The 574838-nt window shown below is 38.1% G+C and overlaps 10 protein-coding genes, 1 long non-coding RNA gene, 1 other non-coding gene and 1 pseudogene across 27 annotated transcripts; 7 read left to right on the forward strand and 6 right to left on the reverse strand.

The window, feature by feature from the left end:
- Positions 1-28010: 28010 nt before the first annotated feature.
- MEPE (matrix extracellular phosphoglycoprotein) lies at positions 28011-34942 on the reverse strand. The gene is made up of 2 exons (XM_025922314.2): positions 34855-34942; positions 28011-29707 (listed from the first exon to the last, which is right to left on the reverse strand). Exons 1-2 carry the CDS (start codon positions 34906-34908, stop codon positions 28250-28252), a joined length of 1512 nt encoding a protein of 503 aa, XP_025778099.2. The 5' UTR covers positions 34909-34942; the 3' UTR covers positions 28011-28249.
- Positions 34943-46391: 11449 nt separating this feature from the next.
- LOC147581892 (uncharacterized) lies at positions 46392-309356 on the forward strand. Of its 7 annotated transcripts, none has more exons than XR_015250355.1 (6): positions 46392-46470; positions 53330-53415; positions 231415-231469; positions 285675-285837; positions 291211-291260; positions 307922-309356. XR_015250355.1 is itself a non-coding variant. In XM_086704626.1 (5 exons), exons 2-5 carry the CDS (start codon positions 53362-53364, stop codon positions 308063-308065), a joined length of 303 nt encoding a protein of 100 aa, XP_086560752.1. In that variant the 5' UTR covers positions 46392-46470; positions 53330-53361; the 3' UTR covers positions 308066-309356. The 7 variants fall into 7 exon arrangements, 3 of the variants coding, with proteins under 3 accessions (XP_086560752.1, XP_086560754.1, XP_086560753.1); XR_015250357.1 differs by lacking the exon at positions 307922-309356 and adding an exon at positions 307743-307858; XR_015250356.1 differs by lacking the exon at positions 307922-309356 and adding an exon at positions 305270-305379.
- IBSP (integrin binding sialoprotein) lies at positions 57539-71386 on the reverse strand. Its single transcript, XM_025921987.2, has 7 exons — positions 71307-71386; positions 68665-68732; positions 68533-68583; positions 68360-68437; positions 64409-64474; positions 59191-59361; positions 57539-58593 (listed from the first exon to the last, which is right to left on the reverse strand). The coding sequence occupies exons 2-7, from the start codon at positions 68716-68718 to the stop codon at positions 58060-58062; spliced, it is 954 nt and encodes a 317-aa protein (XP_025777772.2). The 5' UTR covers positions 68719-68732; positions 71307-71386; the 3' UTR covers positions 57539-58059.
- DMP1 (dentin matrix acidic phosphoprotein 1) lies at positions 191806-203651 on the reverse strand. Its single transcript, XM_086704615.1, has 6 exons — positions 203519-203651; positions 199142-199216; positions 198646-198693; positions 196349-196381; positions 196112-196159; positions 191806-194257 (listed from the first exon to the last, which is right to left on the reverse strand). Exons 2-6 carry the CDS (start codon positions 199193-199195, stop codon positions 192887-192889), a joined length of 1554 nt encoding a protein of 517 aa, XP_086560741.1. The 5' UTR covers positions 199196-199216; positions 203519-203651; the 3' UTR covers positions 191806-192886.
- Positions 223872-229748, reverse strand: DSPP (dentin sialophosphoprotein). 2 transcript variants are annotated; one of them, XM_086702913.1, is made up of 6 exons: positions 229698-229748; positions 227966-228052; positions 226838-227830; positions 225803-226358; positions 224711-225667; positions 223872-224563 (listed from the first exon to the last, which is right to left on the reverse strand). In XM_086702913.1, the coding sequence occupies exons 1-6, from the start codon at positions 229746-229748 to the stop codon at positions 224037-224039; spliced, it is 3171 nt and encodes a 1056-aa protein (XP_086559039.1). In that variant the 3' UTR covers positions 223872-224036. The 2 variants fall into 2 exon arrangements, with proteins under 2 accessions (XP_086559039.1, XP_086559038.1); XM_086702912.1 differs by having other exon boundaries at positions 223872-226358.
- LOC112859146 (U6 spliceosomal RNA) lies at positions 228865-228971 on the reverse strand. Its single transcript, XR_003223463.2, has one exon. It is a non-coding gene; the product is annotated as a U6 spliceosomal RNA (small nuclear RNA).
- A 576-nt stretch (positions 309357-309932) lies between the features above and the next one.
- On the reverse strand, positions 309933-413875 carry NUDT9 (nudix hydrolase 9). Of its 7 annotated transcripts, XM_086704621.1 has the most exons (11): positions 413463-413875; positions 401189-401428; positions 398592-398687; positions 396342-396428; positions 383090-383201; positions 380954-381100; positions 379353-379437; positions 371986-372077; positions 358570-358724; positions 316419-316602; positions 309933-311172 (listed from the first exon to the last, which is right to left on the reverse strand). In XM_086704621.1, the coding sequence occupies exons 1-8, from the start codon at positions 413567-413569 to the stop codon at positions 372046-372048; spliced, it is 906 nt and encodes a 301-aa protein (XP_086560747.1). In that variant the 5' UTR covers positions 413570-413875; the 3' UTR covers positions 309933-311172; positions 316419-316602; positions 358570-358724; positions 371986-372045. The 7 variants fall into 7 exon arrangements, with proteins under 7 accessions (XP_086560747.1, XP_086560748.1, XP_086560746.1 ...); XM_086704620.1 differs by lacking the exons at positions 309933-311172; positions 316419-316602 and having other exon boundaries at positions 358474-358724; XM_086704618.1 differs by lacking the exons at positions 309933-311172; positions 316419-316602; positions 358570-358724; positions 371986-372077 and adding exons at positions 376469-377105; positions 377345-377614 and having other exon boundaries at positions 413463-413874.
- On the forward strand, positions 312590-363257 carry SPARCL1 (SPARC like 1). 3 transcript variants are annotated; one of them, XM_086704616.1, is made up of 12 exons: positions 312590-312972; positions 328562-328616; positions 343579-343643; positions 347431-347607; positions 347992-348996; positions 350293-350365; positions 351294-351412; positions 352354-352474; positions 354198-354334; positions 356242-356390; positions 357008-357156; positions 362815-363257. In XM_086704616.1, the coding sequence occupies exons 2-12, from the start codon at positions 328583-328585 to the stop codon at positions 362841-362843; spliced, it is 2058 nt and encodes a 685-aa protein (XP_086560742.1). In that variant the 5' UTR covers positions 312590-312972; positions 328562-328582; the 3' UTR covers positions 362844-363257. The 3 variants fall into 3 exon arrangements, with proteins under 3 accessions (XP_086560742.1, XP_086560743.1, XP_025777489.1); XM_086704617.1 differs by lacking the exon at positions 328562-328616 and adding an exon at positions 341835-341922 and having other exon boundaries at positions 312590-312971; XM_025921704.2 differs by lacking the exon at positions 328562-328616.
- On the forward strand, positions 366097-371146 carry SCPPPQ1 (secretory calcium-binding phosphoprotein proline-glutamine rich 1). The gene is made up of 5 exons (XM_086704625.1): positions 366097-366529; positions 367513-367545; positions 367640-367717; positions 369509-369547; positions 370217-371146. The coding sequence occupies exons 1-5, from the start codon at positions 366473-366475 to the stop codon at positions 370370-370372; spliced, it is 363 nt and encodes a 120-aa protein (XP_086560751.1). The 5' UTR covers positions 366097-366472; the 3' UTR covers positions 370373-371146.
- Positions 373621-373747, forward strand: LOC112859099 (U4 spliceosomal RNA; annotated as a pseudogene).
- LOC147581894 (uncharacterized) lies at positions 385192-391092 on the forward strand. The gene is made up of 2 exons (XR_015250359.1): positions 385192-389281; positions 389711-391092. It is a non-coding gene; the product is annotated as an uncharacterized LOC147581894 (long non-coding RNA).
- A 10048-nt stretch (positions 413876-423923) lies between the features above and the next one.
- On the forward strand, positions 423924-458827 carry HSD17B11 (hydroxysteroid 17-beta dehydrogenase 11). The gene is made up of 7 exons (XM_025922376.2): positions 423924-424292; positions 431748-431855; positions 434752-434883; positions 436733-436839; positions 442418-442555; positions 452819-452935; positions 457974-458827. Exons 1-7 carry the CDS (start codon positions 424083-424085, stop codon positions 458062-458064), a joined length of 903 nt encoding a protein of 300 aa, XP_025778161.1. The 5' UTR covers positions 423924-424082; the 3' UTR covers positions 458065-458827.
- Positions 458828-466447: 7620 nt separating this feature from the next.
- HSD17B13 (hydroxysteroid 17-beta dehydrogenase 13) lies at positions 466448-493041 on the forward strand. The gene is made up of 7 exons (XM_025921689.2): positions 466448-466758; positions 472197-472304; positions 473222-473353; positions 481588-481694; positions 483754-483891; positions 487473-487589; positions 492829-493041. Exons 1-7 carry the CDS (start codon positions 466549-466551, stop codon positions 492917-492919), a joined length of 903 nt encoding a protein of 300 aa, XP_025777474.1. The 5' UTR covers positions 466448-466548; the 3' UTR covers positions 492920-493041.
- The last annotated feature ends 81797 nt before the right edge of the window (positions 493042-574838 follow it).

Raw genomic sequence — 574838 nt, forward strand, 5'->3', positions numbered from 1 at the left:
GCATTACACTGTGTTTTGTGCAACTTTAAACACCTATCTACATAAATGCCACCAGTCCAGGGAAGTCCAAAGATCTAGTATCTACAAAGAAACCAGGCATCCTAAGTGTTTTCTTGGTCTTAAGAAGGAGCTATGTCTTCTAATGATAGACAAATGATTCTTCAGAGGTCTTGCTGCAAATCAATGTCATTCTTGGGAAACGAGTAGAAGTCTACCTTGTTCTGTTTATTATCTTAAAACAATAGGATCCTCCCTCAATAAACAGTACATAGGCCATTTCCCACTGTCAGTGATGAACTCAAAATCATTCATTGTATTGTGAATAAAGTCTTTTGGTTGTCTGGGAAGGTTTACTGCTTTGAACTATAGTGTGAGGACGTGTGTTAATTGGATTACAGTACAAACACCCAGTTGGCTTTCTCAAAAATAATGGCATGCCCCAAAGATCAGAAAGGCATGGAGTTTTTGCATTAAATTAGGAACACAGATGTTCCAGTTCATTTAATAAGGAATGCCTTACCAATGACAAACATCTGAATCACCTGAATCAATTATACCAGTTAAAGGAGTAAAATATGTCTAGAATTAAATGTAAGTGCTTGCTTACTACCTTTTAAAAAATGTAGTAAGAATATTTAATATGAGATCTCCCCTTTTAACCTGAATGTGAGACAGGAAACCATCAAAACCCTAGAGGAGAAAGCAGGAAAAGACCTCTCTGACCTCAGCTGTAGCAATCTCTTACTTGACACATCCCCAAAGGCAAGGGAATTAAAAGCAAAAATGAACTACTGGGAACTTATGAAGATAAAAAGCTTCTGCACAGCAAAGGAAACAACCAACAAAACTAAAAGGCAACCAACGGACTGGGAAAAGATATTTGCAAATGACATATCGGACAAAGGGCTAGTATCCAAAATCTATAAAGAGCTCACCAAACTCCACACCTGAAAAACAAATAACCCAGTGAAGAAATGGGCAGAAAACATGAATAGACACTTCTCTAAAGAAGACATCCGGATGGCCAACAGGCACATGAAAAGATGCTCAACGTCGCTCCTCATCAGGGAAATACAAATCAAAACCACGCTCAGATATCACCTCACGCCAGTCAGAGTGGCCAAAATGAACAAATCAGGAGACTATAGATGCTGGCGAGGATGTGGAGAAACGGGAACCCTCTTGAACTGTTGGTGGGAATGCAAATTGATGCAGCCACTCTGGAAAACAGTGTGGAGGTTCCTCAGAAAATTAAAAATAGACCTACCCTATGACCCAGCAATAGCACTGCTAGGAATTTACCCAAGGGATACAGGAGTACTGATGCATAGGGGCACTTGTACCCCAATGTTTATAGCAGCACTCTCAACAATAGCCAAATTATGGAAAGAGCCTAAATGTCCATCAACTGATGAATGGATAAAGAAATTGTGGTTTATATACACAATGGAGTACTACGTGGCAATGAGAAAGAATGAAATATGGCCCTTTGTAGCAACATGGATGGAACTGGAGAGTGTTATGCTAAGTGAAATAAGCCATACAGAGAAAGACAGATACCATATGGTTTCACTCTTATGTGGATCCTAAGAAACTTAACAGAAACCCATGGGGGAGGGGAAGAAAAAAAAAAGAGGTTAGAGTAGAAGAGATCCAAAGCATAAGAGACTCTTAAAAACTGAGAACAAACTGAGGGTTGATGGGGGGTGGGAGGGAGGGGAGGGTGGGTGATGGGTATTGAGGAGGGCACCTTTTGGGATGAGCACTGGGTGTTGTATGGAAACCAATTTGACAATAAACTTCATATATTGGAAAAAAAAAGAGAGCTCCCCTTTTAAACACATTTTTAAGTGTACAATATAGTGTTGATAACAACAGGCACAATGTTGTAGAGCAGATCTCTAGAACTTACCTTGCATAACTGAAACTTTATACCCATCAAAGAGCAAGTCTCCATGTCCCCCTTCCCCTGGCCTCTGGCAAGCCACCATTCTTTTCTGCTTCTATGAGGTTTCTAGGCTGTGTGAGATACCTCATGTAAGTGAACTCCTTACTACCCTTAAGGTGGCATGTGTGTGGTAAATGAATGAGAGCTATAAGAGGAAAAATTGAGCAATATAATGGTCAAGGGCAGGCGGGCATTTCCCAGATGTAGCTTGGAAACGTTCCAAATTGTATAGTAAAAGATAAATAATGTTTTTTTGTAAATTCCTTGTTCCCAGTTGTGAGCTGTCTGATGTGATCATGACCTTGTCAGCAAATTCTATTTTCATTGTGACTGGAAAATCTTTTACCTCATGCTCACTTTGGGGAAATCTTAGTCCTTACTGTTCTAATTTCTTCCTTCACTAATTTGCCTTCTTCTCTTTTGTCTGAGAAGCTTCATGGAAAGTTCAACTCATTGGTCTAAGAGTTTCTTCCTCAAGGTCATTCTAAATACTATTGCATTATATAAACTTTATTTTAGCAATTGCTATTTCCCCTACAAAAAAATATTGTTATGTATTGCTTAGACCTAAGTTGTGAGGTAATATAGCTGGCACAACCTCAATTCAATATTAATATTAATATGAATGAAGTAGTGACAGAAGAATTCTGTAGAAGTAGAAAGAATATCTGATATTTCAAAAATGGATTTTATGATAGCCTCACTTTCTCTTAATACTATTAAATGGTTAATATCAGTTAAAGTTTGTTTTGTTTTGAAACTCTGTCTGGGCGCCTGGGTGACACTGGTTAAGCTTCTGACTTTGGCTCAGATCTCGCAGTTTGTGAGTTCGAGCCCTGCATCAGGCTCTGTGCTGACAGTTCAGAGCCTGGAGCCTGATTTGGATCTGTGTCTCCCTCTCTCTCTCCCCCACCCCCACTCACACTCTTTCTCTCTCTGTCTCTCAAAAAAGAATAAACGTTAAAAAAAAAAAAAAGAGCTTGAAACTCTTTCAAGAATTTCAGAAAATAGGGGCACCTGGGTGGCTCAGTCAGCTGAGCATCCAACTTTGGCTTAAGTTATGATCTCACAGTTTGTTGGAGGCCTGCATTGGGCCTGCTGATGTCAGCCCAGAGCTCACTTCAGATCCTCTATACCCCTCTCTCTCTCTGCCCCTCCCCCACTCGTGCGCGCGTGCTCTCTCTCTCTCAAAAAAAAAAAAAAACATTAAAAAGAGAACTTCGGAAAATATCTTAAAATGACTTAACTAAATCTGTGATATACCATAAATGGTCCTAGAAATTAATGAATTAGAAACATAGTAACTGCACTATAATACTCCCACCACTGGCATATACTAGATTTGAGTTTAACAGTGTAAATTATCCTACACTATAATAGTTAGGAAAGTTCATCATGATTAAGATTTACGTTTAAAATTGGCTGCATTTGTGGAGGAGGGGAGAAGGGAATATTTATATATAGTTTCTACACATTTTTCTCCAGCTATGATATGTAACTAAGCTCTATTCAATATGTAATTAGTCCCATGATTAGTGCTATAATAAAGAATATAGCAGATACACAAGAACTAAGAACTAAGTGTGCCTCCTCCTCCCCACCCCCCCCCCCCCACCCCAGGAGAAAAGTATCATTGAAAAGATAACACTCATAGGAAACTGCATTGCCATCAGGGAATTAAAGAAACTTAGTTTCACAGCTAGTATACTCCTTAAATCACTCGTGTGTATTTTAGCAAAAACCTAGAACATGATGAGAATATAAATTACCCTTAGGTTGTTTAATAGCCAGTATTTTTGCGGTTGTCTGTTGAATTAGACATGACAGCCACAGGAAGCATAGGAAATGGGGTAGGACGGAGAGTGGGTAGGGGTGATGCTAGTTTTGTCCCACTGTGTTTCCATGAAATTTTGTATAAAGTGGCCTTTAGAATGTTTGCTAAAACCCACCCAAAGTGGAAATGTTGCTGTTTTATCAGAACTTGAGGTAAAATAAACTTCCCCGTGCTGGACTTACTGGCCTGCCTCAGTAAGGCAGCTGGGAAGGTGCTTTCCCCAGGTAGTTCCTTGCCTCTCACCCCATGGGAGAGGTCTTGCTTTTTGGTGCTTTAGCCAGTACACCCCCTCTTTGCATCCTGAATCTTTTTATTCTTTTACTACAAGGAACCAAAGATTAAAAATACATGAAGTTTTATATCTAAAAGAGGAGGTAAAGACAAAGTCTGTAACTTTTTTTTTTTTTTTTTTTTTCAACGTTTATTCATTTTTGGGACAGAGAGAGACAGAGCATGAACGGGGGAGGGGCAGAGAGAGAGGGAGACACAGAATCGGAAACAGGCTCCAGGCTCTGAGCCATCAGCCCAGAGCCTGACGCGGGGCTCGAACCCACGGACCGCGAGATCGTGACCTGGCTGAAGTCGGACGCTTAACCGACTGCGCCACCCAGGCGCCCCAGTCTGTAACTTTTATTTGCATCAGTGGAAGCTGATAGTATCTGAAGAGCAGTGATCTATGCAGGGCTGGCTGCATGGACTGGTGGGCTCCCTGGGTGAGTGACCTGTGCTGCCACATAGACCCTGTACTCAGAAAGGACCGCACTTGGTTTCATAGTCTGTTGATGCCATCTTTAAATTAATGATTGTCTTTGAACTGGTGTTTTCCGGGAGAGCATGTGCTTGAGCAGCTTTATAATTTAATACCTTTAACAGCACCTTCCCCCTGCTTTCTGGGCAAGAGGCCCTGCATTTTCATTTGTACAAATTATGTAACTGCTTTTGTCTCTTTGGGGTATTCTATGGTCTTGTTATTCTACTAATAACAGCACGCCTTTAGAGAATTTTCTCCTATAAGTAGTTAGGTTCATTTATTAAACTTATATCATTTTGTTGCAAACCTTCTTGAGACCACACTATAGATTCAGTTTATGAGAATCATTGATCTAGTCTGTTTGGGCCGCTATAACAAAAGTACCATAGACCGGTGGCTAAACAGCAAATGTTTATTTACCACAGTTCTGGAGGACAGGAAGTCCAACATCAAGGCACCAACAGATTCAGTGTCTGCTGACAGCCTGCTTCTTGGTTCATAGAGAGCTGTCTTCCTATAACTTCACATGGGAGGAGGGGCAAGGTAGTTCTCTAGGCTTTCATTTATAAAGGCACTAAATCTTGATCATGAGGGCTCTGTCTTTATGATCAAATCACCTCTTAAAGGCCCCACCTCCAAAAACCATCTTATTGAGGGTTAGGTTTTAACATACGAATCTGGGGGGTACACATTCAGTTTATGGAAATCATGAAAAGGTGTTAACTGTTATTAGTATCAGTATTAGTAATTCTAAAATCAAGACTACTTAAAAAAATGAAGATGTGCTAGTCAAATGTAGTTGTCATGGATACTGAAGGTATTTCTAAAGATTTTCACAAATGTGGCATGACTTAGAGAACTACAAGGAAATTTTACTTGGACATGTAAATACTGATAATTTTTAAAAATCAGTCTTGTTAGTATAATTATTAGTTATAATTGTAAAACAATTATCTGTAGAAGTAGAATAAGCTGAAATCTTGCTATCTGATGTTACATCTTAATAAAAAGAAAATTTTCTATAGCCTTGTTTTGGGTAAATGATCTAGTTTAAGAATGTGAAACCCCTGGCAACTAACATTATCAACTCAGGATAACCTCAACTACAGAGAAAAAGATCCATATTTAGCTAATTCAAAATTGCACATATAGGGGCGCCTGGGTGGTGCAGTCGGTTAAGCGTCCGACTTCAGCCAGGTCACGATCTCGCGGTCCGTTAGTTCGAGCCCCGCGTCAGGCTCTGGGCTGATGGCTCAGAGCCTGGAGCCTGTTTCCGATTCTGTGTCTCCCTCTCTCTCTGACCCTCCCCCGTTCATGCCCTGTCTCTCTCTGTCCCAAAAATAAATAAACGTTGCAAAATTGCACATATATATTACCTCTGATTACAAGGGCACAATATGCTTAAGTAGCAGGATGAGCTTTCGAGAAGTCAATTATAAACGCTCACCTATAATGTTGTGAACTTACCGAGAGAGAGTAAAAGCTTATCTGTGCCATGCTACCTACACCACAAACCTTCTTCCCACCCCCACTCCCCAAAAAAGAGAAAGTAGGAGTTTCTAAGACTCGAATTTCTTGAGCCTTATTATGCATAAGGAATATCTGATAAGCCTTCAAAAATGCAAACTTCCTGTGTGGACCAACAGAGATCCCGGTTCTTTTGATCTGCAGTGAGACCCAGGAATTAGTAATATTAATTCCTAGAAATATTTTCTTTATTTGCCTAAGTTTCTTCTGACTTCCCTGGCTGCTTCTTGTTGGCATTTTTTGCTGGTTCCTCCTCAGTTCTCCTACATATAAAGTTTAGTGTGACCAAAAGTTCCAACCTGTTCTTACACTGCTTTTCTTTCTATTTTACTCACTCTCTTAATGATCTTATCCAGTCTTATGACTTCCAAACTGTCCATATGCTGATGACTCCCAAATTTATATCCCTAGACTGATATTTCATAAATCTCAGAGATTGAGTGTCCATCTACTGCCATGACATTGCCTTTTGGGTGTCTAATAGGTATTGTCCTTATTTCAGCTGTACCAGAAGGGATTTGAATACTAACAGATTTTTTGGTGTTGCATTTTTGTTGTTATGTTTTATTTTAGAGAGGCAAGATAAAGGTAAAGAAATGGGGAAGTGAGACAAAGAAATGAAGAAATCGAATAAAGGATTCATTATCAAACCAACTACCCTCTGGTCAGAGTGCTGGGAGAATTCTGGGGACCAGTATGAAACACAAACATCATTTATTCCAGCCAAGGGGTGAGGGAGCTCAGGTATTTATATCCCAAATCCTGTCAGTTACTGGTTGACACCTGCTCTGGAGAATATTAATTTCCTAGCATGTCCAGACACTTTTTGTGGTAATGTGGTAGGGTCCCCTCCCTAAGGAAAGAAAAAAAAAACAAAAAACCTCAAGGCAACCTGGCTATATGTGTACGTGACAATATCCCTCACGACCTTGTAACATGAGACCACTTAATCAGACTACATGTTTGTGTGTGACCATATATGGAAGATAAAAAAAATAAAAATTGCAGAAAAAACTAGCCATGTGGCATTCAGGGCTCAGTTCTTCAGGTACAAACCCAACTGAGCAGTACCAGCTCAAATAAAGTTGCTTCCTGGAAAGAAAAGCCTCAGTGTCATGACTCTCTGTGTAAGACTTCTGCTACGGTAAAGCAGATTCCTGTGGCAAAAGAATGTTGTGTTCAGGAAAAGATGTAAAGTTCTGGAATTGAAAGTTGGGCAGTCATGCAGTGGAGTGGACAAGAGGACATAAACTACTTCTGCCACAGATACTTCAAACTCAATTCATCATCTGATATTCACTATTCCAAACCTGCTCTTCCAACAGAATTCCCCATCTCAGAAGTGCAGCTCCATTTTTCCGTTGCCTGGGCTAAAGACCTTAGAGTCATTGTTGAGTCTTTTCTGTCTTTCATCTTCCAGATCCCATCAACTAGCAAATTCTGTCCTCTCTACTTTCAGAATACACCCTGAATCCAAATACTTCACTCACTACTGCTCCAAGCCATTATCACCTCTTGTCTAGATTGTCCCAATAGCCTCCTAACCTGTCTCACTGCTTCTGCCTTTTCACCAGTCTCTACCCAACAGCCAAGCAATCCTTTTAAAACATAGGTCCCAGTGATGGTGCTTTGCTGCTCACTCTGATGGCTTTCCATTCCACTCAGAGTGGAAGCCAAAGTACTTTCTATGAGCTATATACAATGTTATATTTTGGCACTTTCCTGCCCCAAGTTCATTATCTCTCTGACCTCATCTCTGACTACTGTCTTTTCACCAGCCGTATAAGTCATATTTGATGTTCCTCAAACATGCTAGGCAAGCACAATCCTGCTTTGTAGGATTTGTAGCACAAATCCTTTGTATTTGCTGTTCCCTCTGCCAGCAGTGTTCATCTCGGCTTACTTCCTGACTTCCTTCATTTTTTTAGTCAAAAGTTACTTTTTCACCGAGAATTTTCCTTACTACTCTGTGTAAAATGTTACTTTTCCCACATATTCCTAACCTTCTTTCCTGATTTAGTTTTTTTCTTAGTATTTATCACTATAGAGCATACTATACATTTTTATCTATTTAACTTATTTATGTCCTGTATCTACCCTAGATCTTAAGCTCCTAAAGGCAGGATTTTTTGCTTACCTTCAATGTCTGATATCTTTTTGGCTCTCAATAAATATTTGTTGAATAAATGAATGAAATTCATAATGCTATACTTTTTTACATTAAAAAATTGTTAATTGAAATATAACTAACATACAGTTCTTTGTTAGTTTCAAGTGTACAAGCAAGGATTCTTTCAACATTTCCATACATGATTCAGTGCTCAACACAGTAAGTGTAGTCTTAATCCTCTTTATGTATTTTACCTATCCCCTCACCCACTTCCCCTCTGGTAACCACTAGTTTGTTCTCTGTATATAAAAGTCTTTTCTAATTTGTTTACCTTCTTTTTCTTTGTTCATTTGTTTTGTTTCTAAAATTCCACATAAGAGTGATATTATATGGTATTTGTCTTTCTTTGTCTGAGTTATTTAACTAAGCATAATACCCTTTATGCCCATTATGTTGTCACATGATGAGTAATATTCCATTGTATGTACATATCACATCCTCTTTATCCATTCATCTATCAGTGAATGCTTGGGTTGCTTCCATATCTTGGCTATTATATATAATGCTACAACAAACACAGGGGTATTATATCCTTTCAAATTAGTGTTTCCATTTCTTTGGGTAAATATCCAGTAGTGGAATTACTGGATCATGTGGTAATTCTATTTTTAATTTTGTGAGAAAATTCTATACTGCTTTCCACGCTGGTTGTACCAATTTGCATTCCCACCAACAGTGCTTGAGAGTTCTTTTTTCTCCACATCCTCATCAACACTTGTTATTTCTTGTCTTTTGATTTAGCCATTTTCTTGTCTTTTTGATTTTTAGTAAAGTGATTTGATTTGCATTTCTCTGATGGTTAGTGATGTTGAGCATCTTTTCATTTGTCTGTTGGCCATCTGTATGTCTTTCTTGAAAAACTGTCTACTCAATTCCTCTACCCAGTTTTAATTGGATTATCTGGGTGGAATTTTGTTTTTGTTTTTGTTTTTTGGTTTTGTTTTTGGTGTTGAGTTATATGAGTTCTTTATATATTTTGGATATTAACCCAGATATATTAATCAGATACATCACTTGCAAATATCTTCTCCCGTTCAGTAGGTTATCTTTTTGTCTTGTTGATGGTTTCCTTTACTATGCAAAAGCTTTTTATTTTGGTGTCATCCCAACAGTTTATTTTTGCTTTTGTTTCCCCTGCCTTAGAAAACATATCTAGAAAAATGTCACAAAGCTTGATGTCAAAGAGATTACTGCCTGTATTCTCTTCTAGGAGTTTTATGGTTTCAGGTCTCATATTTAAGAATTTAATCCATTTTGAGTTTATTTTTGTGTATGGTGTAAGGAAATGGACCAGGTTCATTCTTTTATATGTAGTTGTCCAGTTTTCCCAGAACCATTTGTTGAAGACATTGTCTTTTCCTCATTGTATATTCTTGCCTCTTTTGTCATAAATTAATTGACCATGTAAGTGTAGATTTATTTCTGGACTCTATTCAGTCCCATTGATCTGTGTGTGTATTTTTGTGCTGGTAGCATACTGTTTTGATTACTATAGCTTTGTAGTGTGTCTTGAAATCTGAGATGGTGATACCTCCGACTTGGTTCTTTCTCAAGATTGCTTTGTGGTTCCATACAAATTTTAGTATTCCTTGTTTTAGTTCTGTGAAAAATGCTATTGGTATTTTAATAAAGATGCATTAAATCTGTAGATATCTTTGGGTAGAATGGATGTTTTAACAATTTGGTTCTTCAAATCCATGAGCATGGAATATCTTTCCATTTGTTTGTGTCATCTTCAATTTCTTTCATCAATGTTTTATAGTTTTGAGAGTACAGTTCTTTCACCTCCTTGGTTAGGTTTATTCCTAAGGATTTTATTCTTTTTGGTACAAGTGCAAGTGAGATTGTTTTCTTCATTTCTTTTTCTGATACTTCATTATTAGTGCATGGAAATGCAACAGGTTTCTGTATATCAATTTTGTATCCTGTAACCTGATTTCATTAGTCAGTTCTAGTAGTCTTTTGGTGGCATCTTTAGGGTTTTCTGTATATGGTATTATGTCATCTGCAGATATTAAAAGTTTTAGTTGTTTCTTACCAATTTTGATGCCCTTTATTTCTTTTACTTATCTGATTGCTGTGGCTAGGACTTCCAGTACAATGCTGAATAAAAGTAGTGAGAGTAGACATCCTTGTCTTATTCCTGATCTTAGAAGAATTCTCAGTTTTCACCTTTTAATATGACATTAGCTGTGGGTTTTTCACATATGGCATGTATTATGTTGAGGTATATTCTCTCTAATCCTACTTTGTTTAGAGTTTTTTAATTGTGAGTTGATTTTGTACTTTGCCAAATGCTTTTTCTGTATCTAGTGAGATTATCATATGGTTTTTGTCCTTTTATTCAAGTCTGAATCACAAAGCCTTTCAAAATTAATTTATACATAGTATTGGACTATAGGAAATGAAAGCCATTTCTCCATGGCAAAAAAATTATTTACTAAGTAGACAGAGATTGACATAGCTTGGTATAATATTCATGGTGGCACAAGTTGGCACACTCTTTTCAAGGCTGATGAAAAAATGGCTACAATATTTCCCCCTTTTTAACCACAACATCAGTGAGTTCGGTAGTTGTTACTTGAGAAGTTGTGTGTCTCAGGGCTTGACTTTGTGATTTGCTTTTGCCAATGAGTCATTAGCAACCATGAGGCAAGCAGGGCATTGGAAAGGGCTTACATGTAAGATTATCAGGAGAATGAGGCAGAGGTAGCCTGCTGGAGGATATAGGGCCATGAGAAAGAGAACTGAGCAATATTGCCTGCCAAATACCAGACACATGAACGAGTCTGTACTAGATTATCCAACCCTAAGCCACAAGCCAGCTTACCACAGTGACATGAGAGAACCCAGAAGAAAGCAGTTGAGCAGTCCAGTCTAAAAGAGGCACCTAGCCAAACCAAAGGTCTATGAGCTAAATAAAATGGTTGTTATTTTGAGCCCATAAGTTTTAAGGTGGTTGATGATACCTATTGATATATTTTCTTGATGAATCAAATATACATGTTTTTTCACAGTTTTCAGTTTTCATTTGGTTCCTATCATTTATTTATTTCACATTCTTAGAGGGGTCTCTACTCAAGAGTATATGTTCCTAATTCCTTTCCAAATATTTAAGAATTAAGCCCTACTCTTAGTATTTGATGTATACATCCTATCCCTTCCCCATCTAAATCACATGATATGACTTTTCTTATTGAACCATTTGCTGACAGCAATAAATTGTAATTAAATAAAGAAGATTAGCTTAATATATTCCATGTATATAACCTATAAAAAATAGTCAAATTATTTAGGCTGCTTCCTATAATAAGTATGCTTGGTACCATATAGTGAATGACCTACGTCATTCAGTTAGTTATAATTTTCAAGTTTTTCTAAGTACTGATAGTCTCCAATAGCTAGGAGTGGCTGGGAGTTACAGGACTCCTTCTCCAGAAACTTGCTACCATAGTACTATATTACAGGGAAAACAATCTAAGATAGAATTCGCCACATATTTAAGCATTTATTAGCAACCAGACAAAAACAACCAAGGTATAAGAACACCTCATTGTATGTCCTTTTAGGCTTTCCAAAAAGTACCTCACATGAAAATTGACTCCTAGGCAAATGCAATGACATTTTCATGACAGGTTCAGCCTACTTTCTAGTTAGATCAGGAAAAAAAAATCCTCCATTAACTGGGAAGTTTACTCTAGACCTTAAGAAGAATAAGGCTATTTGGGTGTATCACATTCTTTCACTCTGTTCACTTGGAAAAGAGGTACTTGTATGATCTTTCTAGCTTGCTTTATGTTTTTGTGGTTTATCCTGTTGGGAGTTCACTCAGCTTTATGAATCTGTAGGTTTGTCTTTTGCTAAATTTGAAAAGTTTTTGACCATTATTTCTTCATGTACTTTTCCAGCCCTGCCCTCTTTTTCCTCTCCTTCTTGGACTTCCATGACACAAATGTCAGATCTTTTAATATAGTCCCACTGGTCCCTGAGACTCTGTTTTTGTTTTGTTTTGCTTTGCTTTTTTAGCCTATTTTCTCTTTGTATTGAGATTGGGTAATTTCTATTTAATTCACTGGTTCTTAATTCAGTGAATTAAGTAATTAATTCACTGGTTCACTGATTCTTTTCTTTGTCCCTTCCAAACTTGTATTGAACTCATCCACTGAGTTTTTTTCGGTTATTATATTTTTCAGTTCTAAAATTTCATTTGTTTCTTTATATTTCTGTTTCTTTTCTGAGACTTTCTTTCATTTGTTTGGAAAATGTTTATAAATTGCTCATTGAAGAATTTTATGATGGTTGCTATTTAAGATTATTTGTTAGGTAATGCTAACATCTTTGTCATCTCTATGTTGGCATCTACTGATTGTCTTCTTTCATTCAATTCGAGATCTTCCTGTTTCTTTGTATGATGACTGATTTTCAGTTGAGTCCTGGATAGTAAATTTTATAATAAATTATGAGACTCTGGATCTCATTTAACTTCTGTTTTAGGTGACTTTCGATGACTCCACTCCAACAGAGGAGGGGTATGCTCTGACTCATCAGGGCCAGGTGAAGGTAGAAGCCCGGGTTTCCCACATGGGTTCTGTTAACATCTAGTGTGTGTGTGTGTGTGTGTGCGTGTGTGTGCGCGCGTGCATGCGTGCTCACACATGTGTGTGTCTCCACATTACTCCAGGCAATGAGATTTATGGTTTCCTATGTGTTCCCCACTGGCACCATAGGTAGGTGGCATCATTACCACTAGGTAGTGGAGAAAGTCCTAACTCTCCACTAGATGTTCTCTGACAACCCTTCATTAGAGAGATGCTGGATCCATTCTTCCCACATGGTCTCCAGTGATACCAAAGGGGAAGCTCCTCACAGGCTGGCTGAAGTGAAAGTCTCAGTTTCCTTCTTAGCTTTCTCTGACACCATGCCAGTAGTGAAGGTGGGGGGCATGGGGCACCTTGTTATAGACTCTCCAGGGGGGACGTCTTGGCTCCCCACTCAGCCTTGGCTTGCATCGGTGGGAATGGGGCCACAGGTTTTTCTGTGGCGTTTGGCAGAAGTAGAGTAATTATTATATAAAATGTTTAGTCTCACTAGATTGCCCCATTCCTGTTTCTTTGACTAAAGAGTGCAGGCTTTTGTTAGGGTTTATTTTTTATTTTTTGTCTACTATGGTTGGCATTTTTGGGTTGCCAATATCTCCAGCTCCAAGTCTGAGATACAGGAGGCAAAAAATATATAACCCAAGGAACTTAAAACCTTGTCATTCCTTGGATCCCATGGTTCCTGGCCAGTCTACCTAATTCTCTCCACTCTTCAGAGTTTTGTTTGGTTTGTTTTACATATATATCCAGGGATTTTAAGTTGTACTAAATGGGAGGAATAGGGGAAAGTACCTGTACTCCATCTTCTCAGAAGTGAAAATCATCTATTATTACTTTTAAGAGTAGTTTTAGGCTCACAGCACAATTGAGAGGAAGGTGCATTGCCTCCTCCATTATCTCCCAGTATCAAAATGGCACATTTGTTACCAAGAATGAATTTACATTGACACATCATAATCACTCAAAGTCCATAGTTTACCTTTGGGTTCACCCTTGGTGTTGTACATTTTAGTGGGTGTTGACAAATGCATGATGACATATATCCATAATTATAACATCATACAGAGTATTTTCACTGCCCTAAAAATCCTGTTTGTTCTGCATATCCATCCCTCTCCTCCGTTGATCTTTTTATTGTTTCCATAGTTTTGCCTTTTCTAGAATGTCATATAACTGGGATCATATAATATGTAGCCATTTCAGATTGGCTTCTTTCACTTAGTAATATGAACTTAAGTTTCCTGCATATCTTTTCATGGCTTGATAGCTCATTTCTTTTTAGTGATAAATAATATTATATTGTCTGGGTGTAATACCACTTATTTATTCATTCACCTACTGAAGGACATTTTGGTTGTTTCCGAGTTTTGGCAATTATGAATAAAGCTGCTATCAACATCCCTGGCTTTTGTGTTTGGGCAAACACCAAAGACAGTGATTGCTGGATGATATAATGAGTACATTTAATTTCATAAGATACTGCCAAACTGTCTTCCAAAGTGGCTGTACCATTTTGCATTTCTGTCAGCAGTATATATGAGAATTCCTGTAGCTCCACATCCTGGCCAGCATTTGGTATTGTCAGTGTTCCAAATGTTGGCCATTTGGCCATTCTATTTGGTGTGTGGTGGTATTTCATTGTTTTAATTCTCATTTCTTAATGCCTTATGGTATGGAACATCTTTTCATATGCTTATTTTCCACTTTTTTTTTCATTTATTTTATTATTTTTTTTTAATTTTTTTTTCAACTTTTATTTATTTTTGTGACAGAGAGAGACAGAGCATGAACGGGGGAGGGGCAGAGAGAGAGGGAGACACAGAATCGGAAACAGGCTCCAGGCTCTGAGCCATCAGCCCAGAGCCCGACGCGGGGCTCGAACTCACGGACCGCGAGATCGTGACCTGGCTGAAGTTGGATGCTTAACCGACTGCGCCACCCAGGCGCCCCATCCACTTTTATATCTTCCTTGGTGAAGACTCTATTAAGATCTTTGTCACTATTCTGATTTTGCTATTCTATTATTTTTTTTTTTTGCCAGTCTAATTTTAATAGCATTACTGGTTTTATGGATTTAGAAAATGCTGAAGAGCTCACAGGAGCCAATATTAGCATGCAACAAGGGCACTATCCTAGCTTCTGCCTTGTTCAAAATTGCTACAAATAGCTGAGATGAATGTTAAAAGGTAATAATATATTTGTGTAAAGACCAAGGGCAAGTGGCCCCATAGATGGGCCATGAAGATTATTTTTAGTTAAAATATAATCAAGACCCAGCAGAATCAGGAAAAAGTCTTTACTTCCCCCTCAACTGCCTAAAAAGAATTTAGATAGAGGACCTGTTTCAGGAAGAGAGCTATCACCATAGATAACTACAATATGTTATGAACTAGGTATGGTAGATAGGGAGTAACCTAGGTATGCCTGTTTGATCAAAGTCCTTCTTGTTCCATTGTTTCTCAATGATCCAGCAAACATTTGTTTACCAAACATTTACTCTTTTTCATCTTCCTGTGAATTGCATTCCTTCCCTTTGAAGTCCCAGATCCCTACCCCCATACCTCAGGTTGCCTGACTGTCTTTGGAATTTCCATGTCTGTGTGGATTCCTCATGCATATGAAATTAAATTTGACTTTCTGCTGTCAATGTGATCTTAGTCCAGCTAGAAGGACCTTTGAAGGGGTCAGGAAATTCTTGCTCCTGAACATTTGCATCTAAAAGAACTGTCAGTCATAGTTAATCATAAAAATAAGATTCAAAAAATGTTGATAAAATAGTTATCATAAATATTACACAATGCATTTTGATTCAGAAAATAAATTACATAATATAGTATAAAGGGCAATACTGGTCTAATATTGGTTCTTATGGAAAAAGCAAACAACAAACAGAAGGGTAGTACATGATTAGAAATTAAGTAAGAAGCAAAGGAAACCAGTATGAAATCAGCTTGTATTCTGGGACAAGCACTGACATAGGCATCTTGTATATGCTACAGAATCTATATTAACAGGAGTGGCCAGAATAAAGGAGGTAATTGTCACATTGTATGCTGAGATGTGTGGATGCCATGTGGGCATTGTGCCCAACTAATTGGAGATGACAAACATGGTGACAGGTCACATGAAAGGTAATTGAAAAATGTTTAAGTAGTTGAGGAAAAAGGGTAGAGAACATGAAAGATGCCTTGTAGAAAAAAGAATGAATCATGTTGCCTAAAACTAGAAGTGCAAGGTGGTGAGTTCTTTGTTAGTTTAATTATTTAAACAATGGCAAAATGACCAACTATCAGAGATAAAAGAAAGTAATCCTGCTTTTGGTAAGCACTCGGATAGATGACTTCTCAGGTCATTCCTTCCAGGGAATTCTAGGCCCAGTTGGAAAGAGAATGGCAGGCAAAGTGTTAGGAACTTGAGCCTCACAAAACAGAGCACAGCTGGTCTTTGACTTTAATGAGATCCAGACATTAGTAAGAAAGAAAAGATATTTTTGTTAAGATAAATTCCAGCTATTATTTTAGGAAGCAAGAATTTCAGGGTTTTATAGGAGAGATGTGTGCAAATGAAAGCTAGATTAAAAGTTTCCAGGGGGATTATTATTCATACAAAAGAGCCCTTGTTTTTTGATTATGATATTCAAAGGCAATGGGATATGAGCATTATTAAAGAGAGGCACCTCCTTGTGTATTTTAAAAAATAACTTACTGTGGGGAGATGTCTGCAAATTTAAACATGAATGAGAAGATAAAAGACTCTTTCTCTCAAGGGTTCTGCTTAATTTTATAAACAAAGTACTTAAAAAAAGGTGAATGAGGTTGCCATCTAGTGACTGCTTTCTGGTTTTCAACTTTAGAGGCTCTTGATTCTCAAACCTGGCTGTCCGTTAATTAGTATCACCTAGGAGTTTTCTTCAACTATGGATTGATTCCTGACATCCACCTGAGACTGGAATCAGACTCTTTGGAGATGGGCCTCCAGAGATTCTGCTTTATCTTAAAGATCTTCAGATGATTACTTTGGACCTAGTCTACCACCAGGGTTTGGCATTAACTGACCTGGGGGCATATTGTGTATGGAATGAAGTGTTGCACAGGCAAATTTATGTGAAGTGCAGTATTTACCTACCTGCTCTAAACACCTGGTTTTAGGCATATGCAACTTGATATTGCATCTTTGTATCTGTGCTACTAAAATAGGTTTGCCACTGCTAGAATTTACCTTCCTGTTATACCCCAAGATATATATTCAAAGATGTTTACTCTAATACTGGTTTTAATAATGATTAAACTAAGAACTATGTACATGTTCATCAATAGGGTTTGGTTAAAAAAATGACAGTAAATACAAGCACTGAAATTATATGCAACTACATAAAAAGAATAAGGTAGTTCTATATATGCTGAAACCCCAAATGTAGTATGTGAAAAAAGGCAGCTGTAGTTTCAGCAAAGAGGTGATTCTGAGTCAATAGTCTGGAGTCAATCTTAGAAACACTGCATTAGTGACTAGAGTAGTATTTGTGATATAAGGTCATGGATGGGACCTGAGGATTTCCAATTCAAAATTTTTTTAATGTTTATTTATTTTTGAGAGAGAGAGAGAACATGAGCAAGGGAGGGACACACACACACACAGAGAGAGAGAGAGAGAGAGAGAGAGAGATTGAGAAAGAGGGAGACACAGAATCTGAAACAGATTCCAGGCTCTGAGCTGTCAACACAGAGCCCTACATGAGGCTCGAACTCAGGAACAGTGAGATCATGACATGAGCTGAAGTCAGAGGATTAACCCATTGAGCTGCCCAGGTGCCCCAGAATTTTCATTTTTAAATTTTTTTTTTTCAACGTTTATTTATTTTTGGGACAGAGAGAGACAGAGCATGAACGGGGGAGGGGCAGAGAGAGAGGGAGACACAGAATCGGAAACAGGCTCCAGGCTCTGAGCTATCAGCCCAGAGCCTGACGCGGGGCTCGAACTCACGGACCGCGAGATCGTGACCTGGCTGAAGTCGGACGCTTAACCGACTGCGCCACCCAGGCGCCCCAGAATTTTCATTTTTAAAAACATATTCCTCAAGTGATTCTAATACAACCAAAGTTTGGAATCACCAGCATGAGCATCTTCCCAGTGACCCTCAAATCAGCTTCCTAGGTCTCCTCCAGGTCTGTGGCCAGTCCAGATCTTCCTCTCTCTCTCTATATATATTTTAAATGTTTTTATTTTTATAAAATAAAACAAATGTTTTTATTTTTATATATTTTAAATATATTTTATTTATTTTTGAGACACAGAGAGACAGAGCATGAACAGGGGAGTGGCAGAGAGAGAGGGAGACACAGAATCCGAAGCAGGCTCCAGGCTCTGAGCTGTCAGCACAGAGCCCGATGCGGGGCTCAAACTCATGAAGTGTGAGATCATGACCTGAGCTGAAGTTGGACGCTTAACCGACTGAGCCACCCAGGTGCCCCGATCTTCCTCTATATTAATATGGCATTGTGGGAATGGTTTCAGTCTATACTGATGAGATAGCATGTCTTGTGGATTATCTCTATCAACAAATAATGAAAATAAGATTTAAAGTCAACTTGCAGGGACACCTGGGTGGCTCAGTAGGTTGAGCATCCAACTTCAGCTCAGGTCACAGTCTTGCAGTTCATGGCTTCAAGCCCCACATCGGGCTGGCTGCTCTCAGCGCAGAGCCCACTTTAGATCCTCTGCCCCTTTCTCTCTACCCCTCCCTGGCTTGCGCTCTCTCAAAAATAAATAAAAATATTTTAAAAAATTGTTTTCTTTAAGTCAACTGACAAAACACTCTTTAAACATGGATCCTTAAACAAGCTCTTGTGAAACAGAACTTGTTCCCAATGTGTAGCTGTGGCTTCCTTAGTTAACCACCATGTGGAAAGTAATATGGTGGCTGTAGAGCTATGGAAAGTCGTCAGGTCACATAGAAATCAGTCTCTGTAAAAGGCAGAACAGAAAGTGTAACAAGGAAATGAAGAAGGAACCAAAGAAGCAAAAGATGAAAGTGCAAAAGGAGCAGAAGGTCACAATGGGCTGATTTGAGATGTGTTTGCTGCCTTATGTTTCCCAAAGGTTTGGGTTCCAGGAGATTATCCCCCTGTTAATAGGATTTTCAGTTAGCAGACTTTGTAAACAATAATCCATGAGTCTGTAGTGTTCTACAGAGTTGGCTTTTGGGACCCATTTAGTGTTGAGTTCTCTCTTTACAGAGACCCAGACTGTTGAAAAAAATGACCCTCTTCCAGGGAAGTCCCCTCAGTTGAACAAACATGTTTTATAACAAGAGGTGCGAGAGTGAGGGATCATTGAAGATGGAGAATGCGGGTGCAAAAGCCCCCCTCTGAACTCCCCAGCCTCCCTGTGGCCAATGGAAATGAGTGTCCACTCTGACTCTCCAATATATGGTCCTACAGGGATGATGTAGTTTTGAGTAGATGATGAGAATTTAGTATTTCAGTTTACTCTAGCTTGTTCAACTATCCCTTACTAAAAACATGTGAGAGTAAGTCTTAAATCAGTTTGCATGTATTTCTTTGTCAAAATAATGTTTATAGTTTTTCTGATCATAAAAGAAAAGAAAAATTTAATATATAAACTTATGAAGAATGTAGAAAAACATAAAGGAAAAATCACACAGGCATCAACATAGTTTCCCTTCTAGTCCTTTTTGCATGTATACATTTACATACATTTCAAGAAAACTGGTATCATAGTTAGTATTCTGTTTGGTATCTTATTCTGTTAACTCATTGTGTCCTTTCACCACAGGACGAAATATTTTTAAACCATTAAAAAATTTCATTGTGTATTCCTACCACAATTTTTTCAATTTACTAATGAAGGATATTTAATATTTTCTGGATTTTCTCCATTATAAACTCTTTTTGGTTTTTCTTTTTTTTTTAAGTGTATTTATTTTGAGAGACAGAGCGAATGGGGGAGGGACAGAGAGAGAGGGAGAGAGAGAGAGAATCCCAAGCAGGCTCCATGCTGCAAGCCTGGAGCTCAACATGGGGCTCAAACTCATGAACTGTGAGATCATGACCTGACCCCAAACCAACCGAGCCACCCAGGTGCTCCAATAAACCCTTTTTTGGTTTTTAAAATTAAATTTGAATGCCACTGGTATTTCACCATTATTCATAAAATTAGTTGTTTTTAAGATATACATTCTTTATCCTATTTAGGAGTATATTACTTCCTGGTATTCCTTGTTTACTAATAATTTGAAAATCAGAAATTGGTGTTGAGTATTTTAGAGTGGCATTTTGCATTTTACCAGTTTCTCAGTCCAAAAATTTAAAGTCACTTGTGCCCTTTTTCTTTCTTTTAAAACTTCATATCCAGTAATCAGTAAATTTTGTCTATTTCAGCACACACATAGAATCTGACCACTTCTCGCCACCTCCTTTATCTAGATTATTAGAACAGCCTTCAGACCTTACCCTGCTTCTACCTTTAGCAGACTACATTCTGTTCTCCAACACAGTAACCAGAGTCATCCTTTTAAGATAGTCTGGCCATCCACTTTTTGCTTACAATCTTTAGATGGATTTCCATTGTATTCCTTAGTCTACAAGGCTCTGTCTTTTATGCTTCCATTGCTTTGACTTGATCTTCTGCTACTGCCCATTTGCACATCCACCCAAATCATGTTTGTTTTTCTTAGTACATCAAATGAGATGCTGGCTCAGGGCCTTTCTACTTGCTATTAATTCTGCCTGGAATGCTTCTTTCCTTCATATCTACATAGCGAGCTTCTTCCTCTTCCTCTGGATTCTGTTTAAATGTCACCTCCGTGCAGCCTTCTCAGACCATCCAATTTAAAATTATAATTCCTATCATCCTTCCCTGCTTTACTTTTTCTACGTTTATCACAATCTAACATATTTTATCTTTTCTTTTTATCTGCATACTGCTTGTCTTTCTTCCATTGGAATGTAAGTTCTGTGAGGGCATCCTATGACACCTGTGACAGTGTATGGCACATAGTAGACAGTCAACAGATCTGAACTGAGTTCAACCCAACTCAAATATTTGTTGAATAAATGACAATGTCATTGTTTTTTTTATGGGAGTGGAGTTACTGATGTGATGTATAATTAAATTTTATTGTATTAATTATTAATATTTTAATATTAAATATTTATTTGGGCACCTAGGTGGCTCATTCTGTTAAGCAACCAATTCTTGGTTTCAGTTCAGGTCATGATCTCTCATTTCCTGAGTTCAAGCCCCATGTCGGGCTCCACACTGACAGCATGGAGCCTGCTTGGGATTCTCTCTTTCTCCCGCTTTCTCCCCCTCCCCCTCTCACTCTCTCTGTCTCTCAAAATAAATAAATAAGTTAAAAAATTAAAAGAAAATGAAAATACACCTCTATGTTTATTGAAGCATTATAATAATAGCCACGGCATAGAAGAAACTTAAGTGTTCATCAATAGACACACAAATAAGGAAAATGTGGTATATCTATCTGTATATATATAGGTACACACACAGAGTTAAATATTACACAGCCGTACAAAAGGATGAGATCATACCAGTTGAGACAACAAGACTGGACCTAGAGGGTATTACACTAAGTTAAGTAAGTTAGACTGAAAAAGACAAATACCATATAATTCCACCTCCAAGTGGAATGTAAAAAGAAAAAAAATACAAATGAATAAACAAACAAAAAGCAGAATCAGACCTATGAATACCGAAACAAACTGATGGTTGCCAGAGGCAAGGAGGGTGAGGGGTTGGTCAAAATAAGTGAGGGAGAGTGGGAGATAACAGGCTTCCAGTTGTGGAATGAATAAGTCATGGGAATAAAAGGCACAGCATATAAGGAATACAGTCAAGGATATTGTAATAGCAATGTAACAGGACAGATGGTAACTGCTCTTGTGGTGAACAAAACATAACATATAAACTTCTCAAATCACTAAGTTGTATACCTCAGGCTATTGTAACATTGTGTGTTAACTATACTCAAATTAAAAAGGGTAAAACAAATTTTTAAAGTACTTTTCCTGTGTTCCTAAGTCACGTTTGCCTTACAGTTTTCTTATTTGGTTGATTTTTTTAAAGAGTTTGATAACAAAGTCATTTTGGCTTTATAAAATGAAGTGGACGGTTTACCATCTTTTCCATTACTTCCCAAACAGTGCGTGTGCATGCATCATGACAATCATCTATTCATTGAAAATATGAGAGGATATACTAGCAAAACCATTTGGCAATGAGGATTTTTTGAGAGCTAATTCTTTGATAACACTTTCCAATTTCTTTCACGGTTAATAATAGATTCAGGTTTTAAGATTTTTCAGGATTTATATGTTTCCAGAAGGGACTACTTCAGAGAAGTGTTCTAATTTATATTTATATAATTGTTTTTGTTATCATCTTACATTTTAAATATCTCTCTACCCAGTGCTATATTCTTATTTTCATTAGCAGTTTTCTTTACATTATTTCATCTTTCTTTGTCTCTCTGAGATCTTTCAGAGGCTTCTCTATCTTATTGTTTTAAATAAAAATTGTAAAACAAAAGTTGTTTAAATTCTATTACTGATCTATTAATCTAACAAAAGTAAAAATCTACTTAAAATTCAATATAAGTAGGGACTGTACATACTATTCTGAACTGTCCCCATAAATTAATAAAGTATTGTCCATTTAATACAATAGTCCATTTGACTATTATCTAAAGTCAAAACCACATAATTTCATGTAGATTTTCTTACAGATATTGTGTTAACTCACTCATCATTTTTAGTTTTTCCTCATCTGGGTTTCTAGCCTTGAGATTACAAGGAGTTCTCCTTCCTTTCCAGATTTCCTCAGTAAGTTTTTTTCTGAACTTTTATTCCCCATTTCCCATTCTGTTTTCAATTCCCCTTTCCATGACTTTTATCCAGACCCATCTGTTTCTTCTCCTTTTCCTTTGGACTGTCTAATATTATATCTTAACACCCATGATTCCAAGTATTAATATCTTGACTAGCAGAGTTTGCCTTATCGGAAGTTGTTTTTGAAACACGGGCTTCTGTGAAAGCATCGTAGTGTCTTTGAAACTGTTGCCATCTTGAGTACCTACTTAGTTCAAAGCAGGTACTAAACACTGAGTGAGGAGACGATGTTATGTTTCTTCTGAATTACAGCAATAACCCTTGGGTATTCTTTTTTTTTTTTAATTTTTTAATGTTTATTTTTGACAGAGAGAGTGAGTAAGCAGGGGAGGGGCAGAGAGAGGGAAGCAGAGAATCCCAAGCAGGCTCCACAGTGTCAGCATAGAGCCTGACACAGGGCTTGAACTCACAAACCATGAGATCATGGCCTGAGCTGAAATCAAGAGTCAGACACTCTCAACCAACTGAGCCACCCAGGTGCCCCTAACCCTTGAGTATTCTTACTGCTAGTCTTCTACCTTCCAATTCTCCCTATGTCTCCCACCCCCCTGCCACTCCCCATCCTCTAGCTGCAGTGATCTTTCTTAAGCTCTAAAATACATGTAGTACATTTAATGTCATTGACTGTCAGGCCCTCATTTGCCGGTTGGAACTGTCTGCAGCCTCTCTGAATGTGTAATACCTTAAGGAAAATGGATTTTATTATGTTTTTGCTCTACCTTCAGCTCGAGTTCATCTTTTCCCTCAGAACTCCTATAATCTCGGTATTTATATTTTTATTACTGAATGTACCACAGTCACCTTGTCTCTTTTGAATGCCTTTCTCCTTGACTAAATGATAGCCTTACTAAGGGCCGGGAGCATCTCATCTCTTCTCTCCTTTTGATTCCCGTGGAATTTTGTGAAATGTAGTCATTCAGCAAGTGTTTTATCATGGAGCTGAATGTTTTGCCAAACAATCAGACATATTGCTCTGACTAGATAGATTGCCAAGAACAGATTAACTCTGGCTGTGAAATCAAGGTAGATATTGATAAGCAGAGAGATCTAGGAGGGTGAGGTTGGAGGAGCCAGCATTGACATAAATGCCAGAGCCTGGAGCGATGTTTTCCTTTTGGGCACAAGGTGGCAGAATATGCCCATTTGAATCATTGCATAAAAGGCAGCTTTGTGAGGCTGAAATTTTCTGCCCTATTTTGGAAATCTATGTTTGTTTAAAAAAAAAAAAAAAGAGAAGCAGTGCAGCTTGTTGGCTGAAACCTGTATTTGGATATAGCGCAAACCACAGTCTGACTGCAGGCTGTGGTCCTGGATCTCTGGTCCTTTAGTTTTGGGCTAAGCCCTCTATGTCAGGATCCCATAGCACTGCATCGAGGATGTTGAAACATTCTGAGTTTCCCTTAAATGGATGAAGAAAATCTGAACATTGTCAGTGTTTGAAATGAATATGCATATATACTGAAGCTTGGTGAGAGAAAGCAAAATTCATCCAGAGAATTGAAACATACAATTTCTCCACTAGATAGCAGACTGACGAACTTTGGAAACTCCTGCCTCTAATAACCCACCCAAAGAAAACCTTTGTTTTCTCTATCAGTTCATTTTTTTTCTTTACAATGCCAACTGTTTTTCATGTGATCAGACCATTTGCATGTAAAAGTCTGATATAATTTGGGATATAATTAAAAAGTTGATTTTGGGCCACCTGGGTGGCTCAATAGGTTAAGTGTATGATTTTGGCTCAGGTCATGATCTCACCGTTTGTGGGTTTGAGCCCCATGTCAGGCTCTGTGCTGACAGCTCAGAGCCTGGAGCCTGCTTCAAATTCTGTGTGTGTCTCTCTCTCCCTCTCCCCCCCCTCCCTCTCTGCCCTGCCCCCTCTCAAAAATAAATAAACATTTAAAAAGTATATTTCAATTCATTTATCTGCAAATTAAATTCTGATATAGTTTTCTTCATTCATTAATTGCTTCCAGTTTGTGTGTGTGTGTGTGTGTGTGTGTGTGTGTGTGTGTGCATACACCAAAATTGTCTTTTATGTAACAAAAAAAAAGCAAAGTGCTAGATATAGTTTATTCTGGAATTCTGATGTGACTAATTTATTAGATGGTACATTAACTCTTTCCATTGATATTGATTTATGTTATGCTTAGAATTCTGATGGAGAATAAATGACAGAAAATATATAATCATTGTTTTCAGGTTCTACTTTCAGGTTCTCTTTCTTGCTGTGTGTGTGTGTGTGTGTGTGTGTGTGTGTGTGTTGTGTGTGTGCATGCATGTGTATATATATGGGTGTGTATATATCCACACACACATATTTGTATATGTGCATGAATATATACACATACTCTCTCCATTTGTGTCTATATATGCATACATTCATATATTATATGTATCTATTGTTGTGATATATGGCAGTACAGTGAATATTTAAGAATAAAGAGTCTAGAGCCTGGCTGTCAGTATACAAATCCTAGTTTACTAGTTGGAACACCTACTAACAGTTCTATGCCCCCAGTTTCCTCATCTGTAAAATGGGGATAGTAATGGTACCCATTACAATAGAATGATTGTGCAGATTAAAAGATTTAACAGAGCATGGCACATGCTATTATTATTTGTATGTGGAGAATCTGATTTATTCCATAGCTTATATTGCAACTTTTATTTAGTAAGAAACTGCCTTCTATCAACCTAATATGCAGTTTAGATTTTTTGAAGGCACCATAATGATGTATTGACATTGATGTTTTTCATTTGTGTTATATAGAGAATGTATAGTCATGGTTTCTGCTGTGGGGGAACTTACATCTTCAAGAGACAAGAGAAGTAATAGGCACCTTTTTCTTTCTTCTACCTCTTCTCACTGAGAAGAATGTCAGAATGCAGAGGTATATCAACTATGAATTCTGTCACAGACTCTGAGTCTGAGTTCTCTTTTGTCCAGCAAGAGAACAGATGCAGAATTGAATATAAAATCTGTCCAGAGAATTGAAACATACAGTTTCTCCACTAGATAGCAGACTAGGACTGATGAACTTTGGAATGTCTGAGAGAAGACAAGAGCCCCAAACACGAGTTTCATCTCCATATTTATTGAGCTCACAAGATATTGCCCATGTGGTGAACGTGGAAAAAAAAAAAAAAAGATTTTACACGTGTGGACGTGAGAAAACAATCAGACAGTAATCATTAACTTGTGTGTGTAAGAAGGAAAGGGTCTGGGAGGCTAGTGGAGTTTGTGATCAAAGTACAATAGTATATTGGCATCAGATGGACAGTAATTTCCTGCAGGTGATATAACAAGTTACTCGTGATCTCCTTACAATCTCTCGCTAGCTAACCTTGGTTGCTTTTGCCCCGTGGTGACGGCTTTCCGCCCTAAGCTTTTTTCTAACCCATTTATGTAAGTAGAACCTATTTCCCCACAGAATTCAATTCAGCTATCAATAACCAAAGAAGAAGGAGGAGAAGAGGAAGAAGAGTTGCTAAAGAAGAGAATTGTTTTATTCACAGAACAAGCACTCTGGAGGTAGGAAGCTGATGGAGCTGGTATCTCTGTGATTATTTTGTCCTTTTGTGTTAGAAAACCTACACTTCTCCGGTGTGTCTGTTTTACTGTCACACTTCTACCACACTCACGATTCTTTTCGCATGAAATAAGTGGGTTTTCCCCCCACAATAAGCACTTCTGTGACACCAGCTATGTGTCCTACAATTTATCTCAATTCTGACACTATCTACCCAGAGATGCATCAGATCCCACAGGTTAAGTCCTTGGTTCCATAACACTCTCCCCCTCCCCAATTCAGATGCCAATTTTCAAGTCCATGTTGTTACCCATGCTTCTCACCTCTTGATTATAAATCAGAGTTTTTCCTACAAACCCGTCACTGGGTTTGGTTAATTTGCTAGTTTAGCTCACAGCATTCAAGAAAACAGTTTACTTGCTGTTGACCAGTTTATTATAAAAGAACATGATAAAGGACATTGATGAACATCCAGATAGAGGAGAGGTGAAGAATTAAGTTTGTGGGGATGGACACAGACCTTCCATGTCTTCTCCAGGTAGGCTATCTCCTGTCACCTCCATGTGTTCACCAACCTGAGAGCTCTGTGAACACCATACTTTTGAGGTGTTTATAGATAGAGGCTTCATCATCATAACTATTAACTCCATTTCCTGCCCCTTTTCCTTCTCTGGAGAATGAGTAGGGGTAGTGGGGGGAGGACTGAAAATTTCAAGCTTTTAGTCTAGTCTTTCTGGTGACCAGCCCCTATTCAGGAGTCCACCGAGAATCACCTCATTAAAACAAAAGGCTGAGGAAATTGCAAGGTATTTAGAACTCTGTGTCAGGAACCAGGGTCAAAGACCAAATATTAGAACAAAACTATCTCCTAGTGCTTTTAGGAAATTTCAAGGGTTTTAGGAATTCCATGCCAGGAACTGGGGGCAGAGACCAATATGTATATTTTCTGCTATCTCATGCCTTTTCTTCATGGTCACAAAATGGCCTTTGCATCTCCAAACATCATGTTAATGTCAAGCAAAGGAGACTAGGGTAAGAAAGGAGGAAGCATGGTACTAGCTGTATAAGCTTTTCTTATCAGGAAGAGCAAAAGCCTTCCAGAATTCCACATCCCTCCCTTACTAGGTGGCTTGGGTCTAATTTCCAGAACAATGTCATAAGGCCATTACCTGGGAAAGCATCTGTATGAAAGATTGGGAAAGCAAAATAGGCTGGACATGATTTATGCATCTGCCAAAGTAAGTTTTTGTCTAGGCTTTGCATTTGTCCTCTCCTCAGATTGTCCCTGTTCCTCTCTGCACCCCATCCCCTTCTTTGTCTGGAAGGAGGTAGAACTAATAAAAGTGATAACGTGGAAATTTGTTTCAGGAGCTAAAATTTGCCTTATAAGAAGTTATAAATATACAACAGAGGAAGGGAGTGTAGAGAGACGTGAAGCAGGGTATCTTCGCTGGAGCAGAGGGGGGTCAGAGGAAGAAGGAAATGCTGGCATAAGCACAGTGGGATTCGGGAAAATGGTTGAGATTTACTCAAGGGATTAACTTCATAACACTGCCTTTGCCAGAAACAGAACTAATCTTGTTGCCTCTGAAATGAAGCACCACAGACAGCAGACTTTCTTATAGATTATTTAATTACAGATTATCATAGGAGAGAGATTGTTGATTTTCATATCTATAGAGCAAACAACAAAGGAAGGCTTTTGTGACATTCACAAACCATTTTTAAATGACTCCTATTCCACAAATCCTTAATTTTTCTTCTTTAAAAAAAGCGTCATAACTTTGAATTTCTTACTGTGACCATTATAACAATAAATCTCGTGAGGAGGCCAGGTTTCTTGGCTTACTCAATTGTCCGCTCTGCCCTTCCTCGTCTGGTCTGCTCTCAGGTGACTCTCCTTTTTCGTCCCATCATAGACGACTAGGTATTTGAACTTTCATCCTGCTGGAAACTTCTAGTGGGCTAGTCACCATCACTCTCACTGGAACTGCCACTGTCAGATGAATCACTACTGTCATGCTTTCTAGGAGGGCTAAACCTTCTACTGGAATGGGGTTTTCTGTAACCCCAGGAGCCTTTTCTTTGTGGCACACCCTTATTCCGTGTAGAATTTTGTCTGTGGGGAACATAATGATTTCTTCTGCTGTGTGTTATTATAGTCCCCTCATTATTGAGGCCATTATGGGAACCTATTTCATTTTTAATTTCATTATCTAGATCTCGAGAAGGAACAAGCCGGCCCTGACTTTTGCCCTTACTGGGAAATCTTTGTTTTTCATTCGAGATTGCTTGATTCCTATTAGAATGCTCTGTGCCTTTTCTACTAGTACCTTTGCCATTTTTTGGAATTTCATTATAATTAATACTTTCAGCTATATCACTACTGCCTTCTTTTTTTTTCTCTTTTGAGGGTGGATGAGGGTAATGAAACTCTACTTTTCCTTGGTGAGCATTTTGGCTGCTGGCATCTACTCTGTTTCCTTCTTTTCCAGGGAGTTCCTTAAAGTTGGTGCTACCTATGATGTCATTGCTGCCCTCCACTACTAGGCTTACATCAGCTGTGTTTGCTTCTTTCTTTGTTTCATCCCTGGTTCCAATCGTATTTCTGCCATTTTCTTCTTTTTCTGGGATCTCATTGTAACCTGGTCCTCTTGCATCGGCTTCACTCGGGCCAGAAAACTCTGTTTGAATATCTGCACCTTTTAGGTCAGGACCAATAGGTTCCTCTTTACCAGAAATGTCCTTAAAAGGTTGACCATCTCCACTGAAAGGAGAGATATCATTGTCCCCCCTCCCTTGAAGATCTGGGTAACCACTGCCTTCAAAATCACTGGGGATTTTTTTGAGTTTTGGGAGCTGTTTTGAATAGTCAGTGTTGTATTGAGTAAGGCGTGTGCTTTTGCTTTTAACTGGAATGTTCTGAGCTTGGGGATCTCTTTGATAATTCTTCCTATCTTTTGAGGGGACTTTAACATAGTTCACACTTGCTGGGATTTTGCTTAGAACATTTCTGTGTTGGTTCTCTTTGTTTTCTTCTGCCAAGAGTTCAGTCACAGTCCCTGGCTCCATTATATGTTGCATATTATTTCTAATAAGAGCTGTACCATATTCTTCTTGGTCACGTAGTTTGCTGATAGCAATGTCTCCATCAACCCCATTATTCCCAGTGGATTCAGGATAAATGTATCTCTTTTGGTCACTGTGGGCATTTTCTTTGTTATTAATAGTATCATCTTCATTTGTTGCCTGTCTGTTTTCAAAAGGAGTTTGGGTTTTGCTACTTTGATTATTTTCATTGGCTCCAACAATGGACAAGCTTTTCTCTCTTTCCTGGACAATGTTTTCTTTAGGTGCTGGTTCTTGATTTCTTCTCTTACCAGAATTGTGATGAGCAATACTGTCTTTCTTCTTTTCCTCCTGCTAAAGTGTAATTTTCAACATAAAGTATTATTTTATGTTAAATTTTAAAAATTTAGTAATTCTTAGGCAATTTAAAAAGAATTACCCACCAGATACTTAAAAGAAAGACTATTAACTCAATAGAGGTTTGTTGGTAGAGATAATTCTGGAATGGCCAAAGTAAATTTCATGGACAAAGAATGAGCAGGGCAGGAAGGATGGGTAGGATCCAGATATATGGTAGGAAAGCAGGGAGAATATTTTAAGAATAAGTGGCACATTTAAATGTTTGGAAATAGGAAACATCTGAAAGATAATACGAATAAAACTGTGGTTTGAATATAGAAATTCTAAAGAAACGAATAAGAAATAAATTTGGAAATGTAGATTAGGTCCTGATTTTGAAGGAGGACCTGAATTTAAGGAGCATATGCTTCAAGAGTGGTCCTCCTCAAACATAGAGACATAATTGATAAAATAAAAGAAATTGAAACCATAGTTAAAATTTCAATGACAACATTGTTGTTGAGACAAAGACAGATATTTAGACTAAAAGTGAAAAGTTCACTATTAAAATTTTTATGAGTACTGCACCAAATATTAAGATGTTTAAATGCAAATTGGTTATAGCAATATTTTTAGCCAAAAAAAGTCCTCATCTTGTGACTAGTAAGTCATTGCAAGTGAAATGTAGTTCATATTTTAAAAAATAATTATTCTTTCTCTCTGCTCTTGCCCTGGTCTTCAGAGGTATTTATCTGCCTAAAGGAAGATTTTCTTTTCATTTCTTTTTTTTTTTCTTCTTGTTTTCAGAAAATAGACAAATAGATGAATCTAGGTGATACTAAGTTTTTGACATTCAAAGAATTTTCAGTGTTCCAAACCCAGTCATTGTCAGAAAAAAGGATTCATTAATTTTCTTTTCTTCCCTGCTTGTCATGCAATAAGCCAAATTGGATAGTCTAGATCAATAGTTCTCAAATTTAGCATTTATCAGAACCATTTGGAAGGCTTACTAAAACAAATATTGTTGAAACCAATGGCCAGAGTTTCCTGGAGTGGGGCTCTAGAATTTGCATTTAATGACATTGCCCAGCTGATGTTGATAGCTGCTGGTCTGTAGACCACATTTGAGAACTACAGTTCTAGATCATAGAGTTTAAGTAATGGAGATCTGGACAAGGAATGTCCCTGAATGACAACAGAATGAAAGGAGAAAGTGGAGAAGAAAAATAAAGTGTTTATCCATATATCTCAATTTATCCTTCTTTTGGGGAAGTCTGCAAAGATGCTGCTTCATAGGCTGTATTTAACCAACCTGGGGTGCAGCCCAGTTGCAATAAGCTTGGCAGAACAATGTGGTCAAAAAGAGGGGCTGAGATCAACTTTGCCCATGCCACTCAACAGTTTCCCTGTGGCACAGGCTAGATATGGAAGCATCTGCAAGTCTGTTCAGGAGCTTTCCAGAAGGTGTCACTGTGGAGGGAATGAGGTGACTCTAAAAGGAGCAATGTAGATGGAGCATACACATTATGGACAAAAGTGAGACATACTCAGACATAGAGGGGTCTAAGCCAAGAGAGGCTGAAACACTACTGGGCCCCAAATAAGACTGTACTATACTGATCCTAAGCGATGGTAGCCAGAGACTTCATCTTAGGATACAAGCAGGGTAGGAAGCACACAAGTGGTCAAGCAGCATTGCCCACGCATGTCTGAGGATTCCACGTCTTTCCCTCCACTATGGTGTTACCCATGTGTGTTCATATGGTATATGGTATGTAGGGGGTATGTATGTAAGCCATATCCTACTGTCTCATATGCCTGTATGCCACCTTAGAAAAGGAGGGAGAGTGAGGATCTGAATGTTTTTGTCCAAAAGAAACTAAAATACTTACTTAAAGAACTATTACAGTGATTTAATAACCTTAAGTTTAAGCAGGTTGAATTGAAATTAATTTCTGCATGCTCCCTCCCCCCTTCCATTAACTCATGGGTAGGAGCTCTTGAGCAACAGAGCAATGATAGATGAAACAAATAACATACTTTCTCTTCACCTCAAAATCGTAGCGTAAGATAAAATTGACAACACCATGACATAGGCCTTTGAACTGGTAAGTAATACAAAATGAAGAATAAGAGATATTTATTGAGGGGCTGGAACATTTAAGAAATTGGGCTGAGTGCCACATGTTCTAAGCAATACCTGATGACTTATGGAATGGCAGAGACAATAGTCCTGTAGGGGCGTAGAGGGTGGGGGTTGGAGGAATGGGGGAGGAACCTCATTTCCAACTGGGGCTTTCACAGACTTACAAAGTGCTGGAGATCTGTAGAGCCTGAGCCTCTAGGGCAAAGAATTTGGATTTATTTTGCAGAGAATGAAGAGCTAGTGAAGACTTATGAGCAAGGGACTAACAATAAAAATCAGCGTTTAGGAGGAACAGCAGTAAGAAAGAACAGTTAGGAGGATGCTGCAATGCCCACACCTGAGATACAATCACTTGGATTAGGGTAATGCCAGATGAAAACATTACAAAGAAAAAACCTTCTGTTGGTGCCCAAATAGAGGAAAGGTTAATAACGATAATGGGCTGCCGTATTGATCTGTAAAAATGAAGACAAGAGAAAAAGATACTGGCTTTACTTTTAGACATATTGGTGTTGTGAGAATGTAGAACCTGAGCTTGAAAAAGCAATATTCAGTTGGAGATAGGCATCACAGCCGTTCAGGGTCACCTAGTATCAGTCCTTCCTGGCTTCATGACCTATGGTCAGCTGTTCCCTCCTTGAACACTTTTTGGGCTAACTGCTTGTTATGTTTTGTGTGAGATCTTTTCATTTATATTCTAATTTTCATTCTATTTTTTCAAGTTTTTTTTAACCTGCAACTAGTAACTAGTATTTCTTTTTTTCCTAAAACAATAATGATTAATTTATTTCCTCTTTCATGTGCAAACTTTCTAATGTTTTGAAAAGTTAAGATTTCCTCCAAACTCACTGCTTTCTCTTCTCCAAGTTGACACTTGCAATTGTCAATTATTAGGTCACTATGTTCAGTCCTGTCATCTTACCGTGGATCTCCTTTAGCCTGTGGGGTCCCAAACAACCCCAGACTCTGATATAGCCTGAGCAGCCCAGAGCACACAGCATCTAGTAGCTTCCTTGCCCTGGCAGCAGCCCTGTTTTTACTAATGCAGCTTAATTTTGTCTCTCCCGCCCCCTTTTTTTGGCCACCACTTCAGTCTGTTGGCTCTTGTTGAGCATGTGGACATTTTCTTGGATGTATTAACTAAATATGTGAAAATACATGAGAACTCCCAGATGGAGGAAAACAGTGTAGTCAGCTGGAAGCTTGCCCTCACAGAGCAAATGTGTAGGGAAGATAAAGGACCTCGAAAGCCCACATTCAGGGAAGCCAGGGTAATGGGGAATCACATTTAGTGAAACAGGAGGCAAGAGGTGCCAAATGGTCTTTCTTGATCCCTCAGCCAAGCACTCATTGAGAGTAGGTACACTATGCAAAGAGCACGGGTATTTAAGATTTTTCTATGAGGAAAAAACACAATAGAAACAAACTTTATAGTGGATTATTTCTGGATAAAAAGTACTTTAAACATTTGACTTATTTTAAATCATTGAGTCTTAGTTTTACGTGGACATTTATATTTTCCTTTGCAATCAAGTTCATTTGCTCATTGTGAATATAGCTATTTGAGTTAAACATGTGCATTAGCAAATCAACAAATTATAATAATCTCTTCTTATTTTTTTTCTCTCCCTACTGTGCATGGGAAGTTTTGTTTTCTTTTTGGTGCTATCAAGCTTTAAAAACAGTAGCAGGTATACTAATTGTGTGCATTTCACAAAAGACTGAATAGAGTTCTTTTATAAATGAAAACATGAAACAACTTTTAAACTGTGGAATGTGATGGTCAATCATTTTTACATTTGTTATGTTAAATGACTTCTGGTTGCATCACTGACCACATGATGGTTCTTGTATCAGTGGGCTGGAGATTTTCTATGCTCTGCTTTTCTCTCTCCATTCCCTGGTTCATAGTATTCTTTTTGTGGAGTTTTGTGGAGAGTGTCCTCTATCACCTACTTGTTTGCTCAAATTCTACTCATCCTCCAAGGCCCAGCTCCATTATGTCCATTACGTAGCTTTCCTTAAACACCAGGCTAGGAACTGATCTTTTTCTACTCCAAGTCCCTAGAAGCATGGTTTTGGGGGTACTATTCCCACAGCACTTTGCATATTCTGTCTTGAGTTATAATGACTTTTATGAGCGCCTTTTTTTTTTCTTCTTGTCTAACTCTAAGTTCCTGGAGAGAAAGTGTTAACTTTTCTCTATTATTTTATCTCACATAGTGTCTTGCACAACAGGAAGAGCTCAACATATATTGATTACCACAAATAAGTTTCAATTTACTCCATATAACAAATGTAACAGGCAGTTAGTCTTAGAGATGCCATCTAAAGAATAACGAGCAGAACAAAATAACATTCTGAATAGAAACTACTACTTTCATGAGAAACGAAACCAGATTTGGAAACGGTAAATAGTCCTTTTGCTGATGGCATTTTAAGCTGTTTCCAGCTCTTTGGCCAATGAATCTGCAAGAAGGGACTGAATGAAAAGAATTATTGTCCCACTCCAGGGACAAGGCCCTTATTCTTTCTTTTCCAAGCATCCTGACCCAGATGGAGTTGTCAGTGGAATGAATTTAAGGGGAACTAAAGCATGTCACTCTTTAGTCTAAAATGATTTCTCCAATAGCCATCTAACCTCACCATTGGAGCATATGATAGAATATGCTCAGAAACTTTCCTTATAAAAGACCAGGTGTTACTCAGAAGCAATAAGAAAAAGCCACAGGCATTGGGGGTCCACAGTACCACATCTGCAGGGGTAGGTCCCAAAGCAGGGCAGGATTTGGGCCAGGGCAGGAGTGAACCATCTGTGTCAGGAAAGCTCTGGAACACAGAGTTCTATAGCAGAGATGCTTAAGGAGCCAGGGACTGTGGGAAAAGGACGAAGGCACCAGCCACAGACAGAAACCCAGAGTAATCAAAAGTAAACTTGTCTCCTCTATGGTTTTCCCCTAGGGTTTGTCCAGAGTTTGGTGCATGATAAGGAACTTCACTCAGAGATTGAGCTTACCTTTATGTCAGTGTGATTTTTCCTCCCAGAAGATGTGTAAACATACTTAAACATGTAATACCCATGTTTCTCATGGTGGCCTTTATACGTTATCTACAAAGACATAACATTATATTAAGATGTGTTTATATCATATTAAGTTTTCTGGTTCTCTTTTTGGTTGTACAAGACATTCTTTAACTTAGGTGAAGTCAAATTCTGCCTCTGACAAATGGTAGTGCTTCTTATAACCATAGGAGAGCATGTATCAGCCAGCTTCTAAGGATAAAACTTGTCCCTTTCTTTTCTACATGCCTGTAAATCTGTTTTCCCTAAGGATGACTATCAACTGCTCTCTCTCTCTCTCTCTCGCAGGGTGTATTAATTTTATTACCAAATTTCAATGGAAATGGAGTCTTTGGAAATATTTTCAGGTGGAGGGCCTTGTAAGGATTAGGAGAAATGCAGGTTTTACAGTATTCATGTCTGATATCTAACTGGAAAAACTCACAGCATGAACATTCAGGCTCTCTTATGTTTGCAGCACTTGCCTTTGTAATTTTCAGCTGAGATAAAGGACAGAAGATTGTTAGGTCCTAGAACAGAATTTTCTGAGACTGCTGTGAGAAACCATGGTAGGCTGCAATTTGGTGACATGAAATGCTGAGGGTACTTGTTTAATTTTCTGGATGCATATGGACAACTAACCCCACATAAACATAAGATTTGTTAACTCCCCACCCTTTGCTTTCTCCCTCATTTGTTGTTTTGTTCTCATGTACGTGTGTGGGGAAAATGGTTTGCTAATAATACACCAGAAGTCTTACTCACTTCTCCCTCTGAAGAAAGAAATCACAGTGAAGAGAAACAAATCCCAATTCAGAATGTTTCTCTCTTCTATCACACATTGTGTGAATTAAGTGCCAAAATTACGTTGTATAATTTTGCATCTGCGTTCTAAGTGCGCAAGAATATTTTGACAGTTAAAAATTTCCTCTCATGACTTTTTTCTTTACAGAGTTGAAATAGGTTTATTTGAGAAGAATAATTCTGTTTACCCTCTGTTCTTCCACACAGTCTTCCTTAGTTTTCTCAGTCTGTGGTTGAAATGTCTGGAAGGGAACAAAAAATAAAACTTCACCAAACATTCCATTCTTTCATCCACTTGTGCACACAATAATTGTCTCATTTATTTTTCTCTGACTGGGTTGTACTATTCAGTGTGGAAAATCATTCCAACCAAAGAAGATGCATACATTACAGTCATATTTATGTTAGTCCTTGCAGAAGAGGGAGCCCGTATTCCTCCTCCAGAGGGAGACAAGGCCATCTCCATTATAGAACCATATTCAGGCACAGGAGCATTGCCAGGCTGGGGGAGGGGTGCCACTCCAGATGTGGAAGCATGGATGTCTCTGATATCAACTGAAAAAGAAGTTTTCACTGGCACGTGGAGAGTTGTTCAGTATCAGCGAACCGAAATCAGAATCTGATAATGTGGATTGTATGTGTGTATTGATTGTATAAGTTTAGTAATTGCTGTATGAACAAAGAACTGATGTTGCTAATGGTCCAGCAAGAGTAAAACCATAGCCCTGTATGTAAGGGTTAGGATCACACCCAGGAATGGGACTTTGTTGTTGCCAGTCACCTGAGCAGAGATTTCTTTCAGGGAAAGGAAAATGCAATGGCCTATGTATCGGGACAAATACTTTCTCTTGATCTGATATGAAAGTGTCCAAAGATCTTGAGAATACCTGGGGTGAGAGGCAGCTATTGAAGTGCAGAAATGCCAGGAACTAGAAAGGAATAGCTACAGGCAGCTTGTTCCAGGCTTTGGGGATAAAATTTAGGTGTCACAGGAGAGCATTCAGAAGAGGACCTGAGAATTTTGGAGCAAGCCTGCTGTGGAAGAACAGACATAATTTTTTTAGTCCCAGTATTTTTATTTTCTTATTTATTTTTGAAATTCCTAGGTTATCTCAGATTTGAGAAGAGGAACCAATGGGTGGGATTAGTTTGTGTTTAAATGCATGTGCTAAAGTAGAAGCAGGCATCATGGTGGTATCAGTCATAGAAGAGAGAAACCCTCAAGAGAAAGATGAAATAAAAAGGTCTTATCTACCTAGAAAGTATTCTTCCTGAATAAACTTTAATGTTCTATATTTTTATGCAATAAGATCTAGGCAATTATCCTTTCGGATATTGTACTTCTGCTCTCTCTGGGATGACCTCTACAAACTACATTTCCCAAGCTCCTTTGCCATCTGGGTTCAGTCTGGGTTTGGATGATGGGAGGCCTAGCTTGAGCTTGAAGGGTAGAAGGAGAGCAACCAAGGCTCTCTCTGGGGTTGCATCTCTGGGATGGACATACCTCTTTTGTGGTCCTATATTTGTTGCCCCCCCCCCCCCCACCCTCAGGGCACAGAGAACAGCACCTCCTTCCTTGTTTCTTCAGCCCAAGGGGTGCTAGTAGCTTCAATTTTGGGTTGCCTCACCACCCTTGATTTGCTCTTTCTCTTTGTCCTATTACTTTATAATTATCCTCCAAATAAAATCCCTCTATTGAACACCCACCCTATTGTGGGTTTTATTTTCCTGACAGGACGCTGACTGATAAAATTATCTTAGAAATAAATTCAATACTTTACTAAAAGTGTGCTATTGGCTTGGCTCCAAGGCAGATCTGCCTAACATTCCATTACATGCTAGAAACAAAACTAGCTTGTCAATAATACCAATATTTACATAGCACTTTACAGTTTGTAAGCTATAAAATTTATATCTACATAGGCAGTAGAAGAAACAAAGTTGCCTACGCTTAAAGTGGTGGTAGTTGTCGAAGTGAAGGAGATATTTTAACTGAATCCTCAGTCTCAAAGTTCCAGGGTTAAAATAATAAATTTTTAAGTCGCCTGCTATATGCAAAAAAAAATAATAAGAGGAAATGTTCCTGAATTTTACATGAAGTACCTTCAAGGCATATTTTATAATTCAATCCATTATTGACATTTTTTCTTATGTTGGTTCTTCTATTAGCCTGTGCATGTAAATTTAGATCATTGTATCATTTCTCAAAAGTATCAACACTGTGAAAATAATTCTGAATATGAGGCTACAGAAAAGAGAAACCTAAAAATGAGATGGGTAGATATTAAACAAGAGAAAAAAAAAACCCAACAGGTTGGGGTATTCGGAATCTTCTTATAGAACACACATACGCATGAATTAAAAACTATACTCGGTAAGATAGAATACTTTAATATAGTTCATGATAATCATGAACTTACAACAAAGTAACTTAGAGTCTTTGTAGTCTACTGCATGTTGATGAATATTAATTGAATTGCATGGCCCAATAACCATCTTTTCTCCCATTTTCAAGTTTTATTTTTGAAGGAAACCAAAATGTCACCCTCAAAATATGCTTCTTTGACATAAAAGTTATTTTGAACTGGGGGTACCTGGGTGGCTCAGTTGGTTAAGCATCTGACCCTTGACTGGCTCAGGTCATGATCTCATGGTTCATGAGTTTGAGCCCCATGTTGGGCTCTGTGCTGATAGTGCAAGATCCTGTCCCCCTCTTCCTCTGCCCCTCCTCTGTGTTCGCTCTCTCTCAAAATAAATAAATAAACAAAAAAAATTATTTTGAACTGAAGGCAATTAAGAAGTAGAAAATGCAGAATAAGTTCCCCTTTTCAGCCTCAAGGCAGGAAACCAATTCTCCTGTTACTGGAGATAGACTCTTATCAGTTCAGAGATGGCATCAGAAGAATCCACAGGAAATTTTGTTAAACTAACTTAATCCTCCTCATTAAGGAAGATAAGGACTACCTAGCCCTTATTGGACTACTAACCCAAACCCCTTTGTCTTACCAAATTGTCACAAATTGTTTGTCTAAAAGGTACAAAGGCTTCCTGCTTTGGTCACCTCTTTGGGTCTTCATTCTCTTGTGAAGGCTTCCATGTGCATGTAGAAATTTAATAACATTTGTGTGCTTTTCTCCTGTTAATCTGTTTCTGTCAGTTTAATTTGCCGACTGAGCCACAGACCCAAAGAGGGTTGAAGAAAACTTTTCTCCCCCTACAGTTTGAATCTGGATTGTAATTCCAAAACAGATGTGAGTGACTCAGTATATTCTAATTTCTGATACCACAATCTATTATTAAACAATTGGGGTAATTGCTCAAATGAGATCTATATATCTGGGAGAAAACATTACATTTAGCCATTCATAATTACAAATTTTGTCTCTATGTCCTTGCTGAGCCTCTTTCATCTGAAAGACGCATCCCTCCCTTCTTCCCCCACATTCACTTTGCAATTCTCCCACGCTTGAATGTGGCCCTGTAATGGAGAAGGCATTGTGTCTCCCTCTGGGAAGGATGCTGGCTCCCTCTCTTGACCAGTGGTAACTGGATTGATATTGACATAACATTTACTGGAAAATGGTCACAGGGTGCCATTCCAGCTGTTCCTGGGAATACGTTGCTCGAAATAGATTTGTCCTCAGCTGGCGGGATTGAGCTGGGTCAGCAAGACCCACTCAACCCCCGTCACGCCTAAGCACATGCCTCTGTGGTGATGATTGAGCTGAGTTGTGTGGATTGGGGCTGGCAGATGTCTATTTTAAGCAGTATAGCCCACCACAGGACTGTGAAAGGATATGTGCTAAGAGGGGCCATGCTTTCCTCAACTTCTGCTGTCCTCACTAGATGGTATGGTTCATGCTCATCACTGGATTACCTAACTGGTCACTCACTTGCTCAAGACCTATATTTAAGTACTTCCAGCAACAGGATGACTACTTATTTCCATACTCTCCAACTGGAATGGTTGCTCTGAAAAGCTAGGATGCTTTTCATACATTATCTAATTAGCACTGTGTCTACACTATAGAAAATATTGGTAGCACTCAGCATTTTCACAAGATAATTTAGTCACATCCTGAGTACCCATCTGGGTGAATCAGAGGGAAGAAAAGATACAAAAGGAAATTGCAGTTCAATTTATGTTAAACCTAGGGGTCCTTTTTCCCATTTTTAGCCTTGCTGATGAAGTGAAAATCATTAGCAGCATTTCACAGTGTTGGGGTGTTGCAAGAATTACAGGAAAGGTCTGGTTTTCTTCCATTACCATGTATATACAAAATGTAGTTGGTCAGCCTTAAAACAATCAGGTCAGGTTTTTTTTTTTTTTTTCAGTTTTAAAATATTGAGAAGTTCTTTAGCTATAATTTGGGTCCCTGCGCATTTACTGATTAAAATTAGCTGATTTGAAACACTGTGGCTGGCTATTAATTTTCTCAAAAACAACTCTTTTTGGAATTTCTTAAAAGGCAACACGTTGACATTTTGTAATTCAGCACATGTTCATTGAGGTCCTCCTTGGTGTTAGACATTCTGTCAAGTGTTGGATGCTTTCTGTTTGCTTGGTACTTTATTACAACTAAACTAAGTAGGGGTTACTTATTTAAACAACATGCTTTAAAAAAAATAGAGCAAGAGATACTATGATGCATATAACTGAATTGGTAAATGCTTACTGGTGCTGCCCAGGTCACGCTGAAAAGAAGGAGTCCCAAACAAACAATTTGCATCTTCGAGACTCTCTGCAAAAAGACAATAATATTTTACCCTAAAGCAACGTCAATTATGAGCTGCAGTCCTAATAATAAATAAAACACAAAAGTATACACAAACATCCTTCCTCCAATTGTCCATTTTCGTATTTAAAAAAAAAAGTATAATTTATATCCAAGTGTAGGTACTTTGAGAGCTTTCACATGTCTAATTATAATGTCAAAATGAAAACTGTCCAATACTATTAAAACAAGTCAGTTGATAGAAATGAAATGTATATGTGTGTGTGTGTGTACACATAACAAGTAAATATATATATATTTATTTATATATATTTATATTTATATATTGTTCTATTGTCAGCCCAAACTTTTCCCTTTTGTTTTTAGAGAGAGATCATTTAATTTGATTATTTGTTTAACTCATAATAAGTTAGTGTAACAACTCAGATTCCTCACATGAGGGCCAGCATAGCAGGCTCCACTGTGAGGAATAAACTCTTCTCTGCTACCAGGATGGTTCCCCAATACAGGTCCTTATATTCATCAGCAGTATATCTGAGCAAGTAGCCATCTGTGGGCTCCAGAGTGAAACAATTTATGTAATCCTTATATTAGTAGCTAAAATGCATTAAACTCTAAAACGAGCCACCACTGTCCTAAAATTCTCTATATATTCAATTAATGGAGTCTCAAAACAACCCTATGAGTTGGATGGCATTACTATTCCTGTTTTAGATTAGGAAATAGACCCAGAAAGTCAAATAAATTTGCCCCTGAATTCGCAGGGGGCAGAACTGGGATTAGTACTCAGGCAATGTAACCATAGAGACAGTGTTCTTAATAAAGAGTCTATGCCGTCTTGAGTAAGTTTTTATTCTTGCATCTTATTACAGAAAAATCTACACGTAGTTGATTTAAAGGCAAACAATAATTTATATTGAGCTCAAAAAATTATGTTTGAACATTACCATTTAGCTAGGGATAAAGGTACATGTTTACACTTTGGCGAATATAGTCAGAGGATCTAGTGGGCCCATTTAAGTCAAGTAGCCATTATTGGAAAAAAAAAAGTCAATATAACTGGATTACTAATCTGTTGATTTTTAATGAATATTAAGTATTTTTCTGACTACCACACAGAAATATAGCAACCAATATGAGAAATAAAAAAATTTACACCACTCTTTGAGATCATTTGGGAAAACACTTTTAATGGGAAAAATAATCTAAACACTGTGCAATCTTTAAATATTTCAAGGTAAAAATTTTCATTTGGAGAAATAATGTAACTATTAAATATATTCTAAAATTCTAGGCTATTCTCTTCTAAATTAATACAATTTTCAGAATCTTAATTCTAGCTATAATTTAGCCATCCAAGCATTTTAGAAATCAGCACAAGTCATTTATCAAATGACTTAATGCTGATCAGTAAAATATCTGCACAGATGAGGTTTAAAACTATGCATATGATCACATTATCCTTATTCTGGTTTGTAAGTGAAGGTCTAGAGTAAAAGCAGAGTTTTTGAGTTATTGTGGGTCTCGATAATGCTAACACTTAAACCAAAGAGGAAGTTGTACCAAGCCATCAATTTTAGTTGATAATTTCCAGAACTTGGTAACACATTTTATATTTTATAAGCCAAAGCACTAAATATTACACAGTTATGCTGAGTAGGGAATACTTTCAGTATACATTTATTTTCAAAAGCAATGTCCCTACCTGGATGGCATAGATCTTGAAAATGTAAACTACATTATAAAGCTATTTGCTATCAAGAATATCAAGAGAGCCAAATTACCTGGTATCTTTTACCTTCAGAATACCTGGCTTCTTCCACAGGATTAGCAGTCTCTGGGCAAATTTTGCTGAAATTTAAAGTTTGTTAGAATTCCCAATGGCCAATCAGCATAGACTCACTTAGCACTAACAAACAATTTGTTACCAGTGCCCACAGATAACCATAGGGGGCAAAGTAATTTTAATCTAAAAATGTTTTTGTGGTGAAAAGCTGCTATCAAATGTTCCAGAAAGTAGGATAAACAGAGAATATAAATACCCCAGTTTGGTGTATGATGTTGTCAGATAATTAAAATTGATTTCAGAACTATTGAATAGGACTCTCTGAATAACTAACAAGTGCATAAGTGGAAAACATCTTAGCTATCCTTTTGTGTAGAAAGTTTATAATTTCAATTCTGTCTGAATTAAATTTAGCAACATTCAACAAAAATGTATTGAGTGCCTATTTATGTGACAGACACTGGGGAAACAGCAGTAAGTGAAGGAGCAGAAAAAATCCTGTATTCTTGGAGCTTATAATCTGGTGGGGAGGCTGACAATGAACAAGACAAATAAGTAAAATATATAGATAAGTCAGAGAAGAGATGACAAACACTGGGGGTGGGGACATGGGGACACTAGATTGAAATACTAGATAGGGAGTTCCTGGGAAGGTGACTTTTGAGTAAAGACCTATAAACATCTAACATCTAGGGGGAGAAGAAGAACATCTAGGGAGAAAAAAGAGAAGAGGAGAACCCAAGAGACAAGAGCCTGCTGACTTCTTCCAGACACAGAAAAGATGGCAGTTTGGCTGGAAAGACTGAATGAAGTCAATAGTGGGAAATGAGGTCAAAAAGGTAGTTGATGGCAGATGACATAGGGCCTATAGATCATTGTAAGGCTCTTGACTTTACCCTCAGTGAGAAGGAACCCTTGGAGGTTTGGGGCAGAGCAGTAACTGAAGTAAGGAAAGGCAGAGATGGGCTAGGAAGCTCTTGAGGAAATCCAGGAAAATGATGATTAGGACTTGAATCAGAGTGATGACAGAAAGGATTGGGGGAACTGGTCAAGTTCTGGATATATTTTGAAATTAAAGCCAATAGGACTTGCTGACATACCAGATGTGGATTATGACAGAAAATCAATAACCAAGGATGATTCTGAAGGTTTTTGTTTTGAGCAACTGGAAGAAGGAAGTTGCCTTTTACTGATATAGGGGAAATGGCAGAAGTGGTTTTGGGAGAAACGTTGAGAGTTTGGGTTTGGATATGAATGTTATAGAATGGTCTACTTAAGACATTGACTTTCTCCAAGAAACAAGTAGCACACCCATATTAGAATACACCTTTCTGGGGAAATTGCCTGCTCACCTCTTTTGCCCCATCTGTCTGCCAAAATAATGATTGCAATAATTCAGGCTAAAAATATTATAGTACCTGGGGGGATAATTTACATTAGAACTACATGTGAAGTATCAATGAATGATAATGTAAGAATTATTTAATTCAAACCAAATGATAAGAATTATCTTTGGCTAAACACAATTTTAACAAACTATAAATTATATATAATGAGATTTAAATAAACTCCCAATTTCTCCTAACTTCCCAAGCAGACAAAAACCAAAATAAAACAAACAAAACAGCCCTTGGATAGCTTTAGCTGAGAGAATGGTGTCTTTTCTAGTTTAGGCTGAATTCCTATTTTTGTTTTGTCCAAATTCTGCAGATCCTTTTTGAGTGTCTGGAGCTGGTTTTTGAAACACTTGCTAGGACTAGAATTTAGGCTCTTGGACTGAAGCCACTGTTGATTCACTACCATTCAACCATGGATTTTAGAATATTTGGGTATTGTCACTGACAATGGGGACATTTAACACTAGTAGCTTTGGAGTCAAACAGACCTGAGTTTAAATACTGTCTCCACCACTTGTTTGTTATGGTCAGTGGCTTATGCAACTAAATCGAACTCTTTGAGCCTCAAATTCTTTGTCTGAAAATGAGGAGTATAGTAACAAGCTAAACTTTAATTGAATGATTACTATGATCCAAGCATTATTCTGAATATGGTCTGTTAACTCATGTGACGTTTGCAGCAACTCTATGATGTAAGTGCTGTTATTATCATCCTGACTTTAGCAATGAGTCATAGAGCGGTTAAGTGACTTGCTTAGGTTCACATATGTAGCAAGTATAAAAAGCCTGAAAGGGAGGTTTGAAAATCACTGCACTATACTATTTCATAAGGTCATCATAAACATTAAATTAACAAATGTCTTCAAGATGTTTAGCCAGGTACCTAATTCGATATTAAATGATAAATGATGGCTACCCACTTAACCCATTCTTCCTATCATTAAATAATCATCTGGTACTCAAATGACATTTTTCTGTATCTCCTTTCTGTCTTCTGTTTATTTCCTTACCATGTCTCCTTGTATGAGTTGATGAGAGGAACAAAAGCAATGAAACATTGAAAGAAATATTAAAGTTGAAGCTTAAGAGGATCTGGTGGGCTACTTCTCTAATCATAAGTTATAATGACCAGAATTTCAGCAAAGTGCAAATGATTTGGGTGATATAGAAGGAAGCTAACAAGGAAATAGAAGTAAAGAAAAGGAAATGACAAGCAAAAATGTATAGTCAACCTCAAGACTGATACTAAGCTGTATAAGCAGTAGACAGATGTGAATACCACTAAAATGCTCATTTTAAGGGCACCTGGGTGGCTCAGTCAGTTAGCATCCAACTTTGTTCTGCTCAGGTCATGATCTTGCAATTCACGGGTTTGAGCCCTGCGTGGGTCTCTGTGCTGACAGCTCGGTGCCTGGAGCCTGCGTCAGATTCTGTGTCTCCCTCTTACTCTGCCCCTTCCCTGCTCTATCTCGATAAACATTTTTTAAAATGCTTATTTTAATATTCTATTAAAGCAATGAATTATTCAGGATTTCTGTAATAATTAGCAAGTTTGCAGTGTTTACAGGTTTTACATTCTTCTATAATATTAACTTTATACTTTTTTTTTAAAAGTTTATTTATTTATTTTGAGAGAGAGAGAGTGTGTGTGAGTTGCGGGTGGGGAGGATTGGCAGAAAGAGAGGGAGACAGAGAATTCCAAGCAGGCACTGTGGTGTCAGTGCAATCCTGACTTGGAGCTCTAACCCATAAATCCTGCGATCATGACCTGAGCGGAAGGGAAAAGTCAGTCGCTTAACCAACTGAGCCACCCAGGTGCCACGTATTAACTTTATACTTTTGAATGATGCAGATAAAAGAGTAAGCACCTGGTACATGCCTCATATATGGTGCAGCCTTAGAGAATGTTTGTTGGCTTTTCACTGATAATATTTTAAGGTTTCAGATATTTCTTAAATGTGCTTTTTTCATTGACAGTTTGGTTTAATTGGTTTGATTTCTCCATCTGACACAGTACTCCCATGTTTATATGTTTAAACCTTAGCCCTCATAATGGTTTATACAACGATGCAGAGTTTTGAACCCACATTTCCCACAGAACTTAGGGACGTCTACCAGAGGACATGTGACAATATGCATCCTAGTATTTGGAAACTGATACTTCTCTCTCTCTCTCTTTTTTTTAATGTTTATTTTTGAGAGAGAGAGAGAGAGACAGAGACAGAGACAGAGCGTGAGCAGAGGAGGGGCAGAGAAAGACGGAGACAGAATCAGAAGCAGGCTCCAGACTCCAAGCTGTTGGCACAGAGCCTGGGAAAGGGGTGGGGGGGAGGAGGCTTGAACTCATGACCTTGAGATCATGACCTGAGATGAAATCAAGAGTCAGATGTTTAACCAACTGAGCCACTCAGGTACTCCTGGAAGCTGATACTTCTCTTAATGAAGGAAGAAATTTTAGTGAAAAAAGGAAAAGTGTAATGCCCAATAGATGAATCATCAAGCAAAAAAATATGTATAACACCATAAACGAAGGACGTCGATGACAAGGGCTTAGGTATAATCTACAAATAAAGTTAGTTCTGCAATCAGTTATTTCTGCAATAATGCCTTGAATCTACACTGTATATTTTGAATACATTCAAATATTTTGCATTTTGCAACAAGTGTTTTTAATTCTGTTGTTGATTTTTCATGTTTCATTATGCCCCCTTTAAGAAATGCCTCTTTTGTTTTTCGTGATTGTATCTTTTACGGCAAAGTTGCTTTACGGTCAATTAATTATGCGGCGAAATGCTTGCCGCAGAAATGCTTGCGGTAGAGAAGCTGCGGGTGAAACTGCCTAGAACCTGTAAGGTATTTCTCCTTAATTTCCCTGATGGGAAAATGTTTAATTCTATCTAAATGTATGTTTTCAGTGAGAGAAAATTCATTGAATTTTAAAAGAAAAATTGAGAGAAAAAATTTGCTTAGCTTGCGGGGCCTATTGAGGAGTAAACTGACAGTAGCTAAATATATATCCTCCCGAGTTAAAATGAATTCAAAGCCTCAAAAAAAAAAAAAAAATCAACTTGGGCCTTAAATTTAGAACCTGCAATTGACAAAAGAAGCGGGGGGGGGGGGGGGGGAAGAGCCTATTCTGGTTGTAAGGTTGCAGAGAACAAACTGTGGGGGAAAAAACGAGAATGATCATTTGCTAAAGTTCTGTGAAGTAGAAATGTTAATTCTACCCCCTTGACTTGCCCCTGAGTTAAGCTTGAACTACAAAACTAATGTAAGTTTACTAAATGTTTTTGTGTCATAAACAGTTTTGCCATAACGTTTGTTAGGAACGAATAACCAAAGATAAAGAACAGCATTCTGTTTTTTTTTTTTTTAAAAGAAAAAAAGTTGTCCTCACACCATCTGTATTTAACTGGAAAACAAAACCAAACTTGGAAGCAATAGAGAAGGGCAAGAAATCTTCACTTGGATTTTCTTCTGGTTTTTGGCTGAGGGCTCAAGAATGGACACTTCCACAGATGATGTACGTAGCCTGGCTTTCCTGGGTCACGCTGACCTAGAGTTGCTCCTTAAAGAGATTTTAAGATGAAAGTAGTCCATGGGACGTGTTTCATTTTGTGGTGGCTTCTTCATTTCTTACACGTCAGTTGAATGAGAGCAATCATATAAAATGTTAGCTAACTAGGCACCTACGCTGTCGGTTCCAGCTATGGGACCCTTACCCAGGAGTAAGGTTTTAATTGTTTTGTTTGTTGTTTTGTCCTCCCATGTATTCTGGAATGTTACACCTATCTTCCCTGTATTTGTGCTCTAGGCTCAATTGTCTTTATTTATATATACATAAATATATATATAATTAATATTATAGGAAATGGTTTTACCTTCTGGGATCTTGGTCCCCAACTTATTTTTAACACTATTCTGCAACACATTTCTCTGTATCATAGGCAGTTAGAAGTCAATATATTATATATTATATTATATAATATATAATATATTATATATTATATATATATTATATATATAATATATATATTATATATTATATATATATGATCTGTATTATATTCATATATATCACAGAGACAGAGGAATGTACATATAGTAATTGTTTATTTCCTAACTTATGTACATAGCAAATATACATTCCACCTCCAGAATCAGTGGGGGAGTCATTACGGTGTTATGATTAGAAAAGAGGGGCTCTTGTTGAGTAATTTCCTTTTTAGCATATAGATAGACCCTTAAAGATTTGTCAAGGCTTTAAGCTTTTCATAGAAGTATTTAATCCCCCTTGATCTTCAGAATAGAGTTCAGAATGGGTGTGCTGGGAGTCTTACCCTGTGTTTAGCAGAAGAAAATGTTTCTGTTTTAAATATGTTCATTCATGTGTATATCAATATTCATCCTAAGTTTAAAAAAAGGTCACTTTTTCTAAAACATCACTTACAACCAACTTTCTCATCTACCCTAAAATTATTTTTATTTTTAGTTTTTATTTTTTTTCTCTCAGTATTTGAGAATTTCAACAGAAGTACATAAAAATTTCAGCCAGATATGGAACCACAGAGGGTCACAGGACAGCGTGAAGCGAGCTGTGTTCATTTCTCTAGGCTTTGTTTACTCATTCAGCTATTACTAGCAAAGAGAAGACATGTCAATATAATTTACTTTTATTTTTATATTAGAAAGATGTCTTATTACACCTTAAAATGTAACTCAGAGGATGTAGTTAAAATGTAATTATAATGATACCAGCCTTTTCCTTCAGGACATGGTGACATTGCTGGAAGTGGCTGTAAAACTTTGTTGTGTTACCTCAAGGGGGGGAAATATCTCTCATTCTGAAAATAATGTTTTTCAGAGGTTGCCACTCTGTTTTTCCAGACTAAGAATCTTCTTAAGAGACAGAACATGGCAACATTTGCCAGCTAGTTACTCATTTCATTGGACACGTACTAATTTTTTTTTTTTTTTTTTTTACCAAATTGGAGCATATCTACTCTTCTCAATTTTTAGTTTTAAACTTTGTGTTTATTTGCATGTGTTATTTTAGCTCTTCTCTCATGACTTTCTTGATTCTCATGAACCCAGATTTTCTGTTTGTCACCTCCTGTTCCAGTTATCTATTACTATGAAAAAAAGCACCTCAAAACGTAATGGCTTATTAAATTTTTTTTAATGTTTATTTATTTTTGAGACAGAGACAGAGCATGAACGGGGGAGGGCCAGAGAGAGGGAGACACAGAATCTGAAACAGGCCCCAGGCTCTGAGGTGTCAGCACAGAGCCCTACGCGGGGCTTGAACTCACGGACCGCGAGATCGTGACCTGGCTGAAGTCGGACTCTTAACCGACTGCGCCACCCAGTCGCCCCAAAACGTAATGGTTTAAAACACCACTATATTATTTTCATTCAAGGTTCTGTACAGTGATTTGGCTTAGCTATGAGGTCCTCACTTGGAATTTCTCATTTGGAACGTTCAGAGAGGGGAAAGTGTTGCAAGATTTTTTTTTTTTGTTTACCTCAATACTTGGGGTTCCTTGTCTCGCTGCTTCAAAGAATGAAGAGGTGGACACAAAATAAGCAGCAGGCAAAAGTTTATTAGAGTATAAGATCAGAAAGTAAGAATAGTACAAAAGCTCTCTTTACAGAGAGGGGGCATTCAAAAATGAATGCCTGTGGCAGTAGGCAAGAGTCGTTGTTTTATAAGGTTCTGGTCAGCCCTCCCTTCCTTCCCACCCCTTGTTCTTTCTCAGGTCCTACCCTTATTGGCTTGATAGCTCTGGGTGCTGGGTTGTCAATTCCTGATTGGCCCGATTCCATTGTACGAGGGATGGCCTATGGCCATATCATTCCTTGTGGGTCATATGTTTTATGGTCTACTAATATTTTTAGTTAGGTCTTTTGTCAAATTCCTGAGGGAAAGCTGAGGGGGAGTAAGTGGTGTCTATTATATTCTTAAGAGGAACATTCCTCCTGAGGAGGTTTGCTTTGGTCAGACACTCCCATTATTGTTCCAAAGTAAGTGTTTTTCCCCACCCAGGGACCTCAGGTCCTAAGGTCTTTCCCTCTTTCCCTCTCTGCCTACTGAATTGAATCTTTTCCTATCATAACAGTGTAACATCTTATCCAAAGTATCCAGAGACTTGACTAAGCTGCCCATCCAAGATGGTGCCTTAATGTTTCATCATATGACCTCTTTCTGGTAGAATAAGCTAGACTTCTTACATGGTGGCTCAGTACTTTAAAATACTCAGTGGGCTAAAAACTCATTAACTGATTTTGTTGACCTAAGAATAAAAAATTGCCATGCAGTTTACATTCTCTTATATTCTGTTCTCTCTCAGGAGGCCTCCTCTTTCTTATATTTCATGAGTTCCAGGGTCTCAAGAGCAGAAAGCAGAAGTTGTTAGGCTAGTTTTGTGAGCTAATACTAGAATTGTTTTGGAGTCCTTGTCATTATATTGATCAAAGCCATGAGATCCAAGGGAGTACAGAAGTAGTTTCTGTGCCTTGATGTAGAGAAGTGACAATGTCACACTGCAGATGAGCTTGTAGAATGAGTGATAGTATTAGAACCATTTTTGGAGAATACAGTGTGCCTGCGTCAGTCTCTGATAACAGTGTAGGTACTGAGCATTCAAAATGCATTCATTTCGTCTGAAACCCTGCAAACTAGGGGAGCAGATAGCAGGAGAAGGCAGATATCCCAATTCAAGAAGCCAGGTAAGACACAAAAGCTGCAAATTTCTTCTTCGTCTGCGTTTTGTTCTATTCTGGCCCTCAATGGGTTGGATGATGCCTACCCATTGAAGAAGACAATCTACTTTACTGCATCCACCTCCGTAGATCTCATTTTAGATTAGCTGATGATAATCTCATCAGCAAATACCCTCACAGACACACCTAGAAATAAAGTTTCATTTGGGCACTCCTGTTGACTCAGAATTAACCATCACTGTATTAGAATTGATGATAACCCATCCTATACAGCATAAGTCATGGTTTACATTGTGCTGTTGATTTTTCATTACTGTCCTACAGCTAGAATCAAAATCCAGCTTTCCTTCAGCTAAGGGGTGAGACATAGCTGATAATCTGCCACAAACTTTCAAAAAATAGTATAGTGAAAAAAAATTATCTTTAAATATTTTTTTATCAAAGATAATACTTCTTGATGTATTTAGATTCAGGAACTGTCAGAAGCATTTTGTTTAGTAGCTGCACAAAGGAGACAACTCACAGATTGCTGGATCAAGCACCAGAAAGTTTACTGAATTTTTTAAAATAGAGTTTGAAATAAAAGACCAAACCTCAAGTTAAAAAAAAAAATAGTGAATTCACTAAGTTTGTTTGTAGCCTAAGTGATTAACAGTAGCTAAATTTTAAAATTAAACAGTTCTTCATGGTTATGACTTTATATAATCATGTAAAATAGGAGTCAGCAATCTATGGGCTGTGAGCCAAATCTGTTCCATCACCACAAATAAGGTTTTATTGGAACACAGCCATGCCTGTTTGTTCACATACATCTCTGGCTACTATTGCTGCAATGGCAGATTTGAGTGGTTGTGACAGAAACCATAGGTACTACAAAAATACTATCTGGTCCTTTACAGAAAAAAGCTTACTGACTTCTATTTACAGAAAAGTTTATTGACCCCTGACTAAAATAGTGAAGGTTGAATTTATATTTTAAAAAGAGATAAGACAAGTTCTGTATACACTGATGGGGGTCTTACGTTTTTGGCTCTCGGAGTCATAAAATTCAAGGGGAGAAACCTGAGAAAAAACAGAGTAATTTGCCTGGAAGCTTTTATTCTTAGGCCAACAAAAACAGTTAATGAGTTTTTAACCCACTGAATAGTTTAAAGATAGAAGGACAGAAAATTTTTACAAATATTTGCACGTGGATAAACAAAAGGTCTGAATGATTGCTTCATGGTTTCCCTTTAACTAGTATTGATTCCTTTTTTAAAGTGAGACTCCTATTTCCTGACATTAGATTATCCTTTTCAAAAAAGTGTGTTTACCTTTTTCTGCCTTTCTCCCACTTTAGTTATTTCTTCTCTTGGTCATTCAGAGAGATTCACTTTGCCTAGGTATAGACTCGGTTTATTTTTATTTGTTTGTTTTTATGTTGTTTTTTTGTTTTTGTTTTTGTTAATGAAAGGAATCCAAATGGAAAGAAAGTCAAAGTTTTTTTTTTTTTTCATTTTAGGAATAGTTTCTTGAATGAATGAATGAAAGAGAAAGAAAGAAAAAGAAAAAAGAAAAAAAGAGTGGCTCTTGAAGCTTCTAGAAACAATTATTTTGAAAGCAAAGCTTTAGTTCTGTAAGGTGAGAATTTTGTGAAGAGAAGAAAACGTAGTAGAAAATCAACAGGGTCAGACATGAAAGAAACAGGGTGTAGAATAAGTCACAATAATAAATTGAAAACGGGGCATGGGTGATATTCAGTGCTCCCACAGATTAAATATGGATTACCTGACTGCCAGCTGGGGAGGATATTGACTGAGGCATCATGATGAAGGAAATAAGGAGGACTTGAAATGAGGGAATGGGACCTAGAATGACCACAGGGAGAGGGACAGAGTCATCTCGAAGAAGCAGCTGCCTTCTGGCCACACGAGTAACCATAGACCATCCACCCCCAAAGTGTGGCCTATGCTGAGAACACTTTCAGCATACCATTGCCTGGTGAGGGCCCACGTGTCTGCCAGGCATCATCTTGCAGAAGTAATCTTCTTCATGCCCTTTGTAAGCTTATCCAAATTCCCCTGTGTGGCCGGCCTTTTTAAAATGGTCCAAGAAACTCATAAGCCTCCCTAACCTTGGGTTCTAGAAGAGGTGTGTAGGGGAAGAGCTCTATGGCCACTTCCTGACAACCTGGCATGTCTCCATATGGACCACGTGGGCGAGGGTTGACTGCAGTCTACCTGAATGTTGGCCCGGTGCCCTGTGATTCCTCCTAGAGCAAGGAACAATGAGCAGCCTGGTGCAGAAATGCTGGAAGCAGTTCCTCTCCCACCTTTCCAACTAGTGGGAGTTGGTCAGAAGGCCATTTCTCATCCATCTCAATAGTTTCAGTTGAGCATAGGACTTTCAGCCTCTCACCCTTTGGGGCTCAACTGCAGATTTCTTTGTAAGTCTCTCTGCTTGGCCATAGGTGAGAGTGGCTTCTCAACAGCAGAATGACCTACTACTGATGTTGTTTGTCATCTGACCACGCTGGTTCAGTGTCATCCTATGGGATGAGAAATACAGAGATCTGATACTTTGATGATCCTGCTTTTGCTCTCTGTAAAAGTAATAAACTGTTTGACTCTGTTTGAAGTCATTGTCTTCCTTCTGGCTGAATCCATGGAACTGTGACATGCAAACCTAGTAGCTGTAGCTGAGATCCTCATGGCCCTGTTACGAATCACACTGCCTTTGGAAGGAGTGCCTGACAGCATGACAAGGGACAAAGTGTTGTCCTATTTTCACAACAGCATGAAAGGATATTTTCCTTATTTATGAACAGTCTCTGTTCTCAAAGAGATCCTTCTTTGATCACCTGAGCATGATGTGAAACCTGTAAAATTACATGTTCTTATTAACCCCAAAAGACAAAGGAGTAAAAACATCATTAGGTTTGTTATATGTACTCTTATCTAAAACTTAGTCTTCTGATTCCCAGTTAAATTCACTTATCTTAACAGGGTGACCTTAGAAGCTGTGAGAGATATATGGGATGTGGACCTTGGAGCAGTTTCTTTTCCTCCACTTACCAGCTGCATCATCTCAGGCAAGTTACCAAATGTCTCTGTAACTCCATTTCCTTACCTGTAAAATGTAGTAGATTTTTAGTAATTGTGAGAATTAAGTGAGGTAATATATGTAAAATGCTTAGAATAGAACTTGCACACAGTAAGTGTATAATAAGCATTAGCTACTATATTAATCAAAATAGTGGTTCTCAAACTTTGAGGTGTATAAGAATCACCTGTCCACTCCCAGAACTTTTCATTGAGTCGGTCTTGGGTGGTGCTGCATAATTGCATTTCTGATGCTGAGGCGCTGATCTGATGACTATACTTCGAGAACTACTGAGTTAGGATGTAATTTGCATGTAAATAACAGAGATCCATAATCATAGAGGCTAAAAGAAAACAGTTTATTTGTAGAAGTAGATGTCCAGGGTTGGTATGGTGTAGACTTTTCTATCTTGTTACCTTGCCATCTGTGGATTATTGCTTCATGCACACTGTCATAGATGACTCACCATCATTGTTGAATTTCGCCAGTAGAAGAGAGAATTTGGAGAAAGGGGAAGAGAATAATACTTCTCTTTAGGGAGACAACCAAGAAATTGTACACATCCAAGGTATACATGGCCAGAACTTGAATAACCACATGTAGCTCCAATGAGAGTGAAAGAAATTGGAATTTACTCTGTAGCCACAGGTCCAGCTTAAAAACCTGGGTTCTCTTACTCAGAGAAAGGAGAACAGATATTGTGGTTCATCTATGAGCTTTGCCATTGCTACAGACTGGTTTCTACATTTTAACAACAGCAAAAGAATTTTTTTGTGGATAGGAGATTATAAATATACAACTTGATTTTTCCCTCAAATACAAGCATAACTTATTTAACTTTATATCTTTTCTCTATTTAGAGGGGTCATTTGACTGTTTCTCAGGGGAAGGATGGTCTTTTCCTGGGAGGAATAAAAATGTTCCCCCTTTTTCCTAATAATGTGGATTTTCATCATCTGCCAGATGGACCACCAAATAGGTACTATCAGGGAATACAGAAAATAGAGCTATTGGTGGGAAGGTGAAGGGAATTTGAAGCAAGAGGCCAGGGAGGCTAGCTAGTTAGGGTGGCAGAAGGAGGTGGGAACTCTACTGTGATCCTAAGCAGGAAACATTGAAGAGGGGACCTTCCATGAAGAAAATTTTGCATGATATTACTGAGAGAACTACTGTAAAGGGGCATTGTTGGGATGCCTAGGAGCCATGGTAAATCACAGCTGTCATCAGCCTACCCCCTGGTCTTCATCCAGGAACACCATATTGCCTTCATCTAGGCCCTGGGTACTTAGTTGTCTGTAGGCCTCACCATATGAATACACACTCATGTTGGTGTCTGGGCTAGGCTGTGAATCTTTCCTCTGCTGCCTTCTCGGAGTGAAAAATCCCCTACTAGTCTAAAGGAAACTCTTCAATGTTTGGGGCAGTGGTGGCATTAAAGTGGGCTAGCTCAAATCCCTGAGGTAGAAGAGGATGGAGCAGACACCCCCATTACATATGTCAGAAGCAAAGTGAGAAACCATAAAGGAAAAGATTAACCAATTTTGCTATAAAAAATGAATAACTTTGACATATTGGTAAATAAAATTCACAGATTTCAAAGATCCTTTCCAACTCTAAGAATGGATGATTCTATTGATATATTGAGGTAGTTTGTGACAATAAGTCACAAATAGTAAAAATTACGTATATTGTCTAATAAGAAGTATTGATTACACTGTTCCCACTGTTCCAAGGAGTCACTCTCATCAAAAGCTTTTGCTTACAGGGGCACCTGGGTGGCTCAGTCGGTTGAGCGACCGACTTCAGCTCAGGTCATGATCTCACGGTTTGTGAGTTTGAGCCCCGTGTTGGACTCTGTGCTGACAGCCTGGAGCCTGCTTCTGATTTTGTGTCTCCCTCTCTCTCTGCCGTTCCCCCACTAATGCTCTGTCTCTGTCTCAGAAATAAATGAACATTAAAAAAAAAAATTAAAAAAGCTTTTGCTTACAAAGATGCATTAGGGTAAGAAAAAAAATGTTCTAAAATACCAGGTAAGTCTATAACAGTCAGATGTACCTAAGTGTTAAGATGGAGAAAGGATGAGGAGTGGAGAGGAGAGAGATGATGATCTTGAGCACTTCATTAACATGTTGGACTCTGAACAGCAACCTACTGAGTATACTCCATGTGTGGGAGATGAGGTGAGGAAGTCTAGAGAAGGATATTAATTTACTCTCAATAACACTGTTATTCAAGCCCATCTAACTCTAGAGCTCATGCACTTTCCACAATACCAAGCTGTCTGTCTAAAAACATGCCAAAAATGTGTGAAGATCCTTGCTTTGAAAACATTCTTTAGGGCTCAAGTCATAAAACATGGCTGGTTCTAAGATAATTGTGATATAGAACAAAGCTCATATTTCAGCAGTGTTCTCATCATTAGAGATTTCCTGCTCACTTATAGCTCAACATCCATTACTGATAAACACACACTAATAAGTGTAACATAATGGTAAAGAGCAAAAATTGTAAAGCAAGTCTGCTTTGTTTTACCCTCAGCTTTGTGACTTGTGACCTTGTGCAAGCTGTGTCTGTGTCTCTCTTTGTGCCTCAGTTCCTTCATCAATAAAATGGGGGAGAACAAACATACCTACCTGATAGAGTTTTGTGAGGATTAACTGAGTTAATAATCAATGATATTATTAGAATAATTGGGAAAATTTGAATATGGTCTGTATATTACAAAATGCTCTCATAGCAGTGTTTAGTTTCCTGAGAATGAGAATGGTATTGTGGCTGTCTAGGAGAATTTCTTATTTTTATACTAAATGCTGAAGTATAGGAGTGAAGCATCATGATGTTAAACCCTTTAATGGTTTGGCAGAGGAGTTTGTATAATGAAGAAAGGCACACAAATAGAAAGAGCTAATGTAAATATAGCAAAATGTTTTAACCATTGATTAATCTAGGTGAAAGTTATAATAAGGCTGTTCATGTATTAGCTTTCCAATTGTTCTAAAGGCTTAGAATTTTTCGAAATAAAGAGTTAGGAGGAGCACCTGGGTGGCTCAGTTGGTTAAGTGTTCATCTTTGCCTCAGGTCATGATCTTGCAGTTCATGAGTTCGAGCCCTGCATTGGGCTCTGTGCTGACAGCTCAGAGCCTGGAGCCTGCTTCAGATTCTGTGTCTGCTTCAGATTCTGTGTCTCTCTCTCTCTGCCCCTCCCCTGCTCATGCTCTGTCTCTCAAAAAATAAATAAACATTAAAAAAATTTTTTTAAATAAAAAAAATAAAGAAGAGACAATTAGTTGATGCATGTAATGCCTTATAACTGTTAGCTATCAGACTAAAGTCACTTTGAGGACTGGATTCTTCATTTCCATATGCCCAGTGTCTAAACATTATCTGGTCCAATAACAGGTGTTCAGTGCATCTTATAAGTGAATAAATAAAAAGATGAATGATGTTTGTATTCTTACTCCTTACCATTATCAACTTTTCTTCAGTATATTTGCTTTCAGGTTTAAAGTATGAATTGTAGTTAAGGCTTTGCATTACCAGCCCTCTTTGGTGTGTGTGTGTGTGTATGTGTTTGTATGTGGATGTGTGCATATGTGTGGATGTGTGTGTGTGTGTGTGTGTGTGTGTGTGTGTGTGAGAGAGAGAGAGAGTTTTCTACTGCATCCATTCCCTACCCCATTTAAAACCTAAATCAAATAGGAGTAGGGTTGCCAGATACTAAATAGGATATTCCATTAAATTTGAATTTTAGATAAATAATTTATTTAGTATAAATATGTCCCAAATAGTTGACAGAGGTCAAATCGTGCACGGAGCATACTTACTTCTACTAAGGAGTTTTTCATTGTTATCTGAAATTCAAATTTAACCAGGCACCCTATATTTTTGTTAAATCTGGCAACTCTAATAAAAGCCATTTCTTCTCCTGATGTGTATGGTTGACCATGCCCTCAAGCATGTCAAAATATTAGTTATGTTGATTTATCCATGATAGAATACTTCTAGTTCTTCTGAGTTTTAAAGCATAGTAGAAATAAGCTTTTATCCTTTAGCTCAGTTATTCCCCACTGGTCTCATATTTTTCAGTTCTGAATCTCTCATTTTTTCCATAATTATGATATGGAAGATTGCATTTTTTATTTATGATAAAACCTATAGGTAGAATATACATAAAGGTCACATAAAAATACATGAAGATGATAATTAAACACAATATACAGAGTTGGATAGGCAGTGTGATTAAAGAACTACATATTTTTTTATAGTGTCATTAATGCCAATACATAGAAGCACTTCTTGCATGAAAAGTATGTTTTAGCAATTAATAGTGCAAATATGTTAAAAATATTTATAGAACTACAACCTCCAAACATTTAATTGAACTCAATCTCATGGATTGGTTTACCACTTGATAAATGGCCCTGATTTATAATAACCCTTCAGTAACATACCAGGGAAAAGCAACAAGAAGCCCATTACTCACAGAAGCAATTACAGAAAATTACTTTGGAACAGTAGCACCATTCCACATTATAATATGCACATTTGTTGTATTGCACCTTCCTGAGTTGAACTTTGAAAATGGTAGACACACAAAATGCCAGAATGAATGAATTCATCCAAGGCTGGACTTTCACTGGTGGTAGTAGTAATCTTGACCACCATAGCTGTCATAGCTGCGCCCTTTATAGTAGCTGTACTCATCCTCATAGGCTCGGTAATTATCGCCACGAGGTTCTCCATTCTCGTTTTCATAGACTTCATATCCATTGTCATATTCATTGGTGCCTGTTTGTTCATACTCTTCCTCATATCCAGTGGTGGTGGCTTCCCTAGATGGTCGGATGGTGGTCCCATAGAGCTCTGGTGGTGGGGTTGTAGGTTGAAATCCACCATTTGGAGAGGTTGTAGTCGTGGAGCCACCATTGTCCTGCCTTCCAGCCATTGTGGTTCCTTCTGCATTGACTTCAGTGACACTTTCTTCACCTTCTTCTCCAGTGTTTCCATCACTGCTGCCATTGCCATTTTCTACCTCTGTGCTGTTGGTGCTGGTGCTGTTTATGCCTTGTTCATTTTCATCCACTTCTTCAGTTTCTTCATTTTCTTCATCTTCCTCTTCTTCTTCGTCACTTTCCTCCTCTTTTGTAGCCTTTTTTGTATCCCCAGCCTATAAGGAAAAGTTTAAAAGGATCCAGATTTGGTGTGAAAATATAAAAACTTAAGACCATTATTTCATCCAACACAGGCTGTACCTACAGCCTTGTTTCAGATGTATTTTTGAATTGAAGCCAGTTTAACTTACAAAAGAATTGGTGAGTGTTTTAAAAATTCAGAACTAGTACCTTTGATGGGTGTTTTAGAAATTCAGAATTAGTACTTTCGTCATTGGGTTTTGATAGAGAAAATGTACTTGATAAATAAGCTTTCCTTGTGGGAGATGCTTCCCATAGCTTTGCTATTCACTTTGTCTGTCTTGGAATCCTCTTCCCTGAAATGCAGTGGCATCTTTCAGGACCTTTTATCCATTGCCAAGATGCTTGTCCTTAGTCTTCTGTTATAATGTGGAAAGTCAGTGTAATAACATGGGAAGAGAATTTGCCTGGGAAAAGATATTTCCTTACTTGTAAACAGGGAAATTGAACCTGCTCTTGCTTTTTCAATGAGTTAATGAAGGTAATGTAGAACACCTGTGTATAGTGTCAAGCTAACCTTAGATTTCAGTAAAGAAATGAAATCAGATTTAACATTTTTGAGGAATTATTACCTTTTTGGGAAGTTGGATTGCAGCTAAACCTATGTTCCCTGTTCCAGGTGTGGTCTCCTCTCCATAACCAGGTGTAGCAGAAAGGGTGGTGTTCTCAGCCTCAGATTCTTCATCTTCATTTTCGTCAGAATTTGCATTCTCTTCATTGTTTTCTTCTTCATTTGAAGCTTCCTGGTAAAAATATCCAGAGCAAGAAAAGTTAGTTAGTTGGAAGAAAACTCAAAATTTACTGGAGTCATGAGCCATTACTGAGAAAAATGTGTTCCTCAGCCAGCTCATCACCTAATGTTAACAATTCTGCTTCCTCTTATGACATTTGCACTTCTCACTTCTTAGAACTCAACTCAGAGTTATTTCATTCTACTTACCTCACTATAGTCTGTTTTAGATATTTCTGTATTCTATTTTATCAATTCAAAAATGTTTGTGTAATAATTTCAGCATATCTGACTACATGGTATTTTATTCTACAGGCTTTAGGCTCTTAAAGTCTTACCAATACTATTATAACATGGTAGTAAATAAATGCTTACATTTCCTGACAACTAAGCTGAGAACTTATACCTGTTATTCCTTATAGCAGCCGTGTAAGGTAGGATTATTGTTCTCTTTAGAAAGGGAAAGTGAGGGACGCCTGGGTGGCTCAGTCAGTTAAGCGTCCAACTTTGGCTTAGGTCACGATCTCACAGTTTGTGAGTTTGAGCCCTGCGTCGGGCTCTGTGCTGACAGCTCAGAGTCTGGAGCCTGCTTCAGATTCTGTGTCTCCCTCTCTCTCTGCCCCTCCCCTGCTCATGTTCTGTCTGTCTCTGTCTCTCAATAATAAACAAACATTAAAAAAAAATTGGAAAGGGAAAGTGAGCTCAGAAAAGCTAAATAACTTGCTTAAGGTCTTATGCATGAAGAAAACAACAAAACCCAGCCCTTTCTAATGCACTATGATGTTTTTGTTGAGGAAGAGGATTTATGTGAATTGTTCACACTACACCTAGGATATTTTTTCAGAAAGGAATTTTTATGGAAATCCCCCTCTTCAAACAAATTGATTGCATTTCTTATTTACTACCAAAAAGAAGCGAATAGATTTCATTTGCTTTCAAGTGTATTTAGAGAAAAGAACCATATTTAATTCAAAATTTATCTGGAAGTATATAAGCCAATTTTGTGTTGTATGCAGTATTCAGAAGATTTTAGACATTTGACATACAATCAGTTTTTCTGTGCAGTGAAGAAACTAAACACTCCAAGAAATTTTTAGTGGTTATATTATGTTATTGCATGATTTTTTAAAAAAAAATAAACACTCCTCAAATGAATGTTTATTATAATCTTACTAATCTTACTATATAACCTTATTGAACATTTTATTCTTTGCCTTTATGTTGTTAGGCAGTTATTTGTTAATTGAGTTAATCTCCCGATGTGATTCATAGCTAATATTAAAAGTCAGGGATTCAGGGGAGCCTGGGTGGCTCAGTCAGTTAAGCATCCAACTTGAGCTCAGGTCATGATCTCACAGTTCGTGGGTTCGAGCCGCACACAGGCTCTGCCGCACACAGCTCAGAGCCTGGAGCCTACTTCGGATTCTCTCTCTCTCTCTCTCTCTCTCTCTCTCTCAAAAATAAATAAATGTTAAAAAAAGTCAGGAATTCATACAGAGAGTTTATTTACTTTAAGAACTGGAAGATTGAATTCATTTCAGTGTATCTAATGTCTTTAGATGATGACATTAAGATAAGTTTTAAGACTTTAAAACATGGATAAAGAAGATGTGATGTGCACACGCACACACACACACACACTCAGCTATGAAAAAGAATCAAATCTTGCCATTTGCAATAATATGAATGGAGCTAGAGAGTATTATGCCAACTGAAATAAGTCAGTCAGAGAAAGACAAATATCATATGATTTCACTCATATGTTGAATTTCAGAAACAAACCAGCACGGGGGGAAAAAAGAGAGAGAGAGGCAACCCAAGAAACAGACTCTTAACCATAGAGAAGAAACTGATGATTACCAGGGGAGAGAGTGGTGAGGGGATGGGTTATATAGGTGACTGAGATTAAGGAGTGCACTTGTAATGAGCATCTGGTGTTGTATGGAAGTATTGAATCAGTATATTATATACCTGAAACTGATATTACTCTGTATATTAACTAATTGGAATTTAAATAAACACTTAAAAAAAGATAATGCACAGATTTCAAAACAAAGTGGTAGAAGAAAAAAACGTTTATATAAAGAAAAAAAGTAAACACAACCCAGGTTTAGCTTGCCTTATTACTAAAACAGAGTGGCTAAAGAAGAATATGTTTGTTTCATCAAATTTGTAAATTCCGATGTTTCAATAAACTCTTGGGGCTACTAGAGTCCACCCCTAAATAGTCTTTAAGCCAATTGTGTCAAATATCCCACAAACACCATACTGTTTATTTATTCATGTTTATGCTTTATTTCAACAGACTAAATCTTTCAGGGCAGGAGGAGGAAAGATTCTTAGAGTAGAACATATAATCTGGGTCCTGTACCATCTTTTTACACGTGGAAAACCTGAGGTCCAATGAGATAAATGACTCACATGAGGTCAAATAGATGGTGGTTCACTAGTGGCAAGGTCATGAGTAAAGATTCAGACTCTCAAATCATGAAGTTCTACATTTTCTCCTATAATGCCCTTTCTTTTCTAGATACTTTTTTTTTTAAATATAATTTATTGTCAAATTGGCTAATATACAGTGTGTACAGTGTGCTCTTGGTTTTGGGGGTAGATTCCCGTGATAGATACTTTCTTTAAGGATATGCTGTTGCAGTGAATTAAGAAGGAAAACAGGTCAGTCTGTTGATGGGTATTAAGCTTCAAATATCTTTTTGAATAGAAAAATTAGTATTAATGTTTTAAAACTGTTATTAACCCACTAGACTGGCTAAAATGGCTGAAAGACAACTGTTGGTGAGAACGTGGAGTAACTGATATACTAATAGAGGGAGATCACAGTGCATTTGCTTTGGTTACATCTACTTAGGCTGAACATATGCATACCTTTTGGCCTGCAGAAATAGATGCATGTGTTCACCAGGAGTACTAGAATGTTCATAGCAGCTCTCTTTGATATAGCCCAAACTTGGAAACTGCCCCAAAGGCCCATCAACAAAAGCATAATACATTGTGGTATATTCACTTCATAAGATACTCACAATGAGAATGAATGACTTAGAGCTGTAGAACGATATGGATTAACTTTTGAAGTTGGGAGTAGAAGACGCCACGCAAAAAAAGAGTATATGATATATGATTCCATTTTTATAATATGCAAAAATGGGTGAAAACTGTTAGGATTCAAAATAACAGTTGCTTATGGTGGGTTTGGTTAATGAGTAAAATGGAACACAGAGCATATGCTGCTTTTTGATATGGGTGCTTTTTGAAACTGTTCAATTTCTGAAATTTCAACTATCTGTATACATATAATTGTGTTGTATATATTATATTTTTATAAAGTTTTTTTTTAAAGTGAGGCTGAATAGTTTAGAAATGGAAAAAAAAAACTGTGATCATCATCAAATAGAAAATATGCCTCAGCACCCTCTAATGTGAATACCATTCCTGGAGACTATGTATTTAACCTGCATTGCCAATGAAATTTTAGGGAAGAAATGAGGAAAAAGGAAGTTCTAGAATCTCTTCATGATAGAAGCCTTTAGATTTATGTATCCACTTTTCTATGATCACTTTTAATGAATGATGTTTGGAGTATTTATTCCTCTGAAGTTTTCAAAACTAAACCACAAATATTTTTGGGGCACCGTATATCGTAGAAGAAACTGTGCTAAGCAGTGTGAGGAGCTATAAGGAGGATACAGTCTGTTTTTCCCCAAACTGGATATGAAACCTATGGTCTCTTGCCCTCTGGGTCATTAGGAGTTTGCAGGTAAGTTTTGGGAGGATAGTAAATGTTCAGAGATTGTTGACAAAATTTTGAGCATGTGTGATTTCATCATAGTTTTTAAACCTTACTGTCCTCTATCCTCAACCTCCATCATAACAAATGAAGAACCATTGCCAAAAGGTATGCAGTCTAATTGGGAAATCTACCTGGCAAAGCAATTTTGTGATCACCGTACAGCAAAGAGCTGTAGTTAAATAGATTACCCCAGCTTAGTTCTTGTGTAAGATTACTATATGGAACTCCTGGCAAAATTTTGTGGGATTTAGTAGGTGGCATTTTTCCTGGTACTGGCTTGGTATTCTTGTAAGGTCTTCCCTTAAGCTATTAGGGTAAATTATAGTACTGGAAATGATACTTTTATGGTTAAAAAAATAAAATCAAACTAATTATTTGTCACTTTTAAAGTTCCCATACCATTTTGTTTTCAAGATAGCAGATGTTTATCCATGATCCATTTTTGACTATCATTGCCCCTTCATAAATAGCACTTAAGAATACCTGAATTTAGAAGGTCCCCAAAGCAGTGGATAGCTATAATTGACTATCCAGGAAAATGTACCTAATTAGTACGTTTTCTTGAGCAAGAGTGTCAGTTATAAACAGGTTAGTACAATTTCCAAGGTATACAGATTTATTTTAGCTGTGAACTACACTAATTTGAGGTCCTATGGAGGACTATGTATAGAATATGTAGTACTATATTTACTTATACATCTTGAGTATTTGCCTTTATGTAAGACCATAAACTTTATTTTTAGACAAAATGACATATGAAATTCCCATTTAAAAGAATAACCCTACTTGGTGGGTCAAGAAAAACAGATGAATCATAATAATATTGTAGAGGATATAAGATTAGCTTTTCATATATACGCACTTAGTAAGTTGAGCTTAAGTTCAGTCCTTAAAACAAGTATTGCACTGAGTTTAGGTACTTGTCTTTTACTATCCTGCACTATCCACCTAAATATAAATGATACTCCCTTTTCTTTTTATCAGAATGTACATTTCTTCCAACTTATAATGGAGACATTTTTGTTTTTGTGCACCACTTATAGGTAACTTGAACGCCAAATGCAGTAGCATTTTAAACAGGTCATTTTAGTTTATTCTAATTTAAATAATATTCTCCTTGTCCAAAATAGAAGACTGTGGGTAGTTGGTAAACTGGCAATGGCTTGTTTGCTAAGTCCAGACTACAGTAGACTAGTTTCCTATTTGTTTTCATGCTGCCTGGTTTGTTTTGAAAAATCCTGCAGAAATTCCTTACCTCTTCTTCTTCCTCCTCTTCTGAACTGTCACCGTCTCCATTTTCTTCAGATGAGTCACTACTGCTCTAAAAAAAAAAATATATATATATATATATATATGAATTCATACATATATGAATATATGGGTACATATATAGGTACACATACCTTCAACACAAAAGGAGATTTCCTGCTGATTGAATTAAGGTAAAATATTCACAAATATTTACTCAAACTAATTAGTATTGCCATCTTGATTTATTTCTCATGTGAATTTAGTTCTCATGTGAATCTGAGAAAAAGATATGAAGAGATTGGGAATATATAAAATGAGGTTGGAGAGAAACAGGTGCTTTGTAATGATCAAGATATGAAATGAGGTAGGCATTTCAACCCCCAAAAGCATAGGAAATATGTTAAAACATTTTGTATATAAAAACTAGAACAATGAATCATGGAATTGCCTATGTCTGCAAGGACAAGATGATTATCTGATTCAATTTATTTTACAGAGAAGGAATCAAGCCCAGAGCTGTTTTGATTTCTCCAACAGTTTGAGGCAAATGAACTAACACACAGATCACATTGTTTTATTTCCTTTATAAAATATAAATGAAATGATGATTAGGGTTGTTATGAAATAAAAGTTGTTACTGAATGATTCTCTTAAATAATGAGCTCTCCTGATGAATTTAAATTAGAATTTGACTTGAAATTAAATTTGCATATAATTTTTAGTATCTTTCAGTCTAATTAAAGCTAATCCATAAAATAAGCCTCCCTCTATATGTAAATGAGATTTTATATATATGAGGTAAAAATTATATAAGAGCAAAATTAATTCACTTCATTTAGGAAAATTACAGAGTGTGGTGCCTCTAAAGTGCTCAATATTGAATGAGAACATTTTAAACCAAGGAGTCTGTATATAAAAATATAATTATAAGTTAATGAGCTTTGCTACTTTTTAAGAGGAAATATAAACCTAAACATCTCTTACCGAGACTTTAAAACAGAGGAGACTTTTTATCTTCCAATGATAAATTGAATTTTCCCTCTTTTTCTGCAACTACCCCTAATGGCACCAGGTAGATAAATGGATACCCAACTTAAGATTCTGTCATTTTTAAAAAAAAATTTTTAATGTTTATTTATTTTGGAGAGAGAGTCAGAGCGTGAGTGGGCGAGGGGCAGGGAGAGAGGGAGACACAGAATCCAAAGCAGGCTCCAGGCTCTGACCTGTCAGCACAGAACCCAACGCAGGGCTTGAACCCATGAACTGTGAGATCATGACCTGAGCCGAAATCCAGCACTTAACCGACTGAGCCACCCAGGTGCCCCAAGATTCTGTCATTATCTGCCCTGAAAATCTTAGTTTTGATTCTGATGACCCAATTAAGCACTGTGGGTCTTAGAAAACAGAGCTGCAGAAGAACCTCAGGATTAGGGATCAGATATGAGGAAGCACTCATGTGTCAGTCCTGCTCAGGGCTGTCCCTGTATGGCTCATTCTTCACGTGGCCATGCCATCCACCCAAGAAAAGAGAATTATTTGTCCTCTTGAGCCAAGAATAACTAACCTTGGGTGGAAAAGAGAATAATTACATCTGCTCTTCCACTACCATTACCTTAAGGGTTGTGCTTTCCTAGCCCAGAGGGTGAACAAAACATAATATCACATGTAAACTATTTCTGTTTGTTAGTTAATAGAGAGGGCAGCATATTTCTGCAATGTATTTTGTCTCAGTGGGAGTGTTTGAATCTTTTTATAGGTTTCCTCACCTCTAGCCTTCTTGCTATCCCAACCACTCACTCTTCAGTTAGTGTCTGCAGTGAGAACAATTTTAAAACTTCATGAAATCCCCTGAAACCTTGGCATTTTCTTTTTTCCTTTCTTTCATTTATGCTTTATTTCCAGTTTGTAACTAAGTCATATTCTTCTGGAAGTCAAATATATATATGACACATATATGTATGTATGTATATTTTACCATTACTCCTTTCAGCTTCTATCACTCCCATTTATTCAATCCCCAAATTACATTTCAGACATTGTTTTGAGAATGAGGATAGTAGTAAGAGATGAAGTTGGAAACATAGGCAGTCTCCCTGTGTCAAGCACTGTGATAGCTAAGATAAGTCCAATAAAAGAAATATAAAGTTTCTGCCCTCTAAGAATTCACACACAATTCAAATAATATTTGAATCCTGAAAGAAACAGTTTCCTCAATTAAAAATGCTTAGGGTATTAAGCTTATTTATACTTCCATCTCTATAGCTAAGCGGATATGACATATTTCATGGAAGTTGGTATTTTAGAAATGATTATATATAAACACATATTTGTTTGATTAAAACATTAATTTCAAAGCCGGTACAGCCAGTGCATTTTGTGATGACAATCTGGGCACCAAATACTTGATAGACTTAAGAGAATAAATAATATAGAGCTATGGAAAATATATAAGTAGACATGTAAGGGAGAAAACTCTGGGAATCAAACTTTGCAAAGTAGGAGAATAGATCATAAATACTAGGTCAGACTGATGGATTAGGGCATACATTTTATTGGATACTTTTTAAATACAACTATTTTACAAATTCTACATTATTTGAGATGAACTTATCTGTATATAATTTCTCTAAATTTTTTATATTAAAGATCTACCTAAAGATCTTTGAACTTTGAATTTATCAAGAATGAAAAATATAACCTCTCCTAATATCTTTTCGCTATAGATATTTTAATTGGATCACATTTATATTTCTACAAAAATTGATAGTTGGGAATATCTCTTAAGTACTTGATATTTTAGAAAAATTGAGGAGCTATTCAGAAATTTAAATTTATTACCATTTCCATTGAGTTTAAAAAAGAGAATGAAGCACACATTTAAATGAGCAGTGTTTATTTGTGGGCCTGAGGTATACCAAAGAATGGAAGGCAGTTCTGAAAACCCACAACTCTTGTATCATCTATGCTCATATTTCTGTGGCCACACACATTCCATAATTATTGTGGTGCTATAAATACTTTAAGATTATCATTTCCTATCATTGTATGATTTGGAAATGGGTTAGCCCAACATATGGTAGGATGCTCTGCCAAGCCACAGTGCTGAGGCATCATTTTCAGCATCTTGACTGCTCTTAGTGTCCCAGGAATCCTGGGTCAGATGTGCATAATTGGTGCCCTGAACCCAAACCGTATAGTAATAAAAATAGCACAATTCTGGTTTGTCAAATATTTTAAATCAATACCACACCTCCAGTTTTCAAAGGCCTTTTTCGCCGGTAACCCATAAAAAGAGAAATTCTTATTTTTAGTATTTGTTATTTTCCTTTTTGTTTACAAGTTCTAAGGATGTTTTTCTCACAAGCTTTTAGTTTACTTCATGAATTTCTCTCTTTCCTCTGCAGTTTTTGAACCATGCTTCCGTTATAGCTAAGCTTCAATACTTGACATACTGCTCTAGTGACCAACACAGGTCAGAGGTTCAGAAAATCCTCAGCAATCACGAATGTTATTTTAAATTGTCTCTGCTGTTTATGAAATCAATTTTTTCCTTACCAATTAAAGGACTCTAAATTATTAGGTCTAAAACAGCTGTATGACAGTATTGACTCAACTATAGTATGACAGTTAGTGGCCTTATCACTGTCTTAATTGTCAACAACCGGTAAAGTTGTCCATTTTGTCAGTGTTAGCCAAAATACCTGAACTCTATGTACCAAGGTATTTGCTTTTATTATATCATTCTAGACTGGGCCCAAATGGTTTTATTCTCTGTGTGTATATCTCTGCTTTAAAAGAGAACTTAGGAATAAGTTGTTTTGTATTAAAAACAAACTTTTTGTAGTAAGTCTTTCTGGCTGAATTTTAGTGAGAGTTGAATTTTGGCATTTTGTAGTTAAATTTGATTACCTTTAAATTATAATGGGTGAGAAAGAAAATTAATTTTTATACTTACCTGAACTGGAAATCGTTTTAGAGGAGGATAAAAGTAGGCATTCTTGTAAAGGTAATATCGTGGCCTGTACTTAAAGACCTGCATAAACAGAATAAATAATATGTTCATGTTTAATATGCAATAAATCTAGAGTAAGTATAGTCAGACCAAGAAAGTATGCTAAAATTAATTACCCCATTTTCTTCAGAATCCTCTAATTTGGCTCTTCGATGCAAATTTTTCATCTGTTTAAGAGAACATTTAATCATTACATACATGAAAAGACAAAAATGGAAATAACTATAGGTTTTTAATACAGAACTTACTGAGAAAGCACAGGCCATTCCCAAAATGCTGAGCAAAATTAAAGCAGTCTTCATTTTGGTGAATGCTTCTGGAATTAATGAAGTGGTAAAGTTAGTATATATTAAAACTAAGAGTATAACTTTTTTTTACTCATACTAGAAGAACTATTTAATTGGTTTTTGTGTCTGTCCAGTTACAGTTTTGACTAAGACCAAATTTCTGGCTTTTATTTCAAAATTGTTCCTCTTTGTTTTTAAGTGGTAGAAAACTGACTTTGTTTAAATAATCTTGAATTCCATATTTGGTTTTATCTATCTACCTATCTATTTGTTTTAAATTTTATTTCTTTTGAGAGAGAGAGAAGGAGTAGGGGAGGGGCAGAGAAAGAGGGAGAGAGAGAATGCCCAGCTCATGGGACATGGGGGCTCAGTCTCATGACTGTGAGATCATGACCTGAACTGATATCAAGAGTCAGATTCTTTCTTAACTGACAGAGGCACCTAGGAGCCCTCCATATTTGATTTTAACCTATCTGCTGTGATTTGTCAGTGGCAGACCATTTCATTACTGTAAGGGGCTTGAATGCTTAGTGTACTTCACATTGAGCAAAGAGGCTTCCTAATATCATTGACATAGGAATGTCAGCTAAGGAATTGTTAGTATATGATCTGTTTTGTTTATAATTAAAAACTAAGTAAAAATTGAATACATTTATATGATTGCTTTTACATCAGTGATTGTACAATGGGTTTTGAACTATGAGTTTTTTTTTAACATGAGAAATAGGAACTGTTTTCCTGTGGTTACCTTAGAGAAAAAAACATTCTTTTTTTTTCAGTGTATGAAATCCATAATATGTGAAATACTATTCTCATAGCATGTAGCACCACACAGCCGTGTCTAAGAGTGATTCTATGGGAAGAGCTCATCAGACTTTCACTTTGGGATATCAGGGGAAAATTTCCTCAAATTAGGTTGTTCTCCAGCTCCATTTAAGCTTTCCATCACTAGTGCGTGAGACTATCACAGGATGGATCAAGGGCTCTTCAGGGTCAGGGCAATAGACATCATGGAGACGTCAATGCTATGGAAGGATTGATTCTGAAATGCAACTCTCAGAATGGGAATAGTTCCCAAACAGTCCTGGGGTTTGCAGTCATACAGAGATCTCACTTCTACATAGATTCCTCATAAGTAAAAAGAGAGGGATAGTGAAATCATATCCTACTTTAGTTTTATTCTATTTGATAAAATCCTACTTTAATAGAGGTTGAATAAACTTAGCTGAAAGTCTACTAATACCCATCCACTTGCACTGACATATACATTTAACTGAGAGTGCTTAAGTGAGAGTGGCAGCTTTGGCAACATTTTAGAAGCAATATGTAATGGTGGTGGCAATTTCCCCATAAACACTTTTGGAAAAGTAATATTTAAAATGTATGAAATCCATGTATTCTGTATTCTGAAGTTTGATTTTGCATTTTGTCATTAGCCAGAATTTATGGCATCCTTACTGAGTGTCTGACACTAAAACATTACACAGAATAAGACTTAACTTGAAGAAGGTGTCTTGGGTCCTAAGTCACACTCGATTTGTGGCAGACTGGGTCTTCTGATTTTGATGCCTATATACTTCCTCATAGTTCTGTCTAATTTTAGTAAAATTCTTAGTGACCACTCCACGATAAAGAGGCTTTGCCCCAAAGGGGGCCTATCTGTATAAGATGTTTTTATTGCTATTGGGGTGCTTAAGTAATACTTCAAACTTTTGTCACCCATGGTCAGACTCACCGGCAAGTGGGAAGATTATTACTCTGTAGCTTTATGAAAAGAGTTGGAATATTTATAATGTCGTAAAGAACTTAAAACTTAAGTATATATAACTGTATACAGGGTTTTGATTACATAAATTTCTCATAACAAAGCATAAAAACAACTAGATGAAAACATAGTAGGAATAGTATAAAAAGAACCAAGTGATTCATGTAGGCAGCAATTGGCTGCCTACATAAATTTCATTTTATTTACTTTATGATTCATAAACAAAGACGTCTATAGTGACCACTACTAACCCAGACAACAATTCAAACATTCTTAAAGGATAGTTTTGAAAATCTAATTATAAGTTTTCATTGGGAAGAGTATGATAAACTACCAGCATTATTTATTTCTCTAGTGTGATGTATTTTTCCATACTGATTTTAGAGATACGGGATATTAACACTTGGAAACCAGATATATAACATATTGAAAAGATATTGTATGTAATTGAAGTATAGGCATAATTTATGGAGAAGTCTGCCTACATTGAGGCAGATTTAGAAGTGAAAAATAGTATTTCAGTCAGCTTATCTTGAATACATCAGAACGAGGAAACAGTTATTTGTGAGATGGAGAGATAGAAAGTAGTTTTATAGTTTACGTGCACAATATTAAAAACTTATTTACATGCATAGGTTAATAAATTTAACCTTTTGGAAAGAACCTAAAATCTGAGGTACTAGTTTAATGAGAAGCCAGTGTTAAATTACATACAAATTACCTTCTATACAGTGCAGTAGCATCAGCATTTAAATAAAAAAATTCAAAGCCACGTCCAGAGATCTAAAATGTGGAGTGTTCGATTTTAAGAAAATGAAGTCGTCATATTAAATCTTACCCTTTTGCAGTTCTGGAGTGAGGAGACAGGCTCACAGGAGTGAGTGACACAGATTGAATATTTCCTCTGCTCTCTCACTCACTCATTTGCTTACTGTGACTGGCTATAAACTCTTCCTTGCCTTCTAACAGCCAATCACTGTCAGGGGCAAGTGATGTCAGAATGTGGATTCTCACCAGAAAACCCCCAAACTTCAACACTTTTTCAAGACACGGGCTCAGTTAAATAAACATGAAATGTGGTTCTAGTGCCAAGAGGTTTGCATTGTGGAATTTAATTGAAGGTTAAGATGAAGATGAATAGTTTGAGTTCTGAATATATATAATAATACACTAGATATGAATTAAAATAAATAGCAAAAGATTTAACCATTTAAAAATTTTATAATCATACAAGTTTTCAGTATGTTGAAAGGAAAGGAAACTTATTGTCATCAGATACAATCCTGTATTATTAATTTAGTAAAAAAATCAAATAATAAAGTGAAGGGGCTGATGAACAGTTAATATTTTAATATCAATATATTTTTTCTAAAATATGTTTGACTCATAAATTAAAATTGATATAATTAAAAACAACCCCATAAATTTTGTTCAGTTTACCAAACCTTGAATTATTGAGCTTTCCACTGAACCAGGACAGTGGAGAGCCAGTGTTCTAGGACGTGAAGAGCCAAATATAAAAAAGATCTGGTCCCTGTCTAAATTTTACACAGTTTCATAGAGAGACAGACTTATAGCTGTAAAACACAACAATGAAAATATCTACAAGATTCAGAGATCAGAATAGGAATTTGCTAGGTTATCAATAAGGGAGAGGTTATCAATAAAGAAAAGGAAAGCATTCTTAGGAATAGATTTAAAGGATACAGAAATGAATGAACATAATTACACCAAAACTGTCTAATATTTACTGAGTGCTCTCATGCTATTTCTGTGCTGTTTCAGTCATCCCTCACACATACAGAAAATAATTCAGTTAGATTATCCCATTCTATGAGTGAGGTAAGTGAGGCACAGAGATGGTATGTCCTGGGTTGCGTGGCTAGAAAATGGGGGAATATAGAGATCAAAGTCAAGTCTATTTCTAGAGTCTACTTTTAATCACTATAGATCCTTGTTGGCACATTCAGAAGGCTTCAGTGATTCAATAAACTGGAATATAGTGAGTAGAAGTCATGAAGATGAGGGTGGTTGAATAGACAAAGACCAGATGATGGAGGGGACTCTAGGTTGCACTAAGGAGTATGGATTCCACTGTGGAAAAGAAAATATCAAAGGGTTAACGCAGATAAATAATAGATTTGTAACTTAGAAAAATCTTTTGTTGACAAGGCAGATCTGGGTTGAGGAAAGCAAGATAGTTAGGGAGGAGTGGGGCTCCAAGAAACTTTTCTAGTGATTCAGGAAGTCAGTGACAAAGGTCTGAACTAAAGCAGGGGCCATGGGGGTGGAGAGGATGGAACAAATGAGAGAGATGTCAAATAGATAAAATCGATAGGACTTAGTGAAAGTAAGAGAAGTGAAGAAGCCTAGGATGATTTCTGAACTTACGCCTTGGGTAATTTTGTGAGTGGCGGGACCATATCTCATATCATACCTAGCAGAGTAATTGGTATATTATAATCATTCAGTGAGATGTTAACAGCTTATGATATAATGAAAGGAGTAGAGAACTGGGAATGAAAAGACTGGGGGTTTGTTCTTGATTTTACCACTGTGTGAAACACTTGACTACAATGAGGCTTCAATTTAATCCATTTTTTAAAAATAGGGCAATTTTGGGGTGCCTGGGTGGCTCAGTTGGTTAAGCGTCCGACTTCAGCTCAGGTCACGCTCTCGCGGTCCGTGAGTTCCAGCCCCGCGTCAGGCTCTGGGCTGATGGCTCAGAGCCTGGAGCCTGCTTCCGATTCTGTGTCTTCCTCTCTCTCTGTCCCTCCCCTGCTCATGCTCTCTCTCTCTCTGTCCCAAAAATAAATAAACGTTAAAAAAAAAAATAGGGCAATTTTCAGCCAAAAATGAACCAGTCACTGTGTGCCTCTATCACCTGTGAAGCATTCTTGCCAAATAAATGGACTTGAATCTGATGAAGCCTCTCTATGTACCAGGTGAGAGAATATACTAGGCACAAAAGAATATGTAAAATGACACCACTGGGGTGTATTTAGCAAAATCCAGAATGTGGGAAACGTTATAGGACATATTACCGGGTTTATATTTTATTAGCAAGGAAAATTTTAACAGAAGAAAGGGAAAACTATAGATAAAAAAGACTTCAGAGTCATATCTAGAGAAATTATGAAATAATTGGAGAAATGTTGAATGCTCACCATTTTATGGTATTATAAAATTATTATTAATTTGGGGGGAATTGTATTCTTTTTTTAGAAAAAAGTCTAATTTCTATTGAACTCATATATTTAAAAAGAATTTAATGTTTGTTTATTTTTGAGAGAGAGCATGAATAGGGGAGGGGCAAAGAGAGAGAGGGACACACAGAATCTGAAGCAGGCTCCAGGCTCTGAGCTGTCAGCACAGAACCCCATGCGGGACTTGAACTCACAAACTGTGAGATCATGACCTGAGCTGGAAGTCGGACACTTAACTGACTGAGCCACCCAGGTGCCCCAAACTCATATTTTTTAATTGAAGTATAGTGACACACAATATTACATTTGTGTACATTTGTACAACTTAGTGATTCAACAACTCTGCCTTATTCTCTGCTCACTACAAGTGTAGCTACCACCTTGTAGCTTGTAGGTAGGTTAGCTACCACCTAATAGCATACAATGCTATTACATTCCCATTGACTGTATTTCCTATGCTGTACCTTCCATCCCTGTGACTTACTCATTCCATAACTGGAAGCCTGTATCTCCCACTCCTCTTCACCCATTTTGTTAATCCCTCCATCCTCCTCCCCTCTGGCAACCATCAGTTTGTTCTCTGTATTTATGGGTCTGTTTGTTAGTTGTTTTGTTAGTTTTCACATATAAGTGATATCATATGACATATGTCTTTCTCTGTTGGACTTATTTCACTTAGTATAATATCTTCTAGGTCCATCCGTGTTGTCACAAATGGCAAGATCTCATTCTATTTTATGACTGAGTAATAATACTCCATTGTGTGCATATACCATATCTTCTTTATCCATTTATCAATGGACACTTATCCTGTTTCCATATCTTGGCTATTGTAAATAATGTTGTGATGAACATAAGAATGCATATGTCTTTTCAAATTAGTGTTTTTGTTTTCTTTGGGTAAATACCCAGTAGTGGAATTGCTGGATCATATGGTATTTCTATTTTGAATTTTTTGAGGACCCTCCATACTGTTTTCCATAGCAGCTATACCAATTTACATTCCTACCAACAGTGCTGTAGGGTTCCTTTTTCTTCACATTCTTGCCAACACTTGTTATTTCTTGTCTTTTTGATACTAGCCATTCTGACAGGTGTAAGGTGAGGTCTCATTGTGGATTTGATTTTCATTTCCCTGATAATTAGTAATGTTGAGATCTTTTTATGTGTCTATTGACTATTTGTATGTATTCTTTGGAAAAATGTCTATTCAGTTCCTCTTGCCCATTTTTAATTGGATTATTTGGGTTTTTTGGTGTTGAGTTGTATAAGCTCTTGATGTATTTTAGAAATTAACCCCTAATTGGATATATCATTTGTTAGTATCTTCTGATATTATTATGTGTTAAAAAGAATTGTTATATTTTAGAAATTCATGGTAAAATATTTATGGATAAAACAGTTATCTGTGGGTGTGGATGAAGATGAAACAAGATTGACTATAAATTGATAATCGTTGAATTGGTGATAGGTTACCCTAGGGATTCATTATACTGTTCACTTTGTGTATGTTTGAAATGGTCTATAAAGTTTTTTTTAATGTAAATAATTGAGTCAAATCTCTAATCCAGTCAGACTCTACCTATTAGTTGACTAGATATATTCATGCATGGTCATTGGAGCATTTTTTGTAAGGAGTCGTGCTAGAGAAAAAATAAATCACAAATCCTTACTAATTCTACTTTTGATATAATCAGGGTTGTCTCAACACTTAAAAAAAATTTTTTTCTAATGTTTTTATCTTTGAAGGAGAGAGAGACAGCATGAGCGGGTGGAGGGTGGTGGCAGAGAGAGAGGGAGACAGAGAATCTGAAGCAGGCTCCAGGCTCCAAGCTGTCAGCACACAGCCCGATGCAGGGCTCGAACTCATGAACCGTGAGATCATAACCTGAACCCAAGTCGGATGCTTAACTTACTAAGCCACCCAGGTGCCCCTCATCATCACTTTTTGTTGCAATCTCATTGTTTTGATAATCTTTACTTAAACTGGTTGTTATGAGTTGATTCTCTTAGATGACATATGAACACACATTCATCTCATTGGCATGCCACAACCAAATTGCACTGTGTGGTGAGTCATTTCTGGGGAAACCCCACATTCATTGTGATGTATCCCTCTTTTTTACATGCCATATATACTCACTTGCCAAATCCTGTTAACACAACCTCCACAGTTCTTTAGAATCCAGACTTCTCTCTCCTTTCTTGTCCCTGTGTTTGTTCAAGTCCTCATTACTTCTTGCCAGGTTATAGTCAGAATATTCTAATTGTGGACATGTTACCTATTTCCCCTTCCAAAATATTCTGTGAGTCAGGATTTAGAATCAAGGATTGAGGTAGAGTCCTGGTGCTGTCTCTTACTAGCTTTTGACCTTGGTTAAAACTCTCTCAACCTAAAAAGTCTGACCCCAACTTTCTTTTTTATTGTTTATTTGTTTTTGAGAGGAGCAACCAAGTGGTGGAGGTACAGAGAGAGGAGGACAGAGGATTTGAAGCAGGTTCTGCACTGACAGCAGAGAGCTCATGTGGGGCTTGAACCCATGAACTGTGTGTAGCTCATGACCTGAGCTGAAGTTGGACACTCAACCAACTGAGCCACCCAGGCATCCCCAACTTTCTTTTCCAGTATCATTTATTACTTCTTGCCTGCTAGAATACATTGCAAGATGGTCTATATAAGACTTATGAATAACCAAGTCTAAAAAGTAGATAAATACTATTAAAACATATTTTCATGTGAGGTCTCTTGGCAGCTCTTAATTGAAATCTTAGTAACTAGAATTTTCTAGAATAAATGATAAAATTTCCTCCCCTCCAGTAGAAAAATGTTGAAATCTTCGCTATGCTAACACTGTATTTATTACTATACCCTTCTATTATTTCTTCACTATCCACTCTTACTCTGAAACCAAAAGGTAGTATCTGGTTTAGACACCAACACTCACCTCTACAATACTCTTCTCCTGAACTGTCTCATTAACAGCCTAATTGCTCTTTGATATTACATCACTGGAAACCTTTTCTTGCCAGTCCTTTTATTTACAGTATGCATTATGTCTTCCATCCATGCTTACCTATTCAACCTTAGTGGAACCTAGTTGGAAAACCTAATTTTTCCATTAATGAGTATCTGGATTTAGGACTTTATACAATCAGTCAATTGTTGTCACTTAGCTCTTTTAAGCCTGGTGGTAGGCAATACGACAGGTTTTTTGTTTTGTTTTGTTTTCCCCCCTCAGAGTTTATAAACCAGTCAAGCTCTCCCTCCCTACTTACTTCCCAGGCTGCCTCTGTTTATGTGGAAGTCCAGTAATGCTTTTCCTAACCCCACCCAATATTCCAATAAAACTTTCATGTATTCCATAGCCAGAAATAACAAATACCAAACTCGTACCTAATATAAATTCCTGTTTAAGAAGCATCATGTTCTCTTACTATAATATTGTGACCTCATGTGGTAGTGGTGGTGTGCCTGTCATCTGTTTTTTATTGTGAGCTTCTGGAGGGCAAGGAGTATATCTATTTAAATTACTGTATATGGAGTCAGGGAAACCACATCTATGGCTATTTACACAAGACTGGATGTTCTCATAGAAACTGACATCAGGTGAACATTGATTCCTTGCCCTTTCTAAAGAAAGGTAAAGGTTAACACATAGATTCTTCTCTTTCCTGTCTCCAGGGGAAAGCTCCTGAATTTGTTTTCCCTATCCAAATCTTCTTTATTCAAGATTTGGCTGGAGTGAATAATAGTTAAGTCTTGGTGGATCTTTGTATAGCTTTCCCAGCTCTCTTTCTCTACTTTACCATCTACTTTTCCCTAATATCTTTCATTGGCATTTGATTTTCAAATCACTTTAATAAAACAAAAATCTCCTTCATATATACACATTCCCATCCAGCTACTCATGTATTTCTCTCTTCTTCACAATTAAGTTTCTTGAGAGTTGTCAACTTTTTGAAAAATGTTTGTTTTTTTTTTAAATGTTTTGATGTTTATTTTCGAGAGAGAAAAAGAGACAGAGAGTGAGCAGGGGAGGGGCAAAGGGAGAGGGAGACACAGAATCTGAAGCAGGCTACAGGCTCCGAGCTGTCAGCACAGAGCCGGGCGTGAGGCTCAAACCCATGAGCCATGAGATCAAGACCTAAGCCAACGTCATACCCTCAACTCACTGAGCCACCCAGACACCCCTATTTATTTATTTTTGAGAGAAAGAGGGAGGCAGAGAGAGAGGGAGACAGAGAATCCCGAGCAGACTCTCCGTAGTGAGCACAGAGCCAGATGCTGGGCTCAAACCCACAAAACATGGGATCATTACCTGAGCCGAAATCAAGAGTCAGACCCTTAACCACTGAGCCACCCAGGTGCCCTGAGAGTTGTCAACTTCTAATGACCCAATTTCTTTTTTTGTTTGTTTTTTAAAATTTTTTTTAGTGTTTATTTTTGAGAGAGAGAGAGAGAGAGAGAGAGAGAGAGAGAGAGAGAGAAACAGAGTGTGGGGTGGGGGTCAGAGAGAGAGGGAGACACAGAATCCAAAGCAGGCTTCAGCCTCTGAGCTGTCAGCACAGAGCCTGAAGTGGGACTCAAACCCACAAACTGGGATCATGACCTGAGTCGAAGTTGGACATTCAACTGACTGAGTCACCCAGGTGCCCCTAATGACCCAATTTATTCACCTTCTCATTTCTCAACCTACTGCAATATGGCTTTTGCCCCCACAACTTTGTGGAAACTTGTCTCATAAAGGTGACCGATATCTTCATTTTGGTTAATCAATGAGTGCTTGTTAGTTAACTGGAGTGAACACTCTCAGTCTTTTTATTCTTTTGTTGATAGCAATTGATGCCACTGTTTCCTCCTCTTTCAAAAGCCTGTACCTACCTACCACATGCATGGTACTGCATTCTCTGGTCTTCTCTTCCTCCCTGCCTACTATTTCTCAACTGCTCTTATGTGTTACTCTTTCTCTAGCTGTACTTTAGATGTTTTTGTTTTCAGGTTTCTGTCCTTGTCCATCTCCTCTTCTCATTCTCCAGTCTCTCTTGATGATTTCTTTCATTCCCATGGCTTCACTTACTCACTTGGTTTTTAGTATCGATATTCCTCCTATGCTTCAGGATTGAATATCAAACTTACACCTGATCTTAGCCAAAGAGCCAAGAAACGATGAATATCAAACTTACAATAGAAATCTCTACCTGGAACCTCCAAAATTACCTCAGATTGCCAAGTGTTCTTCCTCCTGTTTCTGTTCCAATTGCTCAAGCTAGAAATCTGGATGTCATTCTTATTACCTATCTGTCCTTTACCTCTCGCACCTCAATGTAGTCCTGTGAATTCCTGTCAGTTCCACAGCCCTCAAATCTTACTTCAGTCCACCCCCATTGTCACTGTTCTCTTATTTGAGGCCACTGTTGTCTTGCCTGGGTTAATATAAGAACATCTTTACTTTCTCTCCAGTCTGCTTTCCACATCATGGCCAAAATAATCTTTGCTTAAAATCTTCCATGGCTCTAATACCTTCAGTATAAAATTTACACTCACTGGCTTTTGCATAAGACTCCAGCCCCACCCCTTACACTTTCTTGCCTCACACTAAGATTAAGTCATACTAAAGTATTTCATTTCCTTTCCTCTGCCCCAGGTCTTTTTCTGGGAGCCTTTGTACATGCTATCTTTGTCTGTCTAACTTTGACCTGTCATTCACGACTCAGTTCTGAAGTCATATCCTTCAGGAAGCCTGTCCTGATTCCTAGGCCCACCTTGTCTGAGTTGCCTCTTTTGTATTTCCTAGCACTACTATAATAGTCCTGATCCTTCTTTATTGCAGCCAGTTGCTTATCTTTTCTTGCTGTCTGGATAGATTAGGAGTTGTTGAGAACAGGGACAAGGTCTTATTTACCATTGTATCTTTAACCACTTATCACAGTGCCTGATGTGGGCATTTATTCAATAAATGTTCTTGAAATAATGGCTAAGAATGAATGAATGAATGAATGAATGAATGAATGAATGAAAGACTATTATAGTGTTTTATAATTTTTTTCATTGCCCACTAAGGAGAAAATTTTAATTTAAATTAATGTCTCCCTAAGGAGATAAATTAAATACTAAGGAATAAGATTTTGTTGGAAAGAGTTGAACTTTGAAGGGCCACATACCATTGTAATATCTAAGAATGAGGAAGGGAATCTATACTGATTTCTAGAAGGCTGTCATGTCTATATCTATGCCAGCCAAAGTTAAGGAATTCTTTTCTATATATAGACAAATTGAGGGGTAATTTTGATCTTGTTCTTTAATAATTTTCCTTGACTCTCTTCATGTTTTTAGCTAGAAGCAAATTTCTACTTCCAGAGTACAGTAACAGTAAGCCTTCTGTTGCATGCTATTATCTAATTATTCAGTTACTTGTGAATAACCTGATTGCTTCATGAATGTTCACTTTGTGGTTGACTAATATTGGTATTATATATACCAATATATACATATATTGTATATATGTATGTATATATCTGTACCTATATAATTTTTATAAAATCACATTCTTTCATGAAAAACTGAAAAATGTGTTCTCAGACATCATTTCAGAGATTTCACAATTGCACAATTGACAAACATAGCCTTTTAGTTACTAGCTGGGTTGTATTTTTGGTATATCTTAGGTTTTTCATTGCCTCGGACCTTCTGCAATGATCTGCAATAATAACAGTTTGTGATTCCATGGAAAACAAATCACTGCCAATCTTTAGTTGTGGTCTCGCTGTAATTTTGTATGAGATACGGCTTATTGTATTACATCAACCATAAAGGTTGCAACATTCATTGGAAATCTGAGGCCAGGTGACCATTTAGTGGACTTGTATTGGGATTTACTTTGATATTTTGTGCTTAATGTGTCTAATGTGGATTCTTAGGGATAAGAATGGCCTAGCACATTCAATGGCCTAGCACATTCCAAGCAAATTTCTTCCTTTGGAAGAATAATTTATGTATGTCTCATTTTCTTGAAGCTGGTTTATTCCCCTACCTGAGTTTTTATCTAGATTTTCAGTCCTAAAAATTTCTGATTTTAGGGTTTTCTCTTTTTTTGAAATTTTCTAGTTAATTCATCAATTTTTCTCTATTCCCAAATGACTTCCTGTATTGCAGTCATAGTACTGCACATATAGAAAGAACTTATTAAATATGGGGTGACTGGGGGCACCTGGGTGGTTCAGTTGGTTAAGCATCCAACTTTGACCCAGGTCATGATCTCACGGTGTATGTGTTTGAGCCTTCCTCAGGCTCTTTGCTGACAGCTCAGGGCCTAGAGACTGCATTGGATTCTGTGTCTCCCTCCCTCTCTGCCCCTCCTCTGCTTGTGCTCTGTCTTTCTGTCTCAAAAATAAAATAAAACATTAAACAAAACTTAAAAAATAAATATTGGGTGACTGGCTGAACGAATGACTGATTTTCTTATATATGACCCTTATTATTGAAGGTGTAGTTTTCCTACAGTGCCAGAATTTGAACTGGGATATGGGTTCCTTCCTCCTTCTAATCTACCTACTTTTACCCTAAAGAATAAAACATCAGTTATTTAAGTTCAAAATTATAAATGCCTAAGAAATCCATTTCTTAGAGGGATTTTTAAATACAAGATGGTTATACATATATCTTTATATTCTCCTGGCAGAGCTATGTCTCTCCTCAATTTATATAAAAAAATTATTTTTAGAAAGGGGGCATTTGTTGGAGAGATAGAAATCTGGGGAGGGGCAGACGGGGAGAGAGAGAATCTTAAGCAGGTTCCATGCCTGGTGCCAAGCCAATGCGGGCTTGATCTCACAACCGTGAGATCATGACCTGATCTGAAATCAAGTCAGATGCTTAACTGACTGAGCCATCTAGGTGCCCCTCTCCTCTATTTTTAAAATCTAAAAAATTTTTAAACAACTTATAATAAAATTAGATGGAATAAAGTGATGATGAGTTAAATTATAGACCAAGTCAGAAATAAAATGAAGCAGATTAAGCAAAATAATATAACAACTGTGAAAATGGTCACTCTTACCATGAAAAATGTTGAAATGCCTACCTGTGCTGGCAAAGTCCTCCTCTTGGAAGAACAACCTCTATATGTAAAAAATGTCTAAGTTTTTTTTTTTTTTAGATAGAAGTATCTAAAAACTTAGAAATAGTCATTTCTTGTTAGAAATATAAAATTAAATAACAGCCCAAATAGGCCAGATTCAGTATTTTCATAGCATAAGGAAAATAATAAATACAATTATGAGCTGGTGGATTGGAGAGCCCATTAAAATTCAAGTTTTGTAATCCAATTCTACAATTTTAGAAAAATCTGTTAAAACACATGGAACTCCATACTTTTCTTTAAATCTGATGAGCTGGCATCAGCTTCCCTTGGTGTTGTGGCTTTACATCTAGGGTGGGGGGTCAAAGTATTTGCCTACAATTTCAGGCTGATTCAAAACCAGAACGAAGTCCTCCTTGTAATTATGTTTTCCTGTAATAGCTCAAAAGCTCCTGCTCCACATTCAGGCTCATACTTTGTTAAGGTACATGGGCAGACAGGAACTTCTCTCTCATGGTGGCCAACACTCCTTCCACCACAAAGACCGATTCTGGTCTCCGCGGGTGGTGGCTTGTCACTGTTTGACACAGTAGCACCAACAGAAGCAAAGACTCTGCCCATTTACCTTAACAAAATATGAACTTGAATGTGGAGCAGGAGCTATTACAGGAAAACATAATTACAACATGGATGGAACTAGACAGTATTATGTGAAATGAAATAGAGAAAGACAAATACCATATGATTTTACTCATATGTAGAATTAAGAAACAGAACAGATGTACATAAGAGAAGGGAAGGAAAAGTAAGATAAAAGCAGAGAGGGAGGCAAACCATAAGAGACTCTTAAATATAGAGAACAAACTGAGGATTGCTGGAGAGGTGAGTGAGGGATGGGTGAAATAGGTGACAGGGATTAAGGAGAGTACTTGTATGTAGGTGTTAAATCACTAAATTCTGCACCTGACACTAATATAACGCTGTATGTTAACTACCTAGAATTTATTTTTTATTTATTTATTTATTTTTTAACGTTTATTTATTTTTGGGACAGAGAGAGACAGAGCATGAACGGGGGAGGGGCAGAGAGAGAGGGAGACACAGAATCAGAAACAGGCTCCAGGCTCTGAGCCATCAGCCCAGAGCCTGACGCGGGGCTCGAACTCACGGACCGCGAGATCGTGACCTGGCTGAAGTCGGACGCTTAACCGACTGCACCACCCAGGCGCCCCAACTACCTAGAATTTAAATAAAAACTTGAAAAAAAAAAATTTGGTAGTAGATTCTATTCAGGACTAGAGGGGAACTTCACAAAAGAGCAGATTATTTAGAATAATCAAATCTAAAGGACTGTAAAGAAGACAATGGAGTGTATCAAATGAGGCACTGGGTTGCAAGGGGGTGAGTGTCCAGCTTGGGGCCCCATGGGGAAGTACAAGCATAATACCAACAATAGATAGGGCAGCAGGGGTGGAGGTAGAGGGTAGGAACAAAGATGATGACAGAAAAAGGTGGATCTAATGGAGAAATTAAACATCTTACTGTGCCTAATCAAAAGAAAGGCACAAAAAATTCAGAACTTAACAAAACCGTTGTATGGCACTAGTGGGAGAAAATGGTTTTTTGCCTCATTTGTTTTCTAAAGTGAAATTCATATTCCGAGAGAGAATGGTTAACGCAGTCTAAACATTTATCCCAGAATATGAAGAAAGAAAGATTACAATTTTCTAAAACACATTTTGCTAAGCAATAATATTCCATTACTACCTCTTCATTACTCTGTGTACCTTTTTACTTACACTTTAATATAACTATTTAATTTATAGCTACATTCAATGTGATATGGCTAATATACATTCAGTGTTATGTGGATAATTTGTAATTCAGTATACAGTAAATGTAAAAAACATTTTAAACCCTCAGGTAATCTCTATATGTCAATAACTCTAATTTATTCTTTATAAAAACCATGTCACAAATGGTATGTTTTAATGAATGCCTTTGATAATGATGTAAAAACCATCTTCTTCCTACTGAGCCACTCAGTTGGTGAAGGAATCAACCCCAACTTGATAAAGTAGAGCAGAATGAGTGGTGGTGTTCTTTGATCAAGGCAGAACAATTCTACGTTTTCTGGTTAACACTCTACTCTGTGTTACCTTGTAGTGACTTTTCTTCCACTATTCTGATTTTTATCCCATAGATTTGTTTTGTCCTCTGTTGAACTTTATAGAAATGGAATTGTATAGTAAATCTTTCGTGTCTGACTTCTTTTGCTGTGCTTAATGCTTTTTATACCCATCAATTTTGAAACATAAATTAGTAACTCCCACATTGCTTATAACCCAGATCAAGAGAAACTACTCAATTTAGTTCTGTGCTTCCTGGCAGCCAAAGCAAATAAGAAGATATGAACAAAGCAAAGAAGTCTGTAATAGAACTCCTGAAGTTAAGATTAAGGTGATCCTCTTGGAAAATTAAATTTTTTAGAAAAATTATAAGTTCAACAAACCAACTTTTCTATGATATTTATATTTATTTCAAGGCAGTTTTAACAAAATTTGAAACACCACATTCTTTCATAAAATTATTTTGGTGTCTTTACTCAGCTGGTGTTGTAAGTGTATGTTTAGCATAACTGTTGTATAAATCCAGTATTGATTATAGCTCTTGGGGGGAACCAACAACAACATTGGCAATGACAAAAGCTAAACATATTGTAGGGATAGACAAGCTTCCAGAGTTTTAGTTATATAGTTTAAATGTACTCTGTATCTTTCTGAATCCTCTTTCCCTCTCACTGTATAATCATATAATATATGGTTGGTTGTTGGATATTTAGGTTATTTTTAAAATTTCATTGTTATATATACTGACTTGCAAGTCTTTTTACATTTATATTTCTGACAGAATTTCTGACCATCTCCTCAGTAAGGATTCCCAGAAATGGAATTACTTCATCAAAAGTTACAAACATTTTTAAGTTCTCAGATTTGATTATTAAATTACTTTCCACAAAATGTGAACCAGTGTAAATTCCTACAACATATGTGGCCATGCCTGTCATAGTTAGCAGCATTAAATATTACCAGAGAAGGCCCTCATTTTAAGGCCCTCCACTTTTGAATAATTATATAATAGCTATTCTGTATACAGGGGCTAAAATCCTATATTAAAAATTGTATATATTTTATATAAAAATTTATAATTTATATTTTAAAATATTTAAGTATATAAAGAATACCTTCTCATCAAACTTAATACCTACTTTTTGCAGAAATTGTTGAATTCTCTTCATTTTGACATTGCAAGAAGAAAGTATATGAGCAGGATGACTTTTCATTTTTAATTTTCCAAATAACAAACTTTGTGCCATCTTTGAGCCTGTGGAGGCCTGCTGGAAATAGGACTTCTAAATGACAAATATGTCTGGAAGGCTGTGGTCCAAGGCCATTTTCTCCCCACTATAAACAGGATCTCTGGAACCAGTATCACCTGGACTGCCTCCCCCTTGGTAATTGACATGTAGGACATGTACAGGGGAGTGCTTGTTGGGGTAATATTTATAAGTGGAGGAGGGAAGCATGATTGGCCAGATGAACAAATTGAGCTGTGACTCAATTACAACAGAAATCTCAGCCAATTTTACAGAGAGCTCTGAAGCAGCCATGGCCCTTCAGGGTTGCCTGGAATGAAGGTAAGGGTTCTAAGTCTTTGTACTCAACTCTTTGTTGACCAGTATTTGGATATGGGCTGCCTGTAGTTGTGAGTGTGTAATTTTGGATGAGTCATTTTCCTTCATCTGAAAGGGATTTCTTTAGAGGGACTCAGCAGTGAGCTGTTGGCAAGCAACATTCCTGACACCTAAGGAATGAATGCCGTAGATCTGAAGGAAGAAGGATGATTAATCCAGAAGGAAACATGGAAATACAAGTAGTGATAAAGAACAAGGGAAAGGTAAATACATGAATAAATGTAAAGTAATATTGACTGTAAATAATAATAATAATAATGACAACAGTGTCTTACAGAGTTCAAAATATATATAAAATAAAAATGCATAATACTACAAAAGATGGATAAGAAAGAAATGAATGTAAAGCATTCCAAGGTCCTGATACTATCTGCAAAGGAGTAAAAGCACCAAAATTTGATATCAAAGAACACATTTAAAAATTTTTTGATGTTTAGTTTTGAGAGACAGAGACAGAATGTGAGCAGGGGAGGGGCAGAGAGAGAGAGGGAAACACAGAATCCGAAGCAGGCTCCAGATCCTGAGCTGTCAGTACAGAGCCCAACGAGGGGCTCTGACCCACAAACCACAAGATCATGACCCTGAGTCGAAGTCGGGCGCCTTACCGACTAAGCCATCCAGGCGCCCCTCAAAGAACACATTTTTATTGGGTGACCACTTAGCAAATATTAAAAGATATATAACTGATTTATAGATGAGAAAAATGGAATTCTAAAGAAATACTTGATCCAAAAGAGGACAGGAAAAGAGAGAGAAAGGAAAATATATCAATGAGACAAATAAAAAAACACTGAAAGGATAGTTATATTACTAATATAGCAGTAATTATTTATTAATGGAACAAACACTTTTTTAAAAAAATGTTTATTTTGAGAGAGCATGTGTTGGGGAGGGGCAGAGAGAGAAGGAGAGAGGAATCCCAAGCAGGCTCCATGCTGTCAGCGCAGAGCTTAATAGGGGCTCAGTCCCATGAACCATGAGATCATGACCTGAGCTGAAATCAAGGGTCAGACACTGAACCAACTGAGCCACCCAGATGCCCCCAAATACTTTTTAAAATTGAAGTATACTTGAGGAGAAATAGTGTATTAGTTTCAGGTATACAGCATAGTGATTCGACAATTATATAAATTTTGAAATGTGTTTTTGTCACCATACAAAGTTATTAACAATATTACTGTATTCCCTGTTTTGTACTTTATATATCTTATTTATTTTGTAACCGGAAGTTACCAATAGATTATTATTCAGCCATAAAAAGAATAAAATCTTGCCATTTATGACAACATGGATGGACCTAGAGGGTATTATGCTAAGTGAAAGAAGTTACACAGAAAAAACAAATACCATGTGATTTCACTTTTATGTGGAATTTAAAAAAACAAAACAAAGGAACAACACAAAAAGAGACTCTTAAATACAGAGTACAAACTGTTGATTTCCAGAGGGGCAAGGCTGAAGGTGGGGTATGAGCAAAATATGTGAATGGGATTAATAGGTACAAACTTCCAAAGTGGCTGCACCAATTTACATTTCTACCAACAGTGCATGACGATTCTCTTTTCTCCACATCCACGCCAGCACTTGTTACTTATCTTTTGATGCTAGCCTTTCTAACTGCCGTGAGGTGATAATGGAGTAGGCAATTAGACTTGAGCTGGAGGCCAAGTCAATGATAAATAACCTCCACAAACATAAAGAAAAGACACTTATATACCAACGGTGCACTTTGGGACTTCCCGTTCTCCCTTCCTGAGAGTGTACTGTCCTTAATAGACTGCTTTGTGCTTGCTCCCTTTCTTCTGGCTTGGCTTTAGTTGATCATGGGTCATCACACAAATCTTCTGTGGGGAATCCAAGAAACTAAACCTCTCTTCATACAACACAGACTCTCCTGGTAACAGTGATATCTCATTATAGGTTTGATTTTTATTTCCCTGGAGGTTAGTGACATTGAACATCTTTTCATGAGTCTGTTGGCCATCTGTATGTCTTCTTTGGAAAAGTATCTATTTAGATCCTGTGCTCATTTTTTAATCAGATTGTTTTCTTGGTGTTAAGTTGTATAAGTTCATTGTATATTTTAGATATTAACCACTTACTGTATATATCATTTGCAAATATGTCCTCCCATTCAGTGGGTGGCCTGTTAATTTTGTTGATGGTTTTCTTTTCTTTGCAGAAGCTTTTTATTCTGATGTAGTCCCAGTTGTTTGTTTTTGCTTTCGTTCTTGCCCAAGGAGACAGATGTAAAAAATTATTGTGTAGCCTGATGGCTATGAGTCTACTGCCTATGTTTCTTTTAGGAGTTTTATGGTTTCAGGTCTTACAGTTAGGTTTATACTCCATTTTGAGTTTATTTTTTGTGTATGGTGTAAGAAAGTGATCCAGTTTCATTCTTTTGCATATAACTCTCAACTTTTTCCAGCAGTGACTTCCTTTTCTCCCATTATATATTCTTGCCTCCTTTGTCATAGATTAATTGGTCATATAAGTGTGGGTTTATCAGGGCTCTCTACTCTGTTACATTGATGTGTGTATCTGTTTTTGTGACAGTGCCATACTATTTTGATTATTGTAGTTTTGTAAAATAGTGTGGAATCTGGGAGTGTGATACCTCCAGCTTTGTTTTTTCTCAAGATTTCTTTGGCTATTTGGGGTCTTTCATGACTCCATACAAGTTTTAGGATTATTTTTTCTCATGAAAATGTTATTGGTATTTTGATAGGGAGTACATTGAATCTGTAGATTGCTTTGAGTACTGTGGACTATTTGTTAAGAATATTTTCCAATCCATGAGCATGGAATATCTTTCCATTTATTTGTGTCATCTTCAGTTTCTTTTATTGGTGTCTTCTTGTTTTCAGAGTTCAGGTCTTTTACCTCCATAATTAAATTTATTCTTAAGTATTTTATTCTTTTTGGTACAGTTGTAAGTGGGAATGTTTTCTTAATTTCTCTTTTTAGTAGTTCATTATTAGTGTACAGAGAACATATTTTTGTATATCAATTTGGTATCCTACAGCTTTGCTGATTCCGTTTATTCATTCTAATAGTCTTCTGTGGAGTCCTTAGGGTTTTCTTTGTATATTATCATGTCACTTGAAAATAATGACAGTTTTACCTTTTTACCAATTTGGATGCCTTTTCTTTCTTTTTCTTGTCTGATTGTTGTAGCTGAGACTTCCAGTAGTTTGTTGAATAAAAGTGGCAAGAGTGGACATCCTTGTCTTGACTTTAGGGGAAAACCTTTCACCTCTTTACCACTGAGTATGATGTTAGCCATGGGTTTATCATATATTGTCTTTATAATGTTATATTGTATAATGTTATATGTTTCCCCTATACCCACTTTGTTGAGAGTTTTTATCATGAATGGATGTTGAATTCTGTCAAATGCTTTTCTGCATCTATTGATATAATCATGATTTTTTAAGCTTATTTATTTATGAGAGAGAAGGAGAAGGAGAAAGAGCATGAGTCAGGGAGGGGCAGAGAGAGGCAGACACACAGAATCTGAAACAGGCTCCAGGCTCTGAGCTGTCAGCACAGAGCCCTATGCGAGGACTTAAACCCACGAACCGTGAGATCATGACCTGAGCCGAAGTCAACTTAACCAACTGAGCCATCCAGGTACCCCAAGATGATCATATGATTTTATCCTTCTGTATATCAGTTTTGTATCCTGCAGCTTTGCTGAATCCATTTATTTTATCCATGTATTTTATTTTTTTAAATTTTTTAATATGAAATTTATTGTTGAATTGGTTTCCATACAACACCCAGTGCTCATCCCAACAGGTGTCCTCCTCAATGCCCATCACCCACTTTCCCCTCCCTCCCACACCCCATCAACCCTCACTTTATTCTCACTTTTTAACAGTCTCTTATGGTTTGCCTCCCTCCCTAACTTTTTTTCTTTCCTTCCCCTTCCCCATGGTCTTCTGGTAAGTTTCTCAGGATCCACATAAGAGTGAAAACATATGGTATCTGTCTTTCTCTGTATGACTTATTTCACTTAGCATAACACTCTCCAGTTCCATCCACGTTGCTACAAAAGGCCATATTTCATTCTTTCTCATTGCCACATAATATTCCATTGTGTGTATAAACCACAATTTCTTTATCCATTCATAAGTTGGTGGACATTTAGGCTCTTTCCATAATTTGGCTATTGTTGAGAGTGCTGCTATAAACATTGCAGTACAAGTGCCCCTATGCATCAGCACTCTGGTATCCCTTGGGTAAATTCCTAGCAGTGCTATTGCTGGGTCATAGGATAGATCTATTTTTAAATTTGGAGGAACCTCCACACTGTTTTCCAGAGCGGCTGCACCAGTTTGCATCCCCACCAACAGTGCAAGAGGGTTCCCGTTTCTCCACATCCTCTCCAGCATCTATAGTCTCCTGATTTGTTCATTTTAGCCACTCTGACTGGCATGAGGTGGTATCTCAGTGTGGTTTTGATTTGTATTTCCCTGATGAGGAGTGATGTTGAGCATCTTTTCATGTGCCTGTTGGCCATCTCGATGTCTTCTTTAGACAAGTGTCTATTCATGTCTTCTGCCCATTTCTTCACTGGATTATTTGTTTTTTGGGTGTGGAGTTTGGTGAGCTCTCTATAGATTTTAGATACTAGCCCTTTGTCCGATATGTCATTTGCAAATATCTTTTCCCATTCCATCGGTTGCCTTTTAGTTTTGTTTATTGTTTCCTTCGCAGTGCAGAAGATTTTATCTTCATGATGTCCTAATAGTTCATTTTTGCTTTTAATTCCCTTGCCTTTGGGGATGTGTCAAGTAAGAAATTGCTGCGGCTGAGGTCAGAGAGGTTTTTGCCTGCTTTCTCCTCTAGGGTTTTGATGGTTTCCTGTCTCACATTCAGGTCCTTCATCCATTTTGAGTTTATTTTTGTGTATGGTGTAAGAAAGGGGTCTAGTTTCATCCTTCTGCATGTTGCTGTCCAGTTCTCCCAGCACCATTTGCTAAAGAGGCTGTCTTTTTTCCATTGGATATTCTTTCCTGCTTTGTCAAAGATTAGTTGGGCATACTTCTGTGGGTCTAATTGTGGGGTTTCTATTCTATTCCATTGGTCTATGTGTCTGTTTTTGTGCCAATACCATGCTGTCTTGATGATTACAGCTTTGTAGTAGAGGCTAAAGTCTGGGATTGTGATGCCTCCCCCTTTGGTCTTCTTCTTCAATATTACTTTGGCTATTCAGGGTCTTTTGTGGTTCCATACAAATTTTAGGACTGCTTGTTCTAGCTTCAAGAAGAATACTGGTGCAATTTTGATTGGGATGGCATTGAATGTGTAGATAGCTTTGGGTAGTATTGACACTTTAACAATATTTATTCTTCCAATCCATGAGCACAGAATGTTTTTCCATTTCTTTGTATCTTCTTCAACTTCCTTCATAGGATTTCTATAGTGTTCAGCATACAGGTCTTTTATATCTTTGGTTAGGTTTATTCCTAGGTATTTTATGATTCTTGGTGCAATTGTGAATGGAATAAGTTTCTTTATTTGTCTTTCTGTTGCTTCATTATTAGTGTATAAGAATACAGCTGATTTCTGGACATTAATTTTGTATCATGCGACGTTGCTGAATTCATGTATCAGTTCTAGCAGACTTTTGATGGAGTGTATCGGGTTTTCCATGTATAGTATCATGTCATCTGCAAAACGTGAAAGCTTGGCTTCATCTTTGCCAATTTTGATGCCTTTGATTTCCTTTTGTTGTCTGATTGCTGATGCTAGGACTTCCGACACTATGTTAAACAACAGTGGTGAGAATGGACATCCCTGTTGTGTTCCTGATCTTAAGGGGTAGGCTCTCAGTTTTTCCCCATTGAGGAGGATATTAGCTGTGGGCTTTTCATAAATGGTTTTTATGATGTTTAAGTATGTTTCTTCTATCCCGAGTTTCTCAAAGGTTATTATTAAGACAGGATGCTGAATTTTGTCAAATGCTTTTTCTGCATCGATTGACAGGATCATATGGTTCTTGTCCTTTTTAAAATTGATGTGATGTATCACATTGATTGCTTTGTGAATACTGAACCAGCCCTGCAGCCCAGGAATGAATCCCACTTGATCATGGTGAATAATTCTTTTTATGTGCTGTTGAATTCGATGTGCTAGTATCTTGTTGAGAATTTTTGCATCCATATTCATCAGGGATATTGGTCTGTAGTTCTGTTTTTTTGCTGGATCTCTGTCTGGTTTGGGAATCAAAATAATGCTGGCTTCGTAGAATGAGTCTGGAGGTTTTCCTTCCCTTTCTATGTTTTGGAACAGCTTGAGAAGGATAGGTATTATCTCTGCTTTAAATGTCTGGTAGAATTCCCTAGGAAGCCATTTGGTCTAGGACTCTTATTTGTTGGGAGATTTTTGTTAACTGATTGAATTTATTCGCTGGTTATGGGTCTGTTCAAGCTCTATTTCATCCTGTTTGAGTTTTGGAAGTGTGTGGATGCTTAGGAATCTGTCCATTTCTTCCAGGTTGTCCAGTTTGTTGGTGTATAATTTTTCATAGTATTCCCTGATAATTGCTTGTATTTCTGAGAGATTGGTTGTAATAATTTCATTTTCATTCATGATTTTATCTATTTAGGTCCTCTCCATTTCTTTTTGGGAAGCCTGGCTAGAGGTTTATCAATTTATTTATCTTTTCAAAAAAAAAACAACTCTTGGTTTCAATGATCTGCTCTACTGTTTTTTTAGATTCTGTAGTTATTTCTGCTCTGATCTTTATTATTTCTCTTCTTATGCTGTGTTTGGAGTGTCTTTGCTGTTCTGTTTTTATTTCCTTTAGGTGTGCTGTTAGATTTTGTATTTGGGTTTTTTCTTGTTTCTTGAAATAGGCCTGGATTGCAGTGTATTTTCCTCTCAGGACTGCCTTCGCTGTATCCCAAAGCACTTGGATTGTTGTATTTTCATTTTCATTTGTTTCCATATATTTTTAAATTTCTTCTCTAATTGCCTGGTTGACCAACTCATTCTCTAGTAGGGTGTTCTTTAACCTCCATGCTTTTGGAGGTTTTCCAGACTTTCTCATGTGGTTGATTTCAAGTTTCATAGCCTTGTGGTCTGAAAGTGTGCATGCTATGATCTCAATTTTTTTAATACTTATTAAGGGCTGTTTTGTGACCCAGTATGTGATCTGTCTTTGAGAATGTTCCATATGCACTTGAGAAGAAAGTATATTCTGTTGCTTTGGGATGCAGAGTTCTAAATATATCTGTCAAGTCCATCTGATCCAAAGTATCATTCAGAGCCCTTGTTTCTTTATTGATCCTGTGTCTAAATGATCTATCCATTGTTGTAAGTAGAGTATTAAAGTCCCCCGCAATTACCACATTCTTATCAATAAGGTTGCTTATGTTTGTGAGTAATTGTTTTATACATTTGGGGGCTCCTGTATTCGGTGCAAAGACATTTATAATTGTTAGCTCTTCCTGATGGATAGATCCTGTAATAATTATATAATGCCCTTCTTCATCTCATCTCTTTTTTACAGCCTTTAATTTAAAATCTAGTTTGTCTGATATATGTATGGCTAGTCCAGCTTTCTTTTGACTTTCTGTAGCATGATAGATAGTTCTCCATCCCCTCGCTTTTAATCTGAAGGTCCTCGGGTCTAAAATGAGTCTCTTGTAGATAGCAAATAGATGGGTCTTGTTTTTTTATCCGTTCTGATACCCTATGTCTTTTGGTTGGAGCATTTAGTCCATTTACATTCAGTGTTATTATTGAAAGATATGGGTTAGAGTCATTGTGATACCTGTAGGTTTCATGCTTGTAGTGGTGTCTCTGGTCCTTTGTGGTCCTTGCAACATTTCACTCACAGAATCCCCCTTAGGATCTCTTGTAGGGCTGGTTTAGTGGTGATGAATTCCTTCAGTTTTTATTTGTTTGGGAAGACGTTTATTTCTCCTTCTATTCTGAATGACAGACTTGCTGGATAAAGGATTCTTGGCTGCATATTTTTTCTGTTCGTCACATTGAAGATTTCCTTTTATTCCTTTCTGGCCTGCCAAGTTTCAGTAGATAGGTCTGCTACTGTCTTTATGTGTTTACCTTTGTATGTTAGGGCCCATTTATCCCTAGCTGCTTTCAGAATTCTCTCTTTATCCTTGTATTTTGTCAGTTTCACTATGATATGTTGTGCAGAAGATCGCTTCAAGTTACGTTTGAATGTAGTTCTCTGTGCCTGCTGTATTTCAATGCCTGTTTCCTTCCCCAGATCAGGGAAGTTGTCAACTATGATTTGTTCAAGTATACCTTCAGCCCCTCTCTCTCTCTTCTTCTGGAATTTCTATGATAAGGATATTGTTCCATTTGATTGCATCACTTAATTCTCTAATTCTCCCCTGATACTCCTGGACTTTTTTATCTCTCTTTTTCTCAGCTTCCTCTTTTTCCATAATTTTATCTTCTAATTCACCTATTCTCTCCTCTGACTCTTCAATCCGTGCTATGGCCACCTCCATTTTATTTTGCAGCTCATTTATAGCATTTTTAAATTCTTCATGACTATTTTTTAGTCCCTTGATCTCTGTAGCAGTAGATTCTCTGCTGTCCTCTGGGTTTTTTTCAAGCCCAGTGATTAATTTTATGACTATTATTCTAAATTCTTATTCCGCTATATTGCTTAAATTGGTTTTGATCAGTCGTTAGCTGTTGCTACTTCCTGGAGTTTCTTTTGAGGAGAATTCTTCCGTTTCATCATTTTGACAAGTCCCTGCGGTAGTTCCACACTGCAGGGCACTTCCCATGTGCTGTCTGGAGAAACTTGTGCTGGTGGGCAGGGCCACAGTCCGCCCCGATGTCTGCCCCCAGCCCACCGCTGGGGCCATAGTCAGACTGCTGTGTACCTTATCTTCCTGTCTCCCAGGGGCAGGACTCACTGTGGAGTGGTGTGGCCCCTGTCTGTGCTACTTGCACACTGCCAGGCTTGTGGTGCTGCTTTGATGGGATTTGGCCAAAGGCATATTAGAGGGGTGGATCCGCAAGGTGCCCAGGGGCGGGAGGGGCAAGCTTAGCTAGCTTTGCTGTGGGTGGTCCCCTGTGGGAGGGGCCCTGCAGCACAGGGAGGGAGGCAGGCCTGTCGGAGGGATGGATCCACAGAGGCACAGCATTGGGCGTTTGCACGGTACAAGCAAGATTGGTGATGGGAGCTGGTTCCCTTTGGAATTTCCACTGGGGGATGGTAGAGGAAATGGCTCTTGCCAGTGCCTTTGTTCCCCCACCGAGCTCTGTCCTTCCAGGACTCAACAACTCTCTCTCCTGGCGTCATCTCACTCTCCTTGCTCTCCAAGAGTAGAGCTGTTGACTTTTAAAATTCCAGATGTTAAGTCCTGCTGGCTGTCACAACTCACACAGTCCTGCCCCTCCTATACACATTTCTCTTAGAACTGCTCTTGCTATGTTTCAAAAATTTTAGAACACTTTTTATCTTTATTTGTCTCCATGTATTTTTTTATTTCCTCTTTGATTTCTATGTTAAATATTGGTTATTTAGGAGCATGTTTAGATTCCGTGTTTTGTTTTTTTTTCAAAAATTTTTTTCTTGTTATTGATTTCTGTTCTCATATCTAGTTGTAGTCAGAAAAGATGCTTGATATGATTGCAATATTTTTTAAATTATTTTTTAATTCAAGTATAGCTAACATACAGTCTTGTATTACTTTCAGATGTACAATATGATTCAGCAGTTCTATACATTACTGAGTGGACATCATGATAAGTGTACTCTTAATCCCCTTCACCAATATCACCCATATCCCTATCCCCCTCCTCTCTGGCAATCACCAGTTTATTCTCTATATTTAAAAGTCTGGAGGTTTTTTGTTTGTGTCTTTTTCTCTCTGTTTGGTTTGTTTCTTAAATTCCACATATGAGTGAAATAATATGGTATTTGTCTTTCTCTGACTAACTTATTTCACTTAGCATTATACCCTGTAGAGCCATCCCTATTGTTGCAAATGGAAAGATATCATTCTTTTCATGGTTGGTTAATATTCCATTGTATACATATATACCACATCTTTATCTATTCTTTTATGGATAGACACTTGGGTTGCTTTAACACCTTGGCTCTTGTAAATAATGCTGAAATGAACACAAGGGTGCATATATCTTTTCAGATTAGCGTTTTTGTTTCCTTTGTGTAAATGCCAAATAGTAGAATTCCTGAATTGTATGGTAATTCTATTTTTAATTTTTTGAGGAACCTTTATACTATTTTCCAGAGTGGCTACACCAGCTTGCATTTCCTCCAACAGTGTACAGGGGGTCCTTTTTCTCCATAACTTCTCCACTACTTGTTATTTTTTGTGTTTTTGATTTTAGCCATTCTGACAGGTCTAAGGTGGTATCTCATTGTGGTTTTAATTTGCATTTCCCTGATGATAAGTGATGTGGAGCATCTTTTCATGTGTCCATTGGCCACGTGTATGTCTTCTTTGGAAAAATGTCTGTTGAGGTTCTCTGCCCATTTTTATATTGGTTTTCTTGGTGTTGAGTTATATAAATAGTTTTGTATTTTGCATGTTAACCATTTATTGGATATATCATTTACAAATATCATCTCCCATTCAGTACGTTGTCTTTTTGTTTTGTTGATTGTTCCTTCGTTGTGCAAAAGCATTTTATTTTGGTATTGTTCCAGTAGTTTCATTTTACTTTTATTTCCCTTGCCAAAAGAGGCATATCTAGAAGATATTTCTATGGCTGATGTCTAAGAGATTACTACCTACATTTTTTCCTAGGATTTTTATGGTTTTGGTCTCACATTTTGGTCTTTAATCCACTTGGAGTTTATTTTTGTATGTGGTCTAAGAACATGGTCCTGTTTCTTTCTTTTGTATGTAGCTGTCCAGTTTTTTCAGCACCATTTGTTGAAGAGACTGTCTTTTTTTCTATTGAGTATTCTTGTCTCCTTTGTCATAGACTAATTTACCCTATACACATTGGCTTATTCTGTTTTATTAATCTGCCTATTTTTGTGCCAGTGCCATACTGTTTTGCTTACTACAGCTTTGTCGTATATCTTGAAATCTGGAATTACGATGCCTCCAGTTTTGTTCTTTTTCAAGATTGCTTTGGTTATTTGAAGTCTATTGTCACTCTGTACAAAGTTTAGAATTATTTGTTCTAGTTCTGTGAAAAACACTATTCATATTATGATAAGGATTATGTTGAATCTGTAGACTGCTATGAACATTTTAACCGTATTCTTCCAATCCATGAGCATGGAATTATGTTTCCATTTGTTTGTGTCATCTTCAATTTCTTTCATCAGTGTTTTATAGTTTTAGTTGTACAGGTCTTTTACTTCCTTTCTTAAGTTTATTCCTAGGTGTTTTATTCTTTTTGGTGCAATTGTAAATGAAATTATTTTCTTAATTTCTCTTCTGCTTCATTATTAGTGTATAGAAATGCACACATTTCTGTATTTTCACTTTGTATAATGTGACTTTACTGAATTAATGTATTTGTTCTACTAGTTTTTTGGTGGAGTCTTTAGGATTTTCTATATATAGTATATCATCTGCAGATAGTGAAAGTTTACTTCTTCCTTACCAATGTGTATGCCCTTTATTTATTTATTTTTTTTTCTTGTCTGATTTTTGTGGCTAGGACTTTGAGTACTATGTGAATAGAAGTGGTGAGAGTGAACATCCTTAACTTGTTGCTGATATTACAGGAAAAGCTGTTTTTGGCCATTGGATATGTTTGCTGTTGGTTATTCATATATGGACTTTCTTATGTTGAGGTTTGTGCCCTCTAAACTTATTTGTTGAGGGTTTTTATCATGAATGGATATTTTACTTTGTCAAATGCTTTTTCTGCATCTATTTAAACGATCATATAGTTTTTATCCTTTTTCTTATTTATGTGATGTATCATATTGATTGATTTGCGAATATTGAACCAGTGTTTCATTCCTGGAATAAATCTCACTTGATTATGGATGAATGATTTTTTTGAAAGTATCATTGAAAACAGTTTGCTAATATTTTGTTGAAGATATTTGCATCTATGTTGCTCAGAGATATTGGCCTGTAGTTTTGTTTGTTTGTTTTTTAGTGTCATTACCTTGTTTTGGTATCAGGGTAATGCTGGCCTCCAATTCATAGAATAATTAAAAACTTTCATTCCTCTTTTATTTTTTGGAATAGTTTGAGAATAGGTTTTAACTTTTTAAAATATTTGGTAGAATTTACCTGCGAATTGTTCTGGTCCTCAACTTTTGTTCGTTGGGAATTTTTTTGACTACTAATTCAATTTCATTGCAAGCAAGTTTTCTGTTCGGATTTTCTCTTTCCTCCAGATTCAGCTTTGGGGGATTATATATTTCTAGGAATTTATCCATTTTTTCTAGGTTGTCCATATTATGGCATATAATTTTTCACAATATAATGGCTTAATCCTTTGTTTTTCTGTGGCGTTAGTTCTTTCTCCTCTTTCATTTCTGATTTTATTTGAATCTTCTCTCTCTCTCTTTTTTGATCAGGCTATCAAAAGACTTATTAATCTTGATCATTTAAAAAAAAAAAACAGGGGCGCCTGGGTGGCGCAGTCGGTTAAGCGTCCGACTTCAGCCAGGTCACGATCTCGCGGTCCGTGAGTTCGAGCCCCGCGTCGGGCTCTGGGCTGATGGCTCGGAGCCTGGAGCCTGTTTCTGATTCTGTGTCTCCCTCTCTCTCTCTGCCCCTCCCCTGTTCATGCTCTGTCTCTCTCTGTCCCAAAAATAAATAAACGTTGAAAAAAAAAAAAATTAAAAAAAAAAAACAAAAAAAAAACAGTCCCGTATTTCATTGATCTGTTCTATTGTTTTTTAGTCTTTATCTCCTTTCTTTCTTTTTTTTTTTTTTTAACGTTTATTTATTTTTGAGACAGAGAGAGACAGAGCATGAACAGGGGAGGGACAGAGAAAGAGGGAGACACAGAATCCGAAACAGGCTCCAGGCTCTGAGCCGTCAGCACAGAGCCCGACGCGGGGCTCGAACTCACGGACCGTGAGATCGTGACCTGAGCCAAAGCTGGCCGCTTAACCGACTGAGCCACCCAGGCGCCCCTTATCTCCTTTATTTCTGCTCTTAAATAGTCAAGAGACACTTTTAGTCTCTATTTCATTTATTGCCTTTTTTTCGTCTGGCTTAGGGATTTGTTTGTTCTTCTTTTTCTGGGTTCTTTAGGTGTAAGGTTAGGTTATTTGAGATTTTTCTTCTTGAGGTAGGCCTATATTGTTATAGTCTTTCCTCTTAGAACAACTTGTGCTACATCCAAAGATTTTGGTCTGTGGTGTTTTCATTTGTCTCCATGTATTTTTTAATTTACTCTTTGATTTCTTGGTTGACCCATTCATTGTTTAGTAGCATGTTATTTCGCCTTCATATGTTTGTGTTCTTTCCAGAATGTGTGTGTGTGTGTGTGTGTGTGTGTGTGTGTGTGTGTGTGTGTGTGTGAGAGAGAGAGAGAGAGAGAGAGAGAGAGAGAGAGAGAGAGAGAGAGATTGATTTCTAGTTTCATACTTTTGTGGTTGGAAAAGATGCATGATATGATTTTAGTATTTTTAAAATTTATTGAAACTTGTTTTGTGGCCTAGCTTATGATTTATTCTGGGCATGTTCCATGTGCACTTGAAAACAATGTATATTCTGCTATTTAGGATGGACTATTTTGAATATACCTGTTACATCCATCTGATTTAACATGTTATTCAAAGCCACTGTTTCCTTGTTGATTTTCTGTCTGGACGACCTATTTATTGATGTAAGTGGGGTGTCAAAGTACCCTACTATTAATTGTGTTACTATAAATTTCTTTCTTTTTGTCTTTTAATAGTTACTTTATGTATTTAGGTGCTTTATGTTGGGTGCATAAGTATTTAAAATTTGTTACATTATATTGGGCTGTTTAGTTTATTATTATGTAATGTTCTTCCTTGTCTCTTGTTACAGTCTTAGTTTAAAAGTCTATTTTGTCCAAAATGAGTATCACTATCCCAATTTGCATGGTAAATGTTTTTCTATTCCTTCACTTTCAGTTTGCATTTGTCTTTAGGTCTGAAGTGAGTCTCTTGTAGGCAGCATATAGATGGGTCTTGCATTTTTATCCGTTCAGTTTTTCTGTGTTTTTTGTTGGCGCATTTAGTCCATTTACATCCAAATTAATTATTGATAGATATGTTTATTGCCATTTGTTACTTATTTTACAGTTGTTTTTGTATTTCTTTTCCATTCCTTTTTTGTCTTGCTCTCTTCTCTTATGGTTTGATAGCTTTCTTTAGTGATATGCTTGGATTTTTTTCACTTTATTTTTGTGTATCTATTTCACTTTTTTGACTTGTGGTTACCATTAAGTTCATGTATAACATCTTATGCATCCAGCAGCCTACATTAAACTGATGATTGCTCAAGTTTAAACCTATTCTAAAAACACTGAATTTTTACTCCCACCCCCATATTTTATGTATATGATGTTATTCTTTACATCATTTTGCAAATCACTTGAGTGATTTTTATAGATACAATTGATTTTACTGCTTTTGTGCTTTAATCTGTGTACTGGTTTTAAAAGTGATTTATCTACTACTTTTATTATGTTCGTATATAGTTGTGAAATTTTTTCCTTTCCTAATTTTTTTACTCCTGATTATAGCCTTTCCTTTCTAGGCAAAGAATTCCCTTTAACATTTTGTGTAAGGCTGGTTTAGAGGTGATGAATTCCTTTAACTTTTTTTTTTTTTTTTTTTTTTTTTGGGTCTGGGAAGCTCTTTATCTCTCCTTCTATTCTGAATGATAGCCTTTCAGGTGGAGTGTTCTTGGTAGCAGATGTTTTCCTTTCACGACTTTGAATAAATCATTCCACTCCCTTCTTTCCTGCTGAAAATTCATCTGATAGCCTTATGGAGTTTCCCTTGTATATAACTGTTTTCTTTCTTCTTGCTGCTTTAAAAATTCTCTCTTTATTGCTACTTTTTACCATGTTAATAACTATGTGTCTTAGTGTGGACTTCCTTGGATTGATCTTGTTGGGATCTCTCTGTGCCTTCTGTGTCTGGATTTCTGTTTCCTTCCAGGATTTGGTAAGTTTTCAGCTATTATCCCTTCAAATCAACTTTATGCTTCTTTTTGTCTGTTTTCTCTTGGAATCCCTATAATGCAAATGTTATTATACTTGATGGTGTTGCTGAGTTCCCTTAACCTGTTCTTGTTTTTTTTTCTTTTTCCTGTTCAGCTTGGTTACTTTCCATTACTCTGTTTTCTAACTTGCTGATTCATTCTTCTGATTTCTCTAGTCTATTTATTCCCTCCAGTATATTTTTAATTTCACTTATTTGAGTTTTTCATCTCTGATTCTTTTTTATATTTTCTCTTTGTTGAAGGTCTCACTTTGTTGTCTTCAACTTTGTTGAAGGTCCACTCTTTTCTCAAGTACCATAAATATCTTTATGACCATTACTTTGAATTCTCTATCAGGCATGTTACTTGTCTCTATATGTGCCCTTCTACTGTGACTGGCTATTACTGCTGTGGGTGTGCTGATGGTAGGGCTGGCCCCCAACCGAGCTCGCTGTAATGCCTAGCCATCACTACTGCAGGCACATTGGTGAGTAGAGCTGGTCTCCAACATAGCTGGCTGAGAGTTCTGGCTGCACCAAATACTATAGTTAAAGAAAAAATATTTCAAAATGAATAAGAAATTAGAAATCCACATCAGTGTCCAATAAGTCTTTTTTTCCCTAAAATACAAATTGCACATATGTCCTTTAAATGTTATAAAACATTCAGTGTTAGTGTCCTCATTGAAATTGATTGCAAAGGTGCATCTGTTAATGAAATGATATTCTGCATTTTTTATCTTTGAAAATGTGTTTTTACATAGATAGGTCTTACCATGCTTATAGATATCATTCCATAAGCATACTATTTTAATTGAGCTTATTTGTTACTTGGAAGACATTTATAGAATTTTCTTAGACTTGCCCCTTGGTATTTGCCTTTCAGCTTACCATTGCATTGTAGATTAATCACTTTGAATTGAAGGTTAGATAGGAGGTTAGATTGGAAGTTAGATGGAAGTGCTTCAGTTGCTTCCATTAAAATTTAGTTCAGTTGATCTTTACTGAAGTAAAAAACTTCAAAGTTTTTATTCAGTGAATGTTGAAATATGAAAACTTTCTTTATACTCACATGAAGGTTCAACAAATGTTGCTTGAACTATAATTTGAGCTTGGAAATATATCTGCTGCAAATTTGTGTGAAAAATGAAGATCTCCCTTCTTTTTGTAGCTTTGCCAGCATAGGAAATGTATTAAAGCATCTCAGGTGTAACCAAGAAGTTTTGTTCTCTAGTATCTTACATTTTCATTTATTTAGGTGGCCAGTTGTTACTGATAGTACTTGTTAATTGGACTTTTGCATTAAATGTAATAAAAGAGAATACTATTCTCACTTTAAATTAAATTAACTTTTGTGTTTAATCATTTTTACTTACATGATTTATGGAATGAGTATATAAAACATTTATACTCACATTATTTGTGATATATGTTTTTCATAGTTCTGTAGCCCTTTGGAGCACATTACCTCTTCCTTTCTTCTCCTGATTGTATGACCTTAGTTTTCAACCTGCAATAACTCCTGGTTTGGGACTTCCTATTAAGAAATTTGGTAACCAAAATTGACTACAGGACATTAGTCTTGTTTAAAATTTTACACCACTAATTTTCATTAAATTGTCACCTTTAAAAAAAGTTGTAACAACAAATAGTTAACTTAGAAATTGTTGACATAGATTCACATACCTTTTATTAGAATTAAAATTCATTTTAGCTTCTCTGAGCCTCAGCTTCTGTATTTTTAATTTGGGGATTATGATACCTATTTTAAAGTCCTTATGAGAAATGAAAGTATATAGTGTCTGTTATTGTAAACCTTTACTATATTTCATTTCTGGCATCTTAAACCTTTTATAATTTTTGCATAATATATTCCTTTTATCTTGGAACATCTCAAAGAATTTGTTGTTTACATATCATTTCACTTTCATTATGTCCTCAGGAATGTAACAGTACAGTTTCCTAAATCACATGTGTGAACTTAAAGTATCCTTTAAATATATATGTGTGTATATCTAAATGTAACATGTTGTGCATATATTTAAAACAGCCCTTCCTCTACTGTTTTATTATATCTATAAATATGTTGCCTTTTCACTAATTAAACATTTTAGTGAGAAAATTAGGGAGGAAAATGAAAAGAATATCAGCCACCATTCCTTGAGGCGTATCATTCCCAGACCATAGGGAAAGAACAAGACAGTTTGTGGAACACTGCAGCCTGAAACCAACCATTACCAAACCAATGCCTTTCAAATTTAAAGGGTCACTTTGTGGGAAGGAGGGTACCACTACATTCTGACGTTTTCAAAGATCTCAAGAGCAACACCCCATGAACCAATGTTTTCTTTGGTGGTATCTTGTTAACTCATGAACCACTAAGTTTTGTGCTTAAAATGTGGTTGAAAATTTAAGCAGAAACCTGTAAATGAATAGCTTAGTATTTAAAACCATATATTTAACCAAATGAAGTTGTGGCCCCATGATGTTTCTCTTTAGATGCCCACACTTTAAAGAGCAAAAGGTTGGATCACTTTTAGGCATTTCTTGCAAGTGTGTAGAGTCGTCTTTCCTCTTATTTTCTGCTCCAAATATTATGTTCATAGCTTAGTAAAGTAGTTACCTTTTATATTTGCCACATTTGAATGTGAAGACTGTAGTTGGTGGTTTTAATAACTCAGTAGTATTCACATGTTTCCACCCTGAGCTATTCTAAAGAGAAACCAGAATTCCAGAAATAAGCAGAGCAAACAAAACAAACTGAAGCAATGTCTTTTAGATTGCAGGTAGTAAGGTTACTGGTAAAACAATGTTCAGTTCTGCAAATATATTTTCCCCTGCCTTTAAAATGTAAATATAATTAGATATTTCTTCTCAGTTTTATTTTGCTACCCTTTGAATGTCAATGGCAGGTCAGAAGGGGAGATTAAATGTGGGGACCTAGATTGCTGGAAGACCACTCCCGCCTGCCTCATGCTTTGGCCTCTGGAATGCTTCAATCTGTTAGCCCATCCTCCTGTACCTCCTTTGAATCTTGGTGGAAATAATTCCAGTATTTCTTTCATTCGTGTTTCCTCCTGTCTCATCTCTTATCCTTTCTGAGTGCCAAGACTCTAGAGCTTCTTGCTATTATTCTTTCTGAAGACTAATAATGAAGAGTCATTAATTTATTTATTCAGTAAATATCTAGTGATCATCTACTATGAATACGGTCACAGAGTTCTAGACTGTACATTCACAGGCATAAAAAGAAATAAAAGATGCAATTTAGAACTTGAAATCTAATGAGAAAATATTACTAGACCCATTAAAAAACTATATCTTAATGTAAATGCATGAGTGAGTTGAGAAAGTGGTGACCAACGGAAACCATGTTATCCAGCAGAGTGAACTTGGGCATAGTCAGTCTGGCAGGTGCAGAAACCAAAGTGTCTGGAAGGTTAGGTCCATATTTTATAAGGAATAATATATTTTCAGGGAATAAAAATCTTCTCAAGCTACCTTAAAAAAAAAAAGGAGATGTAGAGCAACATAGCATAACTAGAATCTCAGAGGCAGCCCCCTGTCCCTTTGACTCAGTCTACATTTCTTTCTTTATGTGATCTTTCTTCCTTGTCTGTTCTTTTCTCCTCTCTGCAAACAGACTTCCTCTACAATATTCCTGGCTTCTGCTTTGCCTGAACCTCAGCTAGGGTGTGCCTTGTTTTCCAAGAAACCAACTCCAATTCCAACAATGGACAGGCACCTAAATTAGACTTACGAGTTGCAATGATATCAATCTATGCTTTTGTGTTATTTTTTCCAGAAGCACTCAAAACCCAGATATAAGAATGGGGAAAGCAGATAATAAATTGGATCTAGGATTGGGTGGATATAGGATGAATGGGGTGAAAGGAAATGGAAGCTAGGATGTTACAACTGTATGGAAAGAAAAGATTTATTTTTTAATTTTTTTTAATGTTTTTTTTTTTTTTTGTTTTTGTTTTTGTTTTTTTTTGAGAGAGAGAGAGCGTGAGCCAGGGAGTGGCAGAGAGAGAGGGAGACACAGAATCTGAAGCAGGCTCCAGGCTCTGAGCTGTCAACACAGGGTCTGATGTGGGGCTTGAACTTGTGAACTGTGAGATCATGACCTGAGCCAAAGTCAGCTGCTTAACCAACTGAGTCCGGGTACCCCAGAAAGAAAAGATTTTAACTAATAGAATTAAAACTGGATTAGGAGGCTCACAAGGATAAAAAAACATTAGGAAAAAGAAGAAAGTCCAAGAATTCAGTTTGGAGATACTTATCAATAAATGGTATTTAATTTTCTATTTACACTGATTTTTGCCCTTATATTAGCTTACACAAGCTACATTTTCTTGCTAAAAAGACTTACTGTAGTAAGTTCATGTGTAAAAAAAATTTTCCAGAGAAATCATCTGTGTTTAAGACGTTGGGGTACAGTGAAAGCCAGGAAGTATTGTGATGGCTATTGTAGTATTTGTGTAGGAGTACATGGATTTATTTTAAAATTAATGCAGTGTGGGAGGAAACAATATCCACTTGGCTTGGAGGTGAGTAGCACTGAAGGGACTGTTCTAAGAGGCAATTGTCCATTTTGTCTGACTGTTGGTTTAAGAATGGTGAGATAAGAAACAAACTGATATAGGGGAAACATACCTCAACATAATATAAGCCATATGTGACAAACCCACAACTAACATACTCAATGAGGAAAAGCTGAAAGCTTTTCTTCTAACATCAGGAACAAGACAAGAATGCCCACTCTTGCCACTTTTATTCAACAAAGTACTGGAAGTCCTAGGCATGGCAATTAGACAAGTAAAAGTGTCGCAATTTTCAGATTATATAATACTATATATAGAAAACCCTTCAGGCTTTACTAAAAAACTGAATAATAAACAAATTCAGTAAAACTGAAGGACATAAAATTAATATACAGAATCTGTTATATTCACATGCACTAATAATGAGCTAGTAGAAAAAGAAATTAAGAAAAATTCCATTTGTAATTATATCAGAAAGAATAAAATAGCTTGAAATGAATTTAACCAAGGAAGTGAAAGACCTATACTCTGAAAACTATAAGACACTGATGAAAGAAATTGAAAATGACACAAATAAATGGAAAGATATTCTGTGTTCATGGATTGGAAGAATTGATATTGTTAAAATGTCCATACCACTCAAAGCAATATACAGATTCAATGCAATCCCTATGAAAATATGAATAGCATTTTTCACAGAACTAGAATAAATCTAAAGTTTCTGTGGAACCACAAGAGACCTCGAATAGCCAAACCAGTCTTAAAGAAAAACAAAGGTGGGGGTATCATACTCACAGATTTCAAACATAGCTACTGTAATCAAAATGGGATGGTACTGTTGCAAAAATAGACACAGAGATCAGTGTAACAGAATAGAGAGCCCAGGAATAATCCTATGTTTTCGTAGTCAGTTAATTTATGACAAAGGAGGCAAAAATATGTAATAAATAAATGTAGGTGGCCAAAACTCAACAGCTACCTGCAAAAGAATGAAACTGGACCACTTTCTTAACACCATACAAAAATGAATGCAAACTTGATTAAAGACCTAAATGTAAGGTCTATGAAACCATTAAAGTCCTTAAAGAAAAAAAGGTGGTAAACTCTTGAATATTGGTCTTAGCAATATTTTCTTTTGCATCTGTCTCCTCAGACAAGGGCAACAGAAACAAAAATAAACAATTGGAACTACAAAAGCTTTTGCACAGAGAAGGTAACTATCAACAGAAGGAAAAGGCAACTTACTGAATGGGAGAACATGTTTGCAAATAATATATATAATAAAGGATTAGTATCCAAAATGTATAAATAACTTATACAACTGAAGACCAAAAAAAACAATCCAGTTTAAAGATGGGCAAAGAAACTGGGTGGACCTTTTTTCCAAACAGATGACCATCAGGTACATGATAAGATGATCAACATCACTAATCATTAGGAAAATACAAATCCAAACCATGAGGAGATGTGACCTAACATCTGTCAGAATGGTCAGTGTCAGAAAGACAAACAGTAGGTCTTGGCAAGGATATGGAGAAAATGGAACCCTCAGGCACTAGTAAGTGAGAATGTGAATCGGTGCAGCCATTATGGAAAATAGTATGGAGATTTCTCAAAAAATTAAAAGTAGAAATACAGCACAATCCAGCATTTTCACTTCTGGGTATTTACCCAAAGAAAACAAAACACTAATTCACACAAAACATAAAAAAGATCTATGCACCCTTATGTTCGTTGCAGCATAATTTACAATAACCAAGATATGGAAAGAGCCCAACTGTCCATTAATACATGAGTGGATAAAGAAGATGTGGTGTATATGTATAATGGAATATGACTCAGCCCTAAAAATGCATGAGATCTTGCCATTTGTGACAACACAGATGGACCTAAGTGGTCTTATGCTAAGTGAAATAAATGAGAGAAAGACAAATACCATATGATTTCACATTTATGTAGAATCTAACAAAACAGAAACAGATTCATAAACACAGAGAACAAACTGATGGCTGCCAGGGCAGATGGGGTGGGGGAATGGGCAAAACAGGTGAATGGGATCAAGAGATACAAACTTCTAGTTATAAAATAAATAAGACACAGGTAAAGTACAACATAGGAATATAGTCAATGATAATGTAATACGTCATAGTTAATAGATGGTAACTACACTTAATCATGATGAGCACAGCATAATGTATAGAATTGTCAAATTACTGTTGTAGACCTAAATATAATATTGTGTAGTATTTTATATGATTTATATTTTGGTTAAAAAAAAACATAATGGAGGAGTCCATATAGATGAAAAGATGTCCATTCTAAGTATAAATTTCTATAGGCTTTTGTGCAGTTTATTCCCTAGTAAAGTAGAAGCATGGTTGTTTTGAGCAACTTCAATAGCCATGGATATGAGCTCTTCTCTCTCCCACCCCCTGCCCCACCTCCAAAGTCTGTAGTTATTTGCATAGGTCTTTCTGTGTGTCTGATCACCAGGAGTGCTAAGACATAGGACTTGAACTACAAGACCCAAGTATCAGGAGAGCTGCTTCTGGGTTCGTGGCACTTGTGCAAAGGCATGCTTTGCAGAAAAAGATGAGTGAGGAGTTTATATGGCAAGAGGACACAGTATTCTTGAATATTGAGGACATATCAGCTGATTATGTGTCTTCTAATCACTTTCCTATAGTTTGTGCCATGAATGTGAGCTAATATCTTTGAAAGTTCCAAAAACTGAATTTCAAAGGTAAACTGGAAAATATTTAAATTGGATGAACTCACACCTATCTACATGTATCTGGTATAAGCTTCCAAGTGACTGATATCTGACTTAAGTTCAGAAATGGCACCCCAAAATATTTGTCCATAATGTTCTTCATGCCTTTTTATTGAGGTAAAAATTGACCTTAAATAAAATTAACCATTTTTAAGTGTACAATTCAGTAACATTTAGTATGTTCACAATATTATTCAGCCAACACATCTATATAGTGATTTTCTTTACCCCAAAAAGGAAACTTCATACCAATAAGCACTTCATGCCTTTTTTGCATTCACCCTATTTGCAGCCTCCTGGAGGTACTCCCATTTCCTACCCATCTGTGGAAATTTAAACCACATTATGTTGGAACTAAAAACTCAGAAAAAGGAAATGAGGGAGAAATGAGGCAAGGGTTCAGACAGGGAGCTGGGATTGTTCCCAGGTGAACTCAATGCCATATTCTGCCTACAGTTGGAATTTCTCCTGGAAGACCTGCATTTAGGCAGTAGGTTCTGGTCTTCGTTTTGTTTTGTTAAACATGGTAATGATTTTAAATTAATGTATAATACCAGATTGTATTATAAATGCTGGCTATTTTAAGTGCAGTATTTTTAAAATATATTTTTAAATATATTTTTAATATTTATTTTTGAGAGAGAGTGTAAGCAGGGGAGGGGCAGAGAGAGAGACACACACACAGAATCCGAAGCAGGCTCCAGGCTCTAGGCTCTGAGCTGTCAGCACAGAGTATGATGCAGGGCTCGGACTCACAGACTGAGAGATCATGACCGGAGCCAAAGTTGGATGCTCAACCAACTGAGCCACCCAGGCGCCCCATACAGTCTTTTTTTCTTTTTTTGTTTTGCATTTTTGGTTCTCCTTTTCCCCTTCCCTCACACTCATAACCTGCTCCCCTCCTCCCATATGTTGTTCTCTTATTCACAGTATCTTAGTATGTATCCTTCTACTTCTTCACCGTTGTCATAAAATCATGTACAGACATTTATCTACTATAAATACATTTAAGGGGCGCCTGGGTGGCGCAGTCGGTTAAGCGTCCGACTTCAGCCAGGTCACGATCTTGCGGTCCGTGAGTTCGAGCCCCGCGTCAGGCTCTGGGCTGATGGCTCAGAGCCTGGAGCCTGTTTCCGATTCTGTGTCTCCCTCTCTTTCTGCCCCTCCCCCGTTCATGCTCTGTCTCTCTCTGTCCCAAAAATAAATAAACGTTGAAAAAACAAATTAAAAAAAAATACATTTAATTTTTTCTTATTTTCCTTTTACAAAAATTGCTATAAAACAAATACCTGTTGAACCAGCCATTTTACTCAATAACAGATACCTCATGGATAGCGCTTCAAGTCAATTGTTTAGCCCTGATTTATTCTTTTTACTGAATATCACATGGTGTGAATATGGCATAATTTATATCACAGTTGATGGTAATTCACTGTTTCCATTTATTTATTCTCTGCCTAATATTAATGAAGCTTCAGTAGACTTCTTTACACACATGTCATTATGTGCCACTGGCTTAATTTATATAAGATAGGTTTCTAGGAGCAGTATTAAATTTAAGAATATACATTATTTTAAAAATTTCAACAGATGTTTCCAACTGCTTTTCAGAAAAGCAGTAGCAATGCATATTTCTACCATCAGTTCTGAGAGAACCATTACATTCACTAACCGGTAAATTTGAGTATCTTTTCATATTTATGGGATATTTGGGTTTTCTATTGGTTAATAGACATGTTTCTTGCCCACATGTATTGTCTTTTAATGGCCCATTTTTATTATAGTTACCAACACTTTATCTCAGTCTATGCTATAATTATTTTCTTCACATTCATTGTTTATTCATTTTTATAAAAAGTGTGGGGTTTTTTTCTTTTTCAGTTCCTGGTAAATAAGCTCGCCATCATTTGCAGATTGATAATAAGTTTCCTGGGTTTTTCTGTAGAATTTGTATTATTCCTTTTCCCCATTTTTAAATTCACCTCAATTTTTTTTTTTTTTAATTTTTTTTTTCAACGTTTTTATTTATTTTTGGGACAGAGAGAGACAGAGCATGAATGGGGGAGGGGCAGAGAGAGAGGGAGACACAGAATCGGAAACAGGCTCCAGGCTCCGAGCCATCAGCCCAGAGCCCGACGCGGGGCTCGAACTCACGGACCGCGAGATCGTGACCTGGCTGAAGTCGGACGCTTAACCGACTGCGCCACCCAGGCGCCCCAAATTCACCTCAAATTTTTAAAAAATGTTTATTTATTTATTTTTGAGAGAGACAGAGAGTGATCAAGGGAGGGGCAGAGAGAGAGGGAGACAGAATCCCAAGCAGACTTTGTACTGTCAGCACAGAGCCTGATGTGGGGCTCAGACTCACCAACTATAGGATCATGACCTGGGCCCTGAAACCAAGAGTCAGACTCAACCAGTTGAGCTACCCAGGTGCCCTAATTCACTTCAATTTGGGGGGGGGGGAGAGTGTCTCATTATTTCTTTATAATTTTATTGGATTATGCTAATCAAATATAAACCATAAAATCTCCAAGTTAAGGTTTTAAAATTTTCTTTGTGACTAAGCACACAATTGATTTTTGCAAATGTTCCATGGATATACAGAAAAGTGTAAACCTCTACTGGAAGGATACTCAATTTTTCTGTCTTTAATTTTTTTGGCTATAGTAAACCATCCTATTCTAAAGTAGTATGTTTAAGTTTAGCTATCGTTTAGCTTAGATATTTTTATCACATTTTCTTTGTTTTGCTAGTAGTTTGATTTAATAGATTTAGTTTCTATATTGCATTTTCATAATTTTTTGCCTTTATTAAAAAATTTCCCTCTTGGAAGGAAAAAAAAAAAAAGAGGTTAGAGTGGGAGAGAGCCAAAGCATAAGAGACTCTTAAAAACTGAGAACAGGGGCGCCTGGGTGGCGCAGTCGGTTAAGCGTCCGACTTCAGCCAGGTCACGATCTCGCGGTCCGTGAGTTCGAGCCCCGCGTCGGGCTCTGGGCTGATGGCTCAGAGCCTGGAGCCTGTTTCCGATTCTGTGTCTCCCTCTCTCTCTGCCCCTCCCCCGTTCATGCTCTGTCTCTCTCTGTCCCAAAAATAAATAAAAAACGTTGAAAAAAATTAAAAAAAAAAAAAAACTGAGAACAAACTGAGGGTTGATGGGGGGTGGGAGGGTTGATGGGGGGTGGGTGGTGGGTATTGAGGAGGGCACCTTTTGGGATGAGCACTGGGTGTTGTATGGAAACCAATTTGACAATAAATTTCATTTATTGAAAAAAAAATTAAAAAAAATTAAAAAAAATTCCCTCTTTATATGATTTAAAAAAATTCCCTCTTTATATGATTTAATGTACTGGAGTTTTGAGGAGCTATTCAATAAATAACATCCTTTTTCTTCACCTAAGAACAAATTTAAGAAATAAAAGCTAAAGGATAGTATATTCAGGACAGCCTTCATAATTTTCAGGACCCAGTACAAAATGAAAATGTGAATCCCCTTGTTCGATAAGCATTAGAATTACTTGGATTTAAATAAAATTTAAAAATTAAAATAAAAATAATCATTAAAATTTCAAGACAGGGACAGCAGAGCATCAAACTTAGTTCAGGGACTTCAAGCACAAGGACGTTCTGAAAATGGGGCCCTTTGTAACTGCTTATTCTGAAAGCCTATGAAGCTAGCCTTAGATGTGGAAATTTACCAACTTTTTAACTAACAAAGCTGATATAGAATGTGTGAGAATTAAATGGGCCTGTACTCAGACTTACTCTGCTGGTGACTGAACAATGACACATTTTACTAATTAATAGTCCAACTCTGACTAAATGTTCAAAAAGTTAATGATTTATAAATCTTTTAGTTGATAAAGCTGTGTTGAGGGATGACATTTTGATAATTGTGTGTCAAAAGAAAATTCTGAGTGATGTTATTGAGTCTCCCTTTGCCTATTTTTTGTATATTTTACCTTTTCTTAACTTTTGTGAACATTATTTGCTGCTGAGTCATGGATGCTAGATGTCCCAGGGGATTATCTCTCCTTCCTACTCCACATACTAGGAATAGCACAGGCATTGCCTGTGGGCACCTATCCCACACCAAGCTAGTACTAGACTTCAACTCTGTACCAAAGAGACCACCCCCAGGGATGAGAAGGAGCTTGATCTTCATGGCAATTTCATTCTTGGCTTTTCTTCTAAGAAGACACAAGTGAAGGACACAATTAGTGTCAACAATGATGGAGTGTGTTTATTTTTTCATGGTGTGGACACCCAAGTTCTGGGACTAGTTCTGAGGTCAGTGCTCAAGCAGCCACCCAGTGGTTTCATTTTTTATATTCTTTGCCATCCTAGAGGAGTAAGAACCAAACAAGGAAGGGTCATGACACATTGGTAATATGACGTTACCAACAGAATAAAATATACTTCCATAATATACCAATTGTGCATGGTGCATTCCATATCCTCATATTGAACAAATTTCTAGTAGCAGTATGCTGTGAATAGGTTCAGACATAGCCTTGAGATTTTCACAATCCAATCAGATTAAGAGAGAAGGAAAAAAATAAAAATCCTGCTAATGATTTTTAGCCAGTGGATAGAAAGACATTTATGTATCTTAAAAGACAATGAAGCGTAAACTGGAGTTAGGTGTGTAGCTGCTGAATGAAGGTTTCAGATTAACTATACTTGAAAAATGGGAGTAAAATAATTTAAATTTGAGGGAATCAGTGTACCCAACTTTTCCTTAATGTTTGGAGTCATTAATATAGCCATTATAAAAGGACTCACCATGTCCCATTGGCATCTCAAACAAAGATCTATTGGCATTCTGGTTAATTAATTTTCAGGCTTTTTTTCTACCATATGTATATAGGGCTATAAATTTCTTTCAAAGCTAATAAACAGTATTTTCATTATTTTACAGTTAATATTTTGAGCTTTACTATGATTTTTTCTTTGGGTTAGTTAGAAATATATTGCTTCATTTTCAAATATGTGGATGTTCTAGCTTTCTTTTTGTTTTTATTTCTAGCTAATTTCCACCATGATCAGAAATCGTACTCTGATTTCAGTCCTTTGGAATTTGTTGAGAATTGCTTCATGTTCCACATTTTGTTAATTTTGATAAATGATCCTTATATATTTGATAAGATCATCTCTTCTAGAGTTGTTGAGTACAGGGTTTTATATATGTCAGACTAAGCTTGTTAAGCTTGTTATTCAAATATTCAAAATCCTTTTTTCCCCCCTTTTATCTGTTTCTTCTCAGTTGCTGAGAGAATTATGTTAAAATCTAAGAATATGAATTCATTGATTCTATGTTCTGTCATTTAAAAATTTGTACTATTTCATGTTGAGTTAGTATGTCCATACAAATTCAGAATTGTTGCATCTTCCCTGAAAAAATGGTCTTTTTATTATGATAAAATGTCCCTTGTCTATCTCTAGAAATGGTTTTCAGCTTATAGTCTACTTTGCTTGATATTAGTACTGCTGTACCAGCTTTCTCTCTGGACTAGCTTGGCATTGTGTGTATTTTCAATCTTTACATCCAACATTTTGGTATTCCTATGTTTAGGTATGCCTCTGTAAATCTCTCTCTCTCTCTTTTAATTTGGTTTCTTTTTGGGCTGATCTGTAGTTCATTTTTCCCCTATGATCCATGTGCTTTCCATATACCAAATTTTTGTTCTTATGTTTCATGTATTGTCATCTGTCCTGTTTGATTTTCCTTTCCCTTCTTCATAAGACTTGGAGCAGGGGTGCCTGGGTGGCTCAGTTGGTTAAGCATCTGACTTCAGCTCAGGTCATGATCTCACAGTCCATGGGTTTGAGCCCCACGTTGGGCTATCAGTTCAGAGCCTGGAGCTTGCTTCAGGTTCTGTGTCTCCCTCTTTCTCTGCCCCTCCCCCATTCACGCTCTGTTTCTGTCTCTCAAAAAATGAATAAAGATTAAAAAAAAATTTTTTTAAAGACTTGGAGAAAAAATATCCAAAGGTTGTGTCCTACACCCTACCTGAGACCTACCATCGTCATTGCATAGACGTTATTATCACTAATTATTATTCATTCTCAATAACTGCAGTTCCTCCATAAGCCCTATTCATACATCCCACTCTGACCATCACCCCTTAGATTTCTAGCTCATTTTCTCTAATACTCTAATCCCAACAATTCTTTAAATCTTTCTTACAGATTTACATTGTTCCTCCTTACACAGTTTAAATCCAAAGTCCATTATTTTAAATAACGTGTTATATATATATACACTTCCCCACTCTCACCTGGCTGAATTTGTTATGTGAAACCCCGAATCTAATTATATGCACCTTCTGCCTACTTTGTCCCTTGATCTGTTCAACAAAATGTGGCCAGAAAAAAACTTCACTGATTGGTTTTGCTTTATTATCATGACCATTAATTTCAAGTAGCCTGCTAATGCTGCCTCCCAGCCATACTAAGTTTTTTTAGTTATTCATTCTCTCTCTCTCTCTAATAGCTACTGTTGGTAAAAGCTAAATTATTTCAACTTCAGTGAAGGGCTATTTAGCAGAACCTAGCAAAATCACAAATGAACATGACCTTTGACTAAGTGATTTCATTCCTGTGAGTTCATCTTTCAGATATACTTGCACACATTTGGAATGATGTACATACAAATTTAGTCATTGAAGAACTGTCTGCAAATGCCCATCAGTAAGATACTAGTTAAGTAAGTTAGGTGATCCATTCCTTGAGAATGTGCCTCTAACTCTCTGTGTTCTGATTTATAGATTTTCAAGTTATCATATATGTAAATAATAAGATTCTTTTAATAAAAAAAGCATGGGACAGAAGTCTTGTATAGGATGCTACCATTTGTGTAAAAATGAAGGATAAAAATATCAATAAAATAGACTTGCCTATGTGTGAGAAGCTCTGGTACAATTCATAAGAAACTATTAATGGTGATTTCTTGGAGGAGTAGGCAGAAGGAATTTAAGAGTAGGAAAAAAACCTTTTCACCAAATGCTATTTTATATTTAATGACAGGTAGATTTATACTCTATAATAGATAGATTGAAAAATGCCAGAACATGTCGGCTCTCTGCCTAAAACCTTCCAGAGGATTTTCACCTTTCTTAGCAGTCTAGTCTTGACAGTGACCTACGGTGCTAAGTTGTTTGGTTCTCTATTGCCTCTCCCTCCTCTTCCATCACTCTGCACACTCACTTTCACAGTCACACTACCGTCTAGCCATTCCTTGAAAATGTCAAACAGGCCCTTGCTTAAGACTCATTGCTTAAGTATCTGTCAATATACTTTGCCTTGAGCCATCATTTCCTTTGGGTGTCTGTTCACTCTATCAGAAAAGCTTCTTCTGATCACGATCATCCCATAAAAGATTATGCCTCTGTCTTTGTCATTCTTTAACAACAGCACCCCCGTGTACACATACTTTATTTTTCTTTATGGCATTTACCACTGCTTGATATTATAATGCATGTATGTGTGTGTATGCACACAATTTGTTATCAAGAAATCTGAGATCATTCTGATTTTTTTTCACTGTGTAAGTTAACTTACCTTGTTTGCCTGAATACCGAAAAGATTCTTTAAAAGTCCAGTAAATTTAATATCCTTCAGGGTTGACTATTTTTTAATCAACTTTTTATAACTCATGATGTCCCTTTCCAATACTTAGATCAAGATTCCTTTAATATCAAAAAAATGTTTCCTTAAATATTTTTTTCTATTCCATACTTTGTTTTCTTCTTTGATACTAATGATTATGTGTGTCTTGATGCTCTATTGCTTATTTTCTGTATCTATCATATTCTCTCTAATCCTTCTCAATTCCTGGTTCAACTTGCCTCTTTTCTCATTTTATCTTCTATGTCACTTACTGTGTTTTTTACAGTATCTCTTCTAAGTTCCTTTCAACTTTGCCATATTTTTGTGATGATTTTTATTTATTCTTTTTTCCTGAGCTATGTCAGCTAATGTTTCATATCCAAAATTTCTCTCTCTCCCATGGTATTTTGTATATTTTCTTTGTTGCTTCATAAAAGCAATTACCTCATTACATTTACTTAAATTAATGGTAACATATTTGTTCACAGTATTTATCTGTTTTGTGGTAACAGTTTTCTGATGCGTATTCTTCATCTGTTATTTTCTTTGCTTTTTGGAGGTTTTTTTGCCTTGTAAATTCTTTGTATAGATTCTATACTTATCCTTTTCACTGATTTATTATTAAAGGTTTTATTCATTTATTTGTTAATTTAATGAACCAGCTCTTTGAAGAAAGTTTATGGGAAAGGTAGAAGCCAGGACTTTGTTCCAGGATATTTGGGATTTGTATTTTGATTTCGGTATTATGAGAGCATTTATGTAGCAGTGACTATTTACCAAACAATTAAGATATGCTGTATTTTTTCCTTCTCAATTCATATGTTGTATTATTCCCTGTTGCTATAGAGAAACACTGCTTCCTTAAAACATGGTTTATTGAGGCTCCTGTGTGGCCCAGTTAGTTCAGCATCTGGTTCTTGATTTCACCTCAGGTCATGATCTCACAGTTGTGAGATCAAGGATTGGGTCAGTCTCCGGGTTGGGTATGGAACCTGCTTACAATTCTGTCTCTCCCTCTCCTTCTGATTCTCCCCTGTGCATATGTGTGTTCTCTCTCCCTCTCTCTCTAATTAATTAATTAATTAATTAATTTTTGAAAAGATTTGGTTAAAAAAACAAAAACAAGCAAACAAAAACATGGCTTATCTGTGTGAAATTTCATTCAGCCATACTTACTCTGCTTCTGGAGTCAAGTAATGCAGAGGAGGTCCCTGACTTCTAGCTATAGCTCACTGCTACCTCCTACATCCTTGTAAAGTAAGAGTATTGTTTTTACATTTTAGGGTGTTCATATCCATTTTGCAAAGTATAAAGTTTGCATTTTTCTAATGATATCTATAGCAACTAGATTCTGTCATCAATTAGTTCTCTCACTGTGTTATCTTCTCACAATTGCCTTCCTTGTGATACTGTTTTTGGCTCACTTGGTGTTTTTGGATGACTTTTTGGCTGAGAAGGGGATAATGCTGGTTTAAGATCAATATGTTCAGTTTGAAATTCCTTGTACTTTAACTTTCTTGAAGCACTCTGAAATTGCAGTACAATAAGGTGAGGGTAAAAGTAGAATGTAGAGTTAGTAGCTCTATTTGTCATGTGCCTCCTACTTTGCTAATACTGTAAATAAAGCATTGAGCCAGGCAGACACTGTCCCATGGAGCTTATAGAGATAAAAATTTAATAAAAGGACCTAAATTAAGTGATTGAATGTTGTAGTAAGTGTACTGAAGGTAAGAATATGCCAATTACATCTTTGAATCTGACTGCCAGTGTTGCCAAGCTCAGCTTAGATTGGTTTTGGTTTTCTTTTGCTTTAGAAATATAGTGACAGTGGCCTTTAAAACTCTAGGCAGTTTCTGTGTTTGTTTGGCAAATTTGGAAATGTATGTTCCATCCATTTGCCAAGATTCGCTTTGTGGCTAGCCAGAGATTCAAGAGAAGGTTTGAGTAGCCCACAGTTTCTTTTCCATGGAATGCCACAAGGTTAATGAGTTATCTTTCTCTTTGTGGGAAGTTATTTCTGACTTAAAAATAAAATTGTGGGAATGCAAGCTGGTGCAGCCACTCTGGAAAACAGTCTGGAGGTTCCTCAAAAAACTAAAAATTAAGCTACCCTACGACCCAGCAATTGCACTACTAGGCATTTATCCAAGGGATACAGGTGTGCTGTTTCAAAAGGACACATACACCCCCATGTTTATAGAAGCACTATCAACAATAGTCAAAGTATGGAAAGAGCCCAAATGTCCATTGATGGATGAATAGATAAAGAAGAAGTGGTATAGATATATACAATGGAGTATTACTCGGCAATCAAAAAGAATGAAATCTTGCCATTTGCAGCTACGTGGATGGAACTGGAGGGTATTATGCTAAGTGAAATTAGAGAAAGACAAAAATCGTATGACTTCACTCATATGAGGACTATAAGACACAAAACAGATGAACATAAGAGAAGGGAAACAAAAATAATATAAAAACAGGGAGGGGGACAAAACAGAAGAGACTCATAAATATGGAGAACAAACTGAGGTTACTGGAGGGGTTGTGGGAGGGGGGAATGGGCTAAATGGGTAAGGGGCACTAAGGAATCTACTCCTGAAATCATTGTTGCACTATATGCTAACTAATTTGGATGTAAATTTTAAAAAAGAAAACAAGTAAATAAAAAAAATAAAATAAAATTGAAGCATGGTATTTCTAATTGGGTAAAAAATAACAGGAAAAGATAACAAGCTTTAAAATCAAGAGCTGCCATGTCTATGATCTTAGTTAGCTAGTGTTAAGTATATTTTCTTCTCCACAGTTGGGCACTGAGTTTTTTTAGCTAGTGCTTATTTTTAAGGCATCATGTCCCTCTCTGATATAGATTAGGGGAATGACATTATTTTGACCTACAAATTAAGTAAGTAACCCTATTAGAAGATGTTTGGATGTTAGGAAGAATTTTTAAAAAATCAAAGACATTTGAGGGAAGCAATGCATATATACTAAAGAAAGCAAAGATGCAAATTCTAAATTAAGATCTGAATAGTTTTTGTTCAGTTAATTGTTTTGGAATTTTGTAAATTGGTGTTCACTTGTATTGAGTTCTTTCACAAAATCAAGGGATATGTTACTTAGCATTTCTTATACTAGTTCTAGGAAAAAATTTATAGAATACTAGAGTATCAATTCCCCTGTAGTTTCTATTAAAGTTGGTTTGAGAAGAAAAATGTTATAGATAATAATAGAAAACATTTTGTATACCCTTTGTGTCCTCTTTTAATAAAGCAAATTCATTTTCACTTTACTAGCACATGGTGACGTTGAAAACCAAAGAGTTACCCACTAGTTTAGTGTCAGAGCATTGAGTAGTAAACACTGCAGTAGATTATCAAAGGTAGTCAAGTTAAAGGATTCCAAAGAAATTGTGCTATATTCTAATACTTATATTATTCTCTTTACCCTCTTACCTGCAGACTTCATTATATATTATATGATTAAAATACTTTGAACTTAGGTTCACATTGTTAACAACCAATTATGTCTGAAGTACAAATCACAAGGGATACCCCCTTAAACTGAAAATATTGGTGTGCTCTCCACTGCACTGTTATGATCTTAATGCTATTGGTTTTGTCCCCTCATTTACTTCTGTTTGAGGAGCTAAGTTCTTCTGAGCTTGTTTCCTTGAGACGGAACATATGAGGTACTAGGGGAAAAAGGAGTCTTCCTTGTTTTGGTTTTCAAAAGCCATAACCCTGAGGAGAAACAGGAGTATTTCTGGTATAGACCAAGATAGTTTTGAAGTCTATTCCATAAGACACATGCAGAGAAGAGATCCAGAGTCAGATCCAGAAAGATGGAATTATGAGTGGGAATCAGAGTTGAACCTTGTTTTAACCCATTTTATGGGTAAGAATTCCTGAGAGATACAGGATCCTTAAGAGGCTTTGGGGAGACTGAGTGAGAAACTCTGTTTTCCACTTCCTGGTTTAAATCCCTGATGAGGTGGGAAGACTCCAGAAATTTGAGGTACCTGAGAGCAGAGGGCTTGTATTACCTATTTTCCATAGTAGAGTCATGATGAGGTGATATGAGAGAAGAGCTGAATGTTACATCTGGACCTGGTGAGCCAAAGAGAATTAGATTCCTGTGCTGCAGACCATGTAAGAAGCAGTAGAATAATTTTTGTCTCTTAAGTATGATAAGGAAAAATCAAAGTAAGTTGCTGTACTTGAAGGAATCATGTGGGCAGCATGAGTGACATTGCAACCTGGCCTTCTGCGGACTAAGGTCTAGAGAAAGAAACAATGTGTCTTGTGGATAGTTGTGTATACAGAAGACATTGAAGAGCATGTACTTCCCCATAATGTTACCTGGTACCACTCAAGCCCCCCATCCCCATTTAAACATAGCTCTGGAGAAATTTCCAGGTTTCTGACTGTGGTTAAGTGGGCCACCCCATGGGTTGGAGACTCAAAGTAGAAATTGTAAGGGAAGAAAGTATGATGTATTACACCAGTTGGTCTATCTCTTTCCCAGGGATAAGCTCTGAAATCCAAGAGGTATTGTCAGCCCACAAAATATTCTGTTACATCTTTCCTTCAGTGCAATGGATGCCTGATTGCTTCATATTTATATAACTTTACTGCACCATAAACTCATATGCCCAATGGACCACTGAACATTTTCACCTGATGCCTCAAAGGCATCTACTACTCAGTGTATTCAAAATTACACTCATAATCTTCCCCCAGTTTCTCTTCAGTATGCCCAGTCTCGGTCAGTGAGACCCTTTGTAACCACAGCACAAGCTACCAACGTGCTCCTGGTCCTTGAAGTCTCTCTCCATCACCACCCATCTTCAATCTATTGCTTCCCTACATTTCTACTCGAGCCCAGACGATCATCCTCTCTCCCTCTAGTGGAGTCTACCCACATCCACACAGTGTGCCTCCTTAGTTGTTCTCCACACTGCAGTCTGAATGATTTTCGAAATAAAAATCATGCTGATCCCCACAACTGACTTCCAGTACTTCACACAGGTTCCATTGTGCTACTGACTGACAGGATAACAAAGTTCTGTGTGAGCTGGTTGCTTTGTTTTTATACAGCCTCATTAAACCATGCTGCTCTAACTTTCTGCACCCCAGACACACTGGCCTTCTTTCCCTTCCTTAAACTCACAAAACCTTTACTGCCTCAGGGCCTTTGAATGTGTGCTCTTTCAGCCTGGGTTGCTGTTCTCCACATCTAAACTAGTCAGTTTCTACTGACCCCTCAGATTTTAGTTCCTTGTCTCTAACCCTGCCAACCACTTAAATCCCCCATTCGTGGTCTCAGAGTACTGGCTATCTCCTTTATAACAATGACCAAAGTTTTACTATTCATTTATTTTGCAATTATTTTATTGCCCAATGATTTCTCCATTAGGCTATCAGTTCAATGAACAGTGAGAACAAATCTGTACCCCCATTTTACCCACAGTGATCCAGGCACATAGTAGACATTCAATAAATTATTGAATGACATTAGAAGTATTTTCAGATGACACTTTACCACAATACCAGTTGGCACTCTGAGTGCTTTCACTATGCCAGGCACTATTAGAGGCATTTGTTACATGTGTTAGCTCATTTAACTCCCAAACAACCCTGTGAGGTAGGCAGTGCTATTATCATCCCTGGTTTTCAGACTGGGAAACAGGCACAAGCCTCACACAGCTGGTATAAGGCTCAGAGACTGTGCTCCCCATGACCAGCCTGCTGCCTAGGAATTCTGTTCCACAGTGAGCTGCTATGCCCCCCTGGAGAGGCAGCTGCTGACATTCTGTTTCATGACAAATAATAGATTTAATCTGTATCAAATTATATTAACTATAAGACATGGAAAACTTGCATACATTAAATTCTCATTGAATTATGTGCATTCTCCATTCATTTGTTTAGTTAGTATGTGTTCAGTACTTATCATGTGCCAGGATTTGTGCTAGAAATTAAGAAGTATAAAGGAGAATGAGATGGTCCTTGCACTTGGGGTGCTCCAGTCTGGTGAGCTGAATGGAGAGAGAAATCATTCAATACAATTCAATGAGAGCTGTTATGGAGATATCTATAGAGTGCTAGGGGAAGAAGGGAGGAACAACATTTGGTGTTTCTTCTAGGAAGACCTCCTCCAGGATGTGGGATAGTCAAGAAAATAATTTGTTACCGCTCGAATTCCCTTTATGAAAAGTGACTGGCAGAGAAAGACAAATATCATATGACTGCACTCATATGTGGAATTTAAGACACAAAGCAGATGAACATAAGGGAAAGGAAGCAAAAATAATATAAAAATGGGGCTGGGGGGTTGGGGGGGGGGCAGCGGTGCCTGGGTGGCTCAGTTGGTTCAGCATCTGACTTCAGCTCAGGTCATGATCTCAGGGTTCGTGAGTTCAAGCCCCGCGGTGGGCTCTGTGCTGACAGCTCGCAGCCTGGAGCCTGCTTCAGAATGTGTGTCTCCCTCTTTCTCTGCCCCTCCCCTGCTTGTGCTCTGTCTCTGTCTGTCTCTCAGAAATAAATAAACATTGAAAAAATTTTTTAAAAAAACAGGAAGGGGGACAAAACATTAGAGACTCTTAAATATAGAGAACAAACTGAGGATTGCTGGAGGGGATGTGGGTGGGAGGATGGGCTAAATGGGTAAGGGGCATTAAGGAGGATACTTGTTGGGATGAGCACTGAGTGTTATATGTAGGGGATGAATCACTGGATTCTACTCCTGAAATCATTATTGCATTATATGCTAACTAGGGTGTAAATTTAAAAAATAATAATTAACTGAGGGTTGATGGGGGGTGGGAGGGAGGGGAGGGTGGGTGATGGGTATTGAGGAGGGCACCTTTTGGGATGAGCACTGGGTGTTGTATGGAAACCAATTTGACAATAAATTTCATATATTGAAAAAATAAAAAATAATAATTAAAGGGGCACATAGGTGGCTCAGTTGGTTAAGTGTCCAACTTCAGCTCAGGTCATGATCTCCTAGGTTGTAGGTTGAGCCCCACATCAGGCTCTGTGCTGACAGCTCAGAGCCTGGAGCCTGCTTCAGATTCTGTGTCTCCCTCTCTCTCTACCCCTCCCCTGCTCTCTCTGTCTCTCTCTCTCTCTCTCATAATAATAAAAATAAACATTAATTTTTTTTAAAGTGACTAGTGTGTGGTAAGCCCCTGTTAAGAATTCCTAGTACCTCTTACTCTCATCTATTTTTCCATAGCTCCAGAATGTTTGCTAGGGCTGCCAGAATAAACTACCATAAACTGAGTGCCTTAAACAACAGAAATTTGTTCCCTTATAGTTCTGGAGGCTGGAAGTCTGAGATTGAGGTGTCTGTGTCTACAGTGTTGGTCCCTTCTGAAGAATGTAAAGGAGAATCTGTTCCATGCCTTTCTCTTTAACTTCTGGTGGTTTGCTGGCAATCTTAAACCCTTCAGAGTCTAAAGCATCATTTTACCTCATTCTCTTCAAGCCTGTCTTGCTTCAGTAGTTACACTGTATTAAACATAAATTTATTCATTCTTGTTATAGTCTTTCCATGAAAATTTCTTTTTGGTGATATAACATGAATAGTATTTAAAATACACACACACACACACACACAGAATTCTGTTTTAGAGGTTTCTTCATATGCTTGCAGAAATACAGATATTCTTGCCTAATTAATACCTGGTTACTGTGCACCTAAAATAAAATAGGCAAAACCTGCTGTACACATCTCTCACACTCTGCTGGAAAATGACCAGACTGTACTATTCTTTGGGAACAGTCTGCACAATGTTTTCTTCCTGCCAGGTATACGCTTGTTTAGTTGATTGCAACCCTGACTCTCACATTTACTCTCTTGCATTTTTCAGAAATAATGTTCTCTTCAAAGAATCTTTTTCTTATATTCTCTCATTCTCTGTGTGTGTTCCCCATTTCTTCCTGTTTTCAATCCATGCCTAACCCCCAAACCCACCCAAATATGACTGATCTGTTTTAGGTTACTTTTATTAATATGTATCTGTAAAATGCAAGAGACAAGCTATCAGGGAGCATGGATTCAAACCCTACCAGGCGCCAGTGGTCTGCAGTAGTGGCTGGCTCTCAGAAGCAAGGTCTACAGTTTAACATCCAGGAGCCACCCTGGGGGACTGGGCTCACTGTCTGCTACCTCTGCTGGAATAGGGTCCCTGCCTGTGGAGGCTCAGCATTAGGACCCAAGGCCCACAGTCAGCCTTGTGGCCTGCCACTGTGCTTATGGGCAGTACCACATGCTTGTGCTTTGGTTTCCCTCTCCTGGTCATTAGGCCTTGCCCAGGTGAGAGGCCTGCCCTAAAGGTACCTGAAGCTTTTAAAAATTACCACATGCTTGTGCTTTGGTTTCCCTCTCCTGGTCATTAGGCCTTGCCCAGGTGAGAGGCCTGCCCTAAAGGTACCTGAAGCTTTTGAAAATTTCAGGCTTATTAAGGTATAACTTATATCCAGTAAAGTGCAGTTAGGTGTTTCGACAAATGCATTCCATCCTGGAACCATCACTGCAATCTAGATATGATATTTTTATCACCCTAGAAAGTTTCCTAAAGGTCTTTTGCAGTCAACCCCCTTCTCTACTCCTGGGCATATAGTAGGTAATGAGTATTTGAGGAGCAATTTTTAGTACCTGCTGCATACAGTGAGTTCTAACTTCCCAATAACTAGAAGTCAGTTCAAGCACCACCACAACAGGGAAACCAGTCATTTAATCCAGAAAATACAAAATACATTGGAAAAAAAGAACAACAGCAAAAAAAAAAAAAAAAAAAGAAAAAGAAAAAAACAACAAATGTTCTAGTGAGGTGATATATTTTATACAACCATAAACTTCTAAAGCTCTTGAAAAAAATCTGATAGTTCATTTTAGAATACCCAAAGGAAGTTCTCTACCTCTTTTATCCTATTCCAATTATAACTATTTTTTCCAAGCAGCAATATTTACAACAAAATTTTAAAAACATTTATTGATTTGAGGGGTTAAAAACTAGTATAGTCAGTATTCATTTTGCAAATGGGTTGTTCACAAGTTCAGTTGTAAATCAGATGTTTCTATCTCAGCAGGTATTTTTTAATAAACATATATTCCAAAAAATGAGTATTCAGATATTGGCTAGCAAGAGCGTTCTATTATTTGTTCCTCGCCAGAATTCTAGATTCTGGAACCTAAGCACCAAGCAATACAGAGTCAAGATAGAGATAAATATTTAGGAGGGAAAATATCAGGACTTGAAATATCAAGCCAGAATATAGAAGATTAAACTTATGCAAGGATAAAATAGTGGCTCCTATGATTCAGATTTGAATAATTAGTGGGTGGCAATGCTGCCAGTGAGGAGAGAGAACACACAGAATGAGGAGAACTGGAGCAAGAGTTGGATTTGACATGTCTATGGAACACCCCGGTGGAGAACCCTACTTGCAGTTGGATAGAGAAGTCTGAAGTTTTGGGAAGAAGCCATCTGCCTATTGGTGGTCATTGTAACCATGAGACTTAATGAGATTTGTTGAAAGAGTATGAAGTATGAAAAATGTGATTTGCCAAACCTCCAAGGAAACATCGATATATAAAACATGGTCAGATATGAGAAACCCATAGAAAGAAAAATCAGGGGGAAAAAAAGGAAAATCAGAGATACTTTTTGGAGTATCATTATATTATTCTCAAAAGAAAAAAACTTAAAATACTCTTAAGTAAATCTGATTCAAGTGCCACATAAACCCAACTTTCAGTGCACCTGGTGGCTCAGTCGGTTAAGTTTCTGACTTTGGCTCAGGTCATGATCTCACGGTTCATGAGTTTGAGCCCCATGTCGGGCTCTATGTTGACAGCTCAGAGCCTGGAGCCTGCTTCCGATTCTGTGTCTCCCTCTCTCTCTGCCCCTCCCCTGCTCGCGCTCTGTCTCTTTCTCTCTCTCTCAAAAATAAATAAACATTTTAAAAAAGTGTTTGTTTTTTTTTTTTAATTTTTAAAAGAATAAACCCGACTTTCAAGGAGGCCGTGGGACAGAGGCCTCAAGTGCTGCCCAATCTTCACTGGGCGCTAAGATCTGCCAGTCTGCTGGCCAACTCGCCATAATTACCTGGGAAACTTTCTAAACATTTCAAGCCCCTTGCCTGTATATTTTAATGTTGGAAGTGTTTCGTGAGGCTGGGGTATTTTTAAAAGCTTCCAAACCTAACATCCTACCAGTTTTGGAAATTTCTTCATTACACCATCACCCCTTCCTCACCACCTCAAGTTGCACACTTTACATTTTTTTCTTACAGAAGAAAATAAGGTTCAGTGTATTTTTTGAACTTGGAGGTGCATGGATGAAGGCAGAGAGTATCTTTCATTTTCCTAGTAGTCACCAACTCTTGTGACTAAGAGAAACGTATAATTGTCAAGCTCAGAAACACCTGGAAATAAAAAAGGTGGTCATTATAAAAATAAGCACCTGTAGACAGTATTTATTTTATTGAAAAAATAATGGTTTAGAGGAAGAATCCAAGCTATAATAAAATTAAATATTGTTCTGCCAACCATCTTAAAGGAGGGTTTCCAGTGAAGGGGATTCATTCAGCTATGCTCATGGCTGCCAGTGTGCTAACTGCTGCAGCTGTTTTTGACCTGCATGGCCTGAATGGTTCCAAAGAGTTTCACTCATCCAGGGGTCCACAGGATGCTGGTTTCCTTCAGTATTGTACTAGATGATCCACTAATTAATATTTGTCACATTTTTTAAATTCGTTAATGTTTATTTATTTTTGAGAGAGAGAGAGACAGAGTGCAAACAGTGGAGGGGCAGAGAGAGGGAGACACAGAATCTGAAGCAGGCTCCAGGCTCTGAGCTGTCATCAAAAAGCCTGACGCAGGGCTCAAACTCACAAACCAAACCGTGAGATCATGACCTGAAGTCAGACGCTCAACTGACTGAGTCACCCAGTCTCCCCTATTTGTCACATTTTTAAAACTGCTATTCACCCTTTCCCCTTTTGGAATTTCACAATGAATATTGGCATATGAAAGGCCCCAAATAGCCCTATAATCAAGAGCTCATTGATTTTGCTTATTCTTTATTAAATTTATTTGACCATGCTTTGCTTTTTACATAAAATACAGTCTTAGAAACTGGTATTGTACTCTAGGCAACACAATGACAAATTTTAAAATTATAATGATATCAAGAAAAATTAAATTAGTGATCATCTGTTGATCTGTTTGAGCCCATTTGGAGATCTAATTTATAATAGTTGGTTGAATCCTGGCCATAAACCATTGAAGAGGCTCAACATGTATTTTTTATAGATACAGTAGGGTTGGTTAAGGATACAGAAGCTTTGGCCCAGCAATAACACTTTCTGTCTTTGATGCAGAACCTAAAATTTGACAACAGTATAAATAATGACAACACAGTAGCAGCACTAAGTACTATTTTAAGGGCTTTAGATGTATTTCTTCATGCAATCCTCAAAATTACCCCAGAAGATACTATTATTATCCTTCCGATTCAAAGGAGAGGACACCAACACAGAGAGCTTTAGTAGCTTGCCCAGTGTTACACATGTTGAGTAGTAGACCAGAATTCAACTTCTAGATTCATCTTAATGGTCAAAATAGAACCAGCATATGCCATCGGTTGAATTTTCTGGAACTAGATAACCAGTGTTCATAGCCCAGTATCTTAGGTAAAATAATTTATTCTTTCTGTCTGTATTCCCATCTCTAAAAATATAACAGTTTCAATTAGCATGTTCTTCACTGAGCCAATCCGGCTGCTTCAGGCTATGTCTGCTAAGATGAGTTCTTTTGTCCAGTTTCAAGGTCATTTCTGAGAACAGAGAAGGATTTATTTTGTGGAGGGCCAGTCTGCCTTAACAATCCACATCCTATTGGTCCCTGGAGGTCACTTTTGAGATGAGAAATCCAAGTCTACCACGTGCAAGGTGTGAGGTTGTTTTGCACTCCATCTACCTTAAAACTGTAGTCAGCTGCTTGTTTATCTTGTTTTTAGGATACATATCTATGTCAGAAAGGTTTCCCACCCATAATCTTTGAGTCTCTAGTTGAAGCAGGCCTTTGTATTCATGGCTTCTTCACAATGTAAATGAACAGTCTGCCCTTTCTGCTAGCTGTAAGCTTTACAGAATTAGCCTCACGATTCCACGACAGGCTTGGGTGGTGGTGATGAAGTGAAGCTGATCTGTCCTGGAGTTTTGTGCCCACCCACAGGCTGTCTTCCTGCTCACATGCCGATCAGTGAGAAACATTGAGTCTTTTGACTGGAAGTGTATTTTCAGCAGAGACTTTTCTGAAGGATTAGTGCTTCCTGACGCTTCTAGCTTCCCCCACCATATCTTTATTTCAAATACCAAAAAATCCGTCATTCTCTTCAACAACACACTTACTATTTTTCAGCTCTCAGAGAATTTGGTAGTTGCAATCCAGCAGGACTTTGATCATCTCAGGCTTTGAAAAGTCTTATAGCTAGCCTCAGACAGAAAGTAGCTTTTCTTCCCCAGGCTGTGCACGTAACCCAATGTCTCTTCTCTGCTTTCCAACAGGCTCAGCTCCGGAAGGGGCTAATCTTTCTTTGTAGTTCTTATTGAAGGCAACATTTCCTACAGTTGCTAAACACAGAGGCATCCTGCCAAGGTGCTATGAGACCTCCTTGCTCCAGCTTCAGTGGGCCTGAAGTCTGAGTCCTAAGAGAAGGTGGGATGGTTTAGCTGCCTGCTCTCCTCCACACAACATCTGCAGTTTCTCCTTCTGATGTAAGAGGCAGCAGAATTCTCAGGTCTTCTCTCACACGAACTCATCAAGCTAGCTCCACATGCTAGGGTCTGTCTTTTGCAGCACCCCACTTTTTATGTTAGTTTCTAATGAATACTTTCTGGTTGCAAGTAAGTGAACAAAATCTAGCTATCTTAAAATGAGAAATTTATTGGAAGGATATTGGTATAATTGATAAAACCCAGAGACAGAAATGCTTTTGGGCCTTAGGAACAAACTTAAACCTGGAACTTAAAATTGTTGAAATATTCTTCATCTCTCTTTTTGTCCATTTCTGCAGGGTTAGCTTCATTTGTCCTCTCTGCCTCCCAATTTTCTATTTCCCAATCTACACTTCAAAAACAAAAATGTAACCCATGACAGCTTTGAATTTTGTAAGTTATAGGCCTGAGCGCCTCTCTTCTGCCCCCGCAGCTACTGGTGAAGAGACAGATAGGCCCAGCAAAGGTCACATGACTCAGTAAGGCAGTCAGCTATGACCAAGGGCCATGGTGCAAGAATGAGACAGCAGTCGTGAATGGAGAGAGACCTGTAGGGGACGGTTCTTTGGAAAGAGATACTGAGTAGACAAAATAAAATGTACCCAGTTGCTGGGTTGTTATAGTAAAATTGTAGCCAGTGCCGTCAGAACAGAGAGAAGAATCTTATATAGATTCACCCTCTAACTTGGTCTTTCAGTATTGGTACAGCTTGTTATAATGTGTTTAGTATGATGGTAGTGGCAGACATGGCAGTTCACAGATGCTTATTTAATGAACTGGAAAAAACCACAACACTTTCAATTCAGTAGAAATTAATTTTAAAGCCCTCTAATTAGGTATATTAAAACCCCACTTAATTAGCAGAGACAAGAAGGATTTGCTCAGAATTTCATTCTCCTCAGAAACCACAATTTGGCATCTGAGAAACATGGATAGAGGTATTTTTTTCATCATATTCATGGAATATAACATACCTGTTGCCTTCTTGCTCAATCTGGCTCAGTTTCAAAACGTGTATGGAACGGCGAATCAGGGACGCCTGGGTGGCTGGTAGGTTAAGTGTCGAACTCTTGATTTTGGCTTAGGTCATGATCTCACTGTTCGTGGGATTGAGCCCAGCGTTGGTCCCCTTGTGCTGACAGTGCAGAGCCTGCTTGGATTCTCTCTCTCCTCTCTCTGCTTGCACACTCTTTCTCAAAATAAATAAACTTAAAAACAAAACAACAAAAACAAAGGCAAATCATGCTAAGCACCGCTACATCTATTATTTCTATAAAAAAATGAGAGAAGTTTTAGGTATTGTAAACTGTATTAAGAACTCCCCTCTCATCGCTTCTCGGCCTTTTGGCTAAGATCAAGTGAAGAACTCCCCTCACATACTAATATCCTAGTATAAAAGGATATTTGCTATTTATTAACAAAAGATGTTGACAAAAATTCTTGCACCTATAAATTCAGGTATCTACTATGGCATCACTCACATTCCATACCTCATTTCTTTTACCCTGCTTTAAGAATGGGTGAGAATTTCTCACCTGTTTATAGACAGACATGTGGGAAGGAAATGCATTTTCAGCATGGTTAGTAACATCAGAGAATTCTTCTGTAGCTATTCAAGGTAAAAATGCTGCTCAGTCAGATTGGAACTCAGCTACAACTCTGGTACCTATTATCAGGTTTGGTCCTTACTAAAGTGCAATGATGGTCTAGATGGGACAACCCAGTATCAAGGGGAGATCCTTTGAAAGGTAAGTGGAGTAGATAATTTTTACATGATTGTGTCTTGATTTTTTAACCATTTAATTTTTTAAGAAACTCTTATATTTTTAACAATCTCAAACTTGCAGAAGAGTTATAAAATGGTGCAAAAAAAAAAAAAAAAAAGACTGTTTTACCCTGAACCATTTGAGAGTAAGTTGCCAAAAAATGCCCCATCACTCTTAAATACTTTAGTGTGTGGTTCCTACAACAAGATAGCTTTCCTATACAACCATAAAATACCATCAATATTAGGAAATTAGCACTGATATATCACAATATCTGATCTCCAGAGTGTATTACAATCTTTGAGTTGTCCCAATAATGTCTTTATAAAGTATCTAGTCCAAAGTCCCGTGTTGTGTTTAGTTGTCCCATCTCTTTAGACACCTTAGATTTGGAACAGTTCTTTAGTTTTTCCTTCATTTTCATTGCCTTGATACTTTTAAAAGTTACAGAGCAGGTTACAGACTGTAGCATGTCCTTCAAGTTGAATTTAATGTTTATTCAACATTAGAGTCAGATCATAGAAGTGATGCTGTGTTCTTATTGTCTGTCAGGTGGCATATAGTTTTGATTTATCTCATGACTGTCATGTTAACTTTAATTATGTGATCAAGGTGGTTTACCAGGCTTCCAAAGTATAAAGTTACTCTTTGCCCTTTTGTAATCGATAAGTGTCTTGTAAGAAGGTATGTTGAAACCATGTAAATATAACATCCCTCAACAAAATTTCAGTTTATTCATTCACTCATTTATATCAGTATATCCATTTGCTTTATTTTTTTTTCATAGAGTCATTGCTCTGCTATATGAAACTCCAATAAACCTGATGTGTGTTCTTTTTAGTATTTTATAAATTAAAGTATAGTGGACACACAGTAATACTTAGTTGCAGGTGTACAACATAGTGAAACCATGGGTCTATATATTATGCTGTGCTCACCACAAGTGTAGCTACCATCCACCCCCATACAATGCTATTACTATTGACTATATTGCCTATGCTGTACCTTTTATCCTAGTGACTTACTCATTCTATATTTGGAAGCTTGTATCTCCCACTCCCCCTCACCCATTTTCAACCCCCTCCCACCTTCTTGGCGCCCATCAGCTTGTTCTCTGTATCTGTGGGTCTGTTTCCGCTTTTCATTTGTTTGGTTTTTAGATTCCACATGTAAGTGAAATCATATGGTATTTATATTTCTCAGTTTGACTTATTTCACTTAGCATAATACCCTCTAGATCTCTCTATGTTGTTGCAAATGGCAAGGTGTCATCCTTTTATGGCTGAGTAATATTCCATTATAAAATATATACCATAGCTTCTTTATCCATTCATCTATCAATAGACACTTGGGTTGCTTTCATATTTTAGCTATTGTAAATAATGCTGCAATACACATAGGGATGCAAATATCTTTTCAAGTTACTGTTTTTATTTTCTTTGGGTAAATACCTAGTAGTGGAATTACTAGATCCTATGGTATTTCTATTTTTAATACTTTGAGGAACCTCCATACTGTTTCCCACAGTTTACATTTCTACTAACAGTGCACAGGAGTTCCTTTTTCTCCACATCCTCTACAACACCTGTTATTTCTTATATTTTGATACTAGCCATTCTGATATCTCATTGTGTTTTTTATTTGAATTTTCCTGATAGTTATGTTGAGCATATTTTCATGTGTCTGTTTGCCATCTGTATGTCTTCTTTGGGAAAATGTTTGGGTACTTAATTGTAGGGTTTTGTTTGTTTGCTGTTGAGTTGTATGAATTCTTTATATATTTTGGATATTAACCCTTTCAGATGTGTAACTTGCAAATATCTTCTCCCATTCAGTAGATTGCCATTTCATTTTGTTCCTTCATTATATAAAAGCTTTTTAGTTTAGTTTAGTTTTGCTCTTGTTCCCCTTGCCTTAGGACATATGTAGAAAAATGTTGCAGTGGCCAATGTCAAAGAAATTACTGCCTATGGAGTTTTTAATCCATTTTATTTTTATATGGCACTAGAAAGTGTTCCAGTTTCATTCTTTTTTTAAAGTTTATTTATTTTGAGAGACAGAGAGTAGGGTGGGGTGAGAGAGAGGGGACGGAATCCCAAACAGGCTCCATGCTACCAGCACAGAGCCTGATGCAGAATTTGAACTCATGAACCAAACCATGAGATCATGAACCGAGCTGAGATCAAGAGTTTGATGCTTAACTGACTGAGCCACTGAAGGCACCCTGGTCCACTTTCATTCTTTCGCATGTACCTGTCCAATTTTCCCAGAAAATTGAAGAAACTGTCTTTTCCCCATTGTATGTTCTTGCCTCCTTTGTCATAGATTAACGAACCATATAAATTTAGGTTTATTTCTGGGCACTCCATTGTGTTCTGTTGATTTGTGCACAGTCTGTTTTTGTGCCAGTACCACACTGTTCTGATTACTACAGCTTTGTAGTATGTTTTGAAATCTGGGAGTGTGATACCTCTAGCTTTGTTCTTCCTCAGGATTTTTTGGGCTACTCAAGATCTTTCGTAGTTCCATACAAATTTCAGGATTACTTGTAGTTCTGTGAAAAATGCTGTTAGTATTTTGATAGGGATTTCATTGAATCTGTAGATAGCTTTGGGTAGTATGGACATTTTAACAATATTTGTTCTTCCAATCCATGAGGGTGGAATGTCTTTTCATTTGTTTGTGTTGTCTTTAATTTCTTTCACCAAGGTTTTATACTTTTCAGAATATCAGTCTGTTACCTCCTTGGTTGAGTTTATTTCTAGGTATTTTATACTATTTGGTATAATTGTAAGTGGAATTGTTTTCTCAATTTCTCTTTCTACTACTTTATCATTAGTGTATAGAAATGCAAGAGATTTCTATATTTTTTTTAATTTTTTTTAATTTTTTTTTAACGTTTTATTTATTTTTGAGACAGAGAGAGACAGAGCATGAACAGGGGAGGGTCAGAGAGAGAAGGAGGCACAGAATCTGAAGCAGGCTCCAGGCTCTGAGCTGTCAGCACAGAGCCCGATGCGGGGCTCGAACTCATGCACCGCGAGATCATGACCTGAGCCGAAGTCGGCTGCTTAACCAACTGAGCCACCCAGGTGCCCCGAGATTTCTATATTTTAATTTTGTACCCTACAACTTTACTGAATTCATTTATTCTAATAGTTTTTTGGCATAGTTTAGGGTTTTCTCTGTGCAGTATCATGCCATCTGAAAATAGTGACCGTTTAACTTCTTCTTTTTTTTTTTTTTTTTTTTTTTTTTTACCAACTTGGATGCCTTTTTCTTTTTTATATTCTTTGGGTCAATAAGTTATTAGCATTCTGCAGCAGATACTATCTGCTCATAACCCATGAACTCCTCTGCTTCCCATGTAAACCAAAGACAATGCCTCTCTCTCTCTGTCTCTCTCTCTCTCTGCCTCACTGTCTCTTTCTCTCTCTCTCTCTGGATCTTTTGGGCTGCAGGAGCATGGTGCCACAGTTGCTCAGGGTAAGCTGTAATACTGGGGAGTTAATGTTCCAGAGGGCAGTCCTTAGTTAGTGAAAGATGAAGCCTCTGCCAGCTTCTTTGCTCTTCAGTTTGGATAACTCTCAGCATGCTACACGTGGTCTCTGAGAGTTTTTAGAGGAACTGAACCCAGTTACCTGCATCAGCACGTTGCTGGGTAACATACACTTCATTATTGACTCCTTTCTTTTCCTGTCTGAATTTGCCACCCTCCTGCCTCTGCTTCCTAGGATTTCCTCCCCAAAAGCAACATTCCACTCAAATCCTTTTCTCAAGATCTGTTTCTAGGGTACTCATCCTAAAACACATGTCATTCCTACACTACAAAAACTTGAAAGAGATTTCGTTGTGTTTGCATAAAATTCATCATCTGATGATTTGGTTATTATTTAGTAACTTTGTTTCTGCTGTGTCTCAGTTAAGGAGTACCTCCCCATAAGAGTAGTTTCCCCACCAAAGTGTAGAGTCAAAACAGATGGTCAGGATAAATCAGTTCTATTAAAAGATTCCCTGTCATCAGGCCAATGTTGTGTTTGCAAAAACATTGAAGAAAGGTGTGCGTGTGCCGTCTAGTCAGCTCATTAAAGTTAGAGTGCTAGACAATTGTTTTCTTACTCTTTTATGTTCCCATGTTATGTTATAGTCAGTCCTTGAGCCTGACCAAAGCATCATTTTCCCATCCTCCACAGTGTGCTTCTACCGGGAATTACCATTTTTACTTCATAAAAGTAAATGCATACTGTGCGTGGCATTTTTTTGAAGAGAGGGCTGAAAATAATAATAATGTACTTGTACTTGCTATTCTTAACCCCCCTCAAAACCACTCAGTACAAACAACTTCTAGACCAACTCTGTCTGGGAAGAGCAGATTTAGAAAGAAGGGAGACACTATAGACAGTACCACATACAAGAAAGAAAATATAATGTCTCGGCCTGATACATTGTGGGATGCTGCAGGATGTTGACTCATTTTGCAACTATAGTGCTTCCTGGGCATAGAAAAAAAAACTAAATAGGGGCGCCTGGGTGGTTCAGTCGGTTAAGTGGCCGACTTCAGCTCAGGTCATGATCTCGCGGTCTGTGAGTTCGAGCCCTGCGTCGGGCTCTGTGCTGACAGCTCGGAGCCTGGAGCCTGTTTCAGATTCTGTGTCTCCCTCTCTCTGACCCTCCCCCGTTCATGCTCTGTCTCTCTCTGTCTCAAAAATAAATAAACGTTAAAAAAGAAAAAAAGAAAAAAACCTAAATAGTCTTTTATGCAATGAGTTCAGTTCAGACAAATCTCTCCTGACCTTACATTGCTACAGAGGTAGTCGTCACCAATGTTAATATCTGTGTTGGACACTTTCGTGTAATTATTTTTCCAAAAGAGAAGACCAGACAGTTTCTCAAGTAGAGAAAACTCTCCGTACCCACAGTACTCTGCTGTACAAGTAACAAGGGTAGTTGGACAAACGAAAATAAGCAAAAAATATTAATGACCCTCAAAAAATAAACACGTAGTTCCTCCCTGAAAAAGAATATATTTGCAAATAGCACAACCTGCTTGCTAACTCTTGCTGGCAAATAGGGAGATCCAAACACCCCATCCACTTCTCCTGAGAGAACTTTGAGTTTTCACGAAGTTCCACAGTTATAAATAAATGTTCCAAACATCTCTATAATTACTTCTTACTTCTAAAGTATTATCTGGGCAGAAATTCATTTTACCTAAAGCATATTTTATAACTGACTGGTTGTAAGGAGTTTAGTCTAAGAAAGGCACATTTTAATTTAGGTAGGAAAAATTATAAACATTCCACCCCCTTCTACAGGGTGGAGAACATTTCCCTCAGAGTTCAGAGCCAGCAGAGGCTGACACATGGGACCACAAATCAAGTAAGTGCCCTCTACACCATTCACTTCTCCACAAAATCTGCAATTAAAGGACCCTTCCCACTCAAAAAAGGTGCCTTCCACAAAGAAACAAATTTGAAGAAACTAATACCCAAATCTTTTCTTCAAGCCCCTCTTCTTGGCTTTGGGAAGATGTACGTAGTTCCACTGAGAGAATCCTGGGAGGAAATAGAAGAGGATTTTTTTGTTTGTTTGTTTTCATGGTCTGAATAGCCTGGATGCCTCTACATTCATTCAGACTAGGAATTCAGAGGGTGAATTGTTGGTTTTCCTGGACTTACTGGTTATATCTAAACTGCCAGTTCTGATAACTCGACTTTGAAAATATCCTCTCCCACAGATACCCTTTTTTCCATAACATTAAAAGCAAGTGTGTAAAGAACTTATCAAACTCAACACCCAAAAAACAAGTAAATCAGGGAAGAATTGGATAGAAGACATGAACAGACACTTTTCCAAAGAAGACATCCAAATGGATAATGGACACATGAAAAAATGTTCCACATCACTCATCATCAGGGAAATACAAATCAAAACCACAATGAGATACCACCTCATACCTATCAGAATGGCTAAAATTAACAACTCAGGAAACAACAGATTTTGGCGAGGGTGTAGAGAAAGGGGAACCCTTTTGCACTGTTGGTGACAATGCAAACTGGTCCAGCCACTCTGGAGAACAGTATGGAGGTTCCTCAAAAAATTAAAAATAAAACTACCCTAAAACCCAGCAATTGCACTGCAATGTATTTATCCAAAGGATATAAAAATGCTGATTCAAAGGGGCACATACACCCCAGTGTTTATAGCAGCACTGTCAACAATAGCCAAATTATCGAAAGAGCCCAAATGTTCATCAACTAATGAATGGAAAAGAAGATGTGGTATATATATATACAATGGAACATTACTCAGCAATCAAAATGAATGAAATCTTTCCATTTGCAACAATGTGGATGGGACTAAAGTACATTATGCTAAATGAAACAAGTGAGAGAAAGACAAATACCATACAATTTTAGTCATATATGGAATTTCAGAAACAAAACAGATGAACATAGGGTAAGGGAAGGAAAAATAAGATAAAACACAGAGGCAGGCAAACCATATGAGACTCTTAAATATACAGAACAAACTAGGGGTTGCTGGAGGGGAAGTATGTAGGGAGATGGGCTAAGTGGGTGAAGGGCATTAAGGAGGGCACTTGTGGGATGAGCACTGGGTGTTCTATGTAAGCTATGAATCACTAAATTCTACTCCTGAAACTATTATTACACTATATTTGAACTAATTTGGATTTAAATAAAATTTAAAAAAATAAAATAAAAAATAAATGATTTTTTTAAAAAAGAGTCTTATGATCCCTTTTACCTACCCAATGACATCGTTATACCCTCCCACAATTCAATTTTAAGGGCCTCTACTGTGTACCTTACCCCCACACCGTTCCTTGACACACACTGAAGTCCAGTCAAACCACAGTTTCTTGTTACTCCTTGACAGTGCCATCATCAAGCTCTGTGTCTCAGGCAATGCCTTCCAGTTAGGATACTCTTTCTGTCAGTACCTTCTACTAGAATCTTCTTCCTCAGTTCAGTAGAATCATCTCTTCCTCATTTCCTTCTAGATAGAAGTAATTCTTCCCTTGTCTGAAGTCTTTTAGCTCTATTTATCACAATGCTTTTTTTTACTCAACACAGTACTACAGATATATGTGTATAATTTCTTATCTTCCCTACTAAAATTACCTTAAGTAATTTCAGATAGGTTGTTTATACCTCCATATACATTGCCTAACTCAGTGTCTCATTCATAATGTGTATTCACGCATATTGTAGTTGGATAACTGAGTAAATGAGTGAGACAATTGGGTAATTAAGAAAAATTGTGTAGCAATGGATGTAGAGTAATGAGGGAGTAAAAGGAATTTGAAGAAGAGAATAAAATAGTTTGAAGGTGGGCTGGAATAATCTAAGTAGGCTAAATGGAGAATTTAAACTTGATTTGCCCTTTTAGGGATGATAATGGCAACCATTGGAACCAGAGCGGCTAAGAACAACCAAGAGTAGGAATCTGGCTAAGAGATTAGAAGAGGAGAAAGAAGGAATCAAAGGTAAAGTTGTAAGAGAAAAGTTTCAGGAATTACCTAATATAAGGCTGAGCACGAAATAAACAGGCCACAAGATTGACCTGATTAGCTGGAATCCCAGAAATTAAGTTCTGCTTCCAGAACTCAGGTTGTTTGTGGAGAAGTAACATGTTCAGAGGCAAAAGATTGGGTTTTGAGTTAAGGAGGGCTGGGTTTGATTTCAGTTTCATTGTCTATTGTTTTTGTTGGGCATGGGATTCTCCAGTCATCTATTTTCTCATCAGTAATATGAGAGTTATAATGCTCACCCAATTTGGTTGCTGTTAAGTAAGATAATATTTGCAAAGTGCTTGACACATAAAAAGAGCTCAGTAAATGGCAACTATTGTTTTACTCTGGGCCCTAATTTGAATACACATTTTCCTTGATTTATAGTGGGATTATATCTCAATAAACCCATTGTAAATGGAAAGTATCTTCACACTGATGATAATACTGTGCATGTCTGTTCCATGTTTGCCAGCTGAAATTTGCCCTTAGATAAAGCACATCTAAATCAGAGATGCCCTTAATTAGTGGTGATCTTCATTTTTTCCTCTCTATAGAACAAGGAGAAACTCTAAAGCTATGCTATCTGATACATGGTATCCTCCAGCCATATAACATGTGGTTATTAAATTTAATTAAAATTAAATAAAATAAAAAATTCAGTTCTTCAGTTGCACTAGGTACATTTTAAGTGTTCAGTGCCACAGTGGCTAGTAGTTCTCTGAGTGGACAGTACAGAAATAGAATATTGACATCATCCCACAGAAGTTCTGTTGCTCTAAGGTGCCAGAGACATGAATGGTTTTTCCTCTAGCCAAGTTATTTATCTGGAAAACGATTATCCTAGTGCAGAGGAGTGGAAGTTGCTCTGAATAAGTGTCATCTGATGGGCAGTATCAACCAGAGCCAATCCCTTCACATCCCTGTCATTGAGAATGAGAATCCTGGTGGTTCCACAGAGTCCCTTTCAAAGCCAGCCACCGAGTGGGGGAGGGGCGGGGAGGCAGCCAGTCAGGGGCACTTGGGGTTTCCTCAAAGCCAGCTGGCTCTAACCAGAGCAGATTCACAGTGGGCTTCTCTCAAAGCGTTTGCTGAAAGAAGGGGTTCCTTGCCTAAAAACGATATGAAAACTACCGGTCTAGATGAGTTCAAGTTTCCTTCTTGGAAAGATAATATAGACAAATATGTATATAAAGATTATATACAAATATGTTAGAACTTATATGTAATTAATAATTAATATATATATTTTCTGATGAGACATGTAATATGGACTCAGAGGGAATGCATTTATACGTTCAACTTATAATTTAAAACAAAGTAATATGAAGACAATATAGATGAACAAAGTGAGCAGACTAAATCCCCTAATAGTCCTAACACTCACAAATTAACCAGTGTTCATCTCCAGAGGTGTTTCCTATTAACTTTCCCATATTTCCTACTAGATCTAAGTTTCTAGGATTCTGGAGGGTTGAATCTCCTGTCATTTAATAATGTATAGTCATAGCTTTATGTGCCATATTTGTTCTATTAAAAGGCACTAATTCTTGCCTCAAAAAGTGTGACCTCTATCTTTTCTGGAAATATTAATTTTTGGGGCTTATTGTGATTCAATATTTGTTTTCTCAAATCAATTGGACATGCCTCTAACACCTACTTGCACACCCAAACACATACAGCAATACTTCTCTAAATGTCTTCATTAAGCAATCTGTTCTCAGTGACCCCAGGCAACTCTCTACGGCCTTTGTTCTGTTCATCTGGCATTGAACTATGTGACTTTTTGTCTGAGCGCCTCAGGACAATGCCCATTTGTTGTTTGGCTGGCGCAGTTCCACCTATTTTGGAGAGGCACATTCATCTATGGTGCTGGTCAAAAAGCTATAATAAAGGGTTTGATTTGGTCTTATGTTTGATTAGAAAATTGTTATCTAAAGTCAGCTGACAAGCATAATAGATCCAAATACTATAAAAGACTTCCTTTTTATAATGGGCTTCTTAACAAATATCTTAGAAGATACTGTGAATATTATGGTCATGCAAACTATTCAGTATGTGAGACAAATTTTAAACTTAGTATGGCTAGTACAGTATGGTGACTCATGGAAGGAAAAAGTCACACAACTTTATAGAACTCATTTTACATAAATGATAATGGCCTAGAGCATTATTTTGTTATATAAAAAAAAATCTAAATTGGTGTTAAGAGCATATATTTACTAAACTCTATACAACTCTTCCTTGACTTGCAATGGGGTTATGTCCTAATAAAATGATCACAAGTTGAACATATGGTGGGTCAAAATGCATTGAATACACCTAACCTACTGAGTGTCATAACTTAGCCTAGCCTACCTTCAACATGCTCAGAATGCTTACATTAGCCTGCATTTGGGCAAAAACATCTAGTACAAAGCCTATTTTATAATAAAATGTTGAATATCTCATGTAATTTATTGAATACTGTACTGAAAGTAAAAAATGACATGGTTGTATGGGTACAGAATGGTTGAAAGCATATTGTGATCGTGTGGCTAACTGGGTGCTGCGATTCACCACCACTGCCCAGAATCACAAAAGTATTGTACTATATATCGCTAGCCCAGGAAAAGATAAAAATTCAAAGTATGGCTTCTAGTGAATGCATGTCACTTTTGCATTATCATAAAGTCAACAAATCATAAGTTGAACCATCTTAAGTCGGGGACCATCTGTATTTGTTAGGTATGTTTGTCCCTAGGTCAATTTGTGGTCAGAGGGCCTCTGACACTTGAAGCCTGTACCTAATTGCTTCAAAAGAAATTTTTCTGGAATTGAGATGGAGATCTTAATAGAAGTGATGATGCTTATTATGATAGCAGAACCTATAGCAACTAACATTCATGGAGTGTGTATTGTATACTAGGAACCATGCTAAGTACCTCATAAGAATTACTGCATTTAATCCTAACAAAAATGCATATGGTAAGTGAAACAACTGGGACTGATAATTGGGTTTTTAGCAGGAATATTTTTGAAACAAAATGTGTCTGGATCTCAAGAATTCTAGTCACTGGGAACATAGCAGGAGTCAGGGCAGGGTGGCCAGGGACAACAAAAAGGTACACAGATGCTGAGGCTTGTCCTGACAGTGGAATCCAGGATGCAGTGGTTAAAAGATGTGATCGTCTCGGATCTGATCCAACTAAGCCTCTATAGTAGGGATTTCAGCCTGGCAAGCAGGCAGGGGTAAAGGGAAACCAGGAAGTAGGTACTACTTAAAGCCATACAGGTGATGGCACTGTGATTCTTAGCAAGACTCTTATTTGTAGCAGGAGAATACAGGAAACAAAATACAGCCTCCTTGGGGAAGGAGTATGGCAAGAGCGGGGCAGGCTGTAAGGATCCCATGTCATGAATTAGGGCAAGAATGGCAACATTTTCATCTCTTGTACAGTTTCTCAGAGGGAAAATGGTTGCCAGAAACCTGTGTTTGAGACCAGATCTAGGCTTATCAATAAAGGATATTGTGATCAGTTAATCATGTGTCTCCTGAGCATCAAGGGAAGAGGTGGCAGCCAGACCGGTTGTGATTCTTGGGTTTCATGGAAGAACCAGGGCAGACTTAAAGAAAAGAGAAGGGGAGCTATTCTATAAAGGCACTATGCATGACTTTTAGGAGAAAACGTGATTTGGGGCCCATCGGTCCTGCTCAGAACTAAACAGAGAGAAGTATACCTATGGTAATTATACATACCTTCTTTCTCCAGTCTGTTGCCATCTTAGCAACTAACTGTAGTGTTCGTATGACCCTACTGCCCGTGTCTCCCCAGAGTAAAGACTTCAAGTTAGGTGCCCTCATGTTGACAATTTGCTATCTATAAAAATCCATGAGCTTCTCAGAAAATCTTCAATATGCATTCTCAGGAGATAATTATATGAAAAAACAATATATATATATATATATATATATATATATATATATATATATATATATATACACACACACACACACATACATACACACACACACACATACATACACACACACACACACACAGATGGGTAAAGAGAAACTAAACACATGTTAAATTTTTTATTATGTTCATAACAATATTTGATGGTGCTATTTTGAAATCCATCAAAGGAACAATTGTATTTTGCTTAGAGTTCTCTTTGAGAACTATACTTAAATTTCAATACATTTTTATTTAATAAGAAAGGACACAAGTGCCAGCAGAAAGAAGGAAACATCATAAAATATTTCAATATATATTATAGCAAATTATTCTTTTTTTTTTTTTTTAAGTGAGGAACAGGGAGGTAAATATTTGAACATTTTTCCTTCTTGAAACCACATTCCTGTGGCATTACTCAAATTAAATCTTTCAGTCATTGAAAGTGGAAAGAGAAAATGACTATATTAAAACCAAACAGAAGATGAATCTGGATCTTTTATTATATTTTTCTAGGTTTGTAACTTCCCAACCTGTTCTGTTTGTGAAAATATACAAATATAACTCTCCACAAGAAGAAATAGCTGTCAGTCTTACAAGCTCTGTGTTTTAAAGCAGACTTTATTTTGAGGGACTGAGAGCAAGGTGACTATATGTAGAAATGCCTATTTGAAAACCCCTATTCTATTTGTGTAGTGGCCTCTCAATTTGTGTCTTATTTGAGGAGGAGAAAGAGGACCACATAAGAAATAGATTTTTATTGTTTAATTTTTTTTTTAATTTGAGTATAGTTAACACACAATGTTATATTAGTTTTAGGCACATAACATAGTTATTCACATCTCCATACGTTATGATGTGCTTACAAGTATAACTATGCTTGCCATCATACAATGCTCTTATAGTATCATTGATTATATTCCATACACTGTATCTTTTATTCCTATCACTTATCCCATAACCAGATGCCTCTATGTCCCACTGTCATTTGCCCATTTTGCCCATCTGCCCTCCCGCTTTCCCTCTGGTGTCCATCAGTTTGTTCTCTGTATTTATGAATCTGGTTCTGTTTTCTGTTTGTTCATTAATTTTTTTAGATTTCACATATGAGAAAGTGTTTGTTTTTCGCACTTTTTTCACTTAGCATGATACTCTCTAGGTCTAACCGTGTTGTCACCAATGACAAGATCTCATCCTTTTTATGGCTGTATAATGTTCCATTTTATGAGAGAGAGAGAGAGAGAGTGTGTGTGTGTGTGTGTGTGTACACCTCATCTTTATCCACTCGACTGTTGATGGACACTTGGGTTACTTCTGTATCTTGGCTATTGTAAATAAGGCTGCAGTAAATGTGGGGGAACCTGTACTTTTTTTTAATGTTTATTTATTTTTGAGAGAGAGACAGAGTGTGAGTGGGGGAGAGGCAGAGAGAGAGAGGGAGACACAGAATCCAAAACGGGCTTCAGGCTCTGAGCTGTCAGCACAGAACCTAATGGGGGGCTTAAACCCATGGACCACGAGATTATGACCTGAGCCAAAGTCAGATGCTAATCCAACTGGGCCACTTGGGTGCCCCTGGAACATCTGTTTTTTGAATTCGTGTCTTCATTTTTATTGCTTAAATACCCAGTAGTAGAATTATTGGATCATGTGGTATTTTAATTTTTTGAGGTACCACCATGCCATACTTTTTCCACAATGGCTGTGCCAGTTTACATTACCACCATCAGTACATGAGAGTTCCTTTATCTCCACATCCTTGCCAACAATTGTTATTTCTTGCCTTTTTTATTCTAGCCATTCTGACTGGTGTGAGGTGGTACCTCATTGTGGTTCTGATTTGCATTTCTCCGATGATTAGGAATTTGAGCATCTTTTCATGTGTCTGTTGGCCATCTGTATGTCTTCTTGGAAAAATGTCTATTCAAGTCCTGTCTCCATTTTTTTAATTGGATTGTTTCTGGTTTTGGTGTTGAGTTGTAGAAGTTCTTTATATATTTTGGGTATTAGCCCCTTATTAGATACATAATTCTCCCATTCAGTAAAGTTGCCTTTTTGTTTTGTTGATGGTTTCCTTATTTTGATGTGATCACAGTGGTTTATTTTTGTTTTCATTTCCCTTGCCTTAGGAGACATATCTAGAAAAATGCTGCTCCGTCTGATGTCAAAGAAATTATTGCCCGTGTTTTTTTCTAGGAGTTTTGTAGTTTCAGGTCTCACATTTAGGTCCTCTATTTTGAGTTTATTTCTGTGTATGGTATTAGAAAGTGGTCCAGTTTCTGTCCTTTTGCATGTAGCTGTTGAGTTTCCCAGCATCATTTATTAAAAAGAGTCTTTTCCCCTTTGCATATTCTTACCTCCTTTGTCATAGATTAGTTGACCACAGAATCATGGGTTTATTTCTAGGCTCTCTAGTCTGTTCCATTGATCAGCGTGTCTGTTTTGTGCCAGTACCATCCTATTTTGATTACTACAACTTTGTAGTATATCTTGAAATCTGAAATTGTGATGCCTCCAGCTTTGCTCTTCTTCTCAGGATTGCTTGGCCACAAGGTTTTTTGTGGTTCCATACATGAAATGGATTTAAAACATACTTTAAAAATATCAAGGAAAGCAGTATAGTTATATATATATGTTATACATTTCCTAATTGTGTCTTTTCATTTAACAACTTTCAGTTTTGAACTGCTATGTTATTTAATATAACAATTCTGTCAACATGAAGAGCGACAAGCTGCTGTTGTAGATGCAAGACGTATTATCTACAAAGTGAACTTACAAATAGAAGGTAACGAAGATGTAAAAACAAAACAGTAATGCTTGTCTTCATCTTTTGTGTATTCAAACATGTATACACCCCATACATTTTTCCCTTTTATTCATTTATCCATTCATTTAAAAAAAATTTTTTTAATGTTTATTTGTGAGAGAGACAGAGTATGAGTGGGGGACGAGCAGAGAGAGAGGGAGACACAGAATCGGAAGCAGGCTCCAGGCTCCGAGCTGTCAGCACAGAGCCTGACGTGGGGCTTGAACTCACAAACCGTGAGATCATGACTTGAGCCGAAGTCGGATGCTTACCAACTGAGCCACCCAGGCGCTCCTCCATTCATTTTAAAATGCATTTTTAGCGATTGGAATTGTGGCCCCCACAAAAGATATACCCACCCAGAACCTATCAGTGTGGCCTTATTTGGGAAAAGGTCTTTACAGATCATCTTGGATAATCTGTGTGGATCCTAAATCTGATGACAGGTGTCCTTTGAAACCACAGAAGAAAGCTGTGTGAACATGGAAGCAGACATTGGAGTTATTCAAATACAAACCAACTAATGCCGGGAGCCACCAGAAGCTGAAAGAGGCTAACAAGGATTCTCTCTCAGAGCGTTCAGAGGGAAACTTGATTTTAGACACCTGGTCTTTAGAACTGTGAAAAATAGTTTCTGTTGTTGTACCCAGTTTGTGGTAACTAGTTATGGCAGCCCTAGGAATCTAACACAGTATCTTTGAACATCTTTGATGTGCAAAGTGTATTGCTGAAAGGGGTAATCTGTGAACCAGATATCCTCTTGTCCTGGATAGAATCTTACCTGCATGAAACAGACATTTAATAATGAATATTCTTTTTTTCTCTCCTAAAAAAAGTTTTTTTTTTAATTTTTTACCAAATTTTAATTTTATTTATTTATTTATTTTTAATATAATTAATTGTCAAATTGGCTTCCATACAACACCCAGTGCTCATCCCTAGTGTCCTCCTAAATGCTTATCACCCACTTTCCCCTCTCCCCCATCCCTCATCAGACCTCATTTGTTCTCTGTATTTAAGAGTCTCTTATGGTTTGCCTCCCTCCCTCTCTGTTTGTAAATATTTTTCCCCCTTCCCTTCTCCCATGGTCTTCTGTTAAGTTTCTCAAGATCCACATATGAGTGAAAACATACGATATCTGTCTTTCTCTGACTGGCTTATTTCACTTTGCTTAATACCTTCCAGTTCCATCCACATTTCTGCAAATGGAAAGATTTCATTCTTTCTCATTACCAAGTAGTATTCCATTGTATATATAAACCACATCTTCTTTATCCATTCATCAATTGATGGACATTTATGCTCTTTCCATAATTTGGCTATTGTTGAAAGCACTGCTATAAGTGCTGCTATAAACATTGGGGTACAAGTGCCCCTATGCATCAGCACTCTTGTACCCCTTGGGTAATTCCTAGCAGCGCCATTGCTGGATCATAGGGTAGTTCTATTTTTAATTTTTTGAATAAAAAATTAAAAATTTTTTATTCCACACTCTTTTCCAGAGCTATTGCACCAGTTTGCATTCCCACCAACAGTGAAAGAGGGTTCCCATTTCTCCACATCCTCGCCAACATCTATAGTTTCCTGATTTGTTCGTTTTAGCCACTCTGACCAGTGCGCATTGGTATCTCAGTGTGACTTTGATTTGTATTTTCCTGATGATGAGTGACATTGAGCATCATTTCATGTGTCTGTTGGCCATCTGGAAGTCTTCTCTGGAAAGGTGTCTATTCATGTCTTCTACCCATTTCTTCACTGGATTATTTGTTTTTTGGGTGTGGAGTTTGGTGAGTTCTTTATAGATTTTGGGTACTAGCCCTTTATCCAGTATGTCATTTGCAAATATCTTTTCCCATTCCATGGGTTGCCTTTTAGTTTTGTTGATTGTTTCCTTTGCAGTGCAGAAGATTTTATCTTGATGAGGTCCCAATAGTTCATTTTTGCTTTTAATTCCCTTGCCTTTGGAGATGTGTCAAGTAAGAAATTGCTGCGGCTGAGGTCAGAGAGGTTTTTGCCTGCTTTCTCCTCTAGGGTTTTGATGATTTCCTGTCTCACGTTCAGGTCCTTCATCCATTTTGAGTTTATTTTTGTGAATGGTGTAAGAAAGTGGTCTAGTTTCATTCTTCTGCATATTGCTGTCTGGTTCTCCCAGCACCATTTGCTAAAGAGGCTGTCTTTTCCATTGGATGTTCTTTCCTGCTTTGTCAAAGATTAGTTGGCCATACTTTTGTGGGTCTAATTCTGGGCTTTCTATTCTATTCCATTGATCTATGTGTCTTTTTTTTAATGTCAATTCTATACTGTCTTGATGATTACAGCTTTGTAGTAAAGGCTAAAGTCTGGGATTGTGATGACTCCCACTTTGGTTTTCTTCTTCAGTATTACTTTGGCTTTTGGGGGTCTTTTTTGGTTCCGTACAAATTTTAGGATTGTTTGTTTTAGCTTTGAGAAGAATGCCGGTGCAATTTTGATTGGGATTGCATTGAATGTGTAGATTGCTTTGGGTAGTATTGACATTTCAGCAATATTTATTTTTCCAATCTATAAGCATGGAATATTTTTCCATTTTTTGTGTCTTTTTCAATTTCCTTCATAAGCTTTCTATAGATTTCAGCATACAGATCTTTTATATCTTTGGTCAGATTTATTCCTAAGTATTTTATGGTTCTTGGTGCAAGAGTAAATGGGATCAATTTCTTTATTTGTCTTTCTGTTGCTTCATTATTAGTGTATAAGAATACAGCTGATTTCTGGACATTAATTTTGTATCCTGCAACATTGCTGAATTCTTGTATCAGTTCTAGCAGACTTTTGATGGAGTGTATCGGGTTTTCCATGTATAGTATCATGTCATCTGCAAAATGTGAAAGGTTGACTTCATCTTTGCCAATTTTGATGCCTTTGATTTGCTTTTGTTGTCTGACTGCTGATGCTAGGACTTCCAATACTGTGTTAAACAACAGTGGTGAGAGTGGACATCCCTGTCACATTCCTGACCTTAAGGGGAAAGCTCCCAGTTTTTCCCCATTGAGGAGGATATTAGCTGTGGGCTTTTCATAAATGGCTTTTATGATGTTTAAGTATGTACCTTCTATCCTGACTTTCTTGAGGGTTTTTATTAAGTAAGGATGCTGAATTTTGTCAAATGCTTTTTCTGCATCGATTGACAGGATCATATGGTTCTTATCCTTTTTTTTTTTTTTATTATTATTATCAATGTGATGTATCACATTGATTGATTTGTGAATATTGAACCAGCCCTGCAGCCCAGGAATGAATCCCACTTGATCATGGTGAATAATTTTTTTTATATGCTGTTGAATTCGATTTGCTAGTATCTTGTTGAGAATTTTTGCATCCATATTCATCAGGGATATTGGCCTGTAGTTCTACTTCTTTGTTGGGTCTCTCTCTGGTTTGGGAATCAAAGTAATTGTGGCTTCATAAGATGATTCTGGAAGTTTTCCTTCCATTTCTATTTTTTGGGACAGGTTGAGAAGGATAGGTATTAACTCTGTTTCACATGTCTGGTGGAATTCCCCAGGGAAGCCCTCTCGTCCAGGACTCTTATTTGTTGGGAGATTTTTGATAACTGATGCAGTTTCTTCACTGGTCTGTTCAAATTTTCTATTCCTTCCCGTTTGAGTTTTGGTAGTGTGTGGTGTTTAGAAATTTGTCCATTTCTTCCAGGCTGTCCGGTTTGTTGGCATATAATTTTTCATAGTATTCCCTGATAATTGCTTGTATTTCTGAGAGATTGGTTGCAATAATTTGATTTTCATTTGTGATTTTATCTATTTGGGTCCTCTCACTTTTCTTTTTGAGAAGCCTTGCTAGAGGTTTATCAATTTTGTTTATTTTTTCAAAAAACCAACTCCGTTTCAGTGATCTGCTCTACTGTTTTTTTAGATTCTATATTATTTATTTCTGCTCTGATCTTTATTATTTCTCTTCTTCTGCTGGGTTTGGGGTATCTTTCTTGTTCTGCTTCTATTTCCTTTAGGTGTGCTGTTAGATTTGTATTTGGGTTTTTTCTTGTTTCTTGAGATAGGCCTGGATCGCAATGTATTTTCCTCTTAGGACTGCCTTCGCTGCATCCCAAAGGATTTGGATTGTTGTGTTTTCATTTTCATTTGTTTCCATATATTTTTTTATTTCTCCTTTAATTGCTTGGTTGACCCCTTCAGTCTTTAGTAGAATGTTCTTTAACCTCCATGTATTTGGAGGTTTTCCAAACTTTTCCCTATGGTTGATTTCACATTTCATAGCATTGACCTGAAAGTTGCATGGTATGATCTCAATTCTTTTATATTTATTGAGGGCTGTTTTATGACCCAGTATGTGATCTTTCTTGTGTATTCAAGAAGAAAGTATATTCTGCTGCTAAAGGATGAAAAGTTCTAAATATATCTGTCAAGTCCATCTGGTCCAGTGTATCATTCAGGGCCATTGTTTCTTTGTTGATTTTTTGCTTGATGATCTGTCCATTGTTGTAAGTAGAGTATTAAAGTCCCCTGCAATTACCACATTCTTACCAATAAGATTGCTTATGTTCATGATTAATTGTTTTATATATTTGGGTGCTTTCGAATTCGGTGCATAGACATTTATAATTGTTAGCTCTTCCTGATGGATAGACCCCGTAATTATTATATAATGCCCTTCTTCATCTCTTGTTACAGCCTTTAATTTAAAATCTAGTTTGTCTGATATATGTATGGCTACTCCAGCTTTCATTTGATTTCCAGTAGTATGATAAATGGTTCTCCATTCCCTCGCTTTCAATCTGAAAGCATCCTCAGGTCTAAAATGGGTCTCTTGTAGACAGCAAATAGATGGGTCTTGTTTTCTTAATCCATTCTTACACCCTATGTTTTTGGTTGGAGCATTTAGTCCATTTACATTGTGTTATTATTGAAAGATATGGGTTTAGAGTCATTGTGTTATCTGTAGGTTTCATGCTTATCATGATGTCTCTGGTCCTTTGTGGCCCTTGCAACATTTCACTCACAGAGTCCCCCTTAGGACCTCCTGTAGGGCTGGTTTAGTGGTGATGAATTCCTTCAGTTTTTGTCTGGGAAAACCTTAGTCTCTCCTTCTATTCTGAATGATAGTCTTGCTGGATGAAGGATTCTTGGTTGCATATTTTTCCTATTCAGCATATTGAAAACTTTCTGTCACTCCTTTCTGACCTACCAAGTTTCAGTAGACAGGTCTGCTACTAACCTTATTTGTCTACCTTGTATGTTAAGGACTGTTTATCCATAGCTGTTTTCAGAATTCTCTCTTTATCTTTGTATTTTGCCAATTTAACCATAAGATGTTGTGCAGAATATCGATTCAAATTACATCTGAAGGGAGTTCTCTGTGCCTCTTAGATTTCAATGCCTGTTTCCTTCCCCAGATTGGGGAAGTTTTCAGATAGGATTTGTTCAAGTACACTTTTGTCTCCTTTCTCTCTCATCTTCTTCTTCTGGAACTCCTATGATACAGATATTATTCCATTTCATTGAATCACTTAGTTCTCTAATTCTCCCCTCATGACCCAGAATTTTTTCTCTCTCTCTTTTCTCAGCTTTCTCTTTTTCCATAGTTTAATCTTCTAATTCACCTATTGTCCCCTTTGCCTCTTCAATCCATGCTGTGACTGCCTCCATTTTTATTTTGCACCTCATTTATAGCATTTTTTAATTCATCATTACTATTTTTTAGTTCCTTGATCTCTACAGCAATAGATTTCTGCTATCTTCTATACTTTTTTCAAGCCCAGTGATTAATCTTATGACCATTTTTTTCTAAATTCTTGTTCAGTTATATTGCTTATATCTGTTTTGATCAATTCTTTAGCTGTAATTTCTTCCTGGAATTTCTTTTGAGAATTCTTCCCTTTCATCATTTTGGTTAGTTTTCTGTCCCGTATGTGTTTTAAAAGCTTATTATGTGCTCTGCACCCACGAGCACTGCTATATTAAAGGGGAATCATACACTGTCCATGGCCTGGCCCTTCAAGAGGTGTTTCTTGGAGAGTGTTACTTGCTTTCTGTTGTTGTGACTTTGGTTATTTTATGTGCCTACTCATGATGTTTTGGACCTTCCACCAGATGTGCTTTGATTTGTTGCTTGATGTAGCCCTGGAAAGGAAAACAAACAAACAAACAGAAAACAAAAACATGCAAATACACACACCAAAAAAAAAAAAAAGAGAGAGAAAAAGGGAAAAAAACAAACCAAAAGAAAAAACCAGAGACACCAGCTACAAGTAAAGAACAGGGTTGAGGTGCCGATGGAAGAGCACATACAAAGAGAGAAATGTCAGAGGCAGAGAAAAAGAAAAAATAAACATTGACCAGGCAGAGAGACTAAACGGCTTAATCCAGAGAGAGAAAGGAAAATAAAGAAGGAGGTGGGGGAAAAGAAACAAAGATAAAGTTGCCCAGACAGAGAAACTATAGGGTTTAATTATTCCAGAGAGAGAGAAAGGAGAGTAAAGAAGGGGATGTAGAACATGTATCAAGAGAATGTATTAAATATGTCTACTTAGACCAACAGCCAGAGTAACCAGACTAGAGGAGGGAAGAGATAAGAAGGAGAAAAGGAAGGAAGAATATATAACAAGAATTATCCAAGAATTAAACCTGGCAATACAGCAGCGCTTGTCTGAAGAAGGGGCCGTCTATCCCGTACCCAGTTACCAGGCACGGAGGGGCGTGGTTTGGTGTTGAAGGTCCTGCCTTCACCATGGGCACCTCCCCCACTTCCTCCGATACCTGAGGCCCCACCTTGGTGCTAGTGGGGAGAAAAATGGTGCCCCCCCCCAGTCTCTCCTCCACAGACGCGGTGTCCAAAACCACTCTGTACTAGCCATCCTCACTGTACCCTGTGCGCAAATGAGGAGGTTTGTCTTGCTCCACCTACTCCCGTGTCCCGGCACTTGGCTGGGATTCAAACTTCCGCTCAGCACACCCTGGTACTGGGGAAGCGCAGCTCTGCACCACCTGATATGTGATCCCTGGAAAGGCATTGTCCTGTCCCGCAGTACTCCAGGGAGGGGATCGCTTTCTCCTACTGTGTACTGTGCCCCTGACCTAGCCACCAAGCCCGGGCTGGCTCCCCTTCTCCCCAGGTGCGCCATCTGGGCAGCCGGCCTCAGTCCGGAGAAAGCCCGGGAATTAGAGATTGGATCTTTCTCTGTCCCTGTCCAAGGTATTCATCGTGTGCAGGTACAGTGCTATGCTTCCCCAGCCGCTCTTTCTCTGCCCTTTGTCTCTCCGCAGAAGAGAATCCCTCCCCTCCGTTCGTTTTCTCTCTCCCAGTTCGCAGTCATGCACCTATGACCCCTCAGGTTGTCTCAATGTATCCCTGGTGGTGACTCATTCTCTTTTCCTCCCAGACTCTTGGGGTTCAAAGTCCTTTGGCTTCAACCCTTCTTTGTTTGGGAGATGTGGGAAGTTCTGATCCTCCTACTTCTCCGGCCTGTTGGCCCCTCCAGCTTAAAAAAAAGTTTTTAATTGAAGTATAATTGATATACCGTACAATATTCTATTTTTCTCAGGTGTATGTCATAGTGATTTGATATTTATATATCAAATGTACATTATGAAGTGATTCCCCACACCAAGTCTAACTGCCATCTATCGCCATACAAAGTTCTTGCAATATTGATTGTTCCCCATGTTGTACATTACATCCCCATGACTTACTTATCTTACAACTAGAAGTTTGCATATCTTAATACCCTTCATGTATTTTGCCTGCCCCACCCCAAACCCCTTCTCACTCTGGTAACCAATAGTTTGTTTAGTGTATCTATAAGTCTGTTTCTGCTTTTTATTTGTTTTGCTTTGTTTTCTAAATTCCACATGAGTGAAATTATACAGTGTTTTTCTTTCTTTGTCTGACTTAGTTCACTGCATATACCCTTGAGGTCTATCTGTGTTGTTGCAGATGGCAAGATTTCATTCTTCTTTATGACTGAGTAGTGTCCATTGTATATATGTACCACATCTTCTTTATCCATTCATCTGTCCATGGATACTTAGGTTGCTCCCAGATCTTGGCTATTGTAAATAATGCTGAAGTAAATATAGGGGTACATGTATCTCTTTGAACTGGTGTTTTTGGTTTTTTTTGGAAATATTGGATCATTTGGTAGTTCTGTGTTTTGTTTTTTTAGGAGCCTTCATATATTGTTTTCTTTTGTGGCTGCACAAGCTTACATTTCTACTGACAGTGTATAAAGGGTTCCATTTTCCCCACATCATCACCAACACTTGTTATTTTTTGTCTTTTTGATAATAGCCAATCTGATAAGTATGCATGATATCTCATTGTGGTTTTGATTTTCATTTCTTTGAAAATTAGTGATGTTAAGCATCTTACCATGTACCTGGTGGCCATTCATATGTTCTTTAGACAAATGTCTATTTAAGTCCTACACCTACTTTTTAATGCATGCAAATACATGTATACATAGAGTTCTTTTGTTCCCTTCCATTCATTTACTCATTCATTTACTCATTCATTTAAAAAGGCATTTTTAGTGGTTGGAATTGCCCCCACAAAAGATATATCCACCCAGAATGATATATCAGGCTTTTTTATGTTAAGTTGTATAAGTCCTTTATATATTTTGGATATTAACTTCTTATCAGATGTATAACTTATCCCATTCAGTAGGTTGCCTTTTTGTTTGTTGATGGTTTCCTTCACTGTGCAGAATGTTTTTAGTTTGATGTAATCAATCTTATTTGTTTATTTTAGTGTTTGTTGCCCTGGCCTGAGGAGACTCGTGCAGTACACACACACACACACACACACACACACACACACACACACATTACTGAGACCAGTATCAAAGATCTTACTGCCTGTATTTTCTTCTAGAGTATTATTATTTCAGGTTTTACAATCAAGTCTTTAATCCATTTTGAATTTATTTTTATATATGATATAAAGATAGTGGTTGGGTTTCATTCTTTTGCATGTAGCTGTCCAGTTTTCTTAATACCATGTTTCAAAGAGACTGTCTTTTCCCCATTGTATATTCTTGCTTCCTTTTCCAGAGATTAATTGACCATATATGCATGGGTTTATTTCTGGGCCCTTTATTCTATTTTTTTTAAGTTTATTTATTTATTTTGAGAGAGAAATACAAAACACACGTGCATGTGTGTGCACATGTTCAGGGGTTAGAGAAAGAGGGAGAGAGAATCTCAAGCAGGCTCTGCACTGTCAGCACAGAGCCCAATATGGGTTTGATCCCATGAAGCACAAAATCATGATGTGAGCTGAGATCAAGAGTCAGGTACTCAGTGTACTGAGCTACCCAGGTGCCCAACTTTATTCTATTCTATTGTTCTATATGTCTTTTTTCATGCCAGTACCATACTATTTTGATTACTCTAGCTTTGTAATATAGTTTGAAATCAGAGAGCATGATACTTTCAGATTTATTCTTCTTTTTAAATATTGCTTTGGCTCTTCAGGATATTTTGTGGTTTATGCAAATTTTACAAATTTTATTTGTTCTAGATTTGTGAAAAATGCCTTTAGTGTTTTTATAAGAAGTGCATTGAATCTATAGCTGGATAGTATGGTTATTTCAACAAATTAATTCTTCTGGTCCGTGAACATGAAATATCTTTCCATTTATTTGTGCCATCTTCAATTTCTTTCATCATTGTCACAGTTTTCAGAGTATAGTTCCTTCACTTCATTAAATTCATTTTTAGGTATTTTATTTTGATACAATTATAAATGGGCTTGTTTCTTAATTTCTCTTTGCCTTATATATTTAGGTGCTTCTAGGTTTGGGTGCATAAATATTTATGAAGGTTATATCCTCTTCTTGGATTGACTCCTTTCTCATTATGTACTGCTCTTTTTGTTGTTGTTGTTGTTATACTCTGTTTTAAAGTCTATTTTGTCTGATATGAATATTGCTACTCTTTCTTTTCATTTCCGTTTGCATGGAATATCTTTTCCTTCCTTCCACTTTCAGTCTGTGTGTGTCTTTAAGTATAAAGTGAGCTACTTCTAGGCAGCATATAGATAGGTCTTGTTTTTTATTGATTCACCTGCCCTATGTCTTTTGATTGGAAGATTAGTCTATTTACATTTAAAGTAGTGATAGGTATAACTATATGTATTTTAAATGAAGCTTAGGCCAGAAGTGATCTGGGATGAGAACAGAGGTTGGCAGTGGGGGTGTGAGGGTGGAGTCTCAGTTACTGAGAGCCTTCTGTTATGTATGAGCACATTGTAGAGTTACATGTACCTCAAAAATTTACCAAGACACCTAAGATGCTAGGAGAAGATTCCTGGGAAATACTGTTCCTTAGCATTTTCTCCAGTCTTGAAGAGTGAGCAGGGATTTTCATGATGAAAGTTTGGAAAGCAGCTTGTATAGAAGATACCAAGCTGAGGGAATTGAAAGCATTAACGACCCAAAAATGTGTCAATGTAAAACAGAAATTTCAGCCTGGCATAAGGTGAGTCTGTAAATGTATTGGCTAAATCCAACTTGCAAGAAGTATGTACCCCTATTAAGGAGTTATGGCACTGAGTGAAGAGAGCCTAAGATGTTTGCTGGAATGTCAGAGGCTGGGGAGTTGGCAAGGGAAGACAGTGGAGAATTATAATTAGTAAAAGGTCATGATCCAAGTTAATTTTAGAAAACAACTATAGTGGGGATTTTCTCTTAGTACTAATTCATGTTTTTACACACATTTTCCTCTTTTTTCTTCCCCTATTCATGTGGATCAAGGCAGCTTCCTTCCCTTAAGGAAGGTTTGGAACATGGTTTCCTGGCTTTTGTTTTCAAAATCTTAAATCTGCTGAGAGAACAGGTTATGTCTCTTGGAAAATGAGAGATAAAAATAGATGAAAGACACATGATAGATAGATTGATTTCCCATGCTAAAATGAAGTTTTTCTTCCAGTTTCGGGAATTAGAATGAGGCTGATGATTTGGGAGCGATGCAGAAGAAATGAAACATATGTTTTATCTGTGATGTTGATGATGAAGACTGCATGTGTGCTAGGAGGGGATATGTGAGAACTCTGGGTTTTTTGTGCTCAATTTTGCTGTGAACCTAAAACTGCTCTAAAAATCAAGTATTAATTTTAAAAAAGTATTTATACTTTTTTTGACAAATAATAAACCACCCATTCTCCTTCATTCCTATTACAGTTTAAGGAAATCAATTTATTTTCCCTTTAGAAAAAAATCAAATGCAGGACTTTCAGTTTCCTTATTCTTGGGTATTTGGGGGTATATAAAGATGATTTTGGAACCATTACATACATCCACCAGGCTTTTCAGAGGTAGCGAACCCATACAGAATGCTGTATTTTCCATTGTGAAAAATAAACAATTTTTACTGGAAGAACCATTTTAGTCATATAAGCAGTTTATTTAGAAATAGAACAATCAAGCCAGGATGGTTTTTAAGTTTTCTCCGGAGTTACTATCCTGGGTTAAATTTGTAGCTCTACCAATCATCAGACACAGATTCTTGGGCAAGTCTTTGTTACAATCTATTTTTTATTTTCTTCAGTTCTAAAATAGAGCTAATAGGAATACATATCCTTCATTGATTTATTTGCAGATTTAAGTGAGAAAATGTATGTAAAGCATGTAATATAATTCCTGGCATCAGAAACTCCTCAATAAAATATATTTTTGTGATGGAGAATATTGTCCAGTCACCAAATAACTGTCTTGGAAAAAAATTCAATCATTTATTGAACAAGAAATTAACTGAGTTTTGAAAAATCCCAACTTCTGGCTCTATCCATAATTTGTCCAGGGAAATGGAGCCTGAACAGAAAGCAGCTATATGAAATAGCTGGTCATATGAAACAGAATGTGAAGTTTGGGACTGCTGAAGCAGCTGGAATTTGCATATCAGGGTACCATAAGTAAGAGAGCTTAGTAGAGAAGGAACCGCAGAAATCTACATAGATGTCCTCTGACTTAAAATCTGTGCATGCATATGGTCAAACTCAAAGAAGCCTAGTAAGAAGCAGCTACTTCGGGAATGTGAGCTGAGTATAAACACCAGAAAATACATAGTGCTGGGAGACAGTCCACTTCAACAACCAGAACAGTCATAATTTAGGAGTAGCACTGCTCCAACCCTAGCATAAGGGATACTCTGGAACACTTCAACAATCTTAAAACCAAGCCTCAGGAGAAACATGTGCAGCTGCCAGTAAATTAATTCTCTGCCAGAGTAAAACCCAACATTCTTTATAGGAAGATAGATTCAGAATCTAAACAAAAGCATTCCATTGTCCAGCATAAAATTTAATAATTACTAGGCACATGAAAAATGTGACCAAAATAGGAGGAAGGAAGCAATAGAAAGACTCGCAGATGATAGATATGTTGGAATTAACAAAGACTTCAGGCAGCTATTATAAATATAGTCAAAAGTTTAAGAACAAAGATGAATATATGAGTAAACAGGTGGAAGAAACTCAGCAAGTAAATGAGAGAGGAAACAAATGGAAACTGTAGAACTAAAAAATGCCTGAAATTTTTTTAATTGGGAGAATTGGGCTCTAAACGCAGTTTGTATACTGCAAAAGACAGGTAAATAAAAACTATGCAGACTGAAACAGTGACAGAAAAAAGGCTGACAAAAAAAGTGAAAAGAGCTTCAGTGACCAGTTGAGTATTATAAAGTCATCCAACATATGAAGAAGAGAGAGTTGGGCAGGGAAAAAATATGTTAGAAGAAATAATAGTGAAAGAAGTCTTCAAATTTGATGGAGGATAACCCACAGAGAACATTGTCTATTACCAAATAACTAATGTCTCCAAGGACACTTATAATCATCTCCTCAGTAAGAGGTGAACATCTAAAAACTTAGTTTTGAAACTCCCAACTTCCCATTCTGGCCATGATGGAGGAATGAACCACAAGCAGGACAAACAAAGTAAACCACATCTGGGCATATTATAGCACAATTGCTTTAAACCAAATTAAAAATAAAATCTCAGAACATCCATAAGAAAAAGATACACTGCATGCAGGAAGAAACAATAGAATATCCACTGGATTCTCAGAAATAATATAAGCCAGAAATAATGTAAACCAAAAACAATGGAATGACAGGTTTTTAAAATTTTTTTAAATTAATTTATTTTTAATTTACATCCAAGTTAGTTAACATATAGTGCAACCATGATTATTCCTTAATGTCCCTTACCCATTTAGCCCATCCCCCCCCACAAACCCTCCAGCAACCCTCTGTTCTCTAAATTTGAGTCCCTTATGTTTTGTCCCCCTCACTGTTTTTATATTATTTTTGCTTCCCTTCCCTTCTGTTCATCTGTTTTGTATCTTGAATTTCTCATATGAGTGTAGTCATATATTTGTCTTTCTCTAATTTCGCTTAGCATAATACCCTGTAGTTCCATTCACATAGCTGCAAATGGCAACATTTCATTCTGTTTGATTGCTGAGCAAAAAAACAAAAAACAAAAAAACAAAAAAAAAAAACCAAAAAACCACACACACAAAAAGCACACCACATCTTTATCCATTCATCTGTTGATGGACATTTGGGCTCTTTCCATACTTTGGCTATTGTCAATAAGATTGTCATAAACTTTGGAGTGCATGTGCCCCTTCAAAACAGCACACCTGTATCCCTTGGATAAACACCTAGTAGTGCAATTGCTTGGTGGTAGGGTAGTTCTATTTTTAATTTTTTGAGGAACCTCCACACTGTTTTCCAGAGTGGCTGCACCAGTTTGCATTCCCGCCAGCAGTGCAAAAGAGATCCTCTTTCTCTGCATCCTCGCCAACATCTGTTGTTGCCTGAGTTGTTAATGTTAGTCTTTCTGACAGTTGTGTGGTGGTATCTCATTGTGCTTTTTATTTGTATTTGTATTTGATTTGTATTTCCTTGATGATGATGTCATCTGCAAAGAGTAAAAGTTTGACCTCCTCCTGGCCGATTTGGATGTCTTTTATTTCTTTATGTTGTTTGATTGCTGAGGCTAAGACTTCCAATACTATGTTGAATAACAGTGGTGGGAATGGACATTATGTTCATGACATGTCATGTTCCTGATCTGAGGGGGAAAGTTCTCAGTTTTTCCCCATTGAGGATGATATTAGTGGTGGGTCTTTCATATATGGCTTTTGTGATCTTGAGGTATGATCCTTCTATCCCTACTTTCTTGAGGATTTTTATCAAGAAAGGATGCTGTATTTTGTCAAGTGCTTTCTCTGCATCTATTGAGAGGATCATGTGGTTCTTATCCTTTCTTTTGTTGATGTGATGTATCACATTGATTGTTTTGCAGATATTGAACCAGCCCTGCATCCCAGGTATAAATCCTATTTGGTCATGGTGAATAATTCTTTTAATATATTGTTGGATCTGGTTGGCTAGTATCTTGTTGAGGATTTTTGCATCCATGTTCATCAGAGTAATTGGTCTGTAGCTCTCCTTTTTAGTGGGGTCTTTGTCTGGTTTTGGAATTAAGGTAATGCTGGCTTCATAGAATGAGTTTGAAAGTTTTCATTCCATTTCTATTTTTTGGAACAGCTTTAAAATAACAGGTGTTAACTCTTCTTTAAATGTTTGGTAGAATTCCCCTGGAAAGCCATCCAACCCCGGACTCTTGTTTTTTGGGAGATTTTTTTGATTACTAATTCGATTTCTTTACTGGTTATGGGTCTGTTCAAATTTTCTATTTCGTACTGTTTCAGTTTTGGTAGTGTATATGTTTCTAGGAATTTGTCCATTTCTTCCAGATTTCCCATTTTATTGGCATACAATTGCTCATAATATTCTCTTATTATTGTTTTTATTTCTGCTGTGTTGGTTGTGATCTCTCCTCTTTCATTCTTGATTTTATTTATTTGGGTCCTTTCCCTTCTTCTTTTTGATCAAACTGGGCAGGGGGTTATCAATTTTGTTAATTCTTTCAAAGAACTATCTCTGGGTTTCATTGAACTGTTCTACAGTGATCAATTTTGTCTTCTAAATCTATCTGTTTTTTGGTTTCGATAGCATTGATTTCTGCTCTAATCTTTATTATTTCTTGTCTTCTGCTGGTTTGGAGTTTTATTTGCTGTTCTTTCCCCAGCTCTTTAAGGTGTAAGGTTAGGTTGTGTATCTGAGCCCTTTCTTCTTCTTTAGGAAGACCTGGATTGCTATATACTTCTCTCTTATGACTGCCTTTGCTGCATCCCAGAGGTTTTGGGCTGTGGTGTTATCATTTTCATTGGCTTCCATGTACTTTTTAATTTCCTCTTTAATTTCTTGGTTAGCCCATTAATTCTTTAGTGAGATTTTCTTTAGTCTCCAAGTATTTGTTATCTTTCCAAATTTTTTCTTGTGGTTGACTTCAAGTTTCATAGCATTGTGGTCTGAAAATATGCACAGTATGATCTCAATCTTTTGTACTTGTTGAAGGCTAATTTGTGTCCCAGTATGTGATCTATTCTGGAGAATGTTCTATGTACACTGGAGAAGAATGTGTATTCCGCTGCTTTAGGATGAAATGTTCTGAATATGTCTGTTTTTTAAATTTTTTTTTTTAATGTTAATTTACTTTTGAGACAGAGCGCAAGCAAGGGAGGGGCAGAGAGAGAGGAAGACACAGAATCCAAAACAGGCTCCAGGCTCTGAGCTGTCAGCACAGAGCCTGATGCGGGGCTTGAACCCACAAGCCATGAGATAATGACCTGAGCTGAAGTCGGATGCTCAACTGACTGAGCCAGCCAGGCACCCCCTGAATATATCTGTTAAGTCCATCCAGTTCCAGTGTGTCATTCAAAGCTATTGTTTCCTTGTTAATTTTCTATTTAGATCTATCCATTGTTATAAGTGGGGTGTTGAAGTCCCCTACTATTATGGTATTATTATCAATGAGTTTATGTTTGTGATTAACTGATTTATGTATTTGGGTTCTTTCACGTTTGGAGCATAAATGCTTACAATTATTAGGTCTCTTGGTGGATAGACCCCTTAAGTATGATATAATGCCCTTCTTTATCTCTTTTTACAGTATTTATTTTAAAATCTAGATTGTCTGATATAAGTATGACTATTCTGGCTTTCTGTTGGCGATCATTAGCATGATAGATAGTTCTCCATCCCCTTATTTTCAATCTGAAGGTGTCTTTAAGTCTAAAATGGGTCTCTTGTAAACAGCATATAAATGGATCTTGTTTTCTTATCCATTCTGTTACCCCGTGTCTTTTGATTGGAGCATTTAGTCCATTGACGTTTACAGCGAGTACTGAAAGATATGAATTTATTGCCATTATGTCTCCTGTAGAGTTGGGGTTTCTGGTGGTGTTCCCTGGTCCTTGCTATTCTTTGTTGCTTTTGATCTTTTTGTGTTTTTGTTTTGTTTTTTTCATCTTTTCTCCCCTCAGAGAGTCCCCCTTAAAATTTCTTGCAGAGCTGCTTTAATGGTCACAAACTCCTTTAATTTTTGTTTGGGAAACTTCTTATCTCCTCCTAGTTTTAATGACAGCCTTGCTGGATAAAGAATTCTTGGCTGCATATTTTTCCAATTCAGCACATTAAATATATCCTGCCACTCCTTTCTGGCCTGCCAGGTTTCTGTGGAAAGGTCTGCTGTGAACCTGATCTTTCTTCTCTTGTAGGTTAAGGACTTTTTTCCTCTGGCTGCTTTCATAATTCTTTCCTTGCCTGAGTATTTTTTGAATTTGACTATGATATGCCTTGTTGATGGTCAGTTTTTGTTGATCTAATGGGAGTTCTCTGTGCTTCCGGGATTTTGATGTCTGTGTCTTTCCCCTGGTTAAGAAAATTTTCTGCTATGATTTGCTCATGTAAACCTTATACCCCTTTATCTCTCTCTTCGTCTTCTGGGACCCCTATGATTCTGATGTTATTCCTTTCTAATGAGTCACTGAGCTCTTTAATTCTCATTTTGTGCTCTTTTGCCATAGTCTCCCTCTTTTTTTCTGCTTCATTATTCTCTATAAGTTTGTCCTCTATATCGCTGATTTGTCGCTCCACTTCTGCTGTGGCATCCATTTGAGATTGCAGCTCAGCTATAGCGTTTTTTAATTTCATCCTGACTAGCTTTTAGTTCTTATTCTCCACAGAAAGGGATTCTAATCTATTTTCAACCCCAGCTATTATTCTTATTATCGTGATTCTAAATTCTGGTTCAGACATCTTGCTTGTATCTTTGTTGATTAAGTCCCTGGCTGTCATTTCTTCCTGTTATTTCTTTTGGGGTGAATTCCTTCATTTCATCATTTTGAAGGAAGGAAAGGAATTAAAGTAAAAAAAATAAAAATTAAAAAATTAAGAACAACGCAAAAAAATCAAATAAAGGATGCTAGGTCCTAGGTGTGTTTGGTCTGGTTGTTGAAAGAAGCTTGATAGATTAGAGGAAATGGGAAAGATAAGAAAAGGAAAAAAAAAAAAAGGAAAACATTTGAAATTTTGAAAAAATGGATACAATAAAATAGAATAAAATGAAATGATGGAAGTAAAATAGAATTTTTAAAAATTACAAAAAAGTAAAAATAGAGTAGAAAAAATTAAAGGAAAATCTTTTTAATAAAAATGGATAATGAAAATAAATGTTCTTTCTGTATTCAAGAATAAGACAAGAAAAAGAAAAAAAATGAATAGATGGACCAGTGAACAGATTGAAATATGATTGAAATTACATCAGTTTCCCCTAGAAGTCAAACTATGAAGTACTTTATAGTCCATAAACTGTGCAGGAAGAGAGACTTGTGGTGTTCCTCAAGAGCACGGTTGGCCCAGTTGGACGGGGCTTACTGTAACAACTCTGTTCTCCACTAGATTGTGCTGCTTAGCTTACTGGGGTGGATTGGTGTGGCACTTGTAGGCATGTATGCACATGTGTGGGAGGGGTAAAAATGGCATCACTCAGCTACCCAGTCTTTAGTAGCAGAACCCTGGGCTCTCCCTAACCTGCAGTCAAGCACCCCTCCTTTGTCTCTGACTTCCGTCCATTCCCTGCTTCTACACTGTCTGTGACCAAGCTGTCAGTCTGCTAGGCAGCTCCTCCCTCCAGAGTTTTATCTCAGATGTGGCTGTTTGCCAACCCCTCACATCTGAGGGACTGCAGCTTTGACCCATTCTGACCCTGTGGGGAAGGGTCTTGCTGAGCAATGGCCAGGTGCTGGCCCCCCCCGGGAATGTTTACGAGACCATGCTGCTACTGATTCCCAGAGACTGCAGCTGGGCACCAGCCCACCCCAGAAAAACTTCACACAGTGGTGTAACAGCAGCAGTTCAGGGATTATGGCAAATCACAACACACGTCTGGTGCCCGGCTTCCCCCTTAACATCCTTTCTCCAACACCAGCGAATGTGGCAGTTCTACGGAATCCGCTAGGACCTTTGCCTGTGGGGTGGTTGCACTGCCTCTACCAAATGTCCTCCCAGCGGGGGAACCGCCTCTGGCCATCTGATCTTGGGGATTTGCCCTTCCCACCAGAGCACTGCCAGGTAGCAAGCTGCCGAGTTTCAGACCCTGCACTTCCCTGTTTATAGAGTCTTAATGGAATTTAAACCCTCTCCTTTCTCCCTTTCTTTGTTCAGTCCCTCATAGCTGTTTCTACTTTTCCTTTTTCTCTCTAGCTGCTTTGGAGGGGAGGTGTTTTTCCCATATTCACCCCCCATCTTCGTCCTCTGTCTGTAAGCAGAAACAGCTCCCTGCCCTGTGTGCCTTCTCTCTCCTCCAGTTCACCTCTCCACACGACATAACTGCCAAGTTCTGTGGTTCAGGTTGTGCAGATTGTTGTGTTAATCCTCAAAGCAGTTTTCTAGGTATGCATGATGGTTTAGTGTTGATCTGGCTGCATTTCAGGGATGAGGGATGCAAAAAAAATTTCCATGCTATTCTGCCATCTTGGCCCTCTCAGTTTGTTGTTTTTTTATTTTTTATATTTTTATTTATTTTATTTTATTTTTATTTTTTTTATTTTTATTATTTTTTATTTTATTTTATTTTATTTGTTTTTTTATTTTTTTATATTTTATTTTTATTTTTTTATTTTTATTTTTATTTATTTTATTTTTTATTTTTATTTTATTTTTATTTATTATTTATTTTATTTTTATTTTTTTATTTTTATTATAAAAATTAATTTATATTTTTATTTTTTATTTTTTTTCTTATTTATTTACCTAGAATTCTAAATTTAAAAATATTGTATTTCTTAACCCTTTGAACAATTGTATGAGTGAGACACAACATGCTAGACTGTATGAGCCCCATTTTGCAGGCAAGAATGGAAATATTACTCCTGTGTTTAGTATAAAACAGATCTGGGATAGAAACCCTATGCTTTCATACTCACAACTGCTTATTTCTGTTGAGATCAAGAGTCAGTCACTTAACCAACTGTGCTACCCAGGCGCCCCCAAGATCACTGTTTTAAGTAGAGTCACAAATATTAGAATATTGAATAATAAAATGTAATTTGAGTTTCCAAATTAATTTATCCTATCCTTTTAATACATATTACTTTGCTAATAAGTGTAATTTTTTATTTATAAAGCAGAAGTACCAAGTGGAAATATACTCTCCTCATCTGTCTGAGGAGATGTACCCCAGATGTACATTTTCTCTTTAATCTTTTCCAAATCAGTTTTTCTCTCCACCTCATCAAAATGTGTCTGTCAGTCAAGGTTAAAGAAAAACAGCATAGATCTATATTTAGATGAGAGACTTAAAAGAGGTACTTGCAATAACCTATTATAATTACTATTGTTACAAGTGGTTTTGTTGGATTATAGAGGGTGACCTTCTTGAAGTGTTTTTCAAACATGAATCAAATTCAAAACATGTTTTCTCCCAACTTGTATATCTTAACTCCCTTAAATACATGAGCATTTTAAGTGCAATATGAAGCCTTTCATGTTTATATTCAAATGCATATTTTCTCCTAAGCTTTCCCCCTTAAGGAAGTAATGGTAAAAAGATCAAAGTTCTAGTAAGATTATTTAATTCAGAGTTGTAACTTGGTCAGATCTCATTTTAAAATAGATTTTTCCCTAGAGGTTTATTTACGTTCTCCTGCTTCTCTATTCTGTATTGTCCTTCAAGATTATATTAATCTATCAAAGAAAGATTATATTAATGTATCAATATTGCAGATTTTTAAGAACTTTAATAGACTTTGATGAAAATATATCAGGTTTAATAATTTAAGAGTGTACCTAAAATATGTTCCACATACAGAATGGAAGGCTTTTGCCTTAGCAAAATATTTCAAGTAGCCATATTCTCCATTTTGTCTTACCTAGAAATGGAAGAGCAGTAAGTTGTCTATAATTAATAGTCTCGGCATCATCCTTGCTCTATTACCATCTGGTTTTGACCAATGGGAAGCAGCGTATCAGGAGATCAAATGGTGAGAGGAGAGGTCAGGGTATTAATCTGCCCCCTCTCCCTGCCCCATGTCTTGTTGTTATTGCCAAAGCCTACCAGGGAGCCCCTGGTCAGAGAGCCTCAGACAGTTTAATCTCTTCCCAGGTTTGGCAACACTATTCCCTCCTGTGGACCCTTCAAGTCCATGAATGGTAACAATTTCTCACTGTTGCAAAAACGTGACTACCTCACCATCTCTGTATTTTACCCATGTCCCTACCTCTGTAAAAAAATCTTTTCATTAAGGGGCACCTGGGTGACTCAGTCAGTTAAGCATTTGACTCTTAATTTCGGCTCAGGTCATGATCTCATGGTTTGTGGGAGCAAGCCCCACGTCAGGCTGCATGCTGACAGTGCAGAGCCTGTTTGGGATTTTCTCTCTCCCTGTCTCTGCTCCTCCCTCTCTCTCTGCCCCTCCCCTGCATGCTCTTATTCTCTCAAAATAAACAAATAAACTTTAAAAAAATCTTTTCATTATTTTCAGTTACATCTTTTTAAGGGTGCCATCTGTTTCCTCCTTGACCACAGACTGACAAAGTGTGGTACTAGGCATAATCCCAGGAAAGGTTTGAGGGGTGCATCACAATGCCTCTATGATGTCTTTTTAAAAAAATCCTTATTTCATGTAGCTGTAAGAAAAACATTGCTAAGGATCCTACCCAAGACCTGACTGTATAGGCTGCAGAGTTGTAAAAACAGTTATATAAGCAATTTTATCAAATGATACTAGGTGAGGGCCTTGGCTGGGAAGAAGTGGAACTCTGAAACAGAATGGGAACATTTGGGCAGAAACAGACCATACCGAGAACTCAGAAACCTGATCTCTCTGAATCTTCCTTACCAACTGAAGCAGATTTTCACTCTCTTTATGGGAACAGACCTCCCCTGCATAAAATAATTCAAAGAATTTAATGATAGCTTTTTCTTTCAAGAAGGGGTACTGATTCTCTTCAGGGTCCTCCTACCACCTGCTTTGCTTCCAGATCCATAGTAGAAACCAGTGTAGTCCAGGTAGAGAAGATCTTCTCCCAGAGGAGATAGCACAGACACTAAAGGAATCATAGGGTCTTTTGTAGGAAATTTGTAGGGTCTACTAATTTGTGGTGGCAATTCCCGAGACCTTGCATAGAAATGGATTCCTAGGGTTTTAGAACAAGGAGAATGAAATATACATTGGATTGAACCAAATTTGTCAATATGGATGCACACATCTGAGATTTGGAATTTAATGTGTTGCTGCAAGCATTTGGCAATGATGCCTGTAGTTTTATGTTTTTAAATTAATCCTTGACTCAATGGCTATAGATAATATGGCTGAGATGCCAGAATTTCTCTGACATACTTTAGAGAAAGGAGTGTAAGATAAGACTTAAAGATATGAGAATATTGGAAGGTACCTATTATGTTCAATCTGCTCACCCACTCTCTAATGATATTGTCCAGAAGGTTTAGGAGACCCTTCTGCACCAAGACCTTCATTAGTAAAGGTAGCACTAGCATATTTGAAGAGCAGGAGGTCTGGTTTGCCACTAGGACTGGAAGATATCAAATGCCTGGCACACGAGGCAACTATGTAACCTGATCTTCCTGTCATGAACTGATGTTATCTGCTCCAGAAAACATAAAGTTGGATTTGTAGAACATTGTCCTCTTATTACATGGAAATGGTATAGGAGACCAGGTATGCATAAAGAACAAAGAAATTCCATAAGCAGGTGGCTCAGGATCTCAGTAGGCTCTGGTAACAAAACACTCTCCCTTGGAGCCTTCAGACCTAAGAATGACAATGATGTCCCACTATTGCTAGTCCCTGTATACCTCACCAGCCTTTTGGGATCCTTAGCCCTGCTTGTACCTTTGTAGGTAATTTCTTTACTACATTCTCTTCAGTTAAATTCTTTTGAGTGAGTACATCTGCTACTTGCTGGGACTCTGATCGAGTCACTGCACAAAATACATACATAAGCATGAGCATGTGAGTTCTCATACACAGTCACACACACACACACACACACAGTATTCCCCTTATCCAAGATTATTTATGCCACAGGAAGGAAAGGAGCTGGATGAGTTGAGAGAAATAATGTGCTCTTGTGGGAAGGAGATGATCTCTGGAATTACATATTCTAAAATCTAACACCCAGAGTCATTATTTGACTTTGGGTAAATTCCTTTCCTGTTTATACCTCAACTTATTAATCTGTAATGAAGAAAATAATAGTATCTCATTAAGTCATTGAGCTGATTAAATTAAACAATGTGTAATAATATATAAGGCACCTAGAATACTGTGTATGTAATAAATTTTATTTCATTACCTATAGAAGAACAGTAGAGGATCATTTATCCAGGGATCTAAACACTGGAAACATTCAAACTATGGAATCTTTGTCAAAGCATTTGCTTTATGATCACTCATTTAAAAACAAAAATCACAGCAGTCTAATAACTGAAGAAGTTGCTATGGCACATCTCTCATGGTTAATGGTGAATTTCTACCAGACTGCAAAGGGCCATCCAGTATTACAATCCACGCTATCCTCACAGTATGGTGGAAATCACAGTGGATGAAGTCAGTGATATCTTGGTTATCTGGCTATAAAGCATGACATATGAGAGAGTTTATAAAGAACATGTTTGTTCTTTTACATGTTTTACCAAGTCATTTTTTGATCATTCTTCTTGTAGTTAAAATATGAAAATTGTGGCAATAACTAATTGGGAAGAGGTGGGTCCTTGACACTCCAGATAAACAAGTTTCTACCTCATGTGCTTTGCAATTGGCTGGCTGCTGATAAAATCTATACTCACTTTGAAGTATGTAGAGGATTATTTACCCCCTAAAGAACCACAAAAGCCCAATAAGATAGTTACATTTTTATTTAATTTAGTTTAGCTCTTCCCTGACACTACAAAAGAGGAAAATAAAATAAAGCCAAGGGAAAAGTTAGTGTATTTAAAAATCTAAGTCATAAATTACTCTGCACTTATTAACATTGGGCCCTAAGTATTTCTCTAAACTTTCTGATAGCTTAAAAGAGAGAGAAACATTACTGGTTACAGGATTCACAAAGTGGATAGGTTTAAAATAAATCAGTTGTGCAGGAGGCATAGCGTTTCCCGTTAATGAAAACTGAGAGCAATTTGTCTATGAATCAACATAAGGTGGACTACAGGAAATTTTATCTTTCACAGCATTCCTTACAATAATTATGAGAGTGAGTTTCATCTCATGTAATTATTGCATGTAACTTTCCTGTATACATTCAGTAAGTTATTCTATGAAGGTCAAATGATATAGTCAATGTTCATAGGGTATGTGTGGTCTTGTTTGGTAGTAGAACAAAATTAGAACACCTAGAAAAAAGTAATGTAATACATATCCACCCTTAAGAATTAGCAAAGAATTCAAGTTAGTATTCTTTTTTAAAAAATTTTATTTATTTTGTGAGAGAGAGAGAGAGGCAGACAGAGAAGGGGAGAGAGAATCCCAAGCAGGCTCCGCGTGGTCAGCACAGAGCCCAGCGCTGGGCTCAACCTCACAAACTGTGAGATCACAACCTGAGCAGCAGTCAACTCAGACACTCAACCAAGGTGCCCAAGTGCCCTACCCAGGTGCCCCTCAAGTTAGTATTCTTATGATCTAATTTAATAACCTAGAGGGGTAGAGATTTGATGTTGCTGAACTAAGCCATATGCTTTGATTATCAATTAAATGATGGCAAGTAGATTTTCCAGCATCTGTGAATGTTAAGCCCAAACCAAGGCATGTGGTTGACTAACTGCCATCCTGCCTTCATAAGAGATCAACTGAGGATTTATAAGAAAGAGACAAATTCAACACAACAAATCTTTCTATTTGAATTTCCACTCAATTTCCATTTGAATTTATACAAATATCCTATTGCTCTTTCCCTTTATTTCTAACTTACACCTTTTAAGAAGCTTTTTGAGTAGAGGCTGAACTGACACAATAGGCTTCCAGAGTATGCATGTTTCCTTTCTTCTTTATTCTGACATTAATTAATCACGTATTATAAGCCAAACACTGTGTTGAGTAGTAGGAATACAATGATGAGGAAGACATAATTAGTGCCAAAAAAAACCTGGTTAGACAGACAGACATGTAAATAGCTATTCCATTATAGTCTATGATACTACACCAGCCAACAAAAGAACACTTTTCTTGCAAAAGAAATTCAGAGGAAACTTCATAGAAAAGATGACTAAGATGAATTTTGAAAGGTAGGTGAGAGTTTGCTGAGTGAAGAGGTAGAGGGAGTACAGAGTACAGAAAATAACCCATGGAAAAGCACAAAGTGAGAACACAGTTCTTCAAATACAGAACATATCCTGTGGAAAGGCACAAAATTGAGGAATGCATGGCCAGAGCTCCTGGGTGACTCAGTCAGTTAAGTGTCTGACTTCAGCTCCAGTCATGATCTCGCAGTTCGTTAGTTCAAGCCACGCACTGGGCTCTGTGCTGACAGCTCAGAGCCTAGAGCCTGGTTCAGATTCTGTGTCTCCCTCTCTCTCTGCCTCTTGCCTGCTCATGCTCTGTCTGTCAAAAATAAACATTAATTTTTTTTTTAATTTAAAAAAAGAAAATGCATGGTAAATTTGGGCAATAGCAGGTAATTCAGCAAAGAAGATATATAAGGACAGGTAAGGAAAGACTAAGGACTGAGCGTTGCCTCCAGCCAACAGCCAGCAAGGAACTAAGACCTTCAGAGCAACAACCTGTGAGGGACTGAATGCTACCACACAAGTGAGATTGGAAGTGGATCCTTCCCCAGTTCAGACTTGAGGTGACTGCTTCATACCTTTGTCATGATGTGTGAGACCCCTAACCTAAAGCAGAGGACTCAGCTCAGGCAAGCCCAGGTTCCTGACCAACAGAAACTATAAGATAATATTTTTGTTGTGAGCCTGTACATTTGGGGTGATTTGTTACTCAGCAATAGATAATATTAGAGGTTTTAAATTTCTGCTTCTAAAGTCTAAAGGCACCTTCAAATAATAAAACATTATCCCATGTTCTGAAATATTTTCTGTAGTGACAACAAAATAAATACATGTTTAGGATGGTCAAGGACAGAGTAGGAAATGGAAGAGAAATTTAAAGTAGGGGTGCCTGGGTGGCTCAGTCAGTTAAGCGTCCGACTTTGGCTCAGGTCACAATCTTGTGGTCTGTGAGTTCGAGCCCCATGTCAGGCTCTGTGCTGACAGCTCAGAGCCTGGAGCCTGCTTTGATTCTGTGTCTCCCTCTCTCTCTGCCCCTCCCCAGCTCATGCTCTGTCTCTTTCTCTCAAAAAATAAATAGACATTAAAAGAGTTAAAGGAAAAGTGGGTGGTACAAATCGGTAAACTCACCTTTGTGGGAACCAATTTAGGATATAAAATTAACGCATAAGAGCAAAAGAGTAAAGGAGAAAAATAGGATGGTTTTGAACAAAAGAAATGTAGGCATGATGGGACCAAACCCTCCCTAGCATTAAGCTAGGTACTTAATGCTTTTTGAAGGAAGGGCTGAATGAGTAATGCTTACCACATACCAGGTGAGACTTCACAATGCATGCAGCAATAGTAAATTGTGATGTAGAAGCAAGTCAATGCTCAAGATAGCATAGTGCCTTTCTGTTGGAATAGAGCATTGGATCAAGTTCTTTAGTGCCTTCGTTCTACTAAACCGCAAGATCTTTTAGTGCAACAATAACGATACATCAATTCTTTCAATTTTAATAGAATATATAGGACATTTAGTATATCTTCACATTGCATACAGTGATGATTCCTTTCTATCTCTTATTTCTTAGTCTGAATAATATTGGTAATATTTATTGTTTTTATTTCCTTTTATTCCAGTTTTATTGAGAAATAATTCACATATATCACTGTATATGTTTAAGGTGTACAGCATGATGGTTTGATTTACAGTTATTGTGAGATGATTACCACAGTAGGTTTAGTTAACAACTATCATATCGCATAGATGCAACAAAAAGAAAAAAATTATCCATATGATGAGAACTCTTGGAATCTACTCTCTTAACAACTTTCCTGTATGTCATACAGTAGTGTTAGCTGTAGCCATCATGTTGTATATCACATCCCCAGTATTTATTTATCTCATAACTGGAAGGAAAAACTTTTGACCTTTTGACCACCTTCCTCCAGTTCGCCCTCCTCCTACCTCTTGCCTCTTGGCTCTGGTAACCACACATCTAATCTCTTTTTCTGTGTTTGCTATTTTGTTCTGTTCTTGAGATTCCACATATAAGCAAGATCATGTAGCATTTGTTTTTCTCTGACTTATTTCACTTAGTGTAATGTCTTCAAGGTGCATCTGTATAATTGCAGATGGTAGAGTTTCCTTGTTTTTTATGGCTGAATAGCATTCCATTGTATATATATGCCACAGCTTCTTCATCCATTTATCGAGGTAATGTTCTTAAAAAAGTTAAATACAGAGGTGAAGAGTTCAAGGGAGCCAAATTAGACTTGAATCAGGAACTCCTTGATTTAGTCCTCCATGCTGTCTGTACTTTTACAAAGAAAAGGGCAGAATATTGGACTGAAATCCTGGCTTCATTATATTTTCACTACTTAAAGGGACCCTTTTAGTCTCCCTTTTTGAGTATTACATATCTTTATGATTCATGTTATAGTTTGTGACACTGGGTGTGGGAAAAATTGCCTACTAGCAATAGAGCTAATGCTCCTGGAAAGAAAATAGCCACTCTTTGGTTCTTTTTTAAGGTTATATGATTCACTGTTGTGCTTCTGCCAGAAAAAGGAAGCCAGTTCATATCTGGCTTTAAGAAAATTAAGTTTTAGGAGGGAAGATGGTGGCGTAGGAGGACCCTGGGCTCACCTTGTCCTGCTGATTGCTTAGATTCCACCCACATCTGCCTAAATAACCCAGAAACCCGCCGGAAGACTAGCAGAATGGACTCTCTGGAGCCAAGCATAGACAAGAGGCCCATGGAAGAGGATAGAAAGGGCAGAGAGGTGGTGCATGCTACACAGACTGGCGGGAGGGAGCCGGGGTGGTGGAGGGGCAGCCCACCCGGCAAGGCAGAGCCCCCAAAGTCTGGCTTGCAAAAGTGGAGGGACTGGACTGTGTGAGTTCTGACAGCCAGCAGGACTCAACATCTGTCATTTTAAAAGTCAACAGCTCTGCTCTTGGAGAGCAGGGAGGGCGAGAAGATACCAGGAGGGAGAGTTGTTGAGTCTCCAAAAGACAGCTCAGTAGGGGAACAAAGGCGCTGGCAAGAGCCATTTCCTCTCCCATCCCCCAGTGGAAATTCCAAAGGGAACCAGCTCCCATCACCAATCTTGCTTGTACTGCTCAAACGCCCAATGCTGTGCTTCTGTGGATCCATCCCTCCGACAGGCCTGCCTCCCTCCCTGTGCTGCAGGGCCCCTCCCACAGGGGACCACCCACAGCAAAGCTAGCTAAGCTTGCCCCTCCCGCCCCTGGGCACCTTGCGGATCCACCCCTCTAATATGCCTTTGGTCAAATCCCATCAAAGCAGCACCACAAGCCTGGCAGTGTGCAAGTAGCACAGACAGGGGCCACACCACTCCACAGTGAGTCCTGCCCCTGGGAGACAGGAAGATAAGGTACACAGCAGTCTGACTGTGGCCCCAGCAGTGGGCTGGGGGCAGACATCGGGGCGGACTGTGGCCCTGCCCACCAGCCCAAGTTTCTCCAGACAGCACATGGGAAGTGCCCTGCAGTGTGGAGCTACCGCAGGGACTAGTCAAAATAATGAAACAGAAGAATTCTCCTCAAAAGAAACTCCAGGAAGTAGAGACAGCTAACAAATTGATCAAAGCCAATTTAAGCAATATAACAGAATAAGAATTTAGAATAATAGTCATAAAATGAATCGCTGGGCTTGAAAAAAGCATAGAGGACAGCAGAGACTCTACTGCTACAGAGATCAAGGGACTAAAAAATAGTCATGAGGAATTAAAAAATGCTATAAATGAGCTGCAAAATAAAATGGAGGCGGCCATAGCACAGATTGAAGAGTCAGAGGAGAGAATACATGAATTAGAAGATAAAATTATGGCAAAAGAGGAAGCTGAGAAAAAGAGAGATAAAAAAGTCCAGGAGTATCAGGGGAGAATTAGAGAACTAAGTGATACTATGAAACACAATTAAATATGCATATTTGGGATTCCAGAGGAGGAGGAGATAGAGAAAGGTGTTGAAGGTGTACTTGAACAAATCATAGCTGAGAACTTCCCTGATCTGGGGAAGGAAACAGACACTGAAATCCAGCAGGCACAGAGAACTCCCTTCAGATATACCTTGAATCGACTTCTGTATGACATATCATAGTGAAACTGACAAAATACAAGGATAAAGAGAGAATTCTGAAAGCAGCTAGGGATAAACAGGCTGTAACATACAAAGGTAGACACATAAAGATAGTAGCAGACCTATCTACTGAAACTTGGCAGGCCAGAAAGGAATAAAAGGAAATCTTCAATGTGACGAACAGAAAAAATATGCAGCCAAGAATCCTTTATCCAGCAAGTCTGTCATTCAGAATAGAAGGAGAAATAAACGTCTTCCCAAACAAACAAAAACTGAAGGAATTCATCACCACTAAACCAGCCCTACAAGAGATCCTAAGGGGGATTCTGTGAGTGAACTGTTGCAAGGACCACAAAGGACCAGAGACACCACTACAAGCATGAAACCTACAGGTATCACAATGACTCTAAACCCATATCTTTCAATAATAACACTGAATGTAAAGGGACTAAATGCTCCAACCAAAAGACATAGGGTATCAAATGGATAAAAAAAAAACAAGACCCATCTATTTGTTGTCTACAAGAGACTCATTTTAGACCTGAGGACACCTTCAGATTGAAAGTGAGGGGAAGGAGAACTATCTATCATGCTACTGGAAGTCAAAAGAAAGCTGGAGTAGCCATAGTTATATCAGACAAACTAGACTTTAAGTTAAAGGCTGTAACAAGAGGTGAAGAAGGGCACTATATAATAATTACAGGGTCTATCCATCAGGAAGACCTAACAATTATAAATGTCTTTGCGCCGAATATGGGAGCCCCCAAATATATAAAACAATCACAAACATAAGCAACCTTATTGATAAGAATGTGGTAATTGCAGGAGACTTTAATACTCCACTTACAACAATGGATAGAACATCTAGACAGAAAATAAATAAAGAAACAAGGGCCCTGAATAATACATTGGATCAGATGGACTTGACAGATATATTTAGAACTCTGTATTCCAAAGCAACAGAATATACTTTCTTCTCGAGTGCACATGGAACCTTCTCCAAGATAGATCACATACTGGGTCACAAAACAGCCCTTCATAAGTGTATAAGAATTGAGATCATACCATGCATACTTTCAGACCACAAAGCTATGAAGCTTGAAATCAACCACAGGAAAATGTCTGGAAAACCTCCAAAAGCATGGAGGTTAAAGAACACCCTACTAAAGAATGAGTGGGTCAACCAAGCAGTTAGAGAAGAAATTTAAAAATAGATGGAAACAAATGAAAATGAAAATACAACAATCCAAACGCTTTGGGATACAGCAAAGGCAGTCCTGAGAGGAAAAGACATTGCAATCCAGGCCTATCTCAAGAAACAAGAAAAATCCCAAAGAGAAAATCTAACAGCACACCTAAAGGAAACAGAAGCAGAACACCAAAGACACCCCAAACCCAGCATAAGAAGAGAAATAATAAAGATCAGAGCAGAAATAAACAATATAGAATCTAAAAAAAACTGTAGAGCAGATCAATGAAACCAAGAGTTGGTTTTTTGAAAAAATAAATAAAATTGATAAACCTCTAGCCAGGCTCCTCAAAAAGAAAAGGGAGATGACCCAAATAGACAAAATCATGAATGAAAATGGAATTATGACAACCAATCCCTCAGAGATACAAGCAATTATCAGGGAATACTATGAAAAATTATATGCCAACAAACTGGACAACCTGGAAGAAATGGACAAATTCCTAAGCACCCACACACTACCAAAACTCAAGTGGGAAGAAGTAGAGAATTTGAACAGACCCATAACCAGTGAAGAAATCAAACCAGTTATCAAAAATCTCCCAACAAATAAAGAGTGCAGGACCAGATGGCTTCCCTGGGGAATTCTACCAGACATTTAAAGCAGAGTTAATACCTACCCTTCTCAAGCTGTTTCAAAAAATAGAAAGGGAAGGAAAACTTCCAGACTCATTCTATGAAGCCAGCATTACTTTGATTCCCAAACCAGACAGATACCCAGCAAAAAAGAGAACTACAGACCAATATCCCTGATGAATACAGATGCAAAAATTCTCAACAAGATACTAGCAAATCGAATTCAGCACATAAAAAGAATTATTCACCATGATCAAGTGGGATTCATTCCTGGGCTGCAGGGCTGGTTCAACATTCGCAAATCAATCAATGTGATACATCACATTAATAAAAGAAAAGATAAGAACCATATGATCCTGTCAATGCAGAAAAAGCATTTCACAAAATTCAGCATCCTTACTTAATAAAAACCCTTGAGAAAGTCGGGATCGAAAGAACATATGTAAACATCATAAAAGCCATTTATGAAAAGCCCACAGCTAATATCCTCCTCAATGGGGAAAAACTGGGAGCTTTCCCCTTAAGGTCAGGAATGTGACAGGGATGTCCACTCTCACCACTGTTGTTTAACACAGTATTGGAAGTCCTAGCATCAGCAATCAGACAACAAAAGCAAATCAAAGGCATCAAAATTGGCAAAGATGAAGTCAACCTTTCACGTTTTGCAGATGACATGATACTATACATGGAAAACCCGATACACTCCATCAAAAGTCTGCTAGAACTGATACAAGAATTCAGCAATATTGCAGGATACAAAACTAATGTCCACAAATCAGCTGTATTCTTATACACTAATAATGAAGCAACAGAAAGACAAATAAAGAAACTTATTCCATTCACAATTGCACCAAGAATCATAAAATACCTAGGAATAAACCTAACCAAAGATATAAAAGACCTGTATGCTGAACACTATAGAAATCCTATGAGGGAAGTTGAAGAAGATACAAAGAAATGGAAAAACATTCTGTGCTCATGGATTGGAAGAATAAATATTGTTAAAGTGTCAATACTACCCAAAGCTATCTACACATTCAATGCCATCCCAATCAAAATTGCACCAGTATTCTTCTTGAAGCTAGAACAAGCAGTCCTAAAATTTGTATGGAACCACAAAAGACCCCGAATGGCCCAAGTAATATTGAAGAAGACGACCAAAGTGGGAGGCATCACAATCCCAGACTTTAGCCTCTACTACAAAGCTGTAATCATCAAGACAGCATGGTATTGGCACAAAAACAGACACATAGACCAATGGAATAGAATAGAAACCCCACAATTAGACCCACAGAAGTATGACCAACTAATCTTTGACAAAGCAGGAAAGAATATCCAATGGAAAAAAGACAGCCTCTTTAGCAAATGGTGCTGGGAGAACTGGACAGCAACATGCAGAAGGATGAAACTAGACCCCTTTCTTACACCATACACAAAAATAAACTCAAAATGGATGAAGGACCTGAATGTGAGACAGGAAACCATCAAAACCCTAGAGGAGAAAGCAGGAAAAGACCTCTCTGACCTCAGCCGCAGCAATTTCTTACTTGACACATCCCCAAAGGCAAGGGAATTAAAAGCAAAAGTGAACTATTGGGACCTCATGAAGATAAAAAGCTTCTGCACAGCAAAGGAAACCATCAACAAAACTAAAAGGCAACCGATGGAATGGGAAAAGATATTTGCAAATGACATATCAGACAAAGGACTAGTATCCAAAATCTGTAAAGAACTCACCAAACTCCACACTTGAAAAACAAATAATCCAGTGAAGAAATGGGCAGAAGACATGAATAGACACTTCTCTAAAGAAGACATTCAGTAGGCCGACAGGCATATGAAAAGATGCTCACCGTCACTCCTCATCAGGGAAATACAAATCAAAACCACACTCAGATATCACCTCACGCCGGTCAGAGTAGCTAAAATGGACAAATCAGGAAACTATAGATGCTGGCGAGCATGTGGAGAAACGGGAAGCCTCTTGCACTGTTGGTGGGAATGCAAACTGGTGCAGCCACTCTGGAAAACAGTGTGGAGGTTCCTCAAAAAGTTCAAAATAGACCTACCCTATGACCCAGCAATAGCACTGCTAGGAATTTACCTGAGGGATACAGGAGTGCTGATGCATAGGGCCATTGTACCCCAATGTTTATAGCAGCACTCTCAACAATAGCCAAATTATGGAAAGAGCCTAAATGTCCATCAATTGATGAATGGATAAAGAAATTGTGGTTTATATACACAATGGAATACTATGTGGCAATGAGAAAGAATGAAATATGGCCTTTTGTAGTAACGTGGATGGAACTAGAGAGTGTTATGCCAAGTGAAATAAGTCATACAGAGAAAGACAGATACCATATGGTTTCACTCTTATGTGGACCCTGAGAAACTTAACAGAAACCCATGGGGGAGGGGAAGGGAAAAAAAAAAAAAAGGTTAGAGTGGGAGAGAGCCAAAGCATAAGAGACTGTTAAAAAGTGAGAATAAACTGAGGGTTGTTGTGGGGTGGAAGAGAGGGGAGAGTGTGTGATGTGCGTTGAGGAGGGCACCTGTTGGGATGAGCACTGGGTGTTGTATGGAAACCAATTAGACAATAAATTTCATATTTCAAAAAATAAGCATATATTAAAAGAAAAAAAAGAGAATTAAGTTTTGAAATTTAAAGCAGTTTCGCAAGCCATTAATCTGAGTATATAAAAACTAAATTTAGAGCACCTGGGTGGCTCAGTTGAGCATCAGACTTTGGCTCAGGTCATGATCTCACGGTTCGTGAGTTCAAGACCCATGTCAGGCTCTATTCTGACAGCTTGGAGCCTGGAGCCTGCTTCATATTCTGTGTCTCCCTCTCTCTCTCTCTGTCCCTCCCCTGCCTGCGCTCTGTCTCTCTTTCTCTCAAAAATAATGTAACCGTTATATAAAATTAAAAAACTAAATTTAAATCCTTTCTTGACCTATATTCTTATCTGCTACAGTGATACCAGTGGACTTTCCAGCCAGTTCAGATGGTCTGTGTCAAGTCACTGTCATCATCAGTATCTTCCCCAGTATCCTACTTCTCTATTTTCTTGTGTGGAACTGTTGCATTTGAGGTGTTTTGGGTTTTGTTTTTTGTTTGTTTTTGATGTATCCTTTCACCTTCTCTAATCATTCTCCATGTTCTACAGATTATTCCTTATCCATGTCCCTTTTCATTATTCCTTCAACATTACCATGGTTACTCTCTACCATTACCTTAAGCCTAGGCCTCACTATGTACTAGATGCATTATTAGGTCTGTGCAGCTCAACCCCTATCTCCCAGAAACTGACCTGCTTCTTTTGTCTGCATTAGGGCACATCCGTTTTAAACAATTTGATCCTTTTCCACTGGGCTCAGGTGCTTGGTCTAGACTAGGCCAATAAATCTTTTCCCTGTGGCTGACAAAAAGTAAGTTTCTGTGGTGGCAGAAAATATAAGTTTGGGCTATGCCCCCACAGAGAGAGCCCCTGTCTTCAAGAGGGAGAGACAGAATCAAATTCACAGGAGAGACAAAAGTCAGAGACAGAAGTCTGGCCGTGGCCACCTTCCTGCTTAACATAGTTGCTTAGGCCTGCTGCATTCCGGTCCTTTGACTTTCTTCTAATGAATTCCTTTTTAAATTTCTTTAGTAATTTAAATAGCCCTAACTAAACATTGTGGGAGTCCCCTAATTATTCTTCCTGCTTCCTGTCTCTCCCTGTTCTTAATGTGCAGTTCCACTGGAGAGGTTGGGGGGGGTGGGGCGCGGATAGTTACATTTTTCGAAGGTAAAGCTAACTACAGTATAAGAAATAGTTTGAAACGTTATTAGTGGCAAACAAGGGATTGCATCTCTGTAATGCAAGAACTGCCCACATTTCTGTCTGAGCTTGATGCATTCACCTATGCTCTGAATTCCACTCTTCAGCTTCTCAGGGACCACAACAACGAGCAACATTGCCACCTGCTGGGAGTTAGAGAATTTGCAGAGCTGGGTTATCTATTGAAATATTCTTGAACTCCAGGGTTTGAAACTACCTTAAAGAATCCTTTTTTGTTTGTTTGTTTGTTTGTTTGTTTGTTTGTTTTAAGAAATTTAAACATAAATTCCAGTTGTATTTAATAATAATTCTTATCTTCTAGGTCACAGTGCTATTGTTCAGTTATGACTCTCAGATCTGAACTCTGGAATGATGCATATTAGGAATTGCTGTTCTTGTTGAGTAATTTACATTTTTATTCTAGTTGGTGCCATTAAATTAAGCAACTTACAGCCTTGGTATATGTTTATTGCAGTAGAAGGAGGTTAAAAAGATACATGTGGTTCTCCATTCAGACTGGGAGGAGAAGTATATGTAGTTAAATTAAAAGGTATCTAGCCAGAAAGATTTTTCACTTCTGCTTTTGGTAAGGATTGGTCTTTAATAAATTGAGAGTGGATAATCTAAGGTTGATAAGTAGCAAAATGGTATTTGCATGAACTTCTTCAGTGCTTCATTTCCCTTAATAAAAGGCAAAAAGAAGAAAGGAAGATATATAAGTAATTTATATATATGTAAGATATATAAGAAAGGAAGATATATAAGTAATTTATGATAACTTGAAAACTATAGAACATTAAAAAGACATACATTAAATGAGAAAGTTATAAATCACTATAATTGTAACTATGGAAAATATGCATACTTACAGAGTGGTGGCCAGGATATCAAGCTATGTATCCACTGATGGAACTCTTCATGTCAAGTCATGGTAGGGTGAAATTCTGGGGCTAGTAAATGCTTGCATTTTCTCTGTGGTACTCCTGTATCTGATTATGAACAACATGAATGTAGTTTTGGCCAACCTGTGAGGCATTCTGTCCCACTTTCTTTTTTTTTTTAAGTTTATTTATTTTGAGAGAGAGAGAGAAAGAAAGCATGCAAGTGGGGGAAGGGCACTGTCAGTACAGAGCCTGATGCAGTGCTTGAACTCATGAACCATGAGATCGTGACCTGAACCGAAATCAAGAGTCAGATGCTCAGCCGACTGAGCCACCTAGGTGCCCCATGTCCCACTTATTTGAATACAGCCTTTCCTTGGCCTCTGACCTTATGTGGGTCAGACTTCAATTTGCCATAATCCCTCAGAATTGCTTCAATCCCTTTGCTCCTTTCCTTAATATTTGAAAAGTCAGGAAGGTACAGTCTAGTCTCAGAAAGAAAATTTTGACATTGCCTTTCAAGTACACAGTTTCTAGGAGACAGTGAAAACAGTTCTTTACTCTGCCCCTCACAACAGTTACCAACCCATAGGGAATCCAATTCTCATGGACGTAAGAAGGTCCTTTCTCTCAGCTGCCTCTTTTCTGTCCTGTTCTTTCTCCTCTTCTCACCTTTTATAACCTCCATTATTTTATCACCTCCGTTCTTATCCCTTGGGGTCATTTGATTCCTTCAAGCTTTCCCTTTAGTGAAGCTGAAGCCACGGTAAGTGGAGAGAGTAATTCATATTCTTCAAGTCCTGTGTAGGGCAGGAAAAAGGACAAATGATACTTTGAGGTCCATCCTTGGAGTGAAACATTTAAGGGCAAAACTTTCTTTTACTAATATTGTCACCATTTTAAAGCATAGCAAAGTTTATCCTTTCTCTACCTATGTAAACTCCTTACCCTAGCTTTATATCGACTTGTGGAGGGGCAAGATGGGGTAGAGAAACAACCACCCCAAGAAGATGAGAGAACTCTGAAGTTCTGTTTGAGGTGGACGTGGATATGGACCCAACAATATCCCAGTCAGGCTTCCTGCACCCTCCCTTCTGTTAATTTCCTTCTTTCCCATGGGGGACTTCCAGGAAATCTACCACACTTAAAATTTATAAAGGATAGCTTGTGTTACAGAACAGAATGGTAATGGTCTCTTTCATGTCAGTTACAAAGTAAAGTCTTTGACCAAACACTACATTTATATTCAGTTCCTTAAAATAATAGTTATAATCTGTGCCAAAAAGGGAAAGCCAGGATTTATGCTTTGTGTGTCTCACCATGAGATCTATATAGTCTGTAGATATTTCTCCTGCTCTGATTTCTTCCATCTGTTATATCTGTTTATATATATATATCCCCCCAGTGCAAGCACAGGGGGAAACCATTCATGAACTTAAGCAAGATTAATTATGATGACAAGATAAATGTTGATAGAAAGCAAATGAGAGTGAAACTCAAGAGATGTTATATTCTGACTGGCCTTGGAATGGGCAGTTGACCAAAAAGCAAAAATATCCTTACATATTTTATGATAACTTATTGTCTTGAGCAGTTCCCATCTGTAAGTTGGTGATAACTATATGCTCCAGTTACTCAACTGTTGGGCCTATTTATGTGTTGACAGAGGAAGCAGAGAAGTCTGTGTAACTGATGTAAGAATTCAACTCATTATATAAAATGGGATTGGAGTTTGTTTAGTGCTTTGTTTCCAATATTAGACCTACAAATGGGACCCAAGAATGGCCCAGTTACGATCATATTATATTAGCTATTATATTACCACAGGAGTTTTCAGTGCTGGCTGCACTTTAGAATTATGTTGGACTTCAAAAACTACCAGTGTCAAAGCCCAAACTTAGACCAGTTCTTAAGTCAGAATCTCTGGTATGGAGTCTAAGTAAAGACTTTTTTTTTTTTTTTTAACTAGTCAGGTGATGTGCAACCAGGGCTGAGAACCAGTAGACAGCTTACAATGAAATAGAAGCAGATCTACATCCTTACCTCATTTTCATTACACTCATTCACAATAGCCGGATTTGCAAATTGTACTTGAATAATCAATGTCTCAAAGTGAAAATTTGACCAATAATTTTAGTCCTTGATGTGGAAATTTACCAAATGGTTTCTAGCAGTTTCATGAAACATTGGTATAACTACCATTTGTTCTCAAGGAATAGTTTATGCACTGTGGCATTTTCTTCATTACCCATGTTGGCAAAGGCTAAATATTTTATTTATTTTAACTGACTCTATTGTGTATTTTTTCTATATCAAATTAATAATTTATAGTCTAAAAGTTAATTTTATTTAAATAATATAAAAGCCTATGGAGTACACATAAAAATATCATGAGAGCACAATTAAAGAACACATTTTTTTCAGTTAAGTAAAGGAAAGATTACCCAGTGTTTCTGGTAAGAAATCTAAAATACTATGCACTTAAAATTATATTCACATAGTCTCTGATTATACACTGCTACGTACATGTTAGTGAGAATATAGATTAAGCTACTATAATTAGGAGATCCCCAAATACAGTGGATTAAATAAGATTGAACTTCAACGTCGCTCCTTATCAGGGAAATACAAATCAAAACCACATTCAGATATCACCTCACGCCAGTCAGAGTGGCCAAAATGAACAAATCAGGAGACTATAGATGCTGGAGAGGATGTGGAGAAACGGGAACCCTCTTGCACTGTTGGTGGGAATGCAAATTGGTGCAGCCGCTCTGGAAAGCAGTGTGGAGGTTCCTCAGAAAATTAAAAATAGACCTACCCTATGACTCAGCAATAGCACTGCTAGGAATTTATCCAAGGGATACAGGAGTACTGATGCATAGGGGCACTTGTACCCCAGCGTTTATAGCAGCACTCTCAACAATAGCCAAATTATGGAAAGAGCCTAAATGTCCATCAACTGATGAATGGATAAAGAAATTGTGGTTTATATACACAATGGAATACTACGTGGCAATGAGAAAAAATGAAATATGGCCTTTTGTAGCAACGTGGATGGAACTAGAGAGTGTTATGCCAAGTGAAATAAGCCATACAGAGAAAGACAGATACCATATGGTTTCACTCTTATGTGGACCCTGAGAAACTTAACAGAAACCCATGGGGGAGGGGAAGGGAAAAAAAAAAAAAAGAGGTTAGAGTGGGAGAGAGCCAAAGCATAAGGGACTGTTAAAAACTGAGAACAAACTGAGGGTTGATGGGGGGTGGGAGGGAGGAGAGGGTGGGTGATGGGTATTGAGGAGGGCACCTTTTGGGATGAGCACTGGGTGTTGTATGGAAACCAATTTGACAATAAATTTCATATATTAAAATAAATAAATAAATAAGATTGAACTTCATTTCTTTCTCGTGAAACAACTAAGAGGAGGGTGCCTTTTGTTACAAAGAGGCTATTTCAACAGCTGCCAGTTTCCAGTCAGTGGGAAGAGAGGAAAGGAAGGAGGCAAAGCACACCTCTTCTGTTAATGTTCTGTTGGCCACAACTCAGCCACATGTGCGTGCCTAGCTGCAAGGACGCTGAGAAGGAGAACGGAACACCTATGTACCTAATTGAAAACCAAAGATTTCTGTTACTAACACAAAGAAGAGGAGAATGGGCACTGGGATAATTCTCAATCTCTACAGTATCTGCATACTACACAGAATCTAAATATAATTGGAATACATAGGAACTATATGGTTTAAAATTGTATTTAGAGAATATTTATTTTTATTATGTTTCCTATTAACATTTAAGAAATGTAAAATTTTTATTCCTTGCTAACTGGTGCAGTCACACTGGTAAACAGTATGGAGGTTCCTCAAAAAATTAAAAATAGAGCTACCCTACGACGCAGCAATTGCACTACTAGGTATTATTTATCCGAAGGATACAAAAATGTTGATTTGAAGGGGCACATGCACCCCAATATTTATAGCAGCACTATAAACAATAGCCAAATTGTGGAAAGAGCCAAATGATGTCCATTGATGAATGAATGGATAAAGAAGATGTGGGGGGTGTGTGTGTGTGCGTGTGTATATACACACACATACATATATTCAATGGAATACTACTCAGCGATCAAAAAGAGTGAAATCTTGCCATTTGCAACAATGTGGATGGACCTAGAGTATGTCATGCTTAGTGAAATAAGTCAGACAGAGGAAGATAAATACCATATGATTTCACTCATATGTGGAATTTAAGAAACACAACAGATGAACATAGGGGAAGGGAAGGAAAAATAAGATAAAGGTGGAGTGGGAGGCAAACCATAAGAGACTCTTAAATACAGAGAACAAACTGGGGGTTGCTAGAAGGGAGGTGGATGGGAGGATGAACTAACTGGGTGATGGGCATTAACAAGGGCACTTGTTGAGATGAGCACTGAGTGTTATATGTAAGTGATGAATTACTGGGTTTTACTCCTGAAACCAATACTATCCTGTATGTTAGCTAACTTAATTTTTTTTAAGTTTAAAAAATTGTATCTCTTTGAGGGAATATTGTCCAAGATGGTGGCATAGGAAGGTCCTGAAACACCTCCTCCCACAGACACACCAAATCTACAGCTACATATGAAACAAGTCCCTCTGAAAAAGACCTGAAAAGTAGCTGAAACCTCCTTCACAACAAACAATAAAAGAGCCACATTGAGATGGGTAGGAGAGGCAAAGATGCAGTCTCACCAAAAACCCCACCTCTGATCACAATTAAGAGGGATCGAACAAACCCATAGCTTTTCGCTGACAAGTGTGGGATTCGTGCCCCACATCAGGCACCTCCATTCTTGGGACCTCACCAGAAAGACATGTGAGTTTGAAAAGCAATGAGGCTTATGTCCAGGAGACCCAGAGAGCTCTGAGGTACTGAGATACTGTTCTTAAAGGGCTTGCATTGAAGATTCACTAGCCCTGCGCCCAGTGCAAAAGCAGCAGTTTAAAAAGCACCTATATTATATGTGAAGGAGATTCATTTGATAATGTTAAAGTGTCTACTGGATGGGCAGCGGTCTGTTAGGACTCTCTTTAGGGGCAAAGGTGCTGGTCAGTGCCATTTTTGCACAATCCTTCTTCCTTGTTGGCACTTGGGACATGCACAGTCACTGCATTTTCCTGCTACTCTGCTAAAGCCAGTGGGAGCACCCCAGCCCTATGCTCTTCCACTACCCCACTAAGTTGGCAGACACACACAGTCCACACAGAGAACAGTCCTTGATCACATGGCTCTGGTTGCCCACAGTTAGTAGAAGGAAGGAAATAATAAAGATCAGAGTGGAAATAAACCAGAGACCAAAAAGACAGTAGAGAAGATAAATGAAACTAAGAGCTAGTTCCTTGAAAAATTCACCAAGAAAAAAAAGAGAGGAGTCAAATAAAAGTTAACAACTGATACCACAGAAATACAAAAGATCACAAGAGACTATTGTGAACAATTATATACCAATAAATTGGACAACCTAGAAGAAATAGATAAATCTATAGAAACATACAATCTTCTAAGACTGTATCATAAAGAAACAGAAGATCTGAATAGATTGATTACTAGTAAGGAAATTGAGTCAGTAATAAAAAACCTCCCATCAGACAAAAGCCTGGGACCAGATGGCTTCACTGGTAAGTTCAACTAAACATTCAAAGATGCTGTAATACCTGTCCTTCTCAAACTTCCAAATAATTGAAGAGGAGGTAATACTGCCAAACTCATTTCATGAGGCAGCATTATCCTAATACGAAAACCGGACAAGGCCATCACACACAAAAATTACAGCCAGATATCCCTGATGAACACAGAGGCAAAAATCCTCAATGAAACATTAGCAAACCAAATTCAACAATACATTAAAAGGATCATGTGTTATAATAAAGTGGGATTTATTCCAAAGATGCAAGGATGGTTCAACATCTACAAATCAATCAACATGATATACCACATTAACAAAATGACAGGTAAAAATCATATGATCATTCCAATAGAGTAGAAAAAGCATTTGAGAGAATTCAACATCTATTTATGACAAAAGCCCTCAACAAAGTAGGTATAGAGGGAATGTACCACAACATAATAAAGGCCATATATGACAAGCCCACAGCTAACATCATACTCAATGGTGAAAGCTGAAAGCTTTCCCTCTAAGATCAGGAACAAGACAAGGATGCTCACTCTTGCCACTTTTATTACACATAGTAGTGGAAGTCCTAGCCAGAGAAATGGACAAGGAAAAAAAAAGTCACTCAAATTAGGAAGAAGTAAAACTGTTACTATTTGTAGATGACATGATATTATATATGGAAAGTTCTAAAGACTCCACCAAAAAAACTATTAGAACCAATAAATTCAGTAAAATTGCAGGGCACAAAATCAATATACAAAAGTCTGTTGTGTTTATATATACTAAAACTATAAGAGAAATTAAGACAACAGTTTCGTTTAAAATTATATCAAAAAGAATAAAATACCTAGGACTAAATTTAGTCAGGGAGGTGAAAGGCTTATACTCTGAAAACTATAAGACATTGATGAAAGAAATTGAAAAAGGGGCACCTGGGTGGCTCAGTCGGTTAAACGTCCGACTTCGGCTCAGGTCATGATCTCACGGTTTGTGGGTTCAAGCCCCTTGTCGGGCTCTGTGCTGACAGCTCGGAGCCTGAAGGCTGCTTTAGAATCTGTGTCTCCTTCTGTCTCTGCCCCTCCTCCACTTGAACTCTGTCTCTCTCTATCAGAAATAAATAAATGTAAAAACAAAAATTAAAAGGAAATTGAAAAAGATACAAATAAATGGAAAGATAGTTTGTATTCATGGATTCAAAGAATTCGTGTTAAAATGTCTATAGTACCCAAAGCAGTCTACAGATTCAGTACAATCTATTTTTTTTTCATTTTTTAATATTTATGTTTTAAATGGGGGGGGGGGGGGACAGTGAAAAGGGGACAGAGGATCTGAACTGGGCTCTGTGCTGACAGCAAGGAGCCTGACGCAAGGCTCAAACTCACAAACCATGGTATCATGACCCAAGCAGAAGTCAGACGCTAAACCAACTGAGCCACCCAGCCACCTCAATTCAGTACAATCTTTATCAAAATACCAATGGCGTTTTTCAGAAGAATAGAACAAAAAAATCCTAAAATCTGTATGGAACCATGAAAGATCCTGAATAGCCAAAGCAGTCTTGAGAAAGAAGAGCAAAGCTGGAATTATCATATGTCTCTCTGATTTCAAACTATATTACAAAGCTAGAGCAATCAAAACAGTATGGTATTAGCATAAAAAATAGACACATGGATTAATGAAACAGAATAGAAAGACCAGAAATAAATCCAGGCACAGATGTTCAATTAATTAATGCCAGAAAAAAATATACAATTAGGAAAGGACAGTCTGTTCAGTAAATGGTGTTGGGGAATTGGACAACCACATGCAAAAGGATGAATCTAGACTACTGTGTTACACCATACACAAAGTTATCTCAAAATGAATTAAAGATTTGAAGGTAGGACCTGAAACTATAAAACTCCTAGAAGAAAATATAGGGAGTAAGCTCCTTGACATGGGTCTTGACAATGAGTTTTTGATTCTGACTCTAAAAGCAAGGGCAACAAAAGCAAAAATAAACAAGTGGGTTTACATCAAACTAAAAAGTTTCTGCACAGCAAAGGAAACTAACAAGAAAATGAAAAAGCAACTTAACTGAATGTAATAAATTATTTGCAAATGACATATTTAGTAAGGGGTTAATACCCAAAATATATAAAGAACACTTACAACTCTGTAGCAAACAAGCAAAAAATTGATTAATGGGCAGAAGATCTAGAGGTGCTTGGGTGGCTCAGTTGGTTAAGCATCCCACTTCAGCTCAGGTCATGATCTCACAGTTAGTGGGTTCGAGCCTTGCATCAGGCTCTGTGCTGACAGCTCAGAGCCTGGAGCCTGCTTCAGATGCTGTGTCTCCCCTTCTCTCTGCCCCTCCCCCACCCAAGCTCGTTCTGTCTCTCTCAAAAATAAATAAACATTTAAAAAAATTTTTTTAAATGAGCAAAGGACCTGAACAGACATTTTTCAGATGGCTAACAGACACATGAAAAGATGCTCAACATCACTAATCATTAGGGAAATGCAAATCAAAACCACAGTGAGATATCACCTCGTATCAGTTAGAATGGCTGTGATCAATAAGGCAAGAAATTATAAGTGTCGACAAGGATATGGAAAAAAGGCAACCCTCATAAACTGTAGGAATGTAAATTGGTGCAGCCACTATGGAAAAAAGTATAGACGTTCCTCAAAAACTTAAAAATAGAACTGCCATATGATTAATTCCTTTTCTGGGCATTTATCTGAAGAAAATGAAAATAGTAATTAAAAAAGATATATGCATCCCTATGCTCATCACAGCATTGTTTATAATAGCATGGATATTGAAATAACATAAATCTCCATCAATGGATGACTGGATTAAGAAGATGTGGTGTATATATACAATGGAATACTACTCAGACATTAAAAAAAGAATGAAATCTTGCCATTTGCAACAACATGGATTGATCTAGAGGGTATTATATTAAATGAAGTCAGACAGATAAAAACAAATACCATATGATTTTACTTCTATGTGGAATCTTAAAAATAAATAAGTATGTACATACATACATACATACATACCTACATAGAACAGAATGGTGGTGGCCAGAAGGGCACTGTTTTGTACAATGGGCAAAATAGGTGAAGGGGGTCAAGAGGTACAGACTTCTAGTTTTAAAATAAGTCCTGTAATGTAATAAACAGCATTGTGGTGCGCATTTGAAAGTTGCCAAAAGAGTAAGTCTTAAAAGTTCTCATGGGGCATGTGGTGGCTCAGTCAGTTAAGCATCATTTCAGCTCAGGTCATGATCTCCCAGTTTGTGAGTTCAGGCCCTGCATGGAGCTCTGTGCTGACAGCTCAGAACCTGGAGCCTGCTTTGGATTCTGTCTCTCCTCTCTCTGCCCCTTCCCCACTTGTGCTCTGTCAATCTCTCCCTCAAAAATAAACATTTAACAAAAAAAATGAATAAAAGTTTGATCACAAGAAAACAAATTGTAACTTTGCATGGAGACAGATGGTAACTAGACTTACTGATCATTCTACAGTGTATACAAATGTTGAACTGTTATGTTCTATACCTGAAACTAATATGTTACATGTCAGTTATACTTCCATTAAAAATTGTATTTGTTGGGGTGTCTAGGTGGTTCAGTCAGTTAAGCGTCCAACTTGATTTCAGCTCAGGTAATGATCTCAGGGTTGTGAGATTGAGCCCTGTGTTGGGCTCCACACTGAGCGTGGAGCCTGCTTAAAATTCTCTCTCTCTCTCTCTCTCTCTCCCTCTCCCTGTACCCCTCCCCCACTGCTCACATGCATGTGCATGTGCACACACTCTCTCTAAAAAAAATATTTCTTGAACAAAAAGATATTTTATGGTACATAATCTTCCTTCTTACATGGCTTTAGCTGCTAACCATAGCAAGTAATGCATATAACATGAATCAAGCTCTACTCCCAGCTTTTCCTCAGCACTGACTTAGATTTTTACAGAAAACAATAGTTTCACAAAACAAAATCCAGGCAGATCTTATGAATGTCAGTGTTATTTCTTTTATTTGTTTGACTGGATTCTAGCAGGTTAGTCATAAACTCTTTTAAGAATCTGATGAAAATTGTGGATCTTCTACCCACATGTATCAGCATTTCAAATAATTATAGGGGGTTTAGGGATATAACCTCCATGAAGTTCAGTTTTAGAGTTCGTTTACTATATATAGGAGGATAGCCTCCAGTCTAGCCCATCATTGGAATTCTTATAGCTCTGATCCAAAGTAAGACACCTAGTGCAGAGTTAGAGCATAGTGTCTGCTCAATAAATGTTAGTTCCCCTGTATTTCATGAGAAATTCCCTTGGTGTTCCATACATTCCCTTTGGTATTAGTGTTATTTCTCTTATGTTCACCAATGTGGATCTCACTCACAGCCATGGAAGTTGACTTGGTCATTCCCATGGCATTAATGTTACTTACTTCCCTTTGGGTGTAGACATGGATCTTCTCCCCATCAGTAGGACATCTTTCATTCTTTTTGCTCACCCAGCATCTGAACCTCCTCTTACATATGGCACATACGTTACCACCTTACATGTCTGGTTAAAAGATAAAATTCATCTTGTGTTGTAGAAACTGAAAATGAAGATACTTTCTTTCTAGGGTCCCTTTACTAGCACATAAGCATTTAGTGTAGGATCTGACAATTTTATGCATCTATCATGGACTTTGAATTGAGAACTTCATTGTGATACAGTGAAGCAGGGCTCATGGAGAATGGTCTCTGGCAGCAGTGACAGCTGGAATCAGTAGTACCAGTATTATTAGCAGCATCTAGAGTCATTGCCAGTGATATCAGCAATACAAGCCAGTGTCTAGTGCCTTGTGGCAATCAGTGGCTTCCAGGCTGAATGAGTTCTTCACATTAAGCCATGCTTGCTAAAGAGCTCAGTATAAGCTTCCTTTTTTGGACATCAGTATTGCTAGTTTCTCCAACATACCATGGCATTTCTTTTTACAAAATCTTCAATAGTAATCTTCGGTCTGAAAATACACATATATTTTATATATATATACATATATATACATATAAATTTTTAATGGGAATCTTTAGGGAAAGTAAGAATGAATTCTCCACTAATGTGACTCTCAAAATAACAGGTTTAGGGAAACAAGCCATTAGAAAGTGACTTTCTCAGTCACTTTCTTAGGTTCTTTACATGCTGAGAGAAACTAGAGAATATAGCATTTCTTTGCTCATTTTTCAAGCAGATAAGACCATATTCATATATTCATGAATGCTCACTGCTTAAAATTTTCAGTCATCATTGAACGGAAATGGAATCAGACTCTGCTATTTCTTGGATTTTGGAGTAGGATACTTAACTTAGCTTTTCTGTGTTTCATCTGCTCCTATTTGTTATATATATATTTTTAAAGTGAGTAGAGAAATTATAATATCGATGTCAAAGATGTTTTTGATATGTATATCATATATGAAAACCTAGCTCTAGGCAGGTACTCACTAATGAGCCTGTTCTCCTTAATCTGGCATTCAGAGACCTTCATGTTGGATCCCAGCTCACCTTTCCAGCAATCTCTTATCTTATCACTTCCCCTTTCTCCTTCTCTCTTCCCAATGCTTTGGTAACACTAGATATTTTTGTCATACATTAACATGCCATGAACAATTTTGTACATCTACTCTTTTGTTCCCTGTGCTTGGAATGTGCTTGTCCCCTGTTTTCTTAGTCACTCCCCAAAGTTTACCTCAGTTGTCCCAAAACTTCTTAAACTCTCTAAAGAGGTTAATTACTTCCTCGCATGTACACCCTTGGAAATTTAATTAGAACCAGTTAATTAATCCATTGAGCTAGAGAACTCAAATACAAGTATGTGGATGGGCTTGCATCAGAACTCCTGGGATCCTTTTAAAAACAGAATTCTGGGTTTCACTTTAGACCTACTAAATTAAAATCTCAGGAGATAGGATTAGAGAATATTCTAATATTCTCAGCTTTGACATTGTAAGGGAATTGAGCTTATGGAAGGATGGGGAGGGTCAGACTGAAGGTTAGAAAATCTTCCTGATTCTCTTAATAAATTTGTAGGGGAATTCTGATGTATTCCAATGGACACATTTGAAAAGTAAAAGTGCTGATGTACAGTAGTTTCTTTCAAATAATTAAAAAATAAAAGAAATATGTTTCCCTGTAGATTCCAGAGTTTACACAAATAACAGTCTGGGATACCAGCAAGAACTAATGTTAAACCCAAACATTATGAACTTTTGGCATGGCCTTAAGCAATGTTGAGAGCTTGCTTCATTTTCTTTTTTCCTTATCTCTAACAGGTATATTTAATAAAATATAAGCAACACATAAAGTAATTTTATCAAAATTCTACCTAAATTATAAATAAAATTTTCATGAAATAATTTAGGAAAATCATTTATTTTAATGGAAGAAAGGAAAGTACTCTTTAATGTTTTAAAGGAAGAGTTGTTTAATACAGATGTTTCCTAATAATTAATATCACTATAAAATAAGCACACATTTCTTCTAGATATTATTGTCTTTATTACAAAACATATTTTATGTTGAGGTAACATTTCAAAAGATATTTGGCAAAAATCAATTGAATTCTATGTACACAATTTCGCTATGTGCAACATATGTAAAAGACTCAGAGAACAGTTTTCCAGCATTGCACATAGACTGACTTTAGGGAAAAAATAAAGCTAAAAGTTATCTATCTATTCAAAGAGGGATCTCTTTCTACTATTTCCCACCCAGCCTTCCATATCATATCACCAGTTGTGAGTGAGGCAGTGTTCATGGGAATTCCGCAAAAAGCATCAAAACAAAGTTTTGTTTATCCAAAATACCTCCTGTGCTGTAATTTGAAAGTGTTTTCACAAACTAAATATTTCATCATATAGGATTCACTGTTGCTTATCCCAAGGATAAACAGAATTCTCTTGTCTTCAATGGAGAAATCTTATGCAGTGCTCCAACTCTAGTGTCCTATTTTGAAGCCCTCCCTGATTATCCAAGGCAGTTAGTCCCATGTTCTGTGCTTCCATGTATTTTGATCATGCCTCTTACAGCACTCACCACATTGCATTGTTATAATTCTTGTTTCCCTCATATGTATCCCTCTTTAGCTTTTGAACTTTATTTATCCCTCTATAAGCTCCTCAGGAGCAAGAAACAAGCCTTAAGCTTCATTATATCCCAGCACCTAGCACAGTACCTGGTACGTAATAGAACCTCAATAACTGTTATGTTAATGAGTTAGTAACTATTTCAGTTGTGAAGCTGTACATCTTTCCTTGCTTCCAGTCTCATTGAGTGTGTTCTGGTATCATTTGACAGTATTTAAACCCCTATAAATTGGTGACACTCTAGAAACAAATATAATATCCAGCATTTCCTTTCAGAAAGAAATGGCCTCTGGTTGTCCTTCTGATAAAAACATCAATAAATTATAGTTATAATGATTTCCCTATTCCCCAACCCCCAAGACTCCTGTATGTGAGAGCCACTTCTTAGGAAAGCTAGTGATGCTGATGCTAATAGCCATCTTGGCAGTCATTGTCATCTTGATCCCAAATGGGTTTGTTGTGATAAGCATCAACTGTTAATTTTCTGCTTTCTATCTCAGTGTTTTTTGACTGACCATCTTCCTCACTGCTTGATTTGCTCTCAGTAGAGTTGCTGTCTTCTTCTGATTTGCTGCTGCCCTGAGAATCACTGACCTCATCTTCTTCAGACTGGCTGTCCTGCTCGGACTGGCTTTCTTTACTCTCGCTCTCTGCTGAGGCACTGTGAGACTGGAGGCCTTCCTGGCTAGAACTGTTCTCGTCCTCAGTGGACTCTGGGCTTTCCTTGGATTCACTGTCATTGAGGCTTTCATTGGATTCACTGTCAGCTTGCTCCTCTCTTGATTCACTTTCTGAACTAGAGGGATTGTTCAAGCTGTTCTCTTCACTGGAGTCACTATCTTCCTGATCTTCTGAGTAACTGGTGGTATTATCTGGGTTGTCACCCCTGGACTCACTCACTACATCTTCCTGAGATTCACTACTATTTTCTTGAGATGGCAGATCAACCTCTTGACTAGATTCACTGCTGGGGTCTTGTACATTTTGACTGTCTTCTTGAGACTGATTCTCCTCACTGTCTTCTAGAGATTCACTTTTGCTGTTTTCCCTGGATTGGCTGAGGCCAACATCTTTGGAATTGGTGTTTTCTGTGGAGTCACTCTTGACATCTTCCATTATGTTGCTATCATCAAGGTCACCTATGTCATCCTCCTCAGAAATGCGGGACTTTCTAAAAATTTTCCTCCTTGGATACTCCATTGATTGGCTGTCAACTGAATCCTGAGTGCTTGCTTGCTCATCGCTCTTTCCTTTTGATTCGACACTAGCACTGCTCATTCTGAGGTTGCCTTTCTCACTCCTGATAGTGTCTGGATCATCGTTCTGCATTTCCTCATCATCAAACTCAGAGCCATCCCCATGGCTACTATCCCCTTCACTGCCACCTCCCACCCAGTGTTCCTCACTCTCACTATCTTGAGCAAAGCCACCTCCCTCAGACCTGCTCTTCACCTCATTCTCACTGTCAAGGTCCCTGCTGTCACTGGTAGTATCTTGGGCACTGTCTTCCCCTCGCGGTGCACTGTCTTCCCTGGATTGTGTGATGTCAGCCGAGTCTTCATTACTTTTGAGTCTGGAGTTTCCTTCTTGTGTCTCTTCAGGTCCTGGCCCATTGTCATCATCACCAAAAGTGTCATCTCCACTGTCATCTTCATCATCATCTTTATCATCTCCTTCTTTTCCTCCATTCCTAGAGAGGCCACCAGCTGGTCTATGCACATGTTGATGATCATCAAGGCCCTCCTCTGATTCAACACTGTCACTAGGGTCTTCATTGGCCTGGAGTTTGGGGTTAACAAACATGTCAGTACTCCAGGAGCTGATACAGAGGGTATTATCTAGGCTCTTCCTACTTTCTTCTTCTTATGTCCCTCCTTCTAGCCCATGATCAGTTTTACTGCTCAATAACATCTCTACCAGAGGTTAAAGAGGAAGGAAGAGGAGTTGAAACTCAAGTCATTCCATTTTATATAGACACAGTTCACTCAATGCTGTAGAAATTTTCTAAAAAACCTTTATAGAAATCACATTTATGAAACTCAAATCATATTGTAAGTCTGATCCCGGGAAGAAACTCTCAGAATTTTTTTTGTACATTAAAGAGATGGTTTGTAATACTCATTAAATTGTTTGGTTTAAAACAGAGTTTTAAAAAATATTGGGTGATTTTTAAAAGACCCAAATATTTTTTTCTCAACTCTGGGGGGAAAAATGTACTAGGGCAGTATAATGAAACCTTTAGCTAAAATGATAGTAAAATATTATAGTAAGATATACATCTCACCCAAACCGTATTTATACTTCACCCACACAGGCAGAGTTGCCCGTAGAAGGCTTAGCTAAAAGACTGCAACTAGTGAGACCACCAGGGAAGCTTATTCTAAGTGTGAGCTCAGAGAGATTATCCCCATAAGTCGAACAATTGTATGCTCTACACAGACAAGGAAAGATAGTGAGTCTTCATTCATTATGCTCTAGAAAAATCTGTTCTCTCTACCATACCCCATAGCAGAGCATCCTTGCCAATTTTGTTTTTTTATTTTTCCACCTGCCCCTACTGATCAATGTCTGACTTTCCATTTGGGAGTACAATATGATGATATGTCTTCCCATTGCTAGATTTACACTGGTGTGCTGGAACTAAGCCATCTTTTTAGTTCCCATAATTCAATGGCACATATTGCACACTTCTCAAACTGGGACTATTACTTTCATTTGAGAGCTCAGAGAATATGGAGGCAATAAATCACATCTCCAGAAAACGGCCCCAATTCTATGCCTGTAAATTTCTAGACTGTTGCTTTGACAAACCTTTAGTAAATAATGGTAAAAAAAAAAAAAAAAAAAACCAAATAATTCATCCTCTAACTGGTTGAAGGTAGAGTGCAACATGGGTCAAAGCTTCAGGGAGAAACCTGGTTCCTGGAATCTCTGGAGCCCCACAGGTTTGAGTTTAGTCAAAATAATAGAAGAGCCAAAAAAGTAATGACATTTAGTCTTAGAAAAATGAAAAAAAAAAAAAGTGTGCACGCAAGAGAAAGAAAGCCAGCTTTTTATTAAAGGGATATAATTATAAACTAAGTCAGCTTTTCTCATTCCAGAATCACCATTGAGACTGTTCAGACAAGTCATTACTAAAGAAGCTGTTTTATTAAACTTTCTTCAGGGATTTCCTATTCTCTCCTCCAACAAGATACTTAACATGGAGGAGGTCTCTAGACCCAGCAAGTTCTTCATGTGAGCCAGAAGGCTTTCTCTGCCTGATCTGAACTACTCCAATTATAAAAGCAACATTTTAGAGTGATAAATGAACAATTACTTGTCTATCATGGTTTATGACCATTTGTGTGTGTGTGTGTGTGTATGTGTGTGTGTGTGTGTGTGTGTGTTTGTATGTGTATTCTTTTTAACTATGAGCCACAATATCTACATTCTGGCCCCAGTGATATATATGGAATGATCATCTGAATTCTCCCACTCATTTTTCTTTTCTTATTTTCTGGGACTATTTAGCTAGCATAACCAAAGGTTAGAAAATATTACATTTAGAATTGTTGCCAGGTAATTTAATCTAACATCATTTCCTTCAACTCCTAAGTAGTCTGAAAAGTTAAGAAAGGTCTGTTTAATTACCTGTTCCTCTGAGCTAACTTTACTTTCTTCAGATGACTCACTGCTCTCCTAAAAGGAAAAAGAAGTTGTTTATTTTTCCTGTTAGTAATTCCCAAGGAAAGAAAAATATATGATATACATCAGTTGCTTGCGGTTTGGATTTACTGCTGTCCAAATGGCCTAAGGTGATGAGAAGAGTGTTAAAGTAAATTTACTTTATGAGATGTTTATGACCAAAAAAATGAACAAGATAGTTACCAAGGGTGGTGTTGGTGTCTGAGCCAAATGACCCTGTAAAAAAAGGAAGAAAAACAAGTTACTCCTTCACAGATGGACCATGTCTTGCAAATATTTAAAGTCATTTTAAGGGATTTTTTTTTCAGTTTCTTGTCATATATTTTACATTTACATGAGGTATGACATTTTATGGTGAAATGGCAAAAAAAAAAAAAAAAAAAAGTGAATGTGAGGTGACCCAATGGCCTGGAAAAGATCTTGTGGGAAGGTTTTTGTGTTTCTGATACTTCACTTAGAGAAAAAATATACTTTCTTTGAAGCTGTTTGTTCATACAACCTGGATGAAATGTAACATAGGAAAGAAAAACAGCATTGAAGCTTAGAACCTAGATATAAGTCTCAATTAGCTCCTTGGTTTTGGTTTTATCCCTGAAAACAAACTGTCTGATGTTAGTGCTGAAATTCACATATTCCAGGAAACCCCTAGGTCTTGGGTAAACTGCAATGTTTGGTCACTCTGTGAATTTGAGCAATTCCCTTCACCTGTCCAATGTCAATTTCTTATTTATAAATTAAGGATATTAGCAACAACTGTGCATACTCCACAGACTTGCTGTGAGGATGAAATTGGAAACATCTTGAGAATTTTTCAGTATGATATAAAGAAACAATGCATTTTGAGAACATCACTTCATAAAATTCAGTAGTAGATAAAACTGAATTGAGAAAGCCACTAAACATTTCTTGAATCACATAAGATCACCTCCATGAGGAAAAAAAAGAAAAAAAAAAAAAAAACAACCAAAAACCTAAGTCTGAAACTTAATCAGGGCATAGTTCTGATTTATTTCACCTTTTTTAATCCTGGTGCCTTCTCCTCATCTACACTCCCCCTTTCCCTCAAGCACAGCAAAATCCTCAAATCCCTCCTGGTTCCAAGCTGCTAAGTGATGGTTATGAGCTGCAGAGTACAGCACTGGAGCTGCTATCAACATGTCTTTAACAAGCCTCTCAGCTATGCTAGGCAGGGGTATCTCCCCAGAGGAAGGAGATATAATCACTCTAAGTCTTTGCCCTGTGACTCTGCAGGCAGGCACAATGGCAGGCTCTCAGAGATAACTCTGTCAGTTATCATTTGGAATTAAGGGATGAAAGGGAGCAAGACATTGGTATTTTTCTCATGCCAAATGTTTGCGGTACTCTAGAGTGTTTGGTTGAATAAGAGGGAGGATCTGCAGTGGCTACTTTTCAATTAACCAGCAGAAAGACATCTCTGATGAAAGTTCATATAAGAAATCCTGCAATGTCTATTCTAATCTCAGGCAGGGGCAGGACCCCATCTCAAGCCTCTGACATTATCTGGCCACCACTAATAGTGTTGTGCCCAAGCTGCATCATGTGCAAGAGCCAGCAGGAAACAAGGTTATGAGCAAAACACTCTGACTTAGCATAAAATTTTAAGCATTATTTGTAGTTTCAATCTTGAGAACCTACTGGCCTTCTAGACTTGGCCCCTTCCTGAGAGGGATATAACACCCTGATAGAGAATGTGGGTTCTGGAGCCAGGGTGACCTGGGTTTAAAGTCTGGCTCTAACACTTACTAACAGTGTAGCCTAGACAGACTAGGTTACTCCCTGTGTCTCAGTGTTTTCATGTAAAGCACAGAACAGCCTGGCAATGGTTCTTGAGCCATTCAGAGTCAACACGCAATCAACATTTAGGTGTTATTCCAGAGACTCTGGTATCCTCTCATTCTTCTTTCTCTTCTCACTTTCTAAGACTTGACCTCTTGCCTTCCAGACAACTCCTGGTAAAACAGATCTCTCGTCCTAATCCTTTAAGAGCAGTCTTTTTTTTTTTTTTTTTTGGAGAGAGCATGAGCAGGGGAGGGAGGGGGAGAGAGAGAATCTTGAGCAGGCTGCATGCCCAGTGCAGAGCATGACATGGGGCTCAGTCTATCAACGGTGAGATCATGACCTGAGCTGAAATCAAGGGTCAGACGCTTAACCAGCTGAGCCAGCTGGCACTCCAAAGAGCAGCCTTGGTTCACTGTCATCCATCCCCTTCTGCTACTGCATACATCCGTTATGAAAATAAAGCTAAATGGAAAAAATGCCTCCTTACCAAATTATACTATTAAGTTGAAGTCGAAGCATTATATGAACTAATTTTTTTCATATGAACTAGAAATTATAGCCCTATATCTTAGATTAAGGTATTCATTAAATCATTAGCAGTTTCAACATTTGCAGTGGAGCCAATTTGGTTATACTATTATATTAAATTAAAAATATTTTTTAATCTTATTTCTACTCACCGTCCATTCTTCAGAGCTCTCAGATTCAGTATTATGATACCTGGCTACCTGGAAAATTTAGTATACATGGTTAGCCCACAGAGAAATTTCCAAGGCAGTAGCTATGGACACTTAGGAGCAGTGATAGTCAAATTTTAGCATGAATCAGAATCACCTAGATGCCATGTTAAACCAAAAATTGCCACATCCTTAGAGAGTACAGCTCAGTAGGTCTGAGGCAGGACCTGAGAATTTATATTTCTAACAAAATCCTACTTGATGCTGCTGCTGCTCAGAGGATGACACTTTGAGAACCATTGATGATGAAGAAAAATGAGAATCCTAGATATGTGAATAAACAGCATAAGGAATAATTCAGATGATATTTTAAAGAAAACAGCTTCCTAAGAAACTACTGTTTTCATCTAGAGCCAGCCATCTGGCTTATAGCCAATGCAAATTGTGGAATCTTAGGTATAAATGGCCTTTTTTCATATATCTCTGCCATGATACTTACTGGGAGAGCACAGGACAACCCCCAAAGGAACAAAAGCAGGATGCTGGTCTTCATAGCCGGCAGTGGCAACTCTGCCTGTGATGAAGGACAGAAGATGTTTTTCTTAATGCTAAAGAAATATAGCTTTAACTTTTTGACATTTTCTTCCTATTGAAAAGCACAACTCATCCAAATGTCCATCAACTGATGAATAGATAAATAAAAAGTACTGTATCTATACAATGGAATATTATTCACCCATAAAAAGGAATGAAGTACTGATACATGCTACAAAGCAGAGGAACCTTGAAAACATTATACTGAGTGAAAGAAGCCAGGCACAATATTGTATGATTCCTTTTGTATGAACTGTCCCAAATTGGCAAATCTATAGAGATAGAAAGGATGTGTTTGCCCAGGACTAGAGGAGAGTTTGAGAGTGATAGGTTAAGGAATGAATTTTGGAGGTGATGAAAATGTTCTAAAACTGATTTTGCTGAAGGTTGTACAGCTCTATGCAATGGCTAAAAGTTAATGAACTGTACACTTCAAGTGTGTAAAGTATATATTGAATTATATCTCAGTAAACCGGTTAAAAAGAAACCTCACTTCTAAGAGACAAATTGGAAATACTTCAGTGAGAAGGTCTATAAATGCTTCTTCCCTAACACACAAAATAGGACAAATAGAGGAACAAGTAAAGAAAGAGGAATCGAGAAATTTCTGATCAATTCACATTTATGATAATTATGCACATTATTGTGGCACAGCAACCTGGCAAATATACACCTAAACCAAAATGTACTGATAACCATCGATAGGTCATCAGCATTTGTCTATATACACACATATATACATGCACACATTGCTTCTCAGTCACATTTATAACTTCGAAATAATATTGAGACAACATAGATTGTTTTTGCCTTTTGTCTTCCTGATCTGCAGAGGTTTACTATGGCAGCTTACATAGTACAGCTCCAGAAAGCTCTTAATATCTACTGTGCTACAATTGGTCATATATTATACATAGATTATACTAAATTCTTTCATTTAAATGACTAAATTCAGTCATTTGCATTACTGAAGGATCTCAGGAAGATTAGAGCTTTGGGATGTACTTGTGAATTATGCTGAGAGAAACATGCCAAATCAAACTGTATTTTCCTGAAGGGTGGCTTCATTTCACACCTCAAGAGCTGGTGGTTTGGAAAACAACTTGTTCTGTATCTAAAAATAGATGTACTACATGCTAATGCAAAAGGTTATTGAAATGATCTAAAGGAAAAATAATTTGCCCGGCACTTGTTAGCCTTGTAGTTGCCCTAATAAATTAGTCAGATGGATTTCCATACATTTTGTACAAAATCCTGCAAGTTTATTTCAGACTTCACTTTTGTTTTTAAGATACTCTGAATGATTTTAATCTCCGATCTAAGAAATAAGAATACATTGCTGACTAATGTCTGGATATGCTGAATAATGTCTGTAACATTGAGCTCTAGAAGTCCTCTAATCTTATTTTTTAATTTATTCAAGAAAACAGTAGAAATCCGAAGGAAACTGAGAATGTTGCTCATTTCTACTTTCAGCTCAAATGGTCCAATAGATTCTCCCATTTTATATCATGAGCATTATCTCACTTCAACATAGTTGTTCTTCATTTGTGTTATTTTCTTTATTCTAATTCAGCATAGTTCATATTAGTCTTTGTGTTTTGATATTTTTAGTTCTTTTTCAAATCCTCTACCTAAAATTAACAGAAAAACATATGAAAATGCTCAACTCCATCGAAAACAAACCTAATTCAAAAAGATATTACTTCTGAAGGAAACCGGAATATCTTGCATCCCCAAATATGCTTCCTTGACATAAAAATTATTTTGAGCTAAAGGCCTTTGGGAAACAGCAAATGCAAGAAAGATTCTCTGATCCTCCTTTATCTTCCTGAAAGCAAGAAACTCCCATGTGAAAGTTGGCTTCACTATACCAAGAGGAAGGAAGACATTCTCATCCTGAGAGAAGAAAGGTTAAGGCTGAGAGAAATCTGTACAAACCTTGTTAAACTAATCCTGTCTTCCTAATCACTTCCCTGTAATTTACATCCCAGCCCAAAGCCCCTTGTCTTGTCAGTTCTTTACAGGTGTATTGTTCCTTTATCTAAAAGGTAGAAAAGCCTTCTGTGATCACTCCTTCAGGTCTTCATTCTCTTATGAAGGCTCTCATGGAGATGTAAAAATGTTAATGAAACATGTTTGCTTTTCTCCAGCTAATCTGATTTATGTCAGTTTAATTCTTAAACCCAGCTGGAGACCCTACAAGAGTACAGGAAAATTTTTCCTCCACTCTATTTCCCCTTAGTTCCCACAATCAAAGTTTTTTTGTTTTTTGATTTGTTTTGTTTTTTTAAGTTCATAGTTTCATTTTTTAAGGAACATTTCCCTTAAATGTGATATTCTCAAAATAACTACATGCTAATGGTTTTGGTGTCACAGGTCGAATGAAAATTAGATTGTTCACCATTTTAATTTTCAAAGTGAAATTTGAGTAGGGTGATAATCTCTGATATTCTTCTGAAAGCTAGCAATATTCCAGACTTGATAAAGGCCAATAGAGTTCTCCTCTTGTTTTTGTTTTGTTTTGTTGATTCTCTTTTATCTAAATAGGAAAAAAAACTTAAGGGATGCCCTAAACTAATGAATGTTGTGTATTTTTGCAAAGAAAGTATGTGTTTCCAGTGTTCAAGTTTCTTAGGGATAGAATATTATGAAACATAAGAAAGATGCAGTAACTTGCTTGTGCTTCTAGAAATACCATTTAGCACCCTGACCTAAAGCAATAATTTCCTGAACAAAAATAAAAGACAGCCTGGGGTCCTGTAAGAGCTGAAGTTGCCTCTCATAGAATATATAGTCTGCCATCAAGCATTAAAAGAAGTCAGATCTTTAACCCTAATTTAGGCTTTCAATTAGTGTTTTTATTTTTTATTTTATTTTTTTAAGTTTATTTATTTATTTTGAGAGAGAAAGCACAAGTGGGGGAGGGGAAGAGAAAGAGAAGGAGAGAGAGAGAATCCCAACCAGGCTCTGCACTGTCAGCATGGAGCCTGACATGGGGCTTGAACTCACAGACCATGAGATCATGACCTGAGCCAAAGTCAAGAGCTGGACGTTTAACTGACTGAGCCACCCAGGTGCCCCTCATTATTACTTTTTTAAAATAAAATGGAATTTGGCCAGGATATGATTATATCAGGATTTCAGAGAACCAAACAAATAAGGCAATAAAAATATCAAATCCTTCCAATTATATTTGTCTTGAGGTCAATTACAATCCCACATCATATGCCTTCAACCACAATAAAATAACTCCAAGGTGCCCTAAAATTCAAATTCAAATTTGGAAGGTGTCTAAGCATTTGAGGCACATTGGTCCACATTACCATTTTGGGGTAGGTAAGTGGACTAATGCCCTTAGAAAACTGTTCACACATTTTAACCAACCAACCACATCAAAGTAGGATAGTGCATTTGGCCCTCAGGTAAACAGAAAGTATGGTTCACTAGAAGCTATTGCTCCTAAAGAAAAGACAGGTTGCTTGAAGTACTGCTATTACATGTGGGATTTTCTAGATGTAACAGAGAATGCATTGCCTGACCACAATTCCCATTTTCTATTATGGAAGACAGACACTTCTGATATAGATGAAGTGGAATAAATGCAGTAAATAAAAATACACATGGATTGGAATATATATTTCTTAAGTCTTCTACGCTAGAAAATGTTTTTAAAAGATAGTTATACTCAACATTTTATTGCATTCTGTTTGCAAGGCATCATGCTAACACAAATACCTAAGTAGACAATACAAAAGCATTGTAATTATCACATCCTTGGTTTATTTCAGTAGTCTTAGCATCTTCTTTCAGTTACTCAGTTCATAATGAATATTATTGGATACTATCTAGATGAATAGCATTAAATGATTTTAATTTAAAAGACTATATTTTGGAAGTCCTGCTAGTCTACTTTAGATTCTTTCATAATGTTTTGTAGGCCATGAACGTCATTATATCCATAAAACCTAAATGTAAAATTTTGTTTTGCTAATTAAAGCTAATCTTCAAAATGACTCTCCATAGGCCTCCTGAATGCAGAGGTCTAATTAGAGTAATATAGAGAACATCTGGTTCTATTGACTTAACATGTCACTTGAATATCATTATTTGCTGTGGCATAAACATCAGGCACAAAACTGGGAATCATTTTAACCCAAGGCTCAGCTCTCCCCATCTTTCTTCTGAATGGCATAATGCCTCTCAACATGTATACATGTTTAACATTTTCCAAACATAGCAGAAGTCATTTTAAAATTTTTCAAAAATGAAAATTTCTTACCCTCTTCAGTTCACAAAGACTTTTCCCCAAAAGTCTCAACAATGAGTCTGAAGTTCTCACAGAGGAAATCTATGCCCAGTGAAGCCACTCTTGTGTTGATGTTCTGATGTTCACTTCTCTGATGGTGCAGGAATTTAAACTCTGCTTCAGCTTTTCATAGCCAATCAACCTCAGGCAGGGGGTGACTGACATCACAAGGTGTCACCGGGACTCCAATACACCCACACTTCCTCCAACTTGCAGAGGCAGATTTTCCCTAAAAAGCTCTTGTGGTTCCCAAATGACTAGACTAGTTTCCATTAAATTGAAGATCTTCCTAAAGCTTTATTTTGATTTCTAAATATATGTCATTCACATCCATGAAGGCTTATGAGCATTATAAACAATGACAATGTTTTCCACCTACTGACAGATCCCAGCAGACACATGGATGGGAAAAGGAGAGGCAAGGAGTGGGCAGAAAGTTTCCTGTTAATGTACATTTCCAGGTTGTACATGAAGAAGCTTCTAAAATACTAGATTTGCCTAAATTGATGGTGTTGAGAATATAAGCTTTTATCCTCTCCCTTCTTATCTTTTAACAACCTCTACTGCTTACCTCCTTTTCCTCCCATCTCCCTAACCCCTATATACACACAAAAGTCCAAAATTCTTGGTAATCTAATGAAGCATTACTTACAGAATTCTGTGGTGATTGAAAATGTTAAGTTACCACCCTAAGTAATTTTTGTTTTTAACCAAAAATAATTTAAATCTAACACTTCATTATTCCCTCCAACTTCTTGCCACATTTTGGATTTAACTCTGGTGACTCTGGGGCTCCTTCGTGGCTCAATCAGTTAAGCATCCGACTTTGAGGTCATGATCTCGCAGTTCGCAGTTCATGAGTTCAAGCCCTGCATTGGGCTCTGTGCTGACAGCTCTGAGCCTGGAGCCTTCTTTGGATTCTCTGTCTCCCTCTCCCTCTGCCCCTCCCCTGCTCGCTCGCTCGCTCTCTCTCTGTCTCTCTCTCAAAAATAAACATTAAAAAATGGTTATAAAAAATAACTCTGGTGACTCTTTGAAATCAGAATTGGATAAAGGGAAGCCTAGATGGGTGGCATATGGAAAAATCAAGTTCCAGGAGACTCTACCATTACTGAAAATGTAGTGAAACAGATAAAATAGTAATTGCCAGGACGCTTCAGGGGAGTACTGAAGATTGTTGGAGGGAGCTGGAAGTGAGTTGGCACCTCCCAAAGAGAATGCTTAAGTAACAATGGGATGATCACTGAACAACTATTTAAAGAATATAAGTTACCAAAATTTAACTTCCTCAAGAGTGGAGATATTTGCTTTGTTTACTGGTGTATATCCAGGACCCTAATACCTAGGTTCCTGAGTCATAATAAATACTCAATAAAGACTTTTATGAATAACTTAATAGATTGCTTTAAAATGGGCCAATCTATTAGTTTGTGTGACTCACTCTAATTTTTTGAACATGTTGATGACTTTTGGAAGTTTTCTTTAATGTTTATTTTTGAGTGAGAGAGAGAGAGAGAGAATGAGCAGGGAGGGGCAGAGAGAGAGGGGGATAGAGGATCTGAAGCAGGTTCTGCGCTGACAGCAGAGAGCCCGATGTAGGGCTCAAACTCACGAGCTGCAAGAACATGACCTGAGTGAGATCATGACCTGAGCAAAGTCAGACGCTTTAACTGACTGAACCACTCAGACACCCCTGGCTGTTGGAAGTGTTAGTTGATACTCCTACCAAGCTGGTTCTAGAGAATTGGGGTATGCAACTTTATCCAGAAAACAAATGTCAAATATATGAATTCTCAACTTATTCATTGTGAACTCAGTGAGGTGGGAGGGGGCAGAAAATGAGGAGAAAGGAGTCTACTTTGATATAAGGTTGATTAGAAGACCAGACTTAATATGAGGAAGCTATAAATTCCCAATGTTCTGTTCTGGTTCTCAGTTACACTCCCAGGTGGTTTCATGGGTCTTGACTGAGGTCTATCATATAAGAACCTTTTAATCATATGTCAGAGTTGATCCTGGGAAGATTTTGGTGGAGGATGTTATAGGACATTGTTTTAGAATTCAAGATAACTCGCTCATATGGTTGTCTTCCGGGAGTTCAGCTGAAACTCTTATTCTGAACACTTCAGTTCTCCTTTACATGGCCTCTTTTTGTGGCTTGGCCTTCTCACATGGTGGCTGGGGTCCAAGAGCTGCCCAAAATATCACTCTCTATATTCTATGGCCAGATCAGTCACAGGGCCATCCCAGATTCAGAAGGAGAAAAAGTCTGTGCCTTTTGGTGTGAGGATCAGAATGAATGTGCAGGGAACAGAGGAAAGGTTCAGGCCATTTTGGAGACCGGTTACAACACTACATGATAGGTTATACCCACAAACTCCAAACAAAGTGGCTGAGGACAAACTGCCAACTACCACAAGACCTACGTTATCTATGCAGGAGTAAGCAGTACATGTTCTGCCAAAGCAAGCCCTATGCATGAGTAAGCAGAAGGAAGCATTCGTAACAATACCAAAATCAAAGCAATACAAAAAACTCCTAATTGCCCAACACTGGAAGATGCTAACAAATTCATTATTTTTTTTAACAGAAGTGTAGTTGACATACAATATTATATTAGTTTCAGGTGTACAGTATAGTAATTCAACATTTATATACATTATGAAGTGATCGCTATAATCTAGCTACCATTGGCCCCCATACAAAATTACTACGTATTATTAATTATATTCCCTATGTTATACATTGTTTCTCCATGTCCTATCTTTTATAACTGGAAGTGTGTACCTTTTAGTCCCCTTCCTCTATTTTGTCCCTGTAACCCATTCCCCCTGGTAACTTCCAGATTGTTCTCTGTATCTATGAGTCTATTTCTGTTTTGTTTGTTTTATTTTTTAGAGTCACATATAAGTGAAATAATATATTTGCCTTTCTTTGATTCTTTTCACTTAGCATAATTCCCTCTAGCTGCATCCATGTTCGGGGAAATGACAAGATTTCATTGTTTTTTATTGCTGAGTAATATTCCATTGTGTATATACATCTTCCATTGTGTATATACATCTTTATCCATTCATCTATTGATGAACACTAAGGTTGCTTCCATACTTGGCTATTATAAATAATGCTGCAGTGAAAATAATTGTTCATATATCTTTACATATTTTGGATATTAACCCTTAATAGATACATTATTTGCAAATATCTCCCATTCAGAGGGAAGCCTTATGTTTTATTGCTTTCCTTCTCTATGCAAAAGTTTTTTTTGTTTTTTTTTTTTTAGTTTTATGTAGTCCCACTTGTTTACTTTTGTTTTTCTTGCCCTTGTATAATGAGACAGATCCAAAAAATATTGCTAAGACTGATGTCTCATACTACCTATGTTTTCTTGGATTTTTATGATTTCTAGTCTTGCATGTATTTAATCCACTTTGAGTTTATTTTTTATATGGTATAAGAAAGTTTCATTCTTTTGTATTTTAGCTGTTCCGTTGAAGATTAATTGACTGCATAAGCATGGGGTTTATTTCTAAATTCTATTCTGTTCCATTGATCTATGTGTTTGGTTTTGTGCAAGTACCATACTGTTTTAATTGCTATAACTTTGTAATATAGTTTGACATCAGAGAGACATATGATAACCCCAGCTTTGTTCTTCTTTCTCAAGATTACTTTGGCTATTCAGGGTATTTTTGGTTCCATACAAATTTTAAGTTATTTGTTCTAGTTCTGTGAAAAATGCCATCGATATTTTGATAGGGTTTGCATTGAATCTGTAGATTTTTTTTGAGCACCATGGACATTTTAACAATATTAATTATTTCATTTCATGAATATAGTGTGTCTTTCCATTTATTTGTGTCATCTTCAATTTCTTTCATAAACATTCTATAGTTTTCAAGTACAGGTCTTTCGCCCTTTTGCTTAAATTTATTCCTAGGTGTTTTAATCATTTTGATGCAATTGTGAGAGGCATTGTTTTCTTAATTTCTCATCCTGATCACTACAAAATTCATTATTTTAAAACTTTATATAAAAGAAGATAATTAAACATTTATTCTGTGTTTCTTTATGAACTATGCCACTGAGTAACAGATGAGGAAGTTTCTCTTTATAGACATGAATGAAGAAGGAAGGATATAATTAGAACACCATCACTTTGCAAACCCAAATCAAATTGCAGACTCAGTCAGCAGAACCCCGACTGGGAACATTTATAGGACAAACACCCTGATTTCATCAACAACTAAATTCAAGTTAAGAGAGCAAGAGAGAGAAACCTGTAGATTCAAATAGACCTAAGAGACATAGCAACCACCATGTGTAATAATGTATTAATTTTATTTGTATCCTAATTCCAAAAAACATGCTGGAAAATATGAAATTTATTAAAAAATTGGAGATGTGAACACTGACTTGAAATTTTATGATTTTAAAGAACTATTATTATTAGCATGATAATGGGACTATTGTATTTAAGCATTCTTAACTTAAAGATACTGAGATACTATGATGTCTAGAATTTGCTTCAAAATAAGTGAAAGATGATAAGTGGGTAGGGAAACAGATGAAACCAACTTTTCCATGAATTAATCACCCCTGAAGCTAAGTATGGACAATAATTATATTATACTATTTCTCTAATTTTATATATTTTGAAATTTTCCATTCTAAAAAGTTATGGAAAAAAATTATGCCTGATACTTAACCAGGCCTCCAGCATGCATAGGGTTATCAAATGTTTTATTGTCTAGGAAATCTGTTTCCTTATTTTATGTTATCAATACTAAACTCAGATTTTTTATAATTAAAGGGTAACATTATAAAAATTACAAAATTATGATTATTAGAAACATTACTTAATAATTTAAAGTAGAGGGCTCCTGGGTGGCTCAGTCAGTTGAGAATCTGACCCTTGATTTTGGCTCAGATCATGATCCTAGGTTCATGGGAGTGAGCCCACATTGGGCTCTGTGCTGAACGTAGACCCTGCTTAAGATTCTCTCTCTTTGCCCTCTCCCCTGCTCACACTGTGTCTCTCTTTCTCTAAAATAAAAATAAAAATAAAAATAAAATTTAAAGGACAGTCTATACAATTTAAGTGTATGAAGTGCAGATGGAATAGATCATTTTATTGTATGTGAATTATATTTATTAAAATGCAAACTCAACACAATGAGCATTCAATAAGATGTCCTGATAAGATACATAAATTAAAGATTACAATTATCGCTTCTTCCTTACTCATGTGATATTATAGTTTTGAATTTAAATGGGTGAAATAAAACACACTAAATAGTGTGGCATCTTTCTCCAGGCAATATTCTTATGAATTAGTATCTTGTTTTCATTTTAAAACATGTAATTTAGGTAAAGTAAGGTTATTTTCTGGGGAAAAAATGAAACTTTTTTAAAATTCCAATATAGTTAACATTCAGTGTTATATTAGTTTTAAGTGTACAATATAGTGATTCAACATTTTATCCATTACTCAGTGCTCATCATGGTAAGTGTACTCTTAATCCTCTTCACCTATTTCACCCATCCCCCAACCCACTTCCCCTCTGGTACCATCAGTTTGTTCTCTATAGTTAAGAGTCTGTTTTTTGGATGGTCTCTTTTTTTCTTTGTTCATTTCTTTTGTTTCTTAAATTCCATGTATGAGTGAAATTTAATGGCATTTGTCTTTCTCTGACTGACTTATTTCAACTTAGCATTTCTTCTCTAGATCCATCCATATTATTGCAAATAACAAGATTTCATTCTTTTTTATGGCTGAGTAGTATTCCATCATGCATCTATGTGTCTGTATGTATGTGTCCATATACACCACAGCTTCTTTATCCATTCATCTATCAGTGGACACTTGGGCTTCTTCCATAATTTGACAATTATAAATAATGCTGCGGTAAACATAGGGGTGAATATATCTTTTCACATTAGTGTTTTGTTCTTTGAAACAATTAGGTTTTTTAAGTTTGCATTTGTATATTTGTCAAACATTTGCTCAGCTGTTGATTTTTATATTTTCTTTGTGTTAGAAACTGTTCTAGGCACTGGCAACTACCTTAGATTCTACCAATAAAAAAAACACATGCAAAGTATTAATACAATATAACATCACATCTTAAAGAATTAATAGGCTCTGATAGATAATACAGTTCCTTAATCTATACATATGTATTAAAAAGACTTCTAGCACCATATTTTTTTGTATGAATTCAAAAAACACATACCCAAAACAACACAACAGAGTTTTCTAAGTTATCCTTACGTTAAAAGACATACAGCAAAATATGAGATTTCAGCTGCCTGCAGAATATGAGGAATGGAGAAGAGATAGAGTGTGGGGATTGAAGCTAAAAGGAAAAAAAATAATAAAATAATAGCCTACCATTAGCTTAAAATAATTAATAACTCAGTTGTCTGCTACCTAAGGCAAAACAGCAGTGGATAAGGTAGAATATGTAAAGGAAGAAAAAAAGGAAAATACTGCCTAGAATTATTACATATCATTTTCACTCACATTCCATCAGTGGAATTTACTCCATTCATGATAATGAATGATATGGCCATATCTGAATGCAAAAGTGCAGAGGATGTGGTCTTGAGCTGGACAAGTGCCTCCCAGAGACAACTCTCCCCATTGTAGAAGAAAGAGCACACATGGTTAGTGGATAGCTAGATTTTCTGCTTGTCTGCTAAAAGCTTCTGAGCTTAAGAATATGTTCAAAGAGGGGCACCTGGGTGACTCAGTTGGCTGAGCATCCAACTTCAGCTCAGGTCATGATCTCGTGGTCTGTGAGTTCGAGCCCCACGTCGGGCTCTGCTGACAGCTCGGAGCCTGGAGCCTGCTTCAGATTCTGTGTCTCCCTCTCTCTCTGCCCCTCCCCTACTCATGCTCTGTCTCCCTCCCCGCCCCCCCCCCCCCCGTCAAAAATAAATAAACATTGAAAAAAAAATATGTTGAAAGATATGCAGTAAAAGGAATTTGTGAACCAGAACATCCAACTCAAATAAAATTAAATAAGCTGTTATTATGGGTCCTTGCATTGGTTCACTCATTTAATTCTTACATTAACCCTATGAAATAAGCACTCTCATTATTCAAAATTACAAATGAAGAAACTGAAATTTCAAGAGGTTAGGTAGCTTGCCCAGTGTCCCATAGTCAACAAATGACAGAGCAGGGATTTTATGTACTTTTGAAGTCTTTAGTTTCCACCAGCAAGCTGTTTAAATGGTCTTCTTAATACTTTTCTCACTTGGATATTTTGAGGAGAAAGCAACTGTCTCCTTATCCCCCCTTTACCTTGTGATTAGGGAGTAGGGGTAATGCAAGTGTATTGCAACTCTCTCCAGAAAAAAATCTCTCCTTTCCTCTCCTCTCTCTCCCTTATAAGCTGGAAGTGGGTCATCTTGTTTCATAGTCTCTAGGTCTGCATTACATAGATGAGCTGCCTCTTCACATCTTTAGGATGTTAGGGAACTATTATATCAGCCCCTATTGTAATGTTCTCAGCCTTTGAAACCTCATTTAATAGCATGTTGTGTTTTCTGTTTTCACCACTGGACTGTAAACCTCCTCTAGTTCAGGAAACATTTGTCAAAAGCCTGTTGTGTCAGGTACTGTGGTGGGCATGAGACATAAAATGAATAAGTTATAGTTTGGGCCCTGGAGGAACTTTTCTGGGATCATGGAAATGTTCTATATTTAGATGGTTCAGTGTGGTACCCAGTAGCTGTACATGGCTACTGAGCTTAAAATGTGGCCAAAGGAAGTGTGGAACTGAGTGTTTACTCTTATTTAATTTTAATTAATTTAACTTTAAATGCTCAGTTAACACATGGCTAGTGGCTACCACATGGTGCAGCACAGATTTAGAGGAAGAGTAGGCAATTCTTTCAAATCAAAACCACAATGAGATACCAGCTCACCCCTGTCAGAATGGCTAACATTGACACCTCAGGCAACAACAGATATTGGCAAGGATGCAGAGAAAGAGGAACTTTTTGCACTGCTGATGGGAATGCAAACTGGTGCAGCCACTCTGGAAAACAGTATGGATGTTCCTCAAAAAATTAAACATAGAACTACCCTACGACCCAGCAATTGTACTACTAGGTATTTATCCAAAGGATACAGGAGTGCTGTTTCAAAGGGGCACATGCACTCCAATATTTATAGCTGTGCTATCAACAATAGCCAAAGTATGGAAAGAGCCCAAATGTCCATTGACTGATGAATGGATAAAGAAGATGTGGTATATACATACAGTGGAATATTATTCAGAGATCAAAAAGAATGAAATCTTAGCATTTGCAACAACATGGATGGAACTAAAGTGTATTATGCTAAGCGAAATTAGTCAGAAAAAGACAAATATATGATTTCACTCATACGTGGAATTTAAGATACAAAACATATGAACATAAGGAAAGGGAAAGAAAAATAATATAAAAACAGGGAGAGGGACAAACCATAAGAAACTCTTAAATACAGAGAACAAACTGAGGGTTGCTGGAGGGGTTTGGGGTGGGGGGGATGAAAAAAACAAAAACAAGATATATACTAATATGTATAATGAAAAACAATGTTGAGTTAAAGAATACAAAAACAGAAGAAGCCATATTGTATGATATCATTTATATAATGTTTGAAAGTAGGCAAAACTATAATGATAGTATTTTAGAATGCATAAAAGCAGGGAAGTGATTACATAATTAGGATGAGAGCTGCCTTTGGGAGCAGGAAGGGGATAGAGGTGGGGAAGAGGTGTGGGAGAAGCTCCTGAGGAGCTAAGCAGTATTGTTTTGTAACTTGGTAGCTACATACACATTTGCTTTGTAAATTTTGTTAAAGTTGTACATTTGTTTTATGTCTTTAGGTAAGTGCGTATATACATACATATGTATATATATGTAAGTGTGTGTGTGTGTGTGTGTGTGTATATATATATAGTCTTTTAGATAAATATTCTTTTTTTAGAAAATTAATATTGAATGTGATCGTTAAGGTCAGCTCCTCTGAGTTCCTGATGCAGTTTCGCCATTCTAATCTTAAGTAAACAAGTGCTTGTAATATTTTTACACCAGAATTTTTTGAGTTTTTAAAAATACTTCTCTTCTCCATAATGGTAGTTAAATTAATTCTTTGTATTGAGGTTTGGGAGTGGATAAAAAAAAATTTAATTTTCCTATTTGTGAGAACAGTTGAAAATTGCATCTTGCTATTTGGAGACTTTGGGAATTTAACAATACCACAACTTAGTTATTTGAAAAAGGTTGATTTTAGTCTGCTGCAGAAATTGATTCTTTTCCAATCTGGAGACCTCAGAATGTTCTGATCTTGGAGAAAATTGCTAGTAGAATAAAAACGGATAGCACTGAGTACATCATGTCCCTCATTTTTCTTTGCCAATCTTAAATGATGCTTAGAATAGACCATAGCATCAGTTCTCCAAGTTGTCCTACTTGGGACTTCCTTTTTACAACTCTCCACGAGCCAACCAATGAAAAAACTGCAAAATAGTCAACTCTTAGTTTGCAAAAGGAAAAAGGTTTTCCTGGAAAAGAGTAGCTGAATCTGAAAATAAGCCTTTTAAGATGCATCTTATTGTCAATGACAGACCAGTAGCAGTCATGATAGAAATGTGTGAAAACCTTCACTGACACCATCTAATAAGACAAGAGATAACAGGTGCTGGCAAGAATGTGGTGAAAAGTTAACCCCTATACATTGTTAATGGGAATGTAAGTTGGCCCAACCACTATGGAAAATAATATGGAGATTTCTCAAAAAATTAAAAACAGAGCTACTGTACTATCCAGCAATTCCTCTTCTGGGTATATACCCAGAGGAATTCAAAACAGGATTTTGAAAAGATATATGCACTTCCATGTTTATCACAGCATTATTCATAATAGCTAAGATACGGAAACAACCCAAATGCCCATCGTGAATGAATGGATAAAAAAGATGTGGAAAAGATTCCATATACACAATGAAATATTATTCAGCCATGAAAAAGGAATGTGACTGGCTTGTCCTCCCGTTTTTGAGAACATAGATAGACTTTGAGCACATTATGCTAAGCGAGATATGTCAGAGAAAGAAAGATCTGATACTTGTCTTTTATAGTTTGTCTCGATTGGGTAGTTCTAGTTCTCCATTGACCTTAATCACAGGGCATGGTAATACTAAGAGACACCCTAACAGATCTCCTGTATTCCAGACATAGTCTCCCTTACCTCCATTATGGGGTAGTAGTTCAATTTCACCTTGGTATCATAATCAGTCACCCAGCCAATACCATAACTCTCTTGTTACCTGCTGTTTCAGAGGCATGAGAAGCTCTAAGAGGCCAGGCAGAAATATTAACTTCCAGTCCAATGGAATAATTGTTGTGTCTCTTTGGTGGAAACATTCCTCCCTCTAGAACTAAGACCTCCAGATCAGCAAAGCATAAAGTCACAGTTACAGGAAGCAAAAATTTTGCCAGTGGATCACTAGAGACAATAGTGAATGGTGCCACTCCAATTTCTACTTCCATGATTCCTAGACTCATGAATCCTACAGTAGAAACCGCACCATATATTGGATACTGATTCAGAGCACATGCAGCTTTCTGTGGAACTTTGCCCAAGTGCAACTTATTGCCACCTGGCTGGCATTGTACTAAGTCTTCAAAAGACCATTTTACCACTCTATCAAGCCAGTCACATATATACCACTTTCATTTGATGATGAAGTATCACTGTGCATGCCTAACTTTATAGCTTCATGAGTCAGGTAACACCTAGTTCATGATAGGAAGCTAATGTCATGTGGTAACATGGTAACGCATGGTCAAGTGTTCAATCTCTACAAAGGCTCAGTAGCAGGCCAGGAGCTGTTTCTCAACAGGAGAGTACTTACCTGCAGATGATGTCAGGACTTTGCTTCAAAATCCTAAAGGTCTATGATGCAACTCACCTGTAGGGGCCTCCCAAAGGCTCCAAACATCATCCCTATCTGCCATTGAAACTTCACGTACCTTTGGATCTGCTGGATCATTTGGACCAAGTGGCAGAGCATCTTGCACAGCACCTGGACCTGTTGCAGAGCCTTCTCTTCTCTTGGACCACAGTCAAACAAGCAGCTTTTGGGTCACTCAATAAATGGACAAGAGTAACACTCCCCAAAATTAAATACATTGTCTCCAAAATCCAAAAAGGCCCATTGCACCTTGTGCCTCTTTCTTAGTTGTAGGAAGGGCCAGATTCAACAGTTTACCTTTCATCTTAGAAGGGATATCTCAACATGCCTCATACCACTGAACCCCCAGAAAGTCCACAGAAGTAAAAGGCCCCTGAATTTTAGTAAGATTTATGTCTCACTTTCTAACATGCAAATATATTACCAGTAAATCTAGAGTCGTTTCTACTTAGTCCAGTCAGCAGAATCTCATGAGTTGCATCAGCGTAATAGACCAATGTGAAGTCTTCTAGAAGGCATAAGCAATAAAAATTCCTACAAAGTAAATTATGACATAGGGCTGGAAAGTTGATAGGTATAGTGAAGATAAAAAGTGAAGGTGTATTACTGCTTTGCAAGCTGAAAGTAAACTGCTTCTGGTGGTTTTTATGGATAGAGATGGAGATAAAGGCATTTGCCAGATTGGTGCTGCATACCAAGTACCAGCAGATGTGTTAATCTGCACAAGCAATGAAACCGCATCTGGTATAAAACCACATCTGGTATAGCAGCTGAAGTTGGAGTCACCACCAACTTCATAGTTGCATAGGGATGTGGTGGGAATCACCGCCCTTGCATCTTTCAAGTCTGTGATGGTGGCACTAACCTCTGTAATCTTCCAGAGATTCAGTATCACTTTTGATTTACTATTTTCCTAAGTAGAGTCAGTTCTAATGCTTCCACTGGACTTTCTCACTATAAAAGCCCTCACTCTACAGGTTAGGAAACCAGTGTGGGGATTCTGCCATCTGTTAGTATGTTTACTCCAGTTACTCATTTTGCAACTGGGGATATAATCAGAGAATGAGTTTGAGGACCTAGTGGACCCACTATGAGATGGACCGGAGCTAATTGTTCACCTGACCTCCATTAGCCCCTTCTCTGACTGATGGGCCACAGTGGCATTTTGAGTCTCCTAGGATTAGTGTCAGTTTAGAGCCAGTGTCCTGTAGTCCCCACAATATCTCATTGCTTTATTTTCCCCAGTGATGTACAGGCCTGGTAAAAGGCCATAGGCCCCTTTGGGGAAGGTTAGAAGAAAGATCAACAGTATAAGTTTCTGGTAGTGTATTTAAGGTCCTTCCTCAAGGAGTTCTAGATCTATAAACAGTTTCAAGTCTGGAAATTGATTGAGGGACTGTAAATCTTTGTTTTTATTATTTGAATTAGACTTTTGACATAGAATTTTTCTGCTTATACAGACAAAGAATTTATTAGGCTCACCATCAGTTTCACTTCTAGGAGCACCATGATTAACTAGCCAATACCATACATCTATACAAGTCAGACAATTCCAGTTGCTATTTTGACTTTGCTGTCCAATACAGTAACCATACCCACCTTACCTTTGGCAGTTGAGTGCCACCATTTGGCCCCTGCCACCTTAGGGATCCAGTTACCTTTATTGCATTTAGGCTTCAAATTGAATAGCTGAGATTCCCACTGTAAGGTCTGGCTTATAGATAAGAGCAATCGTGGAGCTTTTCAGTGATGCTGGGGCTTCCCTAAAAAATGTATTTCTCAAAGTATTGATGAGATTTATGTCTTCTAGATTCTCCCAAGTATAGGCAAGTAGATCTTAAATGACAAATCCACTCTAAAATTTCAATCTCCCTGAAATCCCTTCCTCTACATCAAATCAAGAGAGGTCAGGCATTTCCAATTCACTCACGGTTTGCCACCTTTTGGTCCATGTTTCAATCAACCAACAAGTCAGACTCTTAGAGCACTTTCTAACTCATTGAACTGCAATATCAAATGTAGAATCTCTGCTTAGCCTATATCAATAACTTTGGCCTGATTCAACTTTATGTTCCTTCTGCTATTATCCCACATCCTTAATATCCATTCCCAAATATTTCCTGGATTTATGCTTATATAAATACAGTGAAAATGAATTACTAGAAAAATGATCACACTTGGATTTCATGGCAATGTCACGTTGCTATAAATTGCTTATTCTCAATTCCTGTCCTTCTAAAGTCTAACAAAACAGTTTACACGTTGTAACTACTCCACTGGCCAGGTTTTGATTAGCATTGATGTGGATACTGTAAACACCTACAAGTGGATAAGACTATTTCAAAGTTCTAAAAAGTTAAAGTTGTCAATGGTGTTGCCAAAGCTCTAGCTATAGACATCCTGGATTGGGACATTTCTCCATCAAACACTCCTCTGAAGATAAGTAAAAGAGGTAAGGAAGAAGATGTTTATCTAAATTTATGTATTCACAACAGTAATATTACTGAACTATTCCTTACCTATCTGATAAGTTGAGAGTAAATTTACTTATCAACAGCCATTTTGTTTCAAGGTGGCAGTCTTTTTCTGAAGCGTAGAGCCATGAAGCATAATGTGGATTTTTTTTCTGATTGTTTTTGTAGGAGTTTTCCTATCTTGTTTATCCTGGGTCTAGTCAGAATGGAAAAGAGGACTATGATAAGATTCTCTGGCTGAACAAAATGGCTGCATTTCTTTAACTACTTTCTTGAAAATGAAATTCAATCCTAACAACTGGCAGATAATGACTGATGACAATTTGAGTACCAAAAGATAAAAGCCAGAACCAGTTATAAACATCAGTCTTTTAACTGTTCTTCAGACAAACCAAAAAAGGCGAGGAGACATACGTAAAAAATGAAGACTCAAACCTCAGAAACCTAGAGTTAGATTTCTGAGAAGAAAACATCTACAAAGTTAATGCACAACGATTTGACCTCCAGAAGAGGCCTCAAGTTCAGTTAGAGATGAGAACTGTTAACTACCAGAACTCAAACAATTGAAGGCCTCTAATAGCTAAATGGAGGAGACAGAGCGTAGATCTCCCTGTCTCCATGAGGCAGTGAGAAATGGCAGTGGAGAAGTGCCATGTTGCAGGGTTTAAACGGGGCAATTTGTGTGCAAAACACTGGGACTAAGAGGAAATAACAGTGTGTGTTCAGGGTACAAAGAGTAATCAGCAAAAAAGAAGCAGAAATCATAGGAGTGATGTAAAGTCCAAAGGTGGTGATTTAGGGGTGCCTGGGTGGCTCCAAGTCAGTTAAGTGTCTGACTTTGGCTCAGGTCATGATCTCAGGGTTCATGAGTTCAAGCCCCACGTTGGTCTCCATGCTGACAGCTCAGAGCCTGGAGCCTACTTTGAATTCTATGTCTCCCTCTCGCTCTGCCACTCCCCCACTTGTACTCTGTCTCTGTCTCTCTCTCTCAAAAATAAATAAAACATTAAAAAAATTTTTTTATTCAAAGGTGGTGATGTAGAATGGGAATATTTAAAGAGCAGTCAGCCATTGAGAGTAGGGAAAAGGCTAGCAAGATAAGCAGAGTCTTGGTTTTAGCAGAAATATACCTTCTAAGAAGGTAAAAATTAGCTTGGGCTGGAAAGAGTAGACACAGATAAAGCCAGCTGAAAACTTAACGGAAAAAAAAAATCTCACTCTCAAGGACACTGTAAAATGACATAACAACCCTCTACTGTGAGTTACTTCTGCTTTATTAACCTCTGAGAAACTTTGTTCCCTAAAATTATAGATTATTAGAGACTCTGGTGTTTAAAATTATATCAATAAAATTTAAAAAAAAAAACACTCTTGTCTAAGGGGTCTGAGGCCCTTGGACACAGAGAATCATTCTCAATTTACAGCCTAGATGCGGAGGTTCAGATAAGAGGTTTCTGAATAAGCAGTCCACATCCATCTTACCTGCACTTTCCAAGGACACCAGAGCCTGGGTCTACTTCACACTCCCGACCTGATGATGAATCCTTTAGCCACAATCCTGCTTTGCTTTGAGCCTCTTAAACACTGTTTCATTTAAATATCACCTAAATTTCACCCTTTCCCAAGATCCTGTAATAGTTCGTTCTTTTTCTTTGTTTGCCAAGATACTGGAGGTTGCTCTTACATACAGCGTCCTTCCTCACATGGGGTCAGTAAGCCTCATTGTGTCAGACAACAGGTTTGCTGGTGATCTTAGGCTGATTGGGCTAGGACAGTTCTGGTCAGTATACTAGAATGTGAGGAGAAAGCTATGCAGAAGCCCAGTTAGAAGGATTAAAGGGGATTGCCATTTGGGGACGACAAAAGAGTCTGCTTACTGGAATTGGGATATTCGGATAATATTGACAAGAAGTAAATGTGCTTTGGTGCCAAGTGTTGGTCTGTTACAGCCTAAGTATTTTCTGCCTTCAGTTCAGATTGGTCTGAAGATAGGGAGATGAAGTTGGGATAGGAAGGAAAGATTCAGTGGATTCAAGTGAGGAAAGTACCAGGGAATCGGAGCTAGGTCCCAGCTAGTTGCAACTGAAAGGTGGGAGCAGGGGGAAAGGGCCATGATATAAGCTCAAGCCTGGCAGTCCCTGACTGTGGGGTTTGCCTGGGGCCTCACACAGGGAGACACCCAGGAACTAAATTCTGCAAATGACAAAGCATTTCCTTGCCACAATTTCTTCATCTCTTTGAAGAGAAAACTACTAGGGAGGAAAAGAAGGAAAGGGTAAAAGAAGAAGGCATATAGCCAGTGGCAAAGCCCAAAATAATGGACTTGGGAGTAAGAGAAGCACCTTCTGAGAAAGCTCTCTGTAAATACAGTGTTTCAGCAGAGCTGGGACTGTGCTAACTACTAGAAAACACACAGAGTCCAACATATTGTGATCTTTACACTTTAGACTGTTTTTCTGAGCTATATGAGAGCCCTGTAGGAATTGACTTCTATTTTTTAGCATATGAACCCAAGGTCCCTGTGCAGAGGGAGGAGGTTGGGAACATCTTGTTGACTTGTTTCATCCTCTAGAGGATTTGCTTGCAAGCAGCAGTGAATGGACCACTGTGAGAACACAATGATATTTTCATCTATGACTGAACTATTCTATTCTGTTCCTGCTCCTTTTAGGGAGAGGAAAATTGTTCCTAGCTATTTTGGTCCAAAGTTTTTCAGAACTTCCATTACAAACCATAAAGCAATTTTGACTTCTGGGAAATCCCTTTTCAGTTAATAATTTAAAATGTATTTATATGGGTAGGTATGACTCTCTAAAGGTTATCTTTTTATAATCTTTTTTAAGTTTATATTTTATAAACAAACAAAACCCTTATTGCATTCCCTGATTTGTGGTGTGAGCAGGTGTGGAAGGAATTCCTAGGTTAAGTGGAGAGGATAAAATGATTGCTGAGAGCCAATTTTAAGGTCGTTCATCTTCAGTCAGGTACAAAGTAACCCATGCCATCAAAAAGAAATCTTGAATCCTCAGCAAAGTCACCATCACTTCCATGATAGCCTCTTGTTGAAAAGATGACAGTGTTACCTCAGGTCTTTTACTGTAGCACAAATAAATCCAAAAACCTATCCCCCTACCACCATTCTTCCCACCCCCCTATACATATACCACTATTTCTTTCTTTCTTATTAGACCACTGCTTAAAAAGTGGGGAAGAAACTTACAGGTTTGTAAAGAGAAAAGTGAATGTGAAAAGTGAATATGAAATGACTTCTAGCAGCAATAATGTTTTATAATGCTTCTCTAAACCAATGGCTTTCAAATCTTTTTTTTTTTTTTTTTACTACAGCGAGTCAGAATGATATTTTAAATCATGTCTTAGTGTATGCATACTTAGACATATTGTGTGTGTATGCATGTAGAGGCAAATATTGTTAGGTTTCATAAAACACTACCTATAATGCTCTTAAATTTTTCCTTTTTATTCTTTCATTTTACAAAATGTAAGGCATGAGTCATTAAATTGATTTCATGACCTACTAAGTGAAAAGTAATTTAAAAAATACTGCTCCCATGGGCAATATTAGCAGATAGCTTACTAATCTTATTCCAGAAAATAACACAAAATAGATATTGTTTTCTAATATCAAACTTCTTATATTCGAAAGATCTACTCTTGAGACATCCTTTTAGAGGGTCACCTTTATTTTTGCCTCAAAGTTCCAGAGGTCAATGTAAATATTATATAAGAAAATCAGGATCATAGTCTTCCTTCACTATTTTTGACATCAGCCCTAGATTCTGAGCATCTCCTTTATCCCCCATATACTTCTCAAGGTGAAGTCTTTTTTTTTCTTTTTTTTTTTTTTTTTAACATTTATTTATTTTGGGGACAGAGAGAGACAGAGCATGAACGGGGGAGGGGCAGAGAGAGAGAGGGAGACACAGAATCGGAAACAGGCTCCAGGCTCTGAGCCATCAGCCCAGAGCCCGACGCGGGGCTCGAACTCGCGGACCGTGAGATCGTGACCTGGCTGAAGTCGGACGCTTAACCGACTGCGCCACCCAGGCGCCCCTCAAGGTGAAGTCTTTATAAGAACTGGTTGGGAATTTATCCAGCTTGAGCTATTAACCTAGGCTATTTACCTGCAGGGACTCTCGTACCAGAAATGCTTAGGACGTGATTCAAAAAAAGAGACAGATTAAATATCTATGGCAGTTCAAAAAATGAAATACAACACAACTATGGGGAAAAAAAGTTGTCAATCTCTGTGCTGTGAGCCAATATTCAAGGCATACTCTTAGGTTAAAAAGAGTAATACAAGCACACTGTGTATAATAGACTTCCATGTGTTTTTATTTTTTTTTATTTTTTTTTATTTTTTTTTTAACGTTTTATTTTTGAGACAGAGAGAGACAGAGCATGAACGGGGGAGGGGCAGAGAGAGAGGGAGACACAGAATCGGAAGCAGGCTCCAGGCTCTGAGCCATCAGCCTAGAGCCTGATGTGGGGCTCGAACTCACGGACTGTGAGATCGTGACCTGAGCCGAAGTCGGCCGCTTAACCGACTGAGCCACCCAGGCACCCCACTTCCATGTGTTTTTAAAAGGGAAACATACATGGCGCACCTGGGTGGCTCAATCGAGTGAGCAGCTAACTCTTGATTTCAACTCAGGTCCTGATCCCAGGGTCATGGGATGGAGCTCAGTATCAGACTGAGTGTTGAGCCTGCTTAAGATTCTCTATCTCCCTCTGCCCATCTTCCCCACTCACATGCTCTCTCTCTCTCTCTCTCTCTCAAAAAAAAAAGGGGGGGGAGGGAACATGGGTGTTTATATGTACATAGAATATTTCTGGAAAGTTTCACAAGTTATTAGTAATGGGAATTGCCTCAAGGAAGAGAAGTAGAGGACTAGGAATCTGGGATGAGGAAGAATTAATATATTTATACCTTTTCATAGTGTTTGAAATTTTTATTTTGTGCATATACTTGTTGTTTTTTCAATTAAAAATAGCTAAATCTTCAAAATGTGATGTAAGGAGTAAGGACTTGTAAACCCATTAAGATTAAGGGAGTTTTCCTTGTGAATAGTCATATAAATAGAGGTTTATTGTAACACCAAAATTAATTCTCTTTAATTTACATATCTTGTATAATTTACAAAGAGTTTCACATCCATTGCCTGACTTAATGCTCATAACAACCTTTAAAAATAGGTGAGACAGGTACTAGAAGCCACACTTTACAAATTAAAAAAAGACAAAAAGCTGAAGCCTAAAGGAATTAAAAATCTAGAACATGTTTTAAGGAAAGAAGTTTGGAGTCATTTACATGATTATAATATAGTAGGGACTTGAAATGTTACAGTACTATGAGTATGAATAGTTTATGAATAGTAGTATTTTTAAATCCTTCAGCAGTATTCCTTGTAATGCTGATCTCACCTAAGAAACTCTTACATTAAAGAAGAAAGAAGGTAGAAACAAAACCTACTGAAACTCTATAAAATATGCGTAATATTAGGAAATAAATTGTCAAATGATGACTGGTTGAAAATTAGCATCAAAGAAGTTTCATTCAGAACTTCGCTACTAGATTTTTACCTTTGATTAGACAAATCTAAAAATAATTGCCTAAATGGAAAAAGAGGGAAGTTACAAATCATGGTACTAAATCTTGAAGAATACCTTAAAGGTCTATGGCTATGTTTATTGCATCTCCCAGTATTCCTGAACAATCTCAATTTACACCTCCTGTTGCCAAGTGACTATTGATAGCACCCCCTTCACTTTCAAACATTTCCTAGCTTGGGTGATAAATTCTGTCTCCACCCTCTTAAATAGCACACTTTTAGTTGCATACATCTTTGAGATCCTCATGTTGCAGGGTTTGGGCTTTACCTCAAAACTAAGAATTACCCTCATTCATACAAAAGTAGAACAATCCATGCTCAGATTATAGTTGCATATATGACTCTCAAAGAAGAGTAATTTACAAAGCATTACCTACCAGCAACTGTTGACTTTATTAAAGAGATTAACAGTGAGAAGGGAGTCTCAGGGTCTGATCTGAGAGTTTGGACATGTAGGGGTTTAAAAGGGAAATGTGAACCAAGTTTGACTTGGTGAGACTGAAGTAGAAAAATGCTAATTCCACTTAACAGAGCTCTGAACATAGAGTTCAAAAAGTGAACCCGCTCTTAAGAGTCCTTCATTCATGTATCATTTATATATTAATAGTTGGAGAGTGCTACTGGAGGCAAGACACTGTTCTAAGTACTGCATCAATTTTGTCAATAGTTTAAGGAACATTATGCTAAATTTCCAGTGCTTTGCAGGAATGAAATACTGTACATCAGATTTTGTTATGTAAACCAGCCTCTGAATTATTTTCTGACTAGCACTCTTTAAATTTTTTCTAATTGTAATTATTCCATTCAATAATGAGATAGATTATTCCCATGGTCCAGATAGGTTCAGTTGTTGCTGCATTTCTTATTCATGTTACAAGTTTATTTCTTCCTTAGAACAAGCAAATGAATGCGTAGCCAAGCTGAATATCATGGTAACAGCATCTTTTACTCAGCAGTAAGCAGACCATCTATCCAGAATGTATAATTACTGAAAGATTAAAGCAATGCCACAGGTTGTTTTTAAGATGTGTTTACTTGCTACATTCCCTGAAGCACTTGGCATTTAAATTAAAGTTATCATGTAGTACGTGATTACTTGAGGTTTCTATGTAAAGTATTAAAGAATATTTTAATTGTTCTTTTATGTTTAGATATGTACTTTTAACAGAATCTTTTCAGAATGTGTTTTAACATGCACGTACCAAAGATCATGCATTCAGATTCTCTCCTGAGGGTGTGGGAACTTGGTTCCAAATCTGACAATTTGACTATTTCTCTCACTGTTTCTGTGAATGTTTACATCTTTTGTTTATGTCTCCCCTTTCTTTCCTTCCTTAGAAATCTTCATTTCCTGTAAATTACTCACTAGACTTTTCAAAAAAAAAAATCTTGTGGGTTTTTATTTTGTTCTAGTCATCACTGGTTGAGTGATTACTGTCACTGCCTTCACTGTCACTATCACTGTCACCTCCATTGTTGCCATTACCAGCCTTGCTCTTGCTGTGATTCTCATCACTACTATCAGATGCACTGTCACTGCTGTCACTGTCACTGCTATCACTGCTGTCACTGTCACTGCTATCACTGCTGTTGCTGTCGCTGCTGTCACTGCTGTCACTGCTGTCACTGTCACTGCTGTCGCTGCTACTGCTGTCGCTGCTATCACTGTTGTCACTGTCACTATCGCTGCTGTCGCTGCTGTCACTGTCACTGCTGTCGTTGCTATCGCTGCTATCACTGTTGTCACTGTCACTACTATCACTGCTGTCACTGCTGTCGCTGTTGCTGCTGTCACTGCTATCACTATCTGATTTGCTGTTGCTGCTGTCACTGCTGTCTGATTTACTGTCAGTATCACTGCTGTCACTATCTGATTTGCTATTGCTGCTGTCACTGCTGTCTGATTTACTGTCACTATCACTGCTGTCACTACTATCTGATTTGCTATTGCCGCTGTCACTACTGTCTGATTTACTATCACTGTCACTGCTGTCACTACTATCTGATTTACTGTCACTACTGTCACTGCTATCACTGCTGTCACTACTGTCACTGCTATCACTACTGTCACTGCTGTCACTACTGTCACTGCTGTCTGATTTGCTGTCACTGCTGTCGCTACTGTCACTGTTGTCACTGCCATCTGATTTGCTGTCGCTACTGTCACTGCTGTCGCTGCTGTCACTGCTGTCGCTGCTGTCACTACTGTCACTGCTATCACTGCTGTCTGATTTGCTGTCACTACTGTCACTGCTGTCACTGCTGTCGCTGCTATCTGATTTGCTGTCGCTACTGTCACTGCTGTCACTGCTGTCTGACTTGCTGTCACTGCTATCACTGCTGTCTGATTTGCTGTCACTGCTGTCGCTACTGTCACTGCTGTCACTGCTGTCTGACTTGCTGTCACTGCTATCACTGCTGTCTGATTTGCTGTCACTGCTGTCGCTACTGTCACTGCTGTCACTACTATTACTACTGTCACTACTGTCGCTGCTGTCTGACTTGCTGTCACTACTGTCACTACTGTCACTGCTGTCTGATTTGCTGTCACTGCTGTCGCTACTGTCACTGCTGTCACTACTATTACTACTGTCACCACTGTCGCTGCTGTCTGACTTGCTGTCACTGCTGTCACTACTGTCACTGCTGCCGCTGCTATCTGATTTGCTGTCACTACTGTCACTGCTGTCGCTGCTGTCACTGCTGTCTGACTTGCTGTCACTGCTGTCACTACTATCACTGCTGTCGCTGCTGTCACTGCTATCACTGCTGTCTGACTTGCTGTCACTGCTGTCACTACTGTCACTGCTGTCGCTGCTATCTGATTTGCTGTCACTACTATCTGATTTGCTGTCACTACTGTCACTGCTGTCGCTGCTGTCACTGCTGTCTGACTTGCTGTCACTGCTGTCACTACTATCACTGCTGTCGCTGCTGTCACTACTGTCACTGCTATCACTGCTGTCTGACTTGCTGTCACTGCTGTCACTACTATCACTGCTGTCGCTGCTGTCACTACTGTCACTGCTATCACTACTGTCTGACTTGCTGTCACTGCTGTCGCTACTGTCACTGCTGTCACTATCACTGCTGTCGCTGCTATCACTGCTGTTGCTATCACTACTGTCACTACTATCACTGCTGTCGCTGCTGTCACTACTGTCACTGCTGTCGCTGCTGTCACTACTGTCACTGCTGTCACCACTGTCTGATTTATCTTTGCTACTGTCTGGTTTGCCATTGTCATTGCTCCCATTGTTACCGTTGCCATTACTGTCACTATCATTAGCATCTGATGTGCTGTCACTGTCATCATCATCTCCTCCGTTTGAGTCACTGTCATTGCCATTATCTTTTGATTCATCAGAGTCATAACCAGGATCTCCTCGGCTATCACTGTTATTGTCACCTTCAGAATTGACATCATCATTATCATTAGACTCATCACTGCTGTTGGGATCGTCTCCTTGCATGGATTCATCATCAAACTCATAACTGTCATATCCATCACTAGTACTCTCACTACCTGTTTTGCTGTGTGCAACCTTATTTCCGGGTTCTGATTTCTGACCAGGTCCTTGTATGTTGTCAATCTCTCCTGGTGTCTTGACGTTTCCTTTGCCCATGACCATTACATGTTGTCTTTTACCCTGTTTATCTTCACTAACTTTCCCAGCTTCTTTGGTAATATTGTTTCTGTTGCCACTATTGGGACCTTCAATTTCTATTCCCTGTGGAAATATGAAGAAAAGAATGATTGGTTAGTTGGTGTTATGCTGCCAAACTGCATTGGTCTGAGGAAGACTGACTGGGGAAGGTAACCAGAGGAACAGAAGTTCAGCTTCCAATACTTCATAAACTTCTATTTGTGAAAATGTGCTTTATTCACATGAGAGAACTCTGGTATTTAGATTATAAAACAACCCGTTTGCATTTTTACTCAGTAGGAACTTGTGTGAACAGTTACATGGTGAATCAGTTATTTAGTATTAGACTTGTAAAATTGCAGTCAAATTTTCAGAAGTATCTGCTTTTAAAAATTGTTCTGTATCAAAGTCTAGTAAGAACTCTAACTTTCCCATTAAATATTCACGTAGCTTAGGTGCAAAAAGAGATGAGCGCCTATTACGATTTATTTTTATGTTACCATCAGTGAATGGAGAGGGAGAATTTAAACTGCCATTGAAGGAAATCAGTTTCACAAACTAACCTTATCTTGGCTCTTCCCAATAGCACTTGGCTCTGATTCATCAGTGATTTTCTTTTCCACAGCTTTGTTTTCTCTGTGATTGGGTGTTTGCATGTCTTCTATTATTTGGCTATCTTTATTTTTGAGAATACCATCAGAATCCTCCTCACTCTTGGAAGTGTTGTCTCCATCGATGTCATGGGGATCTTCTTTGTCTTCAGGGTCATCATCTTCACTACTAATTGAATTTTGCCCTAAGCTATTATCATTATCTTCTTTTCCATGAGGCTGACCCTCTTGGCCCTTGCTGTTGTTACCAGTGTCCTCTTTTCCATTCCCGGTTTCTTCACCTTCATCATCACCAGAGCCTTTGTCTTCATCCTCCTCTGCCCCATTCCCACTAGGACTCCCTTCAGAATTATCCAGACCAGCATCTTCTCCATTGCCAGCTCCACTTCCCCCTGGTGTTACTCCTTCCTGATTCCCATTTCTCTCACCTTCTCTCTGAGGTGTTATTTCACTTGTATTACCTTCATTTCCACAGGAATTCCTATTTATTTCATCCTCATGGCCTGTACTGTTACTGCTTCCATCTATTTGATGTCCATCTTCTTGGACAACAGTGGCATCCTCACTCTGACTTGCATCTCCAACATCTCCATTGTTTGAATTCTTATCAGTTTTTCTATTAACATTGGTCCCATTTACAATTCCAGCATTGTCGAGAATGCTTACTTGTCCCCTAATGCCATTTGCTGTGGTGCTACCTTCTTTTGCATGTATCCCATCATAACCATATGTTTCTGGTTTTCCTGTGACCCCATTTTGATCTTCAGTATTCCCCTCTTCATTTACTAACATGGAATGTGTAGAGGAACTTTTCCCTTCTACTTCTCCCCACTCAGAGCCATTTTTTTCTCCTTTGTAACCATCTTCAGCATACTGTTGCCTTCCTCTTTCATTTTCATGGGGGACACTACCTTCTTTGTTGGTGTCATTGGCATTTAACTCATCCTGGAGAAGAGAAACAATTCAAAGTAAGTTGTAGATATCATCTTGAAGCACAACGAACTGAAAAGATGAGCATCAGTTTTCTGGAAGTTAATAGAATTTTAAGAACAGCTTAGAAACACATTTTATATCTTATACCTGTATTGGCACTTTTGCTCTCTCTAGAAGTTTTACATTCACAGATTTGTCAACAGCATGTCTCTCCAGTGGCTTGATTTGAGGAACCTACCAAAATGAAAATATTGGAAACTGAAAACATTCTGATTTTGTGTCCATGCATGCATGCACACATGCATGTGTGCACACACACAGACACACATTTTCCCCTAAATAAAGAAAAAAAATATAGAACACAAAGGCCAAAATGTGATCTAATCAGGTAGAAAACAAAAGTGGTTTGTTTCATAGTTTATGTAGAATTTTAACTAGGCATACAGATAATTTTCACAATGGTATTACCAATTTTATTGAAGTACTAACCAGACTACTTATCTCAGGAGAATTGTCTCTTATAAAAATGAGGAGATAGACCTGTGGTGTTTCTGTACAAGCCTCCCACACTAGCACAAGACCCACCTTAAGTATAACCTGGCCAAAACCTCCAAGAAAATAGCAGGTCTGACAAGAGCCAGGGCAGAAACAAAAGCTAGTAATATGCTACTTCTATGTCCTTCAGGAGTACATTTGAAATAGTTGAGAAAATTCTCAACTACATAAATACCGATGTGCTGGATATTATGAAAACATACCAAAATGTTACCCTTAGCAGCTGGCTAATACAATTACAAATGGTTTAATTTTCCTAACTTTTTCCTTCTTGGTGTTTATCTGTATATTCCAAATTTTCCCCAAGGAGCATTAAAAAAAGTATATGAGTGAAACATTTTCTCCTATGTTGAAAAAAATCAGATTTTTTCCTGTTTTCATTTCTTGAAAATTTCCTAAAAAATGCAGGCCTCATTGATATTAGAATGAAATTGATAGGGCATGAGCAAAGATGGCTAAAGTCTCCATGACTTTTGGGCATTGAATGTAAATTAATCTCAATGAATTTTACAAATTTGTGTGTTATCGTTGTACAGGGTCCATGCTAATCTTCTCTTTATTGTTACAATTTTACTATACGTGCTACTGAAGGGATTACAATCTGAATGAATTTTATTCTAATTTTTTTAAATTTATTCATTTTTGAGAGACAGAGAAACAGAGCTTGAGTGGGGCAGGGGCAGAGAGAGAGGGAGATACAGAATCTGAAGCAGGCTCCAGGCTCTGAGCTGTCAGCACAGAGCCTGACACAGGGCCGGAACTCAGAATGGCGAGATCATGACCTGAGCCGAAATGCTCAACTGACTGAGGATGCTCAACTGACTGAGCCACCCAGGTGCCCCTAATTTGAATGAATTTTAAAAGTAATAATTCGGGGTACCTGGGTGGCTCAGTCAGTTAAGTGTCCAACTTCAGGTCAAGTCATGATCTCATGGTTTGTGAGCTCGAGCCCCATGTCCGGCTCTATGCTGACACCTTGCTCAGACCCTGGAGCCTGCTTCTGATTCTGTCTCCCCCTCTCTGCCCCTCCAGTGCCTATGCTCTGTCTCTCTCATGTCTCTCAATAATAAATAAACGTTAAAAAAAACAATTAAAAGTAATAATCCATCTGACAAGACATGAGTTTCAATTTGAGTAATGGGAGCATGAATTGGAGTGCATATTTGGATTTGTGGAGACCCCCAAAAATATCTTGTTAAAGTCTTTCATGCAAATCTAGATATTTAGACACAACTTATCTGCAAAATCTTAAATATATATTATTTGATGTTAGGTTAAAAGAGATAGGAAAGTAAGGAGAGTTTTCTGAGGAACACATACTTACTGGAATGGCCCATGCTGCTGACCAAATGCAAAAATATATAATTATCTTCATTTTCTTTAGGAATATTAACCTGTTTTTAAAGAAAAAAAATAACAACATGAAATTACTTATAAAGCAAAAGATGATAACCACTAATAATAAGGTATTATTTTGGTCAAGAAGCATTTAACTTTTTCCTGGGCAAGAAGAAGGCTATGACAACTCAGTGTTCCAGAACATATCTGGAATGTTCACAGAGTCATACAGGGAGCATCATCAGGCTTAGCACTGAGGTCGCTAACTAGATTTTTTTCTGCCTGTGCCAATGAAGGGACAGAGCTGTGTAGTTGCAAAGGGCATAACCGTAACTTTGTCTTGCTGTTCTTGATGGTAATAACATTTCTTCTGAATAGTTTTATTTAAGTATTAACTAAATCTAAGATTATGCTTAAAGGATGAATTATTTATCATCCCCACACCAAATCCATACAAGTGGCAATAGTAGACTGTAAAGGAAAGAACTTCGTAGCATCAAGGAGCCTTGGCTAGTGGAAGGAACATGGAGTTTGGATTTAGGGACCTGGATTAAAGTTCTCCCTTTGCTACTTGATGTGTGAGCTTGAGAAATTTAAATAGTTTTATTAAACCTTTATTTCCTCCATCTGGGATAATAATACCTGTGCTTTAGGATTATCCCAATTACCTTAGCAGAAGAATCTTCTCTGAGAAGCATTCTCTGACTCAAAGTCAAAGGGCATTTGATATCTCTATCCTCTTTACGCCTAGTAGCTTCTGCAAACTTCACTGGTAGCATATTGTACTATTTGAGCATAGTCTGGTTATATATATGTTCCCCTGATCTACTGAGAGCTCCTGAGGCCTAGGAGAATGTTTTGGTGATCACTGTATTCCAACACTCAGTACAGAAAAAGATGGTTTTTAAAAATTGTTGGTGAATAAATACTTACTGGTATAAGCACAGCCTAGTACCGTTCTGGGTAGTTAGCAATCCCTTAATAAATGATAGCAGTTATTATGTGGAACTTCTAACAACATGATCCTTTATTCATGTTAGAATTAACATTCAGAAATGGTATAATTAATAGATAGATAGATTGGAATAGACATTGTGTAGTACATGTGAATCAAAAATTTAAATTGCTATTACTGAAAATTATATTTTTTGATGTAATGATGCTATATAGAAAGGGAAAAAGTTTTACTCCTATTTCATGAACTCCCACTGGGTTTATAGACTATGGTAATACATGTCGTAAGATAGCTTTGATTGAATTTAATGTTGATAGTGGAAACATAATAAAACCTCAGTGAATGTCAACCGTCATAGAATTATTGGCAATTCCTCACAGGAGAGAGGACATGGTTTCGGGGAGAAAAAAAAGGCTTACTCTTATAGCCGTTCAGTAGAAAGCCAAGAATAGCTAGACCTCCTTTAAAAATACTGTGGATTAAAAATGAAACTGAGGTGACCTCAGGACAAGTATAATACAGAGTTCTAGGGCATAGATGTTAAAGGGCAGCTGTTTAGTAAGCAGGGGTTACACTGTACTTTGCAGTACCAAACCTAATTATTACATAGACTGCAGAAGGCTGGTATACACTGTGATTTGGAGGAACCATGGTGTCCTAGAAAGGTACCTGTAGTGAACATCAGGGTTATGTGCATCCCATTTCTAAACTGCAGTCCAGCAACCTGACTACTTTGGGTCTCTTTCAGGTCCATGCCAGAACAATTGCACAGTGCACCATGATGCTTGCCACTGTATCCACAGGTGAGTGAATAGCTCAAAAGACTGCTATAGAAATGGCCCTAGTTTTGTCAGTTTGAAACCTCTTTCATTTTCCAAACCTATTATGATACCGTGAAACAGAAAAAGTATGTGATAGAGGTCGGAATCTCCAGATATCCTAAGTAGAAGTATTCTAATCTAGCTTTGAAAACCCTAATGTCAATTGGCAAGAAAAAAAAAACTAATCTTTTAGGCGGAAAGTTGATTTTTTTAGGGACCAAAAAATTAAATGTAAACTGGGATTCATTCATTCATTCATTCATTCATTCATTCATTCAACATTTGAAGACCTAATGTGGGCCAGATACTCAGCCCTGGAAATAGATATGAGCCCTACCCTCATGGGGCTTATCACTGAGTGGATTAGCCAGACTTTGAAGTAAATGTACCATAAAGTGTTGAATAAAATTCCTAAATCGACGTTTATTTCCCAACAGAATCAGTGTTTAAATGTCACTATTGTTACTGTTTGAGAGGAAGAGATTGTTTCTTTCCTTTTTTATTAAATCTCATCACATCTTATATTGCATTGGTGAGACTAAAAAAAATGTGTTTAGATTCAAGATTCTTAAAGATGGCTTGTCTAGATAAAAATAACAGTAATGGAGCTTTCATGAAGTGTGCGTAAAGTATTCTAATCACTCATTCTGTTGTTAATATTTTAGATTTAAAATATTTGCTTCATTTTCTATATACGTTTTCTGACTATCAGCAACTGATACTTTTAACACAGTGGCTGTAAAAAAAAAATTCCTGTTTTTCAGTGATGCAATACTTTTCTAGATGGAATTACCATCCCTACCACATAATTTTCTGCTATCTTTTAATACATAGTCTTGATTTGTCAAATCAAAAGAGAAGGGGAAAAATCTAATCATAAGGATTATTCACTTCTTAAAGTCAAGTCTGCTTCTTCTCTGAAATTCAAATTTCTACAGGAATCTGTTGGTTCTGAGTAAAGAGGATGTTTCATCTTACCTTAAAAGCCTTCAAAGGGACTTTGAAAATCCAGGATTTCTTATCTTTCTCTTTGAAGACTGAAAGTGGCTCACTGTCTTGGACTTTTGCGTGACAATTTTGTACCTGCTGAAATTTAAACTCAGTTTGATAATTTTCTCAGCCAATCACTGTTTAGGATCCCTGATATGGGGTTATAAAGTGTCACCGTGTCTATGAAGCACATAATAACTTCCCCCACTTCCTTCACATACTGATATGTATTTGCTTACTGAACCATTCGGTTCCAAAGGGACCAGACTTACTTTCACTTAATTAAATAGCTCCTGGAAGGCTGTTTTGCATCTTAAATATAGAGAATCAGTGTAACATATCTGAAAAGAGCCACTTAAACTCTGTCACCCTGGCATTTCTTGTCTTACTAAGGTTGGCAATCTAAGAAAACTCTAGGTTTCTTTAGTAAATATGACTACCTATTTAAGACTCCTATCATTCCTGAGGTAGGTATTAAAGTTTCTGTGCTATAATTCAAGAAACTGTCCACATGCAACAGCCTGACATTGCCTGAGGGGTCTTTAGCATATATAAATAGTAACTGTCATGCAATCTCTCTGACCTAAAGAAATACTTATGTGAGGTTTAAGAATGGATCAGTTTAGTATTCAAACTAAATTTTAAAAATAGATATTCAAAATACCAAAATTATTGTAAGATACCTGGATATGCAAAAGTACATACAGACAATATATTCAGCTCTGTTATCTCTCAGTTATTTGTGTTAGCTGTGAAGGACAAAATAGAAAACCAGATACTATTTTTAGCAGAAAGTTTTGCTACCCTGAACTCGCCATTCTATTGAACCCCATATGTATACCATAATGCAGGTATCCCTAAACCATTTATCTAGTCTGTGTGTTCAAAAACTTGACAATCTAGGTCTCTTTGTATATTTCTTCAGAACTTTCAGGAATATTCCAATCTTTTCTTTATGTTATAATACCAAAGGATGTGAACCACATAAAAGCACTAATATACCACTACCTAACAGTGGTGAGTTCAGGATTTATATATAGAACTATTACAGGGAAAACAATAATGTTGAAAGAGAATGAAGGGAATGGAAAAAGGATTTGCCATGAAGTTGTGTCTTCATAACAAGCACTTTGTTTTTATTTAGACAGCATGTTTATATGGATAGCTTAAAGGGCTTAACCAAATTTTAAGGAGTCCTGAGTCACTCCTGGGAGCAACTCAATACCTTCTCTCACACAGAGACACCAGTGGAGATTAGTGAACTAAGCCTCTCTTCCTTGTCCTTTGACTTGAATTAACATGATCTCAATAACTGATAGAACTAGTACAGAAAAATCATTGCTGATAAGATTTAAAGAGAAATACCAACCAGCTTGATCTAATTGACATCCATTGAACACTTCATCCAACTATAGCAGAATAAACATTCTTTTCAAATGCAGGTGGAAGATTTACCAAGATAGACTGTATTCTAGGCCCCCCCAAAAAGTCTCAATAAATTTAAAAGAATTTGAGCCATGCAAAGTATGGTTACTGACCCAAAAAGAATTAAATTAGAAGTCAGTAACAAAAGAAAGAAATCAGTAACAGATCTCTGGAAAATCTGAATATTTGGAAACCAAATTACATACTTCTAAATAACCAATCAGTAAAAGAGGAAACCAAAGAGAAATTCAAAATATATTGAATTAAATAAAAATGAAAACAGAACAATTGATCAAAATTTTCAGGATGTCACTGAAGCACTTCTTAGGGGGAAATTTATAGCACTAAATTCCTGTGTTAGGATAGAAAAAGGTCTCAGGGTGCCTGGGTAGCTCAGTTGGTTAAACATCTGACTCTTGATTTCAGCTCAGGTCATGATCTCACGGTTGTAGCATTGAGCCCCCTGTCCAGCTCTGTGCTGAATGTACAGCCTGCTTGGGTTTCTCCCTCTCTCTCTCTCTGTCCCTCCCCTGCTCTCATGTGCTCTCTCTAGCCCTCTCTCTCTCTCTCTCTCTCTCAAATAAATTAACATTTAAAAAAAGAAGAAAAGGGGCGCCTGGGTGGCGCATTCGGTTAAGCGTCCAACTTCAGCCAGGTCACGATCTCACGGTCCGTGAGTTCGAGCCCCGCGTCGGGCTCTGGGCTGATGGCTCAGAGCCTGGAGCCTGTTTCCGATTCTGTGTCTCCCTCTCTCTCTGCCCCTCCCCCGTTCATGCTCTGTCTCTCTGTCCCAAAAATAAATAAACGTTGAAAAAAAAAAAAAATTAAAAAAAAAAAAAAAAAAAAGAAGAAAAGAAAAAGGTCTCAAAACAATGACTATGACTTCTGCCTTAAGTAACTAAAAAAAATTAAATTCAAATTGAGTAAAAGGAAATAAAAAATCAGAACTACAATCAGCAAAATAAAAATATAATAATAATAATAATAATAATAATAATAATAATAGAGGAAAATCAGTGAAACCAAGAGCTGGATTTTTAAGAAGCTTAATAAGATTTATCAGACTCTAATCAGACTAATCAGAGAAATATGAGAGAAGACATAATTATCAATATAAGGAATGAGAGAGATGAAAATACTACAGATTCTATAGACATCAAAAGACAAAAAGGGAATACTAAGAACAACTTTATGCCAATAAATCCAACAATTTATAGAAATGGATAGATTCCTTGAAACCACCAGAGCTCACCCAAGAAGAAATAAATAACTCTACATCTATTAAAGAAGTTAAATTCATAGCTAAACACCTTCCCCAAGCAGCCTCTTTTCATTTCATACTCTCTCTGTCCCTTTTAATCTAAGCCGTCAGTGTCTCCACTGATACAAATTTTTCAGGAAGCCTTCCATGAATTTCACTCAGTCATACAAATGTCATATCCACAGACCTTTCCACATAATCCCTTCTGTACCTTTGGCATTTGCTAAGATGACTAAAGGACAATGCCCTGAAACTTCTTAGAGGACCTCTGGTTTGAGTTAAAAGATCCACAAAGAACCCTCTTAAACTCTTGCAAATATTCTGATCTTTGGATAACTTTCCTGGGTTTCAGCAAAGGATTGTAGAGTCATACCCTCAGTCTTTTTTCTAGATCATGCCTTCCCGGCAGTGAATCTCTTAATTTTAGCATCTTTTGCTATTGGGGTGGCAGAGATTTTTCAGTTACTGTCAGGTGCTAGTTCATTTTTCTTTAACAGTTCTCAATGTATTTATCTCCTCTTGCATATTACTATAAGCAACAAGAAGGAGCCAGGCCCCATCTTCAACACTTTGCTTACAAATCTCCTTAACTGTATATCCAAGTTCATTGCTTACAAGTCTGCCACATAACTGCAGGACACAGTTCTGCTAAGATATCTTCCATGAAGATAACAAAAATTCTCATTCCTCCAGATTCCAGTAATGCTTTGCTTACTTCCTTCTGAGACCACACCAGCTATGACTTTAACATCTATATTTCTACTAACAGTCTTCCAGCCTCCACCCACTGGCAAATTCTAAAGCCACTCCCACGTTTTAGGAATTATAGCAGCACCCCACTTCCATGTTCAGAAATCTGTACTAGTTTTCTATTGCTGCCTAACAAGTTGCCAAAAATACCTCTGCTCTTAGAGATCTCATTTGGCTGGGTTAGCTTTATCCAAATAATCTCTTTGCCTTAAGGTCAGCTGATTACTAAACTCAATTATATTTGTCAAATCCCTTTTGCCACATAATGAGACGTAGTCATGGAAATGATGCATCATCATATTTACACATTCTCCTCACACTCAAAGGAGTGGGGATTATATAAGCAGAAGGATCATTAGGGGTCATCTTAAAACTCTGTCTACCATACATTTTAATCTATAGCGAAGGAAATAGATCAGTGTCTTCATGGGCTGGGGGAAAGGTAGAAAGAAGGGATGGTAAAGGGTCATGAGGAAATTTTTTTTTAATGTTTTTATTTATTTTTGAAGGAGAGAGAGACAGAGCATGAGCAGGGGAGGAGCAGAGAGAGAGGGAGACATAGAATTTGAAGCAGGCTCCAGGCTCTGAGCTGCCAGCACAGAGCCCAACGCAGGGCTCAAACTCACGAGCCGTGAGATCATGACCTGAGCCGAAGTCGGACGCTCAACCCACTGAGCCACCCAGGCACCCCGGAAATTTTAATAGATACTTTTTACTATCTTAATTGTGGTAATGGTTTCGCAGTTATATACATATATCAGAACTTATCAAAATATACATTTTAAATATATGCAGTTTATTATGCGTCAGTTATACCTCAGTAAAGCTATTGGGGAAAAAGTAATTAACATATTTCAAATCTTGTAAATTAAGGAGTTAAAACTGTGGTGTTAATAAGGGCATCCCAAAGGGAAACATAAAACCCAATTTATTGTGAAAACCAAACAATTAACTAAAAGTTAAGATCTAAACTCAGAAATCTACATCGGTTTAGTAACTAAGCAAGTTATCTAAATACCTTAATTAGAATTGTTATTCTGTTCCTAAGAGTTTGAAATGAAACCCTTAACCTAGTTGCTACTCTACAACTCTGAACTATCTGCCTAAATTTGGATAAACAGTATCATAAGGGACTTGAATAGGGGTTCTGTCTATATGGGCAGGTATACAACATCACTACCAGGCATTTATGATTAGTAGAAACTTAAAAGACAAAATGTCCAGTTCAACTGCCCAATATTGAATTAATGCCAGTGCAGTTGGAAATTGGTACAATATTATTTTTTAAGAAACAACTATAGTTTTCAGCTATAGAAACATTTTTTTAGATACGTCTCTTTTAGCAAGGGGAAAAAAGCTAAATTAAACTACTAGGACTGCAACAAAATAAAATGCTTTTGCACATCAAAGGAAACCATCAACAAAACGAAAAGGCAACCTACTGAATGGGAGAAGATATTTGCAAATTATATAGTGGGTAAGGGGTTAATATCCAAAATATGAAGAACTTACTTACACAATGCAAATAATCCAATTTTAAAATAGGCAGAGAAACAATAGACATTTCTCAAAAAAAGATATTCAGATGGCCAATAGACACATGAAAAGATGTTCCAAGTCACTAATCATCAGGGAAATGCAAATCAAGACCATAGTGAGATGTTACCTCACACCTGTCTGAAAGGCTAGTATTGAGAAGACAAGAAACAACAAGTGTTGGTGAGTATGTGGAGCAAAGGAGCCCTCTTGCACTGTTGGTGGGAATGTAAACTGGTGCAACTTCTGGGGAAAACAGTGTGGAGGTTCCTCAAAAAATTAAAAATAGAATCACCACATGATCCTAGTAATTCCACATTACTGGGTATTTACTGAAAGAAAATGAAAACAGTAATTCAAAAAGATATATGCAGCCCTGTGTTTATTGCAGCAATAATGCTAACAATAATAGCTAATAATAATAATAATAATAATAATAATAATAATAATAATAATAGCTAAAATATAGAAGCAACCCAAGTGTCCATCTTAGATGAATGGGGGGTGCCTGGGTGGCTCAGTCAATTAACCATCCGACTCCTGCTGAGGTCATGATCTCATGGTCTGTGGGTTTGGCCCCACATCATGCTCTGTGTTGACAGCTCGGAGCCAGGAGCCTGCTTCAGATTCTGTGTCTCCCTCTTTCTCTGCCCCTCCCCCTCTCATGCTCTGTCTCTCCCTCAAAAATAAATAAGCATTAACAAAAAAAATTTTTTAATAGGTGAATGGATAAAGAAGATGTAATATATCCACACACATACATATACACACGCATATATGTATACATACACACACACACACACACACACACACACACTACACAATGGAATATTACTCAGCCATAAAAAAGAATGAAATCTTGCCATTTGTGATGACATGGATGGACCTAGAGGATACAATCCTAAGTAAATCAAATCAGAGAAAGACAAATATTATATGATTTCATTCATATGCAGAATTTAAGAAACAAAACAAATGAACAAACAAAAAGAGACAAAAGAATAGACTTAAATACAGAGAACAAATGGGTGATTGCCAGAGAGAGGTGGGTGGGAGGAATAGGTAAAATAGATAAAGGAATTAAGAGTACACTTACCATGATGAGCATTGAGTAATGTGCCCAATAGTAGAATTATTGAATCATTATATTGTACACTTGAAATTAATATAACACTGTTAATTATACTTTGAGTTTAAAAAATAGCTTTTTGAAAAGTGGTAACCATTTCTTCTGGATTCCTTATTCCATTTCCATCAAGTCTACAATTGGCATAACGTTCTCTCAAATACCTTAATTAATGAGAGTATTATAATCGAACCTCAAGTAACAGACATGTCTGTTGGTTAGTCTTAGCGTCCACTGTCTTATGACTGAGAATACAACAATTGCTACATCACATAATATTTTCTTGTCGTGAAAAAAAAATCAGTTTTTCTCTTTTCATGGGCATATATGTTATCACCTCCAGACCTGTATCTCAGATGTTGAGAACTAGTAAAAAGTAATGATTAAGATCAGAGACTTTGAAGTCAGATATATCTAGGTCAAACTGCTGCCTGTTACCTACTCTGTGACTTTGGAAAAGAAACCTAGTTTCTCTAAGATTCAGTTTCCTCATCTGCAAAATTATGTTATAATACCTAACACTTACTGAGCACTTAGAACACGATATGCCCTATACACAATAATCTAAGCCCATTATCTCATGTAGTCCTTGAAATGATCATACATGGTAACACTGTTTATCCACATCATAGGGATTAAGAAAGTGGGTCCTAAGTTGGCACAACCAGTAAGTGACAGAGCCAAGATTTTCTGACCTTTGAACATGGCTTTTAGCCACTGCACTGAATTAATTGCCTACTTCATGATGACTTTGTGGAAGTAATGTATGGAAAACTGCTCAGTGTCCAGCACACACACATAAATCCTAATAAGGGGAGCTATTATGAATTTCATGATTATTTATGAAGTCTGAGCCCTTTCCTTGTCACTGCCCAAATGTTCCTAGGATTATTTGCACCGTGATTCCTTTTAAATAAGACCCCAAAACTTTGGCACTTATTTTATTCAGTACTATAATTACTAGTATTTGGGGAAAACAAAAGTCTAATGGCCCTCATTCTCTCTCTCCTACTGAGTGCTAAGTCTTCTAACAGGTTTGCTTCCCAGTCTCTCGGTCCTACTCCCAAATCTCTCACACAGATGCTGTGAGGAAGTGGAGAAAAGGAACCTTCTTGCACTGTTGGTGGGAATGTAAATTACTGTGGCCCCTGTTGAAAACAGTATGGAAGGTTCTCAAAAAACTAAAAATAGGGGTGCCTGGGTCGCTCAGTCAGTTAAGCATCTGACTTCAGCTTAGGTCATGATCTCACGGTTTGTGGGTTTGACCTCTGTGTCAGGCTCTGTGCTGACAACTCAGAGCCTGGAGCCTGCTTCAGATTCTTTGTCTCCCTCTCTCTCTGCCCCTCCCCCACTCACGCTCTGTCTCTTTCTCAAAAATAAGTAAACATTAAAAATTTTTTTTAATTAAAAATAAAACTACCATATGATCCAGCACTTCCACTTCTGTGTATTTATCTGAAGAAAACAAAAACATTAACTCAAAAAGGTGTATGCACTCCCATGTTCATTGCAGCATTACTTAGCCAAAATATGGAAACAACCTAAGTGTCCTAATCTAGTAATCATAATTGATGGATTAATGGATAAAGAAAGTGTGGTATGTATATACAATGGAATATTATTCAATCATAAAAAAAGGAAGCAATATCACCATTTGTGACAACATGAATGGACCTTGAGGGCATTATGCTAAGTGAAATAAGTCAGACAGAGAAAGATAAATAACATATGATCTTATGTGGAATTAAAAAACACAAAAACAAACAAACATACAAAATTAGCTCATAAATGCAGAGAAGAGATAGGTGGTTGCCAGAGGCAGAGGGCAGGGGAGATAGGCAAAATGAGTGAAGGGGGATCAAAAAGTACAAACTTCTAGATGTAATATATAGCATGGTGACTACAGTATATAATGTATTGCATATTTGAAATTTACTAAGAGAGTAGATCTTAAAAGTTCTCATTTTTTTGGTGCACCTGGGTGACTCGGTTAAGCGTCTGACTTCAGGTCATGGTCTCACAGTCTGTGAGTTCAAGCCCCACATTGGGCTCTGTGCTGACATTTAATGTTTAATAAACATTAAAAAAAAAAAGTTCTCATTTTAAAAAAAAAAAATGTGGACAAGCACCAAAGGCAAGGGAAACTGAAGCAAACATGAACTATTGGGATGTCAAGATAAAAAGCTTCTGCACAGCAAAGGAACCAATCAACAAAACTAAAAAGCAACCAGTGGAATAGGAGAAGATATTTGCGAATGACATATCAAAGGGTTAGTATCTAAAATCTACAAAGAACTTATCACTCAAACTCAACACTCAAAAAACAACCCAATTAAGAAATGGGCAAAAGACATGAATAGACACTTTTCCAAAGAAGATATCCAGATGGTTAACAGACACATGAAAGATACTCAGCATTGCTCATCGTCAGGGAAATACAAATCAAAACCACGATGAGATATGATCTCATACCTGTGAGAATGGCTAAAATTAAAAACACAAGAGAAGGCATTTGGGTGAATCAGTCAGTTGAGTGTCATTCTTTTGGTTTTGGCTCAGGTCATGGTCTCCCAATTTGTGAGTTCAAGCCCCACATTGGGTTCTGCACTGGCAGTGTGGAGCCTGCTTGGGATTCTCTTTCTCTCTCACTCTCGCTCTCACTCTCGCTCTCTCTCTCTCTCAAAATAAATAAATAAACTTAAAAAAAGAAAAATAAGTAAAATCAACGACACAAGAAATAACAGGTGTTGGTGAAGATGTAGAGAAAGGGGAATGCTCTTACACTGCTGGTGGGAATACATACTGGTGCAGCCACTCTGGAGAACAATATAGAGGTTCCTCAGAAAACTAAAAATAGAACTACCTTACAATCCAGCAGTTTCCCTATTGTATTTACCCAAATCATATAAAAATACAGATTCGAAGAGGTATATGCACCCCAATGCTTATAGCAGCATTATCAACAATAGCCAAACTATGGAGAGAGCGCAAATGTCCATCGACTGACAAGTGGATAAAGAAGATGTAGTTTACATATACAATGGAACATGAGCCATCAAAAAAATGAAATCTTGCCATTTGCAGTGACATGGATGGAGCTAAGAATGTATTATGCTAAGCGAAATAAGTCAGAGAAGACAAATATCATGATTTCACTCATGATGAATGTAAGAAACAAAACAGATGAACATATAAGAGACTATTAATGATGGAGAACAAACTGAAGGTTGATGGAGGGAGGGGGGTAGGAGATGAGTTAGATGGGTATTAAGAAGGGCACTTGTGATGAGCACTGGGTGTTGTATGTAAGTGATGAATCACCGAATTCTGCTTTTAAAACCAGTATTGCACTGTATACTAACTAAAATATAAATTAAAAATAAATGTGATCCGTGATATTCATTGCTGTTTCTTATATTAGCAAAAAAACCCAGAAACAACCTAAATGTCCATCACTAGGGGACTAGATGAATGAAGAATGATATATTTTTAAATGCATAACATAACTGGGGTGCCTGAGTGGCTCAGTCAGTTGAGCAGCTGACTCTGGATTTTGGGCTGGTCATGATCTGATGGTTCATGAGATCAAGCCCCATGTTGGGCTCCATGCCTATAGCACAGAGCCTGCTTGGGATTCTCTCTCCCTCTCTTTTGCCCCTCCCATCCTTCTCTCTCTCCCCCTCTCTCCCTCTCTCTTTCTCTCTCTCTTTCTGTTTCAAAATAAATAAACATTTTTTTAAATCTAAAATATATAATTATATAACTATATAGCAGTTAAAAAGAAATGAACTAGAACTCTACATCTCAACATGGATAGATGAAAAATAAATAGTTAAGAAAAACAGTATAGTCACTGATATGTTTTCTGTCTTTACAGTTTTGCCTTATACAAAATGTTGTATGAATGAAAACATACAATATATAGCCTTCTTTCTGGCTTCTTTCACGTAGCTTAATACATTTGAGATTCATCCATATTGTTTTAGATAGCAGTAGTTCCTTACTGTTGTTCAAATATTTTGCCCAATTTTTTATTGAACTGTTTCCTATGTAACACTGCTCTAAAATATAAAATCTTAGGAAGGCTTTTTTAATAATAATATTTTTGTGATATTATTGACATTCAGAAATCTTCAGTTCTCTTGGATTTAGATTAGAATCCATTGGCTATTTTGAACAAAGTCATTTAAGAAAATCCTCAGTTTATTTGAAGCACTTAAATCATACTTTAATTTTAAAGAAAAGACTCCCAAATTAAAATAATCCATTGAGTGAAGCCTACTTATTTCTTTTTTTTTTTTTTCAACGTTTATTTATTTTTGGGACAGAGAGAGACAGAGCATGAACGGGGGAGGGGCAGAGAGAGAGGGAGACACAGAATCGGAAACAGGCTCCAGGCTCTGAGCCATCAGCCCAGAGCCCAACGTGGGGCTCGAACTCACGGACCGCGAGATCGTGACCTGGCTGAAGTCGGACGCTTAACCGACTGCGCCACCCAGACGCCCCGAAGCCTACTTATTTCTTGATCATACTTTCAATATCTCTTTAGTAATAGGATTATGCAAATTGAAAGAAGAACAGTGTTACTGAAGTCCTCCAACCCTTAAAGAATATTGTGGACAAATCGAATTCAACGGCATATAAAAAGAATTATTCACCATGATCAAGTGGGATTCATTCCTGGGATGCAGGGCTGGTTCAACATTCACAAATCAATCAACATGATACATCACATTAACAAAAAAAAAAGAGAAAAACCATATGATCCTGTCAATCGATGCAGAAAAGGCCTTTGACAAAATCCAGCACCCTTTCTTAATAAAAACCCTTGAGAAAGTCGGGATAGAAGGAACATACTTAAAGATCATAAAAGCCATTTATGAAAAGCCCACAGCTAACATCATCCTCAAGGGGGAAAAACTGAGAGCTTTTTCCCTGAGATCAGGAACACGACAGGGATGCCCACTCTCACCGCTGTTGTTTAACACAGTGCTGGCAGTTCTAGCATCAGCAATCAGACAACAAAAGGAAATCAAAGGCATCAAAATTGGCAAAGATGAAGTCAAGCTTTCGCTTTTTGCAGATGACATGATATTATACATGGAAAATCCGATAGACTCCACCAAAAGTCTGCTAGAACTGATACATGAATTCAGCAAAGTTGCAGGATACAAAATCAATGTACAGAAATCAGTTGCATTCTTATACACTAACAATGAAGCAACAGAAAGACAAATAAAGAAACTGATCCCATTCACAATTGCACCAAGAAGCATAAAATACCTAGGAATAAATCTAACCAAAGATGTAAAGGATCTGTATGCTGAAAACTATAGAAAGCTTATGAAGGTAATTGAAGAAGATTTAAAGAAATGGAAAGACATTCCCTGCTCATGGATTGGAAGAATAAATATTGTCAAAATGTCAATACTACCCAAAGCTATCTACACATTCAATGCAATCCCAATCAAATTTGCACCAGCATTCTTCTAGAAACTAGAACAAGCAATCCTAAAATTCATACGGAACCACAAAAGGCCCCGAATAGCCAAAGTAATTTTGAAGAAGAAGACCAAAGCAGGAGGCATCACAATCCCAGACTTTAGCCTTTACTACAAAGCTGTCATCATCAAGACAGCATGGTATTGGCACAAAAACAGACACATAGACCAATGGAATAGAATAGAAACCCCAGAACTAGACCCACAAACGTATGGCCAACTCATCTTTGACAAAGCAGGAAAGAACATCCAATGGAAAAAAGACAGCCTCTTTAACAAATGGTGCTGGGAGAACTGGACAGCAACATGCAGAAGGTTGAAACTAGACCACTTTCTCACACCATTCACAAAAAGAAACTCAAAATGGATAAAGGACCTGAATGTGAGACAGGAAACCATCAAAACCTTAGAGGAGAAAGCAGGAAAAGACCTCTCTGACCTCAGCCGTAGCAATCTCTTACTCGACACATCCCCAAAGGCAAGGGAATTAAAAGCAAAAGCGAATTACTGGGACCTTATGAAGATAAAAAGCTTCTGCACAGCAAAGGAAACAACCAACAAAACTAAAAGGCAACCAACGGACTGGGAAAAGATATTTGCAAATGACATATCGGACAAAGGGCTAGTATCCAAAATCTATAAAGAGCTCACCAAACTCCACACCCGAAAAGCAAATAATCCAGTGAAGAAATGGGCAGAAAACATGAATAGACACTTCTCTAAAGAAGACATCCGGATGGCCAACAGGCACATGAAAAGATGTTCAGCGTCGCTCCTTATCAGGGAAATACAAATCAAAACCACACTCAGGTATCACCTCACGCCAGTCAGAGTGGCCAAAATGAACAAATCAGGAGACTATAGATGCTGGAGAGGATGTGGAGAAACGGGAACCCTCTTGCACTGTTGGTGGGAATGCAAATTGGTGCAGCCGCTCTGGAAAGCAGTGTGGAGGTTCCTCAGAAAATTAAAAATAGACCTACCCTATGACCCAGCAATAGCACTGCTAGGAATTTATCCAAGGGACACAGGAGTACTGATGCATAGGGGCACTTGTACCCCAATGTTCATAGCAGCACTCTCAACAATAGCCAAATTATGGAAAGAGCCTAAATGTCCATCAACTGATGAATGGATAAAGAAATTGTGGTTTATATACACAATGGAGTACTACGTGGCAATGAGAAAAAATGAAATATGGCCTTTTGTAGCAACGTGGATGGAACTGGAGAGTGTGATGCTAAGTGAAATAAGCCATACAGAGAAAGACAGATACCATATGGTTTCACTCTTATGTGGATCCTGAGAAACTTAACAGGAACCCGTGGGGGAGGGGAAGGAAAAAAAAAAAAAAAAAGAGGTTAGAGTGGGAGAGAGCCAAAGCATAAGAGACTGTTGAGAACTGAGAGCAAACTGAGGGTTGATGGGGGGTGGGAGGGAGGAGAGGGTGGGTGATGGGTATTGAGGAGGGCACCTTTTGGGATGAGCACTGGGTGTTGTATGGAAACCAATTTGACAATAAATTTCATATATAAATAAAAAAAATAATAAAATAAAAAATAAAATAAAATAAAAATTAATTCAAAAAAAAAAAAGAATATTGTGGAATATGTTAAAGAATTACAGAAAAATTTATCCCTTCAAGTGTCAAGACTGTTCTTAAAAGGGATATTACTTATGAACAAGATAAGAAGTTCTGACTTGAAATGGATTATTATTATGACACTTGTCATGACTGTTTTGTTATATGATTTAATCCCTTGAAGGATTTTATTCTTTTATATGGATGTTTCTAAATACTCTTCTAGCATGGGAGCAAGTGGAATTATCATGTGCAATGTTGAAGAAAGGAACAAACATTGACAACAATGCTTTTGTCAGTGGACAACATTTTCAAAAGTCATTTATCAATCAATGGAATATAATCCTGAAGATTAAAAAACTAAGTTATATGGTAGAAGATGGTATTATGTGCTTCAACAAACTAAATTTAAAAAGTGATTCTAAAAGTTTATGACAGTACATACCAGTTAATAATACTAATATTGAATGTGTTTTTCCATTAATGAATGTTCAGTGGACAAGAAGAAACTAAAAAATTTTCCATGGACCACTGTAGAAACTATGTCACAATGCAAATTAAACATAGACTGTAATGCAAAATTTTATAAGTAAATTTTGCAAGGTAAATAACTGTTAAAGACAATCAAATCATGAGGGAAATATGATTAAAGAAAGAGGTATGTAGTTTAGATATTTTTAAAATTTGTTTCAGATAAACAACAAATAATTTAGTATAATTCTGTCCCATGCAATATTTTGTCTTTTATCTCAATTTATATTAGCATAGGTGATTAGAAATCACTCAAATTTAACTGGGCATTCTGTATTTTCATTTGCTAAATCTGGCAACCCTAGGTTGGATTCAGTAAGAAGATAGTCTGCTCTCCAAGTGGTCATTTTGTGATTTTATTTTTTTCTTTTCAAAAAATGACAGTCAGAAATCTGAGGAGAATCAGTGGTCTCACACTCTGGCACAAGCATTCATAAGCCTTAGTAGGTTGCAGGGAATTCCTAATCTCATATCCTATCACCTCCCAGACCAATTCAGAGGAGAAAAACAAACTAGGAAGGACTATGCTATAGAATTGTTTAGATAAAGCTGCCACAACTGAACTTTTCTGGATATGAACAGCTACTTCAGTCTGAAATAGAACTCTTCCAAGACTAGTTGTACCACCTTTGGCTACCATTCATATATAGCAAATTTGTAGAGAAAGGCATTGGGCTAAGGCTCCATGAAGGACACAGGTGATTTGCTCCTAAGGAGTCTCCATTTTTCATATCATCAGTGGTTTTCTGTCAGTTACCTATTATGTTACATACTTTGCATGTCTTACCTATAGTATTTTTATTGTATTAACATTTATATATAAACTTTGTGGCATTAATTAATATAAATATATTCATAAATTATTTTAGTTAAAGCAAACTTTTAATATCCAACAGCTTTTTTTTTAAGTATAATTGGCATACAATGTTATATTAGTTTTAGGGGTATAACATACTGATTCCACAGTTCTGTACATTACTCAGCACTCACCACAATAAGTGTAGTAACTATCTGTCATCATACAACATTATTATGACTTTTTTTTTAAGGTATAAGTGTTTTTATTTAAATTCCAGTTAGTTAACATACAGGATAATATTAGTTTCAGGTATGCAATACAGTTATTCAACACTTCTGTACAACACCTGGTACTCTCCTTAATCACCATCATCTATTTAACCTATCCTCCCCACCTGCCTCCCCTCTGGTAACCATCAGTTTATCAGTTCTCTATATTTAAGAGTCTGTTTCTTCATTTACCTCTCTCTTTTTCCTTTTTTTCCCTTTGCTCATTTGTTTCTTAAATTCCTCATAGGAGTGAAATCATAGGGTATTTGTCTCTCTCTGAGTGACTTATTTCACTTAGGATAATACTGTCTAGTTCCATCTATGTCATTGCAAATGGCAAGATTCCATTCTTTTTTCTGGATGAGAAATATTCCATTTTATACGTGTACCACATCTTCTTTATCCATTCATCTATTGATAGACACTTGGGTTGCTTCCATAAGCTATTGTAAATAATGCTGCAGTAAACATAGGGGTGCATATGTCATTTGAATTAGTGTTTTTCTTTTATTTGGGTAAATACCCACTAGTGGAATTACTAGATCATGTGGTAATTCTGTTTTTAATTCTTTGAGGAATCTCTGTACTGTTTTCCACAATGGTTGCACCAGCTTACACTCCTACCAACAGTGCCCGAGGGTTCCTTTTCTCCACATCCTCACTAATACTTGTTATTTCTTGTCTTGATACTAGACATTCAGACAGGTGTGAGGTAGTATCTCATTGTGGTTTTGATTTGCATTTCTCTGATGATTAGTGATGTTGAGCATCTTTTCATGTTTGTTGACCATCTGTATGTCTTTTTTGGAGAAATGTCTGTTCAGGTCCTCGGCTCATTTTTTAATCAGATTGTTTGGGTTCTTTGGTGTTACGTTTGTAAGTTCTTCATATATTTGAGATATTAATTCCTTATCTAATATATCATTTGCAAATATCTTGTCCTATTCAGTCGGTTGCCTTTTTGTTTTGTTAATTATTTCCCTTCTATGCAAAAGCTTCAGTATATAACAGCTTTGATAGTCAATCCTGATTATTGAAAGATTCCATATTTGGTAATTCACCAACTCACTGATGTTTATTTATAACACCCAAATCAATATTACAGTCATTTTATGGTCAGTTGAGGACATGAGCATGCACAGAGAAACAAAAAAATTGAGTTGTCTTACATGTAAGTTCCTAGCTGAGGTCAAAAAATGTAATGCTTAGAGTTCTTGTTTCAGCTGTCATACTGTAAATAAGTGTCCTTTCTGTGGTCTATTTAATGCCACACTTTAGTATTTTGTACTTTCTGTTTATGATTTTGCTGTTTAAAATTGTCCCCAACCACAGTACTGAAATGGTATCTAGTGTTCCAAAATATAAGAGGGATGTGATGTGTCACATGGAGAAAATACATGTTCAGTGAACTTCATTAAGGCATGAGGTATAGTGCTGTCATCCATTAATTCAATGTTAATTAATCAATATATATTAGTAGAGTGTCTTGAAATAGAAACACACAGAAAACAAGGATATGTATTGATCAGTGGATGAAAATGTTGTGACCCATGGTTCATAGGAATCTAACCCAATATATCCACTAGAAGCAATGGTTCAGTGTTTAAGGCAACTGAACAGAACATAACTACCTTGATAAGAAGAATCAACTGCGTGTGTGTGTGTGTGTGTGTGTGTGTGTATTTATATCAGAATCAGTTTTCCTGAAATATATTACTTACCTTTACTATGTGTGACACACTTTGATAATCTCTCATATTTCCTTTTAATACTTACAAATGTCTGAACTCCCTGCATTAATTTATAACCCATTAATAGATTATGATTAGCAGTTGGAAACACTGTTCTAGCACAGAAAGAACAGCAGTTTTTTCTAAGATTGTAAATAAAGGTGGTATTCAGTGTTTATGGGAAAAATAATGGGACAAGTTAAATGATTGCATTCTGATGAAATCTGAAAAGTGGTATCAGTACTGCATGTTTTTTATTATTTTTCATCCTTTCAGATACATGTTAGTTTCTATTTTCCCATTGGATATATAGCAGCCATTGAATGTAAGAACTGTTTAATTCATGGACACTATTTTTCTTTTGAATTTGAGGGAGTTCATAACCTTTTATAAATGAAGCAGTAAAGAAAAGAATGGTTTGTGATCAAGTTTAAGGCAGAAGGCCAGAAACTTCATAGGTGAAAAAGCGGACAATTATTCTTTGCATGCTAAATAAGACTGGCTAATATCTTTCAGCAAATATTTGGCTGGAACAGTTCTGTGTGGGATATTGGTTTGAAGGGGCAATGGCAAGATTGTCCCAGCTTTGTTCTGCTAGGTTATTAGCCCAATTTAGTCCAAATTAGTCTGTTCTGATATAATAAAGGAAGAATTTCTATCATGATTATTAATTCGTTTTTAATAACATAGCAGTGTATTAGTCAGGATATAGTAGAGTATGTTGCCAGAATGAATAAGTTCCAATAAATAAGCAGATTAGAACTTAGAGGCTTATGTTTGTTCATGTCTCAATTCAGTGCAGGCCAGATAGCTCTCCTGTGGGCAAAGACTCATGAACCAAGGCTGTTTCCTGTGTTTTTTAATTTTTTTTTTTAATTTTTTTTTTCAACGTTTATTTATTTTTGGGACAGAGAGAGACAGAGCATGAACGGGGGGGGAGGGGGCAGAGAGAGAGGGAGACACAGAATTGGAAACAGGCTCCAGGCTCTGAGCCATCAGCCCAGAGCCCGACGCGGGGCTCGAACTCACGGACCGCGAGATCGTGACCTGGCTGAAGCCGGACGCTTAACCGACTGCGCCACCCAGGCGCCCCGTTTTTTAATTTTTTAATGTTAATTTTTGAGAGAGAGTGGATGAGTTGGGGAGGAGTAGAGAGAGAGGGAGACACAGAGTCTGAAGCAGGCTCCAGGCTCCAAGCTGTCAGCACAGAGCCCAACACGGGGCTCTAACCCACGAACCGTAAGATCATAACCTAAACTAAAGTTGGACACTTAACCGACTGAGCCATCCAGATGTCCCTAGGCTGTTTCCATTTTGTTCTACCAATATGCAGCTTCAAGGTCACCCTGGCATTACTTTTCTGAAGATGGGGAAGAGAAGACAAAGAACATAAAAGACTGTTCTGGATATTTTAGACATCAAGTCTAGAAGTGGTTCTTTACTTTTGTCCATGTTCTGCTGGCCAGGAGTCAGTCACAGGGCCAACCAAACTCCAAGGGAAGCTAGGAAATGTGGCGGAGCATTCAGATATGGAAGAACACTAATAGTCTCTGCCACAGACAGCAGTTTTTCCAGCCTCCTTGCTGATCCTCGCATTTGTGCAGGAAACTTGAATCTTGGTTGATTATGTGGCTGAGGATACTTTAACTCTCTGTGTTCATGGTTATTAATAAATATTATTGTCTTTAATAAAAACATTTGAAGACATCTATGACTATTGTAAAGATGGGACTAAGAAAGAGGCAGGCCTACAAAGTAGATTACTCCTACATATATTTTATAGTATCTAAAATTTGCATTTTTCCAAATGTGGCTCCTAGATAACTTGAATCTGAATCATCTTGATTAAAATTGTTAAATCTAATTTTTTTAATGTAGATTTCAGGGAACCACTTCTGACCTATTAAATCAGAATGTGTCTTCGTAGAGCTCAGGAATATGAATTTTAAGATACTTCTTTGATTATTCCTGTGTGCACTGGTATCTGAGAACCAGTGCCCAACAAACTGAAATCTCTTCTGCTTGAAAGCTTAAGCTTTCTGTGATTACAAAATAACCTCAGATCTGAGAGCCAATTTCAATCTTCTTTTCTAAATGAGAAAAGCCAAGGACAGAAAATTCTAGGATTTAAATTGTCGCAATTTTGGCTGAAACAGATGGTAACATAGCCCAGATAATCAAGGCCAGAAAAAGAGGAAAGCAGGACAGACCTAGCTTAGACACCAAAGCCCCTCAAATCTTTATTTGATGTGTGCATGTGTGTAAGGATCATCTCTACTACTTCCTTTCTCATCACATTTTCTAAGTCAACCCTCCCTTCCCCTTCAAAGTGTCTACTGAACAAAAGCCACCTGCCAACCTAGCCTTTCTGCTAATATTAAATGTTGTAATAACATTCTCATCACAAGGCTGCTCTGAAGATTCAATAAGAGAATGTGTGTGAAGTATTTAACTCAGTTCCTGACCTAGAAGCCTAAATAAATGACAGCGATTATAAAAATCTGACATAACCACTGACAGACCAGTGGTGTTTCCGGGATTATGGTGGGCCAAGAAATTGAAAGTTCTGACAGACCATTTCCCAAGGAAGAGTTGTGAATGGTTGATACAGATGACCCGATGGATACATCATGACATCCACCAGAAGATGAGTTAGGAATGTCAGACCACCCAAGTACACCCTGTCCCATGGAGTATTGCCAGGGTAAATGATACATAGCCCAACCCCACCTCTACCACCACCCAACCCACCCACTCAGAGAAGGTTTTAAACCAAATGTAAATCAGTGGATAACTTGCCTACATTTGCCTCTTATAGACATGTCCTTGGAGTCTCCTCAAACAACAAACCAACCATCAGTTCAGAAAATGACAGGGTTCGATTTTAATGGGTCTCTCTGCCCCCTCACAGGGATGTGGTCAGGAAGAGAAAGAGAGAGGAAGGGGGAGGGGAGTCCAAAGTGCCTAAGACCACAAGAAGAATCATGCTACAGTGTTTTACATGAGCTATTACGAATTTAAAGAAGCAAAGGCTAAGACAACATCCCCTTTAATTTGGGTATGTGAGATCTAAGCAAAGCTGAAAAGAAGACTGTTGTTTAACATTGAAAAAGAAGGATTCTTCCAAAATATTAATGGAATGGTCGTAAGAAAGGGAAAATAGCTTGCTGTGTTTTTTAAACTGTGGGTCACAACCCATTAATGAATCATAAAATCAATTTTAGTGTATTTTTAATGGAAAAAATAGAACAGGACATCATACATAGTGAAGATATTTGACAAAGGTTTATTTCTGTTTGTGTATGTATTTGGGCTATACTATAATATTTATTTTTAATAGTGGATTATAGTAAGAAAAGTTTGAAAATGTATAGCAAAAAGCCACTTGCTCTGGAATCACAGGGAGTTTGAATGCAGGCTCTATTGCTTTCTAATTTTATGACTTGCAACAAGCCTCAATTTCTTCAGATGTAAAATGGGAATAATATCTATAAGAATTCTTGGGAAGTAAATAGGATCTTGTATATAAAACCCTTTAGCACAGTGTCTGCCACAAAATAGTCACCCAATAAATGTCAGTTTCCTTCTATCCACTTAAAGTATTTTGTATATAGGTATATTCAGGTACCAAAGCAGCAATTATTTAATTTTCCCTTGGCCTCAGTTTCTTCATTCTGAAATAATGTAGAGCTTTGCCTGCTCTATAATTGTCCAATTTAATTAAAAAAGGTCATTCTATTATTACATCAGAAAGATTCTCATTGAAATGTATTACAAATAGCAAATGACAAATGGATTTTTTTAAGTAAACTTTTTGTTTGGATATAAATAGATTCACATGAGGTTGTAAGAAATAATAGAGAAACTTTGTATACCTGTAATAATAAGAATATACATTTGGTCTTTGTCCTTGGTTCCTGGCACACAGCTGCTAAAACCTTTGGCATCTCCAGAATGACAAGAGTGCCTTTTGTATACTAATGAGATGGCTGGTGACCAGAGCTCCTAGGTACATTCAGGATGGATGCTGGTCATCAGAAAGACCAAAGCATGATCAGAGGGTTGAAACTTATTTTAAGTTTTTATTTTAATTCCAGCTAGTTAACATATATCGTTACATTTGTTTCAGGTGTACAGTAAAGTAATCAACAATTTCATACATCATCCTGTGCTCATCCTTAATCCCTATCACCTATTTAACCCGTCCCCTACCCACCTCTTCTCTGGTAACCATCAGTTCTCTATAGTTAAGAATATTTCCTGGATTGTTTCTCTCTCATTTTTTTCCCTTTACTCATTTGTTTTGTTTCTCAAATTCCACACATGAGTGAAATCATGGTATTTGCCTTTCTCTGACTGACTTATTTCACTTACCATTATACTCTCTAGCTCCATCCACATCATTGCAAATGGCAAGATTTTTTTTCCTAGCTGAATAACATTATGGTGTGTGTGTGTGTGTGTGTGTGTGTGTGTGTGTACATACATATACATATCTTCTTCATCCATTCATCTATTGATAGACACTTGCATGATTCTGCTATAAATATGGGGGTGCCTATCTCCCTTCAAATAAGTGTTCTTATACTATTTCCCATGCCCTCCTCCTCAAGTCTGATAATTTGCTAGAACCTTTCACAGAACTTTAGGAAGGCACTTTACTTACTGGTTTATTATAAACCATTCCTGCCCCCTGACCTCCAAGGAGGGGAGAGAGGCTAGAGATTGATTCAGTCACCAATGGCCAATGATTTAATTAATAATTCCCACATAATAGAACCTCCATACATACCACTAATGACAGGGTTCAGAGACATTCCAGGTTAGTAAAAGAAAAAAGTTGAGGTGCTGGGAGGATGGTGAACCCAGAGAGGACATGGAAGCTCCAACACCTCTCCCCTCTATACCTTCCCCTACACATCTCTTCCATTTGGCCATTCTTGTGTTGTGTCTTTACAATAAATCAGTAAGTAAAGCGCCTTCCTAAAGTTCTATGAACAGTTCTAGCAAATTATCAAACCTGAAGAGAAGGTTATGGGAACCCCTGATTTATAGCCAGTCAGCTAGAAGTGTGGGAAGCCTGGAACTTGTAGTTGGAATCTCAAAATGGGGGTGGTCTTATGGAACTGAGCCCTGTACTTGTGAGATCTGATACTAACTTCATTTAACTTTTCTGAGCCTCAGCAATTTCACTGGCAAAAGGGTGAATAATAATAATGCTTTTTATGCCTACCTCACAGGATTATTGTAAGAATCAAACAAGATTGTGCTCGTGAAAATACTTTGTAAACAGAAAAGGACTATAAGTGCATTAGTTATTATTGTGGATATAATATTTTCCCTTTTACTATGAAAAAGGTAATTATACCTAAGTATTCTATAGCCTAGTTCTGATATGGTTCACATGGTAGATAACTAAGTAAAAGAATATGGTAGTATTTTCCAGTCTGCTGACTCCATGTTCTTCTTTAAACCCCCACTTCCTGCTGCTACTCCTACTGCTACAACCTACAGAACATTAGTGAGCTGGGGGCACCTGGATGGCTCAGTCAGTTGGGCATCAGACTTTGCCTCAGGTCCATGATCTCACAGTTCATGGGTTTGAGCCCCATATCAGGCTCTGTGCTGACAGCTCAGAGCCTGGAAACTTCTTTGGATTCTATGTCTTCCTCTCTCTCTGCTCCTCCCCCACTCATGTTCTGTCTCTCTCAAAAATAAATATTAAAAAAAAAATTAGTGAGTTGTGTACCTCTACTGGGACAGCAGCCTTCCTCTGTTCTGGTGTGGAGGTGGTAACAGGAAAAAGTTGGCAGAGAGAGGATAGATGTAGACACCAAATCAGTGGACAGGGAAAATTATAGCAAATTGACATCACATGCACAAAATGTTTAGAAGAGACTATACCAAAGAACATTACAAAGTAAATTATTCCCATTTAAAGTTAAAACACTGTCAAAGTTAGAAAATATAAACCAATATCTCAGTGATACATGTATTCAAGGAAGGTATTATTTTATACAAGCTTAAGTTAATGCTTAGTTCTTTTGCTATAGAATACCCCCTCCCTGATATCAAAGGATGTGTCCTCTGTGAGAGACAGGCTGGGGTGAGGATCAGTCCCCACAAGAGAAAGCTATTTAAGTTTGGTGGGCCTAGGTCTTCACTTGGAGTATTGTCACAGTGCTCAGTCATAAGGGAAATTTACCAAACTTTCTGGTTTTCAGGGCCATAATTATGTCTGTATTTTGTCTAAATTGATGGCTTCTATGTTTGAAAAGGCAGGAAGCTATACCACAGTCATCCTCAGAGTTTGAAGATGTATGATAATTAATGTCACCAACATGCCCAAGTTGCAAATCAGGACAGGATTGATTCATTATTCAGAAATGTGGATGCTGTTTTCATCAGGGCTGTATTTCATCAGTATCTAAAATCATGTCAGAGGATGGAAATAGTAAAAGGACACAAGATCACAGTGTACAGTTTGACTTAATCAGCACAACATAAAATCACATCTCTAAAATAATTCTGATTTGCACTAATGCTGGCAAATCAATTTTTTAACTTTATTTATTTTGAGAGAGAGCATGAGGAGAGGAGGGACACAGAGAGAGAGAGAGAGAGAGAGAGAGAAAATCCCAAGCAGGCATCAGCATGAAGTCTGATGTAGGGCCTGATCCCATGAACCATGAGATTATGACCTGAGCCACAATCAAGAGTTGGACACTTAACCAATTGAGCCATCCAGGCACCGCAGCAAATCAGACTTTTAAGCAGGCATACTACAAAATAGCAGAAAAGAATATTCTTCATAAATAATTTTTTAAACTTTAAGTTTGAATTACACGTTTTAATCACAAAAAATAGCTTCATAAAGGGGTGCCTGGGTGGCTCAGTTGGTTGAGTGTCCAACTTTGGCTCAGGTCATGATTTCACGGTTCGTGGGTTCAAGCCCCATGTTGGGCTCTGTGTTAACAGTTCAGAGCCTGGAGCCTGCTTTGGATTCTGTGTTTCCCTCTCTCTCTGCCCCTCCCCTGCTCACACTGTCTCTCTCTCTCTCTCTCTCTCTCTCTCTCTCTCTCTCTCTCTCAAAAATAAACATTAAAAAATTAAGAAAATAGCTTCATAAAAATAAGAAAATAAGCTTTTCTGTATATATTATGTGTATTATATGTTCAATATTATATAATGAAGTAAGAGCAATTTTAAGGTAGGACCAGATTTCTTGATTAGTTACTATCTAGATGAAAAGGTAAACAGGTAAACAGGTAAAATTTTTATAGACATCATCCAAGGTACAAGTGAATGATACCAAGAGACCCTACCCTGGGGTCTACTACTTGGATACATCCTGTAGAAAATCCAAGTAGGTCTTCATTCAGATGCTCTTCTCCTCAGATTCTGAGCCATTGTTTCTTTCATGGATGAGGCAGACAATTGGTGTAATTATCCTTCAGACTCTCTCTTGTGGATCTGTCACATTAGGACATAGGGCTTTGAGGTCTCCATCAAGTTTTTATGCAGACACTTTCAGATAGCCATAGGTTCTCTTCTGAGGAAAGAGGCTTCCTGCTATATCTGCTGACATAAAGCAAGAGAATTGCCCAGATTCTTAATTTTATTAAGAATTTTTTAACTTTGCCCCTTTTTGCTTGATAACTAAACGGTATATATCTTTAATCAGTTATACTCAATAGGTACACTTCAAAATTGAGGACAGAAGCTTCAATTTAGAAGTAACTATGACCAGGTATCTGCTGTCTGGTTGAGGAAGTGATATTGAGAAATTGTGAGGAGCACATTAAATTTCTAGGCCTCTAGATTGCTTTATCCTTGTATAAACTGGAGAAAGTAACCCTATCCCAACTAATAACAATTGCTAGATCTTTTGAGGATTTAAATATGTGCTAAGCAATAAGAGCTTTACATGAATTAATTTATTTAATTCTCACAACAATCCCCACTTCACAAATGAGGAAACTGAGGCACAGAGAGGTTAAGTGCTTTATTCAGAACCTGAGTAGTGAATAGTGGACTCAAGATCCAAACAGTTGGTGGAATGGGTAAGAAAACCTAGAGTCACTTTTCTGGCTCAATCCAAAGAAGTCTGTGAAACATTTTTGTAACTCATTTTTTTGGCTCGATTTTATATTCCTATTCTTGTTTTTCCTTCCTTCATCATCTATTTCCAACATCTTGATTGTATTAACTTTTGTATGTTCCCTTGGGTTTTTTCTCCTTAATCAAGGTTGTTCATAAATAAAATGCCAATTATGACTTTTATTCCAAAGTATTGTTATCTATGATTAACCATAACCATCATTATCAATAATATGAAACATGTATATTTGTTCAAAATATCCTGGACCCTTAACTGAAAAATATCAAAATTTAGTCAATAGAAAGTGAATGGGATTTGGCCAGATTGGTACCAGGTAAAATCTGTGAAATGAAATTTAAAAGGCAATGTCTTGTCCCTTCCCCTTCCCTTTCCCACTGTGAAGAAGTCAGCAAGATGGCTGAAAGGGTTAGTGCAGCAAAGAGTTTGGGGCATCATGGGGAGGCATAGGCCGACAGGTGTATTGGTCAAGGGCATAAGACAATAGGGAGTAAGGAGACTGAGGTAGCAGAAGGAGGAAATGACTGATTTAGTTGGGAATTGATTACACTGAGAAAATGAGTAAGCATATTGGGGAAAATAAGAGCCAAGTTTCTTACTGCCAGAAAAGGTATTTGAACATAGGAAGGGGGAAATGTTAGGAAAAACCTTGACATATGGGATTAGAGTCAGAGGTAACAATGTGAACTTACTGTTTTATAATACATATATACACATGGAAATAGAAATATTTATGGATACACACACACACACACACACACACACACACACACACACACACACACACACACTTATATAGCCTAGTTCTGTCTACTAAGAAAACCTGGAAGCAATGATACTCCAGGAGTAATGAGCACACCAGGCACCTACATTTTGGTTTCTAAATACCGTTCTCCAAAAAGAATCAGAGCACTTTGGAAAAATCATTGGTTCTAACAATGAGGCAAATAAAATACAGAATGACCCTGGAATATCTTTTTATATCAGAAAGTGTGTAAATACTCATAGAATGATGAGGATATGTCAAAGGGGCACAGGAGCCTGGGACCCCCCCCCCCCCCGGCCAATCTGGGGACAATTTGAACATCAAAATAAATAATAGTAGTAACTGATTACAACCAGTAATAAAATAGGAATCCATGAGTCAATACAGGTATAAAGGAATAAATAAATAAATAGAAGAGAATGTTTTTCTTAAAACATGTCAACTATTAAATGTAGAAAATAGAGAATAACTGTTTTTGCAACCATTATAAAGGTTGATTGAAACAAACTGTCAGTGGATAATTAAACTGGTGGGCAGAAATTGGATGAGGTACAAGATATACCCCAAATACTAATCTGTTGCAAAGGGGGAAATAATGACTTTAAGGTCAAGAAATCTGGTAGAGAGCAACATGGCAAGTAATCAGGATTAACACCACCAGCAGTAGGATGAGTTAATATCATGTCCCCTGGATGTAACATGCTGAGAAGAGCACAGAATCATTTCAGCAGTAACCCTGCTAACAATGCGTGGCCTGAGTCTGGTCATGAAAGCATCACATGGACCCCATTGAAGATTATCCTATAAAATTCAAGGCTTCTACTCTAAAACTGTCAAGCATGTGAAAGGCAGATAAAGAGTAGGAACAAATGGAAGATGTCTTAACAGACAAGACAGCTAAATGCAACTCATTTTCCTGGTAGCATCTGGAGTCAAAAAGGAAAAAGAGATATTTGGCAAAATTTGGATGATGTCTTTTGATTAGACAGTTGTGTTGTACCAATACTGACATATTTATATGAGTGTCATTAATTTTAGGAAATACACACCAGAGTGTCTAGAGGTAATGGAGCATTTCTGCATCTTTCTCTCCAAATATTCAGAAACAGATTAATGATAATGGAGTGTGAGTGATGGCAGCAAATATTGTACAGTAATATTATGCAATAAAATAGAAACATTTGAAGAATGTAGGTGAAAGAGACCCTTCAGTTCTTTATTCTGGCAACTGTCCTATAAGTTTGGGATTCTTTCACAATAAATTATTTAAAAATGTAAAAGTAAGTATATTATATTGATAGAGTTGTAAGGCAATTTGATAAAAGGCAAAAAAACCCAGCCACTTATATTGCCATACACATTATTTTAACAAATGTTTTTCGACTGAAATGATCAGTAGTGCATAGATACTTATTCCCTGCCACAGAAAGTAACAGCAGGTTAGATTTAGTTTTGTGTGATTACCTCTTGACATAAATCTCTAACTTTGAGTCAAATTGTGTGTCTAGTTTTGAAACACAGATGCAAAAATTATAATTATCTGTCTATGAAAACACTGTTTTTCTATGAAAATACTATTCTTTGGAAAGCAGTTTATGTGATGCCATCTTAAAACTTATAAACTAGTGGCATAAAACACAAAAAAGTCCCTTAAACAAAAAGTGATTCTGGAGTTTAGACATAACAAGAGAAAGTACTGTCAAAATACATGATGTGAACCTGCTCTTTCTTCTAGTAGTGATACCTTTATGACCCACATTGGCCACAATATATGATCTTTTTCTAATGTGTATGTGTATATTTATTATTTCAGTATAGTTGACATATAGTGTTACATTACTTTCAGGTGTACAACTTAGTGACTTGACAAGTTTATACATTATACTATGTTCACCACAAGTATAGCTATTACCTATCCCATTACATAACTATTACAATATCTTTAACTGTATTCCTTATGCTCTGCTTTTTATTCCTGTGACTTATTACATAACTAGAGGCTGTATCTTCCTCTCCCCTTTATCCATTTTGCCCAACCCCCAACCCCTTCCCCTCTGGCAACTATTAGTTCTCTGTATTTATAGTTCTGATTCTACTTTTTATTTGTTTATTCATTTTTTTTTGGATTCCATTTATGAATCATACAGTATTTGTCTTCTTAGTCTGACTTATTTCACTCAGCATAATACCCTCTAGGTGCATCCATGTTATCTCAAATGGCACAATCTCATCCTTTCTTATGACTAATTGTCCATTGTGTATATATGCCACATTTTCCTTATCCATTTGTCTATTGATGAACAGTTATTTTGCTTCCATGTCTTGGATATTGTAAATAATGCTACAGTAAACATAGGGGTACATATATCTTTTCAAATTAGTGTTTTTGTTTTTCCTGGGTAAATACCCAATAGTGGAATTATTAAATAATACAGTATTTCTAATTTTTAAGTTTTCAAGGAACCTTCATATAGTACTGTACCAATTTACTTTCCCACCAATACTGCACAAGGGTTCCTTTTTCTTCACATTCTTCCCAACACTTGTTTCTGTCTTCTGGTATTAGCCATTGTAACAGGTATAGGGTGATACGTAGGGTGATATCTCATTATGGTTTGTATGTATATATTTTGTTAATTTTTTTTTACTTTTGAGAATGAGAAAGAGACAGAGAGACAAAGCATGAGCAAGGGCGGGGCAGAGGAAGAGAGAAACAGAACTTGAACCAGGCCCTGAGCTGTCAGCACAGAGCCCAATGCGGGGCTCAAATTCACTAACCACGAGATCATGACCTGAGCTGAAGTCAGAGGCTTAACCTGCTGAGCCACCTAGGTGCCCCTCTCTTTGTGGTTTTGATTTGCATTTACCTAATGATTAGTGATATTGAACATCTTTCCGTGTGTCTGTTGACCATCAGTATGTCTTCTTTGGAAAAATGTCTGTTCGAGTCCTCTCGAACATTTTTTAATTTTTTGTTTTTTAATCCAATTTTTTTGTATGATCCAAATCTAAAATCCAATCCATTTTTTAATCCAATTGTTTGTATTTTGGGTGGTTGAATTGTATGAGTTCTTTTTATCTTTTGGATATTAACCCCTTATTGGACATATAATTTACAAATATCTCCCATTTGGTAGATTGTCTGTTGATGGTTTCATTTGCTGTGCAAAAGCTTTTTAGTCTCAATTGTTCATTTTTGCTTTTGTTTCCCTTGCCTTAGGAGACGTATCTAGGAAAATTGTCCTGTGCCTGATGTCAGAGAATACTGCCTATGTTCTCCTCCTGGATTTTTATGGCTTCAGGTCTCACATTTAGGTCTTTAATCAGTTTTGAGTTTGTTTTTGTATATGGGGTAAGAAAGTACTCCAGTGTCATTTTTTTTTTACATGTAGCTATCCAGTTTTCCCTGCACTATTTATTGAAAAGACCATCTTTTCCTTGCGTATTCCTGCCTCCTTTGTCATAGATTAATTGATCATATAAATGTGGGACCTCTATCCTGTTCTATTGATCAGTGTGTCTGTTTTTTGTGCTGGTACCATACCGTTTTGACTACTATAGCTTTGAAGTATAGCTTGAAATCTGGAATTGTGATACCTCCAGCTTTGTTCTTCTTTCTTAGGATTGCATTGGCCATTTAGGATCTTCTGTAGTGCCATACAAATTTTAGTATTATTTCTTCTAGTTTTGTGGAAAATGCTGTTGGTATTTTAATAGAGATTGCATTGAATCTATAGATTGCTTTGAGTAATATGGACATTTTGATAATATTAATTCTTTCAGTCCATAAGCATGGAATATCTTTCCATTTGTTTCTGTAATCTTCAATTTCTTTCATCAGTGTTTTATAGTTTTCAGAGTACAAGCGTTTCAACTGTTTGGTTAAGTTTATTCCTAGGTATTTTATTCTTTTTTGGTGCAGTTGTAAATGGTGTTGTCTTAATTTCTCTTTCTGAAACTTCATTGTTAGTGTATAGAAATGCTACTAATTTCTGGTTGTTAATTTTGTATTTTGCCACTTTACTGGATTTGTTTTTTGCTTCTAGTAGTTTTTTGGTGGAATATTTAGGATTTTATATGTATAGTATCATGTTGTCTGCAAATAGTGACAATTCAATTTCTTTACCAATACATATGCCTCTTATTTCTTTTTCTTGTCTGACTGATGTGGCTAGGACTTCTAGTACTACATTGAATAAAAGTGGCAAGAGTGGACATCCTTGTCTTGTTCCTGACCTTAGAGGGAAAGCTCTCAGTTTCTCACCATTGAGGATGATGTTAGCTGTGTTTTTTTCATATATGGCCTTTATTATGGTGAGGTATGTTCCTTCTAGCCCCATTTGCTGAGAGTTCTCATCATGAATGATGTTAAATCTTGTGAAATGCTTTTTCTGTTTCTACTGAGTTGATCATATGATTCCTATTCTTAGTTTTGTTGATGTGGAGTATTGAACCACATGTGCATCCCAGGAATGAATCCCACTTGATCTTTTTAATGTATTGTTGAAGTGTGGTGTGCTGATATTTTGTTGAGGACTTTTGCATCTATGTTCATCAGGAATATTGGCCTGTAGTTTTTTGTGTGTGGTGTCTTAGCCTGGTTGTGGTATCAGGGTAATTGTGGCCTTATAAAATGCGTATGGTAGTTTTCCTTCCTCTTCTATTTTTTGGAATAGTTTGAGAATAGGTTAGCTCTTCTTTAGAAGTCTGATAGAATTCACTTGTAAATCTATCTGGTTCTAGACTTTTATTTTTTGGTAGTTTTTTTATTCATTTTCATTACTTGTTATCAGTCCATTCAGATTTTCTATTTCTTCCTGGTTCATTTTTGGAAGATTGTATGTTTCTAGGAATTGTCCATTTCTTCTAGATTGTCCAGTTTGTTGACATATAATTTTTCATAGTATTCTCTTATAATCCTTTGAATTTCTGTGGTATAAATTTTTGCTTCTTCTCTCTTGTTTCTGATTTTATTTGGGTCCTTTCACTTTTTTCTTTGGTGGGTCTGGCTGAAAGTTTGTCAATTTTGTTTATTTTTTCAAAGAACCAGCTCTTGGTTTCATTGACCAACCCTCCTTCCTTCCTTCATTTTCCTCCTCCTCGTCCTAGTCCTCCTCCTCCTCCTCCTCCTCCTCCTCCTCATCCTCCTCCTCATCCTCCTCCTCTTCTACTCTCTGCATCGTTTATTTCTGCTCATATTTTTATTATTTCCTTTATTTTACTCACCTTGGACTTTATTCGTTTTCTAGTAATTTTAGGCATAGAGTTAGATTGTTTGAATTTTTTCTTATCTCTTGAGGAAAGCCTGTATTACTTTATACTTCCCACTTAGAATTGCTTTTGCTGTGTCCCAGAGATTTTGGACCATTGTGTTTTCATCTTCATTGGTCTCCATGTATTTTTTGGATTTTTTATTTGCTTCATTAACCCATTGGTTATTTAGTATCATGTTGTTTAGTCTCCACATGTTTGCATTTTCTCCAGTTTTTTTCTTGTGATTTATTTGTAGCTTTAGATCATTGTGGTTATAAAAGATGCATGTTATGATTTTAATCTTCTTAAACATACTGAAGCTTGTTTTATGGCATACTATGGGATTTGTTCCGGAGAATATTCCATGTACCTTTGGAAAGACTGTGCATTTTATTGTTTTGGGGTAGAATGTTCTGTATATGTCTGTTACTTCCATCTGGTCCAAAGCGTCATTCAACCAAATTGTTTTCTAATTGATTTTTCTGTATAGATGCTCTATCCTTAGATTTAAGTAGAGTGTTAAACTCCTCCACTATTATTGTATTGCCATAAGTTTCTCTCTTTATGTCTATTTATATTTGCTTTATGTATTTAGGTGCTGCAGTATTGGGTTCAGTGTTATATCATCCTGTTGGATTGATCCCTTTATCATTATGTAATGCCCTTCTTTGCTTCTTGTTACAGTCTTTGTTTTAAAATCTATTTTGTTTGATGTAAGTATTGCTACCCTGGACTTTTTTTTTTTTTTCACTTCCATTTGCTTGGTGAATATTTTTTTTATCCCTTCACTTTCTATCTTTATGCATCTTTAGATCTGAGGCAAAACTCTTGTAGGCAGCATGTAGATAGTTCTTGGTTTTTGATCTGTCCCACCACTCTGTGTCCATTTAGGTCATTTACATTTTTTTTCAATATGAAGTTTATTGTCAAATTGGTTTCCATACAACACCCAGTGCTCATCCCAAAAGGTGCCCTCCTCAATACCCATCACCCACCCTCCCCTCCCTCCCACCCCACCCCCCATCAACCCTCAATTTGTTCTCAGTTTTTAAGAGTATCTTATGCTTTGGCTCTCTCCGACTCTAACCTCCTTTTTTTTTCCTTCCCCTCCCCCATGGGTTTCTGTTAAGTTTGTCAGGATCCACATAAGAGTGAAAACATATGGTATCTGTCTTTCTCTCTATGGCTCATTTCACTTAGCATCACACTCTCCAGTTCCATCCATGTTGCTACAAAGGGCCATATTTGATTCTTTCTCATTGCCACGTAGTACTCCATTGTGTATATAAACCACAATTTCTTTATCCATTCATCAGTTGGTGGACATTTAGGCTCTTTCCATAATTTGGCTATTGTTGAGAGTGCTGTTATAAACATTGGGGTACAAGTGCCCCTATGCATCAGCACTCCTGTATCCCTTGGGTACATTCCTAGCAGTGCTACTGCTGGATCATAGGGTAGGTCTATTTCTAATTTTCTGAGGAACCTCCACACTGTTTTCCAGAGTGGCTGCACCAATTTGCATTCCCACTAACAGTGCAAGAGGGTTCCCATTTCTCTACATCCTCTCCAGCATCTATAGTCTCCTGATTTGTTCATTTTGGCCACTCTGACTGGCGTGAGGTGATATCTGAGTGTGGTTTTGATTTGTATTTCCCTGACGAGGAGCGACGTTGAGCATCTTTTCATGTGCCTGTTGGCCATCCGGATGTCTTCTTTAGAGAAGTGTCTATTCATGTTTTCTGCCCATTTCTTCACTGGGTTATTTGTTTTTTGGGTGTGGAGTTTGGTGAGTTCTTTATAGATTTTGGATACTAGCCCTTTGTCTGATATGTCATTTGCAAATATCTTTTCCCAGTCCGTTGGTTGCCTTTTAGTTTTGTTGGTTGTTTCCTTTGCTGTGCAGAAGCTTTTTATCTTCATAAGGTCCCAGTAATTCATTTTTGCTTTTAATTCCCTTGCCTTTGGGGATGTGTCAAGTAAGAAATTCCTACAGCTGAGGTCAGAGAGGTCTTTTCCTGATTTCTCCTCGAGGGTTTTGATGGTTTCCTGTCTCACATTCACGTCCTTTATCCTTTTTGAGTTTATTTTTGTGAATGGTGTGAGAAAGGGGTCTAGTTTCATCCTTCTGCATGTTGCTGTCCAGTTCTCCCAGCACCATTTGTTAAAGAGACTGTCTTTTTTCTATTGGATGTTCTTTCCTGCTTTGTCAAAGATTAGTTGGCCATACGTTTGTGGGTCTAGTTCTGGGGTTTCCATTCTATTCCATTGGTCTATGTGTCTGTTTTTGTGCCATTACCATGCTGTCTTGATGATGACAGCTTTGTAGTAGAGGCTAAAGTCTGGGATTGTGATGCCTCCTGCTTTGGTCTTCTTCTTCAAAATTACTTTGGCTATTCGGGGCCTTTTGTGGTTCCGTATGAATTTTAGGATTGCTTGTTCTAGTTTCTAGAAGAATGCTGGTGCAAATTTGATTGGGATTGCATTGAATGTGTAGATAGCTTTGGGTAGTATTGACATTTTGACAATATTTATTCTTCCAACCCATGAGCATGGAATTTTTTTCCGTTTCTTTATATCTTCTTCAATTTCCTTCATAAGCTTTCTATGGTTTTCAGCATACAGATCTTTTACATCTTTGGTTAGATTTATTCCTAGGTATTTTATGCTTCTTGGTGCAGTTGTGAAGGGGATAAGTTTCTTTATTTGTCTTTCTGTTGCTTCATTATTAGTGTATAAGAATGCAACTGATTTCTGTACATTGATTTTGTATCCTGCGACGTTGCTGAGTTGATGTATCAGTTCTAGCAGACTTTTGGTGGAGTCTATCGGATTTTTCATGTATAATATCATGTCATCTGCAAAAAGTGAAAGCTTAACTTCATCCTTGCCAATTTTGCTGCCTTTGATTTCCTTTTGTTGTATGATTGCTGATGCTAGGACTTCCAACACTGTGTTAAACAACAGCAGTGAGAGTGGACATCCCTGTCTTGTTCCTGATCTCAGGGAAAAAGCTCTCAGTTTTTCCCCCTTGAGGATGATGTTACCTGTGGGCTTTTCATAAATGACTTTTATGATCTTTAAGTATGTTCCTTCTATCCCGACTTTCTCAAGGGTTTTATTAAGAAAGGTTGCTGAATTTTGTCAAAGGCCTTTTCTGCCTTGATTGACAGGATCATATGGTTCTTATCTTTTCTTTTATTAATGTGATGTATCACATTGATTGATCTGCAAATGTTGAACCAGCCCTGCATCCCAGGAATGAATCCCACTTGATCATGGTGAATAATTCTTTTTATATGCTGTTGAATTCGATTTGCTAGTATCTTATTGAGAATTTGTGCATCCATATTCATCAGGGATATTAGTATTAGTTCTCTTTTTTTACTGGGTCTCTGTATGGTTTGGGAATCAAAGTAATAGTGGCTTCATAGAATGAGTCTGGAAGTTTTCCTTCCCTTTCTATTTTTTGGAATAGCTTGAGAAGGATAGGTATTATCTCTGCTTTAAACGTCTGGTAGAACTCCCCTGGGAATCCATCTGGTCCTGGACTCTTATTTGTTGGGAGATTTTTGATGACTGATTCAATTTCTTTGCTGGTTATGGGTCTGTTTAAGCTTTCTATTTCCTCCTGATTGAGTTTTGGAAGCGTGTGGGTGTTTAGGAATTTGTCCATTTCTTCCAGGTTGTCCAGTTTGTTGGCATATAATTTTTCATAGTATTCCCTGATAATTGCTTGTATTTCTGAGGGATTGGTTGTCATAATTCCATTTTCATTGATGATTTTATCTATTTAGGTCATCTCCCTTTTCTTTTTGAGAAGCCTGGCTAGAGGTTTATCAATTTTGTTTATTTTTTTTCAAAAAACCAACTCTGGGTTTCGTTGATCTGCTCTACAGTTTTTTTAGATTCTATATTGTTTATTTCTGCTCTGATCTTTATTATTTCTCTTCTTCTGCTGGGTTTAGGCTGCCTTTGCTGTTCTGCTTCTAGTTCCTTTAGGTGTGCTGTTAGATTTTGTATTTGGGATTTTTCTTGTTTCTTGAGATAGGCCTGGATTGCAATGTATTTTCCTCTTAGGACTGCCTTTGCTGCATCCCAAAGCGTATGGACTGTTGTATTTTCATTTTTGTTTGTTTCCATATTTTTTTAAATTTCTTCTCTAATTGCCTGGTTGACCCATTCATTCTTTAGTAGGGTGTTCTTTAACCTCCATGCTTTTGGAGGCTTTCCAGACTTTTTCCTGTGGTTGATTTCAAGCTTCATAGCATTGTGGTCTGAAAGTATGCATGGTATGATCTCAATTCTTGTATACTTATGAAGGGCTGTTTTGTGACCCAGTATGTGATCTATCTTGGAGAATGTTCCATGTGCACTCGAGAAGAAAGTATATTCTGTTGCTTTGGGATGCAGAGTTCTAAATATATCTGTCAAGTCCATCTGATCCAATGTATCATTCAGGGCCCTTGTTTCTTTATTGACCGTGTGTCTAGATGATCTATCCATTTCTTTAAGTGGAGTGTTAAAGCCCCCTGCAATTACCACATTCTTATCTAAGGTTGCTTATGTTTGTGAGTAATTGTTTTATATATTTGGGGGCTCTGGTATTCGGCGCATAGACATTTATAATTGTTAGCTCTTCCTGATGGATAGACCTTGTGATTATTATATAATACCCTTCTTCATCTCTTGTTACAGCCTTTAATTTAAAGTCTAGTTTCTCTGATATAAGTATGGCTACTCCAACTTTCTTTTGACTTCCAGTGGCATGATAAATAGTTCTCCATCCCCTCACTCTCAATCTGAAGGTGTCCTCAGGTCTCAAATGAGTCTCTTGTAGACAGCAAATAGATGGGTCTTGTTTTTTTATCCATTCTGATACCCTATGTCTTTTGGTTGGAGCACTTAGTCCATTTACATTCAGTGTTATTATAGAAAGATATGGGTTTAGAGTCATTGTGATGTCCGTAGGTTTCATGCTTATAGCGATGTCTCTGGTACCGTGTCTCACAGGATCCTCCTTAGGATCTCTTGTAGGTCTGGTTTAGTGGTGATGAATTCCTTCAGTTTTTGTTTGTTTGGGAAGACCTTTATCTCCTTCTATTCTAAATGACAGACTTGCTGGATACAGGATTCTTGGCTGCATATTTTTTCTGTTCATCACATTGAAGATCTCCTGCCATTCCTTTCTGGCCTGCCAAGTTTCAGTAGAGAGATCGGTCACGAGTCTTATAGGTCTCCCTTTATATGTTAGAGCACGTTTATCACTAGCTGCTTTCAGAATTTTCCCTTATCCTTGTATTTTGCCAGTTTCACTATGATATGTCATGCAGAAGATCGAATCAAGTTACGTCTGAAGGGAGTTCTCTGTGCCTCTTGGATTTCACTGCCTTTTTCCTTCCCCAGATCCGGGAAGTTCTCAGCCATGATTTCTTCAAGTACACCTTCAGCACCTTTCCCTCTCTCTTCCTCCTCTGGAATACCAATTATGCGTAGACTATTTCTCTTTAGTGCATCACTTAGTTCTCTAATTTTCCCCTCATTCTCCTGGATTTTTTTATCTTTTTCTCAGCTTCTTCCTTTTCCATAGTTTTATCTTCTAGTTCACCTATTCTCTCCTCTGCCTCTTCAATCCGAGACGTGGTTGTCTCCATTTTATTTTGCAGCTCATTGATAGCATTTTTTAGCTCCTCCTGGCTGTTCCTTAGTCCCTTGATCTCTGTAGCAATAGATTCTCTGCTGTCCTTTATACTGTTTTCAAGCCCAGCGATTAATTTTATGACTATTATTCTAAATTCACTTTCTGTTATATTGTTTAAATTGTTTTTGATCAGTTCATTAGCTGTTGTTATTTCCTGGATGTTTTTTTGAGGGGAATTCTTCCATTTCATCATTTTGGATAGTCTCTGGAGTGGTACGGAACTGCGGGGCACTTCCCCTGTGCTGGCTTGAATAACTTGCGTTGGTGGGTGTGGCTGCCACAGTCAGACCTGATGTCTGCCCACAGCCCACCACTGAGGCCACAGTCAGACTGGTGTATGCCTTCTCTTCCCCTCTCCTAGGGGCAGGATTCACCGTCTGGGCTACTTGCACAATGCCAGGCTTGTGGTGCTGGGGATTTGACATATTAGCTGGGGTGTATCAGCAAGGTGCACAGGGGCGGCAGGGGCAGGCTCAGCTTGCTTTTCCTTCGGAGATCCGCTTTGGGAGGGGCCCTGTGGCACCGGGAGGGAGTCAGACCCACCGGAGGGATGGATCCACAGAAGCACAGCGTTGGGTGTTTGCGTGGTGCAAGCAAGTACCCTGGCAGGAACTGGTTCCCTTTGGGATTTTGGCTGGAGGATGGGCAAGGGAGATGGCCCTGGCGAGTGCCTTTGCTCCCCACCAAGCTGAGCTCTGTCATCCGGGGCTCAACATCTCTCCCTCCCGTTGTCCTCCAGCCCTCCCGTTCTCCGAGGAGAGCTGTTAGCTTATAACCTTCCAGATGTTAAGTCCCACTTACTGTCCAAACACACTCCATCTGGCCCCTCCACTTTTGCAAGCCAGACTCGAGGGCTCTGCTTGGCCGGCGGGCTGCCCCTCCGCCCCGCTCCCTCCTGCCAGTCCGGGTAGCGCGCATCACCTCGCCACCCTTTCTACCCTCTGCCGTGGGCCTCTCATCTGCACTTGGCTCCGGAGACCCCGTTCTGCTAGTCTTCTGGCGGTTTTCTGGGTTATTTAGGCAGGTATAGGTAGAATCTAAGTGATCAGCAGGACACTTGGTGAGCCCAGCGTCCTCCTACGCCACCATCTTCCCAGGAATCTCAGGTCATTTACATTTAAAGTAATTATTGATAGGTTTGTACATATTGCTATTTTAAAAATTTGTTTTCTGGTTGTTTTGCAATTCTTCTTTGTTCCTTTCTTCTCTTGTTCTCTTTCTTTGTGATCAGTAGGTATCTATAGTGTTCTATTTGTCTTTCTCTTTATTTTTTGTGGGTCTATCATGAGTTTGGTTTTGTGGTTACCATGAGGTTCTATATAACATCCTAAGTAAAAAGCAGTCCAGGGGCGCCTGGGTGGCGCAGTCGGTTAAGCGTCCGACTTCAGCCAGGTCACGATCTCGCGGTCTGTGAGTTCGAGCCCCGCGTCGGGCTCTGGGCTGATGGCTCAGAGCCTGGAGCCTGTTTCCGATTCTGTGTCTCCCTCTCTCTCTGCCCCTCCCCCGTTCATGCTCTGTCTCTCTCTGTCCCAAAAATAATAAATAAACGTTAAAAAAAAAAAATTTAAAAAAAAAAAAAAAAAAAAAAAGCAGTCCATATTAATTTGATGGTCATTTAAATTCAAACACATTCTAAAAACAAACAAAACAACAACAAAATTTTAAAAAGATTTTTTCTTTTTCTTTCCCCCTTCTCTTCCCTTTTTACTCTCTTCTCCACATTTTATGTGTATGTTGTCATATTTTATTTTATGTCTTTTTATTCACACTTTTCTTATAATTATGTCTAATTATGGCCATTTCTTTTCACTTAAAGAGATCTCATTAACATTCTTGTAAAGTTGCTTTAGTGGTGATACACTCCTTTATCTTTTGTTTGTCTGGGAAACTCTTTATCTCTCCTTCAAATCTGAATGATAACCTTGCTGGGTAGAATATTCTTGGTTGTAAATTTTTCCTTTCAACACTTTAAATATATCATGCCACTCCCTTCTGGCTTGCAAAATTTCTGCTAAAAAATCATCTGATAGCCTTATAGGTTTTCTCTTGTAGGTAATTTTTGTTTCTGTCTTGCTGCTTTTAGGATTCTCTATCTTTAACCTTCAGCATTTTGAATATTATGTGCCATGATTTGGCCTTGAGTTCCTTTTGTTTCGGACTTTCTGTGCTTCTTAGATTTGGGTGTTTATTTCCTTCTTAGGTAAGGGAAATTTTCAGGTATTATTTCTTGAAATAATTTTTCTTCTTTTTCTGGGACTCCTGTAATGTGAATGTTTGTTTGCTTAATGTTGTCCAAGAGATATTTTTTCCCATTAAAAAAAATTTTTTTTCTCTTTTTGCTGTTCATCTTGTGTGCTTTCCATTACCCTGTCTTCCAGATCGCTGATATGTTCTTCTGCATCCTCAACCTGTTGATTGCCTCTAGTGTGTTTTTTATTTTAGTTATTATAGTCTTTAGCTCTGATTGGTTCTTTTTAATATTTTCCATCTCTATTTTTAATGTTTATTTATTTTTGAGAGAGAGCAAGACACAGACCATGAGAAGGGGGAGGGGCAGAGAGAGGGAGACACAGAATCTGAAGTAGGCTCCAGGCTCTGAGTTGTCAGCACAGAGCCCGATGTGGGGCTTGAACCCACAAACTATGAGGCGAAGTCAGACGCTCAACTGACTGAGTCACACAGGTGCCCCTTTTCTATCTCTTTATTAAAGGTCTCACTGAGTTCTCCCATTCTTTTCTCCAGTCCAGTGAGTATGTTTACAATCATTACTTTAAATTCTTTACCAGGCATATTGCTTATCTCTATTTCATTTCATTCTTTTACTGAGGCTTTTTTTCTTATTCTTTATTTTGGCTCATAGTCTCTCTCTCTCTCCCCCCATTTTGCTTGATTTTCTGTTTGTTTCTGTGGATTAGGCGAAACTGCCACTTCTCCTAAAGTTGAAAGAATGGTCTCGTGTATGTTGACCTTTGTGCAGACTCTGAGTGCTTGGTGACTGCTGGCTGGCTGGACCCTTGGTTATATATGCTAGTTACTCTTTTAAACCATAGCTTTTTACAGGAATAATAATAAAGAAAAAAATAATGAAAGAAATGAAAAAGAAAAAGGAGAAGAAAAAAGAAAAACAAAACTAAAAGAAAAAAAGAAAAACAAGAAAAATTTTAAAAAGTAAAAAAATAAAACAGTAAAAATTTAAACATATATACACACACAAAACCACATATTATTTTTTGTACCACAGCACCACAAGGCAGCTCATATGGGCTCATGGACCCTAAGCTCACTGAGGTCACAAGCTTATGATGAGCCAGACCTTGGTCTGGTCTTGATTTGGTCTGGGCTTTTAAGGTGGGAAGAGAGGAAACATTTCCCACAGTTCGTTGACTCTGTTAAACTGTGGCTTTTTTTTCTGTGCTTCAATGAGACCAAGGCTGGTGTGGACCTCAGGATCCTGAGCTTGCTAAGGTCACAAGCTCCCTGTGATGATCTGATTCACCAGTTATGGTGTCTGGACCCTCCCTCCAATTATGGCACCCAAACCCACCCATTATGGCAGCCAGACCCTGCTTCAGTCTGGGCTTTTGAAGTAGAGGGAAAGCATTCCTCTGCCCTTTTAAACTGTGTCGGTTTTGTATGTGTGTGCCCCAGTGCATGTAGAGCTGGTGTGGGCTTATGGACCCTGGGCTCATTGAAGTCATGAGCTCCCTGCAACAGCCAGACGCTGGACTGGCCTGTTATGGTGTCTGGACCCTGCTCCATTCTGGGCTGTTAAATTTTTTTATGTTTATTGGGGCACCTGAGTGGCTCAGTTGGTTAAGCATCTGACTTTGACTCAGGTCAGGATCTCATGGTTTGTGAGTGTGAGCCCCATGTCAGGCTCTGTACTGATAGCTCAGAGCCTGGAGCCTGCTTTGGATTCTGTGTCTCCTCTCTCTGCCCCTCCCCCTCACCCCCACCCCCCTCCCATCTCTCTCTGTCTCTCTCTGTCTCTCTCTCTTTCTCAAAATAAATAAACATAAAATTCTTGAAAAAAATTTTTTAAAGTTTATTTATTTTGAGAGAGAGAGACAGAGAGCAAGCAGGGAGGGGCAGAGAGAGAAATATCAAGCAGGCTTCATGCTTGCAGTGCAGAGCCCAATACAGGGCTCAAACTCATGAACTGTGAGGTCATGACCTAAGCCAAAACCAAGAGTGGGACAATTAACTGACTGAGTCACCCAGGTGCCCCAGGCTTTTAAAGTGGGGTAGGAACATAAACCATGTCATTCTTTAGTGCCTGTAACCTGGAGACCTTTCCTGTAGGTCTTCCACTATTTGGCAGAGTTCTAGGGTTGTGTCTTTTATATGCCAGTTGCTCTTTTAAACCATGGGTTTTGGGGTGCCTGGGTGGCTCAGTCGGTTAAGCGTCTGACTTCGGCTCAGGTCACGATCTCGCGGTCCGCGAGTTCGAGCCCCGCGTCGGGCTCTGGGCTGATGGCTCAGAGCCTGGAGCCTGCTTCCGATTCTGTGTTTCCCTCTCTCTCTGCCCCTCCCCCGTTCATGCTGTGTCTCTCTCTGTCTCAAAAATAAATAAACGTTAAAAAAAAAAAAATTATAAACCATGGGTTTTTTCTTGCCCAAGGACAGAGGGATCTGTTCTCGGTCCCTCAGTACCATCCTTCCCCACTACCATTTGAAGCATTAGAGATGGGGGTTCTTTTTGTTACCATGACTCTGTGTCTCTTGGTGTTCTGTTGCCTTTCTTTGTCTTTGGTTGTTCGGTAGCTGTTCAATCAGCCCTCAGTTCTTTTTTTAGAAGGAATTGTTCTATTAATAGGTGTAATCTGGTATTTTCTGTGGAGAAGGGGAGTTTAGAGTCTTCCTACATCACCATCTTAGCTTATAATGTTGCAATGGTTGAACTACGCTTTACTTAGTTTTATTCTTTCACTCATTCACTCATCCTTTCACCCAACAATAATTCAGTGAATTGCTAGTATGTTAATGGCAACTTGGAAAGCTCCTTGAGAATTACAAAGAAGTGTGTAACACATCTTTGCCTATGAGAACTGCAAATTGGTTAATCAACTTGCTTGGAAATATGCCAGAAATGTGTACCTAGTACACTTTCTGCATAGAACTGGACTTGGACAGAGGAGAAAAATCAATGATATTCAATACCTTGGACTATGAGGTTTGCAAGTTACTGCAAACCTCAGGATCTGAATGTATGTGGAACATGAGTTTTTAAAAAAAGAATTCCTGGAATAGTCTTTTCTAGTATTAGCAAAAGGGTCTTTATTTTTGGATTATTTTATTTTTTGTTACTTTCACAGCCCCACGGATAAGGATAAGAGTGAGAGTGGAATTGAAAATGTACCAGCTCCACAGCACAATGTGTTTGCTTTTTAGAATAGGGAAGAATCAAGTTCATTAGTGCCCCATCGTTGATAGCACCAGACCCCTCCCACCCCCTCCAGTCCCCTCTACACCCAGCCATACAATAGTTAGACACACTATCCAACTCCTCTGCATACACCTGAAATTGCGCAGAGGAAAAAACCTGATGACATTTGGTATTTCAGGCTGAAAGGTTGACAAGGTACTGGAGGTCTCTTAGGACCTAGTGTACTTAGAAAATAAATAAAAGAAGAAGGAAGGCTAAGATTGCAAGATACTCTCAGTGTGAGAAGCAAAATGTTGACTCCTGTGACCTTTGTCCCCTGGTGTTACACACATGAATATATTACCTTACATGGCAAAAGGGACTGTATGTATAATTGAGGTTATGAATCCGTTGACTTTATTTTTTTTTTTAAATTTTTTTTTCAACATTTATTTATTTTTGGGACAGAGAGAGACAGAGCATGAACGGGGGAGGGGCAGAGAGAGAGGGAGACACAGAATCGGAAACAGGCTCCAGGCTCTGAGCCATCAGCCCAAGAGCCTGACGCGGGGCTCGAACTCCCAGACCGCGAGATCGTGACCTGGCTGAAGTCAGACGCTTAACCGACTGCGCCACCCAGGCGCCCCTGAATCAGTTGACTTTAAAATAGGGAGGTTATCTTGGATGACTTGGGTGGGCCCAAGGCAACCATGGAGACCTTGAAAGCAGAAGACATGGAGAGAGATTTAAAGCAAGAGAAGCATTTGATGCACCATTGCTGACTTGAAGTTGAAGGCAGCCACCAAGGCAAGGAAGTCAGAACCTCAGTCTTACACCTGCAAGCAACTGACTTCTGCCAACAACCTGAATGAGTTTGAAAGTTATAATTCCTCAGAACCTTCAGAAAAGCATGCATTCCTGCCAGCACCTTGATTTTGGCTTGTAACACCCTAAGCAGAGAATTCAGCCATGGCCATAGAACTTGAGATAAAAACTGGTTGTTATTTTAAGCCATGAAGTTTGTGATATTTGTTATACAATAGAAAACTAATACACTAGATACTGAGGTTGTCATCTTATATGATAAAAGATAATGACATAGTTAGACTAAAGGCCTAAAAACATAATCATGTCTTACTCCTACTGCTTAAAACTTTATCAGAATCCAGAAAATGCTGTGGTTCACTGATGTATTCCCTTCCTGCACACACATTTTCTAGTTATTCATGCATCTGGAGTGAGACCATAGGACTGAATGCTGATCAAAGGAATGTGGCAAAACAGGCAAATGCTTTTCCATGCCCATGCAATCTTTTGTTTTCTTTCCTCCTGTCTATACATGCTGAAAGCAAAGGAATCTGTGATAGCAGAGCCAGAACATACAGAGACTGACCTAAGTTGGCAAACTTAAAATTAACTCTCTATTGTCACCAGTATTTCAAATAAGGAAGGCTATTTTTAACACTGAATAGAAGGGATGTACTCTCATTAAAAGATGACAGTCTTTCTTAAGAGAGAACCATGGGCAACTCTACATGACATTATAGATAGATAGATAGATAGATAGATAGATAGATAGATAGATAGAGATATATCACACTGTCTTTCCTTTTCCTTTCATTTTATAATATTGAAAACTTTGTCAGGAATAATACTAACCTGAAGGCAAGTCCTGGGGAACGACTGTACTAGGTAGAAACCTCACATGACATTTATGGTATGGGGACAGCAGAGCTCCTACACATTTCGCCAAGGTTAGATTTCACGAAGACAAAAAAAGAAACATAAGGTTCAGAGCCCTCACCTGTACAACCCCTTCCAGAACCCTGACCATATTTACATGGTCAGATGATTTCATAAAATCTGAAAAAGTAAGAAATTTTAACCACAATCCATAAATACTTCTATCTCTTTCCACTCCAGCTTCTCCTTATGTCCACTGATGCAGGCACTTTTCAAATCTAGTTAAAGTGAAATGTGAAATGGAGATGCATTCAGTTTGAGTTAAGTGGGATATATTTATGTGGTTTACAGTCATTTCCATATATAGTAAAGTTATTGCTAGCTGTCCCATTGTAGAAATGGCTTCCAGGAATACCCCTACCACCTTCTGTGCCAACTCACCCAGCATCATGAACAGAGCCAGTTTAAGAAATGGGCCTCTCATATTGCAATTGGCACCGGAAGCATCTGGGTTGTCAGTGAGAACCAGAACTGAAATGTATGGAGGCAAAAGTTAGTTTTGAACACCAGACATGCAAAATGGTAGTGGAGGATTCCATTATCATGTATATCTTGTCAAAACGGAAGCTCTTGCCTGTCAAAATTATATACTCAGTGATGCAGCATGTACAGCTGCTAAAACACCATACATTATTTTTTCTTTTTTATGAAAATGGCATACTTGATAAAGCTCAATTTCAATCTGGCAAAAAGTTTAGTTTTTTAAAAACGGTATGAAATTGTAAACTCCTGATTTAGTTTTATATAAAGTATAGCTTCTTTTGTAATTTAAGTTTATTTAATAAATTTTAAAAGGTTAAATAAAAACTAGTGGATTTTAAAAGAAAAGCAGTAAAGATAAGAATGAAATAAATTAAAATTAGTTTGGTGTTGAGAAGGAAATTGTAAAATCTTTTTTAGAATATACCAAAAGCAATAAATAATTAAAGGAAAGTAATAAATTTCAAATAGTAGTAATATGTAGTTGCCTAGATTGTTTGAAAATCTAAATAATGAAGAGATGTGAATCATTGGAAAATGTTTTCAATTTTCTTCTTCCTGATTTGACATCTACAAAGATAATGACAACAAATCAATATAATGAACACATAGACACCAAACCAGTTAATGTATCACCAATTCAAAGTATTAACAATCAATCACTGCACAGGAAAAAATATAATGTACTGAAATCTTTCAGCTCATAAATGAAAGAAAGTTGAGAGATATTTCCTCAAAGTTCACAATGTTACAGGCAGAATTGTAGTCCTTCAACATTCATATATTGAGTCCCTAATCCCCAGTGCCTCGGAATGTGACTATATTTGGACATAGGGCCTTTGATGAGGTAATTAAGTTGAAATGGAGTCATTAGGGTGGGCCCTAATCCAGTATGACTGGTGCCCTTATAAGAAGACATTAGGATGCAAACAACAAAGAGGGGCAACCACATGAGCACACAAAGAGAAGGAGGCCATCTGTGAGCCAAGGAGAGAGGTCTCAGAAGCAACCAAACCTACCAACACCTTGATCTTGGACTTCTAGCCTCAGAATTGTGTGAAAACATATTGTTGTTTTTGTTATGTGGTATTTTGCTATGGCAGCCCTAGCAAATTAATACAACAATCTAACAGTTTTATATGACATTTTTCAATAACAAGTTGCAAAGCTGGAAGAAACTTTTCTCAGCTATCATCAATAAAAAATAAACTTGGGCACCTGGGTGGCTCAGTTACTTAAGCATCAGACTTTGACTCAGGTCATGACCTCACAGTTCATGGGTTCGAGCCCTGCATCTGGCTCTGTGCTGACAGCTCAGAGCTGGAGCCTGCTTCAGATTCTGTGTCTCCCTCTCTCTCTGCCTCTCCTCTGCTTGTGTTCTCTCTCTCTCTCTCTCTGTCTCTCTCTCTCTCTCTCAAAAATAAATAAACATTAAAAAAATTTTTAATAAATAATAAACTTCAATCCAACAATATTGAAGGAAAGGCCAAACAGTTGTTTTATTCTCTCTAAACATAACTTATATTATGAATCTAATAAATATAATGTAGAAAGTATTAAAGAGGCTATGTAATACAGTTAATTAGTAAAAATATTTTTATGGATTTGTTTATGTTCATGAGATTTGTCAGCCTTTTAAAATTTGTAATATATTGAGGCAACTGGGTGGTTCAGTCAGTTAAGTGTCTGACTCTTTTGTTGTTTGTTTAATATTTACTTATTTTGGGGAGAGCATAAGAGGGGGGAGGGCAGAGAGAGGGAGACAGAGGATCAGAAGTGGACTTTGCGCAGACAGGCTGACATCAGCGAGCCTGATGTGGTGCCTGAACTCAAGAATGGTGAGATCATGACCTGAGGCAAAGTCAGATGCTCCACTGACTAAGCCATCCAGGCATCCCAAGTGTCTGACTCTTGATTTTGGCTCAGGCGATGATTTCATGGTTCATGAGATCAAGCCCCTCATCATGCTCCACGCTGACAGCCTGGATCCTGCTTGGGATTCTCTCTCTCCCTTTCTCTATGCCACTACCCCACTCATATGCATGCATTCTCTCTCTCTTCTTCTCTCTCTCTCTCTGTCTCAAAATAAATGAATAAACTTTAAAAAAATAAGATTTGTAATATAACTTGAAGTCGGGAATTGTGATGCCTCCAGGTTTGCTTTTCTTTTTCAATATTGCTTTGGCTATTTGGGGTCTTTTGTGGTTCCATACAAATTTTAGGATTGTTTGTTCTAGCTCTGTGAAAAATGCTTGTGGTATTTTGATAGGGATTGCATTAAATGTGTAGATTGCTTTGGGTATTATAGGCATTTTAACAATATTTGTTCTTCCAATCCATGAGCATGGAGCGTTTTTTCATTTATTTGTGGCATCTTCAGTTTCTTTCATCAGTGTTTTATAGTTTTCAGAGGACAGGTCTTTCACCTCTTTAGGTTTATTCCTAGGTATCTTATTAGTTCTGGTGGAGTTGTAAGTGGGATTGATTCCTTGATTTCTCTTTCTGCTACTTCATTATTGGTGTATAGAAATGCAACATATTTCTATACATTGATTTTGCATGTAGTGATTTTACTGAATTTATGTATCAGTTCTAGCAATTTTTTGGTGGAGACTTTTGAGTTTTCTATATAGAGTATCATGTTATCTACAAATAGTGAAAGTTTGATTTCTTCCTTGCTGACTTGGATGCCTTTTAATTCTTTTAGTTGTCTGATTGCTGAGGCTAAGACTTCCAGTACTATGTATGTTAAATAATAGAGGTGAGAGTGAAAATACTTGACTCATTCCTGACCATAGAGGAAAAGCTTGCAGTCTCTCCTCATTGAAGATGATATTGGCTGTGGATTTTTTGTATATGGCCTTTATGATGTTAAGGTATGTTCCTTCTATCCCTCCTTTTTGAGGGTTTTTATCATTAATGAATGTTGTGCTTTGTCAAATGCTTTCTCTCCATCTATTGAGAGGATTATACGGTTCTTATCATTTCTTTTATTAATGTGGTGTATCACATTGATTTGCAAATATTGAACTACCCCTGTAGCCCAGGGATAAATCCCTCTTGATCATAGTGAATGCTTCTTTTAATGTACTTTTGGATTTGATTTGCTAGTATTTTGTTGAGAATTTTTGCTTCTATGTTCATTAGGGATATTGGCCTATAGTTCTGTTTTTTAGTGGAGTCCTTTGTCTGGTTTTGAAATCAGGGTAATGACAGCCTCAGAGAATAAGTTCGGAAGTTTTCCTTCCATTTGTATTTTTAGGATAGTTTGAGAAAAATAAGTATTAATTCTTCCTTAAATGTAGTAGAATTCCCCTGGGAAGCCATCTGACCCTGGCCTTTTGTTTATTGGGAGATTTTTGATTACTGATTCCATTTATTTGCTGCTTATGAGTCTGTTCAAGTTTTCTATTCCTGTTTCAGTTTTGGTAGTTTATATATTTCTAGGAATTTATCCATTTCTTCCAAATTGTTCAATTTGTTGGCAGATAATTTTTCATAATATTCTCTTATACAGTAAAACCTTGATTTGTGAGCATAATTCAATCTGGAAATATACTTGTAATCCAAAGCACTCATATATCAAAGCGAATTTCAAGAACCATTGGCTCAGTTGTGATCATGTCATGTTTGGCATCATGTGCTATTTGTATTGCAAGACATGGCTCATTTATCAAGTTAAAATTTATTAGAAATATTTGTTCATCTTGTGAAACACTCACAGAACAAGTTACTCACAATCCAAGGTTTTACTGTAATTGTATTTCTGTGGTACTGGGTGTTATTTCCCTGCTCTCATTTGTGATTTTTATTTAGTTGGGCCCTTTTCCTTTTCTCTTTGATAAGTCTGGCTAGGGTTTTGTCAATTTTATTAATTATGAAAAGAGACCAAGTGTTCATTGACTGATGAATGGATAAGAAGATTTGGTATATATATGCAATGGAATATTACTCAGCTATCAAAAAGAATGGAATCTTGCCATTTACAATGACATGGATGGAGCTAGAGAGTATGATACTAAGCCAAATAAGTCAAGTAGAGAAAGACAGATACCATATAATTTCACTCATATGTGGAATTTAAGAAATAAAACAGGTGAACATAGGGGGGAAAAAAGAAACCAAGAAACAAACTCCTAAATACAGAGACAAACTGAGGGTTGCTGGAGGGGAGGTGGATGGGGAGATAGGTTAAATGGGTGATGGGTATTAAGGAGTGTACTTGTTGTGATGAGACTGGGTGATGTATGGAAGTGATGAATCACTAAATTTTACACCTGAAATTAATATTGCACTGTATGTTAACTGGAATTTAAATAAAAACTTAATAAATAGATAAAATACTATTTGTAATTTATTGTGCTTTATTTTGTCATTCTACAGAAATGTTTATTTTCCTACTTAATTTGTACTGTTTCTTAAAAAGGACTCCAAAATTGTACAACCTTCATGCTCCACCAAACCTGGATCTACCCCTGCAGTTCACTGATCTCACTTCTTAGTGACAAGTGAACTCATTCTTGTCACTCCCCCAGTCCAACTGTACTCCCAAATCTGTCAAGTGAAAAGTTTCAGAAACTGCCCTCTTAATTCCCTGGCTATTCTGATTTAATAAGTCCTATGTGAGAACTGGGTATTCATACTTTTGCAGTTTTACAAGTAGTTCTGACGTATGGTCCAGGTTCTGAAAGCCACAGTCCCGCGATGCCTGGGATGCCACGCTTTGGGACACTTGACTTACAAAGGGTGGGTCATCACTCATTATGGGTTGTGAAATCAATTCAGTGGGCCCCAATCAGCATTGTTTTAACAGAATGGAATTAAGTTAGCATGCATCACAGGGTTAGTGGTTTTTGTCAAATTTTTGTTTTGTTTCAAAATGAAATAAAATCTACAAGATCTACATTGCCTTGGGGGACCCAATTCTTAATGTCTTGGTGATTAGAAGTTTCATAGCATCGATGTCAGGGATACTAGAGACTGTTAATGACGAAAGAGAACTACCTGAATTTAACTAATTGTAAACAGCCTATCTTATTTATGTCCTTAAGGATAACTCTGTTACAAAACTTACGGGGAAAACTTCAGAATAGAGAAATTATGAGCTCACAGAACTTTTTTTTTTAATATAGGGATTGTAGGGGGTGGGGAGTGTGTAAACACATGCTTTGAAATCCTGGAAATACTAAAATAGCTGTAGAAAGAGGAAAAGCAACTTGAGATATTTTTTTTTTTAAAAATTATTGTTTTACTATGGAATGTGGTAAGGAAAGGAAATAGGAGTTTGGAAAAGTTTCATTCCATGCTAGCAAAAGTTTCTATCTGTGTACCTAAGAAGTAAGTAATAACCATAGACGAAAGAACATGGTATGAAAGCAAACTATATGACATTTGTAGGGCACGAAGACTGAGTTCTTTTTTACTAAAAATAAGATGCTTAAGTTATGCTGTCTGGCAAAACCTACTGAGTGTTTGTAATGTTCTAGTACCTGGATATCTTTGCTTCCTGGAGCCCTAAAAATAAAAGGACATATTCTATGTGGCATTTAGATTTAGTCCTTAACTAACCCGGGACTTAGGTTTTCACTAAGAACCTGCTGCACTTTAATTTGGGCAGCAATGAATCATCTTTTCTTCTAGCATTCATGAGCTGATCATCATAAACTTGGAAGATCTTGAAAATTAAAGGTAGTGTTTTTTTGAAGCATTTTAACAAGAAAGTTTAAAATGATGAATCAATAGGAACTACACTTTCCTATGAGAAAAAGTATTTCATGTGTTTTAGTTTGATTCCTGTTGAGTGATGTTAGGACATTTTTCTATTAAATATATTGGTATTTACTAAAGATAGTATTGTAAATGAATTGAAGCCATGGGCTCAGGAGTCAGACAACCTTGGTGGCGAAACTACTGTACTTAGTTGCGTGAGCATTTGTAAGTAGGGATACTAATGCATGTAACTCATGGGGATATTGTGAACATTAAATGAAATAATACATACAATGTGCTTAAGATGATTCTTGGCATGTGGTAAACATTCAGTAAATTAAACACACACAGAGAAAGATCAAAGAAGAGACTTTTAATTCATCTAACTGTTTTGTCCAGTTTCAGTTCCAATATATTGGAAACAAGCAATGTCAGGAAAAATGGAGCTGTTATTAAAGAGGAACAAAAATTGATTTTTAAAAAAGACTCTAATGGAGTGATTTTCAAATTAAGGCATTGAGGATTCTCACATTTCATTTAACAACACTATTGTTTTTAAACAAATTCTGGGTTTTTTAAATTAAATATGTTGTCAATAAAAAAATTTATTTATTACTTTGTTACAGTTGTATAACCTGAGATTATTTGGGCTACCCTGGGATGACCAAACTAGGAGGCACAGTTGTATGTAAGAAATGTTCACCAACAGAGGTAGGAGGGATTGGAGGAGGGGATTGTCAGGAATCAGAGGTACTTGGAAAACTTCTGTAGAGAGGCAGGGTATAAAATAGGGAGGAAAATATAGGTACATGTTAGAAATTATGAATGTTCTCATTTTCATGCTGCGTGGTGCATATACAGGTATTTATTTAATAAACAAATGTGTAACTAAACAAAAAAATAAATAAATAAAGTCCAGGCCTGGACCAAGGTTGAGACCGTGTCAAGGGCCAAGGATTATGATTAATCAAATTTTACGCACCAAGTATTGGAAAGACAACAACTGGACTTTTGATTGTGTAGGTACATTGCTGATTGAATCAGCATTGGAAGCAAGAAGAGCTCTGGACCTGAGATGGGAGGAGGGACAAGATAAGGCCTAAAAGGTCAAGGGAAAGAAGGCCTAAGAAGATCACAAACATGGCCTAAGGAGAAAGGCTTGTGAGAAATTCCCTGTTGAGAATGATCTGGGAGCTAGGAAAAAAGAGATGTGTAGCGTTTCATTTTAAATTGTTTTCCTATTCTGAGATCTGATTTAAGTAACCTCCATTATCCAAAGCTCACAGTAAAAGTCTGCTATATAGATTAAATAAATAAATATCATTAATAATAGTAAAGTTTTCAATCATTCATTCATCACACACATATTTATTGAGTTCCTTCTGCATGTGGAATAGCACTTAGGGATGTAGGAACAAATAGAACGGACCATGTCTCTGTCCCCATGAAATTAATATATAATTTTCCAGATGATGATACATTCTAGGGCAAAAAATGAGATAGAGTAAAGGAGAGGGAGAGCCAGGAGTGGAGGTGAAATATATTAGTGGTACTTGAGTGAATGAAGAGAAAGTAAGCACAGAGAGGGCTACTCACACAGTAGAGTGAGAATACAAGTGAGTGGGGATCCAGAATTCTGCAGAAGCAGGAAACTTCAGTAACAAATGTCTGGAAGAACATTAATCTCTTTTACAGCAAATCACAGGATCATTGGAGAAGGTTCTGGATTTCCCATTGTATGCAGAATGTGACTTAGATCACTGGTTTGTAAATTAAAGAAAAAGTTAATTCTGGAGGTTGGAGAACTTGGGAATGCTTCCATTATACTTCCAACACTTCAACTATTAAGTTGTTTCTCTAAATTCTTTTGTATCAGTGGTTCTTACTTTAGAGGAGCAGTACGTGGGGAGCATGGGCATTTCTACTTTTTCCAACATGGGGCTCAAACCCACAAAACCGTGAGATCATGACCTGAGCCAAGATCAAGTATAGGCCGCTCAACCAACTGAGCCACCCGGGTGCCCCACGAATCTCCAATTTTAAAAGATAATGCCAGATTATTTTCCAAAGTAGTTCATCCAATTTGTACTCCCACCAGCAAAGTACAAGCCAGTCCACTTATCCACATCATCTTCAGTGTTTGATTATATTAGACTTCTTCAGTTAACTAATTGGGTTTTAAATGGTATCTCATTGTGGTCTTCTTATTACCTTATAGATATCTTGTATATATTCTTGCTATCAGTTCTTTGCCAAGGTGTTACAAATATTTTGTCTTCATTTATCTTTTTGCTTTCTTAAGGATACCTTTTCATGTCAGAAGTCTTTAGTTTAATATGTCAAATTTATTGTATGATAGAAATTAGCTGTCATAAATGTTTAAGCGATACCCTTGAAACATAGTGATAAGGGAAATCACCCAGTAGGCAGAGCTTCAGGGCTGTATACCTAATTATCCATTTTGTGTGAAGAAAGAAACCACCAAAGGTCAGAATATACATGGACTCTTGGATAGTAGCAGATGCTTGGCCAGCTGGTCAGGGACTATGCTCATTTCCTAGAGCTGCCATGCAGATTAAACAGCTTAAATTTATTCCGTCATAGTTCAAGGAAGCCCGAAATCTGAAATCAAGGTGTTAGTAGGGTTAGTTCTTCTGGAGGCTCTAAGGACAAAACCATACCAAGCCTCTCCTAGATTCCAGTAATCACAGCCATCCTTGGCATTCCTTGGCTTGTAGACTCATCATTCCAATCTCTGCCTTTATTGTCAATAATGCCTTCTTCTCCATGCACCTCTCAGTATCCTCCCTTCTTCTTATAAGAGCCCCAGTCATTGGACTTCGGGCCCACTCTAAATCTGGTATGATTTTATCTCAAGATTTTTAACTAATTATATTTACAAAGATGCTAATTCCAAGGAAGGTCACAATCTGAGTTTCCAGGTAGGCATGAATTTGGGGGAAACACTTAAACCCACTATATGGGCCTATAAGGAGAAAGACTGGAATATCAGGAAAAAGGAAACCTGGGAAGTAGGCAGATAGTTGAACATTAGAGAATGAGCATGAAGTATAAAGAGCCTGAAAACATGTAACACCTACCCAAGATCAACCAACATGGAAGGGGTACCAAACAGCCAAGTAGACAAAAATGACTCAGCCAGGTGACATTATTCATCCTCTCATCAGCCACCCATTGCTAGCACAATGGGAAAATGGATGAAATACCTTTGTCTCAGGGAGAGAGACTATGCATATGCCCAATACATGCTCCCGTTCACCACGGCTAATTTAACTATTGCACCTGTCAAATGTATAACCTACAAGCAAGAGAGACCAATTCTGTGTACCACATATAGTATCACACTCTTCTGTATCTTGTTTTCCTCACACAACAATAATTGAATTATTGTGGAAATTGCAGAAAATCATTTGGATTAGCTGGAAATTAATTATTTTTAGTGGCCATGTAATACTCCATGGCATTCCAAAACTTTTCCTGCTATGGCTTCCTTTCACATACAACACCCTATCAAATTCCTCTTGCTGTAGGGAAATGGGACAAGTACCCAAGGACAAGAGATGGTGAGGACACCTGAGAAGACCCTATGTGACCTGTCCCCTCCCACCCCCATCAAACAGCATGCTCCTGCTCCAGTTTCACAGTTCGCATCCAAATTTAACAGTTCAGAGAAGAGTTGAGTTTCTGCAGCTGGTAAGTTTAATTTTGGGAACTAATTATATTTTTTAAATCCATTTTTGGCCCCAAGCTAATAAAGCTACTATTCTCTTAAATGATGAAAGCAGAGAAAACTCTTTGAAGAACTTTCCAGGACACTTGGCAGTAAGATAATAGAGTTGAAAAAGTTAGCTGCAAAAACATTCTCAGAGTCAGAGTAAGTGGAGGAAGGTCAAAAGCAATTATCCAGTGTAGGTCCTTTTAAGGATCACTGTATACATACAAGCCTCAAATTGATTTAGGAAGGGGAAACGGAGATGGTGAAAGAGAACATGTCTACCTTCCAGCTGCCAAAAAGTAGCAGCTGCTACAGGATGCCCTTACATGGAGTTTGTTTCCTGTTGTCCCCGAGTGAAGTCTGCCGGGACCAACTAAGGCAAGTGGTATTTGCCATTTCCTGGAAGACAACCACAAAGCCAACCCTATAATTACCCCAGAGGCCGTGTCTAAGCACCACAGCTGTAGTCAGGCTTTGGTCACTGGGGTAAGAAACTTACTGGGGCTCTGGGTAGGTATGTTGGGCATGTAGAGTGAAGGGTCCAAACCACATCTGGTCAGATCCTACCAGGAAAGCTTTGCCTCTACAGGTGCCGCAAGAAACATCTCTGTATGAGGCAGCTGTCAACCACCTCAAACTGCTCTGCTGTCCAAAATACCTGCATGAGGGCAACATTTCATGGGAGCAAATAAAGATTTTTTTGAATATTTAGAGGTGTAGTTTATATTGGCAACAAATCCTACATTAGGCCAAGCTGAGTAGTTTTGTAGCCGTTCTTGTCTTGCCTAACTGGATCTCAGATTGAAAAATCACTGCTCTACCAGCTAACTGCCAGTTTTAAATGACTTCTAGGAAAAGTCCACCAACAATTTCATTTCCCTGCAATGCAACAAGCAGCATGTTAGCTCTGGTTAACGTCAGCATCTGTAATTTCATAACAAACAAACCAGGTCTCATACCATGTCTAAAATATGTGGCTATTTATAATAGCTTCCCTTGGAAGCTATAACTCTTTGTTACCATAAATAATAATCAAAATGCCTTCTAAAGCATACCTACTTTTCTTGATTAAAAACTAAATTATTGTACATGATTTGGTTTTGTCTCAAGAAATGTCTATAACTTTTTAGAAGTGGTTTTCAGACTGTATCCCAAGAACTGTGTCTACATAAGAAATCTTCCCATAGGAATAAACAGATAAAAAGCAGAACTGTTCTGATTAAAGCAGTTTGACATTCTTGCTCCTCCTTGCATTACTTCCCATAAAATAAAATAAGTAGATTAAAAAGTAAACTGTAGTACTTGGTGAGTTAATATAATCAATTCAAATTTTTTTATTTGCAATAATTATAAATTGACAAGAAGTTGCAAAAATAGTATAGAGAGGTCCCATGAACCCTTTACCCAGCTTCTCCAAAACTAACATTTTGCTTAACTGTAGTACATTATCAAAACCAGGAATACTCTTACTATAGAATTTACTCAAATTTCACTAGTTTTCACATACACTCCCATTGTATGGTTCTATGAAATATTATCAGCATATAGATTTAATCACCACTGAACTCCTTCACGATGCCTAGTCATACCTCCCTCTTCCCCCATCCCTAACCCCATTGATCTATTCTCCACTGATCTGATTCCTGTAATTTTGCTATTTTAAGAGTGGAATCATGTAGTAACTAATATTTTAGTTAGGCTTTTTTCATTGAGCATAATGGCTTGAGATTTATCCAAGTTGATGTGTATATAAATAATATCTTTGTGTTTCAGAATAGTACTCCATTGTATAGATTTACCTCAGTTTGTTTATTCATTCACCTTTTGAAGGACATCTGGGTTGTTTTTAATTAGGGCTATCACAGTTAAAGTTGCTAAAAAAAATTTGTATACAGATTTTTATGAGAGTAAGTTTTAATTTTCCTAGGATAAATGTCTAAGAGGGCAATTGCTAGATTGTTAAGTATATGTTTAATTCTCTAAGAAACTGCAAAACGTTCTCTGGAGTAATTGTCTGCCTTTGTATTTGACCAACTATGTGTGAAAGATCCAGTTCCTCTGTATTCTTGTCAGCATTTGGTGTTAAATCAGTATTTTCCCTCAGGCTACTTAGTGCGTAGTGGGGTAATCATTTATTTTTAAGATCAATATTACCTGTCTTTCCTTTGTCTGATTTAAAATTGAGTACTGTTTAAATTATTAAGAATAGTACTCCCCCAGAAATAAAATTAGCATAAAAATACATGTGATGGTATGAACTCAAGGATAGCTATTCCAGACTGAATCTAATGGATGAGATTAATGATCTGGTCCCAGATCTAAATATTCAGAAACTTTCATTTACTCATTGACTTAGAAGTAAAAAGATACATAGGCATTGAGCCACGTCAAAAGAACTTCTAAAAGATCTATCTGCAGGCTAGAAAATTAGTTGTAACGATATCAGGCAAACCTGGCCTAGAGAGAGGGTACCCATTTCCTCTGGCATGGTGGGTCGATCCAAGAGCGCAAACCTCAGAGCAAATGTTTACAGAAGGAAAGGACAGGATGTGGATGTTCTTACAGGCATTTTTATTAAGCTATGCTAGCCTGATGAAAGGCTCCCTTCGCTTTAGATATTCCCTGATGAATCATAATCACAGTATGTGAGATGAAATCATCCTTTGGCCATGACTGTGTGGAAGAAAAAGGTCTACTTTTAATCTCCCTTCTACCGCAGAGTCACTTACCTTTTTTTGGATTTCACACTGCAACATGAGCCTGCTTCTTTCAATTTCCATTAACATGCCAATTCCCAGTTGTACTAATTTTCAGTTATTACATTTTACAATTGACTTCCTTACAGTCAACGGTATTATAATAGTGCTATATGGTGACAGAGGGTAGCTACACTTGTGGTGAGCATAACATAGTGTATAGAGTTGTCAAATCAGTATGCTGTATACCTGAAACTAATGTAGTATTTTGTGTCAAATATACTTTAATATTTATTGAATGTGTATATATATATATGTGTATGTGTGTGTATATATATATATACACATTTATATATATATATATATTTATATATAATTTATTTATATATATATAAGTTAAAATACTGACTTCCTAAGGATGCTTAAACTCACTCTCATAGAGCAGTAAACTACTAAATCAGAGGATAATTCTAAACTTCTGAACAATCAGTCACAACCTTAGCATGTAATTTTCTTTAAAGATTTTGTTAAACATAAAAGCAGTACATACAGTAAATGATTCAGGCTTGTAAGTCTTGAGCATGTCATTCCCTGATGTGATTGTATCAACTTCTTACTGGCATTTTAATATAGTTGTCTTTTATCCTAAATTTTAGGGTCTATTTTACTTTGGTGTCTGCATCACTCTAATCCATGAACTGAATACGTTAAAACCCTAAATAAAGGCAATGTAGATAATAACATTAGCATTTGTTTGAATTCTAACCATACAAAAGAGTATCTAACCACAAACCCAAAGAGCACTGGTAATTGGTACCATTGCAGACATAACTGTTATGAGAAAAAGACTTGGAGAATGCATTGAAGTTCAAAACTTAATGTAGTCTCTTAGATTTAAAATGATCTACCTATGGGGCACCTGGGTGGCTCAGTCAGTTTAGCATCTGACTTCGACTCAGGTCATGATCTCGCCACCCATGGGTTTGAGCCCCACATCAGGCTCTGTGCTGACAGCTTAGAGCCAGGAGCTGCCTCAGATTCTATGTCTCCATCTCCCTGCCCTTCCCCAACTCGCACTCTCTTTCTCTCAAAAATAAATAAACATAATAAATAAAAAAAATAAAATAAAATGATCTACCTCAAAGACTGAGGTATTTCCTTTCTGAAAATGTTTTCATTACATTCAAGCAGTATGACATTGTCTTCCTTTATGATTGTGGTTGTGTAGAGTGCCATTTTTATTGAGTTATTTTGGCTGTATTAGTTACAGGCTTAGAGATCCTGAAGTCTAGCAGCTAATACAATATAGAAGTTTATCGTTGTCTCTCATGTGAAAGTTCAGAGATAAGACAATCCAATGTTGGGAGGGTATCTGTGCCATCCTCATTAAGAACCTTCCATCTCTGGATCTAAAGCAGATGTTCTAACACCCTCCATCATGTGTACATCCCAGGTAGTGAGAGGAAATAAAGGAGAAGACATGTGTATTACTCGTTTCTTTTAAGGTGTAACCTGGAAGTCGTACATATCACTTCTATTGCCATTCTATTTCAAGAAACTTAGTCATAAGGGCACAGCTAGCTACAAATAAATCTGGGAAATAGAGTCTCCAACTAAAAATCAGAGTGCCCAACTATGACTCAGGAATTTTAATATTAGAGAAAGACAAAACAGATATTCATAGAGAACTTTCTGCCTCTCCCAGAGTGACCAGTTATTCCTCAGTTACAGCCAGCTCCTTGTTCCTTCCATTATTTTCAGGATGTCAAGTTCCAAATAAAATGAACCGGAAAACAGGGACTTTTGCCCTCAAAGATGCTGTTCAAATTATAATCCAAGGAACTCCATGCCTACTTCTAGAGTCTAGAATCTGAAGTGCATCCCCTTATTCTGGTATCTTGATAACATTCACCAATTTCTTTTGATAAATGCACTGCAGGGATAAACAAAGGAATATGGATAGGAAGGTGAGAGAAAATGTCTTCAAAATCTGTAAACCAAAGTCTCTATGAGAGTAAAAGTTTATGGGTTTTTTTCCAGCCTTCTCACATTGCTAATATGGTAGTAGCAGCATCAGCTGTGGTTGCAGTAACAGTAATAGTAGTGGTAGTAATTGTAGTGGTAAGAGTAATAACCGTTGCCTTTTATTGCACACTTGCTGTGTGTCAGGTGTTTCAGAAGTTATTTTCCTAAACTGTTTTGTTGAATTCTCCTTTGCAGTAATTTTTCCCTTAAAAGTGAAGCTGAAGCAAAGTGATGTGAAGTATCTTGCCCCAAGTTGCAAGGCAAGAAAGTAGTAAAGCCAGGATTTTAATATAGGCAATCTGACTGCCTGTATTATACAGTATGCCTAAGAGATACCCTTTGCTCAGCCTTGCTGGACACTTTACATATATATCAGCTCATTTTATTCTCACGATAATCTCACAATACTATTAACAAATGGGAAAAACTGAGGATGAAGAGACTAAATAACTTTAGTCATAGCCATTTAAGTAATGGAATGAGATTTAGACCCAGGCAGTCTGATTCGTAATTCAGAGCTCATGCTCAGAGCTGTGATCACTAGCAGAATCCTCATACTGGGGAAGAAAGCATAAACTAACGTGACCTTTTAGTCTTCTAATAAACTTTCCATTTTGCCTTCTAATTCAGCTGGAGCACACTGGAATATCACATTAAAACAGCTTCCCAGGAGTGAGCAGGTGGGTTTGTAAAACTAGATTTGTTTTGTCTGATGAGTCATCTTTGTCTTGTGTCTGGTAAAAATGAAGTTGTTTTGTCTCACTGTGGCCCTGAGAGGTATTTAAGGTTATATCCAAAGATGTCTTGAGTTTGTCATCTTTGTCTGACTATAAAAATAAAACCAGATGGCACGCTGCAGGTATCAGCATGCTGGTTGAGTGCATGGAGGTGGAAGGTATGAGAGGTCAAGTGAGTGACAGGAAGTTTCTTAGCCATACTATTGCAATGCCTTCCCCTCTCTCTCTCTTTCTCTCTCTCTCTTTCTCTCTCTCTTTCTCTCTCTCTCTCTCTCTCTCTCTCTCTCTCTCTCTCTCTCTCTCACACACACACACACACACACACACACACACGCACGCACACAACACTTACATACACTGGAAACAGCTGCCTATGAGCACCTATATCCAAGAATTTTCCTATTCCTCAGATATCCATGAGCAAGGCCAACCCTAGAAAAAGATTGTAAAATACAATACACATTACCCCCTCTCCCCTACCTCTGTCTTCCTTCTGTCCTTGTTTTAGGGTGTCTACAAGCTGCCCTCTTGAGAGTTGCAACCTCCTCACAGAGACCACTGCCATAACTAGAGCTCTCTGTCCCTGCTTATGTTTAACCAACCCATTCATTTATTCAATAAATATGTATGGAATGGCTACTATGAGCCAGACACTGTTCTAGGCTCTTGAGATATTTTGGGGAGCAAAACAGACAAAAGTCCTTGCCCTTGAGAAATATTCTAACAGAGGCAAGTAGGAAATAAACAAGTCACATTATAAATGAGTACATTATTTCGTTTGTTAGTTTGTTATTAATACTGTGTAAAACCAGAGAAAAGTTGAGTAGGGAAGAAGGATCAACAAAGCTGAGGGGAGAAAGCAAAGGTGTGTTTTGAAATATGAAATAGTGTGATCAATGAGAAAAAAGTAGAGCAAAGACTTGAGTTTGGAAGAAAGCAAGTGGATAAACTAGGAAAGAACATTCCAGGCATAAGGAACAAGTACAAAGGTCCTGAGACAGAGAGTGTCTGAAGAGTTTGAGGAAGTGCAAGGAGGCAGAGTCCTAGAACAGAGTAAGTGAGTGAGGGGAGAGTAGGAGATGAGGTTAGCAAGATGGAGGTAGCCATATCCTCTAGACCTTATAAACCAATGCAAGGATTTTGGATGTTAAATTGGGTGCAAATGGAAAATAAGTTACATTTTCTCTTAAATTTAATTGATATAGACAAAATATTTCTCCTCTTCTAAGAAAACATATAGAAACCTAAGAAATAACATAATGGGGTGGACCAGTGGCCTAGTCAACTCAATCTTCTACATCTAACACGTTTCCAACTTGCTGAGTAGAAGAGCCTTGTGTTATATCCTAATCACTAACCTCCCCTTAAAAATCTATTAGACATTTATGTAGAAGTGCACATAATATTCTTTTAGTTTGCATAAACTCTTGTGAGAAGATAATCTGTGTTGAAGATAGGGTGTTCTGACCCTTCAAGATTACCACTTGGGTCCTCCATTTATATAGCAGCCACTACCACTATGCCAGCCCTCTGTCACCATGAACCCAAGACTTTTATAAAATTAAAAAACAAACACAGTTTCTTCCAATAACAATTTAAGGATTTAGGTGCCTTAGACATTAGGAACCTTGTTTAAAGCCACAGTGTTCTCTTTTTAGCCCCAAATTAAAATAAATGAAGTAATTCTTTGCTCTGGTTTTCTTTTTTATGTTAATTACTATTTATCCATTTCCTAATTAAGAAGGGCTATATGAGATAAAATTATTAAGTATTCAAGGGGAAATATTTATATTTAGATTTATATTTATTTAGAAGAGAATATTTTTTTCATCCAAATTTATCTTGTTAAGACACTATATTCAGGAAAAACGCAGTAAGCTACTTGAGTGAAGGGTGAGACCCCAAGGGAATGCTTGAGTAAAACAAGATCGTTGATGAAATACTCAGCAAATTAAGGGGAAATGAATAAGAGGTTGGAGCAAAACTATCCTTTAGGAAGAGGAAGAAGCCAGAAAGGTCAGAGGCAGGGATCCAGAGAGGGGAGACAGTCTGGAATAGAACAGCCACAAAGAGACCTAGAAGAGGAAACACATTGGCTATGGATTTTTTTACAGGGATTTCTGCACCCTTTGTTCTGTGACCTTCTCTCTATGACCCCACAGGGGATCACTAACTAGACATTTTAAGCTTCTCTAAATTATTTAAATTTTAAAAAAGCAGCCCTGAATCAATATAGCCATGAAATCTAGAGATACTATTTAATCTTAATAAGTAGTAATAATTCCCTTCCTTAGGGATTTTTAATGCTTGAATGATTTGCACTATTGGACAGTCATTATCTTCTCCCAGTGATAAAGGAAATAGACACCTGTTATTAATCCTAGGTTGCATAGGATGACATCACTAAGGCAGCAAGAAAGCAAATGGCTTAGAAAGGGAAAGGAAAAGTATTAACTATATTATAGGGCAGGGTTTTTCAACCTTGGCACTGCTCACATTTTGAACAAGATAATTCCTTGTTGGGAAGTCAGGGGTACCTGTTCTGGGCATTGTAGAATGTTTAGAAGCACCCCTGTCTGATGCTGTTACACTAACATGCCAGTAACACCTTCTCAGTCATGGCAATTAAAAATATCTCCAGATTTTGCTAAATGCAAAATCATCCCCAGTTGAGGCTGGCTATCATGGAAGATCCACTTCTGCCACACCTAACTCTTAGTTCATGTTTACCACCCCCCACCAAAACTATCTAAAAACAATAAGGAGGCTGATACACCTGTGCTTTTGGAAACTATAACTGAAGTAGCAATTAAAAAGCAGAAATAAAAAATAGATTTTCAGAATTCTGATTCCATGGGTTCCAACCTTAATGCCTTTGCAGTAACTTTGTGAATATTTTGCATAGACAAGAGACTATATAAATTGGTGTTTGTTAATGTGCTCAAGAACTGTAACCCACATGGAAAAAAATTTTATCAATTACTGAAGGAACTGGAAGGTTGAATCTTTTATTTCCTTGATCAAAAGGTGAGCTTATCCCTTCCCCTCTTCTTTTAAGTGAAATAAAGACATAGTTTGAAAATGCACCTACCCATTTGGCTCAATAGTTAAGTCTTGTCTGGCTATAGTGTAAAAATAGACCTTCTTCTGTCTGAACCTGAAAATAGTACTTCCCCAACAAAAGCCAAATGTCTTAGAGCTGCAAAAGATGTTTACTTTTATAAAAAAGCCTTTTCCTCTGGTGTTTATTTTAGGATCATGTAGGTGTTCTAGTGGAAGTAGGCAGGTATATAAGGCTTAGAGACAAACCCGTAAAAGCACGCTTCCCACCATAGGTGAGGAAGTCTTGTGGTAGTCACAACTGTCTACATGTTACGTTGGGAATATATGCTGGGGTAATATATATCCTTCCCTTTTGAAAAGTTGTGGATATACTGAAATAATAATGACCATAATTAATCTTTTTGGAGCACTTTATATGCATTCATTCCTTCATTCATTCATTCAACAGTTATTAAAAACCTACCATGCAATTTGCAGTCTACATTGTCTCTCAACTCTGCTGTTATAGGGCAGAATTGGCCACAATCAAGATATTAAAAAATGAAGATGGTTGTGTGCCAATGGGCCACAGTTTGTCAACCCCTAAAATAGAGAAAAAAGAATCAGGAGTTCAAGGGGGCCACCAGTTTTAATGTTTATTTATTTTTGGGCGAGAGGACAGAATGTGAGTGGGGGAGGGTCAGAGAGAGAAGGAGACACAGAATCCTAAGCAGGCTCCAGGCTCTGAGCCGTCAGCACAGAGCCCAATGCGGGGTTCAAACTCACCAATGGTGAGATCATGACCTGGGCTGAAGTCAGAGGCTTAACCAACTGAGCCACCCAGGCGCCCCAAGGGGCCACCAGTTTTAAATAGGTTGGATGATCAAGTGAGCTTCGTTGAGAAGGTAACATTCAGTACAAAACTAGAAGGAGGTGAACAAGTCAGACTTGTGGTTACAGAGAGGAAGAGCAAGTGGAGGGAGCAGCCAGTGCTAAAGTCCTGTGGCAATAGTGTGTCTGGTGTGATTCGAAGCATCGAGAAAGAGCTCTGTCTGGTTAAGGCACAATGAATAAGTGACCCTACTTGTAACCACTCTTACTTAATGGAACGTGTTTTACTACAACTAGTAAGGGCCCAGAAATCGGCCTTTTTCGGGCATAGAAAAGATAAGCAGCATTGATATGTTTTGTGTTGTCCTCATTAAGGCCTTGTTTCAACTTAATACTGAGAACAAAAGCAACAGATGAAGGCAAAATTGCCTAACCATAGAGGTTTCCTCTAGGAATCTTTAACCAACACATTCTAATCCTCAGCAGAGTTCACAGAATGAAGGTTTATAATCAAAAAGCGATATAAAATACCGCCTTTTTATTCACTCGGCCTGTTTATTCCTGAAGTGTTTTTAAGAACTAACTAATGGTAGTATTTACAGAACCAGAAAGCAGGCTTGTTCTTTATAAATTGTCAGTAAACCTAATGTCTAAAGAAGACCCTAACTCTTGATCTGGATGTGCTGCAAAGCACGAATAGCATGAGCCTCCAGATGCCATGAGAGCAAAGCCAGTCTGTGTTCTCAAGTCCACAGGCTCACTCAGAGTGGGCCAGCACACCTGTGTCTGTAATGAGCCTCAGTGGACCTGAGCAAGCCTTGGTGGTGATATATGTGGGAAAATGTTTTCATGTAATGTTTGATGGAGCCAGCTTGTAATGCAACCTAGAATAATAACTTTTAATTTATACCCCATTTTGTTCCACAAAAATATGTTTATTAGGAAAGGATAACATAGACAAGAGATAGAGGGTAACACAGAAGCCTCGGTAAAGCCACCAAAACCTCACTGCCCTCTCAAGCCTTGCTCCATACCTTCCTCATCTTTACCTGTACTTGAGGCCCCCTGGAATTCTTCCAGCTGCTGAATGCACACTGTGTCCTTCTGAGCAGGAATGTCTGTGCCCCATCCCCTTTCACTCAGGTAACTTATATTCATCCTGATGTTCAAAGAGCACTTCTTCCCAATTAAATTCAGTATTCCCGTTACACACTTTCATGCTATGAAGCTTACTCTCCTTCATAATACTTTTCAGTGTGTAGTTTATACGTTCTTCGAGTGATTATATCAAATTGTGATTTGGCATGTTATCCTAGGCTTATCACAATTCATTATAAACATTCCTTTTTTTAAAAGTTTTTTACTTATTTTGAGAGAGAAAGCATGTGAATGGGGGGAGAGGCAGGGAGAGAGACAATTCCAAGCAGGTTCCACACTGTCAGTATGGAGCCTGACATGGGGCTTGAACTCGAAACAGGGAGATCATGACCTGAGCCAAAAGCAAGAGTTGTTTAACCAACTGAGCCACCCAAGGTGCCCCTCGTCATATAAACAGTTCTAAATGGGGCAAAACAAGGTAATTAAAGAACACAATTTTCTCAGAGTCTGGTTTAATGCAAAGGTGAAATAACATTAGTGGAATTGAGAGAGAGAGGGACTGTATGTCCTTCAGACCCTTTCCAGAAATATTTCTTTTAATTAGTATTATGGTTTGATTAGACAGCTGGAAGTTGAAGGTTATATGCTCTGTGAACACATAAAGAGCAAACCCCCATTCATTCTTTGACAATCAGCTGAAAGGAGTATGATTATTTAATTGACTGTTCAGAATCAAGCATGCATTCAGCTGGAGAAAGAATGATTCATCAGGTCACTCATTTGTGAAAGATGACAGTGGTTGATACTCCCCTCTTGTGGCCACTTGGAAGTATACCAGCTCATACATAGGAGTGTAGAAAGGCAAATGAGAAATCAAATTCCTTTATTCAAGTCAGGAACCTGAGAATCAGTCATTCTTTAATCCTTCTCAATGTCAGACCAGTTTTTAAAAATTGTCAGGATGTTTAGCAACATCTCCAAACAAGAGTCATTAGACTTTGTATTAAATCTTTAATGATTAACATTTAAAAAGGTTTTAAAGGCTCAACATCTGAAATGATAGAGGATTTAATGCAAATATATGAGAGACCTGATCATTTCTTGCACATTACCTTTCCTTAATTATATATGCCTTATCTCAATTTGGTCCCCCTCAAGTAGCACTTTTGTAGATTTGGAACTTTGGGGAAGTGTGAGGAGGAATGATCTGGTGGATGAAGCAATCAATAACATCACAAATGCTCACTTTACAAATATTTATTGAGTACTTGCCACTGTAGGGAATCATAGTGATATAAACAATAATCCCTGTCTTAAAATATTACCTGGGAGGGGAGAAGGGACTTATATACATATCTATATTATGTGATGAAGAGTGATAAATGCCAAAGAAAAAAACTTTAATTTGCTGTTGATAAGCTGCTTCTTCGGAACCAACACATTCTACTGCAGGACAGATATGGATATAGCACTTATTCTGCATCAGATATTCCAAGCACCTTTTCAGATAATATACTATTTACCACACACCCATTAGGATGGCTACTATGCAAAAAGAAAATAACAAATGTTGTCATGGATGTGGGGAAATTGGAATCCTTGTGCACTGTTATTGGGAATGTAAAAGGGTACAGCTACTGTAGAAAACAGTATGTTTCTCAAAAAAAATTAAGTAAGGGGCGCCTGGGTGGCGCAGTCGGTTGGGCGTCCGACTTCAGCCAGGTCACGATCTCACGTGCCGTGAGTTCGAGCCCCGCGTCGGGCTCTGGGCTGATGGCTCAGAGCCTGGAGCCTGTTTCCGATTCTGTGTCTCCCTCTCTCTCTGCCCCTCGCCCGTTCATGCTCTGTCTCTCTCTGTCCCAAAAATAAATAAACGTTGAAAAAAAAAATTTTTTTTTTAAATTAAGTAAAATTACCCTGTGGTCCAGCAACTCCACTTCTGGGTATATACTGAAAAGTTGAAAGCAGGATCTCAAAGAGATATTTGTTCACCCATGTTCACAGCAGCATTAGTTACAATAAGTAAAACATAGAAGCAACCCAAGAGTCCATTGACAGATGAATGGATAAGCAAAATGTGGTATATACATACAACAGAATATTATTCAGCTGTGAAAAAGAAGGAAATTCTGACACATACTATGGTATGGGTTAACCTTGAAGACATTATGCTAAGTGAAATAAGCAGTCACAAAAAGACAATTACTGTATGATCCATTCAGATGAGGTACTTAGAATAGTCAAAATCATAAAGACAGAAAGTAGAATGGTGGTTGCCAGGGGTGGGGGCAGGGAGGAATGGGAGTTATTGTTTAATGGGTACAGAGTTTCACCCTTACAAGATGAAAAGAGTTCTTGAAACAGATGGTAGTAAGGTTGCTCATTATAAACACAGTTAATATCACTGAACTGTAGGTTTAAAAATGGTTAAGTAGGTAAATTTCATCTTGTGTATATTTTACCACAATAAGAAATTCTTTTAAAAAATGCTATTGAAGTTCAGAGAAAGAATAACTTTTTTTTTAATTTTTCTAATGTTTATTTTTTGAGAGAGAGAGAGAGAGAGAGAGAGAGACAGCATGAGCAGGGGAGGGGGCAGAGAGAGAGGGAGACACAGAATCCGAAGCAGGCTCCAGACTCTGAGCTGTCAGCACAGAGCCCAATGCGGGGTTGGAACCCATGAGCCATGAGATCATGACCTGAACAGAAGTCAGATGCTTAACCTACTGAGCCACCCAGGCACCCTGATAAAGAATAACTTCTATCAGAAATAGCAGAGAAATCTTCTTGGAAAGGAAGCATCTAAGTTGGACCTTTAAGCATTGGTAGGGTTTAAGCATAGAAATTTCCAGCAGAGGAAACCACGTAAGGAAAAGCATAGAGGCAGAAAAGAAAATGTTGGTGTTCAGTTAAGTAAATGGCAAGATAATGTATAACATGGCAGTTGGCTTTAAACAACTGGCTCGTGAGTTTAGAATTGACTTGGTGGGCAGTGAGAAGTTATTGAGAGCTTTTAAGTAGGAGAGGGATGTGATGTGAATTACGCTTTGAGATGATTAAATTTTTAAAATTCTCTTCAAGATGGATTGGATTGGTAAGGGAGGAAGTATCTGGAACTGAGGTCAAAAATTAGTGTTCTGTGGCTCAATCCAGCTCATAGACCTGTTTTATTTGGCTTAAAAAGTGTTGAGCAATATTTAATAATCACAGAAAGTTTCAGATTTCTGGCTTCTTTTTAAAATGCTAAAATGATCTGGCAACAGCAGACTGTCATTTCCCCATGACAGTAAGACTACAGGAGTTGAGTAACAACTACCATCTTTCCGTGGACCAAATATTTTCCAGCTCCCAAGTCCCAAGGACTCCTTCTTGTCTTCCTAACACAAAGGCCTGGTGTCAGGTGCCAGTCATCATTGTCTGGGGTGTGTGGTTTTCCTACTTCTGACCTTCTTTCTTAGTATATGTGACCTTCCTGATCCATGAGGGCAATTGCATTTGTGGCAATGAAATTTGCATTGTCCAGAGGGAGACAACAGTTGGATGTGAAGAGACCAGAACTTTCATCAGGAATATGATCACAGGATAAGAAGAAGGACATTTGCAAGAGATCTTTCCCCTGCTATTTTTTCTCGATCTCACCAACTATTAACATACAATATGAGAAGTGCTGAATTGGATGGAAAAAAATTATGAAAATTTTGACTAGATTTCCTCAGAAAGTCAACTATAATGTCTCCAAAGTTATTCTGTGTGTGTTCTTCCATAAAAGTTTTTAGAGTAATGAATTCTGTTATAAATACTATATAGAGTTCAACAGAAAAATAGGAATGACTCAGTTTCTCCAACCATAAGTTCTGATAGTCAATTGATTACACCACAGTAAACTGTACTTTTAAGCATGAGATGTGTTTCAGTCAGTTAGGCTCATTAGTCAAGGGGGCAAAATTGGCTCATTAGAGGGACAAAAGCATCCTTTTTTTAATATATAAAACATAGCTATGGGTATAGTACATAACCGGATATACAGAATATCTGTGGTATTACAATTGCATGGAGAGGGGACACAGGAAAAAAGTTCAAAGGACCCCTTGGGAGAGTGATATTGAAAAGAATATTTGAGAAATACTAGAGAGAATGGACATTGAACAAGTCATTTGTTTTATCTCCATCTGAATTGCCAACCAGTTAATGCCAGTGTAGACTCTAACCATTTCTAATCTGCTTGCTTATCATTTGTGAGAGATTGAGCCTCAGTCACAGCATCACCAATGCTCATGTGTACAGACCACACGAAAGCTCTGTAACAAACCCAGTACTTTTCATAGCCAAAATATTGACAAAAATACAGATGTCCTTGCTCAAAACCATGAAGAAAACACAACCACCAGAACAAATTTCCAGAATAGGATCACTTACTTCATTACACAAGCCGTACTTCTTAGTCTAAACCGTCTTGCTCTGGGAACTTAGCACTGCAGCCAAAAAAACATCAGACAGATTTGGAAGAGGGTGGTTTTTGGCTAATACCAGCAAAGTGACCTCACCCATGAGAAGGCCTGAGTGCAAACTTCAGTGTTGGTGAACAAGACACATCCTGCAAGTCAAATGCACAGAAGCATGAAGACATCCAGCTGCCCCTCAACTTAGACAAGAGATCTGAACACCAGGTGCTTCGATAGCCTGGGCTCTGTGTCTCTCCCAGTGTGAGGTCAGAGTGAGAGTGCGGCTAACCTAGCTCACGTTGCTCGTGCATGGCCAGCCCAAATTCCCCCGAACTCAATGAGTGTTCTGTCTGAGAAAAGACAACAGCACAGGACTCCAGGGATTGATGTGAGCAGCTGCTGTGTTTGCAGAGCTTGACTAAAAGGATGTGTTTCATCCCTCACAGAGGATATTAGCAGTTCATGTGAAAAGAGGAGGCATTCTAATTCTTTTTGTAGGAGGCTCCATGACAATCTCTAGCAGTGTTTGGCTTTCTTATTGGTGGCCTTAATCATCATCATCATTATCTTTTTATTATTATTATTTACTGAGCCCTAGTCCAGGCATGCATTAGACGAAGCACTATGTAAACATCATCTCTTTTCCTTGAAATTACCCTGTGAAGTAGGCATTATTATCATGCTCATTTGAAAGATGAAAGAGGACATGGAAACACAGAGAGGCTAAGTAACTTGTCCAAGGTCACACAAGTAGGAAGCATCAGAGCGAGGGCTTGAATTCAGGTCTGTCTGACTCATCAATTCTCTACTACTTCCTCCAGAGAGAAGAAGTATTTTGAACATGTGTTCCATCCTCTGAGGGCTTGATTGGTGTCATCTAGATTGAGAGGTAGTCGAATTTATTTCTAGTAGTATTCAATGGCATCAGTGATTAGCAAGATCCTATCAAGTCTTTCTGATGTCCTTTGATAATCTAGCACCTGATGAGGAAGTGGGCACAAAAGATTGGAGGTACGAGAAGACAGGCATTTTAGAATTTACCAATTCTGAATCAAAGCTATGGATATATGTACCTAAATGTAACTCTTTGGGCTGGAACTCAGATATAGGTGTCTTGCACCTTGATAATGCATTTGACATTCCATATTCTTAGCCAAGTACCATTAGACTAGGTTCTTTTGGAATCTTTCAATGTTGATTAACAACTTCTCAGAGGGAGGGAGGGAGGGAGGGAGGGAAGGAAGGAAGGAAGGAAGGAAGGAAGGAAGGAAGGAAGGAAGGAAGGAAGGAAGGAAGGAAGGAAAGGGAAGAAGGAAAAGGAAGGAAGGAACGGGGAAGAAAGAGAGGAGGGAAGGAAGGGAGGGAGGAAAGAGTAAAGAAAAAATATTTCTTGTTATTATGATGAAGGACTTCAAGAATACAAAAAGACAGAACTCATAACCACTAAATGAAAATCTGCTAAACAGGTGCAAGAATATCATGAACTGGGCCACATAAAAACAGGTATAGATTTTTATTAACCTGAGAATAATCTGAAACAATTTCAGAAGAAATCTCCTGTTTCCTTTCTCAAGCCACTGCAGCTTTACTTCTTTGACTTTCAACTTTACTTTTTAAACTCAGCTCTTCATCACTAAGTTATGCTCAATCATTATCTCCCAGATTTCTCATCTGTTCCTAGATTCCCAGTTAATCACATAATGTCTCCCATTTCCATAATCTCTTGCCATGGCTCCTCGGGGGTTAGTCACTGCCTGGAAAGCTGTATGAGATCAGAAGCCCTGCTCTGAGGCCCATGATTAAGCCACCTCTCACCAGCCATGTCCTCTACCCCCATTGGGTTCCACTACGTTTTCCAGACACCACAACCTCTAAAGGGCATCACTATCATTGATCCGACCTTATCAGGACTCTGCCTCTGCTGAGCACTGTCACTGCAAGTCAGCATCACTACCACCATCCCCCTGAGGGTCTACACTGTGTACTATTACTTGTGGCTGGTGCCACTGAGATGCCAAAGTAACTCTGTGTGCTCTGGAGTCATCCATACACTGAAGCCTACTGGGCTTGCATTGCACTGAGTCACATGGGTATGAAAGCAAAGCTGCTTATGCCCTGGATTTTCAAGAGATTTGATTAAATGGCTTGTTCCATTTAAACCCAGAGCCTCACCCTCTTTCCAGGATGCACTTGCATTCATTGAAAGCTGGGTGAGGAGAAAGCAGGCAAAAACCTCTTTGATCTTGCCCACAGCAACTTCTTACTCAACCCATCTCCAGAAGCAAAATCCCTCTGGGGAATTTGAATGAATTCAAATGAATTACTGGGACCTCATCAAAATAAAAAGCTTCTGCACAGCGAAGGAAACAATCAGCAAAACTAAAAGGCCACCAATGGAATGGCAGAACATATTTGTAAATGACATATCAGATAAACGGTTAGTATCCAAAATCTACAAAGAACTTATCAAACTCAACACCAAAAAAACAAATAATCCAGTGAAGAAATGGGCAAAAGACATGAATAGACACTTGTCCAAAGAAGACGTCCAGATGGCCAACCGACACATGAAAAAATGCTCAACATCACTCATCATCAGGGAAATACAAATCAAAACCACAATGGGATACCACCTTACACCTGTCAGAATGGCTAACATTAACAACTCAGGCAACAACAGATGTTGGTGAGGATGCGGAGAAAGAGGATCTCTTTTGCATTGTTGGTGGGAATGCAAGCTGGTGCAGCCACTCTGGAAAACAGTATGAAGGTTCCTCAAAAAAACTAAAAATAGAATTACCCTGTGACCCAGCAATTGCACTACTAGGCATTTATCCAAGGGATACAAGTGTGCTGTTTCGAAGGGACACATGCACCCCCGTGTTTATAGCAGCACTATCAACAATAGCCAAAGTATGGAAAGAGCCCAAATGTCCATCGATGGATGAATGGATAAAGCAAATGTGGCATATATATACAATACAGTATTACTCGGCAATCAAAAAGAATGAAACCTTGCCATTTGCAACTACGTGGATGGAACTGGAGGGTATTATGCTAAGTGAAATTAGTCAGTGAGAGAAAGACAAAAATCATATGACTTCACTCATATGAGGACTTTAAGAGACAAAACAGATGAACATAAGAGAAGGGAAACAAAAATAATATAAAAACAGGGAGGGGGACAAAACAGAAGAGACTCACAAATATGGAGAACAAACTGAGGGTTACTGGAGGGGTTGTGGGAGGGGGGGTGGGCTAAATGGGTAAGGGGCACTAAGGAATCTACTCCTGAAATCATTGTTGCACTATATGCTAACTAATTTGGATATAAATTTAATAAAATAAATAAATAAATAAATAAATAAATAAATAAATAAATAAATAAATAAATAAATAGAAAATAGAACATTGAAGACACACACACTCACACACACACAAACTAAGGGAAATAAAATACAGGCCTACCTTATTTTATTGCACTTCACTTTATTGCACTTTGCAGATACTGCATTTTTTTTACAAATTGAAGGGTTGTGGCAACCGTGTGTTGAGCAAGTCTGTCAGCACCATTTTTTTAATTGAAGTATAATTGACACACAATGTTACGTTAGTTTCAGGTGTACATCATAGTGATTCCACAAGTCTATACATTGTACCATGCTTGACCACAACTCAAAGCTACCATTTATCACATCAGCAACATTTTTCCAACAACTTTCTGTCTCTGTGTCACATTTTGGTAATTCTCATAAAATTTTTCTTATTTTCACAAACCTTTTTTTTTGAACCGCTGCACTCTCAAGGTAAATCTTTAATGAACAAGGAGTTGCTTCTTATAGATGAGCACAGCAAGTGGTTTATTTTTTTATTTTTTATTTTTTAATGTTTATTTGAGAGAGAGCACAAGCGATGGAGAGGCAGAAAGAGAGGAGGACAGAGAATCTGAAGCCAGCTCTGTGCTAACAGAGAGCTCGAGGCAGGATTCAAACTCACAAACCATGAGATTATGACCTGAGCTGAAGTTGGGCGCTTAACCAGCTGAGCCACCCAGGTGCCCCACAAGTGTTTTCTTGAGATAGAATCTACTGTGAAGATTACTGGGGCACCTGGGTGGCTTAGTCAGTTAAGCATCCAACTTCAGCTCAGGTCATTATCTCACAGCTCATGAATTCGAGCCCCGCGTAGGGCTCTGTGCTAACAGCTCAGAGCCTGGAGCCTGCTTCAGATTCTGTGTCTCTGTCTCTCTCTGCCCCTCTCCCCCTCACTTTCTGTCTCTGTCTCTGGAAAATGAATAACCCTTAAAAATTTTTTTTAAAAAAGAATCTACGGTGAAGATTATTAAAATGACAACAAAGGACTTAGGATATTACATAATCCTAGTTGATAAATCAGTGTCAGCATTCAGAGAATTGATTCCAGTTTTGAAAGAATCTCTACTGTGGTAAAATGTTATCAAACAGCATCACATGCTACAGAAAAATTGTTCATCAAAGGAGGAATTAATCACAGCAAACTTCATCATTGTCTTATTTTAAGAAATTGTCACAACCACCCCAGCTCTCAGCAATGACCACCCTAATCAGTCAGCAGCCATCAACATTGAGACAAGACCCTCTACCAGCAAAAAGATTACAACTCACCAAAAGCTCAGGTGATGGTTAGCATTTTTTAGCCATAAAGTATTTTTTAATTAATGTATATGAATTTTTTAAGGCATGTTATCACATACTTAATAGACTATAGCATAGGGTAAATATAACTTTTATGTGCACTGGGAAACAAAAAAAAAAAGTATTTGACTTGCTTTACTCTGTAATATTTGCTTTATTGCAGTGGTCTAGAACCAACCCCCCAGTATCTTCTTGTATTCCACCACTCCCCTGGCTATATAATTGAGCTAATCTTGTCTGCCTAGCTTCCTATTCCCTTAGAATGAGTCTTTCCCAAAAAATCCTTGGCTCCTCCTAAAGGGCCCACCCCATTCATCCCTCAGTACATGTCCAGATTTTTCAGTAGTGCATGAAACTAAGTTCAAACTGAACCTACAGAACAGAGATTAGAATTTAATCACAAATAGGAGTTACATGTGTTTTTGCAGGTTTGTTAATGTCAGCAGGGAAGAATAAAAACCAATCACAGATCATTTGTTACTTGTCTCATAGAATTTATTTTACTTAATCGGACTTTAGCCATTTTCTATTACCTGTCCACCCAGGGATGTTGTAGGAAGTAATAAAATGAAATGTGATATTGCAAAAGCATGCGGATGCTGTTAGGGCACCATTTTCTGCTTTACATAATGTCTCATACATTCTTTCTGAAATTATTTTACATTATGAATTTTACCGCTAATCATATTTTCCTCCTTCCTTTGGTCACCCAGTTTAGAGTCACATCTGCAACCCACCTGGTAGTGGCTTGAATTGTGTTCCCTCCAAAAAAATACGTTTGAGTCTCAACATCTGGCTCCTGTGAATGGGGCATTATTTGGAAATAGCGTCTTTATTTTTTTTATTAAAATTCTTTTATGTTTATTTTTGGGAGAGAGGCAGAGGCAAGTGAGTTAGGGGCAGGGGTTGGGGGCACAAGAATCTGAAGCAGGCTCCAGGTTCTGAGCTGTCAGCACAGAGCCCGTCATGGGGCTTGAACCCAGAAACCGTGAGATCATGACCTGAGCCGAAGTCGGACGCTCAACTGACTGAGCCACCCAGGCGCCCCTTAATTTTTTTTTTAACATTTATTCATTTTTGAGAGACAGAGTGTGAGTGGGTGAGGGGCAGAGAGTGAGAGGGAGACACAGAATCTGAAGCAGGCTCCACACGCTGAGCTGTCAGCACAGAACCTGATGCAGGGCTTGAACTCAAAGACCACAAGATCATGACCTGAGCCAAAGTCAGACTCTTAACTGACTGAGCCCCCCAGGCACCCCTGGAAATAGGGTCTTTGCAGATGTAATTAAGTTAAGATGAAGTCATACTGGATTTGAACTGACCTTAGATCCAATGACTGGTATACTTAAAATAGGACAGGGGCCCCTGGGTGGCTCAGTCGTTTGAGCGTCTAACTCCAGCTCAGGTCATAAGCTCGCAGTTCATGAGTTTGAGCCCCACGTCGGGCTCTGTGCTGACAGCTCAGAGCCTGGAGCCTGCTTGAGATTCTGTGCCTCTTCTCTCTCTCTGCCCCTCTCCTCCTGCCCCTCTCTCTCACTCTAAAAAATAAATAAACATTTAAAAAAGGAAAGAAAGAAAGAAAGAAAATAGGACACAGAGATTCAGAGGAGACACTCAGGGACTAAAGTCATGTGAGGATGGATGCAGAGATTGATAAAATGCTGCTACAAACCAACGTATGCCAAGGATTTCTGGGAGCCATTAGAAGCTAGGAAGAGGCAAGGAAGGACTCTTCCTTAAAGCCATCTTAAGGAGCATATGCCTGTTGACACCTTGATTTCAGACTTTTATCTCGAGAACTTTGAGAAAATAAAGTTCTGCTATTTAAAGCCACCCAATCTGTGGTAATTTGTTATGACAGAGCTAGAAAACTAATATATAACTCTTAAAACTTCATAGAACCATCTGATTGGTATTTCTCTAACCTAATCTAACCCCTTTTATTTCTGTTGTCTCAGTTTTCTTGGTTATTTATTTGTGTCTTCTGTAGAGCTGCCTCTTATTTTCCCCTCTCTTCTTCCTCCCTTGCCCTTTTTATCCTCTCCCCTTTTTTTCTAACTTCACTTCTGCTCCTTTATTCTCTTTTCTTCCTTTCTCCTAATACTTTTTTCAGTGGGCTATCCTATTTTTCCATTCTGATTAAAATCTACGTTCTGGTTTTCTTGACTATAGTTCCTCTTCTCTGTAGGAAGAATATACTTCCCCACGCTGTTAATCTCAGGTGTGGCCACATGACCTGCTTTGGTCAATGAGATGTAGTCAGAAGTGATATGTATCACACTCAGGCAAAAGCTTTAAAACTAAGCGTAGTTTGCCATATTTCTCTTTCTTCGTCAAAGGGAACTGATTGATCAGCCTGGATCCCAGAATGAAGGCAATGTATAACGCAATTCCAATAGACCTACAGTAAACATGTAGCATGCATGAAAAATAAACCTTTGTTGCAAGTCCCTGATGTTTTGGGGATATTTGTTATTGCGGCTCAACCTATCCTGATAGCTACTATTTTTTTTTTAAGATTTCATTTTTAGGTAATCTCTACAAACAACATGGGGCTCGAACTCACAACCCCAAGATCAACAGTCGCATGCTCCACCAACTAAGCCAGTCAAGTGCCTGCTGGATACAGTATGTTATGTTTGTTCCATCCTCTTCTACCTAACCTTAAATGGGTCAAATCTTCCAGAGCTCCCTTTTACCTAATGAATAAAAGCCAAACTGCTTAGACTGACATAAAATTCACCTCACCCTAGCCAGTCTTTCTCCTTTTATTTTTATTCCTTTTGCTTTGAAAGTTATTATGAGAAAAATAGCAGTTAATCACATTAACTGCATTATATTTAGCAAAATACTACGCATATTTTGCTATTCTCTTGCTTATTGTTTCCGTAAGTCACGCCTCTGCTGGAGGCCAGATAGAGAGTATGACTAAGCCCATAGAAGAGCCAGGCTGGGAAAGGATGGCTAACGTCCTGCAAAAACCCATGGTCAGAAATTGACCCAAAAGGTTGATGACCAAGACAGCTGAGAGATCTGAAATGGTTCAGGGCCAGGATATGATGGTAGTGCTGGGAGGTAGGGGAATGTCACAAGAAGTCAGTAGCTAAGCCAGAACTGAGAAATGAGTATGGGTCCCAGAAGTAAAACCTTAGGGAATTAAATATAAAGGTATGAAAGATAACAGGGTGTTAATGGACTGAATTGTGTCTTCCCCAAAATTTACATGTTGAAGCCCTAATCCCTAATGTGATTGAATTTGGAGATAGAGCCTTTAAAGAGGTAATTCAGGTAAATGAGGTTTTAAAGATGGAGCTCTAATCTAATATGACTGGTATCCTTTTAAATATTATTTATTTATTTGGGAGAGGGGGTTGCAGAGAGAGAGGGAGAGAGAGAATCCCAAGCTGTCAATGTGGAGCCTGATATGGGGCTCAATCCCATGAATTGTGAGACCATGACCTGAGCCAAAATCAAGAGTCCTTAACCAACTGAGCCACCCAGGAGCCCCTGGTGTCCTTTTTTTTTTTAATTTGTTTAATGTTTATTATTTGAGAGAGACAGAGAGAGAGAGACAGAGAGCAAGCAGAAAAGGGGCAGAGAGAGAGGGAGACACAGAATCGGAAGCAGGCTCCAGGCTCTGAAGTGCCAGCAAAGAGCCCTACGCAGGCCTCGAACCCACAGACCGTGAGATCATGACCTGAGCTGAAGTCGGACACTTAACCAATTGAGCCACCCAGGCGCCCCCTTGATGTCCTTTTAAAAAAAGGAAGAGTCACCAGGATTGTGTGAGCATAAAGAAAAATCCATGTGAGGACACCAATGAGAAGATAGCCATCGATAAGCCAAAGAGAGAAGCCTCAGAAGAAACCACCCCAGTGAGCACCTTGATCCTGGACTTGCAGCCTTCAGAAATGTGAGAAAATAAATTTTTGTTAGGCAAGTAAGCCACCCAGTCTGTGCCATTTTGTTACGATAGCCTTAGCAAACTAATACATGGAAGGAGGAAAGTCCTACAGGCCAGGTCCTGGACAAAATAATTATTGAAACTCTGCTTTCACTGCACTTCCTACCTTCATCCATACTCACTTCCTACCTGGAGCTCTCCACTACTCCACAGGAATCATGCTCCTTTCTGACAATGAATGCATGTCCTGTGTCTTAGACTGCTAATAGTCAGGAACTGTATTTCTCTCACATCACTCAGAAACCAGAAAAGCTTATTCAGTGCTTAAGGATTGATTAATGTGTTCTCTGTTTACCTAAATCAGAGGTTCTTAAGTTCATGGAACCCCTGGGGGGGGTGGGTAATTCATAAATGTATTTTAGGAGCTTGCCCACAGCTTTTGTCAGATTCTCAAAAGGAATCTTAGCACTTAGCACTTAGTTAAAAAAAAAAAAAAAAACTTTGATGTTGGCTTTTGTGAGACCCTTTTGACCAATGCTGATGTTATATGGATCAGTTCATATGTAGTAATTGATATGCTCTTTATTTGTCAAAGTTCTCCAGTCACATTTAGGCACTGGGTAAGTTTCTCTGGCTTTTGTTTGTTTTGTTTTGTTTTGTTTTGTTTTGTTTTGTTTTGTTTGAGGGGGGTGGGGCAGAGAGAGAGGGAGACAGAGAATCCCAAGCAGGCTCCACACTGTCAGCGCAGAGCTCTATGTCAGCACAGAGCCCGAACTCACAAACTCCGAGACCATGATGTGAGCCAAAATCAAGACTCGGATGCTTAATGGACTGAGCCACCCAAGTACCCCAAGATGCTGGGTGAGTTTCTAAATCCGATCTACAGCTCCATCTGTTAGGTGGATATTATAGGTTTATTGTCTTCAGCTTCATGCACTGTAAACTATTTTAGAAATGACAGCCTTAGAAACAATAAGAGTTTGGATATCTGCCCATGAACATTCCTAAAATAAAGCCATACTTAAAAGACATTGTAAATTCAAAGTTTTTTTTTATTAAAAAAAATAATACTCTGTTATCTAGTTATAAGAAACACAGTCAAAATTCTCAAGATTTGCCACCTACAAATGAACTCTGTAGCTATATATTTACACTTAAGATATAAATCGCATATTTTCATTTAAGAGATCTAGTTTGCATTAAGCAAATTATTTTTATGTTCATATAGATTCCTTAAGAAATTTCACTTCGATCATTTCATAGAAATGTAAAATATCAATTTTAGTATTAGAAAAAAGTATTTTTGTTGAGCACATTTTTTTCCATTGTCCTCTAGCTCAAACTTTCCCTACATTCTCAGTGAATTGATGTAATTACCTGAAATCAATCTCATAAAGCTATCTCAAATAAATAGGGAATGTGGTTAGAATAAGAAGTCAATATTTGGGTTCCAGAGAAAATTTCCATAGCCAAACCAGGGAAAATCTTTAGAAATGCTTATCCTACATACCCTGCAATAGTACCTCATCCCCGTGGCCCTCGGGAACTGTTGGAAAAATGGTGCCTCTGTCTCCTCCACCTCTCAGACCCAGATGTGCACAGAGGCAGAGAAGCAAAGTTGAACACAGACCACTCCTTTGATCCTGCCTCTGAGGAGACTGCTTACACCCTAGACCTTGGCTAAGGAAAAACATCCCATTGTCTGAGGCAAAAGGACATCACGTCATTTCATCCTGTGCCTGCAAAGGCCGTTAGGAACAAGTAATCCTGATGGTAGAGTCGTGAGACACTTCCCAGCTGCGCGGTGACTTGTTTTCGGTTCCTAGGCAAATTGCCCAGTTTCCTCTGCTTCCAAATTTCCCCAACTGCAAAACAGAGATAATTATTGTTACCTTTCTTTTGTGGTGTTCTGACAAATAAATAGGGCAAATGTTCCTAAAGTGGCTAGAGACAGTTGTCTGAGGACATATTTGCCTACAACTGTAGGTGGGGTGTTTGTTTAGTTTTGTTGTCATTGTTTTGCTTTTGGCCTGACTTTGGCATAAATGTAGAAAATATAAATTAAATTATAACCATTCATTTGAAGTTAATGGAGCATTTACAGTCTGCAAAGCACTGTGCCAGGAAGAAGGAGCACATCTCTACCCTCAAGGAACTCACAGCTCACTCAGAAGGAGGTATTATAGCCTGTAGTTTGAGTAACACAAGCATAGCAGTTGGCCAAGGTAGCTGGGTTGGAATCCCACTCTTTACCTTTACGAGCTGGAGACTCTGGAAAAATCACTCAGCTACTAAGCCTAGGTTTCCTCCTATAAACCACAATAGTTAACATTTGAGCATCTGCTGGGTGACAGGAGGTGTTCTGTGCATTTGTATTTACCTAAAACTCAGAACAACTGCCTGAGATAGATATTATTCTCATCCCCATATTTGTATCCCCCATCTTATAGATAAGGGTACTGAAGCTTTGAGAGGTTACATAATTTGTCCCAGGTCATATAGTTGGGAAGTGGTGAAGCCAGGATGTAAACTCAAGCTGTGTGGCCTCAAAACATGCAGACTTTACCACTTAATACTACACCACCCTCAAATGGGAGCATACTCACCTCATATAAACGTGTGAGACTCAACTGAAATAATGCACATAACAAACTGTTAGCATAGTGTCTGACACATAATAAATGTACAATAAATGTGAGAGTAGCAGTAGAACAGATTAGACACAAACAAACAACCAGAATGCCAAGTCAAAAATAAATGCATAACGCCAGTCTATTTCATGAGAAAGTTTCTTAACAGATCAGTCATTCTATGGGGGGGGGGGAGGGGGGAGCGGTTAGTAGGGAGTTGTGTGGGGAGAATAATAGTCTGTGAACCGCAAAGGTTTCTGAATCAGCATACAAGTGATCTATAATATGAATGAGTGATGCTTCATATATACATAAATCCCTGAAGGTCATTTAAAGAAAGTTTGAAGTATCTGAAGTACCCTGCTATGATTAAAATCGAGAGTATATTCGTGAGACAGTTTCCAATTAAAAAATTTAAAAATGCATCTGCTGCAATTATTCTTCTCCCCTTCCTTAACCCCCCCTCAATTTCCTTTAAGAAACAACAGTAGAGTTTCTTTTCAAAGTCTTAAAATAAAAAATCCCCAAAAAAGGGATCCTGCTTGCTTTTAGAGTTATTTGAAAAAGGGGGAAAAAAAAAAGCATGAAGAGCCACGTGCTTCTCTTCTGGCCAAGTTATTAGCTTCTGAGAACAAGAGCTGGAGGGGAGGACTGTTAACCCCATAGTCTCTCTGGCAGAATGAGCTCTTTCCCTGTTGGCTTGCACTGCCTGGAAAGCTCCTCGCGCCCTCGGAGAGGCCAGCCTGCCGGAGAGCTGCAGGAATCTGCAACAAAAACGATGACAGCCTGAAATACCCCCAGTGCCAACCTCCACATTTGTCTGTCACCTCAGACCCTGACTAGTTGACAGAGCAGCAGAATTTCAACTCCAACAGACTCGAATGTGTGTCTGGGCAGAGAAGCAGAGCTAATGAGGGAAGAGATTTTTTAAAGTGTATTGGGTATTTGTCAAACTTTTATTTCTTGGCTGTGTGCAAAGAGAGGATTCAACTGCAATTCTGTATCGAGGCTCTGGGTCCAGCCACCTACCTGAAGGTAAATTTTAATAAGTTTACTGTATCATCTAATGGCATTTGTTATACTACACTGCATGATCCAATGAAGATGTCTAATATTTTTTTCCTAGGACAAAGCCATTTATTTACAAAAAAAAAAAAAAAAAAAAAAAAAAAAAACTTTTGTGTGATTTACAGAAAAGCTACTTAGTAAGAAATTTTAACTCTTGTATTCATGTTTCCTTTTCTTCTTCAAGATTATATAGTTAGTAGTAATAAATGATGGTTTTAATGAAGACCAAGAACACAAATGTAGAACTGTTGTTGGCCAGATTAGCATTCAGATCTTGGTGAAGTCTGAATCTGGAAATGTGTTTTATAGAAATATTTTACTGAGTGTATTAAGTAAATCATAAGGGAAGTAGTTTAAAAAAGAACTTTCAAATAAAAGTAACATGTATGTTTTCCATGTTTAAATTATCTGAAATTATTTCGTCACCACCACTGTCCCAGTGTGTACCTACCAGCAGTATAGACATGGAACATTTTGCTTTTCCAAAAGGCAGGAAAATTGCTGCACTACCATAATCTTCTTTTATTGTTTTTTAGTTATTATGACTATTATTCCTTTCCTAATTCCCTTTTATACTTTTATGACTAGCTGTCTCTTGTCTCCCTCCATTGTTTTTTAAGGTGCACACACATAAAATTTCTCTAATTCCTGATGATGTCCTACTTGGGGAGGGAAGGAGGTAGGGAAACCAGAGAGCTGAGGAGATTATGGCAAATCCTATATCATACGGTATTATCATTCTGGCTCTACTAGAATAAAACAATAATGTACGTCATGCTCACTCATTCCTCCTAGGTATTAGAGGTCCCCCTGCAGGAGAAAACCATCCTTTCAACTGTAGATGGGTGCTGTTGATACTATAACCAAGCGGTACTGAGGAAAGACTGTCTCTTTTGCACTGCCTTTAATCTGCAAAGAGGTTAAATATGTCACCTTGGCATTGTGTCTGAGCTTTCCTCTGGCCCACTGCCTGACTGCACTGAATAGAAATGTTCACTCGATCCAACTCAGCAAAAATCTTTTTAATAAATTCTCCCCTCTCTCTTGGATACCAACTTTTTTTGAGTTCGGAGCTTATTCATCTAAACTTTGGTGGTAGTGACTATTGTTAACCATGACTGTTTAAAAAAAGGACACCCCTCTTAGGAAAGATTTAAGTTTATATTTCTATTCATTCAACCAGATCTAGCAAAGAAGAGCAATCAGTCTGTTTCATCTACTTATCATCCAATCAACTAATGCTACTTCCCAAATTTTTAAAAAGAATGCGTACATGTTATTCATGAATCTTGCCTTTTTCCTTTTATGGAATTTCTGTGCACCTATTTAGCAATTCCTGAGGTTTCTTCTCCAGGTCTTTTGGGGTTCAATCCCCAGTACTTTCTCATGTGCAACTTCACTTATCAACTACATAAAAATAAATAGTGATGACAAGAATGAAATGAACAGTGATGTCTCTAGACAACTCCAGAACACTATTCATTTCATTTTCTCTTGACTATTATTTTTATTCCATTTAATAACAGTATACAAACATTTGTTTGTTTATGCTTTTTCCACCAAGAAAAACATAAACAACTGCTGTTAAAAGACTTCAGGTGCCCTTTTCCTTTACATGTCCTTCTGGAACAGCCTTCAGTGAAGGGGAAAGGGGCCCCATAAATCCAGGAGAACTTCCCCAGTAGACCTGGCTGCCCAAGAGATGCCCAGCTAAGCTGGGGTCTGGTTCACACAAGGCCCACAGGGCATCTTCTGCCAAAGGCTGAGCTTGCACTGGTAATACCACCTGGGCCTGGTTTTTGTGTTGGGCATCAAAAGGTACACAGAACTCTGGGGGACAGAATGTGCGGTCTCTAATAATTGTAGGAGATGGTGTAATAAAGTAAGATCATGAATTCTGGAAACACACAGACGTGGCTTATACCTGGGCTTTACCAGGATCTGTGACTTTGGACAAATGAGTCTTTGAGCCTCAGTCCCCTCATCTGTGGAAATGAGGATCATAAAATTATTTGCCATTTCAGAGATTTGTTATGATAATTAAGTCAAGAAAACCCCTATGCCTGGTGCATATGAAGCAATCAGTTAATCATAGCTAATAATGAAAACACCACCCTACCTAGGTATCCCAACTGGAACTCTGTAAAAAGGAATTTACTCTCGGTTTTCCCTCAAGGTTTCTTAGTTTACCCATCTATTAAGCAAGCAGTGATAATAATACCCACAAATGCAGTTGTTGTAGGAGTTAAATGAGATGTTTTTAAAATACCAAGTGTAGCACCTGGCAGAGTGGCACAGCGTGAGAAAGTATTCAGTTATACACTTGAAATGATTTTTCTGATAACAGAATTGGGGATTGAGAAGGAAATATTCTTTGAATTGTCTTTTTTTTTTATCCAAAGGAATGGAAAAATAAATCTGAATCTACTGTACTCCCCTGGGGGGGGGGGTGCTCAACATGAAGTATTTATTACTGTGAGTCTTTACTGCTTCATCAATTAGTTTCTTCTTTTTTTTTTTTTTTTTTTTTTTTTTTTTTTTTTTTTTTAAATTTTTTTTTTTTTTTCAACGTTTATTTATTTTTGGGACAGAGAGAGACAGAGCATGAACGGGGGAGGGGCAGAGAGAGAGGGAGACACAGAATCGGAAACAGGCTCCAGGCTCTGAGCCATCAGCCCAGAGCCCGACGCGGGGCTCGAACTCACGGACCGCGAGATCGTGACCTGGCTGAAGTCGGACGCTTAACCGACTGCGCCACCCAGGCGCCCCTCAATTAGTTTCTTCTTAAGGACCAAGTCAAATGAAACCAAAGGGAGTTTTCTGTTTCAGATTGCCATTAAGAGAGTGAGATGAAATGCTGCTTTGCAGTTGATTCTGTTTTATTGGCCTAGTTGGACAGGGGAGAAGGCCCCCAACATTTCTCCTTTCTTATCTTTTCTAAAGGCAAGAATAGGGGTTTTGACTTGCTCCAGGGGTATTTTTTCCTTTCTAACTGAAATTCAAACGAAAGGGTTTGGGTTTTGTTTTTTGTTTTTGTAAACCTCTCCCCCTGTGCTCCTAGCATTGAAATGTCAGCTGCTTTTTCTGGCTACATGTAGCAGGAGCAGCCTGTCGTCATAGCGATGAAAGGGTATAGAGAGACTGAGTTTCATGACCCACTCTGTGAAATAACTCTTAGTCTGCTCTAAAATCCTTCTTTAGAAATGAAGTCTCCAGTCTTGGCTTGTTTCCTTCCTATTATGCAACCAACTATGTACACCAATTGGAGTAGCTAAATGTTTTCTTTAGAGATTCGATGAATAGGTGTTAAGAAAATGAACAAGAAAGCTACTAAAACAGTGACCAGTTTACTCTGGAGTGCGGGGGGGAGAACTACTGGGAAGGCAAAGGAAGAGAGATAGAAATAACCTCACTTCAAAGCACATACTGCACAGCCCAGAATAAATCCATTTTCCGAGTTCCTGCCGGCTCCTCCCATCTTCGCAATGCACCACAGTACAGTGGTTATCCAGGGGGATTCTGGGGCGTCTACCAGGACTTGCATCCGGGCACTCTCTAGTGTTTTACCTTACACACTCTTTGCCTCTGTCTTCTCATCTGCAAACAGAGATAAGAATAGTCATGAAATTGTTGTGGAGATTGAATGAGATAGTGTAAGGCTCTCATTACAGTATGTGACCAGTGGTCAAGGTTAGCTGTTAGGCTTGCCAGGCCCCTATATCCCTTATTTGTTAAATGGGGGTAACAGCTAATTCATTGTCAGATTAACTGAAATGATGTGTGTAAGTGCTCAGTAAGTAGTAGTTCTTTTCATACTCTGTAATACTTTTAATAGTCTTTTAATACTTGTCATCGCTATGTCCAACTTTGATGGAAATAGCTTTTTTTTTTTAAGAGAGAGCTTGGGCAGAAAGAGGGGAGAGAGAGTGCAGGCTCTGCTTCCCGCTCAGCATAGAGCCCAATGCAGGGCTTGATCCCAAGACCCTTAGCTGAAATCAGAGTCAGCTCAACTGACTGAGCCACCCACGTGCCCCAGAGCTAGCTGTTTTGAACTTGGAATTTCCCAATGAGTAAACTGTAATGAATATAGGCATCAGAATTATCATTGTATAAATGTGAACCATTGAATTTCTAAAGAAAAATAAATAAGTGTTTTTACATTTATAAAGAAAATTCTCATCTTGATTAACAGAGTAAAAGGTTATTAAAACATCTTTTATTAAGATGCTTTGCATTAAAGCATCTTAGTGTTTTAGTCTCTCCAGTGTTTTCCAGACCATGCAATTATGTCAATAAATAATCTTATGTCTTGAACGACTCATGCATTTCAATGTTCTATACCATGAGGAATGCCAGAGATGCTGCAGGAGTGAATATAGAGAGGGCTGTGCTCTAGTGGCACTTACTGTGTAGTTAGGGAGACTGTCATTAAGTAAATCATCACATTAATAAAAAGTGCTTATGCCTTATGCCCAAACATAAGGTGACCTTGAATACAAAGCCATCTTTATTTTTCTAATGACAAGATTCTCAGCCAAAGTCCTTGGCCAACCTAAATGCACAAACGGGTAGTAAATTGTAATATGTACTTAGAGGATACCTAAGATCTACTCACTGAATCCACTCTGTAATTATCTAGTACAGACTAATGCATCATCAGTCCTCCGCAAGTTGTTTATAACACACTTCTTAAAAATCTGTGGATGCTGCAAATTGGATCCCTAAGCATAAATTCTCATTCTATTTATTACTTCTTTGTTTTTTCCAGCCCTCTTTCAAGGCTTATTTGAAAACACTTGAGTTTGTAAAGTGTGGTTTTCTAAAACTGCGATTTTAACACTTGCAATAATGAAGTCATACCTCACAAATAATTACTAAATCTGCTTTAAATATCTTTACCTCCTTTTTTATTGTCAAGATGACCATCTTAAGCATGACAAAAATAAGCATTGCTTGAGATCATTTCAGGCTGTTTTCCTGAAACAGTACTTTGTTGTTCAAAATGAAGTCATTGAGACAGTGGTCTTTAATGTGAGAGATCTCGGAAGCACTAAAATATAAAGCACATCCCTCTTTTTTATAGCATAATTTGGGGGATGAAAAAGTCACAGTATATTTGAATTTGTATTGTATATAATCATCTGCTGAAATAAGTGTTAAGAGGGTAAAGCACCTTTGTTCTAAGAAAGTATGTTTAAGGAGCCTGACCTCTGCCGAAGGTCACTGATGGCTGTTTTGATCTGAAGGCTAAATAGATGTTACTCTGTGATGTCTCTGTGTGTGCTTGTGTATGCTTGTGTGTGTGTGTGTGTGTGTGTGTGTAGGTGGTGATTGGGGCAAGTGGGTGCTGGCAAGAGAATTCTAACAGTGTGACACCTTGTGCAGAGACCCTGCAGCAAGTGAGATCATGGTCTATTTGAGGAATACAGAGAAGGCCAGCTCCTCTGAGAGCAAAGAGCAGAGCGATGGGAGATGCAGATCCTAAGCAACTCTCCACAATACCCTCTTCCCTGATCACTAAGCATTTTTATTATCTGCTTGATTCATGTTGAACTCTTGTCAAAACCAGGTTGGACTCAGTGCCCCAACTGACATAAACCATGTTTATCCCTCACTCGGCCCCACATGATTGTAGTAGGTTTGGTTAGGAAGGATGACGGTGAGTTGAAGGTCAAAGCTCCAGAAAATCTTTATCATTCACCGGGCTGGGTCACCTTGATGTCAGATGGTGACTCAGCAGAGAACTCAAAATAGAAGAACATCTTTTTTAATCCTTCAGATGACTTTAATGTCAAACTTCAGAGCTCTCCTAAGAGACTCATTAATACTTTAAAAGCCCTGAAGCATCAGTGTTAACTCTGGATCGGGTAACAATATGTATATGTTAGCCAAAATGTGACTAAAGGGTTTGCTCTCTAATAACAAAAGCTTTGACTATTATGTAAAGACAGGGTGAAGGAAAATGATCTGTTTGTGATTGATTATGAAATAACCATGATAATCATTTTGTTTACTACATTTCCCTGAAAGGAAATTTTTCCACAGTTAAAATAATTACTAAAAATAGCAGCCTACAGGCTTCCTCTGATATAAATGAATCCAACAGAAGATATACCTAGCCTTATTTAGAAGCATGGATGTGCATACTCTAAGAAATGATATGCCAATAGTAAGAAGAAAAATAGGGAAAATGGTCAATGCAAACCTCTCCTAGGATATATGGTGTGTCTTTCTCAGTTTGTTGGACTTTAGACAAGGTAAGATGAACAGATCAAGTAATCATAATCTGCCTTGAAAACCAAAAGTGTTGAAGCAACGTTTGTTTAGTTTCCTTGGCCTAGAAGGGAAGGAGGAAGACTTGTAAGTTTGGCTGGGACTGCCTAAGAAGAAGCCAACATCTAGGGAGAAAGGGGGCAGTTCAGCTGCCTGGGTAACTCCAGGCAACAAGAGGGAAGTTCAGTTAAAAAGACTTCAAACAATAACTCCCAGCACTAACATTTCCAAGGAGTCATTTACATAACCAATAGAAGAGCTAGAAAAGAATAGACTCCAAGCCTGTTCCTCCTTTTAGAGGAATGGATAGCTGTTTACACTAGTTCATTGGTCAGAGAGCTTGTTAATGCTTAAGAGAAAAGAAAAGAGAAGGGATATAAAAAGAAGAGGTAGTGACACGAGAAGTGCCAGGTGGAGAAAAATGGTTACAGTAGGTAGATTTAAGCAGCAAGATGACAGCAGAACTTCTAAAAGAAGACTTATCTTTTTAAGTTTAAATTTAAATTAGTGCTTCAAAGTAATAAATTTATTTAGTGTTCTAAAAAACTTTAGAAACTAAAAAGAAATCAAATACAAAAATCTACTCTGACCCAATCTTACTCTAATTTAAACTTCTAGAAAATACCCTAGAAACTGAAATGCAACCAATTACAGGTAAGAACTCAAAACGAATCAGAGTACCCAAAATATATTCTGGTAAGTTTGTATAAGTTCACTCTTAAATCTAGATGGAGGATGATATTCTCGGGAGTGCCAGACTTTAGGTGCCCTTCCTTTCTCTGGGAGATAGAAATCGCAAGACATCAAAAGATAGACCGAGTGTCAGAGGGTTCCTTTTAGAAATGTTCCACACCAAATGCAGTGTCCAAGCAATATTTACCTATCGCATGCACTGCTTTCCACCCTCAATCTAAAGGACCAAACACTGGTCTTAGAGGCCAGAGAGGTCTTCGCTCCATCATATGGGGTTGGATGATACACACATGGCCTACTTTGCCTGTGCCTTTCATTAATCCCTTCAAGCTTAGCTGGGCTACCTTCCCAGCTAGAGGAAAGGATAACCAGGCCCTTTTCCTTGTTTTTCCAGGGAGGGAGCTTGTAGACCTGCTGAGAAATCTGATTACAACCTCCTTTCATGGTAAAATCCAATTACAACCTCTCCCATGGTGAAAGCCAATCCTTTTTGATACAAAAGGAAGCCAAATAAAGGGGCTTCAAGCAGTGAGTATGACTGTGTTCTGCTTTCTCTTAGGCAACTATGCAGAAAGGTTGCAGTGACCTTCACTTGCTTGAGTAGGAACAGTGGTCATAATCTATTACTACTCCCATTCTCATAAGAAGGAAAAATATTTTCATATCTGATGCTGGAGTTTCTGGGGATTTTCTCAAGCATCCATTAGTTGACCAAAGCAAATTTTGAGCCTCTCTCCAGACACATATTTTTGATTCAGTGATGGGGTTTTGGAGTGATGAGAGTTCAGAGCCAATGGCCAAGAAAGAATTCTTGAGACATCTTTGGTACAAAAAAGTGATTTTATTAAAGCACAGGGACAGGACCCATGGGCAGAAAGAGCTGCACTGGGGTTGTGAGGAGTGACTGGTTATATACTGTGGAGTTGTGAGAGGTAAAGGCAAAAGGAAGGCCTCCAGAGGGACTTTGATATGCTAAAGAGAACTCCTAAGATACCTGAGGCCTTGCTATTGTCGAGCTGCGGTTGTTTTCCCTCTAGCAAAGCATTATCATTAAGATGGTAGGGGGTTCCTGGAGAAATGTTATACTCTGTATTTGCCTCAAGTATTTGTCAGTGGGCTGCAGGTTATGAGGAAATTTCATTTTACCTGCCATTTCCTTCTTGTTTTTGCTCCCCGAGTCACTATAGAGGGGAGGGTGATATTAAGGGCTCCAGGAAACTGAGTCTATAGGTTTCTGGAAGTTAAGCTATTGATAAGATTGCCTTTTTCTTATAATTCACTAAGATATTTGTAAACTGATAGAGACTCCTGTCCTGCATGATTGTGACCTCTATCAGTTAACCATTGGTATTCTTTCCCTTTCCTTTGTCCTTGGGCAGCCAGGAGTGCCTGAAGAATGTAGCATACATCCCACCCTGGGGGAGGGGGGAGGGGGTTGGAATTGGTGCTAGCTTGTGCTTTGCCCTCTGCTTGCCTTATGGTCCCTCATCATCAGCAAGATGACTTTTTTTTATTGAATTTGGAATATGTTAAATGAACAACAAAAAAAAGTAGTGAATTATTTAATCTAATATCCTCCTATAATCTGTTCCTGACATCTTTGACCTCCTATGCCACCCTGTCAGCCACCTGTTCACTTGAGGATAATGAGAAACTGCAGCGCTGCTTACAGAAGTGTCACCCAAATTCCTGAAACCTGAATGAGATAAACAGAGACAGTTCTCAAAATAGTCATTTGTGAAAATACTATTTTACAAGTACCTGGCATAAGTCTATAATTGCTGGAACAATAAAATTTAACCACATTCGAATATCTATCAGTCTACACAATCACTATAGTCACAGAATATAAAATCCAGGTTTTCAGCTTATCCAAAAACATGGGCAATTTAGAAGGAGCATCCAGTTATCTAATAGGTTTTTAATCAGATATGTATGGAGTAGTGGGTTTTTTTAACAGGATAAAGTTCACCCTAGGTTCAGATAAAGTGCTACGCCCATAAAGTTAATATAAGTACTTTATATAAAGTACTTTATATAAAGTACTTTATATAAAGAAGTATAAAATCCACCATTTAAAGATTCTCAAATACCTCTGAAAGCAAAACATTTTTACTATACTTGATTCAACCTCAGTTACCTAATCATCTATTCCCTCTCTCTCTCTCTCTCTCGCTCTCTCTATATATGTATATATATGTGTATGTATATATATATATACATACACATATATATGTAATTGTAGGTCAGTGAAAACCTCTGACTGGTTTTAAGACACATGTTTACTCAGATCTTCATGCTCTCTTAGCCCACTGGATCATTTTTAACTCTCAAGCCATTAGTTCAGAGGGTTTTCTCAACCTTTCATTGAGGACCAAACAACTCTGAACTAACTCTAAATCAATGCATCATTCTGTTGGAATTCAGAAGAATCAAAACACAAATGCTGAACCCCAAGTGTCTTCTTTCCCTCTCTTTTTCTTTCTTGATCCCCAATTTTAGCACATAATAGTAGCCTTCAAGGACCTCACAGTGGAGTGCAAGTTAAGCTCTTTCCAGGAAAACTTTTCAGTAATTTCCTAAAATATAGGTAAAGGAACATACTACAGGCTTTTGTTTTAAACTAAGAATGCTTTTGGTTTAAACCTTGGTACTCCCAGTGATCTTGCATTTTAGTAGCTTCTTAGGTATGGGGGGAGGGAAGGAGTACAGCATTAGCTCACTGATAAAATCAACTGATTGATGTCCCCTTGTAATCTGAAAACAATTTAAAGTGATTGATTTCAAAACCAAATGTTTTCTTATAATTCGAAAAATACTCTGGGTAGAAACATACAAGGTTACTATAGTCTGAGTTCTGGATATGATTGACTTCTTTTCTTTCCCACAAGGTAACGGACAAAAATCTAGCCTATGTTTACTATATGTTTGGTTCTTTGTTTTATTTTTCTCAAATCCTCTGTGTTTGGATGGTGGCCACAGTAAGGTTTAAGGTTATAGTCATGGCTGGAGGTGGCTGACTCACCTCACACTTCCCAGCATCATGATAATAGGGCTAATAGCTCTAAAGATCTGTAGCCTAGTTATTGAATGTGGTGTGTACGTTTTTAGTGTCATGAAACCAAAAATAGTCATTGTCCAAAAAGAATTAACAACAGATTCCCTTGTACAGTATTATTCATCCAAAATACAACTTTGTTTCAATTTGGCTAATTAGACTACTTTTGATTAGGCAAATTTCTACATGTTCCAGGACTAACCACCCAAAAACAATGGTTTTAGAACAGTGTTTAAAATGTTTAGTCAGACTGAACTAATGAGTTGGATTTCCTTTGGCATAGAAAAGACTGCATAATGGAGGGGAAAAGAGCAGAGGGACTAACTTACTTTCTAAGGTTTCAGATTAATCCTGGTGTCAACATTCTAGAGACTGCATGACAAGAAAAATGGGAGAGGACTATAAAGTGAAAAAACCATAGGTACTCCCAGACCTAGTTGTCCATATTTGTTTCTAAAACTCCTTGATTCACCCTTCAAAATTTGTGATTTTATCAGCAAAATCATCTTTATTGAGTGCTGATCACATTTGAATACCTTGTAGCTTTGGGTTCTCTCCAAAGATGAGGACTGCTATGCTACATTTAAAGAGAAAAACATGGCGATTCCTGGGTGATTCAGTTGGTTAAGTGTCCACACTGGGCATGAAGCTGACTGGATTGAAGCCTACTGGACATGAAGCTTACTTCAAAAATTAACAATAATAAACATAAAGAAAAAGAAAACTGTGCCCCAGCTAAGGCAATGTAGAGGAGGAAAAAGCTTTTCCTCACCCTCTTATATTCAGTATTTGGGGTCTGCAAATTAAACTGACAAAAGACAGATTAACAGGAGAAAAAAGTTCATTCATATGCACACAGAAGCCAACAAAAGTAGCTGGCTCCTTAAGCAGGTCAAGTTTAAGGTTTATATAGATAGCTAACTTCAAAGGGGAAAGGAAGGAGTAGGGGAAGAAACAGCATCTGTGAGAAGGACAAAAGATTTCTTAGCAAAGACAAGGGTTTTTAGAACAAACTGGAGATAAGAAACTTTGTGAAAATGTTTGTTTATACAAGTATAAGTGGCCACAAAACTCTCCTGGAGAGGAATTTGTGGTAGGTTTACTCTTGCTTGGTCTCTCTCCTGGGAGTACAATCTGCCCTCAAGAGGGAATTCATGGCAATGTCTCATTTCTCAGAAGTTTCTGCTTTTGGTCAGATGAAGGAAGCTCCAAGAAGGTTTCTTTCTGCATCTGTTTAATCTCAAATGCCCTTAGCATCAAATAATCTTCATACCAACAAAAGTTCCAAGTGGATCCCCACAGCAACTGTTGGACAGACTTGAAACAGGGCAGCACTGGGGAGCAGGAGGCAGCTTTGTTGGCAAAGGATCTGAAAATATCCAAACCCATGAATCCTGAATTTTGAATCAAGTGTTGTGTGGTCAAGGTTTCAGGAAGGAAATGACAGATCCAGGCCAAAAAAATTGAATTTGGGGACTTGAGAAAATGTATAATGGGATTATTTATCAAGGTGTGGGCAGGGTATAGAGAACCTGCAAGGGGTTCTAAGAACAGACTGATAAGAACTAAATTTGTTCATACCATGGGAGGGAGCATTTTCTGAACCCAGACAGAAAATGCTGCATGGAGAGGATCACTGGGAGGTGAGAGGGGCTATGACCTTCAGGAGAGGGACATAGTCACAGAGAGGGCACTGAAAAAATGTATACCTTGATTTTGCTCTCCTCCTTCGCCCAAATTTCTCCTGCAGTGCACTCCACTGGCTGTACCCAACAGAAACCATCAGGCAAGAGAACCTGATGATGCAATTCACAGGCCCTGGGATAGCTCAGGGTGGAGAAGAGTGGAGAGTGGATATGGTGTGCATCTGGAGGAACAAATGGAAGGTTTCTAGATTCTGGGGGGAAAGAATCTTTTCCCAGTGTGGGAGAGGTAGAAAACAGCTGTAGACCAGCTGTGTCCTCTCCTAGCTTAAATGAATCTTTTGGAGCTTCCTCTCTGAAGGCCTAAATATGCTTTGGTTTTTCACCCTATTTTCAAAGAATTCCTCAAATCTCAACCATAAAATTCATTAGGGTTATTGTATCTGCTTCTTTCAGAGAAGACAGGTAATGAATAACATTGCACCACTGGGGCAAGCAATTGTTCTCCCTGTTTAATGTGTTGGACCTCGCCAAAGCACATGAGAAGCTTCAACCATGTGCTGAATCCTGGAGGGACTTCTACTTGGAGTGAGTGCTTTCATTAGTGGTTCACACAAGAACTACTCATCAAAGCCCACCATTGTTCCCCAGCAGATCCCAACACCATGAGAATGAGGCTACTTGGAACTGCTCTTAGGTATGATTTACTGTTTTTCTTAATCCTGGAAGAGAACTACCCCAGTGAATAGTTCTTGGTACATTCACAAAGCTGAAAGCACTTGAAATTCCTCTCCCAACTAGCAGAGCTTAACAACCAACTTACTCTATTAACAAAAGGGAGACATTTTCCATTGAATCCAAAGAGGTTTTATATTATGCTGGTAGAGTTTAACTAATAAGGGAAATTCAAATAAGAATAGTCAGAGCAGAAAGTTAAGAACCTGGCATTCAGGGGAAAATAATTCCAGGGACGTAGGGAATAAAATAAACTGGGAGGAGGGGGGACAGATAGAGAAAAGAACTAAAGGCAGAAAAAGAATAGGAATAATATGTCTGATCACATCATGGGCTAGGCTTCAAAAGGTGAATTGTCATGCCATTAACAACATGAAGCAAACCATTCGGATATTATTAAGTCTGCAATATGACAAATGCCCCAAGCCTTCAGGTAAGTCATACTCAGGAGTAGATTCAGAATTTGTGAACCAAAAGTTTGCTGTATGTGTGGGGACTTCTTTTTCCAAATAGAAAAATCAAAATTAAGTGTAGGACTTTGTAAGGAGCCCATTCAAGTGAGGAGCTCTAAAGCTTAAGCTTCTTAGCTTTGTAGTATATCCACCTCTGGCCACACTCAAGTATCTATTACCCCAAATGATATACAAAAAGATGAGGGCAGGAAAAAAATAAGTATGAGAAAACCCTGCATGCACAGAGAAAGAAGAAATAAAAGGACATTTATCATAATATTATTTGAGCAAAGAAAAATAAATATGGCCAAAATAATTTCTCCCACTACACCATTCTCAAACAGCTCCAAAAGCAAAGCATTTTTACTATACTTGATTCAGCTTCAGTTATATATACCATCTATATGATATGATAGGAACCAGAGGAATCATAGCCTGAGATTTACTAAAGTCAGAAGACTTGACCTTGGGGCGCCTGGGTGCAGTCAGTTAAGCACCCAGCTCTTGATTTCAGCTCAAGCTCCATGTTGGTCTCCACGCTGGGCAAGGAGCCTGCTTAAGATTCTCTCTCCCTCTGCCCCTTCCCTGCACACACTCTCTGTCTCTCAAAAAAATAAAAAAGACTTGACCTTGTTTATAGGTCAGTAAAAACCTGTAACTGATTTCAAGATACCATGTTTACAATGGCATCAAGTCAGTGGAGTGTGTGACTCTTGATCTTGGGGTTGTTGAGTTTGAGCCCCACATGTGAGTGTAGAGATTACCTAAAAATAAAATCTTAAAAAAAAAAAAAAAGACACCATGTTTGCTCAGATCTTCATGCTCTCTTAGCCTGTTGGAATCATTTTTAACATAGGCAACAGTGGAAACTTTCAGAAGGGCTGGCAAATGCCTGAGGAAAAGAAAAGAGCACAGCCTCCATGGCTCCATCCTATACAGAGTTATGAAATGAGACCCAGTGAGATTAGTGAGTGATGAGTGGTACAATCAGATGAGGAGATCTGAGAGGAATGATGAAGAGGTGTGGAAACATGGCTATTGCACAGCCTTGCCTAAGATAAGCCTGTGAGATCCTCTAGATAATAATTAAAGTAATCTTTCAATTACACATTATAGAAGAGGGAGAATGTACTCATTTCTCCTGAGCTGGAGAGAGAGAGAAATCTTTGAGAATGTCCCTGAAAAATAGTTCCATCTTCCATGACTCCTCATCCATGACTGGTCACAGTGGTCCAGAGCTCAGGAAGCTCTCACTGAATGGATATGCCTTGAGGTAGAGGTGAGGCAATAGGTAGGAATACATGGATGATTCATAGATGAAACGTTTAGTGTAGTACCTGGCATATAGTAAAATCTCAAAAAATAAAAGCTAGTATATTATTATATATAATAGTCAATGATAAAAATCTACTTTTTCTTTTTTTTTAATGTTTATTTTTGAGAGCGAGCAGGGGATGGGCAGAGAAAGGGGGGACGCAGAATCTGAAGTAGGCTCCAGGCTCTGAGCTATTAGCACAGAGCACGATGGCGGGGCTCAAACTCATGAACCTCGAGATTATGGCCTGAGTTGAAGTTGGATGCTTAACCAATTGAGCTACCCAGATGCCCCAAAGCCTACTTTTTCAATAAAACTATATTTGGGTGAAGATAAGTGATGCTACTACTACTGACTATACCTGAATGCTATTTCACTCAAGATATTTAATATTCCGATTATGTATTGCTGCTTGCACACTTAGTGACTTAAAACAATAACCATTTCATAATGTCTCAAGCTTGTGTGGGTGTGGAGTTTGGGCAGGTCACTCAGAGGTACTGAAATAGCAAATGAGCTACTCTGGAGGGTCCAAGGTGGCTGTGCTCACATATGCTATGCCTTTGCAAAGACAGATGGAAAGCTGTAATCTGCAGGCACCATTGAACAGTGTCTTCAGTGGATCGAGTTTCCTACTAAGAAGATCAGTCCTCCGAAAACAAATATCCCAGAGATCTAGGTCAAAATGCCAAAGCTTCTTATGAGCCAAACTCCAGAGTCCTCAGACATCACTTCTGCCTCAATCATATGGTCAAGTAACTAAAGTCAGTCCATATTTAAGAGGAAGAGAATTAGATTCCACCTCTTTACAGGAGGAACAGCAAAGAATTTACAGTCATCTTCACTGTACTGTAATGTTTATGTGTATTAAATAAGAAATGGTAGAAATGGTCTTAAAACAGCTACCCATGTAAGCTGTTGACATTCATGGATGTTTGGTTCTTAATGGGGAGACCTGTTTCTGCCGTGCTAAATGTTTCTTTCATCTGGCTGTTTGTTTCCATGCTGCATGGGCTGGCCAGTAGAAGAACTTCAGGCATATGAAATGTCAAATTCTACATTTCCCCAGAAAGGCCATTCCTATAAAATGCAGTCTAGCTATCATCTTTTAAAATTCCAAATGAGGTTCTCCTGAAAGTTTGGTAATGAGACACTCTGCTCCTAACAGAGGAAAAAGGCTCGCCTCAAAGTTCCTTATCACCTCTCATCTCTAACCTCTTCAGACCCATGAAAAGAAACAGTGGTACAAAGGAAAGAAAGAAAACACTTAAGAACTCTAAAGGGATGAGTTAAAGTCTCGGTGAAGCATTAATTATTGGAGTTATTAAGCCATTTTTCCCTCATGAATGTTGTAAAGAAATGATACCCTTCATTTCATTTTTTACAGGTGAAATCATCAAATGACTATATGGTCACATTGGGTCTCAAAACAACCCTAGAAGGTAAATAGGAAAGGTACTATAATTTTTCCTACTTTGTAGATGAAGAAACCAGTGACTTGACAAAAAGTCTCTTGGTGGGGCGCCTGGGTGGCTCAGTCATTTAAGCATCCAACTTCGGCTCAGGTCATGATCTCACAGTCCGTGAGTTTGAGCTCCACATCAAGCTCTGTGCTGACAGCTCAGAGCGTGGAGCCTGCTTTGGATTCTGTGTCTCCCTCTCTCTCTGCCCCTCCCCTGCTCATGCTCTGTCTCTCTGTATCTCAAAAATAAATAAAAACATTAAAAAAATAAAAATAAAAGTCTCTTGGCTGGCAGATGCAGTTCAGGTCTGGAACTTAGATTCCAATTCTATACCAGTGTTCTTTTAGCCATGCCAATGTCTCTGGATAGACTCATTCAGTTGGGCTAAATAACGATCTAATTTCACATCAACACTCCATATTTAAGTCTTCAAGACTAATAACTTTGTATTCAAAAATGTGTCTCATTTCTTCATTTTTCACCAAGAGTTTTATTTGTTCTTTCTACGAAAAGGACATTCTGCATTTTGTAGACAGTGCACACCAAATTTGAATGCCTCAAAATATGTGACTTTTTACTTATCCAAGATTAAATGGTATTCATCATACTTAGCAAGGACATCATGAATTTCATTTTCAAAGTACTTTGCAAGCATCAGCTAATTAAGCCTCCCTGTAGTCTTCAGTGTGACAGTTATTTTCAAAATATCTCTCATTTTCCAGGAAAGTTCTCTATTCTGTCTTATTTATACAAATCAGCACATTTGTTCAGTTCTTAAAATAAGCTAAAGGCTGTGAAATTATTTTGATCAGTGTGTGGCAAATACAATTAGCTCAGTGAGACAAAAATGCCCAGAGACTGGCCTGAAGGACAACATAGGACACAGCACAAGAACTCGAGGCCTTCTACATTCTGGATACTAGATTGTTCCACGAGGTCCAGTCTTTAGAAGATAACACTGTTATCTGCTTTGTAAGTGAAAATTTGAATGGTGCCTGGGTAGCTCAGTCTGTTGAGTGCTGTTGATCTCAGGTAGTGAGTTCAAGCCCCACATTGGGCTCCACGCTGGATGTGAAGCCTACTTTAAAACAAAACAAAACAAAACAAAAAAGTGAAAATTCAGGGTGATTTCCCACTTTGGTCATTCTAAATGACACAGCTATATTCTGTCTTCATATTTTGTTTTTTCAGGATGGAAATAAACATGAGACCCTTAAAAAATAGTTCCATCCTGGACACAGTCAATAATCAGGGATCACATAGGAGATGTTGAGTTGATGGTAAAAAAACCTGCACAGTTGGCTGACAGAGGTCATGTGACAAACTCTATACTCGCTCCAAGTCTTATTACGTCTTCCCACAGCTATGCCAAGATTTTCAGCACTGTGGTAGCCTCCTATGGGCTAAAGCCAATGTGAAAATACCTCTTACCTGAGGCTAGGAAGACATTAGTTCAGGAATATCCTTTTCTCCTAAGTATGGATTAGAAGCATGTAGAAAACTAGAATTTAAATATGTGTTATATAGGACAGGTTTGTTTTTGTTTTTAATGAGTGAACTAAACATAAACATGTTTGGAACTAGGTCTCCTGGGCAGTTTGAGATCACCAAGGAGAAGAAGACAGGGAACAATGGAGGGAAAAAGCAAAGGAACACTGAAGATTCATTTCCTTTATGTCATACTTAATAGAAGACATAAATGACTATAATAATATTGATGAGATGCACCAGGCAGGGCAATGGAAATAATAATTACTTACATGTGCCTGTTACTTCAGAGTTTGCAAAGAGCTTCTCCACCTCAATGATTCCCATTTTTTTAAGTTGTTTGTTTATTGAGAGAGAGAGAGAGAGAGAGAGAGAGAGAGAGAGAGAATTTCAAGCAGACTTCGTGCCGTCCGACACGGAGCTTGAACTCATAAACCGTGGCATTGTGACCTGAGCCAAAATCAAGAGTCAGATGCTTAACCGACTGAGCCACCCAGGTGCCCCTCAATGGCTCTCTTTGACATTGCAGGGAATTGTTATTTTCATTCTATACATGAAGTTTGGAGAGATTAAGTAATTTGCTCAAAAGTAGTAGTTAGTACTTGGCAGAGCCAGGGCGCAATGCCCGAATCTCTGATTTCTTGTCTGCAGCCAGTTCCGCAGCCATTTGAGAATCTTGAATTCAGAGTCCAAAGCAGTGCATTCTAATTGTTCACCTCTTTTTTTTTTTTTTTGAAGTTTTATTTAAATTCTAATTAGTTAACATATATGGTAAATCTGGTGTCAGGTGTAGAATTTAGTGATTAATCACTTACAACACCCCAGTGCTCATATGTGCCCCCCTTAGTACCCATCACCCATTTAGCCCAGTCCCTACCCACCTCCCCCCATCAACCCTCAGTTCTGTATAATTAAGAGTCTCTTGTGGTTTGCTTCCTTCTATTTTGCCCCCTTATCCCATGTTCATGTTTCTTAAATTCCACATAAATGAAATCATATGGTATTTCTCTTTCTCCGACTTATTTTGCTTAGCATGATACACTCTAGCTCCACCCGTGTCATTGCAAATGTCCTTGCTCACCTCTTAAGCCTTGCATTTAGCAAAGTAATTCAGATTCTTTAAGCTTCTGGTTCTTTATAGTTAAATGTTGTCTACTTCCTTTCTTTATTGGATCAAATGAAGAGAGTATAAAGAAAGTACTTTATCACTGTGAAATGTTATATAAATGTAAAAAAGGTATAGCTAAGTCCAACCTCATGAATTCCTGGGGCCTTGCCTCAATATATCCTTATAGTTAAGCCTTCCTCCCTTCTGTCTGAAAGAACAAAGAATCCCTCTTCTCTTCAAAATTAAACCTTCCACCTGTGCTTTAATATTAGACCAGCAAATATTTATCAAAGGCTTCCTGAGATTCTGTCATCTCACTTCATCGTTGTACAGATGAAGAACTGAGACTCAAAAAAGCTAAATTTTTTTAATGTTTTATTTATTTTTCGAGAGAGAACACACGCACATGTGCGCGCAAGCAGGAGAGGGGCAAAAAGAGAGGGGGGACAGAGGATCCAAAGTGGGCTCTGCACTGACAGGCTGACAGCAGCAAGCCCGATGTGGGGCTTGAAATCATGACCTGAGCTGAAGTTGGATGCTCAACTGACTGAGCCACCCAGGCGCCCCAAAACTAAATAATTTAACCAAGATTATGCAAATTAAGTAGTGAGCCCAGAAGGCCTGTGTCAGAGCCTGTGTCTTTAATCACTGTGCAGTATTGTCTTCACAGTGACTTGGGCAGCTTCTCTGTTTTCTCCATTTCAGTTATCAATTAATGTGTAATAATCCAACCCAAAACTAAATGACTTAAAACAATCCCCTTATTTGTACATGATTCTGCAATCTGAACTGGGCTCACCCTGGTGGTTCTTCTGGTGATTTTTGTCTGGAGTCATTCACATGTCTCCAGACAAGCTGGGAACTCAGCTGGGGCCAAACCATCCCAGATAGTCTGTCATTTTCCAGGGTTCTATGTGGCCACTTATCATGCAGTGGTCCAAACTTGTCTCTAGCCCAAACTGTCTTACAGCATGGTAAATGACTTTCATAGAAAGACAAATCCCAATATGCCAGTACTTACTAAACCTCTGCTGGCATCATGTTTGCTAATGTTCCATTGGCTGAAACAAGTCACAAGACCAAGGCCAAAGTCACAGGGCATAAAGCCCAGAAGTTGTGGTTCACTGGGGTTATCATTGTTTAGCAAATCTCCTTTCTCCCTTTTTCTTCTCATTCGTTACTTATGCTTTCCCCTCAGCATAGAAAATGCTTTAATGACCACATTTAAATACAAATAAAAATTTCCTGTGACCACATGTCCCCCCTTAGCTACCATCTTACCTTCCTTTCACAGCCAACCATCTTAAACAAGTAATCTACATTCATTGTCTTCATCACATCACTGTCTATACAGTCTCCAGTCACTGCAGACTGGCCTATACCAACACTATTGCACCAAACTTACTCTCCCTCCACTCTCCAATAACTTCTGTATTTGCAAAGGCAATGGATAATTCACTGGCCTTGTTTACTTTGACCTCTCTATGACATTTAATACTTTCTTTTTCTTATGTGACTCTCCTTTCCCTCATCCTTTGTACCTTTACCTTTTCTAATCCTCTAATGTTACCTAATGGTCTTTACTCACCAGGGTTGTGGCTCCTGCCCTCTGCTCTACTCACTGTATGGTTTCTGATAGTAATAGCATCCAAAACTCTACTTTAGCCCCAAGCTCTATGCTTACCTCCACAGCTATTTATCCAAGTATGTCTCTACTCAAATGCAATGAGTCTGAAACTAATTCATCATCTTTCTTCTAAAACCAGATCCTTCTCCTCCCCAGGGCACCTGGGTGGCTCAGTCAGTTAAGCCTCTGACTTCAGCTCAGGTCATGATCTCCCAGTCTGTACGTCAAGTCTCATGTTGGGCTCTGTGCTGACAGCTCAGAGCCTGAAGCCTTCTTTGGATTCTGTGTCTCCCTCTCTCTCTGCCCCTCCCCTACTCATGCTCGCTCTCTCTCTCTCTCTCTCTCTCTCTCTCTCAAAAATAAATAAACATTAAAAAGTTAAAAAACAAAAATAAAACCAGATCCTTCTCTTATAATCCCTTAGCTTGGTGATAAATTTACCCAGCTGCCCAAATTATAAATGTGATAACCCAGGACTTTTCCTCCTCTTCTTCCCACAGTGTCCAATTGGTCATTAATGCTTACCTGTTCTGCCTTTAAATAGTTCTCAGAAGTCTCCAGTGGTAAATGTTTAATAACCATCTTTGGGCAGGATGGGGTGGGGATAGAGAGGTTGTTGGGTGGCATTTGATGATTTTCATGTTATAATCATCCCACCATGGCTGTTTTCAAGCTACTGATGTCAGACATGACATCACTGAACAGAACTGGGAAGAGATGCATGGTAGCACACATTATAAAATATTTCCACCTACAGATATAACAGGCATAAATAACCTTGAGAGTAAGTAACAGCAAAATGTAGTAAAATGAGTATGAAGTGATGAGTTTTGAATATTTATTTCCTTTGTTTTTAATATAATTAAGTGTATATAATGTAATTTTTAGTGGTGGCTTTGTTTATAGTTCCCAGTACTCCTAGAAATTTAACAGTTGGCTCTCACAAGACAGTACAAGCTGGATCTATCCCTTCTCCATTTCCAAGACCACAGCCAAAATTTAAAGGTCTGTCCACTTCTCACTGTGATATTGCAATTTCATTTTAGTAAGTCTTTGTACTGGTCTGTCTCCACATTGGTCTGTCTCCCTTTTTAACATACAAACCGATTATACCACTCCCCAGCTTACAGTCATCCATTGAGACTTCATAGCTTTTTAATTGGAATTCCTTGTTTAAAGCACAAAGATTTGCCTTGTTTCTGAGCCTTATCTCCTTCTACTTCCCCTATTAACACCCTAGTGACTCAAATTGTTTGCTATCTTATGTCCCTGGACCTTCATCTATACTGTTTCGACTCTCCGGGTTCTTTCCATCTTTGAGACAGCAAACTACCACTGATTGGTTTTCCAAATATCAGGTCAAGAATTACTTTCTCTGAAAGCTTTTTCTATAGAAGAGCAAATTAGCATAGTAGTTAAGAACACAGACATAAAACTAAACAGCCAGGTCTCAAATATGGCTCTGCCACTTGTGTAACCATGAACATGTTATTTAACCTTATTTTCCTTACTAGTAAAATGATGAAAACAAAATGCTATTTCATAAGATCATTGTGAAGATTAAAGAGGTATTATGTGCAAAGCCCTCAGAGCAGTGTCTATAACTTAGCACCTAAGACTTAGTAAATGTTAGTAATATTAACTATCTAATTTTAAATGCTTCTTATCTCTGTTTCTGTTGCATTAGGTAGACATCACACTATACTAAATCATTGATTTCCTTGATTTCCTCCTTTTTAACTCTTCAAAGAGAAACTTTGTAGCCTTGTAGGGGCACCTGGGTGGCTCAGGCTGTTGAGCATCCAACTTCGGCTCCGGTCATGATTTCGTGGTTTGTGGGTTCAAGCCCTGTGGCAGGCCCTGTGCTGACAGCTCAGAGCCTGGATTCTGCTTCAGATTCTCTCTCTCTCTCTCTCTCTCTCTCTCTCTCTCTCTCTCTCTTTTTCTCTGCCCCTCTCCCGCTCGATCTCTATCTCTCTCTGTCTCTCAAAAATAAACATTAAAAAAAAAAAAAAAAAACAGAGGTGCCTGGTTGGCTCTGTCGGTTGAGCATCCCACTCTTGGTTTGGGCTCAGGTCATGATCTCATGGTTCGTGGGTTCAAGCCCTGCATCAGGCACTGTGCTGATGGTATGGAGCCTGCTTGGGATTCTGTCTCCCTCTCTCTCTGCCCTTCCCCTGCTTGCTCTCTCTCTCTCTCTCTCTCTCAAAAATAAATAAACATTAAAAAAAAAAAACAACAACTATGTGGCCTTGTGCTTAGGCAGTGTCTAGTAAGCACTTAATGGATAAAAGAGTAAATGAGTGATGCACATTATGGCCAACTGGACATGTGTTTCTTCTTGATTCGTTCAGCTGCATTAGATTCAAGAAAGTGAAGGGAATTTATGAGATCCTATGATCAAGTTAAAGGGCAATGTTTTCTCAAATTTAACTATACATATTGCTATAAAAACTAAAATCAAAGGAAATTAGTCTTGAAACCCACAACACTTTTGATGATTCTTGCTTACTCTTTATGTTGCTATTATTTATAAGAAAATGTGGTAACAGTCTCTTAGCCTAATTTCATTGTCATTTGTGATGAATGTAGGAAAAACTGAAGTTAAAAGGAACTTTGGTAAATGTGTAGGCAAAAGAGACTTTAAATATTCCACTGGAAAAATATTCTGACCTCACAGCAAAACTTATATTATTTTCTGAGGCTCTGAGTTGTTTATTCAAGATTCACAATTTGAATGTGTAGATTGCTTTGGGTAGTATTGGCATTTTAACAATATTTATTCTTCCAATCTTTGAGCATGGAATGTTTTTCCATTTCTTTGTACCTTCTTCAATTTCCTTCATCAGCTTTCTATAGTTTTCAGCATACAGATCTTTCACATCTTTGGTTAGGTCTACTCCTGGGTATTTTATGGTTCTTGGTTTAATAAACAATTTATTTCCTTCAAAAATAAAAAGAATCACAATTTGACTTTTATGAAAGAAGAGAGAAAAAATAATAAAAATGTATTGAGTGTCCTGGGTATCAGGCAGTTTTACAACTATTATTTCTTCTAATCTTCACAAAACTGAATTAGATAGCGTATGCCGTATTAGCATAGATATGCTATAGATCTATGCTATAAATCTGCTATAGATATGCTATAGATATACTATAGACATGCCAATATCTCCTGGAAACAACCTCACAGGCACACCCAGGAATAATGTTTAATGGCATATCTGGACATCCTGCAGCCCAGTCAAGTTGTCACATAAAATTAACCATCACAGACATTATCCCCTTTTCTAGATGGGGAATCTGAGGCTTAGAGGCTTAAGTAATTTGCCAAAGATCACATAGTCGGCAAAGCACCAAAGCACCATTCCCCTTCTACCAAACTAGTAGTTCTCAGTCAGGACAATTTTATCGTCAGGAGATACTTGGCAATATCTGGAGACATTTTTGGTTGTCATAGCTGGTGGCAGGTAGGGGACTTGCTATGATATCTAGTGGGTAGAAGAGGGGACTTGCTATGGTATCTAGTGGGTAGAAGTTACGGATGCTGTAAACATCCTACATACCACAAAGAATTACCCACCCAAAATGTTTACAGTGCCAAGATAAAGAATCCCTGCACTAAATGTACTATTTTTTTAAACTGTACTCTTTTATATTTTTACAGTTTTCCAAAACTATTCTATTAAACAGTATAGGCTGATCTAAAATATAAATGATTATAGGGGCGCCTGGGTGGTTCAGTCAGTTAAGCTTTTGACTTCAGCTCAGATAATGATCTCACGTTTCATGGGTCCGAGCCCCACATCGTGCTCTGTGCTGACAGCTCAGAACCTGGAGCCTGCTTCAGATTCTGTGTCTCCCTCTCTCTCTTACCCTCTCCCAGTCTCTCTCTCTCAAAAATAAATAAACATTAAAAAAATTTTTTAAATAGGGGCACCTGGGTGGCTCAGTTGTTTGAGCGTCCGACTTCAGCTCAGGTCATGATCTCACAAGTGGGTTTGAGGCCCGCATCAGGCTCTGTGCTGACAGCTCAGAGCCTGGAGCCTTGCTTCGGATTCTGTGTCTCCCTCTCTCTCTACCCCTCCCCAACTCATGCTCTGTCTCTGTCTCTAAAAAATGAATAAACTTGGGGCGCCTGGGTGGCGCAGTCGGTTAAGCGTCCGACTTCAGCCAGGTCACGATCTCGCGGTCCGTGAGTTCGAGCCCCGCGTCAGGCTCTGGGCTGATGGCCCAGAGCCCGGAGCCTGCTTCCGATTCTGTGTCTCCCTCTCTCTCTGCCCCTCCCCAGTTCATGCTCTGTGTCTCTCTGTCCCAAAAATAAATAAACGTTTAAAAAAAAATTAAAAAAAAAAATAAAATAAAATAAAAAATGAATAAACCTTAAAAAAATTTTTTTAATTTTTTTAATAAAATATAAACGATTTAGTTTCATAAATCTGATAAAATGAATGAATGCTAAATTCTGAATATGGAGGAAGGAAACTGCATTTTTCAATGACTTTTTACATTAGCATTCACTGAGAGAATAAAATATTTTAAATTATCATCAATAATAAAGATAGGAAATAGATACCACTTATATGCTCAAAGCAGTAAATACCATAATATAATATATTTAATTTTGATACAATAAAATCATGAATATATTTTCAGTGGATTTAGTAGTTTACAGAAAAAAGCAGCAGTTTATGGTTCATGAAATTCATAGAATTATCTTCAATTTTAGAATTATAAAATACTAAAGCTAAAGGATCATCAAGGTCATCTGCTTCATTGTTCATCACTTAAGGAAATTGTATCTAAGAAAGGGTAAGCTATCCAAGGCCTCTTAGCCAGTTAAGAACAGTGTTGGAGCCAGAATTCAGCTTTCCTGACAGTTACATGCTTTTTTTGATTCCAAGGTGTTTTTCAATATCCCTGAAGTGTTAGAATGTGGGGTAGAGGGAGTTGCTATATATTTTTATTTAAACATGTTCTTCATTCAAAGGAAATTGAATTTCTATGTTTTTGCCTTGTTTCAACTAAAAAAGCATTGAAAGGGACTTTTGATATCAAATAACCCAACCAACTTTCTATGATAAGACTTATTTTCCTCAACACAAAAAAATGTATTTACTAAGTATGCAAAATATTAAACCTTAACATTTTGGAATGCTTTGTTTAAAAACTCAAAGTGAATTCCAAATTTTTCCCAGTACTGTTCACAAGTTTTTTTGTTTTTTTTTGTTTTTCCTCCTTCCCTACATCTGTGTGTAAGAGGTAAAGTAGAGGTCTTTATTTGCAAAATTGCTACAAAAGCACCAGAGCTGGAGCCAGGAAAGCTCAGTTTGAGCCCGATTCCCTTCTTAACATCTTTCCAACTTCCAGCCTATCCTGTCATAGCCTTTCTAGTCCTGTTCTTCATCTCCCACTTCATGGGGTTGTTGCAAAGGTCAAATAAGATAATATCTCATTTGTAAATCTGTTTGATAAACACAAGGCACTTTGATAATATAAACTTCCAGTATTTGTTACACATCATTACTAGTTCTAAATGTTTATTTCAAGATATAAATGGAACACACATGCCACTGTCAGTATTCTGAGTTTCTGACATTATGTACAGTCATTTTCAGAGGGGTCCATTAGAGGAATTAAATTTAAGTCTCCAAGCTGAGTACATGTTACTTTCATTAAACATGGAATTGATTAGTTTTTTTAAGGTGTTATAAGGTTATATGTGATTTGAGTTTTTCCCCCAAGATTTAATCTCCGTTCTTCCAACACACTGTTCCCTAGTCTGGGCGGCCCACCCTCGGGGGTTTGAATAGGAGGATAGGTGAAAGAGTGTTTTTATTTTTTCTAACATGATAAGGAAGTCTGTGCTAGTACCTGTAGGCTCCTTTTCTTCAATAAAATCTCTATTTGTTAGCGAAGTTAGAACACAGACCCATAGTAATTCCTATGTGTCCTCGAACCAGCAGCAGTAATAACAGTAGTAGTGGTAGTAATGGGGATATAAATCTGATGAAGAAATGGAAATAATCTGTTGATTAAATGGGGTAATGAAGGGGTGCTGGGTGGCTCAGCTGGTTAAGCATCTGACTTCAGCTCAGGTCATGATCTTGTGGTTCATGCATTTGAGCCCTGCGTCAGGTTCTGTGCTGACAGCTCGGAGCCTGGAGCTTGCTTCAGATTCTGCATCTCCCTCTTCTCTCTGCCCCTCCTCCACTTGCTATCTCTCTCTCTCTCTCTCTCTCTCAAAAATAAAGATTTAAAAAACCGAAATGGGGTAATGAAACATATTGCCACTCCCTGCTAAAATTCCAGTATAATGATAGAAAAAGAGAAATAATAATATAAACTCACAATAACAAAGAAAAAAGAGGAGGTGACAAGATAAAAGATTCCAGCAAATTTTTAGAAGGTAGCAAGCAGTTGGAAGAATAGGGAAAGCTTAAATCTAAGGATTTTCAGAGAAGGGTACCATAGACAAAGAAGACAGTTCACACTGCAAAACCCAGAAAAGTTTCAAGAATTGGAAAGTACCAGGTCATTTGAAAGTTGAGGTAAGGGGAGAGGTTGAAACCAGGAGGACTGATGGAAAGCCTGTCAGATAAACAAATGTCAGATCTTTCCTTCTGTGTCTACTGCCAGAGGACTCCCCATTTCAACCTTAACGAAAAGGGAAGGTTATTCTCTGGTCCTGGGCTCTAGATAGGCACCATAGGGACAGGCGGTGGGGATGGGGGAGGATATGGTGCCATACAGAAATCTGGGGAGTGAGAGTCAGCATATTGCACTGAGAGACCTCCAGTCCCTTCACTCCTACACCTCACAGAATGTAGCAACCAAGCTTTTACCCACTCCCTGGGGTTGGAGGTATGGAGATCTTCTCTAGAAAAAAAATCTCTCCAAGAACAAAAATCTGACAATGACATTGAGGGCACCACATCAAAAATGTTAGGTTCCTATCTCAGCCCCTCCAAGGTAGCTCTCCAAGGTGTCAAGCCCTGCCCATGAAATGTCTAACTGGCTGTGTAGTGACTTGCTACTAAATATTACCATACAACCAAAGACATTGGACATTCGAGAAAAGCTTTTAACATAAAAATCAAAGACCAAAATATACAAGAAAAACTGGGATAATATGGAAACAGAAAATGCAGGAATCAAAGGAAAATTTTAAAATATTTAATTAATATCCTCAAAAAGATAAGAGTATATCACACTAATGAACACAGAAGAGGATAATATTAAAGAGGGGAACATCAGGAAATCAGAAATTGAAAGTTTAAAAATGTTTGAAATGTTTTTAATATGTTTAAAAAATGTTTAAAAAACCAATAGTAGAGATGAAAGATAAAATTAAGGAAGTTTCCAGGGCGCCTGAGTGTCTCAGTCGATTAAGCAGCCCACTTCAGCTCAGGTCGTGATCTCACAGTCCCGCATCAGGCTCTGTGCTAACAGCTCAGAGCCTGGAGCCTGCTTCAGATTTCTGTGTCTCCCTCTCTCTCTGTCCCTCCCCTGCTCATGCTGTGTCTCTCTCTCTCTGTGTCTCAAAAATAAATAAACGTTTAAATTTTTTTTAAAAAGATTAAGGAAAAAAAAAAGATTAAGGAAGTTTCCAAAAATAATATAACCATGGAAAAAAAGAAGAAAAACTGTAAGTAAATTAGAAAACCAATCCCAAAAGTCGACATTTAACTATTATGAATTCCAGAAAGAAAATACAAAAAACTAGAGGGACAAAAATTATCAAAGAATTACATATTAAAATCTCTCAGAACAGTTGAATTTCCAAATTCAAAGAGACTAATGAGTGCCTAAAGTAAATTTAAAAGGATTCAAATTGGGGCGCCTGGGTGGCGCATTCGGTTAAGCGTCCAACTTCAGCCAGGTCATGATCTCGCAGTCCGTGAGTTCGAGCCCTGCGTCAGGCTCTGGGCTGATGGCTCAGAGCCTGGAGCCTGTTTCCGATTCTGTGTCTCCCTCTCTCTCTGCCCCTCCCCCGTTCATGCTCTGTCTCTCTCTGTCCCAAAAATAAATAAACGTTGAAAAGAAAAAATTTAAAAGGATTCAAATTAAGGCAGATATTGTAATATTTTATTGTTTTGGTTTTTTGTGTGTGTTTTTTTGGTAATATTTTAAAATACTAGAGATAAATATTAAAACTTGGGACAAAAACTTAAAAGCTTACAGAAAGAAAAAAAACAGTTCTCATTTTTAAAAAATGGGAAAAACCAACACTGGTGCTCTTACTAGCAACACCAGAAACTAAAGAAAATGGATCATGTTTTAAAATTCTGAGAAAAAAAAATTGATCTAGAAGCAGCTTGGTGGCTTAGTCAGTTAAGCATTGGCTCAGGTCATGGTCTCATGGTTTATGAGTTGAAGTTGCTCATGAAGCTCTCTGTTCTCAGCAGCAGAGACTGCTTTGGAAACTCTGTTCCCCCCTCTCTCTCTCTCTGCCTCTACCCTGCTCTCACTCTCTGTCTCTCTCTCTCAAAAATAAATAAACGTTAAAATAATTTTTCTAATCTAAAATTCTGTATCCGGTCAAACTGTCTATCAAGTGAAGGATGAAATACTCATGTTTTCTTGCTATGCAGAGTCTCAAAACTTTTGTCTCCTATATACTGTTTCTCAGGAAGCTTCTGGAGTATGTGCTCCATAAAAATGAGGGAGAACACCAAGATAGAAAAATATATGGGATCCAGGAAGCAAGAACTCAAACACAAGAAAAGAGCAAAGGGGATCCCCAGGGTGGTGGTAACTAGAGATCCCAGGAGGAAAGCAGGGTAGCTGCTTGGGGAGGGGGAGGAGGGGGGCTTCTGTCAAATGGAGCAAGAGAGCCAACACCTGGGAGGGACATGTCCGTGAGGAAAATGGGGCTTGGGGATCCCCTATGGGTTTGTTGTTGTTGTTCTGTTGTGGTAGTCATTGTTGTTAGCATATTAAAATGAACTTTTAAATTTTGTTGGACAATTTGGGAAGAATAAATGTACCTGGAAAAGTACATTAAAAGAGGAGGCAATTTCTAGGGCTAGACAAAACACAATATTGTTCAAGAAATAAATGTAAGTATGATTCAACACAGGAAATTACTAGTTGACTCAGCTATGAAGAGTATGCACATTGTCATAAATGTTAAATAGTGATTTAAATAGCAATTGTGATGTAATTATTTTAGGAAGGGAGCATGTGTGTGTGTGTGTGTGTGTGTGTGTGTGTGTGTGTGTGTGTGAAGTGATAGCTGTTACAGTATTAAATCACAGAATGTTTGACATTAATGTATTTTTAAATATATATTTATTTTAAATATCCATTTAAGTATTTGTTTAGAAATATACACATATTTCTATTTCAGTAGGAGAACTCACTTTCTTTATAAACCTCAAAATATTTTTTAAAGCTCTATAGATTTATACATTTATGTATAAAACTATGATTGCAAAAAATAACTTAAAAGAGACATCTACTATTTCTAGGCATCCAGAGAATCTCTTTTAAAGACTAAAAACTCTGTTCCTAATACCAGTGGGAGTTGGACTACTAGGCTTAGAGATACTCTGCAGAGAAATGTATACAGCTCACTCCTTTTAAGAAAATTCCCCTGGAGGCCAATTTACTTAGCCTCTTTGAGCCTTGCTTGCCTCATCTCTAAACTGAAAAAGTTCATTTGGAACAAACGAAACTCAAATTCGAGGCAAATAACAAGTGAAACAGACCAGGTACAAATGCCAGCATCCCTTACAAAGGACAGTCTCTACTCAGAACCAGCCGGCTTTGCCATGAAGACCTTTTGTTGCTAAAAGGCCACTGGTTCAAGAGAAACTGCAAATCTGAGTTTTTGCATGAAACCTCTGAATTTTAAAATGCTAGTTTAAAATACACAATGCTTTGGGACACTTCAGTGGCTCAGTCAGTTAAGTGTCCACCTGTTGGTTTTGGCTCAGGTCATGATCTAACGGTTCGTGAGTTTGAGCCCCATGTCGGGCTCTGTGCTGACAGCATGGAGCCTGCTTGGAATTCTCTGTCTTCATCTCTCTCTGCCGCTCCCCTCCTGCTCGCTCACTCGCTCGCTCGCTCTCTCAAAATAAATAAACTTAAAATAATAATTAAAATTAAATTAAAATAAAATAAAATAAAATAAAATAAAATAAAATAAAATAAAATACACAGTGCCTGCCAAACCAAACCCATCTGCAGGCTACCACCATCCCACAGATTGCAATGTGAGACTTATAAATTAGCTGAACATTGATGACCACTTTAGGCAGTACAATGTCTCATTCCTAAAACTCTGCATTGAATGTATGGGTTTCTCCACCACCAAAGAGGCAGGCTATTTTATCCTAACCTGACAAACTATATTACTTCACTTTGTCAATTTTATCTTTACTGTGAACACTCACAAATCTTAAGACTTAAATCTGCATAGCATCTTTATTCATGGAAACACAGTCAAAAACAGAGATAGGTGCTGCCCAAACACAGCTGGGCCAAAAAATCAAGGAGTCATTCTCACAGACACAACTGGATAAAAACTGTCATTAAATCTGTCTTTCCAGACATGTTAGTTCACATGTCTGTAAAGGCATTACTGTAAAGACAGTAATCGCGTTTAAATACAAAGGTCAGTATCAAGCTCATTATTTGCTAAGAAGATTATCTTTTAATTTTTCACAAGGAAACTTTTACCCACCACTGCTAATTATCTTCTTCATTCGCAGGCCTAGAAAGCATGAAGACTGTAGTTTTTCTCCTATACATTTTGGGAACTGCAACTGCAATACCGGTAAATACCCTTTTTTCTGTTATTACATCTCTCCTTTCTACATTTAATTTAGAAATCCCCCATTTAAAAGAAAATGTGTTTATATAGTGGTTTGAAATTCTCTTTTTTGTTTTAATATTATTTTTTCCCAAGCAGAGAATGAATGACTCAAAATATTGATATAAAATACTTTCTGAAAGAATATTTCCTTCAGAACTACCAGATTCTACAAGATACAATAAATATAAATGTGAAAATGTTGATTATAATTTACTAGAAGGGGGATCTTCCAGGACCCAAATGCCAAAGAGAATGGGAAGAAATAAATTTTCCTTTGGAAGTTTATCACTTAGTATGAGAAACCTAAGAAATTAGTATGAGAAGTCTTGGGAATGCACACCCATACTCTTTAGCAGCATTTTCTTCAAGATCAAATATATACTGGCTGATCAATTCTGAGTCTGTAATAAAACAAGAACCAGTGGGTTAGGGCCAGGAAATGGTATGATAATCATAAATTGGCTCCTAACTCGTCCTTGGGGGTGGTTGGGGAGGGGGTACTTTCCAAGCCAACATGCTGATAATAGACAGAACTAGAACATTCTTTTCTTCACGATCAGATATCCTGGCACCACCATTCACACAGCAGTAAATCAGACACACACAAATCAGAATCATTTGAGACCATGTCAGCAGCCTTAAAATAACCTGAAAGTTATTATTGTTGTTGTTTTAATGTTGTTTTTAATGGCTTGGATGATCATGTAGATGTCTCCCAAATGATCCATATCATCCATAATCAAGCTAAAGGATTTATGCCATTTTTTTTTCTTTTTTGCCAAATGGAGGAATCAATCTCCTTTAAGTAGACAAAGTAATTTTTCTCATCCCTTCTCTTCCTCCGTCTCTACTATGTCTAAGATTCTGTCCTTGTTTTTTGGATAGCTGGTGGCTAACATTTGGTTGACAGATGTGTCCGCAAAGACCAGCATCATGCCACCCAGAGCAAGCATTTCTTAGAAAACAGAATTTATGGCCACTCCTAGGAATTGTGCTTTAGTAGCTGGAGCTACTCCAGCTGAAATTATACATGTCCTCTGCAATTACAAAAGTGGGATAAATTATGTTCAGCACTGAAAGAAGCTCCCACAGACCCATTGTTTTCTCCTAAAAATGTGTTTTCCCTTGCAGCTGTTGCCCAGTATATAAACAGGCACCAAAAATGCTTTTGAACCAAATGTTTGAATAACACATCTACATATAGACACATTTTAAAGGTTTTCTTTTGGGGACAATTTGTTATGTAGATCCAGTCAAACACTAAAAAGCTAAATATCTTCCCATAGGGTTTACCTCTTACAAATCTTGTGTCATTTTCCCAGATTGACTGAATTGTACGGAAGTAAGTGGATTCTGTGTGGTTCAGGGATTCCACACATTTCCAGAGGGTATGGTGTTATAGATGTGGGAATAATAATAAAACAGAGTTTGATTGCAGAAAATTTCTGAAAGAAGATAAGCTGCTGTCCTTCTGCATTTCTTTCAGCTTGGAGAGGGAGAGCAGAGGAGGAAGGGTGCAGAGGGGGAGCAGTTCTCTACTAATAAGCCGAACATCTCCTCCATCCCTTGCCTTCCATAATGCCCTTGCTGGAAACCTGCCAAACTGGCCACCATTCTTTATCCTCTCTCCCTTACAAATGGCTTCTTTGGAAATTTTTTCAAATGTTATTACTCCTTTTAGTTGAAAAGGTGATAAGCAAGAGAGCAAACCACATCTAAAATGAACCCTGAACTCCATGCCTTTCCTTATATTATACAATTGGTACAACAGAATGTGCTAATAGAGTAAAGACAAGTCGATGCAAATAAAATCTGGTTTTGTACTTATACCTTGATCTGCCTGACATGAGTATCCTTAGCATCTCTGTAAGAAAGATTTGTAGTGAATACCTGCTTACAGTATTGGACAGTTCATAGTATTACCACTGTAGGATATTACTTCTAGCAATAGTCAGTTTTCACTTGGTTACTTTATAATTTACAAACGACTAATATACATAAACTTATCTTGATATTTCTGCTCACTTCACCTTGACAGATGATAGGGTGGGATTCACAATTCGTCAAATGACAGATAGATAGCTGATAGAGTCAAGACTTGAAGGAAGATCTTTAATCTCTAGGTCAGTTGTTAAACTTCTCCATCATGTATCACTGCCAGTTCTTCATCTATGCCTTCAGTCTAGCTAGAAATAGAGCCATCCTTCTAGTTGAAATAATACTCCATTGCTGTTCTTCCTAACTAGACTTAGTGTACTATTTCACACAGTTTTTGAATTAGTTCTATGTTAAATTATTTATCATAAGATTTCTTGATGAATATAAGGCTGCTAGTGTTAAGAAAATAAATAATTGAATAAGGTTTAAATCTTTTCTGCTATTTATCAGTGAATACTTAAAATTTAACTTAAGAAAATGTACAATGTTAAAGAACTTCTCAAACTCAACACCCAAAAAACAAATAATCCGGTTAAGAAATGGGCAGAAAACATGAATAGACATCTGTCCAAAGAAGACATCCAGATGACTAACAGACATATGAAAATATGCTCAATATCACTCATCACAGGGAAATACAAATCAAAACTATGATGAGATACCATCTCACATCTGTCAGAATGGCTAAAATTAACAGCACAAGAAACAACAGGTATTGGCAAGGATGTGGAGAAAGGGGAACCCTCTTGCACTGTTGGTAGGAATGCAAACTGATGCAACCACTATGGAAAATAATATGGAGGTTCCTCAAAAATTTAAAAATAGAACTACCCTATGATCCAGTAACTGCACTACTAGGTATTTACCCAAAAGATACAAAAAGACTGATTCAAAGGGACACATGCACCCCAATGTTTATAGCAACATTATCAACAATAGCCAAACTATGGAAAGAGCTCAAATGTCCATAGACTGATAAATGGATAAAGAAGATGTGGTTTATATATACAATGGAATATTACTCGGCCATCAAAAAAAAATAAAATCTTGGCATTTGCAACAACATGCATGGAGCTACGGTGTATTATGCTAAGCGAAATAAATCAGTCAGAGAAAGACAAATACCATATGATTTCACTCATGTGGAATTTAAGAAACAAAACAGATGAACGTATGGGAAGGGAAAAAAAAGAAAGAAAAACCATAAGAGACTCCTAACTATAGAGAAAAAACTGAGAATTGCTAGAGGCAGGTGGGTGTGGGATGGGCTAGATGGGTGATGGATATTAAGGAGGGCACTTATGATGAGCAATGGGTGTTGTACATAAGTGATGAATCACCAAATTCTCCTGAAATGAATGTTGCACTGTATGTTAACTAACCAGAATTTAAATAAAAATTTAAAAAGAAAATGTACAGAGTTATATCTTCGGTAAATTTAATTTGACTTTGACTTTCTGCTAACAACAGTTCTTAAAATTATAGAGTATGAATGTTTTTTAAGTTTGAAAAGCACAGAAAATAATTCCAAACCTCAAAGGTGACAATTATTGAAATAATCTTTGCTCTATTTTCACCCAGTCTCTGCATACATAACTTTTTCTTAAATATGTTTGGGAGTCTGTTTTCACCTAAGATTATAATATAGCCATTTGCTTGTATTCTTAAAAATTCTAGAGAGTATTTTTTAATTGATGTTATGTATGAACCATAGTGCTACTAAGAATGATGACGATAAAGGAGTAGCTAGAAATTTTAGACATCAGCATCTAGACGTGAATAACATGAGCCAATTTCTACTTTTTTTCAGACAAATGCAAGGTTCCTGTCTAATCATCCAAAACCAACTGCTGATTCCTTGAGTTCCATCCAACAGGCTGAAGTGTTAGTAACACCTAACGACACTGCAATCCCCATGTTAAGGGTTGAAGATGCAGAAAATGAAAAGGAAATTGCAGTGCCTGTAGAAGACCATCCCGACCATAAGGTAAAAGTAACATGGTTATGCGATTATAATTTAAAATTTTTCCAAAGGTCTCAATTTCAAAGCATAGTTAAGGATATTACCTCATTCTCACCTCAGCTTAATTTTTAAAAGATGATTATCGTATCAGTGATCTCCAATTATCAAAAGAACTGTGAAAATTAGTGAGTTTTATGCCTTTGGCCAAGGTGCTATATAATTTCATGCCACAAAATTCAAATTCAGGTTATAAACTTGCAACTATAAAGTGTCAGGAACATTGTATATGAGTTTACCTGATATTATGTGAAAAAAATAATGAACACTAAAGGTTAGCTTATGAATTAAAATATGATGTAGATATTCCATTACCAATTGTTTCAAGAGTAAACTTTTTTTTCTTGTAAGGCTGAAAAATCTTCAGTACTAAAGCCAAAGGAGGAAAGCCAGGACCAGTCAGCAGATCAGGACCAGAGTTATAGCCAAGAGCTCGGGTTACAGGATGAAGAGGAGAGTGAAAGTGACTTAAGTGAGAATGTGGAGTACATACCATCTGAAGGTACATTGGACCTAAAAGAAGATACGAATGAGCCTCAAAAGAAAAAACGCCCAGAGAACATTGATTTCCTTGCTCCTAATATTAGTTCCATTGTAGATATTAACCAACAAGAAAGCATCACAAAAACAGAAAAAAAACAAGAACAACCAATGAATGAATTACATTCTCAGTTGAACAGGAGCAACAAACATAGCCAAGATGTAAATGATCAAGGAAACCAAGAGCAGGATCCAAATATCCCCAATGGAGAAGAGGAAGGGGAAGAAGAGCCAGGTGAAGTCAGTACCCACAACAATAACAAAGAAAGGGAGAGAGAATTTCCCAAGGAGCATTCTAATAGCAAGGAGGATGAAAATAGTACCAAATCTGATGATGTTTTGGAAAAGTCCAGTGAACCAACTGAAGTAAGCAAAATGCAGAAAGCTGAATTTGAGCAGGGTAACCAAGAACAAGAAGAAGACAGTTCCAATGCAGAAATGGAAGAGGAAAGTGCATCAAAAATTACTAAGCACAGCCAAGATGCTGAATGGCAGAGCCAAGAAGAAAAACCTGAAGTTACCAGCAACCATGAGGAGATGGATAAAAAGACTGTTTCTGAGGCTTTGCTCGTGGAGCCTACTGGTGATGGTAACACCATGCCCAGAAATCATGGGGCTAATGATGATGGTGGTGATGATCCCAGACACGATGCAACTGATGACTACGAATTCATCCCAAGTGAGGCCTTCATGGAGGCTGAAAGATCTCAGTCCATTTTCTATCACCTCAAATATGAAGAGGAAAGAGAAAGAGAAAAAGAAAGAGCACGTGAAAATGGGAATGTAGATGCCAGTGAACCTGGAGAATACCAAGGGGTGAGATTCTTTACATTGATGCTTGTCTGATAGAGCACTTAGCTTTATAAAGAAATAGCCATGACCTTTCTCTGTGCTCTCAGTCTCCCGTGCCTATCTCTACCAGTACATTACTAAAATGTATTAAAATTATTTATTTTCCTGTGCTCTCCATCACCAGGCTGAAAGTGCCTATTTTATTTGGGTTCCCCTAGAAGCAGAGCCTGGATTTAAGTAGTTTATTTGAGAAGTTCAGGGAACAAAGAGGAATGGGACATGATATCAGGAAGGAAAGGAAGCTAATCAAAGGTATATCATTAAAGCCATGTAAAGCACATTCCTCTGAATTACCCCATTTGGAGAATGAGGGAGCTGGGGCATTTGTACAGACTGAGAATTGCTAAGAGAGGTGTTAATTCCCTAGCACTTTCAGTCTGTCCTTTGAGCAGGCCAAATAGATGTCATGGTTTTCCAGGTACAGAGATGCAGATACAGGCAGTTGAAAGTGCCTGGAGCTAACCAAAATGGTAAATTCTGACAGATATGAGGGATGGGAAACACTAACAACTACTGCTCTAATGTCTTAAGAGTAGATGCCATGTAATATTCAGGTTAGATCACCAAGGTCTAGCAAAATGTCTCTAATAAGAAATCCAGGAATGTTTGTTGATTTAGCTATAGAGATGAAGAATAAAGACTTCAGCTTCAATTTTAAGTAAATACACACCAAAATGATAATCAGGAAACTGCAACAGAGTGGGAGTAGGGAAGAAGCATATCGTCATTGGTTGTTTAATCATTTGGAGCTTTCAGGCAAAACGCCAGCAGCCACTCACTAGGAGGACTTGACACAGCTTTTGGTGGCCAAGGTCAATAGTGACCTTGATTACTGAGAACTCTCCTGCCATTTTAAGGTAGGAGTTTTATTACACTTTAGAAACCTGGTAAGAAACCTTTATTAACAGCTCCATAGAGGTTACTGATGTAATTGTGTCTTAACTATAGAATCACATGATAATACTACATTTCTACCATTCCAAAATCCAAAGGGGAGGTCCCAGCTTTGCTCCTGATGTTAGTTCCAACTTTTATTGAATAATCCCCAGAGATACAGCACTGAATCCAGTTGAGGAAGAAACAAATGGCTCCTATTCTCAAAGGGTTACTGTCTATTTCCACAGTTATGGCTGGTATCATTTTGAGATCTGAAATGATTTGGGTATGAAAAGCTTTGTGAAGGTACACACAGTGGAAATATAAATTATGTAATGGCTTTCCTGTAAATAAACTTCAGCTTCTGCTCTTGTTGTTATAAAGGCCAAGAAAACAGAGAGCCTACCAAATGAAGGTGAAAGTTCATATGAAGACAACAGAATGGTACATGGTACTGGTGAGTCCAGGCTAAGCTGCTCATGACTGTATCAAGGAAGAAATGGAATGGCCGCATTAGGCTATCCCCATTCCATCATTTATTTGTCACTGCTTCTCAGAATTTTTCCTCTCTTACATCCTCCCCACAGAAATGTTCTCATAAACTATTGACATTCTCTAGCATACATTTTATACACAACTATGGGCAAATGTGTTTACAAACTGGAAGGCTTGTAATAGTATGAAAGCTAGAATTCTTCTTTCCTAAATCCTATGCTTCTGAGAAGAATTCATTCTACTTTATTTTTTCTCTTTGACGTCATATTTATTTTTGAGAGAGAAAGCATGAGATGGGGGTGTGGTGGGCAGGGAGAGAGAGGGACAGAGGATCTAAAGTGGGCTCTGTGCTGACAGCAGCAAGCCCATTGTAGGGCTTGAACTCACAAACTGCGAGATCATGACCTGAGTCAAAGTCGGACACCCAATCGACTGAGCCACCCAGGTGCTCCTACTTTATTTTTTCTCAAATCCATAAATTACTAGTGAATTTAGATCCTGTATTTAATTGAGACCTAATTCCCAATGGCATACCCCAATCACAAAGATTTTAAATTTCAACACAAAATTTTCATGACTTATTAACTTCTGACCAACCTGCACAAACTTAAATTATAGACTTCAGACTATGACCATTGTAGGCAGGCCAAGAAGAGCTGTTTGTTCTTTTTATATTCCCAATTCAAACTGCCCAGAAAATCTAGACTATTGTGTAACACAGTTTGATGTCAGAGGGTCCCATCTGAACATTAAGATGTCCATTAGAATGGTTTCTAATATTTTCCCAAATTTTCTTTAATTAGTGAAAATGGAGCTCATGTCTAGATAAATTTGAGGTTACATACTCAGTTTAGCTTTGCTCATGCTTTCTGTTCAATCTTTCCTGTCAGATTCTTGCATGAACTTCCAGTGTAAAAGAGGACACATCTGTAAAGCTGACCAGCAGGGAAAACCCCACTGTGTTTGCCAAGATTCAGTGACTTGTCCTCCTTCAAAACTCCTTGACCAAGTAAGTATTCTACAAAATAGTCTCTAAGGGGCCCCAAGTAGTTAGTGATTTGGATGAAAGTGGCTTGCAATTGAAATGTTTGTCAAAAAAAAATGTCCAAGTTATCATCTAATACTTGAAATAATACTGAATAGGAACAAATGCCAGCAAAAATAAGGAATTTCAGCTGTACCTTGAAAAGGTAATAATGGCATTGATATCTTCAGAACTCATTTTATTTTTTTTTAAATTTTTTTTTCAACATTTATTTATTTTTGGGACAGAGAGAGACAGAGCATGAATGGGGGAGGGGCAGAGAGAGAGGGAGACACAGAATCGGAAACAGGCTCCAGGCTCTGAGCCATCAGCCCAGAGCCTGACGCGGGGCTGGAACTCACGGACCGCGAGATCGTGACCTGGCTGAAGTCGGACGCTTAACCAACTGCGCCACCCAGGCGCCCCCAGAACTCATTTTAAAACTCACTGTATCCTTGAAAAGTCTGCAGTTTGCATTCTACTGAACTTATCTAGAGCTAGATTGTCATCACCATTGGTATAATTTAGTTGATTTTTTTAAGCAAATAGGCAGTTATGATTTTAATAACTTCACTTACCTGGCTCAGCACAACTGATCAGTCTGCCTATGAGCTTTAAGAAGCAGAGTATTTTCCTAGTGTACATTCAGAAACATGAGCTCAAGGGGCACCTGGGTGGCTCAGTCAGTTAAGCATCCTACTTTGGCTCAGGTCATGATCTCAAGGCTCGTGGGTTCGAGCCCCGTGTCAGGCTCTATGCTGACAGCTCAGAGCCTGGAGCCTGCTTCAAATTCTGTGTCTCCCTCTCTCTCTGCCCCTCCCCTGCTCATGCTCTGTCTCTCTCTCTCTCAAAAATAAACATTAAAATTTTTTTCAAAAAAAAGTTTTAAAGAAACATGAGCTTTTTCTCATGCTTGTCTTTCCTAGGTTTGTGGCACTGACAATCAGACCTATGCCAGCTCCTGTCATCTGTTTGCTACTAAATGTAAACTGGAGGGAACCAAAAAAGGGCACCAGCTACAACTGGATTATTTTGGAGCCTGCAAATGTAAGATTCTGCCACTCTTGCCAACCACCATTGCTGAGAGGATTTGGGGTGAATCTATGCATATCTGAATAATCTATATACAGACTCCCACATGCAAATGGAAAAAGGCTAATGTAGTTCTGAACCTAGGATGCTCATTAAAATCTTCTAGAGAGACTTAAAAAAAATAAAAAGAATAATTCCCCAGCCTTAACTAAAAGAGACTGATTTAATTGGACGGGGTTGGGGCTTTAACATTGCTTTTTCATTTGTTTTTAAAGTAACCTAGACAATTCTAAGGTGCAGCCAGGGTTCAGAATTACTATGATAATGTTACCACTTAATAATTGAAATGAATCATTGGAATTTTGCTAAATTACTTGTCCTTTTTCCAATGTACGTTAAGTCTCCGCCAAGAAGTTTTATGACAATATATTCTTCTAGAAGTTTTTTTTTAATGCTCTTCTTCCCCCCAAATACTCTCAATTGTGTTTGGATCTCCTTATCACTAAGTGATTCTCCACATTAGCAGCGCTTACTAATATTTCCAGTTCTCCTGTCTTTCCTGACACACAAGAGTATTAAATTTCTCAGCCCTCTTGATCTTAGATGTGACCATATGAGTTGATTTGTCCAGTGAAATTTCAGCAAAAATCATCCATGTGAGTTCTGGGCAGCTGCATTTAAGAGCTAGCATATGTGTGGTCCTGTATGCAGAGCCCTCCTGTCAACTTGTATTGGCCTTGAATGTACAACACAGTGACTGTAATTAACACTGCTGTAGAGTATATCTGAAAGTCGCTAAAAGAGTAGATCCTAAAAGTTCTCATCACAAGGAAAAAAAATTTTGTAGCTAGTGAGGTGATAGTGAGGTGGTCATCGCACAACATATGGATGTCAAGTTATTATGCTGTACATCTTAAACAGTGTTGTATGTATATTATATTTCAGTAAAACTAAAAAAATTTAAAAGTTTTTGTTCTTTTAAATCACTGAGATTTAACATTGTTACCACAGGTTAATCTAATTTCCACTTTTTTGTCTTTTCTCCTGATAAATAGTTCTTGCAGCCTCTACCCTCCACCTATAAATCTGCATATCAAATAATAACCTGCATATCAAAATAAACCTGCATATCAAATAAATAAACCTGCATATCAAATAAACCAAAATCAAAATAAACCTGCATATCAAATAAACCTGCATATCAAAATTATTTTTTGGGGGGCGCCTGGGTGGCTTGGTCGGTTAAGCGTCCGACCTTGGCTCAGGTCATGATCTCACGGTCCGTGAGTTCGAGCCCCGCGTTGGGCTCTGTGCTGACTGCTCAGAGCCTGGAGCCTGTTTCAGATTCTGTGTCTCCCTCTCTCTCTGCCCCTCCCCTGTTCATGCTCTGTCTCTCTCTCTCAAAAATAAATAAACGTTTAAAAAAAAATTTTTTTAAGAAAAAATAATAATAATAAAAAATTATTTTTGGAACTTTTAAATCATCCTGATGCCCACATTCTACCCCAGACCAATCAAATCAGAATGTCTTTGAATGGAAGCTGGAATCTGGTATGTTTTGAAAACACCACAGGCAGTTCTGTTTTGCCGCCAGGTGTAAGGACCCACTGCTGTGACAGTGGGACAGTGAGCGTACTGTCAGTCACCAGATGTTATTAAGCTTTCTGTTATGAGGACGTGCCATAAGATAGGAGTAAGATCCAAAGATTAAAATCTATTTTCTTTCTGCTTGGAACAGCTATTCCTATTTGTACAGACTTTGAAGTGACTCAGTTTCCCCTAAGGATGAGAGACTGGCTCAAGAATATTCTCATGCAGCTTTATGAGCCAAACCCTGAACACGGTGGATATCTAAATGAGAAGCAGAGAAATAAAGTAAGTTATCCACAGGTCAACTACCCAAGTGTCTATGTACAGAGCCTAAGGAAAAAGGGTATGTGTGTTGAGGGGAGGAGGGGGCCTACCTCCCCCTGCATATCAGCAAGAGCCCACTTGGTTCGCCACACCTGCTAAGTTCACATGCAGTAACAGAACAGTAGTGGTCACCATTCATGCCACAAGGTTTGAGACATGGCCAAACCACCCCATTCCTGTCCAAAGGGCAGTGGCCTGAGCAAGGACTCTTCACCTCATACCCCAGAGCAAATCCTGGTTGAGCAAAGGGAACCTCCATTCAGCACTTATATATTCAGGCCCAAACATATTATTTAAATCTAATAATAAATTTAAATAAATTTTAAAGATTTTTAATACATCTTTTTGCCCTCATAGACCAGACAGATTTGTGATATAAGAGAAATCCCTTATTTGCAATGTCAGTAATATATTAAGATTTAAAAGTGCAGAATATTCATTCCAGAAGTTCTCAGGGAAAATGCACTCATCAAATAGCTATTGAGTACATCCTGTGTATCTGGAATTGATTTACATGATGGGGATACAGCAATGAAGCAAAGAAAAATCTCTGCCTTCATGAGCTAACATCCTTGGAAAAGAGACTCTGAACAAATGTGTGTGTGTGTGTGTGTGTGTGTGTGTGCACGCACATGTGTGTTTATAGACATATTGCAAATATGAGCATACATGCAAATATATAAACATGTAAATAAATATGCAAATATATAAGGTATGTCAGGTGGAATGAAACATGCTATGAAGAAAAAATTAAACAAGAAGGAAGGTGTGCATTAACTGTGTCAAATGCTGCTTACAGGTTGTAAAATGAGGAATGAGTTGAGCACTGATTTGGCATGTGGTGGTCACAGAGTTAACCTTGACAGAAGCTGTTTCTGCAGATTGGAGAGAAGAAAAGCTTGAGTGACAGGGTTCAAAAGAGAATAGGAGGAAGGATGTGGAAGCACCAAGTATAGACAATATATTCAAGGCATTTTGCTAGAAAGAGGAAAAGTGAAATGGGTGGCAGCCAGACAGGAATGTGAGTTCAAGAATCCCATCTACCAGTGGGAGATAGTAGAGGATGTTTGTGTGCTTCTGGTAGGACCCCAGTAAAGATGGTAAAAACTAATAAGGAATAGAAGAGGTACCCAACTGCCATAGGGTGGTTTTGAGGAGATGGAAAGGGGTAGGCTTCTGAGCACCAGTGAAGGGTTGGGCTTATATTCAGAGCACAGGAAGTTCATCCATGATAACAAGGAGAGAAGTTGGTGGATGTGACCATGGAGATGGGTAGTTCTGTTCTAAATGCTTCCAGTTAGCTCATGAGTAACATCATAAGCTGAGAGTTTTATATGCATTGCCCAGAAATAATTTCTATCCTCTCTTTTTAATACATCATAGTGAAAGTCTTGAGAGCGTTAGATGCAAAACAGGGAAATTTTAATGGGGCTGACCAAATGGTGTCACACCACAGCTGATTCTGATCAGACACTGGACAGAAATACTTAGAGAATTAAGAGTATGCCAATGTGGTGATTGGGACTTTTCACTAACCAACAATTTTGCCTAGGTCATTTCAGGCCTTTTCATTAAAACCTTCTCATAATTTTAAGGAATGTGATGAACAGTACTCGGTTAAAAGAAAGATCAAAAATACTTAAATATCTTCTAAAAACCACAGGTTGTATTTTTTAGTTGGCTGTTATTCTATGTAGAAATAAGAAAGTCTGTATAGTGTTGACTAGAAAGGATTTCATTCGGTCTCATGATGGCCTGGGCTTGTTTTCCTCTGTCATGTCACTGTTACTCTTCAAGTAAAGTTTACCAGTGATAATTACATTACATTTGTCTGATTCTCTGATGATCTTCTCCCTTCCTAATCCCAGGTCAAGAAGATTTACCTGGATGAAAAGAGGCTGTTGGCTGGGGACCATTCCATTGACCTTCTCTTACGGGACTTTAAGAAAAACTACCACATGTATGTGTATCCTGTGCACTGGCAGTTTGGTGAACTTGACCAACATCCTATGGACAGGTAAAAACTCTTAACCTTCACATTACTAGGTCATCTCCCTGATAGAATGTCTAATTATCTATACAAAGATACTTCTAAACAAATCTAGGAAGTTTCCACCTCTGTTTTAGAACACTGACATGCCAAACAAATGTAGTTAGGTGTCTAAACACAAAACTGCTTTGAAGATAGCACAATATGGCCACACCATGTTTCCCAAGTTTAGATATTAGGACCCAGCCTGTAGCAGAGACTCCTTAAATTCCTTCTCATTCTTAATCCTGAATTCCCAAGATGTTCTGATTGGCCCAGCTTAGGTCAAGTGCTTACACCTGGATATGTACAATTGGGTAATGGTCAGTGGGTAAGAGTCAGGCTGTACAAACATGATTGTTGGTGGGGGGTGAGGCACATCCCTATAAATTTAAGTTGGCAGGAGAGTACTTCCCAGTGAGGAAAGAAACTTTGTGACATCTCAAGTGCTGTGTATCTTACCCATAATTTTGCACCTTTTCATGAGTGTACTATTTATTTGGCATTCCTAGCAATCTTGTGGAAGAAAAATGCCTTAGTTATCCTAAGAGTTAACTTTCATATACAAGCTGGCCATTAATACACCACCGTTTATTTCATTGCAGAGTCTTAACACATTCTGAGCTTGCTCCTTTGCGAGCATCTCTGGTGCCCATGGAACACTGCATAACTCGTTTCTTTGAGGAGTGTGATCCCAACAAAGATAAGCACATCACCCTGAAGGAGTGGGGCCACTGCTTTGGAATTAAAGAAGGTAAACTCATCATCAGTCAGGGAAAGGGGTATCCTCTTCTCCAGGAGAGCACCAAGGCCTGCAGCCCTCCTGGAGAGGTCCTGCTATGTGCTCAGATTGACACCTAGGGACAGCAAGGTGGCAGCATCCCAGGTAGGACTTCCTCAGGGCACATGCTGTCATTGCAAGGTTACTTCATACTTCCCTTGATGATACTCTTTTTTTCAGAGAATAAAAGTGGGAATACTTAGGGGATCACAACATTGAGTTCTTAGCAGTTGGCTAAGCCTGAGAAAATGATGTCAATCCAGAGAGCTGTGCTACCCTTCTGAAGAAGGAGGGATTTTATGTCATTTCTTAACCTGACTATTGGTCCCAACTTTAAAAAGTCATATGTGAAGAGTAAAACAGTAAGTCTGATTCTGCCAGTGGGAGATGTCAGAAAAATCTTAGAATTCGTTACCAACTCACTAAAGATAGGGCCTCATATCACAAGTTGTGTCCAGATATTATGCTTTCAATCTATTACTGCATCTTCAGTGGCAAAAATAATAATAATCAGAGGGTTCTTTCTTTCTCCCTGTGATGGAGGAACTTAAATTTAGATATTTGTTTTGCCAGTCTATGTCTTAACATACTTCCTTTTGTTTTCCTAAGTTAAAGCTGATTTTTATTAGCAAGCATGTTTTTAATAATCAAGATTTGAAAGATTCTCAAAAAATGAGCACTCAAAACTGCTTGCACAATGTAAATCAACAGTAAACAACCTCTAAAGCAGAGGTTTTATATGTTATGTTCACAACATACAAGTAGGATGAATGTGCAGCCAACCAATCATGAAAAGTAAGTTCATCAAAGGTCAGAATGTCTTAAAAGGAGGCAACTTGTATGACATTCACTTTAAAAATATTCTTAATGGGGCATCTGGGTGTCTCAGTGAGTTAAGCGTCTGACTTTAGCTCAGGTCATGATCTCATGGTTCATGGGTTTGAACCCTGCGTCTGACTCTGCTGACAGCTCAGAGACTGGAACCTGCTTTGGATTCTGTGTCCCCCTCTCTCTGCCCCTACCCCACTCACACTCTGTCTCTCTTTCAAAATTAAATAAACATTTAAAAATTAATATATTTATTATATATATTCTTATATATGTAATATATATTCTTATATATATTATATGTGTGTGTGTGTGTATATATATATATTCTTCATGATATGTAGAATGCCTTGAAATTATAAAGAAAGAGCTGAGAGTATTGAGTACTTACTGATAAATAGGTAAGCAGAAAGGGTTAGCTCTTTGCCTCTACAATATTATTCTGTGAAATAAGCACAACTGTAAGGAGCAAAGAATGTATATTTTTGTAAGCACCAAGTGCTGTATATTGGTCGCCTATCACTGCATAACAAATTACCCTAAAGCTTAGAAGCTTACAAGTTCACAGTTTCCAAGGATCAGGAATCTAGGAGTTGTTTATCTGGACAGTTCTATCTTAGGATCTCCTCTGAACTCGCCCACATGGCTACTGTTGGAAGATTCCATTTCCTCACCATGTGGTCCTCTCCATAGGACTGCTCACAGCTTGGCATCTGTGAGAGAAAAGAGAGAGAGAACCCAAGACTTAAGTTATAATGTCTTTTGTAACCTAATCTCAGAAGTGACATACTTCTGCCATATTCATTTGGTCACACAGACCAACTCCTGCTATAATGTGAGAAGAGGTCTTAGAAGCTGTGACATATTGTTTATACCCTATTAGCATTAATAGGAAATGAATAAGCTGTCAAGACCCCAACCCATATAAATAATACCAATTTCCCTTCTAACGTCTATTCTATAAGTACAGTACTTATAAATTCAAATATATTCCCCAAAATGGCTAAAACTACTTTCCTAATTCCCATGTTAAAAAGACAAAGTGTACCCGAGTACAGCTGCCCCACTCCCTCCACCCCACCATTATCAAAAGGGGGAAACGTAGCTGGGACAGGATATATTGTGCCCTTTATAAATTTTTTTTAATGTTTATTTTTGAGAGAGAGAGACAGAGACAGAGTGTGAGCAGGCAAGGGGTAGAGAGAGAGGGAGACACAGAATCCGAAGCAGGCTTCAGGCCCTGAGCTGTCAGCACAGAGCCCGATGCGGGTCTCGAACTCACAAACCGTGAGATCATGACCTGAGCCCAAGTCAGACGCTTAACCGACTGAGCCACCCAGGCGCCCCAGTGTGTGCCCTTTTATATGGCACTTGATTTTAACAGAGTGATTGAGTTTGAACAGATTCCATTTATTTAAGGAAACCAGTTGTGCTTCACTGTTCCTCTGAAACTTCTGGCAGCTCTTCAGCATGTAGGCTCACTCAGGCTCTGTGCTGGGTGGTTGTCTGGGAGGAGCAGGAAGGGCTTGAAGTTCAGCAACTCCAAAAGCTCTTAATGGTCTTGTTTGTTCACTGTGGTTTGGCCATGATTACATTATTTTGAAGGAGGGAAAGAATTCTCACATAGTAAACCAAGAAAGCAGATATTTAATATTCAGTCAGAACAACCAAACAAGTTACTGCTTTGGGCTGTAGCTAGGGAAAACAAAACACAACAAAATCTCTATTTGTAAGCGTGCCCTTCCTTCCCTCATGGCTGGGAAATCCATGAAAGGACAAGATAAATTTTAGCCACGGCCATTCTGAATTTTAACTGCCTTTTATCTGGGCTAGGTGTGCTCGAATATCCAGCTCTGTCATGAGTTAGCTATGTGAGTTAGGGCATACCACTTAACCTCAGCAAGTCTCATTCTCCTTCTGTGTAAAAGTGGGGTTTAATTGAAAGGTAGAGGAGTAATATTTATTTGGTGTTCATGACATACCATTCCACATTAATCTTGAGAAAAACCCTCCAACTGAGACTCATAGGCAAACGAGTCAGATCATGCAGGTCCTACTGAGCCAGTTAAAGACATTATCCTAAAAGTACTGGAGGATCACCAAAGTGTTTTAAACAAGGGAGTGGTTTCACTGGATTTGTACTTAAGAAAGATTCTTTTGGTTACATGGTGGAGAAGCCAGAGAACTGGCTGATTTGCCTGTGGTAAATCCAGGCATAGTTGATTAGAACTTGAACTAGAGCAGTTACAGTGGGGAAAAAGAAAAAGAAACACACTCAAGATAATATTTAAAAATATAAACATGATATATTCAAGAACGTAAGCATATTCAAGGTGTATATAATATAGAAATAATAAGTATTTGCTAGGAAATATGTGGGGGCAGGGAACAGACAGTTGAGAGATAGAGACAAAGGGAAATATGACACCCAGGTTCCGGGCTCAGGCCAGGCAAAGAGACAGAGGAACAGAGACAGAAAACACAAGCACAGAAGCCGACTTTGGGAAGATGATAACTTCCATTTATGATGTGAACTTTTAAGTACTTGGGAGACAATGAACAGTAGATACATGAATACATGGGTCAGCTTTTCAAGGCAACATTTTGGAATGTAAGTACATAGTTGAGGATTACAAGCATACGGAAAGTAATTAACGCTATGGAAGGGAATTAATTCCCCCACAAAAATGTGTTGAGCCACGTGGGAAAAGGTCTAGGGTTGAACACCAAGGAACCAAGAATAATGGGTAGAGGAGAAAGAAGGAGTTCATGAAGGAGAATGAGAAGTCTCCTGAAAGGAAGGAAGAAAACAGGATTGTGCCATTTCAAAGGAGGTATTTGAAGAGGAAGAAGAGATCACAGTGCCAAATACTGCTGAGACGTCAAGTAAGATAAAAAACTAAGAACACTCCTTTTACATAGAAATAAGGGCATCCTGGGTGGCCTTAGTAAGAGCAACTTTGATGGAACAGTAGAGATGGAGGCCAGATTCCATAGGTTGAGAAACAATAGATGAGAAAGGGTAAAGAGTGGCTGCTTGAAGACAGGAAAGAACTAAAAAGGGGTTTAAAGTTGAGGGAAGCATTTCTGGGAATAAAATAAGCTTGAACACTCATTCATTCATTCATTCATTCATTCAACAGGTGTTTACTGATGGTCCCCATAGTGCCATGCACTCAAGGCTGGCTATGCAGCATATTTGCATGTTCATGGGAAGGGTCCAGTAAAAAAGGAAAGATTGAGGATATGAGAAAAACACGGCTGTCTGATTGGCTTAGTAGAGCACGCCACTCTTTATCTCAGAGTTGTGAGTTCAAGCCCTATGTTGCAGAGCCTAATTTTTAAAAATTTTTTAATTAAAAAAGAAGAAAGAAAAACAAAAGAGTAAAATTAGGGGGAGAATTTCTGAGGCCAGAAGAGATCCTGGGCATAGGCAGAGGATTAGCCTAAAGTTAAGGAAGGACATCTCTTATCCAAACAATGAAAAGAAGGCAAAAAGTGTGAGCGCAACAGTAAGTAAATTTATAAATAATGAGACTAAAATATTCATTTTACAAATGAAGCCAGTGTTCAAAGGAAATATACCAAAGTTCATAATCTTTCCTACTCTTGTGTAAGACTTACACTGAGCAGGAAAATTACCTGGTGTCCCAGACAGTGTAGTCATTCGTATGCTTCAAGTTAATCTGTTTAACTATTTGTTCAACAATGCTTGAGTGAGGGTGGGCCATACCGGTAAGAGTGATCTTATATCCCCTAAAGGATGTTCTCTCGTCCAAAGGTGTGGCAACAAGTTCTTTTACAATTACTTGGTTGGAAATTTGATTTAACTGACCCTATACTTCTATTTATTTCTGTTATATCTTAGCAACCTTTATAGGTTAGTATACTTGGCATTTCTTGGCTAGGTCTCTATTGGTGCTTCTCAACCCTACATTTAGAACTACCAGTGGAGTTTCTAGATGTATACATGCCATTGGCCCACCCCTGGAGATTCTGATTCAGGAGGCCAGGGGTAAGGCCTGAGAGTATATCTTTTTTTACTTGAAGTATAGTTGACCCACAATGTTACATTAATTTTAGGTGTACAGTATAGTGATTCAACAAGTCTATACGTTATGTTGTAATCACCACAAGTATAGCTACTGTCTGTCACCATAAAACGCTATTATAATACCACTGACTATATTCTCTACGCTCTGCCTTTTATGCTTGTGTCTTATTCCATAACTAGAGGCCTGTACCTCCCACTGCACCCATTTTGCCCATCTCCCCATGCCCTCCCCTCTGGCAGCCATCAGTTTCTGCTTTTTGTTTGTTCTTTTTGTTTTTTAGATTCCACATATAAGTGAAGCCATATGGTATCTTTTTAAAAGTTTCACAGATGGGGTGCCTGGGTGGCTCATTTGGTTAAGCGTCTGACTCTTGGTTTCGGCTCAGGTCCTGATCTCGCAGTTCATGGGTTCTAGCCCCATGTTGGGCTCCGTGCTGACAGTGCAAAACCTGCTTGGGATTCTCTCTCTCTTTCCCTCTCTCTCTGCCCCTCCCTATGTCCCTCCCTCCCTCCCTCCCTCCCTCCCTCCCTCCCTTTCTCTCTCTCTCTCAAAATAAATAAGTAAACTTTAAAATAAATAAATAAATAAAAGCTTCACAGGTGGCACTGATGCCCTATCAGGTTTGAGAACTATCCTGTAAGTCTTATTAGATAGTTTCTCTAATCCCCCAGTTCTATCATTGTTTGTTTATATTACAACTCTGGCTGTTTTCTAAAAATGTGTTTTGTTTTGTTTTTGTTTTTTACAGAAGACATAGATGAAAATCTCCTGTTTTGAATTAAGATTTGAAAGAATTCTAACATTCCAGCATCCTTCTCTGTCCTGACCACTCCTGAAAATATATGCATTCATGATACTTGTAGATTTATATTTAGCAAAACTTTTGCATGTGTGAGATGACAATAAGAGTAATGGCTTGCTGACAGTGTATGCACTAAGCATTTAACATTAACTTTGGAATTAAACTTTAAAATAAAATCTACATATGCAAAATCCTGTATGCTGTTTGTGAACACTCTCTACATCTGTTTGTGAGATACTTCCTAATTATGAAACTTGAAGAAAATACTACATTCGTTTTGTTCATAATATCATGTACACTTCAAGAAAGTGGAATAATGCTCTTTTGTCATTAATGTGCATTACTTTCAGTATCTTAATATCCTAATAAAAATCCAAATGCTTACTCAAGTTTATTTCCAGTCGTTTATTTAAACAGCTATATGTGAAAGACCAACTCAAGGCTCACACTTCAAATTATAATTGTGCTTCCCTAGACCCTACTACTTAAAAAAAAAAAAAAAAAAAAAGGCAGGAGTATGGTTGGGAGAGATGTTTCCTGTGGGAAACAAATATTCAGTTATTAAATGGTAGATGCTTATTAATGTCCTTTGTCATAATGTAACTTCAAACAGAAAAAAATAAATCCAAGTGCTCTTTACCAAATTCAGTTTAAAATGTGGATGATTATGCACTGCTTGGTACATCTGGTTCTAGCTCTTGTGCAGCTGTCAGTGTGTGTTACGGGAAGTGGAGGTCCTGCAAATTTTTTGCGTGTCTCATATACTCAAAATAAGGGTAAAGACAACACAGACAGAAAGCTCTGAAGTATCTTAATGTTCAGTGTAGTCAGAGATAAATATTACTACTGCAATTTTATAGCAAGAAATTGTGTCATAAGAGAAACTTTGTGTTTTCATTAGGACTCTTTTTTGGTAACTATTAATACAGTACAGGCTAGATTACAAAAATAATAAAAGATACCGTAATAGAGTTTTTCCTAAGGTCTGAAACAAGGCAGTAAAAGAATCTGTCAACTTCTATATCCTACTTACAATATCTATAAGGAAATAAATTATTTTTTATTTTTTATTATTTTATTTATGTTTTATTTTTTTTAATTTTTTAACATATTTTCCTATCTAAAATGAAAGATATCAATGCAATTGCCTTTTGTTATTTTTTTCAAATAATCAAAAATGTGTTGCTGTTGTTGTTGTTAAGAGCCTTGATAGTCACTGAGACAAGGTACCTCAAGGAATTTCATCTGAAGGAACTTATGGAAGAGTATGCTTTTTATCAGAAAAATTTTCTCTGATTAACCTCAAAATTTTATTTATGTCTTTTCTTAGCTCTGAGTCACTTGTTCTTAGACCGTATCACACCATGTCATTTCAAAATAATTAAGTTCAGTTTGATTAATCAAAATATAAGTATTTATAATTTTTCCAACTAGGGAAATAATTTTGGAACTTATTCCAAAATTCAAAACGTTCTTATGTGTAGCTGCAAAGAAATGTCATGAGGTCTTAACCAATAACAATTGTAAATTTGTGAATTTGTCAGGAATGGTGAAATTATATTTGGAGGTGATTAGACCTAAATTGCCATTTTTAAACATTTTAGAATAGTGAAAAGTGATTTTAATTATTTTTTTAATATTTATTTTTGAGAGAGAGCAAACAAGCAGGGGAAGAGCCGAGAAAGAGGGAGACGAAGAATCTAAAGCAGGTTCCACACTATCAGTGCAGAGCCCAATGGCAAGGCTCAAACTCAGGAACTGTGAGATCATGACCTGAACTAAAGTTAGACATTTAACTGACTAAGCCATCCAGGTGCCCCAAAATGATTTTAATTCTAAAGACACTACCTGTTTATTTAAAATGTTTTCTTTGAAAGTAAGTTCATTTTGAAATAATAAATAGTATTTAAAATAGAAAGTTCTAGAACCTTTAATTTTTCTGTCCATTAAGTCTCCCTTGTGTATAGCTGCCCTAGATGATATATTGTAGAAACACTGTAATATTCTTGGTAGCCACAAATTTTAATTGTGGATTATTTGTGATAAAGATGTTGCTCTGATCCCAACTGAGGAGATGAAGTTATTTTCTCAGTAATCCGTCTTTAAGCCTCTCTCTGTGTGAGATACCTGAGGAGTTGGAGTTCTTAGTCTGCAACCAGTTATTCAGTTTAGCTTTAAACCTTGTGACTCATATTGCCCATGACCATAAAGGTATTAGTAATATGGCTTAAATACTAGATGGGTATACAGTTCTAGAAGATCACACTGTTCCTTGAATTCATTGCTCTGAGGGCCATTTGAAGCAAAGGTAATTACAAAGACATACAATATAATTTGGACTGATTCTATTGCACTAAGTAGAAGACTGTTAAAATATTCTTGTGTTGAGTAATTTAATGATTTCTAATAGGCCCACTTATCACACAAAAAAATTCAAGGGTTTGGATCCAAAAGGAAGAAAAACATAAAGGAGAAACGTGAAAAAGAAGGAAAAGGGAGGTAAGTTGCCCAAATTCAGGCAAAGTAAAATAGCATGAAGGTAAGTCATAGCTGAGTTTAAAATACATCTAAATTAGTTGACTTTTATATTAGTGACTTTTATAAAGAGATATACCTTGTTTCCGATGCTGGGGACAAATCTTAATGAGAATATGATGGGTTTGATTTTTCTTTCAAAATTTAATTCCAGAGTACAGTGGTTGGGTTTGAAATGCATACGGTAAGTTAATTTGAATTAAATGTGATTTAAGACCATAAAAATGTTTGCTTTCAGAATCTACTGACCAGTAAAGACCACACTGATTTACTTGTTTTATTGAATCCACTCATATTGTGCTATTCTCTACCAACCCATTTGCCTTACAAGATTTTTCCCGTATCATTTTCTCCTTGAGAAATTATAATTGTCAGTAACAGCATCCAGGCTATGCAAAGGTCTAGTAAGTCTCATGGGGGTAGAAGCTTAAGGTGGATTTATGTGTATATTATAAAAAAAAAAAAAAACTTGGGGCGCCTGGGTGGCGCAGTCGGTTAAGCGTCCGACTTCAGCCAGGTCACGATCTTGCGGTCCGTGAGTTCGAGCCCCGCGTCAGGCTCTGGGCTGATGGCTCGGAGCCTGGAGCCGGTTTCCGATTCTGTGTCTCCCTCTCTCTCTGCCCCTCCCCCGTTCATGCTCTGTCTCTCTCTGTCCCAAAAATAAATAAAAAACGTTGAAAAAAAAAAATTAAAAAAAAAAAAAACTCATTTGAGCCACTGGTGATATGTCCCCAATACTAAGCATGATGCAACAGTGGTGGTGGAGATTGGTGGGTAGAGACTGCAAATTCAAATAACTTCAGGGGCCAAACAAGTATGTTGAACTATGAGATTATAAGGAAGTGTATGAAGTGTATGCAATGTTATGAGCCAGAGAATGCATGTCTTGTCTAAAGGCATCCAAAGTTTTTTAAAGCTCTGTTCTAGGCTTACAAAACCTGAATTGAGGCATAATTTAGCCTGACCACTATTGCAATACCTCTAACTAAGCAGCCTGTTTACAACAGGAATGGGACTTAGAAAAAACTAAAAATCTTCTAACCCTTTAATTCCAGACTCTTCCTTCAGAATGAAAGTTCTCCTCTTGGCTGGCCTTTTGAGCACTGCCGCTGCTCTGCCCATCCCTGTGAGTACATCGCCTCCATTTTCCACTCCATTTCCATTCTAGAGATAGTATTTCTGGGCTAGGAGGCATATCCTGTATCTTTTCCTTTCACAAAAGAGAAAGGTAGAGTCCAAGAAAGTTATAGAATCAGGAATTTATCACTGTTCCTCAGCCCAGTGGTCTTCTCAGCACAAATCTCAGTTCCACATAGCATCTGTAAACCACGTGACCTTGAGCAAGGAACTAACCCATGTCTATAAAATGAGTCATAAGAACTACCTCAGAGTAGTGCAAAGATAATAAAAATGTTTCTAAAGCACATAAGAGTCCTAACTGGAAAACAGGAAGTTCTCAAATAAATTTAGGAAGCTAGAACTCAAATTCCACAGTGACCTGGGTCTTAGTTATGTAGTTTAAATTGGGTTTCATTATAATGCCTTTACCCCAAACCATCTCATGCTGACTATAGCCGTGCCTTCCACATCTATACAAATGAGATCTCTGAGTGTGATCTGTGTCGATTACAGTCTGAATATGGAGGGCACCAAGTAGACAAGAAATCCTCTTTCCTGCACATTTTTTGACAAAGGAGCTTTCAAAGTGAGGGAGCTTTCAAACTTTGTGTTTGGGGATTCCAAATTTAAATTTACATTTCTACATGCTCTTCACTTTGAACTTCTAAATGCTGAGAATGAAATTGAGATCATTATTGATTCGAAGATAAAGAGGCATGCAACATGTAATTACTCTTAAGAAATGTAAATAAAAACATCATTTGGAAATAAGTTTAAAAGCCAAAAGTACACCTTCTAAATCACTGGACAAAATTAATTCAACCTTTCCCCATTGGATACACAACTGCTTTTCATTTCAGAAGTGAAGGTATACCACTGACCAGCGTAACGCTCAATAGTGGCTTGTTACCTATTCTCATCAAATCTCTTTGTAATAAATAATGTCTTGCCATATGTTGCTTTACCTTGTTGCCGGTGCTGTTTTACAAGCTTGAACCACCTGGAGGAAGTTCCAGTGGACAGGTAAACTTCTAGTTGTTTTTTTCAAATGACATGTTCATCATTTTAAAAGTTTACAGTTGTCTGAAATGACTGGCATCATGTCTCTTTTTTTCAGAGATTTGGTTTTTACCCGCCACAAGGACCATCATTTTTTCCTCAGATCCTGTTTCCCCCACCTCCACAACTGCCCTTGGTAAACATGGGTTTGGGGACTCTCAAATTGCAAACAAACAAACAAATTAAAAAACCACTTATTAGTTAGATGATAGTTATTAAATTTAAAATTTGGGGCTTTCACATGTTGCCAGGCACGAGCTATTCACACCCTCTCCCCGCACAGCCTGCGGTGGAGTGTGACAAGGAGCTAGCAAATTTTCCCCAAAATTTTTGGTGACTTCTTTCAATGTCCTTCTATACTTGCCATCAAAAAGGTGTTTATACTGAATTTCCTTTGACTGTGATGAGCCTAGTTGCACTTCATGAAGGATATACTAAACTCTTTCTATAATACCTGTTCTTTTTCTAAATCATCTTGCTACTTACTTTTTTCTAAAAAGTTTTTGTTTTTTCAGCTTTCTCCCACAGGTCAAACAGTATAATTATTTTGCTCTTTCTGCTGGATCCTCTCCAATCTCTCCTAATGTCTGGATTCTTGGCCATCTTTTAATAAAGCCCAGAACAGTGCTAAATATACAAATAGAATTTCCTTCACTTTATATGTAATACTTACATTTGTACAGACAGATAGCATTCAATTGATATTTACTGAGTGTCTACTGCATGATAGGGTCTATAGTGAGTGCTAGAAATACAAAAATTATGAGATAAGTTCACAGTCTGATGAGAAAAAGATTCATAAATGTAAAAATGTATTTTGGTAAGTACTTCTAGGTGCAAATACAAAGTTGACTTAGGCTGTGGGTCAAAGACTTCATTCACAGAGGAGACATTATCTGAGCCAGATCATGGGGTGGGGGGGGGGGGGGGCGCACTGCAGGCAGAGGGAACAGCAAATGTATCTGAGGGACCTGAGGACATGGCAGTTTGGGAGAAGAATGATCAGTACAATGAGGTTGCAACGCAGATTGGAGACATGTTAAATTTGGACAGTATTTAAGCAATGATTCTGTGAAAAATTCACACACATTTTAAAATAGCATCTGGCTTAACTTCTTGTCTACCACCTATTTTTAAAATAAACATGATTTTGCATAGTGTTATATCTAAATGTAATAAGCACCTTCCTTTTGCTTGTATTTAATTTCAAACTGTTTCTCAACTTTAAGTAGGCTTTTGGAAATTTGTCACTAAAGTTGAGGTCCTCAGTGGAAGTCTTTCCCTTTAATGTTTTCACGTATCCTACTTGAATCCTAGCCACTAAATTTCTGACTACTTGCATTTATCATTAATTGCTAGTCATTTTGGTTTTAGTCAAGGGGCGGGGGCATTGTTTCCCTTTTGTGGTAGTGGTGGTGTTGCTGCTGTTGTTGTTGTTGTTTTGGCTGAAATCCAGAAATATTTTTTTAAATTAATGAAAAATTCTGAAGTTTTGGCTTATAATTAGAATATAAGAGTCTCTGTTAACATCTTATGTAAATCTGTGTGGCAGTAAAGAATCCCTAGCATTTGAAGTGGAAACTCTTCCTTCCACCAGATGGCAGAGTAGTATTAAGCAAGCAAAGAATCAACTACTGTAGACAAACTGGTGGTGAATTTGCAAGAATTATCAAACACATCAAACAGATTCCTTTTGGCTTTAGATTTGACTAATGAAGCAAAAGAAGCATATCTCTTGAGAGAGAAAAAAAAAAGATTTAAAATCCATTAGAATCTAAGCTTCACCAAGTAGAAGGTGGGCTCGTTGAGAGCATATAATTGTTCAATAAATACTGGATGGATGGATGGATGGAAGGGTAAGTAAATTAGGAAAAAAGGTAAAACACAATTGTTTTATTCACACTTCACTTGTTTTCTTTTTTTGTAGATTCCGATTCCTTTTCCTTTTCCTTATTATCCAAATCAGGTAATTATACTTAAAGTTTCCTTTAAGAAAGTATAAATCAGTGAATTATTTATAAAGCCCATTTTACCTCTAAAACCTTATGCTCACATCTGCCATTAATGAGAGAAAAATACATCTTATTGAAATGGAATCTGTCCTAGAATCCTTTGAACTAGATTTAAGGTTATGGTCGTGTTATAAAAGGATTTCATTTTTTACAGGATTTTGCTGAATGGAGGGACAATTACATGACGAGATTGACTTAGTCACAAACCAAAAAATATGTTGTATATATTATAGCATACTGTTACTAAATTTTTAAATGATACTATTACAATGATAGGGAATGACATTATTAAAGTATTTCTTTCATAAGGAAGTGATCCTAAAATACAGTCTTTGCTCCAACCCAGTGAGCCTAAGTTTAATGATCTTTCCGAGAAGTCCCTGCTATGTTTGGAGACCACAAAAGAAAATGTGGACTATATGCTTCCAGAAATATAGGTTTGAAGGGAGGATGGGTACTATATTAGTGAATATGAATCTTAATGCCATAATTTTAGAAATCTAAGAATTCTAAAAAGCATGTGTTCATTAATCAAGGTAATATAAAATGTATAACATAGAAAAGATAGTTAAAATGCTGAATTACAACTCCCTGATTATTTAACTACATTTCCTTTATTCTAGGTCCTGACACTTAATGATCTTATAACGGTAAATATATCTGCCCTGTTAATCTATAAAGTTCATAAACATATTACATTCAACTCCCTTTATAAGATAGGCCAGCTCATCATAAAAATTTCTGTCTTTATTAGTCTAACTCATTTCGAAACAAAATAAATCACAGCTGTTAAATTCAAAGTCAAAAAACAATCTCAGTTCATTTCTACATTCTACAAACAAACAGTTCTACATTCATTATTCAATTCATACAAACTATAAATTGACAAAACAACCTTTTCCATCACTGATGAGGGTGAAAGTGAAGAGTCAAAAGACTTAGACTTACAGAATAAATTCCTTTTGGAGAAATGAAAAAGACTTGATTATTTCTTCACTAATGAAGCATTAGCATAAACACATTATACATTAAAGATTATCAAAGCTAAGTTCCAATAGATAATGCTGCTTTTTTTTTTTTTTGGATGAAAGGCACACAATTCAATTTTTTAATAAGGCCCTTTATTGATACAGTAAGTTATTCAGAATATTAGTTCATGAAAACAGAGGAGAAATACTTGAGTGGAGTTACAAAAGATAACACTGAAAAATTCCATTTCCGTATCTAAAAACATACTTTTCATACTTAAACATTTTCTGAAATCAAGACACATCTCACAACAGATACATTTATTCTAAGATTTCTTTTTTCTTTAAAATACTATCACTTAAAATGGTACATTTTACAATTGGTGGTATCTTAGAATCAGGGACATGGCAGTATTTTGTAAAAATGTCAGAAACTCAGGCCTAAATCATTCGTGTGACGGAGATAAAATTTTTCAGGATTTGAGACTATTTAAAGCCAACCATCTTGAGGAATATTTAAGTGTCCCAGAAACTTGAGACCAAACAAGCTTCTGAGTCTAATCAATAAGAACCTAAGTCTCTTGAGTTCAAGTGCTAGTGCTCTTCCCATAATCCACTCTGTTTAAGCAATGTTATAGTCCATTTCCAAATGGCAGACAATAAAAATTCTAGCATATTTCTAACGAAAAATGTTTTAGGAAACTGCCTTCAATGATTAATCATTAACGATTACAAAATTGGCAAGTTCACCTTTATATCAAAACTTGCAGGGGCGCCTGGGTGGCGCAGTCGGTTGGGCGTCCGACTTCAGCCAGGTCACGATCTCACGTGCCGTGAGTTCGAGCCCCGCGTCAGGCGCTGGGCTGATGGCTCAGAGCCTGGAGCCTGTTTCCGATTCTGTGTCTCCCTCTCTCTCTGCCCCTCCCCCGTTCATGCTCTGTCTCTCTCTGTCCCAAAAATAAATAAACGTTGAAAAAAAAAAAAAAACTTGCAGAAAGAGCACTGGCCTGTGGTTGGAAAGCCTAGATTCAAACCTCTCTTAGATTCTAATTTCTCTCTTGATTTAAATCTCTTTTACAATTAAATTAGCTGTGTGACCCTGGGTAAAGGTATCGGTTTACCTCCCAAGTCTCTTCCAGTGCAAATATACTCCTCAGATACTCATTCACATTACCAGATCTGGACACTTAATACCTATTTATACTTTCTTTTTTGGAAAATTTTTAGAAGTACTCTTGGCCACAACCTATATCCTGGAAAGAATTCTGACAGAATAACTTCTAGAACTGCCATACCTTCATAGCCCAGGATTCTCCCAGGAATCCTAGTTAAGTCAGAAAGCAGGAAGAGTCACCCTTAAGAAACAAACACCACTTCAGGTATTGTTCTTGCCTAAGCAAACATTGGGACAGTGTTTGACTTACATATTCTTGCATACACACCGGGATGGACAGCTCTACAAATACGAAGGGATTCACTTTCTTTCACTGGTCAATTCCTTGAGCAAGCTGCCAGTCTGTTACGACAGAAGGACCCGTGGAAGCTACAAAGCAATACTTTTCCAGTGACACCGCTTGTGTAAACAAACTCTTGAAGCCAAGTATTTATAGTTGTCCTAAAATTTTGGGTCAAGTATCATTCACATAGGGAATTTTCATACTTCAAGAAACCTAGCACTTGCATGGATATGTACACGGTGAGTTTCTTAACTGTTCAAGTTTTTATTCTTTAGATACAGTAAATACAATTACAATATTTCTGTGAATTAAGGGAATTTAAATCTAGATATTGCACATTCATTTTAAAATCTTATATCATGTAAATAAACCTCTAAATAAAATGGAACTCATTTTTCAATAAAAACAAATTTTCATATAGAAAATCTTCTAGCTTATATGTGTGCTAAGTTACAAATATGTTAGAAAATAAACCCATTAACAGCACTAGCATTGATCGATTTTTCTTCTTTCAGTTAATCACTTCTATTCTGAATGAACTTGAGGTAAGTTCATATTAATTTTAATGTTTATTTATTATTGAGAGACACAGAGAGACAAAGCATGAGCACTGGAGGGGCAGAGAGAGGGGAGACACAGAATCTGAAGCAGGTTCCAGGCTCTGAGCTGTCAGCACAGAGCCGGATAAGGGGCTCAGACTCACAAACCACGAGATCATGATCTGAGCGGAAGTGTGACGCTTAACCAACTGAGCCACCCAGGCGCCCCTCATATTAATTTTTAAGTTATTATAAAGTATAAACCTATTTAATGGACTGAGGGTAATGTCTTTTTTTTTTTTTTTTTATCTTTTAGGGCTTCTTTGGGGTAAGACTTTATTTCTATGATTATATTGATAAAAACAAGTGACATTTAATATCAGGAAAGGTAAGAATAACTCTCCTCAACTATAAAAATATATGGCAGAATCAAACCCAACTGACTTACCCAAATTAGAGCTCCTGAGTTATAAACTCTAAACAATTTAGATCAGAATTTCTGCAGGTCTAAAAAGGTATTTTCATAATGCCATGGTATTTGACAAAATTTCAGCCTACGAAGTATATGCAATGTTAAGAAATTTCAAACAGTAAATTTTTCCTCAAGCTTGTTTTTGTTTTATGGACAATTCATAGTAAGCAGTGAGAAAAGTCTGCTGTGAAACTACCAAATCTAGAAATGGCCTCATTTCAAGGCAAGGCAAAACATCTCCTTAACACCAAAGCATCAGCTTGCTGGATGGAGAGGCTACAAATCTTGAGACTTCTTTGATTCTCATCCAAGTTTGTTCTCACTTTAAAATATATACAAAAGATAAGCTTTTTTTTTTTTTAAATTTTTTTTTTTTTTTTCAACGTTTATTTATTTTTGGGACAGAGAGAGACAGAGCATGAACAGGGGAGGGGCAGAGAGAGAGGGAGACACAGAATTGGAAACAGGCTCCAGGCTCTGAGCCATCAGCCCAGGGCCTGACGCGGGGCTCGAACTCACGGACCGCGAGATCGTGACCTGGCTGAAGTCGGACGCTTAACCGACTGCGCCACCCAGGCGCCCCAAAAGATAAGCTTTGGGCAGTGGGTGTATCATAGCCAATGAGGTTTATCCAAGGCACGATTATTGCTAATTGAAAATACATACAAAAGATATATTCCTTTTTTAAATATCTGAATTAATGTCAATCAAAATTATTATATATAAATTAATGTTAATCTACCTTGAGAGAAGCTAATGAGTCAAAATATTCTGAGTCCCAATTTTGAGAAAGAAATTGGATTTCACCCGTTTTCCTCCTTATACATTTCATTGCCCCCAAATGCTTACTTAGTATTTCTTACCACATCAAATGCTCTTATCAGGCCATCAAAGGCCAAGTGGGAGAAGCGAAGTGCTTTGTTGCAGAAAAACCCAGTTGAGGATTCAATTTATCACCATTTAAGATGTAACAGGATCGTGTTATTTTCTATCTGCCAATACACATGACTGTATGAATACTAACCCATCAGCAATAAAATGACCATAAGATGGGAGATGTGAGTGGAAGCAAAGAAGAAATTATGGCAAGAATACCTTCATATAATAACTGTAATCTGTATTGTTTATTTTGGCAGAGATAATTCTCTCCCTCCTATGTCAGAAGTTATATACTAAGGTTAGTAAAATCTCAAAATATCTTTCAAGTACTACTATATATTTAATTTTTTTTTTATCTTAGGAGTTTAATAGTCTCAGGTCACATCCATATTGATAAATTAATAGCATGATGAAAGGTATACTGATGAAAGCAGTAATTAGCCTACTTAAATTATAAATGCTTCCTTCAAATGATGTATTTTTAAATCAGTTTATTAAAACCTCAAATATGTTAGAAAATAATACCAACCACCGTTTCTTACACTGTAAGAAAATATAGCATTTAGCTTCTACAAGTGGTTGGAATTTTCAAGTGCCAAATATTCAGGTTTTAGATTGTTATGTTCTTACTATACAAGTTTAGCATATGCTTCCATTTGAGTCTGAAATGCTGGCAAGACAACACCGAATTGCCACCACATATCCTTAGGTTCAGATATTATCAAGTAAATTCTCTTTGGGTTCAAATTATGCAAACAGTTACAGTGATGCTAGTTAAATCAGTTGTGACCTTAAAGTCAAGTCATAAACCATTAAGTGTGTTACTGTTAATGTGAGTACTGCTTAAATAATATATAATCTTCCAAACTGCAGACTTAACACAACAAATCATCAAAGCTTCATGACCTTAGTAGACAATACAGAATAAGTTTCGGAACCTGGCAGACCAGGATTCAAATCCCAGCTCTGTCCCTTACTGAATAACCTTGGGAAAATCTTTAGAAGGATCATTTTCACCTGTGAAATGGAAATAATACCACCTAACTTCATAGGATTGTTGTGAGGATTGCATGATATAATGTAGATACTCAGTAAATGGTATCTGTTATTACTATTTTACTAAATAGTAAAATATTTTTAGATAAAAAGTATTCAGAGTATTCTTCCTTATACCTAAAATATAAGAAAAGCAAATATGGCATCAATATCACCTAATGATATAGGAGCAAATATTCCTCCAGAAAGGTCTTCAACTAAAACTTTAATATGGTTTTTCTTATTATAGATGATGCTGGATATTTATAACACTTATCAGAAGATTACTTCTATTTTATAATTTTGCATACTTTAGAAATGTTCCAGAGAAAACTCTAAAATGCCATGAAGAATTCATTATCAATAGACCATGTGCTTTAATCATTCTTTAAATAAAATATTACCTACTATCTTTTCTAATGTCAATTTATATGTTTCAACACTATTAGATGTAAGTAAATGTTGACCTTCAGGGAATTGCTCAAACTTTCTCAAGAGCTTTTGTAAGCAGCTTTAAAAATTCTATTCAGTGCCAGGAAAAAGCAGTCTCTTCCTGCCAAACAGTAAAAGTAGAATCCAACTCTGATTCTGGGAGAAGGCCATCCTACCCCTCAGCTAGTGAGCGGGTCATCCTGGTCAAGCACAAGTCCCTTATTACATACCAGGGACCAGGATTTTATGGATTTTAGAAAATTAATACCATACTTAAACCTTGTAACTCTTCCAGAGGGGTCTGAAACAGCATCTGGAAATCAAACATTCTAATGTTTCTCAGCAAACCTCAAGTCGCACTAATGAGGAAAAAGCTTCCTGTCAGTTTAGTTCAGGTTTACCACCAAAGTAAAAGTAGCTTTGACACTAAATTTAGCAGGGGTTGAGGGGACTTTTGATTTACATTAGCCCAAGTTCTGTTCTCAAGCTACAGAATAAGCCTAATACCTTTTTCAAATATGTGAAGAAAAGGAAACCACCATGTCTCTATCCCTTATACCTCCTTTTCTTCAGATGCCCCATCTGTAACCCAACTAGAATGAAGACGGAATTATGATGGTCCCTACTCAAGGTTGACAGGAGTAAATATCATGGGATTTTCTCAATAAATATCTTAGCCAGGATGTGATACACATGCCCACTACGACAAGTATTATTTTCATTCTTCTTCCCTAAGTATCTAGAACATCAACAACTCTTTCCTTTATCTGGGAATTATAATGTTAACGGTGGGCCTCTCAAAAACCTATTCCAATCCTTATTCCCTTCCTAACAAATAATATGTTTAACTCTCAAAGGCTGCCCTCTCTCATTTCAATCCTTTCTGAACATCTATTTTTATTTTTATTTTACTTCTTAGAGAAAGCATGGGTGGAGGAGAGAGGCAGAGGAAGAGAGAGAGAGAGAGAGAATGAATATCCCAAGCAGGCTCCATGGTGAGTGTGGAGCCCAACATGGGGCTCGATCTCACAACCCTGGGATCATGACCTGAGCCAAAATTAAGAGTTGGACACAACGAACTGAGCCACCCAGGTGCCCCTGAACATGTATTTTTACTTTATTTATGATACATACAGTTACAGTAGAGTGAAATAAATACATCAATTTAAATTACTAATTTCCAGGACATATTTTTAAATTCAGAATTTTTAAAAAATGAGAACACGAGCTGTTCATTGATATTGATCTTTATTAACAAGATCAATTTCCTCAATAAACTGAAATTTCCTCAATAAACTGGTAATTCTGAAGTCAAAACAAGGTTTTCATTTTTTAAATCAGCTTCAACAAGATCACATAAAGCAAATAATTTAAAGACAGGTTAGACACTGGCAGTGTTCTCCTAAAGGAGCCTGATATTTATGCCAGAAACATCCTTCAGACCCTAGATCAACAGGAAAAAAAGAAAAGAAAGAACATGGAAGGCAGAAGTAATGGCTGACCCTAAATTTATCTTTATTCAGGTTATGGTTCTTCAAAGAGCATCAGCTGTTTCGATTTGGTTTAAACAATGCTTAAATAGAATACATAAAAAATATGTTTATATTTCTTCTGACTGGAAAGCAGAAAATTATGTGTTGCATTTCATCATATTTACTAATTTTATTCTGATTAAAACTTTCTAAATGCAAACAGTTTTGAAAGTGAATGAGGGGCGCCTGGGTGGCGCAGTCGGTTAAGCGTCCGACTTCAGCCAGGTCACGATCTCGCGGTCCGTGAGTTCGAGCCCCGCGTCAGGCTCTGGGCTGATGGCTCGGAGCCTGGAGCCTGTTTCCGATTCTGTGTCTCCCTCTCTCTCTCTGCCCCTCCCCCGTTCATGCTCTGTCTCTCTCTGTCCCAAAAATAAAATAAATAAACGTTGAAAAAAAAAATTAAAAAAAAAAAGAAAGTGAATGAAATAATTTCCAAGTGACCGCCCCCCTTATCTATCCTATGAGCTCTGTGGTACCGCCTTCTTTTCAGCACGTGCTCTTCTGCACTTGGCTGACACAGAGATGAGGCTACAACCCGCGACACTCAGCATCAGAGTTCTCACTCCAGTGTGCATCTCGTTTCTCTGCCACGAGTTTGATGAATTGAGAGTGACTGGCATAAAGCTGGAGTTGATCACTGATGTCCACCCATTTCACTTTTCCAGCATCATCTCCAGCTTCTAGGGTAAGGTTATCCATTATCTCACCTATTGCCAAAGCACAACATCACCAAGAGAAAGTAATTCATTTATTTATGTCCTTTTCAACATAACTCTGTAGCTTCAAGTATTCTTACTGAAAACAATTTAAATCATTAGTGTATTAGGTGCCCCAGGGAATTAAAAACTAGAAGCTTCCAAATTTTCCAAATGCCCAAATTTTAACCACATTGCTAAATTTTAAGTAGAGGCACCAGTAAGGAAGCTTTTCTCTTTAAAAAGTAAGAATATTGGCTTTAGCTTTAAAAAAAAAAAAAGTTCATATTAAATGAGTATGAAACTTACATCAAAACAAGTTCTAGAGGGATTGGAGATTTAAATGTAAAAAAAAGAAAAACAATTACTGGCAATTCATTTTACACTCTTAAGTGGACCTTTCTAAAATAAGCATGCAGGGGCGCCTGGGTGGCGCAGTCGGTTAAGCGTCCGACTTCAGCCAGGTCGCGATCTCGCGGTCCGTGAGTTCGAGCCCCGCGTCAGGCTCTGGGCTGATGGCTCAGAGCCTGGAGCCTGTTTCTGTGTCTCCCTCTCTCTCTGCCCCTCCCCCATTCATGCTCTGTCTCTCTCTGTCCCAAAAATAAATAAACGTTGAAAAAAAAAAAATTAAAAAAAAAAAAAAATAATAAGCATGTGGGTGCCTGAGCAGCTCAGTCAGGTAAGTGTCTGACTCTTGGTTTCAGCTCAGGTCATGATCTCATGGTTCACTGATAGCACAGACAACATGGGATCCAGCTCTGCATCAGGCTCTGGGCATATAACTTGGAGCCTGCTTGGGAATCTCTTTCTCCCTCTCCCTCTGCCCCTTCCCCCCGCGCCCCCCCCCCAAATAAATAACCATGACACCAAACCAGAAATCATAAATGAAAATATTTATATTTACAAATGAATATATTTATTAAAATCTTTATAATTATCAAAAAAATTAAAAATAAAGCTCTTAATCACTGTTGGGAATGTAAATAGACTATTTCTGTAGGACAATTTGGCAATGCTTATCAAGAGCTTTTAAAAAATTTTTTTTTTTTTTTTCAACGTTTATTTATTTTTGGGACAGAGAGAGACAGAGCATGAACAGGGGAGGGGCAGAGAGAGAGGGAGACACAGAATCGGAAACAGGCTCCAGGCTCTGAGCCATCAGCCCAGAGCCCGACGCGGGGCTCGAACTCACGAAGTGCGAGATCGTGACCTGGCTGAAGTCGGACGCTTAACCAACTGCGCCACCCAGGCGCCCCTCAAGAGCTTTTAAAAAAGCAAATGCTGCGGCACCTGGAAGGCTCAGTCAAGGAGCCAACTCTTGATTTCAGTTCAGGTCATGATCCCAGAGTCGAAGGACTGAGCCCGTCATTGGGCTCCATGCTGAGCATGAAGCCTGCTTGAGATCCCCTGCCTCCCTCCCTCCCTCCCTCCCTCTCTCTCTCTCTGTCTCTCCCCCTGCTTGCACTCTCTTTCTAAAAGAAGAAAGGCACCTGGGTGGCTCAGTCAGTTAAGCAGCCGACTCTTGGTGTTGGCTCTGGTCATGATCTCATGGTTTGCTGACAGCACAGAGCCTGCTTGGGATTCTCTCTCCCCCTCTCTCTCTGTCCCTCTCCTGCTTGCTCATGCTCTCTCTCAGAATAAATAAACTTTAAAAAAAAAAGAAAGAAAAGGAAATTGCTCTTTGATGACAATTCATTCCACAAAAACCAGAGTGCCTCTTATCAAGTCAGTTTAATAAACACAAGTTTACCTGTTTCATCATGGTAGTTCACAGCTTCTGTCTCCATCCATGCATTATCAGTGTTTCGAGGATCATCGACATATCCTTTATATATCTATTTTTAAAAGGAAGCAGACAAAAAAAGTGTACAGTCAAACACGAATGGGCGGAGCAGATGCCTGCTACATCAGAAATGTAAATATCCTATTACAAAGCAGTGTGCATATAATTAACTGTACATTATAAAGTTAAGATGGTAAATTATATGTCATGTTTTTTTTACTACAATAAGAAAAAAGTGCCAACCTAAAATTGTCAGGAGGCAATAATTAAGCATTTATTTATGATCAGAGAACTGCAAATCTGAGTACAGAGATGTGGGTAGCAACCCAGTGTCCCACTAGGGAGCAAAGTCAGAGGTTTTTAAGATGGAAAGAGAATGCTTGTATAAGTTGTTTTCAAAGAATTTTGACTGGTATTGCTGCAGAAAACTAATCTTGAGTGAATATAATTGGTTGCTAAGGCTATCACTAAGCAAGTCCCTTTTGTAGCAAGTTGCAGGTGTTTGTGTAGAGTCTTTGGAGTATTTGCGGTTTAGCCCAGTTTAAAAGATCAGGGCTCCACCTGGTGAGGAAGTCCCACCTTCTTAAAGGCCTCTCAGCTCCATTTTAAAACCCCTTGATAATAAGTGACTCCTTATTTCACCTTTCACAAGTGAAATGTAAGTATCATAGAAACTTTCATGTAACATTCCACATGCTTGTTTTAAATTTCCTAGGATAAGTATTCTCAAGGTCAGCTTTAAAATTCACAAAACCCTCAACTCTTCAGACTCTAATTTCATAATTTGAGAATAGTCTTATTTGGGCCATATGACTTTTTTAAAGGCTCTATAAGTATTTTTCTGCGATTATATATAAGTATATTTTATATATGTATATATAATTTCTGTGATTATAGTTTCAGACATACAAAGATAGATTTTTTTAGTTTAAAAAAGAAGATCTATAAATAAATTTAGTAAAGACTAATACTTAAGCTATTAATATAGGGAAAGATTTGGATCTAGCCATCTAACACAAATGTGACCCCAAAAGACTGAACATAAATAAATAAGAAATCCTAATTCTAGAAAGAAAACAAAGCAATTCAAACAAAAGCCAGCAAAAAAGAAACTCTTTTTCCTTATTACCAGCACACATATACTTTATAAGGTGATTTTTTTTAAATCACAAAGGGTATGTAGACAAAACATAAGACTTAAATGGTTATCAACCAGAAAAACTCTGAATAACATAATTTAAAATGTAAACGTACTCTCAAAAGAGCTAAATTTATGTAAGTTTTTTTAAAAGGTTTCCAGATGGATGGGTGTGTTCAGTGTCACGTTGGCTCACATCTAGTCTAAAGAAAAACTAAGAGGAAAAAAGTGTATTCTAATAAATGTAACTGACCTAAAGTTGGGCTATAAAAGTTTAAGCAGAAATCTATTCACAGTGAAGATCTATAATTTGTTTCTATGAATATGTATTTCAAATACACAGGTTTTACCTATCAGATTTCCAGGTGAACTTTTAAGGAATTTTCACTAATCTGTGAGGCTAAAATCCTTCATGGGAACCATTTCTTACCACTAGATGTTCCTGGCTGAAGAGTTTGTGCAACTGTTCCTCTAATTCTCTCTTTTCTGCACTGGATTTCTGTAAGGAGTTGAGAGCTTCCTCACCAAATTCTCTTTTCAGTGTAGCACTAATCTTCTCTCCTGGGTCCACCATCCCCTAATAGCCACATTATTTAAAAAAAAAAAAAAAAAAAAAAGTAATAAGCTTTAATTCATTCAACAAATATTTCCTGGGTGATGCAGTAGACACATTGTTCTACCTGGCCATAATCATGATTCCCATTCTCCTGTGATATGTTCTTCTCTAAACCATTTGATTCTAGTAGAAGTAGCCAATCAGGGTATCTCATGTATTTGCAGTAATTTGTCCAAGGTTAGCCAATAGTAAACTGAGCCAATAAGACTCCTTTCCTGGTATCTTCTAAACTCAAGCTAAGGAAGGAAGGCCTGGAGGCAAGATGGAATATAGCAAGCCGAAATTTCCCCATTGTCCATCCCATTCCAGCCACACTGACCTCCTGAATCAGTGTCTAGGACATGCCAAACAAATCCCACCTAAGGCCTTTGCACCTGCTATTGCTTGTGTCCAACATGCTTTTCCCTAGATACCCACATGCATCGCTCATTCACCTTCTTCGAATCTTTGCTTACATGTTACCTTCTCAGACCTTTTATAACCACTCTAATCTCAAATTGCAAACTCTCAAACATTTCCTAGTCTCCTTCTTTGCTTTAGTTTTTTCCTTAATATTTATACCTTTAAACATACAATAACATATTTTATATTATCTGTTTCCCCCACTGGTATGTGAGCTCCAAGAAAACAGGGATGTTTATGTTGCTCTGTTATATTCTCAATGTCTAATATATCAGCTGACAAAAAACAGATCTCAAAATATACTGATTAGATGAATGGTTTTCAATATGACATCAGGGACAACCACTTCCTTACTGATCAGAATTTCAGATGACAAAAATATAAAATCCTACGATGAAATCATTACCGTGTTTTACACTAAGCATGGGTGAAGTTTGACAATTTGGCTCATAATAATTAACCTAAGCTTTTATTACAGTCACCTGGGATTTTTATTTCCAATCCATTTTTATCCTACAAAGAAAAAAAACAACCATTCTTGCAGATAGCAGTGTAAGAATCATCCTCTTTTCAAATTATCTTCATTTCACAATATGGCATAAAATATAAAACCCTCTGTTGCACACATACACATTTCAAAAAGCCACTTCAAATTTACCACTGAAATGAACTCAACAAAGGTACAACTGTTCCTGATGATACTACAGAAATTTTAAAAACTACAAGGAGGGGTGCCTGAGTGGCTCAGTTGGTTAAGCATCTGACTTTCGGCTCAGATCATGATCTCACAGTTTGTGAGTTCTACCTCCACTTCAGATCCTCTGTCCCCACCCTCTCTCTGCCCCTCCCCAGCTTGCGCACTCTCTCTCTCTCTCTCTCTCAAAAGTAAATACACATTAAAAAAAATTTTTTTTAACTACAAGGAAAAGTAACAAGAATTATCTTTTTTATGTCTAAAGTTAATGAAAATTCAATAAACCAATGCTAACAGTCTTACCTTGGACTTGGAAGTAGGGATTGAGTTCTGAGATGGGACCCAACATGTATGAATATCTACTTTATGCCAGGTGTTTTATATGCTACCGCTACTAATCCTATGAAGTAGATAGAATTATGTAAATTTTAAAGAGAAAGTTCTGGGGCACCTGGCTGTCTCAGTCAGTAGAGCAACTCTTAATCTCAATGGTGTGATTTAGAGCCCCAAACTGGGTGGAGAGACTACTTAAAAAATAAAAATTTTAAAAATTTAAGGTAAGTGTCTGAATTCTGCATTCTCAGCTCAAAGTGGGAAGGCCAACGTACAAGCCTAGGTCTAACTCCAAAGTCCATGTTCTTTTCCAACGGCTTTATAATTAGACTCAAATTCTAACAGCCTTGATGTATTATCCTACACTTGCTATTGACAGACTTCATTGCAGTGATAAATGACAAAAGAATTACTAAGTGAAGTGTGAAGGAATGGAAAATAAATGGAGGATAAAGATCTATATACAATAACCTTGCAGTAAATGAAACTAAAAAGAACTTTAATTTAATTTTAATTCTTACCCCTGGGATTGCCCATTCTCCACAGTCTTTCCTTTTTATTGCCACAAACTGTAAGATGTTTTTCCCAGAAACAGGGTGGGTAATTTTATTTCCACTTCTATCCCTTTTCCACCTGTAAATAGTAATATAAAATCATAATGGATTTTGAAGAATAAGGATCTATGTCAAACTTGAGACAAAGTTATAACGATGTATTTTTCTTTATAACAAGAGTATTATAAATTCACCTCTCAGCTAGTTTTACCAAAAAAATTATTTTGTATTAGAAATATCCTGGGGTGCCTGGGTGGCTCAGTTGGTTAAGCGTCCGATTTCGGCTCAAGTCATGATCTCACAGTTCGTGAGTTTGAGCCCCGCGTTGGGCTCTGTGCTGACAGCTCAGAGCCTGAAGCCTGCTTTGGATCTGTGTCTCCCTCTCTCTGCCCCTCCCTCGCTCATGCCGTGTGTGTGTGTGTGTGTGTGTGTGTGTGTGTGTGTGTGTGTGTGTCTCTCTCTCTCTCTCTCTCTCTGAAAAATAAACAAACTTAAAAAAAAAAATATTCTGTATTGAGCACTGTTACAAACCAAGTCAGATGTCTACTTTCCAAAAAAGACATTCTCTGTAATAAAAATTCAGAATATAAGTAGTTTTTATTAAAGAATTGTCAAAAAAAGTTTAAAAGAACAGAATTTAGAGGATGGGTCATCAAACTTAAAAACATAGTCGAAGGATCCTTTTTAAGAATCACTTTAATATAAGAGATCTGGTAATATTTCCTTTTAATGGGTCACTCTGTTATCAAAACAGAGATTACACAATACAAGTTCAGCTGGTCTCAACAGTAGTGCTTCTCAATCTTTATGCCCTTTCTTAAAAAACAACAAAAACAAAAAAACCACAAAAACCTCACTCTATCCTTTAGTTTTTAAAAAAGTATCAAATTGGGGCACATGGGTGGGCTTAGTTGTTTGAGCATCTGACTCTTGATTTCAGCTCAAGTCGTGATCCCAGGGCATGGGATCAAGCCCTGCATCAGGCTCCACACTCAGTGTGGAGCCTGCTTTGGATTCATTCATTCATTTTCTCTCTCTCTCTCTCCCCCCCCCCACTCTGTCCCTCTCCCCCACTCAAGCTCTCTTAAAAAAAAAAAAAAGTATCATGCTTATGTTAATTTTAGAACGAACTTTTTTTTTTAAAGATTTTTTTTAGGTTTTATTTTTAAGTAATCTCTACACCCAACATGGGGCTCAAATTTACAACCCTGAGATCAAAAGTCACATGCTCTACCAACTAAGCCAGGCAGGCGCCCCAAGAATGCACTTTTTCTAACCATAGCCTCTTGCCCAGATATGCTGATACATCTCCCTTTCCCTTCTCTACCCCCACCACACCCAATTTTAAGAATTGTTCTAAAACTATCTTAGGCAAAGAAAAAGATTTTGAACCTCTAGTACTAAACCAAAAAAGAAAGCCTATGATCTAATCATTGCTTTGAATTAGAATCAATGAAATTAAATGAGTTTAAATAGTTCTCCCCCCTCCTGCAAATAAATAAATAAATAAATAAATAAATAAGTTTCCAAATTTCTTTATATAGTGGTTGACTACCATATCTAACCCATAATTCCTGCCCTGAAAGAGCTCATAGTCTAGGGGTGGAGCTAGACATGTAAGTGAATAAATTATAAGAGAGTGACAATTTGATGAGGACAGTAAATAGAAATGAAAGAATAATTAGTACAAGAAGACAGCATCTGTTTTTAAGGATGCCAGACATAGGTATGACATGAGCAAGAAACAAAGGTATAAAATAATATGTTCAAGAAACTGAATCTATAGGTGGGGTCTGGCACCATGGGCACCACAGAGGGAAAGAAGGATGATGAGGTCAGATGAGTAGGCAAAGAATTCATCAAATTCATCTGCTTAGAGAGCCAAAGAATATTTTTAAGCAGGGTAAAACCATAAGCAATTTGTATTTAGAAAGCTCACTCACTTTGACAAAAGTGTGGAGGCTGGTTGGGAAGAAAGCAAGACTGGAGGCTAGAAGACTGTTACCACTGATGAGGAAGTATAAGGCAAGCTGAGAGCAAAGTACAAGCTAGCATACCCCACCCCCACCCCCAAGTGGGATATGTGTGGTATTCCTCAGGCACTCCTAGATGCCCAAGAACAAAAGAAAGGAAAGAAAACAAATGGTTAGAGATCACAGTCATGCAGGTCAGGAGTCTCTATCAGTTTACAAATACCTTAGTAAATTACAAGAAAAAGGCAATCTTATCAATATCCTAATCTTCTGAAACCTAGACTCAGTTTCCTGGAGCCCCTAATATCACCCTCCCCTCCACAGTGATGTGGGGAACAAAGGCAAGAAGGAAATGGCAGGTAAAATTAAATTTCCTTATAACCTGCAACCTGCAGCCCACTGACAAATACTTGAAGCAAATGCAGAGTATAACATTTCTCCAGGAACCCCCTGCAGTCATAATGTTGATGCCTTACTAGAGGGAAAACAAGCTTAGCTTGACAACAGCAAGGCCTCAGGTATCTTAGGAGTCCTCTTTAGCACACTGAAGTCCCTCTGGAGGCCTCCCTTTTGTCTTTACCTCCCCCAACTCCACAGTATGTAACCAGTCACTCCTCACAACCCCAGTGCAGCTCTTTCTGCCCACGGGTCCTGTCCCTGTGCTTTAATAAAATCATCTTTTTGCACCAAAGATGTCTTCAAGAATTCTTTCTTGGCCATGAGTTCTGAACCTCACCATCACCCCAAAACCCCATCACCATGATCCAGGTACAAGATTGAGAACAGGAATGAAGGTAGACGTGGTACTTTTACTTCTTAAGGCCCATTTCTATAGCACTTATTATGTACCTGATACTGTTAAGTCTTTCATGTATTTATCCATTTAAGTCTCAAAACAACCCTATAAAGTAGTTGCATTATTATCTTTATTTTACAAATGTGGAAAATGAAGCACAGAGTAGATTAAACTTGTCCAAGACTGCAGAGCTAAGTGGTATAAACCAAAATTTGAACCCAGACAATCTGCTTCCAGAATCTGCACTCTTAATCACCATACTGTCTACTTAAATCAAACAAACAGAATGTTTACACTAATTGGGTAAGAGGAGGGTGTGTGAAGGTGAAAGATGCTCTGTACACTCACACACACTTACCAGCACCTACTATATATACATCACATTAGAGAAGCTGGGAAAACCAAGACAGACATGCCGCCAGTTGAGGCTGCAGCACAGGGAGAAGCAGGACTGGGGGCGAGGCGCTGCCGGGCTAGAGAGGGCCAGACTGATGATGAACAGTCACATAACCTGTTTACCTTCTCAGATTTTACCCCAAAGGCACTCATTTAAGAACTACCAAGCAGAGTAGTTTCTTCTTTTGTTCCTTATTGTAAATACCAAATGATGAGGAAAACAAAGGCAGAAGGAAATGGCAGATAAAGTTAAATTTCCTTACAACCTGCAGCCCACTGACAAATACTTCAGGCAGGTAGGGTATAACATTTCTCCAGGAACTCCCTGCTGTCTTAATGTGAATTCTTTGCTGGAGGGGGAAAATGACCTAGCTGACAACAGCTAGGCCTCCTGGATCCTGTGAGTCTTCTTCAGCATATGAAAATCCCTTTGGAAACTCCCCCTCCCTCCCCCCCCCACTTTACTCCCCAAACTTCCAAGTACATAACCAGTCTCTCCTCAGAGGTCCCAAGGCAGCAATTTCTGCCCCCGGGTCCTAACCCCATGTGTTAATAAAATCACCTTTTTGCACTGAAGAAGTCTCAAGAATTCTTTCTTGACCATTAGCTCCAATCCCCATCACTCCAAAACCTTATCATCAAATAAATTATTGCCGAATTTAAAACAAAATCCTTGATATAATGGAAATAATGTATATTTTAATTAATGAACCTCATTAACATTTGTTAAATGCCAAAGGTTATTTCTAAATACTATTGATATTCCCTCCCCACTTGATGGCTCACACCTTCCTGTCTCACCAAAACTGGAAAGAAAATGAGAATACCACTAACTATGGATCTGACTTTACTCACAGTAATGTATCAACACTTCCCACCTCATTTTCACTTTAAAGGATCTAAAGGAACATCAGATAGTTGTACCCACCGAATCTCTAGGAGAGGTCCCAGAGAACAGAAACATTTAACACTTTCCCTGGAGCATTTGTTAAACTACACTATACAGAGCTGTTCTGAATCATGAAGTACTTGAAAGAAAAGGGAATGGAATCTTTAAAGTGCCTAGATGATGCTTATGATTACTCATTAGTGAAAAACTGGTATAAAAGAGAAAAAGTATAATATCTGGAGCCAAATACCACAGACCCAAATTTCAGATCGACATAAACATTTAGGCAAGTCACTTAACCCCAGTGAGTCTTCATTTTCAGGTCTATAAAACAGAGATGTTAATATCTACTTTGAGGAGTTGTATGAGAAACAAATGGAAAAACTGATGACAGCACCTAGCAGAGGAGAGCAATACTTTTTAACAATGTGCTTTAGCCTCGTTGATGCTTCCTTTTTAACATCTTACATTCTTCTCTTCCTTCCATTTCCGCTGCCACTCACTCATTTAGACCAACTCATAGCTAAATATATGCATTACTGAGGTAATAAAGAACATCAACCTAACAGTACAGGTGAAAGCTAGACTCTGCCATCTGTGGGCTTTTCCATACCCTTGGACCCTCTCAAAGTCTTCAGCTATTGCTTAAGCTGTTGTATAATGACCGCATTAAGCTCAAAAAGTCTATTATTTCAAAACAATGCAACCCAATCACCACATACACTCCCATGTATTTGGCCCACCAGAGATAAAGATAAGCTAATGAAAGGCTAACTTCCAAGTGTCTAGCTTCCCTTTTCTGCTTCTTGTCCCCTTACTGGCATTTCTACTTCAAATGCTTCACACCTTCCTGATTTTAGCCAGCCTTACCAAAGTTGGAAACAAAACTGATACTGTCATTAATATTTTTTATTTACATTCATTAAAAGTATATTAACTCTTCCCATTTAAACCATAAAATTTCTAAAGTAATTTTATTTAAGTCTATTTATTTATTTTGAAATAGCATGCATGCACAAGGGGAAGGGGCAGAGAGAGAGAGAGAGAGAGAGAGAGAGAGACAAAGAGAATCCCAAGCAGGATCTCTCACAAACCATGAGATCATGACCTGAGCCGAAATCGAGCTGGACACTTAACCAACTGAACCACCGAGGTGCCCCTCTAAAGGAATTTTAAATAGATACGTGGGTTGGTAGGTAGATACATAAGCATCTATACATAAGATAGGTAGATGGCTGGGCAGGAGGACGCAAGAAAGGATGGAAGGAGAAAACTGGAGTGAGCTGTGGGGTAAAGACCTCTTTTGTCAGGGAAATTGAAAGGCCAAGGAGAACAAGATGGGACAAATATTGGTGCCTCTTCCAGTAACTTGAAAATAAGGGAATTAAGCTGTTTTCTTAGAGTTAACCTATGAAATCATTACTGGATCTCAGATCAGAGAAAAAGTTTCCTGAAAGAAAGGAAGACCCTCAAAATATGAAAATTAAAAAATAAAAATATTGAGGGTATTTGCATTATTTAAAGCAAAGTGACAATTATTTGTGAAGACGGAGTTGGTCAGTGAAGAAATCCTAAAAAAAAAATCAAAAGGATGACAGAGATGACAGAATATTCCAGACGTGCTGAAAAGATGATTCCTATGAAGATGGTCAAGTCCATCTAAACCTAAGATTCACCTGCCTTCCTTATTCTGATTCATGCTTACGAAGGGGCCTTCTGAATATGATGTGGCTTACCAGATAGATTTACCTCAGGAAGAGAATGCCTGTCCCCTATTCCGAAATCTTCAAGGGCTCCCCTTAACACTCCTGAACTTTGTTATTGTAATATTCTCCACAATAAAACTGCATAAAAATTACATGTTTGATTACCCACTATTCTACAAAATATTCTGCTTCGACCAGCTGATCCTTTCATTGTCCCTCAATACTCAAATGGAAGATTTTGAGGGGGAAGACGGCGGCATAGGAGGACACTAGGCTCACCATGTCCTGCTGATCCCTTAGATTCCACCCACATCGGCCTAAATAACCCAGAAAACTGCCAGAAGACTAGGAGAATGGATTCTCTGGAGCCAAGCGTAGACAAGAGGCCCACAGAAGAGGGTAGGAAGGGTGAAGAGGTGGTGTGCACAACCTGGACTGGCGGGAGGGAGCCGGGGTGGCGGAGGGGCAGCCTGCATAGCAAGGTGGAATCCCCGAGTCTGGCTTGCAAAAGCAGAGGGGCCGGACGGAGTGTGTTCTGACAGTCAGTGGGACTTAACATCTGGAATGTCATAAGTCAACAGCTCTCCTCGGACAGGAGGAGAGCTAGAGGACTATGGGAGGGAAAGTTGTTGAGCCCCGCAGGACAGAGTTCAGCTTGCCAAGGAACAAAGGCACTGGAAAGCACCATCTCCCTCTCTCATCCCCCAGCCAAAATCCCAAAGGGAACCAGTTCCCGTAACAGAACTTGCTTGCACCACACAAACACCCAAGGCTGTGCTTCTGTGGATCCATCCCTCTGATGGGTCTGCCTCCCTCCCGGTGCCGCAGGGCCCCTCCCAAAGCGGACCACCGAAGGCAAAGTGAGCTGAGTCTACCCCTCCCGCCCCTGTGCACCTTGCGGATCCACCCTGGCTAACACACCAGATCCCATCGAAGCAGCACCACAAGCCTGGCAGTGTGTAAGTAGGCCAGACAAGGGCCACACCACTCCACAGTGAGTCCTGCCCCTGGGAGAGGGGAAGATAAGGTACATACCACTCTGACTGTGGCCCCAGCGGTGGCCTGGGGGCAGACAGCAGGTCTGACTGAGGTCGAGCCCACCAACACAAGTTACTCCAGACAGCACAGGGGAAGTGCGCTGCAGTTCCATGCCACCCCAGGGATTATCCAAAATGACAAAACGGAAGAATTCTCCTCAAAACAAACTCCAATAAGTAGCAACAACTAACGAACTGATCAAAAATGATTTAACCAATATAATGGACCATGAATTTAGAATGATAGTCATAAAATTAATCGCTGGGCTTGAAAAAAGTATAGAGGACAGCAGAGAATATTGCCACAGAGATCAAGGGACTAAGGAACAGTCAGGAGGAGCTAAAAAATGCTATAAATGAGCTGCAAAATAAAATGGAGGCGACCACAGCGCGGACTGAAGAGGCAGAGGAGAAAACAGATGAATGAGAAGATAAAATTATGGAAAAACAGGAAGCTGAGAAAAAGAGATAAAAAAATCCAGGACTGTGAGGGTAGAATTAGAGAACTAAGTGATGCTATAAAACGCAATAATATACGATATTTGGGATTCCAGAGGAGGAAGAGAGAAAGGTGCTGAAGGTGTACTTGAAGAAATCATAGCTGAGAACTTCCCTGATCTGGGGAAGGAAAAAGGCATTGAAATCCAAGAGGCACAGAGAACTCTCTTCAGGCATAACTTGAATTGATCTTCTGCATGACATATCATAGTCAAACTGGCAAAATACAAGGATAAAGAGAAAATTCTGAAAGCAGCTAGGGAAAAACATGCTTTAACATATAAAGGGAAACCAATAAGACTAGTGATGGATCTATCTACTGAAACTTGGCAGGACAGAAAGGAATGGCAGGAAATCTTCAATGTGATGAACAGAAAAAATATGCAGCCGAGAATCCTTTATCCAGCAAGTCTGTCATTCAGAATAGAAGGAGAGATAAAGGTTTTCCCAAACAAACATAAACTGAAGGAATTCATCACCACTAAACCAGCCCTACAAGAGATCCTAAAGGGAATCCTGTGAGACAAAGTACCAGAGACATCACTACAAGCATGAAACCCACAGACATCACAATGACAATAAACCCATATCTTTCTATAATAACACTGAATGTCAATGGATTAAATGCTCCAACCTAAAGACATAGGGTATCAGAATGGATAAAAAAAAAAACAAGACCCATCTATTTGCTGTCTACAAGAGACTCATTTTAGACCTGAGGGCACCTTCAGATTGAAAGTGAGGGGATGGAGAACGATCTATCATGCTACTGAAGTCAAAAGAAAGCTGGAGTAGCCATACTTATATCAGACAAACTAGACTTTAAATTAAAGGCTGTAACAAGAAATAAAGAAGGCCATTATATAATAATTACAGGGTCTATCCATCAGGAAGAGATAACAATTATAAATGTCTATGCACCGAATACAGAGCCCCCAAATATATAAAACAATTACTCACAAACATAAGCAACTTTATTGATAAGAATGTGGTAATTGCAGGGGACTTTAATACTCCACTTACAACAATGGATAGATCATCTAGACACAGAATCAATAAAGACACAAGGGCCCTGAATGATACATTGGATCAGATGGACTTGACAGATATACTTAGAACTCTGCATCCCAAAGCAACAGAATATACTTTCTTCTCGAGCGCACATGGAACCTTCTCCAAGATAGATCACATACTGGGTCACAAAACAGCCCTTCATAAGTACACAAGAATTGAGATCATACCATGCATACTTTCGGACCACAATGCGATGAAGCTTGAAATCAACCACAGGAAAAAGTCTGTAAAACTTCCAAAAGCATCGGGGCACCTGGGTGGCTCAGTTGGTTGAGCGGCCGACTTCGGCTCAGGTCATGATCTCGAGGTCCGTGAGTTCGAGCCCTGTGTCAGGCTCTCAGAGCCTGGAGCCTGTTTCAGATTCTGTGTCTCCCTCTCTCTGACCCTCCCCTGTTGATGCTCTGTCTCTCTCTGTCTTAAAAACAAATAAACGTTAAAAAAAAAAAAAAACTTTAAAAAAAAAACCTCCAAAAGCATGGACGTTAAAGAACACCCTACTGAAGAATGAATGGGTCAACCAGGCAATTAGAGAAGAAATTTAAAAATATATGGAAACAAATGAAAATGAAAATACAACAATCTAAACGCTTTGGGATGCAGCGAAGGCAGTCCTGAGAGGAAAATACATTGCAATCCTATCTCAAGAAGTAAGAAAAAACCCAAATACAAAATCTAACAGCACACCTAAAGGAAATAGAAGCAGAATAGCAAAGACACCCCAAACCCAGCAGAAGAAGAGAAATAATAAAGATCAGAGCAGAAATAATATAGAATCTAAAAATCTGTAGAGCAGATCAATGAAACCAAGAGTTGTTTTTTTGAAAAAAATAAACAAAATTGATGAACCTCTAGCCAGGCTTCTCAAAAAGGGAGATGACCCAAATAGATAAAATCATGAATGAAAATGGAATTATGACAACCAATCCCTCAGAAATACAAGCAATTATCAGGGCATATTATGAAAAATTATATGCCAAGAAACTGGAAAACCTGGAAGAAATGGACAAATTCCTAAGCACCCACACACTTCCAAAATTCCAACAGGATTAAATAGAAAGCTTGAACAGACCCATAACCACTGAAGAAATTTAATCAGTTATCAAAAATCTCCCAACAAGTAAGAGTCCTGGACCAGATGGCTTCCCAGAGGAATTCTACCAGACATTTAAAGCAGAGATAATACCTATCCTTCTCAAGCTATTCCAAAAAACAGAAAGGGAAGGAAAACTTCCAGACTCATCCTACGAAGCCAGTATTACTTTGATTCCTAAACCAGACAGAGACCCAGCAAAAAAAGAGAACTACAGGCCAATATCCCTGAAGAATATGGATGCAAAAATTCTCAGTAAGATACTAGCAAATCGAATTCAACAGCACATAAAAAGAATTATTCACCATGATCAAGTGGGATTCATTCCTGGGCTGCAGGGCTGGTTCAACATTCACAAATCAATGTGATACATCACATTAATAAAAGAAAAGAACCATATGATCCTGTCAATCGATGCAGAAAAAGCATTTGACAAAATTCAGCATCCTTTCTTAATAAAAACCCTCGAGAAAGTCGTGATAGAAGGAACATACTTAACCATCATAAAAGCCATTTATGAAAAGACCACAGCTAATATCCTCCTCAATGGGGAAAAACTGAGAGCTTTCCCCCCTGAGATCAGGAACACGACAGGGATGTCCACTCTCACCGCTGTTGTTTAACATAGTGTTGGAAGCAGACAATAAAAGGAAATCAAAGGCATCAAAATTGGCAAAGATGAAGTCAAGCTTTCACTTTTGCAGATGACATGACATTATACATGGAAAATCCAATAGACTCCACCTAAAGCCTGCTAGAACTGATACATGAATTCAGCAACGTCGCAGGATACAAAATCAATGTACAGAAATCAGTTGCATTCTTATACACTAATAATGAAGCAACAGAAAGACAAATAAAGAAACTGATCCCATTCACAACTGCACCAAGAATCATAAAATACCTAGGAATAAACCTAACCAAAGATGTAAAAGATCCGTATGCTGAAAACTATAGAAAGCTCATGAAGGATATTGAAGAAGATATAAAGAGATGGAAAAACATTCTGTGCTCATGGACTGGAAGAATAAATATTGTTAAAATGTCAATACTACCCAAAGCTATCTGCACATTCGATGCAATTCCAATCAAAACTGTACCAGCATTCTTCTCGAAGCTAGAACAAGCAATCCTAAAATTTGTATGGAACCACAAAAGGCCCCGAATAGCCAAAGTAATTTTGAAGAACAAGACCAAAGCAGGAGGCATCACAATCCCAGACCTTAGTCTCTACTACAAAGTTGTAATCATCAAGATAGCATGGTATCGGCACAAAAACAGACACATAGACCAACAGAATACAATAGAAACCCCAGAACTAGACCCACAAAAGTATGGCCAACTAATCTTTGACAAAGCAGGAAAGAATATCCAATGGAAAAAAGTCTTTTTAACAAATGGTTCTGGGAGAACTGGACAGCAACATGCAGAAGGATGAAACTAGAACACTTTCTTACACCATTCACAAAAACAAACTCAAAATGGATAAAGGACCTGAATGTGAGACAGGAAACCATCAAAACCCTAGAGGAGAAAGCAGGAAAAAAACCTCTCTGACCTCAGCCGCAGCAATTTCTTACTTGATACATCCTCAAAGGCAAGGGAATTAAAAGCAAAAATGAACTATTGGGACCTCATCAAGATAAAAAGCTTCTGCACAGCAAAGGAAGCAATCAATAAAACTAAAAGGCAACCAATGGAATGGGAAAAGGTATTTGTAAATGACATATCAGACAAAGGGCTAGTATCCAAAATCTATAAAGAGCTCACCAAACTCCACACCTGAAAAATAATCCAGTGAAGAAATGGGCAGAAAACATGAATAGACACTTCTCTAAAGAAGACATCCTGATGGCCAACAGCCACATGAGAAGATGCTCAATGTCGCTCCTCATCAGGGAAATACAAATCAAAACCACACTCAGATATCACCTCACGCCAGTCAGAGTGGCCAAAATGAACAAATCAGGAGACTATACATGCTGGTGAGGATGTGGAGAAACGGCAACCCTCTTGCACTGTTGGTGGGAATGCAAACTGGTGCAGCTGCTCTGGAAAACAGTGTGGAGGTTCCTCAAAAAGTTAAAAATAGACCTACCCTATGACCCAGCAGTAGCACTGCTAGGAATGTACCCAAGGGATACAGGAGTGCTGATGCATAGGGGCACTTGTACCCCAATGTTTATAGCAGCATTCTCAACAATAGCCAAATTATGGAAAGAGCCTAAATGTCCACCAACTGATGAATGGATAAAGAAACTGTGGTTTATATACACAATGGAGTACTACATGGCAATGAGAAAGAATGAAATATGGCCTTTTGTAGCAACGTAGATGGAACTGGAGAGTGTTATGCCAAGTGAAATAAGTCATACAGAGAAAGATACCATATGTTTTCATTCTTATGTGGATCCTAAGAAACTTAACAGAAGTCTATGAGGGAGGGGAAGGAAAAAAAAAAAAGAGTTTAGAGAGGAAGAGAGCCAAAGCATAAGAGATTCTTAAAAACTGAGAACAGGGGCGCCTGGGTGGCGCAGTCGGTTAAGCGTCCGACTTCAACCAGGTCACGATCTCGCGGTCCGTGAGTTCGAGCCCCGCATCAGGCTCTGGGCTGATGGCTCAGAGCCTGGAGCCTATTTCTGATTCTGTGTCTCCCTCTCTCTCTCTGCCCCTCCCCCGTTCATGCTCTGTCTCTCTCTGTCCCAAAAATAAATAAACGTTGAAAAAAAAAAAATTTTTAAAAACTGAGAACAAACTGAGGGTTGATGGGGGAGGGGAGGGAGGGGAGGGTGGGGGATGGGTATTGAGGAGGGCACCTTTTGGGATGAGCACTGGGTGTTGAATGGAAACCAATTTGACAATAAATTTCATATTAAAAAAAAAACTCTAATAGATATTACTATAAGCTTTTTTTCTTAGGCCTCCTGTTGTCCCCCTATCCAAGCTTCAAGTTCAGCTCAAGTCTGCCTACTTCATAATGCCTTTCTTCAGTGTTCCAGTTTACCGTCATCACAACCCACATCTAATCTAATTTTTAAATCAGACTGTCTCAGCCATTGTACCTTGACACGTTTTCTTAGTTCATATTTTTCATCTTACAAATGAAGCCATAGCTCTTCTGTGATAGGGAGCTGAAACATAGAATTCTTTTATTTTTTTTATATCCTCCAAAGCACCTACTCAATTTTGAGAACAAACAGATGTTCAGTAAATTCACTATGTGAATTAACTTTGTTCAGATAATGCCTAGCCTACTCATATAAAACTACAACTTTACATTTGTATCACATCAGTATGATTTCACATCAAGACCCTTTAAAATATACATTTCAAGGGGCACCTGGGTGGCTCAGTCAGTTAAGCGTCTGACTTCAGCTCAGGTCATGATCTCACAGTCTGTGAGTTCGAGCCCCAGATCGGGCTCTGTGCTGACAGCTCAGAGCCTGGAGCCTGCTTCAGATTCTGTGTCTCCCTCTCTCTCTGCGCCTCCCCTGCTCATGCTCTGTCTCTCTCTGTCTCAAAAATAAATAAAAACATTAAAAAAAAATTTTTAATATACATTTCCAGTGTTTGCACTTATGAGCATATACATACACATATACATATATGTATACACACGCATATATTTATACATGTGTACATATACATACATACGTTTGTGTGTGTGTGTGTGTGTGTGTGTGTATAAACACATAGTTACAGTCCATATTTCTCCAATCACCTGGCTCTTTGCTATTGCAATGTTTTTTTTCATTCTTACCTGGTTATGATGGGATCTGCAGCATGATTTGGGCCCCATCGCCCCAAAAGCCCCCGGCCAATCAGTCCTGTCCGTCCTGCAGGATTTCTGGGAAAAGAATATAGAAAATCAACTGAATATGTTCATCTTTTTAAACCCAACTTGACATGGCCCAAAAGAAGGCAGTAAGTGCAATAAGAGGGAAATAGTATCTCCTCCCAAATCCAGCAACGCTATCACATATCTGCCACTAAAATCACACATTTCCTTATGCTGTTATTTAACTTTTCTTTTGTGCATGTCTTAAGCTTTGGGCTTGATCCAGGAGGAAGATCTCATTTCTGAAGCTGTTCTATAAGAGAATTTGTTTCAGTTTTCACTGAACACAAACTAACACCTTACTGGACTCTTACAACAGGGCAGATGAATGGTCTGCACCTAATGATCCTCTAGCTCTACAACAATGATGATTTATCATTCAAGATACCCACATTTCTCTTCACTTTCTCAACATCCCCTTTTCTTACTCTCATCTCATACAACCCTTCCCATTATTTTTGTTACTTTTTAAAGAAAATGTTTTCTCAGTGGGTTCTGGATGTTTATTACCAATAATATATATTTTGTAGCATATAATGAGGTAGTATTATTCAATATTTCAAGATTTCAAATATACCAAAATTCAAGTTTTAAAGAAAACAATTTTATAAAAATGCCAACTATTTAACCAATAGCACAACCCAATGTTAAAAAGTCTGTCAGGTGAACATAGCAACACTCAGGCCTGAGTAATTTTCTTCCAATGAATATTCCTTAAATGTTCAACTTTCATTATGTCCCAGTAAAATGCCCTAATCTACAATCTTATCTTTTTAAGATTATATCTTTTGTCCTCCCAATATATGAAAGTAAATACACAAACAGCCAAAATTTTCCCTGTCAGCCATCTGTTTTTATTCTGGTCTTCCTTGTGACTGTTATTCAAGTTGAATGAATTTTTATACTGTACTAGACCCAAAAATATATCAGCAAGACTTTCAGTTAAGACAAGGCACCTGCCCAGGTGACAGTAATTTTACTTTTCAAATTCACAGGAGGAGGGGCAGGGTGGCCAGCAACTATGTTTTATTCCAAATAAGTATACATCCCCGAACACAAATGATCAAAGCCAATATTTAAAGAGTGAAAGTTCATTTTTATAGATGACCAAGCTTATAACTGGTAAATCAGAAACTATGGAAAAGACACATAGACTACCCTATAGTCTGAGAAGCAGAGAAAGTTGTTTGCAGTGAAAGAGAAAAAAAGGCAACATAGAAAGAAAAGCAGAGACATTTTCAATTCTACCTAAAGTTAGCTGCATTTACACTTCGGACTGCTTGAGATGACCCCATAACCCTAAAGTTCACTTTTTACTAAGGTAAGCTAGAATTGTTTCCATTAGACTCTTGACTAAAACAACATGCTAGCTTGCCTTTGCTGCCTATTCTTTTTCATGGATAAATATCTTTTAACATATTTTTTTATCCAGAAAAGAACCTAAGGAATAAGTCAAATGCAAAGAAGGTCTGACTTAAAAAGACAGAAAAGTGAAATTATGACCAAAGAAAGAGTTAGCAAAACTGAAGGACCAGGTTGTGGTGAGAGAAGACAGATCATTGCCTTGTCCTTGAGGAAGGAAGAACACAAGTTGCAACATTTTTGCAAGATAAAAACCATGATTACAGAATCTGATCCTTCTTTGTTTTATTTGGGGCATGCTAATTTTTACATTTTTTCCTAACTTTTATAATAAGGAAAATGGAAATTGTTGGAGTTGTGTATAAAAATCATTTTTAAAAGTACAGAAAGAATCTTGATGTTAAATTACTGGGTTATTTTTATTTTTACTCTTACATGTTTGGGTAAATTCTTAGTTTAAGGCACTAATTTAATAAATTTAATAAAGAACTAATAAACATACAATTCTCAATCCTTCCTCTGTTAATTTATTCAACTAATTATTTCTACCTTCAAAGTGGAGTTACAAAAAAATGCACTCAAATACTGCCTCTGCCACTTACTATATGCAAATTGCTTACATTCTCTCTCCTTATCTGTAAATGGAACTAAAAATATCCACCCACAGGGTTATTGTAATGATTTAATCAGATCACATATATAAATTCTTTTGTACATTGTCTGGCACACACAAACACTCAATAAATGTTAATTACATTTTCTACCTTTTGAAGACCTATTTATTGTAAGATATCCATCCCCAGTACCTACCTGGGTCTTCCATTTTCAATCTCATATAGACCATTCTGGCTCTTTCTCTCAACATGCCCATCCTTTTCATTAAACTTGGGAAAGAAGTTACTTTCACTGTAATAAGAATACCAAAGCAAAATAAGAAATAATGGCCCAATACTACCAACAGCTTACTAACGCCAGTCAGCCTGTTATTTATAATAAAGTATCCCTGAAACTAAAATTTTTAAGAGTTAGTTTTCATTTACAACTCCATTTAGTCCTTCAAAACAGTTTCTGGAAAAAAAAGAAAAAAGTTAACCAAAACACCTTACAATACAAGGATGTGTATTATAATCCCTCTGGGAAGGACTAGGCAGAGAAACCACAGTTCCTCCCACACGGTACAAAAAAAGTCTACATCATTTATCAGCATGGAAGAATTGTCTGTGGGCACAATATTGCAATTAATGGTTCGATGTGGTTCCAGAAATAATATTCTCTGTGATATCTTGATGTTTTTATGGTCTCAAAGTAATTTTAATTTCCTCAAATGTACACTGGTTAATATTTTCATCAAATAAATCCACAAAACTGTGAATTTACCCCAAAACTTCATAATAACTATGATCTAGATTAAAATCAATGTTATATGTTAGAAATGTTCTGAATTTTAATCTGGATGGTAGTTACAGCTATAGAAATAAAAAGTTGTTCTGAGCTACAGCTGCACACTTAAGTGTGCATTTTATTTCATTTGTCATACCTCAATAAAAATATTTTTGGGGCACCTGGGTGGCTCAGTTGGTTAAGCATCCAATTCTTGATCTCAGCTCAAGTCATGATCTCACAGTTCCTGAGTTCAAGCCCCATGTCGGACTCTGTGCTGACAGTGCAGAGCCTGCTTAGTATCCTCTCTCTCCCTCTCTCTCTCTGCCCCTCCCCTGCTCATACTCTCTCTCAAAATCAACTTTAAAAAATATTTATTTTCAAAGTAGACATAAATATACTACTTTCCTCACCATTACAAAATCACTGATATAACTGTGTTGATAGTGAATAAAGAGTTGTATAGCACTACATCATTCATAGGTGGTTCTGACAGAAGTTTCACTTTTTTCCTTGCTTTAATATCAGTTAAGAGAACATAGAAATATTTCTGCTCTATTTTGGAAATAATTTCCAATTTGAATGATCCAAAAACTCTCTCAAAACTTCTAACCAATCTTCCATCTAACACACAAATAAAAAATAATTAAATGGTAAAAATCATGAAATCATACAGCCAGGGTTACAATGCTCTTGGGACTCTAGAAATTCACCAGAGGAAAAAAAAAAACATGAACATAATCATAATTGAAATATTAATATTGGTAGTAAAGCTTGATTTTAGATGGTGATATAAATTCAACTCTTAAAAATTAAACTGAATGAAAAATAAGAAAATGTATGCAATCTTCCTCTATTTACACTATATAGCACCCCTACCAACATCAATTTTGTGTATAATGTATATGTATAATGTATGTGCAAATATGTAAATACTCAAAATGGGGAAAATGCAACTTATTAAAGCTACAAATTTCTCTACAGATTAGCTTCATGATTAATTAAAATCCAAGTAGTATCACAAAATGACAAACACATCTTTGAACAAAATAGGGAAACTGTATGTCAAAATCTAGTCACAGCAATAAGTCCATAGTAAAGTTTAACCTAGAACTAATACTGGATCTATCCAACTTGCAACAGTTTTTACTTACTTGACTAAATTATGCCTCGAGGCATTTATAATAAATTTTCCCATGGAATCAAATTTGTAAAGCTGTTCTAAAATTAGGGTAGCAGCTTAGCAGAGTGATTAAGAGCATGAATTCTGGAGTCAGACTGAGTTCAAGTCCACACTATACCATCTACTAGCAGCTCTGTGACAATATGTAAAGGACAAACTTAGTGTGCTTCCATTTTTTGTGTGTGTTTTGTTTTTCTATAAAGCACAAATAACAACCCTATCTTCCAGAATAGTTGTAAGAATAAAATAATGTTTATAAAACGTTTAGTACAGTACCTAGTTCATACTCAGTACATTTAAACACTCTACGTATTCATTAAAAGGAACATAAATAGAAAATGTGAATCAATGTACTTCTATGAATTTAGTCAAAGGATTTTTGCTTGAGTTTTTTTCTTCTTTATCCCTTTTCTATTTTATCACATTACTCCAATTTTATCATCATGCTGTTCTTGGTAATCTGAAAAATTTCTGAAAAATATTTTCACTACTTCAAATACAAGTCTAGCTATGGTGGAAAATAACAATAAGAGATGTTCTACTGATAACCTAAACAGAACAAATGAAAACAGATACCACTACTTGTCACCTCATAAAACAAAAATCTCCATAGTAAAATAGATTTACCTTTTTGGAAGGATCATAAAACTCCCAAAAGAATAAGCAAACATGGACTGTCTAGCTTTAGCAAGAATCCCAGCCAAATGTTGGAAACTGCTTTATAACAAAGTCAAGCACTAGATGAAAATGATTTTTCAGCTATCAAAATGGTAATTTACAAATACAATCATTATCTTCTCCGTCTTACACCCAGCTACCAGCTAACACTGACTAGTTTGCTCACCTGATCTGAGGATCGGCCCACCTGGGTCCTGCCAAGACAGAGACAGCAGTGTATTCCACAGGATTATAGTCTTGCCACTCAACAAACCATCCTACTTTCTCATTTGGAACCTGGCTGCGTTGGACTTTTGAACCAGGATACGGAGATGTTCGAGCCTTGTTGTGCGAATTCTCTTTAGCACCATTAGAACTAGACATGATGTTGGAGTTAAGATGAAACCCACAGGATAAAAATGAGTTTCTGGAAAGAAAAAAAAAAAAAAAACCAATCAAAAAACAAAGAAAAGAAAAGAAAAATGTTTTACATACATACCAAAATAGAAAAAATAAAGAACCTATGGGGCACCTGGGTGGCTCAGTCAGTTAAGCATCCAACTTTGGTTCAGGTCACAATCACATGGTTCACGGGTCCACACCCATGTTGGATTTTGTGCCTACAGCTCAGAGCCTGGATCCTGCTTCTTATTCTGAGTCTCCCTTGCTCTCTGCCCCTCCCCCACTCATGCTCTGTCTCTCTCAAAAATAAACATTAAAACATTTTTTAAAATTAAAATTAAAAAATAAAGAACCTAATTCAAAGACCCCAAAACATACTTTTGAACTTCAAAGTATAGAAGCCCAACATCTGAGAAAATTATTTTCAAATAAAATTTTTTTTTAATATTGCTAGATCTTAGTTGAATCTACTCACTGAATTTCTTTTAGCTGAGAAAAAGGAACAGGTTTACTTTTGTTAGCACAAAAGTTGGAGAAGTTTGTCGTGAAAATTACATAAAAACAAATGTAAAAGAAAACTGTAAGTCGATGTGAGGGAATACATTTTTTTTTAATGGTCTACAGTCTAACACACGTATAAAATGTATGGCAAAGATGGCACAAAGGACAAGATAATGAAAATATAGGTTGCCAGGTTCTTACATTGTACATGAAGTAATGTAATATTACTTGAAGTCAGACTATAATAAATATACAAATTGTAAACGTCAGAATAAAATTTAAAGTAACATTAGGAGGCACAGAACTGAGGGGCGCCTGGGTGGCTCAGTGGGTTAACCCTCTGACTTCAGCTGAGGTCGTGATCTCATGGTTCATGGGTTCAAGCCCCAGGTCCAGCTCTGGGCTGACAGTGCAGAGCCTGAAGCCTGCTTCAGATTCTGTGTCTCCCTCTCTCTCTGCCCCTCCCCTCCTTGTGCTTGCTCTCTTTCTCAAAAATAAATAAACATTAAAAGAAAAAAAGGTACAGAGCTGAAATAAGTAGAAAATATATACAAAAACAAACTGAACCTCTACCTCACAGCATACACAAAAATGTTTCATGTCTTCTCCTGCCTAAAAACTTAAATGGCTTCTCATTATTCTTAAAATAAAGGCTAAATTCCCTAATGACCCTAAGTGATGACATCTAAAGTGGAAAAAGGATTCTGAGAACATGGTGAACTGATGACAGCTCCCTTCCCCTGCTCTCACTATACTTTGAGACAAATGGTTAAGACAAACAAAATGTGATAGGATGGTGAAATAAGTCAACATCCTGTGCCTCCTGACACCATACACTGAGAAGTACACAGTGATCATTTCTGAGGTACTCCTCACAAGAATATATGACCAGAATCTAATCATGAAATATAGAACAGATCCAGGTCAAGGGACAACTTGCAGAGTAAATGTCTGTACTCTTTCAACTGGTAACATCATGAAAGACAGAGGAACTCTTCCAAATAGATGCAGACTAAAAAGACATGAAAAAGAAAAACTAAATGCAATCAGTGATCTTGGATTGGTTCTTGAACCAAAAAAGAAAAAAAAAAGTGTAGGCAAGTGGTGAAACTTGAAAGGGTTATATGAATAATTTTAAAAGGTGATACCAAACCTTATTTATTTCCAACAAAGAAAAGCTTGAAAGACAATGGCTTCATTGGTGAATTCTATGAACCATTTAAAGAATTAAAACTCAAACTCTTCCAAAAAAGTGAAGAGGAAGGAATACTTCCCAAGTTTTTTCTATGAGGCCAGCATTATTACTCTGACACCAAAGCTAGACAAAGAGACTATCAGAAAACTACAGACCAATATCCTTGATGCATATCAATGCAAAAATCTTCAACAAAATAGTAGCAAACAGAATTCAATAGCACATTCAAAGGATTATACACTATGACTAAGTGGGATTTATTCCTGGAATACAAGCATCTTTAAACATACAAAAACCAATCAATGTAATACACATTAACAGAATGAAGGAAAAAAACATATGATCATCCCAAGTAATGCAGAAAGTCTGTCCTAATTCAACACCCTTTCACAAAAACATTTAACAAACTAGAAGAAAACTACTTCAACATAATAAAGGCCATATATGAAAAGCCCACAACTTTTTGAAGTGATGGTCAAAGACTGAAAGCTTTTTCTCTAAGATCAGGAACAAGGGACCCCAAATAGCCAAAACAATCCTGAAAAAGAAAAAGATGGAGGTGCCATACTTCCTAATTTCAAAACTTACTGCAAAGCTACAGTAATGATAACAGTATCATACAGGCATAAAGACAGACATAGAGACCAGTGGGATAGAACAGAGAACTCACACATAAAACCTCACACATATGGTCAAATGATATCCAAGAAGGGCACCAAGACTATTCAACGGGAAAGGACAGTCTTTTCAACAAATGGTGCTGGGAAAATGAGACACGCACCTGCAAATGAAGATTGTCCCTTACTTTATAGCACATGCAAACACTAATTCAAAATGTTCAAAGACCCAAACATAAAACCTAAAACTATAAAACTCTTAGAAGCAAACATACAGGGAAACTTTCATGACATTAAAATTGGCAATAATTTCTTGGATATAACCAAAAGCACAGGCAACAAAGAAAAAGATAAATTGGACTACATCAAAATTAAGAACTGCTGTGCACTAATGACTCAATCAACAGAGGGGAAAGGCAAACTATAGACTGCAATGCAGATGACATTCAAAGGATTAATATCTATAATATACAGCATTGTTACAAATTGCAAGAAAAGGCTAAACTGGAATAGAAAATTGGGCAAATTACAGGACTAAACAGTTACAGAAAAGCAGATCCAAGAGCCAAGAAACATTAAAAGATTATTGTTTAAAAAGATGATTTATAATTACTAGCAATGAAAAAATGAAAATTAAAGTAACATTAAATTCTTTTTACCAACTAGACTGACAAACCTTCAAAAAGGTTAACACCACCTCCCAAATATTGCTGGTAGAGATGTGAACTGTTACTGACTTTCTCAGAAGCAATCTGGCAACAATGATTAATATGTTTATATCCTTCAACCCAGTAATTTCATTCCTGGTAATCTATCCCACAAACAACAACAACAACAAAACAGTTTTATATATAAAAGATGCTTATTTCAGCAGTGTTCAATGGGAAGTAAAAGAAATGCGTAATAATATGGGGATGGTTTAGAAGAGCCACACCATGGATTAAACATTAAGTAGCTATTAAAAATAATGACATAAAGTAATTTGTCAGTATTTTCACAAGGTATTGTTGAAAAGGAAAAGCAAGACGGAGAATAGTATGTATAATATGATCCCATTTTTAAAAAACAGTAACAAAAAATAAGTACATATTTAATTAAGAGTATGTACATAATGTTATTAGTTTTCTATTGCTGCATAACAGACTCCCACAAACTCAGCAGCTGAAAACAATGCAAAATTATTATCTTACAGTTCTACAGGTTATAAGTCAGACACAGGTCTCACAATGATGTGGGAAACAAAGGCAGAAAGAAATGGCAGATAAAATTAAATTTCCTGATAACCTGCAGCCTATCAACAACTACTTCAGGCAGGCAGAGTATAACATTTCTCCAGGAACTCCCTACATCTTAATGTTAAGGCTTTGCTAGAGGGAAAAATAACCTCAGCAGGACAATCTAGGCCTCCAGTATCCTTTGAGTCTTTTTGAGCATTTGAAAATCCCTTTGGGAACTTCCCTTGACTTTACCTCCCCCAATTCCCAAGTATATAATCAGTCTCTCCTCACAATGCTGGGGCAGCTTTTCCCACCCATAGATCCTGTCCCTGTGCTTTAATAAAATCACCTTTTTGCACAGAAGTCTCAAGAATTCTTTCTTGGCCATACGCTCAGAACCCCAACGCTTAAAACGGCATCATTTTGGCACCCAATGTTAAATCAACAAGTTGTCAAGGCTGGATTCCTTTCTGGAGGCTCTAGAGAAAAAGCCGTTTGCTTGCCCTTCCCAGCTTCCAGAAACCACCCCTATTCTGTGGTTCACAGTTCCCTCCCTCCTCCTTCAAAACACACAACAAATCTTTCTTTGATCCTTTTTCAGTATAGTCCTCCCTGACCACAGCTGGAAACATTTTTCCATTTTTTTAACTCATGATCAGATTGTGCCCACATGGAAAAGCCAAGATACCCTTTCCATCTCAAAGTCCTTAACTTTAATCATATGTGTCAAGTCTTCTCTGCTATATAAGGCAAAGTATTCACAGGTCTCAGGGATTATGATGTGGACATCTTTAGGAGCCATTATTTTGCCTACTGCAAATGTCTATACTATTTGTTTCACGAGCATGGGAATAATATAAAAGGATCCATATCATCAAGTTCTTAATATGGGTTAGAGAATGTGGTGTGAATGTGGGTAGAAGAAGGAAAGACAAGTAAAGGGGAGGGAGGAAGAAGGGAAGGAGGGAAAAGGTGGAGGGAAGAAAACAGGGGGGTGGCTCTCCCCTTCACCCTTTTTCTGAAAGGGAAGAGGTTTGGAAGAAGGGATAAGAAAGTGTTAAAAAGAAAACTACTGGCCCAAAATGGTGTCACTTAGGCCAAGTCCTCAAACTGAGTCTTAATACCTAATCTAATCGCAGCTTCAACCTCCACCAAAAATGTAGTCTTTACCAGTCTAATCAGCTAATGAGGTAATCTGACACCTGGGCCCTCTCTGTCTCCCAAAGGTAGACGAGGTAATCCTCAAAGTAACACCCCCTCCTCTACCCCCAAAAGAAAAGCAACCTAGGCTGGAACAATCCTTTTCTTGTGCTAATAACCTTCTTGCCTCCACTTCCTTTCTATAAAAACCTTCCATTTTAACACCTTCCCACTCCCCTCTAATTGCTAGACCCCATGCTGCGCAATTCACAAATCATTAAGTCTATTAGATCTCTCAATTTACTTAGCTGAATTCTGCTTTTTAACAACAGGAAAAAGAGAGGAGAAAAGGAAGTGAGCAAAAGAAAGAAAGAAAAAGAAAACTACCCAAACATACCAGTAAAAGGAAGTACGAGTGATCACATTTATGCATTTAGGTCAATTTATGTATTTATATTTGCATAGAAAAAAATTATTTAAAAAATTAAATTCTTTTTTTAAAATTTTTTAACATTTATTCATTTTTTGACAGAGAGAGAGTGGGGGAGGGGAAGAGACAGAGGGAGACACAGAATCCGAAGCAAGCTGCAGGCTCTAAACTGACAGCACAGAGCCTGATGCAGGGCTTGAACTCACAAACTGTGAGATCACGACCTGAGCCGAAGTCGAATACTTAACCGACTGAGCCACCCAGATACCCCCCCCAAAAATTAAATTCTTAACTTGACCTACAAGGACTGCCTATCACCCTCCACCTTGCTCCTTTGTGCTTTTGCCAAATGACCTGTCAGTGCCTAAAAACGCCCACATTCCCTCTCCATACATGGCCTGACTGAAAGGGGGGGCCTACACCGGCCGACTCCATCTTGTTCTGTGTCCTTCACCTTGACCACACCTCCTCCCCTTGAGTAACCCCCCCTCACCTGCCTAACAGGACTCGGACCCTTCCCCAGGACCCTTCCCCAGCCAATCAGCTGAGGCCACAGCCATTACCTCACCAACTGCCCCCAGGCCCCAATAAAACCTTTGTCCTTTTGAAACTCGCTCTCTCTCCCTGGTATCTCACCGCTGCGTCGGTGCAGGTAGGGGACTGAGCTCGAGCTAGCTCGAATAAAGGCTCTTTGCTTTTGCTTCAGACTCGGCTCCCTGGTGGTCTTTGGGGATCACGAATTCTGGGCATAATACTGACCAGCAACAGCTTCCTCCTCTACCTTACTAACCTACATTCTTCCTTCAGTGAACTTCTAAGTTCACTTCCTCAAGCAAGTCTTCCTTGCTAACTACTAGGAGAAATAAGTTCTCCCTGCTACATGCTATCAGAGCTCTATTTTCTTTTTCTTCATTGAATTACGATTGTGATTTTACACTTGTTAGGGTGCCACATGACTGTAAACAAATGGAGAACAAGGAGCACACCTGTTTTAGCTAAACATTATATCCCTTGTTTGGCATAATGCCCCGCCAACCATAGAAGTCCTTCCTCACATGAAAGTAACAGAGGAAGGCCACTTAAGTAGAGACCAAACAAATTTTCACTGTAGTGAAAAAGAGTTTGAATATGTAGCTTCACCTTTTAAAATGAAATTTTGGGGCGCCTGGGTGGCACAGTCGGTTAAGCGTCCGACTTCAGCCAGGTCATGATCTCGCGGTCCATGAGTTCGAGCCCCGCGTCAGGCTCTGGGCTGATGGCTCAGAGCCTGGAGCCTGTTTCCGATTCTGTGTCTCCCTCTCTCTCTGCCCCTCCCCCGTTCATGCTCTTGTCTCTCTCTGTTCCAAAAAATAAATAAACGTTGAAAAAAAAAATTTTTTTAATGAAATTTTAAATTATGAAAATAAATGTCAACATTATAGTTCAATAAGTTATAACCAAATCTATACACTAAGCCTTAGAACAAAAAAATAAAAAAATAATTAAGAAACTTATGTAACTGCATAATATAGCAACCTTTGCTTTTACCTTCACAGTCAAATCATAAGGGATAATTTTGGCAAAAATATTAAAAGCCTTCATCAAAATTTCCCCAAGACCTCCTTTAATCAATCTTTTGATACACCATTCTTGTTTGAAACACTATCCTTTCACTGACTTTGTCAACTTTTTTTAAGTTTATTTGTTGAGAGAGAGAGAGAGAAGTTGGAACAGAGAGAAAGAGAATCTCAAGCAGGCTCCGCACAGGCAGCACAGAGCCCAATGTGGGGCTCAAATTCATAAACCGTGATATCATGACCTAAGCCGAAACCAAGAGTCAGATGTTTAAAGGACTGAGTCACCCAGGCGCCCAGACTCTGTCAACCTTTTTTAACAAGAGCGGTATGTGTTTTATTTTCCATTTACCTGTCTCTGTGTAAATTGAAGAAGTAGCCAAGGGGGTCCTACTTGCCCTTTTTTAAATAGACTTTTTTAGAATAGTTTCAGGTTCACAGCAAAATTGAGCCAAAGTACACCTAAATATCCTCAGCCCCACCCCCTATACCTACCCCCCACCCACACACAGCCTGCCCCACTACCAACATGCCCCACTGAAGAGTAGATTTGTTTCAATCAATTCACCTACAATGACACATTATCACCCAAAGTCCACAGTTTACACTAGGTTTCATTCTCTCAGTACATTTACTAGTTTGAACAATGTATAATCACATGAATCCACCATTATAGTGTAATAGTTTCACTGTGCTAAAAATCCTGAGCTCTGCCAGTTCACCCCTACCTGTCCAACCCCTGGCAGCCAAGGATATTTTTACTGTCTCCAGTGGTTTGCCTTTTCCAAGACCTTATGTAGTTGTAATCACACAGTATGTAGCCCTTTCACATTGGTTTCTTCCACTTAGCAATGTACATCTAAGGTTTCTCCACATCTTTTCATGGCTTAAGAGCTCATTTCTTTTCAGAGCTGAGTAATATCCTATTGTCTGTGTATACCAGTTTATTTATCCACACACCTACTGAAAAACATCTTGGTTGTTTCCAAGTTTCAGCAATTATGAAGCAGCTGTAAACGTAAGTATGCAAGTTTTTGTGTGGATCTAAATTTTTCAACACATTTGAATAAATCCAAAGAGGGCAACTGCTGGATCATATGCTAAGAGTATATTTAGTTTTTTTAAGAAACTATCAAGCTTTTCTTCTTCCTAAACGGTTTCTTTCATATTGTTAGTCTACAGCTTTATATGTAATTCAACTGTTTCGTTTATCCCACTTAAAAACTTTGAAACAATTGCTATTTCATCTTACGCTCACCTTGCATCTGTGAAGTACTGTCAAACAGCCAACAATCAGGGAAAACTTAAACAGTAAAAGTCTATTCATGAGTGTGAGGTGGGAGAATACTTGACATGTGACTAATTTTATTAAAAGTGGTAGAATCATGGGGCCCCTGGGTGGCTCAGTTGGTTAGGCATCCGACTTCAGCTCAGGTCCTGATCTCACAGTCCGTGAGTTCAAGCCCCGCGTTGGGCTCTGTGCTGACAGCTCAGAGCCTGGAGCCTGCTTCGGATTCTGTGTCTCCCTCTCTCTCTGCCCCTCCCCTGCTCATGCTCTCTTTCTGTCTCAAAAATAAATAAAACATTTACAAAGAAAATTAAAAAAACAAAAGTGGTAGAATCATTATTTTCAGATTATGATGACCTGTACATGCCTAAGTTGCCACAGCGTTGGAAATCCAAACAATGAACTCTCAAAATAAGATCTTCCTCACCCACCCTAAACTCATACTCAATAAAAGGGAACAGATACGGAACACATGTATTTACCAAAAATGGCAAACAGATTTCAGGTATGTGTGTTTTAAAAAGCAAAATTTTATATGGGGTGCTTGGGTGGCACAGTCAGTTGAGCTTCAGACTCTTGATTTTGGCTCAGGTCATGATCTCAGGGATCTATGCTGAGGGTAGCCTGCTTAGGATTCTCTCTCCCTCTCTCTCTGCTCCTCCCCTGTGCACACACATGCTCTTTCTCTCTCTCAGTCCCAAAATAAATAAACTTAAAAAAAAAAAAAGGCAAAACTTTACATATGGAGCCCTAGTATCTAATGAATTGTTATAAAATTAGTTACTTTTCATGGTTCAGGGGTAAAGTAAGAGTACTGATGAGATGCTGAACAGGAAACACTGATTTTGTTCCAGTCTATGCCAACCAAGTACCAAATTTCTTTCCCAAGTATGAGACTCTCTGTTCAGCAAGCACAAATCTGCTACCCACTCTGACAAGAGAAACTTACATGCCTAATTGTTTACTTTTCCAAAACAAATTTAATTTTAAAAACTTGTAAAAAACAGTAAAAATTCAGACTCTATCTTACCACACTGAGAAGTGCTAAGCTGCTACTATATCCACAGTTTAAACATGATACACCAAAAGGAAACAGAACAAGAATAAATGTAATATATACATATACAGCCTAGGTTCTTTTATTATACAAATGAATTGGTGCAAGAAATACACCTGACCAAGCACGTGAGAATTCAGTAGCTTATAAAGTTCATTTCACAAAGCAAAAAAAAGTTCCCAAAATGGTCAAACTTGAAGAAATACAACATTGATATGGTGCTTTGAAAAAAAGCAAATTTACAATAATACTAATAGCCATGATAGTAACTAAATGTATATAGTGCATGCTATGTGCAAGTTACTGTTCTTGTGCTATAATATATACTCATTTGTCCTCACAACTCTAAGGTTAGATACTATTAACCTTATTCTAGAAATAAGACCCCTAAGGCCCAGAAAGACTACATAAATTTACCAAGCTCACACAACTGATAGCAGAATCAGGATCCAATCCCAAACAAGTTGGTTTCGAATTCCAGGCTCCTAAGATTAGGCTACAGTATCCTGACTTCATTTTTAGCTTACACATTTGTTAAGTCTTCACAGGAATAAAATACACACTGTTCTCCACATGTCACTGATAGCTGCTGTTGGAAAATTTGAAAGCACTCCCTACATCTTTATGTTCTATCACTTTTTTCTAGAAAATAGACATTTGTAACCATTGAGGCAAATCACAAAAATCAACTGCAAAATTCTGACTTTCTGGATTTGCCCAAATTAAGAGTGGTAAAATTCTCAATGATAAATGTCTTACATCTCTTCCAGAATGCCTTGCAATATAAGATACCAACACTGAACACGTACTTGTTGGCTTCACTTTTGGCTTTTTCTTGAAAGTCAGTAATTAGTCACTAGTTTTAGATATAGCCCAGTTCACCTAGGGTTCCCAGCATTATAAAAATGCAAAATAATTGCCAAGCAATTTTACATTGTTCTAGCAGCATCTATCAAAAACAGTATTCATCACTTCCAAAGAATATAGTTTGGGGGCACTTGGGTGGCTTGGTGAGTGGAGTGTCTGACTCGTGATTTCAGCTCAGGTCATGCTCTCACAGTTCATGGGATTGAGCCCCACATGGGGCTTGATGATGATATAATGGAACATGCCTGGGATTCCCCCCCTCTCTCTGTCTCTCAAAAGTAAATAATAGTCTTATAAAAAATGTACAGTTTGATTTTTTTGTCTTTAACTAGAATATTTTGTAATTTTTTTTTAATTTTATGTTTTTTAATAGGAGTTTGGTTGACCCATGTTACATTATAAAAAGCATAGATGTTTATTCCTTCCCTCCCCAAAACTTACTGAAAAGTGATAAAGATGTATAAAAGGCAACAAAACCCACGGTAGGAGAGAGAATAGGATATCACCAGTGAATAAGAAATTGTTCAGGAAGATAGAGAGTAAATGGACTCATACTGACCAAAAACCAAAGTAAAACAAATTATATTTGAAAATATGAACAAGAGGGTGAATGAGAGATGCCATTCCTATAAAAGGAGGGCTGAGAGGTTTTAGGCTTGAAATAAGTGGGCCCAAATGTCATGGGCAGCGGGACAGTAACATGGAAATCAGTCCTCCTTCCCCAAATAACAAGTTAGCAACAGTCACGTTTGCCCCTGGGATAAAGCCAAAAGTTAAAATGAAAGATTAGGACCTCTACTGTGAATACTGGTGTTAGAGAACATAGCACCAATTTAGGCTTAATAGGACTACAGTTCACACTAGGAAATAAAGTTAAGGCAGCTATGCTCAGCAGAGAATTTGCTAGTCTGGAAGAAACGGGAAAGAGGAGGATTCCCAGCCTGTCCACCTGTTACCTGCTCACACACCTTCAACTGAAACCTTCCAGTCTACGTGCCCTGGCACATGACACCAATATTCTATCAATCATCCCGTTTAGAGAAAATAATATCTATTACCTACATGAATCAAAATATAAGTGAAAAACCGGTGTCCACCAGATATTTGAGAAAAAACAGAAGGCAAAAGTACTGAAAATTAACAGAACCATGACCTATAACAGATAATTCAAGAAACAGAAGATACTTTTTTTTTATTTTGATGACTGTTTTTATAGATTCAAAAACTTTTATATCCATAAAATAAGAAAAGGCTGCTATTAAAAAGAGCAATTACAGGGAAAAAAAGGTTGTCAAAATTTACAATTCAATAGAAGAAATGACTAACAATGCACAGGACTTAAATCTGAATTAGTTATCTGGAAGATAAATTTGAGTAAAATCGCTAAGAACATCGTACAAAAAGATGAATGTAAAATGAGAGAAAAAGAGAAGAGATTCAATCCAGAAGGTCCAACAACTATCACAGGAGTTCCAGAGAAAAAGGGACAAGACAAAACTGGGGCGGGGAGAGAATATAAGAGAATTTCTTTGTGCCAAAAGGAAACATGACATGCCAAACAGGAATTTTTTTTAAAACCACTCCTTTTTTTAATGAGGGACAGCCTCATAAAACTCGTTCATTACTATGTGCCTAATATAATACCTAGGACACGGTGTTTACTGAAGAATGAATTAAGAGAAGAAAAAAAAAAAACAAAAAACGTAGGAGGCAGTGTGAGATACAAAAAACTCTAAATTTATCGAGTTGGCAAAACAAGAAAAAGAGGTAGATAAAGATATCTACATTTGAAATAAGAGGTGGAAGGGAGGAATGACAACTTATACTTTTCATTTTACACCATTTCTACTGTTCACTTCTTTAAGCTTTATGCATGTATTAATTTTAATAATATTTTAAGTACTAATCCGAAAAAAAGTGACACGGGACACCACCACATCCAAACTCTCGGAGAACAATAACGTTGGTGGCTTAGGCAGGATGGCAAGTTTCAATATCAGACACCAAGAAATATCACTACCACTAGTTTTCCTCAAAAGGCAGATAAAACATTTTGGAGCCTTTTTGAAAACGTAAATACAACTATAAAAACCCTGGACGCAAGTAAAGCCTATGGAATCCGCAGCACTGGACGCTGGTTCCCACCCAAACGCAAGGGCTCAGGAGAAGCCAGCAGCACTAGGAGGGGGAATACCTGCACGCCGGAATGCTGCAACAGCCCGAGGACTTGACAGTCACAGAGGCCAAGGCCACAGAGAGAGACACCGTGGCTAAAGTCTTTCCCAGAATGCGTTCGGCCATCAGCGCCCCGCGGGCGGCTTCGCGGAGCGAGGTCACGCTCAGGTAGGGCCACAACCTCCGTCCGCTCCACAGCCCCTAGTATTAGCGGGCACTAGGACCGGGCCGCTCTCCCGTTCCAAGAAAGGACTATCTACGTTCTTCTCAAAAATACACAAAACCAGGATCCCTCCCCAAATAATCCCCCACTTCCAACAGTGAGACGCAGGCAACCAAACCAGCAGAGCGCTTGGTCACTCCCAGCGCCTGCCGCTGGGTAGCAGCGACGCAGACCCCAGTGGCGTCCCAAGTGCGTAACAGCACTTTACGACCCCGCCGTAAAGCAACTACAGTGCCGACCTTGCAGCGCTCGCGATCTTTGACGTCTCCGTGTGCGCAGGCGTACTTGGGGCTGGGCGGAGGGAAAATGTACCCGGAAAACTCAAGAAAAAGGAGAAAACAAAAGAAGATGGGGAGCTGGAACGGGGGCGGGAGAGGAATGCAGAAAGTAAAAAAAGGGATTGAACGTTGTCTACCTGTTTTTTTTTTTTAATCGGCTGGAAGGAGTTACAAGCAGCTCTTGTAGTGAACCATCGGGGACCTAGTATCTGAATAATAAGTGGTTGCCCGAAAAGGAGGTAGTTAAGAGATTCGCACTCCACCTAAGGCTTTCTCTTCCTTTTTCACCAAGTTGTTGACTGCAAATGCTAAGTTTGACAAGGCTTTGCCGGATGTGACCTTAGCAAACCTGTGGAAGAGTAAACCAGCTGTGAGCCAAGAACGTAGCTTGGAGCAGGAATACAAGGCAACACCCCGCACAAACAAGGGGCAACAATTAAACTGCCAGGCTGAAAATTGGTGATTCAGATTGTCTAAAACAGTTTGTAATCTGGCTTTCATCTTTTATATTCATTATTTTATTAATGTGGCAAATAGTCAACTTTTAAGTACATAACATACAATCTCAATGGTGTGGTATAGACACACATTGTAAAGTTTTGTCTGAAAAACCAGATTAATCAAACTTTTACAAGTATTCTGATGACTACAGAATGCAGAACTCTTGGCATATAACAGCTCCATCACAACCTCTACACTAAGAGACTCAGCGAAACCAGTATGGCTTCTAGCAGTTTAAGGCTTTGTCCCCAGGATAATCCGAGACCCCCTTAAGATGCCTGCATGGAAAAGCTAAGGAGAATTGACTGTTCCAGGAAAAAACCTTGCAATAGGCAAATAGTAACCTAGACCCCTCTCTTAGAGCAGTTTCTTTAGACTTGGAGTTAGGAATATTTTTCCTGACCTTTGTGATGTATAAATCTACCAGCCAGAACTGTTCTTCGAGGACCTGAGAAATCTTCACTTTGAAATGCAGTCATTCAGGGAGATAACTCTGTGTTAGTTCCCAGTGCCTGTGAAAGGATAAGGGCCTAACTTTAGTGGGCATCTTTCTTCAACTTGCACTGCTGCCTTTTATGGTAAAGAGAGAAGTTTCTTTCATCTCAGGTGGCCTACTCACATGAATCATCAACTCAGCCCCTTAACACCCCTCAGTGTCTTTCCCTTAGCACCCTCCAGCCTTCTATTTCAGGGAAGTTGAGTTCATTCATGCAATAGTATTACTGAATAAAATGTGTCCTTATTGCTTTAACTAGTATCTAGGTTTGTTTATTTTTTGGCAGTTCTTCTAGTACTATTATTAAAGTGTGTTTGCTTTTTAAAAAATAAATATCTGGACATGTCTTCCTCTGGTCGGATAAATTTTGCCCTACTTGTCATTGACAGCCATTAAACTCTGCTTAAACTGGAAATGTAATTAGTCAAGCTCTGTTTAAAAGATTCAGCCCCTCTGAAATGTCATTAAGAAGAAGAGAAGGCAGTGCGCTGCAAAACCTCTGACCAGGAACAAGAGACAGGAAGGAATTCTCATAGAAAGTTCTTCAAGCTCTGGTTTTCTAACTCCACATTCCTTTTTTTTTTTTTTTTTTTAGGGAGAGGCAGGGAGACAGGAGAGAGAGAATCCCAAGCAGGCTCCACACTACCAGCACAGAGCCCGATGCAGGGCTTGATCTCACAAAACTTGAGATCATGACCTCACCTGAAATCAAGAGTCAGTTGTTTGACTGAGCCCCCCAGGCACCCCTCTACCTCTACATTCCTTAAGGAGAGATTGGAGCAGACTTAGCTTAAAGAACTATACAACTATGCAAGCAAAACCAACTTCTTGGTACTAGGACTGTACCATAATTAGCTCAGATAGTGGGTCTCCAGGGTTCCTTCCTGCAGGGACATGTACTAGAGTCTGCTAGAGTAGTGAGCATGCCCTGTAGTCCACTCTTGGGTAGAACCCAAATGCCATCTCGAATATTTACTGTTTTACATTACCATCCATTTATCCACATCCCAAATTAAATGGGTATCATTAGAACTTAAGTAGAGAGAAGTGAAGGTTTTGTTGTTTTTTTTAATGTAGTAACCACATACCAACTCTAAGGGCTTCTTACAATAGTTAGACAGGCAAAAGATCCTCAATAAAGAATGTTTTAAAATATTTATTTTGAGAGAGAGAGAGAGGGAGAGAGAGAATCCCAAGCAGACTCCACACTCAGCGTGGAGCCCAACACAGGGCTTGATCTCACAACTGTGAGATCACTACCTGAGCCAAAATCAAGAGTCAGAAGCTTTACCAACTAAGCTACCTAATGAATGTTTTGAAATAGGAAAGCAGTGTATGTAATTACCGATATCAATTTTACATATGCTAAAAATAAGAGTGATTATTAATTCCAACTGTTGGGGCGCCTGGGGGACTCAGTCAAGTGTCTGACTCTTGATCTTGGCTCAGGTGATAATCTTACAGTTCGAGCCCCTCTTTGGGTTCCATGCTGACAGTGTGGAATCTGCTTAGGATTCTCTCTCCCTCTCTCTCTGCCCCTCACTCACATTCTCTCTCTCTCTCTCTCTTTCTCTGTCTCAAATAAGCTTAAAACTTCAAAAAAAAAATCCCAACTGTTTCCCCCTTTTTCTATCCATTTCTTTATATAACAAATATTTATGGATTAATTACTGTTTACCAAGCACTGCCCTGGGTGGCAGGAATAAAGTTGGGAACAAGATGAACAAGGTCCTGCTCTCATGAAACTTACTTTCTAGGGAAGATAAATCAACTATAAATAACTAAGCCAACTAGGAATTGCATATTATGAAGGAAGTAGACAACTTACTGTGTAAAATAATAATTGAGGCTGGAGTAACTATATTACAGGAGAAATGTGTCAGCAAAGACTTTTCTGAGGAGGTCACATTTGAGAGACACCTAAGGACATGAAGCTGCCAGCCACTGGAAAAGCTGGGTAGAGAGCATTCCAGGCAGAGAGGACTGCAAGTGCAACATCTCTAAGGCAGGAAAGGGCTTGGCCATAATCAAGGAACAGAAATGTCAATGTGCTAAAGCATAGTAGTAAACTGGGGAAAGTGTGATCTGCAGTAAAGCCAGAGAGGTGGGCCAATATGCTGGACATAGCTCTCTGCTTCCCAATACCCATTTATTCATTCTCCCTTCTTCCATGTCCTATGTAGAAATGTGTCCGGTTAAAAACTTACCTCCCTGTGCTCCCTGCAGCTAAAGGGGCCACAGGACCCTTCCTGGCCAATGAGAAGAATGCGGTAGCCTACTGTGTGGGTTTTCTAGGAAGGCCATTATTTTCCTGGGCAAAAGAGACTGGCTGATTTAGCAGGAACTAGTAACCCTTCACAATTTCCCCTCCCTCCTTTATTCCTGCTTGAAGGGAGGGCACATTTCCTAGAGAAGGAGCAGCCATCTTGAGATCCTATTGACAAAAGCCACACATATAGATGGCAGAATTGGGTATAAGAAGGAGACTGAGTTTTTTATGACTTCCTTAAGTAGTTGCACCAGTCCTGCATAACGTGGTTCTGGGTTAATAAGGAAAATGAGCCCCTGTTGACTAAGCTACAATGGTCGGGTTTATTTTATGTAAAAATCCTGACACAAGAGCCAAATCATATAAGGCTTAATGGTCTGTGGTAAGGAATTAGGAGTTTATCCCAAGTGCGACAGAAAGCCATTAATACTGTACGAAACTTTATTCCTCACAACATAGAGAAATAGGTATTATAAAAGTTGGAACTGGACAAACTGTAATATAGGGGTAGGGGTTGGAGTCGAAGTCAAGTTATTACATTCTTTTTTTTTTTTAATTTTTTTTTTAACGTTTATTTATTTTTTTGGGACAGAGAGAGACAGAGCATGAACGGGGGAGGGGCAGAGAGAGAGGGAGACACAGAATCAGAAACAGGCTCCAGGCTCTGAGCCATCAGCCCAGAGCCTGATGCGGGGCTCGAACTCACGGACCGCGAGATCGTGACCTGGCTGAAGTCGGACGCTTAACCGACTGCGCCACCCAGGCGCCCCGCATTCTTAATACTTACCTTCACTGCTATTATCTCTCCTTTTCCATAAACCCCTGGGTCAGAAGAAGCCTACTTTCGTCTTTTTCTTTGCTTGTGGCAAGAATTTTCTTCATATCATTTGTGTTCTTTGAATCAGTGGAAACGTCACACCCACCAGTCCTGTCTCTTAATAAGTTAATGCATGCTGAAGGAAATTAAAACAAAGAATTTAAATGATTTGTTCAAAATCACACACCTAGAGAGTGACAGAGCTGGATTCCAACCTAACTTCAGAGTTTTTGCTTTAACATTATGCTGCCTCAGATTTCATAAAGGCCAAGGGTGAATAGATTCGAGATGACAGTGATTTCTTCTGATCCAGTCTGTCCCAGTTACTCTAGTAAGAGCCTTTTGCTAACGAAGGCCACTGTTTAGTCACAAGAATGTAAATACTATCTTTTGACTTTTACCTTTCAGAATCAACCATAGACCAAGCACAGAAAATGTTACAGTTACAAAATAGAAAGTCAGCATGATAAGTCCTGAGAATATGAAAGTAAACCAGGTATTAGAAATTGGGAGGTAGAAATGGAATGGACTCCTGAGGAAAAGAATAGGGCTTACCCTCCTTCTACAGAATGGGAAACTGAAAGTTTCATCATACAGTGGCATAAATAAGACATAAAAAGTGTAAAAGTTTTAAATATAACCAAACAAAAGTAGTAAGGATAATAACATAATTTATATTGGGAATATATAAGGAGAAGGGTATTAGGGGAGGAATAAGTGAGCTACATCCTCAGCTGTCATAGAAGAAAATCAATTAATAATGTCTATTATTGGGGCACCTGGGTGGCTCAGTCAGTTGAATGTCTGACTTCAACTCAGGTCATGATGTCATGATTTGTGAGTTCAAGCCCAACTTCAGACTCTGTGCTGACAGCTCAGAGCCTGGAGCCTGTTTCAGATTCTGTGTCTGCCTCTCTCTGTTCCTCCCCCGCTGGTGCTCTGTCTCTCTCTGTCTCTCAAAAATAAATAAATAAATACAAAAGAAATTTTTTTAAATGTCTACTATTGATTAACCAAGAAATGACACTGTAAGCTTTTATTAGAGGCACGGAATCAATTCTGCAAGAGATAGTTAAATAGATTAAAAGTAGTTTATCTGGGACACCTGGGTGGCTCAACTTCAGCTTAGGTCATGATCTCACACTTTGTGAGTTCAAGCCCTGTGTTGGGCTCTGTGCTGGCAGCTCAGAGCCTGGAACCTAGTTCAGATTCTGTGTCTCATTCTCTCTCTGTCCCTCCCCCACTTGTGCTCTGTCTGTCTCTGTCTCTCAAAAATAAATAAATGTAAAAAAAAATTTTTTTAAGGAGTTCATCTGAAGAATTAGACAAGGGTGGGACTCAGAACTGTGTCTTTTTATTATCTGCACCTTTGAACCATTTTTAAATCAGATATAGTCATTACTTTGAATTCATAGATTCATGACTTTTTTAAAAAATATGCTTGGACAAGTTAATTTCTGACACCCTCCAGCTCTAAAATTCAGACCTCAGAACCAAGTATGAAGGCTTCTATCCCACAATGACTGAAAAACTATTGGAATTACCTCCGTTAGCACAGTCTGGCAATCATTTCTGAGTGTTCTTCCTCAGTGTTCTTTAGAATAACGGGGAAAAAGAAAAGTGACTGTTCTTTATTGGCCTATATAATTGATAAGTACAGCGACCTTTCCTTCTGAATCCACTAGCATTCTACAGAGCCAGCCTTGCAAACATAAACCTCTTACTGATGGCTGGTTAAGATACAGTAATAGCTATCATTCATTAAGTATATTTGTATGTAAGGTGTCATGCTCTATGCTTTTTAAATATCTCATTTACTCAACCAAGCTGCTATTATACCCATTTTACAGATGAAGTAACTGAGTCCTCAGGAGAGGGTAAATAATTAACCAGGTATCACATAGCTGATAAAAAAAAATGGCAGGAATTCAAAATCCTTGTTTTTAGACACTTTTCCAAAGAAGATATCCAGATAGCCAACAGACACATGCAAAGATACACAACGTCACTCATCATCAGGGAAATAAAAATCAATGCCACACTGAGATACCACCTCACACCGGTCAGAGTGGCTAAAATGAACAAATCAGGAGACTATAGATGCTGGCAAGGATGTGGAGAAACGGGAACCCTCTTGCACTGTTGGTGGGAATGCAAACTGGTGCAGCCGCTGTGGAAAACAGTGTGGAGGTTCCTCAAAATCGAAAATAGACCTACCCTATGACCCAGCAACAGCAATACTAGGAATTTATCCAAGGGATACAGGAGTGCTGATGCATAGGGGCAGGTGTACCCCAATGTTTGTAGCAGCACTTTTAACAGTAGCCAAATTATGGAAAGAACCTAAATGCCCATTACCTGATGAATGGATAAAGAAGATGTGATTTATATATACAATGGAATACTACTTGGTAATAAGAAAGAATGAAATCCTGCTATTTGTGGCAACATGGATAGAACTGGAGGGTATTATGCTGAGTGAAGTAAGTCAGAGAAAGAGAGATAGCATATGTTTTCACTCATATGTGGATCTTGAGAAACTTAAAAGAATTCCATGGGGGAAAAGAAGGGGAAAAAAATAGTTACAGAGAGGGAGGGAGGAAGGCAAAACACAAGAGACTCTTAAACACAGAGAACAAACTGAGGGTTGAAGGGGGGGTGGGGAGAGAGGAACATGGGTGATGGGCATTGAGGAGGCCACTTGTTGGGATGAGTACTGGGTGTTGTATGTAAGCCAATTTGACAATAAATTATATTTTTTTTAAATCCTTGTTTTAATAGCTGTGCTCAAATGCCTATTAGGGATTAAGTTACCTAATGGTATGAGAGGGAGGTGTTATGAATGTTGTAGGAGTTATGAATAATAGGAAGTATTATGAGTAGTAGGAGTTTTGATTCTTTTGAATTTTCAAAGTGATTTATGGTTGGCTTAGCTTTTCTTCTTTGCCCTAAAAAAGAAGGAAATATAACATAGTGATAATGGCCTAGGTCTAAATTCCAACTCTTCCATTCTTACTGTGAGCTCAGGTCATCCTTTGTTTCTTTATGCATATAATAGACATCTCATCAAACCTACTTCTTAGGACTGTTGGGAAGATAAAATGAAGTGTGCATATGTGAATCACTTAGCATAATGCCTACTTAAGACATCGTTGCTCAAAACATCGTTGAAGGGCTCCACATCCTTACCTTTTTTTCCCTCACTTTTTCAAATGCCATTTCAACAGCTAGAAGGGTAGCCTGAAATTAAGATGCTGCACACAGAAAACATTTTAAACTCTCCCAATGAAAGGCATTTTTAAAAACCACAAACATATAAAATCACACTTTGCCACTGTGTCAAATTAGTAGCTAATTATCACTCACAAAACCATCCACATTATAATTATATTAGTGTAAATTATAACTTACATACAGTTGATAGAATACTGTGCTTTATGTTAACTCATTTGAACTTCACAAGAATCTTGTAGGGTTAAGTATTAGTAACATCCCAATTTTACAAATTAGGAAACATCCTTAGGGAGGTAAAGTCACATACACATATGGGATTCAGGTGTGACTATTTGAAAACACTGGGTTTTTTTCCTACACCAGGGAAGCTCTGGTCAACTTTGTGAGTCAAAACTACCCAGTTCTCTTTAAATACAATTTTCTCAATAGAAAATGTTAGAGAAAGAGCCTGAATATGTATGAAAGTCAACATATATGAAAGTAAATACACACACACGTAAAATGTGATTTCTTTGTATAGGTATTGGGCAAAAACGTTTGACAAATCCTCACCCTGCATCTAGCCCAGTTATGCTTTTACTTGCTGTGGGAACTTTAAAAAATTAATCTAACTGATCTATTTACTTATAAAATGGGGAAATAAATAGCTTTCTTCTCTAGTTCCTAAGAGGCTTTAAAAAAAATCTAATGAGATAATATATGTGGAAAAAAGTTCTGGAAACTGTAAACGTTCTATACTATCATAAATGTGGATTTAAGGGCAATAATAAAAACTTGCAGATGATAGATAGGAGTGTGAATTCTTTGTGAACTTCACTTTTTTTTTTTTTATTATTTCTTGACATTATACAAATGTGTAGGTAAGCATTTAGCTTCTTGCTGAAAATGTTTTGCTCTCAAGAGGGAAATGTTGGTGGGACCAAAGGAGAATTTAGTCTTTTTTTTTTTTTTTAATGTATGTTTATTTTTGAGAGAAAGCGAGTGCAAGGAGGGGAGGGGTAGAAAAAGGGGGACAGAGGATCTAAAGTGGGCTCTGCACTGACAGCAGCAAGCTCGATGTGGGGCTCGAAGTCATGAACAGAGAGATCATCATGTGAGCCAAATTCCGACACTCAACCAAGTGAGCCACCCAGGTGCCCCGTGAACTTCAATTTCTTGTGATCTTCCTGCCTGTTATTTTCTTAATGTTTATTTATTTATTGTAATTTTTTTAACGTTTATTATTAAGAGACAGAGTGTGAACAGGGGAGGGGCAGACAGAGAGGGAGACACAGAATCGGAAGCAGGCTCCAGGCTCTGAGCTGTCAGCACACAGCCGCACACGGGGCTCAAACTCACAAACCTCAAGATCATGACCTGAGCCAAAGTCAGACGCTTAACCGACTGAGTCACCCAGGCGCCCCTTATTTATTTATTTTTAAATATTTATTTATTTTGAGAAAGAGAGAGAGCACAGTGCTCCAGCTCACACACAAACAACACAGGGGCAGAGAGAGGCAGACAGAGAATCCCAAGCGACCACACTGTCAGCACAGAGCCCCTTGCGGGGCGCCATCTCATGAATTGTGACATCATGACCTGACCTGAAATCAGAATCCCCACACTTAACTTACTGAGCCATCCAGGCACCCCTTCCGGCTTCTTAAATATACATATACATATACATATACATATACATATACATATACATATACATAAACAAACATAAACATAAATAAATATAAATAGTGACCATCTGTCACCGACATGACTGAAGCCTCTTTTCAAAGTACTATAGTGTCTCACAAAAAGCCTAAATTCAATTACTGTCAAAAACTGAATTGAAAAACTGCATGTAACAGACAATTATTAAGCTCTTACTGCACAGAAACCCAGAGTTGGGTCTTTTTTTTCAGTAACCAATCTCTAGGATTTTTAAAAATACTTATATAAATAGGCTACTAAACCAAAAATTACATAGATAATCTTTATGCAAGGTGATTTTCTATTTTGTTATTCATTCTGGAGGCAATGATTTATTAACCTGGATAAAGATGCAATTACCAGTGTAATATATATATATATATATATATATATATATATATATATATATATATATATATACATTTTTTTTTTCACAAGTTCTAACAGGTTGAGTGAAAAAGGTCATCCAAAAAAAATATACTGGTGTTCCTTGTGGAAACAATCCCCTATGATACGATCTGATTTTTCCTGGACCTTGATTATTGCTGTCCTTGAAAGGACAACATTTTCTCTGCTCTCCGGGAACCGAGCTTAGTTCAAACTAAAATGTGAGGCAGCATAATTTTTGGGGGCGGGTTTGGAGGATATGGAACAACTGACCCCTCTCTCCACGTTCCTTTCAAGACAGGAAACTACATTTGCATCCCTTCGCTAATGATGGGCATCAAGTTTCAAAGAAGCGTCTGACCTGGGCCAGGGACACTGTCAGCTATCTTTGTAACTTTGAGAGGAAAGCAGGCGGTAGCTAAGCGTAGATGGTCGGCTCTCGAGACCCGGAGGTAGTGGGTCAAATAGGACCAGAAGGGGAAGCCTTGCCCTCCTCCGGACTTTGTCCCTCCCAGATTTCTGAGCTGGCGAGCAGCAGCTCCGCACTGCAGCCCGAGCCAATTGTGAAAGGCTGAACGAAGCCCAGCCCAGCGGAAGGAAAGGTTTCAGAGTTGTTTGTTTCTCCCTGATAAAGGAGCCCTTCCTTGCTTTTGCTTTTATTCTCTCTGGTATTGGACGGAACAACCCTCCAGAAGCAATTTAGAGTGATTGGTGAAAGGAAACACACCAAAAGCTCACAGCAACAAAAAGGATGAAATTCTTTCTGCAGTGTCTTCAGCTTCTGCCCTTACTGATCATCTTCAGCTTAGAGTCGCTTCTGAAGCTTTTCATTCCTAAGAAGAGAAAATCAGTTACTGGAGAAATCGTCCTGATTACTGGAGCTGGACACGGAATTGGGAGACTAACTGCCTATGAATTTGCCAAACTTAAAAGCAAACTGGTTCTGTGGGATATAAATAAGGTAATAGTGCTCACTCTGTTTTACTTTTTGGCACCTTTGATCTGTAGACAGGAATGCATTCTGTAGGCAACATCCCCTTCCAGCATCTCTATAAAGTAGGTAGAAAAAACTACTATTGGTATTTTATAGATTCATTAATGTGTTTATGATTACAGGATAAATGAACTTAGACAATATAGGATTCCCAGTTACTACCCATCACTAATTTGGCATTGTAAACAAATACTTCCTTTTGCCCTGAAAATAATTTGTAATCTCCTCCAAAGCCTGATTTCGCTGACCCTTCTATCTTAATCAGATGGGGAAAGTAATCGTTTTAAACTAGTCTACTAAAAGTAAGAGGTTTGCACCTGTTAAGAAAAAAAAATCCTGGCCATTACTGAGATAAGTGGGTTTAAAAAGATAGCCAACAGAAAGCAACATTATTGGATCATAGCAGTTGCCAAAAGTAATTTTTAAAATTATCTTTTTGTTAAAAACGATATAAAAGAAAAAACTCTTTGAGGTGCCTGGCTGGCTCAGTCAGCAGAGCGTGTGCCTCTTGATCTCGGAGTCGTTGAGTTCAGGCATGAAACTCCACATCATGAGTGGAGTGGCAGAAACTCCACATCAGGCATAGAGTTTACTTTAAAAATAAAACGAAATAAAAAATTTAAAAGAAAGAAAAGAAAAAAAACCTCTTCAATGTACACAGTGTTTTACAAGAATAGGTGTAGGCTTAAGGAAGAGAGGAGGACTTTGAATCTAATCTTTTATTTGGCCAATGGTAGATGGGCAGAGAGGTTTCCAGAAGGCACCTGAAGGCCTGAAATGCCATCCCTTACACGTTAGTCAGCACCCAGTGCTGTAAATAAGAATTTAGGGATTGCAAATTTAGATGAGAGTTCACCCAATGAGTGTGTAATTGAGATAGCAATCAACAAGCATTTTTTGAATATCTGTTGCATAGATTGTTAAGAACACAGTGCCAAACAGGACATAGGGTCCCCTGCCTTCAATCTCATAGGGAAAATAGACTTTAAATAATTATGTGCAATGAAAGATACAAACGAGGCCCAGTCCAATCTGATGTGGTCACTGGTGGTGAATGTCTGGCAGGTTGGTATGGTCAGACTCAGCAGAGCTCTCCACTTCTTCACAAGCTACCTTCTAACTTCATAGAGCTTTAGGTTCCTTTTCTGTAAAAGGAATAAAATAACAGTACTTGCCTTAAATTATACCAAGTAGCAGATATACCAAATAGCATGCACAAAGCATTTAGCAGTGTCTGGCACATGGTAAACACACATTAGTTCTTATTCACAAAGTGAAGTTTAAGCTACCATTGAAGAATTCAGGTATAAGTATTAGGTTACACATCTGTGTTAATGACTCCCAATGCCCTGTGCCCATTTGTACAATTTTTTTCTGCTTTGGAGTCAAGTGCTTTTATCCAACAAGTATTTATTGAGCACCTACTATCTTCCAGACACTATTCTAATGCAGAACTGAGGACACAGCAGTGAGAAAAACACAAACCTTATGAACTAGGGACAATAAACAGGATTGCTGTATAATAAACTATGTAATTGCTGGATGGTGATAAGTATAAAGAAAAAGTGTGAAGGGGAGAGGGACTTTGTATGGTAGGTGGAGGACAGGGATCGTGTTGATCATATACACAAAACCTCACTGAGATGGAGATAGTTGAGTCAAGATCAGAAGAGGCTAAGGGTGCAGTGAGCCCCTCACCTGTCTCTGCAGAAAGGGATCAGCAAATGCAAAGCCTGGCACAGAGTGAGGGAAAGGAGAGAAGTAAAAGAAAAGTCTAGATCTGTGCTTTCCAACACAATGGTTAGTAATAGCTACTAGCCACTTGTGGCTGTTGAGCATTTGAAATGTGACTCATCTGAATTGTGACATAGGTGTAAATACACACAGGATTTCAAAGACAGTATGAAAAAAAGTATGTTGAATATCTTACAGCTTTTCTGTGGATTACATATTGAGATAGAATATTTCATTATAATAATAAATATTCCAAAATAATATTTTGGATTATTTTCAGTTAAATAAAACATATTACTAAATTAAATTTTATTTTCTCAGGTGTGGCTAGCAGAAAAATTGAAATTAAGTACGTGGCTCACATTATATATTTTTATGAGACAGCGCTGGTCTAGAAACTTAAGTAGCAGCAGCTCCAGACCATAAAGTTTCCTGTAAACTATTGTTTGTGCTTTGGCTTTTCCTGGGAGAGCCAATGGAGGATTTTGAGACAGATTCTAGGCTGCTGGGGGGCAGGGAGAGCGGTTAGGAGACCCACAGTAATCCAAGCAAGAGATGATGCTGGTTTTGTAGGCCAGAGAGGTAGTAAGGGAAGTGGCAGAAAATCAAGAATAATGTAGTATTTGTTAAATTTATTTCATTTAAATAAGCCTTCAACAATTTTGAGATTATATCCTTCATATATATATATATATATATATATATACATATATATATATATATATATAAATAAAACTGTGTTAGTTTTAATGTCCTTATTTGGCCACATAAAAGATTGGCAGTCCAGGGTGCCTGGGTGGCTCAGTCGGGTAAGCGTCCGGTTTGGGCTCAGGTCATGGTCTGGAAGTTTGTGAGTTCAGGCCCCTTGTCTGGCTCTTCACTGCCGGCTCGGAGCCTGGAGCCTGCTTCGGATTCTTGTCTCCCTCTCTCTGCCCCACCCCTGCTTGTTCTCTCTCAAGAATACATAAACATTAAAATTAAAAAAAAAAAAAAAAAAAAAAAGATTGGCAGTCCTGGTTCAGTATATACACCACAGTCCACTTCCCTTGAAATTTTGCATATTTTAAAATTATGAAAGTCTGAGAACCACTAAACCTGACTGGGGAGGAGAGTAGAGTGGAAATTTCAAGCAGTCCATCCAGGCAGCAGATCCTAGAGACTTCTGGGCTGGTGGCTCAGTGGAGAAGGAATGAAAAAAGAGAGTTTCAGATTGTTTTTCAGAACAAGCAGGAAGCAGGGAGGGGCCAGATCAAATTCTTCCTCCAGGGTTCAAAGACAGATTGTCCCCAGAGATAATTTCTCAGATTAAGTCAAGCAGCAAGGTTAGCCAGGTCCAAAGATATCCTACTCAGGGCAGAAGTCTTCCATCTTCCTACTGGTCCTGAGGTCCATAAAAAAGGAGCATGAATTTCGGGAGGGATTAGTGGTGGCTTCAGCTTTCTTATTCTACTGAGACTCATGCCATGAATTCCTTATTGCTTAATGTAGATATTCTCACATTTCTTGACCATTCTCACCCCCATGCCTCATTAGATAAGTCTGTGAAGATAAATTTATAGAAAGTGCTGAGCACCTAGTTAGTATATACTCAAAGACTTTATCGAATGGAAAAGTGAATTAATGAATGGGAAAAAGCAATGGAAATAATCAGAAAAACTTATAGAAGTTTAGTAGTCTAGGTAATGAACAAAGAGTTTTAGTTGTAGGGATAGAGGACAAAGGATTAGTAAGGACTTAAAGGAGAGCCCAGGATTAAAAATTGAGAACTGAATCCAACATACTAGGGAAAAAGGTTAACACGGGAAATCTTGAAGAATGATGAGCAGTTCCACTGGGCTGAGAAAAATGTTAAGGATCTGCTTATTTTTTACTTCTCACCAAATGAATATGGAGGCTGTCTAAAATTTTTCCTGGCAGAATTTTAAACTTAAATTTCTTGCATTAAAAAAAAAACTTAAGAGACTCTTAAAAACTGAGAATAAACTGAGGGTTGATGGGGGGTGGGAGGGAGGGGAGGGTGGGTGAAGGGCATTGAGGAGGGTACCTGTTGGGATGAGCACTGGGTGTTGTATGGAAACCAATTTGACAATAAATTCCATATAAATAAATAAATAAATAAATAAATAAATAAATAAATAAATAAATAAATAAAATCTTTTCTGGCATAGTTCAGAAGGTGTGGAGTGCCAACCTTGGCCCTAAGTGAGGAAGACCAGGCATAGTTCAGAAGGTGTGGAGTGCCAACCTTGGCCCTAAGTGAGGAAGACCAGGGAAGTAGGAAAAGTGTGACTGCCAGTGTAAAGGAAGGGCATATTTTCCAGCACCCACTCTGTGCATTGACAGAGCCGACCAGTACTAAGCAAATCTCTGCAAATGAAATACATGGCAAATGGAGTTTAATTGCAAAATCTGTTCCAAATAAGAACCGAACTTTGTACAGACCCAAAGAATCAGTGCAATATACTTACTGAAACTTTTTTTTTTTATAGTGGGAAAGTATGTATAACAAAAATTTCCGTTTAACCATTTTTAAGTGTTGAGTTTAGTTGTGTTAAGTACATTCACATCGTTATGAAATGACCTCTCCTGGCCATCTCCAGAACTTTTTCATCATTGCAAACTGAAACTTTGCACCCCTTAAACAATTGCTCCCCAGCCTCCTCTCCCCCAGCCTTCGGCAACCACCGTTCAACTTCCTGTCACTGTGTATTTGACTATGCTGGGTATCTCAAATAACTAGAATTTTGCAATATTTGTCCTTTTGTTTCTGGCTTGTTTCACTAAGCTTAATATCATCAAGGTTCATCTATGCTGTAGAATGTGTCAAATTTTTATACTTTTTTTTTTTTTTACTTTTTTTTTTAACATTTATTTTGAGACAGAGAGAGACAGAGCATGAACAGGGGAGGGGCAGAGAGAGAGGGAGACACAGAATCTGAAACAGGCTCCAGGCTCTGAGCTGTCAGCACAGAGCCCGACGCAGGGCTCGAACTCACGGACCGTGAGATCATGACCTGGGCCGAAGTCGGACGCTTAACCGACCAAGCCACCCAGGCTCCCCTCAAATTTTTATACTTTTGAAGGCTGAATAATATTCCATTTTGTGTGTATACTACATAAATGCAATATACTTTTTTTAATTTTATTTTTTTATTTCAAGTTTTAATTTACATTCCAGTTACTTAACTTATATGGTAAAATTGGTTTCAGGTGTAGAATTTAGTGATTCATCGCTCACATATAACACCCAGTGCTGGACACAAGTGCCCTCCTTAACCATCACCCAGTTAGCCCATCCCCCACCCACCTTCCCTCAGGCAACTCTCCATTTGTTCTCTGTAGTTAAGAGTAAAAAAGAGTCTCTTCTGGTTTGCTTACTCTCTTTTTTTTTTCTTTCCCTTCCCCTACATTCATCTGTTTTGTTTCTTGAATTCCACATATGAGTGAAATCATATGATATTTGTCTTTCTCTGACCTATTTCACTTAGTATAATACACTCAAGCTCCATCCACTTCATTGTAAATGGCAATATTTCATTCTTTTTTCATGGCTGAGTAATGAAATCTACTTTTAAAGGAAAGAGCCAAAAGCTGCCTGTTAGGTACAGGAGGGCAACATAAAGTTTCAGTGTCCCTTGGGGAGTAAGGGCTCCTCTCCAGAGTATACAACAGTTTGTGTGAGAGATTTCAGTAAAAGGGAAAATACTCTATTTCCTTTTATTGCCACAGTTAATTAAGTTCAGTGAGCAAACTGCACATTCTTTCCATAGCTCTCCAGATTTGGGTTTTCTGCAAGAGTAATTGCAGGTTACTAGCAAATTCACAACACTAGTATTCTGTTCTACCATTCTTTCTGTGGGTAAATGTAGTAAGTCCATCCACTTGTGGGTTAGCTGACAATAATTTCTTGGCTTGCAGTGTTCACAGACTAAAACTCAATCCAAGGTATTATTTGAGACATTCTTCAAAATAAAAAGAAGCTACAAAATTGGTAAAGGCAAACCAACAAGCAAAAATGGAAACAAAAAAAGGGAAAAACAAAACAACTCTATGGTCTGATCCTGAATTTAAGTGACAAAATCAGTGCTCCAAATTGGGCTCATCATTCCGTTTCTCAAATCTGCTCATGACCTCCATCTGACTTGTTGCAACACCTTGTTGCGAGTTACATAAACTAAAAAGCAAGGACTTCAGCTTTGGTTCTTCCCACCTTCCTCATCCAGTCACCAAGTCCTGCTGATTTTACCTCCTAAAGATATATTTTAAGGCTCATTCTCTTCTCTGCATTCTTTCTAGTAGTGCCACAATTAAACTTGTATCATCTCTTGGCTGAATCATTGGAACTGCCTACTAATTTTTCTCTCTTCCTGCAGTGTTGACCCCTAAAATCTGTCTTCCATACTTTAGTAAGAGTAATCAGTAAAATACTGACTATATGACATGTAATACTAACTATATTATAACAAATCTGAGTCCATAATTTAATCAGTGGCTCCCCACTGAGTTTTTGGATAAAACTTAGTATGTCATACAATGCCCTTTAATCTGGACTCCTGCTGGCCTTGAGCTTTATGACTCAGCAACACCAGTCTGCTGATATTTTTTCCCACTGGACCTTTCTCCTATCCATCCCTTTGTTTACACTCTGCCCGGCATGCCTTTTTCCTTCTCTTTACCTGGCTGTTCTACTCACCCTTAAGATCCAACTCTGGTACCTCTTCTTCTAGAATTGTATTGCATGTCCCTCCTTTGTTGTGTTCCCATAACTCTCTGTATATTGTTCTGTTATTATGCTTACCACAATGCATTAATGCGAACCATATGACACTGCCATTATTCAGTCCTTTATTCTGACACTAACAATTTCATATGTCCCACCTAAGTCTTATTTTAGGTTTCTTTCTACTACACTGTGAGCTGGCTAAGGTCTATTCTCTGTCTCCTTCATATTTGTGTCCACCAGGTTCTTCCAAGCACCGTGATTAAAAATTAAAATGTTAAAGGAATGAGTGAATGAGTGGATGAATGAACTGTAATTAACCCTTTATCTATTTATTTTGCAGCCGGAAATGTACATGAATAGTTTTTTAGTGACATAAAAAAAAAAAGCTTAATGTTATTTTTTAAAATCTTGAAATGGAATACATACATGCATATATTCACAAAGTATGTAAAATTCATGACTACAAAACTAGTATTTTAAGATTTTTTTTTGTTTATTTTTGAGAGAGACACCTAGTGCAAGCAGGGGGAGGGACAGAGAGAGAGAGAGAGAGAGAGAGACAGAGAGAGAAAGAGAGAGAGAGAGAGAGAGAGAGAGGGAGACACAGAATCCTAAGCAGGCTACAGGCTCTGAGCTGTCAGCACAGAGCCAGATGCAGGGCTTGAACTCATAAACCACGAGATCATGACCTAAGATGAAGTTGGACATTTAACCAGCTGAGCCACTCAGGTGTCCAAGATTTTTATGTTCCTTAAAAAAGGTTGCTTTAAGTTCAGTTCAGAATAAAAGGAGCTAGTCAAAGTAGTGAGAGCAAAGTGTACCTGCATCCCTGCCAAAAATGCATCCAGTTAAATTATTGCCAAATGCTAGTTCAAACAACCTGACTATCCTTCATTATTTTCAGTTGTTGATATAGGTTCATGTTATTTATTTTATTCTCTTTTTTTTGTTGTTGCCTTTCCTAGCATGGAATTGAGGACACAGCTGCTGAATGCAGGAGACTGGGTGCAAAGGCTCATGCCTTTGTGGTAGACTGCAGTAATCGAGAAGATATTTACAGCTCTGCAAAGAAGGTGAAATTTTACATTTGGTTAGGATTGTATCATGTCAGAGCTAGGAGGGATTCTGGAGGTGACCTCGTCATGATGCAGACAAAGTAGCAGAAGTTTTGTGACTTGCCCAAGGTTGGGCAGCCAGCTCGTGGCAGACCCAGAACTAGAATCTAGAACTGAGGTTCCCAGACTTTGGTGTGTTCTGGAATCTTCCAGAGAGCTTTTTAAAAAATAGATACCCCAAAGGTTTCTTTCAGTAAATCAAGGGCTGGATGCAGGAAGCTGCATGTATAATACCTTACACACCCACACCTCACCCATCTAATTCTGCTACAGGTAAATTCTTGGATGACACTGCGAAACACTGGCAGGGTCTTCTGACACCCAAAGAACTGAGTCAGGGAGTTAGGATAAATTTAATTGCTTATCAGGCTTTGATCATAGATAGATAGATTTCTATAAAGCATTATTTGCTTTTTCTGTATATAACTGAGATATGCTATGTATATATATCATGGAGTTTCACTCTGAACACATTCGTACATATACTTGTTAACTAAATACTACGATAGTAAGAAGAATCAGTAGAATTACCTGGTCAAATTCCTTAAAATACACATTCCTGGACCTCACCCCCAGATAATCTGATTTCAGCACAGTATAAAGATTCTGATTCGAGCAGCTTTGAGAACCTCTTTGTTTAGGGAATTTTAGTTTGAGGACATTTTGAACTTCTATTCTTGAATTGTAATCTTTTATTTCAAACTGATGCCTCTATTACTGGTGAGGCCTGAGCTCAGACAAAAGAATAAGTGAAAATTACCCCGGCTAGTGGTGGGAAATAACTTTCCTGGAAGGGGGTACAGTAAGAGCAGGGCCTGTAGGTAAGAAACGTCTGCACTTAACAATAACTGTTTTACTTAAAATTAACAATGGTTTTCCTTCATAGAGACCTACATGCTTCCGGTTAATACTAGGTGTATCACTGCAAGTTTCTTAACCCCTCTGTGCCTACGTTTTCTCAATTATAAAATGGGGATCACAGCAGCACCTACCTCAGGGTTGTTAGGAGAATTAAGTGAATTAATGACGTAAAGTTTTTATATCAGTGCCTGGCACACAGTAATCACTTCTAGACTCATCTTGGAATAAGCTGTTCTGGAAAAGATAATTTCATTATTTGAACCTATTCCATGTGTTTTAACCATGCTGTTTTTTTTTACTGAAATTGCTCAAGGATAAACTATATGCTTAAACAGAATATACACAATGGCATGTGATTATCAGATATTCTGAAGTTGTTTTGATGTGGTTATTTTAGTATCAGAACATTTTTATGTCACCTGACCGTTTAAACTCATGACTTTCTTTCTTTTTTATTTTTTAAAAATTTTAAGTTTATTCATCTTAGAGAGAAAGAGAGAGAAAGAGCATGCGCATAAGCGGGGGAGGGGCAGAGAGAGAGGGAGACAGAATCTGAAGCAGGCTCTGAGCTGTGGACGTAGAGCCCAACACAGGGCTCAAACCCACGAAGTGTGAGATCATGCCCTGAGCTGAAGTCAGATGCTTAACCTACAGCCACCCAGACTCCCCATGGCTTGCTTCCATTATTGAGCCATTATTGAGAAATGTGCAAACCAGACATTCACACTGTGGGGAGACAATAGATGCAGATGGGGAACTCAAGTATGAAGGAAGGGACAAGTGTGTCTGGGTAAATGCTTTGACAGTGTAAAAGAATCAAAGTCCTGTTACTTTGAAGGCGGTATAGCAGCTCCATCATTTCAACCACATACATGTCCTGTTTTTTTCAATATCTTAGGGGCATTATTCTGAACAACAGTTTTCATTTTGTGCTAGAGATGTGGGTATACGTACCAATAGTGTTGATCAAAGGCCAAATACCTTAGCTTGACACTTTAATAATTTAAATACAACCTGATGAAATTCATTTCTGTCTGACAAGACTTCAGCAGTTGGCACATCATGTCCTGCTGGGTTGCTGATGGGTATTCCACCTCCTGGAGGTTTGAGGCTTGTCTTGGGCTCTGAGGTCAGAAGATCTGGGAGAGTCTCAGCTCCATGTGACCTTTAGTAGCCATGTGATCTAGGGCAAGAAACAGGCATTCAGTGTTTCATGTTCCTCCTCTCTAAAGTAAGTGTACCAGGAGTTGCAGGCTCATAGAATTATTGTGAGAATTAAATGAGATAAATAATGAAATCATGCAAAATGCATAGCACAATAAAAGTCTTTAATAGGCTATTTGTCACGTCCTCCTCAGTCCCCAGCACACTGCAACACTATCTAATAATGGTAACTCCTAACAGAAGTTAGCTTTTATTTAGAACACAATGTATAACAGAATGCATTGTAACGCTAGGGTCCAACTACCAAGAAGCTTAGTTACTCAAAGAACCGTAAAATAGGCCAGCTGCCACCAGGGGAAGATAGTTGGTGAACAATAGAATGGAGTGACAGACCACAAAAATAAAGCAAGAGAAGGTGTGACTAGCTTAATGGTATAATCAGTTTTACATAGTTTCTTATATAGTCCCTGCATTTGCCAATTAATTTTTTTTTGCTTACCCTTTGAAGTAGTATTTAAAAAATAAATGCTAGGTTTTTGTCACCGGTTTTGTTTTTATTTGCCAGATGCCTCTCGGGTATAATAAATAGAGCAAAGTCAAGAGACTAAATTGCAAAAGAAAATTTCTACCTGCCAGACTTCCAGGTCTAGCTGTTTTGAAATTAAGTAGCTAAGATTAAAAAGTTCTTTTTTCCATTTTGGCACATAGATTACAAAACTACTCTTTTTTTCACATCTGATGTAAAAAACACATAGTTCTTTAATGATCCTTGCATGCAAACCTTCGTTTGTAACTCTTAATGATGCAGATATTTGTCTTATTTTTAAAGGTGAAAGCAGAAATTGGAGATGTTAGTATTTTAGTAAATAATGCTGGTGTAGTCTACACATCGGATTTGTTTGCTACACAAGACCCTCAGATTGAAAAGACTTTTGAAGTTAATATACTTGCACATTTCTGGGTAGGTATGACTTCTTTTACAAGAACATTCCCTTTTGTAAAACCCAAAGACTATGTTTAAGGTGGAGCTTTCAGTAGACATAAAGATGTGTCAAATCAATACTGAAGTTTTCTCCAGGCACTAAGGATAACATCATACAAAGAGGTCATTTTTGAGGGTGCCTGGCTGGTGCCATCAGAAGAGCATGCAACTCTTGATCTCAGAGTCATGAGTTCGAGCTCCATGTTGGATGTAGAGATTACTAAAAAAAATAAAGAAACTTTAAAAAAAACAAGTCAATTTTCTTTTATTTTTAAAAAATTTTTTAGTGTTTATTCATTTTTGAGAGAGAAGGGGGGAGGGACAGAGAGAGAGGGAGACACAGAATCTGAAGCGGGCTCCAGGCCCCAGGCTCCCAGCTATTAGCACAGAGCCTGACATGGGGCTCGAACCCATGAACGGCGAGATCATGACCTGAGCCAAAGTCGGGTGCTCAACCAACTGAGCCACCCAGGTGCCCCCCAAAGAAGTCAATTTTCTTTCTTCCCTTTTTTTTTTTAATGTTTATTTATTTTTGAGAGAGAGAGAGAGAGAGAGAGACTGAGCATGAGTGGGGGAAGGGCAGAGAGAGGGAGACACAGTTTCCAAAGCAGGCTCCAGGCTCCAAGCTGTCAGCCCAGAGCCTGTCGTGGGGCTCGAACCATGAGATATGACCTGAGCCAAAGTCGGAAGCTCAACCGACTGAGTCACACAGGTGCACCCAAACAGTCAATTTTCATGCTGTGGTCAAATCTCATCAACCATTTTCCCTCCCCGCCCCTTAAAAATATTAATAATAATAATTAATTAATAATAAACTTCAGCTGTTATATATGTTTTAATTTTGAACTGGATTCTTAAAAAAAATTAAAAACAAAAATAAACTAGATTCTCACATCTCTATGTGATCTTATTTATGAAAGAAGGAATTAGAGATAATCCAAGTCCTCTTCTGTGGTTCTGTTAAAAGTGAGCCCAGTTTGCTTTTCAGATTCTCAGGAGACTCAGGCCTTGAGTATTTTCTGGCCCCAAAGCTGCAAACTTTATTATAAATCTCACCACTCAAGGTCTATAGATTATATATAGAGAGAGAGAGAAAAAAAAAAAGAATTTCTGAAGAGGCTGAAAATTGCCCAAATAGCCCATTCCTTAAAGGGCCTCTCAAAGGTTTCTTGGATGTCAGTTTGGGAAGCATAATCTCAAAAGAATGTTGGAGTTGGTAAAAATGCAGTATTATCTTATGTCAGTATTTCCAAGTTATTGACCTATGTCTTTGTATTTTTATAACTTACAAGTTTGCCTGTCTTTCTGCCTCTGTTAGAATGTAGGGCATTGCCTTAATTGTTTTTGAATCCTCATCACATAATAGGTGCTCAGTAAATATTTATTGCATTCGGTGACTACTAGAAGATTGCTGTTCACTTCAGTATTTTGGTAAATGACATAACCAAACTATTTGCTAACAATTTCACATTGCATATAAATTCTTTTGATAACTGTAGATTATTATATCTATTCAATATATGAAATGATAGAAAGTATCAGTGACAAAAGGTAAAGAGAGGACCAGGGCATATTAGAAGTTCACAATTTAAGTGAAATGGATTCTTAAAGTTTTCAGTATCCATTGCCTTGCTTAATTAGTTTTTCTAATCCAGGCATCCTATCCATTTGCCTCATGTGGCCACATTTGGCAGTTAATCTAAATTTTTTTTTCTTTTATACTAGGAAAATGTTAATAGAGTATAGCTTTGTCTGGAAATCTTCCCAATAGGTCTACAAAATCAGAAATAACAATATACCATTGTCTCTTAATCAACACTATTTCTAGACTACAAAAGCATTTCTTCCAATGATGATGAAGAATAATCATGGCCATATTGTCACTGTGGCTTCAGCAGCTGGGCATACTGGGGTCCCCTTCTTACTGGCATATTGGTAAGTCAGGATGTGGTTCCTTAATTTGTTCCTATGCTTGTATGTGATTTCTTACCCTAATGAAAACTACTGTTAATGATGATAAACTTGAAGTTGCCGAAATAGTCAGTTGCACAGTCTCTTGTACAATAGCTTTATCAATCATTAATCCCCTCCAGGCTGACCATTCTAGAGGTGGCTGCAGGGAAATTGTCCAATTAGAAGGCAGCTCTTAAAGCAGTTCTCATCCCTTGTAGGAGCAAGAAATTATACAACAAGAGTAATCTTTTTGTACCATGAATAAAAGTTAATAATTTTTAATAAAGTAACTTTGTGGAAACAAAGTAGTATAAAGAGAAAGTATAATCCAGGATTCTAAATGTTGTAAACATCTAAATAGTGGAATTGTTGTAAAAAAAAAAAAAAACTATAATAGTTATCCATTTAAAAATCCCTGCCATTGTAATAACTGAAGAACTTAACTATCACAAGCAGGGAACAGTAATGGTGTGCTCCACTGTATACTGTAAAAACAATTCTTTGCAATATAGTGAGGCCACCATAGCCAACAGGAACCTACGAGTTGCACACACCCCAACAGTGCTTGGCCAATTTCTAGAAACAACAGATATAGTTGTATGCGTATAAATATATAAACACAGGCATGGGTAGGTATCTTGTTTTTATATAATATCTACACGTGTATACATACGTATGTATGCATATATATAAAAGATATATATCTTGCATTTAAAAGTTTGCAAGGTGGGAATGCAAGCTGGTGCAGCCATTTGAAAACAGTAAGGAGGTTCCTCAAAAAATTAAAAATAGAACTACCCTACAACCCAGCAATTGCACTACTAGGTATTTATCCAAGGGACATATGCACCCCAATGTTTATAGCAGCACTATCAACAGTAGCCAAAGTATGGAAAGAGCCCAAATGTTCATCGATGGATGAATGGATAAAGAAGAAGTGGTATATATATATATATATATATATATATATATATATATATATACACACACACACACAATGGAGTATTACTCAGCAATCAAAAAGAATGAAATCTTGCCATTTGTAACTACGTGGATGGAACTGGAAGGTATGATGCTAAGCGAAATTAGAGAAAGACAAATATCATATGACTTCACTCATATGAGGACTTTAAGAGATAAAACAGATGAACATAAGATAAAGGAACACAAAAATAATAAAAAAAAACAGTGAGGGGGACAAAACAAAAGAGACTCTTAAATATGGTGAACAAACAGAGGATTACTGGAGGGGTTGTGGGAGGGGGATGGGCTAAATGGGTAAGGGGCATTAAGGAATCTACTCCTGACATCATTGGTGCTATATGCTAACTAATTTGGATGTGAATTTAAAAAAATAAAATTAAAAAAAAAGAAAAATATGATAAGATGGTCCACAGTAATTAACTCATATATATTAGTATTTCCCAATATGTGAAGGCAAAGGCAGATATATCTACTGAAAATGCCCAAGGAACAGCTTGAACTTTTTAGGTAGGTTAACCAATGAAGAAACTTATATTCTATAATTAAAATAGAATCAACTTTTATCCGGAGAATGCAGTAATTTAGCCTTAATGACTGACGTTTGACAGGGGAGACCAAGGTCATTCTAAGACATCTGATTCTTAAGTTGCACTCTACAATCTTTCCACAAAACTCATCTCCCATAGGAAACCAAATCAAATCATTATTTGATATGCCTTAAGGTTACTAAAGATGAGGAGAATAAATTGTTTTAGTGTCTAGACATTTTCCTTTAACAAAAGTTGTTAATATCCTGGTCAGAAACCATGCCTAATTATGTATTCTCTACTGCACTTGGACCTCAATACCTGTTAAGTAACAACAGCAACAAGAGGGGTGTGTGGTTCCCAGCCTCATCCCTAGACTGTTGCAAAACTCCTCTGTCACATGGTATGCATAAGCTAAGACTTTCCCATCCAATCCAAAAGGAAATAGTCCAGAAACAATTCAGTTATCTTTTACCTGAGGGTCCCGTATACTGTGGGTATAGTAAGTAATTCATGAATGTTTATTTTCCTTGAAAAGTCAAGATGAGCTTCCTGTGCTTATGTTTATCTGTTTTGTTTTGTTTTTACTATTTGATCTCTCATGAACAGTTCATTGTAGCTTTATCCAGAAGCCATTGAAATGAGAGTTATCTAATTATCTTTGAACTTTACTGCAGTGGCAGAAATCATTCTAAGTATTGTAATTTGTGTATTACATATCTTAGTGACGTTAAAGATGGAATTTATTTTCTAATGTGACCTTGTGGCATGTACTATAACCCCCAAAAGCCTGTAACTATATTTTCTAATATGGCACAAAAAAGTATATAGACACTCATTAAATCTGGAATTATGTGAAAAAAATAAATAAAAGTTTGCAAGGATATATACCAAGCCATTTTACTCGAACCACACCTAGAGAGTGGTTATTCTTTGGTAATGACAAGTAATTTTATTTTGTTCATCTATATTTTCTGTCTTCCTTTCCTTCCCTTCCCTCCCTTTTCCTTTCCTTTCCTTTCCTTTCTTAACATGTATTTGTTTTCTAATAGTTTCTAAAATGGGGTGCCTGGGTGGCTCGGTTGGTTGAATGTTTGACTTTTGTTTTTGGCTTAGGTCAAGATCTTACATTTCATGAGTTTAAACCCTACATTGGACCCTGCACTGGTAATGGGAAGCCTGCTTGGGATTCTCTCTCTCTCTCTCTCTCTCTCTCTCTCTCTCTCTCTCTCTCTCTCTCCCTCCCTCCCCTTCCCCACTTACTCTCTCCATCTCCCTTGAAATGAATAAATAAACTTAAAAACATTTTTTTATGAACATAGACTTGGATTGAGTTTTTGGGTTTTGGGGGAGTTTTGTTTGTTTTTTAAGATGAAATTGCTGTTGAAGCAGTTACAGAACAGATGTGTGATGCAGATCATGTATTGTCTCTTTCAAACCCAGTTTAGGTTAGGTGATTGTCCCCTGGCCATCAAAGGCTCACATCATTTGGCATTGTTTTCCTTGATGAAAGCTAGCTGCAGGTGTTGCTACTCAGCTACTACACGAACTTCTACTCTCTGCCAGATTCTTAGTCCCCAGGCATTGAGGTAACCCAAGAGAATCAGAGGATCCAACAAGGCTGTGAATGCCCTGTCATGCTTCCTCCTCGTTGCCATGGTAAATACTGTAACTCTTGATTCTAATTTGATTCTACTCCACTGAATGTTTAGCTATGAAAACCAAGAGAGAACATGTTCTGTATGAGAAACTATTGATAGTGCTTTCAGCAGAAGTAAAAGTTCTCATCAAGTGTTGTCAAAGCAGGAACGACACACACAGTTTGTGCGCAGATTGCACACTACACAATTCTAGGGGGCACTGTGCATATTCGGGTCCCCTTAAACTTAAAAAATCTTCCAGGAGATGGCAGTAAAGTAGCTTTAGAAGAGGAGCAGGTTTTTCTGACTCACACAAAGGTACCCTTTGGGCTAGAAATAGAAATGTGCTGTGACTGTCTGGATGTATATATGACTGAACCCAAAAGGCCTGTATATAAACTTGTAAGATTCTGGCAGGTGGGTGTGAGGACCTCACCCTGCGGCTGCCCAAGACAAACCTCCAGGTTCCCTTATTTGTTAAATCTGCCACTTGCCAATCTGGAGTGGCCTGCCTCTTTCTTTGCTCTCTCCCCGCCCTCTGTGTGCAGGGGAGGGGTGGGGGCAGTTTCAGATCTTGCCCAAGGAGCTCCAGAGGAGATTGCAAACCAACAACCCCCACAGTGCTTCAGCTTCCTTTTTGGTAAACGGGGATCATAGTAATACCTATTTCACAGAGTTGTTGCGAGGAGCAAATGCAGTTAATACATCGGAAAAACTGAGGACAGTGCCTGACATGTAGTAATCAATTTTATGTGCGATTATTTTTGTGTGGTTTTTCAAGTTAAGATTTACATTTTTATTTCTGTTTTTTAAATTTTTTTTAATGTTTATTTATTTCTGAGACAGAGAGAGACAGAGCATGAGTGGGGGAGGGGCAGAGAGAGAGGGGGACACAGAATCCGAAGCAGGCTCCAGGCTCTGAGCTGGCAGCACAGAGCCCGACGTGGGGCTCGAACTCACGGGCCGGGAGATCATGACCTGAGGCAAAGTTGGATGCTTAACTGACTGAGCCACCCAGGCACCCCAAGATTTACATTTTTCATGAGTAAATATAGCCATCTATCTTTTAAGCCTTCAGTATATGTCTAAGTTTAAAAGAAACAAGTTGAAAGAGAACTTTGCATAGCTTTGTATTTTCCAAAGCACAGGTTAATTGGCAAGAATTTACAGCTACTTTGTGTAATTGCTAATAAATATAGACTTAGAGAAAAATAATCTAGTAATTGATGGCACTGAGTTGCACATTTTAAAATGGTTAAAATGGCAAATTTTATGTTATGTATATTGTCACACAATTAAAAAAAATTGTTTAATGTTTATTCACTTTTTGAGAGAAAGAAATAGAGAGTGGGGGGGTGGGGCGGGTGCTGAGAGAGAGGGAGACACAGAATCCGAAGCAGGCTCCAGGCTCTAAGCGGTCAGCACAGAGCCTGATGTGGGGCTTGAACCCACGAACCATGGGATGATAACCTGAACCGGAGTCAGTCACTTAACCGACTAAACCACCCAAGCACCCGTATTTTCACATAATTTTTAAAAATCAGTAATGTAATATTCCAAAAACCACTGAATTATACACTTCAAGTGGGAGAATTATATGATACATGAATTTATTTCTCAATAAAGCTGATTTAAAAAGAAAAAAAAAACCTAACTGGAAAAGTAATGTCTGCTTAAAGTATTATTAATTTGCCTCTCTTGGCAAATGAAGGAGCTGTGACAGTAAGAATTGCTTTGCATTTTGATTTATTTATTTGACAAATATTTTTTGAGCAGCTATTATAAGCCAAGCACTGTGGTAGACCCTGGGGATTCCTTGGAAACCAAAATAGTCACAGAGCTTATAGTACAAGTTTGAGGGACAGACATTAAAAAAAAAAAAAAAATCACCCAAACAAGTATTTAATCACAAATTCAAAACAGGCTGTCATGTAAAACTGAAGATTACTACATAATGGAAATAATTTAGACTAGGGGTCAGGAAAGGCCTCTTTGAGGAAGTGAAGCAGAGTCTGAAAGGGAAAATGGGACTTGTCCAGGAGAATTTACCCAGGAATTCCCTGGATGTATTAAATAATTAACAGGCTATGGAGACATTAAATCTTATGGAAACAGCAACAACAAAAACCAATGCTTTACCAGTTTTCCTAGCAAGACCTTTAAACCCACTCAGTTCTCGCTCCAATAAGTGTTCTGGGTCAATGCTTCTTAGACTTTAATGCCTATAAATTTACCTGAGGATCCATAATGCACATTCTGATTTGGTAGGTCTGGGCTGGACCCTGAGACTCAGCTGATGGCCATGAGGCTCGGCGAAGGACCACACTTAACTAAAGAAAACAGACATCTGAATTCAATAGATACCTCAGCTTTCTCTAATTATCTTCTGGCCTCTCTGTTTATTTCCAGTTCAAGCAAATTTGCTGCTGTCGGATTTCATAAAGCTTTGACTGAAGAACTGGCTGCCTTAGAAAGAACTGGAATCAAAACAACATGTCTCTGCCCTAATTTCATAAATACTGGCTTCATCAAAAACGCAAGTACCAGGTAAGTTGAGACAGAAATGAAGACGACAAAAGCATTGGTGATTGCTATGAATATCAGCCATTCCGTGGGTTTTCTTAAATATTTTAATCCTTAAAACACCTGACATTCAATTCCCTTAGCTCATCTCAATTTCAGCTCCTGTAGATTGTGGGAAAGCAGGTGAGGCAAAGAGAAGGGGAGAATATATGTAAACATAAATATGAGGAACTCAGATGAACTTGGTAATCCTCCTTTTTTTCTTTTCCTGAGCAGTGGTTTTCTGACTTAAGTATACATACCTTTCACCAGGAATGCTTGGGAACCATGTAGAGGTCCGACTCCCAGAGATGTTGATTGCTTGTGTTTAGCTAGGAGAGGGTAGTGGTGGGGAAGGGGCCTTGGGACTCTGTTTAACAAGCATCATCGGTAATCTAGAGATTATCCTCCATAGTGAGCACTAGTCTTTACTTAGTTAAAAAATAAAACTATATGGCTCAGCAACCGACTTCAGCTTAGGTCATGATCTTATGGTTTGTGAGTTGAAACCCCATATTGGGCTCTCTGCTGTCAGTTCAGAGACCTCTTTGTTCGGATCCTCTACCTCTCTGTCTGCTCCTCCCCTGTGTGCACTCTCTCTCAAAAATAAATAAACATTTTTTAAAAACTTATAAAACTATAAAGGATAAGCTCTGAGGTTAGTTTTTTTTTTTTTTTTAAGTTTATTTATCTTGAGAGAGACAGAGACAGCACAAGTGAGGATGGGCAGAGAGTGAGAGAGAGAATCTCAAGCAGTCTCCGAGCTGCCATCCTAGAGCCTGATGTGGGGCTCAAACCCATGAGGCTGTGAGATCATGACTTGAGCTGAAACCGAGAGTTGGATGTTAACCATTTGAGCCACCCAGGTGCCCCAGAGGTTAATTTTTAATGTTTCTTTTCTTTGGGAGTAGTTTTAATGTCTTTGTAACATGATGCATAAACTTTAAAAAATTCCAACATATAGAAAAATACGAATAAGTAAGAAAGTTTATTTTTAAATTGCCTTGAAACCTTCTATCTACTGCAAACTACTCAACATTTTGATGAACATCCTTCCAGACATCTTTCCATGTATACCTTAAATGTCTAAATTATATGTAACTGGCATATATTACATGTGGGGTTCTGAAAACTGTAGGTAAACTTATTTCCCTCAGCCTTATGTCATGGACGTCATTTCATGTCAGTAAAGACAGAACTTTATCATAACTTGTGTTGGTTACTTAGTCTGAACATCAGTATCTACTAGTAATTTTTACCCTGGCGCAGCTGCAATGAACACCCTAGTGATGAAGTTTTGGGGTGATGGGGGGTTCGTAAGGTCCAGAGTTGCCGGCCAAGAAAGAATTCTTGAAGACGTTTTTGGTGCCAAACTAGTGATTTTATTAAAGCATGGGGACAGGACCCATGAGCAGGAATAGCTGCATGGGGTTGTGACAGGTAACTCATTGTATACCCTCAGGTTGGGGCAGAGTCAAGGATAGAGTAAGTCTCTAAGGTATTTTGGAAGCAAGGTTTTTAGGACCTTGAGTGGCTAGCTGTTCCTAGGGAAACACCACTTATTACCATTTAATAAAACCCCAGTCATGAGACTCTTCAGATGTATATTGCGGGGGGGCATAAACTTGGAGGATGATTGACAACATATATCTTGGGGCAGTTGAGATAAAGGAAGTAGACTTACAGGATCCTCAAGGTTGTGACAGTGTTAAGCCAAGGTTCTCTTTTGCCACTAGCAAACTGTCATCATCCAGGCAGCTGAGCCCCTATAGAGGGAGGTCACTCTGCTGGTTTGAAGGACTTGTCACTGGGCTGTAGGCAGTAAGGGAATTTAGTTTTTCATTTGTCTTAGTTTCCCACATCACCATGGCAGTTTTCTTTGTTCTTCGGTAGCCAGGAGTGTCTGAGGAATATCACACACATTCCACCTGGGGGGTGGGGGGAGTGGGTATGTGTGTGCCAGCCTGTATTTTGCCCTCATCTTGCCCCAAGCTCCCTCATCACTAATGCGCACATATTTTCACATTTTGGTGGTGTCTCCTTCAGGTAGATTTCAGAAGAGGGATTACTGGGTCAAAGGGTGTACACATTTTAAATATTCGTACGTGCTGCCAAACTGCCCCGGAAGTGTTTCACCAATCTGCACCTGTACCCACGGGGCAGGAAGAGCGCCACCGCTTTTCTACTTCCTCAGCAGCCTGCCTTCTGGTGATGTTCTGCCCTTTCCATACAGGAAGGATCATCTTTGTTTCCTGATGACCTAGTAGCTACATTAAAGTGTTTTCTTATGTTTTTTGGTAGTAGGGCTTCTTTCCTTCTATTTTTTTTAGGTTTATTTATTTATTTTCAGAGAGACACAGCACACACACAAGGGGGGGGGTGCAGAGAGAGAGTGTGTGCGAGAGAGAGAGAGAGAGAGAGAGAGAATCTCAGGCAGGCTCCCCACTGTCAGTGCAGAGCCCATGAACTGTGAGATCATGACCTAAGCCATAACCAAGAGTTGGATGCTTAACCAACTGAGCCACCCAGGTGCCCCTTTTTAAATTTTATTTAAATGTTTATTTTTTGGTAGTTTGACTTCTTTTTTTTAAATTTTTTTAAATGTCCATTTATTTATTTTGAGAGAGAGACTGTGAAAGCAAGGGAGGGGCAGAAAGGGGAAGGTGGAAAGAATCCTACGCAGGTTCTGTGCTGTCAGCACAGAGCCTGACACAGGGCTCGATCCCACAAGCCATGAGATCATGACCTGAGCTGAAATCTAGAGTTGAATACCCAGCTGACTGAGCCACCCAGGCACCCCAGTAGTTTGACTTCTTTTGTCAATTGCCTGTTTCATGACCTCTGCTCACCTTTTCTATTGAGCTATAGAGTTTTAAATTAATATCTATAGGTTCATTGTACATTCAAGATACTATCTTATATGTCATACACATTGCATATATTTTCCCCAGTTTGCTATTTGCCTTTCAACTTCTTTTTATTTAGTTTTACATTAAAACTTCTCAGTTTATTTTCCATCATGGCCTATAGGTTTGGCGAGATATTTATAAAGGTCTTTTTCAGCCCAAGCTTATAAAAATACCCACCTATATTTATTTCTCCAGTACTTTTATGGTTGGATTTTCACATTTGGAGCTTTGCTCCACACAAATTTACTTTAAGAAATAAGGTCATGGTAGGGGCACCTGGGTGACTCAGTTGGTTGAGCCTCTGACTCTTGATTTCAGCTCAGGTCATGATCCCAGGGTCATGAGATCGATCGAGCCCTGTGTCCCTGCTTGGGATTTTCTCTCTCTCTCTCTCTCTCTCTCTCTCTTTCTCTCTCTCTCTGCCTGTCTCCTCTGCTTGCATGTTCTCGCCCTCCTTCTAAAATTAAAAAAAAAAAAGTCACCGTATAGCTTGTTTTTCCCAAATAGTTAATGAATTATTTTGCATTATTTATTAAATAATACATCATTTCCTTCACTACTTTGAAATGTTATCTTTATAGTAAATCTGCATACATACTGGGATCTATCATGCTGATAAGATTCAATTTTTATTTATTTATTTTTAAAAAATTTTTTTTTTTTTTCAACGTTTATTTATTTTTGGGACAGAGAGAGACAGAGCATGAACGGGGGAGGGTCAGAGAGAGAGGGAGACACAGAATCGGAAACAGGCTCCAGGCTCTGAGCCATCAGCCCAGAGCCCGACGCGGGGCTCGAACTCACGGACCGCGAGATCGTGACCTGGCTGAAGTCGGACGCTTAACCGACTGCGCCACCCAGGCGCCCCTATTTATTTATTTTTTAATGTATGTTTAGTTTTGAGAGAGACAGAGTGTGAGTGGGGGAGGGGCAGCAAGAGAGGGAGACATAGAATCTGAAGCAGGTTCCAGGCTCTGAGCTGTCAGCATAGAGCCCTACATGGGGCCTGAACTCACAAACCACAAGATCATGACCTGAGCTGAAGTTGGACGCTTAACCAACTGAGCCACCCAGGTGCCCCTAAGATTCAATTTTTAAATTTCATTTTGCCTCTTTCCCCCAATTCATCTGCCTTTGGTAAAAATATATGTTAAATTAATGAAGAATATTCAATGTGGCACTTTGGGAAAATATCGGGTTCTATTTAAATACATCTTAATGTAAATATGTCTACCCACAGTTATAGAGCAGAAAGCCAACATCAAGCAGAAATTTGGTAGCTGTGCAAAGATCTGATGCCCTACAAAGAATCTATCAAATTGTCCTAAAAGTCCATTTTTAAGATACAATTTTGTTAGAAAACAAAAGCATATTTATTTCAGAAGACCTAGTGTTTAAACTCATCTGTATTAATCAAATAAACCCTAATTGGACTCTGAAGAGAAAACAAAAGATGAATTATTTCGGGGTCCTGAGGAGTGGAACTGACCAGAAGTAGAAAGAGGATAAAACTTCACTAAACTGTCAAACAAGTACTGTATGATCTCACTTAAGTGTGGAATCTAAAAAAGCTGGACTCATAAAAACACAGTAAAATGGTGGTTACCAGGAGTGGGGGAATTGAGGAGATAATTGTTTCAGGATATAAGCTTGCAACCAGTAACTTAACTCCTGGAGTTCTAATGTGCAGCATAGTGATTATAGGCAGCAATATTGTATTATAAACATCAAAGTTGCTAAGAGGCTAGATCTTAATTGTTCCCATCACACACAAAAAATAACCATGTGTTATGATAGAGGTGTTAGCTAATTCCACAGTGATAATCATATTGCAATATATAATTGTATCAAATCAACACATTGTACACCTTAAACTTACATGTGATATGTGATGTGTTAATCATATCTCAATAGAACAAATAAATTTTTTTAAGAGTTCATTAAAATTAAAAGGGAGTGTCACAGAGAGTAGTACCATCCTCAAGGGTAAGATTTGCCAATTTCCTCCATTATTTAATAATTTTCAGGGGGAAAACTCTCATTGGATCCTAATATAATATTTTGAGTCAACTTTTTCACTCAGACTGCCTTTCAGCAGTTAAAAACAGGTACCATATTTTTATAAAATTATAATTGGGTTTTTTAACCTTGCCCCCAGGACAAGGCTACATAAACTAACGTTCCTTGTGGGCAAGAGTGCCCTCTCTGGCAAAGCTCTACTAGTGACAATTAAAAAAATAATTGGGGGAAATAAATAAATAATAATTGGGAAGCTTGCTATGGGGGGAAAAGGATAAATCGAAGTTGGCAGGAGTCTAGACCAATCACAGGAATATAACCTGGTTTGGCAAGGGTCTGGGTCTTGGTCCCTGCCACATGAACCCCTTTGAAGATAAACTGATACTAGAGTAGATACCAACGGTGAAGTTGGTTTTAATCTGGAAATTTAGTGCTAATTAGAAGACAGTTAGATCTTAGTCTATATTGTGGACACTAAATAAAATTTGTAATTTTCTTTTTTTTTTAAATATGTTTAATGTTTATTTATTTTTGAGAGACAGAGAGAGACAGCATGAGCGGGAGAGGGCAGAGAGAGATAGAGAGGGAGACCCAGAATATGAAGCAGGCTCCAGGCTCTGAGCTGTCAGCCCAGAGCCTGATACGGGGCTCGAACTCACAGACCGCGAGATCATGACCTGAGCCGAAGTTGGACGCTCAACTGACTGAGCCACCCAGGCGCCCCAAAATTTGTAATTTTCTTAAAACTCATGACAATGCTTTTGCTTGTAGAGATTAAGTAATTTACCTGTAAGGAACAGAACTGAGCCTCAGGCCAAACCTTTTCCCTTTTCACACAGAGGAGGGCCTTTCTGAAAGAAGGAAACTAAACAAACCTCAAAATGATTGATTCCAAAGAATTTGTATCATATTAATGTTGGGACTTACATTCCCTTTTAAAGCACATCAAAGATACCGTTTATTGATTCTTATATTTACACATCTAACACACTGCAAAGAAACTGGTTTACTATAGCAGTTATAATTCAGCATAATCTGAGTTAATTGGAATTAAGTGTAATCAGGTGTTCTGAGTAATTTTTTTTGATAGCTAAGAGTTATTTGCATTAAATAAACTTGGATATCAAGAAATCGTTTTATTAAAAACATTTTTTGAAAGCCTGCTGAATAGGTGCCCGACTAGGCGTAGATACCTTATATAAATTACCTCTAATCTCTAATCTAGGAGGACTAGATTTGGCACCAGGACATAGTTTGCCTATCCTTGCTCTAATGTTTATCTGCAAGATAAGTCTTACAATGCCCATTTTATGAACAAAGAAACTGTAAGTTGGGGAAGTTAAGAAGATTGCTCAAGGTCACACAGCCTGAAAGTGGCAGACTGGAATTCCTACTAGCTCCCTAACTCCAAATGCCCTGCTATTCCTAGCTTTATTTCTTCACATAAATTTAAAAAAATTTTTTTCCCAATGTTTATTTATTTTGAGAGAGAGAGAGAGAGAAAGAGAGAGAGAATGGGGGAGGGGCAGAGAGAGGGAGACACAGAATCAGAAGCAGGCTCCAGGCTCTGAGCAAGCTGTCAGCATAGAGCCCGACACGGGGCTCGAACTCACAAACCGTGAGATCATGTCCTGAGCCGAAGTTAGACACTTAGCTGACTGAGCCACCCAGGTGCCCCACTTTACATAAATTTTTAATTGAAGATTTTGTCCTGAGAAACACCATATTTAAAATGTGTACTAGATATGTCATTGGAGGTATCTTTATTGCTTTTGTGATAATGTATAATGATTATAAACAAAATTTAAATAAGGTAGAGAAAAGCCCGTTCAAAGCTATAGATGCTGTTAGGTCTAGTTGATTTATATTTTTGTTCAAGTCTTCTATTTCTTTGCTAATCTTTCTAGTTGTTCAATTCATTTTTGAAAGTAAAATTAATGTCTCCAATTCTTATTTTTAAACTGTTTTTTCTCAATTCCATCAATTTTTCTTCATGTATTTTGGAGCTCTATCATTAGGTATATGAACAGTTTTTCATAAAATGTTCTTCCCTTGGGGCACCTGGTGGCTCAATCAGTTGAGCATCTAACACTTGATTTCAACTCAGGTTATGATCCCAGGGTCATGGGACTGAGCCCCAAGATTCTCTCTCTCTATGCCTTTCCCCTACTCGTGTGCACACTCTCTCCCCAAGATAAAAAAAAAATTTTAACATTTGTTTTAAAAAAATAAATAAATAGGGGCGCCTGGGTGGCTCAGTCGGTTAAGCGGCCAACTTCGGCTCAGGTCATGATCTCGCGGTCCGTGAGTTCGAGCCCTGCATTGGGCTCTGTGCTGACAGCTCAGAGCCTGGAGCCTGTTTCAGATTCTGTGTCTCCCTCTCTCTGACCCTCCCCCGTTCATGCTCTGTCTCTCTCTGTCTCAAAAATAAATAAACGTTAAAAAAAATAATAATAATAATAATAAATAAATAAATAAATAAATAAATAAATAAATAAATGTTTTTCTCTCAAATAAGTTATCTCTCTCTTTCCAATTAGTGATATAAACAATGTAACATAATCTGAATTTATGAATTAAGTGAAATTGGATATTCTGATGGAATTTTTTGACAGTCAAGATTTATTTTTGTTTAATATCCTTTTAAAAACATCTATCCTCCTACATAAAATATGCATTAAAATTTTTCTCTAAAAATTTAGTTTTTGTGTGTGCTACAGAAAGATACTAGTTTTTGTTGGCTAGCACCATAAGAAAGAAAATGCTATGAAAGAAGGTGATGGGTAACATTTGTGTCATATGACTGTATTAAGTACTTCCCTACACATTACCAGTGGAGTGCTGAGGTCAGCTTAGACTCATTTGGGGACACAATGTTAATAGCTTGAAATCGGCCATGGTTCTTACACCATAGAAAGTAAATGGTACAAAACAGATAATTCTGTGCCCTAAGGAGCCAGTTGTGAAACATTTACTAGCAAACCACTGCATTAACTCCAGTTTTCAGATAAAATGCAAAAACAAAAACTTCTAAACTTTAAAGAGTAGCAATATCTTCCCCCAAATTACTCAGCTACTTAAGTGGTAGTTCAATTAATCAAACATAGTCCTTCTACCTGAAAATACCCTTTGTTCCTAAGTATTCCTATGCCCCACATGCATTCTCCTACCCTACACCAACAGATGGGCCTGAAGTGTTTTTGAATAGTTTCTACAAAATCGGTCATGAACATTTATTTCATAGGATTTACAACTCTTGTTAACATTAGTCTGTCATAGGAAAACATTTTTCCATGTACTGATATTTTAATGTTTAAGATTTTATTCTGCCAATAAGTTGATTTTCTGGAAGTCTTTTGGTCTTTTAAAAATCATGATATTGGCTAGCCATTAAATTTCATGAAAATTATTCTGGCAGAAGCTAAAACTTTGGATAAAGAGATCAAACACACTAAGAAAAGTTTAGTCAGTGCAACACGATTTGATTGATAGGCTCACAAGACCACAGTGTGAATGAGGGGGTATGCCGTACTGTTTACACAGGTGTTTGTGAGCTTTCATGGAGCCTGGGAATAGTGAAGTCTGGTAGCAATATGCTAGAAAGTTAATTTCCTTCTGGATACTTCAAGGCACAAGCATCCTTCACTTCCTAGATTCATCATCCTATTGCCCTAATACCCCTGCCTATTGCCACAGGCTAAAGGAGTGCTTAGTCTTCTTCAAGCTTCCACCGCCTCCTCTGGACCAAAAGCTATCGCCTTTATTATTACATTTTCTCTCCTGTTGCTCTCCAGATTTTTCTTATGTAATTCTTCAGAGTCCAGGGTGAACACAGTGTTCTAATAAATGACTGACCTATGCTGAGAATGAAAGATGATATCCTATATATATATTTTAAACTCTGCCCTCCTTCATGTAGTCAATGATCACACTCACTTATAAGCATACTACTATACTTCTCAACTGTCCCAATTTTACTTTACTGCATATGTTTTGTATCTGAATGAACTATTCTATATTTGTTCCTAATGAATCCCACCCAATTCTTTTTGTCTCACTCCTCTTAACTAGTCACACACATTTAAAGTCTGCCTCCCCAAAATGTTAGTCAGTTTGGTGATGTTGGCAAATTTCATGAGTGTATTCAATTATGTACCTTTTTTTCTAAGTCATTAATAAAATGTTAAAAACTGACAACCAATTCTTGTGTAACACCCATCCTTTTTTTTTTTTTAAGTTTATTTATTTATTTTGAGAGAGAGAGAGAGAGAGAGAGAGAGCACAATCAGGGGAGGGGCAGAAAGAGACAGATAGAAAGAGAATCCCAAGTAGGCTCCACACTGCAAGCACAGAGCCTGATGTGGTTGTTGAACTCACAAACCATGAGATCAGGACCGGAGCCGAAACCAAGAGTCAGACACTCAATCGACTGAGCCACCCAGAAGCCCCCCAACCTTTTTAAAATTTTATTCGTTTATTTTCAGAGAGAGAAAGCAAGAGCAGGGGAGGAGCAGAGAGAAAGGGAGAGAGAGAATCCCAAGCAGGTGTCACACTGTCAGTGCAGAGCCTGACACAGGGCTCGAACTCACAAAACCGCGAAATCATGACCTGAGCTGAAACCAAGAGTCAGACACTTAACCGACTGAGCGACCCAGGCACCCCTTGTGTAACACCATTCTAAGTGCACATGTTCTAACAAAGGTCACTCTTTAGGGACCACATAGTGCATATGCCAGGGTGTTTAGACAGTGAAGATCCAACATGGAACTAAGTAACAAAGCTGAAAATTAAATCAAGACCTAGTAAATATAAGGGTTCCATATGGAGATCAAGGACCTTGAGCTGAGCACACTTTTGTATTTTAATTTTCCCTGACACTTTAGACATTGTTAACTAAGAGTCTTAGTGTGTAATAAAACTTGTGTAATGGTATTTGACCTTTTCCCCAAGACTTCTAAAGATTTAGAAGTGAATTTGTCAGTCTTAATCTAGCTGATTTATTTTTGAGTCCTGGCTCCTTCTATAATTCTTATTTGCAAAATAGGGACTGTCGTGTCTCCTTCACAGGCTGTTGTAAAACTTCAGTGAGATGTCCTCTGTAAGAGTGTTTAGCACAATGTGCAGTACATGATAAGCGCTAAATAAATGGTTGTTACTATTAATGCTAAAGCAGCTGCTATTTTTGAGCACTTCTAATGGATCAGATGCTACAAAGTCCTTTATGTTATGAATCCTGTGGTAATTTATCATTTGTTTAGCACCAAACTAAAGCTAAAGTTTCAGGAAATGTTTTGTTGCTAAAGACTGCTTCTGATTTCAGTTTGGGACCCATTCTGGAACCTGAGGAAGTGGTAGACAAGCTGATGGATGGGATCCTCACTGAACAGAAAATGATTTTTATTCCATCTTCTATATCCTTGTTAACAGTACTGGAAAGGTAAGTGACAGTTATGTCTATCAGCATTATAAACAAAGATTTATGTGTTATATATTTTCACTCAGATTTAAAACCAGACATTTGATAAAGTACAATTAAGTGGAATTAAAGTAATAAAAATGATAGGCTTAAATAATCCCTCAGTGTGTTTTTTTTAAGTTTATTTATTTTTTAAAGAGAGTGTGAACAGGGGAGGGGGCAGAGAGCGAGGGAGAGAATCTGAAGCAGGCTCTGCACAGCCAGTGCAGAGCTGGATGTGGGGCTCCAGCTCACGAAACTGTGAGATCATGACCTGAGCCAAAACCAAGAGCCAGATGCTTAATCAACTGAGCTATCTGAACCCCAGTCCCTCAGTTTTTAAAACCACATTTGTTAATCCTTGAAGCAAAGTTTATACAGCAGTTGGGTAAATGAACTGAATAATTTCCACAAGTTTTAAAGTTTGGGTTTTTTTTTTTTTTTAGAGAAGTGTGTATATTTCTAGAAGTCTTGTCTCATAAATGAATGACTATAAAGAAGGATAGGTGTTTTTTTGTTTCTTTAAAAAAACATTTTTTTAATGTTTATTTTTGAGAGAGAGAGACAGAGAGACAGAGCTCAAGCAGGGGAGGGGCAGAGAGAGGGAGATACAGAATCTGAAGCAGGCTCCAGGCTCTGAGCTGTCAGCACAGAGCCCAACAGCGGGGCTCAAACTCATTAGCCATAAGATTATGACCTGAGCCAAAGTCCAACATTGAACTGACTGAGCCACCCAGGCACCCCAAAGAAGGATAGTTTTTTAAGCATTGTTACATAATAGAATCATAGGACAACCATATTAGAGATTTAGGTTTTAAATATTCATTTAAATATACAACAGATAATCATTGAGCTCTTGTTTTGTACAAATCATACCGAACCATAGAAATTGTTAAATAATCTTTTACAACTTTAAAGATCCTTGAGCCTTGCTACTTCCACGGACCAGCAACATCAGCACCACCTAGGAGTTTGTTAGAAATACAGACTCTCAAAAAAAATGAAAAAGAAAAAAAGGAAGAAAGAAAAAAAGGAAGAAAGAAAAGAAAGAAAGAAAGAAAGAAAGAAAGAAAGAAAGACAGACTCTCTTGGTGTCATGAACTAGAATTTGCATTTTAGTAAGATCTGCCATGTAGTTGATCTGAATACATATTCAAATTTGAGAAGTACTACTTTAGAGCAGTAGCTCTCAGCTTTGGTCACATTGGAATTCGCTTAGGAGTTTTCAAAATACTAACGCCTGAGACCTACTCCCCAAGACTGATGTCATTGGTCTGGAGTGTGGTCTGGTCTCTGAGAGATACAACTTCCCCAGTAATTCTGATGTACAGCCAAGATTGGAAACCACTGGTATAACCACCTTCCTCATAACACATTGCCTCATTACTCATATGTTAACACTGTGTGATAGCGAGGCTGATCCAGGTAGTGAGGGGAAGGTGAAGAGATGGCTTAGGTTAAAGGAAGAGAGGGAGGGAGGAAGGAAGGGAGGGAAGAGAGAAGAGAGAGGAAGGAAGGGAGGAAGCCTCTTGATCTTTGTCCCTACAGTCAGGCTTCTGCAACATAGTGGGGCATCAGGATCACTTAGGAAGATAATTTTAAAAATATAGATTCTTGGATGTCATCCCTAGAGGCTTTAATATTGGATGTTTTGGTTGGGACCCAGACATCTGTATTTTAACAGGCAACTGCCACAGGCAGTTGGTTGAAAGATCATACTTTGAGAATTACTGACCTAGGAACTGAAAACATTTCAAGAGATCAAAAGCATACACGACACATGTCAGGCTTTTTAGCCCCTTCTACAAGGAATTATGGTTGAACATACCTTAGAGGTTTAGATAATGAAACTCAAGGAGATCACCAAGGATCTCCTTGGTGAGTAACTAAGTTAAAACCTGTGAAGTGTTGAGCATTTTGCTTGTTACATTTCATAAGTAAGCACTCAGTGATTATAGTCCTTTAGAATGTAAGTCTATGAGGGAAGGAAATTTGCCTGTTTTTCATCACTGTATGTAGCCCCTGTACTTTGGAGAGTTGATGCACACATAGGGGGCACCAAAATGTTTGTTGATTGAATAAATTAATTTTATTTCCTAGACCTTTAGCATAGAGGCACAAAGTTTGTGCTCTGGGGTTAGATGAAGCTGTGTTTGTGACTTGCTCACACACGAACACAGATGAGTTGTTTATTTTTATTTATTTATTTTCATATATGAAATTTTTTGTCAAATTGGTTTCCATACAACACCCAGTGCTCATCCCAAAAGGTGCCCTCCTCAATACCCATCACCTCCCCTCCCCTTCACTCCACCCCCCATCAACCCTCAGTTTGTTCTCAGTTTTTAAGAGTCTCTTATGCTTTGGCTCTCTCCCACTCTAACCTCTTTTTTTTTCCCTTCCCCTCCCCCATGGGTTTCTGTTAAGTTTCTCAGGATCCACATAAGAGTGAAAACATATGGTATCTGTCTTTCTCTGTATGGCTTATTTCACTTAGCATCACACTCTCCAGTTCCATCCACATTGCCACAAAAGGCCATATTTCATTCTTGCTCATTGCCACGTAGTACTCCATTGTGTATATAAACCACAATTTCTTTATCCATTAGATGAGTTGTTTAATTTCTTTGAAGCTGTGTCGTCATCTGTCACATGGAGACAGTAAGGCTTTGTAGGACTGTGAGGAATAAATAAAATGATGCATTTGGAGTATTCAATAAAAGTTATATACAACTGTTATTATTATAATTAACACTATTATTATCATTGCCCTGATTTTTCTCTGACTGTGAGTGTTGAGTGCTCAATTGCCAAGCTTTATTTTAATGCCATCTGGTCAGATGTCTGTATATACAGTTGACCCTGAACAACATGGGTTTGAACTTTAGGGGTCTACTTATAGGTGGATTTTTTATAAGTACAGTACAGTATTATAAGTGTATTTTCTCCTTTGATTTCCTTAATAACATTTCCTTTACCCTGATTTACTTTATTATAAGAATATAGTATAGAATACAAATAACATATAAAGCATGTGCTAATTGACTGTTTATGTTATCAGGAAGGCTTCCAGTCAACAGTAGACTATTAGTAGTTAAGTTTTGGGGGAGTCAAAAGATACATGTGTGTTGTTCAAGGGTCAACTATAGTTACACTGATTCATATATTCTGTTTAGATCCCCTCAGACTCATTGGATTGTGACAAGTTCCTCAATATTCTTAAATACAGGCATATCTCATTCTATTGCCTTTTACTGTACTCTCAGATGTATTTTTAACAAATTGAAGGTTTGTGATAATCCTACATCAAGCAAGTCTACCAGCATCATTTTTCCAACACCATTTCCTGACTTCATGTCTCTGTGTCACTCACAATATTTCAGACTTTTTCAAGATTATATTTGTTACAGTGATCTGTGATCAGTGATTTCAACTTGCTGAAAGCTCAGATGATGGTTAGTGCTTTTTAGCAATAAAGTATTTTTTAATTAAGGCGTATAAAATTGTTTTAGACATAATGCTATTGCACCTTAATAGACCACAGTATAGTGTAAACGTCATGTTTGTATGCACTGGAAACCCAAAAAATTCATTTGACTCGCTTTATTGTGATATTCGCTTTATTGCTGTATTTTGGAACAAGATCTGCAATATCTCCGAGGTATGCCTATATAGGGTGGGAAGAAAAATTTGGACCTACCACGTATCCATCATGCACAAAATAGAATATTTAAAGTATTTTATATTAACACATTGATGTTTCACAAGAACAGTGTGGAGTAGGTGTTGTTTCCATTTTCATGTGAGGAGTTTAAACTCAAAAGTTAAATAATTTGTTCAGCATTATGCTCAAAACCAAGTTCATTCTCTGCACTTTCACTTAGCAGTTCTGTTTCTTTAGTCTCTTAGTGGAGCATTTGAGCAATATTTTGGATTACAAAGTGTAAAAGTAGTTCCTATTCTCACTTCCTTCCCAGTGTGACGTTTCTTGTTTCAAAAGTCTTTAACATCTCAGCTCTTCAGTTCTACACACCTCTTCTCTGGATCTTCTGAAAAATACAGGAGCATATTTATTTCAAAAACTAAATATTTCAAGTGACTCCTACCCTAAAAGGTGGTTAAACCTCCTTCCTTTCCCTTTTGAAACCAAAATGGATTTAATTGAAAAGAACATATAGTAGTGACTCAGAGTTAAAGTTCTTAATCTTGTTTAAGATGATACATGATAAAGGATACACCCATACTGGCAGATTATAGATGTATATTATCTCTACTGATTATGAAACTGCTGATGACAAGAACTTGCTATTAATATGGTACTGCTTTCCTTCTAATTGTTAAATTAGCTGTCACAGCAGCACGTACATTCACTAGAAAATAGTCCAGAGAAGTAAGAGACAAATCATATCTTCAGTTTTCAGACAAGGCTTGTTTGCACATATTTATCCAAGGCTTGGAAGCCTCCACCCTAAAGGTATTTCCATAACCGGCTGTGGATGAGAAAACAGCATTATAATGGGGGACTTTAGAAATATTCATTATTGGGGTGCCTGGCTGGCTCAGTCAGTAGAGCATGTGACTCTTGATCTCAGGGTTCTAAGTATAAGCCCCACATTGGGCATGAAGCCTACAAAAAAAAAAATGTATGTTCATTTTTAGGTGGGGACTAGGGCAATGGGGCTAAACTCTGGTTTTTTAAGAAATATCCAAAAAATTTCCTTATTCGTAAATGAAGAAGAGAAAGAAAAAAGAGAGAGAGAGGAAGCCCAACACAATAGTTTCTGTCTTTTATATGCCTGTTCCACTTTACTCTCATTTTATCACAGGGCTCCCTGACTGTATTCCAGTATGATTTCTACATTGCATATAGCTGCCTAATCATAGAACATATATTAAAAAGTTATTTCTCTCATGCAAAAAAAAAGATGATACATGATAGACATAAGTATTTTAAAAGAATATATTTTACAAGTGCATTTAATATTAATTTCCTAATTATTTTCATGTATCTTTTTTTTAGGATCCTTCCTGAGCGTTTCCTGGCATTTTTAAAACGAAAGATCGATATTAGGTTTGATGCAGTTGTTGGATATAAAACTAAAGGACAATAAGTTCTACATGGGCTGCATTCTACATTTAGTTGATGTAAATATATACCTTAAAAATGCCTGCTTTCCAAAACATCATTATATTTAAGTAACATAACTTAAATTCTTCTTCATACGTTAGCCATAGATAAATAAAACTGATTTAGCAGGTCTCAGTGGGTTTCATCTAATATTCACCAGAATTTTAACGTTTAGACTTCTGCTTTTCCTAATTATCTTTTTTTCTTCAGTATCCTCTTTTGAGGCCCTGGCAGTGCACATTTATTACCACCTCTCCTCTAGCTGAAAGCTAATTTCATATAATACAAAGAGGGGAATATCTTAGGAATTGACCTCACAGAAAATGGAGAAAAGGAACAAAAATAATTTTATAATAATTTCTAAGAGTTTGTGGCTTGTGAAGGCTTTGCAAAATTTGTATTATAAATATGTAAGATATAGTGGTATTTCTAATTTCACTTAAGTTTTATATAATTCACGTGTTTCCTTTTCTATTCTCCATAAAAACAGAAACTTCAGGCTCTCTAAATTTAATGAAGAACTGTATCTAATGGCATTTCACAGTGAGTTTCATGTGATGTAAGAAATACTGCTCAAACATTTCATCCTGCACATTACCACACTGTTTCATTCCAAAGCCAAACATTTCAGCTCAAGGAAACTAGAGATGGACACATCTTGCAGGTATAGAGGCACCATTGGGATTTGAGGCAGAGAATTAAGAGAGTGTACCCATAGTGGCAACAATAAACAAATCAAACTTAAACTTTTGTCTCTGTCTTTTTGTCTTGAAAAGAAAGCTTGATTTATCCTTCAAATTAAAGGAAAATGCATTATATAATCAAAGATCTTTTTTTATTTTTTTAATATCTGGAAATTTCTTGGATGCAAGTGAGGCTCAGTGAGATGAGAATATGAATTGAAAAAATATTCAGGTTTGTTGGATTTCTATTGAAGAAAAATATTTCCAAGACTGTGTTAATATACACAAAGTAAAGAACTTTGATCCTTCCATCAGAAGGTTCATACTTAGAAAACATATAACTCAGAATCACTGACCCTGGTGAAATGTAGGTAAATGAGTCACATTTAGGTACAGAAATTTCATGGTAAAAGATCTTGATTCTGTTTCTAAACAGAAACATACTTACTTATTTTTACTTTTTTAACTTTTAAAAAAAGTTTATTTGTTTTGAGAGAGAGAAAGAGAGCAGGGGAGGGGCAGAGAGGGAGAGAGAGAATCCGAAGCAGGCTCTGCATCGCCAGCACAAAGCCCGACGCGAGGCTCGAACTCACGAACCATGAGATCATGACTTGAGCCAAAATCAAAAGTCAGACACCTAACTGACTGAGTCCCCCAGACTCCCCAAAACTTATATTTATTTAATATGTGTCTGGTACTTTCCTAAACAGTTGGCTTATTGAACAATTAAGTTATGTCATCAGTGCCACTGCAGATGATAAGGATCATAAGATAATCAGCTTAAGGAAGGTTATTATACTGTAGATTCTATAATATATGAAAATGTTTCACAGCAGGTATTCCTGCAATAATGTTCTCCCTGCCCATCAACTACCTTCTAATACAGAGAATCCAAATACAATTGCTGTCAGAGTACATTCTACATTCAGTTGATGTAAATACATATCTGAGTCAAAAATGCCTCCTTCAAAAACATTGTCACATTTAAATAACATAACTTAGACTCTTCTCCAACATTAGCCATGCTCTGGTAGCACTCTACTGGAGTACCTGTGAATAACCACAGAATTTATAGATTTACCTAAACCCTGTCCTGTTAGGTGAGAGTGACACTAGAAGGTTGGAGAGTCTCTTCCAGTCAGCTTGGGACTCATTTTGAAATACATGTAGTGTTTATTATTTTGATTAAGTTATACCTGCTCCAGCTTGCCAAGAATAATGAAGTAGGTGAGGAGGAAACACAGTGAAACTTCAGTAAGGTGACTGAGGCCCCAAGATTACTGATGACTTTCCTCTTTTCACAATAAACATGTTTACCTCTTTTTTTAAATTTGTTGTTAGTATTTATTTATTTTTGACAAAGAGAGAGAGAGAGAGCCAGAGCATGGGTGGGGGAGGGGCAGAGACAGAGGGAGACCCAGAATTCGAAGCAGGCTCTAGGCTCTGAGCTGTCAGCACAGAGCCCGACGTGGGGCCCGAACTCACGGACTGCGAGATCATGACCTGAGCCGAAGTCGGACACTCAACCGACTGAGCCACCCAGGCACCCCAAAACATGTTTACCTCTTAACACACTTGTCTGAAATTAACACTTGGAAGGATTCTGGCATTAACCATTATGAGAAATAAGTACTACTTCTTGGATAGTACGCTGACAGAATGGTAATCAGTCCTTTTCATGAATGTTAACCATATGCTAGGCACACTTGGCCATTTAATCTTCCAGCAATTCTGTGTAGTAGGCGTCGAAGGCATTGCTGAAATTCCTGTAGCAAGCAATAACTCAGAACCTTAGAGGCTGACGCCCTAACTCTGTTGAAAGGTTAATGAATGCTGTAGGAGTTCTGGGTTTTTGTTCTCTGCCTCCCCCCTCCTTTTTTTTTTCTTTTTTTTTTTCTTGTTGCTGTTGTTAAAAAAAAGCTTGTTCTGATTCACTAACATCAGGCAATTACTGCTTTGACTCTAAGTCTGAAAACTTTTAACTGTTATTTGAATGAATGAATTCTAACTCTGAACCCACGTCCTAACAGTTTAGTGGGAAAACTCATCTCAACCACCAATAGGGCCACTTCTGAGAGTCACACCAAAATCAAAGAGGCTTACATTGCCTTGGGGTAAACAGGAAAGACTTCTCTAACTGTCAACTATCATGGTCCTCTGTGGTCCTAATATAGGACCTTGATAACAGACGGCTCTCTCTTTTGTGGGGTACAGAAATCCTGACTGTTGGTAAGGAACTAACACTCCCTGGAGACACCATAAAGTCTTCCTGAGCCCTTGCTATCACCCTGGAGCCCTGCTATGGGACAACAAGGACTCACTGGCCTCTCCTTATTCCCTTTGAGAATATTCCCATTCTTGCCTTCAGAAGCACTCTTCCCTGTCCCTGTCCCCATGCTACCATTCTCATGCCAGAAATCTATTCTTTTTAATGGAAATAAGGATTAGAAAGAGTAAGGAATCAAGCCAAGGAAAAGGGTTAAAATTGACCCTTAGTAGGTTGTCAACATCAACTTGGCTAGCAAGTAAATAGCTAATGAGGATTTTACTGTGGGGGAGGGGAGCAATTATTAAGAGCCTCCTCTCCCAGGCTGGGCAATAGACTTACTCCCTTGAAGAATTCTGGGTGGTAGACATCATTATTCCCATTTCATAGATGAGGTAGCCCAAAGGCATTCACCAAACTTACCTGAAATCACACTGCTACTCAGAGGTCAAGCTGAGGATTTGAGCCCAAGTTTGCTGACTCATCCTACAACCTCAGTGGAATTCCTGGATAGTTGAACCATCACCCTAAGCCCCCTCTGCTTCCTTTTACTCAAGCTCCCCTTGGTATTCAGACAATATTCCATAATTAGCCAATGAAAATCTCCAATGGGAATTGAAGCTGTTTCATCTAGGAATTATTTTAAGGTAGAATGAAATCCTAAATCCTAGTTGCTCAAGTATTCTACCTAAAAAAAAACAAAAACAAAAACAAAAAACCTAGCCTGGACTGACCCAATATCGCAACAGTCTAAAGTTTCCTGAAATTAAAAAGCTGAGTCTGAAAATACTGGTATAGTCTTAATCTGCACTGGCCATCACATCCTTCCCAAAAGTAGATAGAAATTCCCGGTACACTTTAGAGCCAATCTGACCACTCCAGTAGTTTTTTGTTTTGTTTTGTTTTCCTTTTTCTTTCCCTTTTTTTTTTTTTTTTTAATTGGTCTAGGGATGACTGGACAATCTCAGGATGAGAGAGATGTGCCTTTTACTTTCATAGACTTCCCTATAATTGCGGGTGGCCTCGTATAGTAATTCAAGCTAGCATCTTCTCTACACCATCTGTGTTCCCCAACAGAAAATGCCACATCTAACAAGTGTCCAAGCTAAAAACCTGGAATTACACCTGCCTCCTTTTGTTCACCTTCATCCCTCATCTCAGAAAAATCCTCTAGTCCTTGGCACACACGTTAAATATTGGTCACCATTCCCACACTTATATTTCCAGCCTGAATCTCTCCTCTGAATGCCACACACATATGCAAATACCTTCTTGATATCTCTGCCTGTATGACCTGCAGGCATTTCAACGCAATATTTCTGAAACTGAGATTTTCGTGTTATCCAAAAACTGTTCCAAACCGCATTATTCCAGTTGCTCAGGTCAAAAAATGTAGTGTCATCCTTGATTCCTCTCTCTCACTCCCCACATTCATTACAAAAACAATTCTGTTTGTTCTACCTTGAAAATATATACGGGGGTGCCTGGGTTGCTCAGTCGGTCAAGTGTTCAACTCTTGATTTCAACTTAGGTCATGATCTCATGGTTCATGAGTTCCAGCTGTGTCAGGCTCCGTACCGACAGCGGAGCCTGCTTGGGATGCTCTGTCTCCCTCCATCTCTGCCCCTCCCTTGCTCTCTCTCTCTCTCTCTCTCTCTCTCTCTCAAAAATAGACAAATAAACAGCAGATATATCTATATCTATATCTATATCTGTATCTATATCTATATCTATATCTATATCTATATCTATATCTATATCTATATCTATATCCAGAATTCTATCACCTCTTATCACCCCTACTGCCACCACCCTGATGCAAGCCACCATCACCTCTTGTTACCCCCAGCACAGCAGCCAGAATGGGTCTTTAAAGTATGAGTTCACATCATGCTTCAGCTCACAATATCCCATCAGCTTCTCGTCTAAAACTTAAAGCTAAAGTTTTTACCATGACCTAGAAGGCCATATGTAATCTAGTCTTCTTCTCCACTACCTTATTACCTGTATTAGAGTTCTCCGGAGAAACAGAGCCAGTAGGAAATTTTATATATCTACATACATACACACATACATACATACATACATACATACATACATACAAGAAGAGATACAGTTCAAGGAATTGAGGAATTGGCTCATGTGATTGTGGGAGGCTAGCAACTCTGAAATCTGTTGGGGAGACAGGAAGACTGGAAACTCTTGGGCACAAGTTGATGTTGCAGTCTTGAGGCAGAATTTCTTCTAACTCAGGATATCTTAGTTCAGGCTGACAATATCAAGGATTTGGTGTCTAGTGAAAGCCTGCCTCCTGGTTTACAACCAGCCAGCCTGTCTTCTTTCTGTGTCTTTACATAGCAGAAGGGGCAAGGGACGTCTCTGGTATCTCTCTCTCAGTCTCTTTTTTTTTCCAAATGTTTATTTATCTTTGAGAGAGAGAGAGATAGAGCCCTGAGTGGGGCTCTGTGCTGGCAGCTCGGAGCCCGCTTGAAATTTTCTCTCCTTCTCTCTCTCTGCCCCTCCCCTCTTTCTCCCAAAACAAATAAATAAACATTAAAAAAAATAAAGACTACTGATCATAGATATTAAGCACAAAATACCTTCACAGGAATACCTAGATTACTGTTACACTGAATAGCTAGAAACTATAACCTATCCATGTTGACCCATAACACTGTCACACTACCCTCACCTTCTTTCAGTTCACGCCCATGATGTTCCATTACTCACCAGACATATTCCTATCTCAAGACCTTTGTATGTCACTGTTCCCTTTCCAGAATGTTCTTCCCACAGATACCCACATGGCTAGCTCCATCTTCCTTTTAAGTCTTTTTTCCCTTAGGTCTTTTCAGAACTTAGCACTCCTTACCTAAAACCCTGCCTACACAACCATGCCCTACCAGATTCCATTTCTGCCTCTGTTCTCGATTTTTCTCCCTGGCACTTACCATTGTGGAGCATACTATATATCTTCCTTATTTATCATCTTTATTGTCTACATTGCCCCTAGAGCATAAATTTCCCAAGGGAAGTGATTTGTTTTGATGTATTTTGTTCAATGCTGTATCCCCAATGCCTGGAACAGTCCCTAAGACTATATCAAGAGTTTGATGTATATTTATTAAATTAATGCCCATTTATTCTATTATTCCCTCTCCCAAATATCTCTTTGCCACCACTTTCATTCAGGCCACCACCATCTCTGGCCTGGGTGACCTAACAGCTGTCCACTGGTTTCCCTCCATCTATTCTTGCCGTTCTTCCAATGCATCCTCCATCCTGTGGCATTTCTAAATCTGATGATGGCAGTCCTCTGCTCAAAACATTTCACTAGCCTTCCTTGATGCTGAGGCTCTCAATGATTGAGCCTCTGTGCACCTATACATTACCTTCTCTCTGCCCTACACTCTCTTATCCAAGACAGACCTAGTCCTTCAGTGTGCCATGATCTTTCACATCCCAGTGCCTCTACACATGGTTTCCTATATCTGGAGCATTCTTATCCTGTTCACCATGTGGTCAACCCCTGCTCGCCCTTTAGGTCCCATTTATGGCTCACCTCCCACCCACCTTCCATCTTCAGGACTGGTGATACTCACATAGCTCTTTATATTCAGGACCACCATGGCACTATGCACCAGGTGAAGAATAAAGAGACAAGAGATTTCTATCCTCCCAAGGAAATGGGTAGCCAGAGAACAGAGGTAATTACTATATAATAATTTGACAGTAAGATATGAAAGACAGGATGGTAAAAGGGGATTGGGTAGGGAAAGATTTCACAGAATATTTTTATAATTGGAGAGATCAGAAGGTAGTTGAAAGCAAAAGAGACAGGTCCTGTAGGCAGGAAGAAGTTGGAATTCATAGGGAAAAAAGAATAATTGGAGGAACAAGGAAAGAAATCTTGAGAAGTACACAATAGCGATCAAGACCCTTTCTTTGCTACTATAAGAAAAAAAGTAGGATTGATATGCAGAGATGAAGCAACGTGTTTCATAAACAGAAAATATGCAGAGGCCTCTACAAGATGTGAACTTGGGATTTGTTCAGGTAGGAACTAGGTTTTGGAGTTTCAAGAAGTTTATAAGACATTTAAGACTACCTAATACTGCTTTATCAGTTTGGTAGGGCACAGAACCTTTGACAATTAAACCTCCAGAAAGGAAGGGGAAATTATTTATTTGAAGAGATTATAATCCTCAACTTCTACTTGGCAGACTACTATAGTTAGACTAAAATAGTGGGTTATAGCAATGTACATAAATCCTGTAAATGTCTCATGTTATGGTCTCCAAAGAAATAGTGGCATTTCCCAATAACCACCATTCTACTTTCTATCTCAATGTATCAGACTAATATAGGTTATATAAGTGGAGTCAAACAATATTTGTCCTTTTGTGTCTTTTATTTTACTTAGCATAATGTTTTTAAGGTTCATTCATGTTGTAGCATATATCAGAATTGCATTCATTTTAAAAGAGGAATGATATTGCATTGTATGTATGTATAACATTTTGTTTATCCATTCATCTGTTGATAGACACTTGGACTGTTTCTACTTTGGGGTATTGGAAGTCACACCACTTTTTTTTTTTTTTTAATTTTTTTTTTTCAATGTTTATTTATTTTTGGGACAGAGAGAGACAGAGCATGAACGGGGGAGGGGCAGAGAGAGAGGGAGACACAGAATCGGAAACAGGCTCCAGGCTCTGAGCCATCAGCCCAGAGCCCGACGCGGGGCTCGAACTCACGGACCGCGAGATCGTGACCTGGCTGAAGTCGGACGCTTAACCAACTGCGCCACCCAGGCGCCCCCACACCACTTTTAAGTGGAGACTTTTGGAGCATAAATCAGGAGATTTAATGCTCATTCCCATAGTATCACAAAGGGATTTGATTGCTTTGTATAACCTCCAATCTCCCCCAAACTTAAGAGGGTTTCAGGGAAATGTGCATCTCATGTAAAAAAAAAATTAGTTAACTGAAATATTGATGCTGAGCTTTCATGAATAAATGAATCAAACTAAGCTTGGTTGGCCTATAACTTTATTTAAGTCTCCTTAGGACAATACCTCTACTTTCTCTTTTTCCTTCAATTAAACACACACACACACACACACACATACACACACACACAAACACACACACGTTTACAGAAAGATACCAAGAGACTACCAAGAGACAATTAGCTGATGCACCATCTCTAGAATTATTTGTAGAATAATTGCACTTAATTGTGCAACACAGCACAAAACTGCTTCTCCGTGAGCAAGTCCAGAGAGCACTTTCTCCAGGATTCCTTTGTCCCTGTGCCAAGCTTTTAGTAGCAATTGCATCATTTCCAAACTCGAGGTGTAGCCAGCCTATCAGAACACGTAGAGGAAATCTGGCTTACTTCTGCCAGTCCTATCAACACCTGGAGCACAGCTCTCCCCTGGACCTTTGTGCAGAAGGTGGCTCTTAGCTGCGGGTAGACAAGGATTGAACCAGAGAAGGAGTACAGAGCAGAGCCATGAATATTATCTTGGATCTCCTCCTTCTTCTGCTCACCATCATTTACTCCTATTTGGAGGCATTGGTGAAAATTTTCATTCCCCAAAGGAGAAAATCTGTGGCTGGGGAGACTATCCTCATTACAGGAGCCGGACATGGAATAGGCAGGTCGACTGCCTATGAATTTGCAAAACGGAAGAGCAGGCTGGTTCTGTGGGATATTAATAAGGTAATGGATTCATTTGCCCCATCTTTTAAAGTCATAAGTAAGGCATATGTTTCGAAAATTATTTGACTTAGCATCTGCGTACCTTTGTATTTTTATTTTTTAATGTTTAATAGCTAACTTCCCTGGTGCCTTATTCTACATGCATTGGGGTGGTTTGACGAAGGGAACATAACTGAGAACTAAGCAGTGATTTTTTTATGCCATGATATTTAAGTTGATAACACAGATTCAGGAGCCAGGCTACTTCCAAGCTTCCAGTTTCCTTATTTTTGAAATGAAGATAATACCTCACAGGATGGGTAATAACAGGTGTTAGCAAACTCTGGCTAATGGAACAAACCTGGTCCTTGGGCAGGCTGTTGAGCTGGCAATGTTTTTTACCTTTTTTAAGGGTTGTCAAAGCAACAAGCAAATAAAGAAACAAAGAAGAACATCCGACAGAACCTCTTATTGCCTCCACTCCTACCCACACAATCCTAAAATATTTACTCTCTCGCAGTTTACAGGAAAAGTTTGTGGACTCCTTGGCAAGAGGATTAAACAAGTGAATTTTATGCACTAAGAACAATATCTGTCCATACTAAACATAAGCCATTTTAAAAACAACAACAACAACATGCAGTGGGTCAGGCTTTCTCTTGAGCATTCATATTTTTCTTTGTAAACATTATATTAGCTACTCAAAAATAAAACTGAAATTTTGTATCATTTCCCCTACACTTGTGAATTCTGGAAGTCCATAAAAATAATACACAGAAAAATGTGACAGGATTTTTAGGTTGGAAAAACTGTGAAGTTTTTTTAAGAATCAGATTTTCAGGGCACCTGGGTGGCTCAGTCAATGATGCGTCCAACTTTGGCTCAGGTCATGATCTCATGGTTCATGGGTTTGAGCTCCACATCGGGCTCTCTGCTGTCAGCACAGAGCCCGCTTGAGACCCTCTGTCACTCTCTCTCTGCCCTCTCCCCATCCATGCTCACTCTCTCAAAAATAAACATGAAAAAAAAAATCAGATTTTCCACAGATCACAGTGAGATTTTAATTGCCACTATATTACTACTCTCTGATGTTCTTTGCTGTCATGTCCAGTTGTCCTATTTCTTAAAGCCTTCAAAAATGTCATTTTGGGGCACCCGGCTGGTGCCCTGATCAGTCGGTAACGTGTACCTCTTGATTTCAGGGTTGTAAGTCCAAGTCCCACGTTGGGTGTAGAGATTACTTAAAAATAAAATCTTTAGGGGCACCTGGGTGACTCAGTCAGATAAGCATCCAATTTTGGCTCAGGTTGTGATCTCACAGCTCATAGGTTCAAGTTCCATGTCAGGCTCTGACAGCTCAGAGCCTGGAGCCTGCTTCGGATTCTGTCTCCCTTGCTCTCTGCCCCTCCCCTGTTCGTGATCTGTCCCTGTCTCTCAAAAATAAATAAATGTAATAAAAAAATTTTTAAATAAACAATCAATTTAAAAAATTAAACAACAAAAAAAAGAACAAAAGACCTGGCAGGTGGCATTTCTCTTCCCTAGTTCCTCCTCCCCCCACCCAGCCAAGATTGCCCAACACTGGTGGGAAACAGCTCCAACACTCTCCATATAACTTTCAAACACTGCTTGCCCTGACTTGAGTCTGAGATGCCTGTGGGACATTCTGGTGAAGATATCTAATATGTGGCTGTATATTTAAATTAAAGAGCTTTGTGTTAAAGATATATAAACTCGAGGGGTGCCTGGGTGGCTCAGTTGGTTGGGTGTTAGACTTTGGCTCGGGTCATGATCTTGTGGTTTGTGGGTTCAAGACCTGCATCAGTCTCTGTGCTGACAGCTCAGAGCCTGGAGCCTGCTTCAGATTCCATCTTCCTCTCTCTGCCCCTCCCCCACTCACACTCTGTCTCTGTCTCTCAAAAATAAATAAATGTTAAAATTTTTTTAAATAAAAAATAAAATAAAATAAAATCTTTAAAAAAAAAGTCACTTGATCTTAGAAAAGTAGTTCTTCTCTGGTTCTTTCCAGACAGTAAAGAATACTGTACAAGGAAAAGTTGATACATTTTGTATAACATACACAGGCATTTAATAGATGAGTTGATATACAGGGAAGTGATTTGGCATCAGTTGGTCCTTGAAGAGATTCCAATGAGCTTTCTAGAAGGGGACAAGATTTACAAATTGAGAAAACTGCTGTCTGCTGTTCTTAGGCATTCATGAAAGAAAGAAAGAAAAAAAGAAAGAAAGAGGAAAGAGAAAAAAGAAAAGAAAGAAAGAAGTATAAATCCAGGAAAAAGTCTTGATAAAATATAACCTTTTAATCTCTTTCTAGCTATGTGTTTGGGAGAGATGACTGATATTTATTACATTTTTTATTTTTTTATTTAAAAAATTTTTTAATATTTATTTTTGAGAAAGAGAGAGAGAGAGAGAGAGAGAGAGAGCAGGGGAGGAACAGAGAGAGAAGGAGACATAGAATCCAAAGCAGGTTCCAGGCTCTGAGATGTCAGCATAGACACTTAACTGAGACATGCAGGTGCCCCTATTGATTACATTTTTTTAAATTCCAGTGACAAGGAATAAAAATGACTTATTTAAGATTCTGCCTGAAGGATGAGTCACCTAACCTCATAGGGTATCTTTGAATCCCTGAATTTTATGATTAAACAATGAAGGTATTAAGGGCACCTGCATGGCTCAGTTGGTTAAGCAACCAACTCTTGCTTTCAGCTTGAATAATGATGTCCTGGTTTGTGGGATTGAGCCCCAAGTCTCTGCACTGACGGAGCCTGCCTGAGATTCTCTCTTCCCCTCCCCCACTTGCATGTGTGAGTGTGCTCTCGCTCTCTCTCTCTCAAAATAAAAAAAAAAACAAAACTTAAAAACCAAACATTCAAGGTGTTAAATGATTCACTGTAAGGCTATAAATGTAACTCAGATCTCCTTTAACCTGTGGAAGGTGCCAGCTCTCTTGGTTATGGCTGACTTCTTTTGCCTTACTTAGAGTCATGTTAGCAGTGTGCCCTCATTCAATCTGAACTGTTGCTTTAGGAACACTCTGAAAAGTGGAGTCACTGCAAACTGGGGTTGAGGTTAAAGCAAGTATTTTTGCTTAAAAAAAGACAAGACATTACATTTTGTAGTTCTCTAGCTCGGGTAGAAGACTGACACATAATTAATTCTTTAATCAAAGCATCTGATGAAAGCTCTGGTCATGAATTCTCTCTACTGACCATGAGTCTAGAGACAAAAAAATGCATGGTGGTTCTTGTAATCTGACAATGAGCAAGCTATGTCTAAATTGGTGAGAGAAAGGGGCGCCTGGGTGGCTCAGTCGGTTAAGCAACTGACTTCGGCTCAGGTCTTGATCTCACAGTTCATGGGTTTGAGCCCCGCATCGGGCTCTGTGCTGACAGCTCAGAGCCTGCTTCGGATTCTGTCTCCCTCTCTCTGCCCCTCCTCCACTTGTGTTCTGTCTCTCTCTCTCTCTCTCTCTCAAAAATAAATAAAACGTAAAAAAAAAAAATTAAAAATAAATAAATTGGTGAAAGAGCTCCTCTCCTCCCTCTTTACTCCTCTGCAAGCCCCAAAAGGCTATGAGGGGATATTGGCTCTGTGACTTTGTGTCCTATGAGGGTCTGTTCTTTGGGATTTCAGGCTGCTACTCTGGGGCTGAGCCTGAGGTAGTGGAATATGAAGGACCCAAGGGAGGCAGCACTGGCTAAGGGAACCACTTGCCACTCACTCAGGGACCGCCTCAAGTAACAGCCACACTGTGAACATCCCGGTGTGAGAAAAGGGCTTTCAGGCGGCCTTGCCTCTTCATCACAGGGAAGAATCTACAAATTGTGAGAGGAAAATATAATTAAAAAAAATTTTTTAATGTTTACTTTTCAGAGAGAGAGACAGAGCATGAGCATGAGCAGGGGAGAAGGGAGACACAGAATCCAAAGCAGGCTCCCCACTGTCACTACAGAGCCGGACGTGGGGCTCAAACCCACGAGCTATGAGATCATGGCCTGAGCTAAAGTCAGATGCTTAACCGACTGAGCCACTGAGGCACCCCAAAAAGTGTAATTTTTAAAACCTTATAATCTCTATAAAATCAACAGATGTCAAAACTTGAAAAGAATTCTAGTTTTCCGGAAATACAGATCAAGAAACATCAGGACAGTTTTATTTTAGGAAAAAGGTCTTTGAATTTAGGCTGAAAAAAAGTTTCTCTATATCCATGTCTTGGGTTTCTGCATACAAAGTTACTATAAACGTATTACGTGTATGAAGTTGTTACATAGATGAGACTCTAGCCATGGCCTTTGCCCATTTTCACTCCAAAACACTTGAACATAATATTATATCACCAAGAGTGGTAGCATTGCCTCCCTAGGAAAGGCTTCCTCGAATAAGGATCCTTCTTTCTCCTTCCCTCCTAGTGGCTTAAATCAGAATCATCAAGAAAAGTATGACAGGCAGAGGCATATGGTTAAAATTACCACTAGTTTAGAATTGCTACCTGGTGCTTTACTGCTACTATATGGTTGGTGCTCAGCAACAATTTGACAATCTGTCAAATGAAAAGCTGAATTTTCTTTTCTTCTGTGTATCCCAAACCTCCATTCATGACCCCACAAAGAGCAACATCTTTCAAGCATGTTCTTCTGTCTATGAGAGTAGTCTGCTTTTAAAAAACTGCCTCTTGAGGAACCTCTAACCCAAGATAAAAAGCTGGAAAAACATGAAGGGTGTTTGGTTTGGTTTGTTTTGTTTAGATGCAGAATGGCTGTTGAGAATGTAGTCAAACAAGATAAAAACCCATATCTGGTATGAGCACTCACTGGCAGAAACACCACATACACTCCCTTTGCAAGTTAGGCAGGCAGTGTCTCTCACGAAGCTTTTGTACAAACAAGGAGGGCAAAGGGGCGCCTGGGTGGCTCAGTCAGTTAGGCGTCCGACTTCAGCTCAGGTCACGATCTCACAGTCCGTGAGTTCGAGCCCCGCGTCGGGCTCTGGGCTGATGGCTCAGAGCCTGGAGCCTGCTTCCAGTTCTGTGTCTCCCTCTCTCTCTGCCCCGCCCCCGTTCATGCTCTGTCTCTCTCTGTCTCAAAAATAAATAAACGTTAAAAAAAAAAATTAAAAAAAAAAACAACAAGGAGGGCATTTTGGACATGAATTTTAATCTTTTATTTGTTTGTTTGTTTGTTTGTTTGTTTGTTTATTTTTAAAGTAGGCTTCATGTCCAGTGCAGAGCCCAGTGTGGAGCCCAACATGGGGCTTGAACTTGCAAGCCTGAGATCAAGACCTAAAAGGACAGCAAGAGTCAGACACTTACCCTGAGCCACCTAGACATCCCATGAGTTTTAATCTTTAAAGAAATATCTTCTCCAAGTCTTTCTCCCTTTGTCTTGTCCCCTAACTGACCTACATCTTTCTACATTTGTTTTTTCCAATTACAGCACAGTGTTGAGGAAACAGCAGCTGAATGCAGAAAACTGGGGGCCACTGTGCATGTATCTGTCGTAGACTGCAGTAACCGAGAAGACATTTATAACTCTGTAAAGCAGGTGAGATTTCAAACTACAAATTCCTTCAAATAATTTTGTATCTATTTCCATGGGCAGTGGAAAGATTCTTTATGGCTGCCGGATTTAAATTCTATTTTAGCCTCTGCTAACTAAGGTGGTTGTATGAATAAGGAAGGATATACATTTCTTTCCTTGTATAGAACCCACTCAACCCTGCCTATTATTATTATTTCATATTACTAACCAATTTCTTTCTGATCAGAAGTTTGAGCAGTGGTATAGAGTGACAGAGAAGAGATTCATCACCAGGAGAAAGAATCACTTTCTGAGTTTTATCTTAATCCTATTACTTTTGCAGTAATTCCTTTTTTTTTTCTTTATTTTCTCTATGGTATTTTATTTATGTTGCCAGTAATCTAGTCTTCTATAGAAAATGTAATGTTAGTAATTATTGTAACAATTTTTAAAAGAGTAAATATCAAATGAACCAAACACTCTGATAAACTACTGCATCCTTTAATTTCATCTCTACAATAACTCTATTAACCTCATTTGACAGATGAGCAAACTGAGATTTTGCTCTGCTAAGGAGGAGTTAAGCCAGTCCACGATCATATAATTAGTAGGTGGTAGAAACAAGACTACTCAGTTAGCACTATAAAAATGTTTGATCAGAACCAATATATCAATTAATCAACACGAATATTAATTCACTTTATAGATAAAGTTTAAAAATCTATGATTTACATAATATGAAAATTCAGATGTTAAAAAACATAGTTTCTCCTAACTTTATGACAGTGTTCTCTTTGCATCCATTTTTTGGACTAAAGCTCTTTCCAGCCTGAACTCTGAGATTTCTTATCAAGTGGAATAAAGAATCTAATTCGTGGATGACATCAGCCCCAAAACTTTGAGTTTCTATAACATACCCAGTAATTTTTTTCCCTTCACAGGTAAAGAAAGAAGTAGGAGATGTAACCATCTTGGTGAATAATGCTGGGGTAGTATATCCAGCTGACCTTCTTAGTACCAAGGATGAAGAGATTACCAAAACTTTTGAGGTCAACATCCTAGGACATTTCTGGGTGAGTGTGAGAAACGTTTCTGGTTTGTGCATGTCTGACTCATCCTCTTAAGGTACATGAAGTTTGTAATTGAGTTCACACCTTTATATTTGCCTAAAATCAAGAATTACCAAATTAATTTGAGTGGAAGAGTCTCTGAGAGAAGGACACAGAGTTTGAAGAGACACAACTCACCAGAATGTAGGCTAGTTGGTCTGTCGTATCCACCAGAATTTAACACAAAACATGGCATGGATGGACCAAGTGCTCAAAAAATACTTGTGGAGTTTTGCTAAGGGTTGTCAGTATACATTTTTTCAGTACTTTAGAGGAAATATATACAATATACATTCACTTGTGACCTCATGTCATGGAATTTTAGAACTGAAAGGACAACATAAATCACTACTTCTATGTATGTAGGGGTTGGACATTTTCTGCATGGGACTCAGCTAAGCTCTAGATCCATGTTGGAACTTAGATAGATGGCTCTACAAACCTCTTGTAGTTGGTTAGTAGAAGACTGAAATATACCTTTGTAGAAAACATTTCTATGGATTAATCTTACAGTGCCCCAATATCAGTGTAGAGCAAATCTGGATTCTGGAAGAGAGAAGAAAATAGATATGTTCTTTCCATCTTCCCCAACCCCTCACACATGGTAATGAGGATTGATTATTATGACCACAAAAGTACATAGAGACCTCCTGTGTTAGTTGTCTATAGCTGCATAACAAATTTATTAAAATTTAGTGGCCTGAGTTGAGACAGTGGAGTAGTAGGGGGACACTATGCTTGCCTCATCCCTCGAACTCAGCTAGATAAATATCAAATCATTCTGAACACCCAAGAAATTGATCTGAGGACTCAGAGAACAAACTACACAAATAGAGGGAGAAAAGAGGCCACATCATGGAAATAGGGACAGACTTCAGTGAGCAGCACAATATCCACAGTGGAGGTTTGAGCTGCTTACACCAAGCCTTGCCCATCTGTGCTCTGCAGGTACTTTTATATGAGGGCAAGTATACCTGAGAGCCAGAGCAGCAGTGGGCCCCTCCCGAGAAGACCAGCACAAACCCCCACATGCACCAAGTCTACTGACCATAGAGTGCTGCAAAGCCTTAGCTACAGTGGAAATAAGTTCTGTCCTCTTTTAACAAGAAGACCAAACCATATTAGTTGAAACTCACCACACAGTGGACAAGGTCCAAATACTCCCCACTGAAGGCAAGGAAAAACTCTGCAGTGTACTGACCTGAGGGAAAGAGCATCCAAAACACAACAGCGGAGTGTGCATAGCATACACTAGAAACACTTCATGAAGCACCAGAACCTGGACCTCTTCTTAATAAAGCCATTACTCTCAGGAGTAGGAAACATAACAGGCTTTTCTAACACAAAGAAAACAAATATCTAGACAAAATGCCAACACAGAGGAATTCATTCCAAAAGAAAGAACAAAAAAGGTCATGGCCAGGGATCTGAAACAGGTATAAGAAATATGGTTGACTCAGAATTTAAAACACAATGAAAAGGATACTAGCTGGGCTTGAGAAAAGCATAGAAGACACCAGGAGTCCCTTACTGCAGAAATAAAAGACCTAAAATCTAGTCAAGCCAAAATAAAAAATGCTATAACTGAGATGCAAACATGACTGAATGTAATGACTACAAAGATGGAAGAAGCAGAGGAATGAATAAGTGATATAGGAGATAAAATTATGGAAAATAATTAAGCTAAAAAGAAGAGGGAAAAAAATATTGGATCACAAATGTAGACTTAGCAAACTCAGCAACCCCATAAAGCATAATAGTATTTGCTTCATAGGAGTCACAGAAGAAGAAAGAAGGGAAAAGGGCAAAAGGTTTATTTGAGCAAATTTTAGCTGAAAACTTCCCCAATCTGGGGAAGGAAAAACATATCCAAATCCAGGAGGCACAGAGAACTCCCATCAAAATCAATAAAAGCAGGCCAACACCAAGACATATCATAGTAAAATTTGCAAAATACTGAGATAAGGAAAAAATTCTAAAAACAACAAGGGAGATAATCCCTAACTTACAAGGGAAGGCAAATAAGGTTAGCAGCAGATCTAGCCATAAAACTTGGCAGGCCAGAGGGAGTGGCATGGTATATTCAACATGCTGAATGGGAAAAACATGCAGCTGAGAATACTCTATCCAGCAAGGCTGTCATTCAGAACAGAAGGAGAGATAAAGAGTTTCCCAGACAAACAAAAACTAAAAGAGTTTGTGACCACTAAACCAGCCCTGCAAGAAATATTGAAGAGGACTCTTTGAGTGGGAAAAAAAGACCAAAAGCAACAAAGACTAGAAAGGAACAGAAAAAAATCTCCAGAAAGAATGACTTTACAGATAACACAATGGCAGTAAATTCATATCTATCAATAATCACTCTGAATGTAAATGGACTAAATGCTCCAATCAAAAGACATAGAGTATCAGAATGGATAAGAAAATAAGACCTATCTATATGCTGCATACAGGACACTCATTTTAAACCTAAAGGTACTTCCAGATTGAAAGTGAAGGAATGGAGACCCATTACCAAGCTAATGGACATCCAAAAAAAAAAAAAAAAAAAAAGCCAGAGTAGTCATATCAGACAAACTAGATTTTAAACCAAAGACTGTAATAAGAGATGATGAAGAGCACAGTATCATCATATAAGTCTACTGCCAACAAGAAGATCTAACAATTATAAATATTTATGCCCCAAATTGAGAACACCCAAACATATAAATAACATAACATGACATAAAGAAACTCATTGATAATAATATAATAATAGCAGAGGACTTTAAACCCCACTTACAACAATGGACAGATCATCTAAGCAAAAAAATCAATAAGAAAACAATGACTTTGAATGACACAATGCACCAGATGGTCTTAACAGATATATTCAGAACATTTCATCCTAAAGCATAAGAATACACATTCTTTTTGAGCACACATGGAATGTTTTCCAGAATAGATCACATACTGGGTCACAAATCAGGCCTTAACAAATACAAAAAGATTGAGATCATACCATGCATATTTTGTGACCACAACACTATGAAACCTGAAATCAACCACAAGAAAAAACTTGGTAAGAGCACGATACATGGAGGCTAAAGAACATCCTACTAAAGAATAAATGGGTTAACCAGGAAAGTAAAGAAGAAATTAAAAAAATACATAAAAGCAAATGAAAATGAAAACATGATGATCCAAAACCTTTGGGATGCAATAGTCATAAGAGGGAAGTATATATCAATACAGGTCTATCTCAAGAAGCAAGAAAAATCTTGGGTGCCTGAGTGACTCAGTTGGTTAAGCGTCTGACTTCAGCTCAGGTCACGATCTCACAGTTTGTGGGTTCAAGCCCCGCATCAGGTTCTGTGGTGACAGCTCAGAGCCTGGAGCATGCTTCTGATTCTGTGTCTCCTTCTCTCTCTGCCCCTCTCCTACTCATGCTCTCTCTCTCTCTCTCTCTCTCTCTCAAAAAAAGAAATAAACATTAAAAAAATCTTTTTAAAAAGCAAGAAAAATCTCAAATATACAACCTAACCTTACCTGTAAAGGAGCTAGAAAAGGAATGAAGCCTAAAGGAAGGAAATAATAAAAATTAGAGCAGAAATAAATGATATAGAAACAACAGAAAAGAACAGTAGAACAGATCAATGAAACTAGAAGCTGGTTCTTTGAAAGAATTAATAAATTGATAAACTTCTAGCCAGACTTATCAAAAAGAAAAGAGAAAGGACCCAAATAAATAAAATCATGAATGAGAGAGGAGAGATCACAACCAACACTACAGAAAGACAAACATTTAAAGAAGAATATCATGAAAAATTGCATACCAACAAATTGGGCAATCTGGAAGAAATGAAGAAATTCCTAGAAACATATAAACTACCGAAGCTGAAACAGGAAAAAATAGAAAACTTGAACAGACCCATAACCAGATAAGAAATTGAATCAGTAGTCAAAAATCTCCCAACAAAAAGGGATGTCTGGGTGGCCCAGTTGGTTAAGCGTCCGAATCTTGATTTCAGCGCAGGTCATAATCTCACAGTCAGTGGGTTTGAGCCCTGCATTGGGCTCTGCATTGACAGCAGGGAGCCTGCTTGAGTTTCCCTCTCTCCCACTCCCTCTGCCTCTCCCCTGCATATTCTCTAAATAAATAAATAAATAAATTTTATTTAAAAAATAAATAAATAAAAAGATTTTTAAAATTTCCCAACAAACATAAGTCCAGGGCCAGATGCCTTCTCAGGGGAATTCTACCAAACACTTAAAGAAGAGTTAATACCTATTCTTCTCAAATTGTTCCAAAAAATAGAAATGGAAGGAAAATTTCCAAACGTATTCTTGTATTCTTGTATTCTACAAGGCCAGCATTACCTTGATTCTAAAACTGAAGACCCCATGAGAAAGGAGAACTACAGGCCAATATCTCGAATGAACATGGATGCAAAAATTCTCAACAAGATACTAGCAAACTGAATCCAACAATACTATTCACCATGATCAAGAGGGATTTATACCTGAGATGCAGAGGTGGTTCAATATCCATGAATCAATCAACATGATACACCACATTAATAAAAGAAACGATAAGAACCATATTATTCTCTCAATAGAAGCAGAAAAAGCATTTGACAAAGTATAGCATCCATTCTTGATAAAAGCCTCAACAAAGTAGGGATAGGGGGAACATACCTCAGCATCACAAAGGGACCCACAGCTAATATCATCCTCAATGGGGAAAAACTGAGAGCTTTTCCTTTAGGGTCAGGAACAAGACAGGGATGTCTGCTCTCTCCATTGTTATTTAACATAGAACTAGAAGTCCTAACCTCAGTGATCAGACAACAAAGAGAAATAAAAGACATCCCAATCAGCAAGGAAGAAGTCAAACTTTCACTATTCGACATGATACTCTATGTAGAAAACCCGAAGGGCACCTGGGTGGCTCAGTCAGTTGAGTGTCCGACTTTGGTTCAGGTCATGATCTTGAAGTTCATGAGTTCAAGCCCCACATCGGGCTTGCTGCTGTCAGCGCAGAGCCCTTTTGGGATCCTCTGTTCCCCTCTCTCTGTTCCTTCCCCACTTGTGCTCTCTCAAAAAGAAATAAACATTAAAAAAAAATAAGATGAAAACCCGAAAGACCCCACCAAGAAATGGCTAGAACTGATACATAAATTCAGTAAAGTTGCAGGATGCAAAATCAACATACAGAAATCTGTTGCATTTCTATACACCAATAATGAAGCAGCAGAAAGAGAAACCAAGGAATCAATCCCATTTACAATTGCACCCAAAACCATAGGATACCTAGGAATAAACCTAACCAATGAGGTAAAATATCTGTCCTCTGAAAACTACAGAACATTTTTGAAAGGAATTGAAGAAGACATAAAGAAATGTTAAAACATTCCATGCTCAAGGATTAGAAGAAAAATATTGTTAAAATGTCTGTACTATCCAAAGCAATCTTCACGTTTAATGGAATCCCTAACAAAATACTACCAGCATTGTTTGCAGAGCTAGAACAATCCTAAAATTTGTATGGAACCACAAAAGACCCTGAACAGCCAAAGCAATCTTGAAATAGAAAAGTAAAGCTGGAGCCATCACAATTATGGATTTCAAGCTATATTACAAAGCTGTAGTCATCAAGACCATATAGTACTGGCACAAAAACAGACACATAGATCAGTGGGACACAATACAAAATCCAGAAATGGACCTACAACTATATGGTCAACTAAACTTCGACAAACCTGTTAAGAATGTCCAGTGGAAAAAAGATAATCTCTTCAGCAAGTGGTGTTGGGAAAACTAGACAGCAACATGCAGAAGAATGGAACTGGACCATTTTTTTACACCATACACAAAAATAAATTCAAAATAGATGAAAGACCTAACTATGAGACAGGAAACTATCAAAATCCTAGAGGAGAACATAGGCAGCAACCTCCTTGACCTTGGCTGTAGCAACTTCTTACTAGACATATTTCCAGAGACAAGGGGAAAAAAGCAAAAATGAACTACTGGGACTCATCAAGATAAAAAGCTCTGCACAGAGGTGCCTGGGTGGCTCAGTCAGTTGAGTGTCATGATTGCTCAAGACATTGATTGACTCTTGATTTCTGCTTGGGTCATGATCCCAGGACTGTGGGATTGAGCCACGGGTCAAGCTCTGTGCTGAGTGTGGAGCCTGCTTGAGATTCTCTCTCTCTCCCTCTGCCCTTCCCCCCCTACTCTCTCTCTCTCTTAAAATAAAAATAATAAAATAAAATAAAAACTTCTGTACAGCAAAGAACACAATCAACAAAACTAAAAGGCAGCCTACTGAATGGTAGAAGATGTTTGCAAGTGACATATCAGATAAAGGTTTAGTATCCAAAATCTATAAAGAATTTAGCAAACTCAACACCCAAAAACACAAATAATCCAGTTAAGAAATGGGCAGAATATATGAATACACATCTTTCCAAAGAAGACATGCAAATGGCTAACAGACACATGAAAAGATGCTCAACTTACTCATCATCAGGGAAATGCAAATCAAAACTAGGAAGATATACCACCTCATATCTGTCAGAATGGCTAAAATTAACAATACAAGAAACAACAGATGTTGGTGAAGATGTGGAAAAACAGGAACCCTCTTGCACTATTGGTGGGAATGCAAACTGGTGCAGCCACTCTGGAAAACAGCATGGAGGTTCCTCAAAAAGTTAAAAATAGAACTACCCTGTAATTTAGCAATTGTGCTACTAGGTATTTAGTCAAAGGATACAAAAATACTAATTCAAAGGGGCACATGAACCCCGATGTTTATAGCAGCATTATCAACAATTGCCAAACTATGGAAAGAGCCCAAATGTCCATTGGCTGCTGAATGGATAAAGAGGATGTGATGTATATATACACAATGCAATATTACTCAGCCATCAAAAAGAATGAAATCTTAGCATTTGCAATGACATGGATGGAGCCAGAATGTATTATGCTAAGCAAAATAGTCAGAGAAAGACAAATATCATGATTTCACTCATATATGGTATTTAAGAAATGAGACAGGTGAACATAAGGGGAAAAAAGAGAGAAGCAAACCATAAAACAGACTTTTTTGTTATTATTTTGAGAGAGAGAGCAAGAGCATGAGCAGGGGAGGGGCAAAGAGAGAGGGAGAGAGAGAATCCCAAGTAGGCTCCATGCTCAACTTGGAGCCTGACACAGGGCTCAATCTCACAACAGTTAGCTGAGCTAAAAGCAAGAGTCTGACACTCAACTGACTGACCACCTAAGAGTCTGTGCCCCCAGACTCTTAATGATAGCGAACAAACTAAGGGTTGATGGAGGGAGATGGGTGGGGGATGGGTTAAATGGGTGATGGGCATTAAGGAGGGCGCTTGTTGGGATGAGCACTGGGTGTTAACAAGCACTTCTACTTGTTAAAACAAACAAAAATAATTTAAAAAATTAGTGGCTTGAGGCAACAATAAGTGTTTATTTTCCTTTCACAGTTTCTGTGGGTCAGAAATTTGGGAGTGACTTGGTTTCCCAGTTCTGGCTCTATGAATTTGCATGGGGTCCATAGGGTGTGTTTATAAAATTCTCATAAAATATTATTAATATTTCTCACAAAACAGTAAAAGCTTTTTGGAAATAAAGAAAGACTTTTTATTTCCCGTAACATCAATATATAATACATGATGTTACAAAGAGGGAGATAACTAAATCTATTCATGATGGATAATGATTGTAAATCAGGACAGAACTCAGCTGTTTCTAGTTAACTTGCTATAGTTAAACATGATTTCAACTCTTCTTATTAGAATGGTAAAACCCTAAACTAAAAAAAAAAGTTACATGATACCAGACTACCATAGGAAATCTTCTCAGTTCTGAAAACTCTGAATTTTTCCCTTGATATTATTGTTCATATGATATATCCATAAAGGAGATATTTGATTGCTTCTGAAGGCAAGACAGAGGAATATTAAGATGAGTTCTTAGCATGTGATATTCAGTGCACAGCCCTCAATGCCAATTTAAACAAATACATTTCAATCTTTTTCATTTCTGTAGAAGTAATCATGAAATCTTGGCACATATTCCATTTCATCACAAAAGTCTCAAATGCTCTTTTTTCTTAAAAATAAAACTACCTACTTTTGAAACTTAACACCTGTGCCATTGTTTTTTTTCTTTCTTCAATGATCTTTAAGATCACAAAAGCACTTCTTCCATCAATGATGAAGAGAAATCATGGCCACATCGTCACAGTGGCTTCAGTGTGTGGCCATGGGGTGATTCCGTATCTTATTCCATATTGGTAAGTATTATTTTCCAGCAATGCCATATAGATAGATGGATGGATACATAATACATACATACATAATACATACATACATACTCACATACTTTTAAGGGTTTATTAGACCTTAGATTCTAATCTTCATAGCAGGGTTATCTATGAAACTGGTTGTAATTGTTTAAAATATTTTCAGATTTCTGAAAACTCCTCTGTAAAGCAATGAAATGTAATGCCATGTTTCCATCATATCTTGGAATGAGTACATGTTGATAAAAGAAACAGGGAACCCACGGACTAAGAAGTAAAACATACAGAAGTCCAAATGAACATAAATGTATTCCATAGCCTGCATGCCCAAGATAAGCTAATTAGGGTGACCCCTGAATCAGAACATTTTCCAGTATTCTCATGCCATGAAAGATTGTGTGTGTGTGTGTGTGTGTGTGTGAGAGAGAGAGAGAGAGAGAGAGAGAGAGAGAGAGAGAGAGGAACAGAGACAGAGACAGAGAGATTAAGAGAAACCGTCTACCTGATTAAAAGATGCAGATAGTACACTCCATGATCTACCAAGGACACAAAGAGAAAAGGTTGAGAGGCCCTGAGGATACACTATTTGCAAAATATCTTTTCCTTATAAACTTCTTCAATGGCATCTCATTTCCTTACTTCTGCTTTATATCAACTTCATAGAAAAATTTAACTTGCTAACATTTGGTCCAGTTCTTTTTGTAACAGTCAACACATGAGTATCAGTGGGAGGGTGTAGGGGTGCATAATTAATGGATTTATTATTTACTTATACATAATGGTTAAGGTTAAACTGAGTCATGGACAAAATTACTTCTGACACTGAATGTGGTCACAGACATGGCTACATTTCAATGAAGTTAAGGGGTCATTGCACAGACATACGGTGTTTCAAGCTGTCTCTAGCATCTTTTTTTAATGTTTACTTATTTTTGAGAGAGAGAGTGAGTGGGGGAGGGGCAGAGAGAAAGGGAGACACAATCTGGAGCAGGCTCCAGGCTCTGAGCTGTCAGCACATCTTAAAACACAAGTAAGAATTTCACAGATTAAACATTTGCTATTGTTTTAATGTTTAGAAATGTGGAATCCCGATATAATAATACTTTTCCGTTTTCTCTTCTCCCTTAAGAAAGCATCCAGTCTTTAACTTTACTGTTCTTCTTGTCACCTGGGTCAAAACTACAATGAATAGGGGCACCTGGGTGGCTCTATCAATTGAGCATCCAACTCTTGATTTCAGCTCATGTCACCTGCATTTAGAAACGAGAAAATCAGGGGTGCCTGGGTGACTCAGTCAGTTAAGCATCCGACTTTGGCTCAGGTCATGATCTTATGGCTAGTGGGTTCCAGCCCCATATCAGGCTCTGTGCTGACAGCTCAGGGCCTGGAGCCTGCTTCAGATTCTGTGTGTTCCCTGCTCTCTGCCCCTCCCCCGCTCATGCTCTGTGTGTCTCTCTCTCAAAACTGAATAATTAAAAAAAAAAAAGAAAGAAAGAAATCAGAAAATCAAAGAAGATAAAGTGATATGCTGAAGACTGCACACACAACACACATCACCTAAAGTCTTTTTACTCCAGATTTTCACAATGAAATTAAGAAGCCAAAGTGGCCTCCAGTGTCAAAAGAGAAACTAGCAACTAAGTTAACAAGAGAGGAGAAATGTATACGGTCCCACAGAAGTTTCAATGTAGATATTAGTTATGTAGTTTTTCTAAATACGTCTTTCCTGATTCATATTTTTCAAAATAAGACAGCAATTAAAACTGATTAGGCAAGAGTTTGAAGACTGAATGGAAAACCTTACCTGTAGGGTGGAAAAGTAAGCAGTAAGCCAGTTAATACATTACTAGGATTTGTTCTATTGCTATCGTCGCTAAGTAAGAAACTGGTACATTTAAGAAAAAGTAAATGAAAATTGATGACCAAGTGGAAGATTTGGAAAATTGGCTTCTACTTATTCTCGAACCAAATCAGCATTGCCTTCTTACAGAAAGCTGGAGAATGTGTTTCACTGTACCTTAGCTAACAATGGTGGGTAATTCTCTTACAGTTCCAGCAAATTTGCTGCTGTTGGCTTCCACAGAGCTCTGACATTAGAACTTGAAGCCTTGGGAAAAACTGGAATCCAAACCTCGTGTCTCTGCCCAGTTTTTGTGAATACTGGGTTCACCAAAAACCCAAGCACAAGGTGAGGTCAAAGTCAAGTCAGGATGAAAATATGGCATGAGAAATTGACCTGAAAACTGTAGGAGATTTTTAGGTGGGTCAACTGAGAAAATAGAAAAAAGTGAAAAAGGAAAAATGTTTTTTTTTTTTAATGTTTATTTCTTTTTGAGAGAGAGACAGATCAGGAGTGGGGTAGGGGCAGAGAGAGGGAGACACAGAATCTGAAGCAGGCTCCAGGCTCCAAGCTGTCAGCACAGAGTCTGATGCGGGGCTCAAACTCACAAACTGTGAGATCATGACCTGAACCAAAGTTGGATGCTTAAAAGACTGAGCCACTCTGGTACCCCAAAATGTTTTTCTTAATGTCGTATTGCCTTTTTCACTTTGAAATGAGATGAACAAAGGGAAAAAATTCATTGAGGACTGGCAGGAGTGACCAGCTACCGATGATTTAGGCAATTGGGGTTTATTTGTGATCAGGTTAAAGGTTCATCACACTCAGGTGCCAAGAGGGAGTGAAGGGGTGGGGCAGGCTGGAGAGGTGTGCTTTTTTTTTTTTTTGCTTTTTTTTTTTAATGTTTATTTATTTTTGAGAGAAAGAGAGAGCGAGCACAGGCAGGGGAAGGGAAGAGAGAAAGAGGGAGACAGAGAATCCAAAGCAGGTTCCAGGCCCTGAACTGTCAGCATGCAGCATAACATGGGGCTTGAACTCACCAACCGTGAGATCATGACCTGAGCCGAAGTCAGATGCTTAACCAACTGAGCCACCCAGGCACCCCAATGTGCTTTTTTTCCTTTAAGTTTATTTATGCATTCATTCTGAGAAACAGAGAGAAAGAGCATAGGGGGAGGCGCAGAGAGCAAGAGGAAAGAGAGAATCCCAAGCAGGCTCCTAGCTGTGCTGTTAGCACACAGCTGAACGCAGGGCTCAAACCCACAAACCATGACATCATGACCTGAGGCAAAATCAAGAGTCAGACACCCAACCGACTAAGCCACTTAGGCGCCCCTGGATAGATGTGCTTAGGGGATGTCAAGAATGTCCTCTCCTGGAAACCCACTCCCAAGATGAGCGATACCTAACATCCCCTTCTCCCATTTGTGGTTCATCCTCCTCAAATAGAGTATGGAAAGGTACAGATATATGCCCTTTTCCATTTTCCACAGTGCTAGCATGAAGTACTCCAATATCTTTCAAACTTGTCTTGTCCTAAGAATCATCACCTATGCTTCCATAAACAATAAATGTTCTTAGGGTCTTCCTTAGAGATTCTGATTCAGTAGTCTGCAATGAGCTCCAAGAATGAGTTGTTTTGTTTTGCTTTGCTTTGCTTTGCTTTACAAGCAGACCTACCAGGTGAGTCTGGAGACAGGTTTGGAAAACATTGATGTATTAAATATAATCACAGCATTTGATTACCACCTTGATTACCATTTGATTACCATTACCACCTTGTCCTCTGTGAAAGTGCAAATGTTCTTAGAAGCAGCAATAAATTGAGTCCCTAATCCTTTAGTCAAGGTGAACTTCTATGACAACTTTGTCTCTGGTAAAGGAGGATTTGAGACCATAAGAGAGGAGAAATTGGTCCTGAAAGGAGAGTAAAAAGGCAGAAAGGTGAGCAGAAGGGTGCTAAAATTAAGATACCTTCTTCACAAATTTGCCTCAATTCTGGTATTTTTCTGCTGCAGGTTAATAAAATCTGAAGCCAGCTTATTTCTGGAGGGGAATTAGTCCTAAATACATTCATTCAAAAGAGCTAACAGATTCTCCTTTAAGCTTAGCCTCATTTGAAGCTATCAGCCCTGAACTCTGAATTATCTGGGTTGTCTCTGGAGCTGTGGTCACCCCCTGGCAGGGGAGTCCTTAATAGTGTTAGGCCATAGATACTTAGCAGTAATACAATATTTAAGTAAATACTATGGTACGATTGGGACTCTGGGCTCAGTTTTCCTAAAAAGCAAACTGGGCCTAATAAAAACCCTCCTGGGAAGCATTTAAGCTTAGTGTATGCCAAGAGAACCAGATGAACTGGTAGGGAAGGCACAATAGATGAGAAGAGTAAGGCTAATAAGATCCTAGGTGGTGTGGATGCCTGGGAGCAACCCCAGAGTCTGACAGCCAATGCTGAAGATGTGGGATTGATTACACCCAGACTGCTGGATTCTGAATATTCCTCGGCAAAAGCTAACATGTCCATAAAGTGAGGTTTGGCTCAGAGGCTGGGTTGATGAAACCAGCTAGGAAAAATCAGGGAGACAAAAGGCAGAACCCAATAATTTAGAGAGGTATTGATTTGTATTACTCTCTGCTGGCTTACTACTCAATGCCATGGAAACCTCAATCACATAATAACCTGTAGTATATCACAGAATATGTCAGGGAAGGAAGTTATAAATTCATTAACTGCTTACTTAACTCTTCTACACAACCTTTTTTTTTTAAATTTTTTTTTAACGTTTATTTATTTTTGAGACAGAGAGAGACAGAGCATGAACAGGGGAGGGGCAGAGAGAGAGGGAGACACAGAATCTGAAACGGGCTCCAGGCTCTGAGCTGTCAGCACAGAGCCCGACGCGGGGCTTGAACTCACGGACCGTGAGATCATGACCTGAGCCGAAGTCGGCTGCTTAACCGACTGAGCCACCCAGGCGCCCCTACACAACCTTTTTATTCACTGGCCGTTCAGCCCATGCCTGGACATCTTCATTTTGATGCAACACTTCCAATCCATTTACATTTTAAACTCTAATCATCATCTTGAACTAATGGGCATTCTACACTGGGCCTGTGGTTATGAATAAATATTCGAGAACCCATGTAGGGGCACCTGGGTGGCTCATTTGGTTGGGTGTCCACCTCTTGATTTTGGCTCAAGATCCCAGGGTCATGGGATCAAGCCCCGCATCAGGCTCGAGCTAAGCATGGAGCCTGCTTGAGATTCCCTGCCCACACCTCTCCCCTGCTCTCTCTAGAAAGAAAAGAAAAAAAGAGAGAAAGAAAGAAAGAAAGAAAGAAAGAAAGAAAGAAAGAAAGAAAGAAAGAAAGAAAGAAAGAAAGCCCATGTACACAGTCTTCAGTATAAGCAAGGCTACACCTCCAGTAGCAATGCTATACTCCCTGTGCACATCTGGAACTCTCATTAAATTGCAGTATAGGTGATTCAGAGGTGGATCTCAAGTACGGAATGCCTTCAAATCCAGCTTTATGGGATAACTCCAGAAGAAAGAGAGTATGCTTAGCAAAGCTTTGTATTAAATAAGCCTGAAGAAAGATGTCAGATGTTTCCTTTCTGTCCCATGAGTAATCCTACCCACCATTCTGCCTTGCCTCTTCACATCTGTCATTTAATTCCTCTCCACCCTTTTGATATTTTGACTGAGTGAGCCATAAAACATGCATACCTGGTGTGAAAGTTTAAGACTGTGATAACAAAACATTCCCATGGCATGTGGGGGTGGGGGTTGGTGGGGGCAGGTGGTGTTTGTGCAGTGAATCCTGGAACCTTTTAAATCCTAATTTGGTGATATAAATTAATTTTCCTGCCTTTGTTAATTAAAACGACAACAAAAAGAACCAAACTTTTTTCTTCTTAATCATAGACTATGGCCTGTATTGGAGACAGATGCAGTTGCAAGAAGCTTGATAGATGGAATACTTACCAATAAGAAAATGATTTTTGTTCCATCATATATCAATCTACATCTAATACTAGGAAGGTAAGTACAGCACAAAACATCTAAAATGCTAAAACACCAGTGGAACTACTGTCATGATGAAGAGTCTTTCAGTTGTGAAAGTTGCTGTGGAAACTCTCTGTGCCTGAGGAGAACGGTTACATTGTCTCTGTTATTGCCTTATTCAATCTATAAAAAAAAGAATGATTCATTTGCTCTAACATCTCCTTTAATCTTTGCCAGAGACTATTTCAATAGAAGGAAACACAGTTGCAAGAGAACACAGTATCACTGAAAATAAAGGGTCTATTTAAAAGCCTGCTGGAGTTTTGACTGAAATTACATTGAATCTATTGATCAATTGGGGGAGAAATAACATTAACAATTTTGAGGCTTCCAATCCAAGAAAACAAAGAACCCAAAATATCTTTCCATTTTGTTCTTTTATCTTCTTCAGTATCTCCACACAACATTTTATAGTTTTCAGTGTAAAAGTCTTACACAGCTTTTATCAGGTTTATCCCAAAGCATTTCATGTTTTTGATGGTATTTCAAAAGGCAGTTAAAACAATTTTTCTATTTCCCATTGTTTGGTGCTGGTGTGTGTGTTTGATTTTTGCATTTTATCTTGTATTTTAGCAACCTTGCTAAACTCATCTCTAGCAGTTTTTTGTAGATTCTAACAGATTTTTTTTACAGATTATTTTAGATGATAGTATTGTCAGCAAATAAAGACACTTCTTTTCCAATCTGTATGGTTTTTCTTCTTACTATATGACACTGGCTAGAACTTTGCATGCAATGTCACATAGGATTGGTGAGAACATACATGAAGTAGTCTTCTTGAGCTTAGAAGAACAGTACTCGGTATTTCACAGTTAAGTATAATGTTAGCTGTAGATGTTTTTTCATAGATGCTTTTTATCATGTTGAGGAAGTTCCCTTCTGTTACTATTTTGATGAGAGTATTTACCAAGAGTAAATATCAGTTGTCAAATGCTTTTGCTGATGATATTAAGATCATATGTTCTTTCCATTTTAGTTTGTTGATATGGTGAACTACACGGATTCATTTTAAAGAATAAACCACCCTCGCATTGTAATGTCTTTGTCTGATATTGCATCATGATAATATTGACTTCATAGAATGAGTTGGAAAGTACGCCCTCTTCTTCTCTTTTCCAGAATAGCTTGTGTGGTATTGGCATTATTTTTTCTTTAAACATTTGGAGAATTCACCAGTGAAGCCATCTAGGCCTGGTGCTTTCTTTAAGGGCAAGTTTTTAACTATAAATACAATTTCTTGGGGCGCCTGGGTGGCGCAGTCGGTTAAGCGTCCGACTTCAGCCAGGTCACGATCTCGCGGTCCGGGAGTTCGAGCCCCGCGTCAGGCTCTGGGCTGATGGCTCAGAGCCTGGAGCCTGTTTCCGATTCTGAGTCTCCCTCTCTCTCTGCCCCTCCCCCGTTCATGCTCTGTCTCTCTCTGTCCCAAAAATAAATAAAAAAACATTGGAAAAAAAAAATCTTCCCTTATTGTACTTGTAATATGTTTAGAATGTCTGATTCCTGATATTGGAAATTTATATTTTTATTTTTCTGTTCTCATCAGTCTATCTAGAGGTTTATCAATTTAGTGATTTTTCCAAAGAACTAGCATTTGGTTTCTTTTATTTTTTTTTAATCTATTTTTTTGTGTGTTCTATTTCACTAATATCTGTTCTGATCTTTATTATTCCTTTTATTCTATTATTCACTTATTGGCTCTTCTTTTTCTAGTTTGTCAATGTAGAAACTGAGTTCATTGATTTTTTTTTCCAGCATAGGCACTTAGCGCTATAAATTTCCCCCTGTGTACTGTTTTTAGTTCTGTCCCTCAAATTGTGACATTCTATGTTTTCATTTATATTCTGTTAAAATGCTTTCTAATTTCCCTTTTGTATCATAGTTTACTTAGAAATGATTTTTTTAGTTTCTAACTTTTTGGAGATTTTCTAGACATTTTTCTGATTTCTAATTTAATTAAACTTTGTATGACTTGAATGTTTTAAATTTACTGAGACATGGTTAAGTTCAGAACATGGTTTATCTTGGTAAGTGTTCCACATGCACCCAAAAAGAATGAGTATTCTGTATTGTTGAGTTTTCTATAAATGTCAGCTTATGTCAAACTGGTTGATAGTGTTGTTCAAATCTTCTGTATTTTTCACTGATTTTCTGTTTATTTTATCAATTATTGAAAGGAGGCTCAAAATCTGTAGCTATTGTGAATTTGTCTGTCTTCTTTGCTTTTCTTTCCATTCTCGCTTCATGTATTTTGAAGCCCTTTTATTATGTGTATAAGCAATTAGGATTATTTTGTCCTCTAAATGAGTTAACTACTTTGTCATGTTGGAAGTGACCTTGTTTATCCTTGCTACGAAATCTACTGATATTAATATAACCACTTCAGCTTCTTTATATTAATATTATCTTACTGAATCTTTTTCTGTCCTTTTACTCTGTCTTTTACTCCTATTTGTTTCCTTATATCTGAAATGTGCTTTTGTAAGCAGTATATAGGTGTTTGTTTGTTTGTTTGTTTGTTTTTTACTCTAATTTGACAATCTATCGGGGCAATTTAATAGGGGGTATTTAGACTCTTTACATTTAATATGATTATTGATATAGTTCTAAAACTTACTTTAAAGCTTGCTATTTGTTTTCTATTTATCCCATTTAATCTTGGTTCCTTTTTTTCTCTCTGCCTCCTTTTGGTTTGATTGAATACTTTCATGTTTTTATTTTATTTCTTGTGTTGGCGTACTAGCTATAATGCTTTGTTTTGTTACTTTAGTTATTGCTTTAGGGTTCATAGTATGCATCTTTAACTTATCACAGCCAATCTCCAAATGATATTATACAACTTCATGTACAGTCTAAGAACCTTACAATGCTATACTTCTATTTCTCCCTTCCTACTTTAGGCTATGATTGTTGTACATTTTACTTTGACTACATAGTTTTTGTTTGTTTAAACAGCCAATATCTTTTTAAAGAGATTTAAATAACAAAGAAAATTCTTAAATGTTCATCCATGTGGTTAATATTTCTAGTGCTCTTTATTCATTTGTATAGATCCAGACCTCTATCTGGTATCATTTCCCCTCTGCCTGAAGGGTATCCTTTAACAGTTTCTCAGGGAAGTTCTGCTGGTTATGAATTCTTGCACCTTTTGTATGTTTAACACACTCTTTATTTTGCCTTAAGTTTTAAAAGATACATTCACTGATCTAGGTTGGTAGATTTTTGTCTTTCAGTACTTAAATGATATTCTCTACCACCTCCATGATTTCCATATTATCTCTGCTAGAGGCTGTTCTATCATTTTTAAAGGAACACAATATAATAAAGTTGATTAGGAACGAAGGTCCCACCTAAGTTCAAAAACCACTTTACCACTTACCAGTTCTTTGACCATGGATAAGCTATTTAGCCTCTATGGCCTCATATTTTCCATATATAAAATGGGGATGGTGATAATACCTCCTGTCTAAGCATACCATAAGAATAAAATAACATAACACAAGGAAAGCCCCTGCCATTAAAAAAGACACAGAAGTCAGATGTTAAGGGTTTAGGAGGTAGAATTTACATAGAATTCTAGGAAGAGGGGGTGCTTGGCTGGATCAGTTGGTAGATCATGCAACTTTTGATATTGGGGATATAAGTTCAAGCCTCACACTGGGTGTAGTGATTACTTTAAAAGACCTTTAAAAAAATGCTAAGAAGAAATAGGATTATTTACCCAGAAGAGATAATCTCTCAGCTTTCTTCTGAGGGACAGTTTATAATAAATTGAAATTATGTCAATGAGAACTATACAAACTTGATAAGCTCTTGGGTCATTTTGAAACAAATTCATATAAACTGCTAATTTGGAATAGACCAATTCAAGAACAGTGGACAAACTGCATTGCTGTGTCAATTTCAATCTTCCATTTTAGCTTAAATAGACTAACTTAAATTAGCCTAACCTTGACCTCGTAGCAACATCATCTCAAGAGTTGACTAAGTGTTTTGTTGCCAAGCAACTGTAGGAAATGAGTTTCGTGGGATTCCTCCTCTCTTGGGGCTCAACCAGGTCATATTAATGTAGAAAAAATCAAAATCATAGAATATTTGCATATGAACAAGAGAATGAGCATCCCTATCCTGTCAGAGTTGGAGAAGAAGTATCCCTGTACAATAAACAAGAGTCTCAAAATCTTTGGTACTATTGTGGAGTTGTCATGGTGGTTTGTTACTGAGCAACTGGGAAATATAGTTAATATTCTCCACATAAAATTCCTTTTACAGACATAGACAATTTTGTGAGCAGATGCAAGTATTAACATGGAGGTTTCCTTGTGAGAATAGTTACAAGGCATGTACAAGTTCTCTTATATTTGTCTTTCTCTCAGCCAGAACTTCCCTGCCTCTCTGCTTATTCATCCATCTTCCACTCTACCTAAGGCAAGGATGTAAATCTTGCATTAGTCAACAATACCAAAGTATTTTTCAATATGACTTTCTTTGCAGATGACTACATCTGCTTTCTTATATTCACATGTCGGCTCTTCTTTTCATCTGCCTGCTCAAATCTTACCCATCCTTGAACACTTTTGAAGTTTCCCTTCACTATTCCAGCCCATATTAATCCTCCTCACAGTTATAGTCCTTAATTAGAGAAGGCTAATATTTTTTAATAATTATTTCAAGGTGATCTCTCATCTCATTTTAGCCTCTCCGCTCAACAATAAGCTCCTCAGGCAGGAGCTGTTTTTCGAGGACTTTTGTCTACCTTATTATAAAGTACATAATGGATATTCAGTAAATAGTTAAGGACGGGTGGAGGGAAGGATGGAGTGGGTTCTGGTGGTGTCTCTCTGTGAATGCTTAATATCAGGGTTCATGGACAGTTTCAGCAGTAAGTCCAGACCTTCAGTTTCAGATCTTTATCACATATAATCTCATATAAGATTTTACTAATATGAGAAGACTTGAAGAGTGGTATATATCAGTGCTTTCCTTATATATCTCTAGTATTTGAACGATGAATATTAAAACACACACACACACACACACACACACACACACACACACACACAAAGGAAAGAGAGGTTGCTGTGAAGGAAGAAAGGAAGAACAGAGAAAGATTAAATGCAAACCAGATAACTCTCAAGGTATTCTAACTGACGACAAAAAAGAACTTCGGTGTCAAAAATTTTTAATTGAAAACTTTTCTACTTTTTTTCCCATACAGATTTCTTCCTGAACGTGCCTTGGCAGCTATAAATCGTTTACAGAATATTCAATTTGAAGCAGTGATTGGCCACAAAACCAAAAGGAAATGAATAAATGAGCTCCAGCCAGAAATGCAGCTTAATGATGTAAATCTAAGTTTAGAATTAATGCTTCAAAGCTTTATTTCACATTTTTCAATAATGTTAATAATAAAAACTTTGGTTTGACATTAGCAGCAGTCAAATGAGCAAGACTAATTACCTGTCTTTCTCAAGAATATTAATGTAGTTTTACTAGTCAGATCCATTTTTCATTCCACACCTCTTAAAAACTTTTATGCTTACATAAACATACTTAAAAGGTAATTTTTCTTTAAGAGATTTTATTTTTTTTCTTTCTGCTTACGGGGGAACAAAGCTACCTCTCCAAAAGTAAACGCAAAGAGAACTTATTTACACAGGAAAGTTTGAAGACCTTATCAACATGCACACAGTGTGAGATAGCAGTTAGAAACAAATTTAAGCAGGCGATTGTGCTCCAAAGGACAGAGAGGTTATTTCTATGAAATTCAACATTTGGAATCTTTCTCTAGCTTCTCCCTTTTTCATCAGCCCAAAACGGTGCAATGGTATTCTATGGTTTCTTGTTTGATTCTGTCCTTTATATAGGTCTTATATATCCACTAAGAGTGGGCCCTCCATACTTTCTGTCCTTTTCATAAGCTCTTAAAATACTATGACGCTACAAAAGGTGACCCTCTCTTGAATCTCTGAATATCTGAATTTTTAACCTCATGATACCTCTTTCTTTATAGTTTATGCTTTCACATATCATTGGTACCAGATATGTTTAGATAGTTTTGAGCTTCAAAATGAAAACTAACGCTGAAAAAGGAATTAGGCTGACTACCTAATACTAGACGATGGATCTGACAGGAGAAAAAGAGTGGTCTCTTTTTTTAATAGAGAAGAAATCTGATTCCCACCACATCAAGACTAATCTTGTTTTTATGTTTTTCTCATATGTAAGAGACTGCTTTTACATCAACTATCCTCCTGTTTTTCATTAAAAACAAATGATGAAAAATAAACCATTAATAAAAACAACTTATTGAAAATAAATGATAAATATGTTGTGCTTTTAAAAAACAACCTCTTGAGTTTATAAAATACAGTTTTCATTTCTAATCTCTGAGTGTCTAGGAATCTCCTTTAGGAAGCAAGGGTCTAGATAGTAATAGCATCCAGATATTAAGGGGTGCAGGGGTTCTCTCAACTTTGGCTTCTCTGATAGTGAGAGTGTTGGTTGATCAAATGACTTACTGAATCCTTTCTATGTGTGGCACTGAGGAGAGTATGATTGTTATGAGATATTTTTTTCCCTTGTTACTTTGGCAATAATTTTTGTTCATGATGACATTTTAATTTTTTGCTTTAAAACTAAGAACTTTAGGGATGCCTGGGTGGTTCAGTCAGTTAAGCATCCAACTGTTGATTTCAGCTCAGGACATGATCCCAGGGTTGTGGGATCAAGCCCCACATTGGGCTCCATGCTGAGCGTGGAGCCTGCTTGGGATTCTCTCTCTTTCCCTCTGCCCCTTTCCCCTGCATGTACTGTCTCTCTTCCTCTCTCTCTCTCTCTGTAGAATTTAAAAATAATAAGATAATAAATTTTTTAAAAATAATAAAACTAAGAACTTTATAAGTGAAGCTTTAAAATGTATTATTTTAGGGGCTCCTGGGTGGCTCAGTCGGTTAAGCATCCAACTTCAGCTCAGGTCATGATCTCACGGTTCGTGGGTTCAAGCTCTGCCTTGGGCTCTGTGCTGACAGCTCAGAGTCTGGAGTCTGCTTCAGATTCTGTGTCTCCTTCTCTGTCTGCCCCTTTCCCACTCACATTCTCCATCTCTCTCTTTCTCAAAGATGAATGAACATTAAAAAAAAAAGTGTTAATTACATGGGGGCGCCTGGGTGGCTCAGTCAGTTAAGTGTCTGACTCTTGATTTCAGCTCATGGTTTGTGGGATTGAGCCCCACATCAGGTTCTGCACTGACAGTACAGAACCTTCTTGGGATTCTCTCTCTCCCTCTTTCTCTGCCCCTCCCCAGCTGGTTCTCTTTCTTTCTCTCTCTCTCTCTTCCAAAAAATAAATAAATAAACTTAAAAAAATAAATAAAAGTGTGTTTACAAACATTCAAAAGAGAAATGTGGAAAATAGAAAACATAAGCCTATCTCCCACAATCCCATTCCCCAGAGGTCAGGGTACTAATGCACAATCTTTTGATCAGTTTCTAAGGCATACACAAGCATACATATGATAAATACATTACATTCTTTTATTGTATGTGTTACATAATATGTTGATAACATACATCATATTCTGTAACTTGTTTTTTTTAACTTACCAGTGCATCACAAAGAGCTTTTTCTTTCATTAGAGTTTAACCTCATGCTTTCTCTTGGGCAAACAGTACTAAATGATATTATAATTAATGATTGTTTTGTAATAGACATGTACGATGTTTCCAATTTTTCTCAGTTCATTCACTTGTTTTTTTTGTTGTTGTTGTTTTTTTTTTTTTTTTTTTTTTTTTTGCTTAACCAATACCTGTTGGAGAGCCTGGGCAGATGCCAGAGTAAGAAGAGCTCACCTTGTCCCAGGACACACCTACATAACAGCCATACAGGCACAACTAACCCAGAAAAAGACTGGCACAACAGATTCTCCACAGTTCATCGTAGAGAGGAACCCACATTAAAAAAGGGTAGGAGGGGCGCCTGGGTGGCGCAGTCGGTTAAGCGTCCGACTTCAGCCAGGTCACGATCTTGCCGTCTGTGAGTTCGAGCCCCGCGTCGGGCTCTGGGCTGATGGCTCAGAGCCTGGAGCCTGTTTCCGATTCTGTGTCTCCCTCTCTCTCTGCCCCTCCCCCGTTCATGCTCTGTCTCTCTCTGTCCCAAAAAAAAATAAATAAACGTTGAAAAAAAATTTTTTTTAAATAAATAAATAAAATAAAAAAGGGTAGGAAGGGAGACACAGTCAGGAACAAAACTCCTGGAAACTAGCCACAAATGGAAAGGATGCCACAAGCATGAAGAAGGGAGAGGAACAGACCCCACATCAGGTACCCCAGAACAGGAGACCTGCACTGGGAACCCAAGTTCCCATAACATTTGGTTTTAAAAGTCAATGGGGCTTAACTTTGCAAGTTTTTATAATCAATGGGACTTAACTCCAGGTACCTTCAAAATCTGTGGGTTCAGGCTCTGGGAGAGCCAAAGGGTTATAGGAAATAGTCCCCACCCTTAAAGAAACAGCATAACAAACAATCCCTTCAAGATACAACATAGAAACAGCACTTTGAGAAGCATCTGAGGTATGTGGGAAGTAGGTTTATTTACTAAACTCAGAACATGCCCTGGGGAGGCAGGGATCTTTAGGATATTTCTTTTTTTCTTTTTATTTATTTTTTTTATCTTTTTTTTTAATATATGAAATTTGTTGTCAAATTGGTTTCCATACAACACCCATTGCTCATCCCAACAGGTGCCCTCTTCAATACCCATCACCCACCCTCCCCACCCTCCCACCCCCCCATCAGCCCTCAGTTTGTTCTCATTTTTAAAGAGTCTCTTATGCTTTGGCTCTCTCCCACTCTAATCTCTCTCTTTTTTTTTTCCCTTCCCCTCCCCCATGGGTTCCTGTTCAGTTTCTCAGGATCCACATAAGAGTGAAAACATATGGTATCTGTCTTTCTCTGTATGGCTTATTTCACTTAGCATAACACTCTCCAGTTCCATCCATGTTGCTACAAAGGGCCATATTTCATTCTTTCTCATTGCCATGTAGTACTCCGTTGTGTATATAAACCACAATTTCTTTATCCATTCATCAGTTGATGGACATTTAGGCTCTTTCCATAATTTGGCTATTGTTGAGAGTGCTGCTATAAACATTGGGGTACAAGTGCCCCTATACATCAGTACTCCTGTATCCCTTGGGTAAATTCCTAGCAGTGCTACTGCTGGGTCATAGGGTAGGTCTATTTTTAATTTTTTGAGGAACCTCCACACTGTTTTCCAGAGTGGCTGCACCAATTTGCATTCCCACCAACAGTTCAGGAGGGTTCCTGTTTCTCCACATCCTCACCAGCATGTATAGTCTCCTGATTTGTTCATTTTGGCCACTCTGACTGGCGTGAGGTGATATCTGAGTGTGGTTTTGATTTGTATTTCCCTGATGAGGAGCGACGTTGAGCATCTTTTCATGTGCCTGTTAGCCATTTAGGATATTTCTTCAAGAGCAAAAGACCTGGGGGTGCCTGGGTGGCTCCGTTGGTTAAGAGACTGACTTCAGCTCAGGTCATGATCTCCTGATCCGTGAGTTCGATCTCTGTGCTGACAGCTCAGAGCCTGTAGCCTGCTTCAGATTCTGTGTCTCCCTCTCTCTCTCTGCCCTTCCCCCGCTCCCACTCTCTCTCTCTCTCTCTCTCTCTCTCTCTCTCACAAAAATAAATAATCAATAGAGGCGCCTGGGTGGCTCAGTCAGTTAAGTGTCTGACTTCGGCTCAGGTCATGATCTCACAGTTCGTGGGTTCGAGCCCCACATTGGGCTCTGTGCTGACAGCTCAGAGCCTGGATCCTGCTTTGGATTCTGTGTCTCCTTCTCTCTCTGGCCCTCCCCTGCTCATGCTCTGTCTCACTCTGTCTCTCAAAAATAAATAAATGTAATAAATAAATTTTAAAAAATAAATAATCAATTAAAAAATTAAACAAACAAACAAAAAGAACAAAAGACCTGACAGGTGCCATTTCTCTTCCATGCTTCCTCCCCCCCCCCCCCCCAGCCAAGATCGCCCAACGCTGGTGGGAAACAGCTCCAACACTCTCCATATAACTTGCTAACACTGCTTGCCCTGCTCCCATGTTCTCTTGTGGACTTGTCCCATCCACCACAGCACACCCCACTCCAGGGTGGCTCCTGACATAGCTCATTCTGCAAGCAGCTTCAAAAGTGATCAATGCCACTCTTTCCCAAAGGAGAGGGGAAGATAACCACACATGCCAGTTTGACAGCAGCCCCAGCAGGGGTCTGGGGGCAGACACCTGATCTGACTGCCAGTCCACCCACCACAAAAAGCTCACAAGGGGTAGTACAAGGAGAGAGTCCTATAGTTCAGGGTCACTGAAATCCCAACAAACTGGGAGAAGATACCTGGTCTAACTGTAGGCACTGCCCATCAACAAAAGCCTTTCAAAGGACAACATACGAATGGTGCCCTACAGTTCCATGCAACCACAGCCCTGGCAAACAAGTTTAGGGCAGGCATGTGGTCTGACCCATCTACAAGCCTAAGGCCCCCCCATATTGGCCCCTTAACAGGACAGACACCAAATCCTGCCCACGACAGGCAAAGGGAGACATTGCAGCCAACTGGACTAAAAACAGACATGGCTCAGCCACAACATAAAGTGCAAGCCATACACACAGGAGACCCCCTGAAACATCTGGTTCTGATGAACTGGGGACACTGCCTAGGACCTCTTCTTCATGAGGACATTACTTTCAAGATCAGGAGATGTTAACAAACTGTCCTAAAACATAGAAACAAGAGAAAGAGCATGCACACAAGCAGGGGAGAGGCCGAGAGAGGGGGAGAGAGAGAATCCCAAGCAGGCGCCACACTGTCAGCACAGAGCCTGCCACAGGGCTCGACCCCACAAACTATGAGATCATGACTTGAGCCAAGATCAAGAGTCAGATGCTTAACCAACTGAGCCACCCAGACGCCCCCATTCTCACCACTTTTATTCAACATAGTACTCAAAGCCCTAGCTGCAGCAATCAGGAGAAAAATAAATAAATAAATAAATAAATAAATAAATGGCATCCAAATTGGTAAGGAAGAAATTAAACTGACACTATTTGCAGATGACATGATACTATTTATAGAAAACTTTAAAGACTCCACCAAAAATAACTGCTAGAACTAAAACTGAAGCAGCAGAAAGAGAAATTAAGAAAAGCAACCTCATTTACTATTGCACCAAAAAGAATAAAACACCTAGGAAGAAACTTAACTAAGAGGTGAAAGACATATACTTTGAAAACTGTAAAACTTTGATGAAGAAATGCAAATGACACAAACAAATGGAAGGATATTCCATGCTCATGGATTGGGAGAACCAATATTGTTAAAATGTCCATACTGCCCAAAACAATGTACACATTTAATGTAATCCCTATCAAAATACCAAAAGCATTTTTCAGAGAACTAGAACAATTAATCCTAAAATCTGTATGAAACCACAAAAGACCCAAGAAGAACCAAAACAATCTTGAAAAAGAACAAACCTGGAGGTATCACAATTCCAGATTTCAAAATACATTACAAAGCTATAGTACTCAAAACAGTATGGCATTGGTGCGGAAATAGACACATAGATCAATAGAACACAATAAAGGACCCAGAAATAAACCCACAACTATATGGCCAATCAGTCTACAACAACGGAGGCAAGAATATGCAATGGGAAAAGATAGTATTTTCAACAAATAGTGTTGAGAAAACAGGACAGCTACATGCAAAAGAATGAACCTGGGCCATTTTCTTAGACCATACACAAAAAATAAAGTCAAAATGGGTCAAAGACCTAATGTAAGACCTAAAACCATAAAACTCCTAGAAGAAAACCTAGGCAGTAATTTATTTGACATTGGCCATAGAGACATTTTTCTATGCATGTCTCCTGAGACAAGGGAAACAAAGTCAAAATTAAACTATTGGGACTTTTGTGCAGTGAAGGAAATCATCAATAAAACAAGAAGGCAACCTACTAAATGGGAGAAGATATTTGCAAATGATACATCCAATAAGGGGTTCATATCTAAAATGTATAAGGAACTTTAACTCAACACCAAAAAACCACAAATAATGCAATGAAAAAATGGGCAAAAAACATGAATAGACATTTTTCCAAAGAAGACATACAGATGGCCAACAGACACATGAAAGGATGATCAACATCACTCATCATCAGGGAACTGCAAATCACAACCACAATGAGATATCACCTCATACCTGTCAGAATGACTAAAATCAAAAAGACAAGAAACAGTAAGTGTTAGTGAGGATGTGGAGAAAATGAACCCTCGTGCACTCTTTGTGGGAATGCAAACTGGTGCAGCCACCCTGGAAAAGAGAATGGAGGTTCCTCAAAAAGTTAAAAACAGAATTGCCATATGATCCAGTAATTCCACTACTATGTATTTACCTAAAGAAAACAAAAATACTAATTCAAAGGACACATGCACCCCTATGTTTATTGCAGCATTATTTACAATAGCAAACATATGGAAGCAGTCCAAGTGTCCATCAACTGATGAATGGAGAAAGAAGATGTGGTATACATATACAATGGAATATTACTCAGCCATAAAAAAGAATGAAATCTTGCCATTTGCAACAACATGGATGAAGCTAGAGGATATAATGCTAAATGAAATAAGTCAGGGAAAGACAAATACTATATGATTTCAGTCACACGTGGAATTTAAGAACCAAAACAAATGAACAAAGACACAAAGAGACCAAAAAAACACCCCAGATTCTTAAACACAGAGAACAAACTGATGGTTACCAGAGGGGGGACAGGATAGGGAGAAGGATGAAATAAAGGGGATTAAGAGTACACTTACCATAAAGAGCACTGAGTATGTATATTGTTGAATCACTAAATTGTACACCTGAAGCTAATATAACACTGTGCGTTAATTATACTTAAACAAACAAACAAACAAACAAACAATTGAGTATCAGCCACAGTAGTAGGCCCGGGGGAAACATGAGTTTCCTGCCTTAGTGAAAGTCACATTCTAGTAGGTGGGGTAAACAATAAACAAACGAAAAGTATTATGAGAGCATATTTAAAATGGTGGAGTCAGGGAAGACCTCTCTGAAAGCAACATTTGGGTGCAGAAATATGTGTGAAGTGATGGCATCCCTTCATGCAAATACCTAAGGAAAGGAACATGCACACTCTGGCAAAAAATAAACTTCTGTGAAGGACTGTTTGAGGCCAGAGTGGCAGCACAAGTGGGTAGAATTGTAGGTAACACACTAAGAGAAGTAGGCAGGGACCAGATTACTGGGGACCACATAGGACACTAGTAAAAGTTTTTATTTTTCTGAGTGTAAGAGGAAGGATCTGAGAATTATGAGTTAGGGATTGACCCAAATAAATAAAATCCTGTGTTAGTTGCAAAGAAAACATTTATTTTTATTTCCATTTTTGGTTTTAATCCTTTATGAGGGAAACTCAGAGAAATGCCTGGAAGCACAAATATTGAGCTCTTTTTTGCCCGTTTTCCTAAATATTTTGGGTGTAGACTTCTTCCTTTTAAGTTCCAACTGAGTTTCTAAATGCTTTACTATGACAGGCATCCAGTCATGATTCTCCCTGCAGGTTCCCACTCCCACTGGTGCAGCCACCCTGGAAAAGAGAATGGAGGTTCCTCAAAAAGTTCTCGGCTGTCTCTAGGGTATGCAGGTCCCTGGGCAAATATTTCTTCGGGGCTCCTGTCTATAAAAATAAGTTGATTTAGGAGCACCTAGATGGCTCAGTCAGTTAAGTGTCCAACTTCGGCTCAGGTCATGGTCTCGCAGTTAGTGAGTTTAAGTCCCACGTTGGGCTCTGTGCTGATGGCAGGGAGCCTGAAGCCTGCTTGGGAATCTGTCTCTCTCTCTCTCTCTCTCTCTCTCTCTGTCTTTCTCTCTCAAAAATAAATAAAACATTTATTAAAAAAAAAAACAGTTTAAGGGGCATCTGGGTGGCTCAGTTGGTTGAGCAGCCAACTTCAGCTCAGGTCACAATCTTATGGTTTGTGAGTTCAAGCCTCACATTGGGTTCACTGTCAGCCTGTCAGTGCAGAGCCTGCTTCGGATCCTCTGTTCCCCTCTGTCTGCCCCTCACCTGCTTGCACTCTCCCTGAAAATAAATGTTTTTTTAATTAAAAATAAGTTGATTTAAAAATATATTATAAAAGGATACCAGGCTGGCTCAGATGGTAGAGAATGTAACTCTCTGTCTCAGGGTCATAAGTTCAAGCTCCATTTTGGGGATAGAGGTTACTTAAAAAAGTTTTTAATTACATATTATAAAATTCATAAGTCCATGTGAAGTATAGTGACTTATTGATGAAGACTTAAAATAATAGGTAGATTTCTTTATTGTTCAATCAGTGCATGTAAAGATTCTTCTTGATATCCAGCTATCATCTCTTCTTGTTTGGTCCAGGAATCATTTTCCACTTTCCTTTTTTTTTTTCCTTTATTACCAAATGAGCTATTTATTGCTAATTTCATATGTTTTGCCACAAGAAACAGTAACAATGCTGTTATTACTCATAATTCCATGGCATTTGTAACATGTTTGTATTGAAATAATATGAATCTTCTAGCCTCTACAATACCTTAGTACCATTTATTAATATTAGTTGCATCATTACCTTTCACTTCACATTATCCATTGTGCTACCTATAAATACTGGCTTCCAATCATTCAGAGATTGCTATGGCACTTCTTAAATAATAATCACAAATTCAAATCTGATCTAGAATGTGCAGGAACATGTGAAGAATTTGTTTTCTGATCCTGTTGAATGTGTGATTTAGAATCCTATTCTAAATTCATAGCATAGCATGGAACAACCATCTTCCAACTGTATCTTGTCTTGATATAATATTGAATTAGGGGCTTGACTTATTTAATATGAAATGATATAACTTGGATTGGATTAATATGAAATAAAGAATATTTCTAATAATATAACATATAGGATTTGCTTAAAAATAATAGAAGAAAGAGGTGGAAGTAATCCAAATGTCCACTGACATACGAATAGACAAAGAAAATGTGGTACGTATGTGCAATAGAATATTATGCAACCTTTAAAAAAGGATGGAAATCGAGGAGAGGGAAGATGGCGGCGTAGGAGGACGCTGGGCTCACCGCGCGTCCTGCTGATCACTTAGATTCCACCTACACCTGCCTAAATAACCCAGAAAACCACCAGAGGATTAGCAGAACGGAGTCGCCGGAGCCAAGCGCAGACGAGAGGCCCACGGAAGAGGGTAGGAAGGGCGGCGAGGCGGTGCGCGCTCCACGGACTGGCGGGAGGGAGCCGGGGCGGAGGGGCGGCTCGCCGGCCAAGCAGTGCCCCCGAGTCTGGCTTGCAAAAAGCGGAGGGGCCTGACGGACTGTGTTCCGACAGCAAGCGCGACTTAGCGTCTGGGAGGTCATAAGTTAACAGCTCTGCTCAGAAAGCGGGAAGGCTGGAGGACAAAGGGAAGGAGAGCTGCTGAGCCCCCGGACGACAGAGCTCAGTTTGGTGGGGAACAAAGGCGCTCGCCAGCGCCATCTTCCCCGCCCATCCCCCAGCCAAAATCCCAAAGAGAACCAGTTCCTGCCAGGGAACTTGCTCGCTCCGCGCAAACACCCAACTCTGCGCTTCTGCGGAGCCAAACCTCCGGCAGCGGATCTGACTCCCTCCTGCTGCCACAGGGCCCCTCCTGAAGAGGATCACCTAAGGAGAAGCAAGCTAAGCCTGCCCCTCCTGCCCCTGTGCACCTTGCCTACCCACCCCAGCTAAGACGCCAGATCCCCAGCATCACAAGCCTGGCAGTGTGCAAGTAGCCCAGACAGGCCACCCCACCCCACAGTGAATCCCGCCCATAGGAGAGGGGAAGAGAAGGCACGCACCAGTCTGACTGTGGACACAGCGGTGGGCTGGGGGCAGACATCAGGTCCGACTGCGGCTCCGCCCACCAACTCCAGTTATACACCACAGCACAGGGGAAGTGCCCTGCAGGTCCTCACCACGCCAGGGACTATCCAAAATGACCAAGCGGAAGAATTCCCCTCAGAAGAATCTCCAGGAAATAACAACAGCTAATGAGCTGATCAAAAAGGATTTAAATAATATAACAGAAAGTGAATTTAGAATAATAGTCATAAAATTAATCGCTGGGCTTGAAAACAGTATAGCGGACAGCAGAGAATCTCTTGCTACAGAGATCAAGGGACTAAGGAACAGTCACGAGGAGCTGAAAAACGCTTTAAACGAAATGCATAACAAAATGGAAACCACCACGGCTCGGATTGAAGAGGCAGAGGAGAGAATAGGTGAACTAGAAGATAAAGTTATAGAAAAAGAGGAAGCTGAGAAAAAGAGAGATAAAAAAATCCAGGAGTATGAGGGGAAAATTAGAGAACTAAGTGATACACTAAAAAGAAATAATATACGCATCATTGGTATCCCAGAGGAGGAAGAGAGAGGGAAAGGTGCTGAAGGGGTACTTGAAGAAATAATAGCTGAGAACTTCCCAGAACTGGGGAAGGAAAAAGGCATTGAAATCCAAGAGGCACAGAGAACTCCCTTCAGACGTAACTTGAATCGATCTTCTGCACGACATATCATAGTGAAACTGGCAAAATACAAGGATAAAGAGAAAATTCTGAAAGCAGCAAGGGGTAAACGTGCCCTCACATATAAAGGGAGACCTATAAGACTCGTGACTGATCTCTCTTTTGAAACTTGGCAGGCCAGAAAGAATTGGCACGAGATTTTCAGTGTGCTAGACAGAAAAAATATGCAGCCGAGAATCCTTTATCCAGCAAGTCTGTCATTTAGAATAGAAGGAGAGATAAAGGTCTTCCCAAACAAACAAAAACTGAAGGAATTTGTCACCACTAAACCAGCCCTACAAGAGATCCTAAGGGGGACCCTGTGAGACAAAGTACCAGAGACATCACTACAAGCATAAAACATACAGACATCACAATGACTCTAAACCCATACCTTTCTATAATAACACTGAATGTAAATGGATTAAATGCGCCAACCAAAAGACATAGGGTATCAGAATGGATAAAAAAACAAGACCCATCTATTTGCTGTCTACAAGAGACTCATTTTAGACCTGAGGACACCTTTAGATTGAGAGTGAGGGGATGGAGATCTATTTATCATGCTACTGGAAGCCAAAAGAAAGCTGGAGTAGCCATCCTTATATCAGACAAACTAGACTTTAAATTAAAGGCTGTAACAAGAGATGAAGAAGGACATTATATAATAGTGACAGGGTCTATCCATCAGGAAGAGCTAACAATTATAAATGTCTATGCGCCGAATACCGGAGCGCCCAAATATATAAAACAATTACTCATAAACACAAGCAACCTTATTGATAAGAATGTGGTCATTGCAGGGGACTTTAACACCCCACTTACAGAAATGGATAGATCATATAGACACACGGTCAATAAAGAAACAAGGGCCCTGAATGAGACATTGGATCAGATGGACTTGACAGATATATTTAGAACGCTGCATCCCAAAGCAACAGAATATACTTTCTTCTCGAGTGCACATGGAACATTCTCCAAGATAGATCATATACTGGGTCACAAAACAGCCCTTCATAAGTTTACAAGAATTGAAATCATACCATGCATACTTTCAGACCACAATGCTATGAAGCTTGAAATCAACCACAGAAAAAAGTCTGGAAAACCTCCAAAAGCATGGAGGTTAAAGAACACCCTACTAACGAATGAGTGGGTCAACCAGGCAATTAGAGAAGAAATTAAAAAATATATGGAAACAAACGAAAATGAAAATACAACAATCCAAACGCTTTGGGACGCAGCAAAGGCAGTCCTGAGAGGAAAATACATTGCAATCCAGGCCTATCTCAAGAAACAAGAAAAATCCCAAATACAAAATCTAACAGCACACCTAAAGGAAATAGAAGCAGAACAGCAAAGGCAGCCTAAACCCAGCAGAAGAAGAGAAATAATAAAGATCAGAGCAGAAATAAACAATATAGAATCTAAAAAAACTGTAGAGCAGATCAACGAAACCAAGAGTTGGTTTTTTGAAAAAATAAACAAAATTGACAAACCTCTAGCCAGGCTTCTCAAAAAGAAAAGGGAGATGACCCAAATAGATAAAATCATGAATGAAAATGGAATTATTACAACCAATCCCTCAGAGATACAAACAATTATCAGGGAATACTATGAAAAATTATATGCCAACAAATTGGACAACCTGGAAGAAATGGACAAATTCCTGAACACCCACACTCTTCCAAAACTCAATCAGGAGGAAATAGAAAGCTTGAACAGACCCATAACCAGCGAAGAAATTGAATCAGTCATCAAAAATCTCCCAACAAATAAGAGTCCAGGACCAGATGGCTTCCCAGGGGAGTTCTACCAGACGTTTAAAGCAGAGATGATACCTATCCTTCTCAAGCTATTCCAAGAAATAGAAAGGGAAGGAAAACTTCCAGACTCATTCTATGAAGCCAGTATTACTTTGATTCCTAAACCAGACAGAGACCCAGTAAAAAAAGAGAACTACAGGCCAATATCCCTGATGAATATGGATGCAAAAATTCTCAATAAGATACTAGCAAATCGAATTCAACGGCATATAAAAAGAATTATTCACCATGATCAAGTGGGATTCATTCCTGGGATGCAGGGCTGGTTCAACATTCGCAAATCAATCAACGTGATACATCACATTAACAAAAAAAAAGAGAAAAACCATATGATCCTGTCAATCGATGCAGAAAAGGCCTTTGACAAAATCCAGCACCCTTTCTTAATAAAAACTCTTGAGAAAGTCGGGATAGAAGGAACATACTTAAAGATCATAAAAGCCATTTATGAAAAGCCCACAGCTAACATCATCCTCAACGGGGAAAAACTGAGAGCTTTTTCCCTGAGATCAGGAACACGACAGGGATGCCCACTCTCACCGCTGTTGTTTAACATAGTGCTGGAAGTTCTAGCAACAGCAATCAGACAACAAAAGGAAATCAAAGGCGTCAAAATTGGCAAAGATGAAGTCAAGCTTTCGCTCTTTGCAGATGACATGATATTATACATGGAAAATCCGATAGACTCCACCAAAAGTCTGCTAGAACTGATACATGAATTCAGCAAAGTTGCAGGACACAAAATCAATGTACAGAAATCAGTTGCATTCTTATACACTAACAATGAAGCAACAGAAAGACAAATAAAGAAACTGATCCCATTCACAATTGCACCAAGAAGCATAAAATACCTAGGAATAAATCTAACCAAAGATGTAAAGGATCTGTATGCTGAAAACTATAGAAAGCTTATGAAGGTAATTGAAGAAGATTTAAAGAAATGGAAAGACATTCCCTGCTCATGGATTGGAAGAATAAATATTATCAAAATGTCAATACTACCCAAAGCTATCTACACATTCAATGCAATCCCAATCAAAATTGCACCAGCATTCTTCTCAAAACTAGAACAAGCAATCCTAAAATTCATATGGAACCACAAAAGGCCCCGAATAGCCAAAGTAATTTTGAAGAAGAAGACCAAAGCAGGAGGCATCACAATCCCAGACTTTAGCCTCTACTACAAAGCTGTCATCATCAAGACAGCATGGTATTGGCAGAAAAACAGACACATAGACCAATGGAATAGAATAGAAACCCCAGAACTAGACCCACAAACGTATGGCCAACTCATCTTTGACAAAGCAGGAAAGAACATCCAATGGAAAAAAGACAGTCTCTTTAACAAATGGTGCTGGGAGAACTGGACAGCAACATGCAGAAGGTTGAAACTAGACCACTTTCTCACACCATTCACAAAAATAAACTCAAAATGGATAAAGGACCTGAATGTGAGACAGGAAACCATCAAAACCTTAGAGGAGAAAGCAGGAAAAGACCTCTCTGACCTCAGCCGTAGCAATCTCTTACTCGACACATCCCCAAAGGCAAGGGAATTAAAAGCAAAAGTGAATTACTGGGACCTTATGAAGATAAAAAGCTTCTGCACAGCAAAGGAAACAACCAACAAAACTAAAAGGCAGCCAACGGAATGGGAAAAGATATTTGCAAATGACATATCGGACAAAGGGCTAGTATCCAAAATCTGTAAAGAGCTCACCAAACTCCACACCCGAAAAGCAAATAACCCAGTGAAGAAATGGGCAGAAAACATGAATAGACACTTCTCTAAAGAAGACATCCGGATGGCCAACAGGCACATGAAAAGATGTTCAGCGTCACTCCTTATCAGGGAAATACAAATCAAAACCACACTCAGGTATCACCTCACGCCAGTCAGAGTGGCCAAAATGAACAAATCAGGAGACTATAGATGCTGGAGAGGGTGTGGAGAAACGGGAACCCTCTTGCACTGTTGGTGGGAATGCAAATTGGTGCAGCCGCTCTGGAAAGCAGTGTGGAGGTTCCTCAGAAAATTAAAAATAGACCTACCCTATGACCCAGCAATAGCACTGCTAGGAATTTATCCAAGGGACACAGGAGTACTGATGCATAGGGGCACTTGTACCCCAATGTTCATAGCAGCACTCTCAACAATAGCCAAATTATGGAAAGAGCCTAAATGTCCATCAACTGATGAATGGATAAAGAAATTGTGGTTTATATACACAATGGAGTACTATGTGGCAATGAGAAAAAATGAAATATGGCCTTTTGTAGCAACGTGGATGGAACTGGAGAGTGTGATGCTAAGTGAAATAAGCCATACAGAGAAAGACAGATACCATATGGTTTCACTCTTATGTGGATCCTGAGAAACTTAAGAGAAACCCATGGGGGAGGGGAACAAAAAAAAAAAAAAAGAGGTTAGAGTGGGAGAGAGCCAAAGCATAAGAGACTGTTGAGAACTGAGAACAAACTGAGGGTTGATGGGGGGTGGGAGGGAGGGGAGGGTGGGTGATGGGTATTGAGGGCACCTTTTGGGATGAGCACTGGGTGTTGTATGGAAACCAATTTGACAATAAATTTCATATATAAAAAAAAAAAAAAAAAAAAAAGGATGGAAATCTTGTCACATGCTACAACATGGATGAACCTTGAGGACATTGTGCTAAGTGAAATGAGTCACTCATAAAAGGACAAATACCATATTTTTCTACTCATATGAATTATCTAAGGTAGTCAAAATCATAGAAACAAGAGATAAAAAGACTGGGAGCAGGAGGAAAAGGGGAACGATAAACAGTTTAAGAAAGTATAGTTTCAGTTTTGTAAGATGAAGTTCTAGAGATGTGTTACACAACAATGTGAATACACTTAACACTACTGAACTGTGCACTTGAAAATGATTAAGAAGGAAAATTTAGTGCTTTTAAAATCATATATTTAATTTTTTTTTAAACGTTTTATTTATTTTTGAGACAGAGAGAGACAGAGCATGAACGGGGCAGGGGCAGAGAGAGAGGGAGACACAGAATCAGAAGCAGGCTCCAGGCTCTGAGCCATCAGCCCAGAGCCTGACGCGGGGCTCGAACTCCCAGACCGCAAGATCGTGACCTGGCTGAAGTCGGAGGCTTAACCGACTGCACCACCCAGGCGCCCCTCCCATTCTTAAATATAGTTCATTTCAACTAAAATTTGTTTTTATTTATTTTAAAAAAAAATTTTTTTCAACGTTTATTTATTTTTGGGACAGAGAGAGACAGAGCATGAACGGGGGAGGGGCAGAGAGAGAGGGAGACACAGAATCAGAAGCAGGCTCCAGGCTCTGAGCCATCAGGCCAGAGCCTGACGCGGGGCTCGAACTCCCAGACCGCAAGATCGTGACCTGGCTGAAGTCGGAGGCTTAACCGACTGCACCACCCAGGCGCCCCTCCCATTCTTAAATATAGTTCATTTCAACTAAAATTTGTTTTTATTTATTTTAAAAAAAAATTTTTTTCAACGTTTATTTATTTTTGGGACAGAGAGAGACAGAGCATGAACGGGGGAGGGGCAGAGAGAGAGGGAGACACAGAATCAGAAGCAGGCTCCAGGCTCTGAGCCATCAGGCCAGAGCCCGACGCGGGGCTCAAAGACACAGACCGCGAGATCGTGACCTGAGCTGAAGTCGGACGCTTAACCGACTGAGCCACCCCGGCGCCCCTAAAATCATATATTTAAAAACTAATAGAGGAGGCAAAAGTTGGTAGAAATATAGATCAAACAAGTTGGTCAAGAGCTGACAACTGGAGAAGCTGTATGATGTGTAAAGAGATTCATTATACTATTTTAATGTATATTTTATAAATCTCTATAATAGAGAGCCAAGAAAAAAAATACAAAGGTTTTCAATTACTGGATAATATCTTAACATAATTTCTAATCACACAGCACTCTTTATCCAAAATGAAAATAGCTTTTCTCTTATGAAAATTTTTTATTTTAAATGTTAACTGTTGGGGTATCTGTGTGGCTCAGTTGGTTAAGTGTCAGACTTCAGTTCAGGTCTTGATCTTACAGTTCGTGGGTTTGAGCTCCGCATAGGGCTCCATGCTGTGTAGAGAGTGCTTGGGATTCTCTCTCTGTCTCTCTGCCCCTCCTCTACTCATGCTCTCTCATCTCTCTCTCTCAAAATAAATAAATAAGTGTTAAAAAAAATAAATGTTGGCTGTCAAAATGAAAGAGAAAAAAAAGCCCTAACCCAGATAAATAAATAAACAAATAAATAAATACCTGAAAAGACCTTGAAAATAGAGATGAAAATAGAAAAAAATAAAAAATCATCACCTACAATCCACTGGAAATATTTCAGTGTATATCCTGCCAGAATTAAATACTTATATTTATATTTATATTCATATATTTTTTTAATGATTGCTTATCTTGAGAGAGAGCGAGAGAGTACACACACGAGTGAGAGTAAGAGAGGCAGAGAGAGAGAGAGGGAGGGAGAGAATCCCAAGCAGGCTCCATGCTGTCAGCGTGGAGCCTGACACAGGGCTCAATCTCGCGAATCGCGAGATCATGACTGGAGTTGAAATCAAGAGTCAGACGCTTAGCCCATTGGGCCACCCAGGGCACCCCATAAAAAATCTATTTTTAAATATTATTTGTTGCTATCAGATAAAAAGAACCTATACTTACACCATATGGGAAATGACTCCTTCCTTGTTTTCAAGAAAGTCTTTCAGGGTACCTGGCTGGCTCAGTCAGTGGAGTATGTGACTTGATCTTAGGATTGTGAATTGGAGGCCCATGTTAGGTATAGAGATTACTTAAAAATAAAATAAAATCTTTAAGATAAAAAAAGAAATAGACCCATTTTGAAATCTTTCAAAATAGATTCATAATGAGCAACTACATATTGTATATGCAAAATTATGTGTTTATGTGCAGACTTTTTTTCCTCTAGAGTTAGTATTGAAAAAGATCACATTCTAGAAATGAAAGGATTATAGCCTATATACATCTGGATAATCATTATGTTAAATGATATGTAATTGGGCAAAGGGCATAATAAAAGAAGAAAAAGCTTATCAGTGAATAAAATGTTCAAATTTTTTAAATCTAGGAGCTTCTTGCATTGATATTGAAGCTCACCAGTTTATCTTTCCAGAGTTAGGAGGCAACAAAAGTCCCATTCAAGCACTAAAACTGGACAATTTATATAGAGATTGCCTTAATATGACAACTTCAGGTTTTCAGCAGTATCAGTGTTTGCTCTAAGACTACAAACAACTCAGATGGTAAACACATTTTAGGGAAAAATTCTGAAATCAGAAAACGACATGTTATCAGCTATATCTTACTAAAACTCAGTTTGAACATTTTAATTTTTTTCAAGTATAATTAACATACAGTGTTATATTAGTTTCAGGTGTACAATATAGTGATTCAACAATTCTGTACATTACTTCAGTGCTCATCATGATAAATGTACTCTTAATCTTCTTTATCTATTTCCCCATCCCCCTATCCACCTCCCCTCTGGCAACCACCAGGTTGTTCTCTAAGTAGTTTGAAAATTTTATTTTATTTTTTTAAAGATTTTATTTTTCGTTATCTCTACATGCAACATAGGATTGGAACTCACAACCCTGAGATCAAGTGTCACATGCTCCACTGACTGAGCCAGCCAGACACCCCTGTAGTTTAAACATTTTTTAAAAAATTTTTTACATTTTATTATTTTTGAGAGACAGAGAGAGACAGAGGATGAGTGGGGGAGGGGCAGAGAGAGAAGGAGACACAGAATCTGAAGCAAGCTCCAGGCTCTGAGCAATCGTTCAGCACAGAGCCTGATGCAGGGCTCAAACCCACAAACCGTGAGATCATGACCTGAGTGGAAGTCAGACACTTAACCGACTGAGCCACCCAGGCGCCCCTTAAGCATTTTAAAAATTAGTAGAATAAATGGCAAAATTTGAATAAAATTATAACAATGTTAATTTCCCAGTTTTAATAATTGTACTTTGGTTTATGTAAGATATTAACATTTGGAGAAACTGGTTGAAGCTTATACCCGCGCTATTTTTACCACAGTTCTGTAAATCTGAAATTATTTCAAAATGAAAAAGGTTTTGAGTGCTAGTTTCTCTATATATGTTTGGCATCTTCTGAGTAAAACTTAGATTTGTCCACCCAGGGGGCTTGGGTGGCTCAGTCAGTTATTTTGATTTCAGCTCAGATTCGTGAGATTTCACAGTTCGTGAGACCCAGCCTCACTCCGGGCTCTGCACTGACAGTGAGGAACCTGCTTGAGATTCTCTCTCCCTTTCTCTCTCTGCCCCTCCCCTGCTAGCTCTCTCACTCTCATAAATATATATATATATTTATATATATATTTATATATATATAAATATTCTCTTTTTATATATATATAAAATAAATAAAACAAACTAAAATTCCAAGCTTGATGGTTTAGAAATTGAGAAATGCACACTGTGAGAAGGTAAAAATAAAAGGATGATGGTCTTAGTTACCCTACATCCCAGCAAATAGCAGACATGCAGAGGGCTTCCTGCCCAGAGACCCAGCTACCTTTTTGATGTGTAAAGGAGAGCCAGATACCAATAACTAAGCATAGATACCCATCAAATTCTTAATCTTTGACTTTTTATATAAAATGGAATTCTTCTCTGCACAAAGACAAACTAAATATGGAACTTAGAGCCATGCAGACTACAGGAGAAAGGGGACTAGTGTCATTTTAATTTATTATCATTAGCATAAAGGAAAATATACAAGTTAAGTAAACTAATTTTGTTTTCCTAATAATTGGACATAATTACACTTTCATGAATGTCTTCTTCATGCTTTCTTCCTATGCGTCTGAATGAACTTATCACAAGGTCTCTCTATGTTCAATAAATTTAAGCTAGTGCCTGACCCTTTAATGTGCAATTAAGAACATCTCTGAGCCTGGTATTTAAAACTATGAATAGCTATTAATTTCACGGTAGTTATTATCCAGTAAGCAGGCACGGGTCTTATCTTAAAGCTGTTAGCAACAGAGCCAAGTACAAAAAAAAAAAAAAAAAACTGAGTTAAATTGATATAACACAAGGCAAATAGATGGCCTAAGAAAAATTCAAAGCAACCAAGCAATGGTGCCAAAGATCCAGTTTCAGTAAACCAGATGGTTTTATATCATATAGACACTACTGAAATGTTAATTCTTTTCCAGCTTTCTGGTTTTGCCAATATGTTGAAGATAAGATCAGCTTCGTGGAAATGCAAGCTGTGCAATAGCACAGAACCCTGTGCTAAGAATGGCCCCACGATTGTTTAATGGTCTGCTATCCCCATCTTGAAATTCTTCATATATATATATATATATATATATATATATATATATATATATACACACATATAATTTATTGTCAACTTAGCTAACATACAGTGTATATGGTGTGCTCTTGGTTTCGGAAGTAGATTCCTGTGATTCATCACTTGCATACAACACCCAGTGCTCCTCCCAACAAGTGCCCTCCTCAATGCCCATCACCAATTTTCCCCTCTCCCCCTCTCCCCTCAATCAACCTCAGTTTGTTCTCTGTATTTAAGAGTCTCTCATGGTTTGCCTCCCTCTCTTTTTTCCTCTTCCCTTCCCCCATGGTCTTCTGTTAAGTTTCTCAAATTTTACATATGAGTGAAAACATGTTATCTGTCTTTCTCTGACTTATTTCACTTAGCATAATACCCTTGAATTCCATCCACATTGTTGCAAATGGCAGGATTTCATTCTTTCTCATTGCCAACTAGTATTCCATTGTATGTATAAACCACATCTTTATCCATTCATCAGTTGATGGACATTTGGGATCTTTCCATAATTTGGCTATTGTTGATAGTGCTGCTGTAAACATTGGGGTCCATGTGCCTCTATGAATCAGCACTCCTGTATCCTTTGGATAAATTCCTAGTAGTACTATTGCTGGGTCGTAGGGTAGTTCCATTTTTAGTTTTTTGAGGAACCTCCACACTGTTTTCCAGAGTGGCTGCACCAGTTTGCATTCCCACCAACAGTGCAAGAGGGTTCCTGTTTTTCCACATCCTCACCAACATCTGTTGTTGCCTGAGTTGTTAACTTTGGCCACTCTGACTGATGTGAGGTGGTATCTCAATGTGGTTTTGATTTGTATTTTCTTGATGATGAGTGATGTTGAGCATTTTTTCATGTGTCTGCTGTCCATCTTGAAATTCTTAATTTTGGAACAAGGGATCCTGCATTTTCATTTTGTACAGGGCCTTGCAAATTGTGGACCTGCTCCTAGCTGAAGGCACCTCCAATATCAATCAGTCTTCATTCATTCTCCTTTTCCCTTTTCTCCTTTCATTTCTTCCCCTCCTGATTCACCCACCTACTAGTGAATTCTTCCTCCTTCATTGGCCTCCTCTGTCCCATTTCTAATGCTTCAAATTCTCACTCCCCTCTCCTCCTTTCCTTTCTATCTAATCCTCACCCATCCCATTCCCCATTCAGGGCGAGACCCTCAAGAACTGGTGTCCCAGGAGCCAGTATGACCAGAGACAACCTGGCTTAGCATTTCAGCCAATGCCAGCTCTGTAGTCTTAAAATGACCATGCTCTCGGGTCCTTTTGATCCTGCAGAGATGGGGTGAACTACTGTCCCTTGACTGTTCCAACACACATTTAAAATTTGTATTCCCTGAGGCACCTGGGGAATCAGTCGGTTGAGTGTCTGACTTCAGCTCAGGTCATGATCTCACAGTTTGTGGATTCAAGCCCCACGTCAGGTTCTGTGCTGACAGCTCAGAGCCTGGTGCCTGCTTTGGATTCTATGTCTCCCTCTCCCTCTGCCCCTCCCCCACTGGTGTGCACTCTCATGCACTCTCTCTCTCTCTCCCTCTCTCTCAAAAATAAATAAAAATTAAAAAAATTGTTTTAAATTTGTATTCCCTGCTTCCTAATTATTCCAGACTGAATACAGGGAAAATCCACCTTTCAGTTAAAGGATGTCTTAGAAAACAAGCTATCTCTCTGAAACAACCTGAAAAATGGATCTGAGGGAGGAGATAGACCAGATACCTGGAGGGCTCCTGGAATCTTGGAAATCTGGGCAGTCCAGTCTGACTCTGTAGTCACTCTTCTCAGCATGGAAATGTTACTGTGTTTTATTCACACTTACGTAACCTGTCATCTGATGATGTTAAGATCAATCTGTACACATTTCACAGAAGGTGATGCCCTCTGTTTGCAGAACCTTACTAAATAAGGGAAAGGTGAACATTATAAAGTTTGGCTAGCAAAGCTTAATCAAAAACAAATGAAACACATCTGGGGGTGGTGCCAACACAAATGGCAGTAGTTACTCTTGATTTTCAGGGCCCCTGGCAGGTGAAGGCCTGATGATTTTGGCATGAAGGGCTTTGCGCAGTTTCATAAAAGAAAATTCAGTATTTGAACTGAAACATGATCCAGGGTCACACAGACAAATATCTTAGTTCAGTGAAGGTAAAAGAGGAGCTGATCTTGATTAGGTTCTGGAAAAGAAGTCACGATTCTTACTCTTAATGATGGGGGCAAAGTGCAAAGCCCCCTTTCAATATTGCATGCTTTCTTGATTTTTGAGGGACTGTGGTTTTCTAGCAGAGACATTGTGGTGGTAGAGAGACGGAAAAAATTATTTTTGTGGGTCAGTGACCAAAAAGTATTTTGTCAAGTAATGGAGAATGAGTAGCCCATGGTAACACAAGATATTGTAGCAAATAAACTCCACATTTCCAGTGGTTAATTAATACAATGAAAGTGTGTTTCTTACTCAGATAAAGGACCCATGCAGGTATGCCTGGTCAGAGGGCACTTTCTGTGGTTATTCCAGGGCTCAAGATCCTTCCTTCTTGTAGTTCATTTGTTTTCCAAGATCTCAGGCTCTCTAAATTGGATAGTGTAAGAGAGATGGAGAAGCTGCATCTACTTCTAAAAATCCTGTAGCCCCACTCAAATATCCACCAATAGATGAATGAATAAACAAAATGTGGCATAAGCCTGCAATAGAATTCCACTCCACCATTAAAAAGGAAGGACATTCTGACACAAACTATAATATGAGCGAACTTTGAAGACATGGTAAGTAAGCCAGAGAGGAAAGGACAAATATTGTATAATTACAGTTATAAGAGGTATATGAACTGGTCAAATATGTGTAAACAGAAAGTAGAACAATGGTTGTCAGAAACAGATGGGAGAAAGGAATGGGGAGTTACTGTTGAAAACGTACAGAGTTTCAGAGCACCTGGGTGGCTCTGTTAAGTGTCTGACTTCGGCTCAGGTCACAATCTCATGGTTCGTGAGTTTGAGCTCTGCATCAGGCTCTGTACTGACAGCTCAGAGCCTGGACCCTGCTTCGGATTCTGTGTCTCCCTCTCTCTCTGCTCCTTCCCTTCTCATGCTCTATCTTGCTCTCAAAGATAAAGAAACAAATAAACAAAGAAACAAACATACAGAGTTTCAATATCACTCATCACCAGAGAAATGCAAATCAAAATCATAATGACATATTATTTTATACCTGTCAGAATGGCAAATGTCTGGCACAAAAACAAACACATAGACCAATGGAATAGAATAGAAACCCCAGAACTAGACCCACAAACATATGGCCAACTCATCTTTGACAAAGCAGGAAAGAACATCCAATGGAAAAAAGACCGTCTCTTTAACAAATGGTGCTGGGAGACCTGGACAGCAACATGCAGAAGAATGAAACTAGACCACTTTCTGACACCATTCACAAAAATAAACTCAAAATGGATAAAGGACCTGAATGTGAGACAGGAAACCATCAAAACCTTACAGGAGAAAGCAGGAAAAGACCTCTCTGACCTCAGCCGTAGCAATCTCTTACTCGACACATCCCCAAAGCAAGGGAATTAAAAGCAAAATTGAATTACTGGGACCTTATGAAGCTAAAAAGCTTCTGCACAGCAAAGGAAACAACCAACAAAACTAAAAGGCAACCAACAGAATGGGAAAAGATATTTGCAAATGACATATCGGACAAAGGGCTAGTATCCAAAATCTATAAAGAGCTCACCAAACTTCACACCCGAAAAACAAATAACCCAGTGAAGAAATGGGCAGAAAACATGAATAGACACTTCTCTAAAGAAGACCTCCGGATGGCCAACAGGCACATGAAAAGATGTTCAACGTCGCTCCTTATCAGGGAAATACAAATCAAAACCACACTCAGATATCACCTCATGCCAGTCAGAGTGGCCAAAATGAACAAATCAGGAGACTATAGATGCTGGAGAGGATGTGGAGAAATGGGAACCCTCTTGCACTATTGGTGGGAATGCAAATTGGCACAGCCACTCTGGAAAGCAGTGTGGAGGTTCCTCAGAAAATTAAAAATAGGGGCGCCTGGGTGGCGCAGTCGGTTGGGCGTCTGACTTCAGCCAGGTCACGATCTCGCGGTCCGTGAGTTCGATCCCCGCGTCAGGCTCTGGGCTGATGGCTCAGAGCCTGGAGCCTGTTTCCGATTCTGTGTCTCCCTCTCTCTCTGCCCCTCGCGCGTTCATGCTCTGTCTCTCTCTGTCCCAAAAATAAATAAACGTTGAAAAAAAAAAAAAAAGAAAATTAAAAATAGACCTACCCTATGACCCAGCAATAGCACTGCTAGGAATTTACCCAAGGGATACAGGAGTACTGATGCATAGGGGCACTTGTACCCCAATGTTTATAGCAGCACTCTCAACAATAGCCAAATTATGGAAAGAGCCTAAATGTCCATCAACTGATGAATGGATAAAGAAATTGTGGTTTATATACACAATGGAATACTACGTGGCAATGAGAAAAAATGAAATATGGCATTTTGTAGCAACGTGGATGGAACTGGAGAGTGTGATGCTAAGTGAAATAGCCATACAGAGAAAGACAGATACCATATGGTTTCACTCTTATGTGGATCCTGAGAAACTTAACAGAAACCCATGGGGGAGGGGAAGAAAAAAAAAAAAGAGGTTAGAGTGGGAGAGAGCCAAAGCCTAAGAGACTGTTAAAAACTGAGAACAAACTGAGGGTTGAGGGGGGTGGGAGGGAGGGGAGGGTGGGTGATGGGTATTGAGGAGGGCACCTTTTGGGATGAGCACTGGGTGTTGTATGGAAACCAATTTGACAATAAATTTCATAAATTAGGGGCGCCTGGGTGGCGCAGTCGGTTAAGCGTCCGACTTCAGCCAGGTCACGATCTCGCGGTCCGTGAGTTCGAGCCCCGCGTCAGGCTCTGGGCTGATGGCTCGGAGCCTGGAGCCTGTTTCCGATTCTGTGTCTCCCTCTCTCTCTGCCCCTCCCCCGTTCATGCTCTGTCTCTCTCTGTCCCAAAAATAAATAAACGTTGAAAAAAAAATTTGTTTAAAAAAATTTCATAAATTAAAAAATAAATAAATAAATAAATAAAAATGGCAAATGTCAAAAACACTAGAAACAACAAGTATTGTCAAAGATGTCAAGAAAAAAGAAACTTTGTGCACTGTTGGTGGGAATGCAAACTGGCACAGCCATTGTGGAAAAGAGTGTGGAGGCTCCTCAAAAAGTCAAAAATAGAGCTACTCTATGATCCAGTAATTGCCGTACTGGGTATTTACCCAAAACTATAAAAACACTAATTCAAAAGGATGAATGCACCCCTATGTTCATTGCAGCATGATTTACAACAGCCAAATTATGTAAACAGCCCAAGTGTCCATCATCTAATGAATGGATAAGGAAGACATGATATATAGATATATAGACAATGAAGTATATATATATAATGGAATATTACTTGGCCATAAAAAAGAATGAAATCCTGCCATTTGCAATAACATGAATGGAGTCGGTCAGATCAAATACCATATGATCTCACTTATATGTGGAATCTAAGAAACAAAACAAATGAACATAGGGGACAAGAAAGAGAGAGACAAACCAAGAAACAGACTCTTAACTATAGAGAACAAACTGGTGGCTACCAGAGGGGAGGTGGGGGGACAGGTGAAATAGGTGATGGGGATTAAAGAGTATACTTACCATGATGAGCACTGATAATATCTAGAATTCTTGAATCACTATATTGTACACCTGAAACTAATATAACACTGTATGTTACTATACTGGAATTAAAATACAAAAAATTCTAAAGCTTAAAAATTAATAAATAAATAAATAAATAGAATGTATACAGCTTAATTTGGGATGATGAAAAGTTCTAGAGATGGGTAGTGGCGACAACTGTTACAACAACGTGAATGTACTAAACACCACTGGGCTGTAACTGAACCATTCAAAAATGGTTACAATAGTAAATTTTATGTTATGTATATTTTACCACAATAATAATAACAAAACCCTCAGCCAAGAACCAATTAGGAGGGTCTAGGAATGAATAGTGAGTGCGAACACCACACTGTAAGAGGAAGCACAAAGTTTGGATGGACAGCTAGCCTTTCTGCCATAACCAGGAAGGGAAAGGGGCAAAGCACTGAAGTATTCTTTTTAAAAATAATCCCTGCCTGATCCTCACTTCTCTCCATTCCAATAAAATTTCTGAGCCATTGTTTGCTTTTAATGTTAATAGTTCATTCTCACCTTTTAAAATGTTATCAGGGTGCCTGGGTGGCTCAGTTGGTTAAGCATCCGATTCTTGGTTTCGGCTCAGGTCATGATCTCATGGGTTCGTGAGCTCTGCTCTACAGTATCATTTAAGGACCCAGACTCTTCTTGCTCCATCTTCTCCTAGCGTGTATCTCTTATGCTCTAGCACATCCTAGTTCCAGTCCAAAGGAAGTGGGAAAGAGGAAGAAAAAGGAAGGCAGCTTCCTTCCAAGTGACCTGGAAGTCACATACCACTTCCATTCCTATGGCTCAGCCACAACTTAGTCATATTGTCACACCTAGTTATCAGGGGGAGCTGAGAGTTAAGTGTCTACCTAGACAGTGATGAACACATTGGAAACTCAGGGGAAATTTGATTATTAGCAATCTCTGCCATGCGTGGTCATCACATTAAAATCCTGTGCTTAACCATCAGACCATATGTAGTAACCGGGTACCAGAGATGGAGAGTTACTAAGAAGAATTTGTATTGAAAGCAACTTAAAGAAATTCTAGGTCATAGAGAATAAGGTAAAAAAATAGTCTGTAGAAACAGGTGACACAAATTGGTAGTGGGATGAACCCTGATTTTGGATTCCAGAAGACTCAGGTTCTCTTTTGCCTTTGCCATTTATTAGTGTACAGGCATGGGCAACTTGCTTAACTTCTCTCAACTTTGGTTTTCTCATCCATAAAATTAAATTGACAACAGTACCTACTTTCAGATTTACTTTGGCAATTAATAAGTTGATGCCTATGATATCTAAAAAACATGTCAAGTTTAATTTCCACAACCAAGCTCTCAATATTCTTTCTCAAACCTGCTCTTCTTGTTGTCTTTTCTGTCACAGTAAATGGCAACCTCATCCTTCTGACTTCTCAGACTACAACCCTCGGAGTTGTCATTGACTGTCATTTTCCATCTTCATATCTAAATCATCAGCAAATCCTGTCCACTCTTCACTCAAACCACATCCATAATTCAACCCCTTCTCACCACTTGTCGGGCTGCTGTCCTAGCCAAAGTCATTATCTTTGCTTTGCCTGGATTATTGCAACAGCCTAGACAAGAGACTGGCAGCTATTTCTTTGAGAAACTGAATCACTCAAGAGAGAAGATCTATTGATTCTGACATTTGGGGGTCCAAAGTGGAAAAATTTAGTGGTCTTGCAAAAAAAAAAAAAAAAAACTACAGTGAAGCTGACCTAACAAGACCTACTGACCCATTTCTCCAGAACTTTTTAAATTTAATTTTATTTTTTTTAGTATCTGGGGACACAAAGATTGCCAGACACTTGAAAAACATGTTTTCTGCATGGCAGGTAAAGGTCATAAGCAATTTTTAAAATACTAAAAAAGAAACAATAAAGAGGAAAATAAAAACTTACTCTTTAATTGATATCATCAGAGAGATAAGAGAGGATATTATTAATAGGAAACAACAGAACAAAATCGAGTCCTTGACAATTACAAATTACATAGCAGGCATAAAAAATTCTGTGCAAACGTTGACAGATGAAACTGAGGAAATATCTAGAAAGAGGAACCAAATGAGAAAAAAAATGGAAAATAATAAGAAAAAGGTTTTTTTCTAGTTTGTTTTGAGAGAGAGAGAGAGAGTGTGTGTGTGTGTGTGTGTGTGTGTGTGTGTGTGCAAGGCAAGGAGAGGAGCAGAGGGAGAGAAACAGAGAATCTTAAGAGGCTCCATGCTCAGGGTGGAGCCTGACGTGGGACTCGATCCTGAAACCCTTGGATCATGACCTGAGCCGAATTCAAGAGTCAGACACTTGGAGGAGTTAAGATGTCGGTGAAGTAGGGGGACCAGGCTTTCCCTCATCCCTGAAACACAGCTATATTGCAGTCAGATCACTTGGAACACCCAGGAAATCTATGGAGTGGCAGAAGGATCTCCACAGGTCAAGGGAGACAGCTTGGTGGGGTCGGGTGCGTGTATGTGAATTGAGGGAGATAAAATGTGCAGGCAGAGAGGGGAGGGAAGCCCTTCTGTGGAGAGATAAAAGGGAAAGATGGAGAGGCTGTGAGATTGTGGCACTGAATTAGTACAGGAGGAAAACCTCTCCGGACCACAGACTAGGGAACAAGAAATACAAAGCATACCTGTTACTATTGTGAAAGTCTCAGGAGCTGAAGATCAGAGTCTTCAAAAGTGTGAGACTATCTCCAGACAGAAGCCACAGCCACATGTGCATGTCTGTGGGGAGGGAGCCGGCCCCAGTGGCCGTAGTGGCAGTAGTGATCTCAGGGTCACATTGGGAGAGAACAGACCCCTTCCTCAAGTACTGTGCAAAGAGGGCTTATTGCCTCCCCAAGGATAAAAGACCCTGCAGGTGCCAGCCAAAGGCCCTTTATTGGCAAGGCAGAGTGGCACCACCACAGAACTGGGTCTATGCGGGTGCAGGATCCTTTAAGACATCAGGTTTTGAATCCCAGTCAAACACCTAGGAGACATGAGAGACTGTGGAGCAGGGCAAGCCAACTGTGGGCGTTGCTCTGTGAGGGCTGCCTGAACAATGTGATTTGAGACACCCAGTTCAGGAAGGAGAGACTGGGGTGTCGCCATTTTTCTCCCCATCACCAACACAGTGGGCCTTCAGGGAACAGGACAGGAGACCCCAGTGGAGGTGGGACCTGCTTACACCAAACCCCACTCCTCTGGTAACTGATTATCTGCTGGAAGAAGACTGACATTGAGCCAACCAGATGACCTCTCCTCCAGACCAGCACAGCTACTGGTCCCAGGCACCAACAGCCAGCTGTTTTGTGTTTTTGTCTGTCAGGCTGTCTTTTTCTTTTCTTTTTTTCCTTCCTTTCCTTTCCTTTCCTTTCCTTCTCTTCTCTTCTCTGTCTTTTTTTTTTCTTTCCACCCTCTTTTTCTTTTCGTGTCAGGCTCATAGTTCCTGACTTTTTTTTTTTTGGTCAGATATATGTATCTGTAGATATATATCCACAGATATACATATATATATATATTCTCTGTTTTGTTTGTTTAATCAGGCATTTTTACTCTATTCTTTAAAATTTTTTAACGTTTATTTATTTTTGAGAGAAAGAGACAGACCGTGAGTGGGAGGGGGGGCAGAAAGAGAGGAAGACACAGAATCAGAAGCAGGCTCCAGGCTATGAGCTGTCAGCACAGAACACATGGGGCTCAAACTCACAAACCATGAGATCATAACGTGAGCCAAAGTCAGATGCTTAACCAACTGAGCCATCCAGGTGCCCCTTTTACTCTATTCTTTTTACACCTTTTCTATATCTCCTTCTTTATTTTCCTTTCTCTCTCTCTGGATTAAGCCTTATGGGTTTTTTTTTTTATTCTCTGTTTGATCTTTTATGCGCCCCTTTCATTTTTCCCTTTGTGTGAGATAAGGCTCCCCCCACCCAACCACCTTCGCTTTTTTCCAGGGTTACTGCAACAAAGAAACCAAAGCACACCTAGTGGAAGGTCCAAACACTCCACTACTACAAGCAAGGATGAGTTTTGCAGAGGACTGAAGAGTGCAATAGAGCAGCCAAAATGCAGCAACAGAGTGCATGCAACACACTCCAAAAACATTTCCTGAAGTTCCAGGCCCTGAACAGTATATGACCCTTTTATTATAGTAGTACTTGCAAGTGCAGGACACATAACAAACTATTAAAACATGTAAAAGACAGAAACCTGGCCAAAATGATGAAATGGAAGAATTCTCTTCAAAAGAAAATCCAGGAAGAAATGACAGCCAGAAAATTGCTCAAAACAGATATAAGCAATATATCTGAACAAGAATTTAAAATAACAGTCATATGACTAATAGCTGCGCTTGAAAAAAGCATACAAGACAGCAGAGAATCTAATGCTGCAGAGATCAAAGACCTAAGAAATAGTCACAGTGAATTAAGAAATGCTATAAATGAGATGTAAAATAAATTAGATACAATGACAGTGAGGATGGAAGAAGCAGAGGAGAGAATAGGTGAAATAGAAGAATAAAATTATGGAAAATGATGAAGCTGAAAAAAAGAGGCAAAGGAAATTATTAGACCACAAGGGGAGAATTAGAGAGCTAAGTGATTCCATGAAACTAAATAATATCTGTATCATACGAACTACAGAAGAAGAAGAGAGAGAGAAAGGGGCAGAAGGTTTATTTGAACAAATTATAGCTGAGAACTTCCCTAATCTGGGGAAGGAAACAGGCGTCAAAGTCCAAGAGACACAGAGAACTCTCTTCAAAATCAACAAAAACAGGTCAACACCATGACATATCACAGTGAAACTGGCAAAACACAAAGATAGAATTGTGAAAGCACCTAGGGACAAATGGGCCTTAACCTACAAAGGTTGACACATAAGGGCAGTAGAAGACCTGTCCACTGAACCTTGGTAGTCAGAAGAGAGTGGCAGGAAATATGCAATATGCTGAACAGGAAAAATATGCAGCCAAGTATCCTTTATCCAGCAAGCCTGTCATTCAGAATAGAAGGAGAGATAAAGGCTTTCCCAGACAAACAAAAACTAAAGGAGCCCATGACCACTAAACCAGCCCTGTGGGAAATCCTAAGGGGGACTCTTTGAGTGGAAAGCAGCAATGACTACAAAGGACCAGGGACATTACCACAAACACAAAAACCTACAGATAACACAAGGGCACTAAATCCATATCTTTCAATAATCACTCTGAATGTAAATGAACAAAATGCCCCAATCAAAAGACATAGGGTATCAGAATGGATAAAAAAAAAAATAAGATCTAATATATGCTGCCTATAAGAGACTCAGTTTAGACCTGAGGACACCTGCAGAATGAGAGTGAGAGCACAGAGAAACATCTATCATGCTACTGGACATCAAAAGAAAGCCAGAGTAGCCATACTTATATCAGACAAACTAGATTTCAAAACAAAGACTGTAAAAAGAGATGGAAGAGGGCATTAATCATAATTAAGGGGTCTGTCCATCAAGAAGAGCTAATAATTGTAAATGTTATGCCCCCAGCATGAGAGCACCCAAATATATAAATCAATTAATCACAAACATAAACAAATGTATAGATAATAATACCATAATTGTAGGAGACTTTAATACTCCACTTATAGCAATGGACAGATCATCTAGGCAGAAAATCAATAAGGAAACAATGGCCCTGAATGACACATTGGACCAGATGGACTTAACAGATACATTCACAATGGGTCATCCAAAACCAGCAGAATACACATTCTTCTCAAGTGCACATGGAACGTTCTCCAAAACAGATCACAAACTGGGTCACAAAACAGCTCTCAACAAGTATAAAAAGATTGTGATCATACCATGCATATTTTCAGATCACAGCACTATGAAACTTAAAATCAACCACAAGAAAAAATCTGGAAAGTCCCCAAATACATAGAGGGGACACCCTACTAAAGAATGAATGGGTCAACCAGGAAATTAAAGAAGAAATTTAAGAATATATGGAAGCAAATGAAAATGAAAATACGACAGTCCAAAACCCTTTGGGATGCAGCAAGGGCAGTCCTAAAAGGAAAATACATTGCAATTTAGGGCCATCTCCAGAAGCAATAAAGGTCCCAAATACACAACCTAACCTTACTAGAAAGAAAGGCAAAAGCAAAGAAAGGCCAAAGCCAGCAGAAGAAGAGAAATATTAAAGATTAGAGCAGAAATAAACAATATAAAATAAAAAAAAAACACAGTAAAACAGATCAGTGAATAAGAGCTGGTTTTTTGAAAGAATAAACAAAATTGAAGAGTCAGATACTCAACCAACTGAACCACCAAGGCACCATGGAAAAGGTTTTTGGTTTTCTTGTTGATTTTTTGTTTGTTCGTTTTGTTTGTTTTTTAAGGCTATCCGGCATGCCTAAGTATCTGTCTAACAGGAAGGCCAGAAAAACAAATGTCTAATTAAAAATAAGAAAGGAAGGAAATTTCAATAAAACCAAAAAGAAAGGTAACCAGGAATGTTGGAAATAATTATTCAAATTGAAAGGGCAAGTTATATATACGTGAGTGTCCAGATTGAAAGATTGCTACAAACAGTGAATGAGAAAATATTTATACCAAAGTGCATCATCATGAAATTGCAAACCACTAAGGATAGAGATGATCCTCAAAGCTCACGGAAAGAAAAAAACTTCACATTAAAAGTTTGAAGAGATAATGATATCACACTTGTCAACAGCAACATTGGGAAACTAAAAGACTAGGGAGCAATGCCTACAAAATTCTGGGGAAATATAATTTTAAAACCAGAATGCTTTATCTAAGAAAATTATCAGAGAAATATAGGGTAGAGGGAGAGATTCTCAGAAGCACAAGTTTGCAAATGTAAATGCAAGCAGAACTGGAAGCTTGTCAACCCACTCTACAGCCTTTCACAGGAAGTAATCAGAGGATATGCTTTGTCAAAATGACAGGATAAACTAAGACAACACCTATTGCAAGAATCAGAAGAAAAACAGGGAAATACAAGAGAGGTGAAGTTACAACAGGCCTACAGAATGACAAGTCCAGATTGGAGCAAGAGGAAGAAGAGTTCCAAGAGGGCTATCTCAGTAATGTGACAGAGCCAACCTGTACAGGCTCGCAAGAGTAGATGGTGTTCTTCTCTTTTCAACTTTTCATTTGGTGACATCACAACTGGTACTTTGAAATCTATCATGGTGGGCATATTTACACAATGGAAGGGAAAAAGCTTAGGGTTCAGTTCCTTCTACCCCCCAAGGAGGGCTAGTTGTTAAACATTTACCAGTCCACTCCTGAACTTAGCAGATTTGCTCCTAAGTTTGAATATATGGAAATTTGTAGCAAGAGATTTTTTACAAAGCTATTGGGAATGTGGGGAATTAGCCATAATTTCAAAACTAAACAAATGGGAAAAAATGAAGCAATTATTATCTCTAGGAAAAACAAAAAGTACACAATAAATATACTATAATTATGATGCATTATCTGGCTCAGTGATGAGCAAATTTTACATAATCATAATAATGAAAGCACTAAATACGGATTTAATCAAAATTGGAGTATAATTATACTGGAAGGAAGAAATGAAGGGAAAGGGTCTGTGAAAGGGAGCTAAAATCTTCACCTGTCATACTGGAAGCAGTGGCAAGCATAAGAATGTCCCTTAGATCTCTAACTGCAGGGAGCATATCTATACATTGGGCCCTGTTGCTGCACTTTGAAATCTATCACTACATTAATGCAGAGGCCATACTTCCCATGGGCTGCTCCAAACCGGTGACTGAGAGAGAAAGGGAAATTAAGGTAGACTGGTTTCTAGGAGATAGGGGATTTCTCCAATAGGTGACTATGATTCAAAGACTCCCCAAGAGCTTGCTGACCTTTCCTTTGAACTGCTCTGTACTGTAAAGTGATTCTACCCAATCTTCCCCCTTTCCCTCTCTCCTCACTTAGTAAGAACTACATAGCAGTCTGATAGCATTTCAGTTTTCCTTTGGTTCCCTCTCCATTTTTCCTTATAGGCATTTCCCTAATAAATTTCCCACTTTTGTGTCTGTCTCTGGGAGGGTCTATACTAACATAGATATCAATTAATAATGCCTAAAATTAATAATCAAAAGATAGCTGTATATACCTTTTTCTCTTAGAATATGCATTTAAATATCAAAAGAAATAGCTAAAAGGAGTGATAAAGGGGCATACATTTTTATTTTACTTTTTTAAATATGAAATTTATTCTCAAATAGTTTTCCATACAACACCCAGTGCTCATCCCAACAGGTGCCCTCCTCAATACCCATCACCCACCCTCCCCACCCTCCCACCCATCATCAACCCTCAGTTTGTTCTCAGTTTTTAAAAGTCTCTTATGCTTTGGCTCCCTCCCTCTCTAACCATTTTTTTTCCTTCACCTCCCCCATGGTCTTCTGTTAAGTTTCTCAGGATCCACATAAGAGTGAAAACATATGGTATCTGTCTTTCTCTGTATGACTTATTTCACTTAGCATAACACTCTCCAGTTCCATCCACGTTGCTACAAAAGGCCATATTTCATTCTTTCTCATTGCCACGTAGTATTCCATAGTGTATATAAACCACAATTTCTTTATCCATTCATCAGTTGATGGACATTTAGGCTCTTTCCATAAATTGGCTTTTGTTGAGAGTGCTGCTATAAACATTGGGGTACAAGTGCCCTTATGAATCAGCACTCCTGTATTCCTTGGATAAATTCCTAGCAGTGCTATTGCTGGGTCATAGGGTAGATATATTTTTAATTTTTTGAGGAAACTCCACACTGTTTTCCAGAGTGGCTGCACCAGTTTGCATTCCCACCAACAGTGCAAGAGGGTTGCCGTTTCTCCACATCCTCACCAGCATCTATAGTCTCCTGATTTGTTCATTTTAGCCACTCTGACTGGGTGAGGTGGTATCTGAGTGTGGTTTTGATTTGTATTTCCCTGATTAGAAGCGACATTGAGCATCTTTTCGTGTGCCTGTTGGCCATCTGGATGTCTTCTTTAGAGAAGTGTCTATTCATGTTTTCTGCCCATTTCTTCACTGGATTATTTGTTTTTCGGGTGTGAAGTTTGGTGAGCTCTTTATAGATTTTGGATACTAGCCCTTTGTCTGATATGTTATTTGCAAATACCTTTTCCCATTCCATTGGTTGCCTTTTAGTTTTGTTGATTGTTTCCTTTGCAATGCAGAAGCTTTTTATCTTGATGAGGTCCCAATAGTTCATTTTTGCTTTTCATTCCCTTGCCTTTGGAGATGTGTCAAATAAGAAATTGCTGCGGCTGAGGTCAGAGAGGTTTTTTCCTGCTTTCTCCTCTAGGGTTTTGATGGTTTCCTGGCTCACATTCAGATCCTTTATCCATTTTGAGTTTATTTTTGTGAATGGTGTGAGAAAGTGGTCTAGTTTCATTCTTCTGCATGTTGCTGTCCAGTTCTCACAGGACCATTTGTTAGAGACTGTCTTTTTTCCAGTGGATATTCTTTCCTGCTTTTTCAAAGAGTAGTTGGCCATACTTTTGTGGGTCCAATTCTGGAGTCTCTATTCTATTCCATTGGTCTATATGTCTGTTTTTGTGCCAATACCATGCTGTCTTGATGATTACAGCTTTGTAGTAAAGGCTAAAGTCTGGGATTGTGATGCCTCCCACTTTGGTCTTCTTCAATATTACTTTGGCTATTTGGGGTCTTTTGTGGTTCCATACAAATTTTAGGATTGCTTGTTCTAGCTTTGAGAAGAATGCTGGTATAATTTTGATTGGGATTGCATCGAATGTGCAGATAGCTTTGGGTAGTATTGACATTTTAACAATATTTATTCTTCCAATCCATGAGCACAGAATGTTTTTCCATCTCTTTATATCTTCTTCAATTTCCTTCATAAGCCTTCTATAGTTTTAAGCATACAGATCTTTTACATCTTTGGTTAGGTTTATTCCTAGGTATTTTATGCTTCTTGGTGCAATTGTGGATGGGATCAGTTTCTTTATTTGTCTTTTTGTTGCTTCATTATTAGTGTATAAGAATGCAACTGATTTCTGTACATTGATTTTGTATCCTGCGACATTGCTGAATTCATGTATCAGTTCTAGCAGACTTTTGGTGGAGTCTGTCAGGTTTTCCATGTATAATATCACATCATCTGCAAGAAGTGAAAGCTTGACTTCATCTTTGCCAATTTTGGTGCCTTTGATTTCCTTTTGTTGTCTGATTGCTGATGCTAGAACTTCCAATACTATGTTAAACAACAGCAGTGAGAGTGGACATCCCTGTCGTGTTCCTGATCTCAGAGGGGAAAGCTCTCAGTTTTTCCCCATTGAGGAGGATATTAGCTGTGGGCTTTTCATAAATGGCTTTTATGATGTTTAAGTACATTCCTTCTATCCCGACTTTTTCGAGGGTTTTTATTAAGAAAGGATGCTGAATTTTGTCAAATGCTTTTTCTGCATCGATTGACAGGATCATATGGTTCTTATCTTTTCTTTTATTAATGTGATGGATCACACTGATTAATTTGCAAATGTTGAACCAGCCCTGCAGCTCAGGAATGAATCCCACTTGATCATGGTAAATAATTCTTTTTATGTGCTGTTGAATTCGATTTGCTAGTATCTTGTTGAGAATTTTTGCATCCATATTCATCAGGGATATTAGCCTGTAGTTCTCTTTTTTTTTTTTTTTTTTTTTTTTGCTGGATCTCTGTCTGGTTTGGGAATCAAAGTAATGCTGGCTTCATAGAATGAGTCTGGAAGTTTTCCTTCCATTTCTATTTTTTGAAACAGCTTGAGAAGGATAGGTATTAACTCTGCTTTAAATGTCTGGTAGAATTCCCCAGGGAAGCCATCTGGTCCAGGACTCTTATTTGTTGGGAGATTTTTGATAACTGATTCAATTTTCACTAGTTATGGGTCTGTTCAAATTTTCTACTTCTTCCCGTTTGAGTTTTGGTAGTGTGTGGGTGCTTAGGAATTTGTTCATTTGTTCCAGGTTGTCCGGTTTGTTGGCATATAATTTTTCATAGTGTTCCCTGATAATTGCTTGTATTTCTGAGAGATTAGTTGTCATAATTCCATTTTCATTCATGATTTTTATCTATTTGGGTCATCTCCCTTTTCTTTTTGAGAAGCCTGGCTAGAGATTTATCAATTTTGTTTATTTTTTCAAAAAACCAACTCTTGGTTTCATTGATCTGCTCTACAGATTTTTAGATTCTATATTGTTTATTTCTGCTCTGATCTTTATTATTTCTCTTCTTCTGCTGGGCTTGGGGTGCCTTTGCTGTTTTGCTTCTATGTCCTTTAGGTGTGCCATTAGATTTTGTATTTGGGTTTTTTCTTGTTTCTTGAGATAGGCCTGGATTGCAGTGTATTTTCCTCTTAGGACTGCCTTCGCTGCATCCCAAAGCATTTGGATTGTTGTATTTTCATTTTCATTTGTTTCCATACATTTTTTAATTTCTTCTCTAATTGCCTGGTTGACCCATTCATTCTTTAGTAGGGTGTTCTTTAACCTCCATGCTTTTGGAGGTTTTACAGACTTTTTCCTGTGGTTGATTTCAAGCCTCATAGCATTGTGGTCCGAAAGTATGCATGGTATGATCTCAATTTTTGTATACTTATTAAGGGCTGTTTTGTGACCCAGTATGTGATCTATCTTGGAGAATGTTCCATGTGCACTCGAGAAGAAAGTATATTCTGTTGCTTTGGGATGCAGAGTTCCTAATATATCTGTCAAGTCCATCTGATCCAATGTATCATTCAGGGCCTTTGTTTCTTTATTGGCTATGTGTCTAGATGATCTATCCATTGTTGTAAGTGGAGTATTAAAGTCCCCTGCAATTACCACATTCTTATCAATAAGGTTGCTTACGTTCGTGAGTAATTGTTTTATATATTTGGGGGCTCCCGTATTCGGCGTATAGACATTTATAATTGTTAGCTCTTCCTGATGGATAGACCCTGTAATCATTATATAATGGCCTTCTTCATCTCTTGTTACAGCCTTTAATTTAAAGTCTAGTTTGTCTGATAGAAGTATGGCTACTCCAGCTTTCTTTTGACTTCCAGTAGCATGATAGATAGTTCTCGATCCCCTCACTTTCAATCTGAAGGTGTCCTCAGGTCTAAAATGAGTCTCTTGTAGACAGCAAATAGATGGGTCTTGTTTTTTTATCCATTCTGAAACCCTATGTCTTTTGGTTGGAGCATTTAGTCCATTGACATTCAGTGTTATTATTGAAAGATATGGGTTTAGAGTCGTTGTGATACCTGTAGGTTTCATGCTTGTAGTGGTGTCTCTGGTCCTTTGTGGTCCTTGCAACATTTCACTCACAGAATCCCCCTTAGGATCTCTTGTAGGGCTGGTTTAGTGGTGATGAATTCCTTCAGTTTTTGTTTGTTTGGGAAGACCTTTATCTCTCCTTCTATTCTGAATGACAGACTTGCTGGATAAAGGATTCTTGTCTGCATATTTTTTCTGTTCATCACATTATTGAAGATTTCCTGCCACTCCTTTCTGGCCTGCCAAGTTTCAGTAGATAGGTCTGTCACTAGTCTTATTTGTCTCCCTTTATATGTTAAAGCGTGTTTATCCCTAGCTGCTTTCAGAAGTTTCTCTTTATCCTTGTATTTTGCCAGTTTCACTACGATATGTCATGCAGAAGATGGATTCAAGTTACGTCTGAAGGGAGTTCTCTGTGCCTCTTGGATTTCAATGCCTTTTTCCTTCCCCGGATCAGGGAAGTTCTCAGCTATGATTTGTTCAGCCCCTTTCTCTCTCTCTTCCTCTTCTGGAATTCCTATTATATGGATATTGTTGCATTTGATTACATCACTTAGTTCTCTAATTCTCCCCTCATACTCCTGGATATTTTTATCTTTTTCTCAGCTTCCTCTTTTTCCATAGTTTTATCTTCTAATTTTCCTATTGTCTCCTCTGCCTCTTCAATCAAGCAGTGGTCACCTCCATTTTATTTTGCACCTCATTTATAGCATTTTTTAGTTCCTCATGACTATTTCTTAGTCCCTTGATCTCTGTAGCAATAGATTCTCTGCTGTCCTTTATACTTTTTTCAAGCCCAGAGATTAATTTTATGACTATTATTCTAAATTCTTGTTACGTTATACTGCTTAAATCGTTTTTGATCAATTCATTACCTGTTGCTACTTATTGGAGTTTGTTTTGAGGAGAATTCTTCCATTTCGTCATTTTGGATTGTCCCTGGGTGGCGCGGAACTGCAGGGTACTTCTCCTGTGCTATCTGGAGTAACTTGTGTTGGTGGGCGGGGCCACCCGATGTCTGTCCCCAGCCCACCACTGGGGCCACAGTCAGACTAATGTGTACCTTATTTTGCCCTCTCCCAGGGGCAGGACTCACTGTGGAGTGGTGTGGCCCCTGTCTGGGCTACTTGCACACTGCAGGCTTGTGGTGCTGCTTCAGTGGGATCTGGCATAGTAGCCGGGGTGGATCCACAAGGTGCACAGGGGGGCAGGAGGGGCAGGCTTAGCTCACTTTGCCGTGGTCCCCCGTGGGAGGGATCCTGCAGCACCGGGAGGGATGCAGGCCTGCCGGAGGGATGGATCCACAGAAGCACAGCTTTGGGTGTTTGCACGGTGCAAGCAAGTTCGGTGATGGTGAATCCCTTTGGGATTTTGGCTGGGGAATGGGAGAGGGAGATGGCACTTCCCAGCGCCTTTGTTCCCCGCCGAGCTGAGCTCTGTCTTCTAGGGCTCAACACCTCTCCCTCCTGGTGTCCTCTCGCCCTCCCACTCTCCAAGCAGAGCTGTTGACTAATAACATTCCAGATGTTAAGTCCTGCTGGCTGTCAGAACTCACGCAGTGCAGCCTCTCCACTTTTGCAAGCCAGACTCAGGGGCTCTGCCTTGCAGGACAGGCTGCCCCTCCACCGCCCTGACTCCCTCCTGCCAGTCCGTGTAGTGCGCACCACCTCTCTGCCCTTCCTATTGTCTTCCGTGGGCCTCTTGCCTATACTTGGCTCCAGAAAGTCCGTTCTGCTAGTCTTCTGGCAGTTTTCTGGGTTATTTGGGCCGATGTGGGTGGAATCTAAGGGATCAGCAGGGCAAGGTGAGCCCAGCGTCCTCCTACACCGCCATCTTCTGAACCTCTCCTCCAAGGGGCATACATTTTTGGTCGTCTTTAGCACTACTCGACTTTTAGTATATGTGTATATATCAATTATTTTTAAGTAAATTGTCTTTAAACATTTGTTTATTTTGAGAAAGAGAGAGAGAGTGAGGGAGGGGCAGAGAGAGAGAATCCCAAGCAGTCTCCACTCAGGGCTCAATCCCAGAAACCATGAGATCATGACCTGAGCTGAAATCAAGAGTCAGACCCTGAACACACTGAGCCACCCAGGCACCCCTTAAGTAAACTGTTTTTAAAATGACAAACTACTGCTGTAGACATTGGGTGCTTTAGATTATTGAGAGAAACCAAGATTTTATCTTGACTTTATAATCTGTACTTCCAGGAGATGATCAGTCTTTACACGGACTCCTTTCACTTTCCTTTGGATATCAGTGGTTTCCGGTTGATACATTAAACTCCTTGCAGACAGCTCCACCAAAAGGAAGCAAATGAAGCTGCCATCTAAAGGCCTATGTTGGAATGCAAGCATATTGACAATGTCCTTGAGTTGTTGTTTCTAGGTTTAATATATATGGAAGAATAATTTTTAGAGATGTTATTTTTTCCCTCTTCTCCTCCCTATTTTGGGTTGACAAATGTTTAGTATTACCTTACCTTGGGATTTTTCCAAATGTCATCAAAAGTAGCATGCATCCTCAAAAATTTCACTAGAACTTTTAAATAAAATCCAGGAGAGTAATTTTACACTTACAAAAAAATATTTTATATGCCAGGACAATTTATTAAAACATTATATTTTATTATCTAAAAATAATAATAACTCCACTCACCATTTTGGGGATAAAGATTATTTTCCCATGCTTTGCTCAAGTCTTTATAAAAACATTACCTAAGCCTAATCCTTTAAGTTTTCACTGAAAATGTAGTGGGGAGTTCTAGTTAAATTAAGAGATTGAAACATAAACTTACAACTATTCCTTTTCATAATTTCTCAAAAATGGCAATTAGGGAACCTTTAAAAAGTATAAAGTGACAGGATTTTTTTTTTTAAAGACTACAACAGAGAAGAGAATGTAGAAAGCAGATGGAGGAGTGGTAAATAACTTAGGAGAATAGAGAAAGCTGAAGCCTAACCCCCCAGAGGGATAAACCAAAAAGAAGCAAACTAATCTTCTTGGCACCTAAGTTTTAAGTAAATTAAAGTAAAAAAAGCAAACAAGCATGATATCCTCAAGATTTAAGATACATATAAGATATCAGATATTTCTAGAACAAGAAAAATGTGCTATTTTATAAAAGCACATTTTTTGAAAACAAAAGGGGTAACTTGGAAGTTAAATATATTATGGACATTAGAAATGCCAAAAAAGGGGGGGAGGGGGCCAGGTTAGAAGATAAAGTGAAGGAAATTTCACAGAAATTAAAATAAATACAAAGAGATTTAAAATAAAAGGAAAGACAGATAAGAAAACCCATGCACCTGGGTGGCTCAGTCGATTAAGCATCTGACTTCAGCTCAGGTCATGATCTCCAGTTTGTGAGTTAGAGCCCTGCGTCAGGCTCTGTGCTGACAGCTCAGAGCCTATAGCCTGCTTTGGATTCTGTGTCTTCCTCTCTCTATGCCCCTCCCCCACTCATGCTCTGTGTCTCTCTTTCTCTCAAAAATAAACATTTAAAAAAAGAAAGAAAACAAGAAAACCAGAGGACTTCTAGAGAATAGAAGAAAGAGAGGAAGAAAATTAACAAAGAACTATCACCAAAAAATACTTCTATTCATTTAGTCATGAATTCACTTATTCACTTTTTAGTGAGTACCTAATATGTGCCAGACCCTGTACTAAGTGATGAGAATTCAGCAGTAAACAATAAAGCAGTTAATTTCCTGACGTCATGGAACTTTCTCGGAAATGAAGGTTATAACTCTTTAGATAAAAAGAGCCCACTGAATACCATTGGCAATAAATTTAAAAATATTGGCAATAAAGCACATCGTCATGAATTTTCAGAACACCAGGGTGATGAAAACCTCCTAAAATCTTCCAGAAAGAGAAGACTTTATATTTAAAAAATCTTGGGGCGCCTGGGTGGCGCAGTCAGTTAAGCGTCCGACTTCAGCCAGGTCACGATCTCGCGGTCCGTGAGTTCGAGCCCCGCGTCAGGCTCTGGGCTGATGGCTCGGAGCCTGGAGCCTGTTTCCGATTCTGTGTCTCCCTCTCTCTCTGCCCCTCCCCCGTTCATGCTCTGTCTCTCTCTGTCCCAAAAATAAATAAACATTGAAAAAAAAAATTAAAAAAAAAAAATCTTGTGAATGAAAAAAATAGGCTTATTAATTCATACAAGAAGCTAGAAGACGATGGGATGATGTCTTCACAATACCAGAAGAAATTATATTCTACCAAGAATTAAATTCCCAGCCAAACTATTAATCAACGTGAGGATAGAATATAGTCATCTTCAAACATTCCAAGTTTTCAAAACTTGTATCTTTATCATGTATCTCTTATTGGGAAGCTACTTAGAAGAGATTCTCTACACAATGGAAAGTTAACTAAAGAAGATGAAGGATCTAGGAAACAGGGAGTCCAACACAAGAGAGGCAAAGGAAGTTCCAGAATGACAGTTGTGCATCAGACCTAGAGAGAAACCAATCCCAATTGGAACAAAAGACCAGGGAGATCCAAGGGGTGGCTGTTTGCTGAAAGAGCAAGAGTAAGAGAGAAAGGGCTTGTGGGGCACAGATAGCTTACCTGATACATATGTGTGACTTAAGAGGACATTTATCCTAGGGGCGCCTGGATGGCTCAGTCGGTTAAGCGGCGGACTTCGGCTCAGGTCATGATCTCGCGGTCCGTGAGTTCGAGCCCGCGTTGGGCTCTGTGCTGACAGCTCAGAGCCTGGAGCCTGCTTCGGATTCTGTGTCTCCCTCTCTCTCTGACCCTCCCTTGTTCATGCTCTGTCTCTCTCTGTCTCAAAAATAAATAAACATTAAAAAAAATTTTTTTTAAAAAGAGGACATTTATCCTATTATCAAACATTATGAATAAATGAATAAAGAATGGGTGAATAAAAAAAGAATAAACCAGGGACGCCTTGGTGGTTAAGCGCTGACATCGAGGAGTCTGCTTGGGATTCTCTCCCTCTGTCTCTCTCTGCCCCTCCCCTGCCCATGTGTGTGCTCTCTTTCTCCCTCTCTCTCTCAAAATAAATTTAAAAACTTTTAAAAAAGAATAAGCTAAAAACAAAAAAGGTAAGTTGTTGAGGTGTAAGATAACTAATTTGTAGAAAGCAATTAAGAATAGGTAAAATTGACAGCTCAGAGCCTGGAGCCTGCTTCGGATTCTGTATCTCTCTCTCCCTCCCCCTCCCCTGCTCATGCTGTGCCTCTCTCTGTCTCTTGAAAATAAATAAATGTTAAAAAAAAGAAAAGAATATGTAAAATTGGAGGGGCACCCGAGTGCTTCAGTGGCGCAGTCAGTTGAGCGGCTCAGGTCATGATCTTGAGGTTCATGAGTTCAAGCCCCATGTCGGGCATTGTGCTGACAGCTCAGAGCCTGGAGCCTGCTTCGGATTTTATGTTTCCCTCTCTCTCTGCTCCTCCCCTGCTCATGCTCTGTCCCTCTCTCTCTCCCTCTCTCTCTCAAAAATAAATTTTAAAACATTAAAAAAAGTATGTGAAATTGGAGAAAAAATAGTAGGGTGAACTTGATATTTATCAGGAAATAAATACCTGACAGCCAGTTAAAAATAAGTAAATGATTTTTTTCTTTGTTTCCATTGCCTCAGGAGACATATCTAGAAAAATGTTGTGATGGCCAATGTCAGAGACATTACTGGCTCTGCTCTTTTCTAGGATTTTTATGGTTTCAGGTCTTACCTTTAAATCCTTAATCCATTTTGAGTTTATTTTTGTGCATGGTGTAAGAAAGTGGTCCAGTTTCATTCTTTTGCCTGTGGCTGTTCAGTATTCCTAACTCCATTTGTTGAAGGGACTGTCTTTTTCCCATTGCATATCCTTGCCTCTTCTGTATTGGGACTACATCAAAATAAAAAGCTTCTGCACAGCAAATGAAATTGTCAACAAAACTAAAAGACGACCTACAAAATGGGAGAAGATATTTACAAACAACATACCCAATAAAGGGTTAGCATCCAAAATAAATAAAGAACTTACAACTCAACACCCAAAAAACAAATAATCCAGTTAAAAAATGGGCAGAAGACATGAATATGTATCTCTCCAAAGAAGACAAAGATGGCTAACAGACACATGAAAGGATGCTTGACATCACTAACCATCAGGGAAATGCAAATCAAAACTACAATGATATATCACCTCACACCTCTCAGAATGGCTAAAATAAAAAACATAAGAAACAACAAGTGTTGGTAAGGATGTGGAGAAAAAGGAACACTTGTACTCTGTTAATGGGAATACCAACTGGTACAGGCAACTCTGGAAGGGAGTATGAAGTTTCCTTAAAAAAATTAAAAATATAACTACCCTAAGATTCAGTAATTACATTACTGGATATTTACCCAAAAAATACAAAAACATTAATTCAAAGGGATAAATGCACCCCTATGTTTATAGCAGCTTTATTTACAGTAGCTAACATGGAAGCAGCCTAAGTGTCCATCGACTGATGAATGGATAAGGAAGATGTGAGATAGATATAGATAGATATAGATACAGATATAGATATAGATATAGAGATTGAGATATAGATATATAGATATACATATCACAAGGATTAAGAGTACACTTACCTTTTTTTTTAATTTTTTTCAATGTTTAGAAACATTATTTTTATTTTTGAGAGCAACAGAGTGTGAGCAGCTTAGGGGCAGAGAGAGAGGAAAACACAGAATCCAAAGCAGGCTCCAGGCTCTGAGCTGTCAGCACGGAGCCCAATGCAGGGCTTGAACTCACAAACTGTGAGATCATGACCTGAGCCGAAGTCAGGTGTTTAACCAACTGAGCCACCCAGGGGCCCCTGAGAGTACATTTATCTTGATGAGCACTGAGTACTATATGGAATTGTTGAATCACTATATTGTATACCTGAAACTAATATAACACAGTATGTTAACTACTGAAGTTAAAAGTCAAACAAAAGAAACAAACAAAAAAGCATCTTCATAGATTCACATAGATCAGTAGGGATGGTTATGGTAGTGAGGACAGGAGAGGAGGCAGACTTGGGCTTTTTGTTTGTTTGTTTGTTTTGTTTTGTTTTGTTTTTCTGGTAATTCCAACAGGTTACACATCTTGGGGTTAGTTTCTATTAATTCCTGTTTTTCTTGATTTTGTGTTCACTCTTTTCCACTTCTTGGCATGTCTAGAAATCTTTTTGTTTTGTGTAGAACATTGTGAATAACACACTGTTTACAATTTTTTTAATAAGTAAATGTTTCTTCTGGTGAGAAGGGTGATGGTTGGATGAGCGTGGCAGAGGATGACGCTTTTCATTACCAGCCTTGCTAAAATCTGGGGACACCCAGGTGGCTCAGTCGGTTAAACGTCTGACTCTTAAATTTCAGCTCAGGTCATGATCTCATGGTTCATGAGATTGAGCCCTGTGTCAGGCTCTGTGCTGACAGTATGGAGCCTACTTAGGATTCTCTTTCTCCCTCTCTCTCTCTGCCCCTCCCTGGCCCATGCTCAGTCTCTATCTCTCTCTCTCCCAAAATAAATGAATAAACTTAGAAAAAAATCTGAGTACGTGTATTTAAATTAAATTATAAGAAAGGCAGATGGTTAAAAATTGACACTACTTGGAGCAGTATCAAACAGTATATAATAAAATGAAAAATGATGACTTTATAAATCTGTTTTATTTAACATATTTTTAAAGAGTGGTCTATTCTGGCTAGTGCAGGTCCTCTCTGAATCTGAAGAAAGAGCAAAGTAATTAGTCATCCATGAAAATAAGTCCTGGTCCATGACCCTGGAACAAAGAGAAATTAGGTAACTACACCTATCGTGTGAGCATTGCATAATGTATAGAATTATTAAATCACTCACTGTGCTGTGCTCCTGAACCTAATATAACATTATAGGTCAACTATAGTTCAATAGTAAAAAAAAAAAATATTTTTAATGAGGAAAGGCCTAAAGCAATTTAGGCAGTGGGTCAACAATGGATCATTAAATAGGGACAAGCTTCTGATCTGCCTTCCATTCACCATTTCTCATTTTTCATAGAAGCCATGTTTGTAAGGAACACTGAGTCATTTTGCAGCCTGATTATATGCATATTCTCCTTTCTTCTGAAAAGGGAAGTGGTATACAATTCTCAGTGTCAAAAGAAGAAAGAGGGAACAATGTTAAATATTTGTAAAATATTATAAACAGAATAGAACTGGAAAAGAAAGGGAGAGCACAAGTGCATTGAATGAAATTTTATAACTTGGCAATTTTTATTATTATATAAACCTTGGGCAAAGACTCTGAAGTCTCAGCTGGGATGGATTTAATACTGAACCAGGAAAATAGCTCTGTAAATTCTCCAAGCACTTAAAATTTTGAAAAAGTTGGGGCACCTGGGTGGCTCAGTGGGTTAAGCTTCTGACTTCAGCTCAGGTCATGATCTTATAGTCTGTGAGTTTGAGCCCCACATCGGGTTCTGTGCTGACAGCTCAGAACCTGGAGCCTGCTTCAGATTCTGTGTCTCCCTCTCTCTCTGCCCCTCCCCTGCTCTCTCTCCCTCTCTCTCTCTCTCAAAAATACATAAACATTAAAAAATATTTTTAAATAAACATTTAAAAAATTAAACTTTTTAAAAAAGTATTCTTTAAATTCCTTCATGTAAGTTTTGACTAAATAAGTAAAATGCAGAGATTCCCCAAGAAAGAGAAATAATGGAATAAACAAAAGGATGAAACCTCCTATCCTCCCCTCAATGATTGATGATACATAAAGATGAAAAAAAGGCATTTCCTTATAATCCATTCTTGGTCAAATACTCCATTAATAGTTTGTTCTCCCCATCACCTACTAATATCATGCTTAATAATGTATACCAAATGGACTGGAGACTGTATAGCACATAAGGGAAAACAGCAACAATGATTAAGTAGCCCTTCACCTCCCTTCTTCCTTTCATTCTTCCTCTAACTTTTCCTTCTTCTTTTCAAACAGTCTGTTTAAATAGGGACAAGTAGATAAGCAGAATAAGGAGAATGGCAAGGGACAAGGGTACGGAGGATCTCAGCTTTACTTTTGGCGGCAACATAGAGAAATCGGGTAATTACAATAGCAGCGATTCTGCATCACATTAGAGTCTTAAGGAAAAGTGATAAAATAGAAAGCATTATCAAGTCAACAATATCTGGGTCAAAGGTGAAGTATTCCTCTATCTATGGAGCCTGTAAAAATTATTCCAGCTGGTGCTACTTGAAGCTATTTGGCAAAACAAACTAAAAAAAAAAAAAAATTAGACCACAAAAGTAAAGATGAAATATTACCTCCTCCTCCAAATGTGGCACTAAGTAGTTCTGGCCATAGCGTGACCTTTCCAAATCTATTTTCCTAGTGCATTGAAGTGGAAAAATTGAATTCACCAGAATTCCCTTCAGGGAGAGGGCTGTATTAGTACAGAAGACAAGCTTTGTCAAACCTGCGTATGTTGGAAGCTGAGAAATTGAGAGTGTCTGAGTGTGGGTAGAATGCCCTATGGAGGACAAGGGGATGAATTTTGTGGTGGTTTCAGGAAAGGAAGAGAGAGAGGCAGAGAGGTGGTAGAAGGTGGATAATAGAAGCCACAATGTGACAGCTCTTTAAGACTACCAACCCATTCTTCTTGCAGATCTACAGGAAAAAAATCATGGCAGGCTTGAGGTTAGTGAGTAGGAAATGGTGAATGTACAGATTTCATCTCCAGGGTGTCGTGGGGGCTGATCAGAGATCTATCTGAAGGAAAGAGGAATTAGTAAAGGCAGAGGAAAGCATGAGGAATCAAGAGGACATCAGACCCTCACAAGCCATGATATTAGGGTTTTGAATCAAGTTTAGCCAACTCTTTGAAGGACCATGTGCCCAAAGGACATACAGGTAACCAGTTATTTGTTTGTGAACTGAGAAAAGAGACAGAGCAGATTAAACAAAAGCATTTATTTGCATCAATACTTACTGCATATCAGAATTGCAATTCAGGGAGCATAAACATGAGTATAAACCCAAATTGTGTCCCCACAGGGAACAAAAATCAAGGGTTTTAAAAGATGAAAGGGAATGTTCGTACAATTGTTTACAAAGAATTTTGACTGATGTTGTCAGCAGAAAAACTAACCTTGGCTGAATATAATCGGTTGATAAGGCTATCACTAAGCAAAGCAGCAAGTTGCAGGTGCTTTTGCAGAGACTTTGGAATATTTGCAGCTTGGCCCAGTTCAAAAATTCATGGTTCCATCTGCTCAGGACATGCACAAGGCCCACTTCCTTGATGGTCTCCTGGGGAGCTCCATTTTAAAACCCCTTGACATAAGTGACTCCATTTCATTTTACCTTTCACAGTTTTATTTTGTGGGTTTTGTTTTTCAACTTTTCCAGGCTGCTTTGAATGAAGGTAGAAAGTCCAGTTTGATCTCAGATGAAATCATTTTAGAACCAGGCACGCCCCTCACAGTTACTGCCAAACTGTTAGACTCATGTGGAGGAAGGGGGCATGAGCTGTAAGAGCCTTTGGAATTCAAACTGTGTCACAGGGGAATTAAGGAGACTGCTGGGGTAGTGATTACAGACTGGGATGGGGGGTATTGAGAGTTACGGGAGGTGCAATTTAAGAGAGAATATTTCAGACAGAGGCCCAGGCATACCCAGTGAAGTATGAGCTTCCTGGAATGCAAAAATCCAAGAAAGTCTTGATGACCTGGGGGGCTGGATGTTGATATCCCCCACCCTAGCCCTTATCCTACTTTACCTACCTAAAAAGGATTTTCAAAAGACTGAATGGCTTCTGTGGAGATGGTGATCAAGCAGATACAGGGAACCCTCCTCTAGACTCCAGTTATTAGAGACAATTTGAAAGAGGGCAAGGATAGGACAGGAGGACTTGGAGTTATAAGCCAAACATTCCACTGACACAAAGAAAAAATAGCTATTAATGTAAAATGAGCAGGGTCCAGCACTGGGCAAAGGCATCAGTGCATTTATATTGGTGACAAAATGCTTGCCAGACCTCAAGAAAAAATTGCTACAAGTCATATGCCAATTTTGAGGCTATTGCAAAATGCAAATTTGAAAAGATCTCTCTATATATGTGAATATTCAAAGGACTTTTGCATGAAAGATGCAACAAGGTGGCAGGGAACACAATTTGGAAAACAGGACCAGTTGGAAGACATTGCTCTAATAGTGATTTAAGCAAAAAAATATTATAAAAAGTCAAGTTCAAGGATCTCCTTCTCTCCCTCACCCAGGGTGAAAAGGTATACCACTTCAGATTCGGGAGTGCTATAGAGGTAACTTAGTCCCCTTTGGTCACTCTGGTCCTTTAAACAGCTGATTATACATCCACATATTATACTCTCTCTAATCAGGAAATGGTGTTCCCATATACAAGCCATTCACCTAAGAAACCCCACATCTTCCCAGCTTTGATTCTTGGCTCTCTCTGCATATTCAGCAAACTGCATATGTTCTTACTCCTGGTATCTCCTCTGGCACTCTGTGCTAGCACCAGGATCTTGCTTAATTTGTACAGTTCCCTGGAAGAAGCAGCAATTATTATCTTAGGTGGGGATTCCACACCCTTGCCCCTGGACCCAAGATATAAAGAGAGGGCGTCCAGATGAAAATCAATATTTATGGCCTTAAAGCCCCAAATAACAACATTAAATAAACATAAGCAATATGCAAAATATAACAAGTCTTTCTCCAAGGTTCTAACACCTGAAAAAATAAAAATCCAAGGAATACACCTAAAACAAAAACACTAGCTACAAAATATTCTAGAATATTCTCAACCTGTGTCTGGCAAGTGCAATTACTTGAATCCCAGCCTCTTCTAATTTTTTTTCTGTCCTTGAAACAGTTTCAAGATCATTTCCAAAAGGGCCCTGCTATGGCAGGCCAGATGAAAAAAAAAAAAAAAAAAAGAATAAGGAAGCTGCCTTCTTAATGCAAATTACAAAATTGCTATATTTGAATCAGCTGAAGAGCAATGATCTGAAAATGTCCTGATTTGCCTGACAGTTTTATCATATAGAGGAAGTGACTAGGGGAATTGCTACTCTGTGGCAAACTCTAACCAGTAAACAAGCCTTTGCTGGTGAAGTGGAAATGACTAGAATCTCAGGAGAGGGGTGCCTGGGTGGCTCAGTCAGTTAAGCAGCCAACTCTTGATTTCAGCTCAGCTCACGATCTCATGGTCAGTGGTTGGAGCCCTGCATCAGGCTCTGCACTGACAGAATGCAAGCTGCTTGGGATTCTCTCTCTCCCTCTCTCTCTCTCTTCCCCTCATCTGCTCGTGCTCTCTCTGTCTCTCTCAAAATAAATAAATAAACATTAAAAAAAAAAGAATCTCTGGGGCACCTGGGTGGCTCAGTCGGTTAAGCGTCTGACTTCAGCTCGGGTCACGATCTCGCAGTCCGTGAGTTCAAGCCCCGCGTCGGGCTCTGTGCTGACTGCTCAGAGCCTGGAGCCTGTTTCAGATTCTGTGTCTCCCTCTCTCTCTCTCCCTCCCCTGTTCATGCTCTGTCTCTCTCTGTCTCAAAAATAAATAAACGTTAAAAAAAATTTTTTTAATTAAAAAAAAAAGTCATATTGGAGAGGGCTGAGGTACAGGGAGGAATGAAGGATTGTTGTCCTCTTTGCTATCTTGTACAGAAAGTTACTCAAGGATGTTTAGCAGAGGAATAATGTAATCAAATGGACATTCTAGAATGATCACCCTAACAGTGTATTGAGAGGCATTGCTTTAATCCCTCAAATTATACTACAGAAAACACACAAGTTATATACAGTCATCACTTTGCATGGTTCTGATATGCACAAAATTCAGTTATCATAAGTTTAAGTTAAATAGCACTATCCCTCAAGGATGCAGTTGAAATCTCTGTTATCAGGGTATAGTAACTGCATGATTATATAAGGTATCAACTTCCCTGCTTTTCCTCGGTCCACAAATCACTGTGTAAATAACAGCTGCATATCATGATCAGTGACTAATCACATCACTGTTTTCAAAGTCTGTTAGTGATTGATCACTGCACATCTGTAATTCAATTCACAGATAACAAAGGATGTAGTTGCAGATGCTTCTTGTCTCTCAGTGATAAACCCACGTGACATTTTATGAAAACAGATCATTGAAAGAGGGAATTGGCCAAGAAAAATGGAAGTACAGGAAAGAAACAAAAAGTAGTAACACTAGATGTAACATAGTAACACTAGATGAAATAGCTGACCACGGGACTGGTGACATTACATATGCAGCCAGAAGAACTTAACAAAGGCAAACTTACGAACATAAAGCAGGAAAGTAGTGACTAAAAGGATAGGGGCGCCTGGGTGGCGCAGTCGGTTAAGCGTCCGACTTCAGCCAGGTCACGATCTCGCGCTCTGTGAGTTCGAGCCCCGCGTCGGGCTCTGGGCTGATGGCTCAGAGCCTGGAGCCTGTTTCCGATTCTGTGTCTCCCTCTCTCTCTGCCCCTTCCCCCTTCATGTTCTGTCTCTCTCTGTCCCAAAAGTAAATAAACGTTGAAAAAAAAAATTTTAAAGGATAAAAATGTCCCAGGGGATGGCAACAGCAAAAAAAACTTTGCATTAAAGCAACTCTTGGGGCGCGTGGCTAGCTTAGTTAAGCATCCAAATTTGCCTCAAGGTCATGATCTCATGGTTTGTGAGTTTGAACCCACATGGGGCTCTCTGCTGAGTATAAGGAGCCTGCTTCAAAACCTCTGTCCCCCTTTCTCTCTGCCCCTCTCCCACCTGTTCTCTCTCTCTCTCTTTGTGTGTGTGTGTCTCAAAAATAAATTAAAAAAAAATTAAATAAATAAAATAAAGCAACTCTCAGAGCTATTTTACAACACTAAAAGCACAAAGGATAAAATGTTAGAAACTGATTCAAACTTAGGAGTATAATGGGGCGCCTGGGTGGCTCAGTCGGTTAGGCATCCGACTTCAGCTCAGGTCATGATCTTGCAGTCCATGAGTTCAAGTTCTGCGTCAGGCTCTGTGCTGACAGCTCAGAGCCTGGAGCCTGCTTTAGATTCTGTGTCTTCCTCTGCTCACCCTCTGTCTCTTTCTCAAAAATAAATAAAGACAAACAAAAAAGAAATTAAAAAAAGGAGTATGAGAATTAGCCAAAGCAGAAAAAGGATGCTAGCTCCACATCATAAATTATACGATGAGAAGGCAAGTGTTATTCAAACTACTTGGGATAATTGTTTTACAAATAAACATTTTAATTCTCAATCGAAGGTTTTAAATTATTTAATTATTTATTACTAAACAAATATTACTTTTACTATTCTTTTTTCTTTTTGTTATACATTTATAACCAACAATAAGACAGTTTTTAATGTTTTGACAAAGGGTCGCAGGACAACTGTAATTCTTCCCATTGATTATTAAGATTGCTTGGCATGGTTCCAGTTTGCATAGTCATTTTTATGGTCCCATAGTAATGTGTAAACAGAGGACCGCCTGTACGGGAAACTTTCAAATCAGGCAATGAGATTGTTATTTATAGTTACCTGGTTTGGAATTGCTTTGGGAGTAGCAACTCTGTAATTAATAAGCAAATAAAACATTAGTTGTTAGGGAAACAAATTGAGTTTTAATCAGCAAAAATATTTTTAATTAGAACTAATACGATGGCTTAAAAAAAAGATTAAACTGCTTTAAGATCTAGTGAACTACTTCAGAAGGAAAACTGGGGATATGTTTTTCCCTAAACATTACTTCAGAGACAGCAATAATGATGCATGATGAACAGCAAGTAGACCTTTATCAAGAATAAAAGGTTTCTGGGGTGCCTGGGTGGATCAGTCGGGTAAGCGTCTGACTCTTGATTTCATCTCAGGTACAGATGTCACAGCGGTGAGGTGGAACCCTGCATTGGGCACTGGGCATGGAGCCTGCTGAAGATTCTCTCTCTCCCTCTCCTCTCCCCCTTCCCGACTTGCCCACAATCTCTTACTCTCTCTCTCTCTCAAAAAGAAAAAAAAAAAAAAAAAAAGAATAAAAGCTTTCTGTTTCAAAATAAAAATCTGTTACAACATCATCAAAAATGAAAGCCTCCAATTCTTTGAAAGCTGCCAGTGTTTGGGGGGCTGGGGGCTTACTACCAATCTTGGGAACAGCATACTCTGTATTGGTCCCTCTGATCATCTGAGCTAGAGGAATAAACAAAAACACCTCAAAAGCCAATTCTTCCATTGCTTTCCTATACCCTTGGTCTGTCTGGTCCCAAAATGCCAGTTGTGAAAGCATTAAGGGTGAACACCAAATTGTGTGTCCAACAAACCAAGTTCATGCACCAAAAAAGGTTTTAAAAAGATAAATGTTTAAATCATAGCTCTCTTCCCTCCACAATAAAATGGATAAAAATACATATCGCTTTTGAGAAAAGGAAGAAGAAAAGAGACAGGGAAAATGCAAACATGGGCCGTGGGTAAGTTACAGGTATTTCTTCCGAGACTCTCTTCATACTAAATTACCCTAGCAATCTAAACATGCATTTGTTTTAAGGTATTAAGAAAACGGCCATATTTATTTATTGAACAAGTGCCTACTGTGTGCCAGGCACTGTCCTATGCACCTTATGAATATTCACTCAGAATTATCCCACTTTAGAGAAAGAAACTAAGGTACAGAGAGGCTAAGTAACTTGCCCAATATTCCAGCAAAGCTGGAATTTGAAACCAGGCAGACCGGTCAAACAGTCTGTGCTGTTTTTCACTGTCCTATGACAGACATATCAATGCTTTCCACCCAGAAGTTTAGTTTGCTGTGTTTTTATTTTACTTTTCAGATCCCTCCTATTGACTTCTGCTTGTTCTGCGGAAACTTGGAAAGCATTATCCTCTTACCCATGTATAGGAACTTGTACCTGATTCGGGATCTATGATTTTCATTCTGTGAACTTTCAATGAGATCAGATTCTACATAGAGCAGACATGTGCCTCTGTTTCTTAAACAAAGGCAGGACTATTTTATAAAGTGATAGTCTTTGAATAAATAGTTATAGCTACTCAGCTCTAGTGTTAATATGTACCAGGCAACGTGCTAAGCACATTTATGCACAGGTCCTCCTGTGCGTTACATAATAACTCTAGAGGTAAGCACCCGTATAATGTCTATTTTATAGATCAGAAAACAAGGTTAAAGAAGTTAAGTAAGGCTCTAGGGTGCCACCTGGGTGGGTGCACAAGAGTCCCTGATTCCAGCTCATGCCTGTGTACTGGGTAGTGAGGAAGAGCAGGACCGGAGTTCAGGGACCTGAGCTGGAGTCCTGGCTCCATTACTACCTCATTTTGCTGCCGTCGTCTTCAGTTTTCTATTTCAGGAAATGGCCACCGTTCTCCATGCCCTTCCTTCCAAAACAGGTGGTGGTTATAAAGGCACGAAAGCTCTTCAGAAGTCGCAGTCTGCAGGCAGAGCCCCTCGCCTTAATTTTCACCCATGGGTGGCTGAGACCAGCAGAGGGTTCAGGGATCACCCTGGTTCGGAGCACAGCCCAGAAGGGCAGGTGTGTAATCACTTCAGATGGAGCTAAGGAGGGCCCTGCTCATCTACCTCTTGACCAGAATTAAGGACCCTCACGTCTGAGTCCTGACTTTACAGAAGCTACGTTTGGAAGTAAGGAGTCCTTAGACCTGAGGAGGAGTGAACCTGGGGTCCCATAGCCACTCACCTGGGCCCATGGCTTTCCTTCTTTGGGTCCCAACGTTTCTGAGCTGTAAGGTAAGAGTTTAGGACTTGAACCCAATGTGTGGTTCTCAGCATTCCTAAAGCCTCCACCATTCATCTGAGAGGAGGAGCAACAAAGTGACATTCTGTTCCTTTATCTACTTACCTTTCTAAATTATAAAAGTAACACAGTGACATTTTGAATAAAGCCTTTCCCTAAGACTAAGGGCTGAGTGGGAAGTACCTGTTTCCTGTCTCAGGGCCTGATCTGTTTCAGCTTGGCCTGGGAGAATCTTTCTGCTAAGGGACTGAGGAGAGTATTAGGTTGAAGAATAGACTCCTTAGATCAGGGGTCGACAAACTATGACTGACCTACAGGCCAAATCTGGTCCACCTGAAAGGTTTTTAAATTTTTTAATGACTGAGAAAAAAATGTGACATGTGAAAATGATATGAAACTGAAATTTCAGTATCTGTAAATGAAGTTTTTTGGGGAACACACACACACACACACACACACACACACACACAGGTTATAAGTAACTTGTTCAAAGCATCACAGTCAGTAGTTGTGGAGCCTGGACTCAAGCCAAGTTCATCTGACTCTGAAGATCACTGCTTTGTCTACAACCTTATATCATTCTGTGTCATTTTCCAAGGTGGATGTTTTCTTACAAGAATATTCAAAGAGTTTAAGGAAAAGCAGAAGCCAGATATGGTTTACAAATAAAATTCTTCCTCTGAAAAATGAGAAGCCACACAGATAACCAGTGACTAACCTTTTACAATCAACAAGTCATTGATGAATAAATACTACAAAACAAAATTTAAATGGAAGTTTTAACTATAATGAAGACTCCCTTCTAAGGCATAATTGTCATTAATATTTCTTACCTAATCCAGAACATTTCTCAGAAAAAAACATAACACTTTACAAACACCTTGCCCGAGTCTTCCTGAAAACCCCTAATAGTGCTGACTTTTCCAAAATAACTATTTTTCAAAGTGCCTGGGTGGCTCAGTCGGTTAAGCATCCAACTTCTGCTCAGGTCATGAACTCACAGTTCGTGGGTTCTAGCCCCGTGTTGGGCTCTGTGCTGACAGCTCAGAGCCTGAAGCTTGCCTCAGATTCTGTATCTCCCTCTCTCTCAGTGCCCCCACACCCCACTCATGCTCTGTCTCTCTCTCTCTCTCTTTCTTTCTCTCAAAAATAAACATTAAAAAAATTCAAAATAATTATTTTTCAGAACCTAGACAGCCTTCACGGTGTTCAACAATCCCAGCCAATGTTCCTACCACAGTTTTTTCATTGTCTCTGTCTTTCTCTATTTCCTATTATCAGTGAAGAAAGAGAACACTTTAAAATATGGCACATATCCTTTCAAACACCATTTCCTTGAAAAAGAAATATAAAGAGAAAGCAACAGGAAACAGTGTGTGCTAAATTGATTTTAGACCCAATACCTGATGTTTTCCAAGATGGATTAACTTATAATTTGGAGACCATTCTACATGCTCATTTACAACTTGGTTATTTTATTGTAAATTATTTATTTAATATTTATTTATTTATTTTTATGTTTTTATTTATTTTTGAGAGAGAGAGAGTGTGAGCAGAGGAAGGGCACAGAGAGAGGGAGACACAGAATCTGAAGCAGGCTCCAGGCTCTGAGCTGTCAGCACAGAGCCCAACGTGGGGCTTGAACTCGTGAACTGCAAGATCATGCCTTGAGCCGAAGTCAGACACTTAACTGACTGAGCCACCCAGGCGCCTCTAGAAATAATTTAAATGACTCTCATATTGATATCTTTCTTTTTCTAAGTTATCTTATTTTATTTTTTTCAGGATCCTAGTGTTCCCGAGCAATTACCATGATTTAATGGCAGGCAGAGGAGGATAAGAGTTGCCATTTCACTTTATTCCCTCTTCAGTTACAAATGCCCCTCTTCCTACCAAACACACACACACACACACACACACACACACACACACACACACAGAAAAGTAAAAGTCCCATTCATTTTGGAAGAATGTGTTCAGTTATGATCTTTTTACATGAACTTTACCTGTTCCATTGGGAATCTATCAAAATACATTTAAGAAAATATAAAAGAAACCTGATTTAAAATGGGATGTTTTATTATATTTCAAATTAACCATAAGGCATCTATTTACTAATTAATCAATCCTTAATTCTCAAATTTTCCTCTGGGATAACTCCTTTTCATTTCTCCCGTAACCCCACCTTGGTCCCATTTAAAAATTTTTTGAATATTCAATAAAATATGTTTTTAAGTAATAAGGAATTTCCTCCATTTTTTAGGTGTTGGACATATTACCTGAAACTGGATTCACCTCTTACGATCTAGCCAAAAAACACAACCAGGCCAAAGAATATAAAAGGTAAGGAGAGTGTTAGGGATATTTCCCAAAGCAGTGTCTGTTTGAACAACAAAACTGGGTAAATTTTAGGCTATGGGTGCATACATATTCATGACTGGGCTTGAGCAATGGGGAGCTCAGCACGGAATTGAGGCATCATCAGTTCTCTGGCTCCAGTTAGTTCGGTATCTGAGTGCTCAACGGGGATTCAGCCCTGCAAAGTTAGCACAAGAATGTGAGTCAGCTCAATCTTTACTTTTGAATAAGCACTGAGAGTTTTACCACTGGTTTATTGTCTCAGGTTATCTCCTGGCATGATAATGGTTGTTTGCTCTTACATTCTTTTGTTCTTTTAAAATCATTGACTACTGAGGTCTATTCTGCAATTTCATCATACCCCAGCAAGTTCTGCAAGAAGTGTGCTTTGGACAAGTAGTGCCAGTTAGGCATAGGTCACAAGATGGCTATGGGCCTAACATGACTTTTCTTATGTCAGAAAGCTATGTCTCATCTTTCTTTTTCTAGGAATCCCTAACTCTTTCTGCCAGAAGACAGAGGGGTGTAAGAGCTAAGCACGTAATTTTCCCCTTCAAAGCCATGGGTCAAGCCTGCAAGGAGGGTAGAGAAAGAAGCAAGATTCATATAGAATTTAAGAATGAAGCATTAAGCTGGAGTGAACTGAGTACTATTAACTAGAATAGGTAGAGACTAGATGAGGTAACACAGAAAGCTTCTTTGCCCTCACACAGCAGTGAGAAGGCAACAGGAAAGTCTCCGTCAGCATTCATTTACACAAACCCACAGATAACATCCCTTTCTTTTTTTTATATTTTTATTCATTCTTCAGATAGAGAGAGAGAGACGGAATGCAAGTCCCGGAGGGGCAGAGAGCAACAGAGACACAGAATGCAAAGCAGGCTTCCAGCTCCGAGCTGTCAGCACACAGCCCGATGCAGGGCTCGAACTCACAAACGGTGAGATCATGACCTGAGCGGCAGTCAGAGGCTTAACCGACTGAGCTACCCAGGCGCCCTCATAACAGCCCTTTCCGATGCATTTCCTCCAGTCTTCGCTGGCCTAGGATGTCTAAATCAGGTGTTTTTGCTTGCCTAATCTAAAAGTAGAATGAAAGGTTGAAGAATTTTTCTACACATCTCTAAAAAGCACATACAATGTGGTATCATCGTTCTCAGAGCTCATTCCTATAGTGAAATGCCCACGTGCATAAAAGGAAAGCAGCTGCCCCCTTTGTAACCAGTACCAAAGAAAAAGTGCACTTTGCCGTCTTTATTACAGCCGCCATCCGTCTTCATGCATCACTCCCTAAAGCTCTAGCATTACAGGGAGTTTCTGCTAATGCTAGATTGAACTGTTTAATGGGTGGAAGAATTAAACAAAAACAAAAACAAAAGAGCCATCACAAACTGCAAATTAAGGGATCAGCAAAATCCCTGCTGGTTTAAAAATCCCATTCGACCTTGCCAATACACTAATTAATATAATAAAACACACAAAGATCTTGCTTAAAATTAAGCTAGCAGGCTGCCCACGGCTTGCTGCCCACTCTCTGAGCAAGCATCTGCTTAGAATGTAACCAATTGTCTCCTTGGGAGGTTAAAGGAAGGGAGGGGAAAATGGCTTTGGCAGAGTCTAACAGTTAACTATGCCCCTTTTGAAAATAGAATTCTTACCCTGTTTTTAATGCCAAGCACATACAATGTCAAGTAAATTGGTCTCAATACAAAACATGACAGAACTGAAACGAGTGCATGAAAGCACTACTATTTACATTAACAAAAATAATAGAAAAAAATATATATAATCTCATAATGTTACCCAGTATTTGAAAATTTTCTTCTTTCCAACTTTCAGCACTCTCTTATGCCTAGAACAGAGCTTCGTACATGTGAATATGTATTTAAGAACTCTAGTAAAAAACCATACACCTGTTGATGTTTCACAGACATTGTTAATGTTAGTGATGCAGTGTTAGTTCTTGATGTCCAAACTCAGAAGCCAAACATCTTGTTTTGCTTTGTTCAATCACTAATCATTATGCCCATCACTGTTCCAGGCACAATAAACAATATTTAAAAAAAAAAAAAATTAAAGCTTCCAGGGGCACCTGGGTGGCTTAGTTGGTTAAGTGTCTAGCTCTTGATTTCAGCTCAGGTCATGATCTCAGAGTTCATGGGATCAAGCCCCTGTCAGCATGGAGCCTGGTTGGGATTCTCTCTCTCCCTCTCTGCCCCTCCCCCACTCTCTCTCATACATACACACACAGTCTCTCTCTTTCTCTCAAATAAATATATATATATATATATATATATTTTTTTTTTTTTTTTTAATTAAAACTTCCAGGGCATCTGGTTAGCTCAGTTACTTAAGCATCTGACTCTTGATCTCAGCTCGTGTCTTGATCTCAGGGTTGTGATTTCAAATCCCATGTTGGGTTCCACACTGGATGCGAAGACTACTCTAAAAAAAAATTTTTTTTTAATTTAAACCTTCCTTAAGCTTTTTTGGTCTGCAAGAAAAAAATGCACAAATAGGAAAAGTTAAATACCAGTACAGAGAAATAAGAACTGAGTGACTCATAACCAGGAGTAAACTGCTATATTTCTCTTATTGTTCCTTTTTTAAAAAATTTTTTTTCATGTTTATTTATTTTAGAGAGAGACAGACAGACAGAGTGCGAGTGGGGAGGGACAGAGAAAGAGGGAGACATAGAATCCAAAGCAGGCTCCAAGCTGTCAGCACAGAGCCCAACGTGGGGCTCAAACCCACGAACCGTGAGATGGTGACCTGAGTCAAAGTCGGATGCTCAACCGACTGAGCCACCCAGACGCCCCAGCACATTTTTTGAAAATTTACCTTTTACACCATTAAATTACCTTATCATCTTTGACCTGAGCTGAAGTCAGACATTTAACTGAGCCACCCATGTGCTCCTCTCTTACCGTTTCTTATGCCATTTATTAAATATCTTCTGCATGCTAGACACTGTAGTAATCCCCGTACCTATGTGATTTCATTGAGTTCTCACTGCTTTGCTTCAGAGTAGGTTTTATAATCCCTAGTTTTATAGAAAAGAAAATAGATACTCAGAGAGATTACTCAAGGTAATAGTAAAACACAGAGTTTAGGATTCCAGATGTCTTACCTCAAAGATTATACCTTTCCAAGATGTCATGCTGTCTCCTATTTTTAAAACTTATAAAGTACATTTGTGCCCCTTCTCAGAGCTACAGAGGTATTTAGGAATGGTATAATAAATTGCCATGTACTCATCGTCCATCATCAGTAACTATCTCCTTGTAGCCAATCCTGTTTTATATATACTTGCACACCCCTCACCCTACTCATTACATTATTTTGAAGAAATCCCAGATACCATGTTATTTCTTTTTTTTAATTTTTTAAAATGTTTATTTATTTATTTTGAGAGAGAGAGAGAGTGCATGCGAGCAGGAGAGGGGCAGAGAGAGAGAGAGAGAGAGAGAGAGAGAGAATCCTAAACAGGCTTCACACTGTCAGCACAGAGCCCGACTTGGGGCTTGAACCCATGAACCATGAAATCATAACCTGAGCCAAAACCAAGAGTCAGACACGTAAACAACTGAGCCAAGCAGGCACCCCAGATACCATGTTATTTCACCTGGATTTTAGTGTATCTCCAAAGACAAGGGCTTTTGTAAAGAAAAATCTATAGGGGCACCTGGGTGGCTCAGTTGGTTAAGTGCCCAACTTTGGCTCAGGTCATGCATGATCTCATGGTCCATGGGTTCTAACCCGGCATTGGGCTCTGTGCAAAAGCCCAGAGCCTGGAACCTACTTCAGATTCTATGTCTCCTTCTCTCTCTGCCCCTCCCCTGCTCACGCTGCCTCTCTCTCAAAAATAAACATGAAAAAAATGTTTAAAAATCTATAATCACAATACCATTATTACACCTAAAAAATTAACTAGAATTCTTTCTTTTTTGTGGGGGGGAGAGAGACAGAGCATGAAGTTGGACACCCAACCGACTGAGCCACCCAGGCACCCCTTAATTAACAAGAATTCTTAATCCAAATATCCAATACACGTTCAAGTTACTCCTCTTGCCTCATAATTTTTTTATGGTTGTTTAGTTCAATTCAGAATCCAACTAGAATTCACACATTGCATGTGGCTTCTAGGTCTCTTAAGTTTCTTGAAACTTAGAGTTCTCCCTTGAACACTTTCTTTCTTGGTAGTCTGTTATTGAAAAAACCGAAAGTAGGAGACAGGCTCAGATATGCAAGCATCTAAAGGGTTTTATAGGCCATTGTGAGAACTTCAGGTTTTAAGTGCAATGGAAGGTCATTAGGAAAATAAAATGTGATCTCAATTTTTTCTAGCCTCATTCTCATGTGGACAATGGATTATGTAGTGGGCAGGAGTAGAAACAGGCAGAGTCATTGCCATCTCCAGCATTAGATACTGCCCTTAATCTTGTGTCCCTCAGCTATGACTTCACATGAAGATTTTCCTGTTTTCAAGATTAGCAGTGACTACACTGGATGTAGACATTTCCTACCAAACAGTTCTATTTGGGACAGGGGACAACTTTCTTTTGGGGATTCTTGATAATTAACATGAATGAACATACAGCAGATTAATCTTGGCATGGCAGAGAATAAGCCCTCACTTGCTCTGAAGTGCTCCCCTCTGTGCAGAGACAAAGTGGACCTTGGCGAGACTTGCCAGTATGAACTAAACCCCACTGTTAGCAGCAGCTTGTAGCACAAGCCTCACTGAGCCTGCTGGAGTTGGCAGCATTAAAAGAAACTCGGCCCTTGTTAATTATCAGAGCTAAATGCCCCATTCGGGTTTTTCCAGCTTCTACTTCAAAATAAAGTGAATATTTCTAATTCTCAAAGATTTAAAAAAACACACCTTTCAGAAAGAATTAATATGAAAGCTTTTGGGTTTGCATGCTGCCAATAATATTGAAATGTAAGTGCCAGGAACGGACCTTTCCTAAACTGGGGTAATTAATAATAAATTATTTTATTCTTCTCTTCTAAAAGATTAAATTTCCCCAGGGCACCTGGTTGGCTCAGTCGGTTGGGCATCTGACTTTGGCTCAGGTCATGATCTGTAGTTGGTGAGTTCAAGCCCTGCATGGGGCTGACTGCTGTCAGCATGGCCCCTGCTTGGGATCCTCTGTTCCCCTCTCTCTTGGTCCCTCCCCCACTTGCATGCTCTTTCTCTCTCAAAAATAAATAAACCTTAAAAAAAAAAGATTAGGGGCCCCTGGGTGGCTTACACTGTTAAGCTTCCGACTTCAGCTCAGGTCATGATCCAACGGTTAGAGCCCCGCTTCAGGCTCTGTACTGGCACCTTGGGGCCTGGAGCCTGCTTCAGATTCTGTGTCTCCCTCTCTCTGCCCCTTCTCCACTCATACTCTGACTCTCTCTCTCTCTCTCTAAAAATAATAAACATTAAAAAAATTTTAAGGATTAAATTTCCCAATATTCTCTAGAAGGCACAATAATTTTTGTCACTATGAATTGTTTTTTATAAGTTACTTCCTGTTTACCAGTTCCTTTGGAATTCTGTTGCATAGTCACAGTGACAACCCAAAGGAATGTCCTGGTTGAACGTACTTCCATGTCAGACTGCTTGGGTTTGAATCCCAGCTCTGCCTCTTAATTGTGTAACCTTCCCGAGATACTTAATCTCTCTGAGTTCAGGTTTTCTCCTCTAAAAAGTGGAGATGGTAATAGGAATGTGTCATAGGCTTGTACTGAGGACAAATGGGTTAATATCTATAATGGATTTTGAATACTAAAAATAGTGCTATAATATTTAGTGCTATATTATTATTATTAGCTACCTCCAAAGATTTAAAATGTTGTTGAGGTTATGATTCTTTCTTTCTTTCTTTCTTTTTTTGTGTTTAATTTTTTAAGTACATAGTTCAATGGATTTTGGTATATTCATAAAATTGTACAGCCATCACCACTGTAATTCCAGAGCATTTTCATCATTGCAAAACAGATCTGTACATGTTACCAGTCACTCCCCACTCTCTGGCAACTGCTCATCTACTTTTGGATACTATGGGTTTGCCTGTTATGGATATTATACATAAATGGAATCATAGACTACATGGCCTTTTGTGTCTGATTTCTGTTTTGTTTTTTTTTTTAATTTTTAAAATTTTTTGAGAGAGAGAAAGAGTGTGCCAGTGGGGGAGAGGGGCAGAGGAAGAGAGAGAGACAATAATAAGTAGCCTCCACACTCAGTGCGGAGCCCGATGTCGGGGTTCCCATGACCTGGGGATCATGACCCAAGCTGAATTCAAGAGATGGAGACTCAACTGACTGAGCTACCCAGGTGCCCTAAGGTCTGACTTCTTTCACTTACTATAGTATTTTCAAGGTTCATCCATGTTGTAGCATGTATCACCAGTACTTCATTTCTTTTTGTGGCTGAATAATACTCCATTGTATGGACATACCACATTTTGTTTATCCTTTCATCAGTGGATGGACATTTACATTGTTTCCACTTTGGGGCTATTATGAATAATGCTGTTATGGATATTCATACACAAGTTTTTGTATGGACATAAGTTTTCGGTTCTCTTTGGTAGATACTTAGGAATGAAATAGCTGTGTCATGTAATAAGTCTACTTTTAACTTTTTTGAGGAACTGCCAAAATGTTTTCCAAGGTGAGCACATCATTCTATATTCCCACCAACAGTATATGAGGATTCCAATTTCTCCTCTTCCTCATCAGCACTCATTATTGTTTGCCTTTTTTAGCATAGTCATCCTAATGGGTGTGAAGTGGTATCTCACTTTGGTCTTGATTTGCAATTCTACTAATGACTAATCATGTTAAACATCTTTTCATGTGCTTATTGGCCATTTGTGTATCTTCTTTAGAGAAATGCTTACTCAAGTCCTTTGCCCATTTTAAAATTGAGATGTAAATATTCTTTATACATTCTGGTTACACATATCTAATCAAGTATATACTTTGCATATATTTCTCCCATTCTATGAGTTGTCATTTCACTTTCTTGATAGTGTCCTTTGAAGCACAAAAGTTCTTATTGCTGAGGAAGCCCACTTAAGAATTTTTAATTTTAATCTTTTATTACTTGTGCTTTTGATACCATATTTAGAAACCATCACCCAATCCAAAGCCACAAAGGTTTATGCCTAGGTTTTCTTCTAAGAGTTTTATAGTTTAGCTTTTACATTTAGGTCTTTGATCCATTTTGAGTTAATTTTTGTATATGGTGTAAGAGAGGGATCCAAACTCATTCTTTCGCATCCTGGCTAGTATGTCTATCCATCTAGCAGTACTACACTGTCTTGATTACCACACCTTTATAGTAAGTTTGAAATTGGGAAGTATAAATCCTTCAACTTTGTTCTTCTTTTTAAGATTGTTTTGGCTACTCTGTGTGCTTTGTATTTCCATGTGACTTTTAGGATCAGCTTGTTAATTTCTGCAAAAAAAAAAAAAAAAGAACAGTTCAGATTATGTTGAATTTCTGGATTAATTTGGGAAGTATTGACATATTAATGATATTAAATCTTCCAACCTATGACCATGAGATGATTTTCTATTTATTTAGGTCTCCTTTTGTTTTATTCAACAATGTTTTATGGTTTTCAGTGTACAAGTCTTATATTTCTTTTGATGTTATTATAAATGGAATTGTTTTCTTAAGTTCATTTTCAGATTATTCAATGCTAGTGTATAGAAATACAGCTAATTTTTGTGTATTGATCTTATACCCTGCAAACTTACTGAACTCGTGTATTAGCTCTAATAGTTTTTTGTGTGTGTGGATTCCTTTGGATATTCTATATATAAAATTCTGTTATCCATGGATAAAGTGACTTTTACTTCTAGCTTTCCAATTTGAGTACATTTTATTTCTTTTTCTTGGTTAATTACCCTGGTAAACCTCCAGTACAGTGTTGAATAGAAATGGCAGGAGGGAGCATCCTTGTCTTGTTCATGATCTTAGGGGAAAGTTTTTAGTCTTTCACAGTTAAGTATGATGTTTAGCTGTGAGTTTTTCACAGATATTCTTTGTCAGGATGAGGAGGTTCTCTTCTATTTCCAGTTTGTTGTGTGTTTTTTTTTTTTTAATTTTTTTTTTCCAACATTTATTTATTTTGGGGACAGAGAGAGACAGAGCATGAATGGGGGAGGGGCAGAGAGAGAGGGAGACACAGAATCGGAAACAGGCTCCAGGCTCTGAGCCATCAGCCCAGAGCCTGACGCGGGGCTTGAACTCACGGACCACGAGATCGTGACCTGGCTGAAGTCGGACGCTTAACCGACTGCGCCACCCAGGCGCCCCATGTTGTGTGTTTTTTATTATAAAATGTTGTTGGGTTCTCTCAAGTGTTTTTTTCTGCATCTATTGAAATGATCATGTAGGTTTTTTCCCCTTTCAGTCTTTAATATGATATATTAAATTGATTGGTTTTTCATAGGTTGAACTGTACTTGCGTTCCTGAGATAAATCCCACTTAGTTGTGGTGTACGATCTTTTAAATGTGATGCTAGATTCAGTTCACCAGTACTTTGTTGCAGATTTTTGCATCTGTGTTCATAAAGAATATTGATCTATAGTTTTCTTGTGATGTCTTTGTTGGTAATGGAATAATGCTAACTTCACAGAATGAGCTGGGAAATTGGGACAGCTATAGGAATCTGTTCATTCATGTAGGTTATCTAGGCCTTCAGTTGACATTTAATTGTTTACAGTATTCCATTGTAATCCTTTTTGTTTCTTTAAGTTGGTAGTAATTACCCTATTTCCACTTGTGATTTTAGTAATTTCAGTCTTCCTTCTTTTCTTCTTCATCAGTCTTGCTAAATCTACCCTTTTGCTACTATTTTTCAAAAAAAACCTTTAGGTTTCCTTAATTTTCTCTTTTGTTTTTACATTCTCCAGTTTATATAATTGCACTCATTGGGGCCTCTGGATGGCTCAGTTGGTTAAGCCTCTGACTTCAGTTCAGGTCCTGATTTTGCGGTTTGTGAGTTTGAGCCCCGCATCTGGCTCCATACAGACAGCTTGGAGCCTGCTTTGGATTCTGTCTCCCTCTCTCTCTGCCTCTTCCCTGCTTGCACACTGTCTTTCTCTTTCTCTCTTTCAAAAATAAATGAACATTAAAAATTTTTTTATATAATTCCACTCATTTATTATTTCCTAACCTCTATTTGCTTTCAGTTTACTTGATTTAAGCTCTTTATTGTTTTTTTTTTTTTTCTGATATAGGCAATTGCAGCTATACACTTTTTCACCCTGCTCTAAGAATATGCTTGTTGATAAGTCATTCAGGACTAAATGCATGGAATATCAGTTGTAATGCCTAGCATCTGAAGACCTAAAGGTATTAACAGGACACAGATTTGTTTTTCTGCAACAAGAGCAAGAGCAGAACTCATTATCAATGTTAAATTTGTATTATTATCTTCAATATACCAACTAAAAGCTATCAAGCCTAATATTATTTTCAGAAATAGGCTATAAATAATAAATGTAAAACTTAGAAACACTCCATTAATTACTCCCTGTCAATCAGCCAATATTTTCCTTATGTCCACGCTGATATATCTATCTCAAACTAATTGTTTATTTATTTAACCAATGGTGGAATCTCTATGTTGTTTGTTAAGCCTTCTGATGAAAGAAACTAGAACTAGGCTAACTCTCTGTTCTTCTAATTATGCTTTAAAAAAAATTTCTTGGAAGAGAGTTTCTACTGGGAACAGCTAAATAAACAATTTTAAGAAAGAAAAATGTACTGGCAAGTACCTCATCCCTCAAGTCCCAGTGCAAATACAACTTTTCTTTGAAGACTTTTCTGATCTTCCGGAAAAATTATGTGTTCCCATAATTTTCCAATATATTTTTGTTTTATAGGATTTGCCATGTTTTATTGTTATTATTTGTGTTATGGTGTCTTCCTTAGTAGATTGGTAGACTGTGAGTTCTGGGAGCGTGAGGAGCATGCTTTATTCATCACTGTGTCACCAGGGCCTGGTACCGTGCCTGAGACTCAACACTACATTCATCTGGGAACATGGCTACCAGCCAGTTCTGGGATTTTAGCCATGAGAATATGTGACACTTTGGAAGTTCATTTCACATCTATTGTCTTCTCATTTATTCTCTCATTATCAAAGTGGTTGGGATTGATTTTGTCATCTTCAGTTTAAAATTAGAGAGACATAGTATGGAGAAATTAAATGACTTCCCAAAAGTTACACAATGAATAAAAGTCTAAGCTTTTATGTAAATATTAAATTTTATTTAAATTTATTTGGAATAAATTCTCTATCATCAGCCTGCTAAAATGATGCCATGTACTTCTCTGAGGCTGCCTCCCATAAGGTATCTATCTATTAACAAATCAAGTTCATGGGTTTTTTTCCTAGTATAAGGCAAATATCCCTAAAATAGAAGGAAACATGGCAAATTTTACCAAAATCCCTAGGAGAGAGACTACTGTTGGTTTTTTTTTTTAAACTTTCTCTTTAACTTGTATCAAAGCTATCAAATTTAACTTTTAGAGAGTTCTTTCCTTTTGTTTCCATTCCTTCCACCTTGAAGGTAGAGTGCTTCCTTCACTACTGCTCCTTTACCAACATGCTCCAGCAGAGGGCGCTCCAAGGGCTTTACAACTATTAGGGAGTCTCACTTCCTCCCACTCCACATATCCAAAAGACAAATTTTAACCTAATTCTGGTGCCAAATCATTGAATGGGTCTGGCTTTTCCCTGGCTCCTACATTAGGAGCTGGTAGGGTTTGAACAACTTGAAGAGAAAGACTGTATTATATCATAAATCTCCATATTCAATTAAGGTTGTATTTAAATATTCAATATGAAGTATAGAATATTTTTAACACTTGATTTGTTATAGTTAGAGATCATAACAGATGATGATTAAATGATAACAACCATGCTCCCCTGCCCCCCACCCCCAACAAAGGTGTAGCTTGTCCAGTTGTCTCAAAGGATGACACACAAAATTTTTTTCCTGGAGGAACAGTACTTTTTAACGACAATATGCTCTATGCTTCACAATCTCATCACTAGAGATGACCACTGTTCAGTGTGCCACATAACTAACATTCCTATGCATATACAAATGTGTTTATTTTTATAAAGCAGGGATTGGACTCTATACCTTTATATCTATTTATTCGTTTGTTTGTTTATGTAATTTTTTAAGCCCAGTATAATTATATTACTTATATTACAATATAGGGATTCAACAATTCTATACATTACTCAGTGCTCATCACAGTAAGTGTCCTCTTAATTCCCTTCACCTATTTCACCCATCTCTCGTCTACCTCCCCTCTGGTAACCAGCAGTTTGTTCTCTGTATTCAAAAGTCTTGTTTTTGGTGTGTCTCTTTCTTCTTTGTTAGTTTGTTTTGTTTCTTAAATTCCACATGTCAGTGAAATTATAAGATATTTGTGTTTCTTGGACTGACTTATTTCACTTAGCATTATACCCTGTAGACCCATCCTTGTTGCAAATGGCAAGATTTCATTCTTTTTCTCGCTGAGTAATATTCCAGTGTGAGAGTGTGTGTGTGTGTGTGTGTGTGTGTGTGTGTGTGTATAAAACATCTTCTTTATCCATTCATCTATTGATGGACACTTGGGCTGCTTCCATAATTTGGCTGTTGTAAATAGAAGAATATTTTTCTATTTTCTTAGTTTAGCAGGTCAAATCCTTAAAAATATCTTTATACCTACAATATGGACCCAAAATTCATCCTACTCTAAATGTACTGATCCATCCAATAATTGAACGTTGATTATAGCAAATTGTTAGTTGGCCTGTGTTTTTGATAGTTTAAGCAATGTCTAAACAATGACAATGCATTGTGGAATGCTTCTAAAAGATACATTTAGTTTGAAATAAACACTTAAAAAATATTTATTTAAAATAGTAAATCAAGGGATACCTGGGTGGCTCAGTTGGTTGAGTGTCCGCTTTGGCTGAGGTCATGGTCTCACAGTTCATTAGTTCAAGTCCCACATCAGGCTTGCTGCTGTCAGTGCAGAGCCTGCTTCAGATTCTCTGTCTTCCTCTCTCTCTGTCCCTTCCCTGCTCATGCTCTTTTCTCAAAAAATAAATTTTTTTAATGTTTATTTTTGAGAGAGAAAGAGAGAAAGGCAGACAGACAGGGCCCAAGTGGGGGAGGGGAAAAAGAGAGGGAGACACAGAATCTGAAGCAGGCTGTCAGCACAGAGCTCAATGTAGGGCTGGAACTCATGAACCATGAGATCATGACCTGAGCCAAAATCAGATGCTTAACCCACAGAGCCACCCAGGTGCCCCTTCTCAAAAATAAAATTTAAAAAACCTTTAGGGACACCTGGGTGGCTCAGTGGGTTAAGCATCTGACTTTGGCTCAGGTCATGTTCTCACAACTCATGAGTTCAAGCCCCTCATCCAGATCTGTGCTGACAGCTCAGAGCCTACTTCAGATTCTGTGTCTCCCTCCCTCTCTTCCCCTCCCCGGATCGCACTGTCTTTCTCTCTCTCTCTCTCTCAAAAATGAATAAAATTTTTTAAAAAAAGTTTTAAAAAAATGATAAAATAATAAATCAAACAATGAAAAAAGAGATGGAAAATATTGAGTATCTTCTATAGGCTGGCTATGATGCTAAAAAATTTCATTTGTAAAAATCACTTCCAGGCAGACTAAGGATTTACATATAAAATGTACACCTCAAAAGCTTTAGAAAAAAAACCAACTTTATGTTTCATGAATAGGAAAGTTTTTTTAAGTTATGAAAAGCTCAACCCATTAGATAAAGCTTGATACATGTTATTATCATTCTAATTAAGAATTTCTAATTATCAAATGTTACTATTAGAAAGTAAGAAGAGGGCACCTGGGTAGCTCAGTCCATTAAGCATCCAACTCTTGATTTCAGCTGAGGTCATGATCTCACCATCATGAGATCCAGCCCTGTATTGAGTTTTGCACTCACAGCAGAGCCTGCTTAAGATTCTATCTCTCCCTCTTCCCCTGCCCCTCCCCTACTTGTACACACTCATTCTCTCTCCAAAAAAAAAAAAAAAGGCAAGAAGACAAGCCATAAGCCAGAGAAGATATTTAGTATTCATATAATAAACAGAGAATTACTATTTAGACTATAAAAAATTACTCCTAAAAAACTATCTTGAATTTTTTTTAATTTAAAAAAATCTGAAAAAGAATGAAAATCAAATTTAAAATGGAAGGAAAATTAAACAAAAATTTTGCAGAAAAGGAAATCTGAATATGTAATATTAAAACTCATTTATAACTAGATAAATGCAAATTAGAACCAGGAAATACTATTTTTTTAAGTAGGCTCCACACCCAATGTGGAATTTGAACTCACAACCTCAAGGTCAAGAGTCACATGCTCCACCAACTAGGGCCCCTAGGAGATACAATTTTTATCTACCAGATTGACAAAAATGAAAAAGTCTGGGAAAACTAGGTGTTGGCCAGAATGTGGAACAACTGAAATCCTCAGAAAGTTTTCTCAAAACTGTAAGTGATATAACCATCTTGGAAGATAATTTGGCACTATTTAGTGACATGAAAGTCACCAACACTATGAAATCAGCAATTCTACTTCTTGAGAAACTTAATTTTTTTTTTAAATTTGCTCTTTTTTTACTATTATTATTTTTAATGTTTATTTTTGAGACAGAGACAGAGCGTGAATGGGGGAGGGTCAGAGAGAGGGAGACAGAATCTGAAGCAGGCTCCAGGCTTTGAGCTGTCAGCACAGAGGCTGATGCGGGGCTTGAACTCACGGAGTGTGAGATCTGACCTGAGCTGAAGTCAGATGCTTAACCGACGAGCCACCCAGGCGCCCCGAGAAACTCTTAATTTTCTATGTAAACTTATACATGTCACAAATGTTCATAGCAGTGTTGTCTGTAATCATAAAAAACTAGGAATGACTCAATTACCCATCAACAGAAAAGATGAGAAAAGTATGGTATATGCATTCAATGCAATACCATACAACAATAAAAAATGAATAAACCATAACCAAATACATTAACAAGGACAAATATCTCAAATACAATAGTGAGCAAAGAAAGTAAGTTGCAGAAAAATACATATGTTACCATTAATTTAAAGTTCAAAAACATGAAAAATAAATGCAAATATGATAAAACTACAAATAAATACATGGGAATGATAAATATTACTTTCGGGGTAGTGTTTATCTGTGGAAGAGAGAGAGGGATGTGTTTGGAAAGCACCCCACCAGGGTAAGTACACAGTTTATTTAATCACCCTTTCTACCTTTATTTTTTTTTCTTTCTACCTTTATTTAAGTGGTACATGCACATATACCATTAAGTGCCAAATAAATGTAATTATTTTAGAACATTTAAAAATTTGTATTAAACATATAATTAGCTCTGAATTGAGATAAGTCATTCTGATAGAATGTGTTAGATTTAAAGAAAAAAATTTTTTAATGTTTATTTATTTTTGAGAGAGAGAGAGAGAGAGAGACAGAATCTGAAGCAGGCTCCAGGCTCTGAGCTGTCAGCACGGAGCCCAACATGGGGCTCGAATTCATGAACCATGAAATAACGACCTGAGCGAAAGTCAGGCACTTAACCGACTGAGCCACCCAGGCGACCCCAGAATGTGATAGGTTTAAATTTGAGTCACGAATGTAGAGATAAAGTGTTAGGAGTGTGGTAGGGTCTCCTCCCTAAGGAATATGGTAAGAAAAGACCTCAAGATAGGGGAAGGCAACCTTCCTTATGTTATGTGCCATGCCTATGTGACATCCCTCAAGCCCTTGTAACATGAGACTATCCAATCAGACTGTATGTCTCTACATTATCCATATATGGGGGACAAAGAAGTAGAAAACGCGTAAAAAGCCCCTATGGTGTTCAGGGCTCAGTTTTTTTGGGTACAGACCCAACTGAGCTCGTGCCAGCACAAATAAAGTTGCTTCCTGGAAAGAAAAACCTCGGTGTCATGATTGTGCGAGAATCCTGCCGTAGGAGAAAATGAGATATTGTGAACAAAGAAACTGCAAAATCATATTTGGATTGGGGTACAAAAAAGAAAAGAGATTAAAAAGAAGTTCCTCTATTTCAAATTTTGGAGGCCAAGAGAATTTGGGTGTCACTGAAGAAGTTGGGAATAGTAACTGATTGGAAGTCAGGACTCAACATGCTGATACTCAATATTGATAGGACATCCAGTGGAGGGATCCACTAGGTTTTTAGAAAGACTCATGTGAGGGGTGCCTGGATGGCTCAGTCAGTGAGCTTATGACTCGTGATCTTGGAGTTATGGGTTCAAGCCCCGTGTTGGATATAGAGCTTACTAAAAACAAAACAAAACAAAACAAACAAACAAAAAACCCAAAAAACAAAAAACCTTCATGTGAGGGGTCACTGGTACAGGGGTCAAGGTAAAACTTAAATGTGAATTCGATACCTGAAGCCAGAAGATGTCAGAGGACTCTATTAGACAGGTCTGTTCTGCAAGAAGAATAACTGAGTAACAAAGAGCAATACAGCATGACCTTCAGCTAGTACTACAGCAGCATCTTCCTATAACTGTCCTTATGTATAGGAATAAGGCAATTCAGGGGCGCCTGGGTTAAGCGTCCGACTCCATTTTGGCTCAGGTCATCATCTCATGGCTCGTGAGTTTGAGCCTCTCATCCGGCTCTGGGCGGATCCTGTTTAGGATTCTCTCTCTCTCTCTCTCTCTCTCTCTCTCCCTCTCAATATAAATAAATAAACTTAAAAATAAAAAGAAAGAAGGCAATTCATAAAAAGAGGAAAAGAATTACCAATGGGAATATTAAAAGTCCATCCTTATTATTAATCAAAGAAATAAATATTGGCAAAGACTTTAAAAAGAAAATAGAATTGATAGAGTTGTCAGGAAATAAACAATTTTATCATTACTGGTAAGAGGGTGAACCTTCCTGGGGCCGCTTAGGTTAAGATATCACAAATCTTTTGAATTTATGTGCCCTCTGATGTTGTAGTTTCACATTTGGGGAAATATCTTGATGATTTAGCTACAAGTTATACAGCCTTTTTTGAAAACCAAAAAACTCAAAATAACCAAAAATCAAAGCTTGATTAAAGGGATAGTAATGGTAAATCCATACAGTGAAACAGGCTACAAGTTTTCAATGTTGTCAAACATAAATATTTTTTAACTTGACAATTTATTCAGTATATATTCTCAAATGAGAAAAAAAAAAAGAATGTTAATCATGTAAAGAAAATGGTCCAAAGGATACACAGCAAGATATTAACTGTTGCTATTTTAGAATGATGATGCTGTTTCAACCATAAATACATGGTGCTTTTACAATAAGATAAAATTACACTAACATTTACTTCTAGTTTTTATTTATTTATTTATTTATTTATTTATTTTATTTATTTTTGGGACAGAGAGAGACAGAGCATGAACGGGGGAGGGGCAGAGAGAGAGGGAGACACAGAATCGGAAACAGGCTCCAGGCTCTGAGCCATCAGCCCAGAGCCTGACGCGGGGCTCGAACTCACGGACCGCGAGATCGTGACCTGGCTGAAGTCGGACGCCCAACCGACTGCGCCACCCAGGCGCCCCTACTTCTAGTTTTAAAAATGTCTTTATAATTTTTCTGCAGTGGTTCAAAAATATGTTTAGATATCATGAAAGCAAAGAACGAGGAAAACATCAGGATAGAGAAGTTATATCCAGCAAAGCACGTCCTTTATATATTTCTGCCACAAGTAAGCTATCTTTGGTATATCTCATCATTCTACCCTAGAAGTAAAGCTGAAGATAAGAATTTAAGTTAGAATTATTTCATTTGGGAGGTGATTCCCAGAAGCAGGGGCAGCAGAGATGCAGAATGAGAAAGAGAAGGAAGCTATTAAAGGTGCATTATCATGTAGATTACCTCTGTGGTCAATTGAGTTCAGTTCCCTGAGGAATTCTGGGAAACTGTGTGGAAGGTACCTCAGAGTTATCCCCCACCCCTGCCATGTAAGTGAGTTTGCTTTGATTTTTAGTCAACTCCCTCAGTCACTGGTTGAGAGATGCTTGTAAGAGAGAGGGAAGACAGCTAACTTCCCAGCTTCTGGCCTCCTTTGCCTTTGGGTACTCAGGAAGCCAAAAACAAAACAAACAAACAAAAAAACCACAAAAAAAAAAAACCCCTCAGGTAAAGAGTCACAGACGTCTGCACAGGGAAGCCTAGGTTCCACCTGCCCAACTTCAGGAAAACCCCTACTGACACAGTGTGTAAAAGTCCTAACATCTGGATATCTCTTGCTTTCCAATACTGACTTTGAATGATTTTTTTCCCCACTGAATGCCTACATAATAATATGAAGGTACAATATGAAGGGGTAGGTAGGTTGTGATGATGATAAAAAGAGGGAGAGGATTAAGAAGTCTACAGTTTGTTTTAACTGGTCTGTGCTGAACACTGTTAGATGCTGTGGAAATAGAAAGGAAGTGTAATTCAGGGTGCCTGGGTGGCTCAGTTGGTTGAGCATCTGACTGACTTTGGCTCAGGTCATGATCTCACAGTTTGTGAATTCAAGCCCTGCATTGGGCTCACTGCTGTCAGCGCAGAGCCTGCTTCAGATCCTCTGTCTCCCCTGCCACCATACCTCCCCCCACCCCCCATCCCCCATGGCCTCTGCCCCTCCCCCCTCTCAAAAATAAACATTAAAAAAAATAAAAGAACTGTAATTCATAAATTCTGGTCCACAGAGCTTACAATAGAATGGAATGTATACACATGTGAAACTTTAAAGTAATAATAAGGATGTATATAATCAAGTGTCAGTGGCAGTGATACAGATAAAATATTGAGGAGAGAGGCCTTTCCATACTTAAAAGTAGGTCATACACTGAATCATAGGCCAGACCAGAGGATTATATTACAATTGACAATAATGGCATTCTAGGTGATAAGCTCAGCACCAACAAAGGTGTAATAGCAGGTATGCTGAACATCTTCCTGTTGTCTCTATCCTGATTGGTGCCAGAAAATCTGACCTTTTGGACAAAATTAAAAGACTTCCTTGTCCTCTGGCTCCCAGCAGCCACCTTTGGCAGGGGCTGTGCTTGAGGTGAAAGAGAAGGACAAGGAGGTATCTATCCCAACTTCCTTCTCTCAGGGTCACTACAAGTTAGCTGCTTTCCTTTAGCAAGTCTTTACTGTAGTCAGGAGGGCCTGTACACACAGCTTTCTCTCCTCTCCACCTTCTAGCAACTACTCTCTTGCTAGCTCAGGAATACTGCACTGTTCCTAGGAGCTTTTCCTAGAATCTAGAACCTTTTCATACCTTTATTAAATTTCAAATTGCTCCTCAAATACACCGTGAGTTTTCTGTCAGCTGCCTGATTGAAAGGATGGGAGGAGGCTCTGTTGAGAGAAGAGTGAAATGTTTGACAGAACCTGATGAAAGGGTTCATGTTGCAGAGTAGAGGCAGGTAAGATGGACATTTTCTTTTGAAATTTTTTAAGTTTATTTACTTATTTTGAGAGAGAGAGAGAGAGAGAGCGGGTACGTAAATACATGCATGCAGGAGAGAGTCAGAGAGAGAGGGAGAGAGAGAGAGAGACACACACACACGCACACACACACACACACACACACAGAGAGAGAGAGAGAGAGAGAGAGAGAGAGAGAGAGAGAGAGAGAATCCCAAGTACCATCAGCTTAGAGCCCAACACGAGGCTCAAACTCACAAAATGCGGGATCATGACCTGAGCCAAAATCAAGAGTCAGACGCTTAACCGACTGAGCCACCCAGGTACCCCTTTAAAGAAAAATGATACTACAAATATGAAGATAATATTCTGAGTGAAGTTTAAGCATTCTTTTTTTTTTGTTGAAATTTAAACATTCTTGACTGACATGCAAATGGCTGTTTGCCAATGAGCATGCAGCAAAGGTCATCTCATATTCTCTATCCTGAGCTCTCTTTGGCCTCATTTGTTTTCTACTCAACGGTTGGGAGCATAAAGGAAGTCTTTTTGTGGGTACCTCCACGAGGTAGGCACATATCCAATTACCCGCTGGTCTTCTATGATACAAGTTTTCAGCTGATGATAAAATTAGCAACTGAAACCTTCCAACTAGGCTGAACAACATGCTATTCTACTAGTAATCCAGTTTGCCTCTGAGGAAATTGGCTGAAAGTTTCACTTCTGGTTCTGCTTCCTTAAAAAATAAATGAACTTATAACAATTTCTCTTGTTTAATGTTGGCTTGCAAACTCCCGAAGACAATTACTTACAGAAAGGATCTGAAATTTGAGCTTCTTTCTGGACCATCTTGTGTAAGGATATTATGGGTGCAGGATGGTTACAGGACAGCCAGCAACTATTGAAGGGAAAGAATTACAGCATCTACAAAAGGTTGCAACGTGATAGCCTCAAAGTATTGTCTTAAAGTTTCTATGAGAAATGGTCACTGGCTAGTGAAGTAAATTCACATCCATTGTACATCCTCTGTCTGATTACTCAATCTTGGTTTACCGCTTTTCATCAGTGGTTTTCATCTGCTCATCTCTTCTTGGCTCCTGACTGTTGAACCATCTTTCTCTACTGACCCATTGAAAAAGCAGTCTTAAATTGCTAATTAACAAGGAAAGAAAGCCTGCAAGCCTGGGCAGGCCTCTGTGGCAGTTCCAAAATTTGTAAGCAGCTACATTTTGTTTATCACATACAGATATTATTCTTTTTGCAATTGGAAATTCACACTCCTCAAGGCCTATAGTGAGACTGTTTGGTGGTTCAATGGTCATCAAGGACTCAGGCTCCTCTGTCATTTGCCATCCTATTCATAACTCAAATAACCTCTTGGTCCAAGACGGCTGCTAGAACTCAAGCTATTACTACACTTGATCTTACCCAAAAGGCCGAGAAGGTATTACTTCCAGGAAGAGAGAAGATGAGAGGATCCTCCCAGCTGAATCAATTCCCTTTAAGCAGCCATCCCCAAACCTCCATGCAATGCTTTTATCTAATGCTTAGAACTTACATTGTCAGAGAGGCTGAAAGATAATTTGTTAGCTAGGTACATAGCCACCCCTCAAGAAACTGGGGTTCTTTTATTAACAAAGAAGGCAAGAAGATATTTTTTTTTATTAAATTTTTTTTTTCAACGTTTATTTATTTTTGGGACAGAGAGAGACAGAGCATGAACGGGGGAGGGGCAGAGAGAGAGGGAGACACAGAATCGGAAACAGGCTCCAGGCTCCGAGCCATCAGCCCAGAGCCCAACGCGGGCTCGAACTCACGGACCGCGAGATCGTGACCTGGCTGAAGTCGGACGCTTAACCGACTGCGCCACCCAGGCGCCCCAAGAAGATATTTTTTAAGCAACTAGCAGTATCTGCCATGCTGCATTTAATTTAATTAAACTAATATGAAGATGTTATCAGAAACCTAATGTAATATAGATCTAAATCTTAATGAAATGAGTACTTTTCCTTTTTTTAAAGTTTTTATTCATTAATTTTTTTTTTACTTATCTCTACACCTAACGTGGAGCTCAAACTCATGACCCCAAGATCAAGAGGCAAATGTTCCTTCCATTGAGCCCGCCAGGTGCCCTGAAACAAGTACTTCGCATACAGATCACACATTTGGAATACATGTTGGAATTGAAACACAATTGCATTTGTTACACTGTGTCAGTTTCTACCATGTATATGGATACAATTTTGCTCAGGAGTGTATTGCACATATTTCAAACATAGATATTGGAAAACAGAATTTCTCTAAATTTGTTTTTCTGATGACTGAAGTCACAATACTTATAGAGGGGGTAGGGATGGAGGCAAATTGCTCTCATCCTCTTACTTCATGGATTGCTCTAGAGAGCCAAATATATAGCCTGAAAACTCAAACATGTCTAGGCAAGTTCACAGGAAATTGACTTGGGCAGGATGGAGTAGCAAAAGTGAAATGTTAAAAATGAGGGGAACGTGGGTTAAATTATAAATTGTAAAAACTCACAAACACAAGTGATTTTCAAAAGAAAAAATTAGTGCACAAATTGAACCAGCAATGGCCATACCAAAGATGCTTTCTGTTTTAGCTCCATCCATTGACCCAGACTACCCAAAAAACTTATTACTGAACTATGTATCTACGTGTAAATATATCCCCAAGTAATGTTCTCTAGCCCAGAGTTTCCCCCACTCCTTTCACTCATTTTTTTTAACTCAAATTCTGTCTTACAGAGATATTCTGAAGCCACCGTGGGAATTAGCTATCATCCTTTAGAAAGCAGAGTTGAATAGTTGAGACAAGGCCTTAGAGTCTGCAAGCCTTAAATATTTACTATTTGGCCCTTTTCTGAATATATTTACTCAATTCTCCTTTATTTCACAAAGTTGATATGGATTCATTTATTGTCTGAGTGTTTATTAAACAGCTACCATAAATCAAGTACTATGCTCCTACTTTCTATTTAAGCATCCTTGGGATGAATGAAAGAGGTAGATAACTAATTAAAATGCTCACCAGTAAGTGCTACATTTGGGGCAAAAATAGGTTACAATGTGAGCATATATATAAGAAACTAACCCAGAATTGAGGAGAGGGGACTGTAACCAGGGAAGACTTCCTCATGAAAATAGTATCTAAGTTGATATTGGATGATGAGCGGAAGTTAGCCAGGCAAAGAGGGAGAAGGCCCAGCAATTACAAAGGCCCAGAGAGAAATTAAGGAAATGCAAATATTTCAGAGACTAGAATGGAAAAAGGTTAGCGAAGGTTTAGAGATACCCATGTCTGATTATTGGCAAGGGTAACGAAGGTTAGAACTGTCATAAATTAAAATAGCATAAACTGGGCTGCAGGGTGAAGGCCAGAAAACGTAGCCATCAGTGTGTTGTGGGGGAGAAGTCAGGAAATGACAGTTGTTAAGGGAAGTTAAAGCACCACAGTAGAGTTTGGCTGTGAAAGAGGTGATAAGATGGGGTGGAGGAATCGTAAGAAAGTGCAGTCCAGTGACTCTGTAGGACTTGGACGGGCGAGGTGGTGCTGCATAGTGGTGCTCAGGCTACCAGTGTGGAGCCTGACCTGGGTCCTTGAATTCCGGAAATCAGAGATCATTATCTGAGCCGGAGCCAAGATACTTAATGGCTGAGCCACCCAGTCGCCCCTAACAAGGTTCGTTCATATAGCTTTCTCCATCCTAAATTCCATTTCTGGTGATTAAAATGTCTTCTTTCCTCCTGGTACAGGGAAGGCACCTTTCACATGGTAGTTTTATGAACTCTTTCAGGGAAGAAAGGTGAGAGGGTGAAGCGCAGAGTGACCTTCCTCCTTCTGCCATTTTTCTCAAATTCCTTTAGCTTTATTCCATATGCTAACGTGCCATATTCTGGGGTAGCATGTCTTGAACCCCCTCAAAGGTATATCTTGTTTTGTGAGATATATATATTTTTAAAATAATTGAGAGCACTGCTGTGGCTATATTATTTTTTAGGGAACGACTCTCTCCCCCCCTACTCCTAGTTTATTGACATTTGGTTTGAAAATTTAATTTTCAGGTTTTTTGTGTGATTCTCCTCTCCCAATGAAAAATTCTAGATTGGTCTACTTTATGTGTTCCCCACTCCCCTTGTCACTCTATGCATACCTTTTTATTTCTCTGTTCGTTTTCTGTTTCCTCCACTAGATCTCAGGTCTCCAGGAGTGCAGGGACTATTTAGTTTTGTTCACTGTGTATTTCCCATTTCCTGGCTCAGTGCCTGGCAAATAGTAAATGCTCAATAAATATTTTTGAATAAATAAATGATGAGTATTGAAATTTTGTGTATATTTCTTTGATGTAGTTAGTGACTACAGGTAGTATATTGCTTTGTATATTCAGCAGAGAAGAAAGCAGCTCTGCTGTATAAGCATTTTTTATTTCATTTTTCTTTTAAGTAAGCTCTAAGTCTAACATGGGTCTCGAACTCATGATCCTGCGATCAAGAGTCACATGCTCTACCAACTAAGCCAGCCAGGCCCCCCTCTATGAGATTTTTTTAGGAGTACACCTGATTAAAAAAAAAAAGTTCTAATTACAGAAAAAAATTCTATTAGAACACAGTTTTATTTATTTATTAAAAACATTTTTTAATGTTTATTTTTGAGAGAGAGAGAGAGAGAGAGAGTGAGAGACAGAGCAAGAGCCAGCAGTGGAGGGGCAGAGAGAGAGGGAGACACAGAAACCGAAGCAGGCTCTAGGCTCCCAGCTATCAGCACGGAGCCCAGTGCAAGGTTGGAACCCATGAACCATGAGATCATGACCTGAGTGGAAGTGAGACGCTTAACCCATTGACCCACCCAGATGTCCTGGTTTTATTAAATATATATTGTATTACATCATGCTTCCAGACAAATTTTATAATTGTGTGTGTGTGTGCGCACTTTGTTTTTTTATGTATTTATGCATTTATTTATTTATGTGTATGCGTGAGAGAGTGAGAGAGAGAGAGAGAGAGAGAGAGACTCTGTGTGTGAGCAGGGAGAGAGCAGAGAGAATCCCAGTCAGGTTCCACACTGTCAACACAGAGCCTCAGGCATGACATCAAATGTGGTTTGCTTAACTCACTGAGCTGGAGCTCTGTGTGTGTACACTTTAAAACGGGTCTTGCTCTATTTTTCTAAGGGCATTGACATTAAATTTGTAAAATACAATGCTCTGAAGAGAAATATTTTGAAATCTTAAGGATTATTTATTTCAATTTCTGTTATGTAAAAAAAGTGATTTTTTTTCTGGAAATGAAATTTCAGATTCAAGTAGTCATTTTTGGGTTTTTACCTAACATGATATTTTTTTAAAAAGCTCTTTTTTTCAGCAAACCTATGTGTCAATACAAACCTATGTGTTAATATTCATAAATGTACCTAGAGTTAAATTTATTCTGAAATATATTTCTGGGGTTGTAAAAGCTTGAGGTTGTCTAACAAAAGACATATTAGGAAAATATACTTAAAAATTTTTTTCTTTGCTCTCTCTTAATCTCCCACCTCTACATTCCATTGACTTTATGGAAAAATTGGTTTCTTTCAACATCATTTTTCTTTCAATGGTTTTTGGCAGCGTGTGCTTAGGTCAGTTAACTGCTTGCTTAAGTTTACAAACTGTGGGTCTACATTTATAAACACAAGCTGCTGTGTATATCCTCTGCAGAAAGC

The sequence above is a fragment of the Puma concolor genome, chromosome B1 (genome assembly GCF_028749965.1).
Source record: "Puma concolor isolate L17-30 chromosome B1, mPumCon1.1.hap2, whole genome shotgun sequence".
Classification (NCBI taxonomy): domain Eukaryota; kingdom Metazoa; phylum Chordata; class Mammalia; order Carnivora; family Felidae; genus Puma; species Puma concolor.

Coding starts and splice junctions, on each gene's coding strand:
- SPARCL1 (XM_086704616.1), top strand. CDS start 328,583: ATGGTCACATTGGGTCTCAAAACAACCCTAGAAG. Junction 350,366..351,293: donor CAGAATGGTACATGGTACTG/GTGAGTCCAGGC, acceptor CTTTCCTGTCAG/ATTCTTGCATGAACTTCCAG. Junction 352,475..354,197: donor TTATTTTGGAGCCTGCAAAT/GTAAGATTCTGC, acceptor TGCTTGGAACAG/CTATTCCTATTTGTACAGAC.
- DMP1 (XM_086704615.1), bottom strand. CDS start 199,195: ATGAAGACCAGCATCCTGCTTTTGTTCCTTTGGGGGTTGTCCTGTGCT. Junction 196,382..198,645: donor AGAGCTCTGAAGAATGGACG/GTGAGTAGAAAT, acceptor CTTTTTTTACAG/GGTCATTTGGCTCAGACACC. Junction 194,258..196,111: donor AAGTTAGCTCAGAGGAACAG/GTAATTAAACAG, acceptor CCCAAACTCCAG/GCCAATGAAGACCCTAGTGA.
- NUDT9 (XM_086704618.1), bottom strand. CDS start 413,569: ATGGCCGAACGCATTCTGGGAAAGACTTTAGCCACGGTGTCTCTCTCT. Junction 381,101..383,089: donor GAGAATGGGCAATCCCAGGG/GTAAGAATTAAA, acceptor TGTGGCTATTAG/GGGATGGTGGACCCAGGAGA. Junction 377,615..379,352: donor GAACTACCATGATGAAACAG/GTAAACTTGTGT, acceptor CTTTGGCAATAG/GTGAGATAATGGATAACCTT.
- MEPE (XM_025922314.2), bottom strand. CDS start 34,908: ATGTTTAAGTATGTTTACACATCTTCTGGGAGGAAAAATCACACTGAC. Junction 29,708..34,854: donor AAAATCACACTGACATAAAG/GTAAGCTCAATC, acceptor ATTACACTTTAG/CAGGAGGAAAAGAAGAAAGA.
- DSPP (XM_086702912.1), bottom strand. CDS start 229,748: ATGAAGATAATTATATATTTTTGCATTTGGTCAGCAGCATGGGCCATT. Junction 228,053..229,697: donor CAGCAGCATGGGCCATTCCA/GTAAGTATGTGT, acceptor TCATTTTGGTAG/GTTCCTCAAATCAAGCCACT. Junction 227,831..227,965: donor GAGCAAAAGTGCCAATACAG/GTATAAGATATA, acceptor TCTCTTCTCCAG/GATGAGTTAAATGCCAATGA.
- IBSP (XM_025921987.2), bottom strand. CDS start 68,718: ATGAAGACTGCTTTAATTTTGCTCAGCATTTTGGGAATGGCCTGTGCT. Junction 64,475..68,359: donor TAAAACGATTTCCAGTTCAG/GTAAGTATAAAA, acceptor TTTTTTTTTTAG/AGCAGTAGTGACTCATCTGA. Junction 59,362..64,408: donor AAGAGGAGGAAGAAGAAGAG/GTAAGGAATTTC, acceptor TATTTTTACCAG/GAAGCTTCAAATGAAGAAGA.
- HSD17B13 (XM_025921689.2), top strand. CDS start 466,549: ATGAATATTATCTTGGATCTCCTCCTTCTTCTGCTCACCATCATTTAC. Junction 483,892..487,472: donor ACCAAAAACCCAAGCACAAG/GTGAGGTCAAAG, acceptor TCTTAATCATAG/ACTATGGCCTGTATTGGAGA. Junction 487,590..492,828: donor CTACATCTAATACTAGGAAG/GTAAGTACAGCA, acceptor TTTCCCATACAG/ATTTCTTCCTGAACGTGCCT.
- LOC147581892 (XM_086704626.1), top strand. CDS start 53,362: ATGTGGACCTTGGAGCAGTTTCTTTTCCTCCACTTACCAGCTGCATCA. Junction 53,416..231,414: donor TACCAGCTGCATCATCTCAG/GCAAGTTACCAA, acceptor GGTCTCTTTCAG/GTCCATGCCAGAACAATTGC. Junction 231,470..291,210: donor GCTTGCCACTGTATCCACAG/GTGAGTGAATAG, acceptor CTTCTAATTCAG/CTGGAGCACACTGGAATATC.
- SCPPPQ1 (XM_086704625.1), top strand. CDS start 366,473: ATGAAAGTTCTCCTCTTGGCTGGCCTTTTGAGCACTGCCGCTGCTCTG. Junction 367,546..367,639: donor GAGGAAGTTCCAGTGGACAG/GTAAACTTCTAG, acceptor TCTTTTTTTCAG/AGATTTGGTTTTTACCCGCC. Junction 367,718..369,508: donor CACCTCCACAACTGCCCTTG/GTAAACATGGGT, acceptor CTTTTTTTGTAG/ATTCCGATTCCTTTTCCTTT.
- HSD17B11 (XM_025922376.2), top strand. CDS start 424,083: ATGAAATTCTTTCTGCAGTGTCTTCAGCTTCTGCCCTTACTGATCATC. Junction 431,856..434,751: donor TTTACAGCTCTGCAAAGAAG/GTGAAATTTTAC, acceptor TTATTTTTAAAG/GTGAAAGCAGAAATTGGAGA. Junction 436,840..442,417: donor CCCTTCTTACTGGCATATTG/GTAAGTCAGGAT, acceptor GTTTATTTCCAG/TTCAAGCAAATTTGCTGCTG.